The following is a 476167-nucleotide window of genomic DNA, read 5'->3' as shown; positions in this document are numbered from 1 at the left end:
CCGCTGCCCGCCGCTGAAGGGAGCGGGGCCTGAGCGGGGGCGAGCGCGGCCCGCGGCCCCGCCGGTCCCAGGGCGCGTCTCCGCCTGCCGGGAGGGCGCGGGCTGCGGGCAGGGCCGGAGAGCGGGCCCGGGCCGGGGCGTTCGGCGGCGGGGGGGCGGCGGGGGGCGCGGGGGCGCGCTGGGCCCTGCAGCCGGGACTGCCCGTGGGAAATAAACCAGCCAAACGTGGCCGCAGGTCTCGGCTGCGAAAGGAGCCGCGCGGGCCGCGGAGGGCACCCGCGGCTGGGTCCCGGGCCGGCGGGGAGCTGCCCTGGCAGGGCCCGAGCGGGGCAGCGGGGCCGGGGAGCGGCTCAGGGCGGGGATAGGGGCGCTGCGGGGGGCAGGCCGTGACCGATCTGCTTTCATTTGAGCCGGTCCAGCAGAAGAGCGACTGTGCGGGTGCCAGCAGCTGCCCTCCTGCCTGCAGTCATGCAGTCGCCAACGTCGAGGATGCCGACCATGAAGTACTTGTGTTCTAGTGTTTGCTTCAGTAGCCTCTGTGATGCAGAACAGGCCAAAAAAACAAATGCAATAGGGATCTCTTTCAAACATGTCTGTGCAAGCGATGCTAATTCGATTAGTAATGAAGAATACTACATTTAGCAACTTCTGCCCTGATGTACTCGAGAAGAATGTACTGTACTAGCCCCTCTGTAACTTACTTCAAAATCTTACCTTAGATTGTGTGGTGGAAGATGTGTTTAGCAAGCTGAACACACTTTAAGTATTTATGTCTGATAGTGTTTGTAAAAATAAAATGCTTCTTCACTGGAGAAAGATTTTATATTGGCAAAGTAACTGCTAAACTAATAAATCTGTCACTAACCAACCAACTCTATTTTGTCTAAGAGTGGTAAGTTTGAGGACAGCACATTTTAAGTAGAAGGCAAAACAGAAAACAGCAGGTGCATTTTGGGTGAAGAATATAGATGGATACATAAAACCTTCACCGATGTTTCTAATAAGGTTATTAAAACTAAATGTATTTTAATTTGTTACTTTCATGTTTCCTAGTCTAATAATATTCCTCACTTGGAAAACACCATTTTAGTTTTCTCAGTTTACCAATCCTCTTTCACTACGCTGTGATGTTTTATCTGGGAACACTTCAAAATTTTTTCAATGGGTTTCCACCAGAGGTTTTTCTAAATTAAATAGTTGCAATTGTTAGTGCCTGTTTTTATGAAGTCTGTGCTTCATAACTGCTGAGTTTGTCTCCTCGAGAGACAACTAGATTTGCTTCTGGGTTGTATTGGAAAAGACGAGGTACTTGTTAAAGATCTGACAGATGCAACAAAACCTGTTTGCAGGGCAGTCGGCTCCAAAGGAGCCAACCAGCAATAATGCACTCTGAAAAGGGGGTTTAAAATTCAGCCGGCTCCATGTGGTGTAGCGTCAGCAAGTTCTGAGTTCATAAGCAGGGATGGCCTGGGTAGATCAGAGAGTTGCTGTTGACCGTCACATCACACTTCAGGTTTTTGTACCCTAGAATAAAGTCCTGTGCATGCTACTTGGTAAGACAAAGTTCCTAGCTTTTACTGATCCATAAGACCTAAGTGAACCCAACTAGTAATAGATTGCACGGTGTTTAAAGGTCCACACGGGACATGCATCATTGTACACTTGTCCAGAAGCTGATGAGGGGTTTTGTACACTACCTGCATATACATCCTGCAAGCACCTATGTGCAGAAGCTGCAGATTCTGCCCGTTGTTAACATGGCAGAACTGTTTATTAATGTTTATTCTTAAATGAAATTTAGCATTTCCAACCTGTGATTTCTTTTCTTGTAGTGTTGTTTTGGCCTTTAAGCCAAATGTTTAATGTTTTTTGAAGTAACTTTGGTGATGCAGAACATAAAGAAACACAAACAGAGCAGGATTCTATTTTATTTTTCTAAAATTATGTCTTTGTACTTCAGTAATCATGAAAGAAATCATAAACAGCTGAAACAAAAAAGACTGCATCCAAACTACATTATGTGATTACGGCAAAACAACTTACATATCTAACCATGAAAAAACACATCCTTTAAATACAATGTTTGGATTTTTATAGGATTCAGCTTAATCCAATGTCTCTTCTTAGAAAAGAACTTTTAGAGAAAAAAAACCTATTTATGCGGGGGGGGGGGGGGGGCGGGGGGTGTATGTAGTTTTGAAAGGAAATAGGCTACATTTCTTAACTATGATGAAACAGCTGCCATTTTTGTTTATGCTGCCGCAGTTCAAATCACTGCATTTACTGAGGAAATTCTCTGTCGTGTTTAGGACTGCCCCTGTAACAACTCTTGGTCCTTTCCCACTTGTTTTAGAGTTCCAAAGGAATGCTGCCAACTCTTACTATACGATTGCACAGTTCTTTGGATATATTGATGCTCGAAGTACTTTACTGGTATAGAAATCCTGATACTATACATCAGTGAAGTGCAGTGAAGACAATGAAGCTGTGTCAGCAAAGTTCTGCTTTCTAGCAAGACAGTTCCACAAGTTACACAGTCCCACAACTGGAATAATCCCGGTAAAAGTCAATGGAGGGTGTTCTGTAAGCATCTTTGAGGGATCACACACCATGCTGACATGGTTATGTTAGAAGAAAACTGCATTAGGTTTAGCCACAGTGAACACCAAAATAAGTTCTTACTAGTATTTTTAATTGACAAATGCAAGTTTGGAAGACCCTTCCAAAAAGGACAAAAATTATATTTTTAAGAACATTTGCTCTTGTTTAAGATATTAGAAGTCATACCTTCTTGGCAATTTGGGCAGCATGCTTATGAGAAGTTACTGCTAAGGCTGGGATGCTTTCCATGGAAAAGGAAGGGACTAGAATTGAGGACTTAAGTACCTCTCCGTACTCCAATTGCTTCAAAGAAAAACAAGGTCCTTCCTCACTTTGCTGGCTGTTAGGTTATCCATTACATTTGTATCTTAATGAATTTAGTTGTGGGCAATTTAGGTATAAGATTTCTGTAAAAATAAGTACATATTTATCTGAAATCTTTCAGGGCCCACATCCATTTTTTCCCATGCATTTTACCCCCACTAACATTACAATCTGGCAACAGACTTTTATTCAACCAGCATCCCTGCATCTAAATAGATTCACAAGAACCTATGTGGAATTTATGTCAGGACTTGAGGTCAACACAGACATTAGCCGTTACTGCATTTTTTTTTTTGTCTAAGACACTAGCACTAATGAGCATTAATCCAGCATTAACTAATATTAAAAGGCCTCACTCTAGTGGAAGAGAATTTTCTTCCCCAAAATAATGGAATATTTGAAGTTTCAGGGAACCCTCTGCCTAAGGACATGAATGCAGTTGGGAAGAACTACTGAAAAGTGAAAAGGAAAAGCAAGAAAGCACATGCAGCAGACTGAGAAAGGGACCAGACTGCAGAGGAATATGTACTGGAGAGTAGGCAGAGAGAGAAAAAAATAAGACGTGTAAACTGGGAATGTGAAATAAGGAATAGCAAAGCAGCCACTATCAAAAATAAATTGTACTGTGACCAAAATGAGTTAAATACAATTAAGCATGCGTAAAAATATTTAGTCTTTTCTATCATTATTCTTCTATGTAAGCAATTTCTGGAGGCCTAAGAATGATACATACCTAATGAAAATAGGTGAAGGATAAGACTCATTCTGTAAAGTTCATGGATCCTATAATGATGATGATGAAAATTAGTAACTGAGAACTGGTTTTATAGCATTCAAAACCAGACATGGTGTAATTTCCAGAAAGACTTGATATAGCACACAGTCTCGTAAACAGACTTTAAATACTTCAATCCTAGTTTTGGAAAGAAGAGGCAAATAAAAAGCGAATGGTATGATGCTTCTAGTTCTATTCAATAGAGAGGCCAGGTCCCTGTGGTCGGTGCTGAACAGTGCAGTGTTCCTGGTAGATTACAAGTTCGTTTTAGTGCCATGGAAAAAGGAAGTCCTAGCTCAAGCAAGCATGATGAAGAGAAGCAAGTGTAGGTCATGGCTTTGGTTGATATTCATACTGCAGACTACTAAGACACAAAGTAGAGATCTTGATGAGCAAATCTTAGACTCAGCACTGTGACAGTTTGGATTTCATATATGGTGTATCCCTGAAATGACTCCGAAAGAGGTGAACCAACTCCTGCTCTCACAGATGTGGACTGGTGTTGCCTCCTGTGCACTGGGTAAGGCAACGACATCTCTGTACTGAGTGGGTTCCATTCACTGAACCAGCAGAAAGCCCATCAAAAATTATTAGTTTTCTCCTTGTAGCCATGTGATCACTTAGAAAAGGTCGCAGCAAAAACCTGCAGCAGGGATTTCTTGGGGAAAGCTGGACCATTCCCGTCAGCAGCAGGCAAAGCTGATGATGGAGCTCCACCCTTCAATACAGAGCAATTCCTTACTGAAACAAGTTCTGCACAGGTTTTGTATACTGACCACACACACAGAGACACAGACACACACACCAAAAAAAAAAAAGCAAAAGAAGAAAAAACTACTTACAACATTCACTCTTTAGCAAACAATAGATACATCATGTGGATAAGCAGGACCTTTATGGTAGCCTCCTTGTTCACAGAAGCTATTTCAGTCACTGATATGTTTTTCCTGATCATTTTAGTTGAAAAATAGTGTAGATTATTATTCTGTTCAGTCATACTTGTTTAACTTCTCAAAACATTGTTTTCTTGAAAAATGAAGCAAAAGCAGTTTTCTTCATAGAAAATAACTGTAAGGTATAGTACTGTATCTCTCAGGTGCAAGTCCATCAAAATCTGTGTAGTTCTCCTCCATCATATTCTCCGCTCTAACAGTGGTGTTTTAAGATAGCCCTAACCCATACACAACTTCTTGAGAAGAAAACAGGTACAGCTCATTAATTAAAACTACATTTACACAGTTGATATACTACCATCTAGTGCTCACTGGCCGCACAACCGTGAAAAGAAATTCCTGTTTCAATAGTTCCCGGTGTCTGTGATCGGCCCATAGCACAACAACTGTTAAACTCGCCAGTTTGCATGTAGTCATGCATCTAGTGAGCTTACCTAGGAACAGTTATTGGGAGCAATCTACACTGCAAAAAGTGACACAGTATGCTGGAAGAATCAACCTAAATATCTATTGTTTCATATGCATGTAAATAAGTCTGTAAGAAGTGTATTTGCAGAATTTACAGCACTTGAGGGGGCATTCAGTGAAAATGAAAAATACTGTAGACTGGGAAAGAGCAAGTGGGATATAGCTTACACATTGTACAAATTCTTTTGTACACAGAGGCAATGAAATCAAAGACATTAAAATATGAAAAGATTATATTCAGGGAATCATAACAAAACCAATCAAAGGTGTAGTTACTGCATATAATTTTGCACAGACATATTGTTCACAGAAAGTGAAAAGCATATCATGCTGCTGCTCAAGAAATTGAGTAAATCCTCATCTAGAATAATTTTGTGTAAGAGAGACTAGAAGATATTGCAAACTTGTAAAGATTAAGAAAAGAGCTCAGGATTAGTACACTTAACTATGCAGAATGTCTAGTAAAATTGGACTCCTGTTAAATTAAAAAAATGAAGGGGAAATTGAAGTCAAAGGTAAAAGTAAGAGAAGTTTTAGTCCAATAATTATAGTACAGATGTTCATAAAATGAATAGATTATATGGTGTTCCTGGGGTACAATTCTCACTGGTATCAGGGAAAGTCTCTTGCCGTTTTTTATATGCAAAAGAATAACATTGTGGTCCACACTAATATACTGGATGAAAAAAAACCCAGGTATCCTTAGAATCTAAAATATTCAAGAGACTACCTTGTCAGAATGGTAATATTTAACTATACAGCCTAAAAAGTTAGTTTATGCAAGCTAGTTCTTGACAAGTTCATTTTATGATTTTCAAACGAAGTATTTAGAAAATGCAAAAAGAACTGGGGGGGGCGGGGGGGCAAAGCTCTATTTCTTCCTTGAAATTTTATCCTCTCCCTTGGTTTTAATTTTATCAGTAGTTTTCTTGAGGTAAATTATCTCAAACATTCCTCTTTTTCCATGAAAATCACCCCACATGATATACAATCTAAACCCAAATATCTTCAGAAACAGCTCTGCATTTTCCTTTCTGTATTTCAAGTAAATGTTTGTCGTATCACGAAGGCTCTATAATACAATAGAAACAGAAACGTAATTTTGAAAAATCAGAAGTAAAAAAAAAAATAGTTAAAAATTACTCTGCAGAGGGAATACTTTTCACCCTGAAAATTAGATGTTTTCTTAAACCCTAAACCATTTTAAACACCAAAACTTACCTTTAGCATGAAGTAAATAAGATACATCATGCTACTTAGTTCCAAAGTTTGATTTATACTTTGTGTATATTCATAACCAAAAATACAAAATTGATGGGTGGCATCCTTTCTTTAACCTCAACATATTTGCTTTTGAATATAACTGAAAATCCAGTAAAATTTTAAAAAGTAAGTAAGTGCCCATTCTGTTGTTCACAATTCTTCCATTCACTATTATATTACGTCCTTTGTCTCATCTGCATGAGGCAGTCCAAATTCTCTCTCGACAGCTGTATTAACTTTTATCTATTTGTTTTCATCAGTCCTGTCGCTGGGCTTCATTATGGGCACACAGGACATTTTGCTAAATTATTTGTACTAACAGATTAGTTGAACTAATCAAGGGCCACAATAAACCTCCAGCATTCAAATTTGTATATTAATTGGTGAAAGGCTGGAAGAGTTTTTATTAATACTAGTGTTATGCTCTTCTCTTTTTAGTAGCTTGCATTTAAAGGCCAAAGAATTTTTAATGGGCATTTTATTTATGAAGCTAAAGCTTCATAGCAAATGGCAGTTTTTGGTTACATGATTACTGTGTATAAACAGCCCCATGCTGTTCACCACAAAAAGCTTACACTTGCATGATGTGAAAATCTGAAACCGTACATGGAAAGAAAGGTTCCTTTATTTTAAATGTATTCAGCAGTGAACTGTTTTTTAATCTCCATAGGATTTTAAAAACTTACAGAAGCTCGAAGTAAAACAAGTACCTGTGAAGTGTCTGTAATTTGAGGCTAGAACATAGACTGTGCCTACTGCAGTATGACTGTTTGGACTATTACAACCAATTCATGTGAAAAAAAAAATTGTCCTCACTATTATTTTTACCTTTTCACTTCCCATTTGTAATTATAGTCATGCTGGGGTCTGTCACAACCCCATATTCTCAGAGCAGAGAGTATATTCTTTACATAGAGCTGAATACAGTTTAAGTACTAATTGTACCTGCAATATGAATAAGAAACAGTAATAATAATTATACCTTATAGTTGAATGTGAAAAAGGTTGTGAGCCCCATCCTGTTTCCGTTCATGCCAAATTTTAAATAAAACTGAGAGGAAGAAAAGTAGGCATTAGGCCTCTTTGTGAGGATACAATTGTGATAGTCTCCAAATATTGTAAAATTATTACCGATATGGAAAACGTTATGCCTAAGTATAGGACTTAATCCTCGGTATCTAACCTATGCTAGCTTTTCTTAAGGGCAGCTGGCAAATAAGGATGTTATATCATGGCATTTTTGGGGTATACCACATGTTTTTAAGTTACCCTTTTCAGATACCTTCATCGTTACTGATGGAGCTGCAAAGGAAGTAATTTAAGAACAGGCCATATCTTAATCTGGTTTAGACTCCCCAGCACTGCAACAGCCCTCAGGAGCAGACTTTCAAGTCACGTGTACTAAAATGACAATTTCTGCAGAACTGCAATTAGCAGAAGAGAATCTTTCATTAAAACCTTACTTACATCATTAAATCCTCTCGCAATAAAGATTACCCGTGAATCTAGTAACTAAAACAATATCTCAATACCAAAACACGGATTGGGTGATCTAGTAAGAACAAGAGTAGACTAGTACTGTAAAGATTATACACATATTTTAAGTAAACCAGTTGAAATTGGCAGTCACATATTTCTAAAAATGCTAGCTGGTGTTGTGTACAGTAAACATTTATGCATCTCAAATATTTAAACTTTTAAATTTCCCCCAACTATGCTTTTCAGTAAGCCATTGAGAACACTTCATTTTCTATTCAGTAGAAACAATACTTACAATTACATATAGAATTACACTTACTCACATGAGAGCTAATAAATGTAAACTTCCTGGGACTTCAGGATTCTAAAATTATACTTAGAATAATTTATGTATTTGATTTTATCTCAAACACTTGTCTAATGGCATCTATCATGCACACTGTATATATGTATGTAAGCCACTGAACGGAGGTGTATACAGCAGTTTGCAGTAATGGATTACACATTCGACCAAATTTCTAAATCTCTGAATGGAGATTGTTAGAAAATTCTCCTGAACAAGCACAGAGAAAAGGCAATTAATTAGCAATTGTGTTCACTTTTTAAATAGTATGTTGCTGTTGTAATGTAGATGAAATATGTGTTTCTCACCTGTCTGTATTGGATATCTGAAGAAATGGGCTAGAGCCAAGATTGTAACTAACCTATAGTATTTTACAGAGACTGGCAACAGGAGGAGTACTTCCAGAACTGAAATTATTATGCTAATAAAAAAGCTAGGTAGTTGAGCTTGTGTATCCAAGTAATGAATCAAATCTGTGATTTTAGGCTTCTTGGTTCCTAACTCTTTGAACCACTGTTCTAAATATATTTTTTTTAAAATTGTATTTCTTTTTCCCCTACTGTTTCCCCTCAAATATCACCCTTCCCAAATGCAAAATCCCAAACCCCTGGATTAAAGGACAAAAACGTGTGTGCATTCCTAAGCATGCATGTAAGCAAGCAAGCAAGCAAAATGTGGGGAAAGGAGGAATAAACGTGCAGTTCAGCGTTTTATTTGGTCGTAAATGAAAGCAACAGCAGCTAAGCAACGCCAGACAATGTGACACTTTTTGTAAAACACTTCTTTTTTTGAGTTTGTTTTTTTACTTGTTTCTTAAATAAGTTTAATATTATTTTAATTATTTTAAAAAGCCAACTGCTATAAAGTATTTTAATCAAAATAAATGTATTTAAAAAAATATTCTAGCTATTGTCATTGGTGTCATAACTGGCACCTTTATAAGCTTCATGGCTGTGGGACTAAGTACAACACACTACGTACTGGCTTCTCTGGTTATTCCAGAACAGACATGTTAATCAGAACAGAAACATTGTTGTTCCTTGCAAAACAAACAAAACGTAAAAACTCAGTGTTTTGCAAGCTGAGCAAAACCTCAAAGGCATTAGGCAGGTGGGTTAGATAGTTACGCAAAGAAATAGGAAATTCTGGCAGTTGCACAGCACCCTCATAAAAATTCCACAGTCAAATTTCAAACTGATCTATTGAACCACCTTTGTCTTCGATGGCTATTAGATCTGTGTAGATGTAGGCCACACCTGCTAAGATAACTACTTGCCATGGCAGGACACCTCACAAAAGTAAAGCAAATTACTCAAACAGCAACCAGTGAATTTGGCCTCACTTCACTGTCACAGAAAACTTTTGTCCTCTGGCTGCTGATCAGTAGGATTTCTGTTCTTGTGAGAAAGGAAAAAAGAGGAAGCACAATAAGGAAGAGGAAAAAAGAACATTGGGGCTGAGAAACTGGAACTGAGCAGATTCTTAACACAAGAGCTGGACTTAGTCCTACAGAACCCAGCAAGTTTAAGGCTTGTTTTTCATTTAAGGTAGTTGCCCATTTTGTTAAATATGTGTATCTATGTAAAGCAAGAAGAAATGAATGCAAATGATGAATGTAAATGCTCTGTGTGGGAGGTTTCTGTTGTTTTGGGGGTGGGTTTTTTTGTTTGGGGTTTTTTGTTTTTTTTTTCTACAAAAAGGAACCCAAGTGAAGGCACAGAAACAGAGATTAAAAACTTGGGACAGCCTGAAGATGCCTATACCTCAAAAGCAGCTTTCACCTCTTGGCGCTTCTGTGCTCTTTCAAGAGAGGCAGGGCCATGGCAGCTGTTGAGGGTGAAAAGTCCTGGCTTCTCTTAAGTAGTACATAAAGAACAATTCCAACCTGGAGATGATACAATCTTGCTGTCTTTCAAGCCCCTGTTAGAAGTTCGATCCTCTGCAGTGTCCCCACCAACATCAGCTCAAAGCTCAGGGATGGTCAGAGCAAACAAGGTTAAGAAACAGCAGGTGAAAAAAGCACACAACATAGTAACAGCCTTTGTAACCTCATACTACTGAGATGCTTGAAAGCTGTGTCATTCTCGTCCCTCCTGTTTCAGAACAGACCTAGCTGGAAAAGGGCAGAGAAGCTAACAAAGATGGCCAAAGAGTAGCTAAGTGGTTGAGGAGTCTTCCACATACAAAAGGGTGTCAAGGAGTAGTAAGACAGAGATCCAACATATGGGTAGCATGGATGCTGCGAGTTCCATAGTCCACCTCAGTGTGAGAACAAAAGGTCATAAAATTAAATTAACTGTGGACAGGTCTTAAAGAAAACATGTTTCTTCACAAAATACACAACTGGGTCAGAAATATCTTTGACAACTTATTGTCTTGTGCACACTACAACTTTCCGTGGTCTGAAGAGGCAACCATGCCCATTCATGGAAAATAATGCACTGGAAATAATAATTAAATGCACAGACTCCATCCCTTTCTCAAGAAGTCCCTTCAACACAGACTGTTGGGAGATGGGAGAATGCTCCGCACAGCAAGAAGGCAACACTGTGCTGCCCTTGTCCTCACACTCCTGCTAGGCACCTGCTGCTGCTTTACCTCTCCCTCCTGCAATGCTGCCTGAGCTGCCGCAGCAACGCCCGCCTGCCCACCATAACCAGCCGCCTGCCATAACCGCCCGCCATAACCACCTGCCACAACTGCCTGCCCACCATAGCCGCCCAGCCATAACCGCCTGCCTGCCATAACCGCCCGCTATAACCGCCCAGCCATAACCACCCACCTGCCATAACCACCCGCCCACCATAACTGCCCGCCCGCCATAACCACCCGCCCACCATAACCGCCCACCCGCCATAACTGCCCGCCCACCATAACCGCTCGCCTTAACAGCCCGCCCGTCTGCCATAACACCTGCCTAATCTGAGCCCCCAGCTGCCGAGCCAGCCTGGCCCAGCATGGCCATGGGAGATGCAGCACCTGGGCAGGAGGAGGGCACGAATTACGGGATCAAAGAATCATTTAGGCTAGAAAAGATCGAGATCATCAAGTCCAACCCCTGACCCAGGACCGCCCAAGCCCACCGCTAAACCATGTCCCTCAGCACGGCATCTACCCGTTTTTTAAACACCTCCAGGGATGGTGACTCCACCACCTCCCTGGGCAGCCTGTGCCAAGGCCTGACCACCCTTTCGGTGAAGAAATTCTTCCTAATATCCAATGTAAGCCTCCCCTGGCACAACTTCAGGCTGCTTCCTCTTCCCCTGTCGCTAATCTGGGCCCCGGCTCCCGGCTGAGGGGCCCCGGCGCGGCGCCCCGCTCCCCGAGGCGGGAGGCCCTCGCTCTCTGGGCGGGACACGCGGCGGGGCGGGGCGAGCAGGGGGCCGAGTCCCAGCCCCGCCGGCGGGCGCGGCCCCCCCAGGCCTGCGGCACCTCCAGGGCGGCCCCGCCCACCGCCCGGCCGGGCCCCGCCCCAGGGCCTGCGCTGCGTCGCGGCTCGGGCCCAATGGCGGCCGGGCGCGCTGATGGCGGGGCGGGGCCTGCGGCGGCCGGGCCGCGGCGGGGGCGCCGATTAAATACAGCCGGGGCAGCGGGGGCGGGAAGGCGAGATGGCGCTGGTGGCGGGGAGGCGGCGGCAGGACTTGGACAACGTGAGTGCGGGCCTGTGCTGCGGGCCGGGGCGAGCGGCTGGGCTGCCGTTCGCGGTGGGCGCCGCTGGGGGAGTGCCTCGCCGCGCCTTCCGTTTCCTCTCCGCTTTTCCCCGCCGCCTCTGGCTCTCTCGGGGGGAGCGGCCGGCCGGGCCGCCTCCTAAATGGCCGTTTCCGAAGCGGGGAGGCCACCGGGCCGGCCCCCGGTGGTGCCTGAGCTCCCCCGGGTAACGCGGACGGGGGGCTACGCCTCACCGCGGTGGTCAGTGTAGGCGAGGTGGCTCGTGTGGCTGGTTTGGTTCTTGTGCGCCGCTTTCCGCGGGCGGATCCTGCGGGTTGACACGCTGCCGCGGCCACGGCGCGTTCCCGGGGCTGGGGCGCTGCCCCGGGGCTGGCGGGGCCGGGGCCGGTCACATGCTGGGAGCGCATCGGGGAGCCCCGAGGCTGAAGCCGTGACTTGTGCTTGTGGTAGCATCGGTGCCTGACAGATGGCCCATCTGCTTGAGGTGTTCTGTTCAGGGTTTTGACAGCTGTGGCTTTGTTTCATCTTAATTGAATGAAACCTGTGTTTCATCTAATGAGGACACTTACTAGATTTTTGTAATGTCACATTGACCGGATGGCATCGTCATCTCTCTTGCTTTAATTCCTCTCCTCCCCACGTTGCCTGTAATAACAGCTGTGTGGGGTGGTTATGCTGCCCAGTGCTTCCTAATGGTGACTGTATTTCAGGGTGTGCAGATGGTTTGTAGCTGGTCTTGCAGTAGGTGAAATGGTGAAACACATCCTAGTAAAGCTCTGTCTGCGAAGGAGTGCTGATCTGTCCTGGTGTTGCAGCAGCAGAGCTCATCTGTTCTCAGGAGACAAGGGATACAGCCCTGAGGAGGATCCCTGCCCTTGTGGGAGGTGTGAGCTGTTAACTATTAATTCTGCGATAGGGAAGAATGAGGTAAGGTGTCTTGGCTGCTGGAGTGCCAGTCCTGTACGCTTGCTTTCGGAGCTTTAAAATTATACCTGGCCCCTGAAAATGGATGATGCGGGACAGAGGGCATGTCTGTACTCTTGCTTCTGGATTTCACATTGGTGACAATCATAAATGTTTAGGTCTGTAGTAAAAGGTCGTCTTACCAGGTAGGTATTTCAGCAAGGGTTGCTTACAGGTAAAGACTAGGCTAATTAGAGGGTAAAATCCAATAGGTGAGGGAGCCCTGTTCATGCTCTTGTGGTAGGCCAAGTGTGGTATTAACAGTACTAAAATAAATCTGGTTGCTGACTGAAATAACCCTTGATGACTAGTTCCTTCACTGCAGCTGGCTGTTTGACTCCCCAGTGTTATTTAACCTATAGTCTGCATTGTCATGGTTAATATGAAATACAAACATAGGTCTAATTCCAAAACTTATCTCTCTCTTCTTGTGCTGATGTCTAGAAAAATTACATGCCTCATTTGTCTTGAGGCTTATGCTGCTTTCTGTCATCACCAGCAGAAGCCCTCTGTTTAAGAGCAGTAAATAGCACAGTGAACTTTGGCATGTCTCTGAATGAACAGTTGGGGGGCAGGGGGGGTTCTGCTCTTGTCCTGATGTCCTGAGCTGTGGTTGGTATCGCTCAGGAGAAGAGCAGCCAGCTTGACTGGTAATCTTGGGTTTCTTTATCTCTTGCACAAGGAAGTCATAACATAACAATGCTAAGAGGAAAACTTGAGCAGTTTGAGCATTTTTAGTGGTTGTGTATGTTCAGCTTAAGATGTGTGGAATGACTGTGTCCTGGCCTGGAAGGTACAGAGATGTGTAGCACTGGGGCAGGTTCTTTGTCGAGAAGGAAAAGTTTTTCCTTCCACCCATACTTAGTTTTACTACTTTTTTTTTTTTGTAAGTAAAAGGTACTTTTCAACTTAAGTAGCCAAAACATCTGAGCTGACTGTGAAGTCAAAGCCCCAATACTTGGCACCAAGTCTCAAGTAAGGGCTGCATGCTTTATCATGAAAGCAGGGAATGTTTTGCCCGGCACTTGGCAGCATCCTCTTCCCTCTGTGAAATGCTGTTTCTTTCTTGCCTGGGTTCTGTTTGAACTACTGCTGCTGGTGTTTTGATGGGTCAGTGGCTGAATTACTGAAAACTGTTATTGGTATGCTGCAGCTTTGTGTTTGCCTCTCTGTAGTTGTACAGAAATAAGAATAACAAGGATTTTTGAAGTACCTGTATGAAGTATGAGAGAGGCTTTGTCACTTTTTCTGCCTTTTCACATAAACTTATTAATAGCTGTGGCATCTGTCAGGATTGATGCTCAAATATTTGTCATACACTTTAAAGACTAAAGTTCCTTAAGACTCAGTGTGATACTGGGAGGTAGATTTGTGTTGGATTCCTCAGGGACCGAGTTCTTACATAAAGGTGCGATAAGCATTTACCTAAAATCTAAGAGCTGCTCTCAAGATACTCACCTAGGGGTCTCTATCTCCCCAAAGCTTGATTTGCTAACAGGAAATTGCTATAACTTTGTGCTTTACTTTTAGAGCTTACCTGTTACTCATTTTTGCCCTCCTCTTCTGTTCCAGGGTTCCTTGGAAATAACGCAGAGTTTGGAAGATGATCCTCTACTGGATGCACCGCTTAACTCATCCCATACATTGCATTCCCAGCTGAGGCCAAGATTTCATGCCATCCCAGTGGTTCTACTTGCCAATTTTCTGTTGCTAATACATGTAAGTTTAAGAAGCATGATTTCCTTATGAAAACTTGCTGTCTCTGTTCTGAATTCCTGCTGTTCATGTGGACACAATTCTCCCGAGACTTGCACACACTGTTCTTCCAAACCAGTGAAGTCCTATTTACCAATGAATTCTGGTCATGTGTATGCTACATGATACTTGCTGTTTTCTCATTCTGATTGAGTGCTAACATGCTACAACGCATCATGTTAAGAAGGAAAGCCTTTTAAACAGCAGTTCCTTGTATGCTGTGGAAATGTACTTTTAGAACAATGTTACTGCTGCAGAAGTGCTTATACTGGTTATAGAGGGCTAAGATAATTTTCATGTCATGCCTTTTGGAGACTGAATTTTATTTCAGAGGGAAGACTTAAGATATTTCTTATTGTAACTAAACGAGTAAAGTTGGACTTGCTTCAGTGGTTTTGCGTGGCAGTGGATGAAGAGATTAAAGGAATCAAAATGTTACTTCCTGCTCTGACTTCTGGGGGTTAAGAGTGAAAAGCAGAGACTAAGGACAGACCTTGTACCGAACAGTATGAAGCCCTTCCTGAGGCTGGTAGACAGAAGTAGAGAGATTCTGTGTAATAGTGAGTTTATCCTTGATAAGCTGAAGAGGCTTGTTGCTTGTGAGCATGTGGAAACAAAACACGAAGGGTGAAGAGCTCTGGTCCTAAGATCTAACTGAAATAGTACTTGCATGGTGCTTAGGGACAGTTTAGTGGACATCGTAGTGTTGGGTAAATGGTGGGACTTGATGACCTTAAGGGTCTGTTACAACCTAAACAATTCTATAATGCCATTAATGCTGACCTGAAGATAGTATATATAAAGCCAGAGCATGCACAAGACATGGATGTATGTGGTGTTAGCTATTTTAGAGCTTCATTTGATTGCAAGCAAAGATGTGGTAGCCAGTGCTCTGCAAAACATACTCTCTGCCAGAACTTCAAAAGCACATCCCAACCTCTAAGGTCTCTTGGGCAGCTGCATAAAGCTGTTAAAACAGTGTTCTAGCCTTCTAGATTTAGAAGTAAATGTTTTGTGGGCCTCTTGGTAATATCAAGAAATGTCTGTCAAATAGACTTAGGAAAGATTCCTGCTGTTCTGCTGAATAAACTACCAAAATTCCCAATGGAAACTGCATCCAGCTGCCTTGCCTTCCCCTGCTGGAAGAACCCCAGTGCTATCCCGTTAGGATGGCACTTGAAGTCTGTGTTACAAAGGTAGACACAGCTGTTGGTAGTAGAGCAGTAAATGTTTTTTCTGCCAAGCCTTGAGACCTTGCTGTCTACTGCCATACCTCATGTAGGCAAATGCTAGTCGCCCAGATCCTAGGAAGCTGCTCTGCCTCTTCTGTCCCCACCACTTCCCCTCTCCTGCAAATGGAAGGAAGTGTGGGGAGATGAAGAGAGAGGAAAGTTCTGAGGCCTCTATTGACACATGCTTTTCCAGGTAAGGTCTTGCTACTGTTGCTGAACCTGCTGCAGTGGCTGGTTGGTCCCTGGAGCAAAACTGAAAAGTACCCTTTTCTGTTGGTGAAATAGAGCACTCTAGTTCGCAAATGAAATGCTGCTGTCCATCTCGCTGAAAAGATGAATGGGGGAAACAAGCTCACTGGGTCTCCTTCCCCTCTGCTCCTGCAAACATGCACGAACCTTGTGGAACATGGAGACACCAGGTTTGCTTCTGATGCACAACCTGCCCAAGGGGCAAGCATCCTGTAGAAGTTAAGTCATCACAGTATTGAGTTGTAATGCATCTCCAAAGTAGTAAGTATGTGACTTTGAGCATTTCTTCTCCGCCATCCTGTGCCAAGAAATGGAGTTAGGTAGCAAATGGCTGCTTTGGAGCTGTGTAGTTACGTACAGTTCTGGACTGTGTGGGCAGGATATGCTGGAGTGTGGTGGGGCTGAGTTTGAGTGGCTTTCCTTTCGCCAAGCCTTGCTTCTGTGCAGGCTTCTGGCTCATAGCAGAACTGCAGAGCAGTGTAAAGTGTACAGGCTAGAAAGAATTCCTTTATATTAACTCCGTATTTCCTTAACTGCCTCTCAGCATGCATGTACATAACATTGAACTCAAGTTACTCTTATAAAGAATAGTGGTTTTGATATGTAAAAATGCCCTGTACTGGGCTGAAGCACCTGTTGTTGGACTACCCTAAAATGTAAGCAAAACCTCTTTAATAAATGCCACTTTTAATGCCAGATACCTGTTTCCTCTTGTATGTGCTGCTGTAGTAGATCAGTAGGACTGCAATGCTAGGTCATTTCTGCTTGCACCATTTTAATATAGCCATTTTCTGTACTGAAATATATTCCTAACACCTGGAGGGAGCAGAGCTGGATGTGTTACTAACTTAAAATGGCAAACCAAACTGTAAATGGACCAAGTAAAATCTGGGTAAGCTAGATTTTTCTTAGCTTTAAGAAAAGAAGGTGGTAAAATAATAGATTAAACAAATGTGTTGTTGATAAACCGCCTTCTTATTTAACTTATTAATTTAGCTACTTAACCCATCTCAAGATAATTTGGAATTTAATTTGCATTTGAAGTAATGGTCTTATGGATCATATAGGACACGCTTTTTTTTTTCTTCTCCCATCTTCTACCCTGTCTGTCACCTATGATGTCTCTTCTAGGTATTGATAATTGTATGAAAATTGTTCCCCTTTCTTCCTCCCTCCCCAGTTACCTAACTGTACTCACAACCAGAGCAAGCTAAAGGCAGGTTGTATCAAGAGTAATGAAGTGGTTCTGAAAGGTTAATCTCTGTGAAGAAAGTTGCTTGAGAAATGATAAAAGTACAAGTTCAAGGGAGTGTGGGAGGGGTTGGTAGGCTCTTACATATCCATAGAATTAAGTATGGTAACAAAGCTAGTAAACAAAAATTAGACAGTTTCCTCCATCTTTGGTTCTGATGTATTGTTTCTAGTAGCTGTGAGGTGCAGAACATTGGACAGTTCTTTTCTTTAAGCTAAATATATTAGAGGTATTAGACTTCTGCAGACTTGAGGCAAATTTATGGTGGTTGTTGTATACAGAAGCTCTCAACTTACTTTTGTGTTGGTGGGAGTTGGTTTTTGTCTTCACTTCTGCTTTAAAATGTTCCTATTCTGTAGACTGAACCAGGATGAGAAAGTGTTGTATTTTCATATTTGCTGAATGAAGACAGTAGGGTATTGTCTATGACAAAAGCATTTCCTAAAGGTTAAGAAGGCCCTGTGTGTGTACATGTACTGCAGGTAATATCCACCCAAGGCATTTTCTTCTGGTTGGCCAAAAGGTTGCTGATGCTCACAGCCAATGCTCTAAACTTGGAGAAAAGTCAAGAAGACAGGAAAAGTTATGGCATAATGGCACTAGTCTAACTATAGTCTGGTCATTCTTACATAAGTTCTGAGCAAAATGAAAAAATCTGATTAGTAAATATACTAAAGAATGATCACCAACTGGCAAAGATGCCTACCCAGTGTTAATAATTCACTTCTTAAATTACTATGTTTTACTTTTTTTCAGATGTCATAATCTGGAGATTATCTTCAATGGATATAGTAAAAGGTTGATTGTCATTTATGAAATGTCATTTTATAGAAATGTGGACTGTACCAGTAAGATATGAGGCTGTCCTGCAGAGCAGTAACAAGTGTAACTGAATGAATCGAAAAAGATGTTGGGTTTTTTTTGAAGGGGTATAAATAAAGCTCCCTTTAAAGTAAGAAGACATAGTACAGAGGGTCCAGAAGTAAAATAAATTCACTATGAGAGGGAGACTTGAGAAAAAGCAAAATTGACTTAGAGGAAGTTCTGGGAAGATTAGTGATTCTCAGCTTTCTTCTTCTGGAGACTGGTTGCCTTACTGGAAGACAATCTTACTACTTTGGCATTTCAGTCCCAGAATGTTCCCAGAATGACATGCAGTGTTATAGTAAGTGTCTAACATTTTATGCATTATCTCAACTCTAGTAAAATAAACTCAGGAAGTAATGCATAATGAGTAAATGACATAAGCCTGTTTCTTATAGTTAAGTGTTGACTTTAAGAGGCTTTTTTCTTTCTTTCTCTTGCAGGTTGCTTTTGTTGTTCTAGCATTTCTAGCAGCTATGTTTTGTTCCTACCCCAATCCAAATCAGGATAAGTGCCCTGGAAACTATACTCACCCACTTAAAGTACAGACTGTCATAATCACTGCAAAAGTAATTCTGTGGATTCTGCATGTTTTTTTTGAACGATACATCCAGCACCACCACAGTAAAGTAAGAAGTAGAGGTTACTTTTCAATATATCGTTCAACAAGACATCTAAAAAGGCTTCCGCTGCTGATACACTCCACAGGTGAAGTGAATTTGTTTTCTTATGTTTTTTTATTCTAAAGCTTTACCCTATGACACAATAAGACCAAACAGTTATATATAAAACTATATTATATGAACTGTTGAAAACCCACCTATGAGCATTTATGAATGATACTTTAGTCAGATGGACCCCTGACTGACCTTTTCTGGCCTGACAAATGCATGTTGTAAAGAACTCTTTGCAGTGCAAAAACGCAGACAAATGTGAGGCTGAGTAAAGCAGTCATTTGTATATAGTGTTCAGCCAGCAAGGTCTATGTTTGGCTGCTGGTGATCCCACTTTGCATACTCACTTGTCTAGTTGGATATGTGGCAAGACTGCTAGTCCTTCCAAGAAGTGTGCTGCTCCTCCTTTTCAAGCTCAGCAATTCATGTAGAAACAGATAAACTGCCTGTTGCTCAACAGCTGTCTGAAATCAGTAAAATAAGCAATTGTCCGATATTCAGTGGGGCTGTGAGACATTCAACTTTGACTGCCTTTTTCTGCAGACAGAAGGTGGTGTATGGGAGTGGGTTAGCTCTTTGTATCCTAAAGTTACATCACTGGCTGATGAAGCTGAAAGAAATGTTGGCACAGTTAGCTGGTGTAGCTTTTCTAAGAGACAGATTTTAGATTTGTTGAAGTAGATTCTAACTTGAGGGGATTTTTCACACAAATAGCAATGGAAAAGGGAACAGTGCTGGCTTTTATAGTATTTTTGCCTCTTATAATCCCACTTCCCTTTTGTAAGTCTTCTGAATGACTGGAGTATATTTATTTTTTTTTCAAACTAGAATTACCAGTTAGATGGTCCTGCTTCATATAACGTTTTAGCTTGCTTTCCACTCTGTCACTGAAGGATCTGGTCAGCTTGATGAATGTGCAAAACTTCAGGTTCTGGCCACTAGGTAGAGCCCTGAAGGTAAAGATGTGTTTTCAGTGCAGTGACAAAGTCAGGCTGCAGCAGGCTTGGGGATGTTTTGTAAGAGTAAAAGGACTGTTTATGCCTGTTGCAGTGTAATCTGGAGTACTTAGCCCTCTTCTCAGTTGTCGATGGACCCCACTTCATCACTACCAGACAAACTCTGGGCATGTGCAAATGCTCAGGTGCAATTAGTTGCATGCTGTAGACTTTTGATGTAGATCATCTGTAGTTCAGAACGTGGTTAGCTCCATTACTGCAAACTCCCTACTGTGCAAATTACTGCTGATACCACTTCCATCCTGACCATTCAGTTGCCTAATGCAGTATGAAAGAGAACCGTACAGTTCCCTAGCTGCATTAATGGTACTAATACCTAGTGCTTTATCCAGATACTGGTTACAGGATTTCTAGCCAAAAGGAGAGGACATTTCACAGTCTGTATTGCAGAAGAGGGTGTTAAGAACATTTGTTAGGTCTGTAACTAACACTTGCTGTCCATGGCTCATTGTGCTTATTTCAGTTGAACTTTCAGTAACTTGCAAGTATTAAAATAACAACTAGGCAACTGGAAGCCTGTGCAGTATCTCCCTGTGAAAGAAACGTGCTTGCATTTTTGCTCTGTTAGCCTCACTTAAACACACTCAAATCCACCACTTGAAGGAAAACACCATGTCATTTTGATTTGACTTGGTGTGACCTCTTAAGAATAGAAAGAAACGTATGTCCTCAAGCAGTTTTCAGGATGGGTAGCAGCAACAAGGTTAGAAACTGTTGAAGCCCACATGAATGTATTAGGTATTTCTAGTGTGCTTTTTCCACTCTTAAGTCAGAAAACTCATAATTCTCTACCATTACAGTCAAATGCTGAAATCCGATTTTACTGCCAGCAGTTGTAAGCTTGCACACCTGAATTAAGGAAATTAACCAAAGAGGAAAGTATGGTGTGATTTCTATGAAATGGAAAAGCATTACTGAATTGTTGCAGCTTAATGCAGATACTAGGGATGACAGAGTACTAAATTATTTTCAACAGCTAATGAAATTGTTACACCTGTGAAAGATGACATTTGTTTTCTAGGTAATGCAGCCCTGCTTTTAATTCTGTCAATGCAGCATTCTTTTCCTGATCACAGTAAAGCGTACCTGTATCTTATCCTGGGAGTCCTGGGCCTGGAGCTGATTAGCTCCCTGACATGCTTAGTGATTTACACAGGTAAGAGGCAATTTTTGCTTTCTTGAGTGAGAGACCGTAGCTGCTACTCAGCTGTTTTGTTTGCCCTCACAGTAGCTCACTTGGGGTACTCCAAGACATTTAACTGCAGCTATAAAATACAGAATGATTCTGTGCTTGCAGAACTAAAGCAAATCCAAAACAAATGGGAAGGTTGTCAGGTTTGATTTGGTTTCCAGGTGCTGCTGAATGAAAGCTCTGTGTTGCCTCAAAGCAGTTGATCCAGTGAAATGTCAATAAATGCATAATTGTTGCAGAAAGTGTCCTGTGAACAGGCTTGTCTGTTTAGCAGTGTGGTCTTAAATGCACACATCACAAGCTGTGAGGTGGTAAGAGCTAGCTGGCTTAATCAGAACTGCTTCTGGGATTTGCATGTGGGACTTGAGTAGTTGATACTGTGCTTGTGCCTTACTCTCTAGACCCTTCCTCTTTCCCTGGTCCCACCCCAAAAGCTTCAGTTCCTCATTGTTACTCAAAAGGAAGATTCCCTCTCATGAATGTTTTTTAAAAAAAAATCACTATGGCTTTTGGAATCTGTGCTAATACTAAAATACGTTACTGTGGCATAAAACTGTGAGATGTTGCTTTGTACTGTCACTGTTGGCTTGTAAGGTTATCTGCTTTTAGGTTTGGTGTAACTCATCAATACTTGATAGTTCTGTAACAGTTTAGTGGAAAGAGGTTTATCTAAAGTGTTGATGAATAAATGCTTAAACCAAATAGTTTTCTCTGATCTTATCTTAAAAACTATTTGGGGTTATGGCTTGCATTAACTCAAATGAAAATACCTGGGTTAAAAAAAAAAAACACAAAACCACTGAAAAGGTATAAGAGACTAAATGCAATTATTTTTGTTGCCTGAAGAAAGCTAGAGATATTTACTGTGAAGTCTGTGTCTGTTTAAACAGACATCTAGTTCCTGCTCTTGAATTAGATAGCAGCAGCTAGGAAGCAGAAGTATAAACTTTCTGATTATTTACAGCTACAAACAAGGAGGTGACAACTTGGCTAAGCAGCGTCAGTAGCACTGGTTTCTTGGGGCATGACAAAAACAATAGGCAAAACGTAGTTTTGCTCTTGACTTCTAATCAAACAGGAGGAAGGAGAGTAGAAATACCTCCTTCAGGACTGCATGAAATTTAAAACTTAAAGTAAATGCCATCTCTGTAGCGGTCAGTATTTGTGTAATCTGCCTTCCCTGGGGATTTCATAATTAAGGTAGGATATTTTGGAGAAGAAAACATTGGCATGTTATTAGTAACATAATGACACACAGAAATACTGCCAAATAGCTTGATTGTCTAGGAAATAAAATCTCTTTTCACTTACTTGCAACAACATTGAAATCAAAATGCAACAAAAAATAAGTTCCCAGCTCTAAACTACATCCTCCTCTTTAAACTGTGCAGAGCCCCAGATGCTGTAGGCTTGTCAGGCTTTCCTTGAATGGACCAGTATGGCTCAACTAGACTGACTGTCCTCTGGAGGAATAAAGGCAGTGATGAGGGGACACAAGTCCTAGAGAACTATTCCAGGAATGCTGGAGATCATCCCTTCTTTCCTGTGTATGCTTACTTTCCTTCGAAACTTGGAAATAAGAGATAAATACCAAAACTTCCTTCAATAGAACGTCAGGAATTCTTACCCTGAGGCATCCTGGAGCTCAAAGAGTTACTTTGTGTGTCTCTTACCCTGGCAGAAAAGCATAAGCAACTGCAAGGAGTCTGACCTTCATAGTAGTAAGGTCTGAGTCTGGACTTCCCCAAGAGCTGTCAAACTTTCTGTTTGTCACCAAAAGGGTCTTGTTTCCTAGCTTGTACTGTGCCAATTTCTGTGTCTGTCAACTCCATTAACCCACTTATACCAGCAAGCTGTGGGGTGCAATGTTTTGCTTCCCAGCTGAAGGAGGCTTGAAGAAAGGTCCAGTGAGTCCTGGGGTGGAGGTGAAGGAGGGGCAGTGCTGCATTGCTGGAAAGGACTAGGGCAGTCCCATTTGGCAACAGCTGCCTTGCTTCCTCAGCAGCCCTGAAACAGCAGTCTAGGATTCGTTTGCTAAAGCTTGGTGTGCAAAACCAGAGTTAATTTTTATGTAACCTAATATTTGTGTCAAGATGAGGAAGACCTCCGTTTACCCTAGGTTGCCTCTTCCAGTGGGTAGTATAACTTATTTCCTTGTTTTCTATCCCAATACATGCTGAGGTAAGCTAAAACTGCATGCATATCTGTCTCCTGTGTGTGCTTGTGGGGTTTTAGGTCTTCTAATATTTCAAGCATTAAACTAAAACTCTGCTGAAGCAAAACAAATGTATTTGGCCAGTTTTGAAAACAGCCTGAAAATCTGTATCAATAGTGACCCTTCCCCCCACCCCCCCCCTCAAACTAGACAGAGTATGTGACAGGATGGAGACATGAAGCTTCTTTAGTAGAATCGTTACCAGGGCAGTGCTCTGCTTGGGTTTAGAGTGCCCCTCTCCAGGGCAAGTACTTAGCAGATACCACTTACTGCTAAGATAGTATCAGCTAATGTACCTGGGTAAGAATGGGGAGATTACGGTCACTTTACACTAGCAAATCAATCCCTTTCTTGTGTTAGTGCATTATTTGAACTTTTAGAGGGAAGGTAGCACCAGGCATACATTGTTTCTCCATGTTGGACTTATGCCTTATTCTAATAGTTAATTATTTCTTGAATGCTTATCTGTAGAAGGTTCATGTACCTGACTGTCATTTAAACACTACTGCCTCACAAACAGCAGTGGTGGCATGGAATACGTGACTGTAATTCCAGATATTTCTTCTTGTGTGTCGGAGCTACTCTGATACCCAGTGTCCTGTGAAGTACTACAGCCTGCCTTAAAATTCTCCATTCACTAGCCTATGTACATATAGCTGTAGGATGCAGGGGCAGGGATTCAGAAATCTACAAGGAGTTACTATGATTGACCTGTAACAGACTTGATCAAAACAAATTGTTCGAATGAGGTAAATGTGCATGGAATGAAGTATGATACAGACAGCTCTAAATGTCAGCTTACTATTCAAAGTTATTGATAGGATGTCAAGTTCTAAAAAGTTTACTGAATATATGTACTTAATGACTTTCTTATGTACTTTTAATATCACTTGAATAAAAAACTAAGATTCCCACAAACAATTCATGTTGGGAATTCTACATTCGCTCCTTCATGTCTTTATTTGTAGAGGAATACCATCATAGAAATAACTAACCTTTGAGCCTAACTTGTAGTTAACATCTGGAGGGTCTTAGCATTGTTTTAGCAGGGTGGCCTGTAATAAACCCCATCATATTGCTGACTTGTAAGGACAGTCTTTTGTTGGGTAGTGTAGATTTCTCACAGAGCTGTACTTTAATGCTTTCAGTGGCGTTAGATGTATTGCTTCACCAGCACCCCTAACTGCAGAGTCCTGAATGCATACTCCAGATCTCTCAGTACACTCCCTGAATCGGGATCTGATGTTGAATGGTTTCAAATATTTTCAGCTTCCTTCCAGAAATAACACAGGGGGTGCCTACAGTTTTTCTCATCCTTATTTCACATCTGTTAAATTTAGTCTTAAACTCTATTCACAGGTGTTCAGTAATGACTTCTGGTGTTGATAGCCAATATTGCAAGGTTTACAATGTGAAGCTGATCAGAGCCACTCTGGTTTGAATGCTTAATGGCTTTCTGTAGCAAGTCTGCCCTAGTTTTAGAGGCGGCAGACAAGCTGCTGCCTCATTGCAGGTAGTCTAGTTAAAATTGCATTTCTCAAAGAGCTTAAGATAGTTCTGACCTAGAAACCAGTATCAAAACTTTTTACAACTTTTTATGGCATGTTGCTTAATTTATGGCCTGAATTTGGGGACTTGAATGTCAGTACCTTCTCAAAGGCAACTAAGGTATCAGCTTCTTAATCAGGGTCACAGATTTAACTTTTCAGATGTTAAGCAGTATGTTCAGGTCTTCACTTCACTGTGGTCTTCTAAGCATCAGGGCTGAGGAGTGGGGAGTCCCCAAACAATCAAACAGAACACGCACACCCCACCCCCCCCCACCCCCCGCCAAACCACCACTAACTTATAATCAAAGCTATTCCAGACACAAGCAGAGATAGATTTTTGCTTTTTCCTTCCTTCATCCCCACTCTTCAGATTCCCTTACTGTCTTTCCATCTCCTATCCTAGGGCAATGTTACAATAATCTATTACAGATTCTTTGTTTTTAACTTGGAGCCTGGTGATTAAGCTCTTTTTTTTTGGTTGCTTTCCAACTAATTTATAAAACTTTGTTGCAGTGAAAATAAGCAACTTCAATCGTGCGAGGCCGAGGCCTGACATAATTGAGGAAGAGAAGACGTATGCCTACCCTAGTCACATTACCTCAGAAGTTGGGTTCAGGTAAGATTTTTTTTTTGTATCTTGTGCTGTGTTCAGCCATGGTCTATAAGTAATGCTAACTAATGTAATTGCGTTACCTTCTGTAGAGTTGCATATAATCTTAAATCTGTCAACCAAAGTGGAGGTGGGAATAATAGTTCTGAAGGAAACTATACTTAAGGCTGCCATTTTATGTGCACAGATGAGAAACCGCATATTCTTGTACTTTCTGCATGGTAATGGCAACCTATTATGATACAGAAGTCCTCAAACATGAGGACAGAAATGACCATTCATGGCTGGTTGCATGAATCTGTCATACAAATAATTGTGCTTAGTCTGAGTTAATTGATGCTATACGGGAGTTGGCAGAAAAAGTACTGGTGTCTTACACTGTTACTTACAGCATACCTACAGAAGCCTAGCTTCTTCAAACAGTTCTTTCAGGGAAGGAAGTATATTGTTTTTTGTATATATATTGTGAACTGCCCTGTTGATTGTGGGCAGTTGACAAAGAAGACTTTTTAGCTTTTTCCAGCAGTTGAACATGAGAGTCTAGTAAGGGATTTGAAATACATTTCCAGTTTGAGAAGGAGGTGGGTGAGGTACTTGAGGTAAGGAAGTTCTCAGTAAGACAGAAGCTATCCAATGTTAAACTTCACAAGTGCTGAGACTTACTGCTTATTTGTCCTTTGTGTACTTCCTGACTGCTTGAATATCTTCCAGTTGATGAAGTGAGTCTGGTATGATTTAACAACTGTCAAAATTAACATGATTTCCATATAAGAATTTATTTAGAAAGTTTCTAATACAGTATGACTTGCTTCTGTACGTGTGCCTTAGTAAAGAGTGAAGTGCAGAGATGACTAATACTTTGGCACTTCCCCTGGTGGCACAAATGCAGCATGCACATGCTTTTATGGAATTTGGAAGTAGATGTCCAGGATACAGGAAGGATTTAGAGTTGTCCTGAATTCTGATACAATGTCTGACTTCCATCTTGATATAAACACCATGGTAAATGCATGGTGGAGGTTATTCCTTCCTTATTCAGCTTCTCCCCTGAGAAATTCTCAAATGCCCAGGGAATGAGTCTGCAACAATGACCAGCTGAGGAAAAGACTGGTTATTTTTGATTAAAGAGTGCAAACTTCCTGTGAGAACTGATTGCAGCTCTATACAGCTCCAATTCAGCTCTATACAACTCCAGCTCTCTTTCCCTTGAGAGTTAAGGTCTATTGAAAAGTGAATCCTGTCAGCCCTTCAGTTGACCCTGGTTATAAGAATGTTTTTTTAATATTATGATCTCTACAACCTAAGCTACTGTTCCTCTTCAGTTGCTTTCAGTTGGTAGTCCAGACTATTGGTTAAGGTTGCAAGCTTTCTATCTACAAAACTTTTCTTTTTTTTTTCCAGTTTAACTACAGTAAGCTTTTAACTGGACCTAAGCTTTTTTCCAGTCTAGCTATCCTCAGCACTTTATAAGAACTATGAAAAGAGCATTCCTCCACAAAACGCTGCAAGGCTGAGGAATAACTTTATAAGGTCCAAGATGCTCACATGTGTACTAAGAGGGCAAATTCCCAGTCAGCTAGGAAGTAATAATGTCTAAGGGAAGACTGGCATATCTTCAGGCATTGGTACTTGTTCTTGTTGTAGTCTTAAAAGTTCCTAATTACAGATTTGCCAAAATTGTATACTTCTACAGATCGTTCTCAATTAACTTGGCTTTACTTAATGTTGCAATGTTACTATCCTAGTTAAAATGCAGGATGTCTGAAAGCTGGAGACATTTTAGCTGTACGTGAGGTTCTAGATCTGAAATAACACAACTGTTTGGTGCTGATACTGTTACAGTATTGTGGCAGATAATATCATGGTCTATAGTAGTGTATCATGTATGCTACTGCAGGTTAATCGAGAAATGGCTGTCTTAAACAGCTTATGATCTCAATAGCTAAATAAAGGTACTATGTCTGCTTAAAATAAGCTTCCTAATTCCACTGTGGGAAAGGTGCCACAGATTTCATAGTTAATTCTAGCATGTTCTCTAGCTCACTAACTTTTCTTAAACAGTAAGAACTCTCATACTACCACAACTTTTCTGTAACTATCTAGCAGGAAATATGTAACTCCATTATGTATACATGGTATGAAGTTTAGCCAAACTTCTTTTCCTGCCCTTTCATGCAAAATGGAGGTTAAATATAAAGGCGGTGTAGATTGCCTCCTCCCTCAAAAGTTGGAGAGCAAAACTGAAGGAAGCAACTTGTTTATGTGTTTGTTAATTAGCCCTGGCTTTTCTTTTGTTAGAAAGCTGCTGTTACTTATTGAAACCCATATTTCACTTTTAAGGGAAAATTCAAGTTTGGAAGAGATAGTTGAGAAGCAAGGAGATGTAATAGAGTATCTTCAGCGACACAATGCACTGCTCAGCAAGCGGCTATTGGCACTAACATCTCAGCAAATCAAAACTTAACAGCATTTGGAATACTGCTGGAACTCTGGAGGGAACACGAGGTAACACAATACCCAGAGTCATCGATCTTTCACATTTTGAAACAGAAGTTAAACTGGAAGGATGAGCTCTGCATGCACTATAAACCTATTACAACTGGATCCTGGCTTTCTTCAGATCATCAGTTCTGGAAAAAAGTTTTGGACCTTCAAGGATTTTTAATTCCTAATAGGTTAAAGTTGGACCTGAGGTAATGGTTTAACTTCTGTTCAGTTGTTACAGCAGTACAAAATAATAGCAACCTTTAAGCTTCAAACTACTGAAGTAATTTGTTTCTCAAGTACAGATTTGTTCTCTAGAAAAATCTGACTTTGCAGAGAAGGTCTTTTCAGTTTCCAGTGCTGAAGCTGAGACTAGATGTGTTCTGTCACTGAGTCCCACCACTTCTATTGTTAGAGGTGGTGTACTTCAGTAGTCCTATACAAAGTAGCTATGTGCTTTCTAAATCTGTCTCCTTTTCTCCTTTGTCAAGAAAAGGAATGAAACTTTCCCTGTGCTAGTGGGAAAACCTGGCATCTGATTTAGTATTAAAACAATATCAGGTGCCCTAGAACAGCAAATCTCACATATAAGGGTGTGGTACAAAACAATGTCACAATAAGGAGTATAAGCAGTTGTTCAGAATTTTGGCTTTAAAACCTCTAAGAGGGATCTTCAGGGCTGATGACTTTCCCATTACTAGGAGTCTGGTTCAGCTAATCAACAAGACTTCTACTCTGACTGAACTAACAATACAAAAGTACTTAAGAGTAAGCTTGTTCATTGACCTAATAACTAACTTGTCTTGAATGTGTTTCAAGATCCTGTTAAAGATGCATGTTTCTTGCATCCCTGCTCTTTACTTTGACTCTTCAAACAATGTCAGCATCATGATTTGAAAGATGAAGTGTTGTATGTGGGGAGGTGAAAAGCAGCAGAAGACAAAGGAACTACAATTTTTGGTTCCATTTCATGGATTTATTGGGATGGCTGGTGAAAAAAACCCCTTTCTGTTCTGGGTACTACTTCATCTATCAATGTAGACCAAAAATTATTTTAGAAGCCAATACCTCTGTGGGTACAGGGTAATCGCTTTCAAAACCAGGATGAAGGCTGTCATGAGGAGTGGTCTTCTAGTTGAATATAAGAAAATTAATCCATCCTACTTTAGTCCTAGGGCACAACTTGAAAAATAACTAAACTGTTTAGTGTGAAACAAACACGGGGGTCTTCTCACTTAAAGGAAAACAAGTATTAGAGGTTTTGCTGCTATTCAACACTAGACTGTTCTTAACTCATTCTTGAAAATGCAGCCAGGATTTTATAGTATACATGTAAGGAATACAACAGTTTTTGGTTTTAGAAATCAAGTTTTGATGTGACTGTGTATATAAATTTATATAATTTCTATGAAAAGCAGTAAAATGTGACTATGATGTTCATGCACAATAAATGAAAGTAAGGAAAAGTGTCAATTCTGTCATTTCTAAGCACATGTACAGCTAGTAATGATAGTTCCAAGAAGCAATCTGTGCAGATTTTCAGTTAGCTGAAGTTCTTGAAGGACAGGATTTTTTTTGGTTAGTTTTAAGTACCAAAACCTACTGTGACAAGGATAGCTGTGCACTTGTTCTGAAGCTTTAAGCTTAGTTTTATTCTCCTTCCTGGATAATGTTTTTTCCACAGCACTTCAGGCTTTCTCTGGCACTCCTGTTTGGAACAGGCTGCACAGTGTAGCAGAACAACTTATTTTGAGGCTCATACACCCTTCCTCCTCTCCATGACTGCTGAAGGTGGAACGTGCATTAACCAGCAGTATTGCTTTCCATGAAACATGGCAGCTAGAAAGCAAAGTGCAGCTTGCCATGTGTGAACAGGCACGTCCCCTGCCTTTTGCAAGGCATAGCTCTGCCAAAGCACACAAATTATCAACGACTTGCAACAGCCACCCACTGTATTTTGTTTCCTTGATATCTTTAAGCTTTCTTGGGGGGAGAGGGGGAAGGAAAAAGATTTTTCACACATGTACAGGCTCCAAGGAGGAGCTAGCCCTCTTCACTACTCCTCCCGAATGCTTTCTAATGTCCGGCCATGGAAGGGCTGCAATGAACTGTGGAGCAGGAGCCACAGCAGCACGGCGAGGCCCACTGCCCTGCTCAGTGCCAGCCCCGAGCCCTTTGCTGGCACCTTTGTGCCTGCTGGCACTGGAACAGCCTTTGCCCCACTCAGAGAGGGGGTGACTGTGGGGAACCCCCTGCTACCAGCGAGGTGGTCCCCTGCCGGGGCACACTGGGACACGTGTGGCACGGCATGGTGTGCTCATGGTGTGGTGTGCTGGTGCTGTAGGCCTGCTCAGGCACTGCCTGGGCAGCAGTGTGACCAGGGTCGGGGGCTGCTGTTGTGCAAGTGAGAGAAAGCTCAGCGGTGGCCATGCTGTGTCTGATGGGCCACAGCCCTCAGCCTGGAGGCTGAGGCCTAATTCTGCTGGCTGTGCCGCATGGTGCGTGTGGAGGCACCGCTGCCAGCCAAGGCTGGGCGCTGGCTGTGGCAGTGGCTGGTGCAGCCTCAGGTTGGGCTGTCACCAGTGCTGTGGCCTGGGCTGTTCTGCAGCACCAGCACCTCATTGCAGGCTGGATCCCGCTGCGAAATCACACGCTCACTAAGCAGTAAAGCGTTGGGTCCACATTTCAGGAAAAAGCGCCAGCCCATGGCCCTGTGGATGTGGGGGTTTGGAGCAGCAGCGCTTTGCTCCCTGCCGGCACGGCCTCAGGCATGGCGTGGCAAACCTGCATGTAGGTGAACCCGTGTGATTCTGAACAGCTGAAGAAATTAGTGGTGCTCTGTGTAATTACAGCTGCTGAAATGCCCAGGTATTTGCAGGTACATGGTCTTAACTTGGTGAGATCTAGTGGGTTGTAACCAGGCAGCAAGAAAATGGAAAAGAACTGTTTCTTAATGTATGTTGCAAATGTACATTTAAAAAAAAAAAAAAAATGTATGCTATCTTTTTTATTTTTTAGTAACTTTTTTGTTTGTACCCCAATAGCTTTTTGTTTCTGGAGAAAAACAATGTGTGTTTTTCAAGTTTTGGAAAAGAAGTATTTCAGGCCCCCTAAGAAATATAAAAGATTCAGCATTGACCAAAAAAAGTCACATTGTGAGGTTTTTAATAATGTCTAGATCAAATGCTGAAATGTGCTAAACATTTGTACACATCAGAGAAAAGACATTATGATGATCTCTTGTGAATGCACACTATATATAAGGGGGAAAAAAATCAGTACTTGTGTTTTGTCTTTCTGAATAGCTCGTAGTGGAAATTCTATATAAACACTTCAGTATTTCACCTCACAAAGGAAATCAGATTGGAAAGTGTGAAAATCCTGTTGAAAATCTTTTAAGGTTCTACATGGAAATGCGGTTAAGCAGGTGTGCCCCACTGAAGGTCGTTCTTCATCTAAAAAAAAGTTGTTTCAAGGACCAAAGGCACTTGGGCAGACAACAGTCTAACCTTGGGGTAACTCCAGACATGAAAAAGCATCCTTGATGTTGGAATGAGTTAGGCTTTTAGGCATTATTGCTAACTAAAGACAGGTTGCACTGCTGGAGTGTTTCCTGCTTTGCACAACTATTTGCAGCTGTTCACTAGCAAGAAAGATAAAGGCCATCCAGTAGTGAGAGATCAGTATGCTAATCGTTACTTGTCCATGGGAGTCAAACATTTGAAACTTACTTAGCATACTAATGCTTCCCCTGATCGATGTTGATACAAATCTTATGTGACCCTTAGCTAAATCTGGCTATGTGTACGGACACTGATATTTATAGCATCTGTATGTGGCGTAAGGGAAATATTTCCAGTCTTTATTCTTCTATAATTTCCTTTTTTCCATACTGGAAAGGGAAGAGGTGAATTGTTTATTACCCTTTGGGAACACACTAATCTGCTGTTTCTCACCACTGCCTTACATTTACCTCTATTTCCTGTTGACCTGCTGTTACATCATTTTGTATTCCATTCTAAAATAGCTAACACAAGACCTAATGAAACTGAATTTCAAATAAAATTTAAATTTTTCCCACTTAACAACTATTTACAAGACAAGGAGTTACCTCTAAGTTTTATAAACTCACATTTTTTGAGTTTGAAGTCTGAATCTATCTACTTTGAGTTTGAAGTCTGAATCTATCTACTTTGGGATCAAGTCTTGATTGTTAGATTGCATCCGTGCAAACATCAGTTCTGACTTTCAATACACAGCAATTTGTATTTGTACAAACTCCCTTTAAACCTGTGCTCATACATGCACATGGGGAGTTCAGTCAGTTCAGCTGTTGTAGCACTGTGTCCAAATGCTTCATGTTTATATATGTAATCACACCATTATCATGCAAAACTGGTTTTACCAGATTAACCTTGTTGTTGCACAAATCAAATGAAAACAGGCAGTTTCAAGGAAGTCAAAGCCAAGTCCAGATCAGGTGGAAACAAGGTCCTTTGGAGCCCTGCTCCCACTGAAGTTTAATGTCACAACATACTGTGCTGTAGTAGCATCACTTGGTTCTCTAATTCCACTGTGCAAGACATCTAGCACTTAGAAATTTATTTACAGTATCTCACCTTTAATGGGAGAAGTTACTGCACTTTTTAGCTTCTGCTATGCTTCAGACCACTTTCTGAGCTCATTTTTTTTTTTTGCCTGAAATAAGGCCCTTTTAATTTGTGAGAACATCCCGATTTCAAGATTTAACCCTCTCAGATAATTAAAAATCGTACTTACTCTAGGCAGGAAGACAGCGCATAGCTTGGCTTCTGCTGTAATCCTAGCATGGTATCATGACGTCACATTACAGCATGCTGTGATTACACCAACCAGTAGTTTTAAGCTAAGTTCTTTCAATATGGCTTTTACCAGAATTTCATACTTTCAGAAAATGTGAAAAGAATGTTTCCATGAATAACTACTATTTATTTGTGTCACCAATTGAGTTAGAAGAGTTTTCACACACAGATTCCATATGCATCCATGGGAAAACTAGATAAATTGTCCATATTCTTTAGATGCATTGCCTTTGACAGCTGAAGAACATAAATTTTGAAGTGTGCAAAGTTTATTTAAAATGAGATGTTACTTGAAATGCATACTGTCTTTTTACAAAATATACAATCAACCAGCTAGTTGATAAACTTATCTATCAAAGATCACACTCAATGTCTTTTTCAAAGATTTTATGGTAGCAGCATGTCTAGAAAGAACAGACATTTACAATAATTTTGTAGGCTGACAACGGGCTTCATCTAGGGTGCTTTGGTAAATGTTGGTTTATTTATTTTTTACATCTGTAAGGTAACATGCATATATAGCTCTCTGATAGAGACCTTATGTTTTTCTTAAGATTTTATCAAAGTTAACTGAATAATTATGGTTATACCAAATAGCCAGTGTCACATTAAGCCCATATACTCATTTATATAAGACAGAACTGTTAAATAGTTACTCTTCACCTTTCTTGCTTTCCCATACTCTTTACCTGTACTTCTAAACAGAGATAGCCATGGATATCTATGAAAGCTAAGTTAAATAAATTAAAAAATTAAATTAGTGGTAGTATTCCCCCAATTTTGGAAAACTGCATTTTTTTCAAAACTCCAAAGGTTTACCTGCAGGGCTGTTTCTTGGTATAGGCAAGTTTAACAAATCTTTGCATGATGATTTGCCAAAACTCCATAACAGGGTGTGATGTTAAATTCTAATTCTTTTTCTATACAGAGAAGTTTGAAAGTCCTGTTAAGCTCTGCCAGTATGAATCTGATTAAGGTTTCAAGTTCTTAGAGATAAAGGATTACATACAGACACTGATTAGAAAGTTTCAGCTATCCGGTTTTCCCCGATTGCTGTTTTTTCACTTACTAGAAACTATGTGTTGCAAGACAAAATTCTAATACTGGATTTAAGCCATGACACTGCTGATCTTTGCTCATCTTTTTTATTTACAAAAAATATTGACATTTCAAGTCTAGTGCAACAACTGAAAAATCTGGGTATGACTTATTTTCAGGTTTGTTTTAGTTCTGCTAATGAAAGGACTGCCGTGTTTTCCCTTTATATGTAGGTTTGCAATTTCTGCTGATACAAAAAGGAGATGTGAAACGTGTATTTTTAAAAAAAAAAAAAGTAAAATAAAAGCTCAACGTATTCTTGACCTCCACTGCTGGAAAGAACAGCCTGCTTTCTGTTTGAAGTTCTCATTCATTGTAGTGCGAGTTACAAATATCCCATTCATTTAAATTACAGGAATAGAGTACTGTGCAACGCTGAGGTTGACCAAACAAAGGTTTCTTTTCAATGGTCTATTTTTGTGCTCTATTTATAATACTGTAGTGGGTATTTTAGGAAAACTGCTATTAAGCAAATAGTTCTGTAGTACTGAATTTTCAAGTATGTTTTAGCTGTCTGGTTTGGCAGCCCAGTTTAAGAAAATAAATGATAGGCTTTGCAGTAACAGCTCATTAAACAGGAGGATGGGCTTGACCTTAAGGCCTGACTTGAGAGATCCGAGTTATCAGTTTTGCATGACCCTTGGCTAATCTCTTATCTCTGTGTGCTTCAATTCTTTATCCACAGAAGGAGGGATAATACTCTGCTTTGCTTTCCTACATTGTAAACTCTTACTATGCATACTATATGTGAAGCCAGTAGGAGCACTAGTGTGGTTCTGACTCTGGTACTATTACAGTAATATATTCTACGCGATTATTAAAGTAATTCCATAAAGATGTAATGTTAGGTGTTAAAACAGATATGTCTATATTATTGAAATATAAAAGTATAAACAAAAAATGGACTTTCACGGTTCTGTGCTGAAGTCTGACATTATTTCACCCTAAACAGCCTGAAATGTCAACAGCACATGCAGGTACTGTCAGTCTGAACAGTAACAGACCATTAAGAATCCCCTTGGACAGATACTTCTTAATGCCACTGGAAATCCATCTTGGGTACCTGATACTTGGTTTTTAACTTTCACTTGTTATGACAGCCCAAGAATTTATATAGAATGTTTCAACCAGGTACATCCTCCCGTCACCACCCTCTGTTTCCCCCTCTCCTCCCCACTTCCTAGGGTGTGAGCCAGTGGCCGTTGTTTCAGGTCTTGCGGAATGCGACAGATAGGCTGTGGTGGCTCTATCAGGTCGGCTGTTGTCGATCGGGACTTCTGGCTAAATTCTCTATTGGTTTAATTGTTGCTTCTTTAAAACACTGAAAAGCCCATTATGAACTTGCTGGGGAGGAAAAAAGGAGAGAAATAGCCATTAATGAGAGATTTAGTAGTCTAATGTCTCATACAAAATTATTATTTATGAAATACGTGGTTGAAATTTGGGGTAATGTTTCTTAATTTGGAAATTTCAGCTTAAAAAGGTTAAGAAAAAAAAATCAAAAAGCAGAACGCAAGAAGGCTTCTTCCAATACAAGATTTTCTTCCTTTTTTTTTTAATTTGTCCCATGTTTTGCCTATGTAACTGATGAAAATCAAGTTCAATCCTCTCATCTTTTCAGATGTTGTTGTGAAAAAGGGGCTGCTATGCTTATCCCGGTTTCCAACCACCTGTTGAAATTCAGGCTTAAGGGTCCATCCTGTTTGCATCTGTAAATAGCTTTATCCATATGTACAACTCCATTGAGATCAGTAAGGTTACTCATGTGAGTCAAGTTACCCAGGCATGTAAATATTTGCTGAATTACGACTAAAACTGGAAGGGAATGTAACCGTAGATGGTAAATCCTACTTAAGATAAAGGAGCTGAGCACCCACAACGATGGCTGGAGTTAAAGAGTTCAGATGCCTGTCACCCCTTACTCCCCAGTCAAGCTTTATGGGTTTCTCTACAGCTTTAGAAAGTGGAATTATCTTTAACTAAATGTCTACAAAATGTATTATGAATTAATAAGTATACTGTTTTGCTTTGTCATTGATGTGTTGCGATAAACTGGCTCCCCACAGAAAAGGGGGGTAACAGCGAAAATACCTTCGATCTTCATATTCTGTAGGGAAAAAAATTCTACGTTAAGTGCACGTGTATTGTGCAGCTACTGCAGTCTCAAGCAAAATGCGTTATATACTGTTTCAGAGCACATTAGAGAAAAAGTAGACACTTTCTGCACAGACCGTCTCCAGGTTATGGATGCTGAACTGCAGGAAGAGCAGAGTTAAATTTACTTTCCTGAGGAACTGAAGGAAGCCATTCAGAATCATTCAAGAAATCTCTGGCCCTAAATTCCACTGTCCCTGTCATTCAGTCTCTGCATGCTGAATGAATTGATCTGATTGCTTATCTTTTTAGGTTTATGCTTAGACTGATGAGGAAATCTCATTCAGTCTGTCTCTTGTTGAATTGACCAAATTGAGGAGACATGGCATTCAGCAGTAAAGCATCCTTCTGGCATGTCCCTCTTTCTACTTGCAGGTCAGTTCTGCCGCTCAGTGTGCAGCCCATCAGAGATGGCACTGCAGACGAGGAATCTTTGCAGCCTCGCAAATGTGCCAGTGTACCCTCCCCTCCGCACACCCCACGCGTCCCTAGCCCAGTGCTGTAGCCAACGGTGCCTGGCTTTGCAGGGCCACTTCGGGAGCGTGCAGGCTCTTTCCACCAAGGCGGCTTATGCACTGGCAAGATTCTTGGCACAGGGTTGTTAAAAGTTTGACTTTTCACCGTCAACCGCTTAGTAAATGGAAACATCTTGGGTCCCCAAGATTGCAGGTCCTGCCATCATTTATTTACGGTCCTGTCATGCCTGGGGCTACAACATTATTTTAATACTTCATGAGTTTAAGAAGATGCAAAACTACTGACTGCGTGTTTTACACATCCTTAAATTGCAAGAGCGCCTCGGTGTCCTTTTGATGCTTGCCCTATTTGCATGTGCTACCTGTGTGCTTCTGCAGGCACTCCGTATTTGAATGTATATGCCCCCTCATCAGCTGTAAAGCATTAATGTTTTGCACTTGTATAGCCTTTCATCCGAGAAGCTCAAAGTCTTTCGCTGACAATGATTAAGAATTGCAGCCCCCTTTGAAGTGGGTGAATGCTACCGCTGGGGGGGGGGGGCGCCGCTGCCCTGCACTCAGCTGGAGGGCCGCGCCCCGTGCCACCGGGGCACCCCCCGCAGCGGCCGCGCTGCGCAGCCTCACGCCGCCCCGCAGCTGGGCCACGGCCCCAAGGCCGCCGGGGCAGCGCGGCCGCCCGTCCACCCCAGCGGGATCAGGGTTTCTCCGCTCGCCCCCGCCAGGGCGTGAGCGCGGGGGCGGCGGGGGGACCCGGTGCGCTGGGGGGCGCCCGCTCGGGGCCCCGCCCGTCCCGCGCGGTTACCTGGCGGCTCAGGGGAAGGGCACCCGGGAGTGCAGCGGCACGCAGCGCCGGTGGGAGCAGCCGTGCCGGTGGGGCTTCCTGCGCAGGGCCACGCTGGCTGCGGAGAGAGGGGGCAAGGCGTGAGGGGGGGGCCGCTGGCCGCGGCGCGGGGGCGAGCGGTCCCGGTCCCGCCTGCCCGGGGGCTGCGGTGCCTCCTCCCGCGCCGGCGGTGCTTCTCGGCAGCAGCTTTGCCAGCGCCGCCTCCCCGGAGCCCCGGCCGGCCCCAGCCCTCCCGGGGCCCCGAGGGCACCGGTGCCGCCGCCTCCCGCCGCGGCGATGAACCGCAGCGCAGGCGTGCGCGGCGGGGGGCCGGCCTGGGCCGGGGGCAGGGGCCGCGCGGTGGGTGCGGAGCGGAGGAGCAGCCCGGGGGCAGCGCCCCGGCCCCGGGGCAGCGCTCACCTGGCCGCTGTCCGTCGGCGGGGAGCAGGCTCGCCAGCAGCAGGAACGCGATGCAGAGGAGCAGTCGGAGCCTCATGTCCGCGGCCGGGCGTGCGGGGCTCTCCGCGGGCGGGGTCCGTGTACAGGCGAGGAAATGCACGGGGTGGCTGGGGGGCGCGGCGGGGGGCAGCACGGCCCCGCTCACAGCCCCGCGACGGCCTGCGGCCGTGCCAGCCCGGGGAATCCGGGGAATGGTCGGGCCGGGGCAAGGGTCCCGGCTTGCACTTGCGAGCACTGCCTCCCTCTCTCCCCGGCTCCCTTTCCTCCTTTTTTTTTTTTTTTTTTTTTTTTTTTCCCAGTGTCACTCCCCCTTATTTTCCATAAGCAAACAACGCAGGAATGAGAACTCCCCGCTAACCGCGGCTCCCGTCAATGCATGGGGGCACGGAGCCTCTGGAACAATGCAGCGACTTCACTTTAAATTCAACCCGGGCGGGGGGGGGGGGGGGGGGGAAGGAACAACCCCCCGCGTTCCCTCCCCCATTTGCAACCGCTCAAGCCTCGCCTCGCCGTGCCGGCCCCACGCAGGAGCCCCGGCAGGGGCAGGAAGCGCCCCCCGCCCGCCCGGGGGGAGGGGGCGGCTGGGTACTCCCGGCGAGCGCTCCCCGGACCAGCTGCCAAGCGGTGGCTATTCAAAGAGAAACTGGTACCACTTAAGGCTAATGGGTGCCTTTTGTACCGGCAAGTGTTGGTACGGGATCAGAATATTCTGGAATTAATTCGCTAGGGGTTTGTTGTTGTTGTTTGTCGTTGGGTTGTTTTTTTTTTTATTATTACTTTTTTTTTATTTTTACCATGTCGGTAACGTGGCAGAGCTGCCCGATGTGCCGGGCACGCAGTGGCAGTGCCGTTTCGGGGAAGCCGCTGTGGCTGGGACATCAGCGCCGGCGTAACCCACCCGCAGCCGCGTTGCGATCGTGCCGGGCGCGGGCGGACCCCGCGGGGACAGACCCCGCTGCGGCGGCCGGTGCGACTGTGGCGGCGCCGAGCCCCGGGGGGGGGGCGGGCAAACCCGGCCCCGTGTGCTGGCGGCGGCGGCTCTGAAACCCAGGGATTACCGCAGCGGTTACAGTGCGGCTGGAGCTTTTCTTGGTTTTAGCCCGCTGCTTTCCTGCGGTGGAAGCAGCTAGCGATTTGGAAAATGAAAATTGGTCCCTACTTTGAAAAAGTTTGTGTTTTGAGATACACAGGAAAGAGTACATAGATTAAATCTGTATAGATTAAATACTAGTAGTATTAATAGATAAGTATTATCGAATGTTTTCTAAACGTTTTCTTTGCCTCATTCCCTAAAACGTGGATTCTTTTTTTTAAAAAAGATTCAAATGCTCCTGTATTTTTCCCCCTATTCTGGGATTTCCCATTTTCTTTAAAAGCCTATTTAACTCAGTGCATGCTAGTCCCTCCTCAGAAATTACATGTCATTACTGGGTTACTTAATTTGTCTAGGTGAGGTATGCCTGTATGAATTAAGAGACATGCAGCTGGAATACACGGTGGAAACAGTTACTGAACTGCACTTCAAAATGATGTCAGGACTGCTGGGGAAGATGTCTTGGACAGCGCAGGGAAAAGGGCAGGCCAGGCTGTTGATCACAGTGGTCTGTGGTCAGCAGCAGCTTGGGGGTCGTTATGTTTTCTCTGTACCACCTCTGGCCTCCCAACTAGGCTTCTGGTTCGTGCTGATGGCTACTGACTAGCTCAGCTGAAATCAGGGTCCCATGGTACCCGTGACGGAACTGTCCGAAAAGGGTATCATGTTAAATAGAAAGGTGATGGAGAAGGAGAGAAGTGGTGTGGCCAGGTCACGCAGCAAGTTTGTGACAGAATCGGGGTTATGTCTGCGATACCCTAAATCTCGCTCTGGCTGGGGCTTCACTGGATCACTTGATGTTCACCATGAAGGAGAAGGTGCTGGCCACCTCCTTCATACAGCCCTGCAAACCATGATGACTTTGGCTCAGCAGTGAGCTTGTGTAGGGTTCAGACTCATAACCTTGAGGTGAAAAGTAGTACAGCCTTCAGAGTGATAGGGACTCTGTAAATAGCTAAAAGGGCTGAAAGAGTGCATGGGCTGTGCCAGTCCCTGGGGCTACCTCTGCCCCTCTCTGTGGTGGTCACAGACATTCTGAACGGACATTAGATTTTAAGGGAAATGAGTAAGATACAACATTTAAACGCTGGGTTTGTTGTTTGTTTTTTTTTTAACCTTAGCTTACTATGAGCTGTTCTTTCCACAGGTACTTTGTGCGAAAAGTTTACAAAAGTTTGTTTGACTGATACAGTCCAAGTCACTCTAACAGAGCATCACAGGTATCTTGTAATTTTCATGTAAGCTACAGTAATAATTCGATACTTATCCACTGAATAAATTACTAAAATGTATTACAGTCCCGCTCTAGAATTTATAGTTCTTTTGTAAGCAAGTTTACTTCAGGTCTTTACTTTCATGTGGCATTCCACTAGTTGAAATTAGGCAAAGAAAAACTAGGTAGGATGCAGTGATGTGGTAGTTCTGCCTTCTTCACAGTGTCTGCTGGTGGGGTTTGTGATGGTTGTGGGGGTCTTTTTTAATCGGCTGAAGAGGAAAGGGAATGTAAAGTACATAGGAAAGCTGGAGGTATGTGGATAATGCTTTATGAGCTAGAAGAATTAGTTTTTTGAATCAAAAGCTTTCCCTCTCTCTTATAATCTGAAAGGAACATGATAACGAGATGATGATTTCAGCATTTATTACCTGTATCATTGCTATTTTTCTGGCAGACAGTCTGTTTCCTTGATAGGATCAAAATAGATTATCAGTTTATTTCCAGAAAGTTAAAAAAATACTTAGCATATTGCAGAAATAATTAAAAAGTTACAACAGGGAAAATTTAGGACTGGCTTTCCTGGATATCAAACATGAACTGTAAGTAACACATGTGGCGTTGTCTTTTGCTTGACACATTTCAATAAGTGATGTTCAGTACTGTATCACTTCACTAGACATAAACTGTTCTGGGTGATATTTCCAGTACAGAGTTACTGTTATAGTCTATTTATTTGGGGAAAAAGAATTTGAAATCATTGTGCCATTTTTAAGAATAAGATTGAGAAACTGGGAAAAGTGAGGTAATGTCAGAAAAATATAAAATCTATACTTTAAATTGAGAGAGCAAGGTTTGGAAGCACAAAAGATAAAATAATGGGTAAGAGCAGTAAAATTCATAGTAATAAGAAGTAGAATAAGCAGAGCTGCATGATAACAGGAGAGAAAGATAATTGGGCACTTTCCAGTAAGGAGTGAGGGGTTAATTAGCATTCCCTATTGGGCTGCTAGTCAGAAATGGAATGGTACCTTTCCTTTAAAGGCTCGTGCATAACAATAAGCTCCAGTATTTATTAGTAATCTTTGAGAATGGCTTCCAAATGCCATCAGTATAAAAATTTAAAGAAAGCTTCTCAAGTACATGAATTGTTGTATTTGTTTTATAATGCATATAAAACAAATATATTTTTTTTATATGGCAACCCCCCCAAATTTTGTTTTATATGGCAATACTGGTTTCAGTCTCTGTATCCCATATACTCCCTTGGGTAATATCTCTTCCCCTCATGGAAATCCATAAAAATACATTGATCATTGTGGATCTCTACTGTGGTATGAGAAGACATGCCAAATGCTCAGCAGAGAGGAACAGGGAAAATTCTTGTTTATTTTGACTTAGAAGTGTCAGATAAAATACAATATCCAAGTTTCTAATCAAGTTTGCCAACTTTGTGTTCCCCAAATTCATCTATCCGGCTGATCCGGAGGAGTTATTTCGCTAACCAGATAAGATCAGGGATAAAAATGTTTACTTCAAAAGTGTTTGGTGAAGCAAATTATCAAGTCTCATGGCAAATGTCATTAGGAAAAGATCCAGGCTTTTCTTAGTTCCTTTTCTATTGCATTGCAAGATGGTCTATGAGCTGTGCCACAAATGAAAGAAAAAATGCAAAAAGATTATGCGAGTCGCTGCTTGAGGGGAAAAAGTTGGCAAAGAAACTCTGAAAGGGATAAATTTAAAGATGTTTAGGCATCTGTGATGTGTTTTTTTTCACCACAAATTTCACTGGGATCATCTCACAGTTGTATTGGGTCTATGTGCCAGCCACAAATATAAAGGATAATTTTTCTTCAGCCCAGGGTACATCATCAGAAGCCAAATATAATGTTTGCCTTCATCTTTGACTATAATCATGCAGACTACTTTTTCTAGACAAAACTCATTAACTTGAAATTACGATTTCAGGGGGAAATGTTGGCCTATCTGTCATGATTTTAGTCTGTGCTTAGAAACAAAACCCTACTCAGAAACTAAACCCCATTCCTCCTCTTTTGCATTTTAGGCTTTTTCTAGAGAAAAAACCCAACCGCCTCTTCCCTGCCTGTTTGTGCTCAGCTGCCTTTCCTGCCTGGGGGTGAGGGTGCTCCGGAAGAAAACGGTGCTCATCAGGCAGGAGGAATGTCACCAGTGACCTGACCCTGGAGCCAGATTGCTCCAGGAAAAGAAATGTGGGCAGCTCAGACTAGGCTGAACCTTGTATAATTTTGACTTTTTTTTTTTTTTTTTAAATCTTTTTGGGGGGTTTTCCGTGTGCGTTGCAGAGATGCACAACTTAGAAAGTACATTTTCTTTGATTTTAAACTGGGAAGAAGGTTTACTGCGTCCATGGCAGTATCTCCATCGTCTTACAGCAATACAAGTCATAATTATTATGGTAATAATAATAAAAAGGATACACATTCTCTGATAGACTTCAGTCTGTCTTAGTTCTGTAACCCTACAATCTGTAGGGTTGGTTTCATTTAATACAATGAAAGTAATACCAGCTCTGCACCTGAGAAATCACAAAGTCCCTCCTAGGCAAATGATTTCATCAGTTACCTACAGAACTGCACTGACGGATTTTCCTTTTTACTTAAGGAAAACACTTTTATATAGGCTTGAAGGTGCACTTATTTTTCAGTCGTTTTCCATCCCTAACAAGTAAATTTGATTCTGAGATTCATATAAGCAGTATATATATACACACACACATTTTTTGTAACAGGAAAACAAAGGCGGGCTCTGGAGCAGCGGTGCCTGTGATCCCCGTCAGCGCGCCCACGTGTTCCGTTTCAGGCAGCCCATTCGGGGTCAGATTCTTCTCTGGCACCAGTCATAATTTCAGAGCTTTTTTAATTGGAAGAGACATTTATGTTGCCTTGAATTAATGATGTTCAAGGAAAAAAATGCAATGCTTGCAAAGCACGAGGTTCTATAATTAATTTTAATTTGCCAATTAACTTTCAGATATGTAGCCGCCTCTATACATGCCCTAGATTTCACCAGGGAAAGTCTTTAAAAAGTGTATTTTTCATGTTAGAATGAAAACTCTCATAAGTGATCATGTAAATAAAGAAAACTAGGTTACCTTTCTGCTACAGCTTCTAACATACACATTTAAGAAGGAGAGGTGCTTGCTACAGCATTTAATATACGTGCAACTGTTTGTTAGGGATAGTTCAGTAAAGAAACACACATATTTTTTGAGCTTCACAGGCGGTTGGAAAATCATTGATTTTACGTAAGTCTATCCATTTAGTTGTACAAATTCATTAAGTTTTTCAGATGCAAAGGTTTAATGGGTTGGAGTCATTTTCTGCATTAACTGATCTTCTGTCCTGACTCTGGGCAGCCACTAGCCACAGCAAGATTTTAATGCAGGAGGTGCTAAGACTAAAACGTGCTTGGCAAATTTATGCGGAGGTTGGAGAGAGAGAATTTCAAAGGACCCTCCAGCTCTTTGCATATTTGTACTTCTGACTTTGGGTAGTAAATTTAGGTTGTAGTTTCAGTAGATTTTTTTCAATGCTGCTTGCAGTTTGTTATTAGGGATATGGTGTCATGTGAAGCAGCTTTGTAGAAAGCGCAAGCTTAGGTTCCCATGAGGGGTCTAGTGTGTTTTAGTATTCCAAGGAGTAGTCACCATTAATATTAACCCTCTTCAAGCTGGGTCACCAACTTGCAACAAGACGGAATGTGCACTTTATATGTGGGTTTTCCTTGGAGGCTTTGGACCTTTTTAGTTCAGTCCTTTGAACTTCGCCTCCCATGAAAAAGATTGCAGCGCTGCCTCGCTCTTCATCCCTGGCTGGGCTGTGGGACTGCCTTTTTGTGTGTTTCCTGTCTGAATTATTTATCTGCTGTGGTCAGGAAGGTCAGCCCTTCTGTTGCTGACACAACTGGGGAGAGATGCAAAAGCAGAGAAGGTGTGTGTGATATTTTTTCACTTTTCTGATCTTCAGGCAAGTTGAAAAGCAGCAATTGAAAGCTTACATTCAAATAAAAGATATCAACACATGGAAGAGAACAAAGGCAAGAAAGTCAAGCTTTTATTTAGGAAAATGGTGAATTTCTCATTGAATTCCTACATTGTTTGTCCCTTGACTGCTGCGTGGGAACAGCCAATGTTTTCCGGTTGCATATTACGTAGTTTTGTTTATTGAAAAGTTCTGCAGTACTTGCTCCTGGTCAGAGTAACAGGACCTACGTGATAACTAGCCTCAGGTATTGTATTAGCTGTTCTAGATACGGTGTACTTCTAACTAATAACAGATTTTCCAAGGGACAAGATTTTACGTCATAGACTTGTGAGACCTGCCTATGCCAACATCTTTCTGTAATTACATACACTGGGTAATTCTGTTACTGTGCAGTGGCAACAAAGTCCACCCCATGGAAAAGATTGCTCAGAAGAAGCCATCAGTGCTTTAACTGCTGCACTTACTAGATGTCTGCTCTGATCAATGCTTGCCATGCATCTCGTGTACTAATGATCTTACCATTCCTCCCACTGTTGAAGCTGCACCGATAGGAAAGGTGGGAAATTTTGAGGAAAAAAGCCTACTACAAGGCAGAGCACTGTAACCTGTCACCCCCTTCTGATCCCATAAGGTGATTACCGGCTGTATGACACCTATAGCTATACCAAATAAGGTCCAGTCTTTTTTTTTTTTTTTTTTTTTTTAATGGAAAAAGATTATATATGTCAGTGGAAAGACGGAAGTCTAAATTAGCAGGGATGATGTAGTGGGAATTTTTGCAATGCCTGACATTAGGTACACGGTACAGCAAAAGAATATCCTGTAGAAGCTGAAGCAGCTATGCAGCAGTTCATCAATGTTTTGGGGTTTATTTTGCTAGTTCTGAAAGGTGACGATGATTTGCACTGGTTTTGCTTCTGCAATATATATATATATAAATAATCTCTAATGTGAATAAAAGGTAAAAAGCAATGCTCAATTAAATCGAGTTGCTCTCAGTATTCACCAGAAGGATCCTTGCATTAAGCCCTCAAAGAAGATCTTGAGACTCTAGGCTCATCAGAGTTCTGTATTGGATACGGTGCTCAAACATCGATGGATACAGGAAACAGAACAGCAGCTAGAACCATCCCCCTCAGGCAAAACAGATGCTTCGTGGAAGTGAGGGTACATCAGGTTACATGCATAACTTAACTAATGTCAGTAAGTGCAGTTCATGAGGCGTCTTGCATCACAGCAACTCTCAGTTGAATTTGGCAGTGTTTTTATTTGCTGTTGAGGCTAGTAAATATTTTCAATTTGCAAATGTCTAAAAAATAATAATAAAAATCCCTGTTACCAGAGACCCTGAGGAACTTTCCCTTTGATGTGTGCTGTTTTATAAAGTCTGTTTTGCAAAACGAGATGTGGTCCTTGCTCCTTTCAACTTACTCCTGATTGCAGTGTTTGAATCCTTTAAAAACACAAAGTTAATGTTATTATTGATACAGATACGAAGATGGTAATGTATCAGATCTGCAAAATTTGGTTCTCTTTGGAGTTCTTATTTTAGGTAATAATTGTTTCCATGTGGTTGTGTGTGCCAATCATAAACTGGCGTATTTCTTTATACTGAAAGCATACTTACCTACAGGGTAAGAAATCCCATCTTCTGGCCAGTAGCAATTTGCTTTTTGTTAATATGAGAAATTGGTGTGCAGTTACACACTCACAATAACACATTGTAATATAATTTACTCCAAAATTATAACCTGATCTTGCAAAAATTTACACATACAGTGAACTTTCATGCATCACATGAGGTCGAGAACAAAACTTTTAAAACTGAAACAAGAGTCCTCACAATTTTTGGACCAGTGTTACTAATGTGCATACTCTGTACTTGAGTAATGGTATAGCTAGTACCACTTGCATTAGATTTCAGATTGTATATATAGAGAGCTGTAAGAGTGTAGTGGGGCGAATATATCCTAGAAAAGATGTTAGTTGACCAATTTAGGCTTTTGTCCTTCAAGCTGATACAAAATAAATATGTGTACAGGGTCAATGACTGATCTCAAATTTCTTAACTATGTAATTTTAAGGAGTTTTAATTGATTTTAGCTTTATGGACTGATACCACACAAATTCAAGTTGCATTGCTCAGTTGGGATAGATTGCATAAGACAATAACCTCATTTGTTTTCCATGATTATGCAGGTAATGTTTTCTCACAGAAAATAAACATGATTGAAATGTTGTTTCTAATGCTCATGAAAATGGCTATGCATTGTTTCAATTTTTCAAGAAGAGCTGTATGTTGAAAAATTGAAAGTAATTGCAGAAGTATATTACACTGAGGGTTGATTTCTGGTGTGCTTTTGAAAACTGGTTTTCACATTTGGATGCTATTGTGAATATGTATGCATTCTAAAGCTACTTTTTGAGGGTTCTTTTTGTTGTTTTGTTGTTGTTGTTGTTGTGTTTTGGGTTTTTTCCTTTTCTTTTGATGAGCCGCTAAGGTAAGCAGTGGATAGCTAGCAGTGGGCTTACAGGATATACTTGGTGACAAAGTGATTTGTACCTTTGTAGCTGAATAAATTGGCTTGATATTTTTCCAGCACGATACATGGAGGATGGAAAAATCCCAACATGAATGTCACAGCTCAGGTGTTATACTGTGGTGCTGATAGATAGTAAAACACAGTCTTTCATTTACACAGTGAGCAAATGAAATACTGACAGCTTCCCCTGGCCGGTCCGTAGCCCACTCAAATACAGCAGGCATGAGGTAGCTGTGCAGTGTGCTGGCTGCCAGAGCTGCTGGGCTGCTTTAGCCCCTGTGTTACTTGGATTTAGGTTAACCTGGCTTTAAAAGCCTCTGGGACGCTGTCGTGACAACAGACAGGGATTAATGGGATACAGGAGTCCAGGCTTGTTTCTGTCAAGGAGGTTGGGTGGGCAGTGAAGTGGCAGAGGCAGCTGCCAGTAGTTTTGCCATTTCTGCGCTGTGTGAGTCTCCAGGTATCTCACAGGGGCTTAGTAACCCTTCCCCCCCTCCACCCCCCTTGTGTTGTCCCACTGCTACAGGGACACTGTAGCAAAGGTCCACTGAATATGGAATCACACAACATCGTCTTTGCAAAGCTGTCTTTTCAAGAACTTTGAGCTTGGATTCAATGTGACTGCAATTATTTGCAGTATTTTTGTTTCCCTTTTACAGCTTTTACAATGAAAGAAAGAAACCCAAAGTGTTTACACACCTGTCTCGTGTTTTTGGGTACAGATGGCACTCACAGACTCGCTCCTTGTCTACAGTAGATTTTGGCAATGACCAACGTTGAAAGCCTGGGGAGGTCTCAGCACTCCACTGTCGTGTGTCTGCAGAGGTTCAGGTCTGCCAGTCCATGTCCTCCTGGATGGACTCGTGGAGGCACTGGGCTTCTCTGCATGTGCTGCACTACCCGTGACGTAGGCAAGTGCCTCTTGGCTTCCAAGCTGCTTTGAGAGCAGGTGGCCAGAGATGTGGGCCACCACTGTCCTGGCATTCCTTGCAGCCTGTTGCTAGTTGTCTTCACTCTCAGAAAGGGTCAGGATGGAGGATACTAACTGGATGACTTGGTTTTGTGCCAGCAGCATCTTGCTTCTGCTGTCTTTCCTGAGGAGACCTTTGGTTTCCCATCTGTTGTATTGCGGTTGTGTCGTTTTCACAAGATGTGGGAAGTGATGTGTGACCTGAGGAACGGGAGCAGGGCACAAGCTCCACAGTTTGTCCTGGCAGACTGAGTCCTGCAGACTGTGGCTTGGGCAACTTGTGGATGGTATTTCCACTGAAAATTCCAATGAAGAATGAATTTATAGAATGAGTTCAGAAGTGTTCTTCACAAGACTGTGTTATCACTGCAGTGATAACACTACCCGTACCAGGTTTATGTGTGCTAGTTCAGTTGACCACAGCGGTGTCATAGTGAAATAGCTCCTGAGTACTTACTCATGTCCTCTGATGTGTTTACAACCTGTTCTTAGCGCCATGCTGCCATGGTGACAGGGGTCGTCTTCCTGAGCTAACTGATTTAAGGCCATCACTGGATAGGTACTAATTTAATCCTGATTAACCAACATTAAATGCTGCATACGTAGAGAGTTAAATAAATTATATGAGGGCTATCTATAATCATGTATTAATGTAAGTGCATTCTACTTGCAGGTCAGCAGCTACAGCTTTTATTCTTTTCATCTACTGTTCATCACTGGCATGTAGCAGAATACATAGACCATAACCTATTCTTGTATGATAATGATGTATGGAGAAATATATGTTTCTCCATACCAACAGCAGGGTTTCATGACTTTAAATACTTATAGTAGTAGGCATATGAAAACTGTTTCAGAATTCAAACAGAAATTGAGTGCAGTCATCTTTGGAAGGCACCAAAAAGCTGTCTATTCCTTGTCCTGTTTTTCAAAGGATTAATGTGTATTTACTAGGACTTTTGTCATGGTTTAAACCCAGCAGGCAACTAAGCACCACCCAGCTGCTCGCTCATTCCTTCCTGGTGGGATGGGGGGGAGAATCAGAAGTGTGTGAAAACTCATGGGTTGAGATAAAGACAGTTTAACAGGTAAAACAAAAGCTGTGTGCAGAAGCGAAGCAAGGCAAGGCATTCATTCACACGCCCCACGGGCAGGCAGGTGCTCAGCCACCCCCAGGACAGCCGGGCTGTGTCACTGGAGCAGTGGCTTGGGAAGAGAAACGCCGTCACTCTGAGTGTGTCCCACACACACCTCCTTCTTCCCCAGCTTTATATCCTGAGCGTGACACCACATGTTCTGGAACACCCCTTGTGCCAGCTGTGTCCAGCTGTCCCGGCTGTGCCCCCCCAGCTCCCTGTGCCCCCCAGCCTGCTCGCTGGGGGGTGAGAGGCAGAAGAGCCCTCGGCTCTGTGCCAGCGCTGCTCAGCAGCAAGGGAACATCCCAGTGTCACCAGCACTGCTTCCAGCACAAATCCAGAGCGCAGCCCCACACCAGCTACTGGGATGAAAATCAACTTTGCCCCAGCCAAAACCAGCATCTTTTATTTGAATCTGAACAACAACAAACTTAGCTTTAACGTTTTATTAATAAAGAGAATACTGTATAATTCTCTCAGTGTGTATCAGTAATAATTGAATTGTTCATATTTATATTGCAAAAAGATTTTTTTTTCCTTTGGTTTATCTAGGAAGAGCTGAGAAGAACCCAAATAGAAAGGTGAGGTTTATTACACTCTAAATTAAGCTTAAATGATTTATAGTCTCATATTTGTAGAACGGTGACTACGCTTTTTATCTAGAATTTTTATAGAGATTTTAAATAGAACATACTGATTTACAGCTAGCTGGTTGAAATACATTATTTTCAGGGTTTGTTGTAGTTGTTACACATTAACTAGTAGTGTGCTATCAGCTAAGTAAATGTTTGGCAACTGATCAGAACCTATAAATGAGGTCGTAACATAGGGAGAGGTCCCCAGAGGTACAATTCCTGTGTGTCTCAGTGAATTCTGTAGGTACTAAGCATCCTTGGCAGCTTGTAGGCACAGATCCAGTGGTGTGCTGGAGTGTATTTGTATATTTAAGCCAGTAAGTAGATCCATCAGCTTCACTAAGCCTGCTCGTCTGCTTAAAATTATGTACAGGAACAAATACTTTGCTGGGACAAGGTGTTGTGGAAAAAATATGTATTTGTTGGGAAAATTTCAGTATGACGAGGTGAAAGCTTGAAAAACATCTTTATCCAGTATGCTAAGTTGCAGCTTATTAATGTATGTGAGCAGCAACTGATTTCCTCTATGAAAAGTGTTGTTTTCTATCTGATTGCCACTCATGAAATCATAAATATATTCGATGTACGCGTGTTTTATCCTTGCCTAGAAATTCTCATTATAGCCGACGATGCATGCAGAACCATGAAAGTAATGATTTTAGGCTAATAGGCATGTTTCTTATGATGTCAGGCTTAATTGAAAGCCAGCTATTCAGCCCAGTATTTCAGAGGGAACAGTTTATATTCCCATCAGATTCTCCCTCTTCGTTTTGATATAATTTGGATTGATGGATTAACTACATTGCATTGGCCGCTAACTGGAATGGCATGGTAAGTAGAAATTCATGAAAGAAAAGTACTTTCTTTAACAAGGTAATTTATAGGAAACATATCTTCTGAAGTATTTAATTCTAAGTAAGGGAGAAGATCTCAAAGTCTTTGCAGTTTGCACTGGAAAACTGCTGAACAAATTTTTATTATTAGGCAAACTAGCAGAACTAAAAATGTGAGTTATTTGGACATTTGTATGAGGTGTGTCTCCTAGCGAGTGGTAGAGACCACTAAGAAATACTGGTATAAAACACAGAAAAGGAAAAGTATCTTCGTGAATTTTTTTTGAAATGTTATCAGTTTATTCAGATGTTCATTATCTCTTCTGTTATCAAACAGGAAATCCTGTCTTTACTTTACTGCCCCTGAAAGATAGTCTTATCAACTGACCATTCTTTGCATTTGACTCCCCAAAATTTCTTCCACTTCTGGTATCTCACAGAGGGATTAGCTTGGAAAGAGGCAGGTGGAGCCAGCCTGTGTTTAGCATCCGTACACACCACTGGATATTTTATTTGAGTGAAGACAGAAAAGATTGATCTCAACTCAATGAGGCTGAAAAAAGAAAAGTAGCCTGACTTTCAGTTTGTTCAGGATTCCACTTACAGAAAATATAATTGCTACTCAGAAGGGACCTTCCCTTCACTGATGTCAGACCCATATTTAGTAATATTATCAGCTTTATCATAATGATACACTAATGGTATTATTAGGTATACAAAACCTAAACCTGAAGTCAAACATCTTGCTCTGGAATTATTCTAGGAATGTGTTTTGGTTTTGTGTTGGGTTTTGAGTTTGGGTTTTTTGTTGATCTTTCATAAAGAAAAAAAAAAGCCCCTGTCTTCAGGGTAGGGTCCTTTTGTCATAGAATTTGTTAAAACTAAGATTTTATCTGTTGATGAAGATGCAGAAAGTGTTTTATTTTGTTTTAATCCAAACTTAAGAAAATTTCTGTCCACTTAAAAATGCTTTTTTCCCAACAAAATAATTTAAAAGAAAAATCCCAGCAACTTTTATTTCAATATGTAAGTATAATCCCACACACAGTACCAGCCATGGTGTAGTGCAGACCTCAAGGATAAGATGAAGCTAAATCCTTGTAATAATTTGATCAGGGTTTTTATGATAGTTTTCATATGTTTTGGTTGTTTGTAGCTCCCTTGTTCATATAGAAAGGCCAGCAAAAGCAGAAAATGAATCAAATGTGAGACAGATCATGTACTCATTGGCTGTCCCTTTAACTGAAGGAACGCGTAGAATCCTTAGGAGATTGTGATTTTTAACAATAAATGCACGGTCTATTTTATACTTGTAAGATTAAAAAGAATCTTCTGCAAGATGACGTGGTTTTTCGCCCATCAACTTGACATCTAAGATCCAGTTTGTTACAGATTGCAGATTTTCACAGCAAAGCTCTAATTCGTTTCTTGACACCCCCCGCCTGCCGCCCTGCCTGAAGGGATATATTCAGGCAGCTTCATAACTTTGCTTCTGCTTTCAGTTTATCCTGTAGGTGTTTCCAGGTGATTAAAGGAGACCCTTTGAAAACTGCATGCTCCTTTCTTTTCTGTTAAGCAATGGAAAGCACACCCCAATGCTGACAGACTGCTTTTGTCTCATTGACATCTATACATAATTTATACAACCTTATAAATCTTGGCTTTATGGGACTATGTGTCTTAGAAACAAGATGAAGAATGTCCCTTTCAGAATGGATTTTTTGATGCTGAGAGACAGTGATATTCTCTCCTTCTAACCACCCTTTGGTAAAATAGCATGGTTTAGCATTAATAGATTAATTGCCTGTATAGCAAACATCTTCATTTTCAAAGTCAGTGCAAGCTGACACCTGTGTTTTCTGGTATTAAAAAGAAGTGGTGTTTCATAGAAAAGAAATACGGAGAAAAAGCTTGGTAGGGTAATTATAAACAAAACCCTACTGTTTTTAACAGAGTAGGCTTTGAAAGGCCTTGACTGTGTTTATAGCTGTTATAGTAGTTATAGACAATTATCAATATAAAAAATATTAGACAATTATATCCCTTCTAAAAACATGTAAGAGTTTTTTGGAAACATTTACATTTCTTTGTATATTTTTAGGTTTGTGTAAAGGTAAAGAGTAGGTTCAATTCCTACTACTTTGGAACTATTCTTCCCCAAACTAGCTATAGTCTTTGAATTTTTATTTTGCTTAGATCAGTCTAACAGTCTTCCTGTATGGAGACAAAGGCTGTCCAAATAAAAATGTGGTTTTTGCTCTATTTTTGTGAAGAACTGAAAGAACTGAGGTATCCACTTGTTTTGGCATTCCACAGTCACTCCTCTGCCTAGAATTATCTTTGACAAAAGTGGGGGATCCCAGTGTTGCATACTGAGGAGAGTACCTCGGTTAATCAAACACAACTATTTTCAATTCAAAACGTGTACATTTATTTTTTGTTAAGAGAGATTTAACATTAGTATGTTAAATTGCCCTCTGAACATCTACCCGTTAACAAACATAGCAAAAGACCTTTCCAATACTCTTTTCTGAATCATCAAAAAGCTGCCAGAGGTGAGCTACACCCAAAAAAGTAAACCTAAGTGAAAATTTGATATTCCTGTGTAAATGGAAAGTTAAGAAGAAATAAAAACATTAAAGCAGATCATCTAACACACAAAACACATAAAAGCAGCAAGTCTTTTATTAAGGAAAAAACCACCCCAAACCTAATTAAGTAGTTAAGTTCTAATTCTCATTAAGATTTATTGAAAAAAAGGAGGCCTTTGATTTCTTTTTCTCAATCACTTTTTGAAAATAAGTTTGCTACAGTACTTCTTCAGTTTGTTTTAATTGCTCACACACAACCGGAGAATGTTAATTTGCTGTGATCCTTGTTTATGCATAGGAGCTGTGCTGACTTAATTTGTTTAGATCCTGCTGTAAATTGTCACTGCTCCTTTTTATAACAATAATGGATGATTTAATGTTTTCTCATAACACCTTATGGCTACTTATTTATGCACCTCCATGTATTTTGCACTTGTTTAGGCTTTGATTTGCTGGCCCTTGGCTATACAAACTCAGAAATTTGGGGTTTTTTGGAAGATGTAACAGATTTTGTAACAACTGTACCTCCTAACAGCACTGGCTCATCTAGTCCCTGCTCACCAGGGATTTTTTTTTTTTTATGCTGGGTCTGGAAGCCCCCTAGGCAGTGGGGGGGAGGTGATGGACCACTGTTAGTTACAGTGGCAGCAGAGCAGCCAGGCAGCCTGGGGGGGGGGGGGGGGGGGGGGCACCGCCTGGTGCTCTGTGCACCAGAAACAGCTGAAACCCACCACAAGCCACGGCACAACCACATCGCTGTCGTGGCTGGGGGTGATCCAGGGCACAATTTACAGGGAAAAGGATCTCTCATGAGATCAATCCATTCTTTGAGAAAAACTGATGACTTCTGAGGTGCACAAGAGCTGCTTCAGGGCTGAGATAGAAACCAAAGTGTTGTGTATCAGGAATGCAGCAGAGGCATTGTTTTTATAGTACTTTTATAGTTTTTATAGTACTTTGCATTTCCCCCATATGTTTTACCATCACCTAACAGTTTTGCATTTTAGCCTCTGTCCCACAAGAACTAAAGGTCTTAAACTCTCCACTTACTAATACTCCTTTTTGTTCTAAGTTTTCCAACTTTTTTTTTTATTCCCTTGGATCGCATAATTTATTAATATAATTAATATAAGCTTAAAGGAAATTGTACTCAACCTGTGGCTTCTGTTTCAAACCTGTCCTAAAGCTTGTCTGTTTCTCCCACTTAGAACTATCAGCCTAATAAAAGGTATCATCCTTTCCAAAATCCTAATCTTTTTCTAATATCAATGTAAGAAACAGTAGAGGGAAGAGACAGACAGTGAACTCATATCAGTAGTTTAAAAGGCAGTGACCAGCAGTCTGTTTATTCTGTTGATTCTCTACCTTCTCAATCAGTTTTGTATGAAAAAATGCAGTAAAACTAGATCGTTGTGTTTTGCAAATGACAGTTTGTTTCAAACAGCATGAGTTATAACTCTGAAAGCTCAAACAGTTTGTTTGGCATTTTCTAAAACAAACAGAAGCAAAAAGATGGAAAGTGGTTATCATTAGTTTTATGTATATTTAAAAAACACAGTGCCTGAATACATTCAGTGACCATCAGGGGCATGTTTACTCTGGTGTAGCAATTACAGAAGCCCTAGCAAAGACAGGTGAGGAGATTTTTATACTGTAATGAAACCTCATTCAGAACAAGAACTCATAGCGAGGTCAAACTTCCTGATGATATTAGCAGCTTAGTACTTCTCAGCTTAATATTTTATTACTGTGTATTGTAATATGGCTCCTAACTTTTCTAATTAGATGCATTGCTTATCTACAAGTAAATGAGATTACAGAGAGGCAGCTGCCAGGACTAGTGTGGCTGGATGCGGCCAAGGCACATGTGTCTGGCTGCCCAGGTTGACCTGGTTTAGCCACAGCTGGCAATGCCTGCCACGCGGCTGCTCACCCACTCTGCCCATCCCATGGGGGGAGGGGCAGGAGAGTCAGGAAAAAAGGTAAACCCCATGGGTTTAGATAGGAACCATTTAATAATTGAAAAAAAAATAGTAATAATAAAAATATTAATATATAGTAGTAATGAAAAGCGAGATGACAAAAAAAAAGAGCAATAAACCCCAAGGAAGACAGGTGACGCACAATGCAAACGCTCAGCACCTGCTGACCCATGCCCAGCCACTCCCCAAGCAGCGACTGGCAGCCCCCAGCCACCCCCGGTGATGGCTACAGATAGCCCTCTGGCTGGCTGGGGTCTGTCCTGGCTCTGCTCCCTCCCTGCTTCTTGTGCACCCCCTCCCCGGCAGGGCACGGGGAACTGAAGCCCTTGATTTAGAGTAAGCCCCGCTCAGCAACAACTAAACCAGCAGTGTGTCACCAACATCATTCTCATCCTGAATCCAAAAGACAGCACCGTACCAGCCGCTAGGAAAAGAAAATGAACGATATCCCAGCCAAAACCTGGACAATCCAGTTCATTGGGGGCTACTTACAACAGGCTTGAAGCGTCCTCAGGAAAAGAGGTAAGGGTGGTCAAATCTCCCTGGCTTCCAGATCACTGCATCCTCTCTCGAACAGATAGTATCTCTAATTTGTGTCTCTTGTTTTACTGGTTTTTTACACAAGGCACTCTCTTCTGTCTCATTTTTTCCCTCTTTTTTCAGTCCCCCCCCCCCCCCCCCCCCCCCCCCCCAGCCCCTTTCTAAACAGCTCCCTGACGGTGCTGTAACAGCTGGTGCTGGCTCTCCTTTTTTCCTCCGCACAACACAGGGCAGCACCCTGAACGCAGCAGAGCATGGGTTATACAGGCTCTGCTTTCAGGGTAATAAACCCTGCACACACCCGTGCCAACATGCTCCCGCGACTTGTAGTTCAGGAGCTTGCTTTATCAGATCGGGTTTGGGTGCTTCTGCGGGGTGTTCCACAGCACAGGGCAAACGTGCTTGTAGCTGCAGAGATCACATCCTACCCTGCAACCCTTTCCCAGCTGCTGCCAGTTTGCCCTGTCTCCTCCAGAACATCATGCTGAAGAGCATTGCGAGCCTTCGAATGTGGCTGCGCTTTATCACTAGGAAGGTATTTTCTATTGATGTCACTGTTTCTTTGTCTGTAGTGGAGCGATACTGATAAAAAGCTACACTGTCAATCAAAATAAAATACAGCAGTAAAATTTAGGCATTGGTAAATTTTAGCAGCATCTGCTGAACAGCTTTCCAAACAGCTCTTGCAAGATGGTTTCTAAGTACCTGAGATATTAAAAATTATGGGGAAAACTCCTATGTAAAGCAGCCCTGTAATCATTGCCCATTACCAACAGGTGAAATGCTTTCTCCAAAACTATTTTTCAAGAAGGGTAGGAATTTGTAGCTGTGTCGTGAGCTGTTCTATGTGTGATTGAGTGGATATTTTAAATTTTAGATTTTCTTTTTCAGTCTAAACATCTTTTTTTTTATGGTGGCTGGCAGATAAGAAAAAAAATTTTTGTGAGAACGAATTGTCTTTACAGTTGTCTGGACTTCAGGTTACACAAACTAGAAAATATATATATATATATTACTGCATTCTGTCTCTTCTATATTTTATGTCACTGGAGATGTGCCTGAAATGTTCTGGATGCTACTCTGCACAACTGATATGTATTGGAGAACACAGATTAATATAGAGGTACTTGAATCTGGTCAGTACAAAAGCAGGACAGAAGCTTGCCATCACAGGAATGGATATACAGTCTGAATTTCTTGAATCAAGTAGTTCTGAACTTTTTCACATGTGCTTGAGGAGTCAAAGAAATACTTATCAGTGACACATGAAAGAAAAGCATTTCTAATGTCAGTCTGAAATACATTATACATGAGTATAATGATTAGAATATTTTAAGGAGATGAAAAATGTTTAAACACACAGCTTTAGGCCATCTCTGAACTTTAGTGTGCTGCGAGTTGAATGATGCTGCAATGTCTTCCTGAGTGTATTAGCATCTTGAAATGGTGGTTCAGAGACCTCTTAACATCTTCGTTCCTAAGCTGTTAAGCTTTGGAACATCCCTGAAGGGCAGAACAGAAGTGGAACTGGCATTTCAAAATAAGCTGTGCCCATGTGCTCTGGAATAGCTGGGCATAACCAGAGTTACAGTCCAGCAGTGGTGGTCTTTAACACAGAAAGCTCATTTTTTCAGCTTGCGGTTTGCAAACAAAAGATGTTGGGAATGCTGAAAAACAAAGGACAGAAACAGTAGATGAACTGTATTAGGATCCTTTGGGAAGGGGAAGGACTTTGGCAGGACTGAGCTGTAGGGTCATCTTGTAGCACCCAGTTATGCTGGAGACAACTGATAAGCACTGACCCTCTCCGTGGTGGCAAGGTGAGCAGCACCACAGCGGGCTACGGAAGGTGTTGGAAAGGCTGGCTTATCACAGGCAGCCGGTTAGAGGTCCCCAGCCATAAAAAAAAGTCAACTGTAGAGAGAATATAGTCATTCTAATCTGTGAAACTACAATTCCAAGGCTATGCACACCAGAATAAGCTAGAGGATCAAGGGCAGAATTCTAGTTTGACCCATTTTTTTGTTACTGCTTGGTCATGAGTTACTACATTCTAATCACCCAGGTTACTGAAGACACTTGAGGCAAAACATGCTAATTTTTTTGTTTCCTTTTTTTATGGAGCACTGCAATTCTGTCTTAGATACCTCTTTATTATATTGTTAATAATTCCCATGAACAAGGCTTATATATATACTTTGTCAATATGTATGAAGACAATGTCTTTATTTGGAAATTCTTGATCTGCTAAAATTAGAAGTTACAGTTCAACATACTCAAAAATTTGGTTTGATGTCTTAAAAGCAACCCTTAAAATCTCATTAGGTTCACAAATCAATGCCCAGTTGAACTGAATTGTTGAAACTGGACATTGTTTAAAACAACTTTCTGTTCTTAGCAAAGGGAAGTCAGAACTTGGCTAAAAGTAAAATTTATACATTTTCAAAGGTATCTCACTCAAGCACTGAACTTGTTTTGTCACTGTAGGCAACCTACATCAGTTTTTGGTAACAGCCATTGTATTACAATTTTTTATATAATTTTTATATAATTGCATTTTCTTTATTTTGCAACCCACTGAACTTTTTTGGGGGATTGGTTTGTTGTTGTTTTTTTTTTTTTTTAATGTTCCATACAGGCAAGCCATTCGGGCAAAAGAACAGTAGCAGATGAAAGATAAGGATATATCAAAAAGAGTCTAAATGTGGGAAGAAATTTTCAGCCAAAAAAGTTAACCACTCAGAATCTAAGACTGCTGGAAACCACCATAATTTCAATACAGGTGCAATATTGTCATTGTCACTAGGGAACTGTCCAGCTCGTTTCAGTGAGCCATCATTGCTCCGTAAGGCTTTAAGGCATATATTCAAGGGCTGGTTGCTGAAGAGGGATCCATTTAAACACTTGCTTAACAGCTTTGCTGTATGAGAACTTCCAGTGTGAATCTGCAGGTACTGGTCTGGCCTCCTTTGCATGGTTTTGACCAGTCCTAATTCCATTAACTGGAAAAGCTGAGGAGGCATTGTATGATCTCGTCAAACAAGTGACACAGGTTCTTGGGGAAAACCCATTAAGGTCCATGCACCTTTCTGGTGGTCACCTTCCTATTTGGTAATGGTATGAGAAGCAGTGAGAGAGGAGCCTAAATTCAAAAAGTTGTATGGCAGGTTGCATGAGCCTTCACCGCTTTCTGAGGGAAGAGGGGGCTATTCGGTGTAACTGTCATCTACAGCCAGTTCAGCTAAGCAAATACACACCAACACTTTCAGCAGTGGGGCCACCTGTCACCAAAATGCCCTGAAATAATACTGCTTTTTAGATATCCACCTGAACAAAAGAAATACTTTAAAAGCAAACAACACATGAATATGAATTGCTCACAACAGGAGGCATGGACAACTTCTTTCCCAATAAAAGGACATCGATAAAGACACATACTGTAAGAAAACTAGTTGAGAAATGCCATTCTTATTCCCATTGCACTTTTTATGTCTTCTACCACTCAAAGTCTGTGGAAGATATTTGAGAGGAAGAAGAGAAGTGTAGTATGAATCCATGTTATGAATGCAAAAGATAAAGAAATTGATACTTTGATGAAAGGAGATACCTAAATCACCTGTAGACAGGTTTTTTGTTTGTTTTTTTTTTTTGCTAAAAACAGGGGGTGGGGGAAAAAAAGTAGAGAATTTGATGAGCTCTAAAGAATGAGGTCATGTTGTATGTTCTTCAAGCACTGAGCTTACTGTGCTATCAAAGAGCAGCGATGGATGCTAACATCTACATTGGGGTTTCCTGAGCATGCAGGAACATCAGTTGCCTTTTAACCAAGTGGGATATCATATCTCCTTCTTTCTCAGTTTTTGATAGTGATTTTTTTCTCTGTTAGAATTTCTTTTATCTTTTTTAGTGTTGCTGAGTTTGTGTTCTTGGACTTGCTGAGCTTGTTTTTGTTCATATGACAAAAAGAAGGCTATTTTGCTTGCCAGTTGTGCTTTCTTCAGTACTGATGGTGGCAAAAATAGTGGCACCACTGTCAAGGAAGTGTTATGCCTGGTTAAAACTTATGAAAAGCAAACCAAAGAAGCATAAAATTTTCCTGTTGCATGTGTTTATGAGAAACTATTTAGCCAAGAATGGTAGTACAAAAGCATTCATTGAAGACTTAAAAAAAAAAAAAAGTCTAAGAACCTAGAGAGGCAAAGAGCCAAGTTGGAAAGAAAAGGAAGTCTTAAACACCTGAGGGTCATTTAAGTGATGCAATGAAGAGAGGTAGTTCATGTACTAAATGATTAAAAGAGCTTCAATATAATGACTCCTTCTTTACTACAAGATCATGAGTAACTACTGATAAAAAGGATAAACAGTTGAGTAAAAAAACATTGTGTCCAAACCCTCTTTCTTGCTTGCTTTTCTGCTTTCTCTTAATCCTGTATTTTTTCCTTCCCTAATCCCTCTGTCCATAATTCTTTTTATATTTGCCTTTTAGTTCTGTAATTCCTCTCTACCTCATTTTGTCTCCAACTCTCATCCTCCTTCGAGACTCTGTTTTCCTAGCCATGCCCTTTTTTTCTTACCATTTTCCAAACTCAGTTTGAACATGCCAAGGCCACAGCAGCTACAGGGACAGCAGCTTATGCCACCTCCACTGACAGCTACAGGGTCCTGAAAGAAGTAAATCAAACCTCCACGTTTGTGCCAGTTTTGGCATGTGGCTGTGCAGATATTTTTACTTCATTTGGTGTTCATTCTTTAAGCTCATGTGTTATCATTCAAAGGTGAGCAGTGTTGTAACTGTCAGGTAGGAGGGGAGTTTAAAGAATGTTCAGGAAGAGCCAACTTCTGAAGTTTTTGTTTTGAAGTTAGGTCAGTCCTTGACTTTTTGCTTTTAAATCTATAACCAAAAAGTGTTTAAACTCAAAGATGATTTAAAATCAAATAAATTCTGGATGAAAGCCAGTTACTTAAATGTCAAGACATTTTCTTCTAACCCATAAATGAAACAGATATAATTTGTAACAATTTGAAATATTTTAATAATACAGTAGTTATAACCACTCTACAGCTCACGTTTGGTTGTTGTATTTTTGTGTAAAAAAACCAACCAACCAAAAAAAAAATTATCTGCACTCTTTCACTTTCAGTTTGGATTCTAAATGAGAGAGGCAGTGTTACTATCATTTAAGCTATACAATTAATGTAAACTCAAGGATGTAAAAAGTCTGAACGCTCTTCGGAGGCAGGGGCAGAAAACAGAAAAAGATGATGTAAAAATAGGAAAACATTTTCCTGATGTGTAGGCATCCTATCAGCATTGATAACGTGCAGCTGTGGCCTTGCCTCAGAGGTGTGGGTTGGTTGATATGGACAATGTGCAGCTGTAGCTCGTTCCTGCTAAGTGGTTAAATAGCCCTGAGGGTGGTGGGAGAGGGGGTTGGATGGAGGGGGTGTGGGGTGGTCTGACCTTTGGAGGAAGGAGAAACAGCTGGACAGCAGAATCTGACTGACAGTAAAAGCCTTGTTACAGCCTGATAGCTTGCTTGTGCTGCAATGCCTATGGAATTAATTCTTGCAGAAAGTTGGTGATTCATAGATGCTCCTAGGTGCTATGACCGGGTTTGAGATAGTTAGCTGTGAAAACTACGGCTACAAATGTATCTGACTGAAGGCTTCAGGTCTTAAAAGGGATTTCTGCATATGCAGGTGTAATTGGTTCAGCACTTTACGATGCTAACAGCGATATTCTGAAACAAGTGGTAATGAGTAATTTTAAGAAGTGCTTGATGCTTTCTAGCATGGTAAAAACATGTAGCATCGAAAAAACATATATTTGCTGTAGAGAAAGCTTTGTTTCAAATACCATGGTTAAGCAGAAAAATGGTCTCAAAATGATAAAACTTGCATACAATAATTAAAAGAATGGCAAGGTAATCCTTACTTCTTACTACAGGGTTCTAAAAAATACATTTGCAGGGATGGAGCGGTAATTAAAGGATGAGAAAATTATGTACAATTTCATAAATATTTTGGTAAAGTAAAATAAACATTTTGCATTAAATACATAACATACTTAAAAACACTGGTCTTTCATATCAGCTCTGGAAATAATGAAAATCTTAAATAATACATCCTTGTTGATTGCTTCCTCTTTGCAGAAGAAAGTCACGATTTTGTTTCTTTAAAACAATAGTATTTTTATTTTCTTGGTTTATACAGTTGTAAAACTTATGACTAGGAGTAATGGTTAATAATATAAAATGTTTACTGAAGCCTTATAAAGGCAATAAATTTGCAGGGTCATTCCCCAGTAAGGGGCAGTGATTGCACATCAAATGAAATGGTTGTCTATTCAGAACATTTGTTTGCTCAGATTTTAGCCATTAATCAAGCTTGGTTGAGAAGGTGTTTCAACGGTTTTTTGTGTTGACTATTGACATTAAAATGTGCATTCATATGTGATCTTTCTTCAGTAATCGTCTTAATATCAACCAAGGAATGCTGCATCTGAAAATTGCCTTTTCCACTTGTTCCTAGTCTTCAATAACAAGGCACAAAAGATGACAAAAATGACTGGTTTGCCCTACTTCATAATAGCTGGTCTCATCTTTTCTTCTCCTTCCAGCTACTGCAAAACAAGTGGAGACCTAAGATCACTGTCCTGTCCCCTGTATAACTATGTCTTTGTGCTAATTTTTAGCCTGTTTTCTAAAAGCTCAATGAATCTGTCAGTTGATGATGAATATGCCTGCAGCATTTCCAAACGAAGCCTGCAATTGTTGCAGTTGCAATACAAGGCTTTCTGGGTTTTTTCTGCTATTGTGCTTATTATATGTGGTATGTGCACTTTTAGTGCCATTCTTGTTGATTAACTGGGTGTTAAGGAGAGGAGGAGGAGGAGGAATAAGAGGTGGAAGGGGATGAGAATGAGGAAGAAGAGAAAGAGGAAGAGTAGGAGGTGGCAGGAAGAGAATTACTGGGTACCCAAAAGCACCTATCCATATCATAGACCTTTAATACCTTTGTAAATATGTTTTTCTTACCTTCACGTTCCTTGCCATAACTTGAAAGCAGACACCACAATACTGTTTCATTAACACTGTATTTTCATCTCTTTAGGCCTGGAGCAATAACGTCATAAAATTTATAACTGTTATTGTACTTCAGTTCTGCTAATCTTACTTAACAGGGCTGTAAATAACACCACTCGGATTCCCTTCAAAATAAAAAATGAAATTAAGAACAGAGAGGGAAAATCTGCAAATAACTCCTCCCAAGGCTGTGACCTCCTCCATCTGTCGAGAGCAGGGCAGGTTGATGAGGAGGTTTCATGATGGCTATGCCATCCTGAGTGGCTGCTCATTACATCAGCCTGTGGATGGGGCTCAGGCAGGTGCTGCTGTGATGGGCTGGCAGAGTCCCATGGGAGCTGTGCGCTATGTACCCATTGCTTCCCTGCTTCCCCAGGGTATCTGAGGAAAGCAGAGCAGGTGAACATCTTCCATCTCTCTAAGCATTTCTTTACGCCCCTCTCACCAGTGGATGTGCAGCTCTTCTGGAGCATTATAGTGTTCTGAAGACATAGTATTTCACTCCAAATAATCTTTTGCTTGAGAAAAAAATACGCGGAGGCATACAGCCAACAGTTGAACTGTGTTTTCATCAATTATAATTTCAATTATTACTTTGGGCTTGCATCCAAGTGTAAATTGCTAACATTTTATGCAGTTTTCACATTAATGAAGAGTTAAATGGTACATGTAATAAAACAGATAAAATTACGAATATGATAAGGACATTTATTTGATGTACAGTTCAAAACTTTCTATGCTTTTTTGTGGTATTATGGCCTTTACTACAGTCATCATCTCATTATAGAAATGAGCAAACATGGGTAGAAATAAAGACAATTTCTTGCCAACAAACCCTGCCACCCAGAAAAAAATGTCAGGTTTTGCATGCTTTTCTTATCAAGTTCATCTGTTTCACCCAGCTGAAGAGATCATACCTTTGGATCTGATATATTACTTCTTTGTAGAGCGCTCCTATGAAGAAGGTAATGGATAGATTAAAAAACAAATAGAAAAGATACATCAAAGAGTAATCTTAAAGACTAAATTCACAGTAACAGCCCAAAAGGAATATGCAAACAGACCTTTTAATCTTTCAGCATGACTTATACCAGGCCTAATTTGAACTCAATTCTTTAGAGTCAGAGTATGTGAAACAGAGTAAAATGTCAAATTTTAGGGCCGAGTACTTTGCCTGAATTCTAACAAAGCAGGTAAGCTTATTAAACTTCAAGTTTTTGTGCAGCTACACTATGTACATTCATGAAATCATAGACTGTCCAGCTGCCTGCTGAGCTTGGGGTTTATATCAGGAGTGGTCTTTTAAAGCGAATACCCCAATCATTCCCATTTACCGTGCTTTACTTCATGTCATGTGATGAAGCAGTATCAGAAATGGCAAACTGGATTATTTTTGAACTAATTATGAATCGAAGATAGTACAACAGATGAAGTCCAACTATTACTGTGCATTCAGTCCACAGAAGCTGGTGTCAACTAGTCTGAGTAAATGCACCTGAAACACACGTGGTGGATGTTGTGTTCTCGGCACTGGCTGGTTTGCTCTACGAGCCTTCTCTAGTGGGGCTGTGCTACTTGCTCACGCAGGTGTAACCACAGTCTTCTGAGTCTGAATTTTTTCAGTCTGGTTCTTGGGATTTAAGGATAAAAGTGGGAATATTTCCTCAGAGTCTTGGGCACCTCAAGAGTGAACCTGAGAGAAACATAGAAAACAAGAAGGAGCCTAGATACATTATAGAAAGGGACAAGAAAAGCCCAGAAAGGGTGTATACTTTTTTATTTTTACAGAATACCCATTTTATGATTGGTCTGCCTTGATGAACCTTAAAAAATTGTACAGTTTATGAAGTTCAAGATAATGACATGTGTGTTGCATAGCTTCAATGTCACTGTACTTTGAGGGTTAATAGGAAAGGAATGAGAATACGTCCTAAATTCTTTCATTTAAAAAAACAAGTGAATGCTACTTTTAGCACTTTAATATGAACTTTCTTTAGAATTTGTAAACATATAGTCCCATGAATTTACACCTGTCAATTATATTTTAATAAAAACAAGCTTTACATGTGTCATAGAAAACAAAGAAAAAGGCTATACTGCATAGCTAACTCTTCCAAATAACTCAGACTAACATACAGAGTTTGGTTCTGAACTGAATTACAGGTATACTATTTATGTCTAACCTCTTCCTTTTTTTGCAGCTTTTTCTTCTGTGTTCTATTGCAATGTCATCTTTGAAGATGTTATTGCTGGAATTAATTACTTCTCCATATGCCAGAGCACTAGCATCCTGAATTTGTTACATCAAAGGATATTGGCTGAGAAGACAAATAATTAAATGACCCGTAACACAGGTAAATGATACTCTCGGGATCAAAGGGCTCCCCTATGAATACTGTGTGCTGCTCTGCTCTCCAGTCATAGAACGAGTCATTTGGTTGCAATGGCTGCAGTGAGGTAGCTTTTGTCATGCCTTCAAAGTGAGGGGTTTCCAAACAGGATCTTCCTGTTTGTTTTCCTTGTTTGCTAATTGTTCAGAAAATACTAAGATGAATGTAAGACTTGGTCAAATATCAAATCATACGACATGGGTACATCAGTACCCACAGGGGACTAGGCTGCTGAACCGCTTTCAAGTGAAAGAGGAGACGGTCACCAGTAGTCTGTTTTGGAAAGGGATGGAGTTAGGTGACTAAGAATTTTCTAGTGCAAGAAAATAGTATGCGAAAGGTAGCAACTTACCTTGAGCCAGGCTATTGTTTTTAGTCTTCTTTGAAAGTGAGTTAAGCTTCAGATGTAAAAGTCACTCCTCTTCTAGTACAAGAGTGCCCGTGTAGAGAGTTAGTGCAGAACAGCTGGTCAGGTGTGGCTTGGGCTGTAAGACCCTGGTTGCGTAGAAGTGCTGTGATGTGCCGCCTTCAAGTATGTTTTCCTAGGAATCATGGATGTGTCTGTCAGCACCTCTGCCCTTTCTTCCTTTACTCATTCCTCATTTTTTTAATATAAACATCTTGTTCAGCTGTCAAGGTTAGTACTTTACATATCATTAGCTTTGAACTAAGTTGGATATTTCACTGTGGTGCAAATAAATCATGAAACTAAAAATCTGCATGAGTATTAGAAAGCAGAAATAATATTTGTGCTGTGAAGCAGTCATTTTTCATGTTATAGCTGCTTTGATTATGATGGATAGGAGCTTCTCTCCTTCAGCAAAATAATTTGAAATATATATGTGTGTATGATATAATATTCTGAAGAAGAATAAATTAAAGGTATTGTGTTTGTCTGGAAGTTGATGACTGGATCACCAGCTAGTATAAATTTTCATACTGCTATTGAGAGTCAGAGATATTACTAAATGGCTCGGTACTGAGAATCAAAACCTGAAAATGTTGGCTGAAAATATAAAAATATTTCCGTAAAAAATAAAACAGAAATTATAGCTGCAAGAATTTTGGGAAGATTTATTAAGTACTGTCTGTTATAGTAAAACATATATTCAGGTGTACGTATACGTAATAATTACAGATTTCAACTGTTAGCCTACTGTACACAAATTCTATGCTGCTGCAATGGTAATCTGGTATGATTAATTCTTTATGCGATTTCATGTAAAATAATTGTTCACACACATTTGTTTTCTTTCTTACTATTTTTTATTACCACATTAAAGTTTGTGGCTTAGATCCACACTTTTGGTGAAGTACTTTCCATCACTTTTTAACATGAACTTTCTTATCTAATGGTGTTCTTTCTTTTCTGCTTCCTACTGTTAATAACTTTCTGAAGCTTAATAAAGAGAACAGCAGCAGGAACTGCATCTATCAGTCAGTATAGAAATAGCACATTTTGTGAGTGGTACTAAGGAGCAATAGCCATTAAGTCTCAGAATACAAAAATAATTATTTCACCTGTATGATGCCTGTACTGGGAAAGATTGCTTCCCCTATGGAGTCACTCTTATGAGAATTTTTAATGAAAAATGAATTAACTTCAGCCCTGAGGATGTGGCCATTGGGCTGAACAAGTCACTCCAAAAATTACAGTTCCTTTCCCCTAACTTACACAACAAGCAGGAACGGGCTCTTAAGTTTAAGTTGTCCCCTAACTGAAATCAACTGTAAAAATCTTTCTGCCTTCAACAGAACCAGATTTAAGTTACAGGAAAGACCCATCTAATGCCAGCATCTTTACTTGGGTTCTCTACAGCTGGAAAACTTTACCATATGTGATAGAAGTAATGGTGTTAGTATGGCAGGAGAAGGAGGATGCCCAAGAAGTGCAGAAATTACCTGCAAGGTTTCCAGCTGTTCAGGGTGGAAGATGACACATTGTCCTCTTGCAGAACATAATCATGGAACTGTTCAGGTTGGAAAAGATCTTTAAGATCAAGCCTAGCTGTTAACCTAGCACTGCCAAGCCCACCACTAAACCATGTTGCAAAGCACCACATCTACATGTTTTGTAAATGCCACCAGTTCCCTTGGCAGCCTGTTCCAATGCTTATCACCCTTTCAGTGAAGACATTTTTCCTAATATCCAATGTAAACCTCCCCTGATGCAACAAAGGCCTTTTCTTCCTGTCCTGTCACTTGTTACCTGGGAGGAGAGACCGACCCCCACGTGCCTACAACCCCCTCTCAGGCAGCTGTAGGCAGCAATGAGGCCCCCCCAAGCCTCCTCCTCTCCAGGCTGAACACCCCGGTTCCCTCAGCCGCCCCTGACAAGACTTGTGCTCCAGACCCCCCACCAGCCTCGCTGCCCGTCCCTGGACACGCTCCAGCACCTCCCTGTCCCTCTTGCAGCGAGGGGCCCAAACCTGAACTCGGTACCCGAGGTGCGGCCTCACCAGTGCCGAGCGCAGGGGGACGGTCACTGCCCTTGCCCCGCTGGCCACACTGTTTCAGACGCAATAACAAAGCATAAGTAGAACAATAGCTCTGAATTGTGGATCATAATGGAAGACAGCACAGAATTTTAATTTGGTGAAGTACAACTGTATATCCCTAGTGAAAGGTCTTTCTCGTTGCTGTGTGTGCATGCTTGCTTCCTGCCTCTTCATGCTTAGGTCAGCACTTAGGTGAGGCTTGTATGATACCTTTAATATTCCACTGCTTTTTATAACTACAAATCATTAGGATTAGTTTTTGTTGTGACTGGGCAACAATGTAAGAAGTGATTTTACCTCCTTGCAGTGGTATCTGCCAACATGCCTGTGAAGGACACAGTCTTTGCCTGTACAAGCAAGTTAAGTTGATTTCCCATGAAACATTTTTAAAGTAATACGGTTCCTGTGTGGATATTCTTATTTCAGAGTAGTTTCTTCACAGTTCAGCTTAAACGTGTTTGCAGTCAGATTCATAACTAAGATCCAGAGTGTACAGTGATCTGTTCAGAGGATCTCTTCGTGTGGAGAGAAATTTCTTTGCAGTATTTAATGTTAGTTTTGTGTTGAGAGCCTTCAAAATGAAGTTGAAATTCACCCCTACCTGATGGCAGCCTCTGTTTGCAACTTCATGAGAAGAGAACACAGCACTTCCACACATATACCCCTATTCACTGCAGGGCAGCGGTTTGCTGCCTGCACCAGCATTACCTGGTGTCCAGTCCTGGTAAGATCTCTGCTGTGAAACTGGGATTATAAATCTTCTTAAAGCTATGCCTCAGCCTGCAAAGTAGAACATAGGCCACAGAAAACACGAATTGAGGGTGTGCACATAGATTTTTTTTTAATGTTTTTTTTTAAATTCTGTAATTTAATTAGTACACATGACATATTTTAACACACTGTGCTGGAAGCTTGGTTCCATGTATCTTCCATTAGTTAAAGGATTGGAAAGTTCACCTTAGTTCTGTTTATATTTAACCAGATACATGGAATAAAGCAACCTGCCTTAATTAGGCTGAGACTAATTAGGATGCAAATGAGACTAAATGAATGCAAAAACTTGGATTGTAACTCACAAGAAGGATTGAACGGGTATGCTTGATCTGGATTTTCCAAGCAAGGACCCTGAGTTGGTAAGTGCTCTCTTATCTTTGTGTCAACACTGAATATTTTTTTTCCTGGGTGTACCTCCCTATAAATATGGGCTGTTTTGGATGAGAACATTGGATGAGGAACAGTGGTTTCTTTTTAGCAAAAATAACTGCTTTGTAGGTTAAATGTCTTCAAAACAATAATTAAAAAAATAATTAAAACCCAGTGAAACTCAATTTAGAAAGAAATTCAATTTACGGTTGCTTTTAAATAAAAAGTGCTAGAATATGACTCCTTGTTAGCTGTATTCGTCTCACAACAACTTGTAAACAGCTCATGAAACCACAAATGCCTAGTAGTGTTTTCTCTTAGGAAACTGTTTCCATAGAGATCTTCTGCTAAATATGTTTATATGACACCTGAAGATGAAAACAATTATTCACCCATTATATGTTCTTTCTTTCCTGAAGTACTAATGGGTTGAAATAAATTAATAAAATAGTGGACCTTTAAAACATCATTCACCTGGTCTGTGGCTTGTTTATTCACTACATTATATGTGTTCTCTGAACACATATTGTAAAAAATAATTTGATGTGTAAGCAAGGCAGAAAGTATTTTCAGCAACCACTCTATATTTTGCTGATTTTAAAATATTGCTCATTTTTAAGCTTCTTTTTTTTTTTTTTTTTTTTTTACTAGTTTGATCAAGTTTTCAATACCAGTAACATTCAGTGAGCTCTTGGAAAGTTAATACAAGAACCAAAACAAAACAAAAGGATAAACCTGAACTTGTCCTAACAATAGCATGTGCACTGGCAGAGGCAGGTTACAGGGATTTTTATTACAAAGCCATTTAAAACAGTGTAAGACTTTTTTACATTAAAAAAACTTACTAGAATAAAATGAAGTGTTTCATTATTTAATCTCTTAATTAAGATATGGAAAGATTTTACATTACAAAGTCCTACGAGCCCCTTCCCTTGAGAGGCAATTACTCCCGCTAAGGTCCTGCACGTACCACAGAGCTTCTGTGTGCAAGACCGAGCTGGACTTGTCCTTCTGGATGATGGATTTCTTCTTAACAGAGTTAAAGACGTACCGACTGCTGAGACACCTTTGTCTTCCCCAGCAGCAGGATGTGACCAGTCACTTTTTAACTGGGTGAGAAGAGGGAGCTGGGGTGCGGCTGGCCATGGGACTGCCTCCGAGCTCTTGCCCTGCTCTGCACTGACTTGCCTCTGCGGGTTTCTGAACCAGACTGTGGGAATGTCTCCTGCCGGAGGCACCAGCTCCCGCTGAGCTCCTGCAAGCAGAGCAGAATGTCACCTGAAGGTGTTGATATATTCTGCTTATTTATAAAGAGAGCGGAATAATGTATTTTACCGGAGGAGGCTTTGACAAAGCCTAAACTGGACAGATGTTTCTGGAATTGCCCCCATTACCAAAAACCAATTGTAATTTAGGTATCAGTTTTCACAGTGAATTGGTCTGTTTTGGGAAGACCATTTTTGTGCTAGTACTGTATACATATCAGACCTTGATCTGACATAAAATGTCTTGATAAAATATGATATTATCTTTCAACAAATGGCTCTAGCATTGATTTGGTCATGGATTAATAAGCACCTTGATTATTTTTTAAAGTAATGGTTAATATAAACTTGGAGAGGTAACAGTTTCATCTAAACATACAGTCTAAGAAAGTGAGAGTGTATTAAATTTCTTAAAGATTAAATAGATTGGGATTGCCAGGGATCTGCCTTTTTGTCTCTCATGCTATCGCATGATCCGTGCTGTGGCTGTGGGAGGACAAGTAGTGGAGTCAGGAAACATCAGGAAATGTTGTTATGAGTGAAGAGAAACCAGAGTGGCATTGTCACTGGAGAAGGCAGGGGAGTTAGCATGCAGCAAGGTCCCTGCCATAGGTAGGGAGAGCACTGCAAACTGATGGGCTTGCGTCCTTGGCAGAACGTTTTAATAAGAAATTCTCTTTACTTTCCTGAAAAACACTGACAATCCGAAAATAATGCATCGTAATTAGGCTGCTTGACAAGTACCATCTGAAGCTTTGTGGTACAACAATGTCTATTTCCTGGTATTTTCACTCTTGCCACTGCGGTGAAGAACAAAAGGACTTCTTCCCTGTATGTTATACCTTTGTAGCCCAGCCCAGAGCTCTCGCAGTCATCTCCCAATACGCAACAGGAGTCTTCTGACAATTAGTCTGAGCCACTTTGTCCTTCCCCGTGCTTCGTTCTACTTGAAGACAAAAGAAAGGTGTAGTACTGGTACTTGAGACCGAAGGAAAGGGGTAGGATCCAAAACCTGGAAAACTGCAGAAATGCTTTGTGTCCACGAGGCACAAAGCATCGATTCCAGCCTCAGGCGAAGAAGTTCAGCAGGTATTGTGGGCTTTGGGGGACAGGCACTGCTTCGTTAGCTGTACCTGCTCTGTGAAGAAATGGAGGACTTCAGTGTCACGGCTCAGTGAGGCACATTTCAAAAGTGGAAAGTCGACCTAAGTTTTGTAAAGCATGCTATAAACTTTCTAAATATCTGAAGTCAAAAGCAATGCTTGAATATAGATGCCATTATACTGGAGAAATTAAAAAAATATTTGCCTGGTACTTTTCAGTCAGCTTCAGCAGCTTATTAACGTTGATGTAAATTAAATTACTACTAAAAGAATATAGTCTCATTGTTAAAAAATTATCTTCCAATGCTGATGTTCTGTTGACTGAAGAGACAGAAAAGTAAATACACTACTGTTAAATATACTTATATATCACTGAAAAGTGGGGAAGAAACCTGTGGATACCTGGCTAGCTGAAAAGGGTCACATAGACATAGTCCAGCTGGCTGGACAAAAATGCACATCGCTCTCAGCTTATCTGAAGTAAAGCAAAATACACTGTCTTTGGCTGTCCTTGTTACACAGTAACAGGAAGATTTTGGTGGGAAAAGAATGTTGCAGGTGGGAACAGATAACTACAGAAGAGAAACAAGGGGCGGGCTTGGTATTTAGGCAACTAACCAATAATGAGCTTAACTTTTGTAATATGTATGAGCTAATTATAAGAAGGCATAAAAGGTGACTGTAAGAGACAATAAACGAAGTCTGCTGATCACTCATATTGGGTGACTGTGTCTTCCTTCCGTCACAACAGAAACCAAACGTGACTTCTGAATTTAGAGTTTCTCCTTTTGGAATTTAGAGCAGATGTGCTCTGTGAAATGAGCCCTGGTGCTTTTATTAAGGCCATGAAGTGGGGCTGTAAAAAGGTTCTGAAGCTGCTTCATGGGTCGTGGTTCATTAACTCTAATTGTCATGTCTGGATTCCATCTGATGGATGATCAAGTCCTTCCTTTCTTGCATCCGTTTTCTCCCTGTCTTCAGGTGACCACTTTCCGGAGCCGCCTCCTTCAGAAGTATTGCCAGGAGTGGACCTGGGTAATATTTTAAACCACTTCAGTCATACTTGAACGTGTCTTTTTCTTGCTGTATTTTCTGCTTTTCTTGTACTCTTCCTGTGTGGAGCTTTCCTCTGGGGAGAATAGAGCCATCGTTAACGAAAGGCATTTTAGATGTTGAGCAATTATGTTAGAAAAAATTTTCCTACTTGACAAGACTAATTTTTGGAGGTCAACCCTTACATACACTAAAGATAGAAAATGTAAAGGCCTCATCAAGCACCAAGCACCTTCTGATTTCAGGCTTGATATGAGGGAGTGAGGATGCACTGTTTTACATACCACCCATGTAAGACAACCACATCACTTATAGTATGTGGCCATCTGTGTGTTTCCCAAGTTCTTTTTCTTTATTAGAATTAAATGTTAGCCAAAAGCAGAACACTAGCTCCGTGGGCAGTGGAAAGGATATGGAATAAGTAAAGAACGTTCCATCCTTTATCTCAGGCTGTTTGTGACTGAAATTTGTGTCGTGGTTCTTTGGTGTCCCAAGAAAAGATATTAATGCTTGCAGACCAATGCCAAATAACACCTCTCTTTTTAAAAGTAAATGTATTTATAGGGGCATAGAACTAGCTGTTTTCCCTACTAGATTTAAAATATTAAAAAAATTTTCAGAACTTGAAATTTATTTGGCAACTTTAATTCCAAAGCTTAACTAAAACCTCATGTCATGGTAACAGCAGGAATAATCTTTAATTACTATGAAAGATTAGAACTTGATTGGTTTTCAGTGTGGTTTGAGTACCGTTAGGTACTGTTCTATATAAGTAGATAAATAATGCTGTGTTGTTAAACATTAATTAGTGTTTAATTGGTAGTAAGGAATGTTCTGAAATCAAGAGGAATAAGAGCTGTAAATCTGAACACAGTTTCTGAATTTATAAAATCAAAGTCCAAGATTCCATAAGGTTGTCTTGTCTTGGCTGTTAATGTTGTCGTAAGTATTCAAAAATTCTTTAATTTTATATGCCTAATATACTGTGCCAAAATAAAATAATCAATAAACTGCAAGCATGTGGAACAGTTGCAACACCTCTCATGTTACTAGTTTTAAATCTGTTGAATTGTTTATACATGCAGACCATAAAGTTTTGAAAAAAAACCTTCTAAATCCATTTTGCCTTAACAACAGACAGATAGCTGCCTAGAATTACAACAAACATTAAATATCTGTAAGTGTATTTATTGTTTTCAAATGTTTTTTAAATGTATTCCATTTTTGTTAATGAATTTGTTTTCCTTCAGAACGCCACCATCATGAGATATTCCTATCAGAATTGTCTGATACTCATTTCTCAAAATCTTGTCAGCATTGATGTTTCTTTTAAAATATATCCTGTTTTGTAAAATAGGAAGAAATGTCATAGATGAACTGAGAAAGGTCAATTTACTAATTGATAGGTGCACTTGAATATAGCTATCTATATGACCTATGGATGTTAGCACAGTATTACTCTGTTCAAGGTTTATTATCTGAGCAGTGGTTTAATTCTTTTAGTTGTAATCTAAAAAAACCACAATATGCATAACAAAATTAAAACAGCCTATCTTACCACGTTTCAATACACCTTTTCACTGTTATTAAGAGAGTCTTCCTATTCTCTCAAAAAAATCTGCTGCCACTCTATAGTATAAACTCACGATTTCATTCTGGGCTTTGCACATCAGCATTAATGTCATTCTTTTACAGCCTCCATCTTTCCATTATTTATTCTAAGTCAGGATCTCCCTGATCCCGATTTAGCCATGGCATGCTAAATGCATAAATCTATAATTCTGCAGTTTTCTCTATAGTATCCATATGTCTGAGAGCATAAAACAGAGATGGAAACTGATGGGTTATTTGACAGCATCTCTGGTCTTTAGTCTCATCACACTTTTGCATTTTTACTGTCTGAAAATTGACTTTTTTACCTGCATTTTATCTGTAGGTAAGGAGCTCACTGGCCTTATTTTTACACTGCAATATTTTAACTTCAGCCTCTTGTGGACTCTTTAAATTTTTCTTTAATAACAGAAGGAAGTGAGACGTTTTCAAATATAGTCATAAACCATTTTTATGCAGAGCTCTCACTTCTTCAATCTCCAGTGTTAATTTACTTCTTTGGCTTCCATTTTTCTTTTCCTCTGGGAATGTCTACTAATTTACTTCATGTCACAGTTTCATATGCATCCTAGTCCATATTTTCAGATGTTTGACCTTTATTAGCTATATAAAATATAATACAGTTTCTGCTTTGATAGCATCCAAACCCTGAAATTCATCATTAGGGAGTTGCTCCACTTCCAGTTCCTTTCTCTTGGACCACCGCTAGCTGCTTTTCAAACTGCAGTCTTTGCATAAGCTGAACATACTTAGGCTCTGGTATCTGATCTATACAATCTGCCATCAAAGAAAAAGAGGCCAACATATATTTGACCTGTTGCATAAATTTGCAGCTAGAAAAAATATTACATTCCCTGCGAAGAATGCTGGTGCCTTTAGCTGTTGTGAAGTCTAATTTGGTTTTCTTTCTTTTCTTTTCTGTTATTCCCTCACCTCCATCTACTCCTCCATACTTTCTTCATAATTGAGTGGTCCTGAAGTCCTTAGGCATCTGTGTTCTTGCCTTTAACGTATGCACTTTTGTTTTTACAGCCTCCCAAAATACAGTTATCCAATACTTTAAATATTTGCCTAACCTCTCCTTTAATGATCTTCTACATTTGAATTGTTACTGGGCTCAGGTTGTTGCTCTTACCTTGGTAACACACCTTTTTTTGATTTGTTCTTTCTGTTTGGGTTCCAGATTCTCGTTTGTCTCATGTGGGCTGTGGCCTGTGTCAAACACGGCCAGTTTAGGAGAGCGTAACAAGCTGCAGGTGAGCCATCCCACCTGTTTGTGTGGGTGTTCTTACCCTGTCCCACATGCAAGGAAAGTGCTGCTGGTTTGCGTCTCAGTGAAAGAAGTTTTCAAAACCTGTTTCAGATACACGAGCCTAAAGTCATGCATAGAGGAATAAGCAATGTAGAGTGTTTCTAGGGGGAGGAGGTGACACAGAGTTATAGAAATGTAAAATAGGAGGGGGGTGCTTGGGACTGTCTAATCACTATTAATTTCTAATGTCTTTGTTATTAATTACCTCACCATTTTTTATAAATCTTTTTTTGATATGAAGAGGACACTGAAAAGCAGCTATGTTTTTTACCTTAACTTTGCCCTATTTTGCATTTATACTTCTATTTCTGCCTCACTGAGTGCTAGTATTTCACTTTCTCCTGCGCCTCATGACCCATTGGATTATCTTCTATGGAAATCCCATTAACAATCTCTGAAAGTTTTTTGGGAAAAAAATGCTGGGTTGGGTTTTTTTTATTATTATTATTTGGTTTGGGATTTTTTTTAGAAATCTGTTAGCTTCCCTTGGGTTGGAAAGGCTTCTTGAGAAGGTTTCTGGAAGTCAGGAGCATCTGTTGCCGTGGAAGAGGGAATATGGATGTCTTCAACTTAAAGGTTAGTAGATTCCACATTGTATTTAAGTGGAAGTTGCATGAAATCCAGTCACGATGTGGAAATGTATTGATTTAAAAGACCTGACATATTAAAAACATGTTTTATAAACAAGTTTTCTATTTAACCCTAGGTATCAGTCTTATTTAGTAGTGAAAATATCTAGAGAAAGGGAGATTTTTTTTTGAATCAATGCACCAAAAACTTATCTTCTCTGTTATACACCAGTTTGAGCACAGTTTGTGATGTTTTCACAGAAATCTACCCCCACCCTTTCTTCCCATTCCATCAGCCGCAAACAAAACGTATATGGAATTCAAGTCTATATAGTGAAGAATACAGGAAACTAAAGAAAACAAATATTATTTTGAGGTATGTTTCCAAGATTCCAACCAGGTCGTGCAAAAGCCTACCTAAGGTCACTTCTCCTGCTTCTGCAACTGCCTCTGCGTTTCACGGGTGCTGTTAAGTACCGGCCTGGTGAGAGCTGCCTGGGCTCTGGAGGCAGGGGTAGAGGGAGAGTTCGAGGGAACAGAAGGGAAAAAGAGAGCCAAGCAGAGGTATGAACTAATTCAGACACTCGCATTTCAAATGTTTCTGGCTACAAAACAAGTCTGAATATTTGCTCATGCATGTAGCTTTGCATTGTCTTAATAATTTTCTGTGGGACAAAGCCAAGAGAGATGCCAGAGAATAGAGAGCCCTTTTCTTCCTATTAGTCTTTCAAATATGAATTCTCCCACACTTAGAGAACTGGGAAGCCTCTATCCTACTCACAAAACATAGTCCTCAAAAAGCCCTTTCTAAACACCACTCACACAGACGGGGTGCAAGAATATCGTATTACAAAGGGGAAAATAAAATTAGTAGACAGAGAACAGGAGCTGGTAGAGTAATTTATTTATTGCCTTCTTCCAACCCAAACTGTTAGGTTTTTAATCTGGGAAGGAATCCTTAACCTCTCTGGCACTTACTCTGCTATATATGTAGCTCAGTAACATTTACCTCCCAGGGAGAGGAAAACTGTTGTGCCCTGTGTTTAATAAGAAAGTCATCCAATCCACAAGTGTTACTGAACAATTCAAAAGCAATCCTATTAATCCAATATGGATTGAGTTTAGTCCTAAAATAATATATACTAATTCTTTAGGGATCCCTGTGAAAGTCTTAATGTTCAGATCTAACTCCCACATCAGTCTGAAAGCACAGGACTGGTTTTTCTTTGTTTTTTATCCTCCTCTGTAGTGCTTTTCAAAGGTGGCTTATTTCCCCTCAGTTTTGCCACAAAAGGGAGTTAGTAAACTGTAAAGCCTGTATGTTGGGAGGCAAAGGGGTGACAGGGAAGCACTCTGGTAATGTTTTTATGTGTGGGAGGGCTAGGCCTATTAGGTTTCTCCATAAGTTTTCTCAGAAAAAAAGTAAGACAAGAAAACTGTCTTGCTCCTAATGACCTAGACCCCTTGAATCTTGTGTTTGATTTTGATATGACTGTCTTTGAATACCTCCATTTCATTCTGATCAGCACAAGGCATTACATGGTCTCCTCATACCCTTTTTTAGTTGGAAGGCCTGAATTCAGTCTGCGTTTGACAGAGCAGTGACAGAGGATGCTTATGAGTGGAAGCATCTCCCTGGTCCTTACACTAAGTGAATGGGGAGCAGGAGGAAAAGCGCTGGTCACTATGGGGTTTTCCTCCTGCCAGCCAAATGATATAATCACCCAAGCACCTATTTTCATTCTCTCCGGTGTTGTTCTGGGAGTCTTTTCCTTCCTGGTGGTGTACCTCTGCTGCAACACAGGCCTTTGTTGAGAGGTGACATATCACATGCCTCAAAATGTATACTTACTGACAGCAGAGTCTATAATGCCCTGAAATAAGGTGCTCAATGTTATTATTTGCCATACAATAATAATTCAACTTTAACATTACAATGCGTTCTAAAGATGTGGGGGATTGGTGGCTGTGCCGGAGCAAGGCATGACAAGTACTTATTGAGGTTAACCTGGTGTGGGATGGTAAAAGCCTTGTTGCAGCCGGCTAGTTTTGACAGTGCTGCAACATACCTCTTTCACTTTCTGCCCTGTCACAGAATCATGGAATGGTTTGGGTTGGAAGGGACCTTAAAGACCATCTAGTTCCAACCTGCCCGTCATGGGCAGGGACACCTTCCACTAGACCAGGTTGCTGTAGCAGCCTCAAGCAATCCTCCAGAAATTTGGCATAGGTCCTCCAGTGAAACAGGAGCACAGCTAGTACTTCCATTACGAACATGTAGCAGCTAAGACCATTCATGTAGGAAGTGGAAAACTTCATTTCAGAGCCTTCCTCAAGGGAGCCTAAATACACCACAGAAAGTGCTAACTGCAAGGTACAACCTAAGCCGAAAGAACGGTCTGTCCTGTTGCAAGTGTGCAGAAAAGAATTAACATTCAATAGGCTTCTGGTGTGGTTTGTGCACTTGACCAGAGGAAGGTGGTAGACAAGCAAGTCTGCTGAAACGAAGAGCTCGTTTATGTTACTCTGGCGACCTTGTACCACTGGGGAAGCATTGAGCCCTGCATTAAGAAGGCAGATTGTGTCTCCTGTGCAGCCCTGATGGATCCTACTGACCAGCACATAGTGGGATTTGGGACTCCATGCTATGGGGAGCGTTGTATTTGACCTGATGTAGGTGGATTCCTGCTCACCATACGGGGTCTGGGACATACTGGATCAGCTTAATAGCTACATCTTGCCTTGTATCCTCTCTGACAGCAGTCATTAGCAAATACATATAAACTCTTAGTGAAAGAGTCAAAGAAACAGACATGTATAGAGTCAGTCTTCCCCCAAAGCATTCTGTTCTCGTGAATTCAGGGTTTTATTAGCCATTTTGGAACAACTTCTTTTGGTCTGCCCAGCCCTGTTCACAGCAACTGGTGTGTTCAAGTCTGGATTCAGGTGCCAAAAAGTTAGGGGAACCACGTCTTCCCTCGGATATGATCCTAAAAATATTCTAGTCTTCTTCCTTTTCACCATCATCCATCTCTTCCTCTTCTGGCCTTTATACCTTTAAAGACTTTCACACTCCTAGCAACTAAAATTGCATATAGATTACATTCAGCCAAAGGAACCACTATAATTATTTCAGATTAAATGCATTCTTTTGTTTAATTTTTCAGCAATTACCTGCAAATTTTCACCTCTAGGGCCATGTCAGTGTTGCCATACAGATGGCTGTGCATTTCCATGCATATCAGTCCAGCGTAGGCTCTACTGTTACTAAACAGCTGCACCATGGGTGGTCTCATACAGCTTTTTTTTTTTCAAACAAAGTGTAGAAAAGCCTTATGTTTTCATTATGCAGGCATAGTCTGGTTTTAGTAGTATATTACAAGCTATACTCACCCAAGCTACTAAAAACAATACTCACCCCAAAACCTCCATAAGTCTTAAGAAAAATACATATGTGTGCAAATATATATTGTATAGAGAATAATATTAAATATAAAAATCCTCTCACATTATCAGGTCTAATTACCTATGATTTTTAAATGCTTTATTTTAAATCATGAAATTAGGAATATAATTATACTATGGTCTCCCACTTCCAGTAGCTTCAAACAATTGAATGCTTATGGTGCTTAATTTTTGAAAATGTCCTCTTTTTGCATTACTTTTCCATTAGGTGTAATACTAGTCTTAAATACTCATTTTCTATTTTGGCTTTAGGATTAAAAGTTGTTCTTTTGAGCCTGAATCATATATAGTTTTCTTACTGATTTGTGAAAGGGACTTTCAGGTTAACAAAAGCTGTCTCTGGACTTACGGTATTGTAAAATGGATGCCTGGCATTCTTCAAACTGCAACAGAAGGAAAGTAATAAGGACACTTTCACTTACAAAGCCAGAAATAAAGGAAAGGTGGAATGTGCCTCCATTCTCTCAAGTATCTAAGATGTCATGACCACTTATCTGGTGCTCTGATACTATTAGATGAGACATGCTGTGACCATGGTCAGTCATAAAAATGGTTCTGAATGGATCCTGATTCTGAAGCCCAAGTGAGTTTTTACCATTGATCTCAGTAAACCTCATTTCTAAGTAGTCCCAGCCATAAAAGGGACATATGCCACATACTGGGGAGTCTTACATGTCTAGGTAATTTTATTCCATTTAAAAACCATTATTAAAATCTCTGTTGTGAAACCCAAGTAATATTCCTGTATTCTGTGTCCATAAGGTAGTGTAACTTCTATTATAAGTTTCATAAGGATATTATTGCAGGGTTTAAAGCAGTTATTGAAAAATACCTTTATTTTATTGCTATATTATCAGAGTGGTAAGGAGATCAGATTTATGGTTAATTTTAAAACAAGGAACATAAATTCCAAAATTCCAAGTTCTTTTTTATCAAGTCAACCAAAATTTTACTGCCATGTCATTACTTAAGTAAGTAGGATACTTCTGAATATTTTATAGTACAAATAAAGTTTTGGCCTCTTATTAGGGATATACTTAAAGTATTTTAGAGAGCTTTCACACAGGGCAAAATCAAACACTAAAGACACTAAAGACAGAAGAAACATAGGTGTTAAAGAAAGGTGATGATCATAGCAAAGCCTACAAAATACTAATTACGTTATTCTAAGCAGTGACACAGTTTTTAATAAGACCTGAGAACAGTTAAGCAGCAGAGAAAAGGATTTTTATGTGACTGTATAATCTCACAGTCTTTGACATTTTAAATTATGCCACCCCATGGGGTTCTTGTTTTGATTCACCCCAAAACAACTCAAAACTCCTAATTCTGACTATTTTGCTGGTTTAGAGTTTGAAAATATTGACCTCTAGAGCAGAATGCATCAAGCGTATGAATTATGTTATTGCCCCTCCTCATGGAAAGAAACTGATACTAAACTATCAGATGAACGCAGGTCACTTAACTATCGTCACTATAAGATGGTGAAAAGGGTCCCTTTGTGACTAAGGACAGGTAAAACAATTCCTCAGGTTTCCTTCTGCAGCTCTAAAGCTGTTACATGCTTTGATTTTCCCTAATAAGAACAAGTGCATAGTCAAATCTCTTTTTTCCTGAATTTTTACTTTGTAGGTAACATACAGGTGAGAATTGATGAGCTGGGATGGAAATGTGTGGAAAACTTTATCATGTAATGCAAAGCTTTTTATTTAAAAATTATTTAGGAATTCCTAGTAATTGCTTAAGAAGATTTGTATTACATGATCACATTTTTCCTTCTCCTCAGTATGTCCTTCTCCAATGTAATCGGATTTATTGACTAGTATGAAACAGTGTTACTCTTTCTTTCTTGCAATGCTCAGGACTTGGCCCTTACCCTTCTCTTCTGTAAAGTAGCAAGTGATGTACAGCATTTGTTGTTCCCTTTGGCTGGATTTTGGAAGTTCTAGCTGATGTAATTTTTCTAGAAATAATCTGTTCTTTGTAAATGTCCAACCATTGAGCTTGTTTGACCCTTATTTTTGTAAGGAAGAGAAACAGAAGGGGTTTTGCCTGCAGACTTGTGTGCCTGAAGTGTTCCATTCCATGGCCTCACAAGGCTTCCCAGCAGTTTGTAATCAAAAGAAAATTTATTTAGAGAAATCATGGAAATATTGAACTTCCATAATATACAATATATTATAATATTAAAAGTATCTTAAACATTTCAGAGAATAGCAAGTTCTTAAGTGCACTTACCAGTTACACTTATCATTGCCCCATATATCAGTACTTACATCATTACAGAAGTTTGTAGTGAGTCTTCAAAGTGATCAGCCCAGACAACCACAACCTCTATGGACACTATTTTTAAACATTAGGGATCAAAAAAGATTAAAAATACACAGTTTCAGTCTCATGTTCCTCTTTGGGTTTGGGGGTTGTGGTTTTTTTGTAGGTTGTTTTTTTTTTTTGTCAACACAAATCCCATTGTAAGTCTCCGCACCCCATGTGAGCACACTGAAATGCCATTAGCCAGGCATATATAATGAAACTGGGTGTACTGCTGGCATAATTCAGTACCCTCTGGTGTTGCTTATGATGTAAGGGGTAAAGCAAATTCAAATGCATCTCATTTCTTGTCACTGCCCACAGGAGCTAGGCAGAATCTGTGTATCTTCCAGCACACTGCATAGTTCAGTTAGTCACTTGTACTAATAGCTAGCGTGGCCACCCTGGCTTCCAATGCATTTTATTTCAGCTCTGGCTGTACAGAGTGCTCATAAGATGTAGACTGAACCATCTCTGCTCTGATTTTAGAGTCTGCCCTGCAGGACAGCTCTGCCTGACACACTGCTTTGTTTAGTATCTGTTAAGGGGGCATAGCATTCCCCATGCCTCTTCTACCTTTCCGGAGAAGTGTAGATCAAGAGCTCATGCTACCTCCCAGAATATGCTCCTAATGAAGAGCTGTAAGAAGTGTTTGATTGAGGTATTTGTTCATGAGCAACCTCTGCCTGCCTCAAAGCTGCATTTGTTAAATATTAGAAAGGGAAGTCACCCCTCTGGGAGAGGAAGGCTCCAGAAATGTATGCTGCTAGCTGGCACTAAGACGTGCCAGTGGGTGATGCCTGGTCTCTGCAAGGGCTATGCCCTATGATTTCCCATCCCAGGAGGGAAAGTTAGATGGTAACTCACCTCCCTCAGGAAGGACATCAGAAGTACTTGTATGTTTTAGTGTTTGTACACTTTCTACATTTTATGTATATGTTTATGCATATTATCTTAGGACCAGGTAAATTTTTTTCAAGGTATCTAAGCAGTCTCCAAAGCAGAGATCAGATTAAAATTCCCCAGCCCGAGGTGTTTTTCTTGTGTGATTAGATAGCCAGGCTACCTCCTACTTGTCCTGCCTTTCAGGAGGGGAGCTTGCACCTCTCCTGCATGGTGGCAAACCCCTGGCAGCAGCCACTGGAGCCTGTCCCGTGATCTGGCCTTACGGACCCTCCTGGAAAGGGGAGCTTTTCATGCAAACCCTCCCAGGTTTGGGAATGGTTTTAAGCTGACCCATACCTCCTGAATCCTGGTTGACTGGCTATGGTAGGAAAAAAAAGAGTTGCTCCTCTTCCATCTGCATGCTCACAACGGCTCAGTCCTTCATGTGCCCGAGCAGAGAGTAAGTGCTAAGACCAGAGAGGAGCCGAAGTTCAGAGCTGTGCTTGTAACCCCTGTTTCTCACCGAGTAACCCCCAGCCACCACCTCCCCTGCACAGGGGAGCTGGGTGTTGAGCTCAGGGTGTTCGGAGCCATCAGGCTGGAACAAGCCATTGAAAAACTCAAATATGGTGTTTAACACAGTCGGTGTGTCACCTCCACTTTCACAGAAGGATGGTTTTTATCTTAAAGTAATTAGAGCTTTTTGAAATACTGCTTTTATCACATGAATCCCACAACTCACTTTTAACGAATACAGACAGAATCCTTCCCCAGATTTCGGTGTTAGTGGCAGCGTGATGGACTTTGTACCAGTGAGGAGGGAGAAGGAATCAGGGTGCCGGTATGAAAAAAGGCATCTTGAAGAATTTACATTATTTTAATATAAGTAACTTTTAAAAACAGTGGTTTAGTATAGGCAATCCTTCCTTTTTTTCCTCTTTTTGTATAGCTGGTTTTCTTTCTGAGGGAAAAAAAGTATATTTATAGGTAAGGAGAAACAAAATCTATGGGGCAAGGAGTATTTCTTGCTAGTAACTTCCTTGCTGTCTTGCCTTTTGGATTATGCTGTGTAAGTGGAGCAAAAGAGTAAATTTATTCAACTGAAATTCAATTAGTGCATATGAAATCAAATTTCCCTGAGGCGAAAATCTGCTAAGTAAATAGAAGGACTCCCTTGCATGCACCTGTGTTTGGAATAGCTTGTCACGCTATGGAGATATGAATAGCAAGACAGGCATTTTAATGTTCAGACTTGAGATTTCAATCCTAACAGACACTGCTGAGAGCAAGGCTTCCAGGAGTTCATGTGCTGTTTCTGGTCTTTGCAAGATAATAATTCTGCAAGTAGCACAGACAGTGGCTCACGGTGACTAGATATCTCCCTCCAGTGGAAGATTTATTGCATGAACTCTACTTGAGACTGTGCTTCGAATGGCTGTCTTTTGCAGCAAATGCATCACAAGCTATTAACGTCTTGGTCCCTTTTACCTTTTCACAATAAATCTGTATCTTTTATATTTCTTAAAACAAAACTCTGTAAAGTGCATTGCACTTTGCTTCAAGGGGCTGTGGTCTGGTTGTTGGGAGGGATACAGGTCAAGTAACTAAAGGAATTAAAGTCAAGGCTTACTTGCTACACGCAAGAAAGAATCGTTAAGAAACCAGAAGACTGCTTCCTCGCTCTTATTCGTTATCCAGAAGAGCAACAGTGGCACTGGGGCATGGAAATTATGCTCCGTGTAAGTTGTGACAGTGGGTTTAGCCCCTTCTAAAAAGGCAGCTGGAAACATGCTGCAGCCTCCTTCAGACTAACCTCCCACTACAGGTCCCCAGGCGATCTGTGTTCCTCAGCTTTTGCTCTGACTGGGTCCTGTACCCCGAGCTGTGCCAGGTGCTGGGCTGCAGACCTCAGACTGTGAAGAACAATATGTAATGCCAGCAAAAAGGATTCGTAACATATGCAAAGAGTATATTCTTGATCTCACACCGAGGTTTTCTGTAGGCTCCTGTAGTACTTCCAGAAGCTACTATTATGCATAGTATAATGATACATGCTTTATTTTAAATTTAATTTTCTGAATTAAGTTTCATGATCCTTAGGTTTACGATTTGGGAATTAAAATCTTTTGACAACAAAACAAGTGCAGAACAGGCTTTGACTATAGAAATTTTCTTATGACACATCTGGTGAGGCACTTCTGCATTTTTCAGTAGTGTCCATCTTTAATGCAAAGACATAATTCTATCCTGTACTTGTTCAGTGCCCTTCTTCAAGTATCTCAGTTGCCATGTTATTGGGAATTTGTTTTACTGGGGCCTCAATTAATGAATTAATGCTCTCAGATTTCCTTTTTAATTTTTTTTTTCCCTGAACAGTTCCAAACAATCTGCTTTTTTTCTTCAGTTTGAAACAGACTTTTGAAAGAAGATGTTCACGTTTGCACGGATTATTGCATTTTCTCAAATGCAGGGTAATCTTAAAGAACAAGCCCTCGTTTCTCTGAGGGAGGAAATATCTGTCTTTGAATGGAAGGTAAAGCATACTTCCCCTCACTTCCTAACTACATTATTTGGTATTTCTAGTTTGCCACAATTTACCGTGCACACTCCTCCCTCCCAGTCCCTTTCCTCCATTGCAGTGGCAGATCTGAGCATTGGCTTTTGAACTGGCACAGGAACTGCTGCTTCACGCTATAGGCGCTGCTATACAATACCATTATAAAATACTGTAATATGAGGTAAGATTGTTTTTTTAGGACAATTTCCCTCAAAAATTGCTTTAGAAGCTTGAGAAATACAGCATAATATTTTTATTTCTCATTTTCCTTAAGCTAAATAAGTGAAAAATACACACTGTGTTCTACATTGTGGGAAAAGCAAACAATGTGCAAGCTTCCTGGCCACAGGAGACAAATAGAACAAGAACACAAAAGTACAACGATCTCCACCTAAAAAATGAAGCATAAATAAGAATCACCTCATAGCCCTCTTTTTCTGTTCAGATAACATGATATATGGAAATCAAAGGACACCCCTTTCAGCTGTTAGCAGAAGATATTGGCCCAGCGCTGTACCGCTGTATGAAAGGATGAGCGTGCTAAACGTCCTATGAAGAACATCTCCTTACCCAAACATCTGTTTCAGTTAGCTTTGAATCAAGACATGTGTTTCTAACATGACACTCATTAACATTAGCACAATGAGGATGTTATGGATATGTGGTTTTCATTCTCCTGTTGCCACTGTATCTTAGGCAGCAGGCTTTATTTTATTTTACTAGCATAGTGTGTTTTGCTTTCATGGCAGTTCTGTCTAACGTTGTTGCATACAAGATACTTTAAACATAGTTGTGACCTGGAACGTGAGAACTAGGCCTGCTGAGCACACCAAGGTCTACGAGACATTTGGCACCTATGAGCTCTGTCAGGGTTCTGCTCTCATATAGTGCTTGGCAGAAGATTTAGCTTTCCCTTTGCAATGTGAAAGCATGGCTGTGGTGATAAAAACAGGACAAGGGAAAAGTTCTATTGCAGTTTTGCTGCTAAGGAGATGCCGTCAGAACTAATGCTACATCTCTGTTGTAAGTTACTGTGGAAGCCGAGGGCAAGGAAGGAGAGCTGACCTTGTCTTTGCACACTTGCAGGCTTAAGTTTAAAATCAATACAATTCCATTAACTTCCCTTTTTAATCTTGTAAGACACACTTATAGACAGGTGAAATAGTGTCTTGTCTTCATATCCATGCCTGCGCAAAACATGTTTGTTGCCGTGAGGACCGTGCGCCTGGTGGCACATGCTTCCCCCCTTGGAGTGCACGGAGTTGCTATTCTTGCCGTGTCGGTACAATGGGCTTCTCCCAGGAAAAACAGCTTGTGTCCACGCTGTCTGAATGAGGTCAGTTCTCATGGCAACCACACTTTATCCACAGAAATGTGTATTGTTTTCTAACACTTTCCCCTTCTCTGAAGAAATGATGTAAAATCCAAGGGAGCAGAGGAGCAAGAAAGAAACCTAATTGGCATGCAAGCGGCAAATGCTGTAGCACTTACTTGCCTTTCATGCGGATCGTTGTTATTTCAAAAATTATTGCGCAGCCCAAAGTTTTACAAGACGACACATATTTTAAGAGCACTCCATTAGGGTTGCTCAGCAACATGCCCATGCAGTAGATTTTTTTTTAGACAGAAGTCAAGTTAACCCAGGGTTAGTTACTGTTGGTTATGGCAGAAAGCAACAGCTCTGGTGCTGGGCGCCTCGGGAGGTTATTGCAGTCACTTCCTCCTTCCCTCTTTTCCTTTCCCCTTCTCCAGTTTAAGGAAGCTTGCTGGGGCTCGGGTGATCCCGTGGGAGGCCGGGAAGAAAAGAGGAACTGCTTTGTTGGTGGGGATGGCCGGAGCTCCCTGCTCCACTCCAGCGGCCCCATGAGGCTCCTGCCAGCAGGGGATCAGGTGGCATGAGGGTGACTCTCAGCGCTACGCCTGCCTCTAACTCCGGAGTTCTCTGCTGATGGTGTAAGGCTATGCTAAATCTCCTTTTAGAACTAGCAGGGAATGGGTTTTGTTTTGTGGGTTTTTTTTTTCCAGATTTCAAACCCTTTTGAACAGGAGAAAGACACCCCCCATGCTTTTAATGGCATTTTCACTCTTTTAAAAGGGAACCTCAAAAGCCAACTCCTTTAAAAGACTTGACCTCAGCCTAATAAAAAAAAACATTTACCTTGATTACAAGAACATCCTCAGTTTTGCCAGCCTAAGCACCTTTTAAGTCCCCAGACCATGAAGCAGAGCTGCTGCTAGGAGAAAAGCCTCCCGTACAGAGAACAGCCACTTACTGACTGGGAGGCTCCTTACAGCGTGGTGTGGCTGGGTCCCAGGGCGCAGATCCAGCCATAAAAGATCTTGCTGTCACACCTGAGGCAATAGCTATGCTTGTTACTTGTATTGATGCCTTAACTGATTGCCCTCTGCCCTTTGTATGGTATTGTAAAGCTAGCGTCGGGTACTGTAAGTCTACCAGCAACACTATCAGAAAACCTACAATTAGAATATTAGTTAGTAAAACCTGTAAAGTACTGTATTTATTTTAAATTATTACCTTCTTTGTTGTCATGGGGGTCACTGTAGATAGAAGCCAGGGTAAACAAGGAGAAAATGACAAAAGCCAGCAAGATGAAAGCTACTTCAAGGTTTGTGAAGGGCAGCTCCATGAACTGTCACTGCTTCGCCTAGGAAAGAGTGTCAAGGTTTACTCTGCTGGCTGAGGAAAGGGACTGCTGTCAATGGAGGCGGTAAGTCTTAGTCAGAGATACTAGATCCTGGTCAAACTGGTTAAGTAACTTCAGCAGGTAAGGAAACAATACTGCTGGCTCATACAAGAATGCAAGTTCAAGCCCTTTTTCCTGAGGGCATACTAACGTACAGTTGCTCTAGGGGACATTTACAGCAGTTATTAAAGTAAAGCTGTGCTTAACTGGACATCTATATCCATCTGTATCCTATATTTATTTTATATGTATTTATGTACAATGCATTTAATAACAGGAGCATTTTTGACTCTGAAATAATAGTAAATACATCCTTCTTAAAAAGTATCTGCAAAATCTGTAGGAAAGCATAGATTTTCTTAACAGTAAAACTCCTAGTATATAAAAAGTATTTTCTATGTAGTGGAAAGTTTAAAATGTACGAGAGAAAGCCCCAACATTACAACCAAATTACAAATCAAATCCCAATCAATACTGTAGGGATTCTGAAGTCAATGGAAATGTAGTGTTCGGTTGCCCACAGGATTTAGCTCTAGAAAGCAGTCTCCATGAAATCTTAAAAGCAAGGAGTCCAATACATTCCTACAGAGAAGTTGTAAAAAATCAAAAGCATATAAAGAAATGTAAAGAGCTTGCAGTTAATAAAGGGAAGCCGGCACTTACTGATTGCCAGGAATTTGTGTGTATACGCCACTGGGGTTTCTTCAAAATCATCCCAGTTGTATAAAATGATTTTGGTATCTGGACTGAGTTAATCACGCACAGCTGGAAGGATCTAATGTGATGTGGTTCCCTGATGCTTTTCAGTTGCTGCCTTGCTCGTGGCAGGTACAGTCCACATCAGACTAGAGAGTGGTGAAAGTGAAACGAGAAGGCACAGCTGGGTGAGGTTTCCCTCTTGTACCTGCCTACAGGACACTGCGATGCAAGCAAACTGAAGCAACAGAAGCTGTAGCAATGCCATTGGGACAGTATAAAGATTGCATGTTGTAAATCATGTTGAATTTTAAGCCCTAGTAAAATATTAACATGATTGTAAACAAGACTAACTCCTATAAGAAAGAGAAACCCAGGTCAGTAAATGTATCAGCAGGAATTTTGAAATTCAGATCCATACTGATATGAGCAATAATTATTAGGATGATGTGGCTATATCAGCAAGAGCCAAACCTGTATAGCTGCAACTTCTATGCAAAACGGTCCTTTTGCAGGATCTTTCTGATCAGTTTGTGAGGATTTTGTTTGCTGTAAAGTCTTGGTCTGAAAAACACAAATACCATTTATACAAACTAAAGCATCAGTGACCTCTGATTGTATTAGCCACATGTTGATTAAAGGGCATTTCTAAACTATAATTTTTTAATATTCTGACTATTCTATTGTTTAAATATTTTGACATTTCTACTTCTGGTCTTGTGTATAGTGATCTAAGCAGGAGTATTTCCAGGCAAAGGAGTGATGCTTATGAAACCCAATGTCAATAACACCTGAATAAAACAGGAGAATGTGGATATAATTTGATCTCTGTCACATCCAGTGAATCTTCTGCTGGATCATTTTTGCAACAAACAGTTCATTAGTAGCTATTATAAATCTCTCTTTATGATTTGTAAGAGTGAAAACATAATTACATGTATCACAACTTCCCTTTTTATATGATGGATTAATTACCCCATTTTATTCAATAAATGAAAGCATCACCTATTCCAGTCAGAGGTAAACTTACAGCTGTGTATCTATTGTAAAATCTATTATTGACTGTATTTATGCATGCTTTTTCTTTGCAACAGACAATATTTATATATCTGCCTGAATTTAGGCGTAAATTCAAAACTTACGTTTTTTTTCTATATAGTCAGATTCTTCCATTATCCCGTATGTAAATAAAGCTGATGAATCTTTCATGCTCTTCTTAACTGATAAATTGTGCTATTGAAGAAGAGGCCTGATTTCTGAAAGTATGCTACAGTTGATGACAATTTTTGATATAGTAGCCTGCAATTTCTTGAAGGAAAGTAATTAAATAAAACTGATACATTTTATATTGTTGTGCATGTATGTGTAGTGTAGTCATTTATGTAATCGATATCTTTACCTATACATCATTAAGTAGTTAAATATCAATCATAAAGCCTTAGACATTAGCCAACACTAGAAAAAATTAATCTAAACAGCTGTAAGTAAAAGAACTGAGGGTTGATGATGCGTTTCAATTTGCAGAGTTCTGCTGAAAGCAGCCAGGGGGTCAGCTCAGCTGCCTGGTGCATCCCAGTTCCCCTCGCTGCCGGCAGTGCCGGTTACCTGCTGCCGTACTGCGAGCAGAGCCAGGTACTGGTGCTGAGCTATAACTACCGGTAAAGAGAGGCAAAGGAGAGATACACAGTAAAAAACATTTTTAAAGTGTTAATTCTGAATATATACTTACGTATAGAAACACTTAAGTCTGATTTAGATCAACACTGTTATTAGAAAAAATATGCAGCTATCAGAATAAAGTTATCATTTGACTTACTATTAAAAATCACATAACTTTATAATAAATTATTAAATTTCAGTGTTCATCTATTTGTACACTGTCCGTTATACGCTAAGGAAACACCACATCGTTCTGCTTGATGACTGGTTCAATGGAGACATGTTCAGTGGAAGACCAGAACCCTCTGCCTATGTCCTATGTCTGTCACCAACAGAGAAAGTATTCAATAAATATTTGTTAAAGATAGAACGTGCCCCATATTGAGGTCTTATTAATACTTTAGGAATAATTTACAAACAGACACAAGTTCTGTTCATATATCTACGAGGCTAAAGAAAACAGGTGTTAGCCCCTCCAATGTATCTGTACTGTGGCTGAAAAAATGACACCTCCGCTACTGAGTACCTAAAACAAAAGCAAAGCCACCAAACAAACTTGGATTGAGTGCTGGATGATGTGAGCGAATCAATTCCATATGTTTAAGTTTCTTTTGATCCAGGTACCAATATGCAAGGCTAACACATTCTTGTTTGACTCGTCAAAATTTCCTGTATTAAAAGAATTGCTTACTAAGCCTTCATTTTTGTGGCAAATAAAACATGAAGTTATTTTATATAAATCTATAAGTGCCTAAGCCAATCTATAAGAGCCAGGGAACAAGTTCATTAGGGTTTCCTAACCATGCCTGTTACCTTGTTTTGCCATGGCAAACAGAAATGCTGTTAAAAGCCTCAGGAAGGAGTAGCAGTTAAACAGAAAGATTAAGAATAGGCTCAAAAGTAAACACCTTATTCAGCATCATCATATCATAGGGAATCTTCAAAGCAAAAGTGGTGGTGCTACTGTGCAGGAAAGAGTTAAGCCTTCTGGCTCCAAAATGTTGGGAAGGTGTTTAAAGCAAAACTTGCCTGTTGAATATGAATAACCTTTCAAAACATGGGTTACTTGCTATGTTTCTGATATCGTTCTCCATCGATGAAAGCAGATTGTGTTGAGCAGGCTAGAAGTTAGGAAAAGAAGAATGTGCAGATGTGGGAAGAGATGCTGGTGGTGACAAAATAAAAATGAAGTTTGATATCCTTATAGAGAAATTGGACTAGTTTCACCATCACTATGTGTTCACAGGTATGCTATTAAAATATAATAATAAAATAGTAAAATTACCCCACTTGAGATACAGCTGCTGACATTTTACTGAAGACTGATGAAACCCCAGATCTTTATAATGTGTTCTGTTAGCTTTGGAATCAGATTAACTTGAAAAAAGGAAAGGAAGGTCAAGATGATTTTGGAAAGGGTGTTAAAAGGTTTGCACTGAAGTATACCCATAGAACCACTCTAAAACCAGATCAGACTTACAGAATGTTCATACAGCCAAAACCAAATGATGTCTTATGATTTATCCATTTACCAGGTGGCGGAAATAGAGTCAGCATCAGAGCTGCTGTTCCATGGTTGCGTAAGGTTTCTTTGTCTAACTTTTTCAAAGAAATGTGTATGAAAAGTAGTTCAATGGCCAGATTCTTCAGATTTTTATTTTCTATATGAAATTCCGGCCCCACTGGGATCTTCAGAAAGCTGATCCATTACACTGGTGGCTTGGATTTCACTAACTGTAGCAAGCTCCTCCACAAATGTTGGTTGACTTGTGTGGGATGACTGAGAAAATAAAGAATTAACTGACAGGACTGAATGTATCTATTATGGCCTTAGAAAAGATGAAAGAAACATGTGAGACTGAAAAGAAAAGGAAAATCCAGCATTTCTCCAAGCAGAGCTTTTAATTTAAGAGATTAGACAAGGACAGAACATAGATTAGAATAAGAACTCAGTGGGAGCGGGACAGAATAAAATCCATAATTTGAAGTTTTAATTATTATTATTTTTTTTAATCTATGCACTTTTTTTCTGGTCTATATTGCTTATATGATAAAGTAAAATTGTAGGAAAAAAATTAATATGGGACAGCTAGAAAATATAAAGCAAATATATTCTACATACCTGCACACCTGTTCCTGACACTGGAAATACCGCTGTTGGTGAAGTGGAAATATCCCTCATGATAGCGCTTGTATTTTGCAATGGTATGTTCTTACTGGTTTTGCAGAGGCACCTCCCCACATGCTGACACTGCTGCCATAGCTGCTGTGGTCACTGCTGAAACTGAACTGTTGACTTGACCATGTAGATGGTACACTCAGGCCCAAAAGGTGTCAGAAAATGAGGAGAGGCAATATCCAAACTTTAATAATTTTCTACTTTAATTAAAATCCAGCTTTGTAATTGATAGAAACTATTTGATCTGATAAAAAATGGTGGACTAAACCAAATAAAGTGCAACAGTCGAAGAGTGACTTATGGAAGTGCAACATCTACAGCTTTAGTCAGTGACTGTTCCTGGTACTGATAACACGAAGTAGCTACTTTACAGAGGCCAGCTAAGCAAGCATGAGCTGTGTATGATATCAACTTCAGTTATTTGTCTTATTGCAGTGGGACATATTTAACTGGTCTCAATTAAATTTCTAGTTGTTTTCATTTTTTTTACATCCGTCACATAAAATTATGCCACATTGCCATTTCTTGAAGCAGATTTATCATGCAAATGTGGCCTTATTTGCTTTAAAGTAACAAATACTGTATTCATAAGAGTAATACTATTCATAAAGCTACTGTATTTTGTTTGCTATAAACAAGTCCTTCAGTTTTTGTAATTGAAAAAAAACAGCAATAAGAGTCAAACTACATATTTTAAAAAGGGCTCATATGCTGCAGGGAATGGATCTGAGGAAAACTCCACTAAAATGGTTTTTGAAGCACCACCATTAAAAGCATTAAATGATCTGTTAGTTGTTACTGTTTTTCTACCCTTTGCTGCTTTAATTGTCATTCAGTTTTGTTTCTTGGCAGCTCTTTCAATTGTCTAAATATTGAAAAGCTGACTCCTATACTGTGACAACAGCTGTTGTAAATTAACATCATTTGCTAACTTCAAAATGCTGAGGATCTGATGAGCAGCTTCTGCAGTGAATTACAACCTGCTGAGACGTGCTGTAGTGGGCTGGGTATCCCTAATGAAGGAGTTAATTTCTTTAAATCTGCTTGGCTATGTATGCAGCACAGATAGATCTTCAGTCATTAGTTCAAGAGTGAACTAAATCAGGAAAAACTGAACTAGATGCATAGGAAAAGGTAAGAGAGGGGTTGGGGAAGGAACAGTCAGAGAAGTACTAGTAGAAAAAAGTTGCCAGAAGAATAAATGACACGTATATATCAGAGAGGATAAGAGCAGCCTTTGGACCTACATATCTGTAATTTCCTAGTTATCTCAGTACATCCTAAGTTCATGGTGGGTATGCTCTAGACTCTTGTTTGCTGAATCTGTTCATTTTGTTTCCTTAACTTGTGTTCTAAGCTTATCAAGGTAGGACATAAACCAGGTATATTAGCTGTGAAAAATTTAAGAAGGTAAAACTTTATTGTGGTATACAGAAAAATAACTAGTTCATTATAAAGTAAGACTTTTTCTCCCTTCATAGGGTTTAGCTTTATTAACAATTATATAAAAAAATGGATATTATGGAGACTAACTCAAACTTTCTCCCCGGGCTTTGCTGCTCCTATGTTTAATGTGTGAGGAATACTCAGCTTAGAGTGTACATCCTTCTTCGTTATCTCAGTAAAGAAATGAGCAAACAGTGTTAGTGAGTTAAGCACATAAAATAGCTCTTGTGAAACAAACAAATAAAAAAGGCTCTTTCATTGCTATAATGTTGTTAGAAAAAAAAATGCCAGTTTCCCTAAGTCTGACATTTCCTTAGCTATGTGTGCAGCTAGGCTGGGTCCAGCTCGGAGGTGCTTTCTGCTCGTAGGTGTCACCAGTGGCTTGCACTTTTCTTAGCCAGCCTTGTTTAGGGTTTTCTGTTGTTCTTGGTTTTTTGTTTGTTCTCTGGATGTTTTATCTAATGTCTTTAATATTAAATACACCTGTATGTCTTTAGCTTTGCCGTCCACGCATTGTTCCATGTTTTTACCTGCCTAAGCAACTAACATGGATTAAAAGGGGAAAGATCCTGCCATACTTATTTCTGTGACGTATCAATGACTTTGTACCTTAGCAGCGGTGGAGTACAATATTGTTTGTAACATTGAATCTAACACTGCTAACCTAAAAAAACAGTTTTGAATATTTTTTAATATGAAATTGACATCCTTACAGGTCAGAATGCGGATGAGTCCAATGTAAAACTTGATGATTTTTGTTCTGGCTTATGTGACATTCGGCTATCCATCGAATGCTGAGCACATCTTCATAATTTCTTTCATAATGCTTAAAGGCATTTTTTGTGCAAGACTATAATGATAAATAATTGATACATAGTCAATGACAAAGGAAAGGCATGTCCACTGTGAAATGTGAAGGACTAGCAAAACTTCTGGAGTGGGAGCAAAGCTTCCCCTTAACCAATATAAACTCAAAACTGTTGGGTCTTAAGCTGTTTGAAACAAAAGCCTTGTCAAAATGGAATTCTTTGTATCCTAATGACAGTCGCATACTGCATTAAAATTTGAATGAACTTGTGGGCAGAACAACCATAAAATATCCCCATGCTCAGGAAATACAGCTGAGATCCGCAAGTAAATCATAGCGGCAAGATTCTGCGCTCAGTGCAAGGCAAGAGCAGAGCTGGCAAACAAACCCCAAAGTTACTCTGAAGAGTATACTCTCCTCCCGTTTCAAGCTCAGCCCTTTAAACAGGAGGGAAACTCTGCTCCTGGAAATTGCCAGAGTATGTGGAAAGTGGCAGAGGATGGACCAGTTTGGGGCACCCTGCTCCCAAGGGCAGGATAGCCCAGCCCAGCCCCGTGCCCATCATCCCAAGGCCTCCATGCAAACCTGTGGCTAAAGGGGCTGCCATCGCAGCTCGCGGGATCTGGCTGGGGCTGCGCCAGGAGAAACGGCCTGCCGAGCTCTCCGCTACAAGTGTCTGATGCAGGGGGAATACAAGGGCTGATTTGTCCTCTGTTATAATCAAATTGCAATATTGTAATAGTATATCCTTTAAGTGTCCAGCTTGATCGTTACTTTGTGTGCTGTATCCACTAGCACATTTTAGAGTTAGATTGAATTTGTATGGAGTGATATTTGCAAAAAAGTATACCGAATGTTCTTGCCTTTGAAGCAGTATGAATTAAATAGCAGGCAGAAGAGATCTCTTAAAGTGAGACTCCACTTTCCAAACTTAACAGAGCTTAAACGGTCAGAATTTTCCCAACATTTTTAGTGACACTAGCAATAAGGATATATACATATTTCATTAAATCAAAAAGGTAACTTTACAAAATGTGAATGATATATCAGGAAAGAAAGATCATCAAATATCAACTAATTAAAATGTATATGATATTTTGTTTTCATTCAGAATCTAAGCTTAAAAAAAAAAAAGTAGTTAAAAATATTTAAAACCCCTCTTTCTTGTTTCCCTTTTAGCAACTGTTATAACACCTTTCTACCCATATGTCCTGGTTTCAGCTGGGATGGAGTTAATTTTCTCATTAGTAGCTGGTGCAGTGCTGTGCTTTGGATGTGGACTGAGATGTTGATAGCACACGGTTTTAGTTGTTGCTGGGTGATGTTTGCACTAAGCCAAGGACTTCTCAGTTCCTCAGGCCCTGCCAGCGAGGGGGCTGGGGGGGCACAGGACACTGGGAGGGGACACAGTCAGGGCCGGTGACCCGAACTAGTCAAAGGGATATTCCATACCATACAACATCGTGCTGTGTATATAAACTGGGGGGAAGAAGGATGGACACACACACACACACTGAGTGACGGCGTTTCTCTTCCCAAGCCACTGCTCCAGTGATGCAGCCCAGTTGTCCAGGGGGTGGCTGAGCACCTGCCTGCCCGTGGGGCGTGTGAATGAATGCCTTGCCTTGCTTTGCTCGCATGCGCAGCTTTTGCTTTACCTACTAAACTGTCTTTACCTCAGCTGACGAGTTTTCTAACTTTTACTCTCCTGATCCTCTCCCCACCTCACTGTGGGGGGAGTGAGCGAGTAGCTGTATGGGGCTGGGTTGCCAGCTGCGTTTAACCCACCACAACACCGTTTGTCTGAGTTCCTGGATGTCTGCACTTCAGCAGAGGGTCCTAGTGATTCAGTCAACCTGTCCACCAGGAACTAGATTATTTGTAACAAGCTATGTGTAAACTGTGGGATCTAGGACATGACAACTGAAACCCAGTAATTTTCCAACTGTGATGTTTAGCATTGCTGAAGTATCCTCTCTAGAGTGTATATCTCTTTGGTCCAACTTTTCTTTGGGTTTACGTACCACCCCTCTCACCCTACGTTAGCCATGTGCTTTCCGTTAAGTCCCATGAGTAATAGCTGTTGTTCATTCTCTCCCCTGTTCAGAGGTGAAGTTTGTGCACAGCAGAGTCTGGACAGGGGGTTTGTTTGCTGATTTTCTCTGTAGATGCGTTGTTACACATTTATCTTCAGAATATTTGTATTGGATAAGTGATTCTAGGTTGCTCCTTGGGCAAAAATTGGTAAGCTTTATGGTAGTACATAGAATCTCTTGGACTATATTAACTACAGACTAAAACCAAAACTTTGTAATTGTGTAAAGAAATCTTTCTGAATTTCTTTCAAGGCCCTGACTGGTTTTTGCTTTGTTTTAATATGTGTATATGTACAACTGAGGACACATCAGAAAATATACAGATCCTATCTGTGAGATATTGGAAGATGTAGAAGGGAACTACCTCATCTTCCATTCCATGTCAGTGCTAATTATTCTTTAACTGTGGCTTTATTTGCAGGACTATGGAGAGGACATGAGGAAGTGTGATGGAGAGCCTGCCTCAACCCTAGAGGCGTTGGTATGTGAATTGGAAGGAAAACCAATCACAAATGGCTCTAGCCTCTGGTGGGCATTTTCCCAGACAAAGCAGAAGAGCTGATCTTACTCCTGATCCTACAGAAATCTGGCTTTCAGTACAGCTGCCTTGGAGGTGGAGGAAATTAAGGAGGTACAGGAGGAAATGCCTGCCTTGCCTGGTCTCGCAGGGGACCCTTCTGCTGTGGGGTTGCTGAAGGTTGAAGAACAACAGATGCTGATCGCTACCACAACGGTGCACTGGTGGCAACATTGGCACTGCCCAGAGCACTGTCCTGGGCTGTGAAAAATCTCATGGTGACACAGTGCCCCAGAGAGAACTGGGTCAGGCAGTGGGACTCATTCCCAAAACCTCAACAGTAGTGGTTTTGGCTGGCTTTGTATAGTCTGTATTATCAATAGATGCTATCTTTGCTTTGCCAGATCAGGTGACTGCTTACCTACTAGCATGCCTAGGAAGGCTATGTTTATTTTTCCATGGCCTATTTATTTATTGGTGGGGCACATCTCGCCTAGACAGAGGTTTCCTGTTTAAAGCCACAGCTAGAATGAAGTTAGGGCTTGCTGACAGCAAGTTGCACTTGGGTTCCTTTTTTCCCTTCTCTGTTTTCTCACAGTTGTGTAGAATCTGATTTTTCTCACAAAAGCTTTGAAACTGAGAACACTTCACAGCAAGGAAAACTGCAAGTATTTAACCGCTTGGAATGCACATTTACAGATACATTTTCATACTTACAGGCATATCCATATGCAATGCAAATGATGTGTTCCTAGTACACAAAACCAATGTGGGAGTTAGCAGGTAGATTTATATCACCTTTAATGCTTATTGTATCACTAAAGAGATTGGGTAGAAAAAAAGCCAAAAAGGTGAATTTTCTTTTGAAGTAGTGGTAAAGGACGTCTGCTGACTACTATTTTTAGTGTTCAGTTTGACTGATCTGTTTATCTCAGTGGTGTGGAGAAGATGTAAAGTAGCTGGAATTGGCCAGTAGTGAATCCTCCCACATCAGCAAAAGGCAGTGGAGGGAACCTGGCTGCTTCCTGCAGCCACAGCCCGCAACCCCAGCGCGATCCCTGCGGCAGATCTGCAGATCCAGCCACGCTGTATGCAGGGTCTGGGTGGCATGGGGTCTGCCAGCCCCCCAATCTCAGTTCCTCTGTTACAGCTAACTGGGTGTTGGGCTAAAGTGCTAAGCTGGCCTTTTGAATATCCTTGTATACTTCCACTGACAATCTGTGAAAAGGACTAAAATTTAGTTTTCAATTCAGTTAAGTATGTCAAGTGTGAACAAAGCTCTATTTGTGTGACTTACATTAAAATTATTTATCTAATGAGAATTTCTGGTGGTGATTTGGTCTTGATAACTAATAGCAGGATATGCTTGCTGATTTGATCTTACAGTGCCACATATAGTTCTTCAGCTGAATCCCTCTTTTTATAAAACATTGTCATACCTGTCAGCACTGTGATATCTTATCTACAACTACTCCGGTTCTGTGGAAGCTTGAAGGAGATATTTTGGAAACTCATTTTACACCTAGTACCATCTGGACTCTCTAGGTGCCATTCTTGATTATTTTAATGGTGGTATCTTGCTGATAAATGAATATAAAGGGGGCATTATGATTTATCTGCTTCTCTGGGTGCTTAAAAATACATTACAAAATAAATCTACGATTTCACACGCAGGATTATCTACTCCATTTATTGCCATTATCCTGGGAGCAGTGGTAAAGTAATAGTTGACATAAATGTATACTTCATAATTTTCTCAGAATGCTAAAGAAAACTGTAATTACTGGTGTAACTCATTCTTGTGTGTTTATATGTATTTTTGTATCTCAAAAGGAAGTAATTGCATTTCCCCCAACTGAATGTTTAAAAAGTTCCCTCTTGTATACTCAAAAATTGGTCTATGGTGATTTAACATAAGGATATTGTATTTGTCTTTAAGCAGTTTGGGACGGCCTGTCAACCTGGGCTTTCCTGCTCCCCACAAACCTACTGAGATCGATGTGCACATTGAAATCAGTGAAGTCAAAACAGAAGCAGCATCCAATTATTTTGGTATTCTGCTGGTTCCCTTCCTTGCCTCCTTATATTGCATGTGGTCTGTTGTGACCAAAATGCTTGTCTGAGACCTTCCTGGGCTGAAACTTTGCAGCCTTGAGAAGTTTGACTGAAATAGCTGGGACTCCAGATCTGGGACCAGCTTTTATGCTACTGCTGAATCTCAGATGGCAAATTTATTTGGAGGTGGCTGCTTGCTTTTGTATCCCACTGAGAAGATCCTATATACCCAATACAAAAATGCTTAGATATTTTGATATAAAAATTACTACAGCCTTGATAGCAGGATATTTTACTTTATAACCTCCTGACTTTTTAGGTTCAGGGCTGTTCTTACAACACCTGTAAAAAATCCATGTTTATGTGAACAGTCATATGCTGTCGCATGTATTTTTCTTCCTAAATGCCAGGTCCCCTGTTGGGTTTTTTTAACAGTTAGGACCGACATACACATCCCCAACGTCCAGGGCACAATCCCCTGGGCATTGCCTAACCCCTGAGTGAAGCATTTGTCCTCATAACTAACCATTTGGTTTAATACTGCCGAATGAATCTGAATTCAATCCGTTACCAGAAGAGGCAGCTCCTGCCAACACCACATTCTGCAGCTGGGGCCGGTTTTGCAGAGCTGTGCCAACCACTTTCACTGCATATGCACAGAACCTGCATTTCTCTTGAGAAGTGGTCTCATGCTTGAAAAGGACCTTCTGAGACAGGTTATATATGGCCTGACTTTTTGTGTAGGAAAAATCCTAGAAATTAGGAAAAAATGTTGTGTAGGAAAAAGCCTAGGTTGAGCATTTGAGTAGGTTTGAATTGTGATTTTTAGATTATCTTTTTTTTTTCTACTTGTTACTGTGATGTTCCTGCTATTAATGAGAGGAATGCAAGTAAAGCTGTCATTCTGGGAAATCATAGTCTCATTCCCTTCAAGAAACCATTCTTTCCTTTTTCTGGTGTGTTGTGATCTGTGAAGACTGTCAAACTTCACCTCTTTATTTCGTGAACTGCACCTGTCTCGTCTGCCTGTGAGTTATCTAGGGAACAGGCAGGCTGACAATGAGAAACTTCACATTGTCAGTGATCTGATGAGCTTCACCATCCATACAAATCTACAGAAATGTAAGAATCCCTACCAGTAAGTGCAAAATATTTGTGGAAATTCAAAATCGTAAGGAAAGCATCTGCTTTCAGATTTGGTTATGAACTCTGGTCTCCAGGCAGGTTTATGAGCTATGGTTACCATGTTAGCAGAGCCTGAGCTCAGCTGCAGTTGAATCGGCTCTGTTTTGCAGCAGAGCAGAATGGTCTTCAAGTGATAACCAAAATTATAGAATTGATTTAGGACAAGCCAAAACCTGAGCCCCAGTCCTCTGAGTCTTCGCCTAGCATCTCTATGCCCGTCAATTTTGCTGAGAGCAGAGACTTTGGGAATGTTTGGGAGCTCCTTTTGCAGATGCATGTGGGTGGCTGCGCTGGTGGCTGGGCTTGGCATCCAGCGTGTGGCAGGACGGAGGAAGCAGCAAGGAAAGGGTAAAGTGGGGGGAAAAGCAATTAGTGCAGCACCCTCGAAGTCTTTATTGCTTGGAGGCCAGCTGGCAGTGCTGCTGGGCACACGGGAGACAGGGATGGTCTGAAATGTATAGAGGGGAACGAAATAGAGCGGTGGGAGGTTTTAGTTCTGCAATGTTCTGCAACATTGGATTTCTCTCCAGTTAAGTCAAGCTAAGAAAATTACTGTTGCTATCTGAAACAAGAAAGGGTGACAACTGCAAAGAAAATATTTCCATCTGTGTTTTTAGAGAAAAAAAAAATAGGAGGAGAAAGTTACTGGTGTTATCTAGCAAAGATAATTTTTCACACCTGAGTGATTTATTTTTTTTTTTAAAAAGACCTCTTCCCCTGCTTTTTCTTGTTGATCTTCTGTGAATGTATTGAAGTGGATATATAATGCATATTCAACATAAAGACAGAGTTAAATTTGCTGACTCTTAAAAGAGGGACAAAACCAGGATTGCATGAAAGAACATGGTGAACTAACTCCTTCGTTCACACTGCCTAAGGAATCATTCAGTCTGGGCATTTTATCACTTACAGACAGAAGAACATCAGATATTGCTGCAATCACTCCTTTATTTCTCCAGCATTTCAGTACGTCATCCAGTTTTCAATTGAAACAGAAGATAGAATCAAGTTGTGAGATGCTTTAATATTTAAAAAGAAAATGTACACACTTCAGACCAATGGTAATGCCAAAACTTGTCTATGATTTTTTCCAGTGAAAATTAGCCACTTCAGAGTAGGAAAAAATAGACAAATAACTTTGCACTCAGATACATACCTGCACTGATGTCCAGTGACAGTCACACATGAATCAACAGACAGAATTTTACTTATCAGTAACTGTTGCCACAGGTGCTGGAAGTTTGGGTAGGGATGTGGTCCCCTGTGCACTCTGCTTCAAGGCCAAATTCTATGATCATTACTGATGTAAATCAGCACCTTTTCTCATCAATGGTTGAATCAAGTTATGCCATGCTTTGCTTTTCCATAGAATCAGCTATCTGCAGAGCTTCCTGAGACCCTGGTGTTATCTAGCACTTCCATGTGACCTCCTAATTCAGGGATATTTGCTTTTGACAGAATTAGAGTATTTCATTCTGTTTCTAACCAAAGCTAAAATATTCAAATTGGCACAAAAACTAAAAGACAATTTACTTCATGTGTCTTAGCCACGTAGCTAATATTATAGAATATTTCTTGTGAAGTTTTACATTTATTGTGAAAAATCCCCACCAGAGGCAGACTTAAATAGATTTTCATATCTTTATTAGAACACGCTAATTTTGCCTTTTATATATATATATGTGAAAAAAAAATTGTGTGAGGTTTGGTTCAGTCAGGGATTAGTAATGGCCTATAAAACTGTATCTAGCTCAAGTCACTGTGGAGAGCTGCTCTGGTTTGATAATTTAGTTTTACAGATTAGCTGGGATCTAGTTCAGCTGGTCCAGTAACAATAGATGCTGTATGGCAAATAGTATTTTTGTCAGTCAAAATTATTATGCTAGGTTTATAAGAGAAGTCTCAAAGCATAGTGTGACAAACATGTGCTGGGAAATATGACAGTTCAGTTACCTTCTACAGATGTGATGTAAGAATGGTGCTTTTTATTTTTTAATATTTTAAGTACTGTCAGGGTAAAAGTGAAAAAAGAGAGAAAAGAAAATGTTCTACTCTAGCTCTGTTTTTTTTTCTCTGTTTTCTTATGTCTCATTTATGGTGTCTGAGGAAATTATTTGCTCACTATACACACCTCAAAATTGCCTTGATGCTTTTGAATGGACCAAAATGCTGGTGCAAAAAGGCATCAGTAATTGAGCACACTGACACGGTCCAACACTGATGCATTACAGCAAGTCCCAAGGAGACATTATGATATATTTAATCTCTGTATGAGGAACCTGTTATGGTGTTAATATATTGTATGTTATACCTATACATTTAAATAAATCATGGGACTCTTCCTTTGTATATACAGTAGAGAATTTAGTTTTAAAATATTAATAACATAGCAATTTCATTTTTCTTTTCACACTTTCACACAAGCAAATTGAGAGCTTTGGCTAGTGTTAAATGTTCGTTCTGAGGTAAGGAGATTTAGTGATACAATTTCTTTCACTGTTTATGGGAGTTGATGCAGTTAACTCCTATTTAGATGCCATGATGGATTTACTTTTGTATTTCTGAAATGACCATTTTTTGTACAGAAAGGCTAAAGACTACAATTAGTTGAATTGAAAATAAAAAGAATTACAAATACCTTCACTTAAAACAATTTTTTCTCCAAATGTTTTTTATCTCTGACATGTTGAAGGAGTTATGCTGAAACCAAGTAAATAAAAAGCAGGGGTGGGTGCTGCGCTCGTCCAAGAGGTAGGTCTCAGCTGTCCTAAGTAAGTTTAACTCAAAGTCCTGCTTGGAAACAGGACTGGGATAGGGCTTTCCTCTCGTTGCTGGAAGTTTATGATTAAAGAATTCAGAAAGAATAAGTATGAGAGAAACTGACCCTGTATCCCCAAGATGAGCTCACAATCCCAGCCATACAGCGGGCGTGGAGAGCTGTTTGCCTTGGCCTGAACTGCGCAGGAGAGGCCTTCTGCCTCAGTCCCTGGGGTCTGCAGTGGGATCTTTTCCAAAGCACGCTGTGGCTCTCCTCTGGCCCCATCCTTCAGCTTTGTCCCAGACCACGGGGTTAGAATGCCAGTGATCCTTAGGTTTTTCACTGCCCAAGAATCAGGCACTCAGACCTGCTCTTTGGAGGCGTGGGGAGCTTAAGCCGTTTCAGGTGTGCATGTCAGTCCTGAAGCCTCTGTGGCTGTTGCAGTATTTCCAGTAGATGCTTATGGTGGTCAATTGGAATAGTATCTGTAGCAAAAGGGGGAAAAATAAAAAAGTGCCTTAAACTAAGTGTTATAAATAGATTTCCTTACCTCTGTTTAACACTTTTTTTATGGCCTGCCTGGCCTTCCTGTTGAAGAAGCCTTTTATACTGATTTAGCACAGAAATTGATTAGGAAAGCTCACACCATCTACGCCACTGACGCGGCTCCACTGGAAAAACAGGCAGTTGAGCAACCTGGTAATGAATAGGTTGAGTGGATAACTTCTAGGCTGCCTAAGCTGTCTGCTTATCATGTGAGTTAACTCTTTACATCCACATAGCATGGTAGTATTTAAAGGAAAAGAGGACTATATTATGTTCTTAAAAACTATCAATATTTTCCATGAAGGATACAAATTTGTAATTTGCTGCAATTGCTGGAGTAATGAAACCATACTATGTGCACAAAAAATGAAGGAAAAGTGGTGAGGTTCCTAAAGAAGAAATATAAAATATTTCCATTATATCTGTGCCTCTGTGGAGGAGTTTTGCATGTGTGGGAGAACACAGAAATATAATACAGATGTTCAGCTGAAGGGCCATGATCAAAAAAAGGAACGTCACAGAAATAAACCACAAAGATTAATGGTAGCCGAAGGATGGAAAGGTCTATCTAACTATCATATTTATAGTTAAACAAACCATTTTTCTTTCAGGTTTCTGTTTTCTGAAGGCAGGGAGGGTAATTCATTCGCTAGCCACTGTCATACTGGATAAAATGTTCTTTTTATCAAATTCAGATCCAGCAGATATGTCTCTTGCAAACTTGCTTCTTGTTTGTGTTCTCAAACAAGTACTATGGTGGACAAAATTATTTTCCAAAAGAATCACTTCTGGGAAGATCAAGTGGGAGATCCTTTTTGTAGGCTAGGATCAATTCCGCTATCTTTTTGTAAGCTAGTTCAAAGTCATACTGTGGAAAGCATCCCTTTGGAAAATTTAATTTTTGTTTGGGTAAAGACTTAATTAAAATTTTAAATAAGATGGATTGCTCAGGCTTAAAGAGGTCAGGCAAAGGTAGAAATTAGATAGACTGTGGGCCAGATCTTCCTTTTGATTTCATCTGGGAATTCCATTATATGTATCTACCCTAAATGAGGAAGTAAATTGGATGTGCACCAAAAGCTGCAGATTAAAACTCTTAAAAATATATACATGTGGTTGGACCGTGTAAAATACACTTTTATTTTTGGAAAACTGTCTGCAGTTTTGTGAACACACCAACCCCAATAAAAAAACCTGAAAAGTGTCTCAATATTCCTATGTAAATCAGAAAGCTATGCTTCCAAAGCCTATCATTTTGTTGCCTATGATAGCTAGTAACTTGGAGATTAAATCAAGTTTTTACTGTTCTTAAACTTGTTCTTGTTTTTACTAATATAGGTATTTCAAGTTATCTACCTTTTTTCCATTACACAAGACTTCTCTGACACAATGATGAGTTTAATTGAGGTAGTATAACTGTGTTGGGCATAGGAGATATATTTCAATCTCTTAAACTGTGTGAACAGCTAGTTCTATATGGTTTTATGGTCTGTACCACTGCAATACCATTCACGTCCATGTTTCTGTACCTCCACTGCCCTGAGTGATTAAAACAGACAAAAATGGGATTTTAGTAGTTGTGGTTGAATCTCTGAACTTCGTGAATGGAAAACTAAATTTGCATTTCTTCACGTCACCATTTTTCATGAAAAAACGGAATATTTTCAATGAATATTCCAAATGTAGCAAAGAGGACAATTTTCATCACAATAAAGAGTATGGCTGCCGTTCCAGGTCAGTATGTGATAATCCCATGGAAAAGTCCTTTTAAGTTGTCTCTTGAAAAATGGGAACTAAAAATGGGGTTTACTGTACAATTTTTACTTATGTTTAGAGATGCTTATAAAAATTAGAGTCTTAAGAAATGGTACCTAAGTTGCAACACTAATTTCCAATGATAAACGTGTATTACACTATTGGATCTTAGGTATCTGGGTGCACACGGCCAGGTTATTCTTACACGCCTGGGTAGATAGAACCTCAAGAGATATCTTGATAGTTTCCTCTGGCATTAAAATATGAGCCTTTAAATTATGTGTTTATTTGCTCTTAAAAAACCCACCAAAACCCAAACCAAAAGTGTAAACATCTGACTACTCACCAGCTACTAGTGGACCAGAGATACATGTATAGTGAGGCTTACTTGTTAGAAAAAAAGCACACGAAAGAACTGAATAATTTCTTTCATTTGTATCTCCCCAGATCATGACTGGTGGCAATTCGGAACACTCACTTTTCCTTTCAGTGAGATGCTCAAATACTTCCAGTTTTTAAAGCATTGTTCTAATAATAAGTAATAGGGGAAAAACTTACACACTTTTATTGTGTAAGACATTAAATAAAAATGGCTGAGGATAAATCTCCCTCAGCCTATGGAGCCCTTGCAAGTCAGTACTTCTACTCGGCCTTGTTCTACAGTCCAGCAGCGTTTCAGTGGCTTTGTGAGCTGCACAACTCTTACACAGCTCTTTAGGTCCTACAAAAAGCTTCTTTACCCTGATTCTCATTAGTGAGTCTTCTCCATCTTGCAGTTAAGCCTTTTCCCCTTCAGGAGTATCCCAGGCTCAGCTCTTGTCACAGATGCCCTTTCTTCTCTGCCGCACATACCAGAAGTGTCTCCAAACTGTGTGTAATCTTTGTTGGATTGTCTTGCTGAGTAGCCCTGTTAATACATAGGCTATGGCACAGAAATAAACTGAATTATTGTATACCAAGATGTCCTCTGGAGATACTGATGTGGGATTTGGATAAGACATTTAGGAAACTGCAACTTCAGTTATTCCATTTGCTGTGCTTACCTGGAAAGAAAGTAAGCAGATTGGGCAAGCTATTTTCAAACGAATGATCAAAGTATTAAATTCCTTAATTGAGAAAACCCCTTGGTCACTGTCTTAGGTGTGCAAGGAAGCACTGACAAATATAGCTCTTTAGGCAATTGCAAGGGAGTTGAACAACTCTTCCTTAACAGTCAAATCATAGAGGAAAAAATGCTTTTCAGTAAGACAACAAAGAACTTCTGAGAGGCAAATATAGAATATAGCCCAAATTCCTTTCATAAAAGTAAAAAAAGAGGGTCTGGTAAGAGAGAAACTTCCATTGCTAGATTCTCTTTCTACCTAACATAAGGGAGAGGGGGTATGTATGACTGTCCTCCTAAGACAGACTGCTTTGCTGTTTCTGTTAAAACACACCAAAAAAAGAAAAAGCATGAAAAACCTTTCAGAAGGAAAAATACTTGAAAGCCTGCCTTGTACTATTTATTTTCCTTGATTTACTTTTCCTGTCTGCCTCTAAAGAGTTGAAATAATGATCCTAGCACATAACAGCTCAACTCTGGGCATATTTCTAACTCTAAATGCATATGGATGCTCATTGTTACCATGGAAGCAGATAAAACCACTGGTTGAGAATATCAGCAGCTACCAGTGCATCTACCAGCCCAACAATAGATTATAATAAAGCCAAGCAGCAATGCTAGGAGATTCTACAATAAATAGTATCTGATTTACCCTCTCTGTCTTGGTTGCTGAAACAGGTTTCAGGCAGTGGAAAATACCTTTTGGAAAGTCACTGCTCATAAATAGAGGTCCTTTGCTTGTGAGGACATATATGTCCACAGTAACTCCCAAATTGCTAGTGGTAGTCCAGTTTATAAAATCTGAAGTTAGATTAAAGGAGCAGTGAATATGTTGCTGTTGTTCCATATAGATACCACCACTATATGTCTTGGGATGCAGGAAAAAAATACGTAACCTAGGCACCTGTCAAGGTTGAAGTGCTAGGCAAAACAGTTGTGTAGGGTGCTGAGTCTGAGATATCTGAGGATAGGTAAATACATATATTGTAACAGAAGAGTTTTAGATTGCATTGTACATATGTCCAGGCACACATGACCTAAGCTACCCAAGCACCTGGTCCTGAGAGGTGAAAATACTCTATTAGGGTTAGCGATGGTTTTCAGGGCTTTGTGTTGGTTCAACTTGGCATAGTGGTGCTTCAGCTGGGACACAACCTCACACAGGCTTGGAGCACAGCTGGACTTCTGCCCAGGTCCTGGATGAGAGTGGTGCTAAGGGGTCAGTACGGTGTGCCATGACTTATGTGTTAGTAATACTCTTTTGCCTTGAATGGTTAATTTGCAAGATAGGGGTAAAAACTGTAAAACATCTCTGAGGAAAGCAGTAATAGAAAGAGGAAATTGAACAAAACAGAAGTTTGAATTTGAAATGAAGACAGAATCTCATACTGCTTTGTCTGCCTCAGATTGTCATTTCTCGTTTGTAAGATAATGAAGATGTGAGAACTTTCCCCTAAAGACATCACATTCTTTTTCTGCATAGAAGTTATATAAATATCAAGAAAAATCAGAAACTGGTCAGAGACCATAAAATAGGACTGCTACAGTCTCCTCTGATGCATTTATGGAGGGAATTATTTATTTAAAATATTTATTTTGGCTCTACCAGCCCCGGGTTTACTCCACATGTAATACTACAGCTATTTTTGGATGATCCTTGCCATAGCATCCAAGACTCAGGGTCACACAGGCAGCTGCCAGCTATCAGCGGGGCTTTGGGAGCTGGGGGCTGCAGCACCTCAGCAGCTCCCATCGCGACTGCTAAACGCCAGCGGTGCTCAGCAAAGCGAGCCGGGGGGCAGCCCCCATCGCGACATGCTGCTACACGCCAGCGGTATCCACCAAAGGGAGATCCCCCCCCAGCTGCAGCATAAACCTGTAAGTCATCCTCCAGCTGAGCTGGATCTTTCGGGGCTAAACTGGCCAAGTGATGCCTCTTTACCCGTTACGTGTCTCCTGGGGCTGGATTTGATCGATGGTGTCTCGGTGCACGTGGAAGAGGGTCTCATGTTCCGAGATCCCTTTTCGTTACGTCCGTCGTGTAAGTGGGACACCAGTGACACCCAGTGGCAGCACACCTCCGTCCCAGCACGCCATGCGCTGTGCCTGGGAGGGGTGACACGTAAGGGGACACCAGTGACACCAGTGGCAGCGCTGTGCCTGGGAGGGGTGATGCTCCAGGCCCTGCTGGGGGGTCGGGCGCACTTTGGCTGCATCGTGTTTTCTGGCTTAAACAGTAGGTGCACAGCGTGTTACTACAGGGTCATTTGACAAATAGTAAAGGATAAAGAAGATTAATCTCAATTATCCGTTACCAACTCACAGTATAAGTCATCTTACCTACAGTCGTCTTGTGTCATCCTATAGGATTTAAAAATATGTGGGCAGAACTTGCCAGAATTGCCAAGCACAAGAGAAACAAGTTTTACAGGAGTGTGTAAAAGAAATGATGACCTGCGTTAGCGCCACAATTTAGCAATAACCCTGGACAATTTATTTGGTTTGTTTTCCTAAGGTCACAGACCTTCGAGACGTGAATGCGGAGTGTAGTAGTGCACTATTTCAAAATGTGCTATTATTTTAATCAATGAAGTGCTATTATTTTAATCAACGAAGGCTTTTGTAAACACGATACAGCTATATTTCTACCAAACTTTCTTCATTGTATTCCAGCAAAAGCTTTACTGAAGATTATTCTGAATTCGTTATCTCTTGCTGAGAGGAAATGAACAGTAAAACTATAGGAGGAACTCAAGCTCTAAGCTCCAGTGTTTTAAACAATCACTCGGTTCCAATAGGCACTAAGTGAAGGTAGCAGAAGACCTTTTTTGTAGCACACCGAAAATACGTTTAATGAAAAAATATGCATTTTAATGTTTTATTGGAAGGGTTTTCTCTTTGATACTGTTCTTTCTCAATGCAAGCTCATTCTAATGCTAGAAGGTACTTTGTATGAAAAATATTTAATTTTATTAGCTTTCTAATGGGAAATGCCACTTTAGGTCAAAATATTTCAAGAAAACATGGATTTTGAAAAAGATTTCAAAGGAGCAAAACTAAAGAAATTGCAATTTCCTAGTTTTTACAATTTGAAACTTTTTTTGATAATATATTTTAATTTCAATAGAACTGTTTGATTTCTCTTAAATAAATGTTAGTATTTTGGGTATTAAACAAAAGCAATCATTCTAAGAATTTCTTTCTTCTGAACTTTGTTTTGGAAAACTTTCTAGTTTATTCTGACTTGGCAAGCAGAATGTTAGAACTTGTATTGTGCTACCTGCTTTCACCGCCTTTCCTACAGATCCCCCCATTCGGTATCAGTCATTCAAATTGGCTTCTACAGTGAGAAAGTCACACAAGAAGAGGACATGGGGTATCCCGGGGGTACAGACCTGCTCCTCTGCCTTTGAGGAAGAGCGGATTCCCTACTGTGCAATCCAAGCGCAGTTACAACACTTTGCTTTCACTAGGTTGGAATCCTTAGCAAGGCTCCTAAATTTGTCTATTTTCTGCAAATAGGCAAATATAACACATTCAGTGTACTATGCCCCAGTACTTTAATTTCAGCTTTTATAACTACATATTTTTCACAGCAAATTCAGACGTATTGCAGATTAATAAAAAAACTTATTTTTTACATTCTTTCAGTAAAGAATGCCTACTATTCTCTGGGTCAATGCAATAAGTTTTTTTACATCCCTGTGAAGAGGGAGATATCCTCTGACATCAACATTAGATTAATGAAAATGAGACTGTTAGGTGAAAGTACAGAATACTATTTAACTAACATAATTTTTTCTTCAAGAACATTGTACCAGCTCAGCAACAAAAAACTGCGGAGAATCTGCCTATGAACCCACCAGGGAAGATCAGGACATCGATGTCTGGTACCTAGTGGCTGTATCCCCTCTCAGAGACAGAAAATGGCCTCAAGACACCACGCACTGAAAATTTTGTTTCAAGGGGGATTTCAATAATTCAAAACCCTTGCTGGCCCAGTTGGGGAAAAAAATGATAATATTGAAATGATCAGAAAGCTGGGGAAACTAGAACATCTCTACATTGCCAGATTCTTCTCCTGACTCTAAAATATGACATAAAATATTTCATAGGTTAATAAAATGCTTAGAATAAATGGTGCTGTGTTGTCAACAGAACCTTGCTTGGCTGATATTTTTCTTACTGTGCTTGTGTGTAGCAGGGCTGGAAATGATGATGTATCAGTAAAAGGGAAACAGATCAGATTGGTTAATCAGATGCAAATTGGTATCTTTTTAACTATCAGAGTAGAGAGAAAGAAGAAAAAAATGCCTTGAAAGGAAAGTCTCTGTGTAAGAATGAAACACCACATATTTTTTCACTCTGTTGTTTATATTGCAAAAGTATGTAGAAGGCCAATAAAGGAAAGAGCTTTACTTTGCTAGATAGCTTCAAGCTAATACAAAAGGCTGCAGTGTGGAAGAAAAGATGAAAGAATGTGACTACAAAAATGGACAGTATAGTTTTACCATATTTCAATTTTTATCTGAGCCAACGGCAGTAAGGAAATAAGTCCATGAAAGTTAAGCAACTTTCTGATTTCTCAAGAGAATCTGTGGTCAAATTTCTTCTGTTCTTGTGAATAAAGATGGATTCTCCTGTTTTTCTGTGACAAATGACTATTTCTGCCTGTTTATAGGGAAGGAAGATGCAGTCAGAAGAAAAATTCCATGTTGTAGCTGCCTTTGACAGGCTCTTTGTTTTACTCAGGTTGTTTGGAAGAGTGAGGAAATAATGTGTGATAAATAGATATAAATGTGAAGTCATGTGAATATACAGAAAAGAAAAAATAGAAAACAAGAAAAAAATTCCCCCCAAAACTCCAAGTTTGATGCAGAGGGTGGTATCCATTCTTACAGAACTTTTTTTTCAAGGAGTTGGAAGTTCATTAAAATATCTATTAAAATCTATATCCATCTGTATTTTACAAAACCAAGGAACTACATTTTCGCATGTGAGGGGAAAATCTTCAAAACACATCTGTCACAATGACTCTCCCAATGGATCCATAGACTTTAGTACAAATGTTTGTTGACTGACATTGTAACTTTTCAGACTGTCACTGTTTCTTGCCTCATTTTCTTCCCACCCTCTGCTGAATCAACCTATGTATCAAAAAAATTAATTTAATTTTGAATCATTATAAATGCAACTTAATTGCTCACTATATAAGAATTCAACTTCCAAAATCTGCATCTCCTTTTCAGATTCTCTCACATTTTTTCAGGTTCAGAACACAACCTGCAAAATCTATTTTTAGCATTTTTAAACATTTCATTTCTGCAAGCATGAGTTCCTTTGGACCTTGTGACATGTTTGTCATTCCTTCACAGAAAACATTCAACACCTTCACTCACACAGCACAACTGAATTCCTTGCATTTTCCAAAGTAAGGACAAGCTATCCCTTTACAGCTGTTACCAATAAGGGCACCTGGCTACATTGCTTCAAGAGCAAGTGAAAACCACATTGCAACTCTTTTTTGCTCTTTTGAGGTTGGGTTTTTTTCCCCTTCTCTTTCTTTTCTTCTCCTGATCAGTGCTGTCAAGCAGTTTCTCTGATGTGTGGATGGTCACAGCCACAGGTGACCCGGTCCTTTGCCACAGCAGTGTGAAAGCTGTGGTAGCACAGCCATTTTTGTTCAACGCTTGGTATAACCAGGCTTAATCCAGATCAATTATTGGCGTTACCACAGCATTCCAGAAAATGTGACTGGGAGATATGTTTTCAGGCTGAAACTTTCTGTTCATTCTGAGGGGCCATGGTGCTGGATCTGCAGTCCTGCTTCTCTTTCTAGAGAGAATGCAATTAGTTAGACTGTGCAATTTGGCCTCATTAAGTACACCTGTCATGGGATTAGCAGGAAGTGGGAAAAAAACTACAAAATCACATTTAGGGTTACCTTTGCCATGACATATACAAACACAGTACATAGCACCTGGAGTGTGAGAAGACCATGTTGTTTTCTGTAGGAGTTCTTCAGGTAAGAAACAAACAAAATCTTGATACTTAATAGAGCAGTGTCATATGGTTTGGTTTTTTGCATTATCCAGGTTCTGCTCTGATCCTTAGATGTGGGCTGTTGAAGTTACTTTATAAACTTGAATTACAATAGAGGCAAACATGTGCACCCTGTGGAAATAATGACAAAACAGGTATTTCTTGTCTTAAAAATAGGCACAACATTCCTTAAATATACAATTTCTAATTTCAGACTTGATCTGGAATGTTTCCGTTATTTTTGAGTGATGATAGGTAGAGTCTCCCTGCAGGTAATACTTTTACTAGTAAATAGTGAAATGTATATCTGAAACATAGAGGTCGGAGTGAATTGGAAATTAAATTGTTTAGCCAGTCTTTTAATTTCTGTTTGGTTATGGCTCCTTTCTTTCAAAAGGATTTAAGTAGAGAATGGATTTGAGGACTTGCTTGCATTTAAATCCATCTAACTCCGTCTCCCTGTCCATGTCTTTGGTAAAAGGTCATTTCTTCGCATGAATTTGTAAAACGACTGTTCTGGTGTACTTCATAAGCCTGGTATTTAAGAGGTTATTCTGCAACTTACTGTCTCCCTTTTAATTATTTTTTTAAAATAAAATTTTAGTCTAAAACTAATCTTCTTTTAAGCATATTCTTTAAAGATATATTTAATGTTACATGAACCTTTGTCCATAGTGAACAAGGTCTTGTTCCAGAGCATGGGTGTCGAGCAGGAGCCCTGTCGGAGTTGTTTAGCACAATTACTGTGGCATGTCATCTTATTTAGCACCCCAACTGAGACGAAGGAGGCATCTTCTCTGCTTTTACTCCTCTCCTTAAGATTTGCTAAAGAAAAGGTCCTCTTAGCATCCTGCCACAAGGAAGAAAAGACAGAAGCGAACAAGAGACAAAAGCAAGTGAGAAAGTGTCTGGTTTAATCCCAGTCACTCACTCACACCCCCCAGGGGGATGGGTGAGACAATCAGAAGAATAGAAGTTAGAAAACTCATGGGCTGAGATAAAGACTGATTAATAGGTAAAGCACAAGCCATGCATGCAAGCAAAGCAAAGCAGGGAATTCATTCACCATGTCCCACGGGCAGGTGCGCAGCCACCCCCAGGACAGCCGAGCTTTCACGTGTGATGGTTACTTGGGAAGAGAAATGCCATCACTCTAAATATGCCCCCCTTCCTCCTCCTTCCCCAGCTTTATATCCTGAGCGTGACACCACATGTTCTGGAACACCCCTTGTGCCAGCTGTGTCCAGCTGTCCCGGCTGTGCCCCCCCAGCTCCCTGTGCCCCCCAGCCTGCTCGCTGGGGGGTGAGAGGCAGAAGAGCCCTCGGCTCTGTGCCAGCGCTGCTCAGCAGCAAGGGAACATCCCAGTGTCACCAGCACTGCTTCCAGCACAAATCCAGAGCGCAGCCCCACACCAGCTACTGGGAAGAAAATCAACTCTGCCCCAGCCGGACCCAGCACAGAAAGGAAGGCTCAAATTGACAAAAAATACAGTATTTTAATGATTTAGTGCACGGTAGCTGTAAACAGCCAGGGCTGGGAAGGGAAAAGCTGTTCTACTGCATGAGATGGCTAGAAAGCAGGACTAGGAAAAGCTAAATGTGGTGATTCAGAGATGGAAATGAGAGAGGTAGTGAGACTGAAATAATAAACCAGCAAAGGGAACGATGTTCAGAAAGGTCAGATTCTGGGTTAGAAGGAGCAGAAAAGCTCATTACTGCATTCGATGTTCACATCCAAAACCTGAATGTAACCTGAATTTCCATAGTCATCATTTCTCTGCTCCAAAAGAGTATTTTTACCGTATGGAAAAGTAGTTTCCCATCTCCTTTTTATGACTGGTTTACAATAAACAGCATACTACTGTAAGAACGTTGAACTTTACTACTGTTGTTAGTTGTTCTATCCGATCAAGTAGAAAAGATCTCTGCAGTGGTCTTAAAAGTAGCAGATCTAGTAGTGAAACATATAGGTGCCAATATAGTACACGAAGGAATCTGAACTTTCAGTATAGTGTTTTGTAAGATAGATGATTGTAGGCAAACTTCATTTAAAGAACACATCGAGACTGCAAAATGAAACGTTGGAAAACTATGAGATGCAGAACTCAGTATTAATGTTACTTTCCTTTCCATTTTCAGTTATAATTATGTACCTCTTCCTCAGGGCTCCTTCTCTTATTTACTGGATAGAAAGGCTGGGTCTGGTTATAATTCATAACTGCCTCTGTAAAAAGAAAATGTACACTGGATCACTTCATTTGTTGCAGAAAAAGTAGGCGAGAGCCCACTCCCTCAACACTTGTCAACTTTGCTAACAAAGAGGAGACAGAAAGCATGTGTGTGGGAAGAAGATATTTCTGATTCAGCAAGACATGTCTTCCTTATCCAGGACAGGCAATGGCACTAGGGCAGAGTTTATATTACTGATCTATTAAATGCTGTCCTGCATACCTCGTTCTTTAGTACTTGAATTGGATTGAAGACCTAGATCCACACAATGCCTTGAGAAGTCCGTATCAGTTAGGTATCTGAAGAGTACGTCTCTGGGTATCTTTTTTAATTTCAACCAACATGATTATTCAAAGATCTGGTGTGTGCTCTGAGCTCTGAGGCTGACACAGAAGCTTCAGATTCCTGACCCTACCCCCCCGTTATCCAAATGAATGACCTTCTGTATTTACCTTGCCCTTTGCAAGACAGGCTTCCTAAAGGCAGATCTATCAAGAGTTCAGTGTTTCAGGATGTGATTGATGTCCACAGACTTCATTGTAGTTAAAATGGTTCTTTGCCATGGGATATCAGAGTTTAAATTTAAAATAACCCTTAGACATTCAAAATCATTTTTCTCTGCTCACTATGAGCCCCATTTTAGTCCCATCAAAGTATGGCAAAATCCCATTGACTTCAATGGGATCAAGAGTAAGCCCTGCATGTGGCTTTAAAAAACATATTAGTACCATCTTACATTTATAGGGCATAAAGATTCCCCCAAATCCCATAGAGCTTTTCTGAACAAAACTGTTCTTACAAAAAGTATGAACAGAGTAACACGATGATATATAACCTGCAGAGTTGGAAAGAATTAAACTCTACATGGTCGTGTCAGTGTAATAGCGCTCGCAGCTTGTAATTTGCAGTAGATTCTGCTACTGCTACTCTAAAAAGAAATGGTGGTCTTGTCTTCTGAGTGCAGAATACCAGAGCAGGGCAGGAGGCTGTCGCACAGTCCTGTGAGAGGTGGGGAGACCACCACTGAATTAAACAAGCAGCCACAGGCATCTTGGGAGTGATGCTGTGGATGGTGGCATTGTCTCTTAGCCAGTGTTCTGTAACTATGCTGGTCTACGACTTCCACAAGCTCCTTAAGAACTGCAGCACATCTGAAGGCTCCTGATATTGTGGTGAAAAATATCCAGAGAAAATGAAAATTCCTAATGCATTGCAAAACTGCAAGGAATATCAATGTGGTGGCTTTCACCAAAAGAGAGGATTAATATCTTGCTAAAATAAGATGGTGAAAAGTAAAGGAAGCATCTCTTAGAGAATGAAGTCTCCAAAGTTTAATTGTTTTGCAGTACAATTAGAACCTTTTGGGGGATTGCAGAAGAGAAGTGTAAATTTCTTTAACCTTCCAGGATTTTGAAACTCCATTGTTTTGTTTTGCATATATCCATCACATGCAGAGATGAAATACAGCATGCAAAACCAGTTCCTTTATAAGGGTAATTTGCTTACGGAAGTTGGTTATTAATTACTAATACCACAGCCAGTCCCATCAATAGATCATAAGAATGTTTTACAGACCAAGTATTAAGTTAAATTATTGGATATGGTGTGCATGCATCAATTAAGAGATAAAATATAAAGTAACTGGACAAAATGTTCATTTAGTAGCTTCAGTTTTTTTATATTGCCCATGAAACAATATTCAGGGATAAAATTTCTGTAGTGAAATTAGAACTCCTCCTCTTGCCGTTCTGTGGCATCCTTTCCAAATCCAGTCTATTGAAACAGAAATGGTTGATTGTCCATACTGGACGGATCAAGCTACAGGATATGGTGACTTTTGTATGGCATTAATTCAGCAGATAAAACCTGGATTGGTCCCTACTGTGGGCTTTCTTCAGGGAGTTGTTATTACTTTGAAATGGCAGGGATTCTGGATAGTGTTTTCAAAATAGAGGATTATTTATTGATCTTTAGGAACATAATAAGCATGAAAGAGAGTTAAATAAAAATGCTAACATGTACATTGTCTTAATCAGGATTAGCCATTCTGTTACAATTTAAATGTACTTATTTGACTAATCAATAGTGGGACTCGGCTATTTTTCTCAGCTGCTGCACATTCTTTTCAAGATTGAGTTCCTGTTTTGAACTTTGTGTAAGTCTATCTTTTTTTTTTTTTTTTTTAATCCATCTCAAAGTCTACGCCAGAAGGTCTTTTAAGACCCTGATTAGGCATCTTGAAGCAGGTCAGACAGTTTTACACAATTGATGCAGAGGGGATCACTGTGGATCTCCTTTTTGACAACTTGCATAGGAAACAGTTTAAAAAGATGATCCAGAAACCCAGCAATGACTAACCTTAGATTAAAATTCTGGAGTTTAACCTCTGGATTCACAGAGCTGGCTGAACAGAGACACTGATAACACTAGTTTGAATTTGAACCGTATTATAGAAAAAGTCATGACAATTATTCATTCAAAGTCCTAATCATGTTCCTCATTGGGCTGAGACACAGCCCTGAAAAAAAGTCCACCACATTTTCTCATTCAAAGGTCCAGGTGTAACCTTTAGAAATACGTGCCCTGCTCCATCTCCTGATCCTCCAGCCTTGCAATCGTTTGCATGTACTTGTGCCAACCCTGCTCCAGGCTGACTATGGCCCCTAAGACAGAACAAATCTTACTTCATTTTGATGGACGCAGAACAATAGAATACCAAAGAACACCTTTATGTTATTCTTGAACATTCTGAACAATGCTGGCCATTACCCTCTGCTAGGCTACCTGAGGGAAGGAGCAGAGACAGCTGCAAGTGTTCACTGTAAACTGTTTTCTAAGCAAGCACGTAGTCCACTTTAAAAGAGATCTTGCTTAAGAGTCATGCTTTTGGGTTTTTTCATCTAGAAAACTTTAGTGCTTTAAAGTGGAAGGCTTTTGGTGGGTACATCTGGGGAAGATGTGCTCGTGTTAATGCTTTGGTGGATCTTTCTGACACAAGTCACCTGCAGGGCAGCAGACGGGCTAGCTAATGGTGCTGCTGCCTGGCTTTGCATCCTGCTTCCTTTCCTTAGGCAGCTGGGGATAATCACTGTAGCAGCATATTTCTGAGCCTGAAAAGGAGAGAGATGCATCAGCTGTAAAGTAAGAATTATTCTGGACAAATTCAGCCTTGTATTTTACTATTTTTAATTATCAAAAGCTTATGAATGACTGAATAGTGATATGTGTGGTCCATAGGTTGCCTTGAAATCACCTAGATAATGCAAATAATAAAGTGATTTTTATATATATTGTTTCTTGTGAAATAATCCTTACCATGCAAAAGCCACAACCAGCAAAGGCAGTAAAGGATCAGTTAAAATTTTCCTTACACAAAGCTGCCAGAAACTTACCCAAAACGCAAAGTGAGCCATGAGCGATACTGTCCCAGAAGGTTTTGGCTAAAATAGCAGAGCTTTTAAATTATTCCAAAAATGATTTATACAGAGACTTATGTAGGTGGGATTTTGCAGGTCTCTGCACCATGACAAGCAGCTGAATTCTGAGTAATTACTTCTCTTTAACTAGCATTCTGAATGAACTGGGTTCATTTTTCCTCAGTCTGAGGTGAATGTTTATGCGTGTATATTTAATACTTGCAACAAAATACATGTTTTTAAAATGGAAGAGTAGGAAAACAAATGTTCCCAAAAATTCACATCGTAGAAAAAGTAATTTTTTTGAGAAGTCTGTGGGTTGCTTGGAAAAATTAATTGCCCTTTGTCATTGCAATAAATGTTAAATATACTGGACACACATTGTAATTTCTGAGACAAAGTTCGTCTGGTATTATATTGACATGTAACTTGGGAAAGGTTATAAGTAAAAAAGAATATCTGGATGGAGATGGTACATGGTTAAAATTATTATTTTACTTACATATTTTTGCCTATTTAAAACCTGAATTCAGACTAGAGCTCAATGTAGATCTCCTGAGAGACCAAGTTCAATGTGTGTAGCTGTCACTCAGAAAATATTTTTCTGATAAATAACCAGTTAAGAATCTGTGAAGCAGACTTTTAGAGTGAGTTTTCTGACAGATTCACGTTTACTGATGCAAACCAAATATCTGGAACATCCCTAGTATTTAATTCCTAGTCTTCATTTGGTCTATTGGCTCGTGCTGTATAAGAGGCTCTTTACCAACACCTAGAAATGAGAGAATGTTTAATTCATGTGAGTAGTTTTGTCTCTGGGCACATCATGGTCCACGAAAGTCAAGAATGGTACTTACTGGACCAGGAGCTATGTGGGAACACCTCAATGTGTTAGTTGAATTAAAGCCTTTATAGAAATTTTGACACTTGAAGTGTACAAATCAGGGTTACGCTGGCAAATTTATTTCTGGATTGTCCTCACTTCTGAGTGCTAAGTTTCTTCTGATAATATTATTTTATCATATAGTTGGGGGTTTATTAGCTCTCCTTTGTATAGACATTAATCAAAACCACATCTAAGCTGAAGAGTGGCTGTCCAGCGTTTTTTACTGTATTGAACTATAAAAGACTTCAGCCCTAAATTTAAAGCAGCTCTATGCTTTCACCATGTTAACTATAAACCAGGATAGAAGATTCTTGTCACATGTAACACACGCCTACCTGTAGGGCAAGGCCCCAAGGACAAGACTCCAGAACTGTTAGCCTGATGAATGGAGACCTGTTAGGACTTGTAGGGTGTAAGCCCTGGGAACAAAGGAACAAGTTAACAGCAGCCTCTTGAGCTATAGAGGTTGAGATGACAACCAGAGGGACAAAGAGGAGCAAACAGCAAGATAAGGGAATGGATAGTGCTGATAAGGAACTTTGTTATTCACGAAAGTCAAGTAGGAAAAAACCCCCCTAATCTCAGAATAGAGATTGTTGCTAAAATAAAATAGACTAATCAGTACCTATTGTTTAAATTATGTGTTTTAGAAGATAACCAATCTGTGTAGTTCATGCTTAAGATTTAACCAATCAGTGTGTAACATGTAGAAGGTAGAAACGTATATAAATGTAAAAGAATCACTAATAAATCAACATCTTGCTTGCATCAAGCTACGTCCGGTCTCTTCATTTGCTGCACCTACCTGCTATATTTAATATATTTTGTAATAAATTGCCATCAAAATATGTAAAAATCCTTTTACAGTAACAAAGCTTTGATTCCCCGAGGAGCTCCTTCCTGGGAGACGCACAGACCGCTGGCTGTCAGGCCGGCTCCCTCCCCATGACCTGTGCGGCGGCTGCAGCAGCTGGCGCCTCATCCATGAAGTTCAGCGGGGCCCGCTGCAGCGCTTCGCCCGCACACACACAGCCAGAGGCCAGGCCAAGGAAGGCCGAGCGGAGCCTGGCACCCCAGCTAGGGAAGTAACGACAGTAAGTGTCTGTTTTATAAACGATAACAATTAAAACAAATTTATTTTGGGTTCAATCAATTTAGGTTGAGAAACAATAAGCAAAACCAGCACTGGGTGCACGGAGAACTTAATTAGTTCCACCACACACACACCTGAGTGTTAAAAGCAGCGTCTTTTACCCCCGGATCTTGACCAATCTCCTCTCACCGGATGTCCGTCCCGCTCTTTCCCCATTGGGCCGTTAGGGTACGCCTTCTCCTCCTATTGGCTCTCCTGTGGCGCGCTTTTTCAGATCTCAAGGACTTCGTCTCCTTCGGTGGGCCTTCCTGACATGATCTCGCTGTGCTTTCCTGAACTGTGACTTTTCGAGGGGCGCCCCACAGACTGTGGCTCGAGAGTAGCAGTCTAGGTCAGTCTCTGGAGATCAACAAACAAAAGAGAAACAATAACCAAAAGTGATTTGAGCTCCTAGGGGAAAACTGCAGTATAAAGGACCTGTAATTCTGGTGCATGAAGATCTGAACGAAGACGACGGAGTCATGAGTATAAGGGAAGCCGTTCGGTTAGGTGGGTATCGGTTACTTGTGTGTAAGAGTGTGATTGAGATGGAATCTAATTCTGGAAACCGAATCTAGGTTTGGAGCCAGGATTTGAATTCCGAAGCGAGTGTGGAGGTCTTCTAACCGTGGTTCCAAACTCCTGCGAGGGACTTGGCTGGTGAAGGACCAAAGCGGTTCCTGTAGGATTCGTGGGTGGGATCTCGACTCCGATAGGGTATGTGGGTGGGTGAAGTGTTCAGCCCCCTGCAGGACACTCTTACTGGTAACTAAGGGTGATAGGAAACCACTGTAAAAGTCCTAGGATTCACGGGTGGGTGATAGGTCCAAACCCCCCTGTAGACATTGGTATCAGTAACCAAGGGTGTAATATTCCTGGATATCATGGGGGGGGGGGGGGGGTCAGATTTGAGACAGAACCCCTGCAAGACACTTTTTGGTTGCTAAAGGCTATAGGAATTGCCGCAAAATTCCTAATACAGTGGGCCAACAGGAGTCAAGATTTGAAGAGGAAACAAAGGAAGAAAAGGAATACCCACAAACTATTCCCCTGAATAGTGCTTTAGGAATAATGCTCAGGCATTGGGGCCACTGGCCAACTCGAGAGGGAAAAACTAAAACAAAAATGGTCCATTACTGTATGAATGTGTGGACGAGAGAGGAAATTCAATCCGATTATGTATATTGGCCAATATTTGGATGTTTTGATGATTGGATGTGTGAGACATTAAATTTATATGTGAATAATAAAGAGCCCTTTAGTCAGGAAGGAAGTGAATATGCTGCACTGTGGAGAGGGTTGGAGACAGGAAGATTGGTTTCATTATTTCCTTTGAGAGAAAAGAGGGAAAGGGAGGAATGGGAGATTGAAACTAAAACAACCACGTCATCATGGGAGCCATTAGACAATTTACCCCTGCCTTATTTAAGGCAACATGCGGAAGGCTGTCAGGGGAGGATACATCCCCCGTTGCCTCCCAACCCCATTTCGTCGGCTCCCCCACTGCCTCCTGACCCCGTTCCTTCAACTTCCCTACTCTCTCCTCCTTCTAGTCACACAAGGAGTAAAACAGTACAGAAAGAGATGAAATTTATAAAAAAAGAAGGAGCAGTGGCTCTGGCTCCCCTCCAAGAGGTACCAATGGGAGGAGATACAGGAGGAATTGGATTTGTATCGGTACCTTTGAATACAGGAGATGTGAGATCTTTTAAAAGAGAAATGGGTTGTCTATTAGATGATCCTTTGGGAGTCTGAACGATTAGACCAGTTCCTAGGTCCTAATACCTATACCTGGGAAGAAATGCAATCTATTTTAGGAATATTATTTACAACTGAAGAAAGGCCTATGATTAGACAGGCAGGGATACAGATGTGGGAAAGAAGGTATCAACAAGGCCCTCCTGGAGAACAGAAATGGCCTAACCAGAACCCAAACTGGAGTAACCAAAATGCCTGTGATAGACAAAATATGTCAGATTTGAGAGAGTCGATTATCCAAGGAATCAAGGAGGCAGTCCCAAGGGGGCAGAATATTAATAAGGTTTTTAGTGAACAACAGGAAAAGGACGAGTCTTCTGTGGATTGGTTAGAGAAACTGAGGAAAAATTTACAAATGTATTTGGGGCTAGACCCAGCCTCTCCAGCTGGAGAAGCATTTCTAGAAATCCAGGAACATGGAGGGATATAAGAAAGAAACTGGAAAAGTTGGAGGGATATAAGAAAGAAACTGGAAAAGTTGGACAGTTGGCAGGAACGAGGATTACAAGAACTGTTGAAGGAAGTTCAGAAAGTGTATGTACGGAGGAATGAGGAAAAACAAAAAGAGAAAGCAAGAATGTTTGTAGCAGCAGTCCGGGAAACTCAACAAATGGAGGATTTCCCGGGGAAAATGCCCGAATGTGATCATTATGAGCAGAGGCGACATTTCAAAAAGGACTGGAGGAGACGAATGAAGGACAAATAGATGTTTAATGAAGATGAATAGGGGTATCAGGGCTCTACATTCTGGGGACAAAAACAACATCTGAGCCCTTGATAAATTTAAAGATTGGTCCCCAAGAGGAGAAAGTAATGGTTTTTTTTGTTGATACCAGAGCTGAACGGTCTACAGTTTGGCACATCCCTTTGGGATGTCGAGCAAGTAGAGATACAGCTTTGGTAGTAGGAGCAACAGGGGAACCTTTCAGGGTTCGTATTATTAAAAATGTAAAGATTGAATTTAAAAGAACTTGATGTAACGGCAGGGGAAATTTATATTGACTTCCGTAAAAGGGTAATTGAATTTACAAAAATTTAAAGTACAAGAGAACCGATGTTATCTTTAGTAGCTGATTGAACCTGCTTTTCCCTAATTTTCCAGGACCTCTGTTGGTGTTTGTTATGTTGGGAGTCGCACACCTTGATAAAACTGGAGAGGGCAAGACCGGAGGGAATCGGTGCTGCAGCTGACAAGGTCTGCCGAGGGCTGCAACCCCTGGGGTAGTGACCGCTGAGCATTATGATCCTGACCGGACCTCTCTTGATAAGGGTCCTGATTGGAACCCTGTGGGAAGGTGTGGACACCCTTTATACTTCCAACTTTATATTAAGAAAACAGAGGGATAGATAAAGAAAGGAGAAGATAACAAATGATGTTTTTTATCTAGCTTGTTTTATCATGAGATGAAAATGGGAGTCAAATATGAAGTTCCCACAGTTGCTAAAAATGTGATTGTAAAACTAGTTAAAAATATAACAGAGGGTATTTAATCTTACCAATTGTTGTATGTAATTGAGTTACCGAAGTGAGTGTTATACTCTTGGGAATATTTGGGGAGTTGTTACTTATCCCTGTTTAATTCAATGTTTTACTTGATTAATAATTTGGGGGGTTGTTACTTGTCCCTGTTTGATTTGAGCATTGGAAACTAAGACATGAATCAATAAGGTAAACAAAACCAAAAGGGGGATTGTGATAAACGCAGTCATGATTCATGTCAAAAATAATTGTTGTACCCTGTGTAAATCTGGGACCTGTATCGCAGTTGTGGTGAGTGGGCACGAGTGGTTCTCCTTTAAGACAATGTGATGGCTTCCCCTTCCCCTGAGGCAATCGCTGCTTGGAAAAGGAGATAAGGAAAGCGAAACCATGAAACCATGCTAGGGAAGGCCCATGAAGGAGACAAAGTCCTTGAGATCTGAAAAAGCGTGCCACAGGAGAGCCAATAGGAGGAGAAGGCGTACCCTAACGGCCCAATGGGGAAAGAGCGGGATGGACATCCGGCGAGAGGAGATTGGTCAAGATCCGGGGATAAAAGACGCTGCTTTTAGGACTCAGGTGTGTGTGTGGTGGAACTAATTAAGTTCTCCGTGCACCCGGTGCTGTTTTTGCTTATTGTTTCTCAACCTAAATTGATTGAACCCAAAATAAATTTGTTTTAATTGTTGTCATTTATAACATGTTGGTCTTCAGCATGGCTGGCAAATATGGAGCCTGCAGAGAGGGAGGGGGTGTTGTGGAGTGAAGCGGTGTGGGGAAGACAAGACTGTCCGAAAGGGTGCCCGGAGTGGGCTGCCCTTGTGTCAGCATGTAGCTCATTTTCACATTAAACTCCTTAGTTAATGAGTAATAAAAGACCACTTACAAACTATTACAATGTGTTAAATGGATTGTATCATGCTGAAAACACCATAGGTTAGCATCCTAAAATGTAAACTATAATGCCAGAGCAATTAGGAATTATAACTGCAGCAGGCATATCTCAGAATACAAATCAAAGGAGATGAGTTATTACAACAGTACGACATTAATTAAGTAAATTTCAGGGACAAAATCTTAATTAAAATAAAGAGAACACATTAGCTATATTGAGAATTTAATAAACTTATGGTTTAACCTGTATGATTCTAACTAATTGTTTTGACAGCCCAGAATTCCACCATAGGGAATGCAGTATTTTCATTCTTTGAGCACATTTAATAGATGAAGATGTGGTCATTCATTTGGAGGTGTGTTATTCCTTTTGACTGTAATTTTCCCAAGTAGCCTCCAATGTGACACACGCAGACTCTGAATGTGCGGATTTGAGGTGGTGAATTTTGGTCATGTAAAATTCACAGAAGGTGAGTTTGGTTTAAATGCTGAATGCATCACCTGAACAGCTTCAGGAGATATTAACAGGGTGATGAACGAAAGCAGAGCAGAATCTGCCTTGACTCTTTTTCTTTCCTCTTGAGTGCAGAGATCAGTCTGTTCTTACAAAACTTGAAATATCTAGATCTTGGCACACTGTTGCACAGTGGGCGATTTCTTTCTCTGTGTTTTCTAGAAGTAGCCCTCCTGTTAGCTGTCATGTGAAGTACCTTATATCCATCTAGATATAAACACATTGGTTTAGTCTGCATCTATGATTGCTAGACTGGGAAAAGGAAACAACATAAAAGAAAAAAAGCAAGCAAAAGAGAAGGTGCAGAAGTCTAAAGCAAAATCTGAAATCAAGCTGAGGGCCGTCCTGACTTATCTGTTACCACTGTCTTTTTTTAGTGGTCCACTCCACACTCCTTTTCTTCTTTCTCTCTTTGTTTCCCCTTGACTTCTCACTTGGGCATCTATGACCCCTCTGCAGTCCCTGTGTATCTATCCTGCCTGTTGTACCCATCTTGGTTCTTGCTCCTCCTTCACACTCACAGCCTGTTTCCCCTGCTTACTCCTCTCGTTCCTCCTTGTTTCTTTTTTACCCCAATCTTCCAAGCCTTCCTGACACCACAACCTCCTGCTGCCCCGCTAATTTACCAATTGCTCTTTTCCATTTCCTCTCACTTTTCTCATTTCCCTTTCTTTGAGCTATCTTTATGCTGTCTTCTTCACTCTGGTTTTTCATTCTCTGTTTTGTATGGGGTCCTTATTGCTTGTCTAACTTTTTCATCAAGCTTCTGTCTCTTCCATGTACCTCCTTTATCTCTTTACCAACCCTTTATGTTTTTATTCCCAGTGCCCTGCAGTTCTTTATCATTAACTACAGTGCTTGTTCTCCTTTTTTCCCCTGTATCTCCATTCTTCAGTAGAAAATGTCACTGAGATATAGGGCATTTTTTAGCAGCACAGTGTTGTTGCAGACCTGATCCACTCCATTTAAATCGTAATTTCTATTTCAGTGTATGCAGCTTTTGCTACTAATTCCTTTGAAGTGTGAAATCCATTGTTCTGGTAAAATACTAGAGTACTGCATGGTGGGGGGAAAAAGCCCTATCTGTAATGGAATTTTAACTTGCTAAATCAAAATCACAATGTTGGACAGATATGTAAATAATGAGTTATTTATACTAGCTGTCGCTCTACCTTATCTAGAAAATAATTCAGTAGTTCTTATACACAATTGTGGCTGGCGTGTATTTTGATGTATGATAACTGTAAAACATTATCAGTGTCAGAAACTATACATACATCATTTTTCACTTTAATGCAGCTGAAAGTGCTGAGAACAAAGGCTCACAACCGATGCAAATCTTCTGATTAACACAAAGTTTGAAGTGTGTTGTGCACAAGAGACCCTGCACAGCCTTGTTTCACACAGTTTATAAGAATATGCAGAGGAATTTGTAGCTGAGAATGAAGAGGAAAAAAATCGTTAATGTTTTGGAATTGATTAGACCTGTATCCAACTGATTGCAGGCATTCTTTGTGTGCATTAAAACTCAGCATTCATAGAATTTTAAGTACATTGCAGTAGTTTGTTAAGTATTTTTGTAACAACATTTTCTTTCCCTCTATTTAAAAAAAACCCCATGGTAATCTAGGCATTCTGACTCATTTTATGTATTTGAAGAGACTAAAAAGTTGCTGCGTTCTTGGAGCGTATACTCAAAGTTTTATTACGTGGTCCTAATTTTCTTCTTTCCTATGTCCTTTATCCACATGGAGTGATAGGAAACCGCTGTTAAACAGGTTGTGGAAAATTATAATAGCCACTTTCAAACTGTGACTACTGCTAAACACATACATGGGAAGGGATCTTTGTGTCTGCCCGTGCCAAGCGTGCCGGACACCCTGGCTCGTTAGACCTGTGCAGCAGGACGAGGTGGCCAGGCAAGCAGTCCGGGCTGGCGTGCCCAGCTGAGCTGCGCACCCACTTGCCCACTCACCCACTCGCCGGCGTGAGCTGCACACCCCGCGCTGCCTTTCCTTCCCTCCCCACCATGCAGCCTGCGACCCTTACTCTTCTACCGCACTGCACCCGTAAGAAAAAGATGATCAGGATGTGAAGAGGTACAGAAACAATGTCCGGGCTGCTGATTTCTCTTAAATTTCATAGTAAAGCGAACGCTGGGTGAAATGGCAGGACAGATTTCCAATATGTTGTCCTTTGATGGAGACAGTCTCTTTCCCCGGTGCCCATTTCAGCTGTAGGGATTTCCAAACATCATACAGTAGACATGCAGAATCTTAGGAAAGTTGTACATCCCAGGGGATATATAACTTAGATACAGAACCTTGGGAATGCCGTGTGTCCCAGCGGACCAAGGTCCAGATGGATCTGGTTCAAATTGCTCTGAATCCCTTGTCTTTTTCTATATACTCTTCAGCATCAATTTACAGAGGCAGAAATGCACAAAGTAACCGTACAGTATTATAAGCATCCCATATAGATTTCTTAAGAGTCAACCCACCTACTATGCCAAAAGTATAATCAAGCCAAAGGATCTAACCTGGAATGAAATAAAAAGACAAAATTTTGAAATTATAACTCTCCTGAACAGCGACAGATACTGTCAGTTTTAGTAAGACAATTTTGGTCAACACTTCTTATTCTAAAACACACTTTTGGGCTTGTTCATTTTATTTACAAAAAGGTGTGATATTTACTGTGCAAAATGTATGCAACCATGAATTAATTTTCTCTTACATTTAAACTTTCCATTATAGCGGGAATGGCACAGGAACTTGCCCCAGCTCTCTTCAGAGGTGTACTAAGATAGAATTTTCAGATACACAAAACATTTTTGAGATTTTAGAAAACTTGTTTTGCCTTTGTACTCTTTTTCTCAAGACCTATAAGAATGTGATTTCAGAGGAATTAAAGTAGTGGGCATGCAGCTTCCCACTAGCTCAGGGTCCAGCTACCTATGGAAGATCAGGGAGAGCAGAGATAAAATCTTTTATAAGGATGTGCCAAAACACCTTTGGTTTATTTAGTGTGAGGGTAGGTCATGAACTAACAAAAGAAGTGCAACTAAATTTAGATGAAATTGTACAGAAAATATTTATTTTCTGGAATTAGCATTTTATTTCCCAAGCCTAGTCTTGATCACAAACTGCCTTCTCTCGTGTAGGTGTGCAATCCATTTTGTGTAGGTGTGCAATCCCACATGGCCTGAGACAGCGAGCGTGTTGCAGAGTGCAGAGGTTCTTCCCATCCCCCTACCCCCCCCACCCTCCTTTAAGTTCCCTTTTTGGCCCCAGTCCATCTAAGCTCCATAACAGTACTTTTGTAATCAGTTCTGTAAGTTTGTCTCATTGTTTTAATTTTTACAAGATGGGGTTTTGCAAAAAATACATGAGTCAGTTCTTTCTCACACCATTTTCACACTCATGCAGCAAAATTAAACTGTCACAAAATGTTCCTCTGCTTTCTCTGCTGATATCTTGTGCTTTGAAATGGAGAACTACATCTCTTTCTCCTTTCATCTGTTGCAAAGATGCAAAACACCCTGAGGTTCAGGGTAAAGATTTAAAACCATAAGGACAGTTTCTTGTGAGTTCAGAAATGCCTTTTATGTGTGTGAATATATGTACGCATGTATGGATGTGCATCCTGGGAGGAATGAACCTGAAGAAAAAATACAATATGGGGTTATGTGGGTTGATATTTGCTTTGCACAGAAGGGCAGCCTTACGCACAAGTTCTCGTTTTACACGGGTGTGTGTCTGTAAGAGTTCCTATGCTTCCTATGGAAGAAGGTCATGACTTTGGCCAGCTCCTTGTCAGTAAAAACTCATCACTTCACGTTTTTATCTCCTTTTGAAATACTGTCCTGGTATTTTCAAGTGCCTTCTGCTATATACTAGATAACACGCAGCTTTAAAGGCGATCATTTTGAACTTAATGACTTCCTCCTACCCTTCTGTTCTGCTTGAGATAGGAGACAGAGCTGTTTTCATTTTTTCCTGACTTATTGTCAGGTGATCATTTCAGGAATGTTGCAGTTATTACAGGCACCTCAGTAAATGTAAAATGTCATTGCTATATTCTCCTTGAACACAGCAATTACTAAAACCTAGATATCCTGGGAGCACCATTTTAGTTTATAGAGTGGTGAAGAATTAGGATAGCTGGTTTAAGAAACATTTACTAGAAAATACGTGTGTGAAGTACTTGTTGAAAACTCAGGTCTACTGTTTTCTTCATCTATGCAGGGTGAACTCTCTTCTGCTTTCCATAATGAATCATTATGTTGCTTTGCAGTTTTTCCCCATATCTCACAAGATCCCACGCAAGCTTTGAAAAAATCACCAAGACAAAAAAAAAAAAAAAGAAAAAGCAGCCAATTTAAATAACATACCCAGGGCTTATTTTCTTCCTCCGTTTGCTATGAAATCCCAGCAAAAAAATCATGTATGAGCAGTTTTCTATAAATCTTATGCTAAATAACTGTTAAACAACAGAAGGAAAATCCTAAGGATGAGAACATGCAAATACCCTGAAGAAAATACAGCTCTCTGAGGGGCAGACACTCAAACTTTTTATGAAGTTCAAGGAATCTTTCTAAAGTTACAAAGCACCTTGAGACAGAAATACCTTCTTGAAGCATCCAGGCTGCTGCTAGGCAGCAGATCATAAATTATGGAATGCATAGATTTTCAGTCCTCACACCATTTTTATGTCTTGCAGAATAACTCTATCTGTTATATCTTGTTGCTACCCAAGAAGATTTATTAAGGTGAAAAGCGCTGTATCTTTACTGAAAGAATAGCAGAGTACACTTACTATATATATATGTCCTATCTATAGCAGTTTATATTTGTGCAGGAGGCTTAGACAGTGTATTTTTTCCTGACTTGAGCGATAAATTTTTGGAAATCCTCAGGAACAGTGATCTGGAAAATATATTTTCCTCACAAGGCTCTAATATTTTGTTTAGCCAGTGGCTGCAGGATCCCATAAATAGTACATGTTTTTAGCAGATATAAAGCACTTTTGGAGACTGACTGCTAATAGCAAGATATTTGATGAATAGATTACTCTAAAAGATGAGATAAAAAAATCTTGCGGACTTTTTTTCTTAACCTTTTAGGGTTGTGCCCTTTTGCCAGAGAGTCTGAAAACAGACAGGACCACAATGCCTTAAGATATTGCCAGGGTCGTGCCTTTGGTAGTCACAGTTTTGATAATGCTATTTTGCACCAACAAGGTTAGTTTCTAGGAAAAAATTGATTATTCCTGTTGTGCTCTATAATATGTAGCGAATAAAATTATTGTTCATAGCTGTACCTATTCCTGCCCTTTTCCTGCCTCAATTAAAGGCTACTGAAATAAGGAATTTTGAAAGGGAAGGATACCTGGGGCTAATTGTTGATAAAAATGTATAACATATAGCTTGTATTGGTGTTAAGATGAGGTGGTTAATACACTTAAGTGACTTGAATAAGAACGGTGATTTTTTTGATTAAACTGTCTTATTTGATAAGGTGAGGGGCATCAAGAAGAAAAAAATATTTCTGTATCTTTTACAATTTCTCCTTTTGCCTTTTCAAAGATAATATACTTCTCTTGCTTAGGAGCTGATGGTCTTGTGTAGCAGTTACTTAGCATAAACTAAAGAAAATCAGAGAAAAGTCATTGACCAGAAAATTCTTAGCCCTACCAGTCATTTTAATGACTAACGTAGAACTGCTATCATCCCTGGAGGTATTTAAAAGGCGTGTAGACATGATGCCGAGGGACATGGTTTAGCAGTAGCCTTGGCAGTGTCAGGTTTACAGTTGGATTCAATGATCTTAAAGGTCTGTTCTAAGCTAAATGACTCTACAATTGTGTACAACTTATTCCACAACTTTTCTATGTTTTCCCTCTGCACATAGTCCCCAGGCATCACTCAGTTGTTTGGCACCATGTTAATTTTTATGCCTTTTTCAGTGCCCGCTTGACCTCAATATTACAATACATATTTTTTCATAGAAAGCACAATTTTATTGAAAATACTAAAAGAAAAAAAATGCCAAAAAGGTCTTGAAGAAATGATACTTTTGCAACTAGACAAATGTGCTTTCTGTATTTTTCCATCTACCTCTTATGAAAAAATGAGAATGTTACACAGCAGTACGAAAAAGGCCATATGGAACAGCTGTCTTCAGAATGATGCTTGAATAGTTTTGTCCTGATGAAGTATTGCTACAATACATCAACAAAATGCAATTTCTCTGAGGTAGTTGCTACTCACCAAATACTGCAGCCTAGGAAATAATCTCTGCTTCTTTTCAGCTGAATGATCTGGGGACTAGAATGATAGTAGGTAGGCTACAGAACTCTCCAGAATTCATTTTTATAAATATGGTTGATAAGAAAGGCAACCGTTTGAATTTCAGACATATTTCAAGAAAAAGCATATACAAATTTAGATGATTAAGCTTTTACATTTTTTTGCATATTTGCTAAGCTACACTCCACATACACTTCTCCAACATATGTTATAGTGAGAGAAAGTCAAAGATAGACCTTTACAAGTAAGCTGTTGCTTGAAAAATTGTTTGATGTGAAATTTTCCCTGGAAAAAAATTCATACCTGGCCTTTTAAACATCTTATATTCAAAACATAAGTAGGTTTTTCATACTGAAATTGCATTTCAAATGGCGTATTGTACTGTGTCCTGAAAGAGGCTCCAGGTGGCTAAGGCAATGAATAGTCTTTCTCAAAGCAACCTGAAGTACCGGTGATGTTTGTCTTAATTTTATAACAGAAACCAGAAGAAATGGTCCTGTGTCTTTACTTACAATTAACTCTTTTTGATTGTTAATACTTTCCTCCCTTCATATGCATTCTTCACCCTATTGCCTTTTCTGCAAATTCATTGTCAGTGATCACATCAGCCTACTACATCCATGACCTCTACAAAACTCCTGCTATTTCAGAGTGTGGTTACTGTTGCATTTCTTTAACCCCAGCTTTATATCAGTGCAGTTACAGCATGGAGGAAAAGAATAAAACTAGCAGATGTAAATTTGTTATCTTTTATAGAGACATTAGGTTTTATATCATCAGTGGTCAGTTTCCTGTTAATTTAATGAATGTGGAAAATATTTCAGCTTTATAAGTAAACTTCAGTTCTAGACCAATATCTCATCAAGCGTGTGATACCAGCATGATTCAGGTTGCATTAATTGGTTATCTTTGGGATCTTCTCCTGATACAGTAATAAATTCAAATTTTATCTGCACCTATAGTGACTGAAATTCACCCGTGAAATTTATCTAATCCTTACAGTCACGGTATGCTGTTTAATAGAATATTGCTATTATTTAAAAGCCAACAGATTTTGATAATTCATGAAGCAACATAGGTCTGGAAACCAAACCTGTTTATTTTATCCAGATACAGATCAAATATGTAAGTGCACTTAGAAAACATACAGTTACCAGAGTGCTGAGATTAAAGCATAACTCTATTCATGTGATTTGTTGATGCTTTTATTTATTTTGTGCATTTTTTAATATTAAGTCCTTATTTCAATTCCCAGGGAGATCTCTAAAATTCAAAGCTCAATCTTTGGGTCACTGAATCCTGCAACTTAATATTTTTCATAATATATCTGTTTAAGGTTTCACCTCCTTTTTTTTTTTTTTTAAGTGTTGTAACACACACCAAAGCAAAAATACTTTTAAAATACTTAGTTGGCAAACAGCCTAGCCTGCATAAATGACTGCTTTCAGCTGTGTTTGTGATGATTTTCTATTGCAAATGCTAGAGGGAGCAGCATGGGTAATGGATTACTCTAGTGGGTGCTCACAGGCAGGGAAAAAAATGCTGGTGAATTTACTTCTGCTGTTGGGTTTGGCTGCAGTGCTCAGAAGGTCACAGAGCTCCCGAGCCAGACGAAGGCTGGGGATCGAAGCGGGAGGTCAGGGCTCTGCTGCGCTGCAAGGCCAGGTGAGGGGGGACCACGCGCAGTGACGAAGCCAGCAGAGATGGTGGCTTCCCCCCAGTGCCACAGTGCCTCAGTACCCAGCTGGGACCAGCAGGTCTGGCCAGGGCAGCCAGGTACAGCCCAGTGATGGCCGCATGCCTGGGGTCACCAAAGGGAAAGGGACAGCCCCCAGCGGTGCTGGTTTTGAGAGGGCTCTGCAGCGAGGCACAGGCTGTGTGAACACCGTTAGCAAGCTGTCACCTCTGTGCCACCTGCCCCTTCTCGCAATTCCACCTTCCTATAAGCAGCTAATAATTCCCACGTGATATCTATCACAACAAGTACCTAAGAAAGTTAGAATAGGTGTGCACTTCCTTGGTTTAGAAGTTTATCAAAAACAGACACCTAATTAATCTGTCATAATATGGCAATGAAAAAATGATGTAATATTTAATCCTTTTTTCTATTTACTTCCACATCTATAATTAATATTTCTGCACATAAGGTACCTGAGACTTGCCTGTTACTAAGGTCACATAATGAGACATACAGCTGCCTGGATCACATCCCCTTTTTTCAGCTATTATTACTGTGCTTGCTGTTCATTAACTCTGTGCTTAGTTCCTGATTTGATAGATTTATTAATAACCTTAATATGTGATTTTAAATTATACTAGGTTCTTTTAGAGTCCTGGGGTGGAGATTATGTGATGTAGTCAGGAGACTTAAAATCCTCTGTGTTTTGATCTTACTGTTGGTGTAATTTAATTTTCAATATTCTTAAATTATTTGCCTTTGCACCTTTGATACCATATTGGATGCCATAATCCTTATCTAAAACTGATGCAAATTGTTCATTTAGATTCAAGTCATAAATCTCAATTAGCTTCAGGCTCCAGGCTGTCTTTACTGAAAAAGATGCCCCAGTTCTTTTTTTCTTATTCCTTTTTTACTAGATTTACTAAACCAAAAACTTTCTTTCAGCTTCTTTCACATAGTCCAGTTTAGCTCGTTTTATAGTTACTTTCTTTTTTCTTTCCACTTCCATGACATACTCTTCTTTTTTTAATCTGTCTTTTTTTTTAATTATTCCAATATCTTTCACTATCTGTTTATTGAGATTTTTTAATCTCCATTTAACCAATTCTTAATTTTTCAAATATGTACTTTGCAATCTAGAAGCTTAACTAGTTATTTTTCTTTCACTCTTCAATAGTATTCACAATCGTATATCACTTTGGGATACAATGCAAAACTCCCTTTGAGTATCTGTTTTATTGATAGCATGTATTTTCTCTGTCTCCTCCTGCATGTATGTCTGTTAACATAAAAAATGGCAAAACAGGATGTCAGTGTAAGACTAATGAAACTATACATATATTTGTGGTTTTTTCCGGTGTAGTAGGAACTTAAATATCTAAAGAATGTGCATTTTCCAGGTGCATAAATGCACTGTTAATATTAATAAAAAACTAAGAAAATTAAGATGGTAAATAAGCAACTAAAAAACGATGAAGGCTTTCTTTATTCTAGTAACTGGTTGTGTGGGTTTTTTTCTTTCCTATAAATAATATATCGACAACCCTTGATACCATCATGGGAGAGAAAATTCAAATACCTCAGATCCATAAAATCCATTCTGTTCTACAAGTACCCTGAAAAGCAATAACACTGTTTACTATTATTACTCTATGTTGATGCTAGGAGTCTTTTACCTCCCCTAGGTCCAAATTACTTACAAGCAGTGTAATGAAATTAGTTAATCACTTGCCACTGAAATAAAGATAATGAGGGCACACCTGGGAAGTTTGGTATTAATGCCTGGGCTTGGCTCAGGAGTGTGCTCAGGAAACATCCCTGGCTCATTCCCCTGTACCGTGCCTGGGCTGGCATCTTGCCACAGTCTTGGACCGCATGCAATGAACTGCTCCGGGATAAAATTAAACTGGAAGATGTGACCTCGGAGCCCATACAAAGCACCCCAGCTACAACTGGGTGTGCAATTCACTGCATGATGTCCAAAATAAAAGAGCTCTGGTGTGCAGGGTATAGACCTCAGCTGCTCAGCTTTATTGGTCTCTTCCACTCAGCCTACATTACTTGCTAAGGTAGAGACAGCCGCTGATTCCTTTGTAAAACAAAAGTACAATATTAATTTTAAAAAAATTCAGGAAGGAAACATTTTATAGGAGACTAACATATTCAGTGTTAATCGCATGACCGTACTTTCATTCTTCCAGAACTGAAAATGAAGTCCACAGAACCCTAACCTGTTTTCTAAGCAGCACTATAGGACTTTGAGTCACAACTTCAATTCTAGTGTCACTGATATAAGCTGGAACTTCTATTGAATTGAACAGAAATAATGATAAGTTAATTACTTTGTTGTTATCTGCAGTATTGTCAGCGTTGGCTTTAATAGCACCAGTATTTAATTCTGTATTTGTAAAGGAAAAATGTTTTTCCAAATTGTTTATGTCAATAAAAGTACAAGTGTGTGTCGAAGGGAAGCTCAGGAGGGGAAACAAAATCTGTAAGTGGTACGTTAGGTTTAAAACAATCCTCACTTCTCTAAAATATGTATTTAGGGGGAAATCTGGTGCAGATGCAATGGCAAGAAAGGGAAGTCATGAATTTAAATTATTAACATTATAACACTATTATAACTGTGAGAAGATTTTAAGTGCCTTGCAACAACTAATATTTTAGTTTCATAAAACGATGTGGACTTTGCAGGCTGCCGAGTTACTTTACAACTTGCTGTATGCTTTAGAAGGGACATAGTAAAAATAGTCATTTTGAGGGCTTTGTTCTTCCTGACAAAACGAGTCACCTATCTGTGTTGTTAAAACATTATCCTGCCAAGGGTCTGTGCTTTGAAACCCTTCCTCCTTGCACCTAAAGTATCTTACTGACAGTACTGATAGTATTAGTTTTCCCTCACTTTCTAAAATTCACGGAAGGCCTAGGATCATGTGGGAAAAGTGATGGACGAGCCAAAACATTAGCTTCAGAGTTTCTTCTTCCTGACACCATTTTGCCCGCTAGCCTCTCTTTCACCTAAGCAAAGGAAGAATTCTTATTTGCATTACTGACAACTGTCATTTTAGTATGTTTATTTTACTTACTGTCAATTTTTAACTTTCTCAAGATGTCCTTCAGGATGTAATACTCATCCACAGTGACATTACATTTCCTTCCTTGTCCCATTTAAACCAGGTCTTTATCTCGCTCAGTGAAACCATTTCTTAAAATACAAACACATGTTTCTTTATGCTCCCTTGTAATTGATGGAAAAAACCAAGTCTCTGGAGAGTCATATAATTAGTATGACTTAAATTTGTTAAGTGCCCAAAGCTACAAATGTATCAGAGACCTATGGGGATAGAACAAGTGCTTTTCATTTTCAGAAAAATAATCTGAGTTTTCTAGGTATTTCTCCAGCATTATTGACTGACCATCTATAAGACTACTGAGAAATGTGCCGCAAGCTCAGAGCAACTTAATTTTATACTGACCAAAGTTTTAATTCTTCTGAGTATTTTTTTTCCATTGTGAGTTATGCTTTTCCTTCTCTCATGTGTTTTATACGTATTGAGGTTAAGGTTTACTAGTAACAGTTAAAAAAAAACACATACAAAAACACCTCAAAAAGTTTCAGTGATTTACAACATTTTCAATTATTTACGTCTAGCATGCAGTGTATTATTTCTGTTGCTCCTCCAGGTGATTGATGGTCTTCCTTGCTGACCACCGTTTATCACTTCTGCAGGTGATGCTTCATTCTGCACTTTATTTTTACAACCTTTTAGATAATGAAAAGCAGTTTTAAAACCTCCAGGCTGAAACACAGCACCAGTTCAGTCGAGACTTCCCGCTGCCATCATGGGGCAGCAGTGGGTGCAGGAGGTGGACAGCCTGCCCATGGTGCTGCCCAGGGGAGGAGCAGCCATCAGAAGAGCTGGGGATGCTCATGGAGGCCCTGCGGAGGGGAGAGGCTGGCCGCATAGGGGGAGGGTCAGTAAGAGGCTGTGGGGGCGCGTGGAGGGTCCCGTTATGGGGAAGGCTGGAGTTGTGTGATTTCTGGTGGCAAAGGGGCACTTGCTTGTCCACCCACTGATCTGTGACTGCAGGGTAGGCTTGGTGGCCCTTGAGAGTGGCTACCTACTGGGGGAAATTGGCAGGTCTGGGGGGCATTGGGGCCACCCAGGTCTGAACCACACACTGACACCGCAGGGAAGCTGCAGGTGGTTGCTGGGGGGAGATCTGGGCTGGCAGGGGGTGTAAGGGCCTCTGCAGGCCCAGCCACACCATCTTGAGAGGTCTTTTGCTGGCCAGGGGTCACATCTAGGGCTCTGCTGAGAGACCACAGGGCTTGTGGAGCCCTTAGACTTAATGCTGCTCTGCGTCCATGTGGGAATCGCCGATGCTAGCAGGGGAGAGCCTGAGCTTACCCAGGGTGATTGCAGTGAGGAGGGGTTGAGGGAATCTGTTTTGTTCAGCCTGGAGGAGATTTTGGGAAGAGGGGAACACCTCATAGCAGCTGCTCAGTACCTACAAGGAGGTGATCAAGAAGATGGAGCCAGGCTCTTCACAGTGGTGCATGGCGGGAATATGGGAGGCAAGAGCTGAAGGTGAAGTGCAAGGTTCAGGCTGGATATGCAGAAACCCTTTTTCCATGTGGTGAACAGTCAAGCACTGGAACGGGTTGCCCACAGAGGTTGTGCAGTCTCTGTCCTGGGAAGTTTTCAAGACCTGACTGCATAAAGTCCTGAGCAACCTTGTCTGACCCCATAGTTCACCATCTCTTGAACAGGAGGTTGGACTAGGGAGCTTCTGAGGTCCCTTCCATCCTGCGAGCCTAGGATTGAATCATGATCCTATGTACTGTGCAGGAGTAAGAACTAAAATAAAATCTCTGAAACGCAACAGGATGGAGGTGATCTGGCATGTCAAGTGCTGTTAGCTTCATTTGTCATGTGTTGTCATATCACAACGAGCCATAACGTGATATGACTAAAGCAACCCAGCGCGGTACCTACAATTCACCTCACAGTGTGACAGATTTGATGGAAAGTATGAAATCTGACTGGTCTTCTGAAAAGTGAGAAGCATCTTTAAAACAGTTTCTATTCTAAATTCCTTTAAAATAGATTTACTGTAACGAAGTGAAAACCACCCAAGCCTTTGTATTTGCTTCAGAATTAAAGTTGCAAACCCCCTGCAATGTAGCAGGTTTTCAATCTAGGTTTAGCTATCATGGACCTTCTGTCATCAAAAGTTCTGCTAAGCTATTAAGAATGTTTTCATTTGAACATTTTGTTCTGGCAGGAAAAAAGAGGCACTTATCACAAAGTAAAAGATTTCTCTTAACTCTGTGAGCAAAGTGTTAAATAGGTTAACATTTGGGCTCCTGTCAAGGAAAAAAATTCAACCAATTTCATTGGTTTCGCAGAAATAAAGTTTGCATTTTATGTTCCTGTTGAATCAGCACTGCTGTGCTGCCGGAGTTGCAAAGGGCAGACCCGGTACACTTCCTGAAAGTGACCATAAATGTGTAGTATTGGATATTTTTTTTTTTTTTCACTTAACAGAAATGTCAAGAAGACAAGAGTTCAGGTTTCACATTAACCTTTAAATTTGCTTTGTTTTGGGCAACTGAAATCCTGAGCAACCTAGTAAAGCCCGTGTGTCTTTGTTTTGATCTGTGAGGAGAGGCTGTAGGACTGAGGCATGGAATCTTGATTTACGGCTCATTTCAGCTCGCCTGCAAAGACTTGGGTGCCCATACCTGCCTGCATGATAAGCTGGCCAGCTAACAGTTACATACTGGCTTCTGGCCATACTGTACTACCCACAGCGTGCCCACGCTCTACTTTACATTAAATGGCTGAGGAAGACTTTGGTGTGCCTGTCCCTTCTCTGCAATGGAAACTGAATTTTTGTGCATGGTGGAATGACTAAAGGGCTAGTCAAAATGCCGTTCTGTGCTCTTGTGTGTTTCTAGATGGTAGAAAAAACTAGCTGAAGTACCCGTGAGCTACGATAACATGGGACTTCCCCCAGTAAATTTTGCATCTTTGTGTGACCACGTATGGCCGTATATCATGTCTACATTGTTACTTAGATGTAATAGTGGAATTATCCAGATAGGATCATGCATACAGTACTCAGAATTATCTGTTGCATCAGGAAGAAGTTTTGATGATTCAGAGAATGAATGGACACTGTATAGGCACTTTATAACACATGCACATCACAAAGAAATTTTTTCCACGGTGTTCTTAGCTGAAACAATCGATGTGTACATGAATTTTCTTGCAGGTATGGACAGAAGATAGAACAATAGTCCTGGAAGTATTCAAAGCTACGTGCGTTCAGAATTCCCCTATTCATTCTTTACTGATTCCAGCATACATATTTTACACATATAAAGGGGGAATTTGTAGCAATTTAACTTTCCATGATGTGTGAATTTATAGGAAGCACTTTACTCAGATATTCTGACTGGGCTCCTACCAAAAGCAAAGGATAACACGTCATACATTGTGTAGGAATGATGGGTGCGTGGGATATGTATTTTTTTCTTGTTTGTTACAGTTCCACCAGTTTCAACCAATTTTTTGACAATCTCAGAGCACCCACTTACCCTTCAACAAAACCACTTTGATGCAAAACATGATTAGTCAGTAGCTGCTTAGTGTAATTGCCAGAAATGTTGATGTTTACTTCTTTCCTAGAAGACTGCAATATGCCAGGAAGACCAGCTATTATCATGTCTTGAATGATAAAGTTGACTGGATCGTTAATAAAATATAAGGTGACTATAGGCTCCATTTCTGTTTCTCTTTCACTTGGACCTGCATTTGTTTTTCAGAGAGTGGTTAAGAAGCAATGTATGCTTATTGATTTAGCAGACTTCATTTTAATATTTATATGTGTATAATGACAGGTTTACATTATGCTATTCAGAGAAATGTATCCTTTGGCATTTGTTTTGCATTTTAGTCAATGGAACAAGTTACAGAATTGCTTAAACCTTTCTCGTTACCCCCCACAGGACTTTAAGTGCTGGGTTAAAAATATTTTCCTAATGCTGTGCCTGCACTAGAAAGTTTCAGAGCTAGAGTATCTGGTGACATACGTATATACACATTGCTATGGCATATATGATTCCTTTTGCCAGTGCTTCATGTGATGATCAGAAAGATCTGCTGGCAAAAGACTTGTTATCCAGTATGTAGATGCCAGTGCTCCATGGATTGCTGTCTAGCACTTATGTTTTATGAGATTTTTACTGTGTGTTATGGCATGGCAGTAGAGTACTCAAGGAAATAGGACAGCAAAGGATTTAGTCTCCACAATATTTTTTTTTTGGTCTATCTCATAATTTTTTCTCTTTCCTTTTTTTTTTTTGGTCTTTTTGGGGGTTTTTTGTTTCTTTTTTGGGGGGGTGGGGGTGTTGTTTTTGGTTTGTTTGGTTTTTTTTTTTAATTCTCTCAAATGTGAATTCCAAGAAAACAGCTACACCCTTGCCAGTGCCTGGTTATGCTTTGATTAACATGAAACCAGGAATACAGATGCTGTTAGGGCATCCAGTGTTTCATTTATCGAGCAGCTCCACCTGTGGTATTTCTCATGGATGGTCCGATGCTCCTGAGCAATCGGAAAATCAGAATGTGATGCTGTTTGGGGCTTATGAGTGAGTCTGGCAAAAACAAAAGGCCACATTTCCAGAATTTCTGCTGAAGTCCCCCAGCCATTTAGAACAACAGCTCTGTCCTGTGACAGCTGGTAAACAGATCACGATTATACTCTGGAAGCTATTAAAAAACTATTAAAAACCTAAACACTGTTAGTCAGTGGCCAACCTTTTCAGACAGTCCGAGGCAGAAATGATTATCCTACAGTTGTGTCCTCCATTTTGATGAACAGAAATATGAATTTGAAAAGTGTGCAAGGCTTCAGGGATATGAAGTGGTGAAACTCCCCCAGGTTGCACAACCAAAATTTTCTCCCGTCCCTGTCGTCTCTTTCAGGATTTAACAGAACAGAATACTTTTAAATCACTGTCAGTCCTGGCAAATACTGTAGTTGGTCTGTTGATGTTAACATTGACTGGGAAAGGGTTTGACGCTTGCAACTTCATCAATACTAGGTTTTTTGAGAATATATAATTAGTAAAGGTTTTTCCAGAACAGTGTTTTTGCATTAGTGATCTTAAAGTGTCAACAAGGCTGGTGGGAATTCAGTCTATTGTTTAAGAAACTGCAGACCACACATGTTCCCATCTGAGGCAAAAGAACTTCACCAAAAATACTATATTCTTCTGATTAAAGCCAGTTTAGAACAGCACTGGAGAAATATTTTCAGGGAGTCTCAGATAAGATGACTAATAAATGAAAATATTTCAGAGATGCTGTTGTTATGACAATGGAAAGGAAAATGCAAGGCTTCCAAAATCCCTACATTTTTACTCATAAAACTTTCTGGATGCATGCAAAGCTTCATCCAGAGCTGCATGATAATTAACAACTCAAAGAAGACTTAAAGTCATTGCTAAAAGCTGGGGTTTGGAAACTGTTAGAGGAGAATGCTTTTGCATATTCTTGAGCCTAGGTATGGGGTTCGTTCAGTAAATGTTGTTATATTTGTTATAAAAGACAGTGTGGGATACTAATCACTAAGATTCCTGGACAATATAGTTGAAAACTGTGAAGAAGATGGTCATTCAGGAGGACAAGTGTACTGTGGGACATTTGTGGGAGGTCGTTCTTTGAAATATTTTCTGTAACACTGTAACACTAAAAACACGGCATTTTTCAACTCTTCTACTCCTAATCCCCATAGTTCACCAAAGCACCACGTTGACTTCAAGTTAATTAAATGTTTTTCTTTCCTGTTTATTTATGATCCCTTTCAAGTCATTATGACTTATAAGATTTGCTGTATTGAAAAGTTACATTGCTTCTTGATGACTGTATGATAGAAAGAAACAAGTCTGTAGCCTTAATTTAAAAGCAAAAATTCCAAAGTATTTGGAAGAGATACTGTGAGAACCTGTTAGGAATATCTATGCTTTTTTTTTTTTTTTTTTTTTTTTTGTAGAAAATAACAAGTGCTCAAACCTGAAAAAATCTGTGGGTGTTTAGGTGTTTAACTGGAGGATTTCAGCTACTGGAGGCAGGTGAAGCACTGAGAGCATTCGATTTAGCTACCAAGTTTTATGAAGTTTATGGGAAATCCCAGTCAGTGAGCCCTCTAGTCCCGGTGAATTTTGATGTAAATTGGTCGGTGGATTTGGCAGCTGTGTGGATTTCTGTGCAAAATGGTTCTTTAATGACCCAGGATCAGGTAAGACACCTTGGCTTACCTTTTTGCCCTGCCCTAGGCAGCAGGTCTTTTCTGAGGCATGTCCCCAGGCGATGGCAACACGAAAACAGTGCTGGAGAACTGTCGTCTTAATCCTACCTTCTCTGTTTTGTTAACAATGAACGTGATATGGTTGCGGCTGAAGAGCTGATGAAAGCACAGGTGTAGTTCCCCAGACACGTGTGTGCACTGACATTCACTTACACGGGAAGGCTGCTGCGGTGGAGGGGGCGGTGAGAGGAAAGAAGAAATAGCGGGGTGGGGGTGGGTGGGGGGTGGTGGGAATTTCCCAACCTGTAGGCTTGTAGCATTGGAAAAGCAATAAAGTTTCCTGTAATGGGTGATCCAGTGGACCTTCTCTGGAGCAGTAGTCATGGCAACACCTTTGCACTGGACCGGTAGCTCTAAAAGCACTGAGTGCTGAATGAATATATGCAAGACATTTGTATGCATTTGTGAAAAAGATGAAGATTTAATGTTGTTGTTTAAAATTAAGCTTCTAGTATTTTAAAGTCAACAAATAAATATAAAGACATTCTTATTTTTTTATGTTAAAATACATTCTTAAACTGGTAAACCTAGATTTAACCTTATTTGATAATTTTCCCGCCGATGCACATTCGGGTATTTGTTCAGCCAGACCCTGTTACTAATTGAAGTTGCATTCAGACCTGTCAAGCAATCGAAAAAGGTATTCAACTTGCAAGTTGCTCAGCCCACTTCTCTGTGAGCTGTGACACTGTGTCAAGATGTCCCTTATTGGCAGTCACCATTCAGCATGGCCCAGAACTTCCATGATGTGAGCCTCATGTAATGTGAAGCCCTTACTCGTCCTTATGATGCCCTTCCATAGGAAAAGAAAATGACATTAGTCTTGACACATGCAACCAACCTGAATAAAAACTGCCTTGATCCTGGATACAGGAGCTGTCATTAAACAAGGAGCTCTGAGGTGGATGCACGGAAAGGAAGGTTGGTTTTTTTTTTCCCCCTAGTATTGTAAATTTATGTAGTGCGAAGGAGGGGACAGAAATTGTCTGAATTTATTACTTCTGATAATCTGATTCTTTGGCATTATCTTTCTAGTATTTTCTGTTTTGTGCAGGATATAATCAGAAAAAAACCCTTCTATATTTTATTTAACGCTGACATTTCCCATTGATAGAAACAAAAATTGCAGTCTACTGAACAGCATCCACATTTCACTGCAAAGACAATAAGTCAAATCCTTGAGGGAGGATTGTATTTTTATGAGACATTTTTCATATCTTTTATTCTCTTAGGGTCAAAGAATCATTACAACTTCAACACATAATTATCTTTATCATCCAAAAGTAATTTACATTTAACAAGAATATTTAATCACTTCATTGCTTGAAAAAACAAATGAAATACAGTGTCTTATGCTTAGGCTGCTTGAAAATCTTGCTTGCAGTTATTCCCTGTTATGAGTCAAAGAACAACCACTGTTTGAAATCCCTAGCTTCTGTTTTATTTTTATTTTCCTAATACTTTTTAAAGCATTTCTACTGCAATCAGGAAATGGAAAGCAATAGAAAACAATTTAATGGTTGAAACCCCTCTAAGTTATAGCTAAAAGACTGGAACTTTCAGGAGTTCATTATCTTGCATCTGAGGTAAATATGCAACAAAGATATTTAGCTTCAGATCTCTTTTCTGTACTTATATCTCTGAGATATAAGTATGTCTCAGTTGCGTTTTTATTTCACTTCAGTAGAAGTTTTGCCTTCAGAAGGGTGGATTCCCCACTCACGTATTCAGGTGGTAGCTGCATGGAGTGGTTTGGAAATGTAAGATCTCGGTTGTCAGCAGAAATAAAAGGTCACCCTTCATTTTGGAAAGCAGGATTTCTAAGGCTAAAGATGGCTGTGGTGGGTAGGTAATGTTAAATCACTTACTTTGACTTTTCCTTATGTGTTCTGTGTGACAGTGACATTGTTTGTAAAATCCAGTCATGACATATAGGAGAGGAAAATGGGCAGGGAGGCATGCAGAAAGCTTCTGCTGCTTGTGTTCATTCACTAACCAAAATCTGTTAGAAATAGTCCACACCAACGAAAAGCAAACTTGAAATTGGATTTAAGTTATAAACAAACTAATCTGTTTGTAGATACTCATGTGCATACTAAATAGGGATTCCTCAGGACTCTCCTTGAATTTACCATGGAACATGTAGAAATACCTTAAATTAAAAAAAAATATCTGAATGATATTGGGTATTGGCATGTGGCAGAAGTGGACAAACAACTACTTTAGTGAATATTTATATTGTAATAGCATAGAAGACTCCCACATAGGAGTTACTGACAGATGTATGGAATTCCTGCCCCCAGTACTTTACAGACCAAATACCAGACTGTGGGATCAGTTCCATACCACCTAAATTATAACCAGCATAGAAAGCTTTGTGCCATTAAAAAAGCACAGCCATGCAGGGCCCATGGCTCTGCGTGTGGTAACAGCACAGATCCACCCTCCCCGTGTCACACCTGGGTACTGGCGTGGCAGCAGGGATGTCCCCCAGGGCTGGCAGCAGAGCACGCGGGCATGGAGGTGGCCCTTTGACCATCTGCTTCAAACCTGGGACAGTAATAACTGCTGTGACCATGGTAGCTACAATTACCCTGCCTTCACTTTGAAGCTTTGTTGCAGGAAGATGCAATGTACTTCAGCCTGTATGGTGGTAATGCAAGTCACATCTTCTTAACATCAAAATTGTTTACGGATTCTTTTCTAACCTAACATGTTTTTATTTTTGATTGATTGTGAATGAAACATTTTGAATTGATATAAAGCCTGCTAATACATTGGTGAAGCTATGCTGAATAAAATATTTTACATGGAGTAAAACCCCAGCAGGTTTGAAGCTTTTGTCTGTTTGGTTTTGTAAAAAATAATTACGTACGTCTTCCTTGATTTTTCTGTCACAGTGAAGAACTTAGATCTTGAATTTGCTAGCTGGACCCTGTAGTCAGACAGTGTCAAGGACTTTATTTACCACTGTGATTGAAAGCTCTTTCCTTTCTGCCTTAGGGCTTCTATGCATAATTCTGACAACTTGCTCTTTATCAAAGAAACTGTGTGAATCTTTAAAACTGCTGCTTTCCTTATTTACTTGCAAGGTTTGAATATCAAGTTCCAAGAGGAAAGGAAAAGTCACATGAAAGGAAAATTTCAAGGTAATTTAAAACCAGAGGAGGGAGGTATATATTTTTCAGGCCTTTACAATCTTTGCTCTGCACTCCTGGTTTGCCTTTCAGTTACAGTTCTCTGAGTCTCCTTCCGGCTGTGCTGATGCAATATCCTCTGTGCTCTTCTTTGTGCTCCACTTGTTCCCAACAAAGCCAAGGAATCACTGTGCTTCATACACATGTTGCCTTAAATCCATCAGATAGGCTACATATTTCGTGGGGCTTTTCACTGGTCTCTTTCCTCAGGAGTCAGGGGGTCCCTCATTATGGAGTTTCCAGTGAGGCTAAGAGTAGTATTTTTGTTCCTAAAAAATCTCACTTGGTCTGGAACCCTATCCACGGTGGTGCTGCCAGTGGTGTGATGAGCGGGTGGCTGGCTGGCTGTTCTGTGGCCATAACCGAGGAGACCAGGTGTTTAAGGGTTCTTAACTTGACATCTTTGAGAAAGCGTTCATTTATGCACTAGAACTTTCATGGATTTTATTGGAAAATTTCCTTCTGAAACAAGGGTGTGTTCCTGAATCAGGGTGGATCTTGTTCTGAAAGAGCTTCAAGCTCTGGCAACCGGCAGGGTACCGTAGATAATATATCATTTATCTGTAAAAAAGGTAGCTTAGCTACTACAAGTATTCTCAGTCACAAAGGCACCGTGGTTTGTATGAATTAATTTACTGTATTTTTCAAAGCACAAGCACTGCAAAGTGAATTAGCTTCTCTGGAGGCCTAATGTGCCACTGACTAGCTGCTGCTGATGCCCAGAGTTGTGGCTTAGGTATGCGCCTTACAAGTTCTTGACCTTCAATCTGTGCTTCGAAAACAACTTAACGGGGAGGCATTTGTGGGAGGCTGAAAGAGATGTTAAGAAGTGTTCTTTAAGGAAACAGTTAGTTTTTTATTATTGCATCTCTTCTGTAGCTTGCCTGTCTCATGAAAGATCTGAAATAACACTGCATGGTTATTGGTTTTGGTTTCGCGGTTATGAATTGATTTCAACAGATGTCACATCACTCTTGGCCTGGAATTTTAAAAAGTTAGATCAAAACACGAATAAAGCCAAAATCAATTTAAAGGAGGACCGACAGTTATATGGTAGTACAACTTTTCCTTATTTATTGGAGTAACTCTAAAAAGTATATAATGACTTTGATATACATCCAGAACTAGTAACGTCGGAGTGTTCTGTGTATGAATCGTATGTACTATGATATACTCCTTGTTGTGAAAATGCATTAACAAAAAGAATGAAGTGCAGAAGCCAGCTGCAGGAGTGTTTTGCCCCTGCCAAATAATGACGTACGGAAACTTACAGTTTCAAGTCAAGTCAAATTGACTGGAAGACAAATACTTGAAGATAGAGGCTAGTAAAAGTTGTAAAGTCTGTTTCTAAACTTGTTCCTTTCGCTTAGACACATCCCTGTCAAATCCTAAACCTATTGAGGAAAGTATTATAATAACAACAAATACCTGTGATTTTCTTCCCTTTTTGCAGACTTTCCCTAAAACAGAAGACTGAATATTTTTCTGTTGATGGAGAAAGGATGGGAAAGAGAAAGGGCATCAGTGTTACTTGATACAGTCTTAAAAAGCTTACTCTACCTTTAAAATAGTATCAAATTAAGGTCTGTATCTTGATGCTGATACCAGAATACAAACCAGCCTTGCATCATCAGAAGGATACAGAGAGCTGTAGCATTGTCTGCAAGCTGAGCCTGCCCATGCAGTTATGTTCAGATGTTTCCTTATTTCTCTGGGTGTCTGTATGTGCATGTGCACATGTGATCACATATGCTTTTCAGTTTTTCATGCTGGTGTCAGCTCAAAGCAAATATTAAGAGCTCACATCTGCCTTCCTGGAAAAAAAACTTTTTTTTTTCCTTAGTTCACCTTAACAACTCAAACCGATATTGGATGAATTTCAGAACTGGTTTTAGGTTTTCTTTTTTTATTTTGTTCTTCTTATAGTCATTATCTGATATTTCCCCGCGTTTCCAGACTGCATGCACTGAATATTTTTCTTAATATTGTATATATTACTGTTGATTTATTAGAAAGAATTCAAGGTTAGTCATTAGCAAACACTAAACATGCTTTTGTGCTGCTACAGTATGTAGTTTTCAGCAGTGGGAGGAAAATCCCCTGACAGAACTGTCTGCTCTTTGAATGCCTCCCATGGCGGGGCAAGAGGGGGAGAGAAATTCTTTGCACAAAAGCAGCAAATCTGCTCTGACAGCTGCCAGTGGAGCAGTGCAGGCCACACCACTTCAAAGCTGTGATGCTCTCTCCCATCAGCATCACTATCGGTGCTGCTGGGCTTTCTCTGGTCACTCCACAGGAAGAGGATAAGTACCTGAATTCTCAAATATTATCTATTATTCACACTTCCTCCAGGCTCAGGTGCAGACATGGTGCAGAGCTGTTATCTGCACCCCTCCCTCACTGACACAGGCAGGTAAATTGGTGAGGTTAGTCTGTTAGCTAGTGATAGAGGCTGCCTCTGGGCAGGCAAATACGTGGCAGGTCCAGGACATAAACACTAATAATAAAAATATTTTTAACCAATTAGATGTCAATAATAACCTGTATTCAGCTACTTAATAAAAAACATTTTTATTGAGAGAGAGCTGTGATTTCCATTCTTCCCTTGCCTCTCTTCTGGGAGGAGAAAAAAAAAAATATTTACTGCCAATTAATTCCTTCAGTGATTCTCCCAGTCTTCATAGCTATATAAGTAAGGCACCTGCAATGCAAGCTGCAAAAATTGTGCAGTAAGCCGTGTCTACTGGCCCTTTAAGTCCTTACACTGAAGTTATCAAGGGAGAAGTGAAAACTAGCCTAATGTCTTCTGAACTGCAAACACTGCAACGAGTTCACATTACATCACTTACATGCTCTCCATCCACAACCTTCTACTTGCTTATGAAATATGAGAGACACAAAGCATCTGTGTCTTTTACCATCTAGCTCAGTTCTCTGAGCATTGCTGGTAGCAGGAAAATATCCAAAATTAAAAAAAAAAAAAGAAAAAAGAATTGTAACTTAGCCAGCCAGCTGTGTGTCTGAGTGTATTCCTGACCTTTGTCAGGTCTGGGTATTTTACAGGATCATTTTTCAGCATTTTGCAACTCTTGTGAATAGACTAGGCATCCCAGGAAACTGGAGATAGACATTGAGGGGCAAAAATAAGGGAGGGAAAGGTCTGATTCAGAGCTTATTATCACTAAAATACAGAAATGTAGAAGTAGGATAAGTTTAACTGACATCATCTTAGGCTATGGAGGGTTAAAATTAGAAATAACTAATTTCTTTCAGTGGCAGTAACTAAGGACATTGAATTACTCCCTGTGAGATATGCTAGTAAGTAGAATAAATATTTAAAAAACACACATTACTGCATTCTACATGCACTAGAATCATGGAATGGTTTGGGTTGCAAGGGACCTCCAAAGGTCATCTAGTCCAGTGCCCCTGCAATGAGCAGGGACATCTTCAGCTAGATTGGGTTGCTCAGAGCCCTCTCCAACCTGACCTTTAAATAAATATGCATAATGTGGACATCCTGAAATTGTCCGTTTCTAGTGATGTTTCACTGCAGTGAAAGGCTGCGTAGCATGTCCCTTCTGCCTGGTTCTTGACACCCTCGTGCTGTCAGAGATTCTGCTTTGGAAGTTTACATATATTCATCTGCATTGTATCCACCCTTGGATCAAGGAGCACTATATGCTTTGCGTGTAGGTGTGAGTATTCCCGCACTCTGTTCCTCCCATCCTTTCAGTTCTGGTGTTAGCACTGGGAAAACCTTCTGTCTCTATACCCGGTAAATCAGTATGTGTCTGTACATCCAAGAGGTTGACAGGAAAATGTAACTACACTTGACAGAGCCTGCCTTTTCCACTGCTCGGAGTGGTTACATGGAATATGAATCATAATTATTTTTTGCTTGAGATTAATAATGACCCTGAAATCAATCACCATATCTAATGCATTATAAATAAAAATACATTTTCCAGTATCACATGATAATAATCCATGTTTTCTAGATCATTGACATGGGAAAAAATATTTCTTAGGAACAAAGACAGTGATTTCCTGTACAAAAAACAAATACATAAGGCAAAGCTTTTTCTTAGCTTTGCCCACTGGGTATAGTACCGTTTGTTTAAGTATAAAACTGCTGGGTGTTTCAGTTTGCCTGTATTGTGGTGTAAATGTATTTTGAATTGGGGTTAATAAGTTACATTCAGTTCAGAGTTGTGCTGTTTGTAACAGAAAAGTGACCTGTCTGTGCAGGACTGTTGCCTGCTTATTGTAACACACCTGGCATTATTTTAGGGCTTACAAAACATTCTGAGTTTCTGAATTTATTCTTTCAATGAAGCTGCCACTTCTCTGTACTTTGCATGCTCAACGTATAAAATAGATATTTCACATTTGCCACACGATGCAAATAACAATTATTGTTAGTAGCTGTCATGGTAGCGTGGTACTGAATACAATGGGAACACGGGAACTGGAAAAGGTAGCTTGATGGTTCCTTTTTTGGCTTGGGATTCAGGAGAGGTAGGTAAGTTTTTTGGTTTTTTTCTTTTTCTTTTTTTTTTCTATTTCATACATTATCCATGTGTCTGAGCACTGCTTTTGAATCTAGGGTTTGTTTTAAGACCATCAAGATAAGTGCAAGCGTTCATGTTAAATTGTCTGGACTTTGTGCTTAAGCTTTTTATCTGTAAAACAAAGATGTTGAATACTGGCTCACCTCATAGGTATTTGCGAGGACAAATTCTCTAGCCTTTGTGAGGCAGAGGTACACAGATAACTTCAGTTATTAATTGTAAAGCAATTTTCCATGTTATGTATATTACAGGTCTCTTTGTCTTAAAATGTTTTCTATGAGGAAAAAAATAATGGTTAAGAGCACAGTGATCATCTTCATCTATAACACCCTTTTATTCAAATCCAAAGGATTCTGCAGTTACAAAGTGTAACGTGATTATTCATCTTAATTGGATCACACGCTGTGATCAAAACAGGCTTGGGACAGGCATACGAGATGAGATCGCGGGGTGTACGGCTGAGCTTGGTAGCAGAGATGGGCTAGATCGGAACAGCCTCTGTGCAGCTGGTGTAAGTAACAACTCGCTGTGTTTGTTGAACATAATTATCTGTGCTATATCTTGCTCTTTCTTGTGTATACAAAGGTACAGCTGATCATTTTGGGTTTAGCAAATATGTCATGCAAAACTACCCATGGGAGAGTACGCTAAGTGTATTCAAAGTCCATTTTCAGCTGTCTATTTTGATAACTACTGGCTGAATCAAAAGCCTCTCCTGGTTAGTGGCTGAGGCAGGTGCATCATAGGAAGTGGAACATCTCCCACTGAAGCCATGAGCAAACCCTCCCTTTGCCCCTTCACATGTACAATTCCTACAAATATATCCAGTGAGAAAAACTCCCTCCTGCTGCCCAGCCTGATAATTTTTTAAATCTTAACCATGTGAAGAAGGAATACCAATGTCGTCTCTGAAAATTGTATGCCAAGACAAACAGCAGTACACCCTATCTCCTGTTTCTAGCTCTAGTGACCATGATTATTTCAAAAGGTCAAATTCAGCCAGAAACCAAAATACAGGTCTATTTTTCCATTAAAGGAACACATGATCCAGTTTTATCTCAAAGCACAGGATGGCATAAGATTCAAATGACAATTGCATTTTCTTAGATGTTGTTTAGAGCTTGTATTTTCACTATTTACATCCCTTTCTATGGTAGCAGAATGTTACTGTTCATTAATCCAAATTCTACTTAAGGCTGTACTACAATTAATCAGTAACTGATGATAAAAGTAATTGCATTTTTCTGAGTTTCCTGATTTGTTAGAGCAGTTTTGGCAATTGTCATTGTTAGTTGAGCAAAAGCTGTGCTCTCAGAAATGATTCACTGGTGTATATTCCAGTTACAAAGATGTGGTTCTGGGTCATCTAAAGGGTATACTAAAATGAAGTGAGGGAAGCATATAAAAGTTACTGCTGAAAAATAAACTTACTGAACCAGTGTTAATGTGATGTTCAGAAGCAGGGTCTTTTTAAGGTCTAACTTCAAACATTACTTCCTATGGAGCAATGACTCGCTGCTTTCATGACATAACACAGCTGCTATTTTCTGTTTATGATTTGGTAAAGACATTTCACAGAAAGATTACAGACTAAGACATAATGATACTGAAGGTGATTTTATAAGATTCAGATAGTACTGCATTTTCTGAATTGGTAAAATTTATTGCACAATATTGATACTGAAATTATATAATCCCATTTTTATTAATCTCCTAAAGTGTAGAAATCACGTCTCTTATTTGTCTAAAAATTTCTTTCGATCATCAGTAAGATTTTGCTGTGAATTTGGTGATATATACTAGGTGCACATATCAAAACGTGGGAAGAGGCTCTCCAGAGAAATAATCTATGCACTTTCCTCTCTAAAGATTTCATAATGCTGACGAAACAGGCTTTTTTCCACTTGGATCCTCATTTGAAATATGTAGACTATTTCAGAGCTAGGATTACTTGATAACTTTTAGAGCTTGATTTTAAAGAGTGAAAAACTCTGGAAATCTTTCCTTTCAAGAATATGGTGGCAGAAGGGCTTAAATATTCCTGCAAAACAAATCTTAAACTTGTGTAAATAATTATGAATGTTTGTTTATAAAAGGAGAAGACTCTTAGGAGAATAAGAGAGAAATCTGAAATTCTTTCACTTGGCAGTTTATTTTAATAACTGTAACTTGTTGCTAATTGCCTTTGTGTGGCAACATCTTCATCCTGTGGTGCAGGAAGAAAAATAATTCCCTGCAGTTGAATGGCATCTTAGAACACTGTGCAAGCTTCCAGCCTCACGTGAAACTCAAGCAGTTCTGTCAGATTCCTAATCTTTGTCTCTTGCTCATGACTTCTGAAGAAACTGTAACAACTCGTGCCAAGTTTACCATGCCATTTGGTGGAGTTTGGGATGTCTGGTAAATTCCCTTTCTGCATCTTGCCTGGATATACTCTGAATAAATGTTAAAATAAGATTAGTACCATAATTATTGTAACCCAGATATGCTGATTACTGTACTTCCTTTTTCTGCAGAATTGCCTGCAGTTTTCATAAGTTCTTTGGAAGTGCCTGAATACACTGTAATATTTGTGAAGTAAAGCAACTTGTTACTACGCCTGTAGTATCAAAGAGAAGTTCTTTAAATGAAGCACGGAAAAACTGATGTTCATGTTGGGGAAGAAGATATTTTCTTCAACAAAGTTTGATTTCAATCTCAATATCCTGAAGCAAGTATCTAGGACCTTGAGATTGTTCCCAGCATCTGACTCAACCTCTTGTTGAGGAAGCAAATACCAGCTTCCAAAGCAATGCAGTTTGTACATTGAAACTTGCAAAGGACATTGCAAATAGGTTATTAAAAAAAGTTTGAAAAGTACTGGTGTAAGCATAGAATCTGAAGGACTATAGCTCTGAGCACTTATGTGGATGCTTTTATTCCAAAATATACAGTCTAAGTTTCCACTGAAGTTCGTGGATCAGCGTAGCCTGCAGATCTATAGTAGCTTGCTCTAAAACCACACCAAAAGAGATTCTAGAATGTGAATGTTTTGACGTAATGTTCGAAAGTGTAGATGAATAAAGATTTTGCAGGCTTTAGTTCCTCGGTCTTAATTGTGGTATGAGTACTTGATAAAAATTAGATACTTGTCACAGTATCCTTTTTTGTTTCATATCCTAGAGGTTTCTAGACAAAGGATATTAAAATCTACCAACATTTTGCATTCTCATATATACAAGCCCTTCATGCATTTATTGCATTGATAAAGGCATGGAAATTAGAGAGGTATCTGAAGATGCCTCGTACTAGGATGATTCCACGTTTCTGATGCAATTGCTGTTAAGTTCATCTTTGACAGGACCTTTTTACTAATACTTTGTGTTGTTTTGTTGTCGCACTATGTGGCTACCACATTCAGATTTACTCAAAGCAGTTTTTTCTCCTCTTGATTTACACTTGGTAAGTGAGTTTACAGATTTTGTAAGTTGACTTTTATGAAGGCGATAGCATCTGGCCGTATTTTTTACTACTGTTGGCAGTGTCTAGGAATTTTGGAAGCAAATATTTGTGTATGCATTTCTGTCTAACTTATACTTCTTGTACATAGATTCCCTTCCTGTTTGGAGGGAGGAATGCTCTTCTAAAGCCTCAGAGCGTCCTTGGCTCTTCCATACTCTTTGCCTTTAAAGAATTTAAAGAAACGTTACTGAACATAAGCTGTCCCTTTATGGCCCAATGCAAGGCAAAAATCAAAGAAACATTTACGTCCTCATGTAAATGAACTTACTCTTTTGCATGACAAATATCTGGTGTCCTAAAGGTACTCTTGAAAATACTGCCAGGGTGCCATTCAAAATAAAACCTAAAGTTTACTCAAACTAGCAAAGCAAGTCATCACAGTAAGAAGGAATATTCATAGGGAACAGACAAAATGAGACAAATTTCAAAACAACCTATATGCAAGGTTTGTACTAAGAGTACTCTAAAAACACTGGAAAAACACATTTGCATTCCTGAATCTTGTAGAAATGATCAAGATAACTCTGAAGGATCTTAAAAGGGAATGAGGTTTTTTTATTTGGTGTAATGGATGAGGTAGAAACCAAGGGGGTGGGGAGGCTGGCAAGCCTGGAGGCATTCCTTCTTGGCAGGAGTCAGGGTGTCTGGGAGCCAGCAGGCAGGCAGAGGCTTTCGCCTTCAAGGCCCTGGTGGTCAGTGTGTCCTGGGAATTCAGAGCACAGCTTTTGCTCAGCTCTAGATAAGAAGCTCTTCTGTAAGGGTTTCTACATCCTATTTCCTACGTGGGAGATGTGATCTCAATGTCTGTACAAGAAATAAATACAGTAGATATCCACATGCACTGAATTCACAAAAAGAACTGGAACAACTTTTATAAGAAATCTAAGACAGTCTATAGACATTTTTGTAGCTGGTTTGTTGACAAAGGCTTTTAGAACTTAATACAATTGTTTGGATTTTGTTCATATTTGCTGCTTGGCAGCCACAGCATCCTGGGCCATCCCCGGCATCTATGTGAAAATCAGACACCAAAATTTTTTTCTGCCACCAATGTAACATATTCCAATCCTCATTTTCAGTTTTCATTGGCTTATTTTAAAAGGATGATCTAGTCCTGTGCCGATTTGGTTATCTGAACATACTTGGGTGCAGTCATGATGGGTAAATAAGTTTGCTTTCATTTGTTAATCAAGTCTTTCTCAATCTGTCTTTGGTAGGAAAACCACAGACAGAAGTTAGAGCAACAAACTATGCCAATTGTCATTTAGTAACAAAACCAGAAAAAAAAATGCAGTGGTTAAAGCCAGAGGTGTACAATACCAAAACCCTCTAAAAAATTCACAGCAAAACCTATGAAGCGAAACCAAGTGAAGAACTTGACCATGCAGTCTGCTGAAAAGCTGGTTTTTTAAACTTTGCCTGAGTGTCTTTCAGAAGAAATTAAAAAAAAATATATTTTTAATTGGATGTTAATGGTCCTAAGGCACTGATTCAAGTATTGATTTTTTCTTAGATTCTTGAAGTTCATACAGATTACAGGCATGGAGGTGCGTTCCTTTGGTGTGTAGATTTACGGAAGGGAAATTCATAAATGACACATTGCATGGCTACTGTTCTTGAAGCATTTTCTTTGTTTCTTTTTAGCAGGTATCTATTATTTTTAATGTCTTTGGGTCTTCGGCAATTTCTCAGGTTAACATTCTTTAGAACAACCACAGTTAGGCTGTTGGCATCTATGCTGTAAGATCCCATGTAGCATAGATGAACAATTCTTCAGCTATTGGTTAGGCAATTTTTTTAAATTATTTTTTTTTTACTTGCCAAATGCTTCTACTTCCATTTTAGTTAGTTTTTGGCAGACGGATTTGATCAGCTATCAACCTACCATCATCACTTTTGGCAGTAATCAAAGCCTTGCCAGTGCTTTAATACCAATGAGTCCTGTATTTTAGAATTTACTGGGTGGCAGCTGTCCTAAAGGACGTTCCAGAAACCTGCAAATGAATTATTTTGATTCACGGTCTTGCCCCAGTACAGATGATGCTTACTGTGTGGGAACTGGCAGATGTGTATGAGAAGGCTTAACTGAGCTTGCCAGACAGTTTAGAGTTCTCTACTGGGTAGAGATACAAGATGTCCATTTTTGCCACCCGGATTAGAAACCAGGCAGATAGCTAATGCCCTTGGTAACAGCGTATGCATGACAGAAGTGAGTGTTATTCAGATAAACAGATAAATCTATTGCTCACCTCAACAACAACAGGGAATTTTTTAGTATCAGTTTTCTTCCTGGGTTAAATGGAGTCATCAGAGACTTTGCAGCAGGATAGATTTACTAGAATTTTTTTGGTTGTTTTTAATTTAGGATGGGGAACTTTCCAACTCAAAGAGGAGATAAACATCTCTCTGTAAGAATGCCAAGAAAAAAAAGACTATTTCCAGATTTTGATATTATCAAGCTAGTTTCCAGATCATTCAGCACTCTTGGACTAAAAGTTTTCTCATATTATATGTAATTTAACCTTGCAGCCCCTCCTGGAAAACTGTTTACAAGCAATTAACATTTAAGTATATGCTCTCCAGCATATGTAACAATTTCGAAGGCTGATGAGCCAGTGGGGACAATGCAGGAGCCCTTTCCTTGTGCACACGTGTCTAGCAGTGCTGTGAACTGCATCACTATGCAAAATTATTTGGGCTGCAATGAGCCAGTTTTTAACCATCTCATCGGACAGCATTTGTACTCCCTCTTCCCTGATGGCTAATCCTGCACCGTTTGTATTGGGTGCTGAGATATCAGTCTGCATAGGCTGGGCAGAGGTGAGGGAAGGGTGTCTGCAGAGGTGTTACCTACCCCCAAATCCTAGTGCTTAGATCTGCACTGCCGTCTGGGCCAAACCTCTCTGGAAGTATGTTCGGCTTTGGCAGATGGAAGCTGAAGCTTTCAGCTCTGGCACAGGTACTTACTGTGGGAGTTTCATCCAGGCTCAAACATTGTTCAGAAGCAGTGTGGGGAAAATTGAGGAATCCTAGGCAATCAATAGGCCAAAAAGCTCTTACAATTTTGGCAATGAGGAGAAAATTTTTTACTTATTACTAGGAGATGTAAAATGTATACCCAAATGCATGTTTGGTTTTGCATTTTAGGAGCTGTAGGTGCCAGTGCTGAAATTCAGTATTGCAGTCACTTAAGCTAAGTCTGAAGTTGGTAACCAGAAATAAGCACTATTGAGTTATATGCAGACTCCTATAAAGCAAGCCATTTATGCAAATATACTTCCTGTTTTTTCTTTAAGAGCTACCATGCTAGACAAACTATACCTCCCAATATCCTCTACTTCTCACATTTTTCATACAGCTGAAGTAAAAAGCTTTTCCTACTTTTCAAAAGAATACAGAACTCAAATCCCTGAAACGTTCCAAGAGAAGTGAAATGCAGAAGCAGCCCAGTTATTCGGTATAAATCTGTTATGTTGCTACTTTAAAATTAAGATTCACGCAGGAATGACTTACACTGAATCATTGTATTATTCAAGCATTAGTACATTTGCTGCTAAACTGGGGGGGGGGGGGTGTGGGGGTGCGAGAGAAATCCTGCAAAACTGCAGCATAGAATTTATAAGCAAATATGTGTGTGCGTTGATGTGCAAATATATATGTGTGTATATATATATAAAATCCACGATTCTTTTTAGATCAGATAGAACAGGTGCCTCAGGAAAGTTCAGTTTGGTGTCTAACATTTTCTTTTAATGTTCTACGCTGAAAAAAGCAGTTATAAAAGTGCTTGAAAATCAAAGTGATCACAGAGCGAGTTGTAAACAGCTCTACTGTTCAAAATAGTTTGAAGATATCTCACTTAATTTAAGGATTAACCTCAAGACTTGATTTACATTCTAGCCCGTAATGGTTCACGAGACATAAAATAAAGTACAAGGGCCAAAAGTTTGTCTGTAGAGGATTTAACAGATGTGTCAGCTGGTGAAGGTCTGAAGGGATTGGAGGAAGCAAATAACCCATATCCCCGGGTCATAAAGTGTTAGTAGTGGTCTTCTTCCTCTTGGGTGTATAAGAGTAACTTGGCACCTGATATGACTACTGTCGGTGTTCTGGCCTGCAAATTTTCCATCAACAGGCGTTAAGAGAAATGGAAAAGTTCATAAACGGCCTCTATTCCACCAGCTGCAATGTGAATTGAGTCAAAGAATTTTTCTTCTCATAAAGATGAATGACAGTGGCTATAAAAACCCGGCAACTTTATGTCAGCTAGACCACTGCATTTAGCAGATAAAGCACTAGCTTGCCTCTGCCCTGGATAACAGCTTTCGACAACTGGATTTTCCAGTTGTGTATGCTATGTATTAGTATTGGGGATGGGGTAGTTAAAGAGTTTCTGTTTCCTAAGATGGTCGCACCATCAGACCACAGAAACCCAACTGTTGGCATTGATCATCGTTCTGGTTTTTTTGGCAAAAAAAGCTCTGAAAAAATGTCAGCAAAGATGCATATCTTGAATAAATTGGCTCTATGAGTATATGCACCTATTTCTCCCAAGAATGTCTTGTGGGAAAAGATTTTCTGTCATCTGTAGTTACGCAGTAAAATTGTCAGAGGATTGGGTAAAGTTGGTTACAGATTACTCCAAAGTAAATGATACAAAGGTTGCAGAATCCAATCAGTAAATGTCAAAACCTACAGATCAGTTTGAAATGAGCTAAACAAAGCTAATTACCAACCTTATTAATTCAGGTGATTTTAGGAGGATCGTCTCCATGGCAATGCAGTTTGTGAATAATTAGTATGATAAATAAAACTGATGGAAATACAAGGTTTTGACTACTTTATATTGGCTAATGTATTGGCTGATGCCACTTTGTGATTTCAAATTGATCTGTGGGCTAACAGTCAGGCAATTAATAATTCTGTGGTAGGTGTCTGTCACTTTAATTTGATTCAAGACCATTAAATAAAAACAGAGAAGCAGTAGTTTTGAGGGAAAAGAAGGCAGTACAAAATTGTTTTGCCATGGCATACAGTGAGTTTTCAAAGTGCTGGCAACGTCATGACAAGGAACAGAGATGCATATTTAGGAGTGGTGAGGCGGTGGTTGATATGAAATACTAGCTGAGTAATCAGCACATAGTTGATGAATCTTATGTGTCAGTTTAGGATTTTTCTAGTTACCTTAATGGCCTGTTTATTCCTTTGGTTACTGCCTGAAACCATACTTTTAGTCATGTCAAAAGCATAGGATGCTATAATCCTATGTGCTTGTGGTCTGGGGATAAAGCTTGCTGTACTTCAACAAGGAATCTGGTTTTGATGGTCTATCTGTGGAGACTAATGGAGTGTCTATCTGTCATTCTAGGACCTTCTGTCTTTCATCTGAATGACAGCCCATTGTTCATTCTCCCTGCTAGATTTGTTCCAAAGGGAAAACCCTGGCACACTACACCCACACCCACAGGATCTGGAGCAGGAGAAACAGGAAAGAATGAGGACAGAGCAGCAGACCTGAGTCTTGTCCCATCACTCAGTTATGTTAGCAAAAAAAAAAAAAAAAGAAGAAAAAAAAAAGTCTTAAATTTGATTCTATGGCCAAAACGATACTTCTACTCCCCCATACCATCTGCAACATCTCAGAGTCAGTCTGTTTTGAGTTACAGAAATCTGAATTAACTATCTCATATAGTACTTGTTTTGAGCCCTTTAAACTGTGACAAAATTTCTCACTTTTGCAGACAAAAATGATAAAAAGAAGCACCAAAAGTTGGCTTTCAAGATGTCAGAGAAAGGGAGTAAATACTCTGCTAGAAATTCAGTTGGTTGAAGTAGTAAATTCACAGGAGTAGTGAATGTTTTTGTAGGAATTTTATCTTATAGCCCATGTATTTGACTCATTCAATTCTGGCTAGTGAAAGCAAACAAGAGGATACTAAGTCCTTTGCCCAAATGTGAGATAATAATTATTTAATGTGGAGTCATCTTTTGTGTGAACTATCAGCAGTAGGTACCTGTATGCATGAATTTTCCTCTTTAAAAACAAAAAAAATAGTCATAAGGTGGCTTACCTTACTTCCACTGAGGGCTAGATCTCCTTGCATTTACCATGAAGTAAGACCACTGTGTTGCAGTCTGGTCTGCTCCTTAATGCTACACTTTTTAATGTATTTGATGTAATTTTTTAAAAAATATTGTTACTGACAAATGTTTTAGTTGGCTGGCCTGAGTGTGCCTTCTGTTGGTTGCTGCACTATTGCTGCCAGGGCTGGTTGCAACCTTGGGGAACCCTTTCTCTCTTTCCTTCCACATCACACTGCCAAAGCCCTCATAAACAGAGATGTAGAGCTGAATGCCTATCATGACATCATATATATATATATATATGTATATATATATTTACACACACAGACACATACATAAATATATGCGCACACAACAAGTGAGATGTACTTCAAAATTAGTGAAGCCATGGACCATACTGTGGAACTTCTCCTTGAAAAGTATTTTGTTTTCCTAAAAGACCCCATAAAAATAAGTCTTTTTTTTTTTTTTTTTTTTTTTTTTAAGGCTTTAAGTTGCCCAGTTCCTGTCTCAGTGACTACCTTGTACTGGTAAACTATTTCACAGTATTATCAAAGGACCAGTGTGCAGCCTAAGAACCTTGTACAGGTGTCCTCCTGTACCTTGGAAGTGGATAAATTCATGACTAGTCAGCTAACACAATACGCATTTAGTCTGGGGCCATATGTTGCAGAGATTTGAACATAACAAGGAGACCGTGTTTTAAACATAAAGTGGGTGTCCATGACAGTAGCTAACATGAGCCAAGTAGAGCACTGATGAGCAGAAGTGGTCTTTATAATGACAGTGGTACCGATTACTGATGATTACTTGAAATTAATGGTTGTTTTCCCACTACTGAGTGTTAAAAGGTGCTTTTCTAGCTTTATGTAGGCAATAGTAGTCTTTCTGATTTCTAATAGATCCTGTTAAAGATGTATTGATAAGCAGAGAAACTTTCTATCCCAGCAGCAGTAACTATTAGACCTAGGCTGTAGTCCAGGAAGGAAAAAAAGTATGAAATATTTCCCTAAGAAAAGTTGAGTTAGAAAACCCATTATCTAAAAAGAAGGACCAAGGAAAATGTACCAGTTTAATATAGGGCCCTCTATAATCCTCTGTAAATTGGACTTCTGTCTGTAATGGTCTGCAGTAAACAAAGGGAAATGAAGCATGTATGATAGTGTTACTTTTGCTAAAGAAACATCTTAGCAATTTAAATGCTTTCCATAATACTCAGAGCATTTGCATGAAAAAGTAACTAGCAAATAGGTAGGAAGAGGCAAAATCTTAATGTCATAGACCATAGCATACACTAGAAAGATACCAAAGGCTGAGCAGAAGTCTGATATATTCCAAATTTCTGGCTGCCAGAAATATAACCGTTAAATGCTGCAGACCTTTTGACAACGGAGAAAATATCCTGCCTGTTAACAGCAGGATCTGACTCTTGTCAGTCTCTGCAAAAGACTTATACTTCTTGAATATGGGAAACATTACAACCTCTTTCTGGGTCTAGAAAATTTTAAACGACAGATAAAGGATTAGGTTAAGCAGCTTAACTAAAAACAAGCTAATTACCAAATGTATGCCATGTGAAAATATAAAGTGACTTTTAATGGAAAACTAGTTGTAGCTTCAGTTGAACACCTACAGGGTACTCAGTGGAAGTCATAGCTGGAGATCTTGATCACATCTCTTGCCACTGTCTATGTGATACTAATTAGCTCCAACAAATTAGCGTTAAGGCTCCAAACCCATGTTTGTGTGTACACATGTGCGTACATGCGGTTTAGGTACCAAATGAACGGCTACAATGACAGTCATTGCGCTGTGGGACTGAAGCACAGCATGGAAGACAGGGGCAAAGATGCTGTAACTCTCCACACGTTTTCATCTGTGATAGTAAATACATGTACAAGTATGTATTGCACCGATATAGCATGCATAGCACTCTTTCAGTCGTATATGCTACAGCCAGTGCTTAAAACACCCAGTTGCTAAATGAACTGAATCGGAGCATATCACTGAATGTACCACTGCCAGTGCTATGTTCAGTGCCATGCTCCGATGCAGTTCATTTAGCCCTTGCTAAGGTGCCCTTGCCAGTGGAAGAGCTGCATCCTGAAGGTCAGTCCTCTCTCTCTCTCTTTCTGTTTTAGTAAAGATTTTCACACTGCGGGGTGTTAATCAATGATTAATTTTCTTCTTCAGCAGGCTCGATGCTTCTCTTGTTCATACCATACAAGCGTGCTTGGTATTTTCTTGGAGGAGCTAGGCATTAATTGCACAAGTAAGCATTATTTGAGGCTCATGATGAAAGCCCAGTGTTTGTGGGTCAGCTGCATTTGACATCACTGTACAGTGTTAGGCAATGTGGTGTTGTAAGAAAATACTGATTTAAAGCAGCGAAGCACCTGCTTCCTCTGAGGTATTTTTACCCTTGTTACCAGATTAGGTTTCTATTTCTTTCACACTCTCACCTGCTGTTTGCTCTGTCTAGTTATTGTCCACTTAATACAGGCATAGTCAGCCCAGGCCTTGTGACTACTGGTTGTACTCAGAGTGGCAGCCAGAGGTTTGGCATCTCCAGCCTTGCTCACTGGTGTACGATTTCAGTCCGCAGGAGATCTCATGGAATTACATAAATTGGGTACTATACATGAGGCTCCTTGATAAAGCAGAGTGCCAACCCAGACTTTCACTTGTATTCAGAGATTGAGTTACCACACTGACACACAATATGGATATTGGCTGGCTGTGTAGAAGCAGCCAAGGAGAAAACTTGAAAGACTATTTTAACATTCATATCTCCCATCCTACACGCCTTCGAAACATTGGGTAGAGAGCCAAAGTGTTGGGAAAGTAATCTCTACAGTAGCTGAGGTACAAACCTTTGCATTCAGCAAAAATAATAACTTGCAGTCCAACATTCTGACCTGTAGTGAAACAAATTATTTGCATCAGTACAACTATGTGGCAATGTACAATATGTCTATAACACACGCAAAAAAAAAATTTAAAAAAAAATCCATGAAACTGAATTCTTAAGGGTGAGATGGCATGATGATATCAGCATCATACATGGTAAGCAAAAATAAACTAAGTGCCTGTAGCATCAGCAATACAGATATTGCATAAGAGAAATCCCAGAAATATAACAGTATTAATTATAAGTGAATTAAGTATATTACAAAAAATATATTAATACAGTAATATATAAAACTGTAGCATCAGCAATACAGATATTGCATAAGAGAAATCCCAGAAATATAACAGTATTAATTATAAGTGAATTAAGTATATTACAAAAAATATATTAATACAGTAATATATAAAATACTGTATTTATATTTATGATTATTTTTTGTATAAATAAAAGAATAATCACAATCTGTAAGACAGGAAAACACCTGAAAATGAAACATGCAAAAAAGCTTTTGTTGAATCTGGAAACAGTAAAGAAAACTGGAAAGTATTAATCTCGTAATCAGGTGATTTTCCACCCATTATGTTCTCCATTATGACTGTGAACAGCTCTTACAATATTCCAGAGTCCAGAAGCAAGTCTAAGTAGACTGGATTTCTCCATCATCATTTTGTGGTTCATTAGATTTTTATATGCTGTGGTATCCAACGAGGAAGCATTGGGAACTTTTCCAGGAGTTATATCCGTGCTTCATTAGTTTTAAGGCTATCTTTCAGCCTCATTCTTACTTGTAAAAAAATTTCCTTATTTCCTGTGGAGTAATGAAAGAAAAACCTTCTCATCTTTACAAGCTTGCATTTTCTTCCAGTTGCGTATTTTCTTCACAGCTGAAATGAACAAAATATTGTGGCTGCCTGGAATTCTACATGTCCAGGTTGTAGTCTTAAATATTATGGGCATTCATGTAATTGAGAAGTCATTACAAAACTATCAAAGACAAACTTACATCCAGAAACATGAGTGGCATTATAAAAGTCACTGTACTTGAAAGACAAATAATAGTATTACAACTTACTGAGAAAACATTCACGTTTGCACATGGTCTGTGAGCAGTATGCGTACATCAGAAAGGCAAGGAATGGTTCTTCAATAAGCCACCACCTTCAATGTCACATCCTGTAACAATTTGTTCATAACTAAAAATAGGGCACAATCAGCTGTTAATCACAAAATGAAATAGCCATCTGCAGTAGCTGAGTTTTCAAACATCTAATAGGGCTTACAATTAAGACAATATACAGCTCATTTTGTGTGCATTCAGGTTTTGGGTTTTATAATGAACTTGTTTGCATGGTCATCACTCACTATCATTTTTTTCAGTGGCTTTGTGCAATGGAGGTTTGTAAGTTCCTGATTAATGAAAAATGTTGGAATGAAATATCACATAAAACATAACTTCATAGCAACAATTACTTTTCAGAAACTGGAGAGGCCATTTTCCATAAAGTGGAAAAGATCGTTCATTTTCTGGAAATAGTTGAAAATAAAATTTTGTTTGTGTTGGTTAATTGTATAATAAAATACAACATGGGTTCAAAGAAAAGGTTTTGCAAAACTCTGGAAAAAATGCTGGGTTGCTTCGTGTAAAACGGGTCAAGTAAATTGTGGGAAGAGTAATTTAAATCAGAGAAAAGCAAAGCACAGCTACAGGATAGTAAGGGAAAAGGCAAACTTTTCATGACAGGTGTTATAAATACTTCCAGGTTTGGGTGGGTTTTTTGTTGCATAAGAAAGGTAAAAAAAATGACATGATTAATCTCTGCATAGTTGACTCCAGTTCTCAGGTAATAATAAAAAAATTAGTAACCTGGATTGCACAGGTATGCAAGAAACAGCACTGAATAGAAATGTAAGTTGGTACACACAGAATCAGGTGAAGTCCAGCAGAATTTAGTAGTTCTAGCTCAAAACTGGCTCTGCCAAGCTGGGGTTAACTCCTGGGAATTCCATTAGTCCCAGGTTGTCTCCCAGGTTGTCCTGCTCACCATGCCTGGGGCATCTCTGGCCCAAAATTAGCTCAGGATGCGTTCCCAATAAAATGTTATGCTACTTTCTGTGCCAGGTTGGTTCTGGATGCAGAGCAGTCACCTGTGAGTGGCTGGGAAGGTCCTGGGATGAACTCTGGGTCCCAGTCTCTCAGGGTCTGAATAAGCACTGTTTTACCCCCAACTCCCAAGTAACTGATAAGTCCGCTACTTTTTGTTAAAAAACAGTTTGAACAGGAAATAACCATTCTGAGTTCCCCTTTCCCCAGGTCTTTTTAATACACTTTGTTACAAGAAAACCTGGCCTAACAATTCCCTTCATTCTAGGGGAAATTTTGAAGAAAACTGGCAGTAAATGTGAAGGCTTTTAGCTATTGAGTTCTGCATTGAAATCCAAATGTCAGAGTAAAAACCCTGAAAAGCCGCAATTACACCAAGTGCATGCCCAGCATTTTGTTGCCCCTAGAATTCACCTGTCTGATTCTTGCAAGCATAATTGTTTTAAGTGGTTTTATCTCTACGAAAACTATAATCTTTGTATTTTTGCTGATGGTTACTCAAATTAAAAATGACACAGTGCTGAAATATTTTTAAATAAAGATGCAGTGTTTGGACGCTTGCCTTGCTGTCTATTCTGTCAAACAAGCAAAAGATAATCTCAGTGATTAGGCAATTTTTTTCTGTCTGGGTGGTACACTTTTCTCATAGCTAATCACATCAGAAATATTTCACAATGACTTGAGTACAACTGGCAACTGTTATTTTTGTTTTGTTTAATGTATTTGACTCCGAAACAGCGATGTAAAAATTTCGGAAAGATGCTCTCTTCATTAAGTCAATTATGTGAAGGTATAAGAACCCTCATGGATACCAGGAGGCTGTGCATCACACAGTAATGTAAACTCATCTTTGCATCCACACAGTGAAAACAACTCTGATGGCAGATCAGCGTAATTTTGTTCTGATGTTTCCCCTCATAAATACTGAAAAATTGTCCTCTTTACTTGAATTGGAATTGGGTCTTGAACATATTTTCATTACCAATGTCAGGAAACTTACTGTACTGAGAAGTGTGGAAAGGCACTGAAGATAAAGTATTCTAAGATTTAAGAGGACACAGGTCAGACGATGCCTGTGTCTATAAAAATAGAAGGTGGGTAGCACGTGCAACTCAAAGGGTAAATTTCTGGGCATCTTCTAAGTGTGTAAATGACTTTTCTTGAAGAGAAATTGCATTTCTGTCTTCTGGATAAATTTGCAGAAGCTTAACGTTTATATAGCATGTGACTTCAAAAAACTGTTGGCCAAATAGGATCTACCCAAAATTAAATTGGGAAATTTCTTTTCCTTGGTGTGGAGCCGAACCAGTAAACCCATTCAGCCACAGCTGGTTCTAGGTAAGACCAATCTCTGCACCATGTTCTGAGAGAGGAAGTGTTAAGTGCCACGGTGCAAAGTCAGCCTGAATCCATCTGCCTTTCAGGAGACCCAACATAACTGTGTCTATCAAATTCTAGGAACAGTCTGGATGGGGGCACAGAGAGGATTGCAGTGACAGCTAGGAAGTTGTGCCACCAATAGCTCCAGCATAATGCAAAGAGGCAGCTGTAGCACCTCTGTGACAGGGACAGGAGATCATGAAGGCAAATCCATGACTAAGCTCTGCGTTTTGATCTGTGATACTGCACATGTATTACTTGAGTGAAGTAATGCTGAAGTGATGAGTGAGTCCTTCCAAAGGACTGGAAAAAAATTGTGCAGAGAATCCCACGTGGCATTGCACCTCAGGCTCATGAAGGTATTTATCTTCACTTGACCGGAATCCATGGGTTACAAGGCATCAGCATCCCCCCAGTCTCTACAGCTGGAGCCCCATGTCCCAGGGGGCACTAGGAGGAGCGCTAGCTCTGCCTGAGTGTGCACAGGAGGAAACATTTGGCTACCAAGCTAAGCATTTGCCTGAGGACAAAATACAGAGTTTCTGTGTTGTTGTGCCTGTAGTCTAGACATACAACACTTGCATGTGGGGGGTGTGTGTGTGTGGGTTAACTTTTATACGTCTGTCAGATGCTGTGAATCCCTGCGTTGATAGATCTTAAAAGTTTGTGTGCATACTGGACAGCAAAGGACCTCCCGGGAATCCCCACAACCCAAATTATCAGCTATTGAATACAGCCATGGTATAGTCTCCTTTTCACAAACCACCTTACATTTATTCTAACGTTTTATTTTGTTTGTCCTTACTGCTTCTGCTACTCTTACAGGGCAATCCTTGAAACTTAATTTCTACTCTTAATTTCCAGTTTGAAATTACCCATGAACAATCCACATATGCTCTTCCTCCAGCTTTGTCCTTCAACTTAAATAGCTCTTCTTTCTCTGTGGTGTGGCCTACCTGAGCTTCAGTTTGTGATTCGTGCATTTTGTTTGATAGTCACGGTGCCATTTAAAACAGAGGTAGTGAGCTCTGAGACAGCTCCTGATACACTTCAGGACAGCATGTGTAGTTCTTAGTATTTGTCTCGCTAGGTTAGACAAACGAAGCTTTCATCATATCTTTTCTCTGCCTGAATTAATCTTTCTAACCACCACAGGTGTACATTTTATTCCAGCTAAGCTTTCACCAGATCTCTGTCAATAAAACTTACTTAATACGGCTAAAAGCACCTGTAAGATTAAATCCAAAGGTACCATTTAATTCATGTGTAAACAAACATGCCAGGCTTTTCCTTCAAGGGAGAAGACAACACTTGATTTCACTTTGACAGGAAATACTCTTTCTTACTTTGTTGTTTTCTATGGAGCAACTGATACTTAATCCTGATGGTTTAGATAGCTAATGTTTATTTTCAACAGATGGGTTGTATTTGGCAGTCCTATGCGTGGTCTGCTCTTGAGTATAGAATGCAGTTGCTTGCTTACCTGTGCTAGTCAAGCAATACATGCTCATGTAATACAGTGCCTTAAGAGACTATCGGAGGTGTGAAATGTGCTGTAAAATAATGTGGTTTCCGTTTTATATCACAGGAGTAATTCCAGCTGCATACTGTTTAAATATGATTATCAGCATCATGCAAAGTAAATATATACCCAGCTTGAAACTGGTATTAGGATTAGTTGTGTTACACCGCTTGGCTCCTCAGACCTCAAGATGCTGCCCTTATTACTGAGCTTCCCGCAGCGTGATGGGTGCTCTGGAGCCCGGTAACAACTGGGCACTTGCAGCCGTGTACTGATGCCAGGCCAACTCAAAGCTGTTCATCAGCACAGGCACAATTCAAGACTAAATATCAGCCTCTCTGTGTGCAATGGCTTCACACTAGGCTGAGGTTTTTCTTTGCCTTCTCTCAGCCATTCTCTCCTTTCTACAATAGATTTTAGCCCTCCCTTTGCCTCAGTTCCCACTTCTGTGTTCATCATTAATGTCAGAAAATATTAGTATCTCAGAAAGAATAAAAAGAATACCCTGTATGAGGGGTAACTGACACTGCAGACTGCTCCCCATGCTAAGACAATGCTACTTCTCTTTTTCAGGACTTCAGCCTACTTTTTGGGACTGCTGGAACATTCCAGGCTGTATTCTCATTCTCTGAGCAGAGTCTTCCCGATGCTGGTAGATGTCCTATATTTTTCCAGTAAGTACACAGTCCTCTTTGGAAAATGACATTTACAGTATTATATATAGACTTATATAGCCTTATCAGTAGAATTTGCCAATTTGTAACAATTAAAGGCATTCACATCCAACATCCTTGAAGTTAGGCTCCTCCAAAGCTGCATTGCTCACATACTGGTTCACTTACAGAGTCGGCGTCTGTGCTGAATAAATCATGCAGGTTTCCCCCACCTTTTGTCTTCAGAAAATGATTTAATGTAAAATGTAGTTCAAAGTGAATGTAAGGTCCTCTTGTTTTCTCTTTAAATGTTTTATTTTCTTATTTTCAAAGAGCATGAGTATGCTTTTTATATTGAAGCAAAAAATTAGGAATGTAAATTTGACTACGTGCTGCATATAGAACAGCAAAGTAACACTTGCTAATTTCTCACATGTTGGGAGATTTTGTTCAGTTTCCCTCTACTCTCCAGTTGCAAGTTATTTGCATTACGAATAATGGACTGAAACCACACTAAGCAAGTGTTGCTCAGAATAGAGGCCCTGCAAAATCCTGTGGTGTGAGTGAAATTAATTAGCTCTTGTCACTACTGTGTTCTGCAATATGAAGACACAGTAGAAGAGCAGAATTTAAGGGGGAAGAAATATTTTTTTTCATAGGCAAAGTGTCATGCTTCTCTGAGGTTGTCCTCCCCCTCTGCTCTGCCCTGGTGAGGCCGCACCTGGAGGTGTGTCCAGTGCTGGGCTCCTCAGTTCCAGAAGGACGGGGAACTACTGGGGAGGGCCCAGCAGAGGGCTGCACAGATGATGAGGGGACTGGGGCAGCTCCCTTATGGGGAAAGGCTGAGAGAGCTGGGCCTGCTCAGCCTGGAGAAGGGAAGACTGAGGGGGGATCTTATCAGTGTCTACACATATCTCAAGGGCAGGTGTCAAGGTGATGGGACCAGACCCCTTTCAGCGGTGCCCAGCGACAGGACAAGGGGCAACAGGCACAAACTGCAGCACAGGCCGTTCCGTCTGAACATGAGGCAGAACTTCTCTACCTTGAGGGTGACAGAGCACCAGGACAGGCTGCCCAGGGAGGCCTGTTGGCAACTCTGCAACCTGCTCTGGGTGACCCTGCTTTAGCTGGGGGTTGGACCAGGTGACCTCCAAAGGTCCCTTCCATCCCTGACCATGCTGTGATTCTGTGACCATAGATGACACTTTCCATATTGATAAGGCTTAATTCAAATCTTTATTTAGGTATTGGAAGTTTTTCTTTAATTTAACATGAAACAATTTAAATCACTTCCCAGAAAACAACCATAGTATGGTAATTACACAGATGAGTGAAATGGCAGTTGTTTCCTCTGTAATTGAATCAATATAGTCTTTTTATCTGTTTTCTTTTCAAAGTTCCAAAAAAGAGGATCATATTTTTCAAAATAAGGCTGTGAGTTATGCATATTTTAATTTACAAATATACTATCTTAAGTTGTTCCTTGTGGTCTCATCTATTTGTGCAAATACACTGAAAGGAAGGAGTTTGCTGCTGCAGATTTTAATGTTTATGTTTACAAGAAATAATGTGACAAAAAAGCTTCAAACAAACAAAAGCGCAAATATTTTTCAGGAAGAATGTTGTTCACATGTAATTATAGTCCAGTTCCTTCTGAAGAAATGTTTTTAATGTGATGGTGTTAATTTTCAGCATCAATAATTTCTCAGTCTGTTTAATGGATAACGTGTTCCGCTTGAAAAATATATAAAAGTGGCCAGTTACAGTAGAATATTGTCAGACCTTTCTTGGGTTTCTTCACTAGAAGAGAAGTAACAATATCCATGTTTAACAAATGATTGACATAAGTTTTTTCAAAATAGGAATTTCATGGCAAGCATTAATTGACTAATATAACCCCCTGACCCTTTTAATCAATGCATGGAACGACCATTTGGAATCCAAGGTGATTTCTTGTTTTAGATTTGCTGTCCAGCTTTTCATATCCACAGCTTGTGATAATTCCTGTTTACTCAAGCACATCTAGATAGCATTTGGCAAAGCGAGCAATGTGTGCAGCACGTAAGGCATCTCTCAGCTAAAATACGGCTCTTTTCTGGAGTTAGACTGGGTGAATTTTGGCAGGTCTGTTGTGATGGAGGGACTGCTGGGCCCACCCTGTACGGTGGGACTGCTGACATCCCATCACCCAAACCTCCTTTCTTCAAGTTTTGCAGCTTCAGTTATTCAGAGATTTTGATATGAAATGCAAAGCATTAGGAGCCTTGGTTATGCCTATTCTAAGGACTGTTTAATCAGCCCACCTTGTTGAAAAAGCAGTCTTTACATAAAAAACTAAAAAAGGAACAACTCGGTGTCTGGATAGTTTCCAAAAGGATCCTTTCTTGTAAATGAAAGAATCTGGTTGAAAAATAATGGGTAGTGTAACCAGAAATTCACCAGCTCAGACACCCGACAGCCTGAAAATACCCTTGATAATTTTGTAACAAAAAGATTTGTTAAAAATTTGGTGTTTCTGTTTAATATTAGTGCTTATGTTGTTATACTGTGGTATCTCAATGCTGTTTTTCACAAAATGTAGGTGGTGCAAATTAATAATAATATGATAAGTTAATAAGAATCTATTTAGAAAGTAGAGAAAGAAATTAACTTCAACAATAGGATAGCTAACATTAACTGTTCAAAATCAAAAAATGTTCAGTTTGGGTTGGAATCGGTTTATGACCTGTTCTTATATTTTTTAAAAAAAATGTTTTCCATTCTGGTTTTGCACAAAAGAAAGAAAGATATTCTGCGATGAAACATAGAAAATCTTCCATATTATTAATAGAATTTATAGTACATTAAAGGGAAAATGTTCTAATGAAAATCATCTATTTTCTTTGAAGCCAGTGTTCAAACAGATGCCTTGGAAATGGGTGGCAATAAACAGTGAAAACTTGTCACTTTATAGCTTTATTCATGAAAGAATTAATTTATCTTAGCAATTACTCATTTCAGGGGGCAGCTGTAACTCATATTTCCTAAGATAGTTTTATTTAAATATAAATTGGCTGGAGGGAGATAAGTTGTGGGGGTTTTTTTCTCCACACTATTACATCCCTCATCCCTAGGCAATATACAGAACACAGGAATTTTGTTTTTTTCTGGCTTCCTTTCTCAGCAGACTTGGTAACTGGCCCAGGGTTTTTGACATGAAAATGCTCGTTTTGTGCTGCAGCTGCATTTGGAGCTGTTGTGGGTTGACTCTGGCCAACAGCTTGGCACCCACGGCTGCTCACACCAGCAGAAGGTGGGGAGAGAATAGGAAGAGCAAAAGCAAGAAAACTTGAGGGTCAAAATGCCGTCAGTTTAGTAAGTGAAGGAAAAATACAAGTGATGCAAAGGCAATCACTCATCACCTCCCACAAGCAGACCACCCAGCCACTCTCCAAGCAATGGCCACCTTGGAAGCCAAGCCCCTCTACCCTCTTCTTCCTCTATTCCAGTTTTTATTGCTGAACATGACACTGTACAGCATGGACTATCCCTTTGGCTAGTTCCAGTCAGCTCTCCCAGCCGTGTCCCCTCCCAGCTCCTTGCTCACGCCCAGCCCATTTGCTTCATGTGGGCAGAGTGGGAAAAAGAGAAAGCCTTTTTGCTGTGCAAGCACTCCAGGGACAGCCAAAACACTGGTGTGTCATTAACACTGTTTTAGCCGCAAGTCCAAAACCCAGCACCGTACAAGCTGCTATGAAGGAAGTTAAATCCATCCCAGCCCAACCCACTACAAATACTGAACTCTAATTTTGAGGATAAGAAGGTACGTGAGGTATGCCACTAGCCTTTGAAATAGTTGCAGACTGTTAGAACTCGTTGATTTAAATCGGCAGATCTGGTCCTGGATACCTTATGCATTAGTTTAAGATCAAAATTCAATCCAAGATCACCTTGTACAAATAACAGTTGGATATGATTAATTAGCAGAATTAGACTTCTTGCACACGTAACAAAAATATATGTAGTTTATACAGTAGTCTGTAACAAGACTGATCAGCTGACAAGAAATGCAGGAATTTCTTGTGAAGAGTCCATGTTCTTCTGCTCAGGCTGCACAACAGGCAGTTGTCCTGTTTGGATTTAAACCAGAGATCTCATGCTGGAGTTCCTCTTCAAGTGGCTTTTAAAGACAGGTCTGAACTGTGTCGTCAGGTACTTTAATTAGAGCATGTAAATGTACAGCAGAAAAAAGCAAGCAGGTTCCATCTTTGCCTGTGCAACTTCCCCGTCTCCTCAGTATCCGAACACGAAGCTCTCATCTTCTTGGGCTGTTAATTGCTATGTGCTGTTAAGCATGGAATATCAGCCTTTACTGGACACATGTAGCACAGTTTTATGTCTTGACAGAAGGCAAATAAGGTTGACTAACAGTATACTAGTACATACGTAAATCTTGTTTTCTTTTATATCTGTGTGCATTGTTTGGGTTTTGTTGAGACTTTTCTGCAAAAGGACCACTGTGGCATGAGATTTTATTGAAGGTAAATACAGATTTGAGACAATGCTTTAACATCGGAATTTGGTTTTTCTGAAAAGTTCCCACACAGTTTACTGCAATTTTTTTTTATTGACTGTAGAAGCCTCCCACTCTTTATAAAGTGCTTGTTAGCTTAATTAGGGGGTCTGTTAGACAACTATTTTTTCCCATAAAAGCTGCTAGGAGACAATTAGGGAGCTGTTAGTTAGGATAAAAGTAAGCTTTGTAGATTTATATATGTTGTCTTCCCACCCTTCAGGTCTGTCCACTGCTGTGAAATAAACATGAGACTTCCATGGTACGACTGTTGCTCTCCTCTATTACCATGTAAAGTGCCTATTGGAAGTGCTAACCATATTGCCAGACACACTGGCCACCAAAACACAATAAATGCTTCTGAAAACATGAGACAGCATCCAAAAATCTATCTCTGCATGTCATTTGCCATGCAAACTAATACTCTTGTACTCTGACAAAATCAACAAGTAATTAAGTAATTAATGTTTGTTTCTCAGTATGTATTAAGCACGTGGATAGGCAGAAAACTGGCTACAAAATACTTAAAACAGCATGTGGTGTGTAATATAACACAAGCTTTGAAGATTTACCAGCCCAGAGAAAGAAAAAATGCTTTAATTCGTGCCGTGACTATAACATTTTCAGCGTTCTTTCTACACGGCCTTTTTCTGGAGAGAAATTGACTTTATTAGTCCTTCAGCCATTAACTCTTTATCTCTTTTGCCATAATGCTATTGGTGATATCTGTTATTTTCTGCATATAATTTCAGTACTTTTCCATTCTCCAAGGCAGACCTTCGGTTTGTCTAGGGGGCCATCAAACAGAAAGTGCAGTATCATCAAGGAGACTGCTGCAGACTTGCACAGTGGACAAAGCTGGTAGCCATGTGGCTTTTCTTTGAAACTGAAGTGGTGAATGTTGTTGTTCCTTCTTTGTGAGACAAATGCATATTGAGAAGTGAGAGAAATGGAGACAGCTGAATAATGTTTGTATGTGATATTGGACATGATGTATATATTACAGGTGAAAATGGTTTGGCACATTAGTAGTGTTTATAGGAATTAGATGGAGTAATGGGCCCAAGGGAATTCTACTGGATTTTGAATCAGGATAAGTCATCAAGGTATATGCTTCGGCAACTATAAATAAATTTGTTTTCCTAATCAAATAAGACACTTATGCCTGCTCGGTAAGGATCATTTTCATTACCTAGGTGGAGGTAATTGAGTGGCAGAGAGCAACTCACATCTGTTCATCAGTAATACATTTGCAGGAAAGAAGACTGGAAATTCTCCCTACACACATGGGTCATTGCTTGGCATGACTTTTAAATTAATATTCTGGCTTAGTTTTGCATGCTCAAGAGTAATTGTATGTAAACAATCCCCATCGAAACCATGAACACATAACTGCAGTGACTGTAAGCTCTTTATGCAGAAGTTTTTTCAAGCTTTAGCTTTTAGCTTTGTACTGAGCAACCTAGGACCATGATGGATAAACTGGATCCTATGTACAGTCACATTTAAAAACAAAAAAGAAAAGAAAATACTTGTGGGAAACTTGGGATGCAGTGATAGTTCTTTTAATTGAAACACATGAGTGCTAGTTCTTCTTGAATCAACTTGAACAAAAAATCCTAGTTCCAAGAAGCTAGCATAAATTATGTATCTGCATCTTTTCAGTTGACTCTGATTGCTGTTACTTCCTAAAACATATCTTTTAATGACTTTTTGATGTATCATTAGTGCATTAAGAAAAACTGTAAAGCTTACAACTGAATACAACTCTGGATCCCATTAAAAGCCACGTCTTTGTCTCTGAGCCCTAACTCCTAGAAAATGTAAAAGTTAGGGCTCTTTCCTGCAAGCCTGCAAAATGAGATATAGCTTTGCTGTTACATCACTCTTTCTGCCACCTGCTGCGCACAATACCTACCACGTAATCAATCTCAACAGCTCTCTGGGACTTGGATTCTGGAGCAGGTCCCCTGCAACAGAACCTTCCCATGGTGAGTAAATAAGTTATAAGATCTCAATGTATTCCAACAAGGTTTTCACTTGGGGAGGAAGGGAAATGTTGAAGAAAATGTTTCTCCAGAAGCAGTAACACACCTCTTTAGCAACTTCTAATAATTAGAATAAAGAGGAAAACAGACATTGTATACAGTGAAGGTAATTTTTTTTTCTGTACAAATAATTAAACTGAAATTATATTCCCAAGAATATCAACAATATTGCCACAATCATAGTAAAAATGCCTTAGTAAGGAAGCTACAGAATCAGACACTGAAACATCTCTTTTATTATTGATATATAATATTGAGGATAGTTGCTCTAGCTTTCAAAAACTTGAATGTAACCCAATTCAATTATCTGACAAATTCAACATCCTTCCAGTGGTCTTCGATAAAATTCAGATATTGTAGACCAAGAAACAGAAAAACTGGACACAATACCCACGTAATCTGAATTTCATCCTGTTTGAGCATTGCCTCCTGTGTCCATAACCATGAAAGCCTCCTAATCCTCGATCTACAGAGACTAGAAGCACCTTTGAAAAAGTAAAACACAATACCCATCCCACAAAATGGTTCTGTTCATCCTTTCCAACCATAAACTTTTGCTTCCCCTTCAGACCCTAATGATTTTCACCACTGCCAGAACACCACCTGCCATTGAATAACCTCTCTCTGTTAATGAGGTCTTCTGTTTTGCATGTGGACTTGTGAAAATGGTGTGAGTATTGCTGTGTTCTACTGAAAAAAGCGTGGGGTTGTTTGTTTGTTATGAGTTGTAGAAGTTCACAAAGCTGGATACTACTGGGTAGTAGTTTTTCTAAGGGTTTTGACTTCCTCTTTGATCGGACTGGTATTGTGTATTAAAATAATATGATTTTGTAGCAACTAGTTGCAGGTGAGACAGGCTTTTTTTATATAGATTCTCATTATGTGGTATTTACATTACCTAAAAGAGATGTGTGAGTGCATATAATTAAACCTGAAACCAGAAAAGGAATGTGGTTTTTTTTTTTCTTTTGTTTGTTTGTCTAATCCCTCACCTAAATAACACACTAGATCTTTTGGGGACTTTTGCGAAGCAATGGTTTCTCCCAGGTACAAACACCCTCCAAGCTTGTGCTTTGTTTTCAGGACTATGGGGAGAAGGAAGGATGCAAAGGATCAGGGAACTGTGTTAATTAATTCAAATGACAACAGTTGCTGACTTAAACCTGAAAACTCAAAGGTCATGACAGTAGCAATTACGGAGACATTAAGAATGTCAGAAGTGACACATAAACTACAGCAAAATTGGTTGAGAAGCTGCTCTGTATTTAACTTGGTAATGTATTTTAGTAGATGATTATCCCTATGAGCAAAGCACAACATGTGAATGCCTGTCTGTGGGTATCTGAAGCCACAGATGCCGGCTTTGTGAAGTAACTCCTCTGTTCGTTCATTCTGTGAAAAATAAAACCACATTTCATCTGTCTTAATAGCCACCTTGACTCACTTAGGGCTTTTGCCTTGATTTATAGGGCAAGATTACAGTATTTGTTCTTTCGCATGAGCGTATGTAGTTTCCTAGGTTTACTTGCGTGAGCGATACCACCGCAATCAAAGCAATGGATGCGTGTCAGGTTGACTCTTCAGATAAATTGTTATTATAGATTTTTTTATAGGTCTTGTTGTCGTTTGAAAATGATTGTCTCCCACTGCCACTGACAGTGGATGAGTCTTGTCACGTCAAGTGTGGGAAGAAAACTGATCTTTAGACATTAATGCCAACTGCAGATAGAACCAAATGAAGATACACATCTGAGCATATTTAAATGGGCTATTGACTGACCTTTCTTTTTTGTATCCTGCAAACTTCAGCAGGGAGTTTCTTTTTATGTAGAACTTTGTTGTCAGGCTTGACTAAATTTTCACCAGCAGGTAAAGATGGATGCCATACATTTTTAATTAAGCATTGAATCTCAATTATTTTTAATCAATTTGTTGTGCTTGGTAAAAAAACAATGCGCTTTGTACACATGTGCAGATGCATGCTCACACACATACTATCAGAATTATAAGCTACCTCAACCTTAATTTCTGTTAACACTTGTTGTGTATTCAGAGCCATCACTGGTTAATGCAATAATTATATTTAAATGGTTGCAGTAATGTGGAACAAAAAGTAATTCCTGTTATCTCTCTCAATTTTGGAGATGTGAGGAAGTCAGATATATGAACTCTGGGTTATAGTTATTAAGCTTCAATTATTACTCTTTATTAAAATGAAGAGAGAACAAGGCATAAAGGAATATGTTACGTAAGTTGTCATTAGCAAGATACTAGAAAGACTGAAGGGGTTTCTGTTGCCAAAAAGACCCCTTTTAATTAAAGAAAAAAACTCTAATGAGAATCCAGCAATTCCAAGCCATGTATCATAACAAAAAACCGTATAAGAGACAAATTGTTCCATGTAGATCTAATAGTATTCAAGCCAGGAAAGAATACCCAGAAACAAAAACATCACAAACTGTGAATGCAATAACAGCATTCAACAGTTCAAATAAGAACTGCCAGTGCAGTTAAAATAGCCACTTCATGGGACATTTCTGCATCTCAGCTCAAGTACAAATATGAAAACTAGAATTAGACCAGAGGTGCATAGCCTGTCTGTACACAGAACAGTAAGTCCACCTCAGATATTAGGTGGCCAGACTTGCACAGTGGAATTGGTGTTCCACATCTGAATGAATGGGAAACTGGAGTATCCAAATAGAGTTAATCCTGATAATGTAAGAACTTGAGAGAACCAGGTAGATGTAGCATTTGCAGGTGTAATTTGGGCATGCAAGCATTTAACATCTCCAGCATAATGTTAGCCTATAAAGAGCTATCAAGGATCCTGTAGAGCCATTAATTTATTGTTTCAACAACAGCAACAAAAAAACCCCACCGTTGATGAATTTTTGAGTAAGATGTGGTTGTATAATATATTTTTTATAGTGACTGAAAATGCTTGTTCTGCTTTAATATTAAGAATGAAACTAATATAGCTGCTGTGGTAGGCTACTGGTAAGCAACTGGGGAATATGCAGAACAGGCCACATCTCTGACACGTAGGGGATGTGGTAGTGTGCTCTCCCCCTCCCTGCCATCCCAGGCTGTGCGGGCTGGAGGGCACCATGGTAGCCAAGAGCTGTTTGGGACAGTGGTTGGAAGATGCCTTGCTGGTATGCAAATATGACTGTAAGTCAATCATCTTACTTTATAAATATTGGACAGCCCCGGGCTCGCTGAGCTCTCCTGCACACCAGGATGTCCCCTTGAATAGGGACGCCTCTTAAGGCTGCTCCTCGAGGTTGAGCGATTCCTTGGCACAAAAGGTTCTTGGTAAGTGATTAACAGCATGTTAAACTTTGTAATCTTAGAGAAGTGATACAAAGGATGGATTGCACATATATAACCCTTTAGACATTAACTGCTGACCAAGTCTGGGTCTAGGAGTGGACCCAGCTGCACCTAGACTCCTCTGGGAGAAGGAGGTCAGAAAGCAAGGGGGTCCTTTCTGAGCCTCATGACTCAACGGGAGCATCTCCCTGACAGTTTCGTCTGACCCTGTTCTCCGTGCAGTAAAAAACCCAAGTGCCTTGCCATCAAATCTTGTTAAACCACTGTGGCATTTACCATTGTACTTTGTTAACTCACTACTTAACATCCATAAAGTATATCATTGCTTCTTTCTTACAAATGAAGTGCATGACTCCAACCACAACAGGGGAACAACATTTAAAGCTTGGAAACAGCTCAAAGAATAACAAAAATAGGAAATAAAGAACTGGGTTTTGTACCTAAGCAATGTTTGGATTGCCTGGCATGGATCCAGATTATCAGCAGTACCCGAACCACAAGGAATAATCAGAGCATGCCACCACTCTCTGCATTGAAATGCTTTCAATGAACTGAGAGAAGAGAAAAACTTGATAGGCATTGTGCGTGCTGTGCTTGGGGGGCAGAGCACAGCAGGTTAAAATATGATGCCAAGATAAATGTGGATTTCCTGATCTCTTCAGATGAGTTAGTGTTCTTGTTACAGCGACAGAAGTTCCAGGCTCGAGGAAAAACATGCAGTATTACAATCCCAATTAAGTTCTTCCAACACTTTTTGGTTTTGGTTTGGTTTTTTTTCCCCTTTTGGTCACATATTGCCATTTGAGAAGAGGGGAACACCATGGCAAGGGCAGTACTGTGGATCCAGAATGGCTCCTAGATAGATCGGCTGGCCCTTTTTTTTTTTTTAAATACAGCGACTCTTTACAAGAGCCAAAACTTGTGCATAGTTTAGATATATTATCATTATTGAAACTGTTTATGAGTATGTCTGTGCCTGTTCTGTAGCCTCTACATCCTGTATTGGTGTCTGTATAGAAGTACAGTTTGCAACTGGAGGAGCTGTAGAACACAGCCTTACATTGATCTTATGTGTGCAGAAACCTTGATAATTAACGTCTCCACATACACAAAAAATAATGTATTACTGAAAAGACAATACACTTCACTGTGATATATACATTATATATACTGAATAGACAATTCACTTCACACACAATTGAAACCTTTTGTCTGAATCACAGTTTAACTCTTACCTATAAGCTCCTAAACATTACGTACAGGATAAATGCACCTATTGGAATAAATCAGTACAGCGTACTTGACACCTACCTTACCAAAAAAGATAAGAAAATACTTATTAGCAGGTTTGGTAATACCTAACTTATTTATTAGATTATAAGTGGTACTCAGGAGCAGGGCATTCATCCTGGAGTGTCATAAGAACTAATTTTTTTCAGTTCTGTAAAATCCATTCATTGTTATTCCATGTTTGAATCGGAATTTTCTTTGAGAAGGAAATACATACTAGGAACTGTAGGCATCATGGACTAAAAGTTCACAAGATGGAAAATAATGCAAGTACCAAAATAGTCTCTAAATGAAAATGCTTTTATCTCATAGCAATGTTGTGCACAATCTCTTTATTTTATAAATTTGTTTGGTGTAGACAGCTTTTTTATGCTTTTTTTTTTTTTTTTGTCCTAATGTTCCCTGTTTTTCCAGAACTGGAAACTCACCTTGAGTGAGCATACTGGCTACCAAAACACCATTGTATTTGCAACCCAGTGGTAAAATTTCAGAGAAGGAAACACTTGGTGTAATATTTGTAATGTGAATTCTGTTATGAGAGTAGAGAACAAACTGGCAGCAGGAACTGCCTGGGGGATGAGTAGGTATCATGTGGTCTTAAATGTGAGTAATAACTATTCAAAACACTTGGTACTGGGGAGCCAGTGTAACATCTTCACATCATGTGTAGAACATGAAGAGGTAACTTGAAGTGCAGCACTTGCAGGCACGATACTACAAGGATAAAAGAGGAGGGGTAGCAGGAGGGGACACTCATGAGTCTAAATTACCAAGAGAGTTTTCCTGTTAGAAAACCTTTACGTATGTGGATTTGTGTGCTGTGTTTCAGTAGTGCATTAAACCTCATACTGTGTCTGTACACCTTTTTATTGAAATGCTCTTTGAATTGCTAATAAGGATACTTCAGCGGGCTAATACCTTCATCTATGGAACTACATATGGTACAGGTTTGGTATCAGCATACAAAGGTGACTCACTCCTCTTCACAGCAGACCTTGCGTTGCAGCATATGGCAAATATTTCCTTACAGCCAGATATCCTCTATTCCTCAGTTTGAAGTGCTTTATTTTACAGCAAACCAAAGTTTTTGCATTTTAGCCCTTAGGCTCTCAGCAGACATTTGTAGAAAGAGGAAAAACAAGTGTTTGGGTTATACAAAGTTAATAAAACCAGATGTTATTAACAGCCCGCTGTATCAGTATTCCATGTGTCAACATAAGCGCTATTTTATGTTCTTTTAAGATGAAGGAAAAGGAAGGAAGAAGCTAGTGATAGGATGGAATAGCAAAAGTGTGTAACTAGGCATAAAATATAAAGGGTTTACTTATGAAAAGGATGATAAATTAATACTTTGTATTAAAATACTTTTTCTAGAGATATTGTTAATCCAAGAAACCCATCAGTCACTCACAGGCACAGTTCTATGGTGGTGGTCACATACATGAGAATATCACTTGCATAATTTGTCAAAGTAAAACTGACTCATTAATGACGATTACTCAAGGTCAAAGTAAGAAACAAGTGTTATGCCTTACTATTTTCATCCAGATAATTGCACATTCCCTTTTAGCTTGGTTAGTATTCAGGCAACGTGCCGTATGTTTCTCTGTTGCTGAATGTATAGCGGAAAATGACACGAAGTCCGTTTTAATTTGGTAGTGTTTTTTACTCAGAGGAGAGAGAAGAACAGGGAAAGCAACTTGTGTCCTTTATTGTATCTCTGTACTCATTCTTTGTGTGGTGAAATAGTTGTACCTTTCTGTCTTCTCTCTTACCTCCTTCTTCTTCTGAATACATAGGAACTCATGCTTTAAAGACCTAGTGAGGCAAACTGCAGGCTGGGGAAGTACTTCAGCACAGCCACAGTAAGTGCCTGGCTTCTAGCTTTGGAGTTTTTCTTCATTCTTACAAACACCTTTTGTCTGGTCTTGGGGATATGTATTTCTAGCATTGTTCCAGCATGGTTAGCTTTTATTCAGAGTCCAATGATGACTTAAACATGAACAAATGCAGGATCTTTTATTTTATCTTGAAGAAAATCCTCAATGCAAAAGTCATTTCAATGGCTTGGTTTTTTTTCCCTAAAAGCACAAATAGAAAAGTAATGAAAATTATGAAGTCGAAAGAGTTGCAAAATTGTTGGAGATTCATTAAACTGCTAAAACTTTCCCTCTTTTTTTATCTGTTCTCTCAATGCCTAACATGCCTGCCCAGTCTAGATGTCAGGCTTCAGGTTTTTTTTCTGCCCGAAGGCATTAAAGGCTGCTTTTCTACCTTCCTAGCCTCACTGCCAGGCTGTGATCAGCTCTGAGGAAGCACCACCTCAGCCCTTCCTCAGAGCTGTTCTACTGTAAAGTAGACTTGGTTACCGAGATGGCTATTTTCAACTCACTGAAACCAGAAAAAAAGGAAATTGTCACATTCAAGACCATCGCAGATCTCTGCCTGTGGGTAACTGCTTCCACTCTTGAGTGTTTCATAGCTGCCTTGCGTTGGTGGCACCACGTTTCTGCTGGAGGCTTTCCTCCATTTTCTCTCCCCGAAACCCATGTGCTGAGCTCCCGCTGCTTTTGTGCAACCACTAGTGATTGGTGACAGCTGGAGAAGGGGATATATATATATATATATATACACATACACACATACATATGATTTCCTAAAACTTCCAGATTTATTGGCAGCCTGATAAGTAAACTGATCTTGCTCACCACATCAGTTATGTGTTCATTAACGCTCATGGTGGGAGGCTTAGGAATACCTGAAAGGACGAGTCACTTCTTTTCGTGGGAACATCTTACCTAGGCTTGAAGTGGCCATGCAACCACATCCTGAGACTGTGGCAAAGGCTCATACCATGAAGTTTCTTATGTTTTAATAGAAGAGTGGTATTGTTGCTGTCTTTCATTTCATGGATCAGGCCTGCAGAACCTGACTCAAATTTATTTGTTGCTTTTGGAAAGCTAATGTCATATTCTTAAGTCAATTTGAATCTCATTGCAAAAAATATCATTAAGTACTCTGTAACATTTCCTACCTTAATCCCCTTTCTAATTGCATAGTTTGCCTTAATTAATGTATATAGTGTGATTCTTTCTTCCCTTTCTTTTACTTGCCATGTCCTCCATGTTAAATGTTTGTTGGGTTTTTTTTAACCAAGAATTTGACATAAGATTTTGTGACATGTAGCTGTACAAGTTTGTTGCTCTATAACACATAGGTTTCTGAAAGGTTTGTAAGTACAAAGTTTTATTCATTTTTGATACTTGGAAGGATTAACTCAGAAAAGTTTAGTCCTGTATTTAAACGCTACTGTTCTGAACCCATAAAGCTGCTGTTTGGGATCTTTTTCAGCACAAACTCTTCCTCAACTTTAATATCTCTTCAAAAATCCAAATTCACTGGCTTGCAAAAAGACTGAATATTAATTTCCAAAGAAAAAAGTCCAGGTGTGGTAAGCAATGAGCTCAGACACCTGTTTGGTCATAAGAAATGGCTGTGGTGGGTGTTTCTTGGGTGTCTTAGTCATACGGCATCAGAGCAGCCGTAGTTACAACGTTGTTGATGTGCTCAAGGTATGAAGGAATCTAAAAAAGTTTGCTAGAGAAAGCTGAAGCTCTCTCTAAACCAGTATTTCCACCACTGTTAACCGATACTGTAGTAGCAATTATAATGTGTCTTTTCCACTGACAGACTGATGCTTTGCTCTGCTGAGGAACTCACTGTGAGGAAATTGCTCTGCAATGGCAAACTGAGCTCATCTTTTTATACGCACGTCTCCCAATTGCCTAGTATACATCTTCTGTCTAGTATAGTTAAGTATTACTGTTCAAATGTTGCCTTTTCCCTTGTCTTATGCTGGTAGCTGCCTCATTATTCACTTAAAATCAGTCGTCTGTGTTTGTTTGAGGTATTCTTTTGTCTTTTAAATTTTGCGTCCCACTTAATGAAGTCGTTAAGTGTCTTACCGAAATGCAGTGGTGCTGGACTCAGGGGATCAGCAGTCTGTACTAGACCTCGGTGATGAGTCCACTCACCCAAAGCAACGAGCCAAAGTTTCATACCGCTGCCCCTGCCCAGGGCTTCAGGATCCGAGGCAGCAGGAAGGCTTTTTTGGAAGGATAGTTCTCCTTCCTGCATGTATGTTCTTACTGATCTGGTTTCTGAAAAATCATTCTGCAGATAACAGGAGACAATTTAACACCCAAATACTTTCTCTGGAAGGGATAAAGGGATGCATTTTGATGCGGTGAGTAGTCATGCAAGTGTGTTAAAATGGTGAAGCAGAGCAGTAATAATTGAGGCTGATGTAGCTCCATTTTCAATTTTATTTTCAGGGTATAAAAATTGCTGTTACAAAACTGATCAGGTAAAATCTCCAATACGACTAAGAGATAAATAAGGTAAGATAAAAATTGCAAGCATGAGTGACAATGTACCTGCGTATCGCTGAGAATTAAAAGAATTTTTATACTAGTGCCAGAAGGTGAGGGGAGAGTATTGAACAGCTTTATTTCCTTTTTACTGTTTATCAGAAGAGGAGGAGAAATATATAACCAGCAGATACAACCTTAGAAAACCTCTCGTGTTTTGAGCTTTGGATCAGATCCCAGGACCCAGCAAAATATGAGAAAGAATAGTTGAATATACTTGAGTGAGCTCTGTGCTATACAGGTACCCACTGGATGTTTTCGTCGTGATGAAGGTGACGCTTGTTTAGACGCTTGCCCCGACGGCGGGAGGCACGGGTGGCTCAACACCCTTTCTGTGGGCTTCTTTGGAGACGCTCGAGGCTCGTGGCTCTGCACCTTCCACGCTGCAGCTCGGACCAATGTTTCTTTACTTTTGAGACCTGTCAATCGAGCCAATTATTAAAAAAACCCAGCCTGTATGTATGTCCCCTTTCAACTCCTTCTGTCTCTTAAGACCATAGAGGCAAAATTTGGATGGGGCTGGAATGGTTTATTCCGGAGCCTTTATCAGCACCCGGAACTAGCAGGTGTGCTGCTCGCCCGGAAGGCTGCTCTGGGGGAATCTGTAATTGTTCTGTTTCTCGTGGCTGTCCCGCTCGGCGGCCGCACCGCACACGTGTTTCACAAGTGTTTGCACACCCCCGCCGCGCCCCCCCGCCCCCCCGAGCCCAGCCCCGGCGGTGCCGCTCCCGCACAATGAGGGCCGAGGGGCGCCCGGCCGCGGGGAGATGACCCCGCACACAGCCCCCTGCCGCCCCCGCGCAGGGACCCCGCGGGGCTGCCGCGCTGCCCACCGGCGGACTGTCAAGGCAGCAGCACGGGAGAGGCGCGGACCGGCCGAGGGGAGGGGAGGGGGCGAATCCCCCGGCCGCCGGGCTGCCATTCCCCACGCCGGGGTTCCCATCCCATCCCCGACACGGCGGGGCCGGCAGAAGGGGCGCTGCCCGCCACCCCCGGGGGCGCCCAGCGACCCACCCCGCTCCCGGCCCGACCGCCGCCCCGCTCCGCTCCGCTCCCCTCCCGCCCCGGTCCCCCTCCGCGGCGGGGCGGGGCGGCTCCGCGGGGTGACGTCATGGGGGCGGGGCGGCGGGGCGGGGCGGCCGCGCCGGGCTGGCGGCTGCTCGGGCGGCGGGATGGGGCGGAGGGCGCAGCCCAGCGGGCAGGTGCCCCGCCGCCCCGGCAGCCGGCTCCCTGAGGCACCGCGGCCCGCCGCCGGTGAGTGGGCCGGGGAAGGGGGCGGCGGGCGGCGGGGCAACTGCCGGGTCCCGGGTGCGGGCGCTGCCCGTTTTGAGGGGCGGAGAGGGATGCTGGGGTTTCCCCCTTTTTATTTCCCCCTTTTTGTTTGTTTGTTTGTTTGTTTGTTTGTTCTGGGTTTCGCGGTTGTTGCTGCGCAGGGTTTCGGGAAGAGGCACCCGGGCAGCCGGCGGTTCCCGCTGCCGTGCCCTTGCTGCCGCCGGCTGCGGCACCCGCCGGGCACGGCGCGCCCGGTTCCCGCGGCCAGAGGCCGGCGCCGGGGCGGCCGCCGGTGCGGGGCACGGCCCCGGTGCCCGGGTCTCGCAGCCTCCCGCCCGTGCGCTGCTGGCAGTGACCATCGCGGGGCGTTCCTCTTCCACCCCCTGCCCCGACTCCCAGGCGGACCCCGGGCGGGAGCCGAGGGGCCGTAGTGGGCAGGGGCTCCCCCCGGGCCGGGCAGGGCGCCCCCGGGCCGGTGTGGGAAGGGTCTTCCGAGTGCGTGTGGCAGGTAGCGACTTGGTAGCAAGAGGAGACCCGGGTCTGAAGATCCTGGCTCGGGAACGTGGGCGAACTTGCCCTCTGTTCATAATCAGTTCATCAGCTTCTTTTAATGGAAGCTCCCTGTGTGTGGGCAGGGGGATAGAAGTACCAGCCCTTATAAAATGAGGCACTGAAACCCGTGGAAACATGTCCCGGCTTCCAGTGCTGGCAGCACGTCTTGCTGTGGCTCTCCAGGCTCTCTTGCTTGCGCCTCGTAACCTGGCGGTTTGTCTCGCTTCTCCCTTATCCCTTGTATTGTGCCCAGACTTCAGGGGAGCATGAGCATAAAACGCCTTCTTGCACTTCTTCCCCATCTTCTGCTTTCTTGAGTTTGCGACTTGGGTCAGGAAGGAATTCAAAGGCGGAAAACACCACCTTAGAGCTGAGTGCCGTTGAAATTGCCCCCATCGCCCAGCAGAAAGGCAGTGAAGTGCCTTGGGTGTGCTCCTGCCTCGCTGCTGGGAGTGCTGCTTGGTTCAGTTCCCGTGCTCGGGTGGGGATCTGCACACCTGACAGTTCCTGCACGGAGTGTTCTTAAATCCCTGTGACAGAGCATGGGTTGCAGTAAATGTGCGAACTTGATGCACTGGCTGAGAGAATGAGCTTATCTTGCAGAACATTTTCTTTCTAATACTGAACAGCTAATATGGACGCTGCCACAGTACTTCATTAAAAAGTTGGGAACTAATTAGCTGTTTCTTACAGCTAGAGTTCCAGATTTTAATTAGAGTTCCTGTCTTCAAGTTTAAACTGATTAAAGCAATGCCAAAGCCACTCTTGGTTATTTTCAATGTTTGTTTAAAAAAACAGAAGAGAAAACCCAAGTAATTCTAAGCTCTTTGAACTTCGTGTTGAAAAACAAACCCTTCTGTTTGGGGTTCTGTCCCTGACGCTGCTGGGAGTGGGGGGTGAGGAGATGCCTGTTGTGTGCATCTTGTATTAGAGTGAGCAAGGAAACTAATTAATGACACTGAAACCTAAAGGTTTGCTGTTCGCAGGGCATTGGTGTCACCTGGAAAATGGTAATTTGAAAAGGAAAACTGGAATGTGTTAACTAACAAAGATAGCACTGGGTAACCTGTGAGCATTCAGGTGCATTTCCCAATGTTTGAACCACATGTAAGGGTGTGTTTGGAGACACAATGGTGATGCTTCCTAATAATGCTAAAAACATTGCTGGTGTTTAATATTCCTAACCAAAAGTCTCATCCACACTTAAATAAAGCTGTCCTGATGATTTGTTATTGCCTTGCATTGCCTCATATGCATACTTGCTCCTGTCTTCGTTCCGCTGAAGAATGTTTGGTTACTTGCTTTAGACTTTAATACAAAATTCAGTGTATGGCTCATTCATGAGTACCCCGCTGTATTTTTAACAACTTTCTTACCCTTTTTACGTGTTTGAGAGATTTGCAAATTGATAATTCCCAAGGGAGTTGTTATGCTGATTAGACTTGCATAGTGGGTTTATTCTGAATATTTCACAGCAGTCTTGACACTCTTCATGGGAAGAGTTTAGTTTTTCTCACACTGCAAAGCACTTGTGACAAGACTTAATGATGGGTGCTTTAAAATACAGAAAATGAAGTTTTCTGTAAATTTTGTGCTAAATGAATGACACCATTTTAAGGCATGTGGATGGGTCAGACTAGCAGTGCTTGGAACTCTTCCCATATGGGACTGACAGCTGCCCTTAACTCTGTGAACTTGCTCCATTTAAATGTTTGGTGCAGTAAGAGCTTTGGTAATCTTCATGCTATGGCAGAAGGTTCTCTTGTCTGTTCCAACATTTAAGGGATTTTATTTTTCAATATTGTTATTTAATAGTGACTGAATTCTGTGCAAAAGAAACCTCTTTGCAAAACCTTGGGTGTTAATTTGGCATCTCCAGATATTTACATTCAAGGTACTTGCATGCTCTGATGTCAGGTATGCTGCCAATTAAACCTATATAATTAAATCTCTAAGTAAATGTGACTAATCTTTTCATACTATGATTATTCCATATGTTTGTTACCTACAGCTCGCATCAACTAATATGATGTCAGTATGGATAATGAGATAAAACTGTCATCTTGGTTTTTATATATAGTGTGGGATTTCTATATGTGTCTGCTGCAATTAACTTTTTAATATACTCAGAATAACTAGCTTTAGACAACTGGCTTTTCTCTTGTGGAAGAAGCAAGTTCATGTACTAGGAACACCTATATACAAAACCTGAATCATTTATTAGATTGTTAGAAGACTTTATTAGCTAGACAGTCCTGAGAAACCTTACATGTGATTTAGGAGAAAAAATTCCCCAAAAGTGCCTTACTGCACTTCCAGTGTGAAGAGCGTGGGAACTGGAAGTTTCTCTGTAGCCTGTGGAGTCTTACTGGACTGGTCCAGCTAGGAGCTGATACACCTGCTGGTAGTCTTGTCCCAAGCGGTGTGTATCTCCTTGTAACTTTGGTCCTTTCCTCCATTGTCAGTTATGGCTGGTGTCTGCTGTCACAGCCATGCTGCTGCCAGATACCCGTTTTCTGGTTTTGATGCCTTTTTGCATTGCTGCCTTACCTCTTCTAGGTTTTCAGCTTTAATTTTGTTTGGTTTCTGTATGTATATTGTCCATTGCTTAATCCAGTAGATTCACTACCATGTGGCATACATGACAATGAAATTATATGCCTTGACTTGAAAAAAAAATAACAAGATGTTTCTCTTTAAAGATCTATGTGAAATTAAATTCAGAATAGCCTCATCTTCTTAATAGCAGTGCAAATTCAAATAATGACTTACTAGAGGAACTTAAACCTTTTATGTGATGAGAATAACCTTGTTAATTATCAGGGTTAATGAGGTGCATTCCTTTAAAGTGAACAGAGTGATCACAGGCCAAAAAGAGGACCCCTATTCTGCTGGATAGTATTTTTCCAAATCATTGGTAATTGAAAAGAGGATTTTCTTCCAGGCAGATGTGTGGTATTACAACAGTTTATATCAGATTATTCACGAAAGAGGGATAAACACCTGTTAAAAAGTAGACTATAGGGTACTGTCAAAGCAATATGAAATGGTAAAACAACTTGATTTGGAAATAGTAAGGAGTTTGATAATACTGCATTATTCAGTGCTGTTTCACAGCTCTCTAGGGTGCTTCAATGCTATTTTTAACTTCATGTAGTTCCTTGTACAGAATGGTTCTTGGGATGCAGAGGCATTAAAGGTGCTTTGGACGACTGTACTGCCATGTGCTGTCCCGTTGGTTGCAGGACAGCTGTACAGGACAGGTCCCGTACCGTATTGTGAGGGGGTTTGTCAGTGCTGAAAGATAGAAGGGTAGAAAGTAAAATTCAGACTAGGTGACTATTGAAAAAGAAACTTTTTAATTTTATGGTGAAGATGATACTAGCTTTGTAGCTCTCTTATAATCTTACCAAATGAATGTTTTTGCACAAGGAGTGTGGCATTCAAGGCATCAAAAGCATTTCTGGTAGCTTGTGTGTAGGAAGAGTTATGCCGTTCCTGTCCGAATTATCACGTTAGCTTTGCTTGTGTGTTGCCAGATCTCTTCACAAGAATGTCTTCCAGAACTGACCCATCTATGTCTGTCCCCATGAGACGAGATCATGGCCCTGGGATGGGTGGTGGTGGGAAGTACAGTACAACACGAAATCTTGGCTTGTATTTGCCCTGTACTGATTTGGCTGAACTCTTAGTGCTTTGGAGTGAGGTAGCTGGTTGCATTGTATATTTTGTGTGTCTGACTGAGCAGCAGGTTAGAGGTGGTGTTTTGTCTGAATCTGCAAAAATGTTCTGTGGATGTGCACCTACCTACCCACCCTGTATAAGGAACCATAAAGCAAAGAAAGGAGAGCAAAGAAAATGGAGCTACATGCAGCTGTTACTGGAAAATTTAAGATAACGAAGAAAAGTCAGGTTTGTGCTATGTAAACTTTTCTTGATGATACAATGCATGGCGTGGAAGGAAAGGTGGTGTTATTGTAGGTTAGCTGTATGCAGTCAATGGTAGCTTGAAAATTCTCTACTTTGTGGAGGGTTTGGCTTGTAAGACTTAAATCCATTGTTTATATTCCTTTAAAAGGCAAGAAATAGCTTGGTATTTTTATAAGATATGAAAACAATTGTTAAAACTTCCTGTTAGAATTGAGCACACTTTTGCAAAGCCAAATTGTATGATACCAAGTTGACTTTGTTTCATTTATAGAAATGTGATTGTGCTTTGTAGAGAAAATGGTAGTCCAAACCCACAGACTTCACTGGAATAAAATCTATAACTTCAGTCTGGCAGATCAAGGAGGGCAGAGTGTACTGGAAATGTTTCTACAGTTGCCCACCAGCAACCGAAATCCAAGTTCCGACTACTTATACCTTTAAATGGAATTTAGACAAAACTAGATCTCAAACATTATTTCTTCAAAAAGGGTATGTAATGTTTGACTGTATTAAAATACCAGTTAATGTGGTACATAGTGAAAAATAGGTGTATGAACTTCTAATCTGTTCAGCCAGGTCAGTCTGAGAATCCAAAAACCAGAAGCTTGTTCCATTTGTGATGCAGAATTACAGCCTTGCCTGTTTAGCTCCACTGCAAAATAAGTTATTTAAATAAGGTAGTGGTCACTGGCTGATTTCCTGTAAGTCTTCCCATTTTCTTCAGAGGAACAGTTTCTCTTATCCTTTTTGCTGTCTATAATATTGCAACTAACCGGTCCCTTGCGTTGTGCTGTATTTCTGACTTTGTTGCATTACGCAGCAGTAGAGGGGATGAGCAGGAGGAGGGAAGTAACATCACGGTTTTGCAGGAACTTGCGGAAATATAACTGTCGTGGCATTGCGTGGTGAGGGCTCCCAGTGAGGGTATGTAGGGGGACAGCTCCTGTGCAGGTGATAACTGTTTTGGTCATGTTGGGTCATTGAGTGAAAATGTATTTGGGGTCAGTGGTATACTAATCCCCATTTCCCGGTTTCTGCCCTTCAGCCCTCTAAAGGAGGGGAAAAGAGATCCCAAATGGAAGCCCAGTAAGGGAAAGGCAGGACATCTCTGCAGTCATGGGAGCAGCTTCCTTGACCTCCATGGAGTGTAGTTTATGTTGTGATGGCTTGATGACTGCAGGTCTTGTGGGAGATAGGCTCTTCCCTGCCCTCCCTCCTCTCCCTTATCACAAGTATTCTTCTCTGAAGTCTTCTCCAGATGGAATTTTTTAAATATCAATGATGTTATGGAAGAAAGAGACTTCTTTAACATGGAAGAAACATTCAAAGAGAAAAATAACTATTACCACATGGATTCAGATGTGAAATTGATGTAACATGAGCCAAGCTAGATAGATATGTAACCCAAGGGACAAAATTTTGGTGTGAGATCAAGTAAGTAGTAATGAAATAAGGACTAGGATAAGATTTCTGTCCAATGGAGAAGTGAAGTTTCTGAGCAGTTTTCTGACAGGACAAGGGTGTACGTCTGTTGTGTGGTCAGAGTTTCAAGAGGAAGCCCAAGCCCAGCATAAGACTTCGTAGGACTTAGATGTGATGAGAGGAGGCTGGGAGGGTAATGTGGACTGCAGCATTGATTGTGGTGGTTTGCTACATATCATCGGCTGGGACCCGTTTGTATAGCAGAAGAACGTGAGGTGACCTCAGCTCTCGGGTTGTCGGGGCTGGCTGAGTGCAGAGGCGGTTGCCCTGCTGTTCAAGGACCTCAGCACCATCCACGGCAGTAGGGAAGATCCCTTGCTAAAAGTAGGCTGTGGGGTCAGTGTCCCACATGCTAGCACAGATAGTGTGTAACGGGACGAAATCTGGTTGTGCTTTCCTGGTCTTGGGCCCTCATGGGAAAGGGATGATTGTGCTTCCCAAGGGAAGACCTGGTACTTCAACACCTCCCATGTGTGGCAGTGGCCTCGGGCTGTGTGAGCAGCCCTTGCCCGTAACCTGTGAGCGCAGCATGTTCCCCCGGCCCGTGGCGGGCAGTGTGCTGCTTTACCTCCTCACGGCTTCAGGCTCAGAGGGTCTCTGCTGCTGCGTTGGAGAGAAACCTAAAGCGTGGCTCCAGAGTGACGGGCCCCTTCAAAGTTGTCTGCTGTCTCCTCGCAGGGGTGTGCTCTCTCCTGCTTAAAGCTCCTCTGCCAAGCGCAGCCGAGCACAGCTTGGCTAATGCGACTGAGTTGTTCTTCTGGGGAGTGGTAATAAATTCAGTGCACAAATTTATGTAATATCAGTATCAACTTGTCCTTCTCTGTGCTAGTTCTACGTGTGGGTAAGCAGTCATCAAAGTCAGCTGATGGGTGTGAATTTTTGTGAAGACAGATGCTTTTCTATAAAGTTGGTAATGTACCCAATCCAGTAGAGCTACGTTTAAGATGCATCTGCCTTGTTTGTATAGTACGTTTTTAAAAATTGAACAGTAAAATCGGTGCCTTTAGGTTAGTGGAAGCCCTAACAGGAAATACGAGGTATTGGATGGAAGATGACATACCTGCAAGAAAGCCAGACCAGTTCCATCTCCACACGCCTCTCAAACACTGTGCTTTCAGAGCTGGGGGGCTGCGTGCAGTATTCTGTGGAGCTGAGAGAAAGGGGCTGACTAACGATTCGAGGCAATATGCTTCAAAAAGATAAAAGCTCTTTGATAAACTTTTGCTAGAGTGAAGAACTGAAATCAACTTTGCAGTTGTATATGGATATGATGAATTTGGTAGGGTAGGCAACGATGTAGAGCAAAGCCTCAGAAATCAAATTCTGTCACGAGGAGTATATGAAGGCCTCTCTTCTGCAGCCACACACAGGAGGAGGCAAAAGAAACAGGTAAACCTTAAGTATTTTCTTGGTGGGTTTGTTCAGCGAGCAGTGTCTTGCACTTTGTGAGAAACTGTTTTCTGATTTTTTTTTTTTTTTAATCTTTTGAACTACATTCGTAGCAATAGTATGCTGATTGTATCCTGTCCTTCTGTGAAAAAAAAAAAAGTTAATACAAACCCTGTTCAGTCAGTAAGTGTTTGAAAATAGCCATGTTTTATGTAAGTAAGAAGAGCAGCACCTCAATTGCATGTGTTTTGCTTTGAAAGGGAATGAAAGGCGATGTTACAATGAAAAAATTTTGGCAAATGGGAAAAAAGCTGAAAAGAAGTGGCAGAATGTTCAAGGGGCAGTTTTTATCCCTGCTGAGGCTGAGAAATTTAAAGGGGAAATTATAAAAAGAATTTAATGGAGAGGAAGACAAAGGTAAGATTGTAGAAAATGGAGAAAGGCCTAAGCAAACTAAAGGAAAATGAACCTGTAAAATGTGAGATAGGGGTAGGGTGGAAGAGAAAAACAGAGGAGGAAATATTTACGATAAGAGAAGATTGAAGTGGCTGAAGTGATCTCAGTGGAAAAATAGTGGAAAAGGGACAGAATTGAGACACAGAATGAAAGATGATGATCACTGTGTGTGAAATGGGAAAATCTTGTTTTAAGCACGTGCTGTGTTCAACAGCCTTTTCTTCCCTTTTGCTAGGGGAAAATTTTGGACCTGATCTGGCAGCCCGAGAGGAGTGGGGCTACCACAACTCCATGCCCTGGGTCCAGCCAGCAGCAAGGCTGAACCTGTGTTCCCAGTACACACGTGCACATGCGAATGCGTGCCTGCGTCCGCTCCAGGTGCTGCACTGCAGACACACGTGTCCCCATCACCCACCCCGGGCTGACACTTCAGTCCACTCGCTGCAGTCTCTCGGGTGGCTGGCAGGGCAGTCGCACCCCAGTTACTGTACTCAGACCCCTGTGCACACATGCACAGTGCATAGAGCCCCTCACCCAGAGAACACTTGGGAAGGATTTAATAACAGATAGGAGAATGCACTGATCGGGCACAGGGTATGCCCAGGTAGCACAGCAAACTACTTGCAAGCAGCTGGCCCTTTTAATCCACTTCTCTGTTTTTTCACACTTGTTCCTCCTCAAATCACGTAAATACATCCCTGTCCCTGCATTTGGTTCCTCCTCTAAACATCCCATAGTAAGTCCTGTGTATTCCCCCCAAATGCCCTTCCCCTGCATCCTATGATGTGTCCCGCACCCCTGGGCATCCACATGATGGGTTTCACACCTGGGCACTGGGGCTGAGTCTCTCTTGGGGCAGCCCTGGGAGGGGTCTGGATGGGACCTCTCTTCCTCTGAGTCCCTAATTTGTGTTCCTGTCTGCCGTTCTGCATCCCTGTGGTCCTCTGGGCTTGTAGTGATGGGCCTGTAATGTGCTGATCGCCCCTGTGATTGAGGAGCAGCCCGGGAAGAGCTGGGCAGGCTATCACTTGCACTCCCCCACCTGCCAGTGTGTCCCTGTGCTCCTTTGTTGGGGGGCAGATGAGCTTTTATCACTTAATGTAACAGTATAGATCCGTCTTCATTTGCTATGAGAATTTTTTAAAGAGTAAACTTGTGATGACAGTGTTTTGTTAAATAAAATGTAGGAATGAAAAAAACGTAATTGTTTTGGAGCATGTGCTTGCTGCCTCCTTGTTTGGCTTTATGCGGTGGAATACAAAATGTATTATATGACCTATCAAGTCCAGTCAAGTTAGATTTTTATTTTAAAACTTGAAAGGGATTATTCTTCAGTTAAGGGTCTAATCAGTAGAAATAAGCTATAGTACAGGTTATAATGCTACTTCAACATCTGTGAGGAATCCAGGTGATGATAATAGTTACAAAACAAAAACTGAGGGAGTGCTTGTGATTGCCTGTGGTAATATTGTAGCTGATGGGATGGAATTAAATATTTTTTCCTGAATTGTCACCAACATTTCTTCATGTGCCTTTAAGAACTTAGACTACTTCTAAAGGCTGTAACCATTACAATTAGTTCTTTTAAAACTATGGTTAAGCGGATGCATGTTCTGTAAAGCTGTCATTAAGATATGCTTGACCTCATGAAGGAATGATTGTGTTCATCATCGGAACTGGATTTCTCAGTGCCTCAGGACTGGAGACAGGAGCCTGCTCAGAGAAACTGTCAGGCTGAGTTACACCCTGTAAAGGGTATTGAAGTGACACAAAATTCATCAGATATGTTTCCAAGAAAAGGGATGGGGAAATGTTAAAAGTTTAGGTTTGTTGGAATCACATGGTGCATAACCAAGTTTTTCAGTCTTTTTCCTACAGGAAAAGGAAGTTAAGGTGGAATCTGAGCGCAGAGGCTTAGCTAATTAGGCGTTAACAAGGAAGTGGTTTGGTTTTTTTGGTTGGTTTGTTCGTTTTGTCTTTTTTTCTTAAGAAATGGGGAAAAATTAATCCAGGCAGCTGCAGGTTATGGTTTTGACATCAGTGTTATCAAAGTTCTTAAACTGCTCTTAGAGGAAAGGATAGTTCTGTGTATAATTGTTAATTCCCAATACCTTCTAATTTTCTTCTGCCAAAGAGACTGGTACTAAGGACGTGTGCCATACCAGAGGCCCCTTTGCCTTGTCTATGCTTATATAGCTGTTTCTATAGCTAAAATGTAAATAAGATCAATTTTGATTTGAAGAAACAAAACATACTGTCAAGCTTTTTTGACATGTATCGTGTTATTAGTTGGGAGCTTGACTTCCTCGGTAAGATGAAATTTGAGAGAGTCTGAGTACTCTATAAATGTGTGGGGATAATCACAAGGCAAGAACTACTTAGAAAGAGACAATGCTGATATGAGAGCAAATGACCATACTTGCTGTGTATAAATTTACTCTAGAAATTAGAATAGGGTTTCTAATCAATAGAATAGCCTCTCAATTGAAAGTATTTTATATCAAAGCATATCTTACTGCATTAAAGAAGAGTTGCAGGAATTTGTGAAGAAACTTGCATAAAGATGATGAGATGCCTGCCACAGCAAGGAACTAAATCCATGGAGCAAGTGAACTCTTTTCTGTAGTATTCTAAAATAAAATTCACATAAAGTGAATGCATCAATATCGTGGAAGTGTATTTGACAGCAGATGCATCTCTTTCTCTCCGTAATGGTATGGAGATAGGTTTTTCAAACAGAAGCAACCGCTTTCAAGAGCCACAAAAAAATGAAAGCAATTTGGAGAGAACAAAATTTTCCACAGAAAGGCAATAGAAATTTCAACATGCGGAAATTTAAAATCGCTATAAAAAACTAGGAAGGAGTTTTTTTGGGCAAAAGTTTAAGTAGATAGTTGAAGAATGTGTTAAGTGATGATAATCTATTTAAAGTTGGGTTTCCTTGATGTATGACACTGGTCATGGTTACTTATACTTCTGCTGGGCTTTAAATTCCGTGTGTGATGTCTGCCAGTCTTTTGAGCAGAATTTTTTGAAGATTTTGGCAAGATGAGAGAGCTGTGCTGGGGGAAAAAGATAGTTTCCAACATCTTTTGACAGGTTAGACACGCTGATGCTTCAGGATGGGGGCCTTGAAACAAAATAAATTGATCTTTGTGCAAGGAATGTGTTTCTTCCCTTCCTCAGAAGATTTATTTGCTTATGGAAAATAGTAGGGCTTGAAATCACCTGTTTTTGTGCTGGGAAGGCTTAGGCTTTGTTGGCTAAAACCTCTTTCAAATTTAATGGCTGGGCCAAAGCAGGATTTCTTTGAAGCCACCGGTGTGGGTGATTTGGGCTGGGGGAGATGAGGGTGTGAGCAGCCCTACGGACACACCTGCTGCCGGGGAGCTCTGGAACAGAAACCTGCTTAGAAGGAAAACTGCAGAAGTAGAACTAGGAGAAGGAAATGATAAGGAAGAGAATAAATGCAGAGAGATGAGTGCTTGAAACCTGAGGAGTAGAACCATAGGAAGGGGAAGTAATGTGCTAAAAAATGAAATAATTGGTGTGGCAGGACATGATTCAGATGAGGCTACTGAAGAGAGGGGGTGAGGAGGAGCTAGGTAAGAGCACCACCAGCTCCACGTGGCCTGTGTGGTTTGGGAGGGTGAAGGAACACCGATGGGCAGGTGTGCCCAGCCGAAGCCAGGAATACAATCAGAGGCACTGGTCTGATGGCAGTGTAGACAAAAATGTCCTGTTGATCTGAGTTCTTGCTCGTGCAGGTTATAACACCTCACACTGTTACCTACTTTGGCTGTTACAGTAGACCCCAGCTGCTCTGCAGGTTTCTTGGGTGTATGAGAGTATGTACTAAAACTGTGTGCAATACCTTTTCCCATACTTTCTGCCCTTTCTCCATACAAATGTGGCTCAAAATTCTGATGTGCTTGGGATAAATCAGAGCTGTATGACACTTATCTGTAGAGCTCCAGCCTCGTTTTATTGTGCATGGTGAACGAGGCAGGATTATTAGGAGAGAAGTGTGGCGTTTTTTGTAGTCAGGCAGCTAAATGTTGCCCTGGAGATAGGGCTTACATCCTTTTCTGTGCACATAGGTCCTGTTTGATGCTGGTCAGAATATTTGCAGATGTGTATTTTGACTGCGTATTTGTCTCCTTTCCTGAATGCCTGATCTGAAAATCTGTATCTAATCTGCAACAGAATTAGATGATTGCATCTGAAGTTAAAGGAATTTTCGTGTGTGTTAGCTGTTGAGGCTGTGGCAGCTCTACCTGCTAGCAACTGGAGATCTTTCTGTGCCAGGTGTCATGTCTGTACATTTAGCAACCCTCAGTATTAGTCAGGAAATGACATTAGGTTATTATGATGGATGTCTTTTGGTTTAGCAGATTGGTAAAAGAGAAATCTGCTCTTGCTTTTCATACATTAGCCTCGGACCTGGCTTCCTGCTTACGTACTGAGGTGGAGTAGTGTGAACCTTACTCCTGTTTCCTTTCTGCTTTACTCTGTAGTGCTGTGATCTCTGTAGGACCTTTGTGCCTGTACGAGTTTAACTGTTATTCCCTTGAAACAGTTGTTGCAGAGCTGGAAGGTTCTGCACGCTTTAATGCCATATTGGCTATGCAGTTCTGTAACGGTGCTTCAAGCATTGCTGTCTGTAATTTCTTGTGCAATCATCACAGCTCTGGCTGCATGACTTAAAAATGCACAAGGAGAATGCAGATGTTTTACTGGAGGTAGACAACAGAATAGTCTATCTCTTTTCTTTTTTCTTTCTTCCCCCAGATATCTTACTGTTCCATTTCACCTTCAGTTGAATAAGCATTGAAGCCTATTTTTGGATCTCTAAGTTACAACCATGTCTACAATAATTCTGCTGAAGTGTAGAAAACTTTGTTACTGCAAGGCAGAGAAATTACACTCTTCTGCTGACAAACTAGTAAGAATTGTGACAAGCAATTTTGCTTTGTGGGCTAGTACTAGGAGAGTTTGTTTTGTCAAAGAACAAATAAATAACAGATGTGAGAACACAATTAAAATTCTCTGAGGGAGAGGCTGGCTTTCTGAAGGATATAAACAAAAAGAAAAACGTATTAATAGAAATGCTGTTTAAAGTATAAATAATATCCCGTGTGTTATTTACATGTTAAGATGATTTAAATCACTTGCAAAGGTGGGAAATGCCAGGAGGTAAAACAGATGATGGCTTGCAAAATTGACAGAGAGACTAGGCAAATTCTGGTCGTTTAATTGACTCAGAGAGCAACCGTCAACCTGACTGGATCCCTTAGCTTTACAGAAATACAGGTGGAGTGACTTCACATCTAAACAGCTAAAAGCTGCTCATGGTTAAGACCTTTTACCTTTATTGTTTTGGAACACAAAGAGATGAATAATGTTTTGTGGTGACAAAAATCTTTTACAGAAATAAATTCATTTATGGTAAGGTGTTGTGAAAGAATGCGCCCTATATTTTCTTAAACTATTTATAAAGTAGTTTTCTAAGAAAAGATTTTAAAAAAAAAAAAGATTGTAAGAAAGAGAGCAAAGAGACAATGTGTGCTTATTTGCCTAGGCTATTAGATGATAAGATGAAACAAGATGTATCTTCCCCAAACAGGCACATTTAATTTAGAATTCACAATCTTTTTTCCCTTTGATATTAAAAAAATATGAATTATGATTATCCACTTCTCATTCATCTTTTTTTTTTTTTTTTTTCCTTTTGCCCTTGGTAGAATAATTTCTGTAGCTTGTGTTGCATAAAATAGTGCTAAGCAATGCTTATTATAAGCTGGGAAGCTTAATGAAATATTTACATGAACACTTAACTAACAGACAGAACTTTTAAGATTTAACAGGCCACCTGCTCAGCAACTGAAATAGAGCAATGCTGTTTTCAAAACTAGCATTCGTGGCCAAGGGAACATCCTGGGTAGAACTCCCAGAAAACTGTTTTCTTATCCCATTAATTCTTTTTAGCCTTAAAAAAAAATAAATTGAGAAATCATAAGGCTTCCAAAGGAAAAAGAAGGGTGGGGGTGGGGAGGAGAAGGAAGAAGAGGAAAAAAAAGTGGTGAAAAGAAGCAGCTAGGGTAGCATCCAAGAACGCGCTCTCTTAACGCAGGAGTCTCAAGGTCAAATCTTTGGCATCTTCACCTTATTCTAGTAATTGGCTAGTTTAACACAATTTTTTTCTCCCCAATTCAGAGCTGTCTGTGCTCTGCCTTCACTCCAGAAGCAACATCATGCTGTGTTACTGTGACTTGCCCACGTTGCTGGCCCTCTTTCACAAGCCTGATTAGCAAAAATATAGGTAGTGCTGGTCCTGGAGCAGTTTGTGTGTACTTGTCCATCTAGATGTCTTCTGTGTACTGGAGGGGCACCTGCTAAACTGAAGTAAACCTCAGCTGTTGTTATGATCAAAAATATTACTGGCTTAACTGCTGGGATTTTTCTTCCAACTGTAGAAATCCAGCAGTAGACAGGTATATCAAAACAATTTTGACCATATCTGTTCCAGCAGGGATTTTACCAGAGTGAAATAGATACATCTTTCAAGTATAACATCAGATAGTGATTAAATGCAACACTTGTCTTGCAGGGGTGAGGGTTTCTTGTCAGGCACAGTTATTACGCTTCCATTTTTGCATTTAAAATTGTTCTCAAGTTTGTTCAGTCTGTGACAGCAGCATGACCTGTCCTCTGTGCTTGCGTCTAGAATGAGATGAGATCCGGGGAGTGGGGTCTGTAGAGGAGCTTCAAAATCTGAATAGTCATGTGGGTTGGAAAGAGCCCAAAGAATTAAATATCCAAATGTATACCCTTGACAAATTAACCATGAAGTGGTAGGTGGGGGATTACAAACAAACTTAGAAATTCTTATCCTAACTCCTACTACTCACTTCTGTTGTGAACATTAATTTTTTGTTTGTTTGTTTTTCCTGTAAAATGAAAGGAATTGTTCTGCTCAAGTAGACCTGAGAGGGTTGGTATTTTTCATAGGTAAAGAATGTAAAATATCCTTCTACCAGCTCAGGTTTTTTTATGTTGAAGCAACAAAGAACATGCTTTCCACTTTTTGAATATGATGGTAATTACCCCTACCGTCATATAGCTACTATGTTAGCACCACATATAGCAGTAACGGATAGTAGTAACTGCTGCAGAGAGGGTGTCTGCCTTAACTGCAGGACCGTGCTGATCTCCGTCAGTGCTGTAAGCGGCTGCTCTTTTCCCTTGGTGGACAATTGCAGCATCATCACCAGGCAAACGTGCGAAGTCTTAGCCAGCTTTGAGGCTGGCATAACTGGGCACAAACCCCATGCATCTTGCAGGACATGATTTGGATACTTACTGTCTCGAACTTTGTGGTGCTGGAAAAGTGAGTGTTTTGCCGCAGCTCCCATTATTGCAGTGTCAAGCAAGATATGGCTTTGACAATGCTGAAGTTGAGCTAACTTAGGGCTTACTTTTGTCGTAGTATTCGGAATGTTAGAAATCAAACATTTTCTCTGACTTTCAGTCAGCATTTTAAGTTTAGGCTTTGTGTTTTGTCCTGTAACAAATGTTATAAGGATTGCAGAACTGGCAGGTGCCACAAGTGCTCTGAAATAACGAGGCCTTTTTAGCTGGGAAAACATTTGACAATTGTGAGTGCTTCTGCCAGGAAACATTGCTGGCATCCAATTAAGGAATTTTCTGTAACAAGAATGACCTGAATAGTTTTATATCTAGCTTGGAAATTGTTTGATATCACACCTTGTAAAGAAAGCAATAACAATTTGTTAATTTAGAGCTTTTTTTGGAAAACCTAACTGGAGCTACTGGTCTAGTCACCTTTCTAGACATCAGTGTTTGTTTACTTACTAGAGGACTTGAGAATCAATTTCATGTTCATTTTGGCTTACCTATTTCTGCTTTGATTGTCTGATTTTCCTTAAGTTATTTTGGCGCAGAAGACATCTTTCTTCCTTCAGTCTGAGTCCTCTTTCCTGGTTTTACTTTATGTACTGTATATTAGTCCATATTAATTCACTGTATTTGTTGAGAACTTGTGCTCTCAGTGGAGAGTGTTAAATACGAAGCTTGTTAGCTGTTGGAAGTACATGTAGTTGATGAACTGTTGTTGAAGAGATACCAAAACCCTTTGCTCCAGGGAGAAGGATTACCTGCCTGCATATTAGTATCGTGGAAAGTCCTGAGCACATAGCGTGCTCTCCCGTTCGTGGCCCAAATTGAGACAGAGGAGAAAAATCCTGTAAAGGCAGGAGGCAAGAATATTCTTTGTAAGGAAAAATGTCGGCTGTTACCCATAAAGGTACCGCATGTTGGTATTAATTACCCCTTGGAAATATTCCTATATGGTACATTGTTATAGTGAAGGACTAAAAGCAAAGGTTTACAGGATAATGGAGAACTGCATTTGCAGATGGGCATCAAGAAAACAGAACTTAAATGAACCCAGGTGACATCCAGCTCTCAGTCCTGGAGGCTGGCGCTGGGTCAGTGTTCCAGGTGGCGGACAGGGGTGGTCGCGGTGAGGATGGGGCTGGAGCGTGGTGGTGTGGCAGCTGAGCGGGCTGGTGGGGCACGGGCAGCGGGCGCTGGGGGTGCCGGTGTCACCATCCCTGCAGCTGCCTGGGTTCTGTCTGCACGTCTTGCAGCTGGCAAACATCGCATTTTTAACAAATTTGGCTGTAAAGTTCCATTTCTCTTCATTAAGTGAAAATATGGTGGGTAGGCTCTGTTGTGCTACTTTTATATTTTTCAACAGTTCTGAAATGTGTCTTCAAATAATATTGATTGTGACATGGTTAATGCTTTTTAGTAAAGGGAAAAGTGCTTCATGGGATTTTTACGTCCTTTTGCCAATTTTCATTGGATACTGCATTTTACAATTTATGCAAATTAAGACAAACACCATTTTCAGTTCAGTCAACCCACACTTGATTTTTAAGGCTGGTTTCAGTTCTTGGGGAGTGGGCCAGACAGAGCAGAAACCAAGCCCTTTAATTACCCAGAACATAGCAATGCAACTGCCAGTTCCTACAGTGACCATCAGGCACCTCAGTTCTTTAGGACTTCTAGGGTTGACAGATTAGGTTTTGGTGGTCATCAGCTTTTGATGACTTTGCTGAGATTTCCAGGAACGACAGCTCCTGCCATTTGTGATGGCTTGGCTTACCTTTGATTAACCCTTTATAGATATGTGTAATAGAAATGTTAGGGCTGGTATGAATGATGTAGGAATGGAAAAGAAGCAACAGCAGAAGGGTTAAAATAAAGGCCTGTATCGATAATGAACAACTCTTCAAGGACATGGCTCCCAGGACACCATTCCAGTGGTAGGTCTGAGGAATGCGTTATTTGTGTCAGCACCAGAAAACCTGTCCTGAAAGAGCAGATGACTGGCCAGTGGAAGTTGGTCAAGTGTACCATTTCTCTTCCTGCTTACGCAAAAGAGAAATGGACTATAGACTATCTGTGTTTCAAAAGAAGGAAAACAGAGTAGGGAACAGCCTGGCCTGAGGTTTGTGTAGGCTGAGGTGAGCAGGGTTCTGGCGGAACACCCCGCAGTGGTGGCTTGCTCCTGCAGGCTATGAAGAGCCATCCGAAAACTAGCTTGATGCCTGTGGAGAAGGAATCAAAAAACATGGTGCGGACTTGATGGCTGGTGCCTCTTGTTCTCTTTGTCACATGCAGGTGATCCTGGCCAAACCACTTGGGTAGACATGTCACTTGCTTGTAGATGGATGTGAGGTTGCGAGTGAATGAAATCTTTGGCAGGATGAGCGTGAGTGGGATATTTGCAAATGAACGTCTTCCCCTTTTGTAAGATCCGATGCAGAAATTTGCCACAGTAACTTTCCCTATGCTATCTAATACTTACTTGTTTCATGCTGAAATTAAACTACATCCAGTCATAGACAGGAAGATTTTTAAGTTTCCCTACCAGCATGAGAACTGTTGGTAGGGTTAGGAGGTGTCAAAGGAAGACATAGGCTAAAGCAGTTTATGGTTATAAAAAAATCTTGTGTGACACCAGACCATTAAAATTTAAACCACAAATGAAGAACAGATCAGAAAGGAAGGAAAAAGACTGGACAGTGTTTGAACATCTTGTATTAATTAGACAACGTATTTTAAATAGATATTTTTATTGTGATATATTAACATTATCAGTAATATTAAATGAATAAAATCAATTTTACAATTGCAATGATATATATCAATGTCAATAACCCTAGTATATTATTTTATTATATTATTTTTAAGACAGGCAGTTTTAAATGGGTATACGGGATCCCTAAACGTACCAGCCTCCTTTGCTGTGGTAAAGAAACCTTGGAGTGCGTTAGATTGTTTGACCTTTGGCCTCCTGGGCAATTTCAGCACCAAAATGTGGCATTATCACTGTCAGGTTCCCTCTTCTCTCAAGAGACATGTTATCACTGACATTGCCTTCAGACTAGGTAATAAGAAGGAAATAGAGAATAAATAGGGGGCAGCAAGAGGAAACTATTTTTATAGAGTTCAGACAGCTGTGTTAGGAACCAGCCTGGTGAGCAAGAGGCATTTTGCAAGCTGGAAGAATAGCTGTATGGCACAAGCTATATTTTTATGAACTGTCTTCAGACTGAAGAGTGTAAGCACAAAGATAAACATTTGTACTTACGTAGTTGAACATACGTTATATTCGGTGTAAGTTCAAAATTACACAACAAACCAATGGGAAAACCTGCATAAGAGACAAATAGACTTACTGTCTAGCAGTTTTTGTTTATTTATAGTATGTAAAGCAGTTTTCCATTTACATGTTGTTCGTTTTGGATGCTTGTTTAATGTTTAGTAGACTATAACTGGTGCTTTTTGTGCCTGGAACTGGTGGCTTTCCAGGGCCCTGTATGTAGTGTAATTGACTTGCCAGAGTGAAAGGGGGAAATTCTGGGATGCACTGGTTTGTAAGAGCGAGGCAGAACTGCAGGGAGAGCAGAAGGAGAAATAGCAAAGTACCAGATTGCTTCGTGTGTCCCTGCAGCTTGGCTTGGGAAGAACCTATGCTGTTAAAGCAAGGAATGCTTCTAAAACAAACTCCCAAACTTTCCTTATCTTTTTGTCTAATCTTTATTAAAAGCCTTTAAAGTCATTCTGAACTTTTGTTTTGTTTTGGCCTTCTGGAAAAAAAATAAAAATAGCAATTCATTAAATGTCATGGATAATAATACTAGGATGCAGACATACTTAATTTTTTTTTACGATGCCTTTTCCTAAATATTTATGTCACAAACCTGTGGTTTGTTCTGTGCTCCTTCTGAAGTTACACATCTGGAAGACAGTGCAGTAATTTCATTGTATTAATACTTTATTTAGATTTTATTATATTTTGAAATTATTTGGATTTCTTAATTTCTGAGGGGGAGTGCAGCTGAATCAATGTGCTGGGATGGCAAGAATGCCTTACGTCATGCTGGCAGGAGCGGTGCCTCAGGTGGAGTGGTTCTTTAACGTGCCTGTTGTAGTGTGCTGGAAGCACTGACCTTTGGCTTAAACCTAGAACTAAAATCTGTCTAATGAAAAAGCTGCCAGAAATGAAAGGTCATACGAAATGTGATGAATTTTTGAACTCCTCAAGAAGGATTTCTCAAAGTACTGTAATTCCCTGTTGATCTGTCTAACCTGAGTGACGTTTCTATCACTGTTCACTGAACACTGTTTTACTGTTATTCGTAGTCTTCATGCAAATATAAAACTTTGAAGGAGAACGTGGCTTATGGAAACAGTCCAGCCTAAACAAACAGCATGTTTGATTTTTTATGAAATACGTCAGATTGGGTAAAAAAATGTATCATTCTGAATCAATTTGATAACAGCTGACCTTGAATATGAATATTTTTTTTTCCTTCCTGTTTCTTAGTAACAGGAAACTTTTCTGCAGGATGAGTATTTAGTATCCTGAACAGTTTCAGAAGCTTTTATACCTAAAAAGGAACAGATGATCTAAGGAAGTTTTGTTTGTAGCAATTAAAATAGGGAATATATAGATTATTTTTCCTCATTTTATACCCTATTGTCCTGCACTTAGAATTACATATCAACTCCTTGATGGTAGCTAAAAACTGGTGTCATGAATACAGACTAAAAATAGAAGTCTTCAAAGCTACAGATTTCTTTTTTCTTTTAACGTGTGATGCAAGAAAGCAGCTATGTGTGCTTTTACAGCTATGATAGCATTTCTTATACAAAGTGTGAGAATGTGTATAATTGTCAAAGTGTTGAACTGTATCTGAGCAAATGAAGAAAGCATTATCTACAATGTAATTTTATTCATTGACAATTGCTTACATTCTCACTCTCAAAATCTATCACATGAAGTGGTTTTCTTTCTCCTTTATTATATATTCCAAAGGTTCTTTATTTTTTTTAAAGGTTGATTTTATGTGATTTGGTGTTCAATAAAATATAAGTCAAGTCATTAAGGACACTGAAATCTGAAGCTCTGTGCTGTGACTATTTTATTATTGGTCCAATGAAGAAACAAATTTGTTCGGTTTGTTGTTTTTCTTTTTTTTTTTTTTTTTTCTGGTGGTGTGAAACTTCTTACATCCAAAGAAGCAGATTGAATGCTTGAAGGAGATTGGATAATCTTGGATGATCTTGGATTTTTCTACCTGAATTTAAAATTACTACATGAGCCTTGATTCTGACTTTACAGCCACGTGCAAAGGAGAGAATAAGACGACCTGTTCCTTTCTAATTGTTTCTCAAAGTGCTGTGTAGTACCTTTCCATCGTAGCTCCTGAAGTTCTTTATACAAAGAAAGGTATCTTTGCTCCATCGCTTAGTTGTTGTCTAAAGAATAATCCTGTAATGATGCTTATAAATGCCTGTGAAGTCTGTTTTTCTGTGACTGATGGTTTCTCATGGAGACAGTTCTTGACATTCATGTAAGTCCCAATTAGCAGGTAGAGGCATGACACCAGTTTGTTGAAGAGTGATACAGTAGTGTGGGTGTGTGCACGTGTATATCTATATCTAAAAATATATATAAAAACAAATCACACATTCAGTACGATGTCGTGGATCTTTTGGCAAATCATCTGGTGCAATTTTTTGTCTCCTTACTGGCCTATGTCATACTCCAGTGACTACCAAAATTGTGTAAACGGTAGGGTGAGCTGCTTTTCAGTAACCTAACAGGCCTGTTGCCTGGCCTGCTCTTGAAGTTTCATCACTTACAATCACTTACCACATATCATCCAAAGTGAGACGTGCTCAGTAGCCTTTGTTGGAGCTTGTTTAGTTGCATTGCTTGGTATCAGGCTGTCTCCCACCATGAAACTTCACTGACATCTTTTGCCACTATTGTTGTGTTTGTATGTTGTGTGGTAGCTTATTTTAGGAGCTAGCCTAGAAATACTTCTACTTGCAACTTTTACTTGTTGGAAGGAGAGACAATGTCATCTTGGTTTAGTTCCACTGAAGTAAAATTCTTCTGACTTCCCATGTTTTTACATGAAGTGTTTTCAAATGAAACTGGAGTGTGGAGCTGTAATATCTCTTTTTCACCTTCAGAGAGGAGCTCTTACATTTTGTCATACCTCTCTTTTTTTTGTATTTTAATTAATTGGTTGGGCTGAATGAAATTTGGAGTTTCACATATTCACCCCCACCCACTCCCCCATTTCCAGATTTGGCACAGAAAATAATTTGAAGCTTAAAACAGGCTCACCCTCTAGGAATAAAACTCTTTGCTTAGGAATGTTTTGTATCTCCCAGTGAATCCTTCTCAGCCTTGAGTCTGTTCTAAGTCATACATCTGGTGATGGTGTGTCTGATCCACAGAAGAATGAGGTAAGTTTTGAAAAATTAAGGTGGCTACAGGGAGTCTGTAAAAGAAGCAGGAAAGAAGGCGAGTAAAGCTGAAAGTGGGAAATAGTTTAATTTTTCTTCTTTGTCATCTTTGCCATCCCTTTAAAAAGTAATGATAGGAGAAGAGAAGAAAGTGTGGCTTTTAGTAGATACTTAATCTAATGTTAAAAATGGAATACAAGCTTTGGCTTCTGAAATCCTTCATGAGAAATGGCCACATGCAGCTGCCTGAATAAGTGATAGGCCTGGTACCTTATCTTGCTGTTCTGTGTTTTTGTCTTTGAGACATAGCTCATTAATAGGAGGAAAGGTAGCAAATCTCTAGGCTCTGTTGTCATATCTGGCTCTTTAATGAAGAAACGATAGCCCTTCATCAACAAAGTGTTGTTTGTTTTTGGTGTTTTTTTTTAATTTTGTATAAGTAGGGAGATAAGTCTAGGAAGGAAGAACCCTTCAGTCTTAAAGGAGTATTGTCACAGGGTACATAAGTGAACTCTGAAGGGCTGGAGAAGTAAAAATGAAAGTTTCATGGGTTTTTTAAAAATTTTTTTGTTTGTTTGTTTTAGGAAAAAAGCCTCCCCTAATTTTTTTGGCTGAGTTACAGCTCTCTGTGAATGCTTTAATGCCCAGTACTCAAAGCACATCGCAACAGTGCAAGTGACAGAGCACCTCTGCTCATCTGTTACGTTGTCATTCACTAACAGACCTCTGTATTTAAGTGCATTGCCGTAGTTACTGAAGGAGTTTAGGATTCTAAGTGGTTCAAGTCACATATTGGATGAGAATTTACTTTGATCTCCATGAGCATTGTTAGAACTGACTACTAATGAAATCAAGTCTGTAACTTTTTTGTTGAGATGCAAATTTGAGCTGTTTTGTAAGACTTGACAGAAGATGTGAGTGTACTTGAGTTATGAACTATGTAGGAGAGCAAACTATGATCACTTAACTGTCCATGACAGACTACTACTACCTGTTGCATAAGACTCTAATTGCGTGCCTCTTTCTGAGGCACAGAAGTCTTTTGTAGGCACAGGGTCCTCATTTCACTGTGACAGGTGATGTACGTGCTGTCACCTGTTGGGTTGCTAAACTTCAGTTCCTTCTATTCCTTTACTGTTCCTTCTTTTTCTGCTCTGAGTCAAAAATGAACAAGAAAAGCTCGAACAACAAAAAAATGCAAACCAAAAAAAGCCCGCCACCCCCACTGCCCAAGCAGAACACAACCAGGCAAAACTCACCACCACAAAACAAAAGGAATTAAATCCCAAAAGCTTATTAAAGGTTCTGCTCTTTAGTGATATAAATTCTAAATTGAGAGAGCTGCTGCATTAGGTTGACAGTTTAATCTATATTGACATATAATCTGAAAATAACCAGATCAGAATGCTAAAGAAAGGGAGAGCATGGACTGACATCACTGTAGTGTCTAGAGAACATTAATTTTCTTTTCATACGTTATATTGCTCTTTAAACATTTTAATTCATGAGGTGGCCCTTTCTTACTTTGCCTGTTTTAGATTTCTTAATCAGGAATATAACCTACTCCCACTGTCCTCTATAAAAATAACCTGATGGCGTCACAGTTCACTTCGTAATTTGAAAAGCTGGATACCATATGTAATCCATCGTAATGTAACTCATCTGTCAAATACAATTTCACTAACATACCTCTGCATCTGTTAAGTGGGTCTCAATAGATGTCATCATTAATGGAATTTAGGATTCTTAATTCATAGTTCATCTTTCTGTATCAAGCAGACAGAAATTATCTTGGTCTTGTTGAGTGATTTGGCCAGTAAGAGCAAATAATAATAGTGACAGCAATAATGACAAAAAATAAATACCCACTTTATTGATGCAGGTATATTTTTGCTGAATTCAGGTTGGGTGTGTTCTACATTATTTGAACTCTGTGTAAGTAAATGTTGTTGTATGAAGCTGTTAGTTATACTAATTGTTTCATAATTTGTTTTTTATATCCCCTCCCCCAATTCTTCTTTTCCTTCTTACATCACTAACTTATTATTGTCATCTAATGTAATGTAGCCTTTTCTCTTATGAATGTTTATGGATTTTTCCTTGTTTTTCTATCTCAGATTTAGCATATAATGAATTCTTTGCATGTACTCATGCCATGTGATCTTGCATGGTTATTTAGGTAATACAAAACAAATTTCCATGAAAAAGAGAGTATTTGTATTTTGTCTATAAAGTTAGATGTGGCAACATAAACCTACAAGCATTTGATTTTCTACAGATGTTCATGAGCAAGGCCATCAGGCAGCATTCTCCTGCTATGGCATGCCGCAGTCTGTTGGAAGGAGAAGTTTTATAATCTAAAAGCCCCAAAAAGCCTGTCTGGAGAATGTTTCAAATTAGTAAGTGTACCTGTGTTGTCCATTGCTGCCTATACTTTGAAACCTTCTGCATCTCACCAATGTAAATGGAGCTTGTCTGTCAAACTTTGTAAAATAAACATGCTTGTAAATTGTTTTCTGTTCTTCACACATCCTATTCCAGGTCTGAGTAGACTGTCTGAGGTATTTGTAGCAGCTCATTAGACTTTTTCAGAACAAATGTAGCCCCTTACCCCACCCTTGTTTTCATCCCTGCATGAGATAAAATAGGTTGTCATTTATAAATAGGAAAAAGGGGAAAACCACACACCCTACTACTCCCAACCTAAACACAAAAGAAAATAAATAAAACCCTCCCTTAAACCTTAACCATCAAACCTTGTGATTTGTCTTGCTGGCTTATTCTTCAATTAGTTGCCTTCAGTGTTTTTTCTTCCTTGGAGGAAGGCAAATCCAGTGCATCTGGCAACTTTTTTGGGTTTTTTTTTTTTTGTTTGGCTGTCATATTACAACAGTTGCTCAGATCTCTTCTCTGAACACCCACAACAGTAAAAATGCTTTAATTTTTTAAAATATGTCAGAATTCACACATACCCACACAGAGATTTAGTATGGTGTGTCATATAATCATTCTTCTCGGATTTGCTGTAACTTCCTTGAGATTGTTCCTCTCTCCTTTCACTTTTCAGTGAATATTGATGGAAGACATGGGGAGAAAAATGTATGGATTCTTGGCTTGTGGTAGCAGTTGATCTGTGGCCCTCCTGGGATATTGGCCAATACAGAGTTTGTCATACTTTTCACATCAAAAAATACCGTGAGAAAGTTTGGGACAGTTCAGATTTTTTAATGAGTAACTTCTTCCTTGCAGCATTATGACATGCTTTTTGAAGCCAGTAGAATGTGTGAGAAACACATATGAAGAAATATCATAGTGTCATTCAAGTTGAAGGGCACCTGTGGTAGGTTGACCTCAACCAACAGCCAAACACCACCCCGGCATCTTGCTCGCTCCTATCTCCTGTGGGCCGAGGACAAAATAGAAGGAAGGTGAGATTGGATTGAGATAATGATGACATAATAGGGAAAGCAAAAGCCTGATGCTTAAGTAGAGCAAAAAAATGAAATTCACTAATTCCTGTAGTCAGGCATTAGTCAGTGAATTAGTAGTCAGTCATTCCATTTCCTGGAAGGCAGGGTCTTCACAAGGGTAGTGAATGCCGTAACCATGAGCGTCTCCCCTTCTTCATCCTTTCCCTGAGCTTTTATTTCTGAGCATGACATCATATGGTATGGTCAGTATGGGTCAGGTGTCCTGGTTGTGCCCCCTGCCAGCCTTGTGCTCACCCCCCGCCTATGGGCTTGATGCTGTGCCAGCACAGTTCAATGACAGGTAGAACGCTGGTGTGTTCTGAACGCTTTTAGCCGCAGATACAAAGCAGAGCACCATGTGGGCTGCTCTGAAGAAAGGTAAGTCCATCCCCGCCAGACCCAGTACAATCTCCACCCTTTATTCCATACCATTTCTGTACCATCTAGAGATCTGGTCCAGCTGCCTGCCCAGAGCAGGGCTGGATTTGAAGATATGTGGGCTGCTCTGGGCCTTGACCACTTGTTCTGGATATTTTCAAGAGTGAAGATTCCCGAGTCTGTCAGGGCAACCTCTTTCAGTTTTTGGTGGCCCTTGCTGTGAACAATTTTTTCCTTTTATCTAATCCAAATTTCCTTCAGTTTGTGACCATTGCCTTTCTTTTAGATGTGTGTTTTCCAGCAAGCATGGCTCTGCTTTTAAGTCATTGAGTATAGCAATATAATTCCCCTTTCCCCCTTAGCTTTAGAGACTGAACAGACCCAATTTGCTCAGCTGCTCTTTATACATCCCATGCTCTAACCCCAGATCATCTTGTTGGCTCTCCAGTGTAGTAATGTGTCTTATACTGGGGGGGCATAAAATGGAATACAGTACTGAAGATGTGGTTTGGCAGATGCGGACTGGAATCATGATTTCCCTCCGCTCGCTGGTTCCGCTGTAGCTGGTGCAGTCTAGGCTGCCCTCAGCATCCAGTTTATTCAAGGGTGCGTGTGTGACTTATATTCAAATTGTCCGCCAGACAAATGACTGATTTCTTAGCAGTTAGCTCCCACACCAGACTGTTGCATGGGCTGTTCTATCCCAATTACAGTATTTTGCATTGTCTTGACTTTTTTTTGACATTTGTCAGCCTGTTTCTCCAGACCGTTGCAATGCCTCTGAGGCACAGCCCTGCCCCCCAGATGTGAATGCCTCCTGTCAATCACTAGTGAATTTGCTGAGGTATATTCATCCCAGCATCTGGGTCATTATGAAGATGGTGAGTATAGAATCATAGAATCTCTCAGGTTGGAAGGGACCCATGAAGATCATCAGGTCCAACTCCCTGCTCTTTGCAGGGCTATCTGAAAATGAACCATATGACTGAAAGTGCTCTCCAGATGCTCCTTGAACTCTGACAGGGTTGGTGCCCGACCACTTCCCTGGGGAGCCTGTTCCAGGGACTGACCACCCTCTCAGTGAAGAACCTTTTCCTAATGTCCAGTCTGAACTTCCCCCAACAGAGCTTCATGCCATTTCCGTGTGTCCTATTGCTGGTCACCAGAGAGAGGAGATTGGTTTAGTGACACTGCTCTGCTCGTAGGGTCAACAAGCTGGAGGGACTGTGGGCAAGTTGGCTGTTGAGGTTTGCATTCTGTAATTTGTTTTGCTGCTGTAGTGCAATCTGTTACGAAACAAATGGTGCCTTAAAGGTTTAGATGTCGTTCTGGTTTCATTTGTCATCAAATGTTACATTTGTAATCAAAGGTTGCGATTTCTAAGTTGGTGGCACCCATTCTTTTGGGAGATACTGAATGTCTGGGGAAGGGGCTGAATAATAGCGATGTGGAGGGTGGTAAGGGGAGGAAGAGGGCTCCGGAAATCTGACAACAATGAAGCGTTTCCCTGGGACAAAGGAACATTTTGGATATACTCCTCCTTCGTTACCTGAGCTTTAGCAAATCTCTGTGTTTATAATGGTTTTGTTACATTTGTCTTACTTATTTTGCCCAACTTCAGCACAGGTATAAGCATTTCTGTGAAATACCTAGGCTGAAGAGATCCAGTTCATATCTGGATAAGATAGCCAGAGAGAGCATTTGTTTTGCTGATTCCAGGTAGTATGCAACGCTAGAACAGGATAAAACAGTTACAGTAAAGCACTTGTGAGATTTATTGTCCTAAATGTTACATCCAATGTGATTTAATCACTGGAAAAAGCAGCTAAGCTTTGATTATGCCCTTTTAGGCACTACATATTTTGTTTTGCATTTCATTTTTTCTTTGTGCTTATCTTTTATACGCCATTAGAAAGAAAGTATTTTTGGGCTGTTTTCTTGATCTCTTCAGCATTTTTATTAAACCTTGTGTGTGTAAGTATTTTCCTTGTGTAAGTTCTGTGTCACTTACAAAACACTTTGCAGTGCTATTGGATGAATTTGATGACATAGTCTTTGAAATAACAAGTGTAACAAAAGATTTAATCAGTAGGGGGGTGATATTTCTTTATTCAGAGAATTTATTAGTATATGTTCCAATAATTTATCCCTTAGCATTTATGGGGGTTTTTTTGGTTTTTTCTTTCCTTTTTTTTTTTTTGTAGTTACAGTTCCCAGAGAAGAGAAATCTTTCTTTTAGTAGTTTAAAAAGAGTTTTTCAGTGGGTTTTCTCTGCTCTCAGTCCCTTAGAGATCCTAACTCAAGGCACCAAGAGAGAGATTTTTCAGAAGTAGCAAAGCTAGTTAAAACAACTAGTTGAAAATCGACGGGCGTTTTCCTAAATCAAGAAAATTTTGATGGCCATTTGACTTGTATGCCTCATATATAGCTGGAAATCCTGCAAAGACTTGATTGGCATAACTACTACATGATGAGTGGAATTCATGAGCAGAATGAATATCGGTAGATATTTAATAAGGTCTACAAGTACTTTTGTAGGAGAAGCTACACTAATTGTGAAGTGGTGAAAAGATTTTTCAGCCACAAGGTTGTCCATAAATCTCTCTTTGTCTTTACTGGTTGTTTAATGGAAATCTGTTAAATACAGTGTTGCTATTTACTGTAAATGTGTGTATTTGCACTCTGAGACAAAAATGTTTATTGTAATTTTGGGTTACATAGCTGTAATATGTAAGATTTACTGTCCCCAGGTATATTTTGCTTTCTTTAAAAATGGTTTCAAATCTCGGTGTTAAGTCACAATTGGCCTGATGAGTTCTTTCATTGCTGTCATGGAACAAATGGGTGGGAAGAGCATACATCAGCTTTGACGTCATCCCACTTGTGCACAAGCTTGAGGAACGTCTGCTGTTACTGCTGTTGATTCCTATGACACTTCATTGAAAGGTTGAGAACTTTGTCTCAATCTTATTTTTAAACTAGAGATGTCTTCCTGAAGGTGATGTTTCTTGTCAAGTCGTAGCAATGGTATTAAGTTGCTACATATGTATGCAATTCATTTTGTAGATGATTATTTTTCTAAATGGTTGATCAGTGAATATCGTAATCATGTTTCAGATGCTTTTTTGGTAAGCGGTATGAAACTTTCATGCTGCTATTGCATATGCTTCCTGAATTACAGAGCAAATCTCTTCTTGGTCCATCTGTTTGATAGGGGATTGCTGAATCTGTGCATCTAGAATTTAGCGGAAACCCAGGTAACAGATAATGATAGCATGTATTTTTGTTTATGTACGTACAAAATTCTCCTTGACTTCGAATCAAAATACTAGCAACTTTTCCTAAATATTGTGAGAAGTGAATTAAGCCTTGATTTCTGGAAGCCTGTCACATAGCTCTTGTTTCCCCATATTGCCTTTATCCTTCCTTTATACACCGAAATTGGTAGCAAGGGAAAAACACCCTGCAACCTCATGCCAAAGAAAACCTCCAAAAGAAGCCTACTTGGTCTAGTTAGTTTTTTCTCTTCTCTGTTCTCTGCTTATTTCTTTTCTTCCATGTTCTCAGTAGTGGAAATTATGACACTTTATATTTTTCTTTCATTTCTGTCTTCATTGTCTCTATCTTGCAGTCCATAAAGTGACAGAGTCCAAGCTTGTTTCCTCTCACTGTTAATTCCTTTCCCTGACATCTTATTGTCTTGCCGCTAACGCTGTTAGACATACTTCCACTTTCTTCTGTATTGACTCCTTGGTATTCATTCAGAGTGATTTCTTTTAATTTTTCTTAAAGTTGTTTGGTGCCTTTAGTTATGAACCACATTGCATTTTTTTGGTTAATATTTTGGAGGGATTTTCTGCAAAGAATTTTTTCTCGTTTGTTCTTTCTCTGTTGGGAAACATTGCAATGACTCCCTTTGCACTTCCTAGCTTTCTGAGCACTTGTGCCAAGGCTGCTGTAATTTTCGGTGAATATTACAATTTGAATACAGAGAGTTGTCAAACATATGACTAATCTTTGCTGCAACATTTCTGTTGTGTTTTGGCATTCAGTCAGTCTTCTTTTCCATATGCATGTAATGTGATATAGCTAAGTCCGCAGTATTGTTAATTTGCAGCAGCCTTGTTTTTGGAATAGTGATTTTCTGATTGTATAACTCGTAATACTGTTGTCTGACTTTTTTTTTTCTTTTTATTTTTTTTTTCTTTCTGCCCCCATTCCCTACTCATTTATTGGAAGTTTCACTGCAGAACCAGGTAACTGTATCAAGGTACAGTTCCCCAGAATCTTGAGATTGCTCTTGGAATACCTGGATGTGTTTGGCACGTGTTCTGCGCAACATAGAAAAGTGTGAAGCGCGAACCTCATTCAAAGAGGGGTGGGATAAATGATTGTACTCAGTGCTCACTGTAGTGATTCCACCAGATGTGGGGAGGGGGGCTCTGAAGGAAGCTGTTTGTCTTTGAGATCACAAAAGAAGCAAGAAGTTAAAGGATGATGTTCATGTGAATGGAAGATACCTATTAACCTTGGAAACTGCAGACTCCTGCACTTATTCATATACTGCTAGAAAATGCTAACATAATACTGGAAAAGATTCTCATTATTCTGTAAGCCATTTGCTTTAATGGAAAATTATGAAAAATTATTTTTGACCAGTTGTGAAGTCCCAGTCCTTTCCCTCAGCAAAATGTTCCCAGGTTCATTTCTATAGATGGGTAGCAGCTCTTCTCCCTCTCTGAAGATGGAGGTTCACTACGACTTCAGGGGCTACAAGGCATGTTTTTACTTAAATTATCTAGAGACAGGGAATTCTAACAGGAGGGGATGGGATTTCTGTCTCTGTATGTATTTCCCATAAAAAATTCAGTTCTTATCTCTTTCTGCCTGCTGATGGTATTCTGAGCAGCAGGTGCATGCCAGTTCATACCTGTGTAGTGCAAGGAACCAGGAAAAAGTCTAATTCCTGCATCACAAAATAATCACATTATTTGTGACACAAACCTTGAATGTCTTAAGGTGTGTCTAGGAGAAAGTTATCCTTGCTTCTCTCGTTTATAGCATAATTTTTGTAATGCTTTATGGCAAGACCAGAAAAATTAGTATTTAGCGGTAGATGAATCCTGGAATACCTGCTCCAGGTAAACAAAATGTGGATACTTTTTCCCAACTAAAAGTGCAATGTCAGGAATAATTTAAAATTTGCTTGATGTTGGGAAGAACCTCTGGAGATCTTCTGGTTAAATCTCCCTGCAGGGAGCAGGTTTGAGGAGTGTGCCTCATTGGGTTTTGGGCATCCCCAAGGATGGAGACTCCACAAGCAGCCTGCGCAGAGCCTGATACAGTGTTTGATCGTAGCTGCATGTCACCCAGCGCTGCAGGGACAGACAGGAGTCTGTGCAGGGCTCAGGAGCAGGGGGTACTGATGACAGCATGTCAAAACTTTTTCTTATGTTTAAGTAGATTTTGGTGTGTTTCAGTTTGTATCTGTTGACCTGTGACTGGACACCCTGAAAAGTGTCTGGGCTCTGTCGTCTTTAGTTTCCAGCATCAGATTCTTGGACCGATAGATTAAATCCCCTGAGCCTTCTCTTCACCGGGCTGAACAATCTCAGTGCTCTCAGCTTCTCCCCAAATGTGTATGCTTTAAGTCAGTCCTGGCAGGTCTTAAGAAAATGTTAAACTAAACAGTAGTTAGTCACAGAGTTTGTGCAGAAAAGGCGATGACACTTGATTTGGATGATGGGAAGATATGAAAGCTTAACTTGCAAACATAGGTAGGACTTTGGAGGAGATGCTCTGCTACTGTATGTACTGACCTTTATACAGGTCAGCTTCGCATGTACTTGAGATCTTCAGTACATGATCTTGAATTTCTACAAAAGAATTATGCTTTCTGTTAAGTTACAATTGAAGATGTGTAACATAGAAAATTTATGATCTGGTATTTATGGAACTAGTTCATTTACTTTGGGGGAAGAAAAAGGAAGAATAAAAAGTGGTCCATCCAGCTCAGTTTTTTTCACTATTTTGTAATTTGTTTCACGCATTTAATTTTTTTTTCCACTGTGTCCTTATTTGAATCTATGAGTGCACTGAATTTTTAATGTTGCAGTGTAGTTTCTTTCTAGATAATAGGATGCTTTTTGGCTTTGGGTAAAAGGTGTTTAAAATGTCAGTCTGGGTTTGCCTGTCGTTGTTTAAAGATAAAGACAGCAACATTTGGGAGCACGGTGCGGGTGCAGACTGATAAGATCATTACAAGTGTGCACCAGTAGTAGCAAGTTGTCTGTCCTTCCCCAAAGTTTGCTAAAAACTTGACCAGAGGTGTGCTTGTTTACTTCAACTTGCTTCAAAAATATGCTTCCAAGCTCTCAAGCCTCAAATTTACATGGGACTAGTCCTGCAAGCCATGTACTTGGAGACATCTTGACTGAATCTTACCAAAAAACCCCCACTAATCTCTTTGGTTACTTCCTTATTGAAAGGAGGCTTGTAGATGAAGAAGATGAAGTACACAGTGCTTTCTGCCAAAGACTAATGTTATGTTTCCTGTTACAGGCAGCGATTCCCCTAGAGTTTAGGTAGAATCCTGAAAACTGTTCTGTGGATAGAGTATCAGAGGAGATGAAATAAAGCATTCTTGCTCTAAGGTGAAAAGAAGGTCTCTGCTGGCAATATTTTTTTATACAATCAATGCATAGAGTTGTGGAAGAATAAATTGATGTCTGATTACCTAATGCTTCAGAAGGAGAACACAAAGAGCTTATTCTTTTAATTCACCTTTTGCTTTTGTCGGGAAAGCGGCAGTACTTGTTACCAGTATATGATAGTTCAGAAGGAAATTCTCATCATATAATGAGTTATTACCCGTTAGTTGATTCAAGCTGGGAAACTTTTAGAGGTTAATTAGGTGTTAGGACAGGGAAAGTGTTCTTTTTAAGGGTTTCACCATGTTGACTGATTGTCATTTGTCATCAAATCTGTTCAGCATTTTTATTCTATTTATACTGTTCCAATTTATTTTGCTTAGCTGCATTGTTTTCTACAAAGAAACTAACTTTCCCTGTTGAAGGAAGGAATAATTTATAGAGAACAGCTGAAGATCCAGAAGCTTCTGCAAGAACTCACAGAGCTGAAGTAAAAAAAAAACCATGTATTGCGTAGCCAAGTAGCTTTTCCAGTATGGAAGTGTTGGATACAACTCAAAATTTGATTAGTTTTTTTCCAGTAATGTCTGTGACTTGGTATTTCTGAAATGCCATTGTAGATGAAAGAGATTCTTAACAACAGGTTTCTAAAATTTTTTGAAAAACTAAGATTAGAGGCCTTCAGTAGTATTTGTTCATTAGATTTCAGGTTGGTCTATAGTTTTCAAGATAATGGATAAAGCAGTAATTTTTTTCAAAACTTCTTAAGTATTAGTGGGTTTGGAGAATACTCAGGTATCTAGTTTAAGTATTTAATTTAGAAGTTGTCTTTCTACAGGGTTTTTATATTACAGGGCAGTCTCATTCAAAAATTGACTCGGAACAGGAACTCGGGTCTAAACCTAAGCTCTGTGAAGAGCCTGTCTGCCAGCTCTGTATGTGGATGGGTTGTGTCTGACTGGTTTCTGCATCAGAATGAGGAAAACCTGGTCTCTGATTCCCCACAGGGGAAGGGAAGGGGAAGAAGCAAACCCCCTACAAACACTGTGGGTATTGGCGAGTGATGAGATGGGTAGCATCGACTACTTGGGGCCATCGACATGGCTGATGAGTCATAGACTAACATAGGTTGGCAGGGACTCGTGGAGTTCCTGGGTCCAGCCTGGTGTTCCGTAGGGATGGCACTGGCGAGGGGGGGTGCTCCCTCCTCCAGCAAGTTTTGAGGGCCCTTGTGGGTGGAGGTTCTGCAGCCTCCTGGGAAACCTCTTCTATCAACCATCAGCTCTCTGGCAAAGGGGAGGCTAACAACTAATAGATTTGGAACAAATGCACAGAACAGTGTGATTTGCTCCATTGTTTTCAGCCTTGAAGGGCTGCTTGGAAGGAAAAGTTGTATTTTCATTCTGTTAACTATTGTGTTTTCTAGAACAAGACCTAGCAATTACGCAGAAGGGGGTAACATTATCATATAGATTTCTCTGGACACGAACTAGCTGTTCTGCTGCTTTTCTTTATATTTGTCATCTTCTGTGCTTTCCATTCAGCATTCTTAGCCCAGACTGGCGGTGCTTGTCCTGTTACAAATTATTTTCAATAGTTAAAGTGCTGACTGGGAAGATTGTGGTCTCCATGCAGTTGCCTTATTCTGCTGTAATTCACATACTCAGATATTGAATTCAGTCATGACTAGTGCATGGATTACTCCTGATTTCTTGGTATGATAAATAAAATAAGTTAGAAGTTGCTGTCTGGAAGCTTCTGTTACATGACTAGTATGAAAAGTTGGCCTAAATAAAGTTAATTGAGCACTTAACAGCTGTTGTGTGTAGTGGTACAACAGTGTTCTTGCAGAGTTCAACAATAAAGCAGCAAAAGTCATCTTCACGTGACTGCAGAAAGCAACTACAGCACAGCTGTATTCACAGGTAAAACTTCATACGGTGACGTGTCAGCTGGCAGTGGAGGGCTTCAGGAGCTCGACGGGGCTGAACGGGGCAGGGGCTCTGGTACACCTGGATGATGGTGATTTCGATTCAGGTCTTTTAAGTTGACTTATGCAGCATTACTGTCTCTTTGAGAGACATTAGTGTCTGTCTCCATTTAAAGTTCTACTTGAAGGGTAATAAATTCTCTGCGACAGTAAATGCTAATCACTTCAGTTTGCTGTGTAATAGTAGCAGAGGCAAAAAGTGTTTTTGTAATTGTGCATGAAGAACTGTTGGAATTGTTGAGCTACATCTCTTATTATTACAATTATTTTCTGGGTTTCCTGGAATCTGCCGTATGTATGAGAGTTAATCAACTCTTGATAGCATTCTTACAGTCTAATTGTGGAATGTTTTGTATTAATAAACTGGTTGATTAGAGCTCTGTAATCAGCTGGTCTGTGTTAGTCGAACTAGCTGAAGTGTTCACAGGAATTGCTTGACTTGTTTTAATTTGCTTACTGATAAGACACTGTCTGGCTTTCCTATTAAACAAAAATTTGCAATATTTGAAAGGAGGGAGTCCTGCTGAAAGTTGGAGCTCTCTGGGTATCCATTAGCTATGCCTTTTTAAGTAACTAAATGTTTTCTTAAAATAAGAATAAAAATACTTTGTGGACGGATTTACACCTTTAAATTTAACTTTCTGGATGGCTATACATAAATACTGTTAAAAAAGCTTTATTCCATCATTCCATCTTCCTATTCTTTGTGCAGCCTTTTAACAATGGAAATAATTGTTTTTCTTTTTATGGAAAAAAACAAATACTAGGGGCCTGCCTCTTTTTCAGGAGTATCTAAATGTCTTAGGTTTCAGTTTCCTTTCTCCTCCCCTGATAAAGTTTCTTCAGAGGTTTTGTTCTTTTTGAGCCAACAAAGGTCCTGTCAAATAGGTGGTTGTAGCCTTGACTACTGTCATCCCTGTTACTCATCTCTGAAACGTGTCTGAGGTGAGATGGATTCTGTAGCTAGCTCCACGTTCAGCTGCCAACACTCTTCTCTGTCCTGTGTCCCGCTGTTCTTCACGGGCATCATTATTGCCACAAAATGTCACAAATCCCCTATAGCAGTCACTAGGGAAAAATAAAGTATGTATGGAAAATTCCAGTGGCTTTTCAGAGGTTTCAGATTTATAGTCAGTTAGACAGTATTCCTAGGAACTATAAGTGCTGCTGCTTGCTTTTTTTTTTTCAGTGGTGGTGGTAAGGTAACACTAATAGTGATAGAGCAGCATTGCAGCTGTAGGAGCTGTGTGTACTGCAGTTTGTGAATGCCACGTGACAGTGATGGGACATGCATAGACTCATTGAAAAGACTTACAGCTGTAAGTCACAAATTCATTACTATTATGAAATTTTGTCTTTAATTATTTTGTTCCTTGGAAACAGTCCAAAGTGATAGTAATGTATTGTCCTTTGTAAAGTTCATTGTGATAATCCAGTTTGCCATTAAAATGGGATTGTTATGAAGATGTAAAAGAAACACCCCACCAATATCTAAAATGAATTGAAAATTGGAATGACTATTTTTGCACTGAAAATATTCCAGCAATTTAATAGTGTTTTATTCAAAATTTAAGTAACTTGATGCTTTAGAAACACATGAGAAGGAGGTTCCAAGGAGTATGGTTTTAGAGCCATTGATTTTGACACGTGCAAATGAAGTCAGTCTGTTGGCTGACCCCCTGGTGTCTCACTGTGAAGGAAGAGGCTCCTGGAAGCCTTGGGAACCTCATTGTAAAGCACACTCTAAGGAGAGAAAACCCAAGAGGATTATACCACAGACATGTACTTGCTAGTTCCTTGGACTGGGTACGGGAAGCGGATGGCAGGCAAGGCAAGCAAATTAAAAACTTCTACAAATAGAGTTGGGGAAGTAGCTGAAGGGAGGAGTGCTGGATGAAACAAAGACAGCAAACCAGGAGGAAATTGTCCCTTTCAAGACAGACTGGCAGAGGGATAAATATTTTAGCAGAAAGAATGACAGAAAATAGACTTAAAAGAAAGAAACAGTAGGTGTAGTAGAGTATATGTAAAGAAAGGGGATGAAAGATGAGAGCCTGAGAATTTGAGTAGTACTGTCAGGGAAGATGGTGGAGTTGCCTTCCGAGAACGGGTAGATGGAAATATTTAAGAACTTGAATAAATATTACATGGTTAGGCGGCTGAGACAAATCCCTGGGTTTTATTTTTGGTGCTATTGCCTCTGGGGAAAACTGCTAAAAAGTTTGCGCCTATGCATTCTCAAGGTGGATTGTGGTGCAGAAAGGCACTGGTGAAGTGTTCAAGCTTCTGAACTGTAACTGAGCACCGATACTCTTCTGAACCTTTTGTTCAGAGGGTTCAGTTTGTGGGGGAATTGGTTCTGCTACCATTTTAACAGCATCTGCTAAACCATACGGTTCAGTAGCTAGTATGGAAACAGTGGTGACATCGGATCCAGCCAGAGCATGGTTTGTGTGCGCCACAGCAAGAGTGGGGTGGCTTGGAGCTGCAGGGCTATCTGGTTCTGCTTTGCTTGCCAGATGAAGTTCCTTGTATCCATAAGTATTTCCACTCCTTGTGAATGATTTTTCTTTGTATGTTGTTTCACTTGGCTGTTAAGCATGAATCTTTTGGATCCATGTTGTTTTGTGTGGAATTAAGTGAAGTTTGCAGTTTGCAAGAAACAAATGCATGTTGATTACCTTGCAGTTAGTTTTGTTCCCTCTATTATTAAGAGTAGATATGAAACCCAATAGTATTTCTAAGCTAGACACCTTTTCACCACAGGTTTTAAAATTCCGAGAATAACCTTGTTCATCTCTCTAAAAACAGATACAGAAAGCTGAGGGATTTACTTACCTGTCAGGACATGCTAGGGGAGAGAAATGAGAAGCAAATAATTCTGTAACTAAATTAAATCAGGAAAAACGGGTTTTTTGGATGCTATGAAAGGAACAACGCTAGTTTTCAAAAACTTCCTATTCTTCTAAATGTAAGGGTGATAGTTTTGCAATAAAGAAATAGGTGAGTTGGATATGAATAACTGTAATATGTAATCTTTATAATACACCTGATATTTGTGTAGGGTGGTGACTTCCCATTTGTTTCAGAGTTTTTGTTTTGTTTTGTTTGGGTGTCACACATTCCACATACTATTTTTAGTGTACCAAGCTAATGAAAATCTCAGCACTGTTGTGCCAAAAATTGTTGATAGAATTCTGAAGATATGCTTAATCAACAGCAGTAGAGTAACAGACTGTTCAGAAATAACTGAATCGGAGCATACATATTGCAAATTAATCAGTTATTACCATCAATAAAAGTAGGGGGGGAGAAGTGAACCTGCATCTCAACCTTGGATGTCGTTATCTTTTGAAGACCCTGCAACTAGCAGTGTCTGTCCTTTTCAGGTTGTGTAAAAATGTGCTGTTTGAATTTCTGGAGACTGATAAACTTCTTTTGTATATTTTCTATATATGCATATCTATATAAAGATTGTCTTTAAAACTTTGCAAAGTCAGGACTTGGAAGCTCTAATAAAGATTTAAGAAAGTAGAAATATGTATAATGGTGATTTTTACCTCTCCATAACATATCTAACACAAATCAATGTAATATCAGCCAAATTCAAATAAAATTGATTAATATTAGTGAATGTTGCATCAAGTAATAATGCCTAGGGAATGATTTAAGTTGCAAATTGGAAGTGTAAGCTGTTAATTACTTATTGTCTAGGTCATTGAAAACCATAGCTCATTAAAAAACATATTTTTAAATCCATCCAAAAAACATTACTCCAATTTGAGTGCTATTTCTTTTTAAATTATGCAATTTACATTCTTAAATTTCCTACCTTGTGAAATTTTTATGAATGCTTCTTAAAAAAAGAGAGGATTAAAATTTTATTTTTTTTATTCTAACTCATGAATCTTGACAATGTAAATTACATTCTGTTAGATATCTAGGTTTTCTTCTATGTGCCTTTTTTCATCTAAAGAGTTCAAGTGAAAAACATTTTGATCAATGACAGTGGTGGCAAAATAAGCTATTGATACAAACAGGAGGCTGAAGTCTATTTCAGGAAGCGCATCTTAAAGATCTCATTTTTAGGGGCAATGCAATGCAAGCTGGAAGAATATTGTGTCATGTAATTTTTTAAATAGTGAAAGTGATTAATTCTATAAACTGTGGGAAGTGGTGGATTTGAAATATGTTTGATATTTCTAAATTGCATCCAGAGGAACCTTACACATGAAAAAGAAATCAGTTTTTCCTGTGAAGACGCTAAGTAACTACGAATTCTTCTGCATGAACTGCGGTGTAGTATCTGAGGTTATTGTTACTGTAGAGCAGCAATTGCATACACAAATCCAGATGGCCTTTGGGATAAAGGTCAAACAGGTGATCTTTTCAAGATAATTACATTTTTGGTTTTGTTTTCATCTGTGTATGGAGCCAGTACTTCCATGGGCAATTGAAACAGGTCTAGTACAGAGAGAATTGTTTCAAAGGCAAAGTGGGCTGTCTTTTTAAAAACACTCATGTGTGAGTTGGATGTTACTTCAAGGCACATTTTATATGTGTCTATAAATGTATTTGGAGAAGAATATTGAAAACTCTTCCATTTCCAAGTAAAATTCCTGTTCCATCTTCCTTTGTGTGTGTGTCTGTAAAAAATTAGTCTTCAAAGTGTTGTAAATGGCTGTTCTGATACAGATGCTATTTATGGCTTCTCTAGGAATAAATTGTAGTTTTCTTAAAATTGGTGGGCATTCTTGTATATCAATCAAATACTGGCTTTCTTGTAGATCAACCAAAGTATGTGTTTGGCTGCTTTTGCCGTATTGAATTTGGCTGTTTTTTAATTTTTTTTGGACCATTCAATTAATTTAAGATTATGATAATGAAAACAAATCACAATAAGCCTTGGTAATGTGCAGTCTCCTAAATTAACACTGAAAACTAGAGCTAAATTACCCAGGTGTTTTGAAGGTAAGGAGGTTAGTGTCTGGTCTCGTTCATATTAGTATTATAATGAGAAGCTATGTACATTCACAGAAGGAAAGTAACATCAGTATAGATGTTTACAGCTACATTAACATTTTCAGTTTTGGTTCTCTGGTTATTAATTTTTATTTTTTTTTTTTTTACTGAAGGAAAAAAGTTCAAGTTCTGATTTATAACTGCTTGGTGAAATTTATAAGTGATGTATTGAAAGGACACAAGAATTTATCTTGATATATAGGACTATACTTTGATTTCACTGCCTACCAAAAACCTGATCTTTTTTAGCTTCTGAAGGGAGAAACATCTTATATGAAAAGAAATACTTTAGACTTTGAAAAATGTTTCTGTGATAGTTTTTACTTTTTGCAGTCATACTTTTTAAGAGTAACTTAAAACCTGCATTTATGTGTGTATTGCCAAGATAAACATCCTCAAGGTAACCCACATTTTTAAGGGCTGTTTTGTGCTCTTTTTTCAAGGGGTTAAAACCAGTCAGTGAAAATAACGGGTTTCTTAACAGCATAAACAAAATTAGTCTGAAAAATGTTCCATATTTCTCTTGTATTTAAAGACAGACTGGGAAATCTTGTGAAAACCTACGTGAAAAAAATACGAGTTTTCTGTTGCTGTATGCCTCTCATGCCTCTAAATACAGTAACTTTTAATATATTGTGTTACACACCCCCCCTCCCCATAGAGAAACGGAGTACATGTGCTCACTTAAATGTTAAGGTCAAAGAGCACTGTAAAAATCTTTACTATTAGGAAATAAGGACATACCACAGTGGTACTGCTAGCAGCATTGCTGGCCCAACTCAATCCTCAGTAAAGGTTGTCGAAGAGTGAAGAGAAGCTCCGTGAGCCTGGGCAGGTCTCAGGGTAGGGATTATTAGTGCCTTATGATTTGTGGTGGTGTAACAAAAGCTTTGAAGAAAAATAATTTAAAAAAATCAGGATGCAGAAGATCTGTGGTGTGGTTCAGGATAGTTAGGATGCTGTGAATTAATTGTGAATGGTTTTTAACGTTTGTGTGTTCATTGCAGTAACTGATTCTGGAGAATTAGCAATATGCCTTCAATGCAGGGTGATTGCATTGTAGGGTATTGTAGGTAGTACTTAGAGATATGACTGCCAGGTGTGCAAGTTATCTTTCTAGAATACCAATGTGAAAAAAAGTTCAGCCTCTGATGGAAAAAAACCATGGCAAGCTAGGGTATGGTGGCTCTTTTCAAATAAAGTGGTGTGTGTGTATTTTGAATGGATTTCTAAATACACGTAATGCTGTAACAAATTCTGTTTCAAGAGTCATAGCTGATTAATTGCTTCAGGTGCAATTAAGATGTATAAAAATCCATAACTTCTGATATTCAAGGGAAAGGATGAATTGAAGGAGGAAAATAGGGGAGAAGGTAGGTAGCAAAAGGCTAATTTTTGTAGTGTAACTTCAAATATTATCTAGATTTCAAAGATTTTCATCAGTGTAGTATCAATTTTAAGTTTTGACAAGTTGTTAGATTGGGAATTGGGAAGAAGACAAAAAGGATCAATCAAAAACTTACTCTGCTCAAGAAATGATCTATTTTAACATCGATGGTAGTGTACTTAAGGTACTGCTTGACTTCATTCTCCTGAATCATAATGTGCATATGAAATAGGTGCGTCTACGTTAATGGTTTATATAGATGGCTTGTCAAAGCAGCTGTTTTTTGTGGTAGAATTGTTGGCTTATTTTCCACATGTGCATAGCTTCTGTTACTCAACTAGGACACATTGTGAACACTGATATATTATTGCTATATATCCTCTCTTTGTATTCATTCATCACAAAATCATATTTTCCTGATCCTGTGTAGATAGCAGTTCTGAATTTTGGATTGAAATGCATTGTGTATGAATGCTGTGTGTTGGCTTCATTTGTATAATGACATAAATAAAAAAATCTGGATTATAGAAGCACCTTCTAACTTGTAAAATATCTGTTCCCAAAAAATTAGTGGTTAGGTTGATGAACACATCTGGAATTGATGTGCATTTGCAATAGTACCTTGGTTCAGTTCATTTGACTTCACAGAGATGAATGATAGAGGCTAAGCTTCTTATGGTAGCATTGAGTAGTAACGTTGTAGGAGGTTCTGCGAGGACTAGTGAGGTGTTTTTATTTAAAATGGCTGAAGGTAAAAATATTGAGTATAATCACATAACAGGAGTTAAACTTCTTCCCTCTAACACTCCAATCCATGAAACAAATTTCTGACTTTCCAATGCATAGGTTTAAAGTAACTGTCTCCAAAGAATACCAAAAAGGAGAAAACGTCAGTGTGGTCCTGTTGCCGGAGAGTGTGCCTTAATTGTACTGGCTTTGTTTGTCATCTGGTCCCAGGAGAACTGACATCCAGAGCATCACAGCAGGACTGTGAGTGCAAGTTTCCGACCACCTTCCCTGCACCGTTTGTACCTGCCTGGTTCCCAGGCTGTGCTGGACGGGACGCGACTGCGGAGCACAGGAGCAGGCTTTTGGGCTGTGGAGGCTTCGTGTAAGAGGGAACTTTCCTGAAGACCCTCATAGCTGTGACAGTTTATGGAATGTTTTAAAAGCTAGAAAGCTGCAAAAATATGATCTAATTGCTCACTTCGAATCAAGCATCCCAGCTTGATTTACACATATATAGGACATTAGGTATCCAACAGGAAACACATTTAAAAACAGGGAGATTAAAGGTCATGTTCTGCTATGACTAACCTATATAAAAACCTTGTTAAAACATGAAATTTCCTTTCCATAGGAAATGAAAATTAAAAAAAGTTTGTGAACTCATTTTTCAGCAAATCTGACTCAAAAGTGTTTTCTAATATTTTATTAATTGTGATATATTCTGAGGTTAGATGATGAGGGGTTTTGTGCAGGAATTTTTTTTTTCCCATTCCTGTTTCTACTATCACGGATATTCCTGTCCTGGAGAGAGTCTTCAATATTTTATAAATGGATTCGTTCTGTTTTATCAGGAGCTGGATAACTTATCTTTGAAAACATATGTGTGTGAAGCTAAAGCTGTTTCATGGCTATATAGTATTTATAAAAAGAGGTCATTCACTTTGGGTGCCAAAAGCTGCTTTGGTTTCATCTGGAAATCATAACAGAAGCTTTTTTCTGGTTCTTTGGTAGCCCAACTAAATGAGTCATCTGTGGAATTTTGCCTAACATGGCAAATTTTGGTTTTCACCAAAAAATCTGTGTTTGTTAGGAAAGTTTTCCTGGTTAAAGCTTTCTTACAATTGTTAATCAAAATTTGTGAGAGAGAATGCCATCTGTAGGCTAAAGACTGGTGGTCTGGGGCACCATTTTCCTCCACGTGGATAGAGCTGCCTTTGGTTTGATGCTGTGTGGTGCAGTCCCATCCCTTTCAGCGGGCAGATTCTGCTGTTGAAGTAATGGTCTCCTCTGGCATCACCTCTGCAGGGAGGGGTGAGCTGCTGTTCTGTAATCAGTGAAGCAAGAGAGTCATAAAGTACATCACATTTAAAAGATAATTCTAAATGCAAGGAGATCAGGTTGTAGTCATTACTACATCTTGTGGACTGTCTTTAATTAAACCAGTTAGACTTTCAAATGCTTAAAAGCTTACTGAGTTGGTGATCTGCACAGGGTTTTCTGATAGAATAATGTATTTTGAAAAGTGGAGGGAAACATGTAGAAATAGTATCTTTCCCTATAAAAAGGTACGCTGGAAGATCAGCAGATTGTTCAAATTGTATTTCAGTTTCTAAAATCTTTGGTTCATAGAAGTTTTGCTACTAATCATGTTTGTAATAATTTCTGCATCATATAATTATCTCAGCTTTCAGTTTCAGGAAGGTGGCAATCCATGGCTGGCAGTACCAGCACATTATCATCTCTCTAATCACATCTTCTAATTTTTTTTGAAGAATGTATCTTGATTCATATTCACAAGCTGTTTGTTATGTTTCAAACATGAAAATTGTTTGTGGGTGGCATACTTTGTCTTGTGCATGTGTATCAAAAATCATCTGTCATCTGATTTAAACTTCCATTTAGTCAGCACAGCATCTCAATTTAGAGAAAATTGGACTCCATTATAAAATACAATTGCAAGAGGATTATGGTGTTATGGTAATGTATATAATTTATCGCTTTTGTTATTATGCAACAGATTGTAGAGTAATGTTTTGACTTACTCCTTTAAAATTGCTTTGGAATGTGAAAATGATAACATTACTCTTAAATGGGTTTTTTGGGTTGGTGTTTTTTTTTCCTTTCAAAATTTTAAGGAGTCATACAGTAGCCTGACTTTCATGGATAACATTATAAGGAATTTTCAAAATGCATTTGTTACTACAAGACAAGTAAACAGAAATACAATATTTGAACAAAAAAATGGGGAGGGTGTTTGTTCAGGAATGACATGAAGATCTTCTAAGTTATGGAGTTCCAACTGTTCTTATTTACCATAATCTGGTATTTTGCAGCATGCTCTTTGGTGGTATCTCATCTCTGAGCAGATTAGATGCTAAAGTTATGAATACACAGGACATGTTAGAACAAATAACCTTCCTTTCTCAGGAGGAACTTCATAACACTTTAGGAAATACTGAACTTTAATAGCAATTCCAAGTTCATAAAAACTTCTAACAGGACCTACTGACCAAGTTCATGTCGTCCCTGGGAGGCTTTGTTCTGTCGTTTCGGATTTGCAGTTCTGCCTTGAAACATGAGGGCCTGTGCTAGGGGTCAGCAAGTTCTTTTGTTCCAGAAGTGTGGATTTGAATCTCTTGTGGCTGTTGGTCAACTGAAAGCTTCCCTGCAAAGTGGACAGCTTCTTTCCATCTAGAAATGTGGTTTGTAAGGGATGGCAGTCCTACGAGATCTCTCTGCTACTTGTGATCATCGGTTTAATTTTATATGCCTGCTCTGTTCTATTATTAGAGTACATGGAGTCGTATACACGACATTTTGTATAGCTTCGATATATTTTATTTTTTTAAAGAGTCTACGAACAATATGCATTACTTAATACTCTTGTCAGGAGATAGTGCTTTTGAAAATGCTTCTTATTTTGCATCATTGTGTTCTGAGTACAGTTATTCAGTAGGCAGATATGTGGAACTGTGTGCGTGTAGGTCATAAACACATGCATTCAATCACCCCAGGTTTTCATTTGTTTTTTATTACAAGTAGATACAGTGCAGACTGGATATCTTTCAAATCTAAAAACTTGGGTTTTGATGCAATTTTTGAAAATGCTTTGTTCTAGTGTTACTAGAAGACAATCAGGGAATTTAAAATTGTGTGTCACTTAAAAAATAAATTTTAAGGGAAGTTGAAACAGTATTTATTTCAGCCACTGACAATTTTACACCTTATTATATGTATAAGGCGCAGGGGGAACTCCAGGAGTTTTGTGTGGACAAAACTTAATCTGAGTTATGCATATTAGCTCTGAAGATGTTAATTTAAGTTGTTGATAGTCTTCTGGCACCCTCAGAAGTTGTTGCTGATATTCATTTAGTTCTGTTTGTGCAGTGTCCTAAAGTTGGTATATGAATGAGTAAATTATGTGAAACGGTGGTTTTTAACCCTTGTACAGCAAAACCTGTGATGTTTCTAATAAAGCTATTAATTTGTTTGGGTGATTTGTTTTCATTATATGGAGTAGCGCAAGCAAGGGATCTGCAGATGATCTTTGCTGATCCTGGAGGCAGCCCAGCTTGGTCATTACCTTGTGAAGGTGGGAGACCACACAGCAGGACAAGCGAGAGATTTGCACTTTGATGGTGGCATTGCAGGTGGGGACAACAGCAGTGGGGAAGAATGGTTGTCAAGTCTTTTTTGTATGTTGGCATATTATGAATCATTTGACAGAGAAAAAGGGAGGTTTCTGCTAAATTGTTTCAGGAAAAGGTTTTTGCTTTCTTCATGCAAAGATTGAACTTTGAATTCAGGCTTAATCTTTTTCCTGATTGTTTTTAAATCTGTTTCCTTAACATTTGCCTTTCAGAATGCAGTCCTTCTGAATACTTTAGGTAGGGATTCAGTGTTGTTATTGGCCTCCTGTTTACAATCCACAAATGTGTATCTGCATTTTCCAGCTTACCTCACAATTAACAGTACTGGTCTTTTTCTGCTTTTAAGAATGTTTACTCTCTGAAAAATGCTTTATTCTGTTGCTTTCCTATGGTAAATGTTGCTTCTGCCAGGCTGGAAAACAAATGTACACAGGGAGTGAGATCCTCACTGAGATAGCTAGATTTATTTTTCCAGTAACAGGTGAGCCATGTAATACAAAGCAATGCATGCTTGGAAGCATTTGGCTAATAAAATGTTGGAGCCGTTTTCTTGATCAGTAATTAACCTAATTCTGTAGACTTCAGTCCTTTAATAAAAGGAAACTGAGATTGTCTTTGCCAATCTTCTGAGTCTTAGCTTCCAATTAATTAAATTTATACAGATTGTTTTGTTCAGATCCTCTGCCTTTTTTATAAGCCAAATTATTTATCGCTTCATTGCTTTGCAAGTTTTTTTCCTGCTGTAACCATTTTTCTCAAATCAGAAGATGTAACTACAGCTTTAATAGTGTCTTTCAGTGTAATGGATTAAAAAAAGAGATTCTGAGGAAATTGGTACAAGCACAGTTATAATTCTTTGTGCTATTTTTCTTTGCTTATCTAATGACAGCTCTTTCTGCAGAATAGACAAGCCTTTATGTGTCTACAGCTGTATCATGTGACTGCCTTACTACTTTGAGCATCTTTCTTGATAAATTCTGAATATTAGGCAACAGCTTTTAGTCTAGAATAAAGGTCTAAAGACTGCATAAATGACAGGCCAATTTACTGAGGATGTTTAATTGTCTGCATCTTGCCTTTTTAACCCAAGTGTGCATTTTTTTTATTGTAGCCATTTCATTTTGGGGTTTTGAATTAGACTTATTCTGAGGCTTATAAGCTTTTGTGGTGGCCAAGGCCTTAAAAAAAATGAAAGGTATAGAAAACAAAATAAACCAAATATAATAACAACATCCCCCCCCCGAAAGAAAAAAAAAAAAACAACTCAAAGGAAAACACCCCCCCACACCCCCTGCCCCCCTCTCCCAAAGAAAAACAAACTGCGAACCCAGGAAAAAAGGAAGTTTTGCATCCTGGACAGCTTGCAAACTACATGAGAGACAAATTGATAGGTACAGACAGGTAGGCAAGAAAGAGACAAGATGATGATACTGATTTAAAAAAAAAAAAGACAAAATTGGTTATCTGCCTCAACCTCTTGCATTCTCATGTCCTTGTTATGGTTTCATACACTTGGTTTGTAAAGCATGTGGCATTGGATTGAGTCTGCTTTTCATTTACACATGGAAACTTGAGAGCTGGTATTTAGAGGGAAGAATGCCTCCCAGGGGAAGGACTGTTGCTTCAGAACTTTTTGGTTTCCCTCCTAAGACTGGGTCATTCATGGTTAGCTCATACTTGATCATTCTGATGCCACCTTCTCCTCTGTTTCATTTGTTCTTGGGAGAATATGGATTAAGGTAAAGTGTGTGGCTTTATCACAGAGTGATATAGCGAGAAGGAAGAAACCTTAACTGCGAGTAACAGGAGCCAGGAAAGCAGTGCCCAGCACGGCATGTAGTGGTCACAGACGTGTCGATTGGACAGGGCCCCAGGGGTCATCTGGCCCAAAGGTCGGGCAGAGCTGGGCTGTGGCCAGCAATAGATCAGGTCTCTGGGAGCTGCGGCTGGTCTCGGACACCTTCAAGGATGTGGAGTTCCATAACATTGGTGGACAAGCTGCTCCAGGGCTGCATGGCTTTCCTAGGGAAACGTTCTCTCCCTGATGTTCAGCCTGAACTTCCCAAATGCCAGTTTGTGGCTGTTTCCCCTGGCTCAGCTGCCTTGCCTTTGTGGTCAGCCTGCCCTTGCAGCCTGCTGTGCACAGGCGAGGCCCGGCTGGTGTCCCCAGCCTCCTCCGGCTGTGCCCGAGCACGGTGCCCGCCCTCCGCAGGCCCCGCCGTGTGCCAGGGGCAGTGGGAGCGTCGCGCTGTTGGTGGGGCGGGGGTCTGCCAGTGGTGCTGGGACCTGCTAAGCCACTGACTGTCCCCACACTGCGGTTACGTTGCTGCAGGTGCAGCACTTGGTACTTCGCTACGCTGAACTTCCTGAGGTTAGCCCCTCCTCACATTTGCTGCGGTTTCTCTCAGCTGAAGTTCTGCTGTTTGTCAGCCATGTCCTCAGCTCCAGTGCCGGCTGCAGATTTGCTAAGGATGCAGCCAGGGAGGACAGCAAAGCGTACTGCAGTCATTGGAAAGGATGTAAGAGAGCAGCAAGAGGGACAGGCTGGTAATTTTTCTATTTCTAAAGTGAATCTGACCATGATGAGGCTTATTGAGATAATCTTTTGAATGCACAGGAGGATACTTGCTTTTTTCCAGATCCTGAACTTGGAAAAAAGTACTAGTTGGTGTCTGTTTAAGACAGTAGTATTTAATTGTAGGGAAGAAGACAAAGATCCTGATATTTGTCCATAGGTTCTTTGTTGGTTTACTGTGTTTCAAGAGAAATCCAAGCTGAAACTTGGGCAGGTGTTCCCTTAGTGAACTGTGTCCTAAAGTAAGAATCTGTAAATAATCTTCAGAGCAAGCAATGTGACTTGACATTCTTGTCTTCTCTGATTCGTGCTCTGCCCAGGTCTAGCTAGCCATGTTCTTGCTATCCTGCCGCAGGTGTGCTTTGGATTTTGTTTTGTTTAGTTTTGGGTTGGTGGTTTGTCTTTTGGATTTGTGGGTTTTTTGGTTGGTGTTTGGTTTTGGTTGTGGTTTTTGTTTTTTTTTTTTTTTTTAATTCTTATCAGCACATATTCAGAAGCCTGGTAACAACCACAGTCTGCAAGGATGTGAAGGATGTGGGCAACATGGATTTAGTTTTCTCAGTTCCAGGAAGGAGTTGAACATGTTTCTCTTGCAAGCTAGCCAAGTTGTCTTGCCAAGATGTTGTACAAAGTGAGGGTAGTTTCTTCTGTCTTCAGTGTTCCTGTGGTGGTTTTAAAAATGGAGTGCTTGCCTCGCTTCAACACTGAGGACTCCTGGGCACAGAAAGCAACTTACTGCATTCTTGAGCGAAGTGCCTAAATTTTGGAGAAGACAAGATTTAAAACTGCACTCCTGCCCCTCTTGACCTTGCAAATAGAGTGAGGTAGATGTATTAATAATTACATTGAAACTATATTATTTCAGAAATGGGAAGACTGTTTGATCTCTCCGGACTTGTTCATCAGTCCTCAAGTTAGCATTACATTCTCATGTGCTGTTCCACATATTAGTATTAAAACTCAGTTGATCTGCAATTTAGCAGCTGTGATTATAGGTAAGCACCTTTGTCTTCAAGCTTAAATTTTAAACCCATAAAAACTCAAGGAAAGAAGTAGTTATTCCTAGAACTTTTCAACATGTCAGCCCCATTTCTGGAGGGAGGCTGTTCTGTGACTGTCAGAATAGGATGATTAAGTAGCCTATATGTATTTGGGCCATAACTGTAGAAGTGAAAGAACTTTTTCTGTTGTGTATCGTTGAACCATTCAGCTCTCAATGGAGAGAAAAAAACCCCAGACATTTAGTAATTAGCTGTGTATCAGAAGTACAACTCTTGAGTGCCGTAATACTTGTTAAACAAGCCCATGTTTGCCAACTCTTCTGGAAAAGGAGATACCTTCACTGTCAATGCTGATGGGAGTATTTCTGCTTGCAAAAGGCTGTAATTCTAGCATAAACTACTCGGAAGATTAACTTTCTCAGAAATGTAAATGGTAATTTTCTGTTTCTGTGTAGCCTTAACTGTTAGTTAATTAACTGTTTACACTTTTCTTCTAATGCAATACTATCATTTTTTCTCTCTGACCTGATGAAGGGCTCTTGTGCTGAAAGTTTGTGGGGTCACTTGCTATCAGTTGGTTTAACAAAAATAATATTTTTTCCCCTGAAAACTTAGTTCTTTATAAAACACATTATTTATTTTCCTAGGGTATTGATTCAGTGACATTGTAGTGTTGCTGCAGCAGGCAGTGGGAATATGCAAGCTTTGGGTATGTGCAGTTAATTAGATGAAATGTATTTTGACAGACATCTAGTAATTAGAATTTAAAATTAATCTGGGTGGGGTTTTTTGCCTTTAATTATGTTTTATTTCAGTTCTTTGCTGAGAAGCTTTTCATTAGCTGTTAGCAGTTTACATTACTGAATTTCACTGAATTTCACAAAGAGGTATGTTGTGTCATCATGGGCTTTCATGAGCAGAGCTCTCAATACGTTTTTCTGAAATTATCTCCAAGCACAGGATGCTACATGTCTATGCAGTAACTTGTTGTAAGAGACAATTTAAGCAAAGGGAATAAGCTCACGTTGCACATGCAGCTAACCATACTTTTCTGTTATGATTTCTGATGCTGGCGATGCAAAGACTTATGTTGAATTAAATGAAGAAATATAGCATGTATTTCACTATCTCTACCTTCAGTTATAATAAAACCTTCAACTAAAGTGTAATATTTAAATGTATTTTCTCAGTTTGACATAGTTGTCAGGATGTAGAGCTGATCAACAATCTTCTGTTGGTTTTGTTCCTTTTCCTTCCCAAATACTTGTTTTGAGAACTTGGTACTGAAGCTGTTCAGTGACAATACTGATACACTCGTTTGTATTTAAAGCACTTCATTTGAAAACAAAAACCTCCCTGTGTGTAGAACTTGTCCCTCTTACCTGCTTTTTCTTAAGTCCTGACATGAAAATTAGCAGTGTGAAAGAATTGATTCTCACACTCAAAAAATCAAAAGATTGTTCTCACACAACGCATATCCTCCCATGTTCTTCCTCAGAGTGTGTTTTAAGGTGTTCATCTCGCTGTCAGCCTCCTATCTCAAGTTGTGGCATAGCTTTTGGGAATGTGTTTATTCTTCTGTGAGTACATGCTGCGTAATGTTTTACCATGTTGATGCGTGACGGAGAGAGGCGAAATAAGGTGTATGCAGTGAAGCTTTTAACCTTGAACTCATTCCTTGAGATACCATTTTCTTCCACACTGGATTTGTCAGCATTAGTAAGCTCACTTGTACGGTTACACTTGGCTGTACGCTTTTGTGAGCACTAAACATGAACAGAAATTGGGTGACTAGCACGTTAAAAGGTAGGTACGGAGCTACACGCTACACTGCCTCTTTGCTGTACCCAGGCCCATGTCATTTCATCTCTCCTGCTTGCTGTGGAGTGCTGAAGGGCCGTGGTCACCATGGCTTGTCTCCAGTGCCTCACTTGATCTACTTCCTTTACTGCTGTGATCCAAAACTTTTTATAATCTCTTCTGTGTGCACTGATTGATTGTTTTTTTAAAGCTTTTAATTTGTTGATCAGACATGGTAGTGAGAGCGTCCAGTGAATTCTAAGGTTTGAGACATTGAGAAGTCCTTCTACTTCAGCAGTTCTTAGAGCAAAACAGAACCCGTGTACGTGGAAACGCTCGGTGTTTGTTTTGAGTTACTATGGGAGCTGAGCGTAAGGACTAGTAAAGAACAGTGCTGGTAGAGAAATGGCTGTTCTGAGGCATAAAAATAATTCTAGCCTTTTACTAAAAAAGTTTGTCTGAAAGTCTTTCCAGAGATTTTTGTATTGAGCTTGGCCTGAAGAAGCTGGATCAGTGGAACTGGAAGGATCCTCACCCCATTTCTGTGGGCAGGGAAGAGGGGACGTAGAATATCTTGTCTTGGCCATAATGCCTGGGTCACTCCCTGTCCTGATGGAGGGGAAAAAACTGGATCGTACCTGTGAGATACTTTTAATACCCTGTTACACAGATTTGAGTGCTAGTACTGCCCTTGATACTGGGGAGATGGGGGGTTTTGTTGATTTTTCTAGTTTTGGTTTTGTTTCCTTCTGGAATAAATAATTTGTTTGCTTGTGTGACGTACTCGGGTTTGGAACATTTTTTTGTTGGTTGGGTGGGTTTTTTGGCTGTTGGGTCCGTCTCCATCCCCCCTGTTTGTTTGGTTTTGAACAGTGTAGCACTGAGAGATATTCCCATGTGTACACAGGGTAATAGTTTTACATTTTCTTCATTATTTTTCACCATTTTTGGCTTTTTCACTAACTTGTAGGGGGAAGCCTGAACCAGAGGACTGCCTTGATTGTACACTCAGAAATCAGCGACTTGTTTGTAACAGCTGTGTTAGAAATGCCAGGACTGCACCTGTGTCAGTGCTTCTGGAGATCCTTGCTGGCTTGCTGCTTAGTTGTCAGGAGAGGGAATTCAGATGTAGCCGTTGAAAAGCAGAGTACTGTGGGATGACACCTTAGTATTGTGGCCATAATCAATAGGTAGTTACAGCATTATTCAGAAAACCCTTTGGTATGATCAGGTCAATAGTTATCTTTATTTAAAAATGCAAATAAGAGAAATATAACTGTATAAAAATAATTAAACCATATCTGTTGGTTAACTACAGGACAAATTATGTTACCTGACAGTATGTAAGGGTAAGATAGGTGTCTGATTTAAGTTATGCCTTTAGATGTCAAATTTTACCACTTCCCTTGCACTAGGAGTAGAAAGGCATGAAAAAATTGATAGGAAGCTGGCAGCCAGAGGTGGCTAACATGAATGTGCTCACTGCAACATCATGTGTCAACAGGAATAGCCTTTGAAGGAAAACAACAGTGTAAGCAATTTTGCATTAGTTTTTCCTTAAAACGAACAAACCAAAAAAGTCCTACACCTAGCATTGAGACAGTTTTTCACTGTTCTTACCATCTGCAAAAATGCAATTTTAAACTAGCCATATTTTTTCATTAGATTTTAGGACTTTGATCTTTGCCAACCGTTCTTTGTTTTCATATTCCACGTTTCAGAAAATCAGGTACTGTCTGAATTTTTAGTTTTAGCTGACAAGTGTTTTCAAGAGTAAAACCTCCAGAAGCTACTGTGTATCTTGATAGAGCAGATTTAAGGAATGTGCTAAGATAGCAAACAATATTTTTGAAACTGCTTTGCATGGATGCATTACTCATAGTAGATATGAAATTCGACTGTTAAGGAGTGACCCATAAGTGATTCTGGGAAAGCAGGAGTTAGGAGAGCCATTTAAGTTGCACCTCTTCTCCTGTTGCCTGACTTCTGTGGCAAACTAGGTCAGTTTGTCACTAGCCCACCTGATTTGCACAATTCGTTGTTGGTTGTTCAGCACAGTAGATGTTTCTAGGCTCTCTGGGTGCTGCATAGTATTGTAGTCTGAGGGTGGCAGCCCTTAGTTGTTCTTCCATTAAGGTTGAGAGAAGTAAAGCAGTATTTAGCTCTGCTAAACGGAAAGTTAAAATGGGTAGTATAACAAAAGCCCAACTTAGTTAACGTGACTGTTACTCTCCAATCAAATTCAGTTATCTGCTGAAGGTTGATTGCATCTTCTAAAATAGTTAGAAGCTGAAGCTAGCTCATGGGGGAGGTTCTCCAAACGGGAGAAGGATTATACTGCCTCATCAGCTGCATGGAGTAATTTTGCTGTTGGAATGAAGGAACAGAAGTAGGATTGCTTCCAGGGGTTTCCTCTCTGCTTTTCATAGTGAATATCAATGCAAGCATTTCTTTTTTTACTGTCACTGAAATGTTGTTATCCTCTATGGGCATTTTTTGTATCTTGATTGTCACCTGGTGCTGCAGAATTTCTCACAGATGCCTAGCTCTGGATGGTGTTGCATTTAGTATGTAGCTTTGATTTCTGAATTACTCCTCAAACTTTTTTTTTTAACCTATGTGTTTGTTTATTTACTTCACCAGGGTGTAGGATTCTTTTTGTCTTCATCTGAGCATAAGCTAAGCTTTTCAATGAATGTATTCTTGTTTTCTTGTTTCTGAAAGCTGATCTTAGCCTGTTTCTCCAAGTCAGTTTCCTTTTAACTTTTAATCAAGCGGTTCGTAAGTCATGTGTGCTGGCACTGTGTTTTCAGTATGGTGTCTTTCAGTGAAGTACATGATGTCTCTGGGATTTAATTCTTTTAGCAGTTCTTTTTATCTTCTTTTGAATAGGGTCTCTCATTTCTGTGTCGTTTTGCTTTTGCAAGTTGCATAAAACTGGTGGATTTTTCTGGCTTTTGTAACTCCCGTAGGGATATTGAATCTGAATGCGTTATTAGCATGCCTTTCAATAGAACGATTTTGAACAAGATCCTGCATACTGTTCAATACTCAGTCTGGGACTGCATTTCTAATGGTTTCCCTAACCAGCTCTCCATGTAACTATTATTATAGTGCTAAAAGTTTCTTCTCTGCTCTGTGTCCCAGTGTGATACTTGCCCGATATTCACGGGTATCTGCCAGTACAATTGTATTTCCGTCCCTCATGGCCTCTCAGATCTCTCTTAGCCTATCGTAGGTGGTCAATGCTATCATTCTCCTAAGGCAATTGATAATAGAAACTTTACTTTTGAGCTCTTGGATCCAAGAACATTGAATGATACACTGAAATCTTCCTTTTAACCAAAATTCTGTCAGAGGGCAAATACTCCCCTGGACTCTTAATCTGGACACCTGAGAGCTGAGACTACCTACTTAAAAAACTTCATTCAGCTTAATACCCTGTTGTCATTCAGTGGAAATAGCAATGTATCAAGTTCTGAGCCTTTTATAGCTCGTCTACAAGACGTGGCATTTCATGGGAACAGGGCAGTAATTGCAGGATACTTCAAGTTTGTCCCTATTCAGTCACAACTGATTATCCATTTTCTTTCTGAACATAACTTCTGCATCGGTGGGGAAATACTGTATGCATTGTGGACATCTTCAGAGCTCTTAGCAATCATGTATGTGTAGATTCTTGTCATGCTGAAATAGTACAGATATCTGAAGGATGTACAAGGTGAGTGAATTGCATCACTAATTGAAATTAACAGGAGTCCCTGGCTCTTTTTATTCAGACATCTGTTGGCCTCCATGCTCTGGTTAACTCTGCATGCATTTGTTCAGTGTATTGCCCATTCAGAATGTTATATTACAGCTAGTAATAATTGACTGGTATTTTAATGCTAATCTGTACTATTCAGCTCCTGGGTCCAATTACTTATTGTTGAGGGGATAGAGAATCAATGGTGATTTTTCACAACCTCTCCCCTAGATTATATGTACTACATTGTAGCTATATAAAAATCAAAAAATTGCTCAGTTCCAAGAATAGGATGCTATTATTGTGCTGTTGGCTACTGACTTTCAATATATATTCATTTTTGTGTTGTAATAGAAGCAGCAGAATTTTTTGGGGAAGGATGATACTTTTGAGAGTTTTTTGTTTGTTTAGCCTCAGTTTAAAGGTGAATATATTAGTAGTAATTGCGAAAACATTCAAATAAGATTTTGCTGAGAAATCTTTGGTATTTGGTATCTTCTGTGTAAGCAGAACTTTATTCATAAGCAAAATCAGCTCTTTGGCAGCGTTTTTTTTTTTCTGCAAGACTGGTGAAATTCATAGGGTTTAGTCATGAAAATGTTTTTCCCATCTAGCTTTGCAGATTGATTTTATGAAGTGCCACTCGGTAAATAATTCAAAAAGAAATCTGCTGAATTAATTTTACTGGAAATTAGACAGTTAATTCTACCTATTGCACTGATAATTACTGCCTTGAGTGGGAGGGTTGTTTTGCTTCTGTACATGGGGGAAAAGTAACCTTAAAATAAGCCAGGGAAGCATTGATGCCGATTTTAAAACCTGCATGTATAACATCTGTGAGTCTTTTTTGTATAATAAATGAAAGTAATAATAATACTCAGCTTTTATATGGTCCTTTATAAATTGTTTTGGTAACAGAGGTTTATCTGTTAAGTGATTGTAATCATATACTAATACTATAAGCCCAACCACAGACTGTAAATACCCTAGCTAGGCTTAGAAGAACTAGAGGGGACAGAGGGAGGAAGGTGGGTCTTACTGCACTTACTCGTACGCTGCTGGAAGACTGTAAGCACCACATCAGAGTTACTCTTAATGCTTTGGAACTGTGTACCATAAAAACTGTATAATCCATACATTTATTTTCTAGCTCAATCACCAGGCTCCTAAGAAGTTGTTGAGGCTAAATTTATGGTGTGTATTCAGCTGTGTGCATTTTAGACTTTCTGTCCCCAAACTATGGTACTCCAGCTCCCTCAAACTGGTAAGGGTTGTTGAGGGGTGTCTGAATTTAGTGACTGCTTCTTGGTTGAGATGCCTGCCATTCAGGCTTCAGCTCTCATTATTTTGTCAGCAGTCTACGTAATATTGAATACATTTTTGGATTTACGTGCTTATTCAGTGTAACTGCATGGTAGAGTTTTGATTTCATAGTTGTAAGAGTATATTATTCCCAGCAGATTAAGAGAATTCTAAGTATGAGGAATGCGACAAATCAGTAGTAAGTTCTGTGTGAGGCAGTGATGTTGCTTGCAGGTGGGCTCGTTTTTATAAAAATGTTACAAAATACTGAAATCTTGGCTTTACAGATAGTTATGGAGTGGGAAAAACTTGTTAAAATTTGAAGTGCATTTCAAGCATGGTGAACAGTGAAAGTTGTACAGATGGAGCTTACACTTGTCATAGAATGATGAGCAACTACTTCTGCATGTTATAGTTGTCATTTTACTGCTCCTGTTATAAGGAATATCTGATTGATGCACCTGAAACTTACACAGTTTAGAAGAGAAGTTTCTAGCTGGTGTGATAAGGGACTTCCTCCTGCTAGTCCCTTGTTTATTTTATTACTTGTCTATCAAACTTACCATATAATTCTAGGAAGTAATATGAAAGAGAAGTATCATATGATCATTTTTTCCCATATATGCATGAAAATGACCTGTGATCTGCATACTTGGAGATATTTCTCCTCCTTGGAAATAATGGCAGCTCCTTTCCTGCTTTAACACTTGATATGTACAGAATTTGTGAATAAGAGATTCCTGCAGTCATAATATGATGTGAGAAGTATTGGCATGGGGATTCAGATGAGGTGGTAAAGAAATTTTCCTGGAAAACCTCTTATTAATTCAATGGAAAGTACTGGTGTCTCAACTGAGAAGCCAGTAACAGTGAACCGGTATTACTGAGCCTACTTCAACTCATATGTATAATAATATTTATTAAACAAACAACAAACAAAACAACAAAAAAGAACTGGAAAAAGGCAAAACAAGTTTTGAATGGACTAATAGCTGTAAGGCTTGAAACTTCTCCCTTTTAGTGCCTCCACTGACAAAGCTGCAGTGTATGCAAAAAACAAACTGAGAAAACTCCAGAAGTCAGTAGTTCTGCAGGATTAATGGGTGAGGTAACTTTTTCACAGGGTTCGTATTTGAGTTGACTGAAACTAAGACACATGCCTTCCGCCTTGGTGATTTGTTCATTCCACCAACAAACTGCCTACATTTTTCTGAGGAAAAAAAAACTAAAGGAAAAAGGTACAGTTTCATGGTGAAAATGCTGAAGCCCTAATGCTCCTCAGCTGAAAATAGTACAAAGTTTTGACATGTACTTCCGTGTTCATCCAAAAACAGGTTCCTTCTTACATCATGCCAAACTGAAACATAGCATGCTAAGGTGAATGTTCAAGCAACACTTTGTGAAAACAGATAATTTGGGCGGTTTTTTTTTTTTTGGTTAACTCTAAGTTTTGGATGTTTTTGTTCTCACTTCATCTTTTTTGTGAAGCCAAAAGTGGATATTTGCATGTTTGTAGCTATAAAATTTTGGTAAATTGCCATCTCCTGCCTTATTTGCTAGTTCCCCTGCTCACAGGTATCCAGTGCTTTAACACTGTCTTGTAAAACATGTGCACTGAAGCTTGCACAGCAGCATATTCTAAACTGCTTTGTTTGGGATCCCACCTGTATCTTTTCTGTCATATATCTCAGCACATACTGAGCCCACAGACCTGTGAGTTTTGAAAGTTCAGCTGTTTTTTGTATTTAAAATCTTTTCAGTTACTTTGATATGAATTAAAAATTAAAATGCCATTTTCTTTTCAAAAGGACATGACATACTGCTCTTAGAATGTTTCAAATACTGAATGTCCACCTGAGTAGTAAATGTCCGAGTATGGTAAGTGTTCCTGAATATTCTAAGTGCATGTGTGTTATTCTAATCCATAACTTTTTGAATACTTAAGAGTAAAGCAAAGATTTATTGTTTCATGGAATAATGAAATGACATTTTGGCTTTTTTCTTCTTTTTAAATATTCACTTCACCAGAAAATGTTGGAATGAATAACAGACTTCAAAAGTAGAAAATAAATTTACTAACCTGTCATTTGCACTTTTGTGAGTATGGCATATTGTATCTTGTATTGCTTTGTTACAATTTTAATGTCCTAGCTGTTTCAGCTACATACTTTTAATGATTTCTTTAATAGCCTAATAAATATCAATATATGAAAGTTATCCTTGGCATCCCATTTTTATTTTTTGTCCTAATTTCAGACTATTATTTCTAATCATTGTAACATCCTGAATAACAGACCATGCTTCTTTATATATATATATATATATATATATACACACACTCCCTTCCACACACACACACACACACACACTGTCTTTGAGCATGCGGGAATAATCCTTTCATCCTATAATCATCTTAGTTCTTTTCATTCTCTGGGATGGGTTGCTTCCTTAGGTTACTTCCTGAAACTTTTCTGTTGTTCTGATGGCTAAAGAACTAAGTCTTAGCTTCATTCATTAATTTATCAGTGAAACTCTTCGAAGTAAAAGACATGCATCTTTATCTGTCCAGCAGTGAAATACTGCGGTTACTAATGAAGACCTTTGGGGAGCCAGGTTGCAAGTATGTGTCATTGTTCTGTGCTGGCTTTGCCCTGCCTACACTTAAAACTGTACTTCTGAAATATAAAACTTTTGGAAGCAGTATCCTATGTGAGGAGGATTTTATCTTTGTGATACATCAGTGTTGTAAAAAAAAAAAAAGGAAATTGTGGAGTGATAGTAGTGATAGTATGCCCATGATATGTTCTACTTCTCAGATGCTCGCAATGCATTTCGTTGCTGGTACAGTAGCATTTGTGGATAAGTTAGAATTTTTAAATGGTAAAACTTGTTCTTTTTCATAATTACATGTCTCTTCCAGGAAATTTTTTCACTTCTTGAAAAACAGCAGAAGTCTCCTCTAGCCTAGGTGCTTTGTACAAGCCTGAAAGTTAGGGCTAAAGAAACTTTGCTGTAAGGATCTGTTTACTGCAGGAAAGCAGATTTTTTTTCTGAATTAGCCCTTTATCTTAAGGTTTTAACCAACCCTCAGTAGGTGAGTAGGGTAGGCAACAAGCTCCCCTAGCAGGTTGCTCGCCTACCTGTTTGACTCATCATTATGATTTCCCTACATATAACCTCAGTACTTTTATTCTGAAATACAAAGTCAATCTACATCACGGAACTCTGAGAGTATTTCACAGCATTGAAATACATATTTTTTCTTTTGTAGTTAAGTGTTATGGCAAATACGTGAATAAAATTATGGCAGCTGTGCTTTTACAAAGCAACTTTTAACAAAACCCCAACGTCTTTCTCTGACAAGAAAATTGTAATACTCTGATAAAACCGAAAAGCATAATTGTTTCCTGAAAACATGCAGGAGATTTGAGATTACTCTGAGAACTATTGATTTTAAAGTTCGTGAAGAGTGTCTGTAATCAGCATAGCAATTTGACTTCTTAATTAGACTAGTCCTGTGAGAATTTGGCTTGCCATACAGTATGTTTGTGAATCTAATCAACCAGGCAGCAAAATAACCCCAAAAAACAATTATAGATACTATCTTTATTTTTTTAACTCACAAAGGAGTGAGAACTGAAATACTGGTGCTCTTGCCTCTGTGATAATTAAAACATGGATCTGAATGAATAGAAATTAAAAAAAAATGTACCCTGAAGGATTCTGTAGACCACAAAGTGAGGTCCTTGACAGCTGAAAGAAACAAGAGAAGGACAAAAGAAACTCTTGGACTTTGCTAAGACTGTGCCATCAAATACTAGCTATTTGCTAGACTAATATGCATCGATTTTCTTTGTCTGTCTGTCTGTCTTTTTTTTTCTTTGAGGATTTATCAAGTCACAAGAAGCCATATGTGAGATTTTGGTTTTTTGGTTTTGTCATGACATCAGTCTATTGTCTACATTTATAAACACACAAAAAGTGCTGTCTAGTATTAGTTCATATCTTAGGATTTGTCTTGTTTCTTATTGACATAAATGTTGGTAATTTTGAATTTGTCATTAGTTGTCCTTTGTATATGAAGTCATTTGTAATGAAAATAATTAGAAACAGTAGTTAGATTAAACAGTACCCAGAACTTGATTTGTTACTTCTTCCATTTACTCTGTTTTGCAATAGCTTAATTGTTCATTAGCATCCATTTATGACTTGAAGATTTCAGGCTCTGTGTTTGGTATTAAAAATGTGTTGGCAATTGAACTGTGTATTGTATTCTGCAAACATACTACTCTAGTAGTCGAGGATGTTGGTCTGCTAGGTGACTAACATCTGTCTGGTTTATTACTGTCTTTTCTTTCCTTAGGGAAGAGCTTTGTACTGTGGGTTTCTTGTTGTCGATAGAGAAGACTGGTTTTGGTTTTGCACTATGCTTATAGTGAAAGGTTGAGTTCATAAATGCTTGTGAAAGAGTTCTGGTGATTTCTAGGTAGGTCAGGAGTATATGCTAGCGCCTTTTATGACTAAAAAACTGGTTTTGCACAGATAAACCCATCTTCTGGGGCAGGCAGCTCTGCTTTGCTTTTGGAGTAGGGTTGTTTGCTCATTCCAGAGCTCTTTTATGGTCTTGTAGCGATACCTGAGCTAGACCACTGATCGCTTGAAGTTGTGGACTGAAATTGTGGACTGAAACCTGGTGCTTGATACTATGCCAGATACAGAGCAGAAGACAAAATTTGCATTCTCACAGACATCACTGACCTTAGTGTAAACAGCCAGAACTCTAGCTGTGAATCTTGCCTATGAGTAGTTTTTAACTTATTACCTTTTTTTAATTGTTAAATCAATAGAAGGTAGTTAAAGGGGTGGGCATTACTGTCAAAAGGCCATCTGGGACATTCAAAGGGAAAGGGATTTGTTACTTTTTCTGTTGTTTAAGTCTTCAGAGTTTTTTTCCTTACTTAGCAGTGATTTTTGTGAAGGACTGTTGGCAGTGGTGGGGCAGGGTCTTTCAGGAAGTGTCCAGTTAGAATGTCATTTTTTTGATATACTGTACTCTTTGCCATATTTGAAGCAGTTTAATAGTTGCATGCTGTTGTTCCTTTTTTTGATTACAGAAACAGAATTTGGATAACATAAGGATATTCTTACTAACAGTTGGAGAGAGACTTTCAGAGTTAGAAATGAGAAATCCGATACAGTAAGGTGTTTTGGAAAGTGTTTGCTGTGAGCAGTGAATTCCTCTTTAGCTAAAAGACACCTGATGGCAGCTATAAGAATTAGAGGCATTTTGTTAATTTGATGAGATCTACTGAAGTATGATGCTAGTCACAGATGCAGCCACGTGATCTTGAAGACTACACCCTCACTCACTGTTGCGCTTTCTCTGACCCATTGACTGGATTCCGCCTTAGAGGCCAGAAGCATGCTTTTGCATATAGACTCTATAGGCCTTCGCTGTTCACGTTGTGGGTAGGTTTGCCTAAGTGCTATGTTAGTGGGTGGCTTTTTTCATTTGTGTTTTTTATTGTTGTTGTTGTTGCTTTGTGTTTTTTTTTTTCTTTTCTGAAGGGTCTATTTTTTTTCTCTCTGTGGTTTGACATCTCAGCTGGGACCTGGAATAAGATGATTGTTTCCTTTCTCAATTCAGTTCCATTTCAAGTGAAGTACAGTAGGAAGACAATTTTCAGCCTCTACAGATGACTCGGAAAATACACTTGATGATGTGTCTTGGGGATATTTACTTAAGTGCAGCACGGTGAGCTTTGAGTCTGAAGTAATTAATGACAAAAGTTTCCCAGCTGTCACTATGCAATCCTTAAGACCGTTAGCTAGCATGTAGTGCTTCAATGAGGCAGTGTGCACTGAAAAAACATAAGTAGCAGAGAACAAATGCTATTTGGATAGTGGAAGGAATCTATAGAAATAGGGTGTTTCTCATAAGAACCAAACCTCAAGTCATTCCAGAATTGCACATCTGTAGAGATGGTACCTGCCTAATCACTGAAGGTAGTGTGATCCGCGTGTGATGGATGGCCTGTGCATTTTGTTTGCAGTTTATTACCTGCTCTGTGTCCCCTTCTGCTGAAAGGGGCATAGCCAGAGCAGCGTGGAAGAAGGCTGCCTTCCTCCAGACGCCAAAAAATGGATTGGTTAGAAATCTTGGGGAGGAACGGGGACTGCTCCTTCCCAGCAAGCAGCTTTCCAGGTTTGCCTGGGGAGAGGCTTTGATGGCCGTGGGTGGAGCAGGCAGGCAGACTGACTGAGCTGCTAGGAGGGCTTAAAACAGGCAGTAAGATGGGCTTCTGAGAAGCAGGCAGGTTGTATGTCTGTGGGCTCAGGTTTTAAAAGTGGTGAGAAGAGTCTTCTGGAAGACTGAAAAGGAACTGTCTTGAGTTTGTTACAAACCAGAGGGTTGCTGGAAGTTCAGGCTTGATCTGAGACCAGTAAAAAGGAACTTGCTGCACAGTGGTGGGGCTGGGGGAAGGCAGCTGTGTGCAAAACTTCCTGTTCTGCTTACCCTTTCGAGCCAAATTTCATTATTCCAAGATTTCAAGACACACACACACACCCCCACACCCCCATCAGTTTAGAAGCCCTGTTACTGGGCCTGCCTAATTCAGCTTAAAGCAGTAGTGCAGGTGAGTTCATTTATAGCTCTGGTAAATTCGATGGGCCCTTGCAGTGTGGGGTAGCATACTTAGCAAGAAGCAGAGAAACAAGTGCCAGGCTTTGTTTACATTACAGAGCTTACCTTTTATCTTTTTTTAGTTTTTAACACCCTTCTTCAGTTCTACTGAAGCCTCCTTGGTCTTCAGAAGTCAGCTACAGGAAGAGCTTTAAAGAGACAAACTGATGATTGTATTGTCATGTTTTCAGTGGCTGAGTGGCACCTTGAGTTTATGAAATGTAGAATATCCGCAATGTAGCAGTAGTTCAAAATGCTGGTTTTCTGAGAGTATTTACTAGGAAATAATTCTGAGAAGATGTACCTTACTTGTGCCTAAGTAAAATGGAGCCAGGCTTTGTTTTTTACTTTGTTTCTTTTCCTGAGAATGGGGAAAACAAAAGTTTAAGCTAAAAATGCTTTTGATCCTGTGGCAAATTGTTTATTACAATATTCCTTACACTAGCCATCCACTTTAGGAATTCAGAGCATACCTATTGTCTGACAAAGATGTTGCACAAATTTTCTAGGGGAATCATAGTTCTGGGGTTTAGATTGGTTGATATAAAGGCATAATAATGCATCCTCTTTAGTAGAGAAAATAGAGAGTTTATGCAATGGAAGTCTTGAGAATATAGTGTACTGAAATGTAGACTGCAAATGTTAAGTCAGAAAGGTTAGCACTGGTAAGACACTGCTTTGCATATTTACTCTGGTTTCAGAAACTGGATTACCTGAGGCACTAACTTAAAACTTTTTGCTCTAAATTTGAGGAAATATTTTCATTATGAGTGTTTCTTAAATGCGCAGGAAGGCCAGTTGTACTTTCCTTAGGTTGTTAAGACGTTACTGGTTTAGCAGCAAGGTACGCTCGGACAGCTAGTCACCTGCATGTGACAGGGCTATTCTGAGCAGCACCATCACTGGTAACAAAGCTTACTTCTCTGCAGGAATCCAGCACAGAGGCCAAAGACGATGTTATCATACCTCTCTCACTTACTTTTGAAATATCCCTAATGTATTTAGTCATGGTAAGTAAACAAGCAGGAGATCCTCTGTGACCTGGTGAAGTTTATGTGCCCTGTCACTGGTCATGTATCCGTCACCCCATCTTATACTTTGTTTTGGTTTCTGAGGATGTAGATTCATAAATACTTACAAGTCAGTAATACCCCGAGAACCCTTTTTTCTTTTTTTTTTTTTTTTTTTTTTTTCCTTTCTGCTGTTACTTTCTTCCTTGATCCTAGAAAAAGGATCGTTTGAGCAGCCGCCTGGTAACTCATAGCCTGGAAGAGACCTAGTTTCAAATGAATTCAGCATAAGAAGAAGAAACTAGTGATGATTTTAATTGAGAAAGAAATTCCGGCTGGATTCATAGGTGAGAGGAAATGTTTCAGCAAGAGGTAGAATGGCTCCCTGTTGGCTGTGTAAGGAATGAGGGTCTGTAACAGGAGACAATATTTGGGGGCAGGAAACTTTATGTAGTACTTCCATGTGACAGCTTGCTGGGTATCGCTTGGGAGCTAGGTACTATGAATTCTCAAATTCATGAGCTATGCAGAACTCAGTTTTCTTCAATTAAATATTAATTTAAATGCTAGATGAATATTCTATTCATAAAGCAGCACAACAGAACATAAAAAGAGGTTATGGATGAGTTAACATAACATTTAAATTGTAAAACAGTCTTCTCCTAAGTGGGAAATACGAAATGAGATGTACAGCTCACTTCATAGAGAATTACAAAGTCTGAGAAATTTTTTTCAGTTTTTGAGTGACATGCAGGGCCTATTTTGTATAGCAAATGAGGGTGCTTGGGATTGGGATTTATTAAAGGCAAAATTTACCAGGACTGGGAAGACAGCTGGTTTCTACACACAAAAAATCCAAGTGATTACATTAAGGAATTGTTTTATTGAGAGGCAATTGAAAAACAAATCACAGAATACTTATTCCTATAAAATTGTTTCCCTGGTTTGTTTATTTTAAGAATTTTTTTTTCATAATTAGTTGGGCACTAGTGGTGCTGATGAATATGAGAATAGTTACTTTCAAAGCAACGGACAATCAGACAATAATGAGAATGTAGTAGTTCAGTTACTCATAAAGTTGACACTGTGCAGCAACACAGTGGATCATAACAAAATAATGTGTAGGCATGTTAATTCTCAGTGTAGGAAAGGAACATCACACGGGTTCCCTAATTTAAAGCCAAAGATGTTAGTTCTTGACAGAATTGTAGAATAGTTGAGGTTGGAAGGGACCTCTGGAGACTGTCCAGCACAACCCCCCCTGCTTACAGCGGGGTCAGCTTGAGTAGCTTGCCCAGAGCTGTGTCAAGTTAGCTTTTGAGCATGAAGAGAGATGAAGACTCCAAAAGCAGCCTGGGTGACATTTTCCGATGTTTGACCAATCTGCCAGTCAGAAAAGTTTTTCTGATGCTTAACTGGAACATCTTGTATTTCAGTTTGTGCCTGTTTCCCTGTGTCCTGTGACTGGGGCCCCTGGCAAGAGCCTGGCCCTTTGTTTTATGCTTCCCATGAAGTATTTATAAATATGGCTAAGATCTCCATGCTGAACACCCTCTTCTCTCTCAGCTTCTCCTTATACAAAAGATGCTCCTGTCCCTTAATAATCTTTGTGTCCCTTCAAGTCCCTGCTGAACTTGCTTCACTATGCCCATGTCTCTGCTGCACTGAGGTGCTCAGGACTGGACCCAGCACTCTGGATGTTTCTCCCTAGAACTGAGCAGAGGGAAAGGAGCACCTCCTTTGACTTCCTGGTGACACTGCCAAGTTGCTGTGGGCCACCTTTGCTCTGTGGATGTATTGCTGGCTCATGGTCGGCTTGTCCACCAGGACCCTCAGGTCCATCTCTGCAAAGCTATTTCCTAGCTAGTCAGCCCCCAGACTGTACTGGTGCCTGGCATTATTCCTCCACAGAATAAGGAATTTGCACTTCCCCTTTGTTGAACTTCACAGGGTTGCTGTCTGCTCTTTTCTCTAGCCTGTCAAGGTTCCTCTGAATGGCAACGCAAACCTCTGGTATATCAACTATTTTCTTTAGGTTTGCATTATATATGGACTTGCTGAAGGTCCATCGTGTCTCACCTTGCAAGTTATTAATGAAGATGTTGAACTGTGTTGGGTCTCACACTGACACCTGGGGCATGCCTTTGATGACTGGTCTCCACCTGGACTTGGAGCTGCTGATCCACAGCCCTTCGAGCCCAACACTTCAGACAGTTTTCATTGTTGATCTTTGTTAACTTTAGGAGGACAAATTGATTGATAGTAGCTGTTACGTGTGAGCAAGGATTTCTAAGTACACGTGCAAATTTGGCAGACTATTCATAGACAGCAAAATATTTTGCAGAAGGCGATAGCACAGTGTTAGCATAATTCACCTAAAAAGCCAATCAAGAGATGCAGAAACCTGCCTTCCTGAGTTCTGAGGCTCATGGGAAGTACTTGAATCTGCTTCATCTCACTCTAGACCATCCACTGACCTTCCAGTGTGCTCTTGTTTTCATGCCAGTCCAGGGTGGGAAATGTTGGAAAGAGAAGAACCCTTCTAGTTGCTCTGTCTATGTTGAAAAACCCTGAGATCAGCAGGATTAGTGTCATCAGAAGAGCACCTTAAAACTTGGCCATATGTAGGTGAGAAAAATGCCAAACATTCAAAGTGGGGAAATAAATGTGTCTATTGCAAAGTGCTGTGCTGTCACAGATGGCTTTTTGTCATTATTATTATTCTAAGGTTAAAACCAACATGGAATCTTCAAGTATGCTCATGTAAGAGTACAGTTTTAAGGGATGAGGGACAGAGTGATGTTGCTGTGCATATGAAAGATCACAGGATTTCACAAGATGAATATGAAAATAACCTTCTTGCACACTGTGTTCCTGAGTGCTAACTGTTCAGCTAGTGATACTCTGTGACTAAAATTCTGATTTACAAGTTATATATATGCTAATAAGCGGACAGACATGATGTTTTCATAACTTCGTTAGGTCTTTTTGCCTGCTAGCATTATATCAGTATAATCCAGATGGACTCTTGTCATCTTATGTTCTCTTTTGATTTGGGGAGTAGGAAAGACAAAATAAAAACTGAGTGGCATGTAAGGCATCTGATCTAACTGAATAGAACAAACTGGATGAGATGTAGTTTATTCTAATTTGTTAAAAGATATACTTGAAATTATTAAATCTTTACCTCTGTTTTTTTTGTATGACCATCACATATTTGCAAGTGAGGGCAGTTTCCATAATCATGTGTGTACTTTCATCTAGGTGGAAAGTCAGGAGGGGAGTTTTCCTTTGTATATTCATAAACTTACAGCAGGGGCCCAAGGATCCAACACTTCATTAAGTAAACACAGATTAATTTCTGCTTTTTGCAAGTTCTGCTCCTTGGGTAGATGCAATATGTACCTTTATTTTATATGTCAGTCAATAGACTTTAATCTGTGTTACATACAAGATTTCAGAGACAACTCAGGATTACTCCAAGCAGGGTTCTTTATATTCCATATTCCATAAGAGCTGTGGCACCTTATGCAGAAATCCAGTATATCTACCTTTGTTCATTATGGGACAGTAGTTAAGCATTCAGTGACTTAGCTATTATGGGCATGACACCTGTCTTTAAGGTTCTCATCACTGTGATTTGTTTTCGTCATCCTTCAGATTTAGGAGAATGATTGCTGTTTGTGTATTTTGTGTTCTTGAAAGCTGTGTTGAAACCGTGTGGGGAACATTAATCTGTAAATGCTCTAGGAAGGCTCAGGTTCTGTTTATTATGTTGTGGTTTAGGAGTATTCTAGGATTTTTTCTTCACATGATTCTACTGGAACTTGGAAAGAGGAAACCTGCTTACAGTTGGATCACCTTCCTTATCTATAAACCATTTGAATTATAATTAAAGCTACATGTGTAAATTGTCAGAATGTAGTTACTGAGTCATGCCATGGTTTCACATCCTACACCTTCATTCAGTTCCTATACTTTCATTGTGGTTGCAAGTTCACCCTTCAGAAAATAAAATATCCAGTCTTCAAAAAGAGCCATTTGTTTGAATGTGCTTGACACCTGCCAGTCTTCTAGGGAAATTTTGTGACAAAACTTCTGCACAAATCTTGAGATATTTTTCAAACTTGAAGCCTTTGGGGATTTATTGAAGGTGAGGTCACTGCTTACAGTGTGGTCATGTAAAATAGTAGCCATGGCAACCACAGAGTATTGGAATGGAGGCTGAGGAGAGGTTTATATGAAAGAAGTAATATCCTTGGGCACAGAAAGCATCCTTGCTGCGCCGCCGCAGCTGAAGATAGATGGATGTTTCATTTGTGTGAGAGCCTTTTGTTCACTAATGTCAAGGAAAATTGAATTTCCCATTACTAGTCTTCTTCCAAATGTATTTGAGTTGGTACCACAGGTTTTAAAGACAGGTTTATCTTGTGTTACCTCATAAATAGAAGCTTGTGGAATGTTCTTAGGGCTTTGAAGGCATGAACCCCCTAGAATTTAATGCAGTGAAAACTGAAGCTATGAAAATAATATGGCTTGAAGTTGTGGTGTCTCTTCTAGTTTTGTTATATAAACCAGAAAATATTAAAAGATCAATGAGAAAAGGAAAGAATAATAGCTTTTGAATTTTGAAAGAAACTTTACGGAATAAATGTAGGTAAATGGTAGTTAGTTAAGCAGCCACATGCTGAGACAATGCTGTGCAGTATTTTGATGCGAAGCCTGTGCAAACAGAAAATTACTGGTGTTTTTTAAGGCAATTCAAAGTTGTGTTTGCAAAGGGTTTCACTGGATGTTGCAGTACTTGCAAGTCTTGAGAGCACCTACATCTAGTTATACTGTATCACATCTCCAGCTGTTCTCTCTCTTTTTTTTTTTTTTTTTTTTGTTTTGTTTGTTTACCTCCCAACTTTAGGTAATACCTATTCACAGAGCTGGACTAAATTTCTTGTGATTTGTCCCATCACTGGTGCTTCCCATTATGAGCCTTTTGCAGCAGTCAGACTGGGTGGGAGCAGGAAAGTACCTCTATGTCCCGCTTTCCTCCCCTAAGATTAGAGTTCACAGATTTACTGTCAATATGGATAGACTTTGTTCTATAGCTTGAGTGGATGAAGTAGCACAGTCATTGCTAGTGATAGAGGTTTGTGTGTGTGTGTGGTTTTTTTTTTTTAAGTAGTAGGGTTTGTGTCTTTGAGTATGTTAATGCTTAGGACAAAATGGAATCTGGATCTCTAGTGTCTTGTCAAAATGTTCTAAGAACATCCCAAATTTTCTCAATATACTTACTGTGTTTTAATGTAAAGGTGGGCCGCCCTTGTCTTTTGTTGGAAAGACAGCACCAAGAATAGACAGAAAGAAACATTTTGTGCATCTCTTCTTGATTGTTGAACTCCCAGAAGGGTTTGGGGCTATTATTGAGCTTTACACTATGACTTATAAAATGTGCTGCCATTCTGGTTTGGATCAGGGCCAAGTTGATGATCACCGAATCATGGGCCAAGTCAGGTGTAGACACTGTGATGGTATGAGTTTGTCCTCTACTGTAGTAACAGGAAGCATGACCTTTAATTCCCTCTTATGTCATCCTTGTCACAAATGTACATAGAGTGAAAACTTTCCCTGCTGAAGTTTATGGGAGTTTTGTAGTTAACATCAGTGAAGTCAGAACTTCACAGGTTGTGTATGATAGGGAAAAAGTAGAAGGTTTAGATTCAGATAACTCATGTGATTTTTTTTTTTTTTTTAATTTTTTTTATTGAATGCAAGTGTGATTTTATTTTGCAATTTTTGTGGCCTCTTAAATAATCATGTGATCTTTTGTTATCCTAGATGAACATGGCCTTCCCATTCAGTCTTCGTGCTTGTTATAAGAAGGGCAATAGCAAAATAAGGAGATAGAAAGCAGAAATAAAATACCAGCATTTATTAATTTTCTCTTATTAGTGGGAATCCTTCTTTCCTGCAGCGCAAATATGTACACTTCTTAGCATGGCAGATATTGCATCTTTCAGTCATGTTTAATTCTAACATAATGCAGAAGTGAATGGAAGTATAAAATCAGATCAGAAGAAGTTGAACAGTTAAACAGCTGAGGAAGCAGTGAAAATTTTTAGTTAAGGAATGTGGTATCCAGTACAAATACTTAAGGAATTATTTTTTTTTAAATCAGTGGATTTTAGAATATATTCCCACGCCTTGCAGATTCAACTAGGGAATACATTCCAACTACTACTTGCAGAAATACGTAGCTCCTCCTAGTTGCCAAGTGTAACTCATGGTGTTAGGATTGTCATGGTGTTAGGTGTCATGATTAGGATTCAACCAAGCAGTGACAACAACATTAGTTTAGTTTACGTGTAACCAGTGTCAGGACTGAGCTGGCATTCAAGTTGCTCACCAGTCGTGACAAAACCCAATATATCCAAATAGGGCACAAGATACAGCTTATCTTAGTCTTCTAAAACACCTGCCCTCTTTCAAAGTTGTCTACATGGAGTAAGGGTCCAAGATTTTTACATTTCCTATTGATAGAATTCCTCTACAATAGGGATTCAACACATTATTTATAGTCTGTCTGTGTTGTCACACAGAAGATCCTGCAGGAACAAGGATGGCTATCTTTCGAGTGGATTTATCCAAATTGCAGTGCAAATCCTGATCTCCCTTCCTTTCTAATGCTTCCACATTATTTTGCTGTCAGGGAGTGGGATAGTGAGGTTGAAAGCTCATCAATTGTGCTGTTTTGTTGATGGCTGGCCAGCCAGCGGCACAGACTTAATGCAAATGAGAACTGGTTTTGCTCTGAGATCTAGTTTGAGGTGGCATTGTGTCATTCCTGATGGTAACAAAGTTTTAAAATTCATTTTGAATTTATCTCTTCAAGTCCTGTCGACCTTTTGGTTTATTTTGCTGTTATGTGTAAACCTTAAATATGCAGAAATTACGTTTAAAATAAATGCTTGTCACCAATAATCTTTCTTAATCATATTTTTTTTTTATAATCTTTGGCTTTGATTTTATGGTAGTATTGAAACTCAGATTGAAACCAGCTAATGGATTTCACAGAGGAAAGGCATAGTTACTATGGCTACACAGCACCCTGAAAGCTTAAAAGGACAAAGGATAAATGAATACGGTACTGGCTGCTTAGCCTTTTCTAGAATAGATTCTAATAATTTAAAGGCTTTATAGTCCTGCAGACACTGTTAGAAAAAGCAAGTTGTTAGTCCTTTAAAAATTTGTGGTTTATTTTTTAGTTTGGATCATTACTTTTGAAGTAGTATGTTTGAAAAATACTTTTTAAAATGTCCTCTGCATTTACTAGTTTATTTCACATATATCTACTGCATGTAATGAAATTGACTATTACTGGTCATTTCATCACTGATATTTTTACTATGGTATTTTAAAAGGAGTAGAAAGCTAATCCTCCTACGGACAAACAAACACAGAGTAATTGTGGTTTGATGAAAACTTGCAGTAATGTACTTTTTATAGCTTTCACTGTAGTTTTGGCTGAAACATTTTACCTTTGGTTTTCTTATAAACCAATCTACACATTTAAGACAAACATCTTGTATATAGTAAAGAAAAATAAAACACATGCATGGTTAGGTCCATGCAATTAAGGAGGAAATTACCAGGTTTTAGCATTACCTTAGTGACTGATAGCAGAAGGGCTATTACCTGCCTTTGCTTGAGAAATAAAATGTGTTGAAATCATAAACATGTCGCTCACCAGCTCAAGGGTAGATTTTAATGACCTGTTGAAGATAATACAGAATAAAATTTTATAGAGTATAATGATAAAATGCATCTACTGTTCACCACAAATAGTTCTGTCTACTGCGAGTTGTAGGCAGCATACTTTGGCCGACGGGTTGCAGAAAATCATTGGGAAAGTAGCAGGTGAGCTTACAGGTGGCTTTATAAAGAGAGATTTCCTGTGCTCTTATTTGCAGGCAGATGGCTCTTGTATTTGTAATTTGGATTTATCTGTCCAACAAAATTTGCATATATTTGTAAAGCGAACTGGACTTGCTGTATATACAACAGACCACTGAGCCATCCTCCTATTGTAGATCTGTCCTGTGCTCCATAGAAATGCCACATTTGCTACATCAGCCCGTAAGTGTCATTTATGTCTAAGTCATGCAAAGAGGCCTTTCTACCTAAAAATATCAGAATTGTTGTACAGAACTTCACCATACAGACCAGCAATCTACGCCAATCTGTAAAGCCTAGTTGGGCCAAATTCCAAGATGAGCAGAAGAGGATGCCTGGGAAAACCCAAGAATAACCCAAGTGAATGTATAGGTGGAAGCAGGTGATGCTGTTAGAAAAATATTGGGGGAATTTCATCCTGCTGTTTATTGTGGATCCGAGATTGGATAATTATGTAGTAAATCTTAAAGTAGCTCTAGGTTATAAACTACTATAAACTAAATTATGGTGGTGGAGAAGTGATCCAGAACATCTGTTTGTTCTAAATCTCCATAGGGCCTGTTCCTAGCTGCTTCTTGTGGCTTTGTACAGACAGATCTAAAATACAGATGTCAGGCTTCGAAATTCAGTAGGGCAGTTTTCCTAACTTAAGACTATTCTTCTTTAATTTACAGCTTAAATAACACTTCTGTTACAAGTTCAGACAGAACCAGTGTGCTCAAGACTAACACAATATTTATGGAGGGTTGGTTGGTTTGGGTTTTTTGTGTTTGTTTTGGGGTTTTTTGGCTTTTGTTGTGTTGTTGGGTGTTTTTCTCAAGGTTTTTTTTTTTTAGTGTTTAAGAGTTTTTCAGAGGATTTTCACTTAAAAATGAGTTTTGTATATTTCTACTGCTTCTTAAAATAGGGAGAAGGGGTTATTCAGGTAGATTCTCAGGTAAAATATGTTCCTTTCGGGAAATCACTGTTGCTAGTTTTTTATCTTGCATGAAAATGTATTGAGGAATTTTCCTCTTCTTTTTGATCATTGTAAACATAAGGATGAAAAAATTAGATGGGCTATTAATGATTTGTTAGTGATGATATCTAGCTGAAGTCGCTCCATAGTAAGCAGTCATTGTGGGCTTTTCATTCCAAACTTGATTTCCAGCACAGTGTAACTTTATTCTTTAAAACTTGTATTATGCACAATTTGTTTTGCTACATGAAATGGAATTTGGAACTTTCATCAAGTAAAAACTGCCAATGGATTGACAGTTTATTTAGTAACAGATCTCCAACCCCTACCTTAGATGATTTAAATGTAATTCTTTCAAAAATGAAATTATGAAACCAATAAAATAAAAAATCATTTCCTAATTAGGGATTTTTATTTGTAGTTATGTGTTTCATTCGTGGGTTTTTTGGTTTGATGAAATACTCCATTTATTTATTATTTACCTAAGTACTGCAGAAAAAGATGCTGCTTGAAATTCAGAAGTGGATCAGTTAAAGTGCTTCAACAGAAGACTGGGACTATGTGATATTTGATGTTGCCATGGGAAACTGCTTTGCAAGAGCGTTTGCAGAGCAGATGGACCAAGACAAATAAACCAGATACAGGTATTGAACGGAGATTGTGTAATGTTCTGTGCAACAACAGGAAAACATGAACTCAAACCTACAGAACAGTTCTTTCATTCATCCTTTTTGTATGGATACACTGATAGCTTAATTTTCAGAACAGAATTCTTTATAGCAAACTTTGGTTTGTTTTCCTTTAAATGGAATAGTGTATTTCTATAGTATTTCATCTTGTGTCATTGATAAACAACTCTGATATGAATAGTTCAATAGTGAAGGCTTCCTATAGTGTTTGAGTTTTCAATGAATCAAAGAAAATTTCAGGTTTACCTTCTGTGTTATGCAAAACCAGTAATGTCCTCATGTTATGCTGTAATCTACTACCTTTCTGTCTAGCCTCTAAAGTTATACCTAAGTACACAAACATAAAGGAATGAAGTCTTTGCTTTCCAGATGTTACAGTTTTGTTAGCTTCACAGGCTCTTGGCTCTTGAGAGCTCTTCTGTACCTTTATACGCTAGCTTTTTTTTCCTTGATTTTAAAAAAATAATAAAAAGACACATACTCACCCTAAGAACCGGAATGTCTTTCTAATCATATGTTTGGCACAGAAGTCTGTTTCCTTAGCAACGTGAACACAAAAGATATCCATGTGACTATATACATGCAACATGCCTTTGTAAGAGTACGTATGTACAGAAATGCAGTGTGTTTGTTTAATATTTATTCTTTGTTCTCCCTGGCAAGGAATAAAATAGACATGTGCTGTTTAATTTTTTTCTAAGGAAATAGAGAATTTGAAATACAATTTGTAATCATATATTTTCAACTACACAAATTGGAACTCAAATTCAAACTTGAAAAAAGAAGAAGCTTCTGGAAAAATAAAAGCTTAATCTGCTCTCTTGAAGATGTATGATTTCAACTGCTAAGGGATATTTTTTTTTTCCTTAAGTAATACCCTGACTGTAAAAAAATTACTTTGGACTTTCAATCTATAATCTAACTGTGCTTCTGTTCTTCATGAATTATAAAACTTACTCCATGGGTTGATTTCTCCACATGCAGTAGAACAGTTATTTGGGTCATGCTGTCATAAACTGATGAATGCCCATGTAACTGTCAAAATTTTTCGTTTAGTATGAAATGCCATGGAATGCCATACCACTGAATACCATGCGTTGATTTGCATTTTTAGAGTGCATGTTAACAATTTTTTTTGAGTGGTCTGAGTACAGTTTGTTTGTTTATAAGTATGTATTTTCAATACAAACCAAAATACTTTTAATGTATTTGTTCTTAATCCATCTTAAATATCATGTGAAAATCTGCCTGAATTACATATTTATGTATACTATGCTTTTTCAGGGAAAACTAGGAGAGTTAGAAGCAGGAATTATGGGGGCAGACTTCATGGCTTCTGCAGTGAACTGGATCAGAGTATCTGAATTTCTTCCACTGCTTTTAATCTGTGATTGTAAAATCTTGCCATTAATATCAGAGAGGCCAAAAGACATGTTGGCAGTCATTAAGGTCAGGGTTACTATATGTTGCTAGCTTTCAGCTATAAACTTTTTATGCCTTTTGGAGTAGCTAAAGCACAATGAGGTTGATTGTATTATTTTTATTTTTCTATGCATGGTGGAGAAGAGATTTCATGGGTGATTAATTTAAGCTCTTTTCAATTTCTTTTAAGCAGAGATTGGTTAAATAAAACACTTTACAGAGAATTGTTGAGGTTGGAAGGGACCTCTGGAGATTGGCCAACTCACTGGTCAAAGCAGGGTTACCTACAGCGTATTGTCCAGGACTATGTCCAGTTGGGTTTTGAGTATCTGCAAGGATGGAGATGATGCAACCCTCTTGGGCACCCTGTGCCATTGATTGACCACTCTCACAGGAAAAAAAAACCCTACCATTATATTTAAATGGAATATCTTGTGATTAACTTATGCCTGTTGCCTATTGTCCTTTCACTGGATATCACTGAAAAGGCTCTGGTTCTGCCTTTGTTACTGCGGCTCTTCCTAATGCAGCCCAGCGCAAGGGCACGTGGCTGGCTCACAGCCACCTTGTCCTGCAGGTCCTTTTCTGCTCATGTGCACAGGATTGTTCCTGTCAGGCGCAGGACTTCATGTTTCCCTTTGTGGAACTTCAGGAGGTTACCGTCGGCCCATTTCTAGGCTCTCAGGGTCACTGTGAATGGGAGCACAGCCCTCTGGTTTATCAGCTACTCCTAGTTCGGTATGGTCTGTGAACTTGCTGAAAGTGCACTCTGTCCCACCTTGCAAGTTATTGATGAGTTGTTGAACAGTATTGGCTCTTGTAAAGACACCTGGGACTTGCCTTTGGTGACTGGCCTCCACCTGGATTTGTTGCTGCTGATCCACAACCCTTTGAGCCCAGCAGTTCAGTCAGTTTTCTATTCACTCACTCTCCATTTTTTCATGTTTCACCAGTCTGTCAGGAAGGAGACAATGGGAGATGGTGATGGAAGCATTATTAAAGTCAGGATAAGCAATGCTCAGCGTTCTCTCCTTGTCCGTTGGGTCAGCCTTCTCGTCGTGAAAGGCTATCAGATTGGTCAGGCACAATTTCCCCTTCACATATCCATGCTTACTACTCCTAAACACCTTCCTGTCCTTGTGTCTGGTGATGTTTTTCAGGATTTTCTGCATTCCCTTCCCAGGGATTGAGGTAAGGCTGTGACTGGCCTGCAGTTTCTTGGGACCCTCCCTCTTGTCCTTTTTGGAAGTAGAGGCAATGTTTACTTTCTTCCTGTCCTCAGAATTTCATCCCCAGCCACCCTCCCACCCCAGACCCCCATCACTGTGATCTTTCATGATTTTTCAACGACAGAGTGGTCTCACAGCCAGTGTCCTCAGTACGTGCGGGGGCATCTTGTTAGGGCCCATGGATCTGTGTCCAGTTTGTTTAAATGCTTCCTAACCTGATCCTCTTCCTCTGATGGGAAATCTGCCTTGCTCCAGGCTTTCCCACTGGTGTCAGCGACCTGGGATAGCTGATGGATGGTTTTATCAGTAAAGAGTGAGGCAAAGAAGGCATTTGGTGTATTTGCCTTCCTCACATCCTTTTTGACAGGTCTCCATCGGAGATAAAACCAGCAGGAACATTTCCTGTTCCCCTTCATGTTTCCTTGAGCTATCCTGCCTGTGTCTCTGTGATCCCAGTGAAGTTGTAATTCGCCAGCTGCACACAGACTTCTCGGTTCCTCCTGTTCCCTGTGCTGTGTGCATTAGTGTGCAGGCTCTTTGGAGAGATACAAAAGCGTGCTGATTTCCCAGAATATGTAGGATAGCTTTCCCCATAATTCTGCCTGGTAGACATTTTCTTATGTATGTGGACACAGTTGGTGTGGGACCCCTACAGCCCTGTTTTTTTGCTTACAAATTTGCTCCTGTTCACATTGCCCCATACTCTTTGCTTGCCAACCTGGTCCTTCGCTTCCTCGCTTAACTGCTGGTCATCCTCTCCTGCCCCATCATTCCTAGTTTGAAATCTCATTACTGGATTGGCTAGCCTGTTGGCAACAATTTTTTCCTCTTTTAACTGATACCATTTCTGTTAAACAATCCTCTGTCCTGTTCACATAAAAACTAAAACGCTGTTGCCCCTACGAGCTGCACAACCAGCTATTGACTTGGGATCTGTCTGCTTCTCCTCATGCCCTTCTGCCTTTGCAGAAGGATTCGGGAGAAAACTTCCTGAGCTCCCCATGCTCTCGACACCCTCCCCACAGCCCCATCATACCCCACAGCGATGTAGTCAACGCTTGGTGATTTCCTGATCGCCCTGGCATCGTCACTGGTGCCCATATGGAAGAACGACGGAGGGTAACGGTCTGCAGCAGCCTGTCCACGATGTCGTGCTCCGAGCTGCTGGCGGGCAGCGAGCCTTCCAGGGCAGCAGGGCCGGGAGCAGCTGCGGGCTGCTGTCCCCCCAGCAGGGAGCTGCAGGCACCCGCCGCGTGCTCCTGCGCACCCCAGCTTTAGCTGCTTTGGGTCCTTTGCTGGACAGAACTTGCATTTGTTGCTCTCATAAGACAACTGTTTGAATGTTTTATGTGTTTTGGTGTTTGCTTTGCAAGCAAATGTGTGTAAAAATACTTCTAGTGAACAAATTATGTGGTTTGGCTTTTTTGTTTCATTAAGCTTTGTTTATTCTTGACTAGTATTCTGCCAATGCCATATGGGTTAGCTGGCTACAAAAAAGCTTATTTAGTGTGGCTGATAGAGGTAAAGTCATGTATGGTTTTCCTGTGCTCAGGAAGATAAAGGTTTTATCTTCAATTAATCTCAAATCAATCTGAGAGTCTACAGAAAGATTAATGGGAAACAATATCTAGTATAGAATTTGATAAAGGTTATTTAAGACTACCTTTCAAGTCCAGAATTGGTGTTTTAGGTTGTACCATCTGGAAGACACCAGCATAAATTCCAAAGCTCGCTTCATAACACGATTTCAGTGTAGGTATACAATATTTCAATGTGATATAACTGGTTTCACATGTGTCCTGTTTCTGTTTATTCTAGGAAATGAACCCAGGAAGTAATGTGAAGGGCCATGTGAAGCTCTGTCATAGCAGAAATTTTCTAAAAGATTGCTTTACCTGTAAGTTGTTCTTTTCTGTTGTTAAATGTTAAATTGTATTCATATGGCTGGAAAAAAGGGTTTATTTTGGCATTTTAAGTGGCAGCTTGATTGTGAAGAAAACCCTTCCAAGTGCCTTATGGTTAATGCCTGCTGTTATTAGCTTGCTGTATCTTAGTGAAGAGCAAACGAATAATTTTCCTTACCTATTAAGATTTTGAATCTAATGAGCAAGATTTTTATGCTGTGTCATTATACGTTATATATCTACTGTGGTGCATGTTAAACTGCATTAGCTAATTTTTCAGAAATTATTTTAAAAGTAAATGAAAAGTAGAAAACATCCAAAGCTGTATGAATGTATGAAGCTTCTCCACTAAAAATCCTGTAGCAAAGATTGCCTGTGCAGGTGCCTGCTGTGACTCAGACCTCTTCTGGATTGTTCATCTTTTCCCAGTTATTAAATTATATGATAGTGCCCTTTACAGTTGTGCCACTTGTGGCAAAGAATTTTCTTTGAGCTATAGTCTAATCATTTAATTTTGCATGCATCGTATAACAAACTCCACTTAGGAATTTAAACTATTGTTTTCATCTAGAGTCTAATTATCTGCATCAAAATACTCAAGCAAGTGAAGGAGATTAACTTGTCTTCCTAGCAATACTGCAAGAAAAATATTACAAGATCCATTTTACACAAAGAACCAAAAGCATTAGACTGTTGATTTTGGCAGATTCATGTAGGTGGTGGCAGAGCTGAAAACTGAATTCAGAAGTTCTGAGTCCCAATCAAGAGTTATAATTTGAACATATAGAAATATGCCTAAAAAGACTATCTTGAAGGAGACTTGGAGTTTACAAGCTGGTTATGTTAATCAGTATGTTAATTTTCTCCCTTGAGTATGTAATTATCATAGTTTAACTAAACATTATATAGTTAGCAAGTTCCTGAAAACTGTGAGGGGGAAGGTATTAATAAAGAGTGTTTCAAAACTGGTAGTAGCTGTTTAAAAAGAACTGTTTCAGATTTTTTTTCCTTATCTAGAACTCTGTTTTAAAGTAGCAGCAACTTCTATGCCTGGGCAGTGTAGGTAATTTAGTTTGACATAACCTGTAACCCAATAAAAACTTGAAAACACTAGTCTTCCACAATTCAAACTCTTAATGAAATGTGAGAAAATGTCCTGATACTTATTTCTGATTTTCTTCCAAAAGTACTTTGTCTTAGTACTTCTTTACTACTCTAATATAACTTGAAACAACCACAAATCAAGTGCAAATACAAGAAAATCCATTAGAAATTAGAATCTTAGTTCTGCACTACATGTTGTAAAGTAGAAACTAAACATCACTGTCTTCATTCTATTAATATTCACACGGTATGGGTGAAACTTCAGCAATTGCCCTGTGTTATGCTAAGTGTATTAAAATGACTCAGATGACGAAGCATTTCCTTTCGTTTTATCAAAGAATCTGGATGGGATGTTCCAGGATATTTCAAGGAGGCTTTTATAAGCAGTCAAGGAAGAGAGAAGGGAAAGTGCTATTCTGATAATGCTGCCTTAATAACTGAATTTGTCAGATTTTCAGTACTATTTGGTAGGCTTAATTATTTAGCACTAAGTCACGCAAGTGGATTTCCAGTATCATAACAGTGGCCTTTAAAAATTCAGACTGTAAAGAGGTAAGGTTGAGTTAGAGTTGGCTTATTTATTTCGACTTTGTTGTCCCTTTAAATTGCTCTGTTCGTCTCTTCATGCCTCTCTGAGTGTGTGTGTGTGTGTTAGAGGTATTTATAGTCAATGAAGATAAGAGAAGATTTGGGACAGAAGTACAGAAGCAACTTGGAAAAATCTTAGGTGAGAACATGGATGAAAGTCATTGACAGGATGCAAAAGCTGAGTGTCGTATTGCATGCTGAGCAGTAAAATACATTTGTAGCCTCCCAGACAACAAATGCGTTATTAGAGTCCTGCAAATATGGCAATTTCCATTTGATTTTACTAACATGACTGCATTTGAGGATAAACTAGCAGAAAGATGTAGGTGGGTGTTCAGTGTTTTTCTGGTTTTGTTTTTGGTTGGTTTTTTTTTTTTTAAATATAAAATGTTTGCAACATTGTCTATTACGATATTGTTCTAGACAGTTCTGAAGTATGGTTAAAGAGCTCCCAATATGCAAGCATGGAGGCATATTTTCTTCCCTTGGTGTGAAAACTGACCTCATATTTACTCCTCTCAAGTGTCAATGAAACTCTTTCTGGTATGTGTGTTGAGCAAATATTCACATACATCAAAGGTACCATAGGCCTAAAGTTCCTTGCCATCATTCTTCCTGTTATGCAAAGTGTACTTCTCTAGGTATAACTTCCATTCTGCAGAAGCATTGGAGATGGTTATGCACTTGATGTAAAAATTTTGCATGTGGTACCCCTCTTACATGGAGTACTAGGTTGCTTTGAAGCCCAGGAATTTGAGAATTTTGGTGAGCTACAGAAAAAAACCTGCCTGTGCTCCTTCAAAGAAGTTCACATGGGCTAAAAACTGTTGTTTTGTAGGAAGTGCTGCTACAGCCTGTTTTTCCTTAGCCTGTTGCTCCAGGAGGATAATAGTCTGTCACTGGTTCTTACCGCTAGTGGATATTTATGCATCTTTAATCTGCACTTGTGGTGCTTGTGCCATCTGATGCCCTGGCAAGGTTGAGCAAAGCTCCACTGTCCCCTTGCCAATGCACTGACATCGTGTGTGCTCTGTTCTGCATCAGGACCATACGCAGTGGCATTATAGAGAAAGGTGATGTCCTTCTGCCACTGGTCTATCTGCATTGAAATGCTGTCAGGACCTTAGTTTCTTTATAAATTGTTCATTTGTGCAGTTTTGACCATAAGCTTTTGTGAATGCTAAGGATATTGTTGAAAATTTCTGCAGACAATTCTTATAGGATAATCTGAACAGGAAGAAGCTTGTAAGCACTGATTAGATAAACTTAATAGCAGTTCTAGAAGATTGACATCAGTCAATACACATTAATTTAAGCATTGGACATACTGTTTTTCATTACATCTGCTTCCTTTAGCAGTGTGCTTCAGAGAGCGGTACTGAGGAGGAGAAAAGGTTCTAGAGATTGATCGTTGATTTAATAAAGGCCTACTAAAAGAAGTAATAAGGTAATTTTTGTTTGGAATAACTTCTGACTGCTACTATGTACAGGCCAGAAGGAATAATACGCCTTATTTAACCAATTAAATATTGCTTGGAGAACTGCAGACAAGCAATTCTGGTTCTGTTTCATTTCAATTCTCTTTTTAATTGGTTGTCAATAAGTTAATGAAGCTATGGCAGCACTCTGTATTTTCACCATGGCTAGACCTGCTTATTTCAAGTCCTCCTCTACACCTCTATAGTCAGTGCTTAGTCTATTCACTCCTTGTTCAAGAAGTGGGGGACAGTATCACAGAGGCATGTCTCAAAGCAGCATATATGCAGCCTCCTACTGAAGGCTACAATTGATTTTATAATTTGGGTATTCAACCATCATATTGGTACAAACAGAAAAGGCAACATGGGGAGGAAAAAAATATTATTATTATATATTCTGAGCTACGAGAGAGAAATACAACATTTTTGTAACCATGAGATAGTTACAAATTATTTGTCTCAAGTCTTTTTGACAGAAATAACTCCATGCTGTTAATTGTGACATTGATTAAAGTATTCATGTTACACATTTAATGTGTCTGGTAGTATTACAAAGCCATCAGTATTGTAAAACTGGCTGTCATGATACACAGCCAAGTAACTATATAATTTATTGAGATTTGTAGATCATAGTGGCAATTAATTCATTATGATCAGTTTTTTAATTATTGTACTTTTCTTCCAAAGGGAGCTTGTGTATATTGTTTCTGTTAATGTTAGCTGCTGAACAAATAGGCAAACAGAAATCTTTTGTACCTCTTTTTCCCCAGAGCAGGACTGTTCTGTGTTCAGCTAATCCCCATCAAGATAATGTTTCTGTCCTGTGCTTATCAAAGATTAAAACTTTTAGGTATCTTAATATGTTCTGTGTAAAATATAGAAGTAAACTTTGTTTTATATATATATATATATATATATAAAAAAACATATTACTTATGTTTATAGAAGCACAACAATTTCTATATAGGAAAGCCATTCATTTTGACAGAAATTTAAGAGCACAAATGTTCTGTTTGTACAGACAAAATGGTAAATTAGTCCTCTTTATGAAAGACGTGTTTGCTGATGCACAGTGACAAGAGTTCATTGTTTTCTCTGAATACTTCCCTTGCTGGATCTCTGGAGCACTTAGCTTTCCCCCCTATTCTTCTCATGCCCTCTGAAGAAAGGGTTGAAAAACCTTCTTTTGATTCCACTGAAAATGCAGGGGTGGGTCACTTACTTGGAGATCCTGATGAGAGTCCAGTGCAAGTATGGTAAAAGGTGAAACCAAGCCAGCTGAAAACCGAAAACCACACAAACCGCCAAAATCAGTAATAAGAATGTAAATGATACATATAGAAAATGCTGAAGGATAGTACAGATTTTCTTCTGTTGTAGAAGATTCCAAGACCCTAAGAGCACATTAATTTCCAGGGAGCGTCTTGCACAGCTCTAATTAAGGTTTCAGTTTTGGCTGGAGATAAATCTGCTGCTGCTCTTCCCATGCCTAACTTTAGTCTTGGACTTTAGACTTGAACTTTAATCTCATATGTTACCTGGCATATCTTTTTGTGTCAGTTTCTGTGAATATATCTGCAGTTTTAATTGTAGCATTTTTGCATCCTGTAAGCATCTTCCTAATCATAAGCAAGTGCTTATCCTGTCAGCCTGACCTCGGTGCCGGGGAAGGTGATGGAGCAGGTCACCCCGAGCGCCATCACACAGCACGTGCAGCACAGCTGGGGGGTCAGGCCCAGCCAGCCTGGGCTGATGAAAGGCAGGTCCTGCTGGATGAACCTGGTCTTGTAAGACAAGGTGACCCACCCAGTAGATGAGGGAAAGGCTGTGGATGTTGTCCACCCAGACTTTAGTAAAGCCTTTGACACAGTTCCCCCCAGCATTCTCCTGGAGAGACTGGCTGCTCATGGCTTGGGTGGGTGTATTATTTGTTGGGTAAGAAAACTACCTGGGCAGCCAGGCCCAAGCAGTTGTGGTGAGTGGGGTTACACCCAGCTGGTGGCCGGTCACACGCGGTGTCCCCAGGGCTCCGTGCTGGGGCCCATTCAGTGTCTTTATGGAGGGCCTGGCTGAGGGGATGGAGCGCACCCTCAGCCAGTTTGCAGATGGCCCCCAGCTGGGCGGGAGTGTTGGTCGGCCTGAGGGCAGGAGGCTCTGCAGAGGGTCTGGGCAGGCTGGGCCGATGGGCCGAGGCCACTGTACGAGGTTCCACCAGGCTCAGTGCCGGGCCCTGCCCTTGGGTCACAGCAACCCCCCGCAGCGCTCCAGGCTGGGGGAGAGCGGCTGGGCAGGGCCTGGGGGGAAAGGGCCTGGGGGTGCTGGCTGGCAGCCGGCTGGGCAGGAGCCAGCAGGGTGCCCAGGTGGCCAGGAAGGCCAGCAGCATCCTGGCTGGTGGCTGAAACGGTGTGGCCAGCGGGGCAAGGGCAGTGACCGTCCCCCTGCGCTCGGCACTGGTGAGGCCGCACCTCGGGTACCGAGTTCAGGTTTGGGCCCCTCGCTGCAAGAGGGACAGGGAGGTGCTGGAGCGTGTCCAGGGACGGGCAGCGAGGCTGGTGGGGGGTCTGGAGCACAAGTCTTGTCAGGGGCGGCTGAGGGAACCGGGGTGTTCAGCCTGGAGAAAAGGAGACTGGGGGGGCGCTCATTGCTGCCTACAGCTGCCTGAGAGGGGGTTGTAGGCACGTGGGGGTCGGTCTCTCCTCCCAGGTAACAAGTGACAGGACAAGAGGAAATGGCCTTTAAGTTGCACCAGAGGAGGTTTATAGTGGACGTTAGGAAGAATTTCTTCACTGCAAGGGTGGTCAGTCATTGGAATAGCTGCCCAGGGAGGTGGTGGAATCACCATCCTTGGAGGCGTTTAAAAAACATGTGTATATGGTTCTTGGCAACATGGTTTTGTGGTGGGCTTGGCAGTGCTGGGTCAATGGTTAGACAATGATCTCAAAGGTCTTTCCCAACCTAAATGTTTTTATGATTCTATACAAATCTATCTTGGAGAGTGAGGAGGATAGAATTATTTTGAAGATCTGTAATTGTTTGCTTCAGTATTTATTATGTAGTTGTTTGGTTTTTTTTAAGAAAGGATATACTGCAAAATACAAATTGATGTAGCTGAACTGATGACACTAAAAATACAACAGTTGTCTCTGGTGTTGCTTTTTAATTTACGTTGGTGAGGTATAATTTCTTGTTAAAATTAGATAGTTGTAACTATGATTTGCTGAAGGTTAAAGAAGGAGACAGGTTCTGTGAAACTTGTGTGTTTTGAAAATATATTGTACCTAATTTCCACCAGTAGTGCTGAAAGCAGTGGTCAGGAAAAAATGTCCTGTAAGTTAAATGTGATGACACAGGAAAGAGCATCAATGCAACTAATCCAAAATACTTATCCTTTCAGGTCAGTATGCAGTCAATGTTTTCCTCTACGTATAAACTTCCTAAATCTCAGGTAGTGTCAGAATGCACATGCAGATATCAAAATGGTGCTAGTGAACATGTGCACAGCATTTATAAGACACCAGCTGTGGTTTCATTAGTTGCTAAACACAAGGAAAGCCAGAGAATTGTGCAAGCTGCCTTGGAAATTGAGGTGGATAGCTCATCATGCAATAAGCAATGCCAAATTTGAAAAAAAAAGCCAGTGGAAAAAAATGAGAGACACAGATAAAAGAAAAAAAATATTGCAAAGAATTCTCAGGAGCTGAAAATAAAGTACTCTGATGAATAAAAAAAAAAATTGAGGTCCAGTGGGAGAGAAGGGAGGGAATGGTACAAGCAGTGAGTACTTCTGACTAATAGTGTTTATTTTTATTATTGATTGGTCTAATGTTTTTCCAATCCAACAGACCACAACTTCTTAGTATGTTTTCAGTGTTGTGAAAATATACATGAATTCTATAATTCTTTTTTACCATTAATAGTAAGTTTCTGGTCGATTACATGTTGGTTCATAGAATGTGTGGGTAGGATTTATAAATGCTCTGACTCCCCCGTTTAGCATGATGGTGCTATAGTATGTGCTTCCAAATTATGCAACAAGGTTTGGCTTCACAGCCTCCCTCAGACTGAGCTTGCATCTCTCCCTCTTGAGGTGACTACCTGGACTATGCTACAGAAGTAGCTTGCAAGGGAAGGACTGAGAACTTTTATATAGCCTGTCACTTGTACTTCCCCTACTTATTACACTTGTTGGGTATTACTGCACAATTAGTCAATGGGCAGGAAAGAGTACCTGGGATTTAGAGCCAGTGAAAATGGGTTTTGCTGAGTGTGTTTGCAGGTGGTTGTTCTCCTGCAAACAAGATCAACACACTTCAAAGCAAGAGTCATAACAGTCTTTAAAAAAAGGGCAAAAAAAATTAGCTTCATTAATACCACTTAAAAGGTACAGCAACCTCGGATTAGATACAGCATTGTTATACTATACGTCTACATCTCATACTGCCTGGCTTCGGGCAAAAGACTCTTTTGTTTCAGCTTGCCAACAGATGAAAGGTTCAGCTCCTGCACTGATAGTTTGCACAGTATGGAGGGATTGCATTGTCATAGAGATGCAAGAGGTACAGCAGGACCTCCAGAATGTCCACATGAGGATGTTCATCTCTGTGGAGCTGTGTGAGGAGCTTGTTTTGACCCATGGAAAGCAGAACACTCCTAAGAAACCTCATATTGGTAGAAGAGCAACTTACAATTTCTTCATGTTGCCTAGAAGTTGATGCATCATTGGGCTTGTCTCTCTCCTCTGAAGAGAGGCTTAAGGGTGACCATCTCAGGAAATGGCATTCTGCAGGGTCACTCTTGCCATAGTCTACTGATAGAGTCTGGGGGACTGTAATGATCATGGCCCTTTGTGCCTTCCATAAAGCTAGAGAGGATAATTACGAATATTTATTAATGTAATAAACCAAAGACAGCAGTTTTTGTGGGCTGATTTCTGTGAGACTGTTCTAAGCATTCTCCATTTTTGCTGGCACTTTAGTAGTTTCCTGGAAAAAGAAGTTCTTGGCTCTAAACTTGAATGGAAAAGGCAAATTGATACTTCTATAATTATTTTGATTGCAGTTTATTGTTGTAGTCTATTTCAGGTAAAGCTACGCTGTATGAATCATAAGAAATTACTGGCTCGAAAACAGAGTTATAATGTCAAGAGGTGCTTTTGCTCCACAAATAACTAGTTCTCCACTAATGTCATGTCTATGTGGCTGTAAGTTTTTGTGGGTTTGTTTGGGGGTGGGGCGTTTGGGGTTTTTTGTGTGTTGTGTTGTTTGTTTTTTTTTTAATATTATGTGTGCATGGTAAGAGCATTGCCTTTCAACTGTGCAGTAATCTCTGGTAAGTTGCTTGTATTTTTAGATTTTGTATGACACTTGCTCTCCTCAGGCTTTAATACATCCTTCTTTATACAGCTCGCTCTTTGTGAACAGTTTCAAAGTGACTGTGACTATAAGCAGAAGGTTTATTTAAGCAGAAAATAAACTAAAGAACATCAGAAATGACTGACAGGAGGGCAGTGAGAATACAGCTGTGTCCTCTGTATGTTTCTATTTTTATGATTAATCACAGTAAGAAATCAGTAATCTAAAAGTAAGCAAGCAAGCAAAACTTGTCTGTGCTGCTCTCTGCAGCTATCTGTTAACTAGGATCTAGAAAGTGCTAGCAGCTTGTGGTTGTTTTTGCTTCACTAGCCCAGCAATGTACACAGTATACATTACACAGAGCTGTGTGGAAGATCTTGAGAAAACAGGACTTTGTGCATTGTTGCCACCTCCCATGTGGCATTGTATAGCTCTTGGTCCTTGGGCAACCCTGGGCCTTTCCAGGTTCAATTATCTTGTCATTAGAGGTAAAATGGAAGAATTTTGCTGACAGCTGTTATTTGTGTGTTTAAATAGCTATAAATAACTAGTTAAAACTACAAACTGTAGTTTACAGCTAAAATTTCTAGCAGGTGCACCCTGCAGCATTCCTTGGTCATCGGGATGGTTGGGGCTGTGGCTGGATACAGTGGCGTGCTTCCAGCCTCGGCAGGGCCTGCGTGCAGGCAGCTGGCATGTGCACAGTGGGAGAGGGATGGTGGGTCTTCTGAAGGGACAGCTGGTGACTGTTGCTCAGTCCTGTAGCACCCAAGAAGCATATATACCTCCAGTCTCCACCTGGAATGCTTAGGGTCCCAATGGCAAATTCTAGCAGGTTTTGGAATGAACACACTAAAAGTTTAAGTTGCGGTGCCATGAATCTTTACCTGTCTGTCTGCTGTATCACGACCTAAAGATCTGCTTTCATTGCAGCTTGGAAGAGATCACATAGACTGCCTTTACAGACCATGGAGAAACAAACACATGCATATACATAGTTTCAGAGAGTTAAAGTTCAGAACCAGTACAGTCATGAGTGGTGCTTAGTGTCTTCTGACTAGCTGAACTGGACTCCAGAATTAGCTAGATGACACAAACCCATCTTTGTATAAATTTGGAAGGTACTGTTCCTGGAATGTTTTGCAACATTCATTCAAGAATTTCTGCTGAAATGAAAACTTCCATTGGTAAACTCTTGTGTAAAAAGTCCAGAAAGTTCACTCCTGAGGCTAAGTTAGCACTGACTAACTGGTGTTAATTTCACTGACTGAAATTTGTCCAGACATCTGGTTTAATAGAGGAGAGCAGTTGCTTTGGAGCATAGACTCCACACAGTTTAAGTGCCTAAGGTTAGATGGGGTACATATATACTCTTTTCCCAGTGTTTATCAAAGAAAGAGGATTGAAACAACTTGCATTTCAAAGTGAAGTTGGCTTTCGTTTTCCAGTGATCTGCTGAAAAGATGACAGTAATGTGCATGCTGAAGTAGTAGGTTAAGTTTGGCTCAATTGACATTAGAGGGCAGGAAGATCCTGGAGTGATCCTTACAGCCTTGGTTGACTAGGTGCTCCCTTCAGGCGTGTATCATCATTTCACCAAGTCTGAGTGCCTGGCTTCCATCTGTTCAAACATGCACAGCCTGAGAAGGGAGAATAGCTGTCTTCTGCCGATAACAGAGAAAAAGCACAGCTGTGGCACTTAAAGGTTAGAGCTTAAGAGATGCTGTGAAGTGCCTCTGCCCTCACATATACTGACTTGTCAATGAAGTGTGTGTGTGTTGTAGTGGAGCTCTTTTTGTGTAAGATGCTGTAATGGCATTTTCTGAGAGGTGACAAAATGTAATTGGAATGGTTACAAAGAAAAGTTGACAGCTGATGTTCAGTTCTTAATATAGCAAAAATAAAAATGAAAGCAAATTTTTCTGACCCTAGACTAACTGACATTTTTGTTTTGGAAGAGATGTTTTTGAAATTTCTCTCTAAGCAACTCACACTCTAAATGGAGCTAAATAAACAAGGTAGAAAACACCTATGCATGAGCAGAATTATAATGACAGAAACAGATCTAAAAGAAAGCCTTTTTTTTTTTTTTTTTTCCCCTGGAAGATTTCTCTAATTTGTGATTTTTTAAATAGTCCACATAAAGCAATTTTCAAAGATGTTACCGTGAGTAATAATTTTATTTGTGATGTACATTTAAGTACAGCTGTAATAATAACACTATTATTATAAAGCAGAATAATGCAGTGTTAAACTCTTTGAAGCAGGCAGATGTGAGCCTGTCTGGAGAGATGTATTCATAACCAGTAGTAATTAAGAATTCTTTTACTAGTTCTTACAAGTCTCATCTGAGATCTAAATTTGGATTTTGCTAATGTATCTTAGAAACTTGTATTTCAACAAGATGTCTAGTCATCTTCTGATTCTTAATGTTATTGAGGCCTTAACTATAACCTGCAACTGAATTCTTTGCTCTAATTTTATGCTTTATGAGAATTTCAGCCATTTACAATGTAGAATTTTCTTCCTTACAGTTTCACTTAATAGGCCCTTACTTTCTGTCCTGACAAAGTTCCTAATCTACTTTTTCTATGTATCTTTCATTACTTTATTAATTTTTGTTCTTTGTCATTCATCTTCTTCAATTAAATGATCTGTCCTTTTCATCTGTGTTTCTGCAGATGGAAGTTTCGTAGATTCCATATTGTTTCAGTGAGCCTAATGGGGTGAATGGAGTGTCATGGTGAATATTTATGACCTTGAAGCAACTGCCCTGCAAAGCTGTGACAGTTTTCTCAAAGAATGGAGAGAACAAGTACATTAATAATAGTTTTGGCGTTTTTTTTCCATGTTTTTTAGCATAATTTTTGCAGATTCATCCTCCCAAATCTCCCTTCCTTTTGGTGGTTATACAAAGGTTTGAATTGAGCTTATTAGGTTGTACCCATAATATGCTTACGTTTTTTTAATGTTACGATGTCATAGCAGTGGACTCCCTTGTTTGTTGCAATAAAAATACCCCAATACCCGTGCTTGGTTGTTTTCATGATTAATTGTGGTCTTTGAATAGAAGAAAAGATGGTATTTGCAGATTTGAACACTGTATTATTGTGAGAAGTGAGAGGTGGGAAGGGTTATTTATAAACATTCTTTGAAATCAATGAATTTTCTCTACTTTTGTAATTTTTAACATAACAGGTCTGTTTATGTTGATACTGCCTAAAAGTTCTAATTTTAATAAGACCAGGTTTCTAATTTGCTAGATATATCATGCATATAAAGAAATACTCTTTTCCTGTAGGAGTGCCTATCGTCTAAATATACAAAAAACATGTGGGTTAAAAATAAAGTTTTACAGTTGTAGTATTTGCTTTAAACAATAGCTTATTCGCTCCATCTTTTATCTCTTGTGCCCCAGTTGAAAGAATGTTCCTTAAGAAGCAGCTTACAAGGAAAGTTGTACTCAAGTGTTCACTGCAAAAAACTAGTGAGTATTGGTTAAATGGTGTCGTGAGCAGACAGCATACGGGGCAGACACACGTGCGTCATACGCAGTCATCCACTCTGTTGAGTAGCCTGGGCTGTGTAATTCAAAGTTGGCCCCCTCTCAGCTTTTTGTTACTCATGTACCACCAGGGACTTGTGCTCAGGGGACAGCGGGAAATTTCAACGCTTTTCTAAAGCAAACAGTTCCAAAAATTGTGACTGTAGGGTGCTTGATCTAAAAACAGATTTGTACCTGCTATTAATTGGATCCAGGGGCGGACTTCACAGCATGCAGCAGAATGGGAAAAATTTATCTTTGTGTCACGAATGTAATGAAACTCTTGACTCAGTGCCACTAATAGCTGTGACTTAGTTGACACAATCTTGTAGCATTTTTAAGCTAATAGGACAGCAGCGTCTCAGAGCTGTGAAAAGTATTTAATTCTTAGCTGGGTAATAGGCGAGAAAAAAGCTGCCTCATTCATTGCTTTGTGTCTCACAGACACCAGGTTTTTATTCTTTCTGGTAAATGCATGTTACCATATTGTTATTACAGGCCTTGCTCTCTATTGTCACTTCAGTTCCCCTCCATTATCAGTGAGGGGAAATCATCTAGTGAGGAGTCATGTTTTTAATTGCATTTTCTGTTTGAAATGGGAATTTCAGTGGGATGGGAGCGCTATGGGTTTTCAGTTAAGTTGGTTTAAGTAACTGCTTATCCTGGAAAAAGCCAATGGGATGAGATTCAGGTAATAAAACATATTGTTGGGCAGCTGAGGAATGTTGGAGGAGGTGAGCAAAAGCCAACTAGGAGAAAGTTCTACAATCTATGAGACACAATGTTATTTTAAGATAATTGATCCTTAAAATACTAAAATCTATAAAGTGTTTATCAACAACTATTCAACATCTAATATCAAAGATGGTATTAGAAAAAGTGGTAATCAGAACAAGATTGCCTCATTAGTTTTGTGAATGTTTAGAGGTGCAGGCTTTATTCAAGGTGCTTTGAGAATCATCCTGCTGGGAAACACGGAAATGTTACATATGCATCCTTTCCTGAAGGAATGTAACAATACTTCCCCCAACTAATATTTGGCCAAAATGGAGATTTTGCTAACTTTAGCAAATGTTCAGTTTCTGCTTCAAAACCATTTTTTTTCAAATTTTTATTTTATTTTGACCTGAACAGTTCATTGCTGTCATGAAACATGTTTGATATCTAATGTGTCATTTTTATGGTAAGACCAAAATTTCACTAAACTGTTTGAAGAAAACTGAGGACAAGTAAAGAAAATCTTTCAAAGCTCTTCGGTGTAGTTTAAGTCCAGTAAGTGAATTAAAATCACTAAGTGAAGAGGATAGAGCTTTCAAATGCAATTGTAGTGGATTTTTCAAGGAATTTGGTGCCAAATCACTTCTGAAATGTATCAGGCGCAAGGCTTTCAATTTATTTAGACTCTTCAGAAAATCTGAAGCCTAATCCCATTTGTAGGCACTGAATAAGTAGCACCCACAGTGTAGGATCTTTAGGTGCAGAATTCAGAAACACTGTCTTAGGAAAAGGCTGATTTTATTGTTTGAGGGTTGTGTTTTTACTTTGCACCTAACATTTGTTTCTAATGTGCCTATTAAACTGACACAGTATAGCCTTACCATGCCTCTCATTTTGACATTTTTTCCATCTGCTTTATAAGTTTTTGTTTTGGTTTTGTTATGTAGAATTTTTTACTTCAAAGTATCTGTTGGACTTCCCTGCACAGTTTCAGATAGTTTTCCACTGGTATATTGAACTGTTTTAAAACATCACCAATGTATATGCCTAGTTATTAACCCCACTATTTTGGGCACTGAAGAAACAGGTTTCCCACACACCAGAGCTAGAGTGCCTATCGTGTGGTCTGGTACCTGCACACGGTGTCTGCTCGGGGCTGGATGCCACCCTTGTGGTTTTGCCACAGCGAGTATCTTAATGGTAATGACGTTGTATTCCCTGCTTGCAGTGTTTTTTCCTAGAGAATGTCCATAAGCTTATGCTGTAAATGGTCTTGAAATGTACAGCTTTTCATAGTTTCCCACTGAAAAATATTTATTAATGGGACGGTGAATTGACTCAGAATTCAAATACAAACGACAATTTCCTGTTACACCATTGTCAGTCCCTAGATTCACCCAGTGCCAGCATGCAGCATGTTTTTAAGGGTGACCCTTTGCTGTGTGAGAAGCATGTGATGCTTGTGCCAAGGCTGTCCTTGATACAGCTTTTAAAGTGCAGAAGTGGATAGGTGGGAGTGATTTCACATCTTGGAGGTGTTACGGTGTAATCCTAACTTTCAGAGCTGGGGTGGCCATGTTGCTTGGAGAATGAGAAAAAAGATTTGCAGTCTGAACCAGCATGCAAAAGCAATTAATGTACTTTGTGGTCCTACAATAAAATAAGATAATACTCTCTGATATGAATGTCCAGTTTCCAAGTTGCTGTTTAGCCCTGATACTGTGATGCTGAGAATTGTGTGAACTATTGGAAAGCAATCTTATTTTCATAAAGCTGAGGTTTATAAAGGTGGGTTTTCTTTTGCGGAGTATAAATGATGTGTGAACTGTTGCTAGTGTTTGGAAGTCACTATTATGGTGCATTTTGAGGAACTATGCATTCAGGTTTCTCTCTATATATAAATATATATATGTATAAAATATGTATGTTATATATATATGTTGTTTTGTGCTGACTTCTGAACAGGGATATATTTTACCCTGTAGTGAACACATGAAGAAAACTGTTGTAAGAGTTAAGTTCTGACCTTTTCTAGCTACTGATTGTATACTGATCAGAGGCTTTAAAGGTTTTTATAAACATTATTTTACACCCCCCGTATTCCTGAAGAGTCTTAGAACTGTTCTGCTGTAAAAAAATGTATATGATAATTGCTAACATGGTAAGATATTCAACAATATAATATAAACTTTTTATCAGTATGTGATGTGAAGACCTGGTTAGCTTTACGGCATGGTGGGGGAGGTGGTGTAGTACATACTAATTCAATCCTGAGAACGAATTTCTTAGCTGTTTTTGAGCAGGAGATTGACAAATCTCACCCTTTGTTAATTTGGGCGCTTAATAACCTCTTCTGACTCTCTTAAAAAAATGCAATTAGTCAGTGAGAAAAACAACTTATTTGTGTCTGAAAATATTCATGGGAAGAATGATTTCAGAAAGTGTACTGGAGAGCAGTTGTAACTTTTTTCCGGATTGTTGTTGATTGTTGTCAGCAAATTATGAAAAATTGTGCTCATCAAAGGTAAGACAGCTGTGCAGATAAGCTTGGCACTGCTTAGTATAACTTCAGGAAGCTAACTAGTACTGGGTTTTCTCAGGTTGGATTTTCTTCCAGGGTTTAAGTATTGGTGTGATTATAGAGCAAAGTGCTTTCCATAGTGTCCTCACATTGCACAGGAGTTCACTATAAAACATATTACTTCTATGTGGTATTGAAGAGAGTTCAGTTTTTTACTGGATGTTGGAAGAACAGATAAATGTAATAGCATATCACATTTAATCTTAGCTTCCAAAGCAAAGCATCCAGGCAGAGGTGTAAGTTAGGAATACAATCAAATTAATCTTGCAGTGTTCAGAAAGCTGGTAATGGATAACACAAAGAAATATTAATTCCCAATTAAATTTGTCATATATTTAAGGTAGAAATACATAGACTTGCAATGATTTGCCTGGGTGTTTATGTTGAAAGGTGCTTTTCCTTTAGGACGTTTTACTGTCCTTCTCCTGCCTGCCCCCCATGTGAATTGCCACTGCTAGACACGTGGTTCCATGGAAAAGTAACAAAGCAAACCCCTGCAGAACTCTTAATTTCTTGATCAATAAGCACCATGTAAAAATCTGAGTAATCCTTACTTCGGTACTCCTTTTCGAAAAATGTTCACGGGTTTGATAGTAACAGTCAGATCCTTCAGAACAGGAGCTTGAGGGATTTGTTTTCTGAATCTGGGTCCACTACAGTTTTAAATGAGAGCACTATATTGTGATACTGAACTCAGAGTTAGTATTGCAATGTCCATCTAAGTGCAATAACTAATTACAGAATTAGATAAACATCTTAACAACAAATGATATTTGATTAGAAATTAGTATCTTCCTAATAGTTATGTGGCTCTGCTTTTGGTAGACTTCCACAGCTTTTAGGTGAAATTGTAAACTTAATCTCATTTTTTTTGCCTTGTAGTTAATAACACTTTTAAATTCTCCTTACCTGGAGAAAATAAAGAGGGAGGAAGAAGAAAAGCCTGGTGTATGTGTAGGAGAATGCTGTATCACACATTTATAAATTGTATTTGTTTAAGCAGAAATGTATTCCATGTTTTTTAAATTTCTGATTATCTGATTTCATTAAGCTTCTCAGGCATGTAGAGTTTCAGCCAGGGAATGTGCTTTGTTTTGAACTGTCAGCGACCCCTGTAACGATGTTTAATTAACTTTTTGCCAATGTCAATACAGTGCCATCGTACCCGGCGGCTGGACGCGCCCCCCCTGGCGGCTCACGGACGCTGCCGGCCTGTCCCTCAGCCTGTTCCCTCAAGCCAACGGCTGCTGACCCCGAGCCTCAGGCAGGCCCTTCTGGGCCTACCTTTTAATTGGAAAACATCAATAATTTTCTTACAGAATGAAACACCAGCATTTGCATTCACAGCAGTTACAGTTAGCAAAATAAATAGAGGGTACTGGGTAACAAAGTAAGCAAATAAAATGGAATTACTTCCTTCTAAGTCTAAATTGCACAGTAGGTGGGTGGCAGTAATTTAGGAGTGGCACCCACTTAGAACAGTGCTTACTTTTAAACTTAGGAAATACTTGAATGGTAAAGAAAATTATTCAAGAATGTGAAGTCTGTGTTTTTAAGATGATTTAATCCTATAGCAGAACTACAATTTGAGTTAAAATGAATCTTGGTATCAGAATTCTTTCAAGCTATTTCATAGCATTAAAGAGAAGCATAATACATCTCGCTTACGTATAGTCATCTTAAAATCATGAAGCTGGGAGACTCTGTGGGTCAAAACCACCAGCAAGTGAATTCACCACCTCTGTAATGTTAGATTCCACAGATCCTTTCAAACTCCATGCTGCTGTGATTTAATGGGATCCTTATCATACCGGCAATGACCCATCGTCTCTCTGAAGCAGTGGGAGAAGTTTCAAAGCCAAACAACATGCAGATTGGACGTAAGGTTAAAAACTTGGTTCAGTATAGAAGATTTTTTTTATTAAGCCATTTTCAGTAAAGCTGATTACAGAATAGAATACTCAACAATTATAGAAGTTATACTTCTTGGACTATGAGTATGAATAAAATTCTGCCCAGGTATTTCTGAAGGAAAGGAGGAGGAAGGGGGGTCATAGCAGATGGGAATAGGAGAGAAATGGCAGTATTTTAAGCTTATAAAGTAGAGATGTTAAGATAAAGGAGGAAATGCAGTACAATCAGCATAGACACCTGTAGGAAGTTGAGAAGAAATATATTGTAAAATCGTGTTTTGAACTAATATTAATTTGCATTTTTCAATTAATATCTTGTATTTTTTCATGTCCCTTAAACATTCTAGCAGCTGAGATTCACAAAGCAAATAGTGCTTAACAAACATGGAAAATCTCTAAAAGCTGACTTCCAATATTTACACAGATGGACCTGGCTGTAAGATTTTTTTAATTTATTTTTATATCACAAATTGCGCATCTGTCTTCATTCTTTGTCAAATAATGATTGAGAACACAGTTCATAGTATAATTTCCAATATAAAGTGCACCTGAATATCTGCATTAAAAACAAACTTGGTCTTCCAGTCTAATTCTATGTAGCCAGTAACAGAAACAGGTGGGTTAGCAAATAATAATTTCCTGTTGTGCAGGTTTTTTAGAACAGTTTCCCACTGTGTCCAAGATCAGCGTCTCTTTGATGTTGGTGATCAGAACTTTAGAGAATTGAGAAGTCTTGATTTTTGAGGAAATTGCTGATGCAGTTTCTTCAGGACTAAGAAGAATTGGCAATAACTTGCGTGGGACCATGTTTACATTTTTGCAGCTGATGATAATTAGCATTTTCCCATCATCTTTTAATTAAGAAATATGCTGATCCTTCTTATCAGTTCGTGCTCCCAGCTGCTAGGTAGCTTCTTTTTTCTGTTCTATCAGTGCCGTAACTGTGTTGCTTGTACTACTCAACTTTGTCCTGTTTCTAGTGCTGTCATCTAGAATATTGTCCAGGTCTTCCTGCATTGTGTCCTGGCCCACCTGTATTGACTGACAGCTTTCAATCTTGGCCAAGAACTTGAGTCCATTCTTACTGAATAATGCTGGAACTCTTCAAGACTGTTCGATTCAGGTTTGCAGCATTTAACCCAAAACAAAGCAGGTGGATTCCACTACTTGCCATGTTTTGATGTTTCTGTTGTAAAGATTTGTTAACCACCTCCTGTTAGAGAGCTGTTAAAATGCCTTTTACATGTATGTTGTTAAGAAGTGGGAAGAAATAATGAGAAAAATAATGGGAAATAATACTTTAGATGGCTATATCTTTATTTACCCTCTACTCTTTAGTACTTTTAGTAATTTTTTTTTTTCTGTAGTAAACATAACCAAATAACTCAGTAGTGCTTTCCTGAACAACTAGACTTGTATTTGTGCTCTGAAGTAGCACATGGACAATAGCATTTTACTTTTGTGTTTGCGTGCCGGTGGATGTGCAGTTAGGCAGCATGGCATGCATATTACTTCAACCACTGTAGAACCAGGAACATAATTTCATACAACATAACTTAATGAAAAGATACCACCTTTATATTGCTGACGGTCAGCAATGTTTGTAAGCAGAGAATGGTTGAGAGGTTAGTGTTCATCATGAATGCAGAACTACCTGAACTGGCGAGGTGATAGGACCACTTAGAACTTGGCTACTGCCCATCAGAATAAACATAGTAGGATCCCTGTCTGTGTAGTGAGTAGCTGTATCACTGCATAGCAGTTTCTTGAGTGGATGTTTTGACTGCATAATTTCATTTCTTTTGTAGTGTAACTTGGTTACATAGTCTGCCGATTCTGCATATAAATTTGTCATTGACTTTCTCTGTATTTTTTATTAGATATAGCTACATTTCAAGAAAAATTGCAAACTGTCATTCTGACTTGTGAGAGTGGTGGGCTGCTCAGGCTACTGGTAGTTTGTAGAACTTTGCAAATCTTCCTTTGTTCCCTGTTTCATGGGGGAGACTGTAGTGTGATAAGTGAATAGTATGCTTGGTTTAATTTAGATAAAATAAACTTGGTGGAAATACTGTATTGGAGGCATCCATGAAAGATTTTGTGTTTAACAGTGGAAATCAGTTGTTTTAATTCTGCTATTTAGGAGATAACAAAGACAATTGGTTTTAACAGCCTGAGGCCATACTTTATCTCATTTATCATTGTTCTGTCATTTTATATCTCACTTTCATCAAATCTGTTTCAGCTAGGTAACCTTTTATTTGATATACCAGGCATATTTTAATTCAGTCTCAGCTATTAATTTTTAATTTTTTGACTTGTACCCTTCCATGACCTTGGTTTTTTAGGTGTTCTAAAAATGCTTAAGCAGTGTATCTGCACAGAATGTGCAAGTGGCAAGTAGGTTCTTCCATGTTTGCACTGAGTTCTATTTTAGATCCTCCATGGAAGAAAAAGTAGACTTGTGCTTGCTTAGTAATGTGCTGTCGATGAAATGATATGTAATAATGTGCAATAACCTGTGAATGGCAAAATAGAAAAAATATCCAAAGACATTAATTTGAATTTTTTAATTGATTACTTCCTTAATACCTTTAAAACACCTATATTCATATTATATTACGTGGTACTTCTCAGCACTTCAGTTGATTATGAAGCTAAAGGTGGGTAAAAGGGGAAAGCTATGACACCCCCCCCCCCCCCCCCCCCCCAGAGGTTCTTATAACACAGTGGCTACATTTAAGTGTATATCGACACCATATAGCATTTCAAAAGTGACTTCCAGTATGATATCTCACAGCTACTTGTTCTGATTTTTGAAGAAGGCAAATTCTATTTGCCTCTTTTAAACAAATTTTAAATTTTGCTTTTGGTGAAGACTGACTTGCACAGGAGTTCTGCCTAAAAGTTGCATTCCTGAGGCTCCTCCATTTGAAGCCAGCTCACAGTGCAGGACAGGATTTAAGACTACTGGTCCAAATAGCAGAGAGCAACAGGTTTTCCCCTTCAGAGGAAAAGATATCTGGAAGCAGTCCATGCTGCTTTGAAATATTTGTATTTGGCTAAAGATATCTTTCATATTTGCTCAAATTCCATGACTAACTTTGTACTGCAGTAAGTGTAAACATTTTTTTTTTTTTTTAAACTGTAGGGAATGGTAGAAAATATAAAGGAGTTTTCATTTAGCTAAAAATTTCATTTGGTTCTAGTGTCCTGTAACTTAAGGATGCTATTGAAGCCCAAGGGATTGGTTTGCATCAGTCTTGCTTGCTCTGCGTTAGACAACTGCTAGCTGCATTTTTAATTTAGGTGTTAGAAGCTTCAGTTAGTTAAAGTGACTGTACTTCATCCCAGCTGATCATTATCTAAGGACCAGTATCCACTTCTACAGCTCCTGTAGGGATCAGACGTGCTTCTCTGTACCTAAGGTGTGACTATAAGAGGCTGAAAGTTACAAGTAGCCTGCATTAAATTTGCTAATATCGGTCAGATTTGTGTTCTTTTTTCCTCGCAAAACTTTATGTAAAAGAGTAACTACTATTTTAAGGGAAAGAAACCCACATTGATTATTTGTGGGTGAAAGTGAGCTCCTTTCTTAGTATAACATACCAAATTTTATACTGATTGTCGATGTGGACGTTGCTTTATTCTGAAATATCTGCAGAAATGGGAAACCTTGTGTTTAAAGGGTGTTATTGGAAGTTTAAATATGTGTGTCTGTGTATATGTATGTGTAAATGAACAAAGGCCTCTGAATACATACTGGTATTTAACCTTAATTTTTAGCTATGTGTTGATACAGTTTTGATAGCCTGACAGCAAAATTTCATTTAAAATCGTAAGCAGGATTCTTTTGTTTAGGACTTACCTATAAATTCTTTTGAAATCTGCCTCCTGACAAGATCCCTTATTAGTGTTTGCAGTTGTTACATGCTTTAGCCTTTTGTAATTTTGTCATCAGTGCAGGTCAGAGGTGAAAGGCTCAATTGCTTTGATGCACTTGTTAATATCAGAGGGAAATGGAGTGTATAATTTGTAGAAGTTTTGCTTTACAGAAGGCTTTGTACTTTATACAGCAGGGATATATCTAGGACTGTGCATCTGAGTGCAGTAATGGAGTATTATCCAGTCCAACCTGTTTTAATAAAACCTTGTTTTGTTCTTAAGTAAAATTGAGGTGGTAGTGTTATACTTATTTTTCATTGATTTCTTATTAAGGAAATGAAGGTAATATAGATGCTGAAGGTAATATATAAAGTGACTCTTGAGGACACCAGAGGTGTAGACTAGAGGTGAGGTAAGATGTCTGTAGTGTATACAGAAAGCACGTTAACAGGTCTGAAAACAGTTATGAGGGTGTAGAATCTCCCCAGTTAGATAGTAAAGGGAGTGTAATATATACAGTGTATGCAACTTTGCTGTATTAATTTTGAGGACAGCGAAACTCATTCTTAGATCTTGGGACAACAGGCTATAGGTCTTTACTTTTTCCTACATTGTGCATTCATAGCCAAATTGGCAAATAATGTGGAGTCCAAACTACCTACATCTAAGCATTTCACGTCCACAATCTATGTATTTTTTTTAATTCAATATAGCTTTTGCCTTAAAGATCATATCATGGCTACAGTACATCTTACCTAAAGACCATTTTATGTTGAGTAAAAAAGAATTAAAATTACCTGTTCTTGATATAAGAAAGTGTTATTTATGCAGAGAGACTTAAGCTTTCTTCGATTCAAGACTCTTGCAAAGATTTGGCGTTCTGTAAGTGATGGCAAGATTGCAGAGTGATTATAGATAAAGCTGGCAGTAAACTGGCAGTACACTGGTACATTGTTTCTTGGTGATTGTGTTACAGAAGGGGTTGTATCGCTGTTTATCATTGTCTCATTGTTGCTTACATCACCATGTTGAATCATTAACCAGAGCTGACCAGATTCTCTTCTTACTTCAGTGCAGCAGGCTTATGTAAATGGGTATGGTGAGAAGGCAATGTGCTCCTTATTAAATTAAAAAGAAAACCCTGCAACATTGTGTGTGTATGTAAGGTTAGAATTCTGATCCCTTTTTGTTGTCCGATTCTTATGGAAATGCTTCCAGGGATGTTTGCACAGTGAATGTATGTGTCCTGGGTGTGAGAGGGGACGTAGTACCCTCGGAGCCATGGGTGGAGGGAATAGATGAAGAGGCTGCATGTGTTGGAGGCTAAAGCAGAAACACCCGGTGTAGTCCACAGCTAGGGAGCAGACCTGCGTTGTGAAATGCCAGAAACATGGTTGCTTTTGTCTTTATTTCCTTCATGGGCACCAAGAGCTGACTGGTACTGTTCATAAAGTACATACTGTAAGGAGAGTGTTGGATGACTAAAAATTAAATTGGATCCCTTGGCTTCTCTGAATTGGGATTAGTAGGGTTTCAAACGGTAAGCCAAACGGAGGGTACTTCTCTCTTCTGTAGTTGCTTGCTTAAAGAACTGGGATTTTATTTCTGTAACTTAACTCAGTTACTAATGGCCCACCCAACACATAGCTCTCTTCTGAGAGAAACAACATTTTCACCTGGTTCAGGTCACCAATTCTCTTCTGTTACTGTCACACCCTGGAGGCTGAAACCCCATCTATCTGCTTTGCACAGCAGCTCCATACTTCACTGTGCAGCTGTCATGCTGTTCTTCGGGTAAGGCATGCCACCGAAGTTATGACTGTTTGGGTGGGATATTTGCCAAAATTAGTGTTGTTTATATAGAATATCCCAAACTGATAACCACAGAGAATGAGTGGAAGTCACCCTATTCTCTGAGAAAGGTGTGTTTGTGTGTGTGTATATATATAGATATATATATACACACATATAAATATATATCTATATAAATAAAAATCTCTGATTTACAACTTTGAGGTACTCTGGGACTCTCGAGTTAAAACCACATCGTAAATTGAAATCAATACTTCTGTTGCTTCTCCAAGACAGGCACTGATGTGCTGTTCTGAGATCATAGGTGTATTAACACCTATGCAAAAGCTTTAGTTTTAGAATTCTGTATAGTACAATTGAAAAAAGCAAAGAAGGAAGTCTAAACTGAAGTGTGGGACAGAAGAATCATCCCAACCCCACCTCTGCCACTGACTTTTATGGTGTTCTTTTGCGTATGTCCTGCAACTTCCAACAGTTGTCTTAGCCACGAAGCAGTGTCACTCTCCGTATTTCTCCGTATAGCAGTATGAGGCTTGATTGCTTTGTGACTTGTTATGGCATTCGGGCTGGGAAGAGCCACGCTCAGCCCATGTACAGTGAGGGCAGTTGTATGTTAATTTGAAGTCTCCATGTGGTGAAGAACTGTAATTAGTGAAACAGTTAAGCAGAATGCGAGCATGGATTTACCTGATGGTAAAGTATACCCCTTGCTTTGGAGTAGTGTTTTTTGTTATATGCTTCTTAATGGGATAGGTTCAAGGTGGTGGTGGGGGGGGATGGGCCACAAGACTTCATCATTTTAAAAAGAATTAAGCACATCACACCCTATAATGTCTTTATGCTGTCTAACTAAGACAGACATAGATGGGATTAAAGAGATTACTGGTTAATTTAGAAGTCTGTGACTTGAATCTCAAGTTCAGATGCAGAATTATTGGCACAGTATCAAAAGGCAGATTGACTTCCTTAAGCTTAACTAGACACGGAGACACACAGTATAGGAAAGCTCCATTTTAATATCTAAAACTCCCTAGTTTTCTGTCAGTGTTTTCATCAGAGAGGTAGGAGATTATCATGAGAAAGCAGAGCCAGGTTTAGGGAGTCATAATCCAGTTCTTCCTCAGAGGAAGGAAAAGTCTGTAGCTTTAAAACTTTCTGTTAAACTAAAAAGGAATTTACATTATAGTATAGTTTAAGATTAATAGTTAAACTTCACCAGTCTGGTGTACAACAGTTCTTGTCTGAACACCACTAGAATAAATTTTTTTATTACAACTGTCTTGGTAAGCAGGAGCTTGGATTTTTTCCCTGATTTATATTAAAAATTCAGAAAAATCTCCCTGTGTACATTGGAAACTGTTTAAACTTATAGTCAAACCAATTTTGAAATACCAGAGAGTAAAGATGGAATAAACATGTAAAATACATCTAAAAATGTGTAAAAGCACTGTGTAGATGGTGATAGACAATTTAATTCTTTGTAAATCTATTTCTGGACTTTGGTTTTATGTATATGTAAAAGATAATAACGTGCAGACGTACACACATTTGTCTTGCAGCATATGTAAACACCTAGTACATATTATTAGTGCATTTGATAAACCCAATGATGTAAAACTGGGATGGCAGTGTGAACCTGGCCCCAGTTTATCATGGCTAGACTTTTGTAAGCTGTTAACTCAGACGGGGAAATGGTAACTAAAGTAGTGGAGCAGTGAATCAACAGTATGTTAAATCCTCCCCACATGGCTTTATAAGAAAAGCTAGGCTTTATATAATGCCATTATTTCATCTTAGAAATCCAATTGCAACTGTGTACAGCTAGAAATGAAGATGATTTATTTCAAGGCCTGGGTAATACTTTTTTTTTTGTGATTGGCAACATATTAAAACATTGTTGGTGTTTGCTCTGTTTTGGGCTTTTTTTTCCCTACTTTAATCCCTGTATCGTTTACACCATGTTAAGAATTTGACTTCTGATCTAATTATTTCTTTACTGACTTTAATCAAAATCAGTTGTGGTTGCATTCTTCATAGTTATCAAGAATAATACAAATTTTAAAGAGGCGCAAGTGTTAAGGGTTTCCTTTCTTCATATTAGTTTTTGTAATACAGCATCTGAGACGTTCTTCTATTGTTTTGCATTTTAAGGGGAAGGGAGGTGATAAAACAGTTTTCCTGGGCATGTTTCTGCTTTTAACGGAGAGGAAAGGAGCTGTTGGGTAGAAGAAGCTCACGTTTGTGACATTTTCAGAGTGTGTGTGACTACTGTAAGGACACGTGTGTGTCTGCCTTTGGCTTGTCCTGCTGAGCTTGCTTCTGGTGATGTCTTGGGAAAAGATGAGTGCAGCAAAGGGTTAACTTTTTTAGTATCAACCTCAGAAAGGCACATTTGCAATCCCTCCCAGTCTTGTCTTCCTTTTTACACCTCATTTGCTCACCGCAGCTCTTCACTTCAAGGCAGATCCTTTGACCTAAGCAGATTATTGTAGACGCATGAAGGACACAGCAAGCTACCCGTGCTTTTAAAGGAGGAGATTTTGGCTCCAAAATAGGACACTAAGCTTTTCAGCCTTATGCTGCTTTACCTAGTCAGCACGAGGCGGTGTCTCTGGGTGCTTAGTGGACTCCTGTGGAATCAGATGGGAAACAAAAGCAGAAGTGGCAGCTGCTGCAAATGTGGGAGCCTGTGCCATTAGAGGGACGCGATTGCTAATAAGGGCCTGCGAGACCTGGGTTTCCTTGGTTTCCACGACAGTTATTAGGTAACCCAGAAACTGAATTGTCTCCCACCATGTTTCTGGGGGATAGTGGGGCAAGGGGGTGCTCCAGGGACACAGCAGAGGAGCAGCAAATCATCACTCAAAGCGTGTGAAACTCCCGGGATTTTTGTGCCTTACTTCTTTGTTTGCTGTTTCTCATTTGTATTTGCGATTTGCTCTGCTTTACTTTTTATTCTGATGGAAGACCCTGGCGTATGCTACACAGTTTCTCAAATAATATTTTCCCCTTTTCATTTAGAGCTGAGCTTGGCAAAGCAAGGATATGAACAATTATACAGGTGGGCTACTCAGGGGGAGTGAAGATATAAGGCATCCAAACAGGTATTGGCAACCTGCAGCACTGTAAAAATGCCCCTCCAACAGATTTCTGTAGTTCCAGCACGGGAGACTGCCAGCAATGGGAGAAGTTCCGTGGGCAGAAACAAAGAGAAGAGCAAGGAAGTCGAGGTAAGAGGAAGGTTTCAATTTGCTACAGCAGGACGAGTGTGCCTTTGGTAGCCGGTGGGTTTGACTGCTCAGCAGCACGCAGCGCGCCGTAGCGTGACAGTACACACGGGTGCAGCATGCTTTAGCACACTGAAGCAAGCTCAGGTGATAAAATCTCAGCGTTACAGAAAAAAAGAGCATATCTGGAGGAGAAAAAAAAAAAAAAGGAGGGGGGGGAGTTGCACACCATGTTAAGGGGGTTTAATGTATCTATTTCAATGTGTGCAGCCTGCTAGTACAGACAGTCAGTGTTCCTTATAAGCTGTCAAAGAGCAGTTTTTGTATAATAGGTTGGATGAAAAAGTAGTTTTAATAAGATCCCTATCTTCCTGTAAAAACAACAAAAATATCATGCTAAAGTCTGACTTTCTAATATGCCTGTGTTATTCATAGCAAATATAGGCATCACCTCTGTAACTACTTATAATATAAAAGGTGTCAGTGTCAGTTTTATCCATTGACCAATGTTCTTTGATTCATAAACATACAGAAGTGTTGTTCCAGCAGTAAATATTGTATCCTCTTGTTTTCCAGTTAAGAAGAAACTGTGGGTTAACTATATTAATTGTTGGAACAGAAAGTACAGAAAATCTGTGCAATTTTAATGGTATTTTTATAGGAATCTCTTTTGCTGTGTATAGATGAATTATGCATTGTGCAACAGCGAAAAAAAAAGCATCCCTTCCCATCCCAAAACATAAGTAGTCTGCTTATAGATGTAGCAGTAAATGTACATACTATAGACATGTACTTTTTACAGATGTTTAGTGTATCTGTGTGTTTCTTTCCCTTTTGCTATATGGAAAATAAGGAACCATTGAGAAAACAAACATGATGTCTTTTAAGTAATATCTAAGAGATTGTGTGACAAACTGCATCCCTGAAAAAAAAGTAGTGTTTTAACTTTCTTTTTGTGGTTTGTCTGACATAGTTTTCAGAAAATTTAAGTTCAATAGATGATCAATGCTCATATCTGTTGATTGTAGAAAAGTATTGGTAAGCTTACAGGCCTTATTTAATTTTTAAAATACCTTTTTTTGATCAATATTTGGTTTTGACAAGTTCACTGAATGTGATTATTCTGGTTTTTGTTTGAGCACCTATGTATAAGCAGCGTCCTTCTCTGGAAGTAGTCTCCAGTTGCTTACTGTCATCAGAGCTCATAACCTCTAGAGATTTGTGTTCTGAAATGGAAAACTTTTGCTTTGGTTTGTTTTTATTCTTCCATTGATTGGTTAAAGATGAAGCTTCAGGTGGAAAAAGTTCTTTGAATTAAGACTCAAGATGTGAAAAGCAGAAGTATATATCATGTTAATTAGCTTAAAATTGCTCTCTGGCATTCTTGTTTTAATTTGGTCATTAGAATTAACTGAAGAATACACGAAACATTCACACAGGGATCATATAAGTGTGGTAGTTAATTTAGGAGTGGGGAAGGTGTGGAGCTTCTGAATTGTAAGAATAGTCTCATGCACTTTTCTATGTTTTTTTCTGATGAAGGCTAGGTTGTGTCATTTTCCAGCCAGACTCCAGTATCTCAGAACACAAAGTCTTTTCTTGAAAGTTGCGGAAGTTATATAGCAGAAATGAGCAAAATGGCTGGGATAAGTTAATGAAAGTTCTTTTGTAAATTGAATATTTAAAAAAAAAAAAACAACACCAAAAACCACCTCAAGCCAACCCCACAAAACTCCCAACCAAACTTACAACTACAGGCTGTGCATTGAAATGTATTTGCGGAACTGCTCCTTGCTGGGCAGAGCCTAATCATCCTGCTCAGAGATCTGCTCATCCCCTAAGGCTTACGGCTGTGATCTGTACAGCGTAAAAACTCCCTGATAAAATTGATAGAGATTGTAGATTGAGTGGTAAAGACTGATGTTTTTCAGATAATATCTACAGCTTATCTGAATTATGATGATGCTCAAGTTTCTTTTCTGGGTGTAATGTAGGATTAGTGAACCAGCCTTTTTATTGTCCAGACAGAGGTTGCTCAGGCTTATGTTGATGGTCGTCTATCCCCATGATTCCTACAGAAAGGGAAACTTCCTTGCTCATGCTCAGTGTTTCTGTCTGTGTTGGTGAGGGGCTTCAGGGTTCATGGTATCCACTGATACTGTGTTTGCAAATACCTGCTGCCTCTGCCTTTCCACGAGCAGGCATTTTGAGGTGAAAGCTACATCAAGTAGTTAAATGGGCTTCCTACAGCAGTGAGAGCATCAAGCTGGTTCAGGTTCAGGAACACATGAAAAAATGAAATGTCTGAGAGGTCACGATAACAACTGTTAGGATAGTATGCCAGATTCTGTTATTGCTAGAGAATTGTATACAATGTCCTTACAACAGCATGCAAATTTGTGAAGAATTCATCTCATTGCAGAGCTCACTGCAGTGAGCTATTTGCAACTTTACAGTGAATTTTGTAAATCTGGCTGACTTAAGAACCTCAGTTGCATGTAATTCATGATGCAACTCATTCTGTAATGCTTTTTTGTGATTATAGATGCTCATAGACATGCTTTCTCTGAAGGTTTTAATACGTGTCTGCATACTTAAGGAAGATTGCCAGATATTGGAATATTTTTAAAAATATTAAGTGCAGTATTAATTATGAGCCACAGGTGCCCATAATGGATATCTGACCCAGTATTAGCAGTAGAGGCATGATAACATTGGCTATTGGCAGACTTTCTGTGCAGTATCCTTTGTGGGTGCAAAAATTTTAGTGCAGTCTACTCCTGTAATTTTTGGGTGATTTGCCTCAACAGTTAGAAGAAGTTCTAGCTAACGATGGATTTTGTATCAAATTTAACTATAGAGCCTCTCTGAGTGTAGTCTAAAGACAGGGTAGGTTTTTTCCATGACAAGGCAATGAAAATGCTTAGGTGTTGTATAACCTGTTGCAGCAGCTCTGCGCTACATTTCCATATGCAGGTATAATCCTCCACTTGTTTGTTTCACTGATTTTAGGAAGGCTTAACAATCATTAATGCTACTTGTTTTGCCCAAACATTTATGTCAACAAGCTGTCTGTCTTAATCTTTTAGTAATGTCATTGGAAAAAGATGGTTGCAGAAACGAAGACCAAATTACAGAGTATAGGGTATATTTATCACATGATGTGGACTTTTTTTGATACTCAGTAGTCAGTTCAGCTTTCTTTAATACTTGAGAAAAATAGTGACTTTACAGTGAAATGTGTAATTATGTTTCTCTGATGGAGAAAAACACCTGGGTGTCTGTTTTCAGAGAAGTCTGTTAATAGAACTGTTGTTCAAAGTCAATTAACCTAAAAATCAAATTATGTCATCAGCATTCCAAACCTGTTAACTTTTTGAAAATATAGACTTCAGTGCCTTGAGACCAGTGCCACATTAATATATCATACTTAAATAGTTATGCTGGACTTATGGTTGATTTTCTGTACTGTGAACATAAAGGCTAAAGAAACTTATATGAATACTGAAGAATATGGTTATAAGTTGCCTGCTCTGGCTGATAATTTTATTTTTTATTTATGAACATATGCTGTGCAGTTCATAAGGAAGCCTCTGTTTACATTGCCTTGTGTATGAACATGGATTATTGTTCTCAAGTGAGTTAAGTAGAGAAATAAATTTTCATAAAGTAGAGAAAATCTGACAGAGCAAGTGAGTGAAGCTTAGCAAAAATACTAACACTAACCTAGAGTTTGCAAGGGTCATTCAACAAACTGCCGTGACTACTGTGGAAATCTAAACTTGAATGTTGTATACACAGAGTGGGAGAAGAAAGTTTATAAAAGCCAGCAATAAATGTTGTGATATGGCAGAGAAGATGCTCCCTGCTGCCAAACTAAATTTGTAGACACCATACCTTTTCAGCTTAACCATTATTTTTCAGAAAGTGGTACTGGAAAATTTGTATGCTGCTTTTAAAAGGATTAGCATAATGAACTCTCGTCTGTGAGAAGCAAAAATTAGGTCTGTTTATCTGAATGTAATCATTTCAGAGTGCAAGATCTCTTAATAAGGAAGGCAGTGACAGATAGGAGTCAATCTTTATTCGGTTACCTTGCAGGAACTCTCATGAAAGGAAAAGAAAAAAAGGCCTTTGGAACTGTAATAAAATAAAAAATTGGACACATTCATATGGGAGTTACAGTGATGAGCCATGTCTGTTGACCCAAAACCCAACCCAATATCCTGAAGATGTTACAAAACTTGATACTCTGTAGTTACTTTTAACAAGTAATGAATTTGCCAAGTTATTGTTGCTTTATTTTTAGTTTTGATTCTTTGTTCATAACTGCCTCATTATGCCTCTACATTTCTATAGTCTTAGTATGTTTTGTTCTGGCAGAGGTGATGCTGAATCTTCATTTCTGCCATAGAACTTTGCAGAATGTAATAAGATGCAAAGAGCTTTCTTTTTTCTCCAACACATAAAAAAATAAATGCTGCTACATTAGTTTTTGAACCTACCTCCTTAAACGTCTTTCTCTTTCCCCATCAGATCCTCACCCCAATGTTTATCATACTTGGGCATGAAATTCAGTTGTGCATACTGCACAATTCTGTGCTGTGAAAGAAACTGCACCTCTGTTCTTCAGCAGTGTTTTCATGTTCTGCCATCTCAAAGGCAGCGAGACAGCAAGGGATCCCCAACTTTTGAGGCTTTAAATGCTATCAGGGAAATACTTTGATATTTATGGAGAAAGTATGTTGGATTTGACTTGAACCTGGTGGTTTTGCTGTACAGTTTGTACCTGTAAAAATGCAATTGGAATGTGTTGATCGAAATCATGTTATGTCCGTTTGTAGTGAAGAGTGTGTAATTTTTTGTAAGCAGATTTTCTCTTCAAGTCAGAATTAAGACTGAAACCTAATGGTTATTTCAAATGCCCCATTAGGGTAGCTGCTAACATTAATTTTAAATGCCAACCTAGAGTTACTGCTAACATTTACCTTAAAGCTTGTAAATAGTTCAGGAGACATTGATGTGCTTTTTAAGGGTGGAGGTGGTAGCTGAATGTTCTTGATGGGAATGAATTGTTTTACGTTTACCTATGTTATCTCACTTGTTACTTGCTTAACTTTAAATAGATGTAATGGTAGATGAAATACTTCTAAAGGCATATATTTTCCTGTGTGCTATAAAGAAAGTAGTGCTTACACATCTCTATTAAATGATTTTCATGGCAATTGTGAAATACATACAGAGTTACTTGATACTTGAAATAAGTCTGTGATTAATGAAAAAAGTTAAAGGTTTTACATGTCCGTTTATTTTTTTTTTATTGCCTTATAGCCTTCAGTCAAGCGGTGTACTGCCTTTTTTTTAGATGGGGAGGCACAGTATTTAGTGTAGTTAGATTTGTTAGTGGCTTTGAGCACTTTACCAAAAGGTGAATATGGGGTATCTCCTGATACGTGAAAACATCACTTTATACCAGTGCTTATAAAATAAACAGATATTTGTGGTTTTCTTGCTGATTATCTTAAATTCTCTTCTTAAAATTTCTTAGGTATAATTTAACAGATAAATAGATACAGTCATTTATTACCTAACATAGAGGTGGATATTCTTTCCCCCACAGGAAGTGTAAGGATGTTTGTTTTCAAGTATAGCTGCCTGAAAAAAGTCATAGAATTTCAGTCTTTTTAGGATGTATAATTTTTTAGTCAACAGGACGTATGAAGGTGGGAGAATGGGGAAGGGGCACCTCTAGCATATGAATCAGACTACTGAGGTACTTTGACATATATTGCTTTTCCTTCATGGTTTGTCTTAATGTAAAGCTCATGTTGGACATGATGTTACATGCAATACGTGAAAATCTCTAATTCTGTATATTGTCAATATTGTATGGTATTTCTCAAAAGACACGGGAGGTTATTCTACTTTTCTTGACACAAAGGCTTGGACTACTGTGCTGTGTTTGCATGGAAATCCACCTGTATCTGCAGTATTAAGACACTTTTGCTTCCTGGTGAAGTTTTTCTGTAATTTTGTGCTGATAGGTTGCTGTTGGGTTTGGTGGTTGAAGTGCTCCCAGAGTCAGTGTGCTTAGTTTTCTTGAAGATGCTTTAGAAAGTGAAGTTCGTAATTGGTAAGTCATTTGACTCCTGTTTGGGAACTGTTATTATTGGTCTGCCATGTGATTCTTATGACAGGCGATTTCATGACAGTGAGAGAAAGGGGAAGTGTTACCTTATCCAGGCTGGGTTTGTTCTAATACATTTGGATCCTTGTTCCTTTTTCATATTCCTGCGAATAAAAAACATGACTTTTCTACCAGTAAGAAAGTAAGAGATTGCTTGCTGTGCTTTTATTAGCGTGCTGTAAGATAATGCCAATTCCTTACAGGCTGCTTTTCCTGATAAGATTACGTAAAGGTTACTGGCTGCATAGTATGATTGTCAGGCGTTTTATGAAAAGACGGTGGTAAAAGCGTATTTCACCAACTTGAGTTGCTGTGTATTGACTATGTGTCAAATACCAGTATTGATTTTAAAATCGGTCTTTTCACTGATAAAGGATTTGAAGCTTAAGATTCTATATCTCAGTAGCCTTCTTCCACTTTATGTTTCTAGCCAATGCTTATGATCTGCTGGCGCATGTCTTCTAACACTGAAGTCTCAGGAAGAAAGGTTTTATAATTCCTTCTATCTCTGGAATACCCGGTTCAAATAAATTGAAGGTTTGGGCTTATGGTGTATTTTCTCTCTCCTGCTCTAAAATGGTTCTGAGTTCAAAATATTAGGCTTCAGGTTTAATTTTATTTGGATTTCCTTCTAATATTAGTCTGACATTCTAAAGAAGAGGCATTGCCATATTAAAAAGTTAATGCAAATTTTTCCTGCAAAATTATGTTTTTTAAAAACAAATGCAAAATCCCAACAAACCAAAACCACACAAAAATACTTTGTTTGGGTTTAGTTAGTGGTTGTTTGTCTTGTCTTCAGCTATAACCTTTCATGGTTTACTTAGTTTCATGACTTACGTAAGTCCTGAATTAGGTTGAAGCAGTGGCTGTAATTGAGGCAGTTTCCAGAATGTTTTGTAGTGCCTAAATCTGGTAGCTGAATGGGGCTGATCTGGAACGGGAGACAATTCAGGAAACTGAAAAACTTGATTATTTGCTCTAGGTACCATTCACACTGACTTCCACTAGTCAGTGCTCTCTGAACTGCTGTCTCTGTTGCTTCTCTTCTGGGGGGTGACATGTTGCAAATACAGTTCAAATTAAAGTTATCGAAGGCAAACGTTTGTCATCAGCAAAGCCTGTGTTCCAAGACTCATTTTGGAAAGTACTTTCAAACCTAGACAGCGTTTCAAAAAGCACCTTCCATAGTCACATAAACCCCACCAAATCTTGTTCTGATTAAAGGCAACTCTCAGGCATGGTAATCTGGTTGGTTTACCTATGCAATTAGTTAAGGAACAACATCATAGAGGCTCAGATTGCTTGAGTGTGCTGCCAGGTTTGCAAAACTTGTGATGCTAGCCCTGCAGGTGTGTCCAGTTTTGTCTGAATCTAGCTACCTGAACAAGAATATTTTAAAAGGGAAAAAAGCCTATGTACAGTCAGCCACACATAGAATTATATAAAATTCTTATTTACAGTAATATTTAATTCTTCTTCTAAAGATTTACAAAATTATACTGAATTTCACCTGTGTGGGCTTTTTTGTTGGTTTTTTTGTTTTGTTTTGTTGTTTTTCCTAAGGCGGCAGAAGGTCTTTCTATGAGACACTTTGAATGTAGTTCATTCTTACTGTGAAAGTGAAAAATTCTTTGTATAGCACAGACAACACTTTTAGCTCATACCATCAGCTTTGGAAGGATGTCCATTATACTTGAATTCAGTGAATTGTTATAAGCATATTAGAAATGCAATTCAGGCTTACATATGTGCGCAGTACAGAAACTACTCAAATCACATGAAACTTGTTGATTCTCCTTTTGTAAAATGAGGCAGTTATTGTAGATCTGCTGAATCCTGTACCTGCTTTTACAGCTCAGTGCGTTGTCTGAACACAATGGACAGCACCCAGGGTCTGCCACAGCCCCCAGCCTTCCCTCTCCTGCAAAGGCTTTTTCTATGAGAAACAATTTTTGTAAAAAACACTCAATTGTTAGCTCCTATTTAATATGTACATCTGTAAGTTTATGATTTTGATGTATTCTTCCTTGAATTTGGTATTATTTTCAACAAAAAGAGAAAAGCAAGTATAACCTTACTTTTAAGGGGAATGCAAACATCAGCTGTTTCATGTTCTAGGGTGGGATGATTTAAATTTCATAAGAAGATAGAGGATGCTTGTCAGCCGACTTTGAAGTATTGGCAGATTTCTCAAATTCTCTTCTAGGCTTTGAATACACCATAGTCATAACTTCATTTCCCCATCAGTTCTATCTTAAGTTGTGGCAGCAGTAACAGCATGCAGGCAATGGAAGCATTTCCTTGTTCAGAATATGTTTCTTAACTGTATCCGTATCGTGGAATAGCAGTTTTCAGTCATTAACATGATGTCTATACCTTCATTTAGGTCACTTATTGGCCAGTTTTGTCCAGCTATGTAATCATAGGATTATGTGAATACAGAAGGATGAGGCTGTTTATTGGCAGTAATAAGAGAACTGTCTCTTGGAGCAAGTAAATAAATTGTCTGGATGCATTGCCATGAGATCTAAAGAAAACCCTTTTCAGTTTAATCACTGGATATATTTGGGATTACAGCTGTATTTTACAGCACTGTCATGCTGAAACAGTTTGAAGTAGTTATGGTAACATCTCATTGATTTTTAAAGAAGTGTTTGTCTTTTGAGAGAGATTTGTTGTCTAGTAGCAGCCCAGATAAAAAAAAAAAAACCTACACATGCTGTCCACTGTCATTTCTCTTAAAGAAACCTCTTGCAGATGCTGAAAGGAGACTTTCCTGTTCTGTGCTCTGTCTTTCACCATCTTATTACCCCTTACGGTTCTGGAAACCTTTATTTCAGAATAGGATGTAAATGTCAAGTAGCTGCGGCAAGAACAAAATGGGACAGACAGCAGTACTGTGTTAGTATTTCTGAGTTTTAACTACTTTGAGTATATTACTTGCGTTCACTTCAGAGACTCCCATTCTTTATCTCTGAAAGAAAAATAAAACGCTTGGTAGCACTCCCAGTCATGGGACTCTTCCAGTGGTAGGCAAGCCTGACATATTGCAAATGGTTGGTTAGACAAACCATTGTGAAAATAGTGCGTTTTGTTGGCGAAATGCATGCTGTTGATGCATTGGCCTTTTTGCAGTGAACTGTGCAGCGCTGATAAGCAGGAACTGAGATCAAGTCTGCTATATCACATGATAGACACAGCTGGAGAGGGGGGTGATTCGGCAGTGTACGAGGCCTGACGAGGAGTCGGTTTGTAACTGGGAAGGCTGTGCTTGGAAGGGCGCTTGTCTGTGGTGCGGGGTGGGAGGGTTAAAGGTGCTGGAGTTGCGTGGGATAGTGATTGCATGAGTGTTGTGAAAGCTTTAACTGCTCTCTCCCAGTTTTCTAACCGCTTCCAGCCTTTTGCTCTGAATACAAGTGATCAGACACTGGTGGGCACGTGAATTGTTTTTCCCAAACCCGGTGTCAGGGCAGGATCACTGTTACACATAGGCAGCAACAGCAGGGCCTGGTAAAATCCTCTAGTGCTGCTGCTGTCTCCTACTGTGAGAAAAGGAGGTCACGGCGTGACTGGGGCAGTGCTGCTGGTGCATGCCTTGCCTGAAATGTGTCTCCAGGCTCATTAGAGAGGAATCCCCGTGGTACCCAGTGCCTGCAGGCAGTGGGATTTGGCCCTTCCGAGCTGCAGTGAGTGTATTGGTCATCACTGGCTCCGATGGCCCTCTTTACAGGATCCGTGGCTAATCATTTAATGCATGACAATCGTGTTCTTTTTGATGGCACTTTTTCAGCTGTATTACTTCCTACTCCCTCCGTTGTCTGCGATGCTATTCTTTGAGTCATTATAATGACTGAGTTTGATGGACAGCTCACAGCGCTCTGACTTTGGTTGTAATTCCAGATGTATTTTCCTGTGCTTTCAGTTTTCTCATCTGGAATTCGTGTGGCATCGCTTCTCTTTTCATAGGCTGTTCCAAAATCCCCCAGTGAGGTCCATTTTCTAAGGGATACGGATGTGTTCTGTTGTTTTCTGTGGGTGGATCCTGTAGGTAAAAAGTTTCCATGGAAACAATAGACCCTTCAGCTTTTACAGTTCCCACAAAATTGGGGCAGTTCTGGCCGTACGGCGCTGCTCGCTCAACATACTGCTCACGGGGAGGCGCCTTGCTTCGCACCCGTTTAGGCTGCTTAAAATACAAATGTTCATCACCTGTTTCTTGTGCATTTCTTGAGTGTGGTTGAGAATTTGGACTGCTGGTGTCATTGTCCATTTAAAACTTCTGAATATTAACACAGAAGAACTGAAATCGAAAGTTAGAAGAGACTGGAAGAGCAATGGTGGAATTTTATGCAGGACTGTTAAATCTTACGTACCGTATCAGTTGGTATTTATGGCCTCCAGGATATAAATTCTCATTCATGGAATTTCTAGTACCTTTTTGTTTGTATGAGTGTTTGAGAGTTTCCTGTAGTAATACAGTCTTTATTCTGTATTATTTATACAACCATAGATCATGTTACTGGTCTTCTGTGTTTTTAGCAGATAGGTGGAAGGGCAGTTTGCCATAGTTTCACAAATCATTTTAAGATTCTGGTATTCCAATCAAGCTCACGGTGTTCATTTCTGATAAAATTAAAAACCAGTACGCTGGTCATGACAGTGCTGTCAATACCAAGTGTGCAAGGAGGGAAAAACAATCACCATGTGAAAAATGGTGTGCTCATGGATTGTCATTCTTAGTTGTCTGCTTCAGAATGTTTCAAACTAAAAAATGCCAAGCCATTTAGAATGTTTTTTTGTAAATTTTCACAGATTGTGTTACCAAGCTTTTTCTCTGCAATCATAATTGCAAGACAGTGGCTTTTAAGAGAAATCTGGCGTTCTTGCTCAATAACACGACTCTAAGAATGAGCATTGCATTCCTTACTTTCAGCGATTTTGTAGTCTCAGCATCTGCCACCGGCCAGCCTGGATAAGTTCAGTTGAGATCTTAATATAGAATTCTCTGTTATCCCCAATTGCTGTTGTTCAGGTGTTATAGGAGAAATATGACAGAATTAATTTTCTCACTGAAGCTAATGTAACCTTTATTGTCAAATAAATAGATTATGACATAACTGGGAATAGTTACTCTGCTGTCACTGTTTGCAGTACAGCTCATAGTGCTGCCATATGCAAGTGATTGGACCTGTTTTATAAAACTTTAAGGTATCACTTTAGTGACTATTCTGAAAGGAGATGGTTAACCTAGAGTATTTTGCTAAACTCATTTTTTCCTGAATTAAAAAAAAAAAAAAAAGAAGAAAAAGGGAAAATTTAAACATGTTGATGATTGGATTGTTGATTTATGCAATGTTTTTTGCTAAAATGATTACCCCAAATACTATGTGTGTCTGTGTATGGTAACTTAATGTTCAGATAAGTCAACTGCAGGTTAAATGTGTCTGACTAAAGTTGAACTAAATCCTTTATCTTCAATGTGACGTCTTTTTTGTTCTTTTTGTTTGTTTGTTTTGCTTTTCCCTTGGCAGTCCTACATTAAGACTTGTTACTTTCTGGTGTGCACAAGCATATTTTGTTTGCATTCCCTTTCTGGCAGAATAGCATTTGGCACTAGGTAGAATCAGAAGAATGGAATGTTTAAGAAACAAATGTTCTTCTACTAGTGGTGAAGCATTACTCTGTTTAAAATAAAAGCAAGCAAACACTGCTGATGTTCTAGGTGTTCTGTGAAGTAATTAGAGTGTACTTAGGCTTGAAATCAAACATTGTGGCTTAAAATAGATTTTATATATCCTTACATTATTGATAATGAACATTTTGGTAACACTGAAAATGATAATGTAATATCTCACAGAAGTACAAGTGGCATTATGTGACATAATAGGGTGTCAGAGTTGTCAAGTCTGTAGTGCAAATACCTGTTCCGAATTTTGTGCTACTTTAATGAGAGAAAAGCTAGAGTATTTCTATAGTCTTACTCTGTCTGAATTGATGCGAAGATGTTTAATGTTGAGCTACTGTTTCAGGTGTCATTTACAGAAACAGATTTGCTTACTGTCCTTCCCATGATAAAGAAGAAAAAAAGTAAACTTTCATGGTGATTTGGGTGTCTTTTTTTCTTACATTACTTGCTTTGCATTTTGGTCTGTGTGCTGAGGGCTTCTTAGTTGTTAATTTTACTGTCTTTTATGATCTAGAATGACTGCTGTAGCTATGTTCAATATACTGCCTGAGTGAATATGCATTTTTAATTAAAGGCTTTTTTTTTTTAACCTTGAAGTGGTTATTTATTTAAAAAAAAAAGAAAAAAAAGAAAAAAAAAAAAGAAACTTAGTGACTGCAGCAGACTAACTTCCTGAAAACTTGATTTCACTCTGAAGGAGGCTACATTTAACCGCAATCTGTGAGGGAAAAATAAATTACCTGTCAGCCTGCAGTGGAGTTACTGTGCAAAGCTTTTTCTGTTCTTCCTGCGATCCTACTGATTTTGCCTCCTTCCAAAATTCTGGTTAGGAATATTGAAAGATGGAATAATTTTGAGAAGTATCATGGAGAACCAAGAGAGATTTGTGAGGCTTTCTGGCTCTCCCTACCTACTCTGGCAGATTTCAAGAAATTCTCAACCTGTGAAGGTGTTCACAGCCTTGCCAGTTTGGGATCTGTGCTTTGAGACTCTGCCTGTAGCCCGTAAGGTGATGACCTGGTTCTGCATGTGTGTGTGCGCGGGCGTTGCTGCAAGTGTTTTCCCACCAGACCCAGTGATTCGGGGTCTGCGCTTGGGACAGCCCCGGCCACAAAGCACCACTTCCAGCTTGGGCACTGCTGCATCCACCGCCTGGCTCCTGAGGACACCAGAGCTTGAGCTAGAACAGTGTCACAGGAAAGGTTTGGGACCCTTATTTTGTCTAAGTTGATCTAAGGGCAATGTAGAATGTTTATGCACTGTGGAAGAGATGAGTATTTCAATAAACATTTTGTAGCAGCTGCTTCTGATGTTTCAACCATTTTATTAGGGAGAGATTAAGAAGAAAATGTAAGTGCAAATCTCCACAGGAAACAATCATGAACAATCAATTGACATTTTTTGTACAAAACATATGAATTAAAATATGAAAATATAGTAAAAGGTATCTAAATGCCTAATCTGGAATTTTGCTGTTCCATGAAACAGTGAAACACTTATTTTTGCTAGTTTTCTATGAGAACTGACTTCACCGTGCGCTAGACACTAGATACTTTCAGATTTAAAAAATTCCTGAGGCATGAAGCATCCTTTTCCCTGCTAAGTTCAAGTCCCAGTTCATATTTCAGCTACATAAATCATAGCTGAAGGTAGGCTGAGGTTGTCTTTCTGACCAGGAAGGTGTTTGGATATGAACGCAAATTTGTGTACATTTCAGCTTCTGTGCTGTAGGTACTGTCTCCCACATTTCCTGGAGTAATCTTTTGACTTACTGGTCTACCTAAAGTGAGAAAGGTGTGTGACAGGGTTGGTTTTTTTTGTGGGGTGGGGTGTGTTTGGTTTGGTTTGGTGGGGTTTTTTTCCATTGCTGATGGGTTTTGGCTGTTTCAAATCATCAGTAGTTTTGTTTCATCTAATGGACCTGATTGTTTCTGGTTGTTGAGTTCTGTATGTTGGAGCTGCTTAGGCTGTAAAATTAGTTCTATAAGAAACATTAAGTCTGTTCTATGCTAGGGGTATTTTTATATGTCATATGGATTGTTTTTCTGTCTGTTACAGCAATTTGTAGGGTCTTGTCTTTTATGGTAATCCCCAAGGGGTTTTTTTTTATGCTTCGTGCAGCTACGTAGTGATAAAACTTCCCTAAAATTGTAACAAATTGAGGCTGTCGGAGATGGAATAAAAGCAGCTCCAAGGTAATCATTCGTCTATATGAACAGTGTTTTCTTGTGACAGAGAATCAAGTTTTGAAAAATGTGAACCTGATGAGAACTCTTGCCTAACTTTACTGCTTGTTTGATGTAAACAGACTGGGTTTGGAAAACTGGAGGCAGGGTGGCTGTTTCACAAGGTAAAGGAAACTGTTCTGTTTTATGCACAAAGCAGCAGGGAACTTTTACCAGATGTCCTTGTAAAGTCAGTTGCATTTGGTACAATGTTAGGGCCACCAAAAACCACATTATGAACCATTGGCCTTCACTTTGCACCTGAAAATAGTATGTCTGAATAGCAATTATTTGTCATGCATGTAAAATTGTGGATATAAAAACAGCAGAGCATGTCACTATGAAAATCAGTTCTAAACACTTTGTGCACTGAGGGGATGCTCCATAAAATTAATCTTACACAAAAGGAAATAAATGCATGGGCCATAAAGGAGTGTGCAGCAGAAATGCCAATTGTAAATTTGTGGGTTTTCTGCATAAGAACAAAAGGTTTAAATGAAAAATCTATTGAAAGATCTCTCACTTAAGAGAGCTGAGCAGCTGGTAGAAGGTGTCCCTTGACAGAAGTGGCTATACTGATCATGTCATTATTATGAGTTTGTACAACTTCTATGACTGTTGGAGAGCAAGATTCTGCCACTTGAAGAGCCAGATAAGTATGCGATGGGTATACTGCTGCCAGATGCCAGCAGTGTGTGTCTGTGCCTGGAAGATTCCAGAGTCCGACTTCTGTACGCAGAAGTCGCTGGCAGGGGTCAGAGAATGTAGTAATTCTGTAATGCAATTACTTTTTTCCAGTGTCAAGGCCATCTGAACATCTGCAACTGCATTTGACCTTTTAGGGATTTTTGTTCAGTTGTTTTAATACAAAACTTTAGCTTGAAGAAAGACTGAAATTATGCATAAAAATGAAGCAACAACTTATCAAATAATTAAGAACAGATCATTTCAGACAGAAAAGAATGTTGAAGCTCACGATCAAACATTTAGAATATATGCTTAGTTTATCTAGGGTACATGGAACTGATGTGTGGGAAATCGTTTTCAAATGTTTCCAAACATCAAATAATTAATTTTTGCTCATTTCCCTTACGTATTCTTCATGATTGCATAAAGCCTGTACTTTTTTACCTATTTGACCTTTAGAAACGAGGCTTCATGATACCTCATGTTCTTAGCTTTCAGATCTGGAGTAAGAGTTTAGGGAGGAAGAAGTGCATATGATACATGTGAAATATTACACAGCTGTTAAATGCAGAGCTGTACTACAGCATGCAGTGTTTGGGGAATTTTCAGTTAACACCAAGTACCACATAGTGTCAGATGTCTTATGACTTCACAACTTTAAATGACTTGAAATAGTGTGAGGATGCTAAGGGTTCTTGATCATAGCATTTGATGTTCCAGTGGCTCCCACTTCTCAAAAAAAAATAGTTTAAAATGTGGTGATGGCAACATGTATTTAACTGGAATGGTTTTTCGAGTAATGTTTTATTGTATTTGGAGGTCCCCCACTGTGTAAATTTTTGGTTTTACCTTATTAGAGATAATTAATGTAGATTTACTATGAGGAAGTTCTGCACGTAATATAGGAACACTCTAGAGAGGGAAAATAGGTATTTCTGCAGAGGAATTTGGGGTGAGGTACCTGCAAGAACAGAACCGCACCGTGGCATAAAACCATTTAGTAAAAAAATACAAAATAAATTGCTAACAGAATGGCTATAGTGGGTTGACAGCAATTTCTGTTGTAAAATTTCCCTCTTCTGTGCTGCTCCCATTCTGTGAGGGCACACACTCTGATGAAGGCTCCTGCTCCTCCAGCCCAGCTGAGCAGTGCTGTGGGCTGGCGGGTCAGGGCACTGGCTCCAAAGTGCTCGTGTGCCTGAGTCCTGGCTTGTAGCTGGCTTTTTTGAGCAGCCAGCTGGTCCACCTCAGACCCAGCCTTCTGCACGTTCTCTGGCACCCACAGGTGGTTTCCCACTGACAGGCACCTTTCCTCACTTTTTACTGGTTTCTGAGTTAGGTGGTCAGGTTAAGTTGCCAATTGCTTCATTGCTGCGTAGCCCCCAGACAATTCCCCATGTATATGAAGCCAATTAGTGGTTGTTACCTGGGTTACTATGACTTTCTGGCCTTTCACCATGAATGTTACAAGGATGTGAAGTTATATGACTGCTGTGTTTCCTTTTTTGTGCCTGTATAACCCATGGAACAGCATAGACCCTCTTCTCTGGCAGGGATTTGCGTCAGCCTCCCCCATGCCAATTATTTGTTTTATTGGTGACAACTATCTTTGTTTTTACAGCTTGTCATCAAATTGGTGGGCAGGTATGGTTCAGACCTCACTTTAGCAGAGCGATGCCTTCAAGTAAGCTTCACCCCATGGCATACATGCGTGTATGTGCATATTTGTTTTAAAGAAGCTTGCTGACGAGCAAATTTGCAAAATCCATAGTTAATTGTTGCTCAGTGTTTTCCATTATGAAGGTGGTTTTGGTTGCTAACAGTTTTGCTGCACTTCCACTGTTAGGCCCAAATGCCCTGTTCTGTGTCTCAGTTAAAAAGACTCAGATATGAGGATACAGGTATGCCCCTGAATAAAGTTAGGAAAATTGCTTGTTTTGAATGTGTAAAAGGTTTAAACTACAAACATGCTTGTAGTTCCTAATCTTTGCTCACCTTTTGTCATTAGTATCTGCTTATTCAGTCTACTATAATGAAAAAAAAATATTACTGCAGTAAAAACCTAATATAAATTACCACTTTCCCCCAACAGTATTTATTTTTTTAAAAAAACCCTTTCAGAATACCTTGAGAATATACTCTTAAGTTTTTTAGTTTCATCATGCAGTGGCAAACATTTTGATTCCATAAAGAATTATAACATTATGATATTTATTTTTTATGTGGTTTGAAGTTGCCTGAATATAGGGGGAGGGATTTAGATGGTAAACAGCTCAGGGTGTATTTACTTCTTTTCCTAGTATGATCTCTGCAACTTCTAAGATTATCTGCCTTTTTGATTCTTCTGGCAAGCATTCAAATACAGTAGTTATTTTTTTGTAATAATTTAACACTGCACTAAGTTGTGTGTGACTTTTAATGACGACAGCTGTTAAGATAGTATTGGTGTTAAAATTGTTGCATGAGCTAGAAACTGAGTAATGTTTATGCTATCCCTTTACTTTGTTTCTGTTTAACCATAGTAGGTCATGTACCAAAATTTAGTCTTTATTTGAAAGTTTCGCTCTTCAGTGCCTGGTTTCATTTCAGTATATTGGTCAGACTGATAATGCAAACAATTTTGTAGTGCTGTTAAGTCAGAAGGGTGATATCTACTGTGTAAAGTATAAATCACTGACTGATAAAGCAAAACCCATATACCTGTCGTTGGTTAATGTGTAGTTATTTCCATACGTTTCCTGACATGGATCTCCCATTTGAAGTGCTTTTTATACCCAGCTGTGGTTTCTCGGTTTTCATTTCTACAGTGAGACCCCTCATTTTCCATTTCTCTAATGATACAGTTTAATTCTGGTTTCTAGCACAGAATAGCAGTGTAGGAATTTTATCTGACCAAGAACACAAAAGCTTTAGTTTCATTGAATTTTGGGGGTTGGTACTTCAAATTTTCATCATCTGTGAGACATAACAGATATTGACTAGCATAAATAGTATCTGATTCCCCTATCCTTTCTCTCCTTTCCAATAACTGCTGGAAAAAGCTGTAGCAGTAGGCTAGAAGTCAGCAAACATTTGGTGTTATAAACATTTTACTTCATCTTTTTTTTCTTTTTTCCTTACTAATACCAGGTGAAGACATTGTAAATCAAGGCTACTCAAATTCCAAGTATGCAGATCGGTGCAAGGAGTGCAGGCTTTTATTTTTGATTCATCAGACACCCTATTATTTTTACAGAAAAGCTTAACAGTAGTTGAGTAGTCATTTGGAAATACTGTGTGACTTCTAAATTTGTTTCAGTATCACTAGTTGTAAAACATATGTCTTGCTCTCCACAGTTTATGTTGTTCAAAAACTTTAAAAATGTTCTGCTTCCAAAATGCAAAAGACCATGATGCCATTTAAGAGGGAACAATGATAATGTAGCTGGACAGGTAAACCTGCAACATTTACAGCCCTAATAAACTGAGAACGCATTTGAGAGGCTGACACAGGTAGGTTTTATTGTATTGCACTAGGAATGTAATACTGTAATCCTTGCAGCGATTCCTTACCATGAATCAGAATCATAATAAACAAAGACAGAACACAGTTTTGGTACTTTTATCTGTTTCTTAATATTATTTATTAAATATGAAACTTAAAGTGATCTAGACAGGCAACAGATGCATAAGGCTACATTCCTGTTATTAAAAAATATTTAAAAAAAACCCAAAACCTTACAGGTTCTAAAAATCAGATAGTGGAGAAAGAAACGGTTTTGCATGAGAAACTAAAAGAAGGCTTTAAATCTTCAAACTAGACAGTAAGAAAGTTTCTGATTATCTTGGATACCTACACACAAGGTATAGTTTCTGAAATCCCATGTCATTTTTCCATGTATCCAATGATAAATACGATAATGTTGATACTACAGACATTTTCACCATATTCCTTTATTCATAATCACTGTACGTAACTACAGTGACACAAAGATAAATGCAAGCAATTCTTCCTCAGAAACATAGAGGAAATTAAGCAATTTAGGGAAAGTGGATCCATTATGGCAGGCCACAAAATTTTTATATCTTTGTTTTAACAGAATCTATTCTTTCTTCTTATATGTAAATGCATATTTACATGAAGACAATCCAAAGCATTTATACTAAGCATAGGCTGAGTCTTAGTGAATTTGTTACTTACAACATTTCTTTATAAGGATTTCTATTTTCTATTTAAAATTCAAATGCTTTCAAGTATTGAAATAAGTCATGTCCCTTTACACCATCCAGTTAGTTACTTACTGTCCTAATGAAAAGGTTTAAAAACATAAAAGTTCACTGTCTGTTAAAAGAATGTGTTTCAACTGAGAAAACTAATAGTATCAAGTTCAACCTTCTGCAAAGTAAAGTAATATTCTTGAAGTCCTGAATCATAATTGGCAATAGGTGAATTATAGAATCCTAAACAATTCACAAGATTCCTTTCTTCCCCCTACACATAAAGTAAGTATCAATCACTGTCTTTTGGAGTCAGTGGCAGCAACAACTTTTTCATTCCCCTGTTGATTCACAACATAAATTCATTGAAGCAGATGAAGGGACTCTTCAGTAATTCCTGAAGCATCAGGGGAAGCAGTAAGCGGAAATCAGGAAAAAACATTCCTTGGATGTTCGCGGGGGTTTTGGTTGGTTGGTTGTAGTTAGTTTCATTTTGAATTGGTAGTTGTAATCCACAATAATTTCTTTTCTCATTAATATCCCATCTTCAGTAAATGCTAATTACAATTAATACACAGTAATAGCTATGTTACTGTTATGTTAAATATAGTAAGTGTAACAGTTTTTTGTTAACAATTTTATTACTGTGTGCCATGGTTTAACCCTGGTGGCAACTAAGCACCGCCCAGCATGCTCGCTCTCCCCATTGTGGGATGGAGGAGAGAATTGGAAAGGTGAAAGTGAGAAAACTCATGGGTTGAGGTAAAGACAGTTTAACAGGTAAAGCAAAAGCTGTGTGCAGAAGCGAAGCAAGGCAAGGCATTCATTCACACGCCCCACGGGCAGGCAGGTGCTCAGCCACCCCCAGGACAGCCGGGCTGTGTCACTGGAGCAGTGGCTTGGGAAGAGAAACGCCGTCACTCTGAGTGTGTCCCACACACACCTCCTTCTTCCCCAGCTTTATATCCTGAGCGTGACACCACATGTTCTGGAACACCCCTTGTGCCAGCTGTGTCCAGCTGTGCCCCCCCAGCTCCCTGTGCCCCCCAGCCTGCTCGCTGGGGGGTGAGAGGCAGAAGAGCCCTCGGCTCTGTGCCAGCGCTGCTCAGCAGCAAGGGAACATCCCAGTGTCACCAGCACTGCTTCCAGCACAAATCCAGAGCGCAGCCCCACACCAGCTACTGGGAAGAAAATCAGCTCTGCCCCAGCCAAAGCCAACACCGGTGCCTTAAGCATTCCTGCTTATGAAGTAGTTACCCACATTCCATCCTTCGTGTGACTGTACTCCTTATCATTCATTGTTGTGTCTAACATAGCCAGGAAAGCAGTTAAATTTTCTGCTGAAAATGAAGCGATCCCTGGCTGTTTACGATTGTGTGAACATGGAATCAATGTTCAATGAAGTAACAGACCAGAAAAACGCTTGCACAGCTAACGCAGATTGGGCTGGTGCAGCCTCAGCCAGAGCACCGAAGTCCAGACTCGGAAAGTCTGAAGTCTGGACCGTGGTTGTGGCAGTTATTGCGCTGCCTTATATTCAGGATGTGATGTGACCCCAAAATCTAGACCCACTTTAAGATAGTAGGATAGCAGAATAATAGAAGGAGTAAATAGGGCTTGCAGTAGTCAAGATGCAAGAGTATCATTTGACTTAATATTGCTAAGGAACTGTACCCCGTTTTCAGGAACTGATGGGAGTTAGGCTTAGACAAGCCAAATATTTTGGTGCCCAACTGACTTTAAGTGCTCTGACAGACATTTAGGTGCTAAATTGCTTTAAAAATCTGAGGTTTTGGCATAATTATAGTGATTTGGAGATGTTTCATACCATTATGTAAAGGCATAAATTTTATTTGTTTTTTCCTTCCCTTTTTAGAAAGTAATGAACTGAATTCGGCAGAGATATTCTCCAAGCTTAGCAGTGCTCAAGATACGCTTCTCTTCATGTTTGCTGGAATTTAACAACCAAAAAGTGTGAACAGAGTGCATAATTAAGGAAAGAGTAATGCTTATGAAGACACTAAGTTCTTAATTTCTAAGTTACTCTGAAATATATTCGCTTCTTTTTGAAGAAGTAGTTCAGAATGTAGATTGTCTATTAAAGGGGCATATTGAAGGGATTTTATAAGTAGTAAAATCAGTGAGAACCTACTTTAATTGGTCTGTGGTAGCGTATTTACAGGAAACCAGACTAGATATAATTATCTTGGGAGGTTAAGAAACCCTCTTATCCCCATCAGTGTACTTACATAATACACATTTTAATACCATTTCACAGTAAGGCTACACTGAAATGGGATGTGCACTAAAGCGGAAGATGTGCAGATTCCTGTTGGGTTTTCTTTCCAAAAGGCTCAGAAGAGATGCCACTATTCCCAGAAATAGGGTTTTCTTTCTTGTCCTCTTTTTGACATAGCTGATTACAGGCAGTTGCGATTTTCCCACTAGCTTGGACTCGGCTCTTTGATTATACAGGAAGGAAAAAGGTGTTGTGAACAGCTGAGTGTTTTTCCTTCCCTTGGAAAGAGGGTTGCATAGCTGATGATATCTGGTCAATCTGCTGGTAGAAATCAGCAGTAGGAGGTGAAGAATCTTGGGTTTCTATAGTTTGGTTTTTTTTCTGTAGTGAAGAAAAGTGAGCTTTTGGGCAAAATCTGATACGACTGGGAGGGCAATGCATGTATAAAGTCCCATGGTAACTCTAAACTCTGTATGATATTACCATGTAAACATTATTAGTAAAAGAGCAGGTTAGGATTTGACATCCAAGAAACGCCTCTTTAAATCCTGTGAGTACAGCTTCTACTAGGTGTGTATTAAAAGGAAGGAAAGCATTTTCTCCATGCCCCCATGAGCGCAGTACTGTCAGAAATGTGTGAACTTCTTGAAATGTCTTTCAGTGGCAGATTATTTTTTTTCCTATTTTTATTTGCCTGGATTTTAACACTGGCAGTTTTAGTGATCTGACAAACTCAAGGACTTTGCAAGTGCTGTCTCCCTTTGTTTCAGCTTTCTTGCTAGCATTTAGCCTATTCAGAAGCTTTTGTATCTGTTGTTTTTTCATGTTTGAATCATTTAGAGGGATAGGTATCTGGAACAAAATTTCATGTATAAAGTAAGAGTACAAGAACCAGTACCTAGCACTGAATTAAAAAGCACTGAATTAAAAAACGGCGTTCAGGTATAACACATTTTGTGTTATATGTTTTAGACTATGTAGTTTCCTGACATTCTCCTTCATGCTCACTGATAATGCTAATAGCCAGAATAGTGGTAAACAGGCTACTGGGATGAATCATGCTGGTTTGATGAGAAAGGACAAATAAAATTTGTTTTGATTAAAAAAGCATCAACAACAAAACCCACAACCGCAAAAAAACCTGTTCAAATTGGCTACATTTCCTTGTTAGCACATTTCATTAATTCCACAACACTTTGAGTGCCTATTTGAAAAGCAGTTCTTGGACATGTGGGCTTCTGTGATGGGTTCTTCCAGTATGTATTCACCAGCTTAAAGATGGTGTCCTCCCCTGCTGAGCTCTGTGGAAACTGAAGTTATTTCAAGCAGTCTGGATTGGCAGAGGATAAATCATTAATATTAATGCCTTTACAACTTCATGGATGCTTCTGAGGAGAAGTGCTGAAATCTAGGATCTTGATTACACCGTGACAATCTTGAGCCTTGTATCCGTTACGGAATACATATGTTTATTTAAGGAGCAGCCAAATTCTTGCAGAGCTGGACCAAACCTTTAAAACCAGCTTGCTTTCTGTACTTCTCTGATAGATCATAGTATAGACATACCATTGATAGCAGTAGCTATTGATAGTACTTGAAAATATAAGACAATTGTTATCATGGCTGATAACATGATAACACTTCAACTCTGCTAAGAAGGCTTGTCCTCTTCAGATATACAGAAATGTGCAAGAGTTAACCAATGATTAATGTGTGTCAAGAAAAGTAATCCTCAAATGGGATTGCACATTTTTCCTGTTTGTCTGATTTTAGTGTGAAGTCTGTGGGACCTCTTGTTTGGCAAAACAGTGAATTTTGTATTTAATTCCAAGTTGTGGCTTTTAAGGAAAACGCTTTTTTTCCAAAAGAGATGTTCAAATGTTATAGTGGATCAATGTTGATTGTATTTGGAGCCACTGCGTTATTGCTTCAGAATGCAGTACTTCTTGTATGGTTTGAAGCTCTCAGAAGACATTTCAAATAAAACTTGTGGGGCACTGCTGCAAGGAGTTTGTGTGAACATACCTTTGATTTCAGTATTTGCTTTGCTTTTACAACAGTAAATTTAAAAATAGATAAGTTCTTATTTGGTTGGTAGTTTCCATGTATCTTAGTGGATGAAGATATTCTCTGTGACCACAAGTAGATCAGAAACATTTAAAGATGTGATCTTATATGGTATTTACCAATGCGTCTGTTCTTATGAGGGTTTGGGCTTTTTCGAAGTGCAGGATGGAGATGTCAACAGATGTTGGGCAATTTAAGTAGTATTTTTAGTAGTTTTGAATAGTAATATGATGAATTATTAGTTTCTGGTGGATTACATATTTAGAAGAAGAGGGAGATATAGGCTAACATGATCCAAAGCGTTTTTGAGTAACGAACTTGTGTTTTGTAGAGTTTATTTGTAGCCTTGTGTTTTGCTTTATGTTTGAATTAATAAGCGATACAAAAATCATAATGGTAATAATTATCTATATTTTTTGTCATCTTTAATTCCCTATCATTGATATATATGACTGTGTGAAAGCAACATGGAATTATCCTATCTCTAAATATAGAACATACAAAATAACATGCAGAAATATCTGAAAATACCATTCTGAGTAGTTAAAAACAGTTTGAAGTACTTGCTGTGCCTCTCAGTCAATTGCTTACCTGTTCCCATGAGGGCAGTATTGATTGTGACAACTTTACATGGGTGTATGTGAACAGATCATGCGTCCAGGCTCAGAGCTTATCTATAATTGTTCCTACATATCTAGGGATGACTGCATTGATATATTTCCCATAGTGTTGTCTAGTCTGTACTTGCCTCCTCCCTTACCTGTTACATTTGATGCAGTCATCTGTCACACAATAATTTAGTTATTTTGCAAAACACACATTTCAACCCAAAGTTTTTTGTTTTATTGGACCATAAGCTTATGTGGAGTGGCACTGAGTTTTGTACTTGAAGACAAGTTCCTTATTTTTTATTCCTGTTAATTACTTTTAACTGCACAGTTAAAACAGATGATACAAAGAATGAAGACGATACAAAAAAATAGGCATGTTTCTGGTCTTCGTGTGCAACTGATATTTCTTTTCTAAATTCCAGACACGTTCATCTATGTGAAAAATAGTAGAATTGCAAAAGTATGAGGGAAGAGCATTCTGTAACATGTTGGGAGGGTTTTGGATAATACATGAAAAGACAGGAGCTTCTTTTCAAAGCCTGGGCTGATTTGTCAGCATTTACATTAGGAAAATTTATGTACTATTTGACATTTCATAGCAAACTCTGAAAAGGTAATGCATAGCCTGGAGCACCATTTTTATTGCCACTCATCAGAAACAAGTTGCAGTGCAACTAGACTTCGTACGGCTTGACTATTTACTTTGTGATACTTAACTGAGCAGTTTGGCCACCTCAGTGTTTTCAGTAGTGGAATATCTCGAGAGGAGGAGGTACATGTTTTTTAAGGAATGTCAGTTTCTCTAGAAGATTGGCTTGCTGCTGTCAGCATGCCAAGTTTGAAACCAGATTGTGAGTTGTGGAGTGCATTACAGATCCTATTTTCAGCAATGTTCATCTACTGCTGAGAAAGCATTAAGTCAGTCATGTATGGAGAATGATAGAGGAACACCATGGAAGGCATCCACTAAATGTGATCACTGAGTGAAAAAGCCCACACTTCATTTTTTGACTAGACAATTTTTGTATCTTCCTTCCTCAGTTTCGTATCTTTTCCATTCCTCACAAAATGTTGGGTAACACATACACAGAAAATGCTATAATTTTTTTCAATCTGTAAATCACTGAAGTATTAAAGTGCACTTCTAACTACTGTTTATAAAATTTTGCCTTACAGAAGTCGCTATGCTATTGCTGAAAGTGCCTGGCAAACAGGTTTCTCATTAGCTCTGGTTCTTGTTTTCCTTACTGCAAACCTTCACCTCGCTGCGCTAACAGAGGTGCTCTGCTTTCCCTTTGCAGTGCTGTGGCGACCCATACCTTTGGGTTTCTTTCCTCCTAACATATATGTGAACATAGTTATGAGTAAGGAAGATAGTCAGTATATGCAGCAAGGGAGAAACAGATCTGACATATCTTGATCTAATAGATCTAGATACTGTTCCTGACCGTTCCTGATTCTTTTACAGCTGGGCCTCTTGGCAAAGTGTTTATTTTCCAGGCCAAATTTCAACTTGCTTTTCATTTCAAATCTTAAGTTTCTCCTCAGCAAAGATGTGCTTTCCTGCCAAATCTCACCCTCCCTCTGTTGGCTTTGAATTTGTTCAAAAATATGCCACGAGAAACTGTATTTCATTACTTTAGGGTTTTAAAACTTGAGTTAAAGGACTTCAAGAGAATGATGGGCAGAAATTATCAGCTCAAAAGGAATGCGTTTCAAATAATCAAGACTGCCTCAAAGAGCAAGACATTTACAATTAAAAGTTTTCTGAATTGTAGCTTTAGGTATTAATTGTTTTGATACTGCCCGAATCGTCAAACAAGAGGAGTTACATTTTAGTGTGTTTAAATTGCAGTAGCTGGATAGAATGATTCCTGATCTTTCATTTTTCAGAGCCTGTCAGACAGTATTACAGCACATAAGGCTGATGCTCCTTCTAATACTTAAGAATGTTGTGCCGGTGCTATGCCTGTACTGTGTACTTGCCTCCAGTCCTCTTATAAAGAGAGGTTTGCCGTGCTTCAGGCAAGCTAGGCTGGCTTACTGGTGTGGTTATACTGGAGAGAGTATGGGAGTCTTTGCTCAGAAGTGTGTTGGGGCAAGGCATTTACTGTTGTCCATTGTGCTACAAGTTCCTTCACATTCTTAAGTGTGAATTGCATAAATGCAGGTTTTTACTTTGTTAAAATCCTTGATTCTTCAAATGTCGTTCCAATGAGGCAATGAGCTAATGATTGACATTGTAGGAGAGAGGCCAAGTAACTCTTTAATCAACATTATCTCCTTTCGATGTCTGAGAAGGTGTGTCAAATGGGAAGCTATCAAGGTATGACCTGTTCTTTTCTAACTTAATAGAAATGCTAATTCATACAAAACCCACAAAAATTAATGTAACTGTTCCACCCTAGAAAAGATTTTGTGTTAGAAAATACCTTTTTCTTGACATGAGCTGAAATCAAGTGTAACAACAGGGGAAGGTGCATTTATATATTTGTATTAATCTGTTTTAGGAGAAATTATTCTCTCCTCAGAAGATTATAATATATGGTATTGATCACTACCAAAAAAATGGAACCCTCGATGTATTGTTTCAGAAATTAGTGGTTATTTGTTTTTTGGGGGGGGTTGTTTTGTTTCAGTACAGAACCCTAAACTTCCTTAAAAATTCTTTGGTATTATCTTTAAAAGTAATTGAAGCTAGAGACTATTCAGATTGCTTACTGCCTTTATTTCTTCTGCTAAGCTGAGAAATATCTTGACAAAATGTATTGTGTGGGTTTGGTTTTTGGGGGTTTGTTTTGTTTTTTTCCTTTAATTTCTGGAGCAGATGCTTGTCTTCTATGTGAGACGTAAATTGTAGGATGTGGTAGAGGTGATGAAGTTTACACTTTTCATAGTCTTGAAAAGTTGCTGTAAAATCACCAGCTGTCTTCCCATGGGTTTATCTCTCAAGTGCCCTACTCACATGATCCTTGAAATTCTGGGAATGACAGATTTAATTGAGTCAGTTCTTGAACCAAATAATATAGATTTGCTTAATTAGGTGAAACATAATCTTGAAATATGGGATTTCTATTTCTTTCAAACTCTTAGAAACCCTTCTTAAATGAATAAGCCCATATGTTCCTCATGCTGTGCAAAACTGTTCAGAGGGAGCAAAGCCAGTTAAAAATCCAGAGATCTAATGGAACTAGACAGCTGAGGAAGATGCATAATACTAAGAGTTTGCACCAAGATATCAATCTAGAAGTAAGGGTTAATGGGAACTCAAAGCTGCAAAAGTGCAGATTGCTGTTGGTGACTGGAGGATTCTGACAGCTCAGGTGAGAGCTCTTAATGATACATTGCAAAGTGGCAAGGACAAAGCTGTTGGGCAAAATGAACCCACAAGTCTACCAGCCCCCTTTAGGCTTTCTAAATTATGCACAGTACTGCTTTACCTCCTGAATATGGTAGGAGTAGAAAGATATAAATGTTATTGTGAGGCAGTTCTTATTCTCCTTCCTTGCAGTATGAAATGCTGTGTTGCAGAGGTGAAAAAACAAAATAACATAACTTATCTATGAAAGATCTCACAAATAAAGTCTGTGGATGTCGCAAGTTTATAGTGAATGCTTTAAGATTAATGAAAATGCCATTAAAGTATAAATGTTAATACATTTTTTCCCATAATAAGCCCAAGAGAATAATTGAGGGAGGAAATATTCCTCCCTAATTCTTGCTCTATCCAGTCCCAGTAAAGGTCACGCATCGCATAAATCCTGGACAAGTACTTTAGAAGCATTTTCCCTTAAAAGGTGTACAGGAGTGGAAAGAGGTAGGCACCTATATTTCACAAGGATCAAAAAAAATAAAGAAGCTTAATCCTGAGCTGTCACCTAAACGATTTTAGTGAAGTTGTGTAGAGGAGTGAAGGCAGAGGGTTGATGAGCTTTGATAATGTGCAGCTGTGGCCTTGCCTCAGAGGTGTGGGCTGGTTGACATGGACGATGTGCAGCTGTAGCTCGTTCCTGCTAAGTGGTTAAATAGCCCTGAGGGTGGTGGGAGAGGGGGTTGGATGGCGGCGGAGTGGGGTGGTCTGGCCTCTGGAGGAAGGAGAAGCAGCTGGACAGTAGGCTCTGACGGATGGTAAAAGCCTTGTTGCAGCCTACAAGTTTGGTTATGCTGCAACAATTGGTGCCCCGTGTGAGGCCAGCTGAGTTGGGCTCTGACTACAAGTGGTGCCCAGCGTAGCTGAGACAAGTGGGAGAGCCTGCACCCCATAACAGACACAGTGAGAGGTGAGCTGTTGCAACTAACTGATAAGGGTGTATTGCAATACTTGTTGTCCATCTTGACTCAAATTGCAACTTTTGGTACCCAGCGTAGATGGGGCCTAATTGATATGGGTACAGAAGAAGAAAATTTCGCTTTAACAATGCTTATAGATATATTTGAAAAAATAAGTGTAAAGTATAACAAGAAGGCAATAAGAACTTTGCTAGGATGGTGCAAAGTAAATGATGTGCTAGTTACGCTGAAAAATGTCTCCAGTGTTCAGACATGGCAAAATGCTGGAAAATTTCTTTTTGAGGTTGCCTCAAGGAGCGATAAAATTGCAACAACATCACTAACAACATGGAGGTTAGTCTTAGACCTACTAGAACAATTAAATGTGGACAGGGAGACGAATTCTATATTTGCAATGCTTATGGATATATTTGAAAAAAGAGGTGTAAAATATGACAAAAGGGCAATAAGAATTCTGCTAGTATGGTGTAAAAGCTATGATTTGCCAGTTACATTGAAAAAAGTTTTCAGCATTCAGACATGGCAAAGCGTTGGAAAGGTACTTTTTGAGGCTGCCTCGAGGGGAGACAAAATTGCCACATCTTCGTTAACAGCATGGAGATTGATCATAGATTCGCTAGAACAATCAGATGTGGACAGAGAAATAAACCCTATATTAACAATGCTAATAGAAGTGTTCGAATATAAAGGCATAAAGTATGATGAGATGGCAATTAAAGAACTCTGCTAGGGTGGTGTAAAAGGAATAATTTGCCCATTACAGCAAAAAATGTCTCCAGTATTCAGATATGGCAAAGTGCTGGATTGTTACTTTTTGGGGCTGCCACGAGAGGGAACAAAATTGCTACAATGTCATTGACAGCGTGGAGATCGGTCTTCAATTTATTAGAACAATCAGAAGCAGACAAGGAGACAAAGGCTGCAGTTGAAGCAGCCATGTCCCCCGGTTGCAGAGATGATGCCCGGTAAGGTACCTTTGGTGCCATTGGGTTCTCTGTCATCGCCTGATTCACACAGTCGGGGCTGGTAGGAGGAGCAGAGCGGCGCCGGGTCAAGTGGGCAGGCCTGTGGGATTTAATTACCTGGGGATGAGGGGACATTGTGTCTCCATGGATGCAGGGCCGCGGTGGCTTCCAGCTAGGCGTGCTAAGCCTGTTTTAGATCCTAGAATTGACAAGAGGACATCAGGTACCAGCTGTTGCACAGGACCCTTGAGAGGGGAGTCAGAATATCTGGGTGACCCTGATGCGGAGGCTGAATCAGACATAGCTTTGTGCCTTCTTAACTCAACCTGAATGGCCTTTCCACGTATCCTTCAAAGGGCCCTACAATAGATGATAGACAAAGCCTTTTTGGTTAAAAACAAAAAAGGGGAATTGTAGAGGAGTGAAGAGAGAGGGTTGATGAGCATTGATATCCAGCTGTGGCCTTGCCTCAGAGGTGTGGGCTGGTTGACATGGACGATGTGCAGCTGTAGCTCGTTCCTGCTAAGTGGTTAAATAGCCCTGAGGGTGGTGGGAGAGGGGGTTGGATGGGGGAGGAAGCCAGTGGTCTGAGTTCTGGAGGAAGGAGAAACGGCCAGACAGTAGAATCTGACCGATGGTAAAGCCTTGCTACAGCCTACGAGTTTGCTTGTGCTGCAACAAAGTTGTAAAACCAGTTTATGTAAACTTTGGCAAGTAGCAGTGGGTTTTTCGTTGTCTGGAATAATGGCAAACCCAGATAATATGTTGCCGGGGTGTAACAGAATTTGGCCTGCAGAGAACTAGTGATCTCATCTTCACTCAAACTGATTCAGGAATGCTTGGACACCCTTTCGCAAAATTTTCTGGTGCAAGTGCCAGCTGAGTTTTGCTCAGGTGGTGTGGCCCCAGCTCACTTCACATGTTCATGCTGTGCCTTTGCTAGCATAGCGTCGCGGGCTGTGGCTGCTGGGAAGGGCAATGCTCGTGTGGCTCTTCAGGTGTCAGCTCGGATGTGGACTTGCTTAATGACTGTTTCACACCTAAACTGCTTCGAGGCCGTAAACCACATGGCTGCAGTCACGTCTTGTGTCAGCGAAAGCAAGCATTCAGAGCCAGGCTTTCTCTGCACAAAGACCGGTTCTGTGTCTGCATCAGAGCCACGACTAACTTGTAACCGGTGTGGATAATTGAGAGTTTTCTGTGTGTTTATTACTGCTATAGTAAAACCTCTAAGGAAATTAAAATTCATGTTTTGATGAAGGATCTGGACAGTACAGTAAATGTGATTTTACATTCTGTTTTTTTAGCCTATGTGTTAAGTGATTATTTTCCACTCTGTGTATAAAGTAATGTAAGGAAAAGCAGTGTGTGGCACTAGAACTAATGAGGTTATAGCATGTGTATAACAGGCTGTTATGATTTTGGTGGTTTTTTCAACTTATTCGTTGATCTGTCAGCTTCAGTGACTTCCTTCAACCAACAGCTCCTAATTTTCAAAATTGGAAGACCCTACCGTAAAGCCTTGAAGCTGTCTTCTTTTCTCTATAGAAATAGCTCGTTTATTCCTGCCTACTGATGCTCAACTGAGACATGTTTTTGTCCAACACAGAAGTTTGCCTACTGCTTATGACTGATTACTTAAATATCCTTTTCAGGAAGCTATGACCTAAAGTTCTTTAAGAGTCCAGGTAAACAGTAATTTCTATTCTTTGTTCATTGTACTGCTGACTTTCTGCCAAGAACTATAAGGGGTCAAAGCAGCAGGATTTACCTCATTAGGATTCAACACGTTCTTCCCTGTTACCTCGTAGTTATCTGTTTCATTTTAGATTTGGCTCATTCTAACTTAATGATTCTGAAGACTCTTACTGGTGTTTTTTCTAAAGGTAGTCACAGCACAGTTGCTTAGGTGACCTCCAGTTCTTAGTGAAGCCAAAAAGTCAAGGCCAGGTTTCATCCCCATGAGAGTACTAACTGATCAAAACCATACTATGCAACAGTCCAGAATAACTTAAAATTTACTTCCAGCTTTTGTTGTGAATATAGTTATGCCTCACTATTAGGGAACAGTCCTGTAAAGCAAATCTGCTTCAAATGTTCACAGCTAATTAAACCAATTTTCTGTTAATCTGCAATTCCCCATTATAAAACAAACAGTAAGCATAGTTTATGGATAATTTATGTTTGTTGGAAACTAGATTTTGCAATATAAATATTTAGATATACTGGATCTTCAGAATTAGGTTAAACATATGTCTTAAATTTAGATTTGTGACAGCAATAGCTCTGTGATGACTTTTTATAGAAAATTTTTAATATAATTGTTTCATTAACAGTGTGTAGTTCATCAATATGAATATACGATAAGCTCAAAGTCTACTAGAGAGGTTTTTGGTGATAACTGTGGGTTATTTCTGTAAGTAGCTCAAAGATTTTTTGAAGATCCTAATAGATTTCTCTCCCAGAAGTATTGTTCTTAACTAAAAAGTCACAAAACGGGACAGAGAAATAGAAAAATGTCAGTGGGGCACAGTTACTGGGAGTAAGCGCCTGCCTATGTTGCTTGTCACCTACCAAGCAGTCTTGGTTTGGTTCTGCCTAATTGGCAGAAACAGGAAGATTGACCTGCTGCTTCATTTTCAGAAGAATTTTTAACATATTTACCTGCTGCTTGATGGATGAAGGCAAGAAATTAATTATTCTGTACAAATATAGACCAAATGGTGAGTCTAAACTCTTAGCACTAAGTTTAAATTGATGCCATGCTGGGAATGCTAATGATTGTTTCCTGTTAGTTCTTTATCTTGAAAGAAAAAGATTTAGATTTTGGAACGCATAATTCCCACTACTATATATGAAATATTTTATGATAGAAATTTTCTTTCAAATCTTTTTCTTCCTGACAGGTAGGGCAATAATGAGTGAGCATAAAATATTTCACGTGTTGGATAGTAGACTACTTACTAGAGCTGTTTTGTTCTAGTGTGGTATGTTTTACACTGCAAGCCTGTGATAGCTTTCTGCTGATCTGATAAATTGCCTGGACCGATTAGTGGCTGTCAGTAAAGTACATCTATATAGTGTCATCGTAACATTTAATTAGGTTTATATATTCTACATCCCCTGACATTACTGTGGTAACTGTGCTGGAGAAGACCCTGATTAGTAAACTCCCATAGTGTTTAAAAGGTGAGCTTGACATTTTTCTTCTCTGTACATTTTGATTATTTTACCAGTCTCTGTATGTAAAAAATGTACATCCTAGTACTTCCCCCCTCCCCAGCCCCCAGTGTGGGAGCAGTTGGTGGCAAGCAATGAAAAATGTATGGTTTTACACTTTTGATACCATGCCTCTTCCTACTTCTGTTGAGCATATATGAAGCAAAATGTATTTTAATTCCCAGTGTTGTTTCCACTTCAGGACTTTTTTGGTACTCTTGTAACTGTAAGGACTAGATGGTGCCTTCAGTAAAACTGTAAAAAGTGTTTCTTCTGTGGTAGAGCTGCTTACTGCTCCACTGCAAAGCGAATTTGAGCTGGCACCTTCATTCTACATTGCCACTTGTGGGCTTTTTACTTGGTGGGGAAAGAACTTTCTGGGATGAAATTTTGCATATATGATAACAGAAAGATGTATTTGTTTCTGTCTGATGCTGGAACTTTCATTTAGATGTAATTTTTTTTAAAAGTGAAAATAGAAACTGTTTTAGTTGATGATGTGATCATAGATATCAGGTAGAGGTATATTCTTAATGCAAATCTATTTTCTATTGCAGCCCATGAAGATATTTTAAATGCGTAATACTAATCTGTGTTAACAATTGTTGTTAACACTTTAAGCAAACTGCAGTCCTGTGAGTTGTCAGTAAAGACTTAAGTAAATACAGGCATAGGGTATCAATATATTCTGTGTCTGAGAATAGTCTGTCCCTTCCAGAGGACACCATGTTGTAGCAATTTGTTGGCACAGATAAACAAATTGTCATTCTAAACATACTGGCACATCTCCTCTGTCAGCCTTGGGAGGTCCTGATCCTTCAAAATGGACATGGCTTCAGCACAGACACAAGATTAACAGACTGTCCTTCACCTCTTAACTTGACCGTAAAGATTTGCAAATTTTGTATGTGGATTAATGAGCTCTTAAATATGCACGTTGAAGTTCAGCTATAAGAAAGTGCCCAAACACCGCTGGTGTGTTGCAGTGGATGTTCCTTGTCCCACTGCTTCGCTTTATTACATGCTCTGCGCACGTTTCATTTTCCCACATCACAGATGAGCATGTTTGGCCCCACAGTTTAATTATCCTGTATACGCTTTTCTATTTGTCTTTCACTTATTCCTATCCACTTCCACCTGATCATCAGGAGTCTGTCCTAGATCTGCTACACCCCAGATACTGCAAAACCTGAGGGAGGGGAGGGGATCTTAATTTTGTGCTTGGAGTCTTAAAATTACTTCTTGTAGCCATAACAAGCCAGTCTGTATGTAATTACTTTCACCAGCAGCTTGCTTTTTCCCCCCTCAAAACTTCTTGAAATGCTCCTTAGTTTTGTGGGTGGCTGGCCTGCAGTTAGATGCAACATTTACTTTCGGAGTTACTTTCTTTTTAGCTCTGTAAATAAGCGCTTAAGTTGAATATAGGCCAACGACTTCCATGTGCCTTTGCATTCATCTCTGTTTTCCATTATTTTGTGTTTCCTGAGGCAAGCTTGTTTTCTCTGGCGAAAAACAAGGGAATAGGGTCCCTAATAAAAGCTTATTTTCTCTGGCGAAATACAGGGAAAGTGTCCCTAATGAAACCTTATCTGTTGGGCTACTACTTAACAAGTGTGCTCTCAGCTCGCTCGGGCATTTGGGGAAGAGAGGGTGGAATGGCTTTGGGAAATAGCGTACTTACTCCACTTAGCTCTTGGACACTTGTAGCGTGGCATATACTTCAAAATTGTACGTAAGTCCCCTGAAAATGTAGTGAAAATTGTTTTTTTCAAGTTATATGGATCTGTAGATGTGCTTTCGTGACTGCTTGCTTACTCTTGTAATGTATTGGTTCTAGCAGCTTGCCAGAATTTTGTTGGTGAAATTCTTATTTATTAACTTTTTTAACAAACATTTCTAGATAAATACATTTTTCTGAAGAGAATAAAAAACATTAGTGCTAGAATGGAAGGTTGCTTTCTTGCTTTCTTCAAATGAGAGAGCGCCTTCATGTAACCATGCTGTGATTAGAGATGTATGTGTATGAAAATAAATGGTACAATAGAGAGCTAGAAATGTCAAAGCACTACAAACCTTAATTGAACCTTAAAGAAATTAAAAAAAAGTCTGAATTCAGAGTAAAATGTGTAAATGTCTAAATGTCAAAATGAATAAAATTTGAACTTCAAGGAACTGGGCAGCTAATGAGAGGAGGCATAACCTATGTACCGTCTGAAGAGGCTATTTTGTGTAGGGGAAATGCTGTATATTTCAGTGATTGGGAAAAACATGATAGGGAGATTGGTGCCGAAGGCAGAAGCAGACAGGGTTGGAAAGTGAAAAGAGAGAAATTTTCAAAAAAAACAGGAAAAAAAATAGTGCATTGGGAAAAAGAGCTTAAAAATCCCAGCCAGGAGCAAGTACAGGAGAGATGGTGTGCGTGAACTGGTGTCTGTCAGGGCTGTGGAAGGCTTGGGTTCCAGATCCCGTGGGATCAAAACGTGGTTACCCTTGAGGAGGCATGTCATGCAGGTCATCAACAGTACAAGGTGACTTTGGGGGGCGAAGGCTTGTCTGTGTTCTGCCCCAGCTGTAGAATGGAGAGACAACACATTCATCTCGGAGAAGATGAGAAAATAGTTAATTGAAAATGATGAGGTGCTGGGGTGTTACGGGGCAGGTGCATGCTAGCTGCGTGGGGATAACTCCTTAACTGGCGCTGCAGAGCAGCTCAGGTTGGCGCTGAGCTGAGGAGGCGTGCGGCGGCCTACGGAGGTTTCCAGCACCCTGCCATGGTTCCCGTGAGGGCAAGGCTTACGGCTGAGCCGTGGAGCTGCTCTTCAGCACAGCAGTGACACAGCTTTGGGAGCAGGCCCCTCGCACGGGACGGTGCTATGTTACGCTGCTGTGCCAGCCCATATCCCACCGCTGCCGGGGCATCTCTGCGCCTGCACCGCTGCGTACTGCTGCCCCGGCGCCAGCGTGCAGAGCTGCCTGAAAGAGAGGAGTATGAAGGGTAGTATAGTCACAGGAGCTTGTAAGGGCAAGGTGACGTTGTCAGAGGCAGAGATCAAACCTCCTGGGTGGCGCAGGATGAGAGCCGGCTGCCTGAGCTGTGGCACCGCAGCCACGGCAGAACTGTCATTCTGTGTTCACCCCATCGCTACAGGGTGCCTGGCAGCAACGCTGTGCCATCAAGCGTTGTGGTCGTCTTCTGCTGTACACCCAAGGTCTCAGTTTTAGAACTTCACATTTTCTAAGTAACCTTGCTAACGTCATCGTTCTTTGGAAATACTTGTGAGAGCTGGATACCTATTTTGAGCTTAGTGTTATTTTGAAATGGAAGGGAGACACTGATGCTGTGCTAGTTTTACCCTTTGATTGGCAAACACAGCAAATACTATGTCTTTGGTATTTTTTTTAATGGTTTGTGAAGAATAGCATAATATTTAATGTTTTGTGAAGAATAGCTTGTTACAGATGCGATATGCTTGTGCTGTGCGTGAACCTTAGCTCCCTGACAGCCATGGGGGTTGTGGTTATAACTCCATGTCCCGCACCGTTTTCATTTCACAAACAAGCAAACCCCAATATTCTCAATGGAAAATAAATAATAAATTGTTATGGTCTGGTAATATAACATTTTTATTTTTGTTCAGCTGTCAGTACCATTAATCATTTGCTGTCATATTCCGTTAGATAATTTTATAAAACATCGGTTTGGTTGGATTGGTTTCTGGCTGAACTTAGCTTATTTTTCTTTTTAATAGATAGTGTTTGTAAGGAGTTTACTCCTGCTCAGTGAGCAATATTGGTCATATGCACCAATAAGAAATTGTAGGTATCCTGTGACTGATTAATAGTTTATTTGAGTGGTAGTTGATAGAAAACTCAGTGTGAACTCTGGAAACTGAGGTGCAGCTATTTTTTTGTTAACTACTACAGATGTGAAATTAGTTAAAAGGTGAAATTTGATATTCTCTTGGAAGGTGCTTGTTATAACAGCTATTAAAGTTAAGTTGTATGCCTTATATAAAAAAAAGCCTGCTAAAAATTTTGAATGTCGTCGTTCATTATGTTGTCATTGGTGATTAACTGGGTATACTACCTAATAAGTTGATATGAGTCAAATTATTTGATGAAAACTTATGATAGATCTGCTGAAGGCAGAAAATTAGGATACCTTTTTAATAAAGATTAAATAAGCCCTTTGAATTGTTGCTACCGCTAAACCAGCTGAAGTATGCTATTGCAAGTAATCCTTTTCCATAACCCCCCCCTTCTGATACATATTATGAAGACAGTGACTTAAGACCTGACCTCTGCTATGAGGAAATCACGACAGATGGGCTATTCAGGGTTTTTCAGGGTAAACGGATTCCAGTTATTTAAGTTATAAATAATTACTGGCCTACTGGCCTAACCCTGCAGTTACTGGTAACAGCTTAAATAACTAGCCACTTACATAAGTATACGTTAACCTAAAAGCTAATAATTATGTGAATAAACTTTTGAATAATATTACTCTGATCATTTTCAACTGCAGTTTCCAGAAAAAAATACAAAAGTAGGCCTTTGAAGCAAACGCGTAGGTACAATGGTATGACTAAAATAGCTGAAATAATACTTTATTTAAATGGGGTCTCATTAGACAGTAATAATTACTGTGACATAATTATTGGAAGCAATTATTCTTGTCACTCGGGCTGCTGTCAAAAAGTAGATCAGGAAGTGCTTGGAGAGGTCAAGTAGGAAAAAAAAGTTGAAGGGTTCTGTAGATCTTCTAGTTTTTATGTTTGTAGTTAACTTAGTGAAATAAATTGAAATGTTTTACCAAATAGATATTAAATCTGGAGAGGTGCCAGAAGATTGGGTAAATATCAGTATGGCACTGAAATTAGCGGAATTCTTAAGAGTGTCTTCAAATAGACTCAAATTAAGCCTGAACCTAATTTACCGTAGGACTTCTGAAAAAAATGAGGCAAAACATAAAAGCCTAAATAATACGAAAGAAATGTAATTTAAAATGTTAAGCTACTACTCACCATTTGATGAGCATTTATTTAATGGTAATGCTTTTACACTCTGGTGGTTTGGGAAATAAAGCAGAGTGTCAAAATCAATAATGAAATACTTTTACATAAAACACTTGTTTAAGCAATGTGAATTTAAAAAAAAATGACAATAATATATAACTACACTCTCTCATCCTTAGAGTCAGCAGAGAATGCATCCAGAAAATATGCTGTGTGTAATGGACTTTATTATTCTCAAGTTTTTTGTTAAGAAAAGCTACTTTTGTCTTCATCTTCATATTTTACTTCAATAGCAAGCTCTGCCTAATTCAAAGCAGGTTTTATCTTACGCTATAAATATACCCTTCTTAAATAAATCACATAGGAGTGAGGGAAAGCTTGGCAAGGTAGGCTTTTCCTTTTACATATGCAGAACAAAGTTTGTTAATGACTGACTTCAGCTGCTTATGTGCTGTGTGTTGGGATAACTGCATGCGTAACTTTGAGTTAGTTAATGCTTTACCTTCTTGTGGATTTTTTTATATGTTACATTTTCTGCTATTTCTATGGCTACCCTGAAGAATTGTTGTCTGCCAGGTGCTCAGTGTGATTTTAACACGTGCACTTACTGGTCATGGCTTTATTGTTGATTGAAGCTTTGGTTTAAGCCATTTGGCAATCACGTATGGTTAAATATATGCAAATTCACAAAGCAAGAAAACCCATGTACTTTGTTCTTGTTTTCAAATCCGTTTGTTTCAAGGCCATTCTTTGCTTTACTTGGGAGTTTGGTACATCTACGTGGAGAGGTCCCGAGGGAAGGATGAGGCATGCTATTGCCACTCAACCTGTAGGCAGGAATGTGCCAGGAGCACACACCATTGAGTTACTGTTGAAAGCTCTGAGGACAATTCAATGGAAACAGCTAACATTGGATGAGCAAAGCATTCCCGAGAAGAGTAGCTGTGATATTAAGAGTAAGAAACTTTCAGAAAACAAAGTCATATTTGATGATGGTATAGAAGTTAATTATTAATACAGTTTGAAAATAAAGCGGAATTGAGTTCTGCTTAGGCAAGTACAGATTTGGCAGTATCTACCTGTTGAAAGATATTATTTTTTTTTTAGAACTATTAAATCAGTAACCATAAATATAAGTTTCTCCTAATTTTTCAATACTTTCTTCTTGCAGTCTTCACAAATGCAAAGAGGTAGAATTACAATGCTAAAAAATTACTGGGGGAAAAAAAAAACATCTGTCATAGTTTCTCTAAAGAGCCTTGAGTGATTTAAAATTGCTTTCTGGTTTACACAAGAGATACTTTTCATGGTGAGAAAAAAAGTGTGACTATAAAGACAAAACAAACCCACACTTTTGATATTTCTAATAACCCAGAAGACTATTTTCTTCGAAAGCTTTGAAAGCTTTCCTGTCACTCTTCAGGTGCTATAGCTATGGAGTGGTTAGACAAAGCAATGTTCACTGCAAGTCATCTTAAATTGATTTATTTTCAATGATTAAACTGTTTTAAGTCATAGGTGAAATCTGGATCCTTAGTTAAAATAAAAAGGAATCAAAATATTGAAGGGCTAAGGACATCTTAAAATGCATATTGGCAGTGTAACAGAAAAGAACAAAACATAAGTTGGCTTTAGTTGGAAATAATTATATGGTTAATTATGGTACAGTGGCATCAAAATAGCCGCCTTACAGTCTCTGAAAATTGATTGGATAATATAGGTAGTCATTTAAGAAGATGCTGTAGTTGACACTTTGCAGGCTTAAATAAATAATTGAAGCGAGTTCTAGCGAACTTGATTATAATATAGTTCTAATACTCTAAAGCCGGGTGCTGATACTGTGATTATGTTTGTAAAGAGCTGCCGAAGTGACTTCCTTGGTAATCATAATTAAGTTAAATGACATCTCTGATTTGTCTTTACAACTAGGGGAATGCCTTGACATGTGCATAATTGGGTTTACTCTTCAACTAGTGCCCTAGAAGCACTTGTGAAATCTGTCATTAATGAATAGGAGAACATGTCTGCATTGGATGCTTACATCCACTTAATGCAGAGGTGTTTGATTGTTTATGTCCAGTAGCTATACAAGAAAACTGGTATCATTAGAGTCTTGATTGGCACTGTCATTCTAGGTGTCAACTGAGTAATTTGTGGGCAGGGGTGCTTGTTTTCTCTTGGTCTCTGTGGGTTTTTTTAATGAGGCTAGCACAGTAGGTGTGTATTTTAGCTAATTGCTGCAAGTATTGGTCAGGAAGATAGCGTTTTACTGGCTTGGTGGCTTTTCAAGCTACTGACATTGTAAGTTATATTAAGTGCTGAAGTCAAAAAATTATTCCTCGTTTTGGAGGGGCAGATGGTACTCAGTACTTCTAATGGAAAAAAAGAAAAGATAGTTACCACGTTTGTATGTGGAAACAATATTTTTTTTTCTCCCTGACTTTAAAGAATCACCACCAAATTGTATTGCACTTCTGCACCTGTTGGCACAATCACATATATCCTAATATGACTTTTTTTTTTTAATATAGAGATAATTTTCAAACTTGAGGTTGAGCTGCTTATTTGTAACATGCAGATTTAGAGTCATTATGCTGTTGTGCTATGGCTGTGCTGAACTGTCCTTGTGAAACACAGCAGTCGTAGGACGCTGAGTAGCTGGGTGAGAAAAGCCTGTTGCTCAGTTGTGCCACAACGATAGCACAAGCTATCAGAGTTTTCTAGTGCGTCCAGCCCATGAATTTTATGTTTGTGTTCAAACTAGAATAATTGATTGGAACTCACAGCTTGATAAGACTCAGACAGGAGATACACAAAGAACAACAGAGACTGCATTTCTCTTACCAGCGCTCAGCATTGAAGGCTATTTGCATTTCAATATTCCTGCAGCTCTGCTCCTGGAATATTTTGATTATCTGCCAAGTCATGCAGTGTGTTTAGTTGCTAGACAAATACCATCACTTTGATTGCTGTTGGGAATCTTCAAACACAGAGAACAAAACTATTTAGCTTAGATAAAGAACAGTATGTTTTGTGTTCACTTTCCTGCTGGTCTATGTGGTAGCTGTTAGATCCTAGTAGGGACTGAAAAAACAGAAAGTTCTTATGCATTTCATCTTAATGAGCCTTTCTTGAGGCCTTTGTTACCTGAATCTAATTATGTTCCTGAATTAAGCGTACCGATCTTTTTCTCTTGCCAAATTAATGAGCTTTTTTTGGAGCCATTATGCTTTTATTTCATATAACTGTCTAATTTTTAATACATCATCCTGAACTAAACCCCTATTTATTTAATATTAATATTGTGTGAGATGTACTTGAATCTATAATTCTGTATGCCTCTTTGCTTGCCTAAATTATAAGTAAAAATTCTCTCCTCTGAAAAGTATGAATAAAATTCTTTTCTTTTAAAACAAATTTATAAGGGATGAATGAAGATTTATTTTTTTTTTTTTTAAAGGCAATGTATTTGAAGTGGTGGTTCTTCAGTTGTATGAGCAAGTGCAAAGTTCTCCTTTCAGTTATGATCTGTAGAGTAGTAGTCAATATTTTGATTCCCTCGGGCAAAAAAGAAGAATGCAAATGTTCCAAAAGGTTCTGCACCCCAAGAAGAGCAGAACAGACTGTAGCTATAATCAGATGATTCCCTGTCTCCACAGGCACAGGCAGTATAGAAAGGGTTCATGGATCACTTAGTTGAGGGGTGATGATGGTGTCACTCTTGAAATGGTCTCCTTGCAGATCCTTGGAGGACTGTTCCCTCAGGTGGATGGCACGCACTGCTCTTGGGCATCCACTCTTCACTACACCTCTGGTTCAGGTAGACTCTGCGGAGCTCTAAACTAACGTGTTTGTTTGTAGAAGGTTGTAAATCTTCAGATCCTAGATTTCTTGCCAGCTGATATAATAGAGGATCTGCTACAAATTGTTAAAATGCTGTATACCTGACTCAACTGTGTAGAAACTCATAATGTAATGACTTCAAATAGTTACCTTTGTCATACCGAACTATGGCTGTTGCCTGGAGTTTATGGTTCTTTGTCAGTTCTAAGTACCAAGAGTATCCAGCTGTGCAGCAGCATTTTGTGGAAGATTCTGTAGCCTAAATCATTTTTTTCACTTCATCTGTGATCAAACTCAGACTGCGTATAACATGCTTATATGTGATATGTAGAGTTCTGTTCTCAGGTTGAATTGGCTTATACCCACCCCAAGTGTGAGGAGTACGCACTAGAGAGGGAGTTTGCATTACTTCTCTACACTAAACAAATCTCTGGAGGGATTTGCTGTAGACTGAAGCATGCAGCAATTTAGGTTTTTTTCTGCTAAGTTAACTTGAAAATTTGGTAGACAATCAGAAACAAAGTAGCCTGACACATACAGCTATATTAAAATACAAGCCTAGAAGAATGATAGCAATTAATCAGAGGTAATAGAATATTGGAGTCTTCAGTGAAGACCTGAAGCTTCCCCTCTTAATAGGTGATCAAGAGTGAGTGTGGTTGTACCAAAAGAAGCTTTGGCTAACTACTCATTTGAGCAGCTGCTCATCAGTAGGTGTAGCAGACTTTTAATCTGACCTTAGAGCTCTAGGAACTTGGGAACTATATTGTTTTATTCCTAGGGGTCATTTCAACCGCTTATCTTAAATATGTTCATTTTACTGCCTTTGCAAAAAGATGTTTGTGTGCATTTGGTCCGGAGAAGGAAGTGTAGGAGTGACCATGTAAAGATTGGGGTTTGGGGTTTTGGTTTTTTTTTTCTCTCTTGTCCAGTCTTGGGACAATGGTCAGGAAGTTTTCCATCCAGTGTTGTGGAGGGAGAGAAATATTTTTTAAATAATGATTTAAATGTTCTTTGAAAATCACATTGAAGACTTTCTTAAAGGTTATATATTTGAGGGTTTTTTTCAGGTTCATATTCTTTCTTCAGGGAGGAACCAAAGCAGTAAAGTGCTCCCAAGCAGTGAGCTGCACCAGCTGAACGTGTAGCCACCTGGTTCACGGTGTGCGTTCAGAGCTGCTTCACCTCAGTGAGGTCCAGGATCTTTTCAGACATAGCAAGCCAAAAATTTATACAAACATTTTTGTGGGCTGTGATCTTTATATAATATTTTTCTGGGACTGACTTAAAAATATTACTTATATTCCAAATATGCATTTTGGTTTGTTCTTTTAATTATTTTTTAAGGATTTTTTTCCCTCTAGCCAGCATTAATCTCTAGTTTCCAGACATTTGCACAAAAAAATGCACAATAACTTACTGATCATGGGGAAAATGCAGTTTAGCAATTGTAGCAAATGGAATCTGCCCATAAGTCCTGTGTGTAGTAAAACGTTTTGCTAAAGAGTTACTTATTGAGTTTACTGACAGAGAACCATTTCCCCAGAGCTGTTTACCTATCTGTGAAGGTTCAAGTGGCCTGAAAGATGGGCTCGATGTCTGTTTCTACAGACTTCACTTGTGAGGTGTAAAGCAAGTGGTACCTCTTTGCCCAGCCCCAAGCACAGTCCTACAGAGAGCAGCAGCATTCATCTGCTGGACTCGTCCCCTTTCACCTAGCTTAACAGAGCTGACCAGTGTCATCCCTGATGCTGCTCCCCTTTCTCTGCCTGTAAATTCCACTTACACAACAGTGACGAACTGCTGTGGTGGGTTCTGGAGCAGCAAAAAAAATGGGTTGTCTCATTTTGAAAAGTCTACACAATACTGACATACTTTCTTCTTGAAACTTTGAATGAAAACCAGGAAATTCCAGGGACAACGGAATAGTTTTGAAAAGGCATTTTACTTTCTCAAAAGATTTTATGTGCTCGTATTTAAAAAGCAAAGGGAATGGGATGGGGACTAGTTTAAATAGCAGTGAGACTCCACTGTTGTTTCAGTCCTGTTTAGCTGGTAAATAGTATTTCAGTATATGATGCAGAAATCACCTAGAATTTGCAGTAGAAGGTTGACAAAACAAAAATTCTGGTTGGTTGTCTCATACTAAATGCTTATCTTTCCAAATTGTGGAGGACGACTCATGCATATGCTTGTCCTTCTGATACTTTTTCTCATTCTCCAGTTTCATTTAAGGACTTCATGGCATGTTTGATATGCAATGGAGAGCATTTAAAACATGGATTCATTTTTTATGTCTGTGTACAGGTTGCTTAAATGCACAAACTGTTCACTGCTACTTCCTTTACTCTTAAAAACAACCAGTTTGGTATGTAAAGTTCTGCTAGTTGCATTCACAAAACTGAGGAAAATAAACAGTCTTGTAGGGCCTGTAAGACAGTGGATGCTCTGGTCCTGTGGAACTCTTAATGGCTGCTAAGTTTGTGACAATGAGTTTAGTTTGGTGCTTCAGCTGGATTTCTCATTGCGAAGCCTTTGCTGGGTTGTATTCATGCTACGGAGGACCAAGTTCTTGTAAGTCTACAGCTGAAATTTTTTATAAAGGAAAAATGGGTTTGACTCTGCAGACAGGTGCAGTGGCAGCCTTCATGTTACTAACGCTTTACTGGCATGTATTTTTATCTCATGTTAAAATTTCAAGAGACTGAAAAATCAGTAAGAATCAACCCATAGACTCACTCATCTAATCATCTCCAGTGCAACAAACCTAAGGCTGGCTTCCACTTATTCCTTACTATCAGTTGTGTGAGGGTCTGTGGAGAATTACAGCTTTGTGCATTTCATACTTTGAGAATCATATATTAACAGTAAGTGCTGAAACGGTAGAACTGTACTTATTCAGGAAGGAACTGTAGTTAATCAGAACCCGGGAAGACAAAAGCCTGCTGTAAACGCAAGCATGTCTTGTGTACTGCAGGGAGATGTACTGCAGAAAAAATAAGCTTACTTTACAAGCACATAACGTTCAGTGGCATTGAATAGGTGCTGCTTTACTGTGTAAGTCTTTCAGCATTAACTTCAGTACCGAGGCACCCATCCGCTGGCCTGGCAGGGGTTCGCGTGGGGTATGCTGCCTTCTGTGAGCTGAGGTCAGAGGTGTTGCTGACGGGCAGCCACAAATTTTCGTGAGCATGCACTGCTGTCCCTGCCACTCCTTTGTGGGCAGAAACGGCACTGCAAGCCAGAACCTGGGCAGAATCGAGGAAGACCATAAAGCCCTGAGGGTGCAAGTAGAAAATATTGGTGCCCGAGTTACCTCTTCTTCCGTTTTACCAGTAAGAGGAAGGGGTGCAGCCAGAAATAGGACTATAATGCACATGAGCTTCTGGCTTTATGGCTGGTGCCATCATGAGGGTTTTGGCCTCCATGACAACAGGACTTTCTTTGATGACTACAGCCTATTAGGGAGGGATGGGATCCACCTTTTTAGAAGAGTCAGGGGCATCTTTGGCAGCAGGCTGGCCAGCTTGGTGAGGTGGGCTTTGAACTGAAGGACTTGGGGAAGAGTCCAAAGCGGCAATGCTCACACCATCACAACTAGTGGAGGAACAAGCCAGGCCAACCAGAGCAGTGATAAATGTTCCTTAGCTGCCTCCCAAGATGAGAACCAGAAGGCCAAGAATGTCAAGGGTGGCCACGGCTGTGGTGGATCCACTTACCTCCCTCCTGGGAAACCTGTGTGCTCAGTTGCCTCTCTGAAACGCCTGTGCGCCCAGGTACAGTGTGGGAACAGACAGGAAGAATCAGAGATCTGCGTGCGGTCACAGTTGCAGTAACAGAGACATGGTGGGACAGCTCGCGTGACCGGAATGCTGTCCTGGATGGCCACGTACGTTTTAGTTAAGGCAGGCCAGCGAGGAGAGGTGCTGGAGCTGCTCTTTATGTGAGGGAGCAACTGGAACGTATCGAGCTCTGCCTGGGCATGGATGAAGAAAGAGCCAAGGGCTCACGGGTAATGACTAAGGGATGGGCCAACACGGGTGACACTCTTGTGGGTGTTTGCTCCAGGCCACCTGATCAGGAAGGGAAAGTCGATGAGGCTTTCTACAGACCACTGGAGGCAGCCCCCCGATCACAGGCCTTGGTTCTCATGCAGGACTTCAACCTCCCTGATGTTTCCTGGAAAGACAACACAGCTAGGCACACACAGTCCAGGAGGTTCCTGCAGGGCTCTGATGATAATAACATTTTGATGCAGGTGGTGGAGGAGCCAATGAGGCGAGATGTGCTGCTGGACCCTGTGCTGACAAACAAAGAAGGGCTGGCTGGGGATGTGAAGGTTGGGGGCTGCGGTGACCACGAGATGGGTGGCGTTCAGGATCCTGTGTGGCGGAAGCAGGGCAACATGTAGCATTGCAGCCCTGGACTAGAGGAGAGCTGACTTCGGCCACTTCAAGGACCTACTTGGAGGAATCCCATGGGTTAGGGCTGCACGAGCTAGGGGGCTCCAAGAGAGCTGGTTAATACTCAAGCACCGCTTCCTCCAAGCTCAAGACAGGTCCACCCCCACAAGCAGGAAATCAAGCAAAGGGGGGCAGGAGGCCTGCATGGCTGAGCAAGGAGCTTCTAGCAAGCCTCAAACACAAAGAGGAAGTTTACAGGATGTGGAAGAAGGGACAGGCTGCTTGGAAGGAATTTAAGGATGTTGTCAGAACATGCAGGGAGGCAACAAGGAGGACTAAGGTGTATTTGGAATTAAATCTGGCGAGGGAGGTCAAGGACAAGAAGAGCAGCTTCTTCAGGTGCATCAGCAGGAAAAGGAAGACCAGGGAAAATGTGGGCCAGCTGCTGAATGAGGTGGGTGCCCTGCTGACCAAAGGACACAGAGAAGACAGAATTACTGAATGCTGCCTTAACTTCAGTCTTTTCTGCCAAGGCTGGCCCTGAGGAATCTCAGACCCTTGAGACAAGAGAGGAAGTCTGAGGAAGGAAGACTTTGCCTTGGTCAAACAGGATCACGTTAGAGGTCATTTAGGCAAACTCAACACCCACAAGTCCATGGGCCCCAATGGGATGCACTCCCAAGGGCTGAGGGAGCTGGCAGATATTGCTAAGCCATTTTCTGTCATCTTCAAAAGGTCATGGAGGACATGAGAGGTGCCTGAGGCCTGGATGAAAGCCAGTGGCACTCCAGCCTTTAAAAAGGGCAAAGAGGAGGACCAGGAAACTACAGGCCAGTCAGCCTCATCTCCATTCCTGGAAAGGTGATGAAACATGGAGGTCATCTTGAAGCATGTGGAGGAAAAGGTCACCAGGAACAGTCAACATGGGTTCACCAAGGAGAAATCATGCCTGAACAACCTAATGGCCTTCTGTGATGGAATGAGTGGCTGGGTAGACAAGGAGAAAGCAGTGGATGTTGTCTACCTTGAGCTCAGGAAGTGTGGGTCAGACGAGGGGACAATGATATGGATTGAGAACTGGCTGAGTGGCAGAGCTCAGAGGGTTGTGGTCAGCAGTGCACAGTCTAGCTGGAGGCCTGTAGCTGCTGGTGTTCCCCAAGGGTCAGTACTGGGTCCAGTCTGGTTCAATTTATTCATCACTGATCTGGCTGAAGGGACCCTCAGCAAGGTTGCTGATGATACACAACTGGGAGGAGCGGCTGATACCCCTGCAGGCTGCGCTGCCACTCAGCGAGACCTGGATGGGCTGGAGAGCTGGGTGGAGAGGAACCTCATCAAGTTCAACAAAGGCAAGTGTAAGGCCCTGCACCTGGGGAGGAACAACCCCGCGTACCAGCACAGGCTGGGGCTGACCTGCTGGGGGGCAGCTCTGAGAGGAAGGACCTGGGAGATCTGGTGGGCAACAAGTTGCCCATGAGCCAGCAGGGTGCCCTGGTGGCCAAGGGGACCCTGGGGTGCATTAGGAGGAGCGTGGCCAGCAGGTCAAAGGAGGATGTCCTGCCCCTCTGCTCTGCCCTGGTGAGGCCACACCTGGAGTGCTGGGTCCAATGCTGGGCTCCCCAGTTCCAGAGGGACAGGGAACTACTGGAGAAGGCCCAGCAGAGAGCTGCAAAGACAGTGAAGGGACTGGAACATGCTTATGAGGAAAGGCTGAGAGAGCTGGGGCTGTGCAGCCTGGAGAAGACTGTGCATATAAATATATTAAGGGCGAGTGTCAAGATGATGGGACCAGGCTCCTTTCAGTGGTGACCAGTGACAGGACAAGGGGCAACAGGTATGGGAAGTTCCATCTGAATGTGAGGAAGAACCTTTTTACCTTGAGGGTGACAGAGCACCAGGACAGGGTGCCCGGGGAGGCTGTGGAGTCTCCTCTGGAGATGTTCAAAGCCCACCTGGATGCGACTGTGCAACATGGTCTGGGTGACCCTGCTTTAGCAAGGGGTTGGACTAGATGGTCTCCAGAGGTACCTTACAACCTCAGCTGCTCTGTGATTGTATATATGTTCCAGATCTCTTTATTCTGGTGCTAACCTTGTTTGGAGTACTAGGTGCTCAATCTGGTAGGTTAATCTTTTTGTTTATTATGATTTATGATGTTATAGAATAGCATGTTTTAAATTAAAGAATGTTATGAACATTTATAATCTGGTTTTCTTTATAAACAAGATTATAAATTGTTTCAGGTGCTGTGGAGAAAATTGCTCAAAGATATTTTTGTAATTAATTAGCAAAGTTTTGCACTGAATACCTACATTACCCGTTTCAACTGGGGAAAATAGATTATGAAATTTTAAAAATACTTACGAAGCTCTCTAGCATTTAAAAAAATCCATCTTACTATTGCTGTATTTCCAGAACGTATTAGTGTTACTGAAAAGGTATTTTGTTACTGTTACAAACTAAAAATAAGTTCACATTCAATTTATAGTTGGCATGTAGCATTTATTGCTGGTGTGTATACATTACTGTTTGCTGTTTACAGTACATCCTAGTGTAACACTTCAAGACAAGTCAGGTATTTTGGTGTGTGTGGGCGTGAGTACATACATGTTTGTGTGTTTTCACGCTGTTGATTTGTATTTTATACCCACTACTGCTTTAGGGCTGTTTCTAGTTGCTTCAGGAAATACGGGATATTGCATCCAAATGTTACATGGGTTTAGGAATGGTGCTAGTCTCATAGTTGTTTTGTTATAAAATTCCTTTAAAATAACACTTCTTAAAATTAAAGTGACAAGTTGAGAAAAATTTAGCATGGAGAGAAGGCACTGAATTTGCTGATACTGAAATAGTATTAATGCATGTAAGGTGTGCTGAAAGTGCATAGTTCTTTTCTAACCTGCATGGCATAACCCTTTGGAGTCCTTGAAATAAACATGTTCTTCTACAAATATGTTTATTATCTTGTTTAGATATAATGTAAAGAGCTGTTTTAGAGGTATGCATCCAGACACATGCACGCAATACATTCAAAGTGTCAATGTTTCAGGGAATCTAAATTATTTTCAGAATTTCAGAAATTGAAAAGGGATAAGTGGAAGGAGAAAATGTTGGGCTGGTGCCAAGCGATAGCTCGTAACCCTCACAGACTTCCCAACAGCACAAGAACACCCGAGGTCTCAGGTGATGCTTCACATAACTCTTCTTTGGTGAGTCAAAAGCTGCATTTCATGATGGTGGCATGCTCAGATGAACTTCAGAGGTGTTAAATATATTTTTCAAAATGTGGTGTTTGCCATTGATTGCATTGCCTCAGTGTGTGAAGCCCTGTGACATTATAGCTGTTTACACTTTCTATTTGCTATTTTTTTCATCTTTTATGTTATGCATGGTCCATTCTGACTTGCATGCTATGTCTGTAAATCAGTGTTGATGTTTTGTGAATGGTAAAGTCTTTAAGCAGGAAATTTCCTAACCCGGATTACTTACATTCTTTATGATCTTAATCAATGCAATGGCATTCGGTCCCTGATGAGTACAGGTGGATGTTGTCTAAAGGTACCTTGTTTGCTCTTCGCTCCTCCCTGTAACAAGGATAAAGTATAGAATGTCCGCACTTGTGTTAGACAGCTGGATTTTAAAGTGGTCTTCATATATTTAACAGGATGCTGCTAGAGACGGTTGAGTTTCTGCATGCAAAGCTGTTGATAGTAGATGTTCAGGCAATGTAAAGTTGACAGTATACATAGTGGAGTTATCATGAATTGTATAAAGTTGAATAAAGTGACTCATTGACAAGAATTTTAATCCTGCAGTTTCTTGCTCTTTGAAATAAATCCATTAACATCAGTAGACCTCCCCAGGTGAGTAAGAACTGATACTTGAATGTAAAGACTTCACACTGCCCCACATGTAAGAGCAAAAATTGTCTATGTACTTGTTTTTCTTCAACTGTATAGACATTTTCAGACTACAGGAAAACTGATTATTTAAAACGTATTCAGTTAAATATGCCTGGTCCAGTTATATCATTAAGTTTAAAATAGGCACATTTTCCTGCCCTAAGAAGCATGAGATAGGAGGAGTACTGCCCTCCAGTTGCTGAAACATGGACATGATATCTAAGCAGAAAGGTGAATAATTGTTTATAACCACTGTTGAAATGTGGTATTCCAAAATGTGTGAGGAGAGTTGTAAGTTACAAGTGAAGAGGCAGTGGTCTCTTTGAAAGTTGAAGTTCTGGTGAAAAGAAGTGCCCCTACTTAATGTGGTAAAATTTTCTTGTTCAGTGGTAGATTATATAGAATACAAATTTCTGCTAAGCAAGGGAACACAAAAAAAAGCAGCACTAAAAGCTGTACATTTTAGTTTACTGAATATCCTAGATTATTATTACAACTCACTTTCATTTGTAATTCTTTTGTTGCTTTTTAATCTCCTTTTATTTCTTTGCAAGAAATAATGAAAGAAGAAGTTTCACTATATTATCCCCTTATTTAATTACTATTGATATCATTATTACTATTTTTGTTCTAAATTGTATTTAATTACTATTCATATTTAGGTATTGCTAGTGGCAGCTATTAAAGTATTTAGATATGTGGAATTTGTCGTTTTCATTTCTGCTTGACTGCTAGTCAACATTCAGTTTGGTTTTATATTCCAGAGATAAGCATTCCAATCTACCAGATGGGATTTAGAAATGATGAACTGGGAATACAGTTATAATACTTGAATCAGTAGAGTTGGCATGTTTTAACCTTATTAATATTAAAAATATTAATCCACTATATTCCTCTTCTGAAGTAGATATTAATTCAGACAAATCTGAAGATGTTCAGATTATTCTCTACAGGTTTTTTTTTCCTTTTCTTGAGTGCAAATTCATATATTTTTCATTTTTTCCCTTTCTCTGATTTTTGCTAAAGTTGTGGAAAGCATAGTAATGTTGTCTTCCTTAATTGAAAAGAACCCAGATCCTGAAGGCTTACAATTCTGTGCAATAGTATTTTCAGTTTTTTTGTCTTCTGAAAGGAAAATGGATATAATTGAAAACATACAGTTTTAAATTCTTTCTTCATGAGTCGCTTGTCTTCATACTGACAGTATCTATTTATACTCTGAATCTGTAAGCATATGTATGTATGGTTAGTTCATACGATTTTGATAGGAATACATAAATATGTATTAACATTGATTAAGCAATTTGAGTAGGAACAGTTCTATGTCTGCTTGTCAATGCTCAGTTTCTTGGGGTCCTAATTGGGAATTTGAGCATTATCACAATCCATGTTCTTAATAGTTACATACAGACAGCCTGTTCTGTGTAGGGTATGGACTGGTCCTTCATTCATAACATTAAACACATGAAGCTAATGGGACACGAGCACGTACTTCATGGTAATTTATATAGCACATGCAACTTTTCCCTGCTGTATTCCCTACTAAAATTGTGGGTGAATATATGTGGAAGTATGGTCATGTGAATAACTAGATAAATTGTGTTTGTACATGCAAATGAAATTTAGAAGTCATGGTAAATGATCAATCATCTAATTTAAGTCTAAGGAAGGATTATTTTATATGCAAGCAAACGATACCATCTGTTTCTCCCAGAGAAAGTAAAACATGTTTATGGATTACTTGTGTGACATAGGCAGATCCCAGGCTTCCAGGTCTGATCTACAGATGTTGACTGAGCAAGTCAATAGTAGTCAGTGATCATTCCAAAATGTAGTTAAATAAACAATGGGAAGTGGGTTTGCTGTGGTTTAAGCGGGGCAGACAGTTCAGCCCCCCGCAGCCGCTCACTCACCCCACCTCTGTGGGTTGAGATAAAGACAGTTTAGTAGGTAAAGTAAAAGATGCTTACACAAGCGAGGCAAAACAAGGAATTAATTCGCTCCTGCCCATCAGCAGGTGGCAGTTCAGCCACCTCCAGGAAAGCAGGGCTCCATCATGTGAATTGTTACTTGAGAAGACAAATGCCATCACTCTGAATGTTCCTGCTTCCAGTTTCTTCCCCTAGCTTTTATTGCTGAGCATGACACCGTATGGTATGGAATGTCCCTTTGGTGAGTTCCGCTAAGTATTTGAAAGTTCAGAAAGGTGTAGGAATGATTTATCACTAGATGATCTTTAAAGGTCACATCCAAGCAAACCATTCCATGATGCTGTGATCTTTATCTAAACCCCAAAATCTAGTGCCAGAACAAGAAAGATCTCTTGAGCTGAGCTTTTTAAGTGTTTGGCCGCCTGATTTTCATTAAGGGAGTGTAATTCTTTGCTAAAAATCCCATTAAATAGGGTCCATCTAGGTTTCCCTTAACATTGCTAGCCTGTTACTGTTCATCTGACAGAGCCTGAGGGGGTGTTTAAGATCTGTATTTTAATTTGTTATAAGAAAATTGTGTTGTTTAATCCTCAGAAACTGCATGTAAGGGAGAAAGGAGTAATTAAGAATATGGAGTTGGTTTAATCTGAATTATTTTCCTATTTGCATAAATATTAGATAGACTTTATTAATTAGGCTGTAGAACCAGCTAGGAAATCCCCAGTACCATGCCTACAAAATTCCTTATAGACAGGGCTTTGGGAAATTGAGTAGTAACTTTAATATAGTAGCCAAACAATATGTATATGTGAATCAAACTGCGGAAGAGAGAGATTCTATAAATGTAATTTCAAAAGAGGCAAAATTATTCATCCAGTAGAATAAATTATATGCTGTTTAAACCTTCTCTTAGTCTGTACTTCTAGAAAAATAAAAGTACAGCTGGGTGCAGCATGTTGAATTACACATTGAAAAAAGGGCCCATTGAGAATATAACCTTTTGTGATTCAGGTGTGCTGCTCTTGGCTTCTCTGTCGGGTGGCTGACAGAGCAATACACAAGCTCTGGATAAATTTCTGAGGGGAGAGGAGGGTCCTAAAACTTCATGTTCTCTGGTGCTACATATCCCAGCTGGGCTAATTCCCTCTATTCTTCCAGGGCTGAGAAGTTCTATTCTTAAGTGTTTGGGTGTTTCTATTTACTTCTCATGGACATTTTGTAACTTCTGCAGCATTTCAGTTAAAGCTAGCATTTGTTCTGATATTCTTGGGCTAAAGTTTTTGTTGCTGTTGTTTGTTGTATTTGATTCACCTCACCTGTTTTTCTTTCCTCAGATGCTCTAAGACCTTTTGAGAAGAGATTTATTTAGAAACATGTTCTTTTTTAGCATTTTACAACAGGTTTCTTTTTAGATTTTTATTTAGCAATTTGCTTAGTATCTGTTAATATTAAGCCATGGAAACTTTTCCTTGTGATCTTAGATGTTCCATATTGGTCTCATCCTTCTGTATGATGCTGCATGCTCCCCACCAGGGCAATTGCTATAACTATTTATTGCTTTCCAATTTACAGGATCAGCCTAAGCTGTCCATGGCCCCAGTAGCCATGCCACCCTAGGCCAGTCTTATTGATTTTCGTGATGTTTGAAGCCAATTAGCAGTCATTACCTGGGTTACTGTTACCTTCTACATTCTCACCACAAATGTTTTATAAGGGTGTAACGTTGTTAAGAGTTCATTTGTGTTTCTTCCTGTGCATACATAAGCCATTAGAGCAGGACAGATTGTAGGCCAAAGCTTTGGGGTAAGTGTCCCCTGGTGCTCAGTTTCTTCCTTGGTGCATAACAGCATCATTTAATAATTTAAAAGCACGGCAGATTGAATCCTTTGTTCTTTTCTTCTTTTCCCAAAATATTTCATACACCTTGTTTCTCCTAGCAACGAGTGTTTACAAGATTGATTGAAATGATATCATAGAAATTATTCATTATTTATTTCTTTTTTGCATAGTCAAAGCTGTCTTGTTAGTCTGTTTCACTTAGGAAAAAGATCCATCTTTTAAGTGTAGAATTTAAAATGTATTAACTTTTTATAGTTTTGGAGAGAAGAGTTATGTCCCACTACATTAGACTTCTTTTGACTGAAAGCTCGAGAATTAATTATCTAGTAGTTTTTAATATGTCTATAAAAAACTGTGTAAAGCCTCAGGTTATATGATGTAGTTATAGATACTGAAACAAAGAGGAGATTACCAGATCACCATTCAGTTTCTATCTGGAAAATAAGTTCTAGAAAATGAGAAAACCAGACAGGGCCAAGTTATTAACCTAAGTTTTTTATAAGGTGAAATGGGTTATTCTCATTTTAGCTCAGCAGAGTCTTCAGTCCCATCATTAACTGAACACCTACACTGTAACGGGGAAGCCAAGAAGACAGGAAGCATCAAACAAACGTCTCTGCTCATTCATTTATTGCCAGAGTAATACCAGCAAGGAAAGCTATGAAAGCATATGATGTTAAAAAAAAAAGGGGGGGGGGGGGGGAGGGGGGAGAAGAGGTAGAAGATGATTCTGCAACATTATCTTGTAAAAAATATCATGGTAATACTAAAGGTTTATGTTAAATTGCAGGTTTACATAGTACTCCCATTCCTGAGGGTCTGGATTTTTTGCATGGTATTTTGCAGTCCAATATTACTTGAATCACTGCTTGAATTGAAGATCCAGAAACAGTTTTAAGATAAGCTCTCTACTCTGCTGACTACTACGGTCCGTGCAATTTGGTCCTGTAAACAGAAATGTGTATGCATAATTTGCTTGAAGGGTCTATACCGATACCGTTGGCATGCTTAAAAGTGAAGTATGTGCTTGTGCAACAGCAGCATTGATAGGAAAGGGTAAGAATCAGGATTTCCTTCCTATTTATTTGTTTGTCTGTTTCTACCCTGGTAGTTTAATTTGTACCTAATTACATAAATTTGTGCAGTTTCCGTAAATCACTAAGTGGTTTGCAAAGTAATTATTCCTGCAAAATACACTCTAGAATATTCCAAAAAACATTAAGTCAAAAATGTTATGTGCACGCATAGAGGCCATTCCACGGATTTGTATTAGTACCTAAGTTTTGCTACAGACAGGTGGAAGGAGAAAGCAGTAAACTGCACGAAGCGGTACATCCCTAATGTGTTCTGCTGTGCTATTCTTATTAAGAAGATTCACCTTCCCAACACTACAGGTGATTTGGTGTGTGTTTTGTAGTGTAGGAGGCTACGCAGTGCGCACATCTCTGCACCCAGCTGTTCTAACGCGGTGAGATGTTGGTGTGGTGCCATCACAGCCCAGTTTCAGCCCCTGTTCCCCCCAGCCTGCGGGCTGGTGTCCCCAAGCATGGTCAGCCTACACATAGCAGGACTTCCTTGTGAGCACCTCGTCCTCCTTGCAGTTCTGTCTGGTTCTTCTGTTTATCCCACAAAACGCATGCTGTGCCACAGAGATTAAGTGGGGCCTCTTCAAATTTGCAGCACGTATGAGTTTCCCTTTTTATAAGGTTTTGATGGAGCACTGAGCTAGGACAGGGTCCGGGGATAAATCAGATCTTCAAATAAAAGATAACCTTTATAAGCAGATTCTTCCAATAATACTCGGTGGGAAGATTCTGAAATCTGATGTTATCGCTCTGTTTTACAGTTGGCAGCATCACTTGCCACTGCAACTGCAGTTGTGCTGTCCCCTTTACAGCACACAGCAACAGAAAGTGCTGGGGTGAGGAGCTGAGGCAAAAGAAGGTTCCTAATCATTGTGTAGGTTGAAGTGCTGACCTGAGTGGTATGTAACTTCCACGTAACTTTGTGATTTCAGCCTCATTAATGTGAACTAACAATAACACTCAGGATAAAATTTTCATGTACAATTAAATCCTTCAAGAGCCAAAGGGCTTAGACCTATCCTGGCTGATAGTGGAAGGGTTAAATAAATTAGAATAATTAGTACAAAGGAGGAGAGGCAAATATGGCAGAGAACCTAGTGGCATTCAGGAGATGAATCGGCAGGTAGGCTGAGGCTTAGTGCTTGTTCCACGGGGTGTGGAGGAGGTAACGGCAGGAGCCAGGTACCTTAGGGCAGTTCCAGTGGTGTTCAGGTCTTGGTCTTTGAAATGCCAGTCCTGCCAAATTAATGAAAAATGGGAATGTGGTTGAAGATGGCCATATGTGGGTGCTGACCATATCACTTCTGTTAACTGTGGACTGTGAAAGAAGACTGCCTGTGACCTCATTAGCTAATTACATCTAGAGTTAATCTCTAATTCCCTCCCCTTGTGCTTTGAAGAAGTATGAGATGGGAGTAACAGGGTGAGATTAAGGAGGGAAAATTTAGGCTGAAGGTGAAGAACGTACTCTTGACAATGAAATGTCTTAGGCTGCGATATGATTTTGTACCGAGTGTTGTAGGATCTCATGTCTGTGATCCTTGAAATTGGGATGGAAACATCTGCATGTGATATTTGTCTTAGGTTTTTTTCCGTGCATGTGGTTTTTTTCCCTGCTTCTGAAAGAAGTACATCCTGGTTTTCTTGGCCTGATAATGCTTTATAAAATCAATGGTATGAAAGGTGCAACTGCTGTACTAGCCCAGTTGGTTGACTTATGATTTGTCTAATCATTAAGCATTGTTCAAATAGGAGTGTTTAGATTTCATTCTTTCTGAAGGTCTATTTTGTGGTAAAGTATCTATTTTCTATTTCTGTGCCTCGTACTTCAGGTTTTTTTTCCTTTTTCAGTCTGCACCGACAGTGACAGTATTTACTTCTTAACCATGTAGGTTGTTATTCATATAACTGAGATTTTTTTTTAATAAGGTATTTTAAATAGGATCTTGTGTTTGTCTACTTTACATTAAGAGAGGCACCAAATGTAGCCATGCTTTTAGCATTTTTATACCCAAAAGTTAAATACTAGTTCTCTTTAATGGTGGGTAAGGGAGAAAAATAGTGTCTTTTTTTCTGTGACTTTTTTTCTCTTTTCTGTTGTTTTGGAAAAAGAATTTTCTGATGTACAGCATAACCATGATCTGACAAAAGAGGAGGAAAAGCATGACAAAACCTGATTTCATAGATATTTCAATGTTTCAAAGAGGAGGTCTTGTTTTCCATTTATTTTCTATTTGTGCAGAAATGATACACTTCTATTTTGAGAGGTGTTTGTTATTCTTAGCTTTAATTTTGTATTTATTTCATGTACAAGAGTTATGCTTTAAGGTGCACTGAGGTGTGCTTTTGTGTGTGGTCCACATCGTTATTCTTCAGGCTGTAAGTGCCTTGTTCTAGCAGTATGTAAAGGTGTTATTAAATGTACTCGGAGTTTTATTACTAAATTGGAATATTGTACTTTTTTGCTGCTGTGAGAGAGAAGAGAGATTTTTCATCTTACAGAGATTTACAGAGATGTTTGGGTTTTTTTTTCCCCCACTTAGAATTATAGAATCTTTTAGCTTGGAAAAAACCTTTAAGATCATTGAGTCCAACTGTAAACCTGACGTTACCAAAATGGAAAGTTTCCAAGATCGATTAAATTTTCTGTCAGTTTGAGCTATTCTTCTCCTTTAATATTTCTAAGATACTAAAGTAGTTTGGAAAGACTGGTTTTGTTTGTTTTAAGGTTAGGATTCTAAAATGTGTATGGAAAAAACACATTAAAAATTCTTCTTTGAAAATGTAGTTGGCTATAAAACATTTGAACTAAAACTGACTCTGTCATTTTAATAATAATTTCTGTTCCTTCCATAGAAATTAATCAGGTAGCTTGTAGCAATTTTGTCTCCCTTTGCCTCCCATGTTAAAAAAAGAGGGGAAGAAAAAAAAGGGTCAAAAACATGAGGGGAAAAATATTGGGGAAAGAAAATTTTTTTTGAAGGACATGAAAGATTGTATTAATTCTATGCAATCCCATTTTACTCTCCCTGGGAACAATTTGGCTCCTCAGTGTCTGAAGGTCCCAGGCAAGGATCAGTACTCTGTTACGAAGCTATCTTCATTGTCAGTCAGTCCATAATTGGCATTTTCATTATAACCATTAGAAGAAATATGCGAGGAAAATGTGTAAATAAGGGGGGAAAGTGTATTGTGGAACAGAAGTGATTGTAGTAAAACTCATTTATTAAGTCATTAATTTGAATTTGTGGTTTCCCTAGACAAAGAATCCCCAAAAATCTCCCCCAAAACAAGCAAAAGAAAAATCTCCAAACCTGAAGGAGCTGCAGAAAACTGCTGAGTAAATCACTTCCTAGTGTAAGTTTGAAGGTAGGCAGAATAAATTTATGCATAGTGTGATTTACAGTAATGAGATAATTGAGTCAGGAAGCATGTCGATGTTGGTGCATCCCAGGGACTGGACCTGGCTGGGCTGACGGCCAGAGAGGCAGTACGGCTCTCGGAGGGGCGGGGCCTGCTCTGGTGAGTGTTTGGAAAGGTGGTGCATCAAAACCATGTACTCACACTCCATGTTTAGTGGGGAAATATAATTTTACCTATTCAGATTTAGGCATATACTCTTCTTGGTAAGTGATACTAGTTTAGAGTACACTATTTCCTCATGCTGAATTAATTTAATTTATGCTTTTATTATGGAAGCCTCAGTTTAATTACGTTTAGTGTTTGTTTTCTCTGGATAATATTATTTCAGAATGTGTTAACTGCTTGTTGTAATCTTTGTAATCTATAAATATTAATGCTCATGAAATTTTAATAACAGCTGATAAAAACAAAATAGACGTGAGCGATTCAATTAATCAATTTAAATTATTTTATAACTGCATAGATAATTACTAAATTGTCAAAACATCCATGATGATGCCTGTTGAACTACAGTAGTATGAGATAGTTTGAATATTTTATACAGACTAAGTATAAAGACCATTATCACTTCTGTTAACTGTGGACTGTGAAAGAAAACTGCCTGTGACCTCGTTAGCTAATTACATCTAGAGTTAATCTCTTCAGTTTCTTTGCTCCTCTGGGCTAAGGCCATTTTGTTTAAGACTGATATTACAGAATCCTGAAGATACCTCTTATAGACAGCCAGTTCAAGATACCCATATAATTTTTCAAGAGCTGCTAATCTCCCAGAAACTTTAAATGACTAACGATGTTCTCTATCTCAGAAAATCCTGTTCTGTAGTCAAAAGAGGAGATTTCAAAAGTGTGATTCTAAAACTTGCTTTTAAATCATTATTTTGGGATTTCAGTAAAAATGGACTCACTTTCAGAGGAACAAATTGAAATTATATGCTTAGAATATCTGAAATTATGCATCTCAGAGTTTGGTGGTCTATCAAAGTGTGATTATTTTTTTTTAGGTGCAAGGTCTAATTCAGATAGCATCAGACAATCTGCCATTACAGAAGTCTTGCTGTAATCAAGGTTCCACACTGTCAGGGGTTATTTGAAATAATGTGAGGATGATTCAGGCAGAACTTTTTTTCCCCCATCATATTTAATTCTTCATAGAAGGTAGAGAAAATGAAATGAGGAAGAGAATTGAAGGAAAAACAAAACCCCAAACAAACCACAGGAAAAAAGTAAATTCTGTATAAACACAGATGTCAACTCCACTTTGGTTAGTATCTTGTACAATTATGCATTAACTTGTTCTCAAAAATGTTCGTTTTCTTCCAAATACTTTTTTATCACACCATGTTCACACTTCACCTTGGCTTATGTATTGAGCAGTACCAGTGGGTGATGGCATCTGCAAGGCTGAATATTCATCTGTTGACACTTCCAACTGAATGCATTTTTGAAGTGTTCTGTGGGTGCCTACCCTTTTAGCATGCAAGTATGTTTAAAATACACTGTAAAAAAGTTGGAGCTATCCATCATTAATCTGCTGGTTTGGAAAATCTGTTCTAAGCAAACTTTGAGGTTTTGCATGCACCATCATTGACAAGAATCACCAGTAGTTACCTTGATTCTGATTTCTGTACTTCAGTTGTAGGATCATTCATTTTTTCTGCTTGATCTTAAGTATTGATCATATTTTCTTTCTAAACAGAGACACAGAGAACACACAGTATAACATAATTAATGTAAATGTGTTTCTTGGAAAACCTTTTTCCCATGGCTCTGAAGAAGTGATTAAAAGGCAGAGAATTCTGCAGTGTAACAATAAAACTTCGCTTTAATGTTGCAAGTGACCTAAAAGCTTTTTCTTCAACATGTACAAAAAGCTTTCATGTAATACATGTTTATACATAGGGTTGAATCAAGAAGTGTGAACTGTAGTACCAGTCTTGAAAGTGTGGTCTGTTTTTCTTTAAATAAAAAAAAAAATCTTATTAGAGGAGCTTTCTTATTGAGCTCAGATATGCAAGAATTGCAGCTGTCACAAATACACTGCCCTGAATTTAAACGCACAAAGATCCTGTCTGCCACCCGCAATTGCTTTGGAATTAATTAATAAGGTAGAGGTTAGGTGGTTTTTTCAACTCAGTCTTTAGCATTTGAAGAACCATTTGTGCAGAGATACTTTTTTAATAATGTGGATTACAGTAACATGCGGTAATGCTTTGGTTGGTCGGTGCCTGCCATGGAAAATGTGTCACTTATCAGCTTCTCAGATGCATGAGATGTGCAATTAGCTTAGTAATTTTGTATATATATTCTCAATTCAAAGCATTTAGCAAAGAAATTGGTTTCTTCCAGATGAAAAAAAGTAATTGAAAGCAATTTATTTTTGTACATGAGAAAATTCAATATGTTTTGGTTATCTACGTATTTAGTTTATTTGTGGGATGTAATTAACTGCATAAAAGCCAGTCAGAATGGGATATGTTTAAGCCTATTGATGTATTAGTGCATTCAGAAGTGACCACAAATTGTCTGCATAAAAAAAGTATATTTGGGTCCAGAATGTACTTTAATTAAAAAAAAAAAAATCCTTACAAGCAGAGAGCTGCTTTTGGTTGGTTTTTTTTCAGAAATTTTAGTCATCTGGAGATCTACTCATATTATTAGGAATTTTGTTTCTAGGGGCCCTTGCCTGGAGGCTTAGTGTTCTGTTATTCTTTTTTTTTTTTTTTTTTTTTATTGCATGGTGCAGGCAAACTCTTTCTTACAGAATTATGTATAAAGGTGGGGAAGAATATTTGAGATTTTTGCTTTCTGTTGGTTAAACTACTGTTAAGTTTCCTGTGCCGTGATAAAGGAGAGAAAATAGAGAAAATACTTCTCCCCCCCGCCCCCTCCTTAAAGAGATGTGTGAGGGAAATCTACTTGAAACTGAAAAATAAGATATTTGCATGTTCACTCCTTTCCCCTTAACCACCAATATTAAATGAAGTCCAAGAGTAAGAAATGCCAGCTTTTTTAATGTATTATTCAGAAAGCTGAGTGTGAAGATTGAATGTATTCCAATGCATTTGACCTGTAGTTATCTTTAAAACAGAATATTAAAAAAAAAGATTCAGCAGGGTGTCAGTGAATAACATGTCTGCTAAAGAAAGCTTATTATTGTTCTCTAATAGCCTTCTCATCACTGCCTCTGGCTTTGGATGGCCTGAGATAATTATATTAATGAAATAGTGTAGTTGAAACTGCTTTATAATCCTCGGTAACGCATATGCTGTCAAGAGATTGCTGTGATGAAAGTTTCACAGTCATGAAGCTGGTTTTGGCATTCGTGCAACTGCTCTTTTCTTGGAAACATCAAATTTTTGTTGTGTTCTGTAAGGCTCACCTTTTGAAGACAAAATGCACTTTGCTTAGTCTTGTAAGAAATTATTTTTTAATAAAAGTCCAGAAATTGACTACTTTTGCTTAGAAAATATATTTTTAAATTTAGTTTTGAAAGTTCAGACATATTTTAAGATTATAAGTTTTTGGAATGTTCTAGGTAGTTGTTTGAAATAGTAAAAATGAAAACCTTTCAGTACATTTTGAACTTGAAAATCACATTCAGAATATATGTACGCTGTAGTATCCTTATTTTCTTCGATTTCCCATAGTGTCATACATGCACAGGTGTCATCCCCAGTCCTAAAGGCCTTTTCAGTTAAGAGGGAAGTATTGTAGAATTCGGTCTTTCAAAAATCAGAAGCCTCAGCAATGGTCAGTATAGATGCCTACACACCCCCCACACCCCCACACCCCCCGGAAGAATTTTCAACACAATTTTTTACTGTTTACCTATCACCTTGTCAAATATATATAAATTTTAAATACCCTTCAATTCACAGGTATACTGTTTTTAAGAGGAACGCATTTTTAAATGAGCCTCACTTGTAATCAGATCTTAAATACTACACATTAGAAAGGTTTTTGTTCTGATGCAAAATCTTGTCTAATTTTTGGATTAGAATAATTTGAGCAAAACCAGTATGTACAAAAATCAGTCGTTATAAGGTCAGTCGTTAAAGATTCATGGCTGATTTTGATGGTACACCAAACTTTTTTTTTCTTATCTGAGTAGTCATCTTGGTTGCCAGAGGATTAATGGTGTGGTAATGATACTAATTAATACTCGGAGAGCTAAGGTGAGAAATCTAAACAAGTGCATGAATTAGTTCTATTGAAGAGTATCTTTTCCAATGGATAGGATAGCTGAACACATTCCTATGTGTATTCCTTAACCACGATTTGTAGAATGTCTCTAAAATGCATATGTACATGTGAGTTCAGGGGTGACAAAAGCTAAATAAGCTAAATATATTTGGACCTTACTGAAGTACATTTATTAGGCTTTTTTAATTCCTTTTCCCTTTTCCATTTATCTCACTCCTTGGAGTAGCAATGGGCAAATTAAAAAGGGAAGTAAATCCTTTATTGTTATACTGCCACGAGCTGTGATCTTGTTAGATCTTGTGAGATAACCAAACCTGGGCCTAGTCAGTATTAGAGATCAACAAGGGACAAAAAAGTAGGCGTACAAAACAAATAGCTCTGTTCTTGTTAATATTCCATATTTTTTTTCAGCAGATATTATTCTTGTGTGGTTCTTAATTTATCTTTTTCAGGTGCATTGTTTTGAAAATGCAAATTAAGAAACTTAAGTGTTCATCACTGAATTCTTGGATGCACAGCAGTTACAACATGAATTTTCTTGTTTTCATGTTGGATGGTGGATACAGCTTTTACGTAGCATGCAAGCATGTTTGTAATTCAAATTAAGTTTACTTCTTTCTATGGCTTTAAATGGGATGTCTTCATATGAAGCTGGGTATTACATATAGTAAGATGTATACTATATTTTTGGTGTTAAAGGATGCTGCAATATGACTGAGGTTGGTTTTATTCACTGGACCTCTAAAACTGAAATATTATGATGCTCTTTGAATTGCTTTTCTGTTTTGTCAGTGTTGAACAACGAGAAAGCAATAATGAAATTAAAACATGAGTCTTATATCTCTGTCCGCTTAAAAAAGAGGGACATAAAAATGGTTCCCAAACCCAGATTCATCCAAAATCCAATGATTTGGATGGTTACCAATGCATTCATCTAGCCCAATGTTGTTTCTTCTTCAAAACCAACTGATTCCTATAGAAGAATACAAATATCAAGATTTCTGTGGCATGCTTTTCAAATCTGAAGCTATACGCGCACACAGGTCCTCATCCATTTGGGATAACACAGGGTATTTAACAGCCCTGAATAAATGTTTTTTCTTTTGTTAATTTCACTTGTTGCATGCCTTTTGATGTCCATTGAACATTAACTGTTGAGACTGACCCATTTCTCTGGTGGAGTTCTAATGTTTAGTTATTTGATTGTGTGAAGAACTACTGCTTGCTGTATTAATGAAATCCCAAGGCTGTTACTTACATGCATATTGAAATACATTATCAAATCTGATAAGGATACTTTAGAACGAGTGCCCTTTATGCCTCTTTCATAGCCCAAATAAAAACTTAGAAGAGTGTCTGAGACCTAGCATGTATTTGTTGTTTCTGAACAGTTTTGAGGCTACCGTGTGAATTTTGCAAAGGGAAAAATCATTATCACTTATTGATGCATAACCTTGCAGATAGCATTCTCGACCTTTAACAGTCACGATTACAGAAATTTAACTAGGTGTTTTAAAATGCCTGTTCTTGTTGGATGTCTAAAGAATATGAAATGCCTTCAAAAGCATATCAAGCAGAGTGCTGCTGCTAACCCAGGTTCCCCTGCAGTGGATTCCCAAATAACCAGAACAGGAGGAAATCTGTCAGTGTGTTCACAGGTGCTGGAAATTCAGTTGAACGGAGGAGTAGAAGGCGGCAATAACTGTTCCACTTTGGCAGATCCCACTGTTCCCCACAGTCATTCCTGAAGTCATTCCACTTCAGGAATGAGGGGCAAGGATGTCACAGTGAGCAGTCAGAATGCTTACCTGGGATTCCCATTCAGGCATGGCTGCATTGAGTTCTCAGGTTCATAGAGCTTGCTTGTGTGTTGCTTCTGCTATTATTTGAATATTTGAATAGAAAAGAACAGGTTTTTCTGGGCCGCTGACTATCAAATGTCATCAAGCTGAGGCATTTAAGGAAGGGACTGGGCGTTCAGTGTAAATAAAATTGCTGACTTCAGTATAGATACCAATTTTTTTTTTCATTAATATGAAAATACTGAATGTGTTCAGGGGATGTTTTAGGTTAAAATTTAACCATGTTTTCTGTCCTTTATTGAGGATGCTTAGGCAGAAAGGTTCTTGGAATCAGTGTGAAGTCTCTGGAGGACCAGGTTGTTCTTGAATACTGCATCTTGAAAAGCTTTCTCAGAATAGATGCAGAAAGAAGTTCAGTTCATAATTTTGTACCCAGCTTAGTTCTTCAGGTACTTGGCAGTAGGGTTTTCCTTATCAGGCATAAGCAAAGTGAAATTCAAAGGTTTCTGTTCCTACCTGAAGACAGGTAGAATTCTTCTGTGATTCCTAAATGTGGAGCTATATTGGTACCAAGAGCATTGCTGAGACAGATGCTCTCTTGTTGCTTCTGTAAGTGCAGGACTGCAGAATGTTTATGTGTTTCAAAAATTAATTTATGTGCCACACATAACCTGATTTTGGGGTGCCTCAGCATTACATATCTTCTACAGTGTGCTAGATCTTTTGGCGTTGCATGGTACACTTAGCCAAAAGTCAAATTTTGATTTTGGTTTGGGGCAGAACTTGGCCTGTAGTTTATGTAGACCCTCTGTGATATCTAAGCACTTGCCAGCAGTTTGGTTTTCTGCTTTAACTCTCAAAGCCTCATCTAAATCTTACCATCGGTTTAATTTCAAAGTAGTTATTTCTCTGCCTGACGTATTTACATGGGAAGTAGTCTTTCATCTGTCTTCATGAATTATGCAGACAGCTGGGTTACCATACAAAAGTGGAAAAGGCTTTGTGTTCAAAGGCTTGACAGGAGTCACATACTATCATTGGAAGCTCTCTCACTGGAAAATAATAATTAAAATTTTTGATGTGATTTTAATGTGATGAAGAGCTGAAAGGGTGGAGATCATGATGTGCAGCTGTGGAGGAGGAAAGTGCTGAATGCAGGCTGTATGTGAAAGCACCGGAGTATTGTCAGACTAGTCCTGAAGATAGGACTGCAGGTGACCTGTTCAGTTTACACTCTTTAACTTACTTATCCCGCACTATGATGTCTAATGTTAATTTTTGGGGGCTGGGAGTTCATAGGCAATGAATATGCTGTTACAGGGCAAAATTTTTGTATGATTCCATACATTATGTTATTTTTGCACCTGTTCTTAGTAGTGCTGTCCTTTAACTAGTATACTTGCATTTAGAGGCATATTTTCTATTTATGCTTGCTATTAGTTGTGCAAATATTTAATTGTATCCTTTTGGTATCTAACTTATATCAGCAACCTCAGAGTATTTTAAAAATAGATTTCTAAATGGGATCATACATCTTTAGAAATGAGATGCTTCGGTTTTGTCAGAGAATCTTGAAACATACAGCCTGTTTTAGAAATAGCTTGGGGCTGGAGGAGTGTTAAATGTGTGTTTTGCTGTTCTCTGTAATACAGGCATTAGGATATATTAATGCAGCATTTTCAGCCAGTTATCTAGTTAATACTTTACAGTTGGCAATAAACTATGGTTTTATACAATTTTTGTAATTTTATGATTATTTATTAATTTCTTGTTCTGTTGTGTGAACACTATGCTGAAGTATGTTAGTTTTCAACAGTTCCAAGTTAAGATGTCAAGGTTCTTGCTAACCGTAATACTAATTTGATCGGGTACACAGTAAGAGATTAGATTATAAAAAAAATCAGTAATTGCAGTAATTCAGTAAATAAAAAACCCAACCCATTGAGTTCCTGTTAAATTGCCAAATACGAACATCTACTGGGTAGTTGTGTGTGTAAAAATGTCACCACTGAAGCATAAATGAAGCTACTACCAGATGTATGATCAAAATACCTTCTATTTAAGGTCATGTATTACTTCAGTAATTTAAAAATAACACCATGACTAAACTACTAATGTTCATTATGAATTCCCTTTTCTAATACTCAAGTACTTGAAAATAAGCTGAGATACAAATTTTATGTTGCTTACAACTAATTGGAAACTTAGAAGTCTCCCATGGCATCAGTAGGAGCATCTGTGTACCAAAATTTATACATAAAAATAATGAATAATTTTGCCATACCTTTTTATGCTCAGTCAGCACAGGAATTTGCAGTGTAATTCAAATGCATGGAATTTTTGAGGAAGTAAAATTAGGTTTTTTACAAAAAAGGTAAACTAATACTAAGAACCATAGAGTAATAGAATGATTTGGGCTGGAAAGGACCCTAATGATCACCTAGTTCCAACCCTTTCCCCCCCCTGCCACGGGCAGGGACACCTTCCACCAGACCAGGTTGTGCAAAGCACCATCCAACCTGGCCTTGAGCACTGCCAGGGATGGGGCACCCACAGCTGCTCTGGGCAGCCTTGGCCAGCGCCTCACCGCCCTCACAATAAAAAATTTCTTCCTATTATCTAATCTACATCTGCCCTCTTCCAGCTTAAAGCCATTCCCCCTTTTCCTACCACTACATGCCCTCATAAAAAGTCCCCCTCCAGCTTTCTTGAAGACCCGAGTACCTGAAGGTACTGAGAGGCTTCTAGGTCGTCTCCCTGGAGCCTTCTTTTCTCCAGGCTGAACAACCCCAAGTCTCTCAGCCCGTCTTCACAGGAGAGGTGCTCCAGCCTCTGATCAGTTGTGTGGTCTCCTCTGGACTCACTCCCACAAGTCCATGTCCTTCTTGTGTTGATGGCCCCAGATCTGACCGCAGCACTGCAGGTGGGGTCTCATGAGAGCAGAGCAGAGGGGGAGAATCGCCTCCCCTGACCTGCTGGTCACATTTCATTTGATGCAGCCCAGGGCGTGGTGGTTTCTGGGCTGCAAGCACACACTGTTGGGTTTTGTTGAGCTTTTTGTCCACCAGCACCCCAAGTCCTTTCTCCTCAGGGCTGCTGTCAATCCATTCTCCACCCAGCCTGTGTCTGTGCTTGGGATTGCCCTGACCCATGTGCAGGACCTTGCACTTGGCCTTGTTGAACTTCATGAGGTTTGCCCAGGCCCGCCTCTCAAGCCTGTCAAGGTCCTGGATGGCATCCCTTCCCTCCAGTGGGTTGACCATACCACACAGCTTGGCATTGTTGCCAGACTCACTGAGGGTGCACTTGATCCCACTGTCTATGTTGCTGGAAAAGATGTTAAACGGTGCCAGTCCCAATACTGACCCCTGAGGAATGCCACTTGTCAATGGTCTCCACGTGGACATTGAGCCATTGACTGCAACTCTTTGGGTGTGACCATCCAGCCACTTCCTTGTCCATCTGTCAGATCCCTGTCTCTCCAGATAGAGACAAGGATGTCATGCGGGACAGTGTAAAAGCTTTGCACAAGTCCAGGTAGATGGTGTCAGTTGCTCTTCCCTCATCCATCAACGCTGTAACTCCATCATAGAAGTTCATCAAGTTTGTCAGCCACAATTTGCCCTCAGTGAAGCCGTGTTGACTCTCACCAATCATCTCCTTATATTCCATGTGCCTTAGCATAGTTCCCAGGAGGATCTGTTCCATGGTCTTGCCAGGCACATAGGTGAGAGTGATGAGCTTGTAGTTTCCCAGGTCTTCCTTACTTCCTTTTTTGAAAACTGGCGTTATGTTTCTCCTTTTCCAGTCTGTGGGAACTTCTTTGGGCTGCCATGACTTCTCAAATATGGATAGTGGCTGAGCTGCTTCATCCACCAGTTCCCTCAGGACCTGTGGATGCATTTCATCAGGTCCCATGGACTTGTGCACCTTCAGGTTCTTTAGATGGTCTCAAACCTGATCTTCTCCTACAGCAGGTGATTCTTCATTCTCCTGGTCCCTGCCTTTGCCCTCTGTGTCTGGGGTGGTGTGGCTGGAGCACTTGCTGGTGAAGACTGAGACAAAAAAGTTGAGTACCTCAGCCTTCTCCATGTCATGGGCAACCAGGTTTCCCATTTCCTTCTGGGGAGGGCCCATGATTTCCCTAGTCTTCCTTTTGTCGCTTTTTAAATCATTATTCTTATTTTATTAACTCTAAGCATGCTCAGGCTGTTTGGCCAGAGGTTAGTGTATGTACAGGGTTGCTAATGTATCTATTTTTTTCCTTGAACAGAAATTGACTTAAAAATAGAGCTGAGAGCTTTCAGAGCGTGCCTGTGTTCCAGGCTTCTGACAATAAACTCGCAGGTCTCCATGAATACTGGTGGTAGTGTTCACTAGGAGCATGAGCCACCTCCTATTTGTTCTTGTATTTCCAGTATTACAATGGCTTCATTGCAATTACGTGGCTTTATAGCTATGCCCACATAGCAGCATTCAATTTACCAGTGAAATAAATGAATCCAATATGATAGGCAATTCAGATCATTCAAGCTGAGGCTTTACACTGAATGTGTAGATTTGCATTAAAGCTTTTGATATTGTTACCAAATTGAATGGGAATTTTAGATGTTATTTTTTCTATTGTAAATCAAGGCTGAATGAACCACCAGTGGCACCATTGTATTTGGTTGATAACAGTAAGCTGAATGCTAAGCACAGAGAGGAGATAATACACTAATGTACAAATCTTTACGTGTCCTGCATTGCAATCTGCACCATAACAAGGTGGTACGTAGCAGCAAAGCCAGTCCCAGTGTTGCAGATGTGTAACCAAGATTCTCTTAAAAAAGATGAAAATGTGTGTGCTCTCCGCCTGTTCGTGGGTTTCAAAGGGAAGATACACGATCAAACCAGAATAAAGTCCTTCCAGGGGCTGCCTCGTCCTGCAGCCTTGCCTGGGTTTCCTTCATTTAAGACTGAAATATGGATTTCTTCAGCTTTCCACCTCATCATATGCTGCAAAGTCATTGCAATCTCATGCCAGCAGCAGGTATACAAACCCATGTAATTAGCTGAATTTGATTATTTGTCAGAGACTGTAACTGGCATTCTGCCCGGTGGAAGGAGTGCCATGGTGCATGGCCCCCCGTGCATCATTTGGTCTGGGAGGGAAAGTTTGCTTCGCCTGCTGTAATGTTGCCCTGCTGTCACAAGTGTGTTTCTCGCTTCATTTCTAGTTTAGGGTGGGTGAATCGGAGTTCTGACAGTATGGCAGAGTTCTGTTTTGTTTTTAATTGGGTGCTCATCATTGCACCCAAATCAAACGAGGAAATCCAATGCTATCTCCTGTTACCTGAATAGAATAAACGGAGAGTGGAGTTTAGGTATTCACCAGAACCCAGAGGTGTAGCTTGCAACTTAGATATGTTCTATAACTTACTAGTGAGATGCGTGGTGTTAAAAAATGAAAGTGGATGTATGTTGATGTTTGCAGTAGTTTGGAAATTTTAATATAAACGAATCCTAGGCAATAAGATTGTGAAAGTGGTACAGATTTAGAACAGTTTGTGTTGCCCATAATTTCATGTCAACTGAATTGACAGTCGTGGAATCATCTGTGCAGTATAGAAATGCTCTAGGGGGAAAAGAAAGCTTTTCCAATTAACAAAACACTTCTTAATTTTAATAAAATTAAAATTTTTTTTTAATTAATGGATGAATGTTGCCTAGTGAAGTCTCCCTTGCAGGCTTTTTACTACCTAGTTTCTCCTATAGGTTGAACTGAAAATAGTGCTTCTTGAATTTTATAGTAATACCAAGATGTGAAATTCATTATGAAAAATGGGGAGTCAGTCCAGTTTGTCATATTAACTCAAATATTATATAAAAATAAGCAGGTCAGAATTTAGATTATTTTTATACCTTTTAATGTAAACTTCTTGGAGTAAGATTTGATTAACAGATCACTTTCAAAAGAAGAGGAGAATCCAGGATTCATAGTGGTATAAAATTTTATTGGAAACATTTTGTATAGCGCAGGTGTCGTGTCATAGCTGGGAATAATGGTTTGCTGTCATGGAGAATATTTTGAATGACAATATCTGTATAGGAAAGTTTTTATTGACAGTTATTCTAAAAAAAACTTAAAAAATGAGTATTTTTTTTCAAAAAAACTAGTAATGGGTTTTAAAATTTTAACAGAAAATCAATTTACAAGGCAATAAATATCAGATTCATTTAATTTACACATGCTAACAGTATAATGTAATTAAATCACATTTGAGAGCCTGCTAAACATCTCTGTGAATCCTCTCTAGTGACATACCACGTTTAGAGACTGGCAGAAGCAATACATGAGGAGAAGTGCAGATGTATTTAATTTGCCCGTGAAATGGTGTGCACAAGCAAACTGAAGTGCACTGAATGAAACTTAAGCAGCTGTGTTGGACTAAAAGAAATGCTAAAAGCCAGTGAGCATTCCCTGCCTGAGCCAGGGCCCGTGTACTGTTATGGTACAAAAACTGCTTTATGCTTGGGTCTCACCTGATCTTGCCTCACTTAAAATGCTGTGGGTCCTCCTGCTGTGGTGCCTGCGATGCTGGGGTCAGTGAGGTGCCACACTTGAGACGCTGTGGTTTTGCAACGCATCTCAAGTGTGTGTGTCTAGCAGGACTCCCACCAGAAAGTATATCGGTGAAAGTTCAATTTGAATGATGTTGGTTTAGTTTTCAGAAGACACGTGACTGATATGATGCTCTTAGATTAGCCTTTTATTTGATGTAAATGCTGACTTTTGTATTGAGAAATATTCCAATTATTTTTTTTGCATAAATTCTGTATATTCAAATCTTTAAAATTATTTAGTACATTCTTTAGGAAGGATGGTCATTCATGGGGATAATCCTAACTAAAGCAGCTAAACCCAAAGTTTGCGTTGGATTGAGTATTTGCACACTTTTGAAGCTCAGTTCTGTTGCGCTTCTTAGCGTAAGAAAGGCCAGGTGAAAAACTCACAAATATATTTGGGAAAGAAAAAGTAACAATGACTGGAAATAGCCTTAGATGAGCAAAGAGAAATGCCAGATTAGAAAAACCCAGATACTTTCTGTGACTGGTAAGGTCCTTCTGTGGTTTTGAAAACATTGAGGAAATGCAGAGTCAAGGATTATGCAGATGATGTGTTTGTTAACCGTTCTGAAACTGGCTAAGGAGAGGGATAGCTTTTACTGATACTAAGGGATTATTCAGTGTACAGGAAATAACAAATTGCAAAAAAATTAACTATTAATCTCAGGTTTGATTTCCTACTAGATTCTTGGATACAGTATGTAATTTTGTGTCATGTTCCTAAAGAATGTTGTTACCAAAATACATAGTGTTAAAAAATGTTGTTTTCTTGCTGAAAACTGAGCTCTTTTGCCCAGTTTAACAAAAAAATGCATCTAAGTTTTCAGCTGAAAATTGAGCTTTTGTGTTTGAAACAGGGGAAACTGGAGCCAGGTTTTTATATTAGTGTCAGTCATTATCACTGTGTTACTTATACTGCATTTTGCAGGTTATATCTTAAAAAGTCTTTAATAAGCTGTCTTGATATGTGTAGTCTGAGATCTGAGCAGGTGGCAATAAAGTACTTGTGCCATTTTACTCCTCATAGGAATTTCAAAACTGAAGGTTGGGAATTTTTTTCATTGGAAGTATTGCGCAGGCAAGTCATTAGTGTAGGTATTGGCCAATTTTGAAACAATTTTTTTTATTTTGGTGGCATTAATACTTTGAAATCTAAAAAACCCCCACATTTTTTAGTCGAACAGAATTAAACAATTGGCAATTAAGAATCTTCTATATCTAGCCTAAATTTGCTCTGTGGATATTTTATACTCATTTATTTTGCACAAACTGTAGCTTATCTTACATTTTCCTATTCCTAGTTATGTACTGCAGAAGTATTTATACATAACAGATATCCCATCTAGCCATTGTCTTGCTAATCTATACCAGTCAAACTCTTTAAGACTCTTGGAGAGCAGGCTTTCCATTTCTGTCATGATTCTGCTGGCCTTTTTGCCCCTTTTCCAGTTTCAATTAATCTTTCCTATGTGTCTGTTCTTGTACAAGCTATTCTAGATGTGATCTCATCCGTGCCTAGCACAACAGTGCAGAACATTTCAGAAATGTTCATCTTTCTTTTAGTGTCATTTAATAAAAGGATTATAAAGAAAATTGTTACTAAAGATTTTGGATTAAAAGTTGCTTTATACAATACACCGTGTTAAAACAAATGTGTGCTTTAATAAGAATGCCAATTTCGGTCTTGAAAGGAAGGATGGATGCAGGCAAGTAAAGAGGTAAAGTTTTCAGCTAGAAATCAGTTTCTTTGCATAGAAGAGTTTGAAGCTGAAAGTTCAATAAGGAGCTTCCATGTTAAATGATATAAAAAGTAAAAGGATGGTGCAAAGCTGGTTAGTTTTTTGTTTGTTTTGTTTTATTTTTTTTAAGCAGTGAAAATACTGGAAGTCAGATTTGCTAATTTAAAATAGATTTTAGAGCATCCAAAATTAACTCTTTCAGCAAAATGGTCAGCGTGCTGTTACGAACTCCTCAGACAAATCTTCTTCAGTATTAAAAACTTTATTCATTGAAACTACAAGTGTTAGAGTAGATAAAGGTGAGAGTAACACTGCAGGTACTGTAATGAGACGATGTATATCAGCAGTGAACCCTAAGAAAAACATCTAGAATGCTTTATATATGTTGATCACATTTCAAAAATTAGGACTCAAAAAGATTTAGATGAATCTTGAGTCTTGAGCCAAATCTTTAAGGTCTGGAAGAAAAAAGAAAAGGCAACAAAATTGGAAATAGCTGTTCAGCTCAAGGAAAGATGAAGGTGTGTTTCTTCAGCAGTAGAGGAAGGCTATCCACATCCTGAACGGCAAAGCAAACTGCTTTAGGAATATTGCAACTTTCTCATAATGCTGCTGCATTTTCTGTTATGATCTGAGTAAGAACGTAAAGGTGACACTCAGCTGGGAAGGACAGGAAAATTTAGAGTTCCAGAAGGGGCAGGTTGACTAATGGGGTGTAATTCAGTTCCCAGAGGAACAAGTGTGGTGCACTCTGTGGAGTGCTGACTTTATATTGTGGTTGGGCTGAATTACTGTTTTGCCAGTACCAAAATGCGAAGGTCTTTCCTTGCCTTGTGTGGAGTAAATCTTCCCTCTCTTTCCCCAAAACAAAACCAAAGCTGGGGACAAGACCAATAAGAGATAATATTTTCCCATATTTTTGATTGTTCCCTCTCTTTCCCCAAAGCCACTGGAGCCTGTGTATCCTTCTTTAAATGTTCCCTTTGAAGTCTCTTTTCATCTTAGGGTCTTGTGAGGCTTTGAATTAAGACCATTAAGTCTGTACAAATAAACAGATCAGCTATTTTTATTTTATTTTATCTTGTTCTCATTTATTGCTTGTTCATTTAGTTCCTTCAAGTTTCCTGTACAATATTCGGTGTAGTGTCTAATGACCTTTTATAGCACTTATCTACTCAGCAGAGTTTTCAGAATAATTATTCTCAGGAGTCACAGAACGTGAAGCATGCATGGCATTACAGCTTCCCTCCATCTCTTTTCTGGCATCATGTGAAATTATATTCCCACATCACTATTTAGCATCTGGTTGAATTTCTCAAAATGTATCTGGCAATGTTCTATTCTTTACTAGCTTTCTGCTTATCTGTGTGATACTCCTTCATCAAAGGTCTTTATAAAAAGTTGAAGTATTTAAATGGACTTTGTTGAAACTTCTGATAGACAAGTTCAGTGCATTAAGAAATGAGGGGGTTACTAATGCTTTACACTGGTTTTCTGTATGTATCCTGCCCATTAGCAAGTGAGATATTCAATGGGTGTAGTCTGTGATGGTGATTCTCCTTTATTTCATGTAGAAGTGACCTATAGTATCAGAAGTGTTTAAAATCAAGTTAGTTCAGAACCATATTGGAGTGGAAAGTAGTTTTTCAAAGCGTACTATGGTGAAAAAAAACCTGTCTACCTCCAACAACAAAAATAATCCTCCTATACAAAATAGGGTGAAACTAGGACACTTTTAATGTATGTTTGTTTGTTTCCTTTCTTCCCCAACCACAGAGTGGTATTCCCTCAGGAGAGCTAGTAGTTTTGTGGTTTGAATCAGAAACAAAAGGGAGTAGCATCCGTGTCTCACAGTTGGATAAACTAATCCTACCAACTAACTTCTCTTGTTAGGTGACTAGGAACCCTTTCCAAATTAACTTTTCTGCAAACCCCAATGGGTATGAAATGGTTTTGTTTCAAGGAGCATCAACTAAACAAACAAACAAAACAAAAAAAACAAAGAAAAAAATCTCAGCCATCTCTATTAGTAACCGCAGGCTGTGTGTCTGTGTTTCTGTGATGGTATCTGTATGTTCATGCTAGTTTCTGCTGACCAACTTCTACATGGAAAAGTTGAGTTATTGTTTATAACTCTCCCATTAAATTAATGTTATAAAGTCCACTTAAAGATTTAGATATACCTTGCTGTTCCATGAGTGGCTTGGAGAATAAGGCCTGCTGCTGTAAAAATCTTTAGCTGCACTGTGAGTTTCAGATAACATTTGGGGATTTAGTTTCTGGGTTTGGTACTTAGAGCAAAAAAGGCTATTGTCTGCCACTTTACATACCTGGTAAGTTTAGATTTGCAATTTAAAGAACAAGAGCATGCTGTGTAAATCGGTACCTTAAGCAGAATGTGTGGAGATACTAGCTTTGAAACTTCTGGTAAAAATATTAAGTGTCACAAGGATGCTCAGATACTATCTTATTTTTCTTGCTACAGGTCTTAGTACAAGTATGCTGTCATGATGCTGTTAATTTTTTTAATTAAAAATGTTACTCTAAATAGAGATTAAAATATCATATATATGCATTATTGAAAGCCTGCATGACCCTGTGTTTTTATTTTCTAAGAACTGGGTATAGAGCATTCTGTAGATTTCTCCTGCCAGTTTAAGGAAGCAGTAGATTAAACAGGGATGTGTGGATACTCAGGTATTCTGTTTCAGTCAGGATGCCTAGAGTATTTCTGTTGCCAAGAGCCTTTGACTTACAGTTTATCAAATTTCTTGTGGTTTACTGTGCATTGTCTTCTACTAATTGGTAATTAAAATAGATCTCGTTATCAGGCACTAAGTAGCGGGATCATATTATCAGAGGTGAAGCATCTTATATATGAATATGCTTAATCATTTAAAAGGAAGAAAAACTTCTGAAAGTTGTGTTTGGAATAAATGGAAGGCTAATCTTAATGCGAGAAGATGAACTAGTCTGTTACTAAAGACGAACTCTCATTCTATCTTTTCTGTTAAGGATAAATCGGCCAACTAAATTCATACCAAAAATATCATCAAAGATAATCCAAGTTACATTATGTGGTATTTATAACCCCTTTATACAGGATATGGTTTTTTTGCACAGCTATTGTAAATAATTTAATTTCCTTAGAAATGGTAATAACTTTTCAAAATGTTATTCAGCACAGTAAGCACTTACTGTTTAATTTACTCTGAACTTACTCTGTGAGGAAAAAATGTGGAGAAAGCTATAGACAAAGGACTAAATCTCAAGTCCTTTTAATTTTTTTTTTTATACACAAACTCTTCTTACTTACCAGGAATTTTTCCAAATACAGATGAATTAACAGTCTAGGGCTCAGATCACATCCGATTTCATCTTACCTCTGCACAGCCTGAATTCATGAAAGGTTGGTTATACTGCAGGTTTTCACATTTACTTAAAAAATTATCTCACAGTTTTCAGGGCTGTTGACTTTCTATAAACTATTATTTAAGTTAGTAGGAGCTAAATAATCTGCTTTACATTTGCAAAGGTATCTTCCAGGACCGAATTAGTGAAATACTGTCATACATAACATTATACAACAGTTCCATTGAATTGTGTGAAATGTTCTTATTGACCAACATCTTGGTAATTGAAATGACAGATTTCAGTCTTACAATTATCCGATTTATGTCTATTAATGTAACAAGGTCCAAATGAAGGCAAACTAAAAGCCCGTGTAGCCTGGTGTGCTCTGAGACAGCAGCTAATTGTGCATGTGGTGGGAAGGGTCAGGGAAGAGCGCGAGCTGTTAGCGTGACTCCCCAGAATACTCTCCCAGCATCCAGGAAATTGCAGTTCAGGGAATTCCTGGACAAGAAGTAGTTTTTTATGTGTTCCCCTTGAACAAATTTTTCATCTGAAAGTATGTTCAGTCACTTTTTGATCCTCTGTAAGCTTTCAAATATTTCTGATGTGCTTATTACACATTAGCAACTGATGGTATTTACTTTTTTCTAAACCTATTGCCAGCTAGTTTGAATTGATGTTTTCATTTCCTATAGTGGTAGACTGGAAAATAATTTCCTATTTTCCGTACCTGTCATGATTTTGTGGCCCTCTGTCATTTCAGCTCAGTTGTCCCTCTTCTAGTCTGAATGACTATAGTTTATTAGTTGTTCCCTGTGCAGAGGCCATTCCTTCTATTCACCATACAAATTTCCCAGCAGACTTCTCACTGCTCGTGTGTTTGAGGGAAACCCAAGATTATTCTGAATGTTTATGCCTTTGCAAATATTCCTTCAAATTTTCATCACATGGATACGAATTCAGCTTTTTGCAGGATTCCTTCACAGATGTACATTCAGGTTTTTTCAACAATACTGAATGCAATGTGAAAATTCACCTGGAAGTCTCAAGTGTTGAAGTCTGGAACGATACGGAGATGTTAAGACAAGAAAAAACATCTCAAACTGCTTCATGAGCCAAGATTCAGAAGAATTTGAGCTCCAAAGAAGTTTGGATGAATCTCGATCATTTTCATAGAGATTCATATTATTATTAATTTCTCTGCAGTTTTGAGATTCATAGAATCATATAAAAGTTTGTGTTGGAAGGGACCTTAAAAATCATTCAGTTCCAACCCCCCTGCCAGGGGCAGGGACAACTTCCACCAGACCAGATTCCTCCCAGCCCCATCCAGCCTGGCCTTGAGCACTGACAGGGATGGGGCAGCCACAGCTGCTCCAGGCAACCTGTGCCAGTGTCTCACCACCCCCACAGTACTTCCTATTATCTAATCTACATCTGCCCTCTTTCAGCTTAAAGCCATTCCCCCTTTTCCTACCACTACATGCCCTCATAAAAAGTCCCCCTCCAGCTTACTTGAAAGTACTGGGAGGCTTCTAGGTCGTCTCCCTGGAACCATCTTTTCTCCAGGCTGAACAACCCCAAGTCTCTCAGCCCGTCTTCACAGGAGAGGTGCTCCAGCCTCTGATCAGTTGTGTGGTCTCCTCTGGACTCACTCCCACAAGTCCATGTCCTTCTTGTGTTGATGGCCCCAGATCTGACCGCAGCACTGCAGGTGGGGTCTCATGAGAGCAGAGAAGAGGGCAAGAATCGTCTCTGAGGAATGCCACTTGTCAATGGTCTCCACGTGGATGTCGAGCCATTGACTGCAACTCTTTGCGTGTGACTGTCCAGCCACTTCCTTATCCACTGAGTGGTCCATCTGTCAGATCTCTGTCTCTCCAGATAGAGACAAGGATGTCATGCGGGACAGTGCAAAAGCTTTGCACAAGTCCAGGTAGATGGTGTCAGTTGCTCTTCCCTCATCCATCAACGCTGTAACTCCATCGTAGAAGACCACTAAATTTTTTGGGCTTGATTTGCCTTTAGTAAAGCCGTATGTACAGTCTGGAGTCATAGTAATTTTTTCTTATATCTGGTTTTGATTTGCCAGTGTTAAACAGAATGTTAAGTGCTGCAGAGACGCAGTCAGACCTGGGTAGGTCAGCCATTGACCATCAACTGTTTTATCAGCTAAATACCTAGAAAGGCCTCAAAAAAGAATTTTTGCTTGCCTTGGTTAGCTTAACTGATAAACTGTCTCACAGGAAGCTTAGAGCTGTAATAGAAGAAAACAGATGGTCAGTGTTTAATAACAAAATAATTCTTCATGGTGGCCCAGATGAATTTGCAAAGGTATGGCAAAGGCAATGAACCTTTGGGAGGAAAGTGTGGTGGTGTGTTGTTGGTTTTTTTTTGGCAACCCTAACCATGCAATATACTGTATAGTGGACTTTCTATACAGTGGTTGTTACAGGAGAGATGGCAGTTTAAAATACATGGCAAATGCATACTTAAAAAGTTAGCAATTTACCAGCTAATGTTCATTTGACTAGTATGATTCTTGTCATAATTAGTTCATTGAAATAACTGAAAAATGCTACCTTTTTGTGGTGGTTCTGGTTTCTGTCATTTTCATCATGAAAAATATCATGAGCTGTTTTATTATATTTCCCGTTATTTTCTTTTTATGCTTTTTAAAGTGCCTGAGAGTAAAAGAGGAGAGGAAATTACCCTTAATTTACCAGGTATTTTTAGTTGCCAAATATACAAGCTTGTTGTCATGGAGATCAGTGCCCAACTCCGATACCTGACTCACTGCTGGTGAAGGGAGCACCTTAATGGATTATCGGATGAGTGTTTGGCCATATTAAATAGTTAAGAGAGCTACAGGGATGAGAATACATTTATTTTAGGATGCAGGGGAAGTTACTGATATCCTAACATCTACTCTCCGATTCCAGGAAGTACTTGCAAAAGACACACAGCTTTGCGCGCTCTGCTCCTGATTCATGTCACATGTTCTTAGTACCACAAAAGAGCACGTACCATTTGTAGCCATTGGAGAGGTGCACTTTGAAACTGAACAGAAAAGCTAATATAAACATGAACTCAAAGCTGCAGCCACTGTGGCACTTAAAGAGCAGGAGTGCAATGCAAAAGTGATTTGAAGTGGTGTAGGAATATCATTTCTTTTTATGTTTAAAGTGGAAGAATAGATTCTTGCTACTGACTGATCATCTCAGAGGAAGGATGGAGATTTCTTCCTTGCATCTTTCAGATCCCCATAGCTGATTGAGGGCTCCTGGTGCTGATTTCTGCAGCAGAACTGAGGGACTGACAGAAAGGTTCTTCTAAGGTTTTTTAACTGGAAGTGTCCCCTAATGTTCCTGCAATTATGAGCTAATCTCACTTTCTCTCGTTACGCTGTGGAGATTCTTACTGAGCAGCTCATATACAGACCCGAGAAAGGAAGAAAATCCAGCTGTGCTGCTGCTTCCTTCCACTTAATTGCAGAGGCCAATTACTTCCACCAGGATAAAATATCATAGCGAGAGAGTGGCTCCAGGGGTGTAACATTGTCTGTTGTACGAGGGAGAGCTGGGACACTTACATGACTTCTCACACACACACATCTTATATAAAGAACTATTATACTTTGCCTTATTAATATGTTAAGCCTCTGTGATGTGAAGTGTTTCATCTGTGTAATGTGTCATCTTCTGTCTTGTATATGGGCCTTCTGAGCATATTTTAATCCACTTTCCCTGGAAAGCAAAATGTAGGGAAGGAAGTGATCTCCCCTCCTGTTAGCTGTGAGTAGTGTGGGCTGGGAGGGTTTGCATGGCTCAGAGTTCAGGTTCATGGGCACTGCAGTCATGATGGGTCTGAATGCACTGGGAAGGGGAGCAGACCTTCGCTAGCCTTTCCAACTGGACTGCATGTGCACTGATTTTAAGAGAAATATCAGAGCTGTTGTTATTGGGGATTATACTTTTAGCTTTTATTGCCAGTAAAATGTCTCTGTCTAATCACAGTATGAGGTTATATTCCTCACCTTGCCGGTTGGCACAGCATTCGGGAGTTCTGTCAGTTTGTCCTTATCTCGCCTCTTCAATTTGTCTGTAACGTGGATGAGTAAGCCGTTATATGCTGCAGTGCTTGGCTGTATCACAGTTCAGTGGTTCTAACACATCTGTTTCCCTTGAATGCAAAAGGTTAATTTCATTTCAGTGTAGATCACATCTAGATACTGACCTTTACAACTGGAAAAGCAGAACTGTAGTGTAATCATCCTCCCAGACAGGGTACATATTTGAAACATACTCAAGAAAATTTATGTTTTAAATACTACTGGGAGCCAGATAGAAACAGTGGATCGTTGGTACCTGGAAACATTAGAATTGCCCAGTTAGACAAAACCAGCTCACTATGGGAGTGTTCCATGGCCCTTCTAAATTAGAACACAGACAAGTTTTGTGGAATTAGATTGTGTGCTATTTTAAGAGAAACCAAACTCTGGAAGCAAGTAAAGAAAAAAAAATAATAGATTTAATCCCTTTACATTGTCTTTGCTTGATCACTCAGCCTTTGTAATCAGTTAAGTGCTTAATAAAAAAAACAGGACTGAAAATTGAATCTTTAATCCTTTCTCTGAGGCTCTTCTCTAATTTCTTCTTTAATACCTCACATTGCAAAAGCCTTGTGTTGCTTGTTTATAACAATAATTGACTAGAGTACTGCTTCTGTATGAGGCGAAAAAAATCAGTTGGAGCTAAAGATGGTTTTTTAGCTCTAAAAGAAAATCACCTGAATAACATCTACATTTTTATAGCTGTATAAGCCAATGTTTGCCAGAGTTGGAAGGCCTGGTTCTCAAAAATCTGAAAGATAATGTGTTGCTGAGGACATTCTATGAGCATCATATGGCAGAGCATGGACCACTACCTAAGATGAATTAACCACATCTTCAGTGGACCTGGTTCCAGTTGACACTGCATAAGTCACCAGTTAAGTACCTGGTTCAGATGCAAGTGGCGGAGTATTCTTTATTTTCTTAAAATAGTTTACCTGTACTTGAATTCCTTCCCAACATGGACTTCTGGAAATCTGGAAGTGCACCAAACACTAAAAGTCTAGAGTATGTATCAGATCAAAGACCTACTGTCTTCAGTGAAATGATTGAAATGAGAGTAAGTGCAGTATCTTTTTTAGAAAATCACAGTAGTAGTTTGTGTAATGTTATTTCACATTATGTGTTGTGATGAAGCAAAGCAGGATTCCTTGATGAGAAAGCACAGAAAAGAGTAGGGTAGAATCACACATGCTTCATTGTTGCCTGCTGTAATGGCAAAAATGCAAAGTGTAAGGTATTAACTGATATCTAAGAGAATAATTAAAGTGTTTAATAGATTAGGTAATTTCAGTGGTGTTTTTAACAGCTAGAGCTTTTGAAGACAGACACATGTAAATGCATAGAATATAGTGTGCAAATACTAGAGTCAGAGTCTCAGGATGTTACTCCCAACACATTAGTCTAAAATCTATGCAGTAATTAACAGATATGAATAAAATAAATATCTATTCTATATTCTGGTAAGTAGCTATTTATAGCCACTGTGGGAAAGTTTGAATTATCATCTGTCCTAATTATGCCAAGGACTTTTTTTATTAGGCATGAAGGTCTGACTGGGAGGAATTAACAACTGCCTACAATGTCTTTGCGTTATAACTAATCAGATATCCTTGCAGGGCCACTTCTTCTAGTGTGGTTTTATTTTTCTGTTCATTTATTGATTTGTCACATCTGGAATCAGAAATTGTGCTTTCAACAGTGAAATCTTCCCTTGCCTAAGCTAGGGTAACATTTTCTCTTCCCCACGAGAGTCTCCTCATTATCTTTTTTCCTCAAACTTCTTCCTCCTTTCCTCCTAGGACTTCCTCTTTCCATCCAAGAGATTTCTGTTGTAACATAAAATCTGCTAGGAAGGACTGATCACTAAGTGGTGTGCTGTACATGCCCATCTCTCGACACATCCTTGAGGCTGAATATGTAGGTCATGTCTGTCTGGGCAAGAAAGACCTGGAGAAGGCTTCTGTCGGGAATATGTATGACTCTCTGAACAAGTCTGCAAAAAGATAGGGGCATACAGTGTTCCATACTTCTTTTTACTTGCATTATTTTAAAGTGGAAAATAGGTTCGAGATTTAGCCTTTTAATTAAACGTTAGGGTAGCTATAAAGAAAAAACAAAGAACCTTTCATGTAATAGTGTTTCTCCATCCCCTGACTGAATAAATGTATATGTAGCAACAGGTGGGCTTGTGAGCTCTCAGAATAAGCCCAATTTAAGTATAATTTCTGCTGCATTCTTCCTCTAATGAATATACTGCATATTTCAGAAAGCAGAGGGATAAAACCAAACAACTGTGGCCTGGATTCTGAAGGGTACTGTCCTGAAATATTCAGGACGTAACTGAAACAAGGACCCACTCTTTGTCAGGGAAGCTCTTCAAATGATTGGAGTAAATGACACATTTCTGGCTTTGTGCAGTAATATACTACTATTAATTTATGAGAAGACTCAGCAACTTTAGAGACGCAAATTGCAAGAGGCTTACCTGTAAACAAAAATTATTCTTTCTGTAATAAAGAGCTGTGATAGCATATGAAAAAACTTTAGAATAGGAAAGTTTGTATTACCTTGATGGTGGATCCCATCATCCAAGCTTAGGTTGGCCTGCGCCCCGCATCAGAACGGCTTCCATAAAGACAGACAGACGGGCCATTGTCACAGGGGACCCTTCTGAAGGGAGCAGATGGCCCAGTGTGCGGACCAGACCCATCTCTTGGGCAGGTCTGCTGCGTCCCTGGGGCCCGGATTAAAGGTGTGAGGAGAAAGCTTCCTACCCTGGCACAGCCCTTGGATAATTATCTGTTACTGGTTTTTCAGGTAGGCAGCGGTGAAGTTGCAACGAGAAGTCGAGGGCAGTCAAGAGAGACTTCAGGGCCTTGGGATGACTGGTGAGGGGATCGGGGGCACAAGCTGTGCTCCCCTCTGTCCTGCCGGCTGCAGGGAATGGTGAGGGAAGGAACGGCAACAGCCAGCAGCTCAATACCTGGCTCCGAGCCCGGCGTCACCGGCAGAATTGTGGGGTTTTTGATCATGGGTTGGTCTACACGACACCAGGGCTGCTGGTGACAGACGGGGTACCCCTGTCTCAATGCAGGGAAAGGGTCTTTGCACAGGAGTTAGCAGGGCTCATTGAAAGAGCTTTAAACTAGATTTGAAGGGGGAAGGGGATAAAACCAGGCTCACTACAGGTAAAAGCAGGCTCACTAGAGATGAACCTGAGGTGGCACGCCAATGTTTGAGGAACAGCATGCTAGCAAGGTCCTTCAGTCTGCTATCTCAGTGTAGATAGTGGACGGAGATCCATGCAGCAGGAGAGATGCAGGGTTATTGGTGTATTAGAAACCACAGAAGTGTCTGGGAGTGGTCACATAGGAATTAGGGCTTCTCCCCAGAAAAAGATGGCATCTATATCAATGCATGCAGCATGGGCAACAAGCAGGAGAAGCTGGAAGCTAGGGAAACTATGATATAGTTGCCATCACAGAAAAATGGTGGGATGACTTGCTCAACTGGAGTGCTGCAATGGGTGGCTGTAAATTCTCGGAAGGGACAGGCAAGGGAGGAGAGGCGGTGGGGTAGCCTTGTATGTTAGAGAGTGTTTTGATTGTCAAGAGCTAAATGATGGTGACAGTAGGGTTGAGTGTTTATGGGTCAGAGTCAGGGGGAGGGCCAACAAGGCCTCTACCTCTCTCTGCAGCTACCTGAAAGGAGGTTGTAGTGAGGTGGATGTCAGTCTCTTCTTCCAAGTTGCCTGAAGTTGTGCCAGGGGAGGCTTACATTGGATATTAGGAAGAATTTCTTCACCGAAAGGGTGGTCGGGCCTTGGCACAGGTTGCCCAGGGAGGTGGTGGAGTCACCATCCTTGGAGGTATTAAAATACGTGTAGATTTGGTGCTTAGGGACATGGTTTAATGGTGGACTTGGCAGTCCTGGGTTAGCGGTTGGACTTCGTGATCTTAAAGGTCTTTTCCAACCAAACTAATACTATGATTCTGTGGTTTATGAAGTATGGTGATTACTGGATCAAAGTGCATAGAAATAAGATTTGAGTTAATTTCAGTGTTAGTTCTAAAGCAGAGAAATAGTTGTAGATATGTATTTTAACTTGAAGCTGTCTTTTCTCCAAATTTTCTATACCTTTTAGTATGAAAAAACGTATCACTCCACGAACTTTCATGTAGAGTTTTGTTGAAAATGATTTTTGTAGGAATCCAAGCCCTAAAGTTTATATTTTGAATTGTTGTGTAAAGAGGAAGGAGTTGCAGTGTTCAAATTTATGTTGAAAATTACAACCTATATAACGAGTAAACTAATGTGTAGATAATTAAATTAAATTATAAGCCCCAAAATGTTTAATTAGTTATTAACCTCGGTTAATCTAGCATTAAGATTAATTTGGGGATTTCCAGGCTGGGTAGGAAACATGCTGATGAATGTGTCTGTGGAATCTATGCGCAGCTTGGATTCAGCTTGCATAAAATTTTCATGTCCTTATATTCGTTGGTTTTCAGCTTGTGATAGTAAGGTTTCAGACATGCTAAGCCTCTAGCACTGAGAGTTACATGCTTTTGAATCTGGGCCTGTTGATACACAATTAAATTATTCAGTTGGTAACATTTCTGATTTTACAGCCGCATCCAGCAGTAGCAACCCTGACCACCAGGGTTCAACATAAGTTCTCTTAATCCTCCATTCATCTAATGTTAGTATTTTTGTGAGCCCTACTATTCTGCTTACATTTCTGTTATGTACATGAAGGTCCTTGAGATACAGGTTTGCTGGGTACCAAAACCAGGTGTGTAGTCAAATGGTGTTGTTCTTTGTCCAGTTCTATTTCCCCTTTTTTTTTTTTTCTTAGCATTATTACTTAGAACTTATGGTCAAGAACTTAATTATTTATAGTTTTGCTCCTGTACTTGTTGCAGTTGGAGATCAGTGGGTTTAGGCTATGAATGATGAATCAAATTGGTTAGTGAGAGGTGGCACCTGTACTTTAAAGGATTTGAATGCTTGGATATCCTTTAGAGCACAAATGCTCTAAATGCTATTACTTTCATTTTTCCTTTTACTTGGAGGAGTTTGAGTAAAGGGACACTGAAGACATAAAAAATGTAGTCAGGTAAAAGGTGTAAAAATCGTGGTATTTGAACATACAGCGCATATTCAAGTACTGTTTTATAGCTCTGTTGTAGTTGAGGCACTTTGTATGTTTAATTAAACTTTTGTCCTTTGATAAATATTTGGCTGTTAGACAAGTACTTGGCCACCCCGAGTCTTTCATCTCTGGTACTAATTGACTGGAATCCAGCAGGTCACGATAACTGGCAGACAACAAAATGACCTCTGAATTTCTGCTTCTGAAACAAGTTATTTTGTCTTTTCAATTAAAAAAACCCTGTATATAATCATACTTAACAAAGAGAAGACTGCATGTGTATCATGGTCAACAGACCATGTCTAATTTCCTTTAAAAAAAAGCCTATCCATTACTCCTTACAAATAAATGTTTGCTGAATTTTGCATACTGACCACCAAGAGGTTTCTTAGAAGAGAGGATGATTGCGAAGACCTGATGTTTGGGAAAAGACCCGGAAGGATGAGGGAGGGATGTCACTCATAAGAGAAAACTAAAAAGCATTGGCTGATAAATGAACGAACATAGATTGGAGTTCAACGTGGTGATGAAAAGACCAAGTCTTCTCTTCAGACTCACCAAGAGTCTTGTGGAAAAGCAAAGTTTCGTGATGTACTGGGAGCTTTGGAAAAGAAATATAGTGGTTAGTGTACTGAAGTTCTGTCATGCTGTGCAAGACAGAATGGAAAACCAGAGCTTTATTGATCAAGAATGGAAATGCTTAAATGCATTAACTGGAAGTGATACTAATGTGTAAATGATAGAACCATTTGATTCAAGAGTGCTGCAGTGAAATGTATTGTGTTCCATTTCTGTTGATCATAGAAGAGAGACAAAATGATAAATTGATGTCGTAGTGAGGAGGATTCTGCTTCACTTTCTCGTTCCATGTGTCAAACCCATTTGAGGAGGGTAATGCAGTGTGAAAATAAGTGGTTTATTTCATATTTGAAACCAAGAGGTGTATAGTGACGTGTGTCACACCTATGTAGAAGTAATAAAACAAAGCTGAACTGACAGTCATACATTAGCAAAACAGATTGACAAAGTAAAGCCTGCAGACTGTTTGTTGCATTTGTATTTCATGTTTGTGTGCGTGTGTATGGACAACAAAACAAAAAGCCCACAACAGAAGTCGGTGTTTGTTGTCATTTTCTGTATAGCTGAGTAATGGCAAGTAGAAGAGGTATACAGCTATTTGCCATTTTCCAGGGCAAGGTATCTTTATCAACAGACAAACACAAAGTCCCCATACCATGTCTCCAGTAATAACTGGATGTAAATCAAGTGTTACTGCAATCACAGTTGTTTATGATTGCCAGGAATTTAGACATTAGCAACAAAGTAGCAGAAGGTGGTTCTGATGTGGAAATTTATCACAAATTATGTTGCTACCTGTTGTAACTGAAGTGCTCTGATTAACGTAGTGAGATTGTAGAAATTAAACAGGCTGCAGTTAGACACTGATAAAATAATAATAAAAAACTCTGCATTTTTGTTGAAGAGAAGTATCGTGGCCGGTAGAGTGGAAAACAAAATCATCAGTAAGATGTTTTTGGCCAAGATTTGTTTCCAAATGTGACAAGTAAATCTTCTATAGAAACTGTGTATCAGAGAAGTTGGAGCCTTGTACTATGTCAGCATGCTCAGGGTTCTTTTGTGGAGAACTAACAGTAATTCGTTCATGCATTACTGTCCCTCCCTGTAGGGTACTCTTGACTCTGAAGAACTAGCTCTTTTAAATGCCTTTATTTATTCATAGGGAAAATTTTACTTTTTATGTGATTCCATATTTTGACACAGTGGAGGAAATGTTTTCACATGTTTATTTTTCGTTTCATCCATTTTCCTTTGTATTTGTCTTTTTCTGTTTTTATTTATTTAATTTTGTAATCTTTTCTTCAGTTGTAATTAATATTATCCCTCTATGCATTTTTTCATTTAATTCCATTCACAAATAACATTCTATCCGTCTTGATCACACCAAGGTATGTTATTGGAGTACAGACTAGGAGCTTGTTGATTTTCAAAATATAGTCTTCCTATGTTTTTTCCCCATGACTTTTTAATAAGAAGGTAATGGCAAGTTTCATTTGTCCAGTATCTATCTTTGTGGCTTTTAATTTTTAACTATGTAGTCAGCTTTGGATGAAGACAGGCATCACTTGTATCTTGCAAGAAAACTACCATAGGAACTATCATGTTGGCAGCTGTTTTCCTTTTTGTCCCATGCCCATCCATCCAACCCCCAGCCCCCCCCAAGGCAGAAACTGAAGAGCAAAGGCAGCGAATTACAGTAGATTTGTCGTGCAGTATTATGCTTGATGCTTGGTGTTCACCAAACAGTTCCTCAGTTGACAAGTACAGATACTATTTTAGATGTGTATTTTTGCATACCAAGAGTGACTTAGGTACCTAATCATAGAGAACAACATTAGATTAAATGCTTGTGATTTTTCTTAAGATTAAATTAAGCAAAAGGGTAAATGAAACCTGGTTAGTTTGAAAAAAAAATATCCTGACATTGTTAGTCAGCCGATGAGTTCAGTGGGTGAAACAAGATTATATGGAAATTTCACATCTAATTAAATAATGAAACCAGTCCTGTGAAACTGAGTTTTGTTAGTGTGTGCTAACCTAGAGACTGGTTGGGATATTGGTGTCCATATGTTCTGGTGGATAATATCATTTGGAAATGAGCTGGGTGATACAACACTGGTTTCTTTTTGGAAAGAAGAGCACCATGAACTCATCCGCCGGTAGGTGCAATCTGCTGTTTTGGCCTAGAACAAGGAGGCGGAAAGATCCACTGGCATGAGGCCACAGCACAGTGTATTGCTTATTGCCCAAGTCCGTCCTGAGTAACATCCACGTTTTGCCTCCTAGCAGGGGTAAGTGGAGAGATTTATCAAAAATGTGATGCGTTGCATTGAACAATGAAAAATATTGGTGGTACTTATTCACTCTTCTTTCTATGAATCCCCTCAATTCTCTTTGCTATTTTAATAATTTGATGCTTTGGACATAGAAACATATTATACTTCAAGTCAGGGTGTGGTAGCATCTTGTCCACTTCAGATACACGGTCCAAAGTACATTCTGTTGCTGAAGGATATCTATGCAATTTGAGGTATTTTTGATACACTGGAACTTCATAAAACAGTTTCCATTGGAAACTTCTGCAGTAACTTGTTCAAGTGCTTGAACCTTGAGACATGCGGGTCTGGGGCTAGATAGTTGCACCACATTTTGATGACTTGGATGGAGAAGTATGTTATCTGCAGGAGGCAAATGTGGAAGATGGTTCTTAGATCAGCTTAAAATTTGTTCAGGTTCTTTTCTTGCATTCATTGGGGGAAAGGATGTGATCTCCTTCAGCCTCTGAACTGAATCAAAGGGCTCCTCTTGGTCTGCAGGTGCAGAAATAAATTAGAGCCACTTCCAACCCTGCGTTCCTGGTTGTCTTAATTGCACGAGGAGCAAGTTCCCTTTACTCCTAGAAAGCAGGAGGTATTAATAAGCAAGACCGACCCTTTGACTGCTGTGTATGGTTTCTTTGTTGTAAGACTCTTGCTTACCCTTCTATGTTGAGCCTTTGCAGTCCTGGCCTCTTTTATTTTCAGTTTTTTCCTTTAACCTGTCTTAGTTTAATGCCAGCTGGCAACTAAGCACCACCTAGCCACTTGCCCACTCCATCTCAGTGGGATGGGGAAGAGAATTAAAAGGCTAAAAGTGAGAAAACTCATGGGTTGAGGTAAAGACAGTTTAACAGGTAAAGCAAAAGCTGTGTGCAGAAGCGAAGCAAGGCAAGGCATTCATTCACACGTCCCATGGGCAGGCAGGTGCTCAGCCACCCCCAGGACAGCCGGGCTGTGTCACTGGAGCAGTGGCTTGGGAAGAGAAACGCCGTCACTCTGAGTGTGTCCCACACACACCTCCTCCTTCCCCAGCTTTATATCCTGAGCGTGACACCACATGTTCTGGAACACCCCTTGTGCCAGCTGTGTCCAGCTGTCCCGGCTGTGCCCCCCCAGCTCCCTGTGCCCCCCAGCCTGCTCGCTGGGGGGTGAGAGGCAGAAGAGCCCTCGGCTCTGTGCCAGCGCTGCTCAGCAGCAAGGGAACATCCCAGTGTCACCAGCACTGCTTCCAGCACAAATCCAGAGCGCAGCCCCACACCAGCTACTGGGAAGAAAATCAACTCTGCCCCAGCCAAAACCAGCACAAACCTCATTCTCATTAGTATTAGGCATTACCAGAAATAGTTTTCCTGTAGGAGTTTCTGGCTAGTTTCTTATGTCATGATCAGTCAAAGGGCAGCTACATGATACATATTGTCTGTTTACTCATTTGTGTTGAACTTATTTCCAATGCTGTGGTTATTTCATTTGTAATTTTGGTAAAGTTCAACAAGGCCAAGTGCACATGGGTCAGGGCAACCCCAAGCATGGATACAGGCTAGGTGAAGGAATGGATTGATAGCAGCCCTGAGGAGAAAGGACTTGGGGTGCTGGTGGGTGAGAAGCTTAATGTGACCCAACAGTGTGTGCTTGCAGCCCAGAAACCACCACGCCCTGGGCTGCATCAAATGAAATGTGACCAGCAGGTCAGGGGAGGCGATTCTCCCCCTCTGCTCTGCTCTCATGAGACCCCACCTGCAGTGCTGCGGTCAGATCTGGGGCCATCAACACAAGAAGGACATGGACTTGTGGGAGTGAGTCCAGAGGAGACCACACAACTGATCAGAGGCTGGAGCACCTCTCCTGTGAAGACGGGCTGAGAGACTTGGGGTTGTTCAGCCTGGAGAAAAGAAGGCTCCAGGGAGACGACCTAGAAGCCTTCCAGTACCTTCAGGTACTCGGGTCTTCAAGAAAGCTGGAGAAGGACTTTTTACGAGGGCATGTAGTGGTAGGAAAAGGGGGAATGGCTTTAAGCTGAAAGAGGGCAGATGTAGATTAGATAATAGGAAGCATTTTTTTCCTTTGAGGGTGGTGAGGCACTGGAACAGGTTGCCTGGAGCAGCTGTGGGTGCCCCATCCCTGGCTGTGTTCAAGGCCAGGTTGGATGGGGCTGGGAGCAGCCTGGTCTGGTGGAAGGTGTCCCTGCCCGTGGCAGGGGGGTTGGAACTAGGTCATCTTTAAGGTCCCTTTCAACATAAATCATTCTATGATTTCTGGGAACTTTTCACTTTTGCTGAGCATGGTACAACAATGTATAATCTGGCTCTTTATGTGAGCTGTTAAAAGAATAGCACTTACGTCAGGTAAGTGGTTATATGTGCTGCCTTCTGGCTGTATTCTGTGCGTGCCCGTGCAGTGTTTCAAGGTTGATTCAATGCTGGATTTTATTTTTTTTTAATGCAATGTTGTATTTATTCCTGTTTTGAAACAGTTTTGACCTTGTACATCTGTGCAATACAGAGAAAGTAACAGTGTTGTAATGCAGAAGTTGTCCATATAATTGCAGGGAGAAGCATCACTGCAAAACCCTTACGCTGTAACAGCAAGCATGCTCATCGTGGCCTGTGATGAATATTGCTCTGAGCCTCATTAAATTTTAATTAGCATTTTGGACTCAAAAGTGTGGTGGATCACATTCTGATGTATTTATCATGTTTATTAGCAGCTTACACTAAAAAAAACCCACGCTGCTACACTGAGTCCAGCGAGACTGATGTGGAGTAAGATAGTATAATATATGAGAGGAATGGGACCTAGCCTGCTAGAGGTACCAGTGCATGGAGCAGCTGTAAGAAACAGAGGTATGTTTGTGCCACGCTCTTGGTGGCATTGTAGATTTCTGTTCAGAGGAAAAAATGATGAAGAAAATAACTTACTGAAATGTTTAACTCCAAACATTACTGTAGGGCTGGAAGTACCAATGTGCAGTTTTTATGGTCTTATGTGCTGCAAATCTGGCCACAAAGGCATCTTAGTTGCAAAATAAGTAACAGAGCATATGACAAGTAAAGTGCCTGTGTACTTATGTAAGGTTATCCAGCAGCCCACTAATAGGGAATTTCCTTGATCATTGCTCTGTAGTCTTCCACCCACATATAAATATGGAAAATGTGCAATTCCTAGGGTAATAAAACTAACATCTTTATGCCAAACTGGATGATGTAGTCTGTTTCCAGAGCTAACAGTCAGAGTGGCATGTCTGAAATTCTTCAGCATCCTCAGAAGCCTAGTTTTTAATAATCACCTGGTTTTACACAGCTGTGTTTTACAGTAGTGACCTTCAGTCTCTTTAGATTTACCTTCTCCCCAGGCTTTTTGCCTGGTGACCTTCTAGGTGATTTGACATGAATGTTGAACTTCTTAGTGAAGTTAAGATTTATTAGACTGGAAAGTTGTTTGTTTACAAAGAAGGGAGATAAATTTTCTTACACTTTCAAATATAGACTTAACTACCAGTAATTGTATGTTTGCTAGTTTAGTGGTATGATTCATTTATAAGAATCCTTATATTATTAGAATAATAGAATTATTAGAACATTGTAAGAATATATATTTGTTTATATGGCTAGCTCTTGAATGTTTGAAATATGAAAAAATTGGATAGAATATGTAACAGCAAAGAAAATACTTCCATGAATAATAAAAGATACTGTCAATCCATGATGAGCTGCCTTCCCAGTGTTACTTTAAAGCTAAAATCTGCTTTGAGTTCCTTCCAGGACTTGAATTCCCCACATCAAAGCTGTTTAGAAATTGCCAGTTACCCTGAAAGTTGTTAGGATGCTGTCGCCAGCAACTGATTTCCCCCCGCCCCTCCTTCCCGCAGAGAAAAGGCTGAATCCAAACTGGCCGAGAGGCAGGTTGTATGCTCTGTCAGTATTAACATTGTCATTATCTTCTTAATAATTTAGTTGCCAACACAAGAAACTGAAATAGTTCTTGAGTAACATAACAAGAGGCACACTGTGGGGGACAGTGTTAGCCTGGCTCCGACCATGCCCAGCAGCGGGTGACTGGGAACAGACCGAATTCATTTACACATTTATACATATCAATACATTCCTAGAGAGACAGATGTACCAATTTAGATGTTTTGGTTGTATGTGGAGATGTGATATAGTATATATGAATAATATAAATGTTACGTGTTATATGTGCTTTTTAAATTTAAATTGGTATTTAATGTTTAGTGATAATAATTATTATGTAGGGGGGTTATTATTTATGTTTTATTATTCTTTTAATTAAAGGTTGCATCTGCATCACAGTCTTTAATAGTCCCAGTGGACTTTTATTCTATGAGTTGGCACTTTGAATCCAGCTGTTCTTTGGTAGTAAAAACATTCTGGGTTCCGAAGTAAAATTATGCGTGATGCCCAGTAATTACACAGTGTGTTTATGTCCTAGTTAATTATGGGCATTGAGGGTTTTGTTTATCAGTTACAGAAAATATTGCCTCTTGTGGTTTTGTCTCTCCGTTTTCATGTTAGGGTATTGAAATAAGTGTATCAAGTCCACACATTGTGCACTTGATTATTATTATACGTGGACATAATAAGATTAATTCCTGCTTTTTAAATTTCCAGCAACTGACATTGCTGGCTGAGATACCTTCATATCTGATAGCTCATCCCATAAAGTGAAGGCAGTTTCTGTGCCTGTTCAAAATTCCAGAAGTGAAAAGGTGGCAAAAGGAGGCTCCAGTGCAGGTGCAGGGAAGGGGTACTAGGTAGAAGGGGACTTTAGGCAGGCAGAAACATGTTTGTTTTGCTTCGTGTGGTGCTCACATTTAGGAGACGTTTATTTTTGTGATATGTTTTGATACGACTTCTAGAAAAAAGTCTGTTACAACCATGTATAGAACTCTAAGCCTGAGGACTGTGTGCAGATGTGTGAAGCAGCACGTTGCACCACTGGGATGCAAAGATTAGAGCCTATGGAAAGGGAAAAAAAAAAAAAAAGCAAAATATTTTATGCAGATTTTGGGGGGGGGATGGGTTGGGTGTTTGTGTGTGACAAAGTTGTTGCTTAAAGCTCTCCTGTGAGTTGAGATATTGTGTGAGATATTGTGCTTAGTTATTGACGATACTGTGCTCTCTTCGGAGAGATTAAGTGCAGGGGGTGGGAAAATGAAAGAAACCAGACAAATGGATCGGTTAGTTTGAAATGTGCTTTGCCAGTAAACAAGACTTAAGATCGTGAGCCACGTGGATGAATATCTAGTGCGAGTCAGAAAGCAACCAGCTAATCTACCGCTTTCCTGTTTAGAACGAGAGCTTGAACTGTTCACTGCGGTATTTTAGGAATTTGTCTTTACTACCCTGTTTGCTAGTTGGGAAAAACCATAACGTTGGGCATCAGGAAGTTCAATGAGCTTAAATTTAAGCTCGTCACTGCAAATAATAACAGTTCAAGAGCCTAGTCGTGTGCTGAAATGAAATTTTAGGAAGTGGTTTACTGTCATAACAAGAGATTTTGCGATTATTTTATTTTTAAGTATTTTAATTCCTTATTACATACAGAGCTTTCTTGGTAGGATGTGGTGGGACAGGTGCATGTAACATTCCACCCAAAACAGTTTCATGAACATGTCATAGTCTGAAATTTTGTGGCATTATTTCTTTCTTGTCTTCTTTGCAGAATTTATATTGAAGGCTGAATTACATTTTCAATTATATCCTTGTAAATTACTTTGGCAAAACTGAATTCTTAGGAAATTTACAAACACAGACTGATTTTTTTTCTTGATTTTTCCAGTGGAATAAGTTACAGGAACTTGCTGTGCTGTCAGAGTTTTGAAGATGTACCTGATAAGTGTTTGCAGGATGTAATACAAGACACAAACACACACACACACGCACAAAAAAAAATATTGGCAGTACAGGATGTCTGGAAATAAGGACAGGCATTTCATTGTGGCTTGCATTGGACAACGTAGAACCTGGGAAGCTTGTACTTGTCATGGCCAGAGTCTGGGAGGGCATCGTTTTGCTGTTTCGTTGACTGAAAGAAAAGACGGTTTGAGAATTTTAGCAAGAGATCTCTCTGAATATTTTGTTTTCACTTTGCTCAAGGGCCAAAACCCTGTATGTGTAAATTTAGAAAACTCAGTCAAGGAGCTCAAGAACCCTTGTTACAGATGTTAAATAATTCCTGCTGAGAAGCATTAATTCTTAACAGTGAATGCTACTTTCCTTGAAATGATCTGATTGGAAGGACATGGTAAGACATTTCCCTGATGCACAAATGTGAATTAATATTGAATGTGTAGAAAAAAAATATTTTTATTACTGTTTAGCAGGCTTGCAGGAAAAATGTTCTTCAATAAAGATGGTTCCTCTTTACTTACAGTAAGAAAAAAAATCAATTATTCTTAACAATTTGAGTACTTTGTACACATAAACCATTAAAATAGAAGCATACAGATATTCTTTGAGGTCACATTTCAAAAGAGATTTTACTGTTACTTTTCTGTTCTGTTCTTCCTTTGTATAAACGTTCATGCAGGTGCAACATGTAACTTGAATGAAGAATTCTATCTTCAATCTATGTATGTTATTTAGTGCAGCATTTTGTGTTTAATTTACGTGCTTTTCAGGATAAATGACAATGAAATACTGAACTTGGAAATTATGATTAAATTTATTTATCAAAAAGCTGTAGAGCCAGCACTCTTTCTCTCGACTTAGACCAGTCAGTGTATGAGCTGGCACTTTGCAGAGCGTAGGTGCTGGGAGTTTTCAGTAGGAGGGTTGGAGCTGTTGTAATCAAAGTGAAGGAGATGTGTGCCACAGTGAAGAATGGATCATGGGAAAAGCCTAGAGAGCTGTAGTCAGGAAAAAGACTTTGAAGATGAATTGTGGATGACAGATTGTTAAAACAAAGGAAGTTAGAGTTCCAGAGTTCACTACACTGTCAGAAAATACAAAATATTTCTGTAGTCCAAGTGTGGGAGGACAAAGGTTGCATGCTTTTAGCAGGGAGTTTCTCATCTATGATGTGCATTCATAATTTCTAACCGCAAGAGGGGAATTAATTTCATGGGTCTGTAACTTCCATTATTTTGAGGTCAAAGCAGAGCTGCTCTGAATGTTGACCCAGAATATCCAAAGCGTATTTGCTATGGATATAAATGAAGACATTCAAACCTGTATATATTTAATATTGTCTAGAAAGAGTAAGCAACTATTAATTTATTACCAAAGCTACAGTGGATAATATATCACAGACATAATATTTGAATCATAGAGTACTTAGGTCAGAAGGTATCATCTGGTTCACTTCCCTGTTCAAAGCAGGGCCAACCCCAAGGATGAGATATAATAAACGAGAACATAAGTTGAAGAATTATTTTTTTTAATTCTTCCTAGAAAAGAAACTGTGACACACAAACCTGAAGGTGGTTAAGTCCTGAGAATAAGCTGATATGGCAGAATAAAATGGAGCGTCATGTACAGTCAGGGAGTTCAGTGATGCTGTTTTTTTGAGGGCAAGAGTTTGTTGTGCTACTTGGTGCTGATGAAGACAAAGTAAAAAGAGAGTGCAATATATTAATATCTGCAGTGCAAACAATTGATGGTGCTGAGGGATGGAACAAAAACACAAACCACCTGCAGTCTGAAAGAAGAGAGATATAGGTCCATGAAACAAGTAGGTTTGAAACTATTTTTCATATGGGTGTGCATACGAGATCGAAGCAGCTTGTTTAATACAAAAATGGCAAAGGGTTTTTTCCTATATGTTTGCTGACAAATTGTCTTAGGGGTTTCGTTGGTCATTTTTGCCATCGCAGAAGTGTTCTGTGCTACAAATTATTAGAGAATACTAATTTCTAGACTAGACGTGTATTAATGGAGTAGGAAATTTAGCCTTTTTCAACTGGCAGCTTCTGTATTTTTCTGTATTTAAATGAAGGATGAGGAGAGGGGGGTCATGGTCAAGTTGAAAGCCTTCGATGGACATGTGTGCATGAAATTATTAGCGTATGTGTCAGCCTGCCACAGTGATGCATGCATTGCAAATTAAGCTGCACAGGTGAAAGGTCTGCTTTGGGTTTTGTCCCCCTGTTCCTCCAAGCAAGTTATCTAACAAACTTGCACAAATGCTGTCTAGTTCAACCTCTTCTCGGTAGAAATCAGCCTTGTTTATATGAATATTTCACCTGAGTGTTTGAACTTCCATTCTCAGTGCTGAGAGAAGCATTTCTGTGACCTCCTTAAGACATGCATTTACCAAGGGGATGAGCACTGCTTCTGAAATCCCTTTTACCTTTTCAGTGCAAATGAAGCTGAATCTATTGCTGGGGATGTGTAAATACTGAACGAATTATTGAACCTCTGCTTCACTTCCTCATTTGGGTTGCCAGAAATATCAAATATAAATGCTATAGAAATGGAGACATTCAACATACACTTTATTATTGGAGTTCAGGGTGTGGTGTTGGGGGGGGTGTCTGTGTGTGTGTGTGTGTTTTGCATGAACAAGGGGGGATGGAGGTGTAATGTTACATTGAACTACATTTATGACTGGTTACAATTTGTTGTTCTCAGCATATCTGGCCAGGATGTCATCTCGTACTGTTTTAATTTTCCTGAAAGGATGAATTCAACTTTTTAAGCAGGGATATGTCCAATGTAACTAGGTGGATTTTATTATTTGTCATGAAATGCTCCTCTCATACAAGAGTACCGGTTTTCATGAGAAGCTGTGATGACACATTAATCTTTCACTCAAAATGTTGTTAAAAATACCTGTGGAATAAAGGAACGGTAATTAAGTGACAACATTAATTTGTTACCGAACTTGAATGTTCTTACAGAGCATGAATGTTGTAATGGTTTATTTGTTGAGCTGTCTTCCATCGTACAGTCAGTAGTCAAACTGAAGAAAAACAGAGGAAGAGAAACTGTGTGCACAATCACAAAAAGAGTACAACAACTTCTTAGAATTAAAATTACATAACTTTTTTCATCTTTCAATTTTGTTTTCCAGAATGATAAATCCCCAGGGCGTTCCACAAGTCGATCAAGTAACATTTCAAAGGTATGTGATATCTGTTTCCTTTGTATAGAACTTAAAGAACACCAAGTTTATCAAATGCAATATGGTACTTTACTTCATTTAACCATATATGCATATTCTGATGTTTTCTTTATAAACAGCAGATTTTAATTTTTTGCTGCCTAACATTATGGTTACCATGTAAAATGCATCTTAAAGTATCAATATACAATTAGTCATTACTGTCATACGTGTAATAATAAGTAGTAAATAACAGTTGCGCCTTTTTCACCTGCTTCCCACAACTGCTTAATGTTACATTAATGCTTTGGTTTAAGATAGAATTCCTACTTGATTTTTATCACCCTGCCCTAATCAAATAATTGCAACCACAATGTGTAATGCTATGAATGTGTCATCTTTTCAGACTGAATTCTGAATTCCTTTTACAGGAATTTATGGTTCACAGAAACCAGGACTTTATATCTAGATGCTTTTTAATTTCTAAAAAACGGAGAAGGGAAACTTTAGGAAAAGGCAGAATGTGATTTGTACTGGAGTTCTTTGGTTTTAACCCCCTTCTGTCTGTATTTTTGGTTCAGATGTGGCTGAAATTATGCCAAAAAGCCAGGATATATAGGAAGTAAAAGATGAAAATCCGATAATTGTTTGAATCCCAGCCTAAGCGTCCGTCATGTATTGTGTTTGTATCTACAGATTAAATATTTTGCACTCAGTGCAAGCACAGTATCCTTAAGGCCCTTCCCCACAGTATTTTTGTCTGTGGGGTACACACTGTAGAACTGTTTTCTTCTCAGAGTTGTAAAAAAAAAAAAAAAAAAAACCCAAAAAAACCCAAACAACAAAACCCAAACAAAAATCAACAGTGTTTTTTTGAATTAAAGAAACTAGGTTTTTGTTAGGTTCTGCTCTTTTACATTAAGAAGGAAAAAAAAATGCAAGGAAAAAGGCTTAGAATGTATCTAGCCTGTTGCAGGATATGGCTGATCTTTTCCTGACTTGCTGCCTATTTTTAAAAAATATATAGTTAAGCACTTATAAGGTTGATCACAGTGAATTGTATGTATTATTTTCACTAAAAGTTTTACATGTATGTCTATAGTTGTAATTACTGTAAATCTATGTTGACTTGATAGTACTTTAAGTCAGTTGTGTGGGTTACACGGTGACAAAACATAAATATATTCATTGACATGAGAACGATGGCAGTGACTAACAGTTGTTTTGAAGTAATTTCTGCAGAAATAAGTATAGATGCTTATTAGAAAGGTGTACTTGCACCTTTTTGAGTAGTAAGTTAAAAAGCAAGGTTTCCAGGCATGCTTATAATCTTTTTCTGATGTATAGCATCATTCATTCTTTTGGATCAATTTTTCCATGTGAAGGTACCTGCCAGTGAAGCTTTTCAAATGCTGAAAGACATTTGATTTGAAATCTAGTTTCCAATTTGTTGTCTGATTCAAAATGGCTGGTTTTTTGTAAAACAGGAGGGTATATTTGTGTAGATAAACAGAAAAGCAAACACCTGACTTTTCAGGTTAGTATTGCATGGCATAAAGTAATAGTAACAAATATTGCACCTCAAAACAAGATAGGAAGCATCTAGGTGATGTAAACTACACTCCAAAGGCAAAAGTTGAGTTCTGTGCAGTGTTGGATCTTGCACACAGTAAAAATTTCAATTTACAGAAAAAAATAGAAAGTCTGTATCTAAAAATATAAATTATGGTAATCAAAACACTGTCTTTTACTGCTTTCATTTGCCTGTATGAAGAAGCTAAAAAGGGTCAAATAGGCAGTTATATTGTAATAGTTACTGTGTATTGTGTACGCCACCCTTTGTTGTATACGGAGCTCCTGTCCCATATACAGGGTAGACATTCCCTGGTATCACTGGATTTTGTACCACCGTTTGTGAAATGCAATGTAGCCGAGATTCTGCAAATACAGATTCATATTTCTTAACACTCTTAACGTTTTTTTGTTCAGAGAGAACACCTGAGGTTTGCTTGTGTGCTTGGGCAATTTTGTGCACCAGGTACATTAACTCTGAAGTACATGGTATTACAGCTTAAACTGAATTGTTGAACATTGAATGTGACTTATCTAGACATGCTAAGAAGGAATGGCTTTGGTTTGTTTGTTATTTACCAGATACTAGTTGGTATATACCGATTCAATCCATAGATTTTAAAATCAGATATTCACTAGAGGGGCAAGAGGGAAATCAACGCTTTAATTTTACTGTTGGCTTTTGCTGCCCATCGAGAGTGCAGAAATGTAGCACACTGCAAAGACTTTTTTTATCTTGCATGTAAGTTTATGATAAGAATTTTAGTGATAAACTATTTCTGCAAATGAAAGGACAAAACTTAAAATATTCAGATGATTTCAATACAAATTTAAAGTCTAATGTAATACACGTTAACTAAGTAAAAACAGTAGCTGTCCAATATACCTGTACATGTACTATTATAAAATTAAGCCAACTGGAATATTTACAAATTATTTTCATGTAACTATGGTATTACATAGCTCTACCTGCAAAAGTCTATTATTTTTTACATGTGTAATGAAGTATTTCATCAATATGGTAGGAGTAAAGCAAAATCCTGCACTTCCATTCTGTTAACTCGACTCAGCACAGAATCAGTTGCTATTTTATTTGCGGGCAAGAGTATATGAACGGTGAAAGCGATGTGGTGCAGCTATAGCTCCCACTGGCCCTTGTCCCCATAAGGCACTGTGCTCTATGCCCCCTGCCCTTGGCCCTCCTGCACCGTTTTGGTTGGCAGGTCGGAAGGAGAGAGCATTTGCCCAAATTAATTTGCTGATCTATCTCTGTTCTTTTCCAGCTCATTACAGTGACCTTAAATATCCCATTTGTGGGGTAACCACTGAGATAATTGCAAATTTTTGCAAGTGATCTGGCATCATTTTGTACTCTCATTGTTCCTTACTCTGCCCAGTCCTGTCTGCCTGTTCCCTGGTACTCCTGCCTGACAGGCAGCCATGACTGTCCGCAGTGAAGATCCACCTGTGACAGTGTTCATTCACGTCAGCCCATACATTGGTAACACTGCCCTGGGTCTCCAGGAGCAACTCCTTCAGCTGGTTTGCCAAGCAGAGACAATTAGGAAAATGTATCAGTGTCTGATTTCTGCTGTATTTCTGGTAGTAACCTAGATTTTCCCTGTAGAATCAATAAATCAATACACAAGTCTTCTTACCTTCTGCCCTGCTGGCACTGGGAGTAACAGATCGTGTTTGGGACTGATCTGTATTTTGCATTATCTCACAGGGACAAAGGGGAGCCCTAGTTACTAACTACGGCTTTCAGAACCTACCTACTGTAATACGTATGAATAAAAACATAGAAGTATTGGAAATGTGCATTTTAGAAACCAGCCTTGCTGTTTCTAAATTATTATTATTTTTTTAACCCTTAGACTTTCTGTCCCATCCATTCCCATGGTGCTGGTAGTAGGGGCAACTTTATTCTTTGTAAGAGCTAGTCCTGTGCAGTGTTCTGGATTTCAGAATTACAATTATCCTATCTGGGTGCATTTAAAATCTACACAAATTAAAAGCTTGACCTTGTCTGTTACCTATTTGCTACTACCTACTTCTTTGCACTGTAGATTTTTTCATTAAATTTGTTATGTCTTCCTAAATATGAGTATAATGTAAGAGGAAAGCTAGTCTGAGAAGGATCTGGTGGATTGATTTCTTTCTGTTGTGGTTAACCAGTGGAGCAAATCTTGTGTTTGAATTACGGTCTGTAGAGGTTATGCTTATATGTGCTTCTGAGGCTGCCTGGTTCTGTTAAAGTGTTTTCTGGAAGCAGTGTTTCTAACACATTGTAATTATCTTTCTGCATGTTAATTACGATTCAAGAGCTCCTTAGAGAAGGATGCGCTCTCAGCAGTAAGATTTGAAATTCTCTGATGGGAACTTTGGGCTTATTTTTCAGTGGAGAGAAACTCAGGCTTGCAGCAAATTGCCTGATTTTTGTTTTGGCTCAATTGCTTCTCAAACGCCTGGAGCAGGTGTTAGAACACTTTTTATTTACAAGTATCTGAAACATCCACCTAATAAAACTCTGTTGACTTACATCAGGAAGAAGTGAGGTGATCATTTTGGAATATTCTGTGTAATAATATTCATTTGTCTAATTTAGAATATGAAAAACAACAGAGAAAGGAAAGAATTGGTTTTACTATATGTTTATGCAATTTCTGTACTGATTTCTTATGTCAGGTAGGGCTCCTCTCAGTAAGATATGAATGAAAACCAAAAGACAGCAGCATGTCAAGGTAGGGCCCGCTAAATTCTTAGATGAAAAATTTATTGCTGCCAGTTGTTGATTTGAGCTACTTGGTTTGTGATTTTGAAATATATTTCACAAACTGACTGTCATTTATATAATTTTATATAATTAAATTTCCATTTAATCTCTTCCATTGGAATTGAATGCTCTTTCACATGGATTTTTATATTCTCTGATTTTTCATGCTCTCTCAGTACGAGGTGAATGTATGAAGAGCCCTGTATCACCGTTTGGGTGATTTACACAACTTGAAGCAGAACGCACTGTTAGCATACACTGTGCATTTTCTAATGGATAAACATACCCCCATGTCTTTGGCGGTGATACCAGCAGACAATTCATAATATCTTCTGTCTGAATTGTTGTAAACACAAATGATAGTTATTTATAGTGGAAAAAGCATAAAGGAACTCACTTTTTTTTTCTTTAAGAAGTTCGTATCGTGGACTTTGATAGCCTGAAAGAGGATTGCAGAGCTCCCAGATACCTTTGCATGACTGAATCCTAAAAGAGCAGTTGTGTGACCCCTTGCATTTTGCTACAGGGGACTGCACTGGTACAGGTTAATCCACATTTTTTATTCTTATTGTTCTTTGCCAATTTCATGCTAGTCATAAATGACAATTTTTTTCAAGATTGGTGTGTTTTGGGTTTATTTCAAGGAACGATGTAGCTCCAGCCTTTCCAAGTGTAGCTTCTAAATTACTGTAGTGACCAACTAAGAGAAAACGTAGAGACTTCAAAAAAGAAAATAAACAAAGAAAAAAGCAAGTCCGTCCTTTTGTAAAGGGTAAAATGTCAGCCTTCAACAGTGCTGTTACAGTGAATATTACCGTGTATACAAAACTGTCATTAGAAAGTGTGTGTAAATGTTATGTTAGTCATCTAAATGTTTCTTCTTGCTCATAAACAGAATCATTAATATCAAAGATAAAGATTAACCTGGCACTTAACTCAGATTTACTGTAAAAAACAACAGCACAAAGTAAACAAGTTAGTGAAAAGTATTTTTTTTTCATCAGACCATAAAACACAGCAAGGCAAAAAAAATAGAACTAGATACAATGGCATTAATAACTATCGCTGCACTTTTTTTCTTCTTAGATGTAAATGTTTAATTTCTTTGTCTAGAGAATACTTCGTGGCTTGCCCATACAACTTATTTTTTATTTGTAGGAAGCTTAACAAAAGGCATGACTGCAGAGTTTCTCTAAATCTGCCTGAAATTTGAACTCCTGAATAAAATTGCATTAAATACATCTCAGTTGCAGGGGACAATCTTTAGGAAAAAAAATATGCTTTCAGTTTATTCTTGGATACACTTGATCTGTTTTAAACTCATGTTCTAATGAGAGGGGATACATATATAAAAATACAGCTGTATGTAGCTGTATACAATAATACGTACAATTATACAGATTCTGTTTTATTAAGTCACAATTCTTACTGTGTATTCTGAGTATACCTAAACATGCCACATTGACACATCCAGACAAAATTGTATATATGTTTGAAATGTAGTAAGTACCACAAAGTTTGTGTTTATAGAAGCTTACTTTGTGCATAATGCCTTTATATAATTTCCATTTCTGTAAAGACATTGTGTTATCACAGATTTCAGTCCTGTCCTGTTATAGGCAATAAGATACAGGAGAAGTAGCTTTGATTTGTTTTCAGTAAACACAGTATGCAAGTTATTACATGTGCTTATTGCTTGGTTTTCAACAAGAATCGTGATCTGTAACATACCTGCTCCATATGCACTCCTGGAAATTTTTATATGGCGTTTTATTTTTTCACTGTGGCACTCTGAAGCATGCTTCAGGTCTTTGTCCTAAAAAGAATTCAATTAAGCAAATTTATTTATACGGTGAAACAAAATTATTTTTTGCTGCAGTCTGAGGTAGATTGCACTTCGTGAAAATATGGTGTCTCCTGTTTTTTGTAATAATGCATTGTTAGCCTTTCACTGTCTTTTGGTTTAGTCATTTCAATATCCTTTCTACAGCTTTTGTGGTCTGGTCTGGTGCATTTAGGTTTCTCTCTTCCTCAGGACTGGAATAATTAGATATCGAATACACAGCAGAGTAGAGTTGTTCAAATATAATAATGATATCCTCACAGATGGGATTTTATCCTGTCTATCTCCTGCATAACCCATCAGACCAAACAAAGAGTACGGTGAGTGTGTGCACTCACACACGTATACACCGGTGGGAGAATGGCAGGAATGTCATATGATTGACAGCTGTGTGGTATATAGAAACATTCTGAGGCTTTAATTCTTGCAGATAGAAGGATATGTGAAAACAGATGCCCTCTTCAGGAAAAAAATTCTAAATTATATTCTTTGAATAAGAAAACTGACTGCCTTTAGAACTAAAGTACTACAAAACCCAGTAACAACAAAGAAGCAGGTTTTATGCTTCACTTTTCCTACAGGCTAAATTTGCATTTGGCTCCCTATAGATGGTCAAAAGCTGCTGGTCTCAGGACTCTGCACCTTTTGTCTAAAGGCCAGCTCATCGTTTGTTTCAATCACCTACATCAGTGCATTTTTTTTCTAAGAACTACAAAACATTTTTATTAAGAAAGTGATAATGCCTAGAAAGATGCATCCTTCAGGAGAATCATGAATCAAAAATACTGCACTGGTGCAGTACAAAGACTTTTTCAAACTACAGTCCATCTGATATTTCAAAGCTTACCTAGCAGTGTTTCTACATCTGTAGAAAGAGTGGATTTTTTTAGTAGAACCTGTGCCTTTAAGATAAAGATTAAGATAGATCAGTAAGATAGGAGAAAAGAAATTTAAAAGCTGTTTGAATCTACAAGTCAAAGTTGTAATTGCTTTTTTTGGGTTCATTTTTTAAATGGGAGGATAGGTTTGCCACTTGCAATTTTTATTTTACTTTGATGGAAAGTAAACCTGCTTTGGTGATTTAGATTTCAAACCATTGTATAACAGGATCATACTGACTGTCAAAGGTGCTGGACGGTATCATTCAGCAGAATTGTAAGGATATTTCCTCTCCTTCCTTCTGTGTTACTTTTACCTTTATTCCTTCTCTTCAGAGGCAGGTGGAAGGCAGGGAAGGAGGGCAGGAGAGAAAAAAAAGGTTTGAGGAAGAAATGTGCAGGAAATAATTAAAAAAAATATCTGTGAAAGAAAATGTAACAGAAATTGAGTTAGCAGTTAATTTAACAGTTGCTGTAAGCCATCAGACTATAAGAACTTTGAAATTTGAGCACAGAACAAGAACTCAAATCATAAAGAAGGGGAAAAAAAGGCAAAAAAAAAAAAGCAAAACAAAACCAAGAAGTCCCATGTGAGTCAGTTTCAGTTGCCATCAATACATACTTTGTAGGATACACCTGGCCTATAGAGATGGATGTTTTCCATTAAAAGTTGCATTGTTTACAAAGCAGAAATTTTCAAACCAAAAGCAGGTGGATCTCCTGCTGAGCTTATTGCCATGCAAACTGCTCTAATCTTCTAAGGTATCCATTCCTTGATGGATAGAGTTTCAGCTTTTTAATATATTGGCTGGTGGGATCCGGAGGATTCTGTGATGCATCACTGCTATAAGGCATATCTCGTAGGAGTATAAAAACATTAGTCATATTCCCTGTCTGCCCTGTCATCCCTCAATTTTCGGCAACTTTCTACTTAAGCAGTGTTGCAAGCTGAACAGCTTTTGGAAATGCCTCTGGCCTTCCTTAGTCAGGACAGAGGCACTAGAGGATTCATTAGCCTTTCTGGTGATATCCGTGGAGCCATTTATATCAGCTTTTCATTATGCCTGGTTTGTTAATTTAGAGCTTAACTCGATTTCCACGTGAATGCTTTGCACTAGTGGAACGTGTTTTCACTCAGCTTTTCTGTTAAGTCAAAGCAGAGCCCTTCTCTCTTTTCAGAGCACAACTCAGCTCAAGTTCTTGGACTGGTTTCAGCATGTAGTGTTAAGGTCAGTGAGGACTCTTGGGTTTTGTTGTTTTCTGGAAAATTATACCGGATCTTGAACACCAAAGTAAAGGCAATCTTGATTTGAAATTCATATTGTTTTCATCAGCTGAACTTCATTCTGTCTCCCATTTCTGTTGCTGCTGCAGTCTTTCAACATGGACACGCATGTGATATTAAAGTCCCTTTGTGTTAGATAAATTATCATAACCTCACTTGTCCTGAAAACTCTGTATTTATAGATAAATTATCATAATCTCACTTGTCCTGAAGATTCCATATTTACCAGTATTCTGTTTAAAAAGCATACTATCAAATCTGTTGAACATATCAAAAATAATTATGGATAAGTGCCCTGTCATGTGTGTTAATTGAATTGCATATCCTTGACAAGGGAGTTAATCTAAACTGACCAAGACAGTAGAAGGTGGTGAGTGGGGAATCTGTCTCTACTAACAATTCTGAAATGCCAAACCTAATCAGCTGCAGTTGGTATTATCCCTCAAACATGTTCCTTGTGTTGATGGCATAGAGAAATGAGCTGCCTTGCTTATAAATGAAGTCAGACATCTTTATTTAGAATTACCACATTTAATTATGCTGCTGATACAATTTGCTATGATAAAATTAGTACAGTGCTGGTTTAGTTTTCTGATTCCAATGAGCTGTACACTTAAGCTGTCTGAAGGAGATATTCATTCAAGAAACACATTTTTTATTAAAAAAAAAAAAAAGTTCATTATTCTGCCTGCCAAGTGGAATTGGAATCCACAGCATCATCTGATCCCTCTATTCAGTAAATACAGTATCTCAAAATATTGAGTGTGCTAAATAGCAATATAGTAATGGGATAGCAATTATAGCAGTAAGATCTGTCTGCTGGAGGCTGTTTCCAACATCTGTTGCATATACATTCCCATAACAGCTGGACTTATGTGATGTGAGCACAGTATATTCAGATGATCATGTTTTGCTTTGTCTGATATGCCTTTAAAATAAACTTGATGTCACTTAAAAGATTTTGCATTTTGTCGCTGAAAGTAGCAGTAAAGTTGATTTAAAATAGCAGAAAGCCTGTATTGTGAGCCGGAATGATGGACTCGTTCAGCACCGTGGTTTGTGGCAGCACAGTCCGGCAGACTCCAGGGCAGCGCGGACTGAAGGAACGTGGAACTTGTGCAGGGCAGCACTCAGGTTGCTCATCAGCCTGCTCTGCCCTTCAGGGGAGTGAAATGCTGTACGTATGCAACTGCATCCCTTCTAGGGATCGAACTGGACCTTCCCTACGGCTGTATGCTGTGCTCCATAAATACACCAGCTGACTAAATGCTGCTTTAGGTATCTTCACTGTGAGGCTGGACTTAAAAGAATATTATTATTTTTTTTTTTAATTGAGTTTGGGATGTATAACTTGTAGAGGAGATGGCTGAGAGGGAACATTACTGAAACAGTTAAGCCCAGAGCCAGTGTTTGCAGCAGAAAGCAGATGCAGTTTGTGCTGTCAGGACATCGGTAGGGTGGCAAAGCAAAGGGGTTTTGGGGTAAAGGTCTGGAATAGGCTTCCAGCTGGGTTGGAATGTACAAGTTTTTAAAAACAGCTCGACTGGCTGGGAACGATTATATTAATTATGACCTGGTAACAGGGACAGACCTGACGTTAACAGATCCTTGCACTCCCATTTAATATACAGAGGCGAGACAGGAATTACTCAGAAAATAAGGCCCTCTAGTACCTGTGTGCTCCGTAACTAAACATCAGATAGTGAATGTCAGAAACACTAACTTTCTTGGGTTTAGAAATCACTCCATCTGTTCGTTTTCGTTTCCCCAGCATTGAATACTTAAGATTCAACTGGGCAGCGTGTTGGGCCATCTTGTCTAGACTGTGTTTTCCCAAGAAAGGTTGGACCAGATGATCCTTGAGGTCCAGGTCCTTTCCAACCTGGTATTCTATGGTTCTATGATTTTTACCATTAGAAGCTATTTTAAATAGATAAAAATAAAAAATTGTATTTAAAAACTGTAGAAACCCATTGAATGAAACTTGCTTGCAAATAATCTGAATTATCTTGTATGTAACTTGGCATGTTGTAGTTTTCTTGCTTTGTTTTTGAAGACATCAGTAGCGCACAGGCTTTTTGCCTGACCAGATGTCAGGTTTGCTCCAATAGAGATTACACAAACAAGCAAAAAGCATTCATTCTTATTAAAAGAATTTGATATACATTATTTTAGAAGGAAATAAACCTTTCTCCAAGTTATGTGCAACTAAACTTAACATCATTATGCCAGTGCAGGGGAACTAGAAAGTAAATTTGACTGAGCAGGGCTGAAACAGTCCAGACCTCTTTACAGCTGAGAGTAAAATGTAAGATTTAAGCAATAAAAGTGGTGATGTAATTGTTATCTTAAAATAATTAGATTTCCACTGGTCTCCAGTCCCAAATAATAAGTGTAAAAGCTTTTCAAGGAATTGATTTTAATTTTTGGCTTGATTCCAGCCCTCTTAAGAGCGGTCTAGCTGACTTCCTGCTGTGATAGCTGCTGAAAGTTTCTTGAACTCGTGCAGACTTGCTGTGCAGTTCCTGGGCCAGCTTAGCTGCAGTCCTGATCCCTTCCAAGGGCAATGCTTGTGGCAAGGTGATATGGGGCTCGCATTAAGCGTGAGGATGACCTGACCACCACCTAAGAGCAAGGCGAACCCCTGAGGTCCTGAAAGAAGCAATGGTAACAGTGCGAGGGGAGAAAGAAATGGGCCGTGAGGCATGAATTCAGTCATGAGGCCTGAGTGCAGGAGTCCACGCTTCACCCTAGGGCTGGATTTCTTCAGCAGTCCTTCACCTGGGGTTTAGTCTGGAGGGACGTTGCTTCACACAGCAGCAGCCTGCAGCCCGACAGCATGGCTCTGGTGCTGATTTCTACATCTTCCGTCCTTACATACCTTATGGTATGCCTGATCACGTCAAACTAATCATAGAGACGCAAGTGGAAATATGTGCCTGACCATACATACACCATCTGTTTCTAATACATGTAGTTGAAATGGAGAAATTTCGCTGCATGTAGACACACTAATGTTCCTCCTCTGCCTGGGGCACCCAAGACATTGAAAAGACATTTGAACATAAGGATTGTGCCCAAATGCCTTATCAGTTTAATTTCCCATGTTGGCTTAGTTTTCATACCTCTGAGTTCCATTTCATGGAACTGGTAGTAAAGAATTATTAATGTTTTTGGTGTTGCAATATTAATCAAGAGGTAAAAAAGGTTACTTGAATTCCAAAGCTAGAAGATTATTTTCATGCAAAAGTACCATTCCTGAGTCTCAGCTGTTATCCCATTAAAAGCAAAAATGCACGTAGTGATGACTGATGATTCCAAAAAAAATCTATGCATGAAATATAATGGATATTAAAAACCTTGGATGAAAGTGAATTGTCAGCAGGTACTTGCTGTATTTATGTATGTTTGCTTGTATTATAAATTTTCAAACTGACACCACAGAAATGTCTGTGAAAGGTGAGCTAGAAATAATTTTAATTATGGACTCTATGTGTGACTGAGTTCGATTTGCTAGTACAAACGCTTGGGATGACAGCCTTTACACCTTTGTGTTGTTTGTACTTTGTACCCTTGCATTCTTCCCCTGCATCTGGTGGGTGATGTTGTGGAACTCTTAGGCTGGTAGTATTTTGTCTCTATTTGGTCATGGTGCTCACAATGGGATAGAGGTGCATACTAAAAGCTAATGCCCTTATCAGCTTAAGGAAGGTCATAGCCTTAAGAATGATTTCTGTTGGACCCTCTCCCCACAGTACTGTACCTCATGAGTAATCCTGAAGAATCACAAAGCCTTGGGTTTAAGTTTGGATTCTGTACAGCTATGCTGCCACTAGACTGTGAGGCACGTTGAAATGGGTTGCTGTTAACACCATCAAAATAATGTTTTCAGTGGAAGTATTGAGCAACTGAGTCTACAATTTGTATCAACTTTATGAGCAAAATGTCACATACTGCAGGTGTTTTAAATCTCTCTTGCTGTTCGAGAATGCGATTAGCTCTGTGGCGATGCAGCCTGTGCTTTGGTCTTCTCAGGCTCATCAGTTCTTACATTTTTCAGCACCTCTAGAAGATCTGATTGCCTTGAAAACCTTTTAAAACATACTTTAATTTTCTTGCTGTTCTGTCAGTCCACTCAAGTTAGCTTTGTGCTCTTCATCACTCAGTGTAACGTAAAGGCACCTCACTCCGTTTTGAAAGGCATCGCCATGGTGGTTTGATTGCATGAAATAAAAACAACATCCTTTTCCCATCAGACATTTACAGTAGATCAAAACCAAAATGACAACTCGAATGTTGAAAGTGGCTTCCTCAAACAGTGACAAAAAGTAGCCATGAGCAAACGAGAGCTGAAACACTTTGGTCATATTTAGTTCCACAAATAGGTTTCACTTTTTGTCAGGCTTCCTGTATTCTGTGAGCTTGTATGTGTTCAGCAGTGTGCTATGAACAGCAGTGACAGTTACTTTAATTTTGTAGTCATGTGGCAAAGCAGTAAAATATCTGCGATGTATTTCATGGACAAAGATTCCAAACTGTCTAACTTATTTCAACAGGCAAGCAGTCCTACAACAGGAACAGCTCCCAGGAGTCAGTCACGGTTGTCTGTCTGCCCTTCCACTCAGGACATTTGTAGGTATGTGCTGAGAAAAATACACTCTAATCTGGCTGACGCTTGATAGTTGTTTTTATTAAATAATATGTAGCTCTTGCTTCCGCTTAACGCTATTCATAATTTACATAGACTTTAGTTGTCTTTTGATCTTTGTTTTCATTCTGTTTTTGCTTTTTGGTCTCATGTTTTTCTATTAGAATTCATGTTCTCATTTTCATTCTTTTTTTTGGTGATTTCTCTCTTCCCATCCACCTTTACCATTTCCATCCCTTTCCTTTGCTTACTGCTTTGTCTAGATCTACTACTTTGCATGACTTGTCAGAAGATGAGCTTGAACATGCAACCCCTGTCATGGTGCTGACCCCTTCTAATAGGGAGTCTGGTAAGAAACAAGTAAAACGAAGGTTTAGGCGGAAAAGAGAGACTGGAGACAATGGTGAGCATACAGAAAAGCAAGGAAAGGGGAAAGAATGCAAATTGCATCCTGAGCCTGCGAGATCCAGCTGGAAGGCATCTGATTCATCATCATCTTCGGATGAGAGTCAGTGGGCTCAGGCTAGGAGGAGAGCAAGAGAAAAGGCCAGAATGGCCAGGAGAGGGAGAAGGAACAGTAGATCGTGCAGTAACCAGGACTGGTTCTCAAAGAATAATGCTGTCGAACTTGTCACCTTGGGGACAATGGGGAAAAAGAAGCAAGAGGTATCTGACCCTGAGAATCCTACTTTAAATCACCGCCGAAGAAGGGTTCCAAAGCTTAAGGAGTCACAGTCTTCAGTGTCATCTCAGGAAGCAAGGATTTCCTCAAGAAAGTGTGGGAAAAGCAAAGGGAAAAGCTACTACAGAGATCGGCAGCCTGCGTCTTTCCTTAGGCACGGCAGAGGTTCCAAGGAGCACTTTGCAGACGCAGGCTCTGGCAGTGATGCTCTGGCAGTCCCAGATAACAGAGCACCCGCTGGGGCAGGGTCCGGTGTGACTGATGCTGTTCAGAAGCCTCCAGTGTTGTGTGATGACTGGTCTGATGATTTAGAAGTGTGCAGGTTAGTGCCTAATAAGAAAGATTTTATGTTCTTAAGAGGAGTTTCTCACCACCGGGGGTTGAGGGGCCTTCTCTTGACTGCTCTCTGTCACTTTTTCTCAGTAATGAGCTGCTAGGCAGGCCACGTGGAGCAACACAAAAACCTTGGCTAACAGAGATGTTAGTGTATCTCAGTCTGAAAAGATACTTCTCTTATTTAAAAGCAGTAAATCCTACAAGGGAACCATATGTTTTTCTTTGCTCCATTTTTTTTCATGGTGACGGACACACTGTGCCCTCTGGCAGAGTATTGCTGCGTTTTAAATCCCCAGCCAGAGGCAGCGAGGGAGGCAGCGCCTGACAGCTGAATGCAATGGGATACGGAGTTTTTCCTCCTCAGGTGATCAGTTCAAATCCAGCTTTGGTCCCGCTGTCACTTTTCTTTGACTTTCATGAAATAAACGTATGGTCTTGATTCAGTGTCCTCTAGAGCCGCATTATCACAGCAATCTGATGGACTGTACCTGCGAAGCACCCCCTCCAGCCGGGCCTGAGTGTCAGGGGTATTTGCAGCGCTGAACAGCTCTGCACTGTGAATGGGTAGGGGACCGGTAGTTTGGTACCCATCACAAGGATTGCAAAGGTACAAAGGATGGTTGGGCAGAATGAAAATTAAAACAAGCTTTTGGAAAGAAAAAGCAAAACCAACAGTTCTCTCTAATCCATAAGTTCAGGCTTCTGACAGTCTGATACCCTTGGTGTGAGGCATGCAGTTGTGCAAGGTGAGTATTTTCCCCTGGGAATGATAGCAAGTTGGCCACTTCTGAGCTAAAGTACGAATTTTACTTGTCTACTAGGCAACCTGGGTGTTATGCACCATCCCATAAGTTTTACAGAACTGAAACAAATAATTTTTTTAAATTTTTTTTTGGGGGGGTGGAGGGGAATGGGGTCAGGGAGGGGGGTGGTGGTGTTTGGTTTGGTTGTTTTTCCCCAGTCCAAACTTGAGGGCCAGCATTGATTCTCATCTACAAAGTGTAAATGAGGATCAGGCTTAGTTTCTTGATACAGTAACCCAGAACTTCTCACTTTTCTTTGCTGGGAAGAAATTTGCGTGGTAATGTAAACATAGTCAGAATGAGGAAGTTCACAGTATCACATCATGCAGCTCCACAGTGTTCACAGTATCACATCATGCAGCTCCACAGTATACTTCAGCCTAGTAGCACACTACAAGGATCCTAGTTTTGAAAAGAAAAGAGATGCTGTGCAGGAATTGTGCTTTTTCACAGCAGGAGATACAACCCGCTACTAACACAGCTATGCGCTCTTGTTATGCTTACCAAGTAAGAATGGATATTTCAGTTGTCTGACTTGTCTGCCATGACAATTTAAGAGTCTTCAAAGTCCAGCCATGTTTGTACATCAGCTTTTATGTCAGGACCACCCCCCTGGCTTGGGACCTCTTCACCTTACAGAAATGCAGATACAGCAGCAGTGGTAAACATGTTACATGTTTTTGATGCACTTGGAGCGTGTCTATGTGGTATGATTCAGAGATGTGCAGGTAACTACTTCAACAGCTTCAGAACTGTCTTAAATTTCTGAACCAGCAGGCCTGCATGTATTGAAGATCCAGTGTAGTAGCCACAGTACGTATAAAATAGGGCCATTTAATAACTACTAAGAATATGAGCTACCCGAAACCTGAATTATTATTTCAGGTCTTTATATGGGCTTAATTATACCATGTTAAAAAAAAAAAAAAAAGAGAGAGAAATTAAAGTAAAAGTTTTAAAGTTTTGTAGTCGTCTGACGTAGATGAATGCGAACTGATGCCTGAGTCCCCAGACTTGGACTTCGCTTTAAGGTGGAAAGTGGACTCCAGTCTTTCATCTGTCTTCTTGACCCATTCCATTTTACTATAATTATCCAGGCACTTTTTGTAAGTCTTGGAGCTTGGTTCAAGGATGGACTTTTTGGATATGCGTGCAAACTTTTCAGCTAGGCTCTTGTTTAGTAGGGGAAGGTTGAAAACTTGAAAAGTATGTGTCCCTAGGCTCACTCTCAGTGGAGATGCTCTTTGAACAACCAGAGTTAAACTCAACACAGTTAATAACTTGCCTTGTTGTGCAAAATTTGTCAAGAAAGTCATAATTGCATTTTTCTTCTTGTCAGGGATAATGCTGGCTTGTTGTTGTTGTCATTACTAGGTGTATCATAGTGATGATAATACATCTAGGAAAAACAGTACAAAGTCAAAAAGCACGTTAATTTTTCAGAGCTGGTAAGTTGTCTTAATCAGTTAGCAGACAGCTGAAGAAAAAAGATGACGTGTTTTTACTACCAATTCAGTGTAGACTGTAGTTTTGGTTTTTCAAGACGGGTCTCTACACTTAACTGACTTGTGACCTGATATGATTTTCTTCAGATTCACAGTCTTGCCATCTGAAACAACAACAAAAAAACCAACGTTTCAGTGCAGATGTGCACATATAGAGTGACCATTTTTCTGCATGGGAAATAGAAAAAGGATTTTTTGGTGATGTTTGTTCTCAGACTGGATTAACATAGCTGATTGTGATGTGGAAAAACTGTTTTCTTGAGGTGTTTCTTTAAGTTTTTCAACCTAGGCATTTATATCTTCTAACTGATGTGACAAAACTGGCTGAGAGGAGTGGCTCTTGCCCAGATGGGATTAAATGGAAAAAGCAGGGATCCTAAACATCTCCTGGTGCCAGTTATTTTGTCTTTAACTGTTTGGTAGGCAATCTTTTCCCTTTATTTCCTCTTGAACGCATTTCTATGCCCACGTAAGGCTACAAGCAGTTTCCACGCTTTGTTCAGCTGCGTGAGCAGGAACGCGGCAGGACACACACACCCAGCTCTAGCGTAAGCGCGTCAGTCGGATAACACGTAGTGCCACGGCACAAGATATACTGCAGCTAGTCTAACACAGGCCTCTTGGCATGTCAGGTGAGACATTTCCCCTTACAGTGTCTCTGTTGCTGTGTTTCCAGAATGATGAAATTATGACATGGCATCAATGATGATGTTTGCAGTCTCTTCCCTGAAAGTACTCCTTTCTTCTGGGGCCCATTAGAAGGCAAGGTTTCTGCTTCTGGGATTAGGGACAACTATGTGAATTCTGACCATGCTGAGTTGTTTTGACACCTACTTATTTTTTTTTTTATTTTTTATTTTTTTTTAGATTCACAGGGTAGGCTTTCTCAATTGTGCAGTACGGTTGGATCCCCCTTTTCCGAAGTTGCTCTGTGTCTGAGATTTTCTTTGTATGTACTTTACTCTGGAATTTGTCATGTGCCTTGAGGCACAACCTCAGAAATAGCTTTTTTGGTCTGCCTAGGGGTGATCTGCCTGAAGGGAAAAGCTATGTGTGGGACACAAGACAGTGCATGGGTTGTGAGGATTTATTCCCATGGATTTTCACAAGGGAATTACTAAGGGAAGAAAAGCGGTTAATTGATATTACCACTGCTGTATCTTAAGTGCTTTGTGAACTGACTTTGAATTAATCTCATGGTATTTTTATTATTTATGATGGGAGAATTGAAAGATATTTTCTGTTTGACTAGTTAGGCTTCTGGCATAAACCTTTTTATAATACTGATGCAGTCATTTCAGCAATAACACTGAACTGTAATTAGCTGAAAGAAACCACACACCCTTGAATAAAGTGGAGTTTCTCACTATGAAAAAATTGCTTATCGGAAGTAGAATTGTCATTTTGTTGAACTCCATGAATGGCTCTGTATACAGTCAGGTAATGGCAGACCCTCTTTTGAGGAGTAAAGGCATTCCAGAGGGATGGCAGGAAAGAGGAGGAGGAGTAACGGACATGATGAAGTTGATTCATGAAATCTGCAGAATCTGCCTCAAGAATAATTTTTTGAAACCAGCTTTAAAAAGTGTATTAATTAAAAGGTCATTATAAACTTAGAAAAAGACTAGTATGGGCATTTCTATGTGTTAGCACAATCATAGGTAGGAAGTAGTGTACATTGCATTTGACAGGAGGCGATGTGATTATGATGTTTCTTTCTGTGCAATCAAGTGTTGTAACATGTTGGTTTTCCTATTATTTAGTAAGACATGCAAAATGTATCTCCCATGAATATACTTACATGCTGACGTATTCATGTAGTAGAGTGCTCACAAAATCAGCAGACAGAAAGCCACTTGGGAGGAAACAAGTCCTCATGGACTTGAGGAAAAAAAGAGAAAGGTGAACAGAAGATAGATATATAGGCTTAAATGCTGCCATTGAAACCTAACACTCACTTTAAATATTTATACTGAAGCCATTAAGTTGGATCCAGTAAATAATTTAAACTGTAGCGCAGAATACTTGAAATGGAATTGGAACTGAACAGAAATATCTGAAGACTTGAAATACCATCCGGAGCCCTCTAAAATCACCAAAAACTAGAGGATGCTGAACTGCCAGACCTTAAAGGGGTTTTAACCTGTTTCTTGCTGGGGTGTTAGCGCCTTCCCTGGGGTCCGAGGATGATCCATTCCGTCATTTGAAGTTAAATCCCTGAATCCTGTCCTGCACCTCGTTGCGGCTCCTCACCGCTTCCTTTGAAAGAACTGTAGCTGCTGCTTACCCTCCTGTTCCAAGCCTTCTTTGTGCAAGGTGACTTTCTGATAGGAATCTCCTGCCCTGACTGTTCATCAGTCTCTGAAGCAGTGTGAAATCCTGGTTAATTCTATTCTCCACCTGATGGCTCAAAGCCGCATCTGTCACCTCTTTAGCCATCTGGCTGTGCAGTCTCTTTTGGAAGCTGTCTGTGATTCAGAAGGATGCAAGGAGAACCAAAACAAGGCAAGCATGTCTTTGCTGTGGTTAGGGTCACTTAACTGGGGGAGACCTGAGACCTGGTTTCCGCTTCTTTCTCTCAAATCCTGTCACTATGTTTAATGCAAGTAGGTGAAATGGCACCGCTTCCTGCTAGGAAGTTTGGGTGAGAGGAGATCTTTGGTTTTAAGGGTCCCATTACTAAATACTTAAAGCTTGAGTGTGTGCTGTGAGGGGTCTAGTTACTTAAAGCTTTGGCTTTCACTAGGCAGGTGGGAGGAACTCTGAATTATTTTTTAGGATGCAGTACGTACTACTTTGAACTGTGTTCACTGCAGTAAATCTTGTCTGACATATATCTTGAGTTACACTGACAGTGCATCTGAGTCAGGAATTACTTGTAACTCTTTAGGTGGTTAGATAACCTATTTATCACCTATAACAGAAGATTAATAGAAGGACAAGAAATGTTGACAAAATAAAAGATTTAGTGTGCTTTTGCTAATGTTGTCTCCTCTTGGGTCTCTTGCAAATCCTGATCATGTTTGCAGAAATCCAGAGAAAGCTTTACCTAGACCATTATGAAATTCCATTGGTGTGGTGCAACATTTTGAAAATGTTTTTTCCTCTAGTCAGATAAAGACAGCTGACTGTATAGCAAAATGGAAGGGCAGGAGTGACAGGGAAGAGATATACAAATTGATTACATTCGGTGTGGAAAATTAATGTGCTTCATTCACACTGTGTTTAAATGGGGAGGAAGACCAATTTGTCATTTAGATTACTTTATGATTTAACAGTGGAAAGAATGGAAATGAGATTTTTTTCAAAAAAAAAAGCCTGAAAAATGAAAGCAAGGGAAACATGGCATGCTAGCCTGTTCCATGATGAACACACTTAGTGAATTTGCCTTTTCTTTTCCAAGTGAAAAATTATGCAGGAGCAGAGTTTGATTTTTTTGTTTGTTTGTTTATGAATGAGTTTATTATTTGCTGTGAGTTGTTCATTTTAATGAATTACTGCTTTAATTTTAGGTGCTACCTGTCTAAAAGCACTCTAAGTACTCTATAAATTGGCAGAAAAGAGAGAATGACATTTTTTGGACAGGAGAACAGTTTTCTTAAGATTATCAGACAGCAATGACAGCAATTTTGTGCATTCTTTTGCAGACCTGTGGAATTGGTTCCTTTTGGTCCAATTAAGATAACCTAGGAGCTCATGGTATTTCATGCTGGCAGCTAATAATCCTCACAGCCAAACGTCAAATCAAGGGATTCACTTGGTCCAACACTTTCCAGCTATGCTGTTTCTCCCTGACTAAGCTCCCTGTAACAGTGAAATATAGAAATGAGATGTACCCAGTGAACAGGGTAAGAATTTATCTTTGTGTAATCATCATGAGTCCAGGTATGCTTTCCAGCGAAGGGCAAAATTTTAACTGCCTTTTCAGTCATTTCTCACCAAAAAATAATGCTTTTGGAATATGCATTGTCTTTCTTGAGCGTATTTATATGGAGAAGATATTTCCCCCTTTTCTTAGGGAGATCTGTTCAAAGCCCAAAAGCATTTCTGTTCTGCTGCTATACATCCGTCGCAGGAAGATAACAGTATGGGTGTTGGGCATCTGCATTCATTTAGTTCACAGTGCATAGAAATCACATCACAGTGGTAGTAAACGTCACAGTCACAAGGCAATAATAGCTCCTCCTGATTTTGTCAGTTAAGGGGCCTGTAGGTTCATAAACCTGCTCTTGAAGCACATCTGATCACCTTTACTTTTACCGTGGTCTAGACCTCACTGAGGATTGGTCTTGGGGTTCTCCAACTGGGTACTCCCTTTGAGTGACAGTAAACTGCAAGGTGTATTCCTGGCCGGCCTAAATCAGTATCAAATCAAAGCAGCCCCCACCAGCCTGTGCCTGGTGTAGACAGCAGGTTTTTAGCACTAGCTGGGTTTTTTTTCCAATAGATTTGCTGCATTTTCACTGCTATGCTTATTAGCACAGACATAACTATATAATACCCAGGAATATTAGAGAACAATAACAGTTTCACATAATTATGTCATTTATAGCCCTTAAACGTTATCATACATCGTCATCAGTGTGCCCGTGCCCCCATATACGCGTCTGTTTTTGAAAGCCTCAGAGATATTCCCCCAGATCGCACATTCGTTAACAAAGGTAATATTTGACCTGGTATGTTTTTAAGGAAGACTATAAAAACTATTTGCGCTATGTTACGGTAGCTAAACCCTTTGTCTACATTTAATGGCCAAAAATCCTTGAAAATGTTATTAGGTACTGAAATACAGTGCCCATCTCAAATACGGGGTCCACTGGAAGAGCTCTGGTGATGCAGAATTACTGCAGACTCTTTTCCACCGGTGCTGCTCCTAAAGATGAGGCTCGTGTGGCTTGAAGCACAAGCAGGGACATGCTGATTCATTCTTCTCCTTAATTACCTTCCTTCAACAATAGTCAGCAGTGGAAATGGGCTGTCCAGGTCCTGTGGTAGGGGAGCAGTTGCCAGCTGGGTGGGGGTGCAGCACCGAGCTTCACAGTGTGCACGAGACTCCCGCACAGTACGTGTGTTTTCTACTTCACTACAGCGGCGTAGAGGTTGGCCTATTTTCTTAATTACCAGAGGTTAAAGTAGATTAGTGAGAGGCAGGTTAGGATAACTGCTGTTTTTTCCAATGAGGGTAAAGGTTAGCAGCTATTCTCTTTCATAATAGTAAAATTTTGACCTTGTATGTGAAGGAAAAGCTAAAAACCTGTTGGAATCTCCTTGCTATCTCTGCCAGTAAGCAGCTTAGATGGTGGCTAACCATCTAGATTGTAACGTTGGTTGCTATGATTTTGCCAAACTAAACCACTTTAAGAGATGTTTGTCTGTAAGGGAAAAAAAAATCTTCATTTAATGAGAAGAGCAGGACAGTCACCCAGGATAGCTCTTGTTGTTTTTCTGAGAATCAGCCTAAATGCAAGTAGCATATGAATGTCTACAAGCTGTAGCCATCACTTTTCATACTTCCCTTCCTGCCTTCTAACTTTTGCAATGAACAGGCCGAGGGAAGCGAGGGAAAGCAGTTCAGTCATGGAATTAAAGACAGCGCAACATTACCACCTTCTGAAGATGCCTTACTTCTGAGTGCTTAGTTTAGCAGCATCTCGTTATTTTAATCCAATAAGAAATTCATCTCGTTTATATATGTATGGTGTCAATATACCCTTCAGTGAAGGAGGTGGTATACCTTAAACTACTGGCAACTTTATTTACTCATTTTGCATAGTTGTTATGGTGCAAAGCTTAATATGTCAAATGCAATTTCTCAATCAAGCATTGCATTATCAGCTAGTTTTTAGCATCATTTGAATGTGCCTTAAGTTAATATTTTGAACAAAAAGAAATACTGAAAAATAATTCTAAAAAGTTCTCAGTAAAATACTTTTAACTTTCCATTTTTACATATGTCACTCTACAAATTTTCAAAACTGAACTATTCTGTTTCTGTTTAAGAACTTTTTTAGTATAGGAAATGTAGAAGAAATTTACAACAGTTTTGATATGAATTATGCAAAACCTTTCACAAAGACTTATTTTCAGCTTAGCATTTTTTATTTTTTCCCTAAAAATGTTTTTTTCTTTTTGCTAATTTATTGCATTATAAGTAAACCTGCTATTTAAGAAAATCCTTTAAAGAATTTTAATGGATCTTTGGCTGATATATGCACAGTGTTAGCATAAATTTCTGCTTGGTACATCTGTGCGCTGAAGGTTGTAGAAACAATTCTTTGCTAGAGAAATATGTGCTGGGTATTTAGAATACTGCCATGTAAAACAAAAGCATAAGAATGACTGCACTGTTAGAGTATTATTTCATACAGTTTCACAGTGAGCTTTCTTTAAAGAGAAATAAATATTCTGTGAACTCATTGTGTAGGGGTATGTCTGTAAGCATATATTACACACACACACACAAATTTTGTATATATGAATCAGATAATCTTCTAAAAGCTCGTGTGCTGTGTTGTCCGGTGTACACGTGATTTATAGAGCAAAAGCTCCTTTGGAGCTTTGAACTCATTCCCCTTAAACAAGCAAGGTCCTGTTCGTAGGCAGGATTCTTTAAAGCGCTCCGCTGTCGAATCTAAAAAAAAAAATTAAAAAAAAAAAAAAATTATCCAGGCTCAATTTGTGACTATAAAGGGATTCTAACTAAAAGGATTTGGCCAAATAGCTGACTCCCCTCCCCTCCATTTTGAGATAGTCAAAAGTATTGCCCTGTAATGAAGGCCATTTATCTACCAAAGGACCAGACAGCTGGGAAGAGCTGAGTGTGTCAGTTCTGTATGCGTGTCTGAGCAGCTGAAACTGCAGCTATTAACCATGTAGTGCTGTACTACAACTTGTCAATAAATCAGAATAGATTTAGCAATTTATGGCTTTTTTCTTTGTAGTGGAAAGTGGTTTTTTTGTTTTTTTTCATTCAACTAATTTCTAAGGTATGTAAGCAAATTTTACACTCTGTATAAGTTCATCCCTGTAAATAGTCAGGCTGATGGGTTAAAATTTTGAACACTTGTGATCATGGGGAAAATGGGAAACCAGAGTGGAAGTTCTCTGCCTCTGACTTGGTTTATCTACAGTTCAGATAACTCTGTGTTTTGTACCCCTAGCTCAGTTGTCTTTGTACCACATGTTTTTCAAAACCTTTATTTACAATTTATTTTCTATAATTTGTGATAATTATGATGTACGTGATAGATAAATACAGCAAAGGGCAAGGATGGACAAAATTCTGATTTGGTACTAATGGCTGAGCAGGATATTACAAGTTATCTGGCCCAGATCTTCAGGAGATGTTTAAGCAGTCAGCCAACGCTCTGTTTCAATAGCTGTCAGGCACTCATGTCTCTTTGAAGACTCTGATTGTGAGTTTAGGTAACACAAATTTATTTTAAGCTAATTTCTTCTGGCTAAACAAATAATGAAGAGCAAAATTGCACCAAAGAGCATTCAAGTTGATGAAAACCATGCCTTTGGTTATTTTCACTGGACTTTAATTCCATTTGAAGTTTGGTTTTATTCTCATTACATATTTCATGGTTGTAAAGCTAGAAGAAGCCATTAGATTATTGAGTTCAAGCTTCTGTGTAATGTAAGTTCTTAATGTCACCGTGTTATTTATACATTTAGCTTCTGTACAATGAAAGCACAAATAGAATGTATAATGCCCGTAGTGTTCTCCCATAGAAGTATTTCCACTAAAGAATACTTCTATTCTTTTCCAGTTTGCAGTGTCACTTTATCTGAAGGTCCCAGTGGAGTTTTAGGCCTGTATTTTAGCTCTTAAAATAATTTTAAACAGTTATGCAAGTGGTAGAATAAAGGCACTTGGGTACAAAGCTTAGTTGTCCAATTTCTAAATAGTTTAGATGCTAAGCCTGTAAAATAAATTATGTATAGCTTGAATGTAAATGAACAAAGAATACTAGTTTTCCTTTGGGAATTATCTTTAATTTAAAAAGAAAAGTGTGGGTTTTATGTAACTCTCAGCTGGGAATGCATTTTTTAGCAAAACAGCTCTTCAGTGTTTTGAAAATGTAGTTCTGCTTAAGCTACAGGCTCAATAAGAAGTCAGCATATAGCCAGTTCCCATTTAAGAGCTCAACCCAACCGAGCTTGGTTGGCTTAGTAAAGAAAAGGCTGTAAATGGAGTTCTTACAAAACGCATTCCAAAAAATTGTGTGCAGGATGGAGGCTGTGGGTATTTTCTTCTCCCCTGCAGTCCCATGGGGTATGAGGTGCTCTATGGGCACCACCGCAGACATGAAACCTGGGGCTTCTACACCACGAATCCGGAGTTTCAGGTTTCTGTTGGTGTTTATGGGCTCTTGATAGATATAGATATATATAGATATATACAACAAAGGAGCTTTGTTCTGTTTTTTCCATTATTGTAGAATCATTTACTTAGGGCTCTAGGCTACACCATGGAAGAACAGCGAAGCTGCTGGGTTTGATCCATAGCTGTTTTGCGTAGCCGTTGGGTTTTGCTCCCCCCTGCCTGCAGGCTGGGCAGCCCCGTGCTGCACAGTGGCCGGGCTGTCTCGTCTCGGGGTGCCTGCCAGGCTCTCTTGGGGTGCCTGCCGGGCTGTCTCATCTCGGGGTGCCTGCTCGGCTGCCTCCTGGCCTGCGCCAGGTGCCGCTGCGCTCCGAGGAAGGTGGCCCTGCGTCCCTCCCTGGCCTCTGTGAGACCACCTCACCTCACCCCACCGCAGGGTGCCCCCGGCCCTCTTGCTGCCCCAGGAGTGGCGCGGCCACCGCTGAGTGAGGGGGTGGGCTGTTCCTCGGATGTGTTCAGACTCTTCTGTATGCACGTACCCGAGGCTGCCCTTCTCGAGCGCTGAGTTTCTAAGCTCTTAACTTCTGTTTGTGTGGCACCAGCAGCTGTGCTGGTGTGGCCACTTCTCTATTTTGAAATAACATTTCTCAGACTTCAGCTTCCCTGCCTTTGCATACCGGTTTGACACTTAGGACGTTCAGTAGGGCTTGGGTGCTTTGCTGTGTTCTCCTGGGCTGGGGATGGGAGTTACTCTTTGCTGTGTTGAACCTCCTTAAATTCAGGTGTTCAGTTAAGGCTTCTGCTCACTCCAGAGCTTTCCTGCTTGCACAGCAGCGCTTGCCAATAAAGCTGTCACTGGTTTGGATGGGTGAATGTTTGCCTGATATGATCAGGAGTCTGTCTGGAAGAGGGGAGGGCCACCGAGACATTTGGGCAAGTGTCACAGAAGAAAACCATCAGATTGCGACACTAGGATACTGATCCCTTTTTGCAAAACTGCAACACGAAAAGCTCTGTATCCCATTATGAGGTAACAGCAGTTCTGGGAACCACCTCTCTCAAATCTGCATACAGCTGTAGTTCTCGTTTTCCCAGATAACGCGGCGATCGGCTTCAAAGGGGCAGTGAGGAATGGAAAAGAGGAAGGGCTGTGACTTTTATTTAACACCTGCCTCCTAGAAAGTGTGTCCATGAGTGTCTATGCTGTGCCACATGCACGACTCCAGAGTACTCAAAACTGTTCTCTGAGCCTCTTAACTGTGTAACTTGAAAGAGTTATCCTGGGAACTTCGTGTGCTCTTCATGCTGGATGTTTTCAGCTCGGGTTAATTCTGTTAACTTTGACTATCTGGTTGGCATTACATACAGACTAAAAACTACTCAGCTCATAGAAAGAGCACTGGTGTTTGTCTTAAAGGTTTTGTCGTGTGTAAAAGGGAAAAACTCTTATTTCTATTGATTCACCTTCAGACCAAATAGCAAATTCAAAGAGAAATAACTAAGTGAAGAGAAATTACTAAGTGGCAGAAGGGAACAAGGAGCGTGTTTCCCGGGCCTCAGTCTGAAAGGTCATATACCCGGCGTCTCGTGAATGTCAAGTCTGAAAATGAAAAAGCGGTGTAAATAAACCAGTGCCTTTGCACTGCTGGTTGGCACGTTCCTTCACTAGCTCTTGCTGTCCCTCCTGTCAGGATCTGTCACTGTGAGGGAGATGATGAAAGTCCCCTTATCACACCGTGTCGCTGCACAGGGACCCTGCGCTTTGTCCATCAGGCCTGCCTGCACCAGTGGATTAAGAGCTCGGACACGCGCTGCTGCGAACTCTGCAAGTATGACTTCATAATGGAGACCAAGCTCAAACCCCTTCGGAAGGTATGGTGCTTTTGAATTTAATTATCCTCAAATGTCAAATGGCCAGAACAGCTGTGCAAAGTACTGGCACAATTAAAGAAATATCTGCCTGTCCAAAATGGCTTTGTATTTACTGCTGTTAAATCAGTCCCGGTGATTTTATTTCTACATTTAAGCTGGTTAATTTACAGCAGCAGAGGCTTTTGAGTAGACTCTCTTGCAAAACTCATGCAATATAAATGCACAAGCAATAGTCTTTTGTCTTTTGGATTTTTATCTTCAGCTTTTTGTTAGTGGCTTATCTGCCTGTTTTGAAGCCAGAAAGTAACGGTACTTGTCACATTATGCTCCTGAGTAACACAGGCAAGTTCACCCCAGTAATTTTTATGCTGAGCCCATAACTTCTGGTTGAGAATGATGCTTATACCAATGTGGAGGGAGCAATTATGGAGTAACATAGTCAATCAATTTAGCTGCATCTGTTCTAACTGTTAGACTTGTGGGCAAATTAATCACTCATACATTAAGATTAGTTAATGGAATTTAAACTAAATCAGGACAACTTTGCATCCTGAAAGTCAAGTGTATGTTATCTGCATTCATCTGTTTTCAAGGATAAGTCAATATAGTGGTACGTAGTTTGTCAATATAGGGAAGGTGAAGCGTTTGGTAAAACATATGTGGGTTTTGTTTTCTCTGGAGTGAAAAATTTCTCCTCTGATTTTTCTCTAAAAATGCTCTCATTCTTTTGGGGTTTTGTTGCATCTTTAAAGTTTGAGTCAATTTAACAGGGCAAGTTTTGATTTAAAATAAATTTCAGTGGGAGAACCCTTGAAAAACAGGTAGAAACTATTAGCTCATAACTAGGATATGCACGTGTAACAGTGCATCAATAGTCATTTTGATGGCAAAAGACGTTTTGTTTTTGTCAGCCTTGCACAGGTAGCAGCAGTTCAGTGAAAGGAGAGCAAATGGAATTCCTTTTAATTTCCCATCTAGAGAAATTTTCGAGTAAGTCCCTGATGATAAACCACGTTGAAGAGAGAATTGGGATTGATTTGACAAGCAAAGCTTGTGATAGGAAAGGACACAGTTCTCAAGTGCCAGGTAGATCTTGCCAGGTAGGCTGGAAATTAAAACAAATGTAAATAAACTAATGGTTAAAAATGTAATTATATTGACTTAGGTTTTGGTAATGGCAGATAGATTTTAACTAAGGTGACAGGAAGGAGATAATTGTATAAAATCCCTGGCCTGTAGCATATCTTTGGGGGATTTTTTCTGTGTTTATGTTTCTATTTTCAACACAAATTGCTTTAACCTTCCATCTAACAAGTATGGTTGCAACAGCTACTTCCCCAAGAGAATATACAGATATCAGTATTTTTAACAAAAGCCTTTTCCTGACTGTGTTAGATAATAGAGCAACTTATAAAAGATGGAAACAAAAATTATGGCATTCAAGGAGAAAAGGAATGAAAAACGTGCATAACTGTTGGTATCAGAAGTAGGCACTTTTAAATGTCTGTGTGTGGTCATTGCCACCCACTCTCCCTTTTTCTTCCTAATTGAAAGGAATTAATGGAATACTGGCAGACTGAGAGTGGTAATGCAATTCCTGCAAGTCTGTAATTTCTTAACTGAATGATTACCACCTTACTCATCCTTGGTTCTCAGGTATGGTTTTTTTATTTCTGACATGAGAAAGATAAGTCTCTTCTTCCAGACACGATATTTTTGTTTCTGCTCAAAGCAGTACTCAAAGGCAGTTTATCTGCCTGGCAGTAAATGCTAGCAGCATTCCCCCCCTTCAAATGCAGTGCTAACAAATATTTGTCTGTATAGTATGGACAGCATCTAATTATAGATCCTTTCTTATAATGTACACCCGTTTCAGAAGCTAAAATCAAATCTTTCCAAAGATTTCAAAGTTAAAATGAGTTATACTTTTTGCATCTATAGCATTCGACTGTATCACCCTTCATAGGTTATACTAAACTAAATACATCATCCCTAAATAAGTGTATGCACTACCATCACCATTGTTCACAAATTTATGAAACACTGAAGAACAGTGGATGAGAGGCTGTTTTGTAAACCAAGAGTTTTGACAGCTGCAGCGAAGGCAAGGTAGGGGAGGAAAGGGTGATCATCAAGAGACCTGCAGGGTACGTACAGCTGACTGGTAACTTTCCACTCAAATGTCTTCTATAAAAACCACTGGAAGTGTGTTATGTCAAGGCCTACGTATTTTGCAAAAATGGAAAGTTCCGGTGAAACACTGTCAAATTCCTTGCAAGTTTGTAAGCAGCCCGGTAGCGCAGCTGCAGGGCATTCCCCAGGAGGCCAGGTTTTCAGAAGGTGGCACGGATACTGGTTACCTGTGGGACAGGCAGCTCCTAAAGCTGAAACTCTCCACAATCCTGTCGTCTTGATGCAGGACCTGAAGAGCACTAGAGACTCTAGGATTTCCAGACCTTCTTGAAGGCTTTAGGTGGTGCAGAGGCTTGGCTCAGGAGAGCCTTCCATCTCCAGCACTAAGTCCAGCCTAGCAGCAGTGAATTAAAATTTCCCAAATCTCTGCAATTCTCTGATCATAATGGCAAGGACATTATGAACAGTGGCAGTTATATCTGGAAATGATGCAATTCTTGTCAGCTTTGCCATCTGCCAAGTGGAAACAGCAAAATTGACCAAAAAAATGTATTTATTTTGCTAATAAATTTTGAGGCATTCTGAAAACAAATTTCATTTCAGTGTTTACTAAATAAAAGACCACAGGTCTAGCTCCATCAAAAGAGTACCTATTCAATTCCATAAGAAACTCACTTTATTTAAAAAAGGGTAATTATTTCCCCTAAAGTGAAAGTTTCTGCCCAAGTCCAGAAGATGCCATTTCCATGACCATTAGACCTGGATTTGAAGTGACATTCTACAAGTGAAAGGGTCACATTTCTCAATCAGTTTTTATTTTTAATCTTTACCTCACTCATGATGTGAGATTCTAAAGTTTGATTCTTGACTGTGCATTGCTCCATTATGATTTTTATCATAATACATTTGCAACTTCCCAACCGTTAGTCTCCTGAAGGGAAAAAATTACAGACACAGGACTTAATTACAGGTATCTATGCTTTTTGCAGTATCACAAAAGCAGAATTTAAATGTAAAACAAATTATTTGATTCAACTGGTGAATTACCATGTTTATTCGTGCCTCAGTCTGTCATGCGCTCTCAATGTTTCCTAACAGTTTTTTATCAAAGTCCAGGGGTTTACAGCAAAATCGTTTCAATATCATGTCATATAGCTGTTAGCACCCATAAATGACAATGTCCAGCATACTAAGCTAACATAAATCAAGATACCTTTATTAAATCAGTAGGCTCATGCCAATATGCAAGTTATTTAATTGCAGAATCCCTGAAAGCACAAGACATCAAATAAAACTTAGTTTAATCGTTTTAGTGAGTCTTAGCATTGAAGTAATCCTTTTAAGCATTCATCAACAGGCATTGCACGTGTTTCATGTACTTGAGCAGGTCTAATTACTTGGCTAAATATAAATTTAGAGGTTAAATATTACGCATTGCTTAGTGTGTCTGTTTTATTTCTCATGTCTGTCCATGGTTACAAATAATGCAGTTGCATTTGTAACTTTACCTTTCAGCATTTGCAATCCATAATGCAGAATTTCTCATTTATGTAGTGACTTTATTTATCATGGAAGGAATTAGAAAGTGGCAAGAAGCTTGTGTGAGTTCCTTATTGAGCTCTCTCAGGTAATAGTGTCAGCCTGAGAAAACCACTTCATCTTTAAAAAGGATGTATCCCGGTAAAGTAGCACCTGCATTTCATATTTCTTGAATTTGGTGTTTGAAGCATAGTAGAAACAGGAACTGAATGAAAATACTGTGAGTATGAAATGGATTAAAGTGTCAAATTACAAGGTGCTTAAAATGCAGAAATGTCTTCAAATGGAGATTTCTCCACAGTGTGCTGCTATACTTCAAAATACTTTTCATATTTAAATTTTGTTGTCCATCTAAGATGCTGGTATCTGATGGAATGTTTTACTTTGATGCATTATCCCAACAGGTTATGCTGTGGTGTCAGATACGTCTATTTTCTTTCCTGATTTTGTTTTATATTTGGAATTCTTTTCAAATAATGTCTTATTTATGAGGCATAAGCAGTATTCCACAGTGTTACCGTGTAGTTACTTTTGGTCATTAAGGAAGAGCAAGTGAATTTTTTGTTTAGGGAAGCATTATGTACCAGTTGAGGTTGATCTTCTTTCACATAGAAAGGGTATCTGAATTAATCCCTTTTGAAAATAGGGGATTGGGAGTGTTCGTTTAGAACAGAGTCATAAGTTTCTGTCAAATTAAACAGAAGCAAAGCCAGTCTTAAAATACTGGTAACGGAAGAAACTTTATGTTGTTTATTTTGAATTGTGTGCATGTATCTTCTAAGTGTTTGATCCTCTCTATTCGTATTTGCTTATACAGTGATAAATAGTACTTCTAAATGTGGTAATAGGTGCCTCTCTTTGGGTTTTACACCCTTGAACTCTGTGCAACTTCTTGTGTACCCAGCTGCTGCCATTAGAGAAGGAAGGAATGCTCTCTCTCCGCTTGCTATCTTATATTTTATAAATAACCAGATGTAATAAGAATGATAAATGTCCATGCTAGCTTTAAATCTTATATAGGATTAGAGGTTTAAGTCCCAGTTGGAGATAACATGGTTCACAAGTGTCCAGAGCTGGGTATTTGGGTCCTGGCGAGAAGTTACAGAACAGGCTAGCTCAGGTCCCCGTACAAAGCCAAACGCAGTTCAGGCAGGTGAGTGCCCTGCGTGGCTGGATTAGTGATTAACGGGTTAAATCAGTTTGGGGAAGGTTTCAGCTATTTAGTATGACGCGATGTAACTATTGGATCAAAAGCAAATACTTAGGTTTACTATAGCAGGTTAAAGATAGCCTGTTCGCAGCAAAGCCAAGGGTCCGTAGGAACTGTGTAACCGGTTAAGACAAGGTCTGAGCCAACAGACAACTTGTGGGTGATGCCCAGCTGTAAAGCAGAGAAATGGGCAATTCCACAGGCTCCTTAAAAAAACCAAACACGTGAATCAGCTAGGGAAGCAACAGAAGACAGTCAGAATGCTGCTTTGAGAGCTTTTTTGTCTATGACAAAAGGAACATCTAAACTGAACCTCTAAGTCCCATTTCTCTCCCAGACATAATGTTTCACTCTGGAGCAGGGACACATCTGCTTCTGCTCATCATTGGACTTAAAACTCCATAGGATGCTTTTTTTTTTTTTTTTTTTTTTTTTTTTTACAAAACAGTTGTCAACTGCAGTACTCTAAATCCAGTTGTTCATTCCTAGTTCTGATTAGTTCTTAGCTAATGTGTGAGCACGCCAGATTCAGCTCCCTTCTCTGTGCTCAATGCAGCCATATAAAAAGAGTAAATCTTAAAAAATATAACTGCCTGCAGGAATTCATTCACAACTGGATGCTTTGTGGATAAATCTTTTTCTGTAAAATCTGGTAGCATGCATGGTGAATTCAGTGATGGCAAAATATGTTGAGGGTGTTGATTTATTTTGGGTTCAATGCTAGCTGGATAATTCCTATTTACATTCCTTATTTAAGAATATGGTGATCACTGCCAGAAGTGGTATAGTCTGCAGAGACATCTTTGTCAAATCCTACTGTGAAATTAAAAGTGGTCGCCAGAAGAAACCTCTTCTCCTGCCAGAGCAGACTCTCAGAACCAGAAGAGACCTGCAGTCTCGCAGGAAAAAACAGAAACTTGGAGCACTCATTACTGCACCACTTGCTGTTCACTTCTTATTGCCCTGCGCTGTGAAGTATGAACCACCTGACTTTTTCATCATTTTTCTAATAAGGCTCATGATAAGAAGCGATAGCTAATATTGCATAGGTCAGGTAATGTTGACTTGCTGTGGGATTAGTTCCCTTTTAACTCAATTTGGTGAATACTTTGCAGTCCTTAACATAGAAGAAGAGCCTACATTTCCTTTTGATTTCTGGTGCAGCTACACCGTGTTGTCAAGGCAACCTGCTCTGGTGTTATCTTTCTTCCAGAAAACTGTCTCAAAACATTGCTAGCCTCAAATCATTTCTCGTAATATGTGGGGTCAGATACTTCACCAGTATGCACAAAGGCACAAAGCTATTACTTTCTTATTGGCTATCATGTCGTTATGGTGAATAACCTCGTGCTCAAGGGAGAATGTGTATATTAAAGCTTTTAAAGTAAAAATAATGCTATAGCATTTATATCCTGTTGGGAGGCCTCAAGGATGCAAGGGGCTGCTTTGTTCAGATGATTGTATTCCTGGCTTTTGAGAGACAGTAGCAGAGCATTACTGCTAATTCATCTGTATATAGATAGCGTGCTGTAGTTTGCAGAGTAACGTTGTCTTGCAATTTGTGCCCTAACAAGAATAACGGATCTTAGCTTTGTCATGGTGGTAGAATGTGGGTTAGCTTTCCATCTCCATATTTCTTTGTCTTCCATTCAACGCAACTTTTGTTTGTGCAACTGTTCCATTTCCCATGGGCTTCTAACAAGAGATTCTGACCTCTTGTGCCTCATAGCTTGAAACCGCCATGACATACCCTTAGGCTTGCAAAAAGTACTGTGAGACTTTGCTGGGGCATCCCCACGTGCAGCATCCTTCCTGGAGGCGGAACAAGATGTTTTGATTGTCATTGCTTTGAACTTGTATTCTTTTATGAAGCAAAGAAAAAAAAAAATTACACCAGAAATCGAAACAAACCCTGTTTCCTCTTCTAGTAACCAAATTTGCTACTTCTGCTGCTCGGTACTATTTACAAAAGCAAAGGGAGTTCAGGAGATTGTCCAGCTCTGGGTATTGGTGGTGTTACGCGCTGGTCACATCCTTCTGTGTTTTCTGAAGCTGAAATAAACAGTTTGGTCTGAGCTGTTTTCAGATGCAACTTGAATCAAAAGGTTTTGCTTCCATCTTACTTAGAGGGTCCCACCCCATCCTGCAGTTCTAATTTTTAAAGAACTTGAGGTCTCCTTTTCATTTCAGCCCTTTCAGTGTTCCATTTGACAGCTCGGCCTCGTCAATAGTTGTAACAGAGGAGGGGCTAGGTAGCTGAAGCATTGAAAATAATTAAGAGAATCTCTTGATACTGGCTTTATATCTAAAAATGTAAATGGAGTGATGCCCTGACACAAAATGTATAGCAAGTAATATAGAATTTAAAGAGCATAATCAACCCAAGCATTGACCTTCACCAGTCATGGACTTCTGTAAAAATGCCATTTTTACTGTTTAATTTTGAAGCTGGGGATTTTACCACCTCTAATGGGAGTGAGCTGCTGTTCATGAGCCGATTGATGTATTAATCTCTCACATAACTAACACATACAATTTCACAGTGGTTATTTGCCTCACATGTATTTTGCCTGGGACCTATTGATGTGAGAATGACCTGAATTAATTCGCAGGCTGATGCTTGCTTGGTGGTGGAATGCATGCGAAAATGGCTTCTCTTGAACATAGTGATGTTCTCTTGAACATAGCGATACGGTACTTGATCTGATTTATGATCAAATAGGATAATTATCAATTTAGTCAGTATATTTTATAATTTTTAGTGTTAATTTAATTTTATTCCTGTATAATTTTATTAGATTTACTTGAGGGGAAAAAAAGAGAAGCTTTTCCTCCAGGAATTATGCAGATCTTTATTCATCTGCTCCAATTTATATGTGGCAAAATTGGAATGTATGGCATTTGTTGGAGGTCCTTCAGAATGAATAGCTTCCCTCAGCACTTAGACAGAACACTAGGCTGTAGTTTTGTGTTAATTACTGTAGCCTTTCCTCAGCACAAATTTCCTCTATTTCATTTTTATTTAATAGGATCAAAAGAGTCTCTCTTGTAGGAAAATTAAAAGACGGAAAAGGTAGCTGTACCTATTCATTGGGAAATTGGTATTCTTGCTAAAGTCGTATTTATAGATAAGAAAGCACATCAGCGCCTTTTTTTAATTTTTGTTAGGTGGTGATTCAGACATATGCACATATACTATATATACATAGTTGCAAAAATAAGATACATCCAGATATGTTTCAACAACAATGTATTTAAAAGGTTTTTGGTTTACAAGGACGTTTGAACCAAGCTTATCTCTGTAATGATTCAGACAGATTTGGTCAAGGGAAGCTCAGAAGCTGAATTACATTTCCCATACAACATAGGTCAGTTGCTCTCACAACTTCAGGAAGAAAATAATGACCATAGGAAAAGAATTAGTGTTCAGGTTCACTTTCACTATTGATTTAGTGGGTGATGGAGGGCAGGGTGTGTGAGAATTAGCAAGAGCATCTTTGATCTATCAAAGTGAAGGATAGAAAATGAGATAAAAAGACATGCAAGATGTTCTTGAGGTTCACCCAACGCTACCAAATGGCTGCTCTCCACTCAGTGACTTTCAGATGTGGCTGCCTTCCCTTTCCAGTCGACTGTACTGCTCTTCTCACAGGACTCCTCAGCATGCAAAGGTACCGTTGTACCCTTCCTCCCTCCACTTGCTGCTATACTTCTCTCCATTCCTCTTGATGTGATGCTGAAGGGCCTTGGGCTGTAGCAATGTAGTGCACGGTTCTGTAGGCCAGATTGTACAAGTTCTTCAGGTAAATGGCTTTAGGTTTTTATTCTGTAAGATACAAATTAGAACTTTAAAGAATTTTGCATATTGTAAAGAGTGTTTAAATTACTAATGTGTCAAATGGGAGAATCAAGGATGTGATCAGCAAACAAAAAAGACCCAAGTGCATTTAGTACGAGGCAGTAATAAGAATGCTCATGCTTGCACTGGTCTAAGAGAAGGCAAAGAGGTGAAAATTATTTTCTAGGTGGAAGGTGGAGTAACTAATATTCTGTTGTAACTCCTGGAGAAGACACTGTACATCATTTGTAATTACAGCTAAATAAACAGAAAGTATATTTGTTGATTTAGCTTTTCAGGTGTCACCAGTTTTGTTTCATCATCTCTAATTTCAGAATGCATGCTTCAGGATACTTCTCAGCAGGCTAGAGGATTTGATATCGAGGAAATTAAGCAGTGTGATGAATACTAAAGAGAAAGTGATTCAAGTAAAGACTCTTAACAAAACTGATCGTGTACTATAACCATGTCATAGATGACATGTTCTAAGGGAACAGTCCTTCAGAGAAATTTCAATTTAATTGGACAGGACAAAAGAAAATGGAGAGACATACAAGACTATGTAATGGGTTGTTGATCTCCAGCATGTTGCTATATCCACCTTTCTCTCTAATTGCTCTTCTTTTCCTATTTCTACCATGCTATCCCAGCCTTCTGTCCACACCCATCACGCTGAGACCAAAATGCACTCGGATGTGCAAAGGGAGCCCATGTAACTCTGGCGCAGATTGTAGGGAGATGGTTTGCTATGGCTGCTGTAGTGGAGGAAGGATGAATGGTTGCTCTGACCCCAGCACGATCCATCTCAAATCCAGCACCAAGCACGTGTCGTGGTTGCTCCTCTGTTGCCCATGGAGTACATACTGCAAATTGCAGAACCCCCACCTCCTTCGGCTGGAAAATGAAATCTCAGCTTAGCTGGCCTTGCAGCAAAATTATGATCTGTGCTTTGTGGTATGGTAGTTTGGTTGACTGACTTTAATTTTAATGTTTTTTTAATGTATCTAAGTTATTGTTTGAGAGCTGGACTGACTGTGATTTAAAGGCATTTGCTACTTAGTGACTGGAGGAAAATTTCATGCCTTCGGTTAGGTGTGCTGCTCTTTAGAAAAGACAGAGTAGGCAGAGGCAGGAGACTAGAAGTGACACACAAACTGTAGAATTTTGATACATAGAATGATTGTAGAAATACTGTAGAGAGAGCAGATAATGGTAGCATCTGCTTCTGTTATTGCCTGTGGTAAAAGTTAGTGGAGACATAGATTCTACCCCTTTTTTTCCTTACTTCTTTATGGGTTGCCCACATGTGGCTTGTTTCTTGATTGTTAGGTAATAAAGGCATATGTCCAGGCACCTAAAGCAAATCTTTTCTAGAGTTCTAGATGTGTGCCTCTTGTTCTTGGGACCAAATGTTCCCCCTAGTTTTGCATTATGGTGATGGCTCACTCCTCACCAGCGGTTTAATATTTCACCTGCGGTTCATCTGTCAGGATTATCTTTTTAGATAAGGTAACTGAAGTGTACTGTGCTAGGAGATAATGATCCTTTTCTTAAATATAATGTCTTACAAGGCAAGTAAAGAAACAGCAGTTGTAAAAGAGAAGTTCATGATAGTACCGAAGGCTGATTGTGTAGACCTGTTGAACAAATAATTGGTTAATGTTGTTTCAGCATTCAAAGAGGATGATTGCAAAGTAAATACTTTGTAGAGTACTTTTGCATTCCATATATTGATGTAAAATAACTTCTAGCAGATGGGAGCTAGGAAGAAGCTCCCAATATGGAGAGATTACGCTATAATTACTTGCTGTGGGATTTCTTTCAGGTTTCTCTGAAGCATCTGGTGTTGGCCTCTGTCTGAGACAGAGTGCTGGATGAGAGGGACATGAAGCCTGGCTATTCCTGTCTTTCCAAAGCATAGCAATTTTTTTGTTTAGTCTGTGCTGGGATGATTAGGATGCAGGTACTGAAGTTCTTCTAGTTGGTAAATGACAAGTATTCTCAATAGTACTTCCAGATTGCAAAAACAGCTACTTCATTTTAGAAATTATCTTCTCAAATTACTTAATACCCCTATATTACACGTTTTAAGGGTCTGCTAATTGATGACATACACAGCTAAAAATCGCATAAGTTTGTGAAGCGTGCCACTGATTATATCACTCAAGTCCAGCTCTTTTAACTGTCACTTAAAAAAGAAATATAGCACTGTCTTGATTTTGATAAAACTGAATTATTAGTTCTTTGCAAACATTAATCTTAAGGTGTTAAAGATCTTTTCATTGTGTAGTTCTTTTATTACTCTAGGCATGAATATCCCACATAAAAGTGAACTAAAGTATGTTTGTCTTTAGAAATGCACATATTCCTGGTTCAGTTTTAAACTTTCAATAGGTGTTTTAAGTTGTACCAGCTCATCTAATTGAGATAACTAGATCAAGGTAAGCTTTGTGGATTGATACAGTTGTATGATGTCCCATATGACATGGGATTTTTAACATTTATTTCATTTTTGTGTTCAGTGGCTGACGTAGCAGAGTCTGGTCTTCTGTTCTTCATCCTTACAAGAGTTTCTTCTCTGGGTCGTATCTTATGACAAAAGCCAATGACAAATATATTTTCTGTGTTTTCTGTAAACCTCCCCAGTTCTTCCTCTCTGAATATCTTCTATATGTATTTGGGGAAAACAACATGGAGGAGGTGTTCCCATGGCCCAAACCCTCCTTTCTTCAGCCCTGCCACGTTCTGCTGGATGGTGTGAGGGGCACCCCTCGCCTTGGCGCAGGATGCATGAGGCACGCCTTGTCCTGCGCCGAGGGGCAGGCGCTCAGGCACAGCTGTAACCACGTGTTGTTTGGATGGCACAGAGTGGCCCAAACCACGTGTTGTTTGGATGGCTCAGAGTGGCCCAAAATGCTTTTATTCAAATTACAAGGTTTGAAGTCTCATCTCTCATCCACACTTCAAATCTGCGGGAGGCTATTTTATTCTCCTGATGTGTGGAACCCTGTTGTCCTTTATTACTATTATTTCTTCCTCTTCCATCCACTGCACAAATTCCATTCCTGCAGGCTCCTGTTGCAGCTGCTTTCCTCCTGCTGGTAGGTTGATAGTAGTGAACTGTCTGCTGTGGAGCCTGAGCCAATTAGTACTGCAAGAAGTGGCCAGAAAACCCTCCCTAACCCACAGAAAATAAATAACTCTGAGCTACATGCTCAGATTACGGGCACATCTTCACTTTCGGCTCACTTCTTCACGCACTGCTACAGTTCTTAAGAGTGGTTTTCAAAAGTGTTGGCTAGATCTTGCAAGCCTGGTTTGAGATCAGAAAGATGTTTTTCTGTGTATCCCTAGTCTGTGTGCAGAGTGCGGTTTCTACAACAGCCCCTAGTAAATAATTTTAGCCTTCATTTTGCAAGCATGATGATTTCCAGGTAGAGGTTGTCTCAAAGCCTTCTTTAGATTGTAGAAAGAATTTGGAAAACATTGCATGATGACTTTAGCTGTAGGTGAGAGCAGAAGGAAGTCCCGGCTGTGGGTGTTGTTTACATTACATTTGTGGTCATTTTTTTGCTAAATGATGGATAGGGCGAAAAACATCAGAACGGGGGAAATATTTAACGTCAGCAACGTTATGCCCATACCTGATACCCTGTCAGGCCTCCCTATGTGAAATTTTTAAAAATAGCGTTCCTGAAAATACCCAGGAGTTAGAAGTCCAAGCATTCATAGCATGTTGCAAAGTAACCCGTTAGCTCCCCCTTCGATTTGGCATCCTCAGTGATGAGCCCCTGCAGGACAGAGACCTTCGGTTGTGAAGAAGTGAATCTGCAAACCTGCAGAGATGGGGAGTTGCTGCAGGAAATCTGTGTAGACAAAAACCCGTGGCCAGCGTGACAGAAGATGACCGTTAGCAGGAGGTGACATGCTTACACAGAATGGTGGGTGGCAGCAGGCGGGCAGTAGATCTGCAGCCTGAAGGTGGGGAAAAGGAGCGTAAGCAGCAAAGCTTGCAAAGGGCCGTTACGTGGTGTGGTCATGGCTTCTGTGTGAGCAGTGAGAACTTTGGGTTCTGCGTTGGGCCATTATGAAACCACTTCGCAGAAAGCTTAACGTACAGGACAGAATTAAAACTGCAGATTTACTTCTGTTAAGAAGAGAGGCTGTACTGGGATTTCTTCCCCACATCCACAGACAACCTGTTTCAGAGGATATTAAAAATATCCATATTTATTTGTTGCATATTGATTAACCAAGCTTTTATTAGAAGTGACATGCAGGAGGCAAACTTTGGTCCTTTAAATAAGTACCGGGGATTTTCTCAGACTGTGTTACGGTAAAGGGAAGTGGTTGGGAACATATTATTTAGATGTTCCCTGCGAGTAGGCTATTCATTTTTTTTCCCGTTTTTAAATTCTTTTTCTTTCCCCAGAAGACTCATGACTGCGTTTTGTAATTGCGGCAGCGGGTTATGAAATCAGTAGCTGTTCCCTTTGAGTTTCAGAGCAAGTTTCTCCAAGAAACAAACCCAGAACAGGCGGTGGGACCCTAGGAGAGGGCAGTTTGGCCAGCGGTGACGGCTGGCACACTGCTCCCTGCAGCACAGCACAGCCCAGCGGGACGGGCTCAGCACACCTCGGGTTCCAGAAGTAGCTGTAAGTAGGAGCTGGGTTGGGGGGGGTGGTTCTGATCCTATTTACAATCCGGCATCTTCCCTTTGACAGTTCATTCCGGCTTCTTGGTACACCCTGAAGCAGGTAGGCAGTCTCCCACCACCCTCCAGTGGTTTGCAGAGCGCAGTGCAAGTGCGACGCTCAGACACCTTACTCAGAGTAAAATAAAAAGGGGGCTGCGGGTATTTCAGGCTTTCTTCTTGGAATACGCACTGTTGCATCGTGCAGTTGTTCGGTGACCGGGTAAAAGGCGTTGTGGTTGTTAGGTGTTGGGGAGTGCTCGAGCACACCTGCTCCGTGGCGCACAAGGATGCTCAGGCGATTGCAGGACATTAAGCCATCTGCGCCTGTGATGATTTCCAGTCTGTGTGTGTATTGCTGCCAGGATTAAGGAATCTGTGAGTGGTGACAGTGGGATGTACAACAGTGAAGGGGTGCTTCGGAGAAGCCTGGGAAAAAACTAGTGTGTTTGTCTATCAGTCATTTGCAAGTCATTATAAATGTCTCCTCTGCCTGTTAGTCTTCCATTTCTTTCTCTCCTTCCAGTCCCTATAGCACCTTAGAATTGACATGTCAGTCTCCAAGGAAAATTGCATCTGGGCACTTACTTCTGTGTTATTTTTCTGTTCTTGTTAGCATCTGATATTCTACCCATGGTATGTCACAGTGTCATCAACCTGATGGCTGTACGTTTTTTAGATCACTGATGAAAATAATAAAATATTATGCAATTTATTTTATCTTGCGATCGTGAATGTAGAAAGCCATGAGAACTGCAGAAGCTTCAAAACACAGCAGGGGTGACCCTGTCGGGGGTTAAGGCGGCATTAATGTGCTGTGTGGCATCTGTAGCGCGTCACGTAGCGCCTGCCAAGCACTGCCCACCCAGCGTCAGGCCGTATCAAGCCCTGGAATGTAAAGCGCAAGTAAAAGGGGTTGATGCTTTCGCTGCTCAGTATATTGTTGTCTCGTAGCCTTTGCTATAGAGTTTCAAACAATTTTTATATCACGTAACTGTGCTTTTATTCAAGCAAGTCTGTGCTAGCATTAACGGTTAAACTTTTGATTTAAGCATATTGCAAAAATCCTAAAATAGTGAATTGCACTTTCCTGCTCCAGGGCAACTTAAACTGCTGGCCTATCTACTAACATCACTCATCTAGTAGTGTGACAGTAGTCACATAGTACCCTCTGCTCACCCGAGCTAAAATACATGAGTAGGATGGGGAAATTACCTCAGCTTCCACAGGGATCACCAGGAGCAGAGCACGTTTAACTGGATCCCCCTTCTGAGCTCAGCCCACGGGGACCTGAGCGGAGAGGGGAGCAGGCCCTGCAGCTCAGCCAGGCAGAACAGCAGCACAGTTTGGGAGACGCCAAGAGCTGTGAGTGCTCCTGAGTCCCCTGACCCCCCTGCGCCTGTCTGTCGCTCCTTGCTCCTTTCTTGTATCCCAGCGGGCAGTACCAGGTGCTCTGCACCATCCTCCAGCTCCGCAGCCACCCACGCCCTGGTGGCCTCTCCCCATCTCCTGCCAGCCAGCTTAATCCTAGGGTGGTGATGTGCCTGTGGGTAGGGGGGACACAGGCATGCTGTCCTGGGGGAGAAGCGGCGCCAGAGGGAGGGAGCAGAGCCTTGGCTTGCTTTCTGGCTGGATTTGATCATGGGATGTTAGCAAAAAAAGGCCTGCTTTAGCTCATTTCTGCTAGCTCCCTCTCCTCATACCTTTCATGTAAATCTCAGCTGAAGTTTGTGAGCTTGTTCCTTTTACTATCCTGGGTGTTGGTTTTGTCTTCTTTTCCACCTACAAAATGTTCACATTTAGAGTAACCAGCATTTTTCTTTGACTTTAGAATTCCGTATGAAAAAGCTTTATTTGACTGGGCGTTCAGATCAACACGCTAAGGCTTTTGTGTATGTTACAGAGAGTAAAATGGCTATAATGAGACTACACGACAATGAAAATTTAGCACAGAATCTTCTCTCCAACAGACCAAAAAGTATAGCGTCAGAGTTGAGATGTCAGAGAATTTCTATTTAACACAATTCGTTCTTCTTTTCATTCAATGTTGATCTCTCACAAAGCATTCACAGGTGAGTGAAGGGTTAAGGTAAAATCCTTTTTTCCATCTGGACAAAGAAAACTTTTTCTCTGGAAAGCAAGCCTGCTGCAAGGCTTGAATTGAATTTTCACTGCAAAAAGGACGTAGGTCTCCAGGTCAAATGCTGTGTAACCTAGTGACCCTAACGGTATTGTAAGACTTGTGATGATAACGCCACAGTCTGTCTGGTCTGACCACTGAATACTACCTATGTGAACTACAATTAATATAATGTTCTGGTGTTTTATTACTTTTTGTTTATAATGCCTCCCATTTTTCCAGACTACCATACAAAACCCAGCAAGCTTAGTTTTCACTCCTAAGCAGATGTATCAGAAACTGCAACAAGGCATCAGCTGGTAAATAAACTGCTAGCTCTGTCTCCTTGTAATTACTCAGGAAATATTTCAGTTCTTTTGAACAGTTATTTAAGCTTTGTGTTTGTAAAATTTTGGCAAGGACTAGAAAATGCTACAGAGATTGTGTTTTGAGGCAACAGCTCTGATACTTGCAAGTTTTAACTGCTTTGAAAGACTGAAATTTGTTTGGCCCACCGTGTATTGCTCTAAAGCTGGGGGCAGGAAGATGCATTTCTGAGTTAGCCCTCGTAATGACATTTTATTGCTGTGCCCTGGTCCCAGTTGTGCCCGTGCCCCAGTCCAAGCTGTGCCCGTGCTCTGGTCCCAGCTTGGCGTGGGTGCTAGAGCACAGTTCCATCGTGCACCTCCCAGCCTGGCTTGTGGTTCGCACTTGTTCCGTTCCACAGATGCTGGCGATGGGCTTCGGGAGCTTCATCGGAATTGAGGCGTTTTGCTCTTAAATGTCGTATGCTTTCATCTGTTTCTAAAGGCAAGCATTTTAGCAGGGAAGGGTTTTATTTTCAAGAAATGCTGAAAAAAATGTCTTCAGAAGCGAGATTAAAAAAAAATCGCCTTGAGAGTCGCATTGTTTGAACGCAAAGAATAGCCTATTTCATCTTAATATAGCCTTAAGGTAGGACTTAGTGCTGTAACTCACAAACATATGATGGATTTAGTACCACAATTCGCAAAGCTGTGCCTGGCAGATCCTTCCTGAATTGCTGAGGCTATCTAACTGCTATCACATTACAATCATTTCCACGTAATCATATTTTCAAGTTTATTGAATTTAATCCTCAATGCAGTTGCATTTCTGATGCCTTTGTTTACAGGAAGACTGTTCTACAGCTGCGTTCCTCTAATTTTAAGCAGCTGAGAACAGCAGAGAATAGTTTAAGTATTACAAGCTAGCATCTGGGTTTTTTCTTTCATCACCAGAAGTGTCCATCAGGTAAAGTTACAATAAATACTCAGCTTTTTACCTGCCTATTAATATATTACAGCTGCAGTGCAACGGAATTACTTTAGATGTCATTCACAAGCAGAAAGAAACAGAACAGAACTCCTCATTCCTCTGAATCTGTGAAAACGAGAGCGTTAGAATTTTACAGTGACAATGCACATACTACTGTAATGTGTGTTGTAAAAATGAAAGGATTTATTTTATTACGGCTTGGGGTTTTGGTAGAAAGATCCATAATGGTCTAATCAGTTTTACTGCAAAATTTTCCAGTATTTTTATTTTTCAAAAATTACTTATTATTATTGTTGTTGTTGTTGTTATTATTGTTATTACAGTGGGAGAAACTACAGATGACAACAAGCGAGAGGAGGAAAATAGTTTGTTCAGTCACATTCCACATAATTGCAATTACCTGTGTTGTTTGGTCATTGTATGTTTTAATTGATAGAACCGCTGAGGAAATTAAACAAGGTAATGATAACGGTAAGTATCTTTTACATTCTTCAGTCTTGTTGATAATGCAATGGATGGCTTTGAAAGGCAGCTATGTAACATTTTACTGTTCATAGTAACAGCCACGTTACTGCTCTTCAGTACCAGGTCACTGACACATGGCCACATCACATGCTTTAATGTAAAAGTAATGAATGCAGCAGCGATAAAAGCTTATGTTACGCCCCTGCAGTGACACCTCTACTTAGTGTAATCATTACAACAGCTTAACTAGCCTGCTGCTTATTCCTAGGTTAATCTCCCATTACCTAGATATTTCTAAAGCTCAGACAAAAAGATGGGTCAAGTTCAAACAGCTCAGTACAAGTTCAGGTCATAAAAGAGCAGATTTATATATATTATCCACTTGAACCTCAATGTCCTGTAAAAGCACTTTCCTCAAAAAGCTTCCCAATATGAACTTCCAAGGGACCACGTTCCAGTGTTAGTCCTTCATGTGGCACTTAAGCAGCCTGGAAAGCCATTCCTGCATCCTTTCAAACAGAATTTCACTGTGAAGGTCCATGTTCCAGCTGTGATTTTTGTGAGGGTGGTCAAACACTGGAACAGAGAGGTCATGGAGTCTCCATCTGTGGAGATCCTGAAAACCCAACTGGACACGTGTTACAAAACGCATGTTTAACATAAGCAGGTTTCTTTTTGGACGATACTTGCCACATCTGGAAACTACATTCCAAACTGAAGTACTGTTTTCCATTTCAAATCTAAGTCTGTTCGGTCTTAAATTTAGTCTTTAAATACAATCGTGACGATGAAGAGGATTAAAAGCTTTTCCACTTTGCTCCGAGTTGACTTGAAGCACAGCAGAGGCACAAAGGTCTCTAGCTTTGTGCTGTACGCTGAAGTTAACAGAAAACAAAACAGGTGGAGCCTGGTGCTTTGCTAGTTAGATAAGTATTTGATGATACTCCTGATGCTTCCCTTTCTTGCCTATGAGGAAAATATGTAACAATTCTCAGTAAGTCACAGACAGATGTCTACCGCAGTCTTGTTCTGCATTCTTTCGAAAAGGGCAACCCTCTTTTTCATCTCACAAAAACTGGCCCTGAGGACAGGACTAGGAATGGCTTTGAACTTCTATTTATGAATGCAACTACATCACCCTGCTCATTAAAAAGGGAAAAGGTATTTCTGTGGATTGGCTGAACTTACACAACAGAACAGCTAAAATGAATTTTTGTTGTTTATATAGAATGCATAAGAATCACATTAACTAATCCTGGTGAGCTAAAAAAGTATTTACAATTTGTATAGAATTCAGTGTTTGCCAAGTGTAACAGATGATTCTCCACATTTAAAAATGGACAGAGAAATGCCTTGGAGCTACTTACAACATACGTGTTTGTGAAGAGAACTCTTTTGCCCCAAAATTTGCTTGTTGAGGGTGCTTTTACAAAATCAAACATGTATTTGGGGGTGGTGGGGAAGAGACATACATGTAGTTTGCTTTTCTCTCCATTATCTCTGACTAAATGAGAAATACTGGAAAAAAGAAAAGTGAACGCTGGAGGAAAAACACTTTATAAGCACATTTTGAGGAGGACAAAAAGTGAAAGCCTTGAATGATACTAGTACTGTTTGCTAATATTGTGTAAGTTCAAAAATCCCTTTTTTAAATGTACCTCAAAATATTTTAAGGGAAATTTTTTTCCTCTCCTTACAGAGGCATATGAGGCATATAACTAAAAGTGTAGGCCTCTTAATTGGTAAACTTGTCACTGGTCTATATAAAAGACAATTTAAAATATATTTAAAAGTATTCTAGAATGTATATGGCACCAATGGTAGGGAATCAAGTTTCACATAAACTGGCTCTGCTTGAAGAAACAGGTCTAGGCTTAGCAGAGCTTTGTCTCTCCTAACAAAGCCCGAGTCGGTGAAAATACGGCAAAGCTGGAATATACTGAAAGATACAAAATTCACTGGGCTGCACCAGTTGAGCAAAACATGATGTTTCCTGTATTACCACAGAGTTAGCAGCAGCACATGTTTACTGGTAAGAGATTGAAGAAAGTCTGAAGGAAAGCTGATAGCCTCTTTCTGCTGGCTCCACGCTCCAGCTGTGACTTACTGATCCCAAGTGTCACTGCCCCACTCATGGGACTCGGATGCAAACCATACTGTTTTCATAATCAAGAGCAAGAAAGAGACAGTGATATTTAAAAGTAGTTACTAAAGGGGTGGGGGGATTGGGGAAACACATCACTCTTTAACACACCTTAGCAAAGTATTCTTTGTTACTTCTTCTTGTCCCAGATACAGGGGATTTGAGAAAGGCATGACAAATGTTTTATGAACAAATTTAACTAATATAAAAGGATTTGTCCCTGGCAAGTTCAACTAACCAGAGTAATAGTGATTAGGGAGAAGCAAAATTATTTACATGGTCTTTGCATGCTTTCATTTTGCTGCAAATTAAAAAAAAACAAACCAAAAACTGGCTAGCAACATCACTGCATACATTGTTACCATTTCTAAGTACTACTAAAGTTACCTCAACAGGGAAAACTACCGCTACTTTAAACATTTTGCATGCTTTTGCTATACTTAATATGCTTCCTTTTGGTCTCTATTTGTTTACTAAATTAAAAGCCCAGTTACTATGTGTTTAACAGTAAAGGGGATACTTGGATTCATGGCTCACACAGCTGGCTAAAAGGACAGGCTTGCTTCTGAGGAGCGCAGATACCAGGTGTGAGTCGGGACCAGCTCCTCTACTGGAGCTCTTCTGCCCAGTCCCAAAGGAACGCAGGTTGCTTTCCTGCGTGAGCAAAAAGTTTTTCAAAGAGCTTCCACATAGGGCCAACAAACCTGTTTAGATTGTTCAGAGCGACAGCTTAAGCACTGATACAGAGGTCTGACTCTTGTGTATAGCATTTACTCTTTAAATGCGGTGAGTCAATGTGTAACGGGAAGGCGGGTGGCTGTTCCTTTATGTTGGGTTACCAAACAGTTGAAAAAAGTAGATGCAATGGTATGAATTAATGAGAAGGCTGTTCTTAATACAACATCACTTTATTCTGTTAAAATCTTAACACAACTTCTAGGCCAAAGCAAATAATTTTAACATTATTCATACCATAATCCAGTTCAAATGCTCTCATTTCTAGCTTTTTTGTGTTAGCAGTCATGCGTTTTTCTGTAAATATCAATGTGATTGATCAATGCAATAAGAAGAGTTAAGAATATACCCCAAAACCTGTAAAGTTAACTTTTTTAGTACACAGGAATGTAAGTTCTGGTTTTTTATATAGGTGTGTTCGGGGGGGTTGCACAGACAGCAGGAAAAAAGTGGCCAATGAAGGCAGGTGATGGAAGAGATAAAAGTCCTTTCCACCAGCTTTTTTTACTATACCCTGGCTTCAGGATGAAGCTAGGACCAGGTAATAGTATTGTCAGTGCTGGTGTTCCAGGTACTCTAGACAGTGTTGGGCTTGTAGCACAATTTAAAAAAAAAATCAGTTGTTGTTGAAGATGTGCATAATCCAAGTTATCCAGTTACCTTGATTTTGGTACTTATATTTTTGCAAGCTACTGAATATGGGGATATTATTTAACATTAGTAAAATGTGTTGGGTTTGACTGTATCAAGCATTATGCTTCCTTTGTGAGAGTGGCCCTGCCTGTCTTATTTGACCAAATTGTGAACTCATTTAACAGTGGGAGGCAGCTGTGGTTTCTTGGCTGGCCTATGGTACTGCAAACTGCTACTGTTTCCTCTGAGCCACAACTGCCCCCACAGCATGTACATACCTGGGGACTCTTAGCAAGTGGCTTCTTATCGAAATATTTTACAGAAGCTCAGTACTTGATATTCGATGTATAACAATGGTAATAAATATCAATGTTTCATTTCAAAGGTGTCCTTGAATGGCCATTTTGGACAAAACTTGTTGTGGTGGCCATTGGATTCACAGGGGGCCTGGTCTTCATGTATGTGCAGTGTAAGGTTTATGTTCAGCTGTGGCGCAGGTTGAAAGCCTACAACAGAGTGATCTTTGTTCAGAACTGCCCAGACACCGCCAAAAAACTAGAAGAGAAGAACTCTTCCTGCACTCAGACCTCAGACGTCAAGGATGCAGTGGTGGTGCGAGTAGCACAGACAGGTACAAACTCTCAGCCGGCAGCTGAAGAAACATCTGAGGTTATGCCCGTTTGACAGACAGCGTTGTTTCTTCCTTGCAGAATAAGGCGTAGTGTTTTCTACACTACAAATGCTAAAAGAGAGCAGAAATGACTGTGCAATTTTTCAGTTAAGATAACAAACAAAAAAACCACACAAAAACCAACACTCTACAAGGAAAATGGATGCAGCAAAGCAACTTGTTACTGTATGGAATGTGACGTTTGTGAAGTAGCTTCTCAACTAGTCAGCAAGTGTAGTGAAAGTGGAAGTGTAGAAAGTGCAATAGAGAACAGGTTTAACAGACAATGCCAAACCAATGTGATTACTTTTTTTTTAATTGGATGGCTGGGAAAATAGAAACAGACCTGATATAATCATTTTGTTTACAGCAAACAAAACCTTTCATCTGTTTACTACTAAAACTTTTACTTGCTATTTATCTTCTTAAAGATACTCTTCGAAAAGGTACCAGTTATATGCATTAAACTGAATCAAGTTAACAAGAGCTGTATCGCAGCACTCACTCTCTAAGCCTCGTGCAGTAACACATGTTCATGTGACTGCAGTGGAGCCTGAATGTTTGGGCAGCTGTGGCAACTAAGGATATTTGAAACATTTAAAGGGTAGCATTGTTTTTAAGTATGCCTGAATTTTTTAAAAGTAAGCAATTTCAACCAGTATAAACTCATGTCTCCATAAGCTACAGGTATGTTTTTTAAGCATAGCTGTCAGCAAAGTACAGGAAGGAAAGAACCTTTAGGTACGTATTTAGAAGAGCAGCTCAGCTGTTTATTTTACTTTGTAAGAGTGAATTAGAAATTGGATACACAAAGTTTTGAGGCAGGACTGTAAGTGAAAAAATGCAGTTTGCTGCAGAATCATACAAAAGCAAGCTGCGTATTATCAAAAGTCTGAAAAAGGATGGCATATAGGGAAGATGGAAGCCATTTTGGGTTTAATAAGATTCATGATGCAGAAAGGTAGACCTAAGAGAATATACCTACATATCTTAGAAGACAATTAGTTTTTATCTCCTTGTTCTGAAAAGTTAGGTTTTGTCTTCCTGACTGAAAACATAAAACAATGGTTTCCCTCTGTACAGGTAAACTTGAGGTGTTAGAGATTCAACAGTTCAGTTGTTAACTTCGTGTTTTGAGCATTCTCATATAAAAATGAAGTGTGAATAGCATTAAAGGGTGCAACAGATAAATGAATGTGGATATAACACTGTGTCCAGCAGGGTGAATTTTATATAGAAACCAATTTTGTGATTCACTTCTCATACTTGTGATGTTCACCATCAGGACACAACAGCGAGTGTTGACCTGGAGTACTTACATACTGGCCTGGACAAGTCTGCGGCCTGAACGTAATGTATATTTTTAAAATAAGTTGAAAGTTGCTTTTTCATCCTGTATTTAGGTAAAGGAGGAAGCGTAAATAAGCAAATAACCAGAGTAAAGAGGATAGCAGAGCACAGGTTCATTCAAAGGGGAAATTCTGCCACATTTACAAGTGAACTAGACCTTCTACAGAAGCCTTACAGTTTCTAATGGTAATTTTTCCTCTTTACACGCTCCAATATCTACAATTAAATAACAGAGTTATCCCATTCTTGCAAATATCCAGGGTGCTGCGCCTAAGATGTATTGGAGGTTATATATTAGACATTCCTTCATTAATGTGTTTACTGGCTTAAGGCTCAGGGAATACTGGAAGTAGTAGTTTCGGCAAGAAATGTGTCTTTTATCAGACCATTATATTCTTTTGTATTGGAATTGCTCAAGTAATTTGGCTGTGACAAAGTAATTGTCATCTGGCTAGACAGGACACCACATCTTGGTGACTGAACAGGCTCTAAATACATACTAATATTTGCTGAAAGTTACTCCAGGTGAGTTGGATTAACGTGGGTTTTTTCCACATAATGACATGCACTTTTCATATAAAACAACCTTCTAATAATTATACAATTGCAAATTGAAATGATAGCAGCTTCTTATTTGAAATCACATACAAGAGTAACCAAATCATTTTTCTAATTGTGGAGGAGACTTCAGGTCTTCAGAAAATGATGACAGGACTAAGGAATGCCTTGTAACGGGATGTTTAAGACACTCTGCAAAAGTGTAGTTTTCAAAAAGTCTAAATCTACTTGCTAAAAAGTAAATCTCATGATATCGGAAGTTAAGACACTTGAAATTACTAGCTGCATCTACATGTCTGGAATGATGTTTACAATAAAAAACTGATAATCATAGCAAAATTGACTGACAAGGAACATTATTTTGGAAGATAACTAAGAGTTTTGTGAAATAATCCAAAAGCTTCTTACTAAGTGGCAGTAACCCTGCTTCTTTAGCCAGCCTGTTCTTTGACCCGCTGTACCATCATCACCCCACTGAAAATATTTTATCCTCTATTTTCACAGTTTACTGGAGACTAATTCACATTGGTTTTTTTCTTGGACAAGTATAAAATTTAACTCATAAAACATACCTGAGGCTTCTCAGAGCAGATTTGTAGCATCCAACCAGATTGCTGTACATTTTTAAAAATACACTGAAAAGTCAGCAACGGAACTTGCAAAATTTTATATTAACGACTTCAACTTCAAAACACTATTTTGGTACTCAACTACATGTGCAGCTGAGCTTACCATTAGTTTAAGAAAGGAGAAAGACTTCAGCTGAAATTCCTCCTCTCCCTTTGAAGTATTAAATTTGGTCAGTGGGAAAGGGAGCAAAATGGGACCCTCTCCGCTTAGACAGACCATGAGACAAGTCAGCAGCGAGAGATCGCAGCAGGCTTGAAGCAGTCTCTAACCTTTTACAGCATTAGCCCGTACCTCCCTTTCTCTTCTTAGGTGCACTGGATATTCTAGAGCTTTCAGGGATTTCATGCAGGATTGGAAGGAATTCGTTTCTGAAGCAGGGTGCAACCTCTTTGGGAGGGCAAGGAGCCACTCACACCACCATGCCTTGGGTACAGACTGCACGAGTAAGGAAGGTGCATGAATACAGACACTAGACAGCTGCTTATCAATCAGTGTTTTTTCATTCCCACACAAAGCACGATTTTCTGTATCAATTTAATAACCACAGGATTCTCTCCTGCAAAAACAGTACACGGGAAGTTTTAGGATACATTGTAAGACTTTTTAATGAAAATGACATATCAAATAAAAATCTCTATCAAACGGTACGTGTAGCCACAGTGCACCTCAGGCAAATAATGCTGATGGTGGAATTTAGCCTGGCTAAACCCACAAGGGCAGAACCTTGCTCTGAGCTGCCATTACCAAGAAGAGTTAATCTGCATTCTTGTTTAAGCGAAGTTTGAATAAAGGTAGGTAGGAGTAATCTGGTGCCAGATCAGATCTGGAATTTTAAACAAGATACTCCTGATCTGTGAACACGCACATTTCTTTTCAAGTTACAAGCATTACAGAGTTTATTTCAAACTGGCATAAACGTACCACTTCTAACTATCAGCAGCATTAAGATTATTCCCAAATAGTCCAACTGTGCCATTCACACATTGCTCTGTCTGAAGGCAGTGTTTATTTTTTTGTGTAGAAAACGTAGTAATTCCCCATCACCATAACAAACCATTTATAATTTCTAATAATACAATAAAAATTACTCTACGATGAAAAAAAATTTACTGTGTATAATATTTGGAACTATAAGTTTGTGCTACTTGTTTAACTCCCTCTCTTTTGCAAAATAAAAATTGTATGTTTTGTGGGTGAATGTGTACTGAAAGACAGAAGGTAAGGGAAACAAAAGTAATGTATCTGCTTATTGTTGTGAACAAAATGTATTTGTATTAAACAAATGACCCAAATTACCACAGTATTCTACATTTGTCACTTTGTTATATACAGTATCACATGCTGAACCTGAATTGGCAAGACTACGCTCTTGCAAGAAACGTGAAGAACATACACAGCTAAACCTGCTAGCTCAGCATGGCTGGTTTTGGGTACCATGCCTTGGCAAAATGCTCAGGAAAATACCTGACAGTACAAAAGCACTTGAAAAGAGCTATGGCTGTTTAACTAGGAAAAAGGAAGACTGGGAACACAGGCTTCAACTCCATTAAGAATTCTGAGAAAGCAACTGGGTTTACATCCATAGCAAAATGGACAACTAGTACTGGGTTTCAGCCACAGGAGGATAAGAGGAAGAAAACTTCCTAAGGAGAGCAGTGCCTTGGAAAGAACTGTTTGTTACATGTGATTGTGGCAAGTCCAACATTAGAAAGCTTTAAAGACGGGTTGGACAAACAGTTAAATGGTTTAAAGCTAATCCCACCTTAGACTGTCAGAATGAACCATGTTCCCTTTTTTGTATTTTAGAATTTTACTTGGTAAGATTTTCTCCTTTTCCAAAAACGCCTAAAGATAAATGCTTTATTTAATGAAAAGAAATACTACGTTTGCATTATAAAAAGATTCTCTGTACTTTGTCACATACAAAACCAGAAAAGTACCCTATCTTGATAAATACACAGCATTCCTATCAGCCTCCAAACTTAGTCTTCTAAAGAGGGTTGTATCCATCTGTATTTCTTCTAGATTGTCAGCTGGGGAGAGAGTGGGCTAAGTTTCAAAACATCACAGTTCTAGCTGGAATAATAACTAGCTCAACGTGGAAATCAAAGATGGATTCACAAATCCCTACAAGATATATATAATACAAAAGAAAGAGCAAAACCAGAAAAGTTCTAATAATAAAGATATATTCCTTTCCATTTACTAGCATATGGAAAAATAAGAGCCAAATTTGATTTTAGAATTAAGAGAACAGAGGTGCAGGTCACTATGCCTTTTTACTTTGCACACAAGGGTTCAAACCTCTTGATGAAGGGTACCGCTAGTACACAAAACATTCTTGTTCAGTTTGCTCTCTGTTAAACACACATAAACAAGGAAACATGTTCTTTGACGTTTACTCACACACACACCCAATAAAATATTGAGGCTGTTCTGTGCGAGCTTCATCTAGTAAGTGAAGTTAACCAAGAATCACCAGAAGTACTTTGAATGGTGTACTACATTTCCACTGTCTGTGATATGGAACTCAGAAAATAACCTTGGATAAATTTTGCAACATGGTTAAGAACAGAATGAATCCAGGCTGCTGGACAGTATGGGCCCTGGGACAAACTTGCCCTTCTATTATTTGCAAATGCTTACAACTGATACCAACTGAATCACAGAGCTGTTATGTTGGGTTTTTTTTAAACAGCTCAAAGGTAATATATAGAAAAATGCAATAATCAGCAGTATTCCAAATGAAAACCAAAGAGGACAGGTCAGAGTAATACTTAAGTGTATTAACTAAAGTAGGTCTTATTTTAGCAATGGATAACTTCTCTTGAAAGCCACATGGGAAACTGCCCAGCCTGTATGACACAAAGGATAACTTTTTCTTATTTCTTTAGGGTCATCTACTTCAATAAATGGTAGTTCTGAAGGGAAAAAAAAACCAAACAAACAACCACCAGTTACAGAGCTTTTAGACCTTGCGTAATCTGTAATTTGAAGAAATAAGGCTATAACAAAGCATGGCTCGTCATATGCGTATGTCTGCGAACATGGTAAACAACGTGTTCTACAAAATTTAATAATGGTTCACAAACAGCATAGCAGTCAAAAGTAAAGTAGCAAGATTTAGGTGGGTTATATTAACTGCAGAAAAGAACAACAACTCAACCAACAAAATTTTAACGGCTATCAGAAGCGAGACCGCTACTTACAGGAGCCCCGAAGGATGCAGTGAGAAGAACAAGTCAGTCTAGAAGAAAGTTCAGGCAAAGGCTTTAGTGAATCTTCATTAAGGGCCGCTTTAGATCTAGTTTGCTAGTACATTTTGAGACCTGGGGAAAAAGAAGAATATTTCATTAAAAACATACAGGTTAGAATTTTTGGCCAGTTCACATCCTAGCAACAAGCACTGTCACTTCATAAATTTTCAAATCAGCATGGTACTGTCTTGGCTAACTGTGGACTTGAGTATGAGCTGACATTAGTAAAATGCTGCCACCTGTCTACATTTCTTTAGATAATGCTGCCATTTTGGTTTAATAACATAATTTAAAATATAAGTAGCTTTACTTTTCATCTGTAAGGGGTAACTACATATTAAACTCTTCAAGAAAATTGGGCAATATTTACAACACAAGCAGTTAAGGCTTAGGGAACTTGATTACAGGGCCACTACAGAGTCTTCCTCCATCAGCTTATTTGTAGTTATATTCTAGGAACTCTGCACAGGATCTTGCTTGCAGTATTTAAGGTAACAGCCTAAATTGCAGTGCATAAATCACATCTTAACAAAGTTTCTTAACCTTTGTAAAACTTTTTAGGAACTAAGTCTGGAAGTCACTAATAATGAGTTTTTACTCTTGAAAAAGATCTAGAAGCTAGAAATACGATGCATGCATTGTAGCATGCTGAGATGATTGGCTCAAGCCAATGAGACATATTTCTATAGCACAGGTGTTTCTTTGCCCTTTACTAGAAAACTAAGCCTGGAGGATTCCTTAAGTAGAGAACTTTTAAAAAAGCAGTAATGTCCTTTTCTTACTACTCTTTCCTATCTGTCAGGTGTTCAGCAAAAAAAGTTTTTTAAAAGTTGGACTCACACACTTTTGGATCCCAGACTCGGTCCTCATATACGGTAGTGTCATTACAGAGATGAGCTAATATGCTACTGCAATCAAAGACAAAAAAAAATTAATATCACACACAAGACACTTCTTAAGTATACTCCTTGAACCTTAGGAATGGCTCAGAAAATGGTTCATGTATGTTTCCTTTTCAACTTGTTGCATCTCGCTGCACATACTGGAGTTCCATATGGACCAACACATACTCTGGTAGAGAAAAAAGGAAAAATACAATACTGAGGCTAAGTGCTTGATTGCGTGCTTGTTTCTCCACATCACAAATATTGGAAGTCTCATCCCTTTAGAAGGAACTTTATGGAGCAGACTGAAAATCCATGGTGAAGAGTTCCATAAATTCAGTCACGTTAGTTTCCAACACTAAAGAACTGTAAATTAATTAATCTACTGCATACAACCAGCCTTGAGAAGGATAGTGTTTTCTGGTTTAATTTTGTTCACATTTTGTTTTTTGCTTTGTTTACATGAAAAAAAAAATAAAATCATACTGCTACTGGAATTAAAACCAGCTGGTTCTTTTCCATCTGAGACCATCAACAGAGTTAAGTCCCAGAATCAGAGCACAACTAATAACTTAGCTGCTACTCAAAGTCTAAATGTAATTCAGCCAGTTCCCTAGAGAAGTCTGGATGGAATGAAAGTATACCTCAGTAAGTACACTGCAAAATACAGTGTAACAAATTAGAAAGTACATGTAAAAAAAAAAGTTCTTAACCTAAGTTCCATGTTAAAACATTGCTTTTTTGTTTGAAGTTTTGTATGTTTAATACGAGCCCAAATAATTACAGAAATTAACTATCACAACTTTGCAGTTAAACACTAAAAAAGAGGGACATTGTGATGCAACATCCAACAAGTTTAAGAATCAAGTAAGTCTTCCATATAATTAATCTTTAGACCGTAGAAAAAACCCTGTCACTTACAAAGAATTATAGTAGAGGATTTAAAATTAAAGTCTGTAACCCTTAGTTACAAATTAACAGAATGTCAAGGTATCCCCTACAGCAATTTTTTTAAGAACAGAGAACATCACATAAATATTTCCCATTCCCACTTTTAATAGCAGCAGCTTTCTAGATTTTAATTTTGAAGAAGCAGAATAACAATTCAAAACTCCTGACAGCATTCATCCTTATTTTCCACCATAGGGAAGAAAATTCATCAACATACAAAACCGTAACAGCTGGCTTTAAAGCACAGGCACGACTGGGTTATCAAAATGACAGAGCAGATTCTACTATCTTGTCTCAGTAAGAGGCAAAAGACTCTCCGCATCCCCTTGCTCCAGGCCTCTCAGCACAAAAACCTGGAGCACAGAAATGAAAAATAAATAAAAAACCTGGAGCACAGAAATGAAAAATAAATAAATCAATATATTCATACATAGCTTGCTTTGTGGTTGGTTTGGGTTTTTTTTCTTTCACATTGCAACAAAACTTACCTGGTAAACTGGTCTTGCACATCATCAACTTAAGCCCAGACTACTTTTCAATTCAAGTGTGAACACCTGTCAGCTACGTGTGATTTTTTCTGATAATTCAGTGTAAAAAGTTCACACACAGAAATTGTTCTTTCTTCATTACTTACGCAGTAGGTCAACGGGACAGTTTCAAAGCCAGCTAAACAAGCAGTGAATACATGGATTTCAAGGGACAAAATCCATAAACTCGAAGTCCAAATTGTAAACATGTTCTTAAAAGTGTGAATAACAAATGTTAAAAAGGAAATCACTTCCAGTATTTGACTATCACACCAACCAAGCAAGTAATAATTGTTTTATAATTCCTTTATAATAATTACTTTATAATTGTTATTTTTTATAATGCCAAACTGAATTGTTTCAAGGAATATAGAACATCTCATTCTTCATAACTTTGCGTGACTACTTTTTTTAAAGCATGCACCAGGATGTAAGCCGAATATACTGTCATTACTTGTGACACCTTCTAGTTACCTTACTGCTCATTTTCCTTCTGTATTTCACCCAAGGTGATGGGAAAGTGACTTTTTCTACAATGTTTCTACTTAAAATTTCAAAGCACATCAGACATTGTATACAACCAAAAATTTAAGATGTCTTCTGAAAGGCAAAAATCTGTCAAAGCACTGAACACACACATACATGGCTTTAATTCTCACCAATTACTCTGCCCAGCTTTCACTGGAGTTTAACACTTCCAGGTTTTATAAATCAAAATTCTAATGATTAATAATCAAAAAATACCTAAAAATAAAAAGGTGGAATTCTACAACACAGCTCAATTTAACAAAGTTAAAAAAAATATCAAAGGCCTGCCCTGAACTTCAGCACGCTTATTTCTAAAACAGAAACACAAAGCACTGACATGATGGCCTAGAGATATGGCTGGTGTCAGGGGGTAAGACCTCCAGCCAGGTCTGACTGGTCCAGCTGAAGATGTGTGACACATCACTCCCACATGCTTCAGGTCTGTTAAATTTATTCAGGTTTCTTCAGATTAATTTAAGGAGGACAACAGTTAATTCTATATTAACTCAACAGACTGGTTTCCCAAAACATGAAAGGACAGCACAAGCCTATTTTGTAAAGAGGGAAAAATTAATATAGATGTTAACAGAATAGCACCATCAGTAACACTGTACACAGCCAAGAAAATACTCAACTGGGTATCTGTAAGAGATCTGGGAAACCCATGTAACTATTTACCATGACAAAGTCTTGTGTTTAACACACAGAACTGTACAGAGAATCAAGTACTAGGGAGATCATCTACCAGGAATAATTATTTCCACATAATTAACAGGCATCTGAACTGTGACTGCTATGACATGTACAGACAGTACATCTGAACTGTGACTTCTGTGCCCAGGCAACCTGATCTGCTCTAATAAGGATTTTTTTTGTGATTTATAAATTCACACAAAATAAAAGTGGAATTATCCCTGGCTTTGCCCTTGCCTTCCCCCCCCCCCTTTTTTTTTATTTTACGGTATTAAAAGTGAGAATCTGCTAAGAACCTTCCTGAAGGACACATTTAAAGGCATCTAAAGAGTTGCTTCATAAAGCAAGCCTTCTATTTAAGTCCTAAGCAACATAATTTCATAATTTAAAAAATAATTAAAAAATAAAAAAATACAGACAAAAGATATATTTAAAAACAGACTGTAGGGACTTTAATTAGCCTCTGATCTGAATTCTTCAATACACTGGTGAAGACAGTATAATTCTCTCAAACTCTCTTGACAAAATATAAAATACTCAATATTTTATTGAAGTCTTTCCAGCTCTCTGTTCCTGACACAGACTCTCAGACAAGAGAAGGTACAAGAGAAGAGTTATGATTTATGCTCTGTGTTTCTCATCTTCTCCACATACAATTCTACCAAATGGGAGAGCATTTCTTACACCCAAGGTGTTTCATGTAATGCAGCAGACGATTTTGTGAGACAAGGCCTATCGCTGCTCTCCACAAAACTGCGTACACCTAGAGACATCCCAGCCACCACCACAAGAGATGGATAAAAGTTGCCACCAGCCGGCCTCACTGCTCGCCAGGGTAGCTGCTATAGATACACTAAATGACATACACTCTTGCCATTACCAACCACACACTGTTCTTAACAGGTGTCTGATTCTTGACTACTCTATGACCAGGGAAGAGGTACTCAACAAGTCAAGATTTCAAGATACAAACTACAATTGCTTTGTCAGTTTGGGAGCCTGCATCCTAAAGAGAAGGTACATTATGAGAAGTAAGGGCACAAAGGATCTTATGTATTTCTTTATATTCAAAATTTTTTATTCAATATAAAGCTTTACCCAACAATATACTGTTTAGCCTTTACCACAGATACACAGTGAGCTCATATAAAAAATGCAACTAGTAAAGTCTTTTTAAAATATAGCTAGAATTTATTCTTGTTTCCAGTGATAATTAAAACAGGTTTCTTACAACTCCCTTCAGTTCTTTCAGCTGGTGCTCATTAGGCCACCTCTTCTGCTTTACTGATTTCTTCTTTAGCTTCCACATCTGCCACCTCAGGGTGAGTGCAAGCAGCATCCGTAGCTGACAGCTTTTTCATTTTGATGTTTGGCAGTTTCCTCAGATCACCATCCCATTCTCTTAAAGAAAAAAAAAAGTTATGAAAACCAATTACCAATAGAAAAAGCAGAAAGGAATGGCAGAGTTAATTCACCTTTCCTCACAAAGATGCTAACACAAGTAAGGTTGCTTTTCTAAATCACACTCAGTGATTTTCTAAATCCCACTGCAGTATAAGCACCAAAATTTTCACCTGATCTTGCACACTACAGCAGCTGTAATTTCTCTGTGAAGAATTAAGTACTTTCCGATTTGACATTCAGAATAAAAAAAATATGAATCACTTTATTCCTACAGACATTTTGTATCCTCTCTTACTTTATGCCACCTGCTTTTCAGCTCTGACACACTAAACTCCCAGTCTTGTAAGCAATGGAAAAGCAGTTTGGATGCGTTTCTTCATCTGAATGCTCAATTTGCAGACCTAATATCACATGTACATAAAATGCCTTCATTATGATGTACAGTAACTGTTAGCATCTTGTATGACATACTTCAAGGGGACACAGAATGTTAGTAAACATTAATTCACATGGTAACTATATAATTTCAAAAGGCTGCATGAAGGAGGAAGTGTTCATTTAAATGCCACAAGCCAAATCCAGTAATTAATAGAGTGCTTTCTTGATTACAGTTAAGTACACTTCATGGTAATTTTTCTCATGGGCTAAGACAGTATTTTCCAATTATAAGATAGCCATATTAAGACAATAAAAAGGTAATAAAGGTATATATTACCGAGGTAGTAAAACAAAACCACTTCCACCAGATGTCCCAGTACAAGACGTCAATCGTGTATTTATAAACACAACAGACAGAGGCCTGCCTCTTCAAGATTTCTGGCTTTACTCCAGCAGCCTAGAGTATGACTCCTGGCTACATACCACCCCTAGCAGTCAGTGGCATATCATTCCTTGCAACATCAGCATTTGTAAGTCTTGGGTTTTTCCTTTAAAGTACCTCATTTGATAGAGCTGTCAGCAAGAGTGCTCATTCAACCCATTACTGAGGCACAGGGGCTTGCTGGCCCAGAAGAGCTAGCAGCAAGTTCCACAGCTCCCAAATCTTTAATAGATGCATGTTGTCAATTTGCTTGAGAATTTCAACTAGTATATACACACAAACACTACCGTACCACACAGAGTTGGATCTTAGAAAACATAAGAACTTAGTGCTCTTTTAGTTACTCAGTGATAAGTTCTGACTACAAAGAACTTAGGTCGCTGTGTTATATGACTACAATTACCGTCTGAAATCTCATTCCAGGTTAGAAAACAGTGTCATTCCATTTCTCACTAGATCTGTGTCTTGATCCTTAAACACGACGAGTAAGTGCTAATCCTTTTTGAGTGAACAGCTGAGGTCAGAATTTTAGGTAAAGAGAAAATATTCTCTAAGAATATACAAAAAAAATACGTTACAGAAATGGAATTCTAACTGTTGAAGCTTTCTAACCCTTCCCATTTTTAATGGTAGCTTGTGACAGCCAAGAAATGCTGAAAGCTTCAAATTCTATGACAGTTTTACATAAATTCTTTTTTTAAGGAAAGACACAGAACATGTTAAATTCAGAAACAGTGTACTGCATAAACAGATCAGTAGTGGTAATACAAAGAACTTACCTGAAAAATTTAAGATGCTTTCTGTTCATAATGTCTGGTATTTCTAATGGGAATGAAATTAAATTCTATTAGATGTGTTACACTATTCAAGGGAGTCTCATTTCAAAGAGGGAAATGTGAGCTAAAGGACCGAACCTACTATTTCAGAGATTAAACGACCAGGAAAATGACAATGAAAATTCATACTAAAAAAGTTTCTAGAGCAAAATATAAACAGGAAGTCCTTCCACTGCTGAAGAAAAAGAAGTGAACTTGCACCTATGAACTGTTCCAGAATTCAAACGTACCAGTTACTGAAAATCCAATCCTGACAAGTAGTAAAAAGAGGGTGCTTCATTTTCTCTAAACTGACACATCTGAGAAACCGCAAAATTTTAGACAACTAAAGTTTCCCTTTTAAAAAAAAGTTCAGTGAAGAAACTGGGAAACTAATTAATTTATTATTTGTTTTAAAAGCATAACTAGCATCCTCAACCAAGATCAAGGTCTTGTTATGCTAGTTTTTAACAGAGAGACACCCACCCAGGTAATAAAAAGACAATTCTGCTCTGCAGAACTTACTATAAAGATGCACAACAGATAAAAGGTAAAATAAGAAAGCTTAGTTTTGAAGCTGACCTAAATATATAAGCCTCACTCTGTATTAATGAGTACTAAGTGATCCATAAGAATTTTGAAATGGTTTTGGAAAAAAATTTCAAAGAACTTAGGTCACCACTGCAAGCAAGACAGATCAGCAGTAGTTAGGAAAGTAACTCTGATAATTCAAGTAAAAAAATGCAACAAACAGTCAAATACAATTCCTAAAATTTACCATTCAGTACAAGTTGATGTGTGTGTGTGTTTTTAAATATAAACACTGGAAAGAGTACAGCAAGACATCTGATCTTTAAACAGAACACATTCTTGGATTCTGGAATATAATTCTAGTTACTTGCACCTGCAGTAAGACAATCTGAGAGCAAAGAATGGCTATTTGGTAACAATTATTCTCACTCCAATGGGAACTATAGTTCCCATTGTTAAATACTTGTTCTATAAACCACTCAATGCTGGGAAACTAGCACTCTGTAGTCACTGAAATGCCTGTTAAATACTGCAGCAAATGCAGCATGATATTTACATAGACAGAAGTAGACTTCTCATAAGCTGATATTCCTCTTGGTTGAACAGAAACAAGCATCAAAAGTTTTAACGACTGAAACTTTTCAGTCTTCACCACTAACAGAAGTGACATATTCACAACAAATCTTTATTATCTTTGGCAGTAAAAAGGCAGGCAAACATCTTGTACAGAGACACATGGGACAGAGCCCCTCCCCAGAGTAGCCAAAATGCACCTACTACATGTGTAGTTTATAAACTCGTGCAGAATTTTACCTAGGATGCCTAAGCTGCTTTGCCTTGATTCAGCATCATGCTTTTCTTGGTCAGTCCTGAAGTATTGCAAGTGACCCCTGTTTAACATCTTCACTGATTTACAGAGATCTATGCCTTAGGAGCCTTGAAATCTTTGCACAGTGTAAAATACCTCATTACTATGAAGTGTACAGATCTCACAGCCAGCGGGTTTCTCAACAAGGAAAATGCTTGCTACCTCTGTAACATTAAATCCACTTTATTATTTTAGCTCTTAAAAATGTGACATTTCAGCCACTTCATATACTGTTCTTGAGCAAACCCTGAACATACAGTTCTGCCTTTGTTCATCTACCAGTTTTCCCAATTTAATGCTAATAAATCAGATCATGCTATCAGTGCAGGACTATAGATGATTTTGCTACTACAGAACGTAGGATGATGATACCTGTCACTTATCTTTGTGGCCAGACAGTCTTTGCTATTCAGAGAAATATTCCTTCCTTTCACACTGGATTATAAGGTTACCAACTGAAGAACAGTAATATATGCTTTTTTTTTGTTTGTTAAAAACTACACTTATTTCTGCAGCCTGCTTCTTGGTAAACAGATAAAGTGACACTGCTCACAGCTGAGCAAGGAAAGGCAAAGGACCATTTACCTAATGCTTTTTTTAATCTGCTATGATAAACATAAATACCACATTAGGTCCATCCTTCCCAAAAAAGCCATGGTCCCTCTTCCTTTCTTTGCAGCTGCTTTAGCTCCTCTTGGCAGCATAGTGCCAAACGCTGAAACATCCTAGTACCCACAGCAGAAGTTCTTCCCTTCTCTCAGGTATTTTACAACGAGCAATGCCTACTCAGTTTGCTTCCAGGACAGAGCTTAGTAATATAAACAGTGAGTTTGGCAGAAGTGGCACCATGCTAATTTGGGCCATCTCCCCCAGAAACATGTTGAGATTTATATTTGTTCCTTCTATCAAAGCACATACAGTCTGTTGTTATTCTCAGATGAACCACGACTACATGACAAGACTTTCAATTGAATTCTTTTCACTTGCCTTTTTTTTTTTGTTGTTGTTGTTGAAAAAAACACCTCGGAAAGCATTTAATGGCTTTTATTAACTTATGTAGGCCTTTGTCCAAAGAGAATATTCTAACAGTTATGTAGCCTGTCATCCAGGGCTCACCAATGTCCTGAGAAAGCAGGCATTCTGAGGGGGGGAGATTCTGTAACAAGCCAAGACTGGGCACTGAATCCATCTTTACTGCTTTGGCAGTGGCAAAATCTTTAAGTTACGCTTAGTGTGTGTTTGCAGTATGTTATACAATACAAATCACGGAGCTGCTGGATTAGGAACAGAACTCCAGTCTCATGTGTGTAGAAATGAAGTCACTACATACTGCACAATAACTGATCTGTTAAATTATGATTGAAAGCTGCAGCAGCACTGTATTTGCAGATTAATAACATATATCTTACCCAGAAGTATCTCCTTAGCATGCACCAGTGTCATGGGTTTTGCTGCAATTGTGAACTTCTTGGTTTGCTTTAAAATGTTACGTCACAGGAGAGTGTTTTTTTGAACTAAAGATGGGAAAAACTCCTGTTATAATGAAACAGCAGTGAAAAATTTAAGTAAGCATTTTTTCATGTTTCTCTTTCAGACAGAAGAGTGAGTTTTGTTTTCCTAAGGAGGAACAAACAGCATGTTAGCTCTCAAAATCTGTCATGAAGATGCTCATGCTTAACACCATTTCATAACAAGGAAAAAGACAAAGTGACTGAGCTTTATTTATAACACAGAGCTTGAGTAAAATACTGTAAAGTCAGCACCTTTCCAACTGTTCGGATGGAGAAGCACTGGACCAGATTACTTCAAAGTTCTTAGGGGCATCAGAAGCAAAATGCTTCTGTCAGCTGTAGGCCTAACTGATCCTGCCTCTATGCACAGGCGTGAACTGGAGGGCTTCTAAAGCACAATTAGAGAAAAGGGGATAGAGAGGCCAATCCTAGTGTCAGAGTGCCCTTCTACAGCTGTACCCCACAGCACTATTTTAAACCAAGTGCTCTGTGACAGCGTGCTGAGATGGTTTATTTTCTTTCAGAAGTATGCTGTTAATAAAAACATGATAGCTCTTCATAGCAGCAACCATTTTTCTCTCACAAAGCAAAAATCTCACAAGGACTGAAATGTCACTGCTCTGACAGTGCTCTGCACAGATTACAGGCTGTGTATATATCACATACATTAGAACTGTCATACAGAGAAACACCCAAGTCAGGTCAAAGGATGATACTGCAGCCTGAAGTTAAAAAGCATGTTAGAAAATGTAAATATTCTTTAGACAAAGAACCACTCAGTTACACAGTAACAATCACTACAGAAAACAGCAGCTAACAGTACAGTTGTTACACCAGCAGATACATGCAAATGATACAAATTTCATTCAAACTAAATCAATTTCCTCATGAACTGAAGTTTCAAAAACTAACTAATAAAACTGGTGCGTTTAGCTTTAAAGACTGTTTTTCCCCCAAGTTTAAGATTATGCTTCTGGGAACACACGCAAGGAAGGAAATTATCAAAAATGTATCATGTTCAGATGCAATAATTATGATACTTTTCAACTGAAAGCACGCCAACTCTGAGTTCCAAGGGCATATCCTGTAAATACGTAGGAATCCCTTTCAACAGCTTTGCTATAAACAGGTAAGACCAGATTAAAAAAATAAATACAAAGGACAACATCAGGAAGAAAACTGCGGTAAAATGAACGTAGATATATTTAAGGAGTAAGGAAGTGACAAGAAGCTGCTAACAAAACTCAACAACCTCACAGACAGACTGAATACTCCCTTTATAGGTACATTTTTTTTAAAAAAAGATTAAAATTTACTATGCTTTTGGCTATCTACAAGTTTTGTAAAAAAAACAGTAACGAAGAATTAATATTTCATTTACATATATCTGATATATATACACACACAATATCAAATTTTAGGAGACTTCCCTAAATGTAAACAATTCCTATCATGTAGTGTCTTCATAACAAATGCACAGGCATACAAGAAATAACTAAGTTCAAGAAAAGGGGGAAAAAACCCCAACAAATACTAAGCCAGCTATAAAAGCTCCACTCACCACAGCTTCCAGGGATAATAATGAGCTAGAGTAGAAAAGCACAGTTTCCAGCTGATTTCCATTTATCCCCAGTCTCTAATTACAGTATTTAGCAGCAACTATTTTCTCTGAATGAATACTGTCCTAGACAGAGAGCAAAACCTGCAGCAGCTGTGATAACAAATAATGAATGATTTAACAGTGTATTTAATATGTGAAGTTGCACCATGCTCTCCGAATGCTTTACTTACTAATACTATAATAACCTCAAATTTTGCTTACAGTATTTCTGGGTTCTTCTTTATTTTTATGTTGTGCCTGTGCATTTGACATCTTTCTATCTAGTCCTATTGCATTTTTGGTTGGTTTTTTTTTACTGCCAGCAAAGCAGTTAAGGAAAAAAGGAAGAACTAAAATTTAAAAGCAAAGCCAAAAAGGAGATTTTCTACAACTGAGCTATTTGATAACATTCGCAGTATTTATTTTCCTGTGACTTTTTTTGCCGCCTTCTAAGAAATCCAAGATTATGCACGAAGTCGTACACGTAGTCCTGAATGTATGCCACTGCAGGTTGTTAAAGTACTAAGTAGCACTGACAAAATTTTAAAGCCATTCATTTTCTTTACTGATACAATAAATCAGGGCAAATGGGATTATGACACAACCCCAACATTGTCCTGTGGTTGGGATACAAAACCCAGCAATGTAGCTTTTTTCGTATCTTCCATGATATACTTTCACTGTTAGAAAGACTGACTGTGTCCGAGTAACACTTCCATGCTAAACGTTTGTCACTCAACTCCACTATGCTTGTTTGTTAAAGCTAAAACCACAAATACCACTACTATTTTGTACTTGATGCTCCTCAAAACAACCCTTTGCTTTTCTGCACTTTCATTATCCCTTTGTCTTTCTCCCTTATTTCACCAGATGACTGCTGCTTCCCTTCAGCCTAGTTCCAACTATCAAATTTTCAGTTTTCTATTTCCCTCTCTAACATGTAGTAGCTTTCATCTGGTACTACCTCCAAAACTAGAAAATACTTTCAAAAAGAGTTTAAGTGTTTCTTCTTAAAGACTATGAACTTAAAAGGAAATTTTCAGCTCTAATGCTTATGTTGCAGTTTTCACACGACTGCTCCTCAGAAGATTTCATTAGGTAATCTGCTGGCATAGATGGCTATCCCAAAGGAAGAAAAATGGTAATAAAAAAAGTCAAAAAGAGTATCTGGCATTAAGAATTTACTCAAAGTTGTGGTAATTGCCAAGGTGCATGTTTAAAACCTCAAAGTGCTTTCAACTAGGCTCTTAACAAGACTTTTAATGTAAAATCTTTGGAGCTTTTGTGGGTTTTTGGTTATTAAGAGGTTACGCGTTAGGACCTTCATGCACACAGAGCATCTACATTCCCTCCACCTCATCTCCAGTAAGTCAAATAAAGCAGCATAACTCCTTTGCCCAAGGAGAACAGGAGGAAAAAAATGTGTTCTACTTGCGGGTTATCATTTATGCCTATAGGTCAGAGCCTGTAGAGTAGAGATGTGTCGCAATAGCCCAGGATTTCTTCCTAGAATACCTAAATTTTAATGGGAAAACTCCAGAAATATTCAAATTTTGGAAATATATCAGTACTACAATTTTACTGTTGCAATCGTCCTCCCACATGAAACATACCTCAACCTTAGTGGAATGACAGGTCTCTCTCTGAAGGCGTTTTAGGCCCACGAGTTTAGAGGCTTTGGTTCTTTCCAAGTTCGTGAACCCTACAACCACTCTCTCACGAACAGTTAAGTTTGTATATTATCAAAAGAACGTTAGAGAAAGCTGTGCATAAAGACTTCATTGGCACAAGTCCAGACAACAAAGCCTACCTAAAAAACTTAAGTAATTTGTGAAGAAAGCAATGTTGGTTATTCCCCACATAAATAAAAACTTTACACTAATGCATGTTAAAACTCGCACACCCACTGAAACGCACTTTCAAGATGAAAAATACTTTGTGTATAATGAAGGGCCAAGCACACCACTGACCGGAATTTGTTATTTGAGACAGGTGCATTAATCCTCATGTTCTACATGCCTACACTAAAAAGGCAGTACTAGTGAAGATGCACAAAGGCAAAGTAGTAAAGCAGAAATAGGAGTCAGATCTCCACCATCTTTTTTCTCCTTTTCTTCATCCTGCCCCTCCTCCCAAACTCCTCTGCAAGGCATAAATACCTACAAGTTAGTTACTTCCTTTAAAGAGAAAAATAAAGGTAATGCTTAGAATTTTCACTTAGATTCTAGCACTGTGAGCAGGAGGAGAAGGTGTGACCATAGGATTATTTTGAAATGCTTTTACGTACCCATTCCGTAGCCTTCATAGAGTTGTCTTTCACGTTCTATGGTCTGCTTGATGACAGTTTCCCGTGAACCATGCTGTCTTCCTTGTCTACCTTTAATACTGTTTTGTAATTCAATCTGCTCCAATTCAGCATCGAATCGACACATATAACTGAAAGAAATAAAATGCATTTATTTTGCAGTCATGCAAAACTTTTGCAAAACAGAATTACCTTAATAATCTAAGAAGTAGTTTTACTAATTGTATTTGTTTTCTAAACCAGAAATGTTTCTTAGATTTGAACTACTACTTTAATCTTCAAAGTGGAAGTTCCACTTAGAATTTCATTTTAATTATCTGCAGCTTCCAGAAGGATTAGGGGTTTTATACTTGCCTTTTTTAAGAAACCATGTTCGCATAAAACCAAACTCCCACATCACTATAACCCACCTGCTCTGTAAGATCAGTGTTAAATCTAAGTATTCCTAATTTTTAATTGCTGAATTTCACCACCTCAACAACTTGTAAAGTACTTTTTTGACATGTGTTCTACATCCGACCCAAATCCAGAAAGTAAGCTTTTATTGCCTTTGCGGTACCACTAGTGTTTGTTGGCAGTTACAGGTTTCAGTGTAGGAAGTGTCAGAGCTTCTGACATAGTACATCTGTGTAAGAATACATATATATTATGTTGTTCAGATACCAGGTGAAAAATGGTGACAAGCCACAGGCACATCCATTCAGCAGCACAGAAATAACTGCGTTTCTTCTTAGCAAATTCAATTTTGGTATTTCCTGTCCTAAAAATTGACGCACGAAGTACTGTTTAATCTTCTCAGCCAAGAAAATTAAAGGATAAAGAAGTCAGTAGAATGAAATCTGTGCTTTTGTCACTGAATAACCCAACTAGCAAATCCATGCAATCATTACTGTCCAAATCATTTGAGTCCTCTACACACTATGAAAGCAGAGAATACTCAAATAATAAAAAAAAACACCACCACGATTTCAGTAACTCCAGTGTGAATATATACATCTTTCAATATATAATTGACCTCAGTTGCCACAAAATCAACTACTCAATATTATTAACAATAATATATAAAAAGTCCTCCAAGTCATCATCACTTTATAGATCTTACTTAAGAACATTATTTTAAGACAAATTAATCTTTTTAATCCTGTTTTTAACACCAGTCTTACTTTTCAATTAATTCACCAGCTTCCTTCTTTGTGTACTCAATTTTATTGGGGTCGAGGTGACTTTGAAACCATTGCAATTTTTCTCCTGCAAGAATAAACTTAACATTAATGATTACACCATCACTGTAGCACCATCACAGATTAAATTTCTTCAGAGTTTTTGAAATACCCCCCCATTTTTCAAGATTCTGAATGGCATTGTAGACTCCCCGATAATGTGTGTACCATGTATGAAGGTAGCAGTAATAGAAACAATCTTCCTTATAGGAAAAAAGACGTTATGCTTTGCTTTAGTGGAAATTAGTGTTTAAAATATCACTCTATCGATTGCTTAAGATGGAAACTCAGGAAGGCCCCAAGGTGAAAAAACCAACACAGCATCTCAGTAAGAGTTCCGATTATCACAATTTTTAATCAGACTAAACTGAAAAGGAACAGTGTCAATCATATGAAAGAGAAAAATATTCCAGGTTATGTCTCAAAGTTCTGAATTTAATTGCTAGCACAATGTGCCTGCTAACCTATATATGCATCATCCTCTTTTACAAGCAATTAAGAAAACCAGGGAGACGAGTACAATAAAAACACGTACAGCTCATTTGGTCTACACTGCCCTGTTGTCATGTGCACTGACTAAAGAATAGGCTGTACAATTCAAGCCTGTACATACAGCTATACAATTCAAGCCCCAAATTCAAGCCTGTATATACTGCTTGAGTGAACACAAATATTTCAGCAGTTCAACAGTCTATTTTAAGATTACAGTCAGACTATAGAAAAAAAAATTCTAACTGGAGTATCTATGAAGTTGGTAAAACTTAAAGCCTATGCTAAAAAGCTGAATGCTGCATTGAGTAGTAGAAGTTTCTGCTCACCAATGATACTCAAACGCAAAGCTTTGTCAGTCTTCAACCTAGCAGAGAAAAAAAAAAAAAAAGGTATGTCAGTCGGGAATGAGGACCAATACAAGTAATTACTTTCATTTTTCTTTCTCCAAAAATCATTTTTTTGGAGTCACAATGAAAGTCAAGGTAAAATTTCAAATAGAAATCTTTGCCAAATTCAGAACAATGTAAAACTTATTTTGCTTCATCTAAAAATTCTACTTTTGGGTAAATGCTATCTGAAATTTGTCCAGTTTACCTATTAAGTTAAACAGTTTCTTGGAAGAAATTCAGATGCAACCCTTTTCTTAGAGCCTAACAAAAGGAATTTCATAAAGACAGGCACTGTAATAATTTCATTAAGTGTTTCTAATATTCTGCTGGTATATGTAATGAGTTTGGACATCAAGAACAAAAGATTCCACCAGACTGCATTCTTGCAAATCAGGCATACAGTGTGAAAAATACCACTCTAATATTTAATAACCTTGTAATAAAGTTTGTGCTTAGTGAACAGTAAAAGTTAACGCATTAAGAAACCAAAATTAAGAACTTCATAAAAAAGATTAAAAAAATCCATCACAAAGTATTTTTAACCCCACCTCAATGTCTGTCAGGATACTTGAAACTTTTTGTACTGTATGGGATGTGCACACACAATTCAGTGTGGGATTAATTCCCATCCTGTTGAGCAGTTCCCAGAGAACACAAGTTTTCTAACAGGTAATACAGTGCCTCACATGGTTTTGTCCTGAAGCTCTCCGATTCAGTCTGCAGCAATGAACTTTGCTGAATGTCACTTTATTTCCAGAAAGGAAAATAATACATTGTTGGGCCAAGTACAAAATTTGTCACTGGAAAAAACGTTAGCCATGCATGTTCAATGTATATATCCAAGGGCCTCTGACAAAACCGACATTTTAAGAAATTTGATAAAGAAAATCATGAAGGATACCACTGACAACATACAATACCAAAACTCAACACTGTTCAAAGCTAATGTGCTCCTTCATTACATTCCTTGTACTTTACAGAATTCAATGAGCATTTGAGTCAACTGAAGTAATTCAGAGCACAGAAGTTTGTCATCTGTCACAAAAATTCAAATCAAAATAAAAAGCCCTATTTTCCAGAGACAAACATATTTGTGTCACTTGGCCAAAAACCTACATTATTAAAATAAAGATTACTTTTTCAAGGAGTATTTCATCCTCTCAAGACTGTCTCAAAGCCACATAAAAGCAAATGCACAGCATGCATGCTAAGAACTCCACTAACGCATTCAAGAAAAACCTTTTTACTTCTATAGATATCCCAGCATCCAGGATAAGCATTTTTAATGCAGAAGTCTTCAGAGGTCAAGCATGGGGGTTGATTTTATTATACCTGCCAAAAAAACCCTAAGGTGGTCAATTAATTTAAAGATTTTAGACTTAAAACAAAAATTACTCTTGTTCCTATGGGTTAAATAAAGGACAGACCTGGATGAGACTGTGTAAAAAAAAAGGAAAAAGGAGTTAGATTAGAAGTCAGCTTCAAAACTCAGCTGTAGAAGATGTTTTTGCTAAAAAATGTGGTAGGTAGCCTACAGAGGGTTTAGAGCAGGGAGTTTTGCATGGTAATAGCAACCAATACAAGGACACACACTCCACACAGTGGAACTCCACAGCAGCAGTTCCTGCTGCAAACCGGGCATGGCAACACAGCCAGTGGAGCACATCTGCAAAGCGTCGCCATGGAGAAAACTACAACGCCATCTAGAAAAGCTGCCTGATTAGAATCATAATTCATGTCATGTACATATGCTTTAAAACACCACAAATTACCGTTTGCACCTGCAAGGGTCACGAGATCACTTATTCACCAAGGCAATGAAGTGTATAACCAGGATTTCCTTCTGGAAGAAAACCCATCAGTCTCTAGGTGTACACAACTTATTTCAGTATGAGAAATCACGAATGATAGGATCAGACGTCACCTTCTTGTACTTTTTATAAAAAAAATCACCTTGATGACTGCTAGAAGACAACAGTATTAGCAGGGAGATTAATCAAATAAGCCAAGTCAATGCAAGTTCCTCCCATCTTCCACACATTAAGGAACATTTTTTGCACAAGGGGAAGAGAGGGTGAGGGCAGGGCTACAATCTTGTGGCAGGCCGTTGCTTCTTAATGATTTTGTCCTCCATCAGCCTCCCAAAAACCATCTGCTTAAGCACCAACTATTGATAAGAACAATTAGTAGTTTTCTTGATGTTTACTAGCTACTTAAAGCCTTCGTGCTCCATCAGCACCTCTACCTCAGATACTGCATTCAACTGTTCTACTCTAAATACTAACAATGAATAAATACCTGCCAAATCAGTTTACCAGTTCAGTATTCCCCCCATAATAGCCACACATACAAATGCCATTGATGGCTCTGAGAACTAAGATAGGCTCTTTTACTAGGAAAAAAAAATAATCATGGTTGACGGGACCTATTTCCTTGTTTCAGGTTGCTAAATACCTTCTATCTCTCTCCCGAGGCATGCTTTTTTTGTGAGCTTATGCACCAATTAGTGACTTGGTTAAGTGTTTTAGGATACTTCCATATGAAAATCACTCTATAAAAATTAAAAATTCTAATTTTTTCCGTTCATGTTTTTATTTCTGTAAGCAAACCAAGTACTTTTAAAGGCTAGTATTTTTTCAGTTCCACATAAAGATTCTGCAAGAGCACATCTCAAAGCATCACTACTGCAAACAGCAGAAGCACAGTGGCTCAAGGGAGATTAGGAGGTGAGACAATAGGAAAGGAAGGAGAAACTAAGAGCTCCACAAGGAGGTAATTTAAGGTTACTGCTTACTCCTAAGGGGTTGCTTCATGCCAGATCAAGAAATGCAATAAACACTCCTTAGCTCTCATATCTCAGAGCATGACAGTATTAGACTGTTATATTTGTAATGAAAATGCACAAACTTCTAAAAAATTTAAAAATATATGCCGAGTAGAAAGGGTGTATTTTGATTCAGGAGGGAAAGCAACGGAAATAAACTATCACTAGATCAGCTTTAGCTACCAAACCCAAAAAGAGATTTCAGCAGTTGCAAACAAAACATGATTGTTGTTGGCACATCACTACTGAAAGAAGTTCCAGGAACATCCCATTATGGTCTGGTTTCCTAAAGTGTAGAAAAAGCAGTGTTCTACTGGCACCAGTGAACCAGTTATTGCTGTCTCATAAAAACATCTCTAATTATTTAACAGAGCATATACAAATAAGGATTCAGATGTAGCTTAAGAGAGAATAAAATGGTAGTAATGCACTGGAATTTGTTGATATTCATTAGACCTTGAGGAGAACTGAGAAGAGGGATGCAGGCAAGAAAAAGTTGCTGTTCAAGTGAACAAGATGACTTAAGATTGTCATCAATTTTCTAAAACCAACTGGTCTTTTTCCTCTTATTATGGTCAAGATTGGTCTTTTGTAGTCCATCCACAGCTTGCGGACAATAAGCTTATTATTACTGTTGTATTTAGTTGAAAACGCTTGCACTAAAGAGTATCTGGACAATGAAGACTGTAGAAGTCTTCTGCAACTTAGAGCAAAATTTCTCCCTCCTTAAGTATTGAAATTCCTTGTAAGTAGCGTCTTCCCTTTTTATTGTCTTGTTTGGGCAAAAGATACATCTCATACATAAATGCAATTTCCTTTCCTGTTTAACAAAAACAGGAACATTCACAGTAGTTACTTCTCTTCCTCCATCACATAGAAAAGTTAAAAAGTAAACAGAAGGCCTAAACAGTCTCTAGTCATAAATTCTGCTCCCAGCCAAATTCAAAGGAAAAAAAAACCCCTAAAAAAACACAAAAGAAACAAACCACACAAAACCAAAGCAAATGTTTACTGATGCTTCTACAAAAGACATTCTCACCTTCCACTAACATGCCATTCAAGGGCTTCGTACACCCAAGGTAATGCCTTTGTATTGAATAGTAAGCAGCAGATAAAACGTACCTATGTTCAAAAAGTATTATTGAACAAATATAGCCAACCACAATTACAGCATCTTCTAGCAAGTAAATCCACAGCTTAATAGTACAGATGAACTGTACGAACTTCCTAGATTCATTGTCTCTCTCTGATCTGTTTTTCCCATGCTGTGGAAGTGCATTAGCCTGTACAGAAAAATTATCCCCTTTACTCAGGGCTGGCAAGATCATACTGAGAATACTGCCTCCAGTTTTGGGCCTTCCCCACATTTAAGGTGACTTATTTCTATATAATAAGAAGCACTAGTCAAAAAAGTACCATATTTACAGATGGGACTAAGAAAGAATATACTGCAGAGATTACCAGACAGCTCCTCCTATTATCACCAAAGGACACGTTAACCTTCCAACAAGAGAACAGCATGTCATTAAATAGAAGTAATCGGCAAAATCTTTTCTGCAAATATTTCAATTTCAGTAAGTCATTTTCCAGTGAAAAAAGTCCTCCGTAAATTTATTGCGGTTAAGTCACAAATTTGGAAGCAACAATGTCAGTGCATTTATTCAGTATTATCAGCTGCCACTAAAAGAAGACATTTAATAGACCTGCAAAACCCAGGAGGAAGAACAAAATTGGTGTGGGCTACTTTTTTTTACTGAGTGTAGGAGTGGAAATCTTTCCTCCATCCACAGAATGAGAAATTTATCTTGTCTTTTTCAGAGCTCTGAAAAATCAACCCAAACCTCACCATTATAGTAAAGAAACTGAAAACTAAGTAATTACATTAAAAAGACTGGTTAGTGGCTAAACGGACTGTTTTTAAACATATCCTTAAAGATCTTAAGATTTAACAGGCTGATCATTAAGGTAATAAAGATCCAAAACAGGTCTTGTAAAGGGAAAAAAAAACCCAAACCATCAACATTATTCATGTCTTTCAAGTTAAATTGTTCTTCAAGCCACAACAGTACAGAAAATAGAATACAGAAAATTGGAGGATGTTTTTAATGCAAATTATTTTTAGAACATCACAACAAAAGAGATCTACAAAGTGCACATCTATGAATAATGCTAGTTAATCATTTAGGACCCAGAACTGCAAGATGTAGAAAACTTATTTATAGATAAATCATTTAGCTATCACAACACGCTTTGGATGGTTCAGACTGACACACTACTTTTGGTGAAACTGTTTCCCTATGCAAAATGAAGGGCTACATCTTTTACCATCAGCCTAGAGTAGTGGTCTCACACTTGAAATAGTAAGTTGGAAAAGTAGTAGCTTGGAAATCAAGGCAGAAACCAAGAAACAGACCCTAAAGAAATGGATAGCAATCCACATCCTCTAATCTTAATCAAGTTAAACGGGATAATACAATTCCTGTGGGAGTTCTTCGCTCCAACTTCTCGCTGTTGCAAGTGGAACAGAAATAGTACTCTAAATGTCAGCACAGGTGTATCAGTATAACTCTAAACATAGACAATCACTAAAAGATTTAATTGAGTGTGCCACGTCATCATGAGTAATCAGTGCACCACTCCACTCAGTAAGTCTTCTTGGGTGTGTTTTTCTTTATGGCAAAGTCACAGATGTAAGCTCTAAGAATCAAGCTTGACTCAGTTATCTTTTGTGATTAAGCGCTCTGAGCAGCCATTAAGAGACAAGATGAGAGAGTTAAGGGACAAAGTCAATTAGCACTAGGAAAATAACTTACAATAAAAACTTACTTACCATGAGTAGTCAGAGAGCACAGACAAAACATGAGGCAGCAGGGAAAACTTTCTGCACATTAGGAAACTGCCTGATCCTCAACATGTGCTATTTGTAAATTCTTGCAGCAGCTCTGCTTGAGGCTACACGATACAGCTATCTATGCTAGTAAAGGGCCCCCTTCTAGTTAGAGCAACATTACAACTTTGCTGCGGACAAGGCTGTACATCCACCCCCAGCCATTAAACTGCAGTCTCCGAGGAACACTTCAATTGTACCAAGAGCTCCCAATATAACACCTGCAGACAATGAGTATTTGGGCCTAGCTCACATGATCCATCCAAATACCAGTGTACTGTGACAGAAAATGCTTTCAGTTTACTTTAGTACCTTTCTAAACAAAAAATCATAGCGTATCAACTAGTAAGCTGTGACAGAATGAAAACTAAAGGCCAGTCTTCTTCAGCTATCCTTTCCCTCTGTGGAAGGGGGAAGTAAAACTTAAAAGCAGAAAACCAAACTTGCCATGGAACAGCAGGAAAATCACCAAAGAGGACTCAACTAATCAGTTTTATTCAGAAGGCCTCTCTTCTGCAGGAAGGTTTCCAGGTTTTCTTTTCTATGAACTCAGCACTTCAGCAGAAGCTAGACCCTAACGAGGGTGATTATTAAATCCTGCAGTGAAGTCAAACTAGGTGACTAAGCATCATGTGAAATCACCAGCATCATGCCATTCAAATTACAAAAAGCAAAGTGCTACGATAAAAAGAAACCTAACTTGTAACGACACTACCAAAAATCTAGTAGCAGAACTATACAGTTTGTATAAGCTGATTTCATGAATGTAAACCTTCCAGCTCACAGGGCCCAACAGTACTCAGATACATAGGTCTTTCTTTTATCTTAAGGTTATATCAACATAACAGTTCCCTTCCACCACCAGCCTCCCCCCAAACAAAAACTATCTACTGTGGTATTATCCTTTGGTCTGCACACAGATTTTGCACAGTCAACTTACTTGTCTTTCTTTTCCTGTTTGTGTGCTTCCCTTGCAAGCTGTGCAGCTTTTCTGCTGTAAGGATGGATAACCTTTTTTTCATGCTTCCCTCCTTGGGTTTTTCTTAACTTTGGCTGAAAAGAAATCAAAGATACTACACATTACTAAAATCAAGTAAAACATTAAAGCGAAGATAGCAGCATACAGCATGGTAAAGACTTACAAGGTCATGCACCAGTATCTCAGAAAGCCCTTAAAGTAGCAGCTTATTAGTTCCACCAGTTAGATCTTACCCTCCTCAATAAGAAATAAAATTACTCTATCGTGGTACATGCTGTAACAAAGGAGGGCAGAAAATACTGTTAAGAAATCTTACATAGTGACTACTCTCAAAATACCTATGCCGTAGAATGTGCAGGTAGGAAACTAAGATTACCTCCCCATACCTTTGCTATAAATATCCCCATTCAAGCTTCTATCCTATCATTGCATCTAGGTTTTCTGACAAAGGCAGTCTGTAATTTATACAACGCAACAAAAAGGATTTTCTTGTCCCTCCCCACAGACCATGGGAATGCTTTGCATGAGGAAGCAGCCAGGGGTTTTCCTCCTTTAGCCTTTCACACTGCACAGCAAAGGAATACTACTCACAAATTAAAAAAATACTGTAACACTAGTTCAAGTTACATTACTTTTTGGTGAGGAAGCATTTGAAAAAAACTGAAAGGCTTTAGCAAATAGTACGCAACTTAAATTCTTTAAAGTGAGCATGTTGAAAAGAAACAGCTAAAAGCAGGGAGGCTAGACGTGCAAACGTGATGCAGGAAACAGCAATCAGTAAACAGAACTTTAGTACATCATATTATCTATGGTAACATTGGTGTTTAGAACTGTGAAAGAAAAGGAAAAGGGCAAAAATAAATTTCTGAAAATTTTTCTAAAAAAAAAAAATCCTGAACGCGTAAAGCAATCTCAAGAGGCAGAGCCACAGGCCCAGGCCCAGGCCCCGCGGCCCGCGCCACCCGCACCCTGCCGGGAAGGCCTACACCGACGCAAACCTCTGCGGGAGGCAACGCAACGCGCGGCGGGCAGGGCCGCTCGGGCGCCCTCCCGGGGCGCCGCCTGCGGAGACCCCCGCCACCCCCAGGAGCCGAGGCTGCGGCGCCCCTGCCCCCGCCCCGGCCCGGCCGCGGCCCGCCACACGCACCATGGCGAGCCACCTCCTTCCGCGCCGCGGTGCACCAGGCACAGCGGTCCGGGCGGGCGCCGCGAGCAGCGCGACTGGCGTTCCGCGGCGAGGCGGTGCCTGTTGCCAGCAGCTCTACTGACCGCCCCTTCCCTACCCCGCCGTACAGCGTTGCTTGTTGCGAGGGTGGGTGGATTTTCCCCCCCGGAAACAAAGCAAGAGCACGAAGGTGCAGGTTGGCCCGGGCTGTAGAGTTGCTCCACTGCTGTCTTTGTAGCAGGCCTGTGTGCCCAGACCACGGGCCTATGGAAAGTAATTTGTGATCGTTCAGCTCCCAGCATCACAGACCCAACAGAATCTTTAGGCCATATTACTTCTTGCTTTTCAGGTGCCAAAGACTCTTTTTCTGCCAAGTTTTCTAATTCATTTCCATGATACTGAAGGTGAAGCTCTGGAGACCAGTCCTCCTGTGGTTTGGTCCGTGTGACTTTTCACCAGGCTTCAGAAAACGCTTTGTGCCCCTAAATTTCCCTGTGCTTGCCAACCTCACCACATAGGCTGACAGGCTTTGTCCCTCCCCATAAACCTCACCTCTCTGGGACACTGTAAAAGTGCAAGATGGAGGTTTTATGGAAGGCAGGAACCTGCAGGCGGGGTCAGGCGACGTCCCCTGTGCCCATGGGGCAGGTGCTTGTCCCAGCCCCGCTGCGGCCGGCACTTCCTCACACCTGCAAAAGGACTGTAAAAATCATTCTCCAAAGTTCAGGTTTATATTAAGACAGGATGTTTTCTTTTACTCTGGTGACCTACCAAATTTCTACCTGCAGCATGAAAGATCTGCTTCAGTGATAACTGAAAATTCCCTGGCACCTGCATGGGTCATTATTTTCACGTAGTATGAGGCATTGAGTAGTAATTTCATACAACTTCTTTATTTTACGTTCCCTGCAAAGACTGGTGAACGCAGAACCGCAGAACAAAAGTGCTTTTTATAGTAGTGTCTCAAGATTCTGAAATTTCTTACTAAGATACACTTCCCACAGACATAATCCATAATTTCTCTAATATCTCAGTGGCACTTGTCAAAGACTCATAATGCACTAAGAGCACTACTATTACATTAAAATATTTTCACTTTTTGAATTATCAGTGACTTGTTCAGCTTAATGATGATTTACTTTGATCTTTGATAGTATGACAGGTCAGGAAACGCAGTTTCCAGCTTGTAAGTATAGGTAATGTGCCACCACTGGAGACTTGCTGTTCTTCAAACTACCAGAAGCAGTCAAATGTGTTTGTAATATGAAAATGTGTAGGAGCTCCAGTATTAGAAACCTAAAAAATCTAAACCTTGAGGAGTCAGGCAAAACATTCTCATTAGTTATTTTCTTCTCTTGTAATGATTGCTAAAATCTGTGATCTTCCTAGCATGATGTGTTATAAATATTGGAAAGCCTGTTCCTGCACTAGAAGCGGGGTTTTTTTTAATGTCCTTCTCCATAGACCTTTTCCAGGATGTCATTTCTCTTATGCTTAAACACTTCCTAGTGTTCATCACAAATATGTATTAATGATTTATGCCCACGTGCATTGTGCATTCTTCTGCCAGCATCATCCTTTTAGCTGAAATGGTACTTTTTTCATCCTTGGCTGTGAAAGAAAATAGAAAGGACAGTAATTTTGTTCTAAAAACTAAGACTCCAGTTCTTCCAGCTTCTTAACTGCCTCGGCAGAAAAAACAGTGGAACAGTAGCTCACTGACAGAGAAGGTGTCTCACAGGAGCAGATATGCTTTTTAGTAGAATATGTCTACCTCCAGGAGAAAGGGTCCCAAACAGATGTGGCTCATACTAACATTGTTCTGCTGGTAGTTCTTCCTACTATATATGATTGGTTCTTTTTCACTTGTCTACAAGTGGGAAGGCAGCACTTCAGCTACACGAAGATTTGATTTGTTCATGTTGGGAACCAAATATTTAATGAAATATATTCACTGTAAAGGTTGCCCCTAAACAGTATATCCCCAAGTTTTTTACTAAAAAAAAGATAAGGAAAGTTTGATTAGCTCGAGCAAAGGCTTCATTCAACTTGTACTGGAACACTACCTAATTGTGCACTTGCAATAAAACTGTTTCATAGATTTACAGAGCTGCTACAGAAGGCAGTGACAGTAGCAATTTTATAATTTTTTTATACAATAATATAGGATGTAGTAGTCGTAGACAGGAAACTGAGCACTGTATTTTAAATAGTCTATCCAAGCAAATAGATTTAGAGTCATGCTGTCAAACAGCACAGGAATTATAGTAGAAAACTAGGGAATAGCTCTGTTTTGATACTGTTCAAATCTGCATGGGACCAGCAACTTACATTTAACTGAGGGATGCTGATGGAAGTCAAACATATGGTAAAATGACAGTGAAAACATTTTGACTATGGAGTCCCACTCATTGATACAAACCAAAGATGAAAAAATTAATTTTTAGTTTCTTTATTCATTTGGATGAATAAAAATGTGGTTATGGTTTTGTTTGCCAGGAAAATAATTAAGTACACTGATGAAGAAATAGCGTTGACTTAAGCCTTTGCTTTTAGACAATTTCCCAACTTGCATCATGACCATGTTATGATTGCAGTCCTTCCTTCCTTCCTTCAGGCTCCCAAATGCAAACACAAGCGCGAGCACCCGCTGTCCTGGTGGCTCCACTTGCAGCTGTTACAGTCTCACACAGATTGATGTCCTTAGCTTGGAGACTTTAGAGCCTGCATGCCTGGAAATATCAATAACTATGCTATACCCAGAAGAATACCACAGAAAAACTACTGTGGTCTCCATCTAGTTTTCGTTTCACTGGGATATGCTGAGTGGGAAGCAGGAGGAGGTGTGTAACCAGCTTTACTTCTGAGCCAGAGGACGTGGTTGGGACACAAGTTGGAGCTGAAAGGTACCCACAGTGCATGATTGCCAAGACTCATTCCACCTAACTGTATATTTATTAATGGGAAATGAAGAGAGAAATGCCGGCTCTGTGGATACTTAATGGGCAGCTCCAAGGGGCTATTCATCTGGTCTTTCACCGTTGACTATAATGAGACCCTTGGGTGATGATGCATCTAATTTGATGACCTAGTTACAAACCAAAAACTATTCAATGTAAATGTGCACTGATTTCTAGTCCAATCTTGTTCTTTAAATAGTTTGTAATCTGGGGAAAAAGAAGAGTTGCTTTTTAATACTTCACTCTAGCTACAAAGGGTCTTTTGTAAAATGTCTTGACAGCTGTGTGGAATAATTGCTGTGTAAGTTCTCTTAAGTCATGTATTTATCGGGGGGTGGGGGGGATGGGGGTGGGGGATGGGGAGAGTAGGGAGTGAGGATGAGAAACACAACAATCCGGATTTGGCATGTTGATATCTTAATCTCCATATTATTATTTTTTTTTGCGTTAACTTTACCAATACCATTACAAATGTATAAATTAAAATAAAGGGATACCTGCCTGTGATAATCTTTCCTATGGTGTTCTGTATCAGTGAGGCAAAATAAAGTAGGTTTACTAAGTATTGATTAAATATTCTTACATCCATGAACAGATTTGCCATTAAATTCTAGTTACTGTGGAGTATCATGTTAAATATTATAAAGCAGTGACTAAGTATGGTACTTAGGAGACAATAGCCATAGAATTCGGAGAAGGAGACCCCATTATAATGACAATACCATGTATTAGATTGTCAGAGATTCTGACATGTAAGAATTAGACCAATTGACATGTAAGAGTTAGACTGATTTCTGAATATTCTTGAAATCAGTGTTACAACTGCATTAATTAGGATGGAAGTTAAAATTATGATCATCTTAGTTTTAATAAAATGCAAATTTCCTGAGTTCAAGGGAATCAACTAAAGGTTAAAGCAATTAACAGCTGGATTTAGAAGTGAGAAAAAGAAGTAATGATCAGGGGAAACTACATCAGTGAGGGAACAGCGAGCAGTCAGACTTAGCTTTGGCACGATCTGCCTTAGTCTGAAATGCACGTGTAGTACAAGCTTTAGTGGAAAGACACATGTAAAGTTTCTTGACCATATTCCATGTTATCAATAAGACCAAGCAATACAATAAAAATAGAAAATTGCAGTTATGCTTTTATGCTTACAGTTATTTTGTGCATTTTTTAAAGCTAATCTGTTTTATATTTCTGATTTTCTTATGTGCTGTTATGTTAATGAATGAAGGATATAGCCACATGGTGGTAAACATACTAGAAAATACACCATTGGCTTTAAATTTTGTTGGAGTTTTGGTTTTGGAGATTGGGGTTTTTTTCCCTGTTTCACTCAATGTATATGTATTGCAAAGTTCTTGATAAATGATATGTTCTTAGGAGTGCACGTTTCTTTTCACATATGCAGAGTTCAGATCTGCTCACAGTGGTGAGGGTATAAATGAAACTGGTATGGTATCGTTCTAAGGATTGTTTAAATACAAGTAAATTGAGTAAGAATTATAAATCACTAAGCTGATACATAATCTGGGCTTTGTTTAAATTAACCCTTAGGAGAATAGATCAGCTAACACTGAGCTCAGCATTGTCACAGTTAGGTCACTGGCTGAGCTTCAGCAAATCCGAGGATGCATTCACTGGTTTAAAGACATACCTAATGTTTGCTGGATCCTGATTTCATAAATACAGTGACATTTGCTTTTAACTTAGCCAGGTTTATGCTTTGGAGTTACATTCCTATCAATTCAATGCCATAGTTTAAACCTACAATTTACAGCCTGCGAACATGTTTATCTGCACAGCTGAGGCAGTATGTCTACAAATTTGACTTTAATGACTCAACAGAGCTCTAAATGAAGGCAAGAGGGTGTTGTTTTGAAACGTGTTCTTCACATGGACTATAGAAGATTTTCCAGAATTTGTCTGAAACTTTCTTTAAATTGCTTGTATTTGGCAAATTTGTTTTTACTTCTGTCATTGATTCTGGTGTATTTCGCACTGATATCTCAACTTCTCTGCTGATAAACTAAGACATGTATGAGAGAACTACCTATTTATATAATTTGCTATTTCCCTCCTGGTTTACAACTATTTCTGAACTATACTGCACAAGAAACTACTAAGAACACCCAATATGCTCCTTTGATAATGCTTCATGCTACCTATTTCTGCATTTCCTATTTTTCTAAATACTGCTACTTTTTTTGTTTCATTTTGGTTTCAGTCTTTCCTTTCTAATTACACTCAATCTCTTCCTAATGGATTCCTGTCACTAATCACAGCAACAGAAGACCACTTATTCCTTCTTTCAGAGCCTTCTACGCTAATGCAATTATGTGGCATAGTCAATCATTTTATCAACCCTTTAACCTTTCAAAATTAGTGCTCTTGCCACTTTATTTGTTTAGATTTTTAAGAGGCTTTCTGGTGCATTATATGCTTACAGATATTTCAAAATTCTAAATAGCATTTAGTGTATTAAAAATACTGAAAATTAAATAGCAGAAATCATCCTCGATGCAAATAACCTACAGTATTTTGTAAAATCACCCTTTTCTATCCCATGTTTTTTTCTTTTCCTTTTCCATTCCCTGTACTTATGCCACAATCAAAAAAAAAAAATATGCGTGGTAAAATAGTAATGTTTCAAATAGACCAATTGTTCTACATATTTTGAAAGGTCTTGGTAACACAGCAGCTGTATAGCGCACGCTGCAAGTTTACCATTTCAAAATAAGGAGTGTAGAAGTATCTTTCTAGAAGAAAGAACCTGAACTGAGACTACTGAGTAGCCCTACAACATGTTGCCACTGTATAGCATGCTTATCTTCAGCAAAGAAAATAAAATTTTGTAGATTAGATCCTTTAGATACTCTGTTTTCCAGGCTCCCTTGTAGACCAAATTCCAGTGAGGGTGCAAGTGAGTGTAGCATACGCACAGATTCAGCTCCCTGGAACCCGTAGTTTCCTTCGGGCCCTTGGTGTGCCTAGTGGCTTAACGCTCAGCTAAAATGATCGACAGTTCAGTATGTGGGCAGATACACCTGGGCAACATGCCTCTAGCGTGGAGAATTGCCTCTCCTTAAACTTCTGTCCAGCCTGCCTGGCCACCCATCTGAGGAATTGCTCCTTACAAGCATTAAAAAAGTACGTTTTTGTGAAGCTGCAACTGAAATCCACAATATTCTTGTGAGACTTAAACTATCATAAATTTTTTCTTTGATAGTGAATTGAATCTACTGCTCAATAAATTTATCAGATCTGTCCTAGATATATCAGGATATTTTCACTGTATGTACACTAGTGACAGAAACATAAGAAAAAAAGTGTTGACAATACATAAGATGGTTACTGACCCTAAAAAGTTCATATTTCTGTGCACCAAGAAAACCATTAAATGATTGAAATCTCAATGTTTTGTGTACCATTGTGTACAGTAGATAATTGCTTACTCCCATCTGTTGTCTGGTTTGAGTGGTCTCGCTCCTTGTCCTTTTCAATCTCCTTCACTCCAGGCCCTGCAGCTGCAACAGTTGAGGCTATTATGTGAACATGTTGTATAATGTTTTAGGTGAGGTGATTCTGGAAATTCAGTGTTGTCTGAGATTCATGGAAACAAGTGTCATCCATCAGGTCTCAGGAGGTTTTCTCCAGCTCCTTAAGCATGCTTATTGGAATGTCAGGTGACTGTGAGGCTATAAATCATTTCTGATTTTGTTGTTCATACTGATTTTTTTCCTCTGCTTTTTTTTTTTTTATAAAACCCTTGAAATAGACTTTCTTATTACTGCAAAGGACACCACAGTATTTGGCGCAGCTAAAATATACATATATACAACCCTCCAATATTTCAGTTTAAAATATTATTATTAACACTTGTGTAGCATTACATTATGTTAGAGGAATTGAGCCCCTCTCCTACAATGTTTACTTTTCATTAGATAATCCACGTACTTCTGAGTTTCAAACTGGGTCTGCAAGAGTGATGTGGGGATAGTCTAGATAAACATGTTCAGGCTCATTGTTATATACTTGTATCACAAACTACATACTTTTAAATTTTGTTTGACTCATTTAGCTGATTGCCTCATTAGATATAACTTCTCCTTGTAAACATTCCACCATCCTAATAATTCTTCTGATTGTCTCTGTAGTCCCTTTAATGTTTTCTATTTTTTCCATGATTTCATTAGTGTCTGTTTAAAGGAATCAACCTTTTAGAAGAAGAGGAAGACGATGATGATGATCTTGGATTGTTTTCAGCTTTTGGAATGTGTAATTTCTAGATACTGGATCATTTTCTGCAAAGTGTAAGAAAAATAGTCCCTAAAACCACTTAGACTCCCAAGTACCATGACCCATATTCAACAGTGTGTTTATTCCTTAAAAAATCTTACCTACTTAATGCTAATATTTGCTTTGACAGAGGATCTTCAGTCAAGAAAATGAGTGATTAGTTGTATGGATTCTTATTAATAATATTAATAATATAAAACTAGAAAAAGTAATTAAAGCATGACATGCTTCATCAAATATAGTTTTGCTGCACATGTTCAATGTCAGGAACATGGATTGTGCCTGATGCTGTATAGAAGAAAATACAGATGGGGTTTCCAATGGGTAGAATATCATTTGCTGAACTACGCAAGATAAATTAGGAAATTGAGGTATTAGAGGAGGCAAGTTATGCTTCATTTAAGATTATAGTAAATGGATTTCTCATCATTAAAAATATTCTAATTTTACCCTGGATAGATAGATACATAGATATATCAGTCTGTGAATTGAATGCACTTCTCCACCTACTGTAAGAAACACTGGGAGCATAGTTACTGTGATCTAAATCATTACTGAATGCAATTAGTGTAAGAGTGATCATTGTGTGACATAGTGACTGCTGTGTAATGCACTTCTGTTATATGAAACTGAAATTGTCTAAAGGCAAAGATCTTCAGCGAGCTCTGTGTATGTTAACGGCGCTGAATGAAGGTAGTGAAATCCTGGGAAACTGCCTCCGTGTCCTGAGCCGTTCGGACGCAGCTCTGCAGTGCTATAACCACACCCCTCGACAGGCGATTTCCCCGCTAGCCACGGCTTGACACTTTCAGCAAATTTGATGACATTCTCTGTATGGTGGCTACTGTACTCTGTGTTAAGAATGACTTTGGAGAAGAAAAATCCCTGGAGTTAAACTTGTTGTGTAGCTGCTGGTATTTAAAATGGGATAAAAAGAAATTATATTGGAAGTATAAACACTTTCGCAGTATTACAAGGCAGCTGTACTGATATGCCTGATAGGCTACGGCTCTGGTCCTTGGTGGTGGTATTTCGCATTAGTTCCCTTCTCTGTGAAATTCTCAATTTCAATCAAAAATAACAACTTCCTGGAATAAGAAGTGGAAAAAAATATTTTTTCCCAAATAAAGGAAGTTCTTTGTAAAAATAATTTTGAAATTATTTTAACTCCTTTCTGCAGCAGATCTTTACATTTAATGCCATTACATTTTAGAAAATCAGGCTCTGATGCTTATTACTGAATCAGGACACAGAGTCCTCTTGCTCAGTGTGCAGAGGCTTGGAAGCTATTTTGGAGGGACCCTGGAAAAACCGTGTCCCCTGGCCCAGACTCCACAAGCAATCTTGCCTCCAGCATTCATTTCCTGACATACTAAAGGACAAGGTTGCATAATGTGTTTTTTTCTGGCTAAATGGCCCTCGAGGTTGCAAGCTGGGGCAAAAGCCTTCACATCAGTTTTGACTTTGCATTATACCAATTGTGAGCTGCATGAGTAAGCCAGGAACCCAGATGTTCTTGGTTTGACGTTGGTGAGAGAGAGACAAAACATCGCAACAGAAAGTCACTGCTCCTAAAAGCTCTCCAGCCAGACCCTCAGATTTTATAAGCTGGCACTGCTGTGAGGCTGGAATATGATTTAATGTTACTTTTCTTTCTTTAGGGACAAGAGTCACTGAAGCCAGTATTTCAAGTTATAGCTCCTGGGAATTCTGGTCTTTATGACTTATCTTGTAATATGACATGCATAGAAAACATAGTTCTACTGCTCTGGCTAAAGCAAAATGAGAGGCCCCATTGTTTTTAAAATTAAGTACTGCTACAGAAAACTGTACAGAAATAACCAAATAGTGTCTGCATTTTCTAGTAGTTCAAAATGGCTTGGGATCTGAACAAATAAAAGACAGCTACTAGCGACATTATTTCCTGAGGGAATATAATTACAGTTTCATGTTGCTAGTTTCCCTACCTTGTCTTTTGTTCTTGGATGACAGGAGAGGGAATGGTAATTAAAACCAAGGAGAAGAAACAACTAAAACCACAGTGACATAAACTGAAATAGCACAACAAGCACTTACATGCCTAGAATACAAAACCATTTTTGCATGTCACTGTTTTCAGCTGTAAATATGAATTTGAAGAATTAAATTATGTCTTTTGGGGACGTGTAAAATGTTACTAACAATTACTGCCTTATAGCAACAGTTCTATCAAGGTGTGATAGAACTGGAAGTTACAAGCCATTATGTAGCACTGAATTCTGGCCACCACTACACAAAATTCTTACACCTTCCCGTACAAGCATCCCACTCCCGTCCATATTTAGCTCCTATCATTTAAGGCCTGTTTACGTGTAGTAGTTTCTCAGTGATGGGATCAGAGACAACTGTTTAGTATGGCTAATGAAACACTGTCCAGTAGCAACATATGTGGAAATAGAGGGCTACGGCGAACTGAAGGGGTTAAGTTCACCCCGTCAGGAAATCTTAATGCCCCATATGGTGATAACCTCTAGTCTGTTTCAAATATGACCACCTGTCTTCATGAAGTTGAAATGTGTCAAGGCAGAAAGGATCCATAGGCACCATCCTTTGTTCTCTGCCGGCCTCCTTACATCTGGAAACTATGGGAGGCTGTTATACCCGGAGGCGCCACCAATTTACTCAGGGTCTGCCGCTAGCAGGTACAAACAACCCACGGAAAAGCCCTATGGGGAGTTTGACATGAGATTTGCAAAGACATAGACTAGTAACTCCCTGCAAATAACATTTGAGCCTTGCAGTTACATTCATGCCTAGGAACTTGTAGCTGGAGTTTGTTGTTTACAGTAAACGCTTATTTGAAACCACATTGTCTATACAGTTCCTAATGTATCAAGAGCACTGAAAACTGTGTAGCTCCAAACCATACTTACTGTCTATCAACTTTATTAAGTAATACACAAATTGGTAGCATATTATTCCTGTATGGGGAAGAAATATAACCCTGGCTCCCATAAGTCTAGCTGAACTACTATGCATCACGATTACCTAAGTTCAAGCTGTAGCACGAGTCTGGCTTCAAAATTTGTCAGCTTTAGAATTTGGCCTGAAGTTGTAAATAACATACCCATTTCGGAGTGTCCACCTTCACCGACTGAGTTGTATAGTCCCTTAGCTCTGCTGCTGTCCTCCAGAAATCCTGAAGTACTTCATGACGTTAGGCATCATTGTCTTCATTTTACTGAGAATTGAACAGACACAGAAGTCTTTGATGAAGTATTCACGCAATCAGTTTATACTATATCCAGAATAAAATTCAGAGCTCCTGAAAAAGAGAAGCACTTGTTGTGAAATCTGTCTTGCGTGTCTAATGTCTCCCAAATATGAAGTTTGCCATGAAACATATTCCTTGTACAACTCGGTGATTTTTCATTAAAACAACCAGATCTAGTAGTTTGACAGTACAATCAGCATTCTGTGTCTACTTAGGTACATGAAATGCATAATCTACTCAATTGACACTGATTATTAAGTGTTGTTATTAAATAATTAATTGTGTGGGCAAGTGTAGCCATAGATAGATTAATTTGAATTTCACACTTTTTTCCCCCTGATAACAGGGCTAGTCACCTTGGCTCACTCTCTTTGCCTTTGGTTTACAGGCACCTACTCCTTCTAATGAGCACCTGGAAACAATTTAATTTATATTAGCAGAGAAGCAAAACGGATCAATTAGTCTAAGTTTGGTACTGCAAAAATGAGAAGGAAAAGCAGTTTACCTCCTTCTGATTTTCTTTCAAATTTATTTTTCTTCAGTTTCCCAGAGGAAATTGGCAGGATTTCAAGATGACATGTGCCATACTGCAGTCTCAATTACTTTATAGTGAAACAGTGCCAGAGCAGGGAGATACGGCTTTATTGCGTGGCATCATGGGGAATCTAGGAGCTAAATTAACCTGCCATTCTTGTCTCTAATGATCTTTCTAAAAAAAAATTACAACACAATAGAATTCGAGTGTGTTTGAAAGGAATGTTCCTTTGCTTGCTTATGTTTCAGTGTTACATCCTGCTGCATGCATTTAGAGTTTAATCTCCTTTCCTTTTCAGTTACACAAAAGGCCTTATAAGATAACTGCCTTCATGAGACAAAATAAGAAGAGGAATATAGACAGTGAGTAAATTTTATGTCCCTTCAGATGCTGGGCATCCTGTATTTATGCATTTATGCTGCAACAGAGCCCAAATGGATTTTCTCACGGCATGCTGCACAGAGCAGACCCTGTCCCTGGAGAGAAGCGCTCCCCTTTAGCCTTTTGAGCTAATATATAATTTCCTTACAAGAAAACAACTCTGTTTTTAAGAGATGTTCACATAAGAACTCATGAGCACTTTTTGCTGCAATTGTACGTAAAGGCAAAGTATGGGGTGGGAGCCGCCTGCAGGTTCCTCTTTGCAGCAAGGGGGCTGAGTCCACCTGCAGCCAGGGGGTCTGTGCAGCACTGCCCTGCGGGGGCTCACACTGCCAGGGCAACCACTTTGGTGTACAGTGGTTTTGATGTCCATTAACGCAGAACCTTTCTTGGTACTTCAGTGTAGGTACATTTATTATGTCATTCATCAGCTGATGTGCAGGTTCACCATGGGTTCACTACTGGAAAGAATTGGAGCAACTGCTTATTAGTGTTGGGTTGGAGGTGCTTCTTAAGTGAAAAGAAAGTGCAGAGAAGAGGTATCTGAGATTATTTTACTGTTACCAGGAAATTCTGGACAATGGTGGACAACTACTAATTAACCACAGATTTCATACAACTAGGGTTTTTTTGTCGGGTGTTCAACTTCATCCTATTTTCACCTTCTGTCAGCTTCTCCTAATTTAGCACTTGCTAAATAGAAATAATAGTCATCATTGTGTTTATCCCGTAATTAATCAATACAGAAGACACATGATTAAGTGCATGACTTATTACCGTTTGTTATACACATGTATGTAGAACAACTTGTGGACTTTGTGACTTTGCTGCAGCTCCTGGCTTTTGAAGGGTCACAACAGCACTTGGAAACCATGCAGAGAAGCTGCCTCTTTGCACTTCACTCCCACGGTCATAGTGAACATCAGATTTTACATATATTACAAAAAGAAGTATGAATACATACATTGAGGGGTGTATTGTCCAGAGGATGGTCATGAGGACTTCCTTAGGAAACAGTGCGGCGATACCTCTGTCTGCAGGCAGGCTGCCAGAAGGAGATGGACAAAAGCTTTTTTTTTTTTTTTTTTTTTTTTTTTTTTTTTTTTTTTTTTTTTTTATGTCAGAGGAACATCCTTTAAACCCCCCAGGCTAACTAACTGAACAGTTTCACATTATTTGGAGGAGGAAGTTAGCTGGATTTTTTTGTGTCTTTTAAATGAAATCTTGTTGAGACAATTTATCAGCGTGATTTCAGGAATTCCTGCTGGTAGCAAAATCAGCATAAAGGCATTGCATGTGGTTTACTCCAAATAGAGACAAAATATAAAGTTGCCTTCTTGGAGAGTATTTTACATAATTTTTCACACAATGTTGTGCAGGTTTTATAATTGCCTACTCATATACTGGGTTTGCATCTTTTTCCTTCTTTTTAAATTTTATAGTGCAAAAACAGGGACGTTTGGGAAGGTAAAACCATCCTTGACACATCATGATGTTTTCCTTTTCAGACTTTGCAGAGAAATTCTATTCCTAAATGTGATAATGTCTACCAAGAGGAATTGGTTTGGTTTATAGAAGTCTAATGTCTTGAAAAGCAGTTTTCTACTTGGTGGGCATTTGCTGCTTTCACTATAAAATTGTTCTTTCAGTTCATCTGACATTTCAAATAATAACCCATATATCAACAAGTAATACCATCCACTACTGCGAGAGAAGAACCTCAGAAGTGCTACCTAAGAACATGGCAAAAGCAGCATTTTGGAAGAAAAGCTGTAATGAATGACATGAGCAGCATATTGCCTTTAGGGTTGCAATTTTTACGAACAGATTTTAAGCAACTTTAGCAGTTGGCAAAATTTCTTTTCAGAGATGGTAGAGGGGAAGCCTGCAGCTCCAAAATAAAGTGGATTTTTAAAATGCATGCTAGCATAACTAGGAAGACGAGAGAGAGGTAGCATTGCAGTGTGCGACATGAGTGCTCATGGAGGCGGAAGGAGAGAGCAGGCTGGGTGGCTGGGCCAGCGTTAGTGCTGCAGCATGTTGATGAGTGCAAGGAGGCAGGAGAGCTTTAAAGCTTTCTGCCAACACCAAGGAATAACTGTCACAATAACTTTTTAATGTAAAAGGCATTTCCATGCCCACTATGACTTGCCTCAGCTTGGTCCTTGATGCTCTGTTGAGCAATTCAGTTACACAGATGTATTGATAACCAGGGGATACATTGCAGGGAGGGGAATGGGAACACAAGCTGAAGCTCTTTCCAATATTACTTGATGCTTCTCACTGGGGTATTATAATTGGAAGAACCAATCCGAAACGTCTGTAAACTAAGAAGTCAAAGTCTTGATATGAAGAAAAATGTTATCTGTTGTGTGAGGCTCACTCTTTGGGAAATTGTTTTCTTTCAATTTGTGCTATTGTTTTTCTGTAACGAAGCAATTTTTGTAGGAAAATCGAGCTGTGTTTTCTCTTACCCACTTGATCACTGTTGCACAAACTTTCACAAATGTTTTTAGCTGTTTCTTTGATAAGTTTTTTTTCCTCTCCACTGTCATGTAGCTTTAAGCTATTTAAGACTTCTAGTGGTAGTGACAGGTGTAGAACTTCTTCAAAAATACCCAAGGGATCTATTTCATGTTATCCCTATTTGAAAGGCTCAATTACAGTGCTAATTCTCACAAGAATAGGATTACTGAACATTAGACTTCAAATGT

At 39.4% G+C, this 476167-nt stretch overlaps 4 protein-coding genes and 2 long non-coding RNA genes across 11 annotated transcripts; 4 read left to right on the top strand and 2 right to left on the bottom strand.

Annotated features, from left to right (window-relative positions):
- Positions 1-11705: 11705 nt before the first annotated feature.
- On the top strand, positions 11706-29404 carry TMEM192 (transmembrane protein 192). 2 transcript variants are annotated; one of them, XM_055795641.1, is made up of 6 exons: positions 11706-11856; positions 14411-14557; positions 18634-18898; positions 20902-21036; positions 25351-25453; positions 27788-29404. In XM_055795641.1, the coding sequence occupies exons 1-6, from the start codon at positions 11815-11817 to the stop codon at positions 27909-27911; spliced, it is 816 nt and encodes a 271-aa protein (XP_055651616.1). In that variant the 5' UTR covers positions 11706-11814; the 3' UTR covers positions 27912-29404. The 2 variants fall into 2 exon arrangements, with proteins under 2 accessions (XP_055651616.1, XP_027632768.2); XM_027776967.2 differs by lacking the exon at positions 11706-11856 and adding an exon at positions 11938-12080.
- Positions 29405-33223: 3819 nt separating this feature from the next.
- APELA (apelin receptor early endogenous ligand) lies at positions 33224-38037 on the bottom strand. The gene is made up of 3 exons (XM_055795642.1): positions 37741-38037; positions 37303-37399; positions 33224-35214 (listed from the first exon to the last, which is right to left on the bottom strand). The coding sequence occupies exons 1-2, from the start codon at positions 37814-37816 to the stop codon at positions 37311-37313; spliced, it is 165 nt and encodes a 54-aa protein (XP_055651617.1). The 5' UTR covers positions 37817-38037; the 3' UTR covers positions 33224-35214; positions 37303-37310.
- Positions 38038-38292: 255 nt separating this feature from the next.
- Positions 38293-44762, top strand: LOC114010222 (uncharacterized). Its single transcript, XR_003551590.2, has 3 exons — positions 38293-38470; positions 40020-40092; positions 42162-44762. It is a non-coding gene; the product is annotated as an uncharacterized LOC114010222 (long non-coding RNA).
- Positions 44763-49114: 4352 nt separating this feature from the next.
- LOC114010223 (uncharacterized) lies at positions 49115-112696 on the top strand. Its single transcript, XR_003551592.2, has 7 exons — positions 49115-49340; positions 64627-64779; positions 68296-68446; positions 71806-71859; positions 74672-74744; positions 75270-75376; positions 109902-112696. It is a non-coding gene; the product is annotated as an uncharacterized LOC114010223 (long non-coding RNA).
- A 71836-nt stretch (positions 112697-184532) lies between these two features.
- On the top strand, positions 184533-442490 carry MARCHF1 (membrane associated ring-CH-type finger 1). 5 transcript variants are annotated; one of them, XM_055794490.1, is made up of 9 exons: positions 184533-184651; positions 261796-261874; positions 336788-336927; positions 384802-384852; positions 397742-397821; positions 398097-398837; positions 411180-411360; positions 428512-428659; positions 440660-442490. In XM_055794490.1, exons 3-9 carry the CDS (start codon positions 336826-336828, stop codon positions 440689-440691), a joined length of 1335 nt encoding a protein of 444 aa, XP_055650465.1. In that variant the 5' UTR covers positions 184533-184651; positions 261796-261874; positions 336788-336825; the 3' UTR covers positions 440692-442490. The 5 variants fall into 5 exon arrangements, with proteins under 5 accessions (XP_055650465.1, XP_055650463.1, XP_055650466.1 ...); XM_055794488.1 differs by lacking the exon at positions 440660-442490 and adding an exon at positions 432550-434648; XM_055794491.1 differs by lacking the exons at positions 336788-336927; positions 440660-442490 and adding an exon at positions 432550-434648.
- An 890-nt stretch (positions 442491-443380) lies between these two features.
- Positions 443381-462039, bottom strand: TMA16 (translation machinery associated 16 homolog). Its single transcript, XM_055794493.1, has 7 exons — positions 462005-462039; positions 460819-460931; positions 454105-454142; positions 453230-453314; positions 452049-452197; positions 445216-445258; positions 443381-443613 (listed from the first exon to the last, which is right to left on the bottom strand). The coding sequence occupies exons 1-7, from the start codon at positions 462005-462007 to the stop codon at positions 443475-443477; spliced, it is 570 nt and encodes a 189-aa protein (XP_055650468.1). The 5' UTR covers positions 462008-462039; the 3' UTR covers positions 443381-443474.
- Positions 462040-476167: the final 14128 nt, after the last annotated feature.

This window comes from Falco peregrinus, chromosome 2 (assembly GCF_023634155.1).
Source record: "Falco peregrinus isolate bFalPer1 chromosome 2, bFalPer1.pri, whole genome shotgun sequence".
Lineage (NCBI taxonomy): Eukaryota > Metazoa > Chordata > Aves > Falconiformes > Falconidae > Falco > Falco peregrinus.
The sequence above is the reverse complement of the archived record's forward strand: the minus strand, read 5'-3'. Positions and strand labels throughout refer to the sequence as shown.

What these genes read in the sequence shown, in the direction of transcription:
- MARCHF1 (XM_055794488.1), top strand. Translation starts at nt 336,826, where the DNA reads ATGTTGGGCTGGTGCCAAGCGATAGCTCGTAACCCTCACAGACTTCCC. An exon ending in GATGATTTAGAAGTGTGCAG is followed by an intron (nt 398,838 to 411,179) that starts GTTAGTGCCTAA and finishes CCCTCCTGTCAG; the next exon opens with GATCTGTCACTGTGAGGGAG. An exon ending in AGCTCAAACCCCTTCGGAAG is followed by an intron (nt 411,361 to 428,511) that starts GTATGGTGCTTT and finishes TTGTTATTACAG; the next exon opens with TGGGAGAAACTACAGATGAC.
- TMA16 (XM_055794493.1), bottom strand. An exon ending in TTTGCGTTTGAGTATCATTG is followed by an intron (nt 453,315 to 454,104) that starts GTGAGCAGAAAC and finishes TTATTCTTGCAG; the next exon opens with GAGAAAAATTGCAATGGTTT. An exon ending in AAGCATCTTAAATTTTTCAG is followed by an intron (nt 443,614 to 445,215) that starts GTAAGTTCTTTG and finishes TTTTTCTTTAAG; the next exon opens with AGAATGGGATGGTGATCTGA.
- TMEM192 (XM_027776967.2), top strand. Translation starts at nt 12,018, where the DNA reads ATGGCCGTTTCCGAAGCGGGGAGGCCACCGGGCCGGCCCCCGGTGGTG. An exon ending in ATTTTCTGTTGCTAATACAT is followed by an intron (nt 14,558 to 18,633) that starts GTAAGTTTAAGA and finishes TTTCTCTTGCAG; the next exon opens with GTTGCTTTTGTTGTTCTAGC. An exon ending in ATGCTTAGTGATTTACACAG is followed by an intron (nt 21,037 to 25,350) that starts GTAAGAGGCAAT and finishes ACTTTGTTGCAG; the next exon opens with TGAAAATAAGCAACTTCAAT.
- APELA (XM_055795642.1), bottom strand. Translation starts at nt 37,816, where the DNA reads ATGAGGCTCCGACTGCTCCTCTGCATCGCGTTCCTGCTGCTGGCGAGC. An exon ending in CGCCGACGGACAGCGGCCAG is followed by an intron (nt 37,400 to 37,740) that starts GTGAGCGCTGCC and finishes CTCTCTCCGCAG; the next exon opens with CCAGCGTGGCCCTGCGCAGG.